Genomic DNA, 576,716 nt, shown 5'->3' with positions numbered 1-576,716 from the left:
CTGCCTGGTCCACACAGCTGCAGTTCTAAGGCCACAGCCAGCTCCCCTGCAGCACCCAACATCATTAGGCATTCGTCTTCCGTACCTCCTGGTCACTCCTGTGTGGCATAGACTCCATCTTATGAGACATGAAGTCTTTTGTGGGTATATGGTTGTGTTTGCTTTGTTCACCCTAAGTTGGCAGGGTATGCCCAGACGTGGGTCCCTTGCTCACTTTGCCACTGAATTCAAGCTAGCCTGGCTGATGAGGGCTGTTAGCCCGAAACCGGTCCCAGGATGCTTGTTTTCGGTCCAGGGAAGACATGGCTTGGCAGTTCGGGCGGACTGTTCCCATGAGGCACAGGGTCAAGACTGATTTGCATATAGCTGTGTCTGAACTGGGGTGGTGAAGTGAGCTAAAGAACGATGATGGATTCAACCCAGATCTGTGACTGGGAGTGAGTGTCTGAAAAGTTTCAGCACTCCATCCATCTTCTGCTTGTGTTTGCTGTGGATATTTATATGCATGCATTTCTGTTTGTTTGTACTCGGCTTTCGTTTAAAATAAACCAATACATATGCCCTCACCAACACTGATCGTGCTTTGTAGCCGACCCCCAACCCCCACCCTGCCCTTTCCGCTCAAAAAGATTATGGCTCCGGGCACTTATGTAATGTAATGTAATGTAAGTTGGTATTTGTACCGCACAACATTCACTCCATGGAGCATCTTGGCGCCTACACTGACCAGATAAGATCTGGATGTTAGGTCAGGCTACTTTCACTAGTCCAGCTGAGATGATTATACTAAAGCTCTGGCACAGGTGTCAGGAAGATTGAAGATCCAGGTCTTTAGTGCTTTGCGGAACTCGGACTCCCGTTCCATAGCACGGAGGTATGGGGGAAGTTTATTCCATGCCTTAGACCCTAGGACAGGCAGAGACTTACCACCCCTCGTACTGAGTCTGAAAGCTGGAACAGTCAGCAAGTTAGCATTCGAGGGCCTCAAAGTCCGCGATGGATGGCATCGAGAAAACCTCCTTAATAAATACTTTGGTCCTTGAGAGTGGAATGCTCTAAAGGTAATTAGCAGGACCTTGAAAAGGACCCGTTTGGTCACTGGTAACCAGTGCAGAGTGTTTAGCGCGGCTGACGCCGAGGATTTCTTAGGCCATTTCAGCACCAGCCTGGCGGCAGCGTGTTGCACCATCTGCAGCTTGTGGGTGATCGCCTTAGTGGTTCCCGCATACAGACCATTACAGTAGTCGAGTCGCGACGTTACCATGCGGCCGCTACCATTTTCCTGGCTGCCAGAGGCAGTAGATCAAAAAATGTCCTTAGTCCCTTGATGACATTAAAGCAGGTCCCTGCTACTGATAAAGCCTGCTGTTTAAACGACAAAGTGGTGTCAAATTTGATACCTAAGTTACGTGCCGTATTGGTTGTGTGCGGTGGTACCTCTGCGTTTTTCGGCCACCATAGTTTGGGGACGAAGTCATTTATGGGGCCCATTAGCATTATTTCAGTTTTGCCCATGTTACATTTCAAGTGATTTTTTTCCATCCATTCAAATGTAGCCGTCAGGCAGCATTTGAGATTTTCTTCCCAGTCCCTGGTATCTTTGTCGAGGACTAAGATAAGCTGCGTATCGTCTGCATATGCTACGACGTCTATACTATAAGACGACATTAGCTTAATCAAAGGGGTGGTATAAATATTGAAAAGTCTCAGGCTTAGACTGGATCCCTGCGGGACTCCAGTCATGAGAGTTTTTTCCTTTGAGCAGAAATCTCCCAGAGTGACTACTTGCCTCCTGTCACTTAAGAAGTTCCTGATCCAGTCCAATACCATTCCTGTGATGCCAGATGTTACAAGCCGGTCAATCAAGATGGTATGTGAGACCGTGTCGAAGGCTGCCGACAAATCTAAAAGTATCAGGACAGCCTTCTTGCCCTGATCCAGGGCCATTCGGATGGTATCTGTGGTGAACAGGAGGGCAGACTCAGTGGAGTGTTGGGCTCTGAAACCTGATTGGTTTGGGGGCCAGGCTTGGGTGTCTTCCAGAAATTTGGTAATCTGTTTGTTTACAAAGGATTCCATTATTTTACATAGCACAGGGAGTAACGAGATCGGTCGAAGATTGGACAGTGTGGTGGGATCTGCTAATTGTTTTTTTTGCAATGGTTTAACCGCCGCCAATTTCCATTCTAGGGGGATTTTGCCATGGACAGTGCGTATTTACGATAATATTAATAGTAGGATTAACCGTATCCACAATCTTATGTAAGAGCAGAGGTGGACACGGGTCAAACGGGGACCCTGATTTGGCGAGTTTCCTCCAGATTAATTGGTCTGAAGGTCGCCATCCTGTCAGAAGACAAGCTCACCCTGCTTCTTTCTTCTCCTAGGGCTTTATCAGGAGTGACAAAGTCCTTGGTAAGACCTTGTACTTTTTGATCAAAGAAGTCTGCGATGGTATTACAGAGGTTTTCAGATGGGGGAATTTCCTGCTGTAATATTTTGGGGTTATTGAAATCCTTTACTATCTTAAAAATGGATTGTTGCTTGTTATTAGCCGCTTCTATTGCTTTGGTATAGAAATTAGCTCTGGCCTTTTTGATAAGTGCATGGTATTGATTTCTTACTACTTTGTAGTTATCGCGTTCCTTCTCCTGATATTCTTTCCGCCACCTACGCTCAGCCACACGTACCTCTCCTTGTTTCTCTTTTAACGACTGATCGAACCATGAGGCGGTCATTCTTTTATTACGCGGCCTACTATTCCCCTTAGCAGGCCCAACTTTGTCCTTGAGGGCAGCCATCCACTCCTCGAAATGGTTATTATCCATTTCCGAGTTTCCTGTCATAAGTGGTTTACAGTCGTTAGCCAGCACCGTCAGGTCTGGATGGTCTATGATCGCTTTCCATCCCTCGTTTCTAGCCAGCGTGTGTTTTCCTGACTTCTTGTTCTTTCCACCTCCTCCTAACGGAAGAAAAAATGGGACCAGAGCGTGATCTGACCATGTCTGGAGCATAGGGGGGTTGACAGTGAGAGTGCCAAGATTGGAGCAGATGCAATCTAATATATGCCCTGCTCTATGTGTAGTTTTGAGAGTAAGAATGGATAGGCCTAATACCTCCATTGTATCTCTAAACGCGGTTACTGCCGGATCTATAGGGGAATCTAGGTGGAGGTTTATGTCTCCGAGTGGCGTAAAATTAGAAAATCTCAGTGCTAAATTGCTGATTGCTTCCCCTATACTCTCAAGAAATTCTTTATTCGGGCCTGGTGGACGGTAGACTAGGGTTCCTGAAAATGTAAAAGTGTCCGTGATCTTTATGCGGAAGCCAAAACTTTCCGCTCCTTTGATATCTTGAAGCTCATTTATTGAGCAGCTCAGGATGTTCTTATAAATAATTGCTAATCCTCCACCCATTCTGCCGCAACTCTCCAAAGTTGCAACAGCTAGACAGCATCCTCCGGGGCCATCCACCATTCCTCGAGACCCAACTCGGTGTCATCCTTTCGACCACATCTGTCGCAGATCTCTGGCTCTGTGGCTTCCAATGTGGTCCTCCTCTGTGCTTGCCACTCTGCCAACTCTGCAGAGGGGCTCTGGGCAGTCCTTCCTTTCTCAGTCTCGTTTTGGCCTCCGGGTGTCTCATGTCCGCGTCCTCTCTCTCCTCTACCTGGATTCTCGTTTCTGGGTTTTTTGGGCTGACTTCCTCCCATTGGTTAACTCGGCGAGACTGTTTAAAGAGACAGGCCGCTTTTATAACAGTGTCAGTCGGTTTAATTATTTTTTCTTTTTCTTCCCAGGTCCTGCAGTGGTGAGGAACTCAAGTGGCAGGATGGCCAGGCCAATATTTGGAAGGAGGGATTCACAGGTAGGTAAATCCTCACATGTCAATTGTTGGTTTCTTCGTGGAATCACCTATTGACCAAGTGATATCAGCAAATGCAAAGTCTTGTTCCCCACTGCTGATCCACCAATGTAGGAAGGTGACTTTTTATGTAGGGTACCAAAATGAGGTACACTATATAGAAAGTCAAGGCAATACTTATTGGCTTGCAGGACTTAAATTAATTGTCCCAATTGTTCTCTTTTATGGTAATGTGGGAGAGGAGTTGAGGCTTATCCGAGGGTAATGTTAAGTATTTGTTGGAGTCGATAAATGAGACACTTTCAAGAAGAATCTCAAGACCAATGTAGAAAAATAACATAGATTTTTATATAACTTTAGATACCAAGAACTTCATAATCGGGTAAGTACTTTAGACGTTATCAAATTTTACAGTAGAAACAGTAGAAAATGACAGCTGACAGATTTGAGGCATGAGCCTCATATATGGTAATGTTATCCTATGGGAGAAACATTCACGTCATGGGGTCACTTGTAAATGGCTTACAAGGCTGTTCTTCTGGACTTAAGATGAGTCGGAGCCAAGGTCCAAGAAAGCACCAAGAGTTCAGTTTTACCTACCCTGGGGTGTCAGGGTTGCAGAGATGCTTTCACCTGTGATATCCTTGAATGCTACAAGGAAGTAAATGGGAGAAAGTACCTGTAAGAAAGAGGCTGCAAGCAGGGACTGGGGGTCCAGTCAGGCAGAACACAAAGGGGACCACCACTCTTGGGGGTCTCAGGGTCATAAAGACACCATCGGTTTCAATGGATTCCGGGCTTGGGGGCTCGGTTGCATAGGTGTTCTGTCCCGCGGGTCGTTAAGTTGGAGGCTCCCACGGTTCTCTGTGCACCTGCAGAAGAGAGAGAAGAAACACAGCAAGACGACTTCTGGCATGGAGCTGGCCTCTGGTGAAATCATTCAACGTGCAGGTGGGCTTTGGTGGCGGTAGTGTTCGGGCTGAACACAAACAAGCCTTGGTGGTTGCACCAGCCTACGGTGCCTCGGGTATTGGTATAGGACTGCTCCTGGAGGTCCTGACATCTCCAAACTTGGTGGAGAGATGGATCTGACCTCCTGGAGCACGGTAACATCTTCCTGGGTGGCTGCTGCAGCAGCTCACCCAGTAGTCAGCAGATTGGTGTACTGGACATTGCGATCGGTGCCTGCAGGCTGCAGTGAAGTGGCTCCTCCACTTCAGGGGAGATGCCGGTTGGTTGACGAAGTGCTGGCAGTCTTCCGAGGCTTTTGGAAGATGCACAGCTACAGGACAAGTCGATTCTGGGTGATTGTCGGAACAGGCAGGCAGGCAGGCAGGCAGGCAGGGTTTGGCACCAAAGTCCACAGATAGCCCTCTGTTCACACGTTCTTCGGCTCTTCTTTGTTCTTCTTCTTTTGGAGCCAGTCGTATCAGAGTTCCTGGTGTCAGGAAGGCCACCTAAATACTCAATTTAGAGGTCTTAAGGAGAGTGAAGGGAGGTGGCCAATGGGCTACTTACCCTTGGGTTCACTACACCTCCTATATGACCAGTTATTGTGGGGAGTGGGCATAACCCTGTCCCAGAGTTAATAATTCCACAATAGGGGTGTGACTAGCCTGGTGGAGAAACACGCCTACCTCCATAGCTAATTTCCCATCTGTCTGTATACCAAATGGGCCTCAGGGCAGGAGGTGGCATCTCCCAGGTTTCGGGTAAGTGAGTGTCGCATATCAAAGGTGGCAGGAGCTCTGAAGGCCATTGCCTTGATATGCTAAGTAACAAGCCATCCTGCTAGAGGAGATGTGCATACCTTCCTCCAGAGAAAATATTGTTCCTAGCCTCAGAGAGTGTAGGCCCTCACCTGCAGTGGTCAGAAACATGTCTGCGGTGGCAGGCTGGATGATACCAGTCAGCCACCACACTAGATAATGGTAGGAATTTCAGGGGGCACCTCTAAGGTGGGAAAAAGCCATTACAATGGGTTCATAACTATGCATGGCCATTACCATGAATCATTTACAACTAACGTTCCTTTACCACGCATGTCCATTGCAATAAATCCTTTACCACGAATATGCCTTTACCAAGAATGCCTTTACAACAAAATTGGCATGCGTAGTAAAGACAAGTTAGTAGTATAGGATTGGTGGTAATGGACATGGCTGATTGGTGGTAATGATGCATACCTGAGGTTTTTTGTGTCCCTCTCTTCTCTCCGGAGGGATCTATACAGAAGACTAAAGTGACGCGTGGCAAATCACTGGCCGGCCAGGCATAATCTCCTGCGAACAGCACTTGAGACTGGGAGCACTCCTGACTACATTCATAGTTTTTGCGGCCCCTGGCGGTGATCTGCGAGGTGGCTGAGACATGCCGTGTGGCTGCCCGGGAAGGCTACATGCTTAGGCGCAGGTTCCTGGAAGCGGAAGTACCTGAGAGACTGACAAACCCTGACTTGAGCTTCGGCGGTGAGTGCGCCACACTACACACCGGGGACATTGCGGATCATTTACTTGGAGGCCTGAGTTAGGGTTCCTTCCTCCCCTCCATGCGCTGCTGCTGGAAATCCCACTCGAGGCCTGGCTTACTCTGAAAAATTAGCTCTTTGGTTCCCACACATGGCCAATCAGCTACCTCAAATTACAAAAACTACCAATCCACTGAACCCAAAATAGACAGACTCAGCTCAATTTCTTTTGGTTTGACTATATTTAAAACAGTAGTTTGCATTTGGCCTTATAACGATAATCAATGAAAAGGTAAGCATTTCAAAGCTGTTACGGTACATTGAATGACTCAATATGTGATGGTGTGATATCAGTATTCGATGTAGAAACTGCAGTGGTAAAGCCAGTGTTGTTATTAGACATTCATTGTAAAAGCCTTCATTCGTTGAAGCATCATTTATCCCTCTGAGGAGTCCTCTGGGTGCATGTCTTTGTAGATCCACTAGTGGCATGAGTCTGGATTTCTTAAGACAAGATGTTTGATAACAAACACCATAGGTTTCAATAAAGCCATAATGTAGCTAGGCCCAGTAAATATACCAATGCCTGGTACATATACGGAAGATGGCTTCCCTGTTCAAGTCTACTGTCTAGTAATTGAACTAGACAGCACAGGGCCTGTCTGCTCATGCAGATATGACTTTACATGTAGTTTAATGCACCTTGCCTTTGGGCTATAAGGCCTGATGCAGGGGTGACTTACAATTATTGCATACAGTGTATGTGGGAATGGCACACAGGGTGTGTGCCATGTCTTGTTTTCACGCTTGTTTGCACCATTTCACGCTGCCTGCAATGGCAGGTGTAAGTGGGAGCAAGTGTAGCCCTTCAACTCTTCTCCCAGGACTTGAAAGGCAGGTGCAGTACTTCTTATGTTCTTCCACAGGTCAAGAAAGTATTCTGAGCAGGATGTCTTACGGTGCCACATTTATGATTGGCACTAGCTAGGGTGTGGGGTGCCTCCTGGCTGCTCCCTAACCAATAGGGTAAATGTTCCCTGGGGTAATACTACAGCTTTTTCAGCAGATCCCGTTTCCCCTACTGCAAAGAATCTCACAGTGCACTCACTCCTAAAATTTAAGATGGGGAAACCTATTCTCCCTAGTTCATAGCTTGAGTGCCCACCTAGAAGAGTGTCCGGTTAATGACTACTCTCTCTCCTTTTTGTTACTCAAAACATTTTTTCGGGGTGGATTCCTTCCTACTGGATTTGAAGCCCCCATGGCTGGGGTAACAAATGTTTGTCTTCTTCAAGTCTCTCTGTACATTTACGTATAGATGGGCAGGCCCTTTACAAGTCAGTGAAGTTACTGGGTCCACCATGATTGGTCTTCCAGAAAGGGGAATAAAACCTCTTCCTCTCCACCCAGGCCATTGTTTCTGCAGTGGGAGCAGTTTTCACACCTCATTAAAGTCAAGCAACTGCGTTCAGGCTAATGCAAATTACCTCTAGGAGTTTCAGGCAGCAAGGTTACTTTTCATGAATATTTATTGAAAATCTAACGTTACCATTAAATTGGAATTTTAATAAATATTAAGACTAGTGGTTGAATCATTTTTCTAAATGGTCCAAAACCAAATATAACAGAATTAATATTTTAATCTGTACTCTTGTTTCCCTCATAGGACAGCCAGAGCTTTCAACAGTGAAAATAGCTTTTGAGGGCTTGTCATTGCAGGGATATGGTAATATTACATTTCTTCAAGTCCCACTTTTAAATATCAAGCATCTGAGAGCTTCTAGGCTGACACAGGAGTTACTTATTTATTCCTGCACAAAACGCCTGTTACATTGGGACATATCTACCAGTACTTCATTCCCAACCCTTGAGTTGGGTGGAAATTCCTATCGAAACTGATCCACTGTAAGTACATACTCCATTGTGTACATGCCCAGAACTCTGGAGATTTGAATCCTCTCCAGATAGTCCACTTACCGGAGCAGTAGAGACAATTACAACCCAAGATAAAGATGCAAACCAAGAAACCTTTCACTTTCAAAACACCAGTACTTCTGAAATGAAAATTTGAAGGTGTTCCCAAAATCAGACAAACTTCTTAGATGCCAAATTACACACAATATATTCCTAAACATGTACAATAAGTTTTAAAACTTTTATGTGTCCACATATTTCATGACAATTTCTACAATAATTCGAGTTTCCGGCCCAGAATTAAAATGGTGAAAGTGGCCAGTGTGTTTCCCAAGTGTCCCTATTGAAGGGAGACCATCCTCATTCAAAACCAAATATTTCTGCAAAGTGATGTTTTATTCATAGCAGAGACATGACTTTACCATGTGCTAAAAGTGCTCAAGTGACAGTTTTACAGAGAGTTAAAATTACCTTTTTCTCCATAAGATGTTCCAAAAGATAAATCTTGTGCAAGGCATGTACTTGGAGGATTCCTATTTGATGTGAAGGGAAATTCCTCTGTAACTTCCTGCTCCATCATTCTGTGGAATGGCTAACCCAGACAGGTTAACAGGTTGTTAAGTGTGGCAGCCCCTCCCTTTTTTGTTTACCATGTTTTGGGACTCCCCTGACACCATGAAACTCCATACACAACCCAATATTCCTTCTGATACCTGAAGACAAAGTCTGTTGCTGGACTACTCTGGGAGAAATAAACTAAAGACAGGAACTACCCCAAATCAGTCATAGAACATGACTCTTGGAATACACACCATTTGAAACCTTAGAAAAAAACAAAACAGAAACTTGCAGCCAGGGTTCCTAGATTTCTCTACCAGAATCTGGGCTCCCACACCAGTAGTGACTTAAAAACTCTTCTGTGCTCCAGGGCTGGCATATTGACCACTAACTACACTTTGCCAGGTTCCAGACCAGAACCCTGGGGAGTTCGAGAGCCTGCCAGAAGCTGCTGTAGGTCTGTCTTGAAGGAAGGAGTTAACCAACTGTTTAGGAGATGCATTAGATATGCCATTGTAAAACGAACATGCTACCTAGAAGAAGGGGACTGGTGCAGTGATGAATTGAACTGCTGCTGCGACTTGGAGATAATCTGAAACCATCAAGTTGAAAGGTGAGGCCTGAGAGACCCAATTGTCCCTGCTTCTTATGTACCTTGATAGATAAACAGTCCCGAAAAACAACTATGTTTTATCGAGATATCTAACTAAAAACTCCTAGCACTAGGGAGGCTGAGGTGCCAAACACATTGTGGCCACATTCAGGAGCCTCAACCAATGAGCTTGAGTGCTAGAGGAGGTGCTGTGCTGAGGCGTCCCCCCCATTTTCATAGAAGATATTGCCTGACGCCATACCATCATCATTGCAGCCTGGGGTGGTGTGTTTGCACAAGGAAAGCCCAACAGAGCAAGATTAACAAGACCACAAGCAGCATGACCTTAGCACTGCCACTCTAACACTGGACTGGTGCTGCTGACACTCGTGCAGAGACAGAATATCGACTTGGAAATACCGAATTGCAGTAATATCAACTCAAGAATATTGATGGTGGAAATTTCTCGTTAAAAATAACGAATTTAATGTAATGCAAAAATATTGTTGTAAACTATATATATATTTTTTAATGTTAGTTTTTTATTGTTATTAAATTAGTATTAGTTAATATTTGTTTAATAGATTTTAAAAATATATGTTAAAAACGTTGTTTTCTTTTTTGAATTAAGTTTTGGGAGCGGGATAGGTTTATAGGGGATAAGGGTGGAGAGTAATTTAACATTTTGGAAATTAAATGTAAATAATTTAAAAATATGTTCAATTTTAGGAGCAGGATGTTGGGTTTATAGGGTATAAGGGTGGGGAGTAATTTAAAAAAAGAATATTTTAAATAATTAAAAAAATGTTTTTTAAATATTTTAAATATCTATTTGTGAGATTTTGCATTTATAGGGGATATGTTTGTGGCATATTTGAAATTGTTTAGGTAAAATAGATACATTGAAACAAATTGTACAGTAAAATGTATTTTTATTATAAGTAGAATTTGAAATTTTTTAATCTCTGTTTGAAATATGATTATATTAAATTTCTTCATGAAATATGAAAATTTTAAATCTCTTTTTGAAATATGAAGATTTTAAATACAAAAAAAACTACAAATATTGAGGTTATATTTACATTTGAGTAAAAAAATTATATTCGATATAATTTATTTTCAAAAAATTAATTTGTAATAAAATATTATTATTTTTATAATTTAAAAATGTATTATAAAGATACATTTTGTAAAAATATGTTAGTATTATAATTTTGGAGTTGTAATAGTTATTTTTTATATTTCATTCTCCAGCAGTTTCTTTTATTTTAATTGGTTTTGGAGTTGTAATAGTAATTTATTATGTTTAATTATCCAGCATTTCCTTGAGTTTGTTTTGTTTTGAATTTGGAATAGTCATTTCATTAGGTTTATTATCTAGCACTTTCCCTGTGTTTTGTTGGTTTTGGAGTTCGAATAGTAATTTAAATAGGTTTATTATCCTGCACTTTCCCTGAGTTTTGCTGGTTTTGTAGTTAGAATAGTAATTTAATTTGAATTATTATCCAGCATTTCCCTGAGCTTAGTTTGTTTTGGTGTTGGAATAGTAATGTATTATGTTTTATCATCCAGCACTTTACTTCAGTTTATTTTGTTTTGGAGTTGGAATAGTAATTTAATTGGGTTTATTATCCAGCACTTTCCCAGAGTTTAGTTTGTTTTGGTGTTGGAATAGTAATATAATTAGGTTTATTATCCAGCACTTTCCTTGAGTTTATTTTGTTTTGGAGTTGGATTAGTAATTTAATTAAGTTTATTATCCAGCACTTTCCCTGAATTTTGTTGGTTTTGTAGTTGGAATAGTAATTTATAGGGTTTTTACGATGGAGGACGGAAAAGCCTTCAACCACCATGCTCCTGGAAAAAAGCACCTGCATGTTCCCCAGGAAATTTGGTGGTCTCATTACTATGCGAAGCATGTAAAATCAAACCGTGGCGACGGAGTTTCACAAAAAACTGTCTACCATGGTCGGGAATATTGAAAATCCGACTGCGGCAGATGGAAAAGCACGGAAATGCATTAAAAAGGCCGATTCACCCGCAGAATGATGGCACAGGAAATTTAGATGAGATGGCGGACAAGGCGTAACGATCATTGCGTTACGACCACTGCGGTCTCGTAAAAAGATAAATGGTGGTCGAATGCAACTACAGAAACAGGCCTCCAAATGTGCCGGTCCTCTCCGCTGCCCTCAATCACATCTGACACGCCCCAATGATACACCCCCTAGTCATTAAAAAACAATGAAATCCCTGGTCATCATGGAAAATACACCTGACGGTAATTTCTCATTCTGACACACCCACATAGCAGAGTATAAAGCCAACCACTCCCCTGACCATCATCCTTTGCACAACTACAGCATTGAAGGGCCATTTACCACAGCTTTTAGGAGAGGCAAAATATTATACAGCATACCATCACACCAACCTACATCAACACACACCAACACTTCCAACACACACACCTGACACACCTCAGCCATCTCCACCAGCACCTTACTCCCTGCACTTCTTCCTCATTTGCACAGCATACACCATGTCACATAAATGCCTAAATTCACAGACAATGAGTTGTCAGTGATGGTAGACAAGGTAATTAGAGTACAACCACATTGGTTTGGAAGCATGGTCCAAAATACCCCACATGTAAGAAAAAATTGAAATGTGGGAAAGGGTTGTCAGCAAAGTCAATACAGTAGGGATCCCCCTGCGCACACTGCATGACATCAAGAAGAGGTGGCATGACCTCAAGGCCAGGGTCAAATACCGTGCCAACAGGAACCATGAGGTGGCTCAGAGAACTGGTGGTGGCCTTCCCATTCCACCACTAACATTCACTGAATGGGAGGAGAAGGTCCTTACCATCCTGCATCCAGAGAGTCTCACAGGAATAGCTGGGGGAGCGGAGGATGGTAAGTACCAACAAAAGCATCCCATCACACTGCCATGTACTGTCTTCCACACCATAGAGCCACACTTTCATGACCTAAATGCATGTATGTACAACACACTCTTTATAACACATTTCTCCCTTATCTACCATTTCCTTCCTCTTATTCACCTCAAAGGTAGCTAGCCATATTTCTGTGGGGGTATGGGTACATACAGGCAGCACTACAACTCCCACCAGGCCCCCTTGAATCACAGCTGAACATGATGGAACACTCCCTCACCCCAGAAGCCATGTGGCGCCATCTCCCTACACAGTGCCACCTAACAGGTAGGTAGTCAGCCTACTAGGAAAGGAGTTGTTGGGACCTGATGACAACACCACAACTCCCACGAGGCCCGCCCTCCCAAACAGCATGGAGCAACTTCCCCACCCCAGAAGCCATGTGGCAGCCATTAGATTCATCTGCTTTACCTTACAGGGAGGTAGCCATCTCATACTCTCTTGCCTCACCCCTGAACAGATTGGAACACTCTCCCACCCCAGAATCCATGTGGCAGCCATCTCCCTACACAGAGCCTCCTAACAGGTAGGTAGTCAGCTCACGCATCCTGTGCTCCTTCTCAGACTGCATGGAGCTATATGACTACCACATCCCTCACTTGGTAGTAAACTCTGTACAGCTCCATATGCCACATCCAGTGCGCACACAGCGAAGCCCACTTAAATGCCACATAAATATCATTTAGAATCAAATAGTCCACTGTGAATCAATGCTGGGCACAACCACCCAATGCACGCAATGTGTAAGTACCATTATATTAAAGAATGAAGGCACATATGAACACAAAACATGCATGGACACACATCAAACAAAACAAATCACATGATGTCAATGCAAAATTACTAAGAGAAATTAGGAAGTTTCAGCATAGATGAAACAGAATCTCTGTGAATTGTAAAATATCCCATCCTAAACCAAAGTGCATGAGTACCAAGTTGGTAGATGATGACATGTCCTTAAAAAACACATTATCTGTACATGTCAAATGGTTGGCATTTACATGTCACCCTGCTAACAAGTAATGTATGTACCTCCACAACATGTCATAATGCTGAAAAACGTGTACAAACCAAGTGATTTTATCGTAAAAAGTTTGATATTCACAACTAAAACCTCCAAAACAGGGTCACCAAAGTTGGGGAGTGTTCGTAACATGCTGCAATCTAACCTCAGATCAACAGGAGATTTGCAATGAACAGCTGGCGAAACCACCACCAACCAGCAGAGCTAGTCTTCCCCCCCTCCCGGAACTTGAACTCACAGATGCAGATTCTCTACGTTTTCTCAGATGAGGAGCACCAACCTGGCCCTGGCCCTGAGGACTCCCAGGGCGCACCCCGTCTCAAGGTCTCACTGTCCCCCCCACCACAACACCATCCTCAACACATCAGCAACAAGTATGCTGATCCCAGCTACGACATTTGCTGCAACCACTTCCACCATCACCACTGCTGCCTGCAACACTGTCCCTAGCTCAGTGGTAACTAAAATCCCACGCCGAGGATGCTGGGGACAGTGTGCGGGTGCGTGGACAGCCAACACCACAGGTCTGTGTCAGCAGGGCAGGTAGGAGGACAACTGGGAGACAATCACTGGACACTGAGACTGAAGCCCTGGCCACTGTCACAAGAGTCCTTGGTGCGTATCAAGTGAACCAAGGACAGATGGGCTAGGTTGTAGAGGAACTGCGTGAGCTCGGCCTGCTGCAGGGGGTCCATAGGAACCCAAATGGGACAACTTGTGGATCTCATGGGCCAGCTTGTGGGTGTTCTGGGGGACATACATGCTGCTCAAATAATGGCTCGCCCCCCCTCCAATGGCCAGCCTGCTGATACTCCCAACACATCAGCCAGGGCCACAGGGAGGGGTGAGCTGTAAGACAATGACTCCTCAGACACCTCTGAGCCTGGAGCAGAGGCCCCTCTGCCAAACGCAAGAGGGGACGTCCGAGAAACACCACAGGAGGATCATGTGGTAAGCACCAACACAAGCCAGGTCACTGAGCCAGCCATGATGTCGCCAGTGTTGCACCGAACATTGACTTTGTTGATCATCCAAACCCACCTTGCCATGTTGATGGCAGGAGTCTGTTGGACTGTGGAATTACGCTATTGTGGTTATAACTCTAATTTTCTCTGTTACCATCACTGACAACTGAAACACTCTGCATTCACAATCAATATGTTATCCACTTTTTCTTTAAACACCATATGCATGAAAATAAACAAAAATAACACGCATGCCTTTGAGTAATTTATCTGTTCAGCAGAGTAAGTACAATGGAAACTTATATTTCAGTGTATCACTGGATGAGATTGTGAGAATCCATTGATGGGGCGGAGGGACCTAGAACGACACAACAAGAAGATAACATTGAGTCGTCATATGAAGTCACCACAGCTACAAATCACTACTGTTAAACACTGTACAAGATTCATATCAGATAACAGTAACCAACAGCATCAACATAGACATCAGTGAAGTGGAAATACAAATATAGTGATGCACAAAGTACCCCACAGTAGTGTACTAACAACAGGGAGCATCCCAAAACATCAGTGCTTCGGCCCTAACAGCAAAGCAAGCAGAAACAGTCATAGTTGATCAATAGTAACTTACACTCAAGGAAAGTAGTTTTGGATGAGCTGTTGTTGCAGGTCATGACCTTCCTCATCACCACTATCCTCGTCCCTCGATGTGTGGATTTGCAGCGGGGGGCTCCTGCTGATCATCATCACCCAAAATCAGGAGGATCTCCTTGCGCAAGGCCAGGTTGTGGAGCATTCAGCATGCGACTATGATCTAAAACACCTTTTGGGGAGAGTAGAGTAGTGCACCGCCACTCTTGTCCAGACACCAAAATCTAGCCTTCAGAAGTTCAAAAGCTCACTCCACTACACGACATGTCCTCCCATGGGCATCATTGTAGCGGACTTCCCCCCTTGGATTCCTTAGGGGGCTCAGCAACCAGGGCCGGTTAGAATACTCTGAGTCACCTAGTTGGAAGGAACACAGACCAACAATGTAAACTAGCAATTTGAGGAGACCAGCATGTCACACATACAGCACACTACTTGACACACCTCACTCACCAACAAGACAGGCCCGCTCTGGATGCAGATTTGCCATCAATTGTGGGATTATGCTGTTATGTATGTAGGAGTCATGTGCAGAACCGGGAAATTTGGCACACACGTGTGATGTGAATCAGTTCCGCTTGGCATGCCACTTGCACATTTGTTGAATGGTAATGCTTCCGGTTATGGTAGATATGCTCATGTGCCTGTGGTGGAACAAGGCCAATGTGGGTTCAGTCAATGGCTCCAACAACATTAGGAATGTGACCACGGTCATAACATTCCCCCTTCACATCTGCCAACTTGTGTCTTCTGGGAAAGTGAATGTAGCTGTCCTTAGGTCAACAATGCGGAAAGGACATCACGCAACACCATGCTGAACATAGGTTGAGACATCCACCTGCGATGGCCACCGTGTACTGGAAGGAGCCAGTGGCAACAAAATGCAGGGCAGCCATCACATTTACTCTCGGTGTCAAAGCTGATGGATATGTTCTGTTAGGCCTCAAATGTGGCACCAACTGAGCAGAAAGCTCTTGAAGGGTAAGCCGATTCAGACAGAATTTCTTAATGATGTCGATATCCTCCATTGTCACCAGGTCTGGGAAAGGCCGATGCACAGGTGGTCTTCTCTACGAATTGTGGCAGGGGACAGATGTAAAAATGAATCAATCAAAGATGAGATGTGGGTAACAGCTTAACTCAGACAACCACAACATTGACTGGACTGTTGAACCCGCTTAATGCACCAGTGACATGCATGGAACCCTTCATCTACTGTAGTCATTCAGGTAGCCAGGGTGTACATACTATCAAATCAATATCAGACTATGTGTATGGCATATGGTACACTGCTACATCAGGTGTCCCCAGACCAGTGGGTAGCTGACAGCACATGTGGCTAACAGCATCACTGCTGAGTGGTATGGAGCTGCTGTCACTGCACAACCTCAAACTTGAGTCCCACTAAGCACTGCATCATGACAAAATGAGCCCAGCCAGTGTTAGCTGGATAACTATCCATATGAATACAGCACTGTGTACAGACATAAAAGCACAATACGCGGTCAGTCCATCATGATTGTGTGAGGAGTATGCATTACCCACATTGGCATGCCCACAGAATTGATAGGCAAATCAACACGAAATTTGTATACATGCCCACATGAATGAAAATGACATGTGAATATGGTCAGACCAATGCATTTCATCACATGTGTACTGCTATGACATGTGTGGGTAGACTTCAGTTAAATGACACACTCTCAAAAGCCTTCACGAGGTACTGAAATTAGTTCTGGTAAATGTGTTGAGATCAGTGATGCAATCCGCAAAGTGAGACTGCAAACGCACAATGTGTGAACAGGTGCGGTAGGGGTGCTCCGCCACTGCGGTCACAGGCATCAGCCCCAATTGAATGATGCAGGATAGCGGTAGAGACATCCTGACCCACTCGGTGTGACACCGCGTATGCGAATAGCATTGCAGCCAATGCGGACCACCATTGAGTTTTGAACATGGCGGTAGGCATGCTCCACCACTTCGGTCACAGACATTGGCCACAATTGAATGATGCAAACCGGTCGGACCAATTGCATCAGCAGAGTACCACTGGCACAACCCTATGGGCCTGTATATGTTTGTGAAATAGCCACACCTGCCACTTGCCCACAGACACTGCTGCCTGCCTTTCATCCCCACCAACTGCTGCTGTACATCATCTCTGGACCCAGAAATGTCTCGTACCGAGAACCTCAGGGCCCTTCCCGTCACCACAGTGGAGCTGGATGTCCTGGTGGATGAGGTCCTTGGCCAGTACGGGCGGCTATATGGTGCTCCAGAGGTACTGGTAAGTGGATGTGTAAACTTTTTTGACTGCTCAGAATGCTCATACTACGAGACTGTACACTTGTTTGTGCCTCTGAGTACAAGCCAATGTTACTGCATTCCAAGTTTTGCAATCAGCATGGCCCATACATGAGGTACAAGTTGTTGCACTTGAGTATGTGTGGAGGATGGCACCATAGACACTGGTGCAGCTCCATGAAATTCAAACATCACACATGTTGTTCTCAGAATGGGTAATGTAAATGTGTGAGACACTGCCTAGCAGAATGACTTCATGTCAATGGGGTGTCTAGCCTTATTCCCCTCTGATCCTTGACTGCATGCAATGATAATATGGACCTAACGTGGTTTAGCAGTAGTACAGTTACACTGCTGACTTGAGGAAATCTCACTCTGTACACAGATTCCCTATAACATGCCATGTAATAGTTCATTAAGTGTACATATGATCATTAGCGAGATGATATGAATTTGGCAGAGGGTACTGATTATTGTGTGTACTGCTTTGACAGTGACCCAATGGAGATGTGCCCAGTCTATACAAGAGTACAAGGCCTGAATCTGTCTAGATTTGTGGCAACTCACCTCTCACACATCTGCTAAATGTACAGTGGACATGTCATCCTTCCTTTGCTTCTATTATGTGTAGAGTCTCACATGTGTATGCAGTGTCATCATTCTCATTGTACATGCATGTGATTCTTGTGATGGACCACTATTTGCGTCAGTGAAAGGCCCTCAGGCCTGTCTAGAAAATGCACAATGTATCATGGCCCCATCACTTAAATGACTTAGAAAAACATATGTGTAGTCCTCCTTCCTACATATGAAGAAGCAATTAGAGGTCTGAGGAGTACACAAAACAGGCCTACACGATGTGACAAGAGAGAGAGAATGTACGATCAGGTTCCTAATTGTCACCTCGATGACACGTGTACCTATGCAATGGTTTAGAACATAATGGGTTGTGTAGTGTAAGACACAATGAGTCTGACCACAACATATAATTTCCAGTGTATTGTCTGTAATGCTCACTCACATAGTGCATCACAGATGAGGGCCTGTTTCACCTTGATCTCTGTGCTGGCACACTGCATGTGTATGAGATGGACATGTAGTCTGTCCATCCTCATAGATGTTTTCATTTGAATCTGCAAACTTGCTCCAAGTGTAGTGTGTGACATGGTCTATGGCCTCTGCTGCCCATTGATGTATATGTGTAGTATGTGTATATATTCCCCTGGCCTGGCACACAATGGTCCTTAACACAGTGTTAAAAGAGTTCCTCAACTTGTCTCCCATGCCTACAGCTCAAGGTCCATCATCATAAGGTAATATGGAGGGCCATCGCCCGCAAGGTGCGGGCCCTGTGGGTCTCAAATCGATGCTACACTCACTGCCACAAGAGGTAGGATGACATCTGCCGCCTCAGCAAAAACTTTGCAGAAATGATGCTGGGGCTGGTCCCTCAAAGTGAGCGGTTGGTGCGCCAGACCATGACCCCACTATTAGCCCGCATTCTGGCAGTGACACAGCCAGAGCTGGATAGATGCTTGAGGGCACAACAGCAGCAAGTTGGGGGTAAGTATAATGCAAAGTGGGACTTTGGGTATGAGTGACTGCATGAATCCCAGACCAGAGCAAGCCAGGACCTCTGAGATGTCTCTTGTGTGATGCCATCGCTTCTAAGTAGCCTCAGTGGCAAGTGTAGAGGTTCAGCATCTGTACAACGTTTAAATTCTCATGTTTCAAAATCATTACCAGTGTCATAGCAAGTCATCTTGACATGTTTTCATCTACCATTTGCTGAATGTTGTCTAAACTGAGAACTTCCTACCCAGGAAAAGACGTTGTGTGAAGTGTGTAGCCCAGAAACATTTATCAGTCTTGTGTGTGCTGGGTGGCTACCACAATAGTGTGCTCATGTGATGATGTGTACGTGGCTAGAGACATACACAAATGTAAACTCAGGATGCAGTGAGTTGGTAGAGGTTACACCGGTCCCATGGGTTGTGTTTTTCACAGATAACAGCATCACTGGAAAATATCTGGCCCAATATCAGCAGCATGGCATCACATGATGTAATTTCCTGCCACAGTGACAGCAAGTGCACACGGGTGCTGATGGGGTAGATGGTGATGATTGTAGTGATGCATTGGCTGATTTGCATTTGCCAATTGTGCACAAGGCAACATGACTGGGATGGTTAGACTATGGAAGTTTGATGCAATGTAGCTAAACCTGGCTATTGTGAGATTGGTTTGGCACTAGGGCTTAATATAGTTGGTTGTGCTTAGTGTGTATGGCAAATTGAGACGTGAGTGAGGTGTTGGACTAGAATTGTAGAATGAAAGAAGCAAATGTTACTCAGAGTGTCAGTCCTCAGTATGTGTGTATTGTGAAGGGGTGTCCACATGCATCAGTGCATGGTGAAGTTGTGGCTACTGCTTTTAATCAGTGAGTGAATTCTTGGCACTTTAATGTGTAATGGATGTCATCAGTCAGCACAACAAAGGGATGTAAGATGACAGACCCTTGCTATTGGCACACATTAGCTGTCCCAATGGAGGCCACTCACAACTTCATCTACAGAAGGCACTCTCATGCCTTGGAGCCAATGACGGCCTGTCAGCCAATTGGAATGGTGTTGGTATGTGACATGTCACAACACATAAAGGCCTTGCATTACATTGCCCTTTTCATGCTATTGTGCATTGTCTATGTGACTACATTGGTACAAAGGGCTTATTTGCACTTCATCACCACACAATATGTGTCCATTTGACATATGCAGCAGTGTGAGTCTCAGAGACTACATCAACTGGCAGTAAATAGCAGTGAGCATCATGTTAGTGTGCATTTAGAGATGTGTGCTGTGCACTTCCATGTAATTGATACATCTACAAAGTTGACCCCAATCTACAACTTTAGTTGTGCTTCAGTCCCCAACATAGTGGATTTAAGGAGGTAATATCACTTGACAATGGATAGGTTCCACTTTGTATCTTTGGGGTTCAGTGAACTCATACTTCAAGTGTGAAAAACACAACATATTTAGATGTGTAACTCTCTAAACTGCAAGCATATATGTGTGCCTACAGACGATAGTATGTAATGTTGAAATTTCAACGCAACATGGAGCATGACTAACCACTAAGCATGTTTCTATGCAACAGCTGATGATTTCAGAAATTTGGAATATGCAGACAGTTTATGGAGTAGTTAACTGTGGGAGTTTCAGTCCAAGTATTTCTGTTTGTATTGCATATGTTTGTGAGGATGCTACTTTACTGAACCTAAGTCTCCGTCTGTTGCAGTATCCACCAAGGGCAGGGAAGGAGAGGGGCCTGATACCGTTGGGGAAGCTACTGGTACAACTGGTCCACAGGAGTACAGCAACACTGAGGGGACCAGTGCCTCATAGGGGGACAGGAGTGCCCTAGAGAATTCCCACCCAGAAACACCAACCTCTACATCTTCAACCTCCAGCCGTGACTCCTCGGTGTTGGCAGGCACAGGCAGTTCAAGATCTGCATCTTTGTCCGCCACACTCCGTCCTGTGTTCATCATCACTGATGCTCCCCAAAGTGCTATCCGTGCCTGCTGCCCTAAGAAGGGTAAATGCTCCTTCCCCCCCAGGCACCGCTGCCTCTGCCTCTCCTGCTGCCCTTAGTGTGGAATCCATAGACATTTTGCAGCAGCTGTGTGTGGGTCAGACTGCACTCCTGAATGCTCTCCATGATCATGACAACTAGTTGTCACAGGTTGTTGCGTTCATGGAGGGCATTAATTCGGACGAGGGTGGCCTGCCCAGAACTGTCCAGTCTTTGTCCTCCACAGTGGCGGTAGTCATTCAGCAGTCCCAAGCTCACAGTTCAGCTCCTATCCCTTCTGCAACCACCCTTCCAGTGCTCCCACCTGACCAGAGCATACACACACCAGAGCACCCAGGCACCCAGTCATCCACACACAGCACACAATAACAGCACTCCAACGAACCAGACACAATACACCATCACCACAGCACACAAAGAGCACACATGACCGCACCACAACAAGCTCCGCACAGGACACCCAAAGACATAAGGAAAAAACCATGCATCCACATTGCATACCTCACATTCCTCGCCCTCAAAGTGCACTCCCATCCCCACAACTAATCTCAAAGTCACACAGACACTTTCCCTGTCTGCTGTGGACCTGGTGCCTGCCCCAACTGCCCCCAAACCCCTTCAGATGACTGTTTCGTCCAAAACTTCCACTCCCACCCACACCCCTGTGAAGCGTGCTAGGAGAGCAAAGTGGGGAGTGTATCTCCGCAACAGGGGAGGCAGGGGAAAAGGCCACCACCACATCAGCATACTACCAGGTCCTGCAAAATCCCACAGGAAGACCCCCACCACCACCTGCTACATGTTCGGGGAAGAGGGAGGCTGTTGGGGCCACCTCACTTCTCACTTGTGGCAATACACTTGGTGGATATCGGATCCCCAAACATTTTAGACCCAGCCCTCCACATGCACCATCAGCCACTTAGCCCCCACACAGCATCTCCGCCTCCCTGTGCCCCGACTCCAGCTGGTCCAACCAGCCCTCAAGCTCCCACATCCACTGATCCCTCTACCGCAGCCAGTTCTCTCCCGCCCAGGTCTAGTCCTCCGACTGGCCCAGACAGTCAGCCCCCTCCCAGTTCAACCTCCATACAATTCTGAAGCCATGTCCCCCTTCCCACCCAATTCCTCCCTGAGCAGTGCCCAGGACTGCCCATTTGATGCTCCTATCCTGGGATGATTCCCATGACAGTGGACTGTGTTGCTACTTTAATGCACACATGTGCTGACTTAAAATTTGGACTGGCCTTTGGCCTAAATGTTTTGCATTTTTGATGCCGATACAGAGTTTATGTAATAAAATGTTATTTATGTTCTGAGCTTTGTCGCTGCCCCTGCTAATAATGCAGTGCAATGTATGTGTATATGTTCATCTGTTACATGCTCTTTATGCAAAAATTCACATTGTCATCTACTTGATTTGCTTTTGCAGATGTTGCCAGAGGTTACAGCAACTTTTGTGCTTATTGATTCAGAGGCTTGATGGTGCCATGATACTTGTCTGTGATGGTCTACTCTTGTCCTAATCATTCTACTATCGGGCCTCTACTTGTGTATACATCGTATTTGGATGCTGTACCACAACAGCAGCAAATTCTATTCACATGATAATTTGACGGGTGGACAGGGTCTGTCATATCTGTTGAATCTATCTTGATGTGTACACACCAGTGTAGATGTGCAGTCATCTTGTGTAGGTCTGGCTTCATAGTCACATGGGTACATTTGAATGTGTGCACTTGAGTACTCATACAGTGTGATTTTCCAGTCATTAGCTGCTGTATTGATGTTTATGTGCCCTTGAGCATGATCCTTACACACATGTATGATCAAGTTGATGAGTGTCTGTTTGTTTACATGATCAGACATCTGCTGGAGATTTTGTGCACATGTATGAGTTGTTTCCGGAGCAATGTGCAGTCTGTCTGTGTGACCTCACAGTCCTAGGGCCCACCTATTATTTTGGCCACATCATCTGTGAGTATGCAAAGTATGTCACTGCAATGTCTGTGTTGTGAGTTTAGTGATCAGCCATGGCTCTTGCTTACCTTTGTTCTCACTTTGCTGACTGGCTCTGGCAAACAAGCTTTATATGTGACTTTTCACATACATTGATGTCACTTTACACTTTATCTATCCACTATGTGGTATTCAAAGTCATACCAGCCCCTAGAATACCATTTGAGGCCCACACATTGTGAGTTACTCCTCTATGTGTTTTTGTTCTGTACACTCCTCACTTGTACAATACTAATGTATTCACCACTTCAGTCAAAAACTGTTCCCCTCCATGCCATGCCAGTGTTTGACCTCCCCACCACTCCATTGTGTGACACTATACTGTGGGAGGATGATCTGTCTCCAGAACCATTGATCCCCTCAGCACTGTTTAAAAGTTATCATGTGCTATTTGAGTCTACTTGAGTGCAGTAATGGTTGCTCATGTACAGTACAGATGAGTTTCCAACATTGTCCTCTAGTCTTGTTTTATGCATTTGTGTTTACCTGAGTTGTGCAGCAGTAGGTGATAGCAGACGTGTGTATCTATTTGCTGGGGTACTGCTACCCATCCTGAGTGTGAATTGATCTGTGTGCTGTGATGATTGGTGGTGTTCAAGTTCAGAGTGTGTCTAATATTGGTTTTAGTGGTGTTCACACATTACTTACTGTGCATGCACTGCTGTCAGTGGATATTGCATTGTCCTTGCCAGGCGTGAGTCCCCCTGATGTCCAAATGAGGTTGCTTTGAGATGTGTTTGGATGTGCATATGTTAAGAATTTGTTGTTGAGGGATGCAGTGTTTGGCTTGTGTTGGATCTTTCTACTGACAGGTCCATGTGTGTGTAATGTTGTCTTTGTATTTGGATGCATTCAGATGGGTTTTGTATTTGTACTGGTCATTTCTTGTGTGCCTGTCACATATGGCACTGTGGAGTGTTGTGTTTGAGCTTATTTTGTGTGCATCTTGTGCTATGGCCTCCTATCTTTGAACAGTGACTTTTCAAGATTGTGCGTGGGAATGCTTGTGCAAAACAATGACACCATTCTCACTTTGTAACCGGTGGAGTGTCTATGGCTGTATTGGCCTATGTGTCTGGATGCACACACTTTAGAGTTATATGTGTCATTTGTTTCTGTTTATTTAGATTAGGTTGGATTATGTTGTCTGTGCAGTTTGTCTGAGGAGAATTTGTTTCTGTTCCAGGGTGGTCAGGGATCAAATTACCTATCCACTCATTTGATGAACATGTCCATGGTTGTGGGACTTCTTTTGGTGTGGCTTGTGATACATGTTGCGTTCAGCATTCAATCATACATCCTTGAGTGGACCTCAGACATTTCTAGATGCACACTATAGTGTAGCATTGGGCACCGGGGTACTCAAAGGAACCTATTTTCACATTTCTCAGAGATAGTCCCAGGTGTAGAGCAGTGAGGGAGGAAGATGGGTAGGTGAGTGTGAAAGTTATAGTTAAGTTTGACAGTCCGGGAGTGTCACCGTAAGCCATGAGTGTTGTGCTGGTGGTATAAACATGTCATATTCGTTAGTACAGATGGGGGGCTGGTCACTATATGCCTTATGAGAGGTCAGCCCATTCTGGTCCAATGCATTACTTGCATTCCTGGTTCACAGTGACACTGCACAGATGATAAGTTTCATATGTTTGCAATCTCTGTGCCACACTAGTATTAATTGATGTCCGCGGTGTAGTGTGACATGTGGTACCTCTTAAATTCAATGTACATATGGTGCCAGTCATTTCTCCATGCATTTCTTGCACTGTGCCTCCACTTTTGGATAGCTTACTTGTTAGCATACAGTGCTTTTAGTTTGTGTATGTGGCAATGTTAGAGTGTTTGAGCTGTATCAAGGTATTAACATGCAGACTGGCCTGTTCAAAGGTTGGTAATCTGCACAGTGAATCTTCATTTATTCAATTACTCACATTTAATCACATGAGTGGAAGGCAGGTGTGAGGAAGAGGAAGGTGTTCATGAGTCTCAGGTCAGAGTTTACTGCAATCAAGATGGACTCTTCATGAAACTTTGGCATTTATTCAATACTTTATAGTTGGTGCTACCTTTGTTGCGGTTGAGTAATGGTGTGGAGGTGTCCTATGAAGCTGGCAGTGTAGTGAGTGTTGTTGATGTACAGGACATATTCTAATGGGGTCATTTCGTGCAGTAGTACACAAGTGAATCAAATGCACACTGGTGCTTCCTTGGAGTTTGCTGTTTGAGTTCGAAGTATTCTACAGTGTTGCATGTTATGGTCTGTCATTATGTGGTATGGTCTACCATTGTATGTGATGAGCCTGGCAATGTCTTCTTGGGGTGCGTGCTGAACTGTGATTATGTGGCAGTGGTGGGTATCTTCATATGTCAACTATCATGGCTCTCTGACTCAGCTAACACCTTGTTGGACTACTGTGAAATACTCATACACACCCTTTTTGCTCTGCCCTCCTCTGTTCATCCTTGTATGTGGACTGACCCTTATTACTCTGCAATTATGTATATTGTCTCTTTTAAGAGACTCTTGCCTCATCCGTCACTCCTGTTGCTATACATTTGGTAATGATCCTCCTGAGATGTCACTGTAGACAGTGTGTCTGCACATGACTCCTTGCAGCAGATATGTTGTGCTAACTCGAGGCTCTTTTATATATTTGTTTGTTGTGGAGGTTGTTATGAGGATCTTGCTAGCCTGGGCCAATGTGCTGAACTTCATTAACAATGTGGTCAAGTTTTTCCACCACTTCACTGCTGCTGTGACGTGACCGCCACGCCCGGGCTAGATGCCATAATTTCTATGGAGATGGGTGCCCCTGATGCTTAGATGACAATATGTCTAGGTGCAAGGCAGGGGTACTTTGAAGATGGTATATGTTCCTGTATCCACCAGGGTGCCCAATGTGGACAGGACACATACACTCATTACGAAAGTTATGTGTTGGTGTTGTACAGGGGTTGAATGCAGGGAGATGTTTTGCACTTGCCTCTGGTGATGACCACAGCGGCATCTTATTTGCTGGTAGTGGATCGGGTACAGCAGCAGAAGGGCTTGTAGAGCAGGATCCTTGACGGCAGGAACGTATAGAGGTGTGTGTGACTCGAGTTTCGCTCACCGCAGTTGTGCTTCCGCCGTCTCAGATGTGCTTGTTTTTCCGCCGCGTACCGATGGGCTATTTGACGCATCGTGATCTGTTTGGCAGTCGGACGTCATTCCGCACAGCGGGGTTTCTCTTTTGGCTCCCTCCAGAACCGTAGCTGAACAAAATTTCTGGTGGATCCGGAAACACTATGATGGACGGAAAATAGGCTAACTTTGCCCATTGTAATATACCGGTTGCGATCGCCGCTTCTGGAGTAACTAAATGGACACCGCCACCGCCAGCACCATAGAGGTGTATATGACCGCCATCGTAATCAGCCCCTTAATTAGCTTTATTATCGAGTACTTTCCCTGAGTTTAGTTTGTTTTGATGTTTGAATAGTAATTTATTATGTTTTATTATCCAGCACTTTCCTGGATTTTATTTTGTTTTGGAGTTGGAATAGTAATTTAATGAGGTTTATTATCCAGCACTTTCCCTGAGTTCATTTTGTTTTGGAGTTGGAATAGTTATTTTATTTGCTTTATTACCCAGCAATTTCCCTGAGTTTTGTTGGTTTTGGAGTTAGGCATAGAAATGTTTTATTGTTTATTACTTATTTCATTTTGTATGTACATTTAAATAAGAAAGGAGATGTATGTTAGTTATTCTTGTAAACATTTTTATTGGTTACACATTTTATTTTTATTTTACAGTTTATTTGTTCTCATTTGCATTTGTTATACATTTTCACACAATATTGAAAACATTACCCAGGTATGTTGATGTTGTTCAAAATGTATTATAAAGTATAATATACATTCATTTGTAGAGTTGGAAAATACATTTTTCATGTAGAATTGGAAAATTAACAATATTTTTGAACACATATTTTTCATGTAGAATTGTAAAATTAATGCTTTTTAATATACATTTTTAAAGTAGAATTGGAAAATGAACAATATTTTTAACATACATATATTTTTAATTGTAAATTTTTACTTTTTTGCAGTATAGTCATGGAATAGTAAAGTACATATATTAATATTTTAAACAATTCGATTTTCATTGTTTATTATTTTTTAGTAAACATTTGGATGTTTTTCTAAACTATTTTTTAATACATTTTATATAATTCTATTTTTTAATACAATTTTATAAAATATATTTAATTGTTTTAAATATTTTATTATTAGTATATTGAATATTGTTTGTATTCAAATAATATTTGATATATATAAAATAATTTACAAATGTATATTGTCATGTTTTTTTCAGTATATATTTTAAGCTTTTTGGTAAATTTACAGTACATGAAATAAACATACATTTTAATATATATTAAATATTAAGGGGTCTATTAGGATGCGGGCGGAAAACCCCTGTGCACCCACCCCCCCCCAACACATTGGGGGCCCGCAATGGGCCCCCGGAGACATCATAATCCTGCCGGCAGTGCTTGGCCCTGATCCGCCACAATTATAGCGGTCGAGCTCCGCCCGCCAGTGAAGCAGGTGGACTGCAACCGGCGGAAAAGTGTTAAGCGGTAAATCACATCGATGCGGTCACAACCGCAATGCTAATCAGACCAGTGGTTTTCCGGGTTTCGGCCATCCACCCGCCATCCTAATAAACCCCTATATGTTTTGTTTTTTGATAATATAATATTTAATATATATTTTATAATTTCTTGCATATTGTTGGAACATTTGTAAAAAAAAAATATATATATATATATATATATATATATATATATATATATATATATATATATATATATATATAATATAAAAATATACATTTCTTTTTTGTATTTTAATGTTATTTCTCCATTGTTTTCTATGGGGAGTAAGTATTTTCTTCATTATTTATTACGCGGCCAGGGGTGCGGCCGTCCCGCACCTGCAATTAGGATGCCCGCCACGATGCTGGAAATGCACGTTGTCCATTTGCATGCACAAGGTGACAGACACCGCGCGGTGCCTGCCACCTTGTGCATGCAAATGCAGGGGGTACCGTAGGTATCCCCCATGTGCACCTCCCACCCCTCCAAAACCCTGGGGGCCCACAACGGGCCCCCATTGGCAAAGACCGAATGCCTTTCTGGAAAGGCTGATCTCCGCATACATCCTGATGTGGATGGCTGTGTCTTGCAGACACCGCCACCATATTAAAGGGGTTGTCTGCCCGGTCGAGGATTTTTTGTGGAAATTAGTTTTTGGTGTATTGTTTTACTATTGTTAGGAGCTCTGTGTATGTGGTGGTCTGTTTATTAGGGAGTAGTGCATATAGGAAGCGTTTGTTAGTATTTTCATATTCACAGTAAATTGTGTATAATAAAGAAAGGCTTGGGGCAAACTTTGAATGTGCCGTCCATCATCCACGTGTCACAGCCTTTAAGTTTTTGTAAGTTAGTATTTGTTGCAAAGATGAGAATTTGTTTTTTATGACTTTTGTTAGCATGGAGAAGGAATTTTTGATCTTTGTAAGTGATGGTATATTCAGGTAATATTTGTATTTCAGCAAAAGTTTGAGGGGTAGGTGGTGCTTGAGCTGTAGCTGTTTTAGTTCGGGAAATTAATCTCTGTAGAGTGGGGATAGGTGGTAGTTGTCCTGGGAACATGCTCAGGTATCATTGTTAGCACATTTTTAAGTATTTGGGTACTTGTTGGTTGTGAGGTGGTACTTGCTTCTCTTATTGTCTCAAGAGCATCTCTAACTTCAATTTCAGTTACATTTGGGGGATGGTTATTGTCTTTGCCATTTACTACATTGGTTTATATTGTAGTGGCTCTACCATAACAAGAGTTAGAGTAATATTTACTGCATTTCCATTGTGTTTTGTTTCCACTTATTTTCTTTTGGATATAAGTGTATCCCAAGTAGCAGAGAAGTAGTTTCCCTTTTTGTGAGGAAATGAATGTTGCTCCCTCTGCCATTTCTTGGTTAATCTGTGAATATTTATTAATTATACTACTTTCAACAATAAACATTGCGTATAATTAATATGTTTACATGATGGATTTTCTTTCTTTTGTTGATGTTTATCCAATTGTTTTTTTTCTGTTGGTATTAGAGCAAAATGTTACTTTTATTAAAGTGTTACATTTTATTGTGTTATTTTATTTATTTAGCTTCTATTTTGATTTAGTTTAATAAAAAAAAACACTTACTATTTTTCATTGATGATTTTTTTCCGATGATTTTGCTGTAGGTTGTAATTTGTAGAAGCTGGCAAGAGAACACCCCCACCCACTACGCCGGCCACACGCTTGACCCCGTCTTCTCCTCCAGCAAGCACATCTCCTTCAGCCACTCCACCGGACTTCACTGGACGGACCACAGCTGCGTCAACTTCAGCTCCAAAAGAACCACGACCCATCACCACCCGCAACAGGCTCCCCGCAGGAGCTAGAACAAGATCACCGACTACCAGCTCACCACCTGCCTCAGCCAGAACCCCCCCGCCAGCACAACGGACCCCAACGAAGCAGCCAGCAACCTCACACAGTGGATCACCATCTGCGCCGACTACCTCGCACCACTGAAGATCCATCCCAGCAGACCCGGCAGCAAGAAAGCCTCCTGGTTCACCGATGAACTCAAGAGCTCCAAGAAGAACTGCCGCACCCTCGAGAAAGCCTGGAGCAACAACCAGACCACAGACAACATGACTGCCCTCAAGCACGCCACCCACAAACACCACCAGCTGATCCGCACCACCAAGAAGACAGTGTTCAAGGAACGACTGGACAACAACGCCCACAACAGCAAGGAACTCTTCAACATCGTCAAAGAGCTCTCCAACCCCAGCACCGGAAACAACGACATCACCCCTTCGCACGACCTCTGCGACTCCCTCGCCTCGTTTTTCCACAGCAAGATTGCCGACATACACAACAGCTTTGACGCACAGACCATGCACCCTACCACTGAGCCAACGCCCCCCACCACCACCCTCTGCACCTGGACTCCGGTCAGCACCGAAGACACCACCCGCGTGATGAACACCATCCACTCCGGATCATCTACCGACCCCAGCCCCCACCACGTCTTCAACAAGGCCGACTCCATCATCGCACCCCAACTCCGGGACATCATCAACACCTCCTTCAACACCGCCACCTTCCCGGAGAGCTGGAAGCACGCCGAGCTCTGCGCCCTCCTGAAGAAACCTACAGCGGACCCCACCGATCTCAAGAACTACCGTCCCATCTCGCTCCTCCCTTTTCCTGCCAAGGTCATCGAGAAGACCGTCAACAGTCAGCTGGCCGCCTTCCTCGAGACGAACGGATCCCTCGACCACTCGCAGTCCAGCTTCCGTGCCAACCACAGCACCGAGACCGCCCTCATCGCAACCACAGACGACATCAGATCCCTGCTCGACAACGGGGAAACAGCGGCCCTCATCCTCCTGGACCTCTCCGCAGCATTCGACACGGTCTGCCACCGCACCCTAGTGCAGCGCCTCAACAACATCGGAATCCAAGAGAAGGCACTGGAATGGATCATCTCGTTCCTCACCGGAAGAACCCAGAGGGTCCGTCTGCCCCCGTTCAGATCCAAGGTCACCAAAGTCATCTGCGGCGTACCACAAGGATCATCATTCAGCCCCACCCTCTTCAATGTCTACATGAGCCCCCTCGCAGCCATCGCACGCCAACACAACCTCAACATCATCTCCCACACCGACGACACCCAGCTGATCCTCTCCCTCACAAACGACCCCGCCACCGCCAGAACCGACCTACACGAAGGGATGAAAGACGTCGCCGAATGGATGAAGAACAGCCGCCTGAAACTGAACTCAGACAAGACGGAAGTCCTCATCCTGGGATCATCGCCCTCCGCCTGGGACGACTCCTGGTGGCCCCCTGCCCTCGGCACCACTCCCAAGCCAACGGACCACGCTCGTAACCTGGGCTTCATCCTGGACTCCTCCCTCTCGATGACCAGACAAGTCAACGCCGTCTCGTCGTCATGCTTCAACACCCTGCGTATGCTCCGAAAGATCTTCCGGTGGATCCCCACCGAAACCAGGAAGACGGTCACCGAGGCACTCGTCACCAGCCGACTGGAACACCCTCTACGCCGGAACCACAGCCAAACTTCAGAAAAGACTCCAACGCATCCAGAATGCCTCCGCACGACTCATCCTGGATATCCCCCGACACAGCCACATCTCCGGACACCTGAGAGTCCTGCACTGGCTCCCCGTCAGCAAGAGGATCACGTTCAGACTCCTCACCCACGCACACAAGGCTCTCCACGACATGGGACCCAGGTACCTCAACTACCGCCTGACCTTCTACACTCCCACCCGCCAGCTACGTTTCGCCAGCCTCGCCCTCGCCGCCGTTCCACGCATCCGCATAGCCACCACCGGAGGAAGATCCTTCTCCTACCTGGCAGCCAAGACATGGAACTCCCTCCCCATACACCTCCGACTGACCCAGGACCACCTTTCCTTCAGGAAGCAACTCAAAACCTGGCTCTTCGAGCAATAGCAGACCTCCCCCCAAGTGCCTTGAGACCCTCCGGGTGAGTAGCGCGCTATACAAATCCTATGATTGATTGATTGATTGATTGAGAAAGATATTTGTTAGTTATATTTGCTTTTTCATTTATTTTAATTTTGTTAATTAATTTGTTGTATTTGTTGGCTAATTTATATACTTAATTTTAGCTTTTTCTGTAATGTTTTTGTTTCTGTTTTCGAAGTTAATTGCTTTGTTGGTTTAAGGTGGACTTTCATTAAAGTGTAATCTTTAAAATATAAAATAGAAGATTATAGTTTTAGTTAGTTTGTTTTGCTTTTTTAGACTATTTATTGTATTGGAGAAATTAAAATACTTAATTAATGCAGTTTTTTTTCGTTGATGTGTTTTGTTGAATTTTGTAGAAGCTGTTAAGAGAAAAGTATTTGTTGGTAATAATACATTTTTTATCAAATGTATCTTTTTTTACTATTTTGGTCTAATTGTTGGTTATTTAATAAACCTACTTTGTATTATAAATTTCTATTATTTTGATTTTGGTTTACTTTTCAAATGTAATGTTTGTTTTGGGGGTTTGAGTGGAGTTGTTGTGAATTATAATCTGTTAAAAATAAAACATTAAATTATAATTTTAGTTTATTTCATCATTTATATTATTAAGTGTTTATTTTTTATTTATTTGTAAATAAATAAATATACTTACTCTTTTTAGTTGATGGAGTGTCCTTAGTAGATGTTCTGGTTTTGTAAATTTTTCATAGAGGCTGTTGAAAAATAAAAGAACTTTTGTTAGCTATGTTTGTTATTTTATTCTGTTTAGTTCTTTTAAAGAATTTACGTAAGTTGTTGGTGAAGTTATATACTTACTTTGTGTTATATTTTATTGTTATTGTGTACGTAAATCATTGTGCTGAAATTTGTAGATGGAATTTTAATGATGTTGAATCTGTTATATATAAAGGTAATTATATTATAATATTTTACAAGTTATTTTCATTTATTTAGTTATCAAGTTTTGTGCTTACCTTTATTGCGGGATGTTTGAAATAGTTTTTTGTATAGTTGCTTTTCGTTTTGTCTTCTCTCTCTCAAATTTTCGTTCTGCCTCCATGGTCGACTGTTATACAGTAAATGTTATGTTAATTATCTGATTGTTGATTCCCGTTGTGAATCCTGTCCCTCCCTGGTGTGGGGCCCGGTCCCGAAGTGAGGTGGAGAAAGACGTGGCCGGATCAGCTAAGATGGCGGATAGCACCCTCTTACGCACACCTCATCCGGGCAGAGAATCCGTTGTGAGGGAGAGTCCTGGGGTCTGTCGCCACGAGAAAGAGCCCACGTCCAGAGATATATTGGCTGCGTTAACAACCCTGTATATGACCCTGAGCCGGGACGCCTGGGATCTGGGAAGAAGGATGGCCGCCATTGTTGTCCCGCCGCTCCACATGGGCATGGTTCAATCTCAAGGAAGCGCTGCTGTGCCCGCCTCTGCGTCAGTTAAGAATGTCCCAGCTGCGCCTACGTTCGTGGAGACGCCGATGGACCCGGTCCGTGATACCGCTTTGGATTGCTCTGTTGTATGTGTGAGTGACTCGTCGGGGCCCTTATCTGTACGGCATCGATCCATAGTTTGGGCTGCCCCGGCGGCGTTTCAACGATTACTGGATTGTGTGACTCTCTCTTCCTGGGTGGTGAGACTGTGTTCGGGCTGGGGGATGTTTCCGGTATCACTACTGACACAGACGGATTTCCGCCATACGTATTCGGCTGGGTTTTGGGGGCTACAGTCCCATGGACTAATGGCGCTGCCCGGTCCGCCCGGATCGGTTGGACCCTCCACACTGTTCTGTATGCCGCTTGATGACTGGCTGCATGTGGGTACTATTGATAGAAAAGGCCAGGGGTGAGACCGTCTGGGACATGGAGGAACGCATTGTTGGCTGACGGTGTTTAGGGGGACGCTCAACGGGGTTGTTATTGATTGCATTGATAATTATTACTTACTGTGGCTATTCTGACCTTGCTTTTATGATGCTTATAGTGCGCGATGGGTGAGGGGGGGGCCGGGTGGTTTGATCGAGGGCCCTTCTCCACATTTTTTCCTTCTTTTTCCCTTTTTCTATTATTCTATATTTCGGGTTTCTCCTTTAGGGCGATAGGCACGCTGCTGGGTGGGGGGGTAGGCCGTAGCCTTCTGCAGGGGTGCAGGGTGGGGGGTAGGGGGAATGGGGTTGTTTATTTGTTCTTTCTTTGTCTCCATGGCCCTTTGTCTTTTCTTCTTCTTGGTGTCGTCGTTTTTCATGTTTCCTACAGTCTGTCTTGTTTTAGGGGCTGGGGTGCTGTTTGCCACGACCTGTATGTGTTGTTTACATTTATCCTGACTCGTATGCCTCGCCCCCATGTCTTTAAGAGTGTTTGCACTCTTTGCAGATTTTTGTTTGATATTGTTATTGTAGGACCATGTATCACCGTATGGCAATTATTCTGATATTTTTTCTTTTTTCTTTTTCTCCATTGTAAAATGAACCCTATTGAATCCTGATTATCACGCTGTACGCCTGAATACGAGTTATATCCTGGATACGTATCTGACCCCGAATTACGGGTTGCTGTATCTTTCTATGTTGCTTTGCTGCACTTCCGATTTGACTAGCGGCCGACCGGAAGGGTTGTAGGCCCATGCTTGTATTTATGTGAAGTGATAATAAAGGTTCTCAAAAACAAACAAAAAATAAATAAAAATTATCTGATTGTTTTTATAGTGTTTGTTTAATTAGTTAGAGTTTTCTATTGGTTTGTGTTTGTTTGTTTTAAATGTATTGGTTGAGATAGCTTGTTTGATTTTTTTAGCTGTTACCTTGTAATTTATTTAATGTTTATTATGTTTATTTATTGTTTGTTTTTATTTTGTTTATTGTTGTTATTCAGTTTCATATATAGGTAAATGTTTTATATTTTTTTCTTTATTATATATAATTATGTTTGTTTATGTTTGTTACTTTTAATGTATCTTTTCTATAATATTTTTTGTTTATTAATTTAGTTTTGCATATTTAATTTATTTGTATCAATTAATGTGGTTAATTTGTTATTATTTTATTGTTTATTTATATTAATTGGTATTTTTTTTATTTTATTATCGTACATAGTATTTTTTATGTTAAAATTTTATTTTCCATATAGTTAAAATGGTTTTTTTTGATGTTTGTGTTGTTGATATTGTTTGTTTCGATATTTTTTATGTGTTATTTTAATGTTATCGATATTTTAGTGTTCTATATTTTTGTCGGCGATATTTTCGTCATCGAGATTTATTTAAACTATATTTCTTTTCGATATTAGTGTTATTTCTATTTTGTGTATTGTGTGTCGATATTTTTGTTTACGATATTGTTGATCCCACTTTTCTGTAGTTCGATGTTATGAGAGTCGATGTATCAGCTATGCATGAAGCTCACCCACTGGACCTCTCCAGGCATACTCAAGAGTGACTGTTAAAATCTTGACAAAGCTGGGGCAGAGACCTCCAATCTGATCAGGCAGTGCAAGGACACACACCACATCGTTTGGCACTGCCCTTGCCACCTCCTTATGCTTGCAGACTGGGCCTGTCACCTCACAAACACCTGCAAGGAAAAAAGAGGTAATTTATAATTAGTGGGTTAGGGAGAATAAGGAACCCCCACTTTTTGAGACTACATAAGTTGAATTCTTGGCAATGAGCTGTTCGGACTAAAGAAGGGTCTCAGGAACCTTTTCCCCTAAAACTATCCCAAGAGGGATAAAAGAGGGAATTTTTTGCATTTATTAATATCTATTGTAGAAGAACGGAAGAGGCTGTATTTTAACATCATCATGATTGTTACTTGGGAGATTAGTGTATTACATGGAGTGACCTCCAAATATTATGTACAATATTGTGTTTTGTGCCGAAGGAAAGAATGTTTTCTTTCTTTAGTGAAAGCACTGCCTCCAATTTTATTTTTTTATTGATATTGGTTACTTTTTGATTTCTGTGTCTAACCCCACACCACCTCACTGACTAAGCCTTGGGCTGTTCGACTTCACTACCCTAAGGCCTACTAGTCTACCTCATTTCAATTAACCTCATTTTGCCACCACTGACACCACACCGTGCTATATAGAAGGCAGAGGTTTCAGTTAAAAAGGCCCAGCTGTTGAAATGGTAATGGTGGAACGCAATTTGTACAAATATAATTTGAAGAACTATACCACAAATATCCCACGTCAAAACCTACCAATCTGAAGTGTCACCATCCAAGCCTCATTGTAACACTACCTTGCTCATCCTATGGAACTTATATAGAATTCTCACAACATTAAGCACTTGCAAGATGACATCAAGCCATAGCATCTTGTGAAACACCAGCAACATATTCCTTTTACAGGACAGGCCCTGCAACACATCACAACTTCACAATCACTTTGAAAAGTGTAGGTCAGTGATTGAGTGCAAGGTAAGATGTTTCTATGGACAAGCTAGGGGCACGATGCCTGGATATGTTTTGAGCGGCAACATGCTAAGTATGGGTGTGTGCAGAATATGCAAAAGTAAACAAATGTGCTACAAAATACCACTAACAACATTTATATGCTGCAAAATGTCCATTTTCATGTTAAAATATTTGATAATCAATGGTGTAATATCCTGATGTATCTGCCTTGGCCACTTTCAGTGCTGTCTATACTAAACAAAGTACTACAATTTAACACTTCTTCTTGTGCATGTACCTTATGCATAGGGTGCCCAGCTAAAATGCATGCCAATGTTTAATTAACAAAATCATTACCAAAGTAATGAGGCCTGCCCTGCAGAAAGACATTTTGGTACATTATTTATTTAATGAGCACTAGCAATGATTATCACACACTATGGGGCCCCATTAGGATGACGGGCGGACATTGTCCGCCCGCCACCCTATCGGAGAACGGGACCGCCCGCCATAAGGGCGGGGGTTCCGTGGGGGGAATTAGGATGTGCCCGCCACAGTGGCGGGCACATCCTGTAGTTTTAGCATTGTGGCGGGCGGTGCACTTTGCACCGGCCGCCAAAATGCTAAAAATGCTTTTTCGCATTTGCATATGCAAAGCGGCAGGCACCGCGCGGTGCCTGACGCTTTGCATATGCAAATGTGGGGGGGTACCATAGGTACCCCCCTGTCCTCCCCCACCTCTGCCTACACCAGGGGGGCCAGCAGGGGGCCCCCGCAGCAAACACCGCCTGCCTTTCCGTTGCTGCATTGCCGCCACGGAAAGGCACCTTTCCCTCAGCATCATAATATGGCTGGCGGTGTCCATTGGACACCGCCACCATATTATTCCCTTTCCGCCGCGGTCGCAAGGCGACCGGGGCGGAAAACAGGCGGGCGGTGTTTTTCACCGCCACCATCCCCCCGCCATCCTAATATGGCGGGGGCATTTGGGCTTGCGATGTCGGGTGGATTGCTTCCGCCAGGCCGGCGGTGGCCACCGCCAGCCTAGCAGAGGCAATCCGCCCGACATCGTACTGGACCCAGATGTGCATCCACTGTAGCATGGTTTGCAGCCATTATACACTTTTTCCTGAATTGCTAAGAGACATAGGTTCCACTAGCAAGCTTTCTTTGGCTACAAAAAGCGGGCAGAGAAATCTGTGGGGATTAACATCAGAGGCTGTGATATTACGGGGTCATCTTCTATTATTACCACAGCATATTCGAGTAATACCGGAGATGTTTTCATTAGGCCTCAATAGTGAACTCTGCTTAGTTTTTCCTCATTCGCCAAAGTCAAGTTGGTGAGCGCGAGCGAGGAAAATCCACCTCCCGGCGAGATTTCTCAATGTGGGTGGTCGGATTTCTCAACACAGGCGGGTGCTCGCGTTGAGAAACCTTCCAGTTTTGTTACGAAAGCTGCAGCTCGAGTAGAAAATCTACTCAAGGGGCAGTAAAGAAGGTCCGCCCTTTTGCGCTGATTTTACAGTGTGGGTAAACACCATGCGCTGAAAATCAACGCGGACTTCTTGATCAAATGCACTCCATCGCTTGCGAAAGTCTGCATAGTGCAGCAGAGTTTTTTAGTCACTTCACGGAGTTCCGCTTAGCAGAATTCCATGCACTGATCTCAGACCGAGAGCATTCATGATGATTTGTCCCGTGTTGAACGGGACCTGCGGGACATCAACTCCACCACAATAGACAGCGCTCAGGACTCCAATTGTACAGGTGCTTTATTCTGCTTCAGGAATTTCTTGACCTGGCAGACCGAGAATTGGCCTTTTTGGGTAGATATGCCTGTGCAGCCCGTTTTTCAGAAGTTGAGAGGCCCAGCTGTACCCTTGCGCTACTTTTCTATAACAAGTCTCCTCACAGAGGGTGGAACAACCATTGTAGATAGCCCCAGTATAGCCCAGACATTTCTAACCTACTATCAACAATTATACACCACAAGGTTGTCAGACAATACTGAGGTGATTGGCGCATACCTGGCTGAGATAGCAATGGTGTGGCTCACTGATGGGCAGCAGCAATTTTTAGCATCCCCATCACATGTGAGGAAATCATGCAGGCATTTGACGTCTGTGGAGGATCTAAGGCCGTGGCCTCTATAGACTCACCAGTAATTTGTATAAGGCATTCAAGCATATCCTAGTCCAAAACCTCTCAGAGGTTTATTTGATGCACTCCAGGATGTATTCTTCAACCCACCCTACGTGAAGTGGTCATTACTCTCCTCCTTAAGCCTGGTAAACCAGCTCACCTCTGTACTTCATACAAACCATTGTTCCTCCTCAACAAAATACTCGCTAAAGTTATTGGCTCTGCTCATGGAGCAAACAATTTTTCTGCTCCATACGAGTTTTGTGCCGCATCTATCCACTACCATTAACCTTCGCACTAGCCGCTCTAGCCCTTCTTGATGCAGAAATAGCGTTTGATTCCTTGGAATGGCTTTTTTTGAGAGCGATGCTAACCACATTGGGAATCCCGGATTTTGTGACTTCATTATGCTTCTATATGCAGGCCCCAATGGCCTGGCTCAGAACCAACAATCTACTCACTGACGCCTTCCTTGTTTCTAGTGGCACACGTCAGGGCTGTCCCCTTTCCTCCCTGATTTTTATTAGAGCCCTAGATCCCCTGATTTGCCATTTGCACAGAGGACTGTGATTCCGCCAAGGAGCGCACTTAGCATCTGTGTATGCAGATAATTTTATTTATTTATTTATAATTACACTTGGTTAAGCGCACAGCTACCCGAAGGTTTCCCGGCGCTAATATTCTCCTATTTGTATGGGTCCTCCCCACGGAAGTCCCTCCTATTATTTGAGAAATATTATAATATGGGGCTCTTCCCATAAACTAGAATAAATATGAGCCTTTCCCTCTCACGAATGCCACTGCTACATGCACCCTAGAATAACCGCTCCGCTGGTGCGTTGATCCCCGTAAATATCTTGGAATTGTCCTCCACAGGCAGAAGGAGGAGGAAATATGCAAAAGCTGTGGCCCTGCAGTTGACAAAAGCACTGCCAGGATCAACCAAAGGATCTTGTTGCCGCTGTCTAATGTGGGACAAATTGCCATTATTAAGATGATGGTGCTTTCTTTACTCTATTCTTAAACATTCAATAGCATTGACCATCTCCTTTTTAGTATGCTGTGATGGAGCAAGGTTTCATAAGTACAGAAACTGGCTTGTATTCAATCCTCTCGAAATAACATGTAACGAATTAACCAACATGTTTTGTGAGTACTAAAACCGCACAACACAACATTTCTAGTAAGTAGGGGAAACTTGTGTATGTGTTTTTACTAACAGTAACCCAAGTGCCCTAATATGGCACTCGGGTTACTGTTATATGGTGGGAATTTCTTGCAGCTGCGCACTAGTGCCAAGATGGCCGCTTCATTCTTTACATATTAATGCACATGCTCCTGCTCGAACTAAAACTTGTGTGTTCTGCTTAACTATTAATGCTAGAGTTAAATTAAAGTAATGGGGTTAGAGTAGGAATAAGTGGTATACAGTGCATTAATTTATTTTTGTATTCTAATGTGTCTCTCTGTGACTTTTCAATAGCTCGTATATTGGGCCTGAAGGGTGACTTGAATCGCCATATTGAAACCCCTCTGCGCTTGTGCTGGGAACACTCAGGGCATCATTAGGATGGTGGGCAGACTTTGTTCCGCCGCCATCCTGACGTAGAAAGGGACCGCCGCCATAAGTGCGGTGGTCCAGTGAGAATCATTAGGATGCTCCCACCACACTCACGGGCACATCCTGCATTCTTGACATTGCGGCGGGCGGTGCTTTCAGCACCGTCCGCCGCAATGCCAAAAAGGCATGTTGTGTATTTTCATGCACAATGTGGCAGGCACCGCGCATGTTGTGAATGAAACTGCAGGGGGGTATCATAGGTACACCCATGTGCACCACCCTCCCCACAACTTCCTGGGGTCCCGCTACGGCCCCCAATTGTAAAGACCGCGTGCCTGTCTGTGGCGGTGATAAGGCAAATCTCTGCATGCATTATAATATGGATGGCGGTGTCTAACAGACACCGCCACCATATTAAAACCTTTTCCGCCCGGTCAACTCAACGACCGGTCGGAAAACCGGCGGACGGTCTTTCCGTCCGCCGGGGTTCCCCCACACTAGTAATATGGCGGGGGAATGGCATGCGGGCGAGATAGAATGTCGGGCGGATCGCCACCACCATGCAGGCGGTGGCGATCTACCCGACATTCTAATGGGGCCCAAAGAGACCTCGAGCAGTGGCATTGAAACCTTGCCAAAGACTGTCTTATGCGCCTACGAAACTCATCCCATGACCTGGGAGAAGAAAGACAACTTGCAAATTTGTTAAACATTGTATACTAAAATGAAATAATGTTGCTGGGTGGAATAAAATCATGGGAAAGTAAGTTATGGGCGGGAACATTGATCAACTATATCAAATTGAAAATGATCTCATCTTAGTATGGTGTGATGACCTCTCCTCGTCTTTCTGACCAATCAAATGAAGGGAACACATAGAATCTGCAACATTAAGGGGGTGGTACGCACTCTGAAAATAGTATAAGTAAGGTAGGCTTATGTAGGGGGGAGAGTGGACCACTTGTCCTGTGTCACCAGGGTCTCAAATAACGTGGCAGACCATCATTGTAAAAAACCCATATATACGGACACAGGCGTTGGGAAGTATATGTTGATTCTCCGCCTTTCTGTACCATAACAGCATGATCATTGGGTCTTTTCCTTTGTTCATTATGCTGACCGCCACATGGAGGAAGACCAACTGGGTTGACAGTAGTGGCCGGAAATCCAAAAATGGGTGTGTTTGTGCTTTAAAAAAGTGAGTTAAAATTCCTAAATTCAAGTCTCTTGTGTTTTATTCTTGAGGCATGTGAAGTAGGAAACTAAAAACAATGAGGTGTGTGTATAGACTTAGTTACTGGCCTATCGCACTGGTGATCGTGGTCATCATGGTCAACATATTTCAGCCTCTTGGGACCTCTAGAGGCTTTTGTCAGGACCAGTAGGTTAAGAGCCTAATTGTAGCTCTTAATGTGAGGTAAGGGGGTATTTATTACTCACCACCTTAGTTGGTTAAGGTTAGATCTATGGTATATGTACCTGAATGGAAAAGAGTAAAGAAAAACATTGTAGAAAAACATTGTGTCATTAGTTGATAACAAGTTTAAATCTCACAAGGCTGTGACGGTTTATCTAATTATCTTGTCCCTGGGGATCCAATTTGTAATAGGGTACATATAGAATGATGGGCGTTCTATTCACACCAGTGTGTGTTGCAGGGCTAGAGATGGCTGGAGATGGGTATGACAGGGAAATGATGCATAGGTCAAGGTTAAACAGTTCTTTGTAGTAAGCTGGTCAGACTAGTATTTGGAGTACTGGTGGATGGTCTCCATGTTATGGATGTAGAAGAGATCTTTATGCAGCATCTTAAGGTTGCTATAAATTCATGTATGTGAGTCCCAATGGAATTGTTACATTGTGATTAAACATTGGCTCATTCCTTCAAAAGTGCTGCGTAGTAAATTAATTAATGGCCGCCGTGTCATTGCTCGCTGTTAGCCAGACAGTGCTCGTATGTGCATACGTGGCAAAATAATGGTATGTTCACGTGTTTGGGGTGGGTCCTCTATCTTGCGGCGCAAATTTATACAGCGAGCCGTGTAGACGGAGGATCGTAGGTGTGCTCATTGTTACATTGCTGGCATCACTCTACCTTATACATAAAAGAATCGGAAACCTTATTGTTCTCGTGTGTCAAGTTATTCAGAGTTCGGCATAATTACGTTAGATATTTAAAACATTTTTACCTCCGAATTCGTAGTAAATAGTTGCGTCGGGGTGCCAGCGAGTCAGGAGGACCTCTTACTGATGAGGAAAAAAGGGGGAGGAATGAGGTTAGTAACCTTTCACTCACAGTTACTGATTCTTTGATAAGTGTGCTTCTTCGTAGCTTACCGGTGCTCGGTCTGAACAACTTGTTCTGACTCTGTTCGGGGCTCCCGGGTAACAGGGCACCTTCTGTCTCAGTGATCTTGTGCCACTGATTAAGCCATACACGGGTGTAAAGCCCTACATTTTTCGTCATATAATTACCCGGAGTATCTTTGGGTGGTGCCTCTTCTCCCTCTCTAAAAGGTATTGTCACTCCTCATCTAAACAAAACTCGTAAGATTTTTAAGAATTAAATTTTCCAATAATAAAGTCGATAATCACAGCCAGAATCTTGTTTTCAGACTAGGAAACAATTTTTCATCTACAATTCTTGTTCTGAATCAACAATTCTTCACACACAATTCTTGTTCACATCAACAGCCAATGCTAGCCTACAACGTAAACAACCAGTAGCAGCACGGCTCCACACCAGCCAACCAATCTCAGAGTGGCACACTGTGAAGTCAATCTCACTCCTCGCAGCAGTTCACCCTTCTTTACAATTTTCCATGAACACTCTCTTCTCAGCACTAAGTACACAAAACAAAACGCAAAAGCAATATCAACAAACAACTGTGTCTGCTCCACTAAAGAATTAATAGTATTCAATCACACAAGAAACAATATGTCTAATTCACACTTCGAATGAAACCTCGGCCTGTGGGATTTCACCTGGATTAAGCTCCCCCCTGCGCAAAACCAAACACACCTTACTCTCACACAAAGATAGATGTCCCTATCTCAACTGTGAAGTCAACGACGTCTCACAACAAGCACCACAAAACTCAGCAGACAGTTGCAATATAGTGTCATGTACACTTTTTGATATCATCCAGGGACCTTAGGCTACATCGAACCCAATAACAACTTCAACTACTCCATATGAAGCGCCACATTCATACAATATTCAAAACATCTCAGCAAAACACCAAACAATCTCCATAAAACTTCAAGCTAAGCATAAGCCATTACAACTAGTGCCCTTATTAATACTCACTCCACTGCTGTTCCGAATCTGTAATGAACCGCTGCAACTCCGCTAATCCTCCAAACCGAACTATGGACTGTAGGGGCTGGGACTAACGTAGAATAATGTATTCTAACTCCCCCAACTTCAGGATCTAACCATCCTTCCCCTGTTACCATCTGCTGGAGCACTGGGTTATTCTTACCACTTACCCTGCGATGAACCTTTCTAAATGCCTGAGAGGTAAGGAGGAGTTAACAGCAATTCAGCAAATTCTATTTATAGTGCATTCCATTTGGCCACATGTTAAGGACCTGTAATCAGGCAGGAGGGTTAAATAAGGCTTATTAAAAATTGAGAGGGGAGGAGCTTGGCGGGCATCCGTGATGGCCGCGTGAGCACAGCGCTCCCCGGACCCCCGCCGCTCCCGGCATAATATCCTGCATGAATCCTGATTTTTCGCGAGGATTTGTATAGAGGACGTTGGGCTGATCTACCTGGACCTTTCAGAACTTTATTTTGACACCGGGTGCCTGAGTTATGGTGAATTGGACTTTTGGGCTCCGCCCTTGAGGTGCGCCCGGGACTGGGTGAGGTTCGGTGGCCGTCTTGGAGTTGAACAACAATGGCAGGGGGATTGGACTTGTGGGTCCCCTTCTTAAGTTTCGGTTTCGATTCTGCCTCTGACTGGGACATCGGTGAGAGGGTCGGGCCAGAGCTGGTTCCAGGACACGCGTCGGCTGTCGGGCCTTTGGCTGGACTATTCTTCTATTTGGCTGCCCCTCTCCTAGTGATACCCTTGTTGTGGTCCTTTGGTCCCGAGGCCTCCATTTCTGGTGCCCGGTCCGTTGACCCTGGTGAATCTCCCTGTGACGCATCTCCAAAATGGCGGGCAGAGGGGACCGGGAGACGCGCAAGACGAAAACACCTCTGCGCGGGGGTCCGGTCCAATCTAATGTTATGGACCGTTATACCCATTCTAAGGGGTACCCCGGAGCTGCCCTGCCCGGTCCCAGTGCGTCTGACCACGTCGTAGATGCGTCGACGGAGCCTTCCTTGCAGGACATCATGGGCGCCATTTCTGGCATGAAGGAGTCAATAGGCCAACAGTACGAAACCTTGGCCCACAAAATTGACACCGTGGCAATCGAGGTAAACTTAATTTGAGCCGATCTCTCCAAAACGAACGAAAAGGTGAAGTCGTTGGATATCAAATCATCCAGCCTCACAGCGGACGTCTCTGAGATACAGACGGAGATTGGCAATCTCCGTAGGGTGAACGATTTCATGACCCGGCGCTTGGAAGATTTTGAGAACAGGGCACGTCGCTGTAATGTTCGCGTGGTTGGTGTGCCGGAGAACCCAGAACCCCACTCGGTTGATCTCCTGGTTGAAGACCTGATCCAGAACCACCTTTCCCCATCTGGCCTTAGTAAATTTTTCGCAGTGGAGCGTGCACATCGTGTTCCGGGGGGCCAGGGTAAGCCAGGCGCCCCGCCGAGACCTATTGTTGCAAAGCTTTTCCACTATAGAGATCGGGACGCTATCCTACAGGCGTCGCGGGTGAAGGGCCCGGTGGCCTTTGAGAATGCCACGGTGAACTTTTATCCGGACTTTTCCCAACAAGTTCAGAAGCAGCGGATGGGATTTCGTGGTGCCAAGAAGCGCCTTAGGGACATGGGGATGCGTTACGCTATGCTCTTTCCGACCAGGCTGCGGGTTGAGTATAATGACCGAACTTTCTTCTTTGATCGGCCGGACGCTGTGAATGACTGGCTAGACTCCTTGCCTAGCCGACCTCCTGAGACTGAGTCCGATGCCCACCCGGGCGGTGCTGAAGGTGGTGTAGAGAGCTGAACATTTCGTTTATGCCTGGTGCCTTGTTTTGAATAACTCTTCCAGGAGTGTATGCCTGTGTTCCTCTATTGCTTATGTGATTTGATGTATGTTCTCTTTCTCGTCATTGGTCTTGATCGGGGTGGCGGGTGGGACGGAGCCTTTCCTCCTCCGGGGTCTTTGTGTAGAATAGGGGTTCTTGGGCGACAGGCACACTGCAGGTTGGGGTGGCTTTTTAGCTTTTTGCAGGGGTGCAGGGTGTTTTCTTCTTGTTTGGGGGGTGGGTGGTTCGGGAGTTCGTTGTTTGTGTGTTCTGTTTTCAAGGCGACTTTATCCTGTATTTGAAGAAGTTTCTGGTGTCATGCTCATTGGTGGGGGGTTTTGGCTTTGTTGGGTGGGATGGGGGGTAGCGGGTTGAGATTTGTTTCGTGGAACGTTAACGGTCTGGGAGATCGTATCAAACGAAGTGTGGTGTTGAAATGTATACGACGTTTATCTCCTGATATTGTTTTCCTGCAGGAGACTCATTTGGTAGGCAATGTTTGTCATGCAATGAATAGGTGGGGCTATCGCCTCGTAGCACATTCGGGGTTTACCTCGGGTTCTAGGGGTGTGGGTATCCTTGTTCGGGCGTCCCTCCCCCTAGCTATTGATGATGTGATTCAGGATGATCGGGGGCGATATGCGGTCCTTGTGGGTCGCTATGAGGGTCGTGCCCTCTCCTTATTTACTGTTTATGTGCCCCCGGCTTGCAGACTTCTACCTTTTCTGATTTGGGCCGTGTCTTGTTGGACCTCCCTGATAGTACTCTCTTTCTGGCTGGTGATTTTAATTCGGTCTTCTCCGGTCTCCACGATCGCCACCCCCCTAGAGATACTCCTGCGGCCCAACAATGGTTGGGTGGATTTTTGGATACCTTTGGCTTGGTGGATTGCTGGAGGCTTTTGCATCCTACTCAGCTTCAATACACCTTTCATTCTGGGGCCCATGGGAGTCTGTCTAGGCTGGATTATTTCCTGATGCCTGCGGCTCAGTCGCCTGCGGTGCGTGAGATTGTACACCTACCCAGGGGTATCTCTGACCACTCTCCGCTCTGGCTTCGTTTTGAGGTTGGAGTGGAGGCAGTGGGCCGGGTGGCTCCCATCAATCCGTGGTACCTTACCTCCCCCGAGACCCGCAGCCTTTTGCTTAAGTCTTTGGACGCGTATTTTCTGGATAACGAGGGGTCGGTTTCCTCAGCTGTGTCCCTATGGGAGGCCTTTAAGACGGTGATTCGTGGGCAGGCCCTCTCCCTTATTGTTGAAGCTAAGAGGGCGAGGAATAGGGAGGTGGTGGATCTTGAGGGAGAGATTTCTGCTTTGGAGGATGCTTTGGAATCTGGTGTCACGTCTGCGAAACTCCACGCCCTGGGTCTGAAGCAATTTGCCTATAAGTCCATGGTCACGGATGCTGCTAAAGTGATGTTTCGGGAGCAACAGGGTCGTTTGTATGATGTGGGTGACAAAGCGGGTAAATTGTTGGCACGGCTGGATAAGAAGGAGAGGGCTAATCGTGTGGTGCCCGTGATTCAGTCTTCGAGTGGTGAGAGTGTGACGGACCCGATTGGGATAGTTCACCGTTTTGCTGAGTACTACCGTGTGGTGTATACCCCTGTGTCTGTGAGAGATGTGGCTGACTCTCGCCTTCTATTGCGTGATATAGCTCTGCCCGTTGTTTCCGATTTGGATCGTGCAGCGTTGGAGTCCCCCTTTACTGTTGATGAGATAGCTACTGCCATCCGTTCACTCCGTTCGGGCAAAGCATTGGGCCCGAACGGGTTGCCAATTGAACTGTACAAGTTACGTCCCGACAGGGTGGCGCCATATCTTCGCGCCATGTTTCTGGAGTCCCGGGAACGGGGTATTCTCCCTTATGATCAGCGACTGGCCACGATAGTTGTCATCCCCAAGGATGGTAAACCGCGGGACCTTTGTTCATCCTATAGGCCCATATCCCTGCTAAATGTTGAACCCAAGGTATTGGCGAAACTCCTGGCGTCCCGCCTCCTGACAGTCATTGGTGGCTTGGTCCATCCAGATCAATCCGGATTTATCCCGCATCGCAACACGGCTCTGAACCTACGTCGTCTTCACGGCGCGATTGCGAGGGCGGGGCTTCTGACGGAGCCGGCCATTTTGGCATCGTTGGATGCCTCAATGGCTTTTGACACTGTGGAGTGGCCTTATCTTTGGGCGGCTCTTGAGAAATTTGGTTTCGGGCCTGAGTTTATTGGTTGGATCAAGTTATTATATGCGGAACCTCTGGCACAAGTAGTGGTAAATGGTAGAGTTTCGGCCCCTTTCACCCTTGGTAGGGGTACCCGTCAGGGATGCCCCTTGTCTCCGTTGCTTTTTGCACTCGCCTTGGAACCATTGGCTGCTTGGCTTCGGTGGGAACCTTCGCTCAAGGGGATTCGCTGGTCTCCGGACTTTGAGGACCGCGTTTCGCTTTACGCGGACGACATTCTTTTATATCTCACCTCCCCGCGTAAATCTCTGTCTGTCTTATTTGACGTTCTTACTTCATTTGGTGCCAACTCAGGCCTCGTTATTAACTGGGCCAAGTCCTGCGTGTATGTTCTTTCAGGTGTTTTTCCCCCATTGCAGACTTCCTATCCAGGTGGTCCAGTCTGGCTTCAAATATTTAGGGATTTTTATTACGTTGGACTCCTCGCTCCGATTTGAGCGTAATCTCCTCCCCCCTTTGCTTAGATTGCGACTGGACGTGGCCCGTTGGCGTAGGCTTCCTTTGTCTCCTCTGGGCAGGGCGGCCCTGTTTAAAATGATGTCCTTGCCGCGGTTCCTCTACGCGCTCCAGAACTCCTATGATACTATCCCCAAGACCTATTTCCGAGAGATCGAAAGTCTTCAAAGGCAATTGATTTGGGACGGGCGTCCGCGTATTGCCCTCGCGAAACTCACCATCCCTTGGTACGACGGGGGCATGGCGCTCCCCGATATCAAGCGATATTATTGGGCTTCCCAGTTGTCTGCTATTAATCACGTGATGTTTTCACCGGGTCGAAATCCTGCATTCGAGATGGATAGACTCCAGCTGCCGGGTGGGGACTTTAATAGAGCGCTTTATTCTCGATCAGCCGGGCGCCATCTTGTGGGCCCGTCCAGGATTGCAGTAACTGTGTGGCGAGCCGCGAATGTGAGTTTGGGGTGGGAGGATCGAATGACGCTGGCAACGCCGCTTTATGCCTCGGAACGTCTGTGGTGTCTCTGGTCTACTAAGGGCTTCGACCGCTGGGATATGATTGGGATATGTAAGGTGGGTGATGTATGTTCGAAAGGGAGTGTGAAGTCGTTCCAGGCCCTCCAGGCGGAATATGGTTTGAATGGTAGGGAATTTTTTCGTTATCTGCAGGTCCGGCACGCCCTCGCCTCAGTCTTGACTCCTGATAAGGCCCTGCCCGAGTCTTCCCCCCTCGAAGATCGTGTCCTTGATGGGCACCTGCCTGATAGCACTATTTCCCTGATCTATAAGAAGCTGATCAATAATTGGGCGGACTTATTGGTCCGACTTCGGGAGGCTTGGGTTGGCGATGGGTTGGAACTGGACGACGAGGATTGGCAATCGGCACTCTCTTCTCCCAAGGAGGTAGCCATTCCTGCCCGTCTCCGTTTGGTTCAACTTAAAATCCTTCATCGAGTGTATGTCACTGGTCCGCGTCTGGTGACGATGGGCTTTTCCTTGGATGGGTTATGTAGGCGTGGTTGTGGGTCGAGTGCTACCTTTTTACACATTCTTTGGGAGTGCCCGGTTGTGGCGGCTTACTGGACTGCTGTGCTTGAGGTGATGACTGCTGTGACTGATGTAGCCCTGCGGCCGGAGCCTCGACGATGTCTGTTGAATGTGTGGGAGCCCACTGACTACTCTGTGGCCCAGACCAGATGGGCTACCTTGGGTTACATGATTGCGAAACGGGATATTGCGCAACTCTGGGGCGCTTCCAGGCCCCCTGAGGTCTCGAAATGGGAGGACAACATGGACTGGTCCATGTTTCGTGAGAAGACTGTTTATGTGGCCAGGGGCAGACCCAGGGCGTGGACGAAGATTTGGGGCCAGTGGAATGAATATCGTGGGGAGATCTGTACCCCTCCCCTTGTAGGCACTACTGATGTTGTCCTATCTCCCTAGGCGAGCGTTCCCGGAACCCTTTCATACTGTCTTTTTTGAATTTCCGATTCTCCCCGCTGCTCCCCCCCCCGACCTTGTTAGAGCCTCAGGGCTCTTGCTATGTTCTCCTGATTGTAGACCATCCCCTCCGTTCTTTGGGCTGACCTTGATTACCATGCATTCGCCTTTTTAGTGTTTGTTTTTCTTTTTGTATAAAATAAAAATGCAATATGCTCTGTGATATGTTGGGAGTAATGCTTTGTGCTGCATTTGTGCCTGACCACGGGTGTACATTTCTAATTCATGCCTTGTGCCTTATTATTAGCGGCCAGCCCGTGAGGTTGTAGGCCCATTCTTGTATTTTTCTATGCTTGCTCAAATAAAGGTTTTTAAAAAAAAAAAAAAATTGAGAGCCAAACTAATGTGTATAAATCTCAAGAACATATTGTAAAGATGCAAAATCACCACAGGATATCCAAAGTGTTTAATGAAATTAAGTCTGTAATAAGCTGGCTTTCTATATAGTGCACTAAAATGAAGCACACTGTGCAGAAAGTCCAGTGGGTCCCTTACTGGTACATAGAGGCTAAATTAGATAATACTAATGCTCTTTTTGTGGTAGTGTTGGCGAGCACTTAGGCTTATCAGACTGTAGTGCTAAGCATTTGTTGTACTCACAAAAGCAACAAATGAGACACACAGTCAAGAATAAATCTGAGAATAATTTATAAAAAATAGTATAGATTTTTAAGTAATTTTTAGGACCAATAACATAGTTCTAAGGTAAATACTTTCAGAGTTGCGATTTCTCAAAATCTGGAAAATATATCACTTCTGTGCACAATTATGCACCATTGGAAACAATGGGTGGGGAAGCAGAAAATGGATATAAAATTTGGCAATGATGTCACAAAGTTCACCTTCTCGTTTTAGGTTGATGTCGGAATCAGGTCTAAAGTCCCAGCAGGAGAAGTTCGGAAGCATCTCGGTTTGGCTGGAAGCAGAGTGCTGAGGGTCTTGGAAGCTTGTGTGCAAAGATGAAGGGGCCACTTGAAAACACACTGCACGATTGGTTTCAATGGAGAGAGGAGGTCGCAAGGACCACAGGAGCACAGCTGGTTCATTGTTACCGAGTCCGATGGGGCCAGGTGCAGAGTAGTTAGGTGAGCCGGGCGTCGTGTGTCCAGGAGTCCTCGGGGTCAGGACAGGCAACTTGGAGAGGCGATCTTGGGACAGCTGGGCCATGCAGTAAGTGGGTCTCAGGGGTCTCAATGTCCCTTGACAGGTGCTTGCATCTAGAGTCGTTGGAGTCCGAGTGGACTCTCCTCATTGGTGTTTGCCTTTGGGGGTCTAGTACCCTGGGTATTGGTACACCGCAGCTCCAGCAGGTCCTGGTCTTTCCATACTTGGGGCGCAGACAGATCTGACCCTCCGGAGCTGTTGTACCTTTTTTTCCTTCAGTGCTGCATCGAGGGTATCAGGGAGCAGCAAGTCAACAAACCGACCTTCACTGGATTGGTTCCTGTGGTGGTCAGGGGAGCTTCTTGGCGATTTCTTGAAGGCTGGAGGGGGCTACCAGGTTTGCTGGACGAGACAGCACACCATGATTTCTTCTGCAGGAGGGCGTCAGTCTTCAGTCAGCAGCTCTTCTTTGTCCTTTTCCTTCTCGTGTCTGTCAAATCTGATGTTCGGGTCTCAGGGGGGCCTAAATACTGAATTCAGGGGCATTACATGGCCTCCCTCACTATCTGGAGGTTCCTGGTTTGGATTTCAAAGGCAGCATCACCATATGAAGCTTCCAGCCCAGGAAGGCCATCCTGTCCTGGAGGAAGCGTGAAACATCTCCGCCCAGAGCATGCTGTGTTTTTGTCCTCTGAGAGCGCTGGCTGTCACCCAATGAGGTCAAAAATAGGTCTGGTGGTGGCAGACTGGCGGTAAAAAGTAGGAGACCACACCAGTGCTTGGTAGGTTTTCAAGTGACCCCCTAAAGGGTCTCATGGGTGCATTTATTAATAAATCGGACACTGGCATTAGTGAGGATTTATTAACACAAGATGTTTGGTACCAGACACCTTAAGAATCAATGAAGCCGGGGGCGTGGCCGAGTGGCACCGAAGATGGCCGCATTCTAACGCGGCTCCTGAGGGGAACTGCCTGAGGCCCCCAAAATCCGGCCATAATTCTGCAGCCTCACTGCCCTGGAGTTCAGATTTGGAGGCAACGAGAGCTCCGGTGCCCCGGGGTGGTTTCCCAGGCTCTCTACCCTGCGCGGGTGCCCCGCGCTGCCTGGCGACAGCTTTGGGCCTGTCCACGGCCTAAATCACAGACGGAGGCCGCGGCCTCGAGTACTTCCGCAGGCCGGACGAGGGGGGCGCGACCCCGGCGCGGATCGCCGGTCAGGAGCCATATCCTGCGCTGCTTCTTGGGCGCCTGCCGCAGTGCGACCACCACCGGAGGGGGAGTGATCCCCCCACCCCCCCGCAGGCCGAGACGGGTGAGACGGGGAAAGTCGGAGGAGCTGGAGAGACCCGGGACCCGGGACCCTTGTCAGACACAGCACCGGGCACGCAGGGGGGTCCCTCTGCGCTAGTGAGGAAGTGGACCCCTCCAGAGACCGCCCGGCAGGCGTCCTGGTCCTGGACTTTGGTGAGCCAAGGTCTCCATAGAAATGACACTGCTGAGGGCGGACTTAAATAAAACGTCTGAGAAGGCCACCCAAAATGCGGCGGACATTGCGGGACTCCAAAACGCCACGAAACAACTGCAGCAACAGGTTCAACGGCTCTCGCACCAGCAGAAGGTGGTTGTGGCCCGCCTGGAGGACCAGGAAGGGAGGGCCCGCTGCAATAATATACGCGTGGTGGGGGTACCGGAGAAGATGGAGGGGCCGAGCGTGGACTTATTTTTGGAGGACCTCATCCAGAAGCATCTGCAGCCCAGACGCCTCTCGAAGTTTTGCGCCGTCGAGCGATCCCATAGGGCTCTGGTCCCCCTGCCGCTCCCAGGGGCCCCGCCGCGAACGATAATCACGAGGATCCTCAATTACAGAGACCGTGACGCCATTCTGCAGGCAGCCCGCCAACATGGGGATCTTCACATGGACAATGCAGTCATTAGGTTCTTCCCCGACTTTACGCTGAAGGTGCAGCAGGAGCGTCGGTCATTTGATGGGGTCAAAAAAGTGCTTCGAGAAAAGGGCATCAAGTACATGATGTTCTTCCCGGCAAAACTCAAGCTCGCTAAATCCTGGTTCTTCACCTCTCCGGAAGATGTTCATTCCTGGCTGGAAGCGCGTGTGGGCGAGGCGAGCTACGGGCATAGGGGCAACTGGAGGGACACGGCGCCTCGGTCGCCAGCATCATCGGCTGGCTCTCCGAGCGGTGGAAGTCCCCTCGTGGGAATCGGGCCCGGAGCCTGTCGGCCTCGCCGGACATGGGGTGAAGGGGCCAGGACTGAGTTGCACTATGAAGGACAGCTGGCGTACACGTGATGTATATTGACATTTCCTGTTTTTTCTGTATTGCCCTGACATCGGAGGGGGTCCTGGACAATGCCCAGGGGTTTGCTTAATAAACGTTGAATAACTGAATGAAGGGGCCCGTTGGAGGGGGAGGCCCTGGTGAGCCGGGGGCTTATATATATATTCGCCTAATTCTAGGTTGCTTGGTATGGGTGGCGGTTTGGGGGGAGAACTGAGGCCCGGGACTGACTTGCCCACACCTGTGGTACTCAGAACTCAACTGGGCAGGCCGAGGCAGGATACAGATTACGCAGCGGGGTCGAGGGTAGTCCTCAGGTTGCATGGTTAGGGAGCAGCTCTCACCCCCGTAGTTTTCATTTACAAGGGCTACAAGCGCTCTGCTTGTTGGGGGATGCCTGACCAGGTTGGCGGGCGTGGCAGGGTAGCGGGGGGGTATTGTTCTAAGGGTTGGGGGATGTCGGGTGTGGGAATGTTCATTTTGTTTTGCTGTTTTTACTGTTTTTGTTTTGGCTCCTTTGGCACTATTGGCGAGCGAGTGGGAAGTGGGGGGTGGAGTGGGTAGGCGCTTGCCTCCCCGGCTGTTAGAGGTAATTACCCACAATGCATACACCACACACCAGTCACAGTAGTATACTCTCCTGCAACGTTAATGGCCTACAAAACAAGATTAAGCGCACCATGGTACTCCAGTATTTACATAGACATGCACCTGATATAGTCCTGCTTCAGGAGACGCACCTGCTGGGGAACCACTGCAAGGCCCTCAATAGATTTGGTTATACGATGCGGGCACATGCTGGCTTCACCACTGTCTCGAGGGGGGCGGGAATCCTCATCAGGAACACCTTACCTCTGGTGATCGGAAAACAATGGCAGGACCCCTAGGGAGGTATGCAGCGCTCGCTGCTCAAGGGGAGGGTAGGGCAATTAATATCTGCTCCTTGTATATCCCGCCTGGGCTACACAGTACCATCCTCCCCGACATTGGGAAGTTGCTGTTAGACATGTCCCCGGGGATACTGGTCCTGGGGGGGACATGAATGCGGTCATGGAGAGGGATCTGGACAGGTCGCGAACACTCCCTGCTAGAGGTGGGACTAACTACTTCCGGGACTTTGTGCGAGCCATAGGACTGGTCGATCTCTGGCGGGCACATAACCCCACGATTGGACAATACACCCACATTTCGGCTGCTCACGGCTCTGGGTCTAGGATTGACCACATTTTCACGCAGATTGGAAGCATGGATCTGTTTCAGAGTGGGTGCCACAGAGCGAGAGGGATATCGGACCACTCACCAGTGGAGGTCCGTCTGCGCAGCCCGAACCGGGACCGCACTGGTCCCCCCCCGTCTGGACTCCTTTCTATTTAAAGACCAGGAGTTTCAGAAAGCCTTTAGGGAAAGGGTAGAACTCTATTTTGTAGAAAATGTGGGCACTGTCAGCTCTCCTGGGGTAGTGTGGGAGGCGTACAAAACGGTGGCTAAGGACTTTGTACAGGCGGAGGTGGGGAAACGCCGTAAGGAGAAATCTGCACAGAATGACACATTAGAGCGGGACCTCAAGACCCTGGAGATTGCATCGGATGAGTCTCCAGAGCAGGTGCAAGATAGGATGCATAGGCAGCGACTCCTTGCGAAGGAGATTAGAGATGTCCTCACTGACCAGGCGAGATCTTATGCCCTGGCAATCCAGAGACGAGTGTACGACCTGGGAGACAAGGCTAACAAAATGATAGCCTGGCTGGAGAGACGGGACCGAGACCGTAACTGGATCCCGGGAATTCAAAGACCGGATGGATCCATGCGAGTAATGGGGCAGGAGATAGCGGCGGAATTCGCGCAATATTACGAGGCGGTTTACCGGTCTCACACTGTTCGACAGGAACAAGTTTACCACGACTTCCTGGCTCCCTTGCAGCTGCCTACCTTGGAACAAGCTGATAGAGATATCCTAGACTCTCCCATAACGGTCCAGGAGGAGGAGGACGCCATGGGAGACTTGCAGGGGGGAAGGCTCCAGGGCCCAATGGGTTCCCGGCGGAAGCGTTTGGTTGCGTGTCCAGCCGCCTGGCACCTCACATGCTGAGTATGTTCGATGAAGCCAAGCAGGTGGGGGTACTTCCCAAAGACTTACGGTTGGCAACGATCGTGGTGATACATAAGGCCGGTAAACCGCAAGAGCTGTGCAGCTCCTACAGGCCCATCTCCTTGCTGAACTTCGAGACCAAGGTCCTCTGTAAGATTCTGGCCACGAGACTGGGGGCGGTTATACAGCCCCTGATACACCCGGACCAGTCGGGCTTTATGCCTCACAGAAGCACTCGTCTCAATCTCGGGCGTTTGTTTGGGGTCTTGCAGGGGATCTCCGCGAGACCAGAGGTGCCGGCAGCCCTGCTTTCTCTCGACGCTCATATGGCATTTGATAGTATAGAGTGGCAGTATCTCTACGCAGTTCTGGAGAAATTGGGCTTTGGCGAACACTTCCGAGCATGTGTGCAGCTGCTGTACACTGCGCCGCTGGCGAGAGTCCGGGCGAATGGAGTGCTGTCCCGAGAATTCCGCCTTGGTTGGGGCACTCGTCAGGGCTGCCCCCTCTCGCCCACCTAGTTCTCACTGGCGCTGGAACCACTGGCGCACTGGATCCGAACTGATCCGCTGGTGTGGGGCATCGATCTGGGAGGGGGCTGGGAGGAGCGTATTTCTTTATACGCTGATGACATCTTCCTGTATGTGCAAAGGCTGGCGGCTTCCTTTCAGAGGCTGATGGACATAATAGGAGAGTTTGGTATGTACTCTGGATACCGCATAAATTGGAGTAAGTCCCTGGGGCATGTGTTGGCGGGGCCCCAATCCCAGTTACCGGCGGATTGTGGAGTGATCGCCTGGAAGGATGTTTTCAAATACTTGGGGATTTGGATCACGCATTCTGATTCCGAATTCCTATGTCTGAATGTTTCGGCGCAGCTGGAGCAGCTGCGCGGAGACATGGAGCATTGGAGGTCTCTCCCGCTTTCGCTGATGGGGCGAGCCGTCCTGTTTAAAATGATCGCCCTCCCTCACTTGCTTTATGCTTTACAATGCGCTCCCTTCCTGGTCCCGGACCAGATTTTTAGGGAAATTGAGTCTGAACAGCGTTCCTTGCTGTGGAGTGGCGCGCAATCTCGGATAGCCCTCAGGAAACTGCAAAGGGGCCATATGAGGGAGGGCTGGCGGTACCGGACATCCGCCTCCATTATTGGGCGACACAGCTAATCAATGTGAATGGATGGGTGTTCTCCCCTCTGGAGGAACCAGCCTACAGGGTGGATAGACTGGCTTTTGGCAGCAAAACGTACCTAGCAGCGCTATATACTAGAGGTGGGCGGGCCGTCCTCTTCCCCCCCAGAAGGCAGCGGTGGTCGCCGTCTGGAAACGAGCGACAAAAGTGCTCAGGTGGGGGGCACGGCTCACGGAGCAGACTCCTTTGTGGGTGGGATCCTTCCTGCCGGCAGTGGCGAAACTGAGAGACTTGCGCAGATGGGGCCTAATAGGTATTGACGTGCTGGGGGACATTTGGAAACGGGGAAAGATGGTGAAATTTACTGACTTGCAGGCAGAATATCAGATGGAGAGTGGAGAATTCCTTCACTACCAGCAGCTCAAGTTCGCTCTGCACAGGCATCTGACCCCAGGGGAGAAGCTGCCGGAGTATGCACCACTGGAGGACAGATTGTTATTGGACCCCATGATCGATAAAGCAATCTCACTCACATATAAAAAACTCAGTAACAATGTCCCGGACATGCTGGGGCCCCTGCGGGAGCGGTGGGAGTCAGACCTGGGGCTGCTGGAGGACGATGACTGGGGGGAGGCTCTGCAGTGCCCCAGAGAGGTAGCGATTCGCGCGAGGTTCCGGCTGGTTCAACTTCGCATCCTGCACAGATCGTACACTCCACGCACAACACAGTACCGAATAGGCTATGTGGACTCCCGCTTCTGTCTCAGGGGTTGCGGGGAGGAAGGGACCTTCTTCCATACCCTGTGGGATTGCGCAAAGATCAAGGCATACTGGTCGAGTGTGGCGGGCATCATGGCCGAAGTGGTGGGAGCGGAGGTGCCACTGGAGGCTAGGTGGCATGTATTGGGAGTTACCAGTGATATCACCTGGCCGAGGTGGGACAAGGTATGGTTAGCCCTGGCGAGCATGGTAGTGAAAAGAAACATCGCACGGTTGTGGGGCAGTGATCTAACGCCAACGGTGGAAGAATGGGAAAGAGATCTGGATTGGTGCCAGCAGGCGGAGAAGGTCATTTACAAAAGTCGAGGTTGCCCTAAGAAACGGGAACGTGTGTGGGCGGCCTGGAGGCGCTATAGAGAGGAGTGGCTGGACTCGCAGCCGACTGCGGAACCGATATGAGTGGAGCACGGGTGAAGCCTTTTAGCAGAGGGATGTGCCTTGATAACTCTGTGGATTGGCGACTCCATCCCTGCTCTGACTTCCCCCTGGGCTTTGGATGCCCTACAGGCCAGGGTGTCATCTTCAGGGTGGGAGTGGACTGCGGGGAGGGGAGGGTCCGGTACTTGCAGATATGCCTTGAGGGGTTAATTGGGATAGGTTAGGGGCAGGGTCAAGGTCTGGAGGGAGGGTGGGCCAGGGCGGGTAGGTTGATTATCTTACTGTGACTGTACTTGCATTTATCAATAATTGTCAAGAATTTCCGCTGCTAACTGATGTGCTATGTTTTGGAGCTGGTTTTTATGCAATAAAAAGATTTTCAACAAAAAAAAAGAATCAATGAAGCCATCACGGAGCTAGGAAATTTGTGATGACAAGTATCCAGCCAATGGACTCTTAATGGCTTCCCTGTTCACTTACAATATCTCAGAATAGACTGTACATTGTAGGGACATATTTGCTCATGGTGATATGCCTACACATAGGATATAGTGCACCCTGCATTATGCAGTGTATGGGTGCATGGTACACGGGCAGTGTGCCATGTCGACTCTTCTGATTTCTCTGCACCAAAACACGCAGCATGCATAGTGTTGGCGAGGGGTCCCTAAGGTGGCACATGTTGTGCTGCAGCCCTGGGAGACCCTCTTCAGGCCCAATGCCCTAGGTACCAGGTTTACCATTTACTACGGACTTGTGGGGGTAGCAGAAGTGGTGCTAATTGAGGTACATGTTTATAGAAAGAACATTGGTACTGGGAGCCTGATTGGCAGGGACCCTGTACACCTCAGTCAAATTTGCATCAAAAACCATGCAAAAAGTGTGGGGGAGAGTACTGCAACAGACACCCAGTTTCTCACAATAAGACATACAAGAAACTCAGGTGCAGCAATACAAAGAATAAGGAACAAAATCTGGTGATCAGTGTATAGGTTTCGATCCTCCAGGCAAGGCATGAGTATATCTAAAATCCAAACTAATCCTAAACTTAAAGTTGGAAAGTTAGGGCAATCTAGTTAAATAAGAGTAAACAGAAAGATGTTAGCATTGCGGAGACTTCAGTAGAAGTTCTCCAAATCAGGAAAATTGCACAGCATGAAGCCACATAATGAGAACATCGCATTTAGATAAGATATCATTAAGAGGAGGAACAGTATTTTTTGCATGGGTTTCCACCTGTTGCACATCGCATTATATTTGATTTAACTTTTGGAAATTTCTTTCACAAAGATATAGGTTGTCTAACTTTGGTGTTCTATCTGCACTATATGGCAAAGTTGTTTTATTACATTTTGTAGCCCTGAAGAAGTTGTGGGGCACTCCCCTTATGACAAAACACGAGGGGGGCGTGGCTTGGACGCTGAGGGAAATGGCTGCGTGAGCTCGGAGCTCCGCGCCCGATCCCCGAATTAATCCTGAAACCGAGCATTGGGGTGCCCGTGGCCGCTCTCCCAGATAAGCGGCGTACAGACTAAGCGCGGAGGGCTTCCCCTGAGCCCACGCACAGAACCAGCCGAGCGGGAGACACTCGCGACCGCCGATCGGCGTTTGAAGTAAGCGAGCTTCCAAGATGGCGGACGCGGCCGGGGCCGCGCAGGCCTAGACGCCGTGCTGCACGGAGGACTGCTGGTTGGGGGTGCTGGCCGCACGCTGTGAGCAGAACCTCGGTGGAGAAAACGGGGATAGGTCCTGCTGCCCGATCCAACAGTCCCGGTCGCGCTGGGACTCGACCTGCCGGAAGGGCCGCTTACACAATGGCGGCGCAGTGATCGCCGAGCACTGACCCTGGTCGGGATGGAGGCCACAAAGGGGACGGATCTACGGGTCAGCGCCGCTGAGGAGCCGACGTGCCAAACCCACTGGGGGGAGTTGTAGTGGGACCGCGGCAGCAACTGGGTGCTCGACGGCAGCAACGAAGCCGCCCTGCCTGGTCGGTGAAGGTAGGAGGGGTCCCCGAGCTTTCCTGATGGGACGTGGCCGCCAAGTGCAAGAGGAAAGGTGGCAAGGAAGAGGCACTGTCGCTAGCGGCCGCTGCGGACGGTGCTCCTGGGCGACAGAGTCGGCCGACGAACCCCCCGGACCCCTGTGGGAATAAGACGCAAGAGGGCGGCGGACCTCCACTGGGCCAGCGGCGGAGGAGCCGGCCGCGACCCGCCCGGAAGTGGGGAGCTGCAGGGAGTGAGAGCGGAGGCACGGGGCCCACCTGGGGCTAAACCTTTGCACGCCTGGAGAGCGGGGCCTACGCCGACAAGCCACGAGGACAATCTCCAGTGGCAGCTGGAGGGCCCTATCCGCGAGCGGTGCGCTCGGGGCAGAGCACTGGAAGGGCACCGATGGTGGAGGGCAGTGTGACAAGCGCTGCAGCAGTACTACTGGTCTGGAGGCCTGTAGGCGGAGGAAATCCGAGAGGATAGCCCAGGGGCCTGGGAACCCCTAGAGCCGCGGTTAAAATTCCAGCAAGGTGTGTGTGGGGGGCCCGGGGGGGAAGCCCCGCTGCTCACCCCTCCGCTAGTGACCAAAACCTGATCCCGGGACGGGCCTACGCACCTGCGACCCAACTGAGGCTAGTGTTGGCCGGAGACCGATATCTCCAAGGACAGCGGCGCCAGTAGAGCCATAATCGCACGCAAGTGAAGCCGGCACAGTACCTAGTGGTGACCATGGGGAAGCTTAACAAAAAAACAGAGGGGGCAACACCATCGGAGACCTCAGATGGGAGCTCGACGGGTCCGGCGGACCTACAGCAGCTCCAGGACCGGATATTAGAGGCCATCGCGGCGACCAGGGACGCCCTACAACAGGACATCGCGCAGGTGGCTACGGGCTTGGGCCTTCTCCACGCAGAACATGACAAACTCAAAGACAGAGTGAAAAACGTGGAGTCCACCCTGCAGGATCTGGCTCCGGCCCACAAATCAACGGAGGGGAGGTTAGCGGACGCCCTCGACCGCATACAAGCGCTAGAAAGAAGAGCCGAGGACGCGGAAAACAGAAGTAGGCGCAGTAACATCCGAATAGTGGGTATTCCGGAAAAATCAGAAGGAGGAGATATGATTGAATACCTGGACACCTGGCTTAAAAAGGAGGTGGCCCCTGAAGGCCTCTCCCCTTTCTTCACATTGGAACGAGCCCACCGTGTCCCGTCCAGGCCGCCTAAGCCGGGGCTGCCACCGAGACTGATTATTGCCAAATTGTTACACTATAGAGACCGGGATGTGCTCCTCCAGCGGGCTCGCGACGTGGGGCCGTTTCAAGTAGCAAACAGCAAGGTGACATTGTTCCCCGACTACACGTTTGAGACGCAGAGAATGCGAGCCTCCTTCCTGTCCATCAAGCGAGAATTGAGAACAGAGGGCATTCAATATTCCCTGCTCTTCCCGGCGAAGCTTCGAGTGGTAGTAGATGATAAATCAATCTTTTTCTCCACATCGGCTGACGCGTGGTCATGGTGGGACACATATAAAGCGGGCACGGACGGGGCTAGACTCCAGGAGGTGAGAGAGAGAGCGTCGACACAGGTGCGGAAGTCGCAGATGATACGCGGAAGGCGGCAGGGATCGCGCAAAACCACTGCATCCCAAACGGACGAGGAGAGAAAAGCAGTGCTGAAAGCGGTGGAATCACTGTCGAGGGACGAAACCTCCTCAGCTAAGCAGGACACAGAATTAGAAGGCCATGTCTCGGGCACGGAAACGGACCAATCGGACATACTCAACGCCAATGGCCCGCTGGTGACGCCGCAGACCTCGGAAGAGATCCTGAACCAATGACATGAGGGTGGCAGGCGATGGACATTATCTGAGTAAGAGGGGGCCCGAGTGGTTGGAGCTGGTGTGGGGGGGGCGGTCTTAGGGCTATTGCACAGGCACTGACATTGGGGGATCAGAGGGCGCGGGGGCGAGCGCAGCCGCCGTCTAGCCTGAGTCACACCTCACTAGCCCTTAAGGCATCCACGGTCACGACTGTGGAGTAGTTGGGGAGTACAGGGATTCACCTGAGTTTGGATGGGTACTGATAGCTTGATATTGGGGCCTGTTCTGGGGAGGGAGGTTTGGGGAGTTGTAGGGGTATTTGTCAGTTGGCTACAGGTTCATTTTGCGCACTGGAGAAGTGCGAGTTGTAGAGTTATTGGGGACTGTTGGGAGACATCCACCACCACAGTAGGAACGGAACACTGTGACATGATAAGGCACCTCATTTGGGACAATGGCTAACGCGGGTGTGTTGCGGTGCATAACTTGGAATGTCCGGGGGCTACATTCAATGACGAGGAGACACAAAATACATGCTTACCTGATTCGTAGGGGGATACACATCGCTTTTCTCCAGGAAACGCATCTCACAAAACAAGAGGGTATAGCATTGCAGAGGAGATGGAGGGGGCAGATATATAATACAACTTATTCGGCATATGCTAGGGGTGTCTTAATCTGGATAAGGGCGGGGTCCCTTTTCAAGCTACGAAACACGTGATTGACACTGAGGGCAGATATGTAGCGGTAGAGGGACGGCTCAGGGGCAGGGACATAATGCTATGTAGCATATATGCGCCAAACATTGAGCAGCTACACTTCGTGGCACGCCTCTCTGGTACGCTGGCGCATTACTTGGCGGGCCCTGTTCTACTTGGGGGCGATTTTAATTCGATAACGGACGTTGTCCTAGATAGATCACACCCACCCCTCCAAGACTCCCCTATGCACCGCCTTAAGAAGGGTAGATTGGACTGGCAGAGACGGTGGGGTTTGTTCGATGCCTGGCGTCTGCAACACCCAACGGAAAGAGATTACTCATTTTTTTCGGGACTACACGACCTGCATGTGCGGATTGATGCACTCTTATGCTCTCCGCTAGTGATGCCGTTTGTAGCGAGGACTGAGTACCTCACCAGAACACTATCGGATCACAATCCTTTGCTGTCGTCCTTAAATTGGATGACAGAGACTCCATGTGTCCCCACATGGCGGCTACGCCCGGAGACACTGGACGATCCGCTGTTTCACGAGACACTGCAGGAAGGAATGACGCACTATTTTGAAGAGAACGAGGGATCAACGGCCTCTAGAGCGATGGAATGGAATGCCTTTAAGGCGACAATGAGAGGCCAATGCATAGGAAAGCACGCGGGCGTGTGCAGGGTTCTGCAGGATGATCTGACCAAAGCTGATGATAATTTGAGGAAGGCCGAAATAGCAAGACCAGGTCACCCTGAGAAGCAGGAGGAGGTTAACCTAGCTAGAGAGGCGGTGGCGGCGGAGGTGGAGCGCCTCCGAAGCTTCGACCACAAGGCATATCTGCTGAGAGCACACATGGAAGGAGATAAATCAGGGACGCTACTAGCGTGGCTGGCCAACCCCTCTAAACGGAGTTCACCGATACTAGCCATAGAAGGGGAGGACGGACAAATGGTATACACCCAGTCTGAGATACTAGAGGTTTTTCAAAATGTCTACAGGGTCCTGTATAAGAGTACACTAGTGGGGCGTGGCAATGCCATCGATAGGTTTCTCGAGGACCTACAATTGCCTCAACTGGAACAGGAACAGGCAGATGGTCTGAGTAGGAACATAGAGGTTAGCGAAATCAAGGCAGCGATTAAACATATGGCCCGTAACAAAACACCAGGGCTCGATGGATTGCCCATTGAGTTCTACAGCAAGTACTCAGACATCCTTGCACCCCGCCTCCAAGCGGTGTACAATGAGGCCAAAACCGCTGGCTGCCTACCGCAGTCTATGCGGGAAGCGCTAGTGATCCCATTATTGAAACAGGGAAGGGAGAGCGGTGATCCAGCCTCCTATAGGCCGCTCTCCGTGCTGACTACTGACTATAAAATCCTGAGTGCCATACTCGCAACTAGACTGTTGCAACATATGCCTACCTTGATTCACCCGGATCAATCTGGATTTATCCCGGCACGCAACACGACTATAAACATTAGAAGACTTACACGGCTGTTGGAAGACACATGCACGACTGCCCAGACACCTCTGGTGCTATCCATAGACATAGAGAAAGCATTCGATAGCCTGGAATGGGAATACCTGTACAAAACTATGGAAAAATTCGGTCTAGGAGAGGGATACATCAGATGGACCAGAGTGTTGTACATTGCAGCAGTGTCTAGAGTGCGAGTGGGCCCCCTTATATCACAGCAATACCTGGTAGAACGGGGTACCAGGCAGGGTGCTCCTTATCGCCCCTGTTGTTCGCACTGGCGATCGAACCCCTGGCAGCGAAGGCGAGGACAGGGAATCATTTCAGAGGCCTAGACAGCAGCAGGGGCCTACAGCATATCTCGCTCTACGCGGATGATTTGTTGTTATTTCTAGAGAACGCGGAAGGTGCACTGGAGGGAGCGGAGAGATTACTAGCAAGATTTGGTGGGATCTCAGGATTAAAGGTTAATTGGTCCAAGACGTGCTTATTTCCGCTGCGCCAAGGTACACCACAACCACATTGCCGATTACAGCTGCAATGGGCGCCCACCTGTTTGAAATATCTAGGTGTCTATATATACCATAAGGCAGCAGACATGCTGGAGGGTAATGTGGGAAGATGCATAAGAACATTACGGGGAAACATGGAGTTCTGGGCCACCCTACCGATATCGCCGACAGGCCGTATTTCCTTACTAAAAATGATTACCCTGCCGCGACTGCTCTACTACCTTCGCACCTTGCCCGTCTGGGTGCCCAGCTCTGTATTCCGTAGATTACGGTCGCAGCTCACTTCCTTTATATGGAACTCGGGACGATGTAGAGTGACACTGACGACGCTCACCCGTCCGAAGGACGAGGGCGGATTAGCAGTACCGGACTTCGAGCTCTACTACCTCGCAGCTCAATTGCAGCTCTTCACACAAGAAGTGGCAAGAGTGTACCGTGGCCCGGAACTGGAAAGAGATAGGGGACGCCACGTCATGTACTAGCGTACATAACTCTGCAACAGAAAATTGCCCTGAAAGACCTAACTCTTGAAGAACAGACGTTCCGTCTGTGTTGGAACCGATCGCAGCGCGGAGCGGGTCCACAACACCCGTATGCCCCAGAAATCCCGTTGGGGATGGTGACCGCGCTCCCACATGGGGGAGATTGGTCACAGCTACAGCAGTGGGAAGATGCGGGGTTACAAGTGATTGGCGACTTATATGAGGATGGGGAACTGATACCCTACCAAGATCTTCAGGAGAGATATGACCTTCCGCGAGGAGGTTATTTATTACATGCAGCAGTGACGAGGGCCATCCGGGTACATTGGGAGGGGGGCTTGATGGAACCGACCACCACCTTGGCTTGCCAATATACAATGATGGCGGCAGGGACTTATAAGGCAGTAACGTGCCTATACTCCAGAATGTTGCGGGAGAACCTACCGCCACTCACGGTGCTTAAAACCAAGTGGGAAGTAGATCTTGGCAAGGATATCCCGGACACCGCCTGGGCCCAAATAGTGCGACGGGCTCGCAAGAGCACGAGAAACGCGCGATTCCAACAGATTCACTTTTACATCTTACATAGAGCCTACATGACACCGGGCAAAATTAAGAAATACTTTGGGGTAACCGAGGCGGGATGCCCACGATGCACCCTAGAGGGAGCGGAGCTGGACCACATGTTATGGTCCTGCCCAGAACTACATGGCTACTGGCAGGCGATTGGTGAGACGCTTAACGAGGTCAAAGACAGAACAGTGAACTTTGATATGGCGACCTGCATACTACACTGGTTCCCACATACACCTAAGAATAAAACCACTAGTAAATTTATAGACATGGGATTAATTCTGGCCAAGAGAGAAATTACGAGAGTATGGAAGGCGAGGGTGGGTCCTACACACAGAAGATGGGTGAACGAATTACTGAAATGGGCAGCTTGTGAAAGCACGATCCTATACCAAGCAGCCCGTAGAAAGCCAGACGAAAGAGCAATAGACACGGCGGCAGCGTGGGAAATGATCGTGCAGGCACTGAGAGATAGCACACTACAAGAGGACGAAGAGGCCCCGAATACACACAATGACAGTCCCCAGGGCACACCAGAAACACCACGCGACTGATTCAGCACTAACTCCTGGAAAAACCCATAAAGGTAGTCAAACGAGAGAATTCCTACGTAATGTAAATGTAAATGTAGTTGAGCTTATATAGCGCACAGCTACCCGCAGTGGGTTTCCCGGTGCTTGCTTAGGGAACCCTTCCTGGTATTCCCCTGTGAGATAGCAGGGTATCCACAAGGTGAAAGTCAGGCATCCCGCCGCGAGGGGCCGTTGTGGAGATTAAGCAAGCTATTGCCCAGAGTCGCAGAGTGTGAACCCGTGAGTCGAGGAGGCACCGGGGTGAGAATTATCGAGTCCGTGGAATTTTTTTTAGCCCAAGACCCCGCCAAGGCGGGGAATTGAACCCTGGTCCAGGACCGATCTCAGCTTCCGGGTCTGCTGCCTCTAACCCCTGAGCCACACTTCTCCACTACGTAGATGGTGAGGTCACGGGGGAAGGGGGAAAGGGGGGAGTTTGAGTTAAGAGTGTTCTGGCACGTGCCGCGGGGAGGGGGGGAAAACAGTTACAAAAGCAGGAGTACACATTTTCCGGATGTACAGTGCGTAATTGCTATGATACTGGACATTTGGCTTATCCCTCTGCAGAGCGCCGCCCGACCTCCAGGATGTGGGCTAAATGGCTGTGTATGGAACGAAATAGCGGGGAGGGTGAAAGACGATTGACACAGCAATGCTTACTGTGAGATGTCAGATGTACTGTAAACCTGCAATAAAAATTGTTTTAAAAAAATGACGAAACACGAGTTGGTTGGGCATATGAAGCTATGAAAATAAAGACAAAGAACAAGAAAATCATTGTGCTATTACTACTTACATTAATTTTGTGTTTTTTTGCGAGTGCTTAGGATAATTATCTTAATTTTGAGTGGGCAGGTTGATTCCCCCTCCCTTTAACACCACACATACATTGCCTTTAAACCAGCAATATTATGTGTACTTGGAACACCACATTTCGGCTAGTATATATTCACTCCATTCGAAATACCCATACAGGGACTCATAATTAAAGTTCTATCTGTAAGATATACAGTTGACCTGGCTAGAGAGAGCCCCTAAGAGGCAGCATGAGGTATTCCATGAGTAGATTGCTCGCCCACTCCACTGGGTCTACAGTCCGGTTTCGCATTAACCTCTTGCTGATAGTTAGAAAACGCTGTCTGCCCACAGCTACAGATAGAGAGGGCTGAGAGAGGACCTGTTGAAGGACAGGCACCTTTAGATTAATAGATGTTAGATCTTGAACAATGGTTTAAGAGTGAGCAGATACGGTATTGCATGAAACTAAAAATATCACTTTCAGATCTTGCTCTCTTGGAGTATCCACTTCCTTCCTGAAGTTCAAGTACTCTGACTCTGATAATCAAATAAGGTTCAGATTAAGATTTTGAAACCTATACTTTTTGCCTTCATTTCTGTCAGCTACGAAACAGAAGACGCTGGAATGTTGCAAATCACATTTTTCCTTCTGTTACAATCACTCTTGTCTGTCAAAAACTTTTACAATATTGCCTCTGTTCTGAGCACCACTCCTGCTAATAGCCAGATTCATGATTTACAATTCTTGTGCAAGAGCTTTGTTATGCAACTACTTTGACTCACTTGATATAGTATCCCTGAAAATTCAACAGACTATTTACATTTGATTGTTATTTCATGCAGTGTTGCCAAATATTTTCACAAATTGTTTAACTTTTGTATATTCTGCTGCTACCTGTGTCTATGCCTAGGCTGATAGATTTGTATCCTTGTAAATGCAGTATAAACAGAATAACCAAAGAAATGTATTCAACTAGCACTATTTATCACCATTTTTCAAAAAATTGACTTTGGGAATGAGCACCTAAATATAAAGGTTGTTTTATTAGGCCCGTTTAAAGTGAGACCTGTGCAACTGTTTCAGTGTGGTTTTAGACTTCAGCATTTGCCGCTGCTTAGACCAGAAACGAGAACTTCAAATTCCACATCATGTTAGGAATACTGACCAATGTGTATTACAATATGGGGTGAGCGGAACTCACCGAGTTTCACTTCGTGGAATTCTGTGGAGTTAAATGAAAGCTTGGCGAGATTCCTCTGAATTCTGCTAATGGGCGAAACTTGATAAGTTGCGCTGCTTGTGCTGATTTTTAGCACCGGGAGCTTGTTCCGCGCTCATAAATCAGTGCGAACAGCACCACACGGCATGCCAGAGGGTGCTGCTTCTCGAGTTAGTTTTACTGCCGCTTGAGTAGATTTCTTACCACAGCTGTCAGTAACTGCCCATGTTGGGAAAATCTCGCCAGGTGCCCTCCTAGCACCCGCAAATCCCACTAGGAGATGCCAATTCTCGCTGGCCAACTTACTATCGGTGAGCCGAGCGTGACAAAAAACTCTGTCATATGGCTGTTGGCTGAATTTGAGCAGAACTTCGTGTTACATGCGTTGCTTGAGAGGAATTTATCGCCCACCCCAACTTATAATGCAAGATTTGAAATTTCCTTCATTAAAACATATGGAGTAAGAACACCAATGTGCTTTAAAATTCAATGTACATGACATATTGCCCAGACAAATGACACCCCATTTAACACAATGTACCAGAACTGTCAAGAGAGCACACACAAATAAATTTGTCTTGAGCTCTGACGTTTGCGCGGACGCTATTGGTCAAAGTGTTAGCACCCCTCCCCATCCTTAGAGGCTTTAAACATTTTGTAGGTTTTAGCACCCCATCCATATCTTCCCAACCAAATTCACACGGATCTTTAACTCGCTGTACCGAAGATCGTCAAATGTGTGACAGTCAGAACTTGTTTTCCACACACGCACAAGGGATTTTTCTAGATCTTTAAAGTCATATTCGTCTGTCTCAGCAAGTAATTTTAGAAACTTTACAGGTTCAGCAGCTAAAGCTCCAAGCTGTGTTCCACTTTCGCTCACCCGTAAGAATATGTCCCTTGATTAGAACACTGGGCATCTCTGGGTCAAGTTCCTTGTAAAGAATATGAAGCAGGATTAAGTGTCTTTTCTCGCCTGTTCCATAATGTATCCATAACTCTGAAAATCCTTGACTTATGAACACTGTAACAAATCTAAGTAGAACAATAATAAGATCTGTGGCATCTGACAGAACAATGACTCGATTGGAACCATTTCGAGCAGCCCGCTCAACATGTAGCACAACACGAAGGTCAGCTTCCTCCAATTTGCTGTTAAGTTCTTGAACAATATGGCCTGAACCTTTTGAAAATATCTCTGCAAGTACCAACTCCTCATTGACAATCCCTCCACTTACAATAATTGGAAATTCAGTGTTCACTGAAGCATCAGCAATGTTTTGGCAAGTTAACATCTCCAAGTTCATCTTCTTCGATGTTGATGACCAGAATTTATCAAATTGCACAGGTATAGGTGTCAAATTTTTGATGCAGGCAAGGAAAGTTGTTCCACTTGTAAACATTCATCTGATTCTCTCACGTTCTTTGACAGATAGCTCAAGATAACTGTCAAAGACAATGTGCAGTTCTTGCAAGGTGCAAACTGACTTTGATATCTTTTTTTGTAAAATATTTTTATTGGCATTTATAGGTTACATTGACAGAGTACTCTTGGATACAGTACATTGTATTGCAATACTCTCCATTATCATATGGTACAGTGCTATTCATACTCGGATTAGTCCGTTATTCTGGCGACGGTGGGGCACCAAGTCGAATGATTGCCATGTAAAACTGGGATACAAAACTGGGGGTGTTCATGGAATTCTGGGTACTGTTGTCAGAAGAAGTATTGGGGAGTTGTATACACATTGACGGGTACAGTTATGCCCCACTAGGGAGAATGGGGGATACATAGCCTGACGCGTTCTGATATCTGGCATTCAGATGTGGCGTAATGTATGGCACTATGCGCTAGTGGTCCTGCGTGGACTCCGCGGGAGGAGATCTGAGGTGTGCATTTGTGGGGTGGTCTGGTGGTTGTAAGGACCTAGCTATGTGTGGGTCGTGGTCTGGGTTTTCATGGCGTGGGGACTGTTTGAATTGGTGCAATAACAGCGCCCATTCCATGGAAATGGGAAGCTTGCGTATCCCTTTTACCTCCTCCTCGCACAATGTTTCTTCCTCTGTCCATTTGAGAACTGCTCCTACCCATGCCTTAATCGGGGGGCCTGTGGGGGATCACCAATGCATGGCTGTGCCTCGTTTGGCTAGTAGAATGGCCAGTTAGACAAACCTGGTGGGCAATTTGTGTTGCTTCTGCTTCCGGAAGATGCATAGGGAACAGGATTCCCAGGTGGTCAGGTGTGCGAGCCCGGTGAGCTCTCCGAGTGATTTGTGAATATTGTGCCAGTATGCTTGTATAGTTGGGCAGCTCCAGAAAATATGGTAAAAATCCACATCCTGTGCGTGACATCTAGGGCAGAGGAATTGGGTATCAGGATAAAATCTTTGGAGGCGGGCAGGTGTCAGATACGCCCTGTGTAGAATATAGAATTGCATATTTTTAAATTGTGCGTTTCTGGAGACCTTCTTGGGGAATTTCAAGTGCCCTCTCCCATGCAGGGGGCGCCCTATTTCTCCCTCCCAGGTGGTCCCTCGAAAAAAAGGGGGGGGTACAATGATATGCAATGAGGGTGGTGGTGCATGTGCGCGAGGCAGGACGCTGATCAGGCTTTAGTAGGATCATTGTGCATCGCCTGAGATTTGTCAGGTTGTGTCAATGCAGTGTGCACTCAATGGGTGAGCCTGAGTGGAGCGAGTCCTTACTGTATTCGCCACAGGATCGTCTCATGCGCTTCCTCGGCGTTTGCAAAAAGATAGTGGAGCCATTAAAAAGGACCTTGAGGCGAACTGGGAAGAGCAAGGTATATTGGATATTGTTAGCCTGCAATTGATGTTTTACCTCCATAAATGATGACCTGCACCGCTCGCGCGTAGTCAGGAAAAATCATTATGTGTTTATTTTCCACCCATAGGGGGGCTGCTTGTCTGGCCGCTCGAAGCACTGCGTCCTGGTCTCGGAAATGTAGGGTTTTCACCATCATCAGTTTGGGAGCTGATACCGGTGGAGGTTTACGGGCTGGGACTCTGCGGGCGCTTTCAATGGAGAAGAATGCTGTTCGGTCAGATGTGGGGGTAAAGGTTTTCACCCATGCCTCTAGGTACTCCAGCGGGTTTGCGCCTTCAATTCCCTCCGGGAGACCCAGTACGCGGATGTTGCAGCGCCTCGAGCGTCCCTCTAAATCATTGGCGTGTTCCTCCACGGTGGATAGGCGGCTCAGAACATCTTGCAGTGTCTTCTGGTGTGCCTTGATGGTAGGTTGCATGTCGGCCAGTGCCTTATCGCCTTCCCTCACTTTGTCTGCCAATTTGCGGTGGTCATCTTGGATTAGGATGACATCCGTCGCAAGGGTGCCGAGTCGCTCTTCCATGGACAACCTGGAGAGTTCGATGGCGGTTAAGACCTTGTCCAGTTTGTCCGAAATAGACAGGTCGGGTGGAGGTGCAATAGTTAAGGCCCATGTCGGGTTCTTCGGCATGTTCTCTGGGGCGGTCTCGGGGACAGTGGCGTGCTGCGATGCTCTCGCTTTCCCAATTGTTGCGGCGCGTGAAGGAGTGTCACGTAGTGGGGTGCCCACTGTGTGTATGCTGGGTTGCATGATCCTGCCAAAGGAATGGCACCCAGCTGACAGAGGGAACGTGCAGCCGTCCGATGGGCGTCTGGAAGTGCGGGCGGGGGGACCTTCGCTCTGGTCACCTCCGTGTTGAGCTCACCACTTTGTCGTTGCGGAGAGAGGCGGGTGCTGTCTGGAATGATGTGGCACGGTTTGCGTGTTGCCACGGGGAAGCAGTCTTTGCGGGGACCCCAGGTGGTCGATGAGCCAGTTCGCGTGCCTCACCAGTACCCCAGCGAAGAGATCTGAACCGGGAGAGGCAGAATTACAGGGCCGCCATTTTAGGGTCAGGCAGCCGCCCTCGTGTAAACATTATGTCCTTGCAACAGGGTGAGGAAGTCTCTTTAGAATTGCCCCTGATTGTGTACAACACGCTACTCACCTCTCTCTCAATGGTGCCGCACTACCTCAGGAGTTTCCAGATGATCAGAATCGGCTCCGTCGGCCGGCTTCAGTACTGGGCGCCATTTTGGGGTCAGGCGATCGTAGCCGATCGGGGACTGTCTCCTGTTTTCCTGCAATGATCAATCCTCCGGTTCACAAGTCGCCGCCAATCAATGTGTGGCACCGCGTCTGCGCTCGATGGGATCGTGGGGCTGTGGAGCAACAGCGCAGAGACCGCAACAGTCAAAATGGTGGACCGTCACCAATCGCCGCCACTGCCGCCTGCCTCCGCATGTGCTCCAGAGGGTTCTCGGTGGGCTATGGTGGTATCAGAGCGCCCCTGTTCATCTGCTGTGTCCGCACTTATGCGCCCAGATGCTGCTCCTGGTGTGTGGCCCGGGTCCCTGGTCCGGACTCCCAAAGTCCGCGGTCTGACGTCTGCGGGTGCCATTTTGCTGCCGGGAGCCTGCAGGCCGGGTTTCCTCGTTGTCCTCGTTTTTTGGTGCTGGGAGTGCATCCAGGTACTATTTCCCAGCAATCCTTAGTGCTGTGTACGTTCCGACACCCGGTCGGTGTTCTTGCTGGTCAAGGCAATGCCTGAAAGCAGGCAATATGTGCGCCAGATCGTGGAGCCTCAACTGGACATGTTCGCCATCGTAGCCTGTTTGGCCACGCCCCCAACTGACTTTGACATCTGTAGAACAGTCTAAACATCCTCTCCGAAGTTTTGCATGGATTAAATCTTGACCATTCGCAATTTTGACATATATCCCACACAACAGCAGTTTTCAATGAGGACACATTTTTTAATTGAAATTCTTCAGGTGAAAGTTTTTTCCAAACTTGTCTACGCTTCTCCTTTAAATGATGTGTTTGTTGAAAGAGATCATGCGACAGAATATCCTTGATAAACTTGCCCCTTTCTTTTGCTACGCCGGTCTCTGTATATGCTTGCGAAGTTGTTTTTTGTAACCTGTTTTGTAATGGCTGGTTGGGCAAAACTCTTACTATTGCAATTAAAGTGTGGAAGTTTAGCTTTGGTAATTATGTCAAACAGCTTTTTCTCTTTCAATTAAAATCTCTCCTGCTTCAGTTCTGCGTATAATTTCGATTCATGTTCCAGGATATCTGGTAGACGTGTCTTTATAGTGTTATCCACATATTGTTTGGTCACATAGTTGTGTAGTCGCACAGGCTCAGTCATTTCAGAGGGGTTTCCTTGCTGCGGCATGAAATGAAGAAGCTATCAAGATGTTTATTAAAACGTCCCCCTCTCTTTCTCACAAGTTTAATGATCAGGAACAGTTTCATGAAGGTCCATTAATTTTGAATTTGTCCTCTCTCTGAAAACATTGCAAATAGAAAGGACTTCATGGTAAACTAGCTGCCATTGCACAACATAATCACTTTTACGTGTCTGACCAACAATTCCTTTGGAGCTTTTCTATGATCTCTGGATTGTCTATTCCAGTTTCATGTCTGGAGCCACAGCATGGAACCTTCCCTCACTGTCTTTCACTACAAAATGTATTTGGATGAATTTTATGTAGAGGTATGGTTTCTCTACTTCTAGCTTCTTTACTCTTTCCAAATACCAGGACCCATAACTCGGGTAGTTTATGCAATCGAATTTGTGAACCCCAGTAATCAGTGACTCCACAGTCTTCACGTACAGCTCCCAATCACCTTCCCGATCAGCATGTACCAAGATTTTCACTAGAGCTATTGTGTGTAAAACATTTCACCATTACTTGCAACATTCTGATTTTTTTCACATTCTTTGACAAACTCTACAAACTTGGTTTTCAGGTTTTCTGATTTTGAACTGAGTGCATTGAACATTGCCTGGCTTTGCATTATGTCTTTTAAATTAAGTGCACCCTGTGCCTTGTTCACTTCTGAGATAAGATTTGCAAAACCTAATTTGTTTCTTTAGCCTCAGATATGATGAGTATACCTTGTAATAAACTAATGAGTTCCGCTCAATACTGACTGGACGATTTTGCTTCCAAAGATTTCAGCCCCAATAAATGCATCGTCTATGCAACATCCACTGAGAAAACTTCCTGCACACCGCAACGCAACTTTTGTCATGTGGAAAATGCCCATCATTGGATAAAGATCATCAAATTCTCCTGGATTGCTCATAAAAATGTCAGCTGCAATACAGAAAACACCATCATCACAGAAATTTGGCAGGATAGGTTGGTCTTCAAACTGAGTGAGGACATTTTGGAAATTTTTTAGAGCTGTGTATACTGTTGCATAGTTTTTAAATGGTGATGGTATTCCTGTTGAAAAACCTTCTTCAATATAACGGTATTCTGGGACATCAGAGCATGAATTCCAGCCCACTGAGTAACTGGCTTTTCTTCATCCTTCAGTCCTCACAAAATAAGAGATATGATAAATTCACCTTTGGAGACTGCAGAATAAGGTAGAAGAAGATCCATATCCTCTGAGGACATGTCCAGTGACTCAGACAGTTCAGTGACTGGTGGTCAAGTCAATAGAAACCGAGGCAGAGGCTACAGAAGAAACTGGAGAAACAATTATCCAAACCAGAACCAAGCACCACCGTGGTACCAACCTAATCCCTGTATGTTTGGTGGCCCTTCGTTTCCTCCACAGATGGGACAGTTTGGCCCACCGCAATTCCAATACAACCCTAACATGCAGCCTTTTTTAGGGCATGGGCCGGGGGGAACAAGAGGCCGGAGGAGACAAGGATCGAACCCCCGAGTACATTGGGGAGCACAACCACAGCCGCCTACAATGGACCTCAGGAGCGGGAAGAAGATACCGCAAGAAGGAGCGGGGATGAGCAACGAGGCAGCCTCGTAATCAATCTTAGTTCCCATACATTGACAGATACTGAGGAAGCCCTCCTGAATAGGGGTTTAGGTTTTGTGAAAACCCAACCAGGTGATCCTTTCCTTGCAAAAACAGAAATGGCTAAATTTTTTAGAAAAATATGGTTACATTACTTCTTCGCCAATAAGAATGAATTACCCCCTGATGTTACCAATATCAACACTGGATTGAGGAAACCCTCTACCTTTGTTCCTCCCATTGCTGGCATACCATCAAAGGTTATTGCCTTTGAGAAAGCCGTTGAAATGACATGAGCTCACTCTTTCAGTCACAACCAAATCCTTTTGTGAACCTCCCAAAGAGAGAACAGGAAGCCCTACGCTGTTTGACATCTAATGAGAGCATTACAATTAAACCGGCTGATAAGGCGGAGCAATTGTCTTGCAGGACAGCATCTCTTATCGGAATGAATGAATGCGACAACTACAGGATACGAAGTCCTACCTTCCTTTGTTAGTTGACCCAACTGAGTGACTTAAAACAACTATTGGGCATTTGGTGGAAGAGGCGGCCGCCGAAGGTTGGATTACCCCGCACGAAGCATCTTTCTTGAGAAACATTCATCCATCCATACCTTATTTTTACACCTTACCAAAGGTACATAAACCACAACGACCGCCACCGGGACGCCCAATAATATCGGGCATTGGGTCTCTTTTAGAACCCTTATCGACTTTCGTTGACCACTTTCTTAATCCTATGGTCAGAAAGATGCCGATGTTTTTGCAGGCACCAAAGATGTCTTAAGATTATTGCCTGAGGTCGAATTCGACCAAACAATGGACATCCTGGCATCTTTCGACGTGGAATCCCTGTATACGTCGATTACACAAGATGAAACTTTGGAAGTGGTAAGGAAACTGCTGGAGGACAATGAATCAACATCTATTACTCCTGCCCCCTTCATTATGAGCTTGGCAGAAATTGCCATGAAGGAGAACTATTTTAAATTTGAGGACACTGTTTACCTTCAAATTGCTGGGACCAGCATGGGCAGCGTTTTTGCGGCAAGCCTAGCGAATTTATATGTTCATAATTTTGAACAGGAGATTGTTCTAACACCTAGGAACCCTTTTCATCAATCGCTTCGTTTTTGGAAGCGATATATTGATGATATCCTAGTGATCTGGCGCAGTACAACTGAGGACCTTCTTCTCTTTCACCAATGGCTTAACATACAAAAAGCATACTTACGCTTTACAGTTGAACACAGTAAACTCCAACTGCCTTTTCTTGACCTTCTGATCATCACAACACCTAATGGCCTGAAGTCAGAATTATACAAGAAACCGATGGCCCGGAACTCCCTCCTCAGTTATGAGAGTTGCCATCCACGGTCACTGAGGAATAATCTACCCTATGGCCAATTCCTGAGGGTGCAACGCAACTGCTCGAATAAATTGGCTTTTGAGAAACATGCATTCAACTTGGAAGAACAATTGCAAGCCAAAGGGAACCCCAGGAAGATAGTCCGGCATTCAAAAAACGTGCCTCGAATAACAACCGCGAGGCACTTCTTGAACCAAGAATTGAGAAAGAGAAGATGAATCGCCTGACTTTTGTGAACACCTTTAATGTAAGATCTAACCAGGTGCAGAAGATTGTACTTAAACATTGGTCAATCCTCAATACGGGAGGCGATAATGTAGCATGACCTTTATTTGCCTTTAAAAGAGGCTCCAATCTCAGAGATGAGTTAGTACATACACGACCCAAAAACAAGATCCCCCGAGCGATTGGGACACTCTGGGATCTACCTGCAGTCGACGTTCATCACCCTTGCGGTACATGTGCCGCATGCCCACAGACTTCGAAATCCTTGTCTCTAGACATTGGCAGTAACAGGCCATGGCAACAGCGGAGGTTCACTAATTGTAATAGTCAGAATCTCATATATTTGATCACGTGCCCCTGCCAACTTCAGTACGTTGGCATGACGACCAGACGAGTAAAGCTGAGAATTTCAGAACATAAGAGCACTATTCGTTGCCGTAAGCAAGCGACTCGACTCGCATTTCTTGGAAGCTGGCCATGGCCCCAATGATTTTCAATGGACAGTCCTGGAACAACCGTACATACCAGAACATATCGCTGACATCTCTAAATATCTATTCAAAAAAGAGCAGAAATGGGTCTATAAATTGAATAGTGATAAGATGAGCCTGAATGAAGATATTCCGTGGATGTCCCTTTAAACGTAACACTCTTTGTAGTCTAGTTATGTATCCGATACATCGAAGATTGCATGCCTAATTTGAGTAATCACTTCACTCTCTGGTCCTGTCTTTGCGAGGTTAGTAGGAGTCAGTGCTTGACCACCAGCCACTGGATATCCATGATAAAAATGAACAACTCTGCATTGCAACCCTCTAGAAATAAGCTGCTTCAATTATGAAAACTTTTTCAGATCATAATGTCTTTTGTGCATCTGGGTCCAGTGAACTGCAATTGACATTCAAACCACAACTCCCGAAACACCACACTGGAGTCTTGTAGTTTCATACTACGTGAGCGTGGTAGTCATGTGACTTAAAAAGGGCGTTTTACGTTTGAACTACATCTCCCTATATCACATGGGTTGTCTGTAGTTCTGGCTATCAAATTTTGCACTTGAAATAAGTGGTATAATGATACAAGCGGCAAAATTGATCGTTTCTTTTAACAAATCGATCCAATTTTTGAAATTTGTGTTTATGATTCTTGTGTGTTCTGTCTTGTCTTTCCACTAGAGCGGCGCTCCTCACACCTGAGCTGCTGCCAGGTAGGGTGAAGCTATTTCCTCCAACCAAATAGGTAAGCGAGTAGCGAAATGAATAATGGCTTATATCACCATATTCTATGTGGTATTGTCACCACATGGCTGAACAAATTGTTTATGTCATAACGTTGATCTCATTGTGTTTGTCTTGTTTGGGCGCAATCTTGGTTCCAGAAACATTGGAGACGACTGATCATGACCTGAAATCACACAGGTGATATTTTTTTCCTTTTCTCTTGCAGTAGCTGTTTAAATCTAGGTCCTAAAGAAAACATTGCCACATCATTGGTCATATATGCTGAAACATGTCGACCCTACTGATTTGCACATATTTTGTTAAATCTGCTAGTTTCATATTTCCTACCTTTTAACATTGGGAGAGTTGAGAGAAATCAACTGTCTATCTCTACTCAACTACTACCCAATTTTAATATTTCACAGTACTTTTTCACAACACATTTATGCACTGCAATCTAGTTACCCGATGATGTAACTGGTTTCTTGTGCCACCCATGATACAACTCTTTACTTTGCTCTGAGTTGAATGTCTGTCACAATAAAATCCTGTGACAGACTATACTTTCTCCTGGGTTAAGGAGAGCCCAGATGATGAACAGGGCGGTACCGTGCGGGAACTGATGGGCACTTTTTTCCAAATTTAGGAACTTAGAGCTGTTTGGTTATACACTTTTCTCACCTATCTGATCTAGTTTTTTCCTTTGCGCCTTTCAAGTAACACAGTGGACTCTATGTTTTCTTTGTTTTTTTTGTGACCCTCAGAAACTCTTTTGTCGTTTAGATCCATATCCTCTGCCACTTTGAAACTTTTTTGTTGACTGTGATGTGTTGTTGGCTTGTAGTGATTTTGCATGCATTGGCAAGGCAGTTGTGTTATACATTTTCAGCTTCGTTTATTTATGCCTAAAGCTGCCATAGCTTGATTTCGAGCAGCTACTTCATTGGTACAGTCTTGAAAAAGCACCATGGCAGTATCATGTGTGCTGGATGTTCCAGACAAAGAAGAGCTGTCTTCAAAATCAAAATTATCAAGAGGAGCAATTGTAAATCCTTTCCAGGTACACTGACTTGGAAGTGGTGTGCTGTTGGATTCACAAGATTTTACAGCATGAGCTGATATTAAACAATGATGTAAAAAATGTTAAGATAACATCAGGCATTCGTATTGACTCATGATTTGTAGAACTATGGGGCATCACAAAATTTGTCATTAAGTCCAAAATCTAAATCTTTCAGGATGTTTCTTATAATATCTCCTGCTGATTTTACTGCATCCTGTGATCTTATTTTGGCAGCAAGAACTTCAGAAGTCAAGTCAGCTGAGAACACCATAAGTGGCTGATTCCTTTTGTTAGACTGACAACGAATTCTGTCATTGTACATTTTCACCAGAAAAAATCGTAATCTCATTATTATGGATCGCTAAAGTTTCATCAATGTTGATCATTATTTCTCGGATCTCACTGAGTGTGAACTATTAGCCTGCACCCCAAAGTTGCTTTAAAGCGTAATTTTCTTTTTTAAAGAGTGGGAACTTAACTGAAGGCTAGCCGTTATGTTGCTGCCGGGAGCTCATTGTATATTCATATTTTCAAATGTATGCTCACATGCAGTTCGGGTGGGCATACGAATCAACTGCAGATCCATTCACCTTGCTGTTTAGATCAGCTACTCGGCTGAAAACGTCTTCTTGGAAGAAACTAGCTGCAGATAAAAACACGTTTGCCCTTTGAGACTCATATATTCTCTTATTTGTTCTTTCATCTGTCCCTTTGGCCCTTGTTCTGGCTAAACTACAGACAGCACATTGAAGATCCTCTGCTTTCTGATCAGTTGTTGGAGGTGTACGAGGGGTAGCCATCAATCTTCTCAGTGGATGGGCATTAGGTTTGGTTGTCGTCTCCTTCTCAGAAGACTCTGATTCTCTTTATGATTCACTGGTTTCTGCTGTTTTTTGGCAAATATTTTCCAGGCTTTTTCCCATTGTAGCACTTGTTTTTACAATGATAAAATATGCGATCCTCTTCGCCCATCATTTTTAATCTGTTGTTAACTTTGTCTTGCCGTATTTCTGTAGCATCTCAAACTCTCTTCTGTCCAGCCACAGTTGATATTAGCTTTTCTTTTGGATTAGTTTGGCATATGGCACATTTTTCTTTGTTGAAGGAGTCCTAAGATTTTGTAGTTAGCAATACTCTGTCAGAAGTTAAAGATTCTCTGCTACCACATTCTTCTCTCATGTTTATGAATTTGCATCAACAGAAAACCTGAAACAAAAACAATATTAAAATTAATTACCAATATGATGGCTAAAACACATCATTATAGAGCTGCCACTTTGGAAAATGGTGGCAGAGTTGCTCTAAGGAGTTAATTTGTGTCTCTATAAGACTACTTGACCCCCAAAACCAATGTTTTGACACCAAAATGAAGTATATAGGTCTCATAGTTCCTGAAATATTACATCATCACTACAATACATCTGCCATTTTTAAACATTCGCCCAGATTAGCAATGTCTACTCAAGCTAAATTATGTCTCTAATGATACAAACACTCAAATCAAAAATTGAAAATCTCTAGACAGCAATTTTATTACGAAGGTATATCAAAGGCCCAGGACTATTTGGTTATTGATCTGTAATAGTATCTATTGGTTTGAGGTGGTATTAAGGAACAAGTTACTTACCTTCGGTAAAGCATTAGCTGGTAAAGATTCTACTAGCAGCAGATTCCTTACCTTAGAATTATCTCCTGGTGTCAGACTGGATCCGGAAAGTTTCTTAAGCAGTATACCTGCACGCCGTTAGATGGCATAATTCGGCTCTGCATGGCATCGGCACCACCCTGGAAGTGACGTGTGCGGTGCCTTTAAAGGCGCCACCCCAGAGTGCTGACAATAGTTACTTTACGTGGCTTTCCATGCCAGAAGCACAGAGCCCTGAAGCATACTGACCACTGGTGGGGAATACTAGGGCCCTAAAACAAGAATGCCCTGTTCCTAACTATCCGTTCGCAGAGTGGAGATGATGGGTGGGTCGGTAAGAAATCTGTGGCTAGGTAGTGTCTCAGGTACGGTGTGACAGAAGATAAATAACTTATTCATCTGATTGAGACTACAACTAGCTGCGGATTCCTTACCTTAGAATAGATACCCAAGCAATACCTCCGCAGAGGTGGGTGTGCGGACCAATTTCACACGAGGAAGTCCTGCAGGACAGAATGGGTAAAATGCCCATTGCTACGGACCTGACCGTCCAGGAAGTAGTGTTTGATAAACGTCTGCAAGGAAGCCCACATTGCTGCCTGGCAGATGTTCAGGACCGGAACTCTGCATGCTAATGCAGTGGTTGCAGCTTTAGCTCTAGTGGAATGAGCACGCTACCCCTCAGGGGGTTGCTTCTTAGCCAACGTGTAACAGATTTTAATATACAGCATGATCCATCGTGAGATGGTCCTCATTTGTATGACCCATCCTTTCTTCACTCCGATGTCCTACCTGAAGAGTTGGTCGTCCACCCAGAACTCTCATGTGTGCTAAACGTTCTTTTTTGGGTCCAGGCAGTAAAGTCGCTCCTCTTCCTTGGAGGGATGAGATGTAGCGTAAAAAGTAGGCGCAACCAAAAACTGGAAGTTTAAAACCTTCTTTTCTTGTTGCTCTCTCCCCTTTTTTGCATCTCCAATTTATATTGGCTAATTACAAATGAGGGCAAAAAACAAAAAGTAGGCAGAGTGATGAATTGGCCTATATGAAAGGGAGTGACCACTTTGGGTAGAAAGGGAACTCTTGTATGAAGCACCAGTTTGTCTGGGTAGATGTTCAGGTAATGAGGCTTGGATGACAACGCCTCAAGCTTACTGATCCTCCGGGCAGATGCTATAGCCAGGAGTGTGAGTGGACAATTATGCTGGGGCTCAAAGGGAGCACACATAAGGAAAGTGAGGCCGAGACTGAGGTTCCACTGGGGCATAATAAAAGATGGTGGGAACAAATTTAAACCTTTCAGAAACCTATTACCAATAGGGGATTTGAAGAAGGATGGCTGGCCAGGCAACTGCAGAAAAGCTGAGATAGCAGAAAGACAGCCTTTTTTAGAGTGCCCAAACCAGTGACCTGCTATACAAGAGAGAGAATGAAAAGGAGAACCTAAGAAAGAGGGGCAGAATGGGGATTGATCTGTCATTCTGTACACCATGCCACAAATGTTCCCCAACTGCAGACGTTTACCGTCATGGTGGAGGGGTACCTGGCTTCCAAGAAAACATCTCAGACTTTGGCCAAAAGGTCCAAAGCTGTCAACTGTTGCTGCTCAATCTCAACGCAAGGTAAAGTGTAGACAGGTTTGGGTGGAGAACCCTTTCCGCTGCTGCGACAAAAGATCCTCCCGAAGGGGCAGCCTGATCAGAGTACCGTTGGCCATACTCAATAGCTCGGGATATTAGACTCTCCATGCCCAGTCTGGAGACACAAGAATGACTTGGGCCCGGTCATTCTTGATCTTCTTTAGAACTCTAGGAAAGGAGTGGTATGGGCAGCAAGGTGTTCAGAAAGCCGGAGCACCACTCTAGACGAAAAGCGTCTCTGAGTGAAAGCTGCCTTGGAAACTCCAGGACACAGAACTGCTGACATTGCTTGTTCTCTGTGGTGGAAAACAGATCTAACCCAGGCTCTCCCCACTACTGAAAGAGACCTCACACTACCTCCAGATCGACACACCTTTTGTGATCCGCTAGGCAGCTTTGGCTAAGTTTGTATACTCTGGTGTTCAGAGAGCCTGCTAGATGTTGAAACATTGGGGAAATGCCCTGACATTTAAGCCATGTCCGAGACGTAGGGCCTCTTGACAGAGGGTCCATGACCCCACCCCAGTCTGTTTGTTGCAGTACTACATGGTGGTAGTGTTGTCAGTGTGCACCTGAACTAGCCTTCCCTTGATAGAGGGCAGAAAGGCTTTCAGTGCCAGCCGGATCAACTTAATGGGCTATTTTAATATTATATTTTTCTATCTGGTCCTCTTAGCAGTTTGTTTCCAAAGCTGCCAGACAGCGAGCATCATGTCATGCGAGCAAAAGCAGCCTCGTGAAATAACGTTAGTTTTAAGCTATGCTTAAATTGGGAGGAGGAGGAGGGACACCAGCAATGTGTCGCATCTGGCCCTCTCCAAACCCACTGTACAGAGGAGGTCCTTACCTACAACCCATCGCACTCCCACTGCGTTGTTCACTGCAGGGGAAACATTACTGTTAAGTATCTTGCCTGATTAATCTACTTGTGTGCCCTGATGCTTAAGAGCAGAGCTACAGTCTTCTGGAAGGGCCTGGCCACTAGACAGAAAAACCTGGGCACGGACTGAGTTGGTGGGCAGTGGTGTGGCCCAGGGGACTTTTTTCCTCGGGCGGAGCTCACTCAGACTGGTGCAGTGGAGCGAATTCACGAGAAAAAAAAGCAGGCAACGAAACAGCATGGGCCAAAGCAGCAGAGATATTGACATGAAGAGCAGGGAGGCCCTGTTGTATCACTCTGCCTGATTGTGCAGCACATGGGCTGTTCCAGTTAGGAAGGCTGCAGCTTCTTAAGTTCAGCCAAGGCAGTAATGGTGCTTCTTTTATATACCAGCCTGGGGTCATATGAAGGCACAGACAGTGGGGTAACATGGGCCTCGCAGCACACCAAGCCTACAAATCTTTGAAAAATGGTTCAGAGCCCATTAACCAAACCTGAACTAGCTTTGTGTACCACTGCTGCCTGCCATACTCCACCCCAGGCCCTCAAGCCTGTCTGAAAGAAAAATGTAAAGCGGATTTTGCCACAAAGTCAAATGCTTCCCTGAACCCCTCCCATTCCCTTAACTAAAGAAGGATATCCTGACTTTGCCATGAGCCACATACATTGAGTGCCCTAGAGCAGAAGATTACTGTGGCGTTGAAATATAACCACATCCCACTGATGACGCAAGTATCCTAGCTTGAGCCTCAAAGGCGAATATTATGTTGCCCAGCCTGGCACATGCCCACTTTTAATCATCTCCCCAAAAAGGCATTATTTTCAATATCGTGCTACGATGCAGGCAGCAGTGCTAAACTGCTCCTGCCATTCTCCTTCTGCTTTCTCCTCCCATAACTGGCAGGGCACCGTCCCTTACGACCATGAATACCAGCCGTCCCTCAGCAGAAGTCAGGTGTGACAATGGCACGTTGATAGTAAACCCCAGCGAATGGAGGAGGTACGCAGTAGTCTGGAGGTGGGAGATGACAGCCTGGGCGAGTTTGCCTTCAACCGCAAATTGTCAGGATAGGGGAAGACTGCACCCCTGATGTTTGCAGATGAGCAGCAACCACAGCCATCACCTTAGTGAACACCTGAGGGGCACTAGTACGGCCACTGGGGAGAACGGCGAAGTGAAAGTGCTCGTGACCTACTGTGACCCGCAGGTAGCGTATGTGGGTGGGCAGTATGGGGATGTGAACATATGCGTCCCTCAAGTACAGCGCTACCATCCAGTCTCCTGGGTCCAGTGCAGCCAGGTACTAATGCGAGGGTGAGCATTTTAAACTTCTCCTTCTTCAGGAAGAAGTTGAGAGAGCGCAAATCGATGATAGGACGAGTGCCTCCATCCTTCTTGGGCACCAAAAAGCAGGGGGTATAGCAACTACTACATACTTATGGCGTTGACACCCTCTCTATGGCTCTTTTCATGCAGAGATGGGATAGGTGGTCCTTCGTCAGCCAGTCAAAAGTAGGTGGCAAGTGGGAGGGATAGTCTTGAGGGGAAGGGACTAGCCCCTTTGGATGAGCTGCTAAACCCACTGGTCCTATGATATGGACTGCCAGTGGGGCAGGTGATGGCTGATCCTGTCCCCCCCCCCACTGGGGGCCCATAGTGGTAAGAGCACAGACTTATTTTGTATTTTTATTTTGAGAGTTTTATATAGCGCTGGCTAGACCCGGAGGTATCAGAGCGCTTTACATAAGGTTCCAGAGTAATTACAAAATTACATCATTTAAACTTTACATCAGTTACAAGAAAAACATTTCAAGAGAGTAGAAGACGATATAAATGGAGCATTAGAAGGGTAAGGGGGAGGGGTAAGGGGGTAGGAGTAGATAGGATGAAGAGACTAAGTAGAGTCGCCCAAAGTCCGGCTGGGTAGGTGACGGCCGAGGATGAAGTTCACAGCCCATCTCCTCTTTAGCGATCGCGTAGCTCCACTGGGCATCAGCCAAACAGCTAGGTCTCAACAGGAAAACAATTAAAGAGAAAAGAGGAGGGAACAAAACAGATCGGGGAGAGTTGGGAGTCCAAAGGAAGGAGACGGCAGCGGAGGAGAAGACGAGGCAAATGTCCGAGAACCGGCTGGGTAGGTGACTGCCAAAGCGGTGTGCCAGAGCCAGTCTCCCCTATAGCTGTCGGAGCAGCTCCACCGGAGATCGGCCATGCATTTCGGACTCCGCAGGCAAAGGGTGAGGAACAGGGGTAGGTCAAGGTTGTTGATCACTGTGGCTCTGAGGCTGGGGGTTTTCAGCCACGAGGCTTGTCCATGTGAGATCCGTGGCAGCCATTTTAGGGTCAGGCGCTGAGTGTTGTTCAAGTCCCTTGTTGTTAAAAGACAGGCCAGTTCCCTGGATAGCGATTATGGTCTAACCGGGCGACTGCAAGATGATCCAGGGAAGAGGTCACCAGTTGGAGAAAGCCGAAAGGTCCTGCTCTAAGCAAAAGAAGCCTGGGCGCCATGTTGGGGCCAGGCGCGCCGGGAATCAATGATTGTTTCGAGAAAGGAGAAAGCCCTATGGTAACAGGGGCGAGTCCAGTACACCTCCAGAGATAGTTATGGGCCGATTGGGTAATTACACGTAATTCCCACTCACCGTCGGCTCGAAGGAAGTCATCGGAGTCCCGAGGCGCCATCTTGTCCTCGTGGTCATGTGATCGCCCCTCATGTCGATAACAGGCCTCCAATGAATGCTGGAGTCAGCCCTCCATGTTAGAGTCAGGCAAAGGGAGGTAGATGCCAGTGTGGGGACAGTAGCTCGTGGTTGTTCCTGCACAAGCAAGACTCCTCGGACCATGAGGGATGGCATCTCACAGGCGACCCTCTTCCCCCGGGGCACAGCACATGCAGGAAGGTCAGCCCTGTCATCCCCGATTCATCGCCGCCATCTTGAAGTCAGCCCCCCGCCCAATTAAAAACACATCCCTGTTTGTATTCAGGGGGCTTCTCTCTCGCATTGTGTTGCGCTTTGCCACAACCCTGCACAATTTCTGCGTAATCCTTTAATTGGCTGCTCGGAGTGAAAAGGGGCTGCCGTTTACACACCTGGGCGTGTAATTGTGCATGTGCTGAGTGATACTGCAAGCCAGCCTGGCTTTGTGGCGAGTGAATGGGCGGAAAAAAAAAAGAGTTTGGAGGATGCGGCTTTCTTGGGAGTGGTGGACTGGCCTGACCTCTGCCTTACCTACCCACGTGTTCTGTGGGTACTGCGCCCTCGGCCACGCAGATGCTTGGAGTGAGCACTGCGGTGGCTGGGCAGGTAAAGATGTGGCTGGAAGCCCCTTCTATGGCCACGAAAGGAGAAAAAGGCGGATTGGTGGTGACGAGGGGCCATGGAAAGGCCCATAGACCTGGCCATAGCCCTGCTATCCTTAAAGCACTCCAGCGTGGAATCCGCCTTGTCTCCAAAGAGACGGGAGCCATCAAAGGGCATGCCCATAAGCGATGTTTGGACAATCCATTAGTCCTCAAACAGGTGTGTCGCAATAGGGCCACCGTCAATAAAACTGCTCTGCTTAGTGAGTAGGTGTTGTGCAGTCCACATCTAATGGTAAACTTAGCTGCATCCCTCCCATCTGCAACAGCCTGGGAGACCACGGCTTGGGCCTCCGCCAGAAAGGTTAACAGCACCTGCACAACTGTATCCTACAAAGCTTGAGAATAAGGCACAAAAGGCATGCGATGTTCACAGATTGCAATGCCAGGGTGGTGGAAGAAAACATTTTCTTGCCTAAGTTATACAACCTCTTGGATTCTCGATCTGGTGAAGTGGTTGGGAATGCACCTAGGATTCATGTGGTAAGTGCAGACTTGGACCACCAAGCTCTCCGAGGTGTTCGGTGAGGAACTTGGGGTCCCCTGAAGTGGGGCAGAGGCGGCTGGATACTTTCCTGTTCACAGGAGCTCATGCTGAGCTTGGACCAGGTCCCGAGCAGAACATCAGTAAGTGCTTTGTTAAATGGGGGAAGCAATTGTGAGGACATTAGTCTAGGCTGCTAATGAGGACAAGCTAAGGTCCAGGATCCTGGCCTTCTTCCTCACCACCATTGCAAATGAATCTCCCTCCGTTGTTGCCACAGTAGTGCCAGAAAGGAAGCCAGTATCTGGAGATGTATCCAGCAGCCGCGGTCGGTAGGGGAGTACCTGCTGGGGCGGTGACGTGGGGAGGGGGAGGGGCAGGGTGGGGGTTAGTAATGTATGGATAATAGATGTTTGCAGGGTGCCGCTCGAGGCTGCAGTATCCAGGATTGTGTGTCCCTTAACGGAGGAAGGCTGCGGAGGGGTTTTTGAAGGGCAGAGACTTGTCAGCAGCGGACCAGCGGACCAGCGGGACTGCGAGTCCCAGGTTTCCAAGCGGCTGCCTGAGACGCCGCACCTGGAGACTCTTCCCGGCTGGCCACGCCCCCTTGCCCTGGGCGGTCAAAACCGCAACTCGCGGCCCCCGCTTCGCGGGAGCCGCTCGAGGATGCAGTATCCAGGATTGTGTGTCCCTTAACGGAGGAAGGCTGCGGAGGGGTTTTTGAAGGGCAGAGACTTGTCAGCAGCGGACCAGCGGGACTGCGAGTCCCAGGTTTCCAAGCGGCTGCCTGAGACGCCGCACCTGGAGACTCTTCCCGGCTGGCCACGCCCCCTTGCCCTGGGCGGTCAAAACCGCGACTCGTGGCCCCCGCTTCGTGGGTGCCGCTCGAGGCTGCAGTATCCAGGATTGTGTGTCCCTTAACGGAGGAAGGCTGCGGAGGGGTTTTTGAAGGGCAGAGACTTGTCAGCAGCGGACCAGCGGATCAGCGGGACTGCGAGTCCCAGGTTTCCAAGCGGCTGCCTGAGACGCCGCACCTGGAGACTCTTCCCGGCTGGCCACGCCCACTTACCCTGAGCATCTATATCATCACGCCTACAGACGCGCATCTCGCGCGGGCGGGTGCCGGGCGAAGCCCGGGCAAAGGGCGGGCCGTTTTAGGCCGTTAGAGGCCGGAAGAGACCGGACCGGGCTATCCCTCTGACGCCCTGCCTTTCTCACCATTCTTCTCCTCTTGGTTGCGGTTTTCGTTCTCTGGTCGCCCCATATAACATGGCCACCAGAGTATCCAGAAGCAAGGCTGCCCAACAGTTTACTGGCACTATGGAAAAATTTCTCACTAAGGCTAACGCTGTGGTCAACAAAGGTCTAACTGTGCTGGAAAGTCAATCTGAGGAGGGTATAGATAACCTGTCGCTGGCTTCTCCGGCCTCCTCAATTAATGCTAGTACACCATTATTGCTCAATGTCACCCATCTGTCGCTTTTGGACAGCATTGATCAGACTATTGAGTCAGTCCTACAACAACTGAGGACACCTTCAACTTCACAGAGGGATAAAGACTCATCACGCTCCTCTGGGGTTGTAGAACCCTCCCCTAACGCTGACTGCGTAGAAATAGAGACGCAGGAGGAGGGACTGGATGTAGCTCTAACAGAACACGTAAGCAGCAGAGGGGATCATCCGTTCAAAAGGAAGAGGTCAAGGAAGCCAAAAGGCGCCAAAAGGGCTAAAGTTGATTTAATAATGCCAACTCAAGATGATAACATAGATATTGTGGCCTCGCCTGGGGCCATATCCCCAAGGAATATGACGGAACTTCCCAGCCCCCCACTAGCCTCATCCCTACCGGTGAGTACTGGACCATTTATTTTTGGTGGGGTCCCTCCTAACACCACAGATCTGCTCATCAGCTCACTTACGGATATTTTTAGAAATTTTCTGAATCCCTTGTCTGTTAAATTGGACTCCATGGAGGCCAGACTGATGACCATAGAAAACATCTATACGAATAATGGTGTTGACCCTGGGTTGGGCGTAAATGCACATAGGACCCCTATGGATAGTGCCAGGATCAGTCTGCCGGCCCCTGTAACAACTACCCAGGTCCCAAATGCTCCATTAGCTCAGTCGGGGGAAGTCTCTAGTAACAACATTGCATCTGCCCCCCAACCGGTCCCATCAACATCCCAAACGATGAGGCCCCCGGTACCTGCTCCCAGAAGGTCAAAACAACCTGCCCCGTCTCAACAACTGAGACAGGAGAGACCAGTCAATGGGCAAACTGGCTGTCCTACTAGCCCTAACACCAGGCGTAGGACAGTTAATTTGCCACCTGAGGCAGTAGCTTATACTGCGATCATGGTGGGAGTACCAGAGCTTACCGGTGGTGCATTGGAACTGCAGGACTCCTTGCGCAACAAGGTAATCAGCTGGCTAAACATCCATAGGCCACTCCCACCCAATTTAAAAGGAGACGTTCTGATGGTTAGAAGGGTCCCATGGATTGGGTTTACCTCTAAGAATAGTGTGGGGGATTGTATAATTGTCAGTTTTAAAAGTCCGCAGGTTGCCCCATATATTTGTAACTGGCTTGGCAGTGCTGGTAAAACCTCTATTGAACTGGTGCCTCTTTCATATTTTTACCCAAATGCATGTAACTCAGCTATGAGAAGGGAAGAGGGCTGGACTAGAGTCGGCTTTGCCGTGGATGGCTCACGATATAGGCCCAAGTATAATGCATTCCCCATTCACCCAAATAGATTTTCCTGTCTTGACCAGGTAGACTGACCACAAAAGGGGGCTACCCAACAGGTCCCGGAAAAAACTGTCAACGGGGATGCAGGTAGGGGGGTGACGAGAGTTGCTTGCAAAATTAACACCCGGGTGCAGGATTCCCCCAAGGGGAGTAGGGTATTACCTAAAAGTACTAGGGGCCAAGCACAGAATTCACCTAGAACTTTGACAGGCAATAATCTGACATCGGTAGCTGTGTGTGTCTCGCCCCCCACACCAGTTGCCCCTATTGTCCCGTAAAATCTTGACCCTTCCATAGTCACTGCATCAACTACATTTGTCGGGGTGGGACCACCACGTAGTCTAGGTATGAGGGTCCTTTCTTGGAATGTGGCGGGGATCACAAATAAGGTGGATACAGCGGATTGGGATCTCCTGATAAATGGCAGTGATGTCTGCCTTTTTCAGGAGACATGGGCGAGGGATCCCCAGAGTAGAACGGGGTATGATATCTTTGAAATTCCCGCAAAGTGGAATGGCAAGGGGAGGCCCTCGGGTGGCTTGGTGATCTGGGTAGCAAGTCATATTGGGTGTCAGGCGGAAAATATGGTTACGTTTTCGCAGGACATCCAGTGTGTGCTGCTCAGATGGCCTGACATTACAACATGGGCAATTATCAACGTTTACTCGCGCCCAGTCGCTGTGGCCAAGGAATCACCCACTCTAGATGATCTATCATCTTTTCTGGGACAACTGCCAGGTGACTACAAGATAGTGATGGGTGGGGATTTTAATTGTCATTTTGAACCCCTAGAAGGATTAAAGGAGGGCGCTCTCACCACTGAGGACGACTACTGGGGAGTTCCACCATCTTCATCCCCCCACCCTAAAACCTGGTCCCCGTTGGCAGTACAGATTATGTCCCTTACTTTGAATTTCGCAATAAGGGCCTGCAATGGGCGTACCTCGTCCGATACCCCCTCACTGTGCACTTTTAACAGAAAAGACCATGAGTCAAGGCAAGACTATATTTTTATAGATATTAGCATGTAGCCCAAAGTCCAGGATTTCAGGGTGGTACCCAGAATAGATAGCGACCACAATGCCCTCCTACTGGAGATGCAACATCCCGCACCCGCAGATGGGTCTTCTACTTCTTCTACTGGTGACGACCCTGGGAACTTGGTTCTCACCACAAATAGGCGTCGTGTAAAATGGGGAAAGTTGCTAAATACAGAAGATGGTATAAACAAGATATATGAAATAGCACTCCCCAGGTTCAAAGAAGTGAATGATCTCATAGATCAACCGAGACCCATTGACTACAGTAAAAAATTAGCTCAAATTCATGCGGAACTTGTGTGTGGTCTCGCTGAGGTTTTCTATCCAGAGGTACCTTTACGTAGGAAAAAGACACGAACTCCGACCTGGTATAACTCTGCCTGCAGGAAGATCAAGTCCGAGTTAATTGCTACCATAAAAGATGGCTCTAATAAGGGTAAGGTTGCAGAACTCAGGAGGGATTACAAAGCGGTAATGAAAAATGCAAGGGTTGAGTAGGATTGGGACCGCTGGCATGATTTATCTGACGCCTTAGATGCCAAAGATTCTAGGAAATTCTGGGCCCTGGTGAATACTGGGACAGGGGAACTTAAATCAGCAGTGGAGCCTAATATTGCTGCCTCTGTCTGGGAGGCTGTAGGAGAGTAGGGTCTGCAATCCTATGATCACCCAGATTTTTGCTTTTTGCTGCACTGGTTTACGACTTTCCCTGGCTGTGGGCCTGCTAATCAGACCCACAGCCTAGCTGTTCTCTCTATCCAAATTGTACTTAGGTACTGGATTGGCACTGGGCCCTCTCCAAGTCCCTGTACCCAGGGCTGAGGTGCACCCAGAAGTCTCCCAGGGGCTGAAGCATGTATTATGCCACCCCTGGATTGACTAACTAAAACTGACACAACTGGCTGCACGACAGCTGGGGCAAGGTGGTGTACTCACCCTTTGCTTTAGATATAGTATACCTATATCTAACCCTAAAAATGGACACACAGATCTCCTATCAGTCACTCCTATAGCAGGCCTTAACAATCCTGAAGGCAGAGTGCTGGGAATCGTGTGAGATGGTGCTCTAGCATGAGCTGAGCCTGTCTGCGGCTTTCGGGATCCATCCCTTAGCCGTTTCCATGATATCGCATACCATATACTCTTAAGTGCATTATAATCCTCGCGGTTATGTGCCAACTCTGGTATCGCTTTATCAAAACATGTCGAGTAAGGTGTCATACGAATTGGAATACTAACCCCTCGCCAATTCTGGCGACGGGGTTAGCATTCCACCCTTCTAGAGGGACACGACATGCCTGTAACCTATAACCCGGTTAAAAGTCAGACAGAGCCTTAGCATCCACAAAATGGATGCTGCCACCGAGACACAAGTCTGCCCTCCTGCTGCTGGGAGTCCTCCCAGAGCAGGAGATAAGGACAAAGGGTTTCCTGCCAGGGGCGGTGCCAGCACCGTCCCAGACAGGGTTTTGTGTATTGTAGGTAGGCAGGGCTTTAGAGGAAGGTGACTGCAAGTAGCACCCCGGTGCTCACTGTGCATAGGCCGGCTGGAACCAGTTCCAGGGTCACTCCAGACCCTGTGCTGGGGAAAAGCCCGCCAAGGAAGTGGGTGTAACCACCCCCCTCCTAGTCCCACCCATAGGGCAGGACTTAGTCGCGTGCCAGCCCCTTTTTACAGGATAAAGGTAGAGACTGGCCCCCTTCCAAATCAGATCATCTTTGAATCCTGAAACTACTTTCTGCGAAAGGAACTCAAGACTTCTTCCTAAGATTTCTCCCTTGTGACTAAGGAGTAGTCACCCTGCATCCGCAGGCACCATCTAAGAACACTGCGGTCTGCTGTAAGTCCTTCCTCCGGAATCCGACTGCCCAGCTCGACGAGAACCGGCTTCCCTGGCACCTCTGACCTCTACCCACCTCTACAGCCCAGCTGAGAACCGTGGGTGCGACGAGACCTCAAGGGACCGGCCATCTGCAAGACTGCACGACTTCTTTCCAGCAAGCCCGCCGAGTAATCTACTGGTGAGTGCTTTGGGGTCCGAGAAGCCCCGACTCTGAGCAGCTCCAGCTCCGAAGTGCAGCCCCCCAGCATCTCCACGATCTGCGTGGGGCCCTTCTGCTTTCCGCTGCTCACCGCGTTGTTTGGCTACTAGCCCGTTGGCTTGTGGCCTCCCTGACGACGCCCGACGACATTTCTGCTGCTGGTCTGGTTGCTCCAGACTGGCCCTTGCTCCCTTCCCGAAGAGGAGCACCCTGGACCCTCCTGGTCCACTCAAGACGCCATTTTAAGTCCACCGCGTGGGCTTGAATTAGCCAAGGCTTGTTGCCCAATCCTGGGTAACTTCGACGCCAACGACTTCATCCTTCGTGGGACAGCTCGCACCTCCATCCTGGTCGCCGACAACGCCTCCTGGTCCGAGAGACTGCAGAGCCCAGCAGCGCCCACTCACCTGACTGCGGTGACTTCGCCCGGTGCCATCCTGGTGCCCACTTAATCACTGGCTAGTGATTCAAGAACTTGGTCCCCTCTGCTTTCAGGTTTCTTCTTCCTCGATCCAGGCTTGGATCCAACGAACTTTCCTTCACTGGTCGCCTGCCAGCAACTTCCTTCTTCCAGGCTCCTGGTCCGGCAACGAGATCCCCGACGTCTTTTCAGACCTATGCAGCTGCAGCCCCTGGGCTAGGTAACTTCGGCACTTCGGTGTCCCAGCATAGCCTCACTATCCTAGGGTCAGGATCCACTGTCGTTTTCTTCCTACCAGGTCGGGTTCGCCCGTGAACACTAACTTTGCCTTTACTAGCCTCCATAGACTTTGTCCCGCATCCCGCGTGAGAGTGCACACTCTGCACCCGAGTCCCCTAGGTCTCCTAGAAGTAATCTAACGATTCCCTAGTTAAGTCCTAGCGATTCCAAAGCCTATTAGAACTGTTACTTACCTGCTAGTAATTCGCATTCCACTTTTAGCGTATATGGTTTTTCGTGCCCCTCGGGCATTTGTGTAACGTGCTAACTTAAAAGTATTTTCGTAAGAGTTTTGTTGTGTGCTTAGCACCCTGTCCTCATAAAGAGTACAGGGTTGTTGTGATTCTAATAAATACATTGTTTATTTTCATAACACTTGTGTGGTGTCCTTTCACTGGGTGTTCAAGGGGTAATGTGATGGTAAAACAGCTGGCTTAACACGCCCTCTAGAGTCTTAGCCTTAGACTGCTCGTATCCATGCTACTAGGATAGCTGGTCTATAAGGTTGACTTACAACCAATCATCAATAAGGGTTGTTTGGACTGATATATAGTGATCACTAGAATAGTGAGCACTGCACATCAGGCCAACTCCTCACATTGGTGAGCAGCGGTTGGGATTTGAGCTTGCTGTTGTTTTACCACACATGCCCTAAGAATATCTTGTGAAAGATCACGTAAGTACTAAAGGTACATATAACTTAGCTTAGAATACTCTGAGTTCTACTGAACCAGCTGTTGTAGCTCCTAGGGCCTAGCACACCCTAAACTACAACTCTAGCAAGGGATCAGTAGGCAAACATATAGTGTAGGTAAGTGCACCACTTACACCTCACTAGAAAAGCATGTCGACTCAGGGGGACTCTACTGAGACTCCCCTGGTCAGTGTTGACCCTCCACAGGTCACTTCAAGATATGCAGCTCTCAATTTTCAGGAGATGAGACAACTCTGTGTCTCCAGGAAACTGAAGCAGGGGTCTAACCCCACCCTTCCCTTTCTGATAGGTCTCTTAGAGACATATGATGCCAGAAAGCTCTCTCAGTTACATGAGAGCATGCCAGCCTTAGAGGGAACCTCTGGGGATCCAGACCTCCCCAACACTGATTCAGCAGTTGAGGAGGAGGATGAGGAGGTACTCTCTGGGGATGAGGTAGACAAGGGTCTTGAGGTAGTCAGAAGGCTAACTAGGACCAACTTAGACTTACTTGGGCTAGGATCTGGGGGCCCCCCAGTACTAACCCGAAGTGGGCCTAACCTTGGAGTTAGGAGAGATAGATCTCTTTCTAGGGACTCCAATAGATCTCTGCACTCTAATGCCTCTTCTCAGGGGAGAAGGAATCCTCCACAGAGGAGATTTACTTCCCCTCAGAGAAGGGAGCATGAGGCTAGGATGAGACAAGCTGAACTGAGGATTGAAAGGGAAGAAATTGCCCTGGCCAAAGAGAAGCTTGCCCTGGCAAGAGAGCAGCAGATGAGTGGGCTAGCTCCCACTGGTGGCAGCAATCTCCCAAGAGATAGAGAGAAGGGTTTAGATACTAAACACCTGACTAAAATAGTGCCCCCCTTTAAGCAAGGGGATGACATCCAGAAATGGATGGCTGCTCTGGAGAGGGCCTGCACTGTGCAGAACATTCCCCAGAGTCAGTGGGCAGCTATACTGTGGCTCTCCTTTGATGGTAAAGGTAGAGATAAGCTCCTCACTACAAGAGTGGAGGATGCTAACAATTACCAGGTCCTGAAGAATACACTGGTTGATGGGTTTGGTTTAACCACTGAGCAGTACAGGTTGCTGTTCAGAGACACCCAGAAAACTCAGTCTCAGGACTGGTCTGATTTTGTGGATTGTGCCACTAAGGCTTTGGAGGGCTGGTTGCTGGGTAGCAAGGTTACAGATTACACAGGATTGTATAATCTAATGATGAGAGAACAAATTTTGAACAATTGTCAGAACCAGTTGCTGCACCAGCACCTTATTGATTCAGATCTGACCTCTCCCCAAGAATTGGGAAAGAAGGCAGACAAATGGGTCAGGACAAGGATCAAGCAGAACCAGAACCAGAACCAGGGTGGTCAGAAGAAAGCAGACCAGAAGGGTAATGTCAAGAATGAGCAAAATGACCAGAAGTCTTCACCAGGTCCCCAACAAACCAAAGAGGGTGGGGGTCAGGCTTCCCAGAAGAAGAAGACTCAAGAAGGCCAGTCCAAAAGGTGGTGCCAGTACTGCAAAAGTAAATCTCACTGGTTTAGTGAGTGCACCAAAAGAGGAGGAGGACAAACTCCTACCACTACAGCTCCTAAAGCAACTGCACCCCCTAGTACAGTCAGTAGTGGTAGTGTCACTCCCAAGGCATTAGTTGGGTTAACCTTGGGTACTGAGGGGTCTGACAACTTAGTTGGCACACTCACTCAGGCTGTCCTTGTCTGTACAGGGGATGTGGATATGTCCCCTGAAATAAGTCCCAATACTTTGGGCAAATACAGGCAGACACCTTTGATTAATGGCAAAATGGCTCAGGCCTATAGGGACACTTGTGCCAGTGTCACCATGGTGACACCTAACTTTGTGGACCCTGGACAGATCATGCCAGGTACTGATTTCCTGGTGACCAATGCCAGCAATGTCACTACTAGTCATAGTGTGGCAATGGTAGCTTTCTCCTGGGGTGGAGTGAAGGGACAAAAGAAAGTTGTAGTCAGTTCAGACCTCCCAGTTGATTGTTTGTTGGGCAATGATTTGGAGTCATCACAATGGTCAGAAGTGGAGCAGAGGACTCACATGGAGATGTTAGGCTTGCCAGCACATGTGCTTGCTGTGACTAGGTCACAGGCCAGAAGATGCCCCACTGAACAGGTGCTGGATCCTGAAATTATGGACCAGACACCTCCCAAGAAGAAGAGCAGTAAGGGTAAGGCTTTGCCTTCCCCCTTGCCCCAGGTTGAGGATCAAGTCTCTGAGGAGGCTGATCTAGAAGAGCTGAGGGAAACTGAGCCTAAAGAGCTTGAACTTGATCAAGTTGAGTTTCTGGGCTCAGGGGGACCCTCCAGAGCAGACCTGGGGAAGGAACAGTTGAGCTGCCCTTCCCTTGAACCCCTCAGACAGCAGGCTGCTGCTGAGGCTGCAGGGAATGCCACAGGTGCCCACAGGGTATACTGGGAAGATGGACTCCTGTACTCTGAGTCAAGAGACCCCAAGCCTGGTGCAACCAGGAGGCTGGTCATCCCCTTGTCTCTGAGAGGTTTCCTTCTCACCTTGGCCCATGAGATTCCCCTTGCAGGTCATTTAGGTCAGACAAAGACTTGGGACAGGCTTGTCTCACACTTTCACTGGCCCCATATGAATGAGAATACCAAGGAGTTTTGTCGCTCATGTGTCACTTGCCAAGCCAGTGGTAAGTCAGGTGGCACAACAAAGGCCCCCCTTATACCACTACCTGTGGTGGGGGTTCCCTTTGAAAGAGTGGGGATTGACATTGTTGGTCCAATGGAACCCCAGACAGCATCAGGACACAAGTTTATACTGGTGGTGGTGGACCATGCCACCAGGTATCCTGAGGCTATTCCCCTTAGGACCACTACAGCCCCTGTAGTGGCAAGAGCCCTAGTTGGAGTGTTCTCCAGAGTGGGTTTCCCTAAGGAGGTCGTTTCTGACAGAGGTACAAACTTCATGTCAGGATATCTGACTGCCATGTGGAAAGAGTGTGGTGTGAACTACAAGTTCACCACACCCTATCATCCACAATGCAATGGGCTTGTTGAGAGATTCAACAGGACCCTGAAAGGGATGATTCATGGACTACCTGAACCTCTTAGGAGAAGATGGGATGTCCTGATCCCCTGCCTCTTGTTTGCTTACAGAGAGGTCCCACAGAAGGGGGTTGGCTACAGCCCTTTTGAGCTTCTGTATGGGCATCCTGTAAGAGGACCCCTGTGTTTGGTGAAGGAAGGATGGGAGAGACCTCTCAAAAAGCCTGCAACCAACATAGTGGACTATGTACTTGGTCTCCGCTCCAGGATGGCTGAGTATATGGAAAAGGCATCTAAAAACCTTGAGGCCAGCCAGGAACTTCAAAAAGCTTGGCATGACCAAAAGGCTGTACTGACTGTGTACCAGCCAGGACAGAAGGTGTGGGTGCTGGAGCCAGTGGCCCCAGCAGCTCTGAAAGACAAATGGTCTGGGCCCCACACCATCATTGAGCAAAAGGGAGAGGTTACCTACTTGGTGGACCTTGGAACTCCCAGGAGCCCTCTCAGAGTGCTCCATGTTAACAGGCTCAAAGCATATGTTGACAGGAAGGACATGAGCTTGCTCATGGCCACAGATGAGGGACAGGAGGAAGAGAGTGACCCTCTCCCAGACCTGCTCACTCAGAATCCTGATGATGGGTCAGTTGATGGTGTTGTCTTTTGTGGCAGCCTCACTGAACATCAGCAACAGGATTGCAGGCAAGTTCTGCAATCCTTTCGACATATGTTCTCTCTGACACCCAGCCAAACTGATTGGTGTACCCATGATGTTGACACTGGAGACAGTCTGCCTGTCAAGAGTAAAATCTACAGACAGCCTGATCATGTTAGAGACTGCATAAAAACTGAAGTGCAGAAAATGTTGGAACTGGGAGTCATTGAGCCCTCAGATAGCCCTTGGGCTAGCCCAGTAGTTCTAGTGCCAAAGCCTCACACCCAGGGTGGTAAGAGAGAGATGAGGTTTTGCGTAGACTACAGAGGCCTCAATGCAGTCACTAAGACTGATGCCCACCCAATACCAAGAGCAGATGAGCTTATAGATAGATTGGCTTCTGCCAACTTCTTAAGCACATTTGATTTGACAGCTGGGTATTGGCAAATCAGGTTAGCTGAGGAAGCCAAACCTAAGACAGCATTTTCTACCCCTGGAGGGCATTATCAATTTGTGGTAATGCCCTTTGGACTGAAAAATGCACCTGCCACCTTCCAAAGGTTGGTGAATCAAGTCCTCACTGGGCTGGATGACTTCTGTGCAGCTTATCTGGACGATATTGCTGTCTTTAGCTCCACCTGGGAGGATCACCTGGTCCACCTGAGGAAAGTGTTAGAGGCCCTGCAAAAGGCAGGCCTCACTATCAAGGCCACAAAGTGCCAGATAGGGCAGTCACAGGTTGTATACCTGGGCCACCTTGTAGGTGGAGGCCAGGTTCAGCCACTGGAGAGTAAGATACAGGCCATCAAGGACTGGACTCCTCCAATCACCCAGACTCAGGTTCGAGCTTTCTTGGGCCTGACTGGGTACTATAGGAAGTTTGTCAGAAATTATGGGTCCATAGTGACCCCCCTTAATGACCTGACAAGCAAAAAGATGCCAAAGAAAGTTCAGTGGACAGCAAGCTGTCAGAAAGCATTCAATGACCTAAAGCAGGCCATGTGCACAGCACCTATCCTCAAGAGTCCAGATTACTCCAAGCCATTCATTGTCCAAACAGATGCTTCTGAGTTGGGTGTGGGAGCTGTTCTGTCTCAACTGAATTTTGATGGTAATGATCAGCCTATTGCTTTCATTAGTAGGAGGTTGACACCCAGAGAGAAAAATTGGTCAGCTATTGAGAGGGAGGCCTTTGCTGTGGTCTGGGCCCTGAAGAAGCTGAGGGCCTACTTGTTTGGCACTCACTTCACCATTCAGACAGACCATAAGCCCCTCTTGTGGCTAAATCAGATGAAGGGTGAAAACCCCAAACTGCTTAGGTGGTCCATTTCCCTACAGGGGATGGATTTTACAGTGGAGCATAGACCTGGGACTGATCACAGCAATGCTGATGGGCTCTCCAGGTATTTCCACTTAGAGCAAGAAGACTCACCTGGTCAAGGTTAGTTTATTGTCCCAAAGTTTGGGGGGGGTCATGTAGGAGAGTAGGGTCTGCAATCCTATGATCACCCAGATTTTTGCTTTTTGCTGCACTGGTTTACGACTTTCCCTGGCTGTGGGCCTGCTAATCAGACCCACAGCCTAGCTGTTCTCTCTATCCAAATTGTACTTAGGTACTGGATTGGCACTGGGCCCTCTCCAAGTCCCTGTACCCAGGGCTGAGGTGCACCCAGAAGTCTCCCAGGGGCTGAAGCATGTATTATGCCACCCCTGGATTGACTAACTAAAACTGACACAACTGGCTGCACGACAGCTGGGGCAAGGTGGTGTACTCACCCTTTGCTTTAGATATAGTATACCTATATCTAACCCTAAAAATGGACACACAGATCTCCTATCAGTCACTCCTATAGCAGGCCTTAACAATCCTGAAGGCAGAGTGCTGGGAATCGTGTGAGATGGTGCTCTAGCATGAGCTGAGCCTGTCTGCGGCTTTCGGGATCCATCCCTTAGCCGTTTCCATGATATCGCATACCATATACTCTTAAGTGCATTATAATCCTCGCGGTTATGTGCCAACTCTGGTATCGCTTTATCAAAACATGTCGAGTAAGGTGTCATACGAATTGGAATACTAACCCCTCGCCAATTCTGGCGACGGGGTTAGCATTCCACCCTTCTAGAGGGACACGACATGCCTGTAACCTATAACCCGGTTAAAAGTCAGACAGAGCCTTAGCATCCACAAAATGGATGCTGCCACCGAGACACAAGTCTGCCCTCCTGCTGCTGGGAGTCCTCCCAGAGCAGGAGATAAGGACAAAGGGTTTCCTGCCAGGGGCGGTGCCAGCACCGTCCCAGACAGGGTTTTGTGTATTGTAGGTAGGCAGGGCTTTAGAGGAAGGTGACTGCAAGTAGCACCCCGGTGCTCACTGTGCATAGGCCGGCTGGAACCAGTTCCAGGGTCACTCCAGACCCTGTGCTGGGGAAAAGCCCGCCAAGGAAGTGGGTGTAACCACCCCCCTCCTAGTCCCACCCATAGGGCAGGACTTAGTCGCGTGCCAGCCCCTTTTTACAGGATAAAGGTAGAGACTGGCCCCCTTCCAAATCAGATCATCTTTGAATCCTGAAACTACTTTCTGCGAAAGGAACTCAAGACTTCTTCCTAAGATTTCTCCCTTGTGACTAAGGAGTAGTCACCCTGCATCCGCAGGCACCATCTAAGAACACTGCGGTCTGCTGTAAGTCCTTCCTCCGGAATCCGACTGCCCAGCTCGACGAGAACCGGCTTCCCTGGCACCTCTGACCTCTACCCACCTCTACAGCCCAGCTGAGAACCGTGGGTGCGACGAGACCTCAAGGGACCGGCCATCTGCAAGACTGCACGACTTCTTTCCAGCAAGCCCGCCGAGTAATCTACTGGTGAGTGCTTTGGGGTCCGAGAAGCCCCGACTCTGAGCAGCTCCAGCTCCGAAGTGCAGCCCCCCAGCATCTCCACGATCTGCGTGGGGCCCTTCTGCTTTCCGCTGCTCACCGCGTTGTTTGGCTACTAGCCCGTTGGCTTGTGGCCTCCCTGACGACGCCCGACGACATTTCTGCTGCTGGTCTGGTTGCTCCAGACTGGCCCTTGCTCCCTTCCCGAAGAGGAGCACCCTGGACCCTCCTGGTCCACTCAAGACGCCATTTTAAGTCCACCGCGTGGGCTTGAATTAGCCAAGGCTTGTTGCCCAATCCTGGGTAACTTCGACGCCAACGACTTCATCCTTCGTGGGACAGCTCGCACCTCCATCCTGGTCGCCGACAACGCCTCCTGGTCCGAGAGACTGCAGAGCCCAGCAGCGCCCACTCACCTGACTGCGGTGACTTCGCCCGGTGCCATCCTGGTGCCCACTTAATCACTGGCTAGTGATTCAAGAACTTGGTCCCCTCTGCTTTCAGGTTTCTTCTTCCTCGATCCAGGCTTGGATCCAACGAACTTTCCTTCACTGGTCGCCTGCCAGCAACTTCCTTCTTCCAGGCTCCTGGTCCGGCAACGAGATCCCCGACGTCTTTTCAGACCTATGCAGCTGCAGCCCCTGGGCTAGGTAACTTCGGCACTTCGGTGTCCCAGCATAGCCTCACTATCCTAGGGTCAGGATCCACTGTCGTTTTCTTCCTACCAGGTCGGGTTCGCCCGTGAACACTAACTTTGCCTTTACTAGCCTCCATAGACTTTGTCCCGCATCCCGCGTGAGAGTGCACACTCTGCACCCGAGTCCCCTAGGTCTCCTAGAAGTAATCTAACGATTCCCTAGTTAAGTCCTAGCGATTCCAAAGCCTATTAGAACTGTTACTTACCTGCTAGTAATTCGCATTCCACTTTTAGCGTATATGGTTTTTCGTGCCCCTCGGGCATTTGTGTAACGTGCTAACTTAAAAGTATTTTCGTAAGAGTTTTGTTGTGTGCTTAGCACCCTGTCCTCATAAAGAGTACAGGGTTGTTGTGATTCTAATAAATACATTGTTTATTTTCATAACACTTGTGTGGTGTCCTTTCACTGGGTGTTCAAGGGGTAATGTGATGGTAAAACAGCTGGCTTAACACGCCCTCTAGAGTCTTAGCCTTAGACTGCTCGTATCCATGCTACTAGGATAGCTGGTCTATAAGGTTGACTTACAACCAATCATCAATAAGGGTTGTTTGGACTGATATATAGTGATCACTAGAATAGTGAGCACTGCACATCAGGCCAACTCCTCACAGAGGCCCACTTTGGGACACTCTATCAAGATACTACCTTATTGCCCGATGATGTGGCGCTCGAGGTCTCTGCTTCCTCGGAAACGGGCCTGGAACTTACCCTAGGTGAGGTGGTGATCGCAGTGGAGCGATTAGCGGCGGGAAAGGCCCCTGGTTTAGATAGACTACCGGGGGATCTCTTCAGACACCGTCCTGAAATCTGTGGCCCGTACCTCCTTATTCTTTTTAATGTCATCTTAGGAGGTATGGCGATCCCCTGTTCTTGGCTGGGGGAAGAGATTGTACCCATATACAAGAAGGGTTCTCCTCTGCTCCCGGTCAACTACAGGGCGATCAGCCTTATAGATGTCCCCCAAAAGCTATTCGCGCGCCTTATCCTGAACCACCTGTTAGATTGGGTGGAGGACAATGACATCCTGAGTCCCCTCCAGGCTGGCTTCAGGAAAAATACGTCCACCATGGATCAGATTTTCCGCCTCGTCCTGGTTTACTGGAAGACGGTAAGGATAGAGGGGGGAAGGCTGTACATGGTGTTCGTGGACCTGAGGTCAGCCTTTGACCTAGTCCCACGTAAGAAACTGTGGGAGGTCTTGAAAAAGTTAGGGGTACCTGCTCAGATACTTAGCATCATAATTAGGCTACATGACAACAACTATGCGCAGGTTAGGAGTGGGAGGGATGGCGCGCTGTCATCAAGGTTCCCTGTCCGTAGAGGGGTGAGGCAGGGCTGCGTATTGGCACCGACCCTGTTTTGTCTCTTTATTAACAACGTTATATCCCATCTAGAAAACGTTAAGGACAATGACGCCCCACGTCTGGCAGGCAGGCGGGTCCCGGCAATCATGTTTGCCGACGACACCCTCCTGCTCTCCAAATCCCCGATGGGGATCCAGAGGATTCTGGATGGATTTGGTCTTTTCTGTAGACAACATGGTCTAGAGATAAACACAGAAAAGACCAAATTTATGATATTTAATCCACCAAAAAAAGCCAGACCTAATCCCACCTTGGGTACTGCCAGTCTTGAGAGGGTAACCACCTTTATGTATCTGGGTGTAACATTGCAGGAAAATCTATCATGGGACCCCCAGATAGTAAGATCACGGCTCAAATTGTCTCAGCTGTCGGGCGCAATCTTGAAGGTGGCAAATACTTCAACCTATAAGCCCATCAGTCCGGCTCTTGAAATGTACCAATCCCAAGCTAAGGCAGCCGCCACATATGGGAGTGAACTATGGGGGCACAAAGCAGGCCAAGAACTAGCAAGAGTCGAAAACAACTTTCTTAGACGCCTCCTGGCTCTCCCCCGAGGCACACCACTCCTGCCATTGAGATTAGATATGGGCCTCCCCTCTATTGCTGAGGAGTTAGAGTCAAAGCCGGTGAGGTTCTGGCACAGGCTATGGTCTACGAATGAACTGCATCATTATAGGCAGGACCTTATCCATGTCATGAGCCTGAACCAAAGCAATAAAATCCCTTGGCTCAATTTCGTTAAAAAAGAACTGTACTCCATGAACTTATCCGAGCTATGGGAGGTTCCCGAACAGGGCTGCCGAAGGGTTTCACGCAAAAGCCTGGTCCGAATGTACAAAGACAATAGATTATTACTATGGTTGAATGCACAAAATAGCGGGCAAATGTAATAAGTGGTCAGTCTTCCAACTGTGCAGTCAAGTTGGATCAAGGAACTCTGATCAATATGATGAGACCCAGAGCTATTGTAAGTATTCCTAGCCAAGAGTTGGGAAATATATCATACCAAGGATATATATTTATATCATGGGAGGAGGGTATAGAAAGACGTTTGCTGTTCGAGTGATTCCGCGTTGGGCTGTTGTTTTGCTGCGAACTTTTTCTGCAGCTCGTAGTTTGGCAGCTTATTAAGGACTGCGCAAACGTCTTTCTATACCCTCCTCCCATGATATAAATATATATCCTTGAGACGGTTCGCCTAAGAAACCTGTATTTATCACTCAACGGCCCGATATGATATATTTCCCTACTCTTGGCTAGGAATACTTACAATAGCTCTGGGTCTCATCATATTGATCAGAGTTCCTTGATCCAACTTGACTGCACAATTGCCCTGACGAAGCTCCTGTTGGAGCGAAACGCGTTGAAAAATAAGAAAATAAAAAGAAAATACTATTTTGGAATAAACCTTTGGCTCCATTGATTCACTTCAAATTTGGTGCTGCCTCCATTTATTCTTGACATTTTACATCTGGGATTCCAGTGGGACCCAATCACAGCAGGTCCTGGAGGTTTACAGCACAATTACAAGTAAAACTTATATGGGACTTTGGAAATTTGAGGTGCTTGCTAGTTGATCCGCTGTGGAACATTTTTTCTTTGGATATGATCTGTTTTTAACCTCCTTCGTTCTGATTAGATGGGGAATTAATTCTAAGAACTGTATGAATTATGTTTTTAAAATGTATGTTACTGTGTTCTGTATTGTATCTTTTATGGTCTATACGACCGAAATAAAGAATTTTTGGAGTTGGAATAAATCAAACGAATTTTGTTGCGTGCACTGCATTGTATTTGGGGATGCAGTGCACGCAACGAAATTTGTTTAATTTATTTATATGTTTACTTACCTGCAAACATCCATTATCCATACATTACTAACCCCCACCCTGCCCCTCCCCCTCCCCACGTCACCGCGCCGGCAGGTACTCCCCTACCGACCGCGGCTGGTATCCAGTCCACTGGCGTCTGCCAAATCCTCACACCAGCCCATGTCGGTATCATATGGCTGGTATTCTTCAGAGTCCAGCGACGCAACGCGGAGCCGAATGACATCACCTACTTGTGAGCAGGGGTACTGCTTACGAAAATTTCCGGATCAAGTCAGATGCCTCTGGATAATTCTAAGGTAAAGAATCTGCAGCTAGAAGACTTTATCAGATCAGTGAAATTATCCTTTGTTAGTCTGCTGGACTTGCCTATTCCAGTGTCCATAAATATATCCATTTTACAGTAGTAAAGGATTAAGTGGCATCCCCATTAGTGTGGTGAGTGCGAACGCCTTCCGATAATTTAAATCATTATAGCATTTGAGGTCCCAGCTTGAGAAAGCAACTACAACAGATGCAGAAAATAATAGGACCACAAATATGTAGTCATAGCGGGATTTCCTCAATAATAATGACTGTCACTACAAAATAGGGGCAGATACCTGTTAACGGTAACCTAAACTGCCTGGATTACCCATTGGCAGTCAACTCCTCAGAATGTGAGCCAGCCCACATCTTCCAGAAGTCTGCTGCATCCTAACGCTGTAGTCCGTCACTGAACTGGAGCCCTGCTCCGATTGGGCATAGGTCCCAGGCTTCGCCCCATCTGGTCCCTCTGATTGGTCGCCCGAGTCGTCCGTCCTCCCGGTGGCTCTGCGCTAGGCTAGGCTGAACGCCCCCCTTCCCTTTGCTCCCCGGCTGTGGACGGCTGCGGTGGGTCGGAGCCGCCGAGGCTGGAGCGCGCGCCCGGCCGCCATTTTGTGCCCCCCCTCCGGCGCCGGTGACCCCCCCCCGCAGACCGCACAAGATGGCGGCGGCCGGGCCCGCGCCCCCCCCGGCAGTGGCCCGCCTGGAGGGTCGCGAGTTCGAGTACCTGATGAAAAAGCGCTCCGTTAGCATCGGGCGGAACTCGTCTCAGGGCTCGGTGGACGTCAGCATGGGCCACTCGAGCTTCATCTCCCGTCGCCACCTGGAGATCTTCACGGCGGCGCCTGGGGGGACCGGGGTTGATGGTGGGGGCTTCTATCTGCGCTGCCTTGGCAAGAACGGCGTCTTCGTTGATGGGGTCTTCCAGAGGAGGGGAGCACCGCCACTGCAGCTGCCCCGATTGTACGTCTGAAGGTGGAGTTTTGAGAAGATGTGTTGGGCTGCAGCATTTGATTTATTTGGAGGTGGCATGCATGTACCCTTTTAAATGATTGAAGGGTGCCTGTTTCCTGTCATTGAAGAGGAGCAGTTCGTGTCCATTGGTATTTGGGATGCAATCCATGTTTATTGGTGATGCATGACTCCAATTGCTATGTTCTGGTATTATGGGAAATAACTAAGCATTCCATGTTATGAAAATAGCCATTCTGATTTGTTTTTTGAGAGGGGCAGGGTTGTGTTCCTGTCCGATAGGTTGGCGTGCCTATCTGATATTGGAAGTGGAGGTGACTTGTTTTATTGCAGCATTGTCCGTCTCGTGGGAGGGTGTGCGTCTGTATTTGTATTTGTTCACTTGTTCCCTTACGATCTACTTTGGTGGATAGCGCTCCAATGTTTATATGACCTAGTCCATATTGTTCTTATTAATATGTTGATATACTCTCCACCGTCATATTATGTACATGTTCTTTTCAGTAGGATGCTTGATGTGTTTGACGAGCTGGATGGATGTCCTTTGATGCAGTCTGAACGAGCAATAATAACATCATCTGAGAACATCTGACCAACATTGCAACCGACCTGTCATTGTTCTTCCTTGGAAGAGACCGTAGCGCTGCTCTTTAACGTAAACGACAGACAGATGCCCGTGCACAGTATGTTCGCTGGGGAGCCTTGAGATTACCGGCTCAGGATTATCCCCCCTGGCAGGTTTTGCATATGCACCCTTTAAACACAGTGTTTAAAATATTGGGGGTCAAGAAGAGTCCTTCACTTACCTCCGTGGATTTGCGGTAGCCTCATTTTCGTTCTGTTTACAAAGGTGGGGCTCCTCCTCTACATAGGATGTGGCTGCCTCATCGTGCACGTAATGTTTACAGAGGTGCCCCCTCCCGCGTGTCCCGTGGACTGAGCCTTGATTTACACACCACAGATGGCAGACACCATCGTATGCAACAGATCAGTGGAGCCTTGCGCGCCCACTCCCCTCTCTAAAACGCAAGTTACTTGCATAATTGATTATCTTCTAGGACGCATCCTTTGGAAAATTGGAAGTGTTCTTGTTTTGCACAAGGTGCTTGAGAGGCTGGGCCTTAAGGGGTCGCATCTGTGCCGAGCTCTTCAATGTTGCCTTCCCGAGTCACCTATACCCAGATTATACTTTGTGTTTCTGTTTCATACATTGTTTGTTTACGAATGCGCAGATTATCGTTGGCTAGACTTGTTTCTTGCAGTTCATAATGTGTTCTGCTGTCATTTGTTTGGGCGAACTGTCAGTATAAACATGGCTTGGAAACAGCACGCATTAGGCCATTCTGGCTGGTGAAAAGTAGATGTCTAGTCATACCAGGCTTTTAGAAGAGGTGGTTGGTTTATCATGCTCCAATTGTTTTCAGTGAGTGGGGGTTATCTTGCAACACGTTATTTGGTACACTATGTATGCATTTGCAGAAAACGTTGGGGTAGGGTTGCTGTGTGTTGCGAAGTGTACCCGATCCATACGTAATATTAATTTTACATTTCACTGGGGAAAGCACGATCATGGCACGCTGAATTTGGAGAAGAAACGAATGAAATAATATTGTGAATAAAAGCAACAAAGGTACAAAGTTGGCTGAAGTTGTAATTAAACGAAAGTGCACTGTGAATTTTAACAAGGTGCTTAACTGAAACGACTAGCATGATTGGTTAACTGATGACTGTGAACGTGGGGCTATTTCTTTTCTATTTTTTTTTTTTTTGCATTGCTATTTTGTGTTTCTAGGTATAATACAGATACACTAAATATTGTGAATCTCCGACCCAGGAGATGTTCAAAATGTGCGCAGGCCAAAATCGCAGCCTTTACCTTAAATGCTCGCTGGCCTAATTTCTGACTAAAATTACATTTTTTTGCTTCATAATATGAAAAATAGGGTGCCCCTTGTGGTATTGGAGAAACCTATTGTCTTTAACGTGGTCGTATAATATATCTGTATTTGCATAACAACTAATTTGCACTCTTTTTACGGGAGCCTTTTCTTTATAAAGTTACATTTTTGCGATTGATAAATGTAATCCCTTTAGTGATTGATGATTGTTATGGTTCTGCTCGCCACAGAGGACGCAGTGCTTTAGTGCACTCTAAATATTTGAGCGTTTCCGCCTTAATCGTGTTGTCTGTGAGTGCCCGAGGCAACCTTGAAATAGTTTAGCTTCCCCATTCAGTAAATCCTATCCCAGCTCGTTTCTAAGGTCTTGGTCTCTGTAGCTCTGTATTACAGATTTGCGGTATACACTGCTTACAAACTAGGAAAATAGTACACCCTGCATCCACTAGTCAATAACAATACCACATGGAAACGAAGAATATTCGTATTTTGGGACTGACAAACATTACATGTTTGTGCATCTAAACGGTATATGAACAATAAGTAGCTCCATGGTAGGGGCTATTAAGACAAATAAGAAGTTGACATTAGTTTATTACATTTTGTTGCTTAATTTTACCCTTTGGTACTTTCTAAAACTGTACTTATAATTTATGAGCCTACAACGGCAAATCCAGATTGCTATTTAGATAAAAAAAATATATATATGACTCCAGTGAGTAAAGAGCGAGATAGTTAATCCTTTCTTGTAACGCATGGAATCGAAATGGGTCAACTGCACACCTGTAGCCACCACCCAAAATGGGCCTGCAATATGTGAGCATACAAAGGCCTGTTGGCAACATAATATAATGAAATAATTTTATATATATTTAGGTCTTAATGGATGCTTTATGCTACGCCAAAACCTCTTTCCTTAGCAAGGATATTAAACAAAGCTGGACACTCTCTCCGGGTTTCACACAACATTAATATGACTCTGCAGCCAGCACTTTTCTCCTCCACCAGGCCATGAAAATGTTACTAGACTTTCAGATCTAGTAACTTGAATAATCTACTTGCACTAATTGTAATGCCCTTCACCCATAAACTCGTCTCAAACTGTAGCATCCTAGGCAAATATTTTATTTCACAGTCGTTTTTTTTCATTATTCCATACAAGAACACCTTCAAATATTTGAGTTAAGTATGTCTGCTTTACAAAAACACTTTTTTATTTATTAGACCAAACTTTTCCTCCAAGTTCAATAAAAAAAAAATCTAGCCCACAAATTAGTGTACACGTGACTTCTGACATCTCTTAGTTCACTAACCGCATTGAGATCAGGGCGGAGCAATAATGTTTCTCTGTTCATATTTGAAAAACTGTTGCTTTTAATAAATATATTACTAAAGCGTTATGTGGAAAGGCTCTGCCATTTACTGACAGCCATTTCCATTTAAATGGCCACAATCTTTGCCACTGACATGAAGTTTTACTGATATGTCACATATGGGGACATTTATAAAGCACATGTACACTGACAGGTCTCTTGGCACTGAGTTAGAAACCACCGTTATCTGAGTCCGTGCCTAGCTATAGGCTTGAGTGAATAGCAATGTTTTCAGCTTTTTCCTGAAACACATGTATTCCGCTGTCTGTCTGATAGCGATGGGCATAGAGTTTCAAAATTGGTGCTCTAGTGTAGAGAATCGTGACCCTCCCGTACTTTTGCATCTAAATCTCGGGACCACCAATAAATAAATCTACGCAGATCTGAGATTGCGTTTTGGGAAATATCTATGGATCCTTGTGGACCTTTGCTGTGGATTGCTTTAAAGATAATGCATCCTGTTTTAAACATAGACAGCTGTGACACTGGGAGCCAGTGAAGCTCCTTCATCAGCGGCTTCGTGTGACAGTGTCTAGGTTGTTGATAGATGATTCTAGCAGCTTGCTTTGGTATCATCTGTAGTTAGTAATTTTGGTTAATAGGGAGACCCAGGTAAATAGCATTAGCTTAATCAATTCTGGACAAAATCAAGGCAATAATAATTTGAGTGCTGGCCTCTCTGGTAAATAATCTTGTACTTTTCCTAAACTTCCTGAGTTGGAGAAAGCAGGAAGACATAACAATGCTTATGTGGGGTTTCATGGATAGGTCCGTGTCAATTTGAATGCCAATACTTTTTACCATGCTCTTGTGTTTGGGTTCAGGGCCTAACTCTGTTGGCCAGTGAGCAGGAGTCCAATAGTTTAGTTTATTATTGGGGAAGGCAATCTCTATTTTATCAGAGTTAAGTTTTAACTGATTGCTGTTCATTCATTCTCTGACGAACAGCATGGTATTCTGGAGTAACTCCTTGGAGTCCGATGGCTCATCAATTGTAAAGATCAACTGCATATCATCTGCATAATTGTAGATTTTAATCTTCATTTGTTTGAGTGTATATATAAATCAGAGGGTGGATGTAAAGGTTGAAAGGATGGGGGGACAGGGAGGAGCCATGTGATAACCCACAGTTCATACTGTCTATAGCAGAGCTATAAGGTGGGAGACAAACTGATTGCCTTCGATCTTTTAGGAAGGATTTCATCCAATTTATGGCAGTTCCCCCGAGACCTGCCTCAGCAATTTGATCCACTAAGATCTCATGGTCAACGGTATCGAACGCTGCAGATAGATTCAGTAGGACCAATGCTTGAGTACATCCCACATCAGCCTTTTCTTTTAGGTCGTCCACTTCAGATAGGATGAGTTCTTCGGTGGAGTGAGACGGCCGAAAGCCTACCTGGTGGGGATCCAGGAAATTGGTCTCTTCTAGGAAGGAACAAAGATGTTTAGCTACATGTACCTCTAGAATTTTAGTGGGAAAAGGGATCTGGGCTTATAATTGTCTAAATGCTGAGGGTTCACACCTGTTTTTATTTAGAAAAAAGTTTTAAGCGGAATGATCACTGCTTCTTTGAAGCATAAGGGATAGGTTCAATAGGTAGAGAATGCTCTCAGGAAAGGAAGTAAGAATACGTTTTTAGGGCTCGCCTGCTGTGCGCATAGCTGGCGAAGCTCTATAGGGGCTTAAACAGCGTTTACCCAAGCACTATTCCACTGGCGATTTCTTGAAGTGCATGTGCTTTTTAGGTCATTGCACAAGCGCAAGCCCTAAAAAGCGCGTGCACAATGCCACCAGCCGCCTGCCTCGCATTACCACATCAAAGGCAGCTTCTCAGCGTGCGCTCATCCCCTAATTATTCACGGCCGGCCGGCCGTACTTTCAGTTTCACGGCTGCCGGCCGTGTCTCCTTTTATGCTAACTCCCTCTGTACCTCTCCTTGCATCCTCCTCTTTACTTCGATTCCTGCCGTTTTCTCTCTTCTCCGGCTGTTTGCTTTGCTTCCTTGTTAGGACTTGTGCCCTGTGTGTAACGTAATCGGTGCTTATGTAAAGCGCTCCAATACCTTTGGGTCGAGTTCGCGCTATATAAAATCTGCAACAAAAACAAGATGAGCACCTGGTCACTGGTGTCAAGGTCCCGAGTTGCCGACTTGCAGGATCGGAATAGTTGCAGAGGGCAGTCACGGATCAATGTGAGATTACAGCAGCCTTGGGTTAAACTAATTGAGGACACATGCTGTAATTAGCACGCAGTACTTTCAAAGCGCTTCATTTCCTTAAGCAGGTGACGCACGCTTTTGACTCACAATTAGAGCGGCGGCTCGATTTATCGACCTCGGTAGAATAAACACTCGCAGTGACTTCATATCCGTCCACGAGACTGACTGTCAGGCGCTACTGCCACACGCACCCCGGTAAAATCTCAGCCACTTCCTAAACCAGTCGTTTCTTATACTGTTGTGAAGTCTCACCCATTACCTATCACTCACCTCAAACTCATCAAGAGTGTCACTGGTTCCCCATCGTTGTGCACATGTGGTTCAAGTGAGCAAACTCCATAGCTTCGTCAAAACTGCTGAGGAGTCTCACCCAAATCCACGTCAGAGGTGTCACGCTTCAATGGAGTCTCGCTAGTTATACGTCACTCGCATCATTGGAGTCTCCCTCTCACGCGCCCCATCACTCACCTCAGGCAGTGCGCGTCTCTCTCAGTCATCATCAAACACCTCCTATAGTTCAATGGGGTCTCGGTCTCACTCCATCACCTACGTCATAGACGCCAGAGTGTCCCTCACTCCTCATACAGATCCATGGTTGAATGCAGTCTCCCCCTTAAACCACCTCTCTCCTCTGACTGTAAGGAGTCTCTCAGTCCCTACCGTAGGTCTCACGGAGACCACAGGAGTCTCGCTGAGTCCATTTCACTTGTTGCATACCCGTAAACGAGAGTCCCACTCACTCTCCAAAGGAGTGGTCCCTTACGCGGTACCTGTCGCACTCATTGTCCGTCATTCAATTAAAATAGCTCAGCTGGGTCTCTCTCACTCTCCACAGCGGTGGTCTCTTGCAGCGCTATTTTTTCACTTACTCTTGCTCGCTCACCTCAAATACTTGTGTCCCTCATTCGCACTGTAATAGTCTCATACAAAGTGTCACTCATTTCCCTTCAATAGCCTAAATGTCAGTGGGGTGTTCCTCGTTTCCTCACTTCACTGGCCTCCCACAGTAGCCCTTAAACCACCTCTCTCCTCTGACTGTAAGGAGTCTCTCAGTCCCTACCGTAGGTCTCATGGGGACCACAGGAGTCTCGCTGAGTCCATTTCACTTGTTGCATACCCACAGATGCACCCACCACACAGCTCCACAGATGCACCCACCACACAGCTCCACAGATGCACCCACCACACAGCTCCACAGATGCACCCACCACACAGCTCCACAGATGCACCCACCACACAGCTCCACAGATGCACCCACCACACAGCTCCACAGATGCACCCACCACACAGCTCCACAGATGCACCCACCACACAGCTCCACCGACACAGCTCCACCGATGCACCCACCACACAGCTCCACCGATGCACCCACCACACAGCTCCACCGATGCACCCACCACACAGCTCCACCGATGCACCCACCACACAGCTCCACCGATGCACCCACCACACAGCTCCACCGATGCACCCACCACACAGCTCCACCGATGCACCCACCACACAGCTCCACCGATGCACCCACCACACAGCTCCACAGATGCACCCACCACACATCTCCACAGATGCACCCACCACACATCTCCACAGATGCACCCACCACACAGCTCCACAGATGCACCCACCACACAGCTCCACAGATGCACCCACCACACAGCTCCACAGATGCACCCACCACACAGCTCCACAGATGCACCCACCACACAGCTCCACAGATGCACCCACCACACAGCTCCACAGAGGCACCCACCACACAGCTCCACAGATGCACCCACCGATGCACCCACCACACAGCTCCACCGATGCACCCACCACACAGCTCCACCGAGGCACCCACCACACAGCTCTACCGAGGCACCCACCACACAGCCCTACCGATGCACCCACCACACAGCCCTACCGATGCACCCACCACACAGCCCTACCGATGCACCCACCACACAGCCCTACCGATGCACCCACCACACAGCCCTACCGATGCACCCACCACACAGCCCTACCGATGCACCCACCACACAGCCCTACCGATGCACCCACCACACAGCCCTACCGATGCACCCACCACACAGCCCTACCGATGCACCCACCACACAGCCCTACCGATGCACCCACCACACAGCCCTACCGATGCACCCACCACACAGCTCCACCGAGGCACCCACCACACAGCTCCACCGAGGCACCCACCACACAGCTCCACCGAGGCACCCACCACACAGCTCTACCATGCCCCCACCACACAGCTCCACCGATGCACCCACCACACAGCTCCACCGATGCACCCACCACACAGCTCCACAGATGCACCCACCACACAGCTCCACCGACACAGCTCCACCGATGCACCCACCACCCAGCTCCACCGATGCACCCACCACACAGCTCCACCGATGCACCCACCACACAGCTCCACCGATGCACCCACCACACAGCTCCACCGATGCAGCCACCACACAGCTCCACCTACACAGCTCCACTGATGCACCCACCACACAGCTCCACCGATGCACCCACCACACAGCTCCACCGACACAGCTCCACCGATGCACCCACCACCCAGCTCCACCGATGCACCCACCACACAGCTCCACCGATGCACCCACCACACAGCTCCACCGATGCACCCACCACCCAGCTCCACCGATGCACCCACCACACAGCTCCACCGATGCACCCACCACACAGCTCCACCGATGCACCCACCACACAGCTCCACCGATGCACCCACCACACAGCTCCACCGATGCACCCACCACACAGCTCCACCGATGCAGCCACCACACAGCTCCACCGACACAGCTCCACCGATGCACCCACTACCCAGCTCCACCGATGCACACACCACACAGCTCCACTGACACAGCTCCGCTGATGCACCCACCACACAGCTCCACCGATGCACCCACCACACAGCTTCACTGAGGCACCCACCATACAGCTCCACCGAGGCACCCACCACACAGCTCCTCCGAGGCACCCACCACACAGCTCCACAGATGCACCCACCACACAGCTCCACCGAAGCACCCACCACACAGCTCCACCGAAGCACCCACCACAGCCGATGCACCCACCACACAACTCCGCCGAGGCACCCACCACACAGCTCCACCGATGCACCCACCACACAGCTCCACCGATGCGCCAACTAAGCTCCACCAATGCACCCACCACACAGCTCCACCAATGCACCCACTAAGCTCCACCGATGCACACACCACTCAGCGCAACCACAGCATCACTCAGCGCAACCACAGCATCACTCAGCACCACCACAGCATCACTCAGCGCAACCACAGCATCACTCAGCGCAACAACAGCATCACTGGTTCAAATATGTTCTTTCAATGTTTCAGACTGTTTTCAAGCTTTCACGCTTTATTACAAATCACAAAAAGATGTTAATATTTCACTTCTGTTCTTGGATTTTCGTCGCAATAAAAAATACTGAACATAATCTTCACAAAAGTTATTTACAAAAGTTTAAGCTATTGCCATTACAAATTAAATAAATTATTTAAGTATTAATTATTTAAAAAAATTAAAAGCCATTATTTGTAATATCAATACATCTAAGTCACGTAAATACTAAACATGTTGCATTACAAATGCTATAGGTGTCACATTTGCGAAAGTTATAACTATTGGCATTGTAAATGACAAAGCTATTAATTTAGCTATTTTAAAAAATAACACATAAATAAAAAAAATTCATTTGTAAGACCAATCGCTCAAACTTTCCTAATGCGAGCCCTATTGCATTTCCAATGCTTGTTGTATATAGGGCGCAAACGTCTTAAGGAGAGTGTTACTTTGCTTAGTAATTCTGTAATTCAAATTGAATAGTGAATTCTGTAATTTGTTCTTTGTTTATGCGGGAGAGGGTAGACATGGTAGTAGGGTTACTGTTTTCGGTACGGGCAGCATCAGTCCCATAAAGAAGTGTAGTCTGTTTACATGGCTACTACATGGGTGGTTTCTCCCACTCCTATCCCCCCTTTTTGGCAAGTTAGTCCCTCCGGTAAATCGGCAGGGGCTCCACAGCGAGGGCAAAAAGTAGCAGCGACAGGGGCGCCCTTGTCTAATGCCTCTCTCAATAGGGTAGATCTCTGAAACTACGTGTCATGTGCACACTTGCGCTGTGTATAACAGGTGGATCCAAGCTCATTTTCCGGAGCATTTACAAGTTATTTAAATATTGTTATGACCAGCCTGATTGTCACACAATTTACTTTACAAAATTGTCCAACTTTGCAGTTAGGGAAAGAAAACACCAATCTCCAGTATAAAATAAGCAGCAGTGTGTAAGGAGACAAAAGCTTACATTTGACCTCTGTCTTTGAACACATAGCAAATGTGTCAAGATAAAAACCAGATTTAAATGCATCTCTGTCTCATTCACTTTCTGAATGGACAGAACACCTGTTATTTGGCAGCTTAAGCTTTCTCTCCAGACTGGGCCAGTGGGGCCTAAAAATAGCTCACCCTGATAAAATCTGACTCTCCATAGTGAGTGAGCAAGTAGATTTCCTGAAATCCGGGACCATGAACTGGAAGATTGGTGAACTATCTACTCAGGGCGTCACCAATAGGAGTAAAAGTTATCTAGAAATGTATGATCCAGTACTTGTATATGGATCATCTGAGTAAATGTAAAAAGTCGACCATGTATGGCAAACAGGCATTTAGTAAGATGTTTAACCTGTTCAGAGGTATATTTTCCAGAGTGTCGCCACAATGTGCCTCCTATTGCTTATGACATGAAAGAAGGATATTTGCAAGTGATGAGCTTAATTAATGTCACACAGCCTGCCGTTGATTTTGTGATAGATTTTTGGGTTCCAATCCAAGTAGCTTTCATGAAGTGTATCAAACAAACAGTATTGGAGCATGGCGGACATTGTAGAGAACACTTTAACCGGCTTGTAATGCAAGTCTACACTAAAGAAAGACAGTTGAGATATTGCAAGAATCAGTCAGATCTCTCGGTTATTAGTTTATTGTATTTCAGGCTGTAATCTTGTTATCCCCACTGGCTTACCATTGTAGTCTGAAGGTAGTGTAATAATTTCATTTCGACCTGTCAAAATAAATCATTTTACAAGTAAAACCCTCCCTTTTAAATATTAAATAGTTACCCCTTTGTAGGTCTTGTAGTAGCCCACAGGCCAGGCTGCATGGTATTTATTAAAAGTAGGACCTTTAGAGATGTAAGGGGGAGAGGGTGTGGGGTAATGTCCAGAGCTGCCAAAGTTGGAGCTTGGGGTCCAGGTTCGAATTGCTGCATTGGCTCAACATACTGTGATTCTGGGCAGATCACTTAATTTCCCCGTGCCCAGGAAGAGCGCCATGAGACCACACATGCGATTAGGTGCGCTGTATAATTCGGAGTATTTAATGTAAACATGTCCTTACATTGACTAGCACCCAAAAGCAATTTTTACAGTGGCAGGCTAAGTTTTTCTATGTGGAACACTAGAGTACAGATTAAAATACTAATATTGTGTTTCGGAAATTGGACTAGCTAGAAAAATAATTAAACTACTAGTCTTTATGGGTATTCAATGGTGAACTCTCTTTTTAAAAAATATTTTTTAAATTTTTTTAACACCTTGGCTGCGTCGAACGTTCAGCTCCAGTGCTGAACGTTCGAAAAACGGTTAGGGCACCATCGGCCAACGGATGTTCGCAGCACTACCAAGGTAGTGCACGTGACGGCCGTTGGCCAACGGCAGCAGCCACGTGGTTAATAGTAAAGAAATGTAACTTTTTTTTAGAAAGTTACCTTTTCCCTGTCGGAAGTTCCCAGAGGTTAATTTGCATTGGCTCTCAATCTTCTCCCAAACCAGTACTTAGTCTTGAGTAGATGTAAAATCTCTACTTCGCCCCCTCCCCCAACCACCCACCCACCCACAGAGCAGACTTTGGGCAGAGATGGAGAGAACTCTGTAGAATATTCATGAACGTGGCTGTTTTCATCCTTTCAGAAACTACATTGTCAAATCCTGTTTTACCGGTCTGATGAGTTCACATGTAATATTTGGGGCACCCTTAAAAGGTGAGGGAGAGAACTAGATGGCAAGACCATTCTTATGGATTCACTTTCCTGTTGCTAAAGGACTCTGCTTTTGTCAACTTCTGTCTGTAGGTTTATTGTTTGTGCAGTGGGGTTCTTATTTTTTTGCATTTTGATTTTATTACTGTTTTGGCACTGTATAAGTACTTTACATAGTACCTTAAGTTAAGCATGCCTGCTCTGTGCCATAGCTACCTGAAGGTAAAGCTCATGTTAATTTTGTGACTCTGAAAGATCGCCCTGACAAGTGTTGTACTTACTCCTTGAGGTGGGAAGTCACCCACCGCAAATAACCCAATTTCTTACCGCCAGACTTCTGCTTTCATTGCTGCTTAACTTGATGAATTCCTCTTGTGTTTTAGTTAAAAGTGGGCTTTATTTTTAATTTATTTTTGAAGTTTAGTGTTTTATATTTCCACTGAAGTAAGAATTTGTTACCACTCTTATTTCGTAGTTCAGTGGGTCTTAACCTTTTGACCTATGTGACCCCCGCATAATAATTTCTTTGTGTAAATACGTTTTTATTTGTTTTTATACCATCCATAAACACCAATATAAATCATAGCAGGATCGAGAGCTGTCGGTCAGCATGTACCCATACATTACGTAGTGTGTAAGGGCTATTACATATATGTATTAATTTAGCAATAGATATAAAGATTCCAAGCTTCTTACAACCATATGTCTACTCCACATTCTTATCACATAACCTTGCGTTGTCCAGCCAATTATGAACTAAATGTAACAATATTAACTAAACCTAATCCAATCTGAAACCGATCAGGGTGCGCGGGAGTCAACATACATGTTGGCGCTCGGGTGGGAGGAGGTCAGGATGTCAAGAAATAGCAAATGGGGGGGGGGGGGGCGTGAACAGTTGGTGTTCCCTCTTCCAAAAAAAAAACCTTTTTGCTTGGACTTGGCCAAAGTCTCACCGATCGTGATGGCACTTCTGGCAGACAAGACAAGGGGGGAGTAGAACAGTGATAGTGCCCCTCCAGATCATAGATAAGGGAGTCTGGGTTCAGGGTGGCATCTCATCAGACTTAACTTATACAGCAGCCAATTGCTGATCCCAGTCAGGGAGTATAGTTGGGCCGGCGCGTCCTGCCCTAAGTTTGTGTAACACATCTCTCGGCCAATATCTCAGAATGAAGATCGGCAAGCCACAATAATACAGGTGGGGCAAGGGCCGATTTCCAGCTCATGGCTGTTCTGTGTTTGGCGAGAATCAGCGCCAAGTCTATGAATTTATTAGAGGGTTTCTGCTCAACGGAGCGTGTAGTAAGACCTAACGAGCAGTGGGACGCGTCTTTCAGAAGGGAGTAATCCACTACATGCAAAGTTATCGAGCACCGTTTCCCAGTAGTAGCGGATGAGGGGGCAGGACCACACCATGTGTATGAAATCCGCCTTTGTAGAGGAGCAGCGAGAGCAGGTGTCACTAGCGCCTTGGTACATACGTGTTGCACGCTTAGGTTTGAGCTGGGTATGGCGGAGATAATTGAACTGGACATATTTAAATCTAGCATTAGAGAAGATTATTTAAGGTAGGCCCACTCTCTTCGACTATTGCTTGTCAGTAAGTGATAGTGCGATGTCCTGCAAGCAGGCAATGACATACGTGGTGTGCTCCTTTCAGTGCGCTGTGAGCCATAGAGGCTTTTGATGGCGTGATGCAAGCCTCTATGAGGAGCGTTTGTAGGAACTGTGAGGTGTCTTGCTCGTCCTGTCTTGTGCTAAGCGCAGTGTAGTTGGCATGTGAGGGGGTGTAAATGAGAAACGATCCAGGCGGGATACCGTAGTCATCCACAAGGCTGTCAACAGTAGACAGAATCTTCTCATTGAAGAGATCGCCCCATGTGGTGAGGCCTGCCTCAGTTCACTGAACCACCCCTGCCTGAAGCGAAGTGGGAACACCCTGGCGGCACTATAAGGGCAATGCAGGCGCATATGGAGGCATAGTACGTTGTGCAACCGTATATTAGCGCCAGTTTGCCTTAACTACCCTCATGAGAACGTTCTCAGACCCTCGGGAAACTTACTTATCAGAGCCCAACAGCCATCGTAGCACAGCTGAGGACGAAGCAGCACCATGCAGGTGCTCCATTTCCAAAATATGATGGCCAGCCAGTGCATTGGCCACTGCAGCTGGGCTGCAGCATTGTAGTACTCATAATTTGGTGCCCCATGGCCTCCTTAAGATGGCAGGGCATATAATTGAGTTACCCGTATTCTCCCCTTGCCCCAAATCAAGTCGAACAGGTGTGAGAACAGTTATGCAAACAACTGCTGTGGTAGTAGAACGGGAATGGCAGCGAAAAAGTAGTGTCCACGTGAGAAGTAGCATTTTAGAGATGACAATCCGACCCATGGGAGCAGGTGGGAGGGTGTTCCAGAAGGAAAGCAAGCTATGAGCCCCCACCCATGCCCGCCCTGTATTATCGTCCGATACCAAATGGGATGATGGACGGAGCGCTTGAGCAAATCACTCACTCACCCCAGTCAACTGATCTGGGTTTGAGCCATCATCATTCTTTAGCTCACTCCACCACCCCAGTTCAGACATGGCCAGCCATATGCAAATCAGTCTGAACCTATTCCTCATGGGAACAGTCCAGCCCGAACTGCAAAGCCATGTCTTCCCTGGACCGGAAACAAGCATCCGTCCATTATCCCCTTTGTTATCGCTATATTATTGCCAGCAGGTCTGTGTATCGTATACTCTGACCCTTAGGTATTCAAAGGTATCATGGCTCCAGCGGAGAAGGGCGGTCGGGAGCCAACGGTGTTGCTCGTCGGTAAGTGCCGTCAAGGGAAAAAGGTGGTATTTGTCCCAATTTACCCATAGACCAGAGGCGTCCCACAAGAAACTCAATAGGTCCATCAATCGGGGCATGTTGCCCGCTTCTTCGCAAAGATACACTAGTGCATAATCGGCATACAATGAGATTATATGCCATCTATCGGCAAATCATATGCCCCAGTCTGTTAACCGGGGGCAGTGGGCAGCCCTGTTGGGTTCATCGTTCAATACAGAACGGCTCAGAGGTGACATTGCCCATCTTCACCTGTGACAGGGGAGTGTTGTACAGTAGGAAGACCCATTTCAGGAGGTCCAACCCTAACTTAATCATCACTGGAAACTTGGGACTCCCACTAAATCATTACAAAAATTCGGACACCAGAGTTCATCAAACATGCACATGATGAAATATTTTATTTAATTAACAAACAAAAAACACATTTTAATGGTAAGGTTGGAGTTTTTCTAAATTCAATTGAACTCGACCATCATCCATATTTTATTCAGTTTGATACACTTGCTCTGCTCCCGCGGATCAGGAGGATACCAAGTTAATATTTTAGCCCAAATTTCAAATTCCTACACGTTTACAGAACGTTTTAAAATCTTCACGTGAAATTTTGTTTATGTACACTTTATTAATCTGCTGACATGCTGGTGACGGAACCACTCCGTCACCAGCCACGCGTGAGCTGTGCTAATGACTGAGTGGTTCCATCACGGCCCCGCCCGCCTTATAGAACGCGCCGTGCAGGCGTGAAATCAACGCCGCGCAGGCGCGGCGGCCGGGTCGTGACGGAACCACTCCGTCATTAGCACAGCCCACCCGTGGCTGGTGACAGTTGTTCCGTCACCAGCATAGAAGGGGTTAAGGATATTTTAAAATGGCATGTTGCTTTTTAGGTTTCACCTGCACAGTGCTTGTGCTGTGCTTGCGAAATCTCTTGTAAACAAAAAAAAATGATCTTAAAATTGGCTTGGAGCCTGCCCATCACTTACAATTTCTTACTATTGGTTGCCTTCCACAGCACTCTTGTTTCCTTACATTTAATTGGTCGGAGAATCCTCCCCTCTACATCCTCCTGTGGCTTCTCTAGGTGTCCTGCTGTGGAGCATGGACCAAGTACAACTTCCTGTCTACGACCAGTGTCCTTCCAGTGGCCACAGGCTCCTGTTGGTCTTTTTCCCCCCTCACTTTTTGACATACACTCTTTGGGAGTGCATGTGTCTGCAGTCCCTCACCTTCACCCGAGCCTTCCTTCCACTCTGTTGTTTTTCAACCACTGTTGTTTCAACCATTGTCTGCCCTCCTCTCGTTCTCCGTTGTTTCTCATGTTGTGGGTGACTCGACAAGTTTTATTTTCTGTGGCTCCTCGATGCACCTTAGAGTGTGCATAGGTTACAGCATTACCTTCCATATATATTAAGAAGCATCAGAAAATGTGGTGTACAATTTGAGAGTCCTCTGCACTGCTAGCAATGCCTTGGTACTTCAAGATGTGAGTGAAGTGTGTAACTGCTTGTAGTGATAATATCTGCTGTTTTTGTTCTGGTTAACTAAGAAACTTGGTACCGGACCTCTAACTGACAAAGAAATTTGACATACAAATTCTGCAAAAATGTTAGACTATAAGATAGCCCAAACCAGTTTGGAGATGTTTAGAAGTTTGACGGCCACATAAAACAAGGGTACCATACCGTATCAGCACCATTGCGTTTCATGGAAATGGCGCTTGGAGTAAATAATTTCAGCCCCACTAGATGGCTTCTGTAAGAACGGGTCTTACCATTATTTTGCATGGCATTCTGCTGGTGATTTGCTAAAATTGTTCTTAGCACAGCGTCCATTCTCAGTTTTTCCATGTTTAAATTAAAAAAAAAATTTTTTACATTTCAGCATAAAATAACCTTTTTATATGTGTACCAAAATATTTTATGGTGGCCTTTTTTTTTTTAAACAGCATGTTAGGGAATAACATCGTAATATATAGATTAAAACATTTGAGGACACAAGTGGGACATCAAAGTGCTGTATTTATGCCCCAGGCTCTCTCTCCGTCCCCCTGTATTTCAGCCAAGGCCCCCAGACTTTCCTCCATTTCTTACTGCAGCCCCATGTCTTGTAAATAGTTTCTTCGGCCTCTGACACCAATCAAGGTATCTTCTCCACTGTTCCCATTGCGGAGGTGCCTGTGACACCCACCCACTGGCAATGTTCCTTTTCGCTACACACGCTGCCATTGCCAGCCAGATCTCCATATATCTGGACCAAACAGTGTCCCCTTTGACCATTAACAACAACCTATTAGGCTCATTGTACCCACTACAGCCGCCATAGTGTCCATGACCCTGATCCAGAAGGGAACTATCTTCGGGCACTCCCATATGTGGTAGAAGGTGCCCTCCCCTTGACAACCCCTCGCGCAAAGGGCAGACTGACTCCTTCCCCAGGCGTATAGGTGTGTACAAGGGTAGTAGATGCGATGTAAAATTTTGAGCTGCCCCAACCTGAACCTTTAACGAACTGCTATTTCATGTGGGCTCTGTAAGGCGTATTGCCAGTCGTCATCCAGGGTACCAATGTCCCTGACCCACGCCGCTGATCCTGGCTGAAGACGGCTTATAGCCAGAAACCGGTCCTAGGATGCTTGATTCTGGTCCAGGGAATACATGGCTTGGCAGTTCGGCTGGACTGTTCCCATGAGGCACAGGGTCAAGACTGATTTGCATATGGCCATGTCTGAACTGGGGTGGCTTGGTGAGCAAAATAACGATGGATTAAACCCAGATCTGTGACTGGGGTGAATGTTTTGCCATTGTGCAACATTCCGTCCATCATCTTGTGTGTTTTGCTGTTCACCCTATGTAGGAAGGGTATGCCAAGACGTGGGTCCCTTGCTCACTAAGCCCCTGGAGTCAAGCTATCCTGGCTGAAGACGGCGGATAGCCAGAAACCCGTCCTAGGATGCTTGATTCTGGTCCAGGGAAGACATGGCTTAGCAGTTCGGGCTGGACTGTTCCCATGAGGCACAGGGTCAAGACTGATTTGCATATGGCCATGTCTGAACTCGGGTGGCTTGGTGAGCAAAATAACGATGGATTAAACCCAGATCTGTGATTGGGGGTGAATGTTTTGCCATTGTGCAACATTCCGTCCATCATCTTGTGTGTTTTGCTGTACGTAAAAATACCCCCGGAGGAAAAGGATATGGTGTGTTTTGTAGAATGTATAAGAGCCTCTGCAATGCAAGCATCTTGAACAATGCAGCCCAGCCCAAGAGGGAGAGAGGCAGTGATCGCCAGTGACTCACGTCTGCCCCGAGGCATGTTAGTTGGGGCTGCAAGTTCCTGACCAAGGATTCCTCCTTGTCTCTTGTGACATGTATTCCCAGATAATTGAACCCGTCAGTCGCCACCAAGGTGGGACACCTAGTCTGGATCCGCTATCGATTGGTACGGTCTAGCCATGTACAACAAAATATAATCGCGTATAAAGAGATGCGCTCTTCCCACTCATTGGTCAGCGCCAAGCCCCAAAAAGACCTGTCTCTCCTAATCAATGAGCCAACGGTTCCAGGGCCAAGGTAAATAAAAGGGGAGACAGGGGGCACCCCTGCCTGGTGACCTCCTCAGAGGGAAAACCCTGGACACCGCTCCCTTAACCCTCACCCTGGCTGTAGGTTGCTCGTATAGAAGATGTATCCAACTACAGAAAGTAGGGCCAAAGCCCAGTTTCTGGAGCACCATGAACAGGTATGGCCATTCAAATACTATCGAATGCAATTGAGGCTTCCAGCGCCATCAATGCTGTCTGTGTGTTCCCCACATCCTCGGTTATGTAATGTACTCCATAAAGATACCGCAGGTTATGGCGGGTGATCCCGCGTGGCATAAACTCTGATTGGTCAACGTGCACCAGGTCTGGTAGAACAAACACCAATCTATCTTCCAAAGTCTTTGCCAGGACCTTGGCCTCTACGTTGTTGAGTGAAATAGGATGGTACGAAGAGCATTGGTCTGCCTGCTTCCCTGCTTTATGAATGACTACAATCGTGACCTCCTGTTGATCGGGGGGGGAGGTTGATAACGTTCACCTGTTGTTTACAGAGCTCTACTGGAAGCCCATTAGGTCCAGGCGCCTTCCTGGACTGAAGGAAATTTCCAATTTCTTCCCCCATGAAATCCGCCTCAAGACGGTCTCTTTGGTCGTGGGGCAACGTGGGCAATGCGAAGTCCTGTAGGAAGTCCGAGCAGTCGTGCTCAGTCCTGGTGCAGACCGGGGAGTATACCCCTTCTTTCGAAATATGGAAGAAAACTAAAAAGAAATTGGGCATAGGTTCTAATCTAAATTTTTATACTCCGTTTAAGAACTGCCCTGTTCTCCCTGATATATTTAGAGATCAGGTCATGGATAGGTGGCATAGTGCTGGAATCTGTAAAGTTGGAGACCTGTTTCCGGGGAAACAGTTAGACGCTTTTGATTATTTGCAAAAGGAATATGTTAGTTCGAACTAATGTTTTTAAATATCTTAAGCTTCGCAGTTCTTTAACAGAAATGAGGGCAACATTTGATTATGTTGGAGAGAATAGAAATTATGGAAGCAATTAGATTAAGAGCTAAATTGGGGATCTTATATCAGATGTTTAATTAAAAGATCGAGGATGATCTTGAGGCCTGGGAGTTAAAATGGAAAAATAAATTGGGGATAGAAAGGCTAAATTATTAAGTTATCTATTAATGTTTTATTTAATGGTTCCCTGAAAAGTCAACATTTTATGTCAATTTTTGATTTATACTAAACCCCTGGAAAACCTGTAAAATGGAACTCTATAAGGGGGAACAAATGCAATCGGTGTGGGTTATATGCGGCGGATGCACAGCATATGTTTTTCTTCTGTCCCAAACGATCTCATTTTATTAAGGAAATTGAATATTTTTTGTCCCAGAGTTTGGGCATCCGGCAGCAAATATCTGCGGAGCTGGTGATTTTTGGCTTTCAAGATAGTTCGGCTAGTCCGCGAACGGAGGCCGAAGAAGAGTTTATCTTTATCTGCATGTCTATTTTTCGTTTATGTATTACAGCATAATGGCTTGATGTTGAACCACCTACTTTTGCAAATTGGCAATCTAGATTGTTGTCTATATACCACCTTGAGACTGCGGTTTATAAAGCAAAGGGTAGGAGAAAGAAAATTGAGAGGGTGAAATTGTGGTCGCCGATTGCTAACTGGATATGAATTTTTGATGTATTACGATGAAATGATTTTTTATAATTGTATAAGATCTTTGTTAGGTAGTTTGTGTTACTCTGAATATTGTATCTTGATTGCTAATTATATATATTTTTTTCCTGTGTTACTCTGCATAATGTATCTTGATTGCTTATATATATATATATATATATATATATATATATATATATATATATATATATATATATATATATATATATATTCACTGAAAAAACCATAGGTTATAGACCATATATAGTTAGGAATTAGCATTTAGAAAACCTTATTTTACTCACACAAAACCATTGAAATTCCATATATAGTTAGTTGCACTAACTATATATCGCGCACCCGCAATCCACTGCTGATGATGTCACATATTACATCATTCATGACATGGTCAGTGACATCACTGATGACATCACTGATGACATCTCAAATGACATCACTGATGACATCTCAAATGACATCACTGATGACATCTCACTTGACATCAATGATCACATCACTGATGATATCATTCATGTGATAATACAATGCATCTCCTCACACTCTAATATAACCTCCATTACACCCAGTGTTAAATAGAGAGTATAATTTTTGAAACCATTGACACACCAATACTAGTTACTACATACGCACTCACTGATTCCTATGTCTACACACACATTCACTCATACAATCATTCATACATACAATCACTCATCTTTACAACACTATCATATGCACTCATACACCTATACAGACACTCACACTCTGCCACTCATCCATGGAGTTACTCACACACCTAGTCAGTCCTGAAAAGAATCAATCACAGTTCCATTTTCTCGTCTATACAGTTAAACACAGAACACCTTACATTTTTGAAACATATACTAACACATACTTACTCTCTTATAGAATCACTGATACAAGTACACATTGATCTGCACAGAGTCACACACCTCCCAGCCAGCCATACACACACTCAGTCTCCCATACAAATACTTGTGCAACCAATCAATAACCCATATAGCTAATTATATAGCTACTGATCAACACATGCAGCAGCTTGCACAACAACAGACATACTGATGCACACTTTCAGACAGTTTAGTCACTAACCCGTGCATTCAGTAAGACGCATTTAATCACTCACTCATACAGTCAATCACGCACCTACTAAAACCTTCATTCAGACACTTATACATCCACTCATTCTTCAATATGTAAAACATATTTAAACTTTACAGAAACACATAATCACTGGATGTTGTCATCAGTGATGTCATCAGTGATGTCACTGACCATGTCATGAATGATGTAATATGTGACATCATCAGCAGTGGATTGCGGGTGCGCGATATATAGTTAGTGCAACTAACTATATATGGAATTTCAATGGTTTTGTGTGAGTAAAATAAGGTTTTCTAAATGCTAATTCCTAACTATATATGGTCTATAACCTATGGTTTTTTCAGTGAATTTTCAAGGTTTTGTAAATGCTAATTCCTAACTATATATGGTCTATAACCTATGGTTTTTTCTGTGAATTTCATTGGTTTTTTAACAGCTAATATCTGTAGCTGTAAAATGTATTCTTCTTTAAATCCAAAAATATATTTTATATCTTTATGAATAATTTTTTTTTAAAATATTTTTTTTTCTTCGTTCCCGCTTCGCGAATCGGGAAGCTTCCCGTTAGCTGACCTTGATGCCGCGAAATAGACCGCGAGCCGGTAACCGTTTCTTTACCGCAAGTGCCGCGTTACAAAACAACATCGTGACGCCTCCCGTCCGCATGACGTTCCACGTTGTCGCGTGATACGTCATATGACGTGCTACGTTAGCGAACTGGTACGCGAAGCGAGTGCCAAAGCGCAGGTTTCTGGAAGCAAACCGGGAGGCCCTGCAAAGCGCTTAACGTAAACACAGCAAGTCATGTGACTTGGTAATAACACTTTTCATTGGTTCATTTCACTTTTGGTTTCCTAATGATGTAAGACTAGGTCATATAATCTAAAATGAACACTTTTGATTGGTTGAGAACTCTTGTTTTTCCCAAATGATGAAAATCCCTCCTTCTTTCCTCACTCTGACTTTCATCATTGTGAGAGAAAGACCCTTTGTGATCACTGAGCAATGGCTTCTTTAGTAGCTTCAGCTGGTGCTTCCCCACCACCTCCACCAAATCCAAGGAAGAGTGGACCACCTGCTCAAGTTGTAATTCAACAAGAAGAAGAGGAACAGGAGGACGAGCACGAAGAGAGGCAGTTTTTGCCTGAGCAGCCCAAGACGTCTCACCGGAAAGAAAACTTCATTTGGCAATTTTTTTAAATTCCCAAAGGTCAGAAAAAAGTAAATGCAAGATACGTAACTTGCCTTATATGTCAAGATAGACTGTCCAGAGGGACCGACAAAAAATACAGTTTCGGAAACTACACAATGCATCGCCATATGACTAGGTGGCATCCTAACAACTACAGTGCTGCACAGTTTCGGAACGACCTAGATAATCTCCCTATTATGGCCAGAAGATCTGTTGTACCGGAAGTAACGGGACCAGAGGGCAGGGAGATGGTGCCAAATATACAAATGAGATTTGGTGAAGTAAAACACACCTGCGTATTTTGCGATGGATTCATTTCCTACGGAGAAAGAAGCATCACTCTGATCAACAGAGCTATTGACTATCATATGCAAGTTTGTCCGAAACGCCCAAAATAATAAATACTTCTTTTTTTTGTTTTGTTGCTCCTGTTGAGCCCTTTACAATGAATCGTTTTCATTGCCCCCTCCAAGAAAAACCCCAAAAAATATAAAACTGTTCCGAAAAATTCAAAAACAGTAAAAAAATGTTCAGAAAAATAAAAAAAAAAGTTCTTTTCAGAACTACCTCCCCGTTATTAAAAAATTGGTACAATATTTGGAACTGTGCCAACCTCTATTTCTCTTAGTTCGCTTCCTAGTTCGCTCGCTGGTACGCGAACTGGAAGCGAACCAAAAACAGTAAGTATAAGGGAAGGAAACACACACTTATGTTAAAAGAAAGACAGCTATAGGGGAGTAAACTAGAGATACTATTACCCATAATCCACTACTGATGATGTCACATATTACATCATTCATGACATGCTCAGTGACATCATCAGCAGAGGATTGCGGGTTTTTTGGCAACATGCCTTATCCACGGTTTAATAACGCTGCCTTTTGCTTTATATAAGTTTTCAAATTGTATGAAATATATACCAATAGGTCTTTATGAACCTTTAGGTAGTGCTTTTGTTCATGAGGTCTGGTCGCTTCCATACACATACAGATGTTTCAAAGATGATCAAGAAGTTTATCTGAATGGAGAGGAATGCACTGAGACGCCAGATCATTCACTAATGTGTAGGCACATACAGTTACACGATTCATGCAACAAACACCGACCAAATATGGCTTGCGTGTTGCAAGGCACGCCAGTTCCTGCTATCATCCCCACGTTCAAGTTGTTGGAAAATGGTAGTTATTTGATGCTCAATAATGAACATTGTTCTGAGTTAATTAAAAGTATTCCTTTTATCGTAACAGTAAGTGAACGGGTTATTTGCTGCAGAAATGTTCTATTTCCTCCCACACATGAACATAGGGAGTTTTCAATCTGGCCACAAATACCAACCTTGGGACACGTTTCAACGGCATGACAAGAATAAGAGCTCTTTTGTCTCAGAGAGAGGTGGCCTTGAGTTCGGCCCGTGAAACTTTCGTACTTCACATAGCGAACACCCGTACACAGGTTTGCCTTTCAATTTCAGCAACATGTTTCCGACTATCTTTAACGCATCCTCCACAAAATCCCTGGCACACTTTTTTAAAGTTGTTACCAGTGGTCTCGTGACTTCATTTGAGAAAATCTTTGGAGTCATCCCTGCTCCCTTTCATTGTATTTTCTGCACTCTGGTTCGTGGATTGGCATTTTTACTTGCATTACCAGCGGACGCTCTTGTGCTTTTTTACATTTTTAAATATGGATGTCCCTCCTATGCAACCTCCGACCCTGCAGCTGCTGACACTGTTCCGCAATCGCATGCTAGAATATTATGGCACAATGCCGTTGGCGATATTAAGCACGGCATATGGATTATCTTTTCGGTTCTCCTACTTCACCTGTGTCCAGCCTGTATTTCACTGCCTGACCTGTGATTTCGATTGGGCCATTGATTTGTGTCTCTGCGGACCGGTTTCTCCTGACGTCGACTTTAATCAGCTGATGACTCCTATCATTACTCACGAGTTGATTTGTCCTGGCGAAAGGATTATGGCTGTGGCATTGATGCATGGACTACTTGGTCCCTGGAATTTACTGGCGGCAGCACAGTCTTTCTTGGAACACAGCTTTCTTGAAAACCCACCGAGCTGTCCTCTGATGGTGATAGAGGATCCGGTGCTGGGAGAGCACGTATGTTCTTTTCCGCTTTTAAATTGGATGGCTGAACTGTTTTCGGATGAAGACGGTGACTTCCTATTGGAGGCTGTTGCAGCTTATTTTGCATACACAGTTATGTCATAGACCTTTTTCATGTTTGATATGCTGAGTACTAGCATTTCATTGACAATTCATTGACTTATTTGCAAGTTTTTATTATTTACCTTGCCTATTGGCTTAAGACTCGATAAAGTACTTGGCTGTTTTATTTTTCTTTAGCATTGAATTTTCCTAGTTTTTAATGCTTTACCTTGCGGACCGTCCACATATAAACTTGCAATCTGCTCTCATGAGATGGCACTTCTATTATCTTATTCAGTTCGTTTCCGGATCATGAGGAGGTGTCATCTAGGTCCTGGATATCTTTACACCGTGTTAAGTTAGCATGGGCTCATTACCGGTTTAAACGCCATTTTTCCTTTTTTGCAACTTCTGCACACGACACTTAGTTGTTGCTTTAGCTTTCCACCTAGTAGTTCATCGTGGTTTACATGAGAATAATATGTTATTGGTCTACTATCTGCTTTACTTGTTAAACTATATCTGTACAGCGAGTGCTAAAGTTTCAAGAACAACACGATACAGAATTGTTATGAGGTCTGATCTCCACGACTTCATACTCATAACATAAGTGCAACTTCTGCCAATTCTGGGCATGAGGCGGGTTTTATATTGCTTTGCCGAACACACATACACAACAGTTGATGCGGCTCACATGAAGAGAGAGCTGGTGTATGCTGATGTGATTCCTTCAAATCTAAGACACTAAAGTATGGACACGCCCTAAACCAACACAAAGAGACCTTCTTAGCAAATAATATAATATGTGTATTAGGGAGGGTGAGATATAAGCAGCCGCGGGCCGTGGAGGGAGTTACGATGGGGCAGGGAGGCGGGGAGGGGGAGAAGCAGGGTGGAGCCCTCTCTACCTTGCCCCTCCCCCTCCCCGCCTCCCTGCCCCACCGTAACTCCCTCCACGGCCCGCGGCTGCTTATAAGTGTTGCTAACTCTTATTCATTTACAGCATGTTAACATACTGTCACCATTCGCTTTTTATGTACTAGTAACTATGCTGGTAATTTTGCTACTGATAATATGTGTACTTGTATTCTCCACCCTGCTTCTCCCCCTCCCCGCCTCCCTGCCTCACCGTAACTCCCTCCACGGCCCGCGGCTGCTTATAAGTGTTGCTAACTCTTATTCATTTACAGCATGTTAACATACTATCACCATTCACTTTTTATGTACTAGTAACTATGCTGGTAATTTTGCTACTGATAATATGTGTACTTTTATTATCTAAGGTACTAAGCCTGAGAAGACGGCATTAGTAAATAAACATTTCAAATACACATCTGTTCTTCTTAACTCCATGTTCTGGTTTCTAAGAAATCTATAACGACCGACTGTTCATGAGTTCCACGTATCCTGAGGTACTATAAGTTCATATTCTGGATTGTCTAAACATTGAGAGTTTGTTATATCCAATGTGACACTGTACCTAGCTTGCTAAATAGTTTTTGATTACTAACGTGAGTTTTGGGACACCCTAATTCGCCGAGGTTCCAATCCTCTGTCCACAGTTCTGTGTGAGAACAGAAACCCTGCGACAGGGGCACCCTCGACCCTTGCTGGAGCTTCATCACACTTGCGATACAACTCCAGCAATGCATTCGCCGAGGTTCCAATCCTCTGTCCACAGTTCTGTGTGAGAACAGAAACCCTGCGACAGGGGCACCCCCGACCCTTGCTGGAGCTTCATCACACTTGCGATACAACTCCAGCAATGCGCCACCTTTACGGCACAGATACATCACGCATCTGTGCTGTTTTTGCCCCATGATGCGCCGCATTGTAAATGCAGCACACCATAGGTGACGGAACAGCGGCACAGAATGACTAACACATCCCTGGTGATGCGCCAGTCATCATAAATCTATCCCTATGCTTCTTATCTTGTTAGAGATGAACCGCCATATGTATCATCAAAGTTATTTGCATTTCCTAAATAGCGAACTTTAAGGAATAAATAGCGATTCTTTACCATTCCTAGTTTGCGATGAGCTATTTGCTAATTAGCCAAATGTAGCCCAATGAAGCCCAATGTAGCCCAATGTAGCCCAAAGATGGCCGCCAGACACAAAAAAAACAAATGTAGCCCAAATATCAGCCAGATGTAGCCCAACTATAGCCCAGTGACAGAATGACCAATCAGCTTCGCAAACCTCCGTTACGCGAAGCGGAGCGCTGTTACAGATATATATCTTTTTTTGAACGTTAATTTCTCAAAATCCACTGGAGCACATATATTGAGACCTAGCAAAGGCACATCGGGCTACCAGTCCCTAATATTTTGCCAAGTTTCGTGCAAATCCATTCAGCCGTTCAATTATTATTTTTATTATTTTTTTTTGCCCCGCGGGGCCCTTTTAAAACCTCCACATCAAACCTAGGGGGTCAGCGAGGATCTACTATGCCCCCTTATAGTTATTTCCCCCTTTGTTTTGACCTCCTCTTGTCTCTCGATCCTACCGAGAGACAAGATGGCGGCCGCTACGGACTGTTTGGAATGTTGACAGACGCCGGAGAACCAATCAGCTTCGCTTCACAAAGCTCCGTTGCGCGAAAAGTCCGCGAACCAGAGCGCTAACCGGTCCGCTGTTACAGATATATATCTTTTTTTAAACGTTAATTTCTCAAAATCCACTGGAGCACATATATTGAGACCTACAAAAGGCACATCGGGCTACCAGTCCCTACAATTTTGCCAAGTTTCGTGCAAATCCATTCAGCCGTTCGGGCTAAAAGTGAGGCCAACCGCCCTATGGAAAACTCAATGTTAAAAACACGTTTTGGGACCCCCCTTTTTTCTCGGCCCCCACTGGACGAACCCCCCCCAAATTTTCAAGGGCTGCTCAGAAACAAAATGTGCAATTTTCCTGAACATTTCAGCCAATTCCGTCCACAAACGCCAAAGTTATTAGACATAGAATTTTCAAAAAACCCATAGAGAAAAAATCCTAACTATATATACCTACTGGCGACCGCCAGTAGGTAATATATATATTTTTTTTCCTGTTTTGTCTGCTTGCTGATATAAACTTTCTAATAAAAAAAAGAGAGAATTACCAACTCTTAGACCATCATCAATCTGGTTTCAGGAGGGATCACAGCACTGAATCGGCCCTCATACACATTTTTGAGGACATCCTGAAAATGCTGGACAAAAACTAATCCTGCCTCTTGATCCTCCTTGACCTCTCCTCTGTATTCGATACGATCTCTCATTACATTCTCCTATCCATCCTACAAAACAGAATGGGTTTCTCGGATTTGGTGCTCCGCTGGTTCTCAGCCTTCCTTCTCCACAGATCTCACAGATTCAAGTCAATTCACTCTCTCCCTCTCTCAGCCCTCCCCAGTACTCATAGGAGTCCCCCAAGGATCTGCCCTTTCTTCTATCCTCTTCAATCTTTTCTTGGAACCTCTTACTAACCTACTTAACTCTGTGAATATTCTCTTCCACATGTATGCAGACGACACACAACTCTATCTTAAAATGTCATCCCCGGACAACATCATCTCACTAACTTCTATCCTCACGTCAACACAAAATTGGTTAACAGAGAATCATCTCCTGCTCAACGCTTCTAAAACGGAATTCTTGCTCATCTCCCTGCCGAACCACACCCCCAAGATCGATCTCTGGTTACCTCACCTCATGACTCTCAACTGCACTCCGATCATCATAGATTCAGCCAAATCGCTTGGAGTCACTGTGGACAAGCACCTGAGTATGAAGGCTCATATCAGCAACGTTTGTAAGGGAGCAAACCACCTGATGTGGACATTCAGAATTATCAAACCCTTATTGCCACAAAAGGATTTCAAGCAGGTGGTACAAGCACTTGTCTTATCAATGTTCGACTATGGCAGTGCAACTCTCTGTGGCCTTCCTAAATACGCCTTGGCTACACGTAGGGCCTCACTAAACTCTGCAGCAATATTGATTACAGGCTCCAAATGAAATGAGCACATCTCCCCAGTCCTGAAATCTCTCAACTGGCTACCCTTTTGAAGCATGAATCCAGCTAAAGATTGCAATCCTGACGCACAAAGCCCTGCACTTCAATACTCCCACTTATCTAGCGCAAAAACATGAATTATACTGCGGGGAGAGGGCTTTCAGAAGGGCCTCTACTCTCCTCCTGAAACCTATCATCCTTAGCAAAAAGAGAACTTGTCACCAAGCCTTCTCTGGTGCTGCCCCTAAATTATGGAACTCTCTTCCTCCGGATGTACGCAGACTCGCCTCGACGACGGCTTTCAAACTGGAAGCCAAGAGATTCTTAATGAGCAAATTCCTACCATAAGGGGCTGTGATACTCATTAGGTGGCTATCTCTTGGTTCCTAGCTCCATAGCACAACTAACAGTTATGGTCCATATCGTATGCTTAATGTTGGACCCTCTATGTGTACCATTGTTTACTGTTTATCATTGTTTTTTTTTCTTTTTTTCGTTTTTTTTCTCACAATTGCTGTGTATATTTTATTTTGTCCTCTCCACCAACTAATTGTAAAGCGCTCTGATATCCTTCGGGATCTTGTTCGCGCTATATAAAACTTTATAAATAAAGTGGGACTTGAACGCTTCCGCTATGTCCGTACTGGTGGATACTAGGGACCCCGTCATACACCTCAGCCACCCAGGAACGCTCCCTATCTCGCACACTAGCAGTTTCAAGGCCTTATCTCCCACGTCGTAGATTTGGTGTTGTGTGGCGAGGGAGTAGGTGCACGCCTCCCCCTCCGCCAGGGCCCGGAGTTCCCTCTGTTTGAGGGCCAAGGTGTGGCGGAGGTCAACAGAAGAAGTGTTGTTGCATCACGTTCGAGTATCTCTATTTCGCTTTCTAGATGGCTGATCTGCAGGGATTCCTCTTTCTTTTGAGCACCAATCAGAGCCTGAGCCTGCCCTCTCAGCACTGTCTTGTAAGATTCCCATAGCGTTATATGGGACTCGACCGAGCCCCGATTTTCTTCAAAGTAAAGCTGAGAGCCCTCCCGGAGTTTATCCCCTATGGTCTCGTCACGGAGGCGCCACGGATCTGTCCTAGGGAAAGATGCCTTATTGATCACCGGACCCCTAAGAATGACGCTGACTGGGCGTGATCAGAGATTCCGCAGGCGAGGATGTGTGGTTCAGCAAAGTCGCCCAGCTGGTCAGTGCGGTTGAAGAAGTGGTCAAGTTGTGAAAAGGACCCGTGTCTGGCAGAGTAAAATGTGTATTGTCAGTGTGAAGGATTATGAGTGCTCCTGGAGCCTCCCCACCCTTGCTAGAAAATTTCAAATCAGCGTCCATAACTGCGTTGGTGTCATCACTCATCAGGACTCCCCTCGGGGGAAGGTCCGCCAGGAAGGAGCCCAGTCGCGGGAGAGTCGAAGAGTGTAGGCCTGGCGGAACGTAACAGGAGCAAAGGACTATGGTGCGCCCCTCCCATCTGCCCGCCACTGCGACCAAGCAGCCCGCATCGTCTGTTTATTTGCTCAAGATGACAACAGGCATGGTGTTGCGAATTAGAATACCCACCACCGTGAGCCAGACGTGGGACACCATTTTATTACCAAAGCGATCAAGGGCCCTGCTCCTATTTCCACGGAGGTGTGTCTCCTGAATGAGAACCACATCTGGTGAATGCCTTTTGAGGTGCTGTAGTGCCAATGTGCGTTGGATCTGGTTGCCTAGCCCATTCACGTTCCACGTCCATATTGTTACGTGCGCTGGGTCACCCATTTGTGTCAAAGAGGCTCCCTCTCTTGGATAGTCGCAAGGCCCCACTGTGTTGTTAGTCAAATTCCCACATGCGAGAGAACTAAGCTAGTATTGAGCAAAACATACCCACCCATGGAACCAGATTCCCCTCCCCCCCCCCCCCCTCTCCCCAACTAACCTCCCCCCCCTACCTACTCGGTGGGTCCCCAACCTCTCACCTTCCAAACTTGTAGAGGGCCTGTGGCCCCATCAACCCACAGTCAAACTTGAAGAGGGAACATGAACTTGCAGTCAGCCAGATGAAGTATACTTGACTTAAGAATGTCATACCCAATTTGATAACTATGCTAGAGCAATCCAATGTCACCTCCCGGGCCCCAGCCCCCCACGTACTCCCGGCTATTTCAAACCAACATTGTGAACGTTACATCATTCTATCCTTGCATAGCATTACGAGGGAGCTTGAGTTCAATATCCTGAGAAATTCTTCAGACCACTTTCTCAAGCGTGGAAAGAGAAACCAGGCCGCCCCCCAGCTGTTGAAGAAGGGAACCACTTCAAGTATAAACCCAGTCTCGGATCACTTAATTGCACTCTGTTCATGTCCTTGGCTGTCCAACATAGATCTCTCTGCACTCACTGCGTCGCACCCGTTATGGCGCTGTTTGGATCTATGCAGGCCCCCATTTCTGCCCACTAGCCCTCCAACCAGTCGCTGAACCCCTCAGGTGTCTCAAAAAGTACGCCTTGCCCCCATCTAGGATCTTGAGGCGAGCGGGGAAGAGCATCATGTATTTCACCCATTGTTCTCTGAGGGCTATTTTCACGCCTTCAAAGGACCGGCGCTGGACTTGGAGAGTGAAGTCCGGGAAGAAACGGATTGTGGCATTTTCACGCTGGCGATCATCAGACATCCGCGCTGCCTGCAAGATAGCATTGCGGTCCTTAAAGTTCAGGATACAGGTGATGATAGTGCAGGGGGGGGTACCCAGTCTTAGGCTTACCCCCCAGTGCTCGGGTGGGCCCTCTCGACCAAAAAAAAGTTGGACAGGCGCTTGGGTTTCAGGTGATTTAGTATCAGATCCTCTATGAACGAGTCCGTAGACGGCCCCTCCATTCCCTCCGCGACCCCCACTACGCGGATATGTTGTGGCACCTGGCGCGCCCCTCCTGATCCTCCAGCTGGTCGTAGGTTTCTGTTTGTTTTGGGTTAGGGTGGCAACCTGTTCTTCGAGTCTTTTTGTTTTCGATTGGAGACTCCCAATGCCAGTTTCAGCCACTGCCACCTTTTCGAACATCTTTCTGAAGTCCGCACGCAATAGATTGACCTCCTCTGTCACTGAATCCTGCTTGGGCTCCAGGGTTCTGCGAAGCTCCCTGATAGCTGCCATAATGTCCCTCAGTGAGGGGTCTGGGCCATTATCTACAGGATCCCCCTGCTGGCTTCCACCCAGAGCTCCCTCCTCTCTCCCTATGGCTACCGTGTATTTATCGATCTGATTGGTCTCACCAGGGCCTGTCAGTCTGTTGCGGACCATGATTTGGGCAAAGTCCAGTTTCAGGCGTGGTGGAAGGAATGCCCTTGTAGCTGCTGCTGTGGTCTTGGAGGGGCGGACTGGCCCGTGGGAGTAATCCCGCGCCGGAGGCTGAGCAAAGTCTGCCCCCAGTTGCCCAACGAAGTTTCCACTAAGCTGGTCTTCTCGCCACTTCAAGTCTACTCCAGAGGGGCCCAGTCTAGCAGGTATGTCCAGCGCTGTGACCCCCAGGCCGATCTGCCCCATGCGTGACACCCCCCACGCCCAGCCGGGCCCTCTACAAAGTCAATTAGGGCGTGCACTTTATCTTGAGGAAGGGCCTTTAAAATAATCCCAAGCGGCTTCTCCCCGCTGCGTCTGGGGCTTGTACTATATGGGGACAAGGCCCCATTGGGGTTATAGGCCGCAGCGCTGGGGAGTCCGCACTCTGCTCCAGCCCACCTCTCTCTCTCCACGCGTCTCCCGGAGGGGCAGCGCACTGCTTAGTCCGGGCCTCCGCCCCGCGGTGGACTTGGACAACTCCGTGTCGGACAGCACACTCCAGGCCCTGGTTGCGGCGTCTCTGCTGCTTTTGTGTAGAGGGAGGGGGGCACCTCGACTATGCCGTCCACAGTCCCCGTTCAACGGAGCCAGCAGCTGCCGCTTTCATCTCCGGCAGGCGCCATTTTGCTGCTTCGGACTGAGCGGCCCAAATCGTCGTTTCCGCCGGTCTTAGCACTGATAGGGGGCTGTCTCAAGCCTGCCTGCACTCTACCGCCTCCCAGTGTATTAAGGCACCGACCGATAAGCGCAACGGTTGCCAACGGATTATGCCGGATTGTATGGTTTGTGTGCCGACTACTAACGCAGCTCACTCAGCAAGCGGCCATCTTCCATGGCTGCAAGCCACATCCCCGGCTTTATTTTTTCTGTGTGTGAAATAAATCTTTGTTATTGTCAGCTATACTGCCATAAGAGTACAAACGTCAAATGTTTACCCTTGAAAAAATGCCTTAAAACTGCAAACTATATTTAGTGATGCCTCGATGCTTGAACACTGGCACAGCCACATCGAAGAGCAATATAGTATTTGGTGCAAAAAAAGCAAACCAGTTTTTCTAACTCTTTCTGCAGTCCTAAAAGCCATCTATTCATCAGATGTTCTCCAATGGAACATATGGGTCCGAATCCGATGTCGTTCAGAAGGCCTCCGGATCTGATTTGGCTTTTTCGGATCCGATTCGTAGCCTTTGTTTATGACCGGATGATAAACCGGTCCGAACGACCAATTATACTAAGAAATTAAGTTGGTCCCCCGGTCAGACACTACCTCGCGAGGGAATCCCACTCTGGAGAAAATTCCCCTCAGTGCTCGTCCCACCACGGGGGCCGTCACTGTCCTCCGAGGTATGGCTTTCGGGTACCGGGTGGCATGGTCCACCAAGACCAAGATGAACCTGTTGCCCATGGCTGTCTTGGGGTCCAGTGGCCCACACAATGTCAATACCCACCTGTTCAAAGGGGGTGCTGACCACAGGGAATGGCTGGAGAGGAGCCTTCTGTTTCCTCCCACTCTTTCCACTTGCCTGGCAAGCCTGACCTGTCCTGCAATGAGTGTCTGAACTCTTGCGCATTTGGAGCCAATGAAAGTGGGTGATAAGCCTCTCAAAGGTCTTGTCCTGCCCCAAATGTCCTGCCAATGGCATCATGAGCCAGCCCCAGTAGGAAGGCCCTGAAGCGCTGGGGTACCACCAGCACACTGGCTGACCCAGGCTAAGCAACCTTAGGCTCACTAGACAGGAAACCATTCTCCCAGTAGATCCAAAGTGATCCATACTGATTACCTGCTGCCTTGCTTACAGCCTGTTGCCGCAAACCCTGAAGAGAAGGGCATTCTCTCTGATCCTGGCAGAATTCTTCCCTGAAGGGGCCTCCTTCCTGCTGCCAATGGGTCAGCTCCGGCAGGTCCCCCAGTTCAGCTACCTGCTCCCCGGTAGGATCCAGGGCATCCCCCTCAGGGTCTACCTCCTCCTGGGCCGTGGGAACTTAGGGGGTTGGTTTCCTGCGCCCCCTGCCTCTTCTCTCTAAGACAGGTTCCTGTGCCTCCCTCTCATGCTCCAGGTCCTCTTGAGCACCACTACGGGCTGCCATTGACCGGGTGGTCACACACGCCCAGGCAGGCAGACCCACCATCTCCAAGTGAGTACTCTTCTACACCTTTCCCCAAGGGGAGCTCTCCAAATCGTTCCACAACAAACAGTCAACGGGCATGGCGGGTCTGACAGCTACCTGAAGAGTACCAGAGACCCCCTCCCCACTCAAAGGACAATGGCTCTCTGTGCTGTCGATGGCAACAACTCGGCAAAATGCACGAGGGACAATCTGCTCTTGAGACACCAGGTGACACTTGACAGCTGTCACACTGGCTCCTGTATCTCTAAGAGCCTCCACCTTATGGCCATTGATGGTCACCCACTGCCCGTATTTCTTAGTGTTATTGGGAAGCAGGGTCCCTGGGACCACCTCACAGTCTCCTAAAGAGACAAGGGACATCCCTGCGGGACCCCACCCACCTTGGACACCAATCTCCTCCCCCAGGGCTACACTCGCCAACTGCCAGGGTGGAGCACCAGTGGGTGCTGCTTTTCCTAATAGGCGGCAGCTGGGATCATTTGCCTTATGACCCAGGTCCCCATATTTGTAACACTTCAGGGGTCCCCGGGGAACAGGACCACCTGTCGGGACCCCTTGCTTTCTCTCCGGGGGAGGCTTGGAACCTTTACCTTGGTTCCCTGGGGAATTACTTTAGGGCCCTTTACGGAAGTCCTTCTGTTTACCCTCCCCCCCCCCCCCACACTCTTCTGCTGGGGACCCTGCCCAAGTTTGGCTGAGTCTCCCATGTGACCCTTGTGGGCCCGGCTACTAACCCATCGGACCGCCTCCACAGCAAGCTTCCTAGGGTTAGTCAGCCTGCTATCAATTGGGTGCTGGCGCAGCTCTGGAAAACAATTATTGGACAAGTGCTCCCATGCAATCAAATCGAAGAGACCTTGAAAATCATTAACTTTGCTGCCCTTTACCCAACCATCCAATGCTCTGCAAAAGAAAGTTTAAGTAACAACAGTGGTCCCATGCAACAGAGTTTAAGAGAACAATAAATATAGACACAATCGATTCTATATTGATATGACTTGTCCAGCCGGACAGAGGTCTCAATGTTTTACTTCAGGAGGAATAAACAAGGAATTTCCTTCGACAATTCCACGTAGTGGGGCACAAGCCTGTACCCTACTTAAGCACATACAGATTAGTACAAAACAGGGAACACAAACAGAGCTTTTAGGCAAAAGCTTCAAGGTTCTGAAATAGCAATTAGAACAGATAATTCAAGATGCACCTTTACATATACATGATACATGGTGTAAATAATGTATAAGGGACACAAAAGATCGACGGCGTTTCGATCCCACTAATTAATCATGGGGATCATCATTAGGACATTGATTTAATGCCGAATTGATTCAAGCCTGTATTGCCTGGAAAAAATGGAGGGAGATAAAGGCATAGAAAGAATAAATTGGAGTAAATTTGTGCAATTTCTTACAATGTGGTGATTTGGTGAGGAAGTGGTGATTGAAGTAAAAATTTATAAAAAAATATATTGCGATGCGACAATATCCAGTAGGTGGTGGAACAATGAACGAAACTGGGGCTGGAAAACCCTCAGTTTATTTAAAATAATGCTAGTTCCACTGAATATGGTCCCATGAGGAGTCCCTATGGTTCGACAAAAAAGGAAGCAGGAGCTAAGACGCCCTCATAAATGGATAAAGTATTACATTTAAGGGCCTCATGAAGCAAATCTGTGGCGGTGGAAACCCATTAGTGATTGACTCAGAAATCAAAAGGGTGGGGAGTCGCGTCGTATCAGTGATGGTGAGCGCGAATGTGGAGTGAAGGCATGGCCACAGACAAGGAGAGAGAGGTAAAAGTTAACACAATGCAATACCCTGTATTATGAAAAGCTGTGGTGAAGATGGTGCAGTTGAGTTACACAGGCCGAGTTGGGAGCAGTCACGGTGAAGTGAAAATCATGGGAGAATTAAAAAACGGCGTAGCGAGGGTGGAAGTAGGACGTGAATTGAACCAGTATTGTGGTGACATATAACAAAAACCTTACTTCAGACCGAGAGTAGCAAGAGAGTGATAGTTGCCTATAGTATGGCCGACGCAGTGAAACGGCGCGGTGATGGTCAGCGTATAAGGGCTGCGGGGCTTACCTAGGAAAACCTAGATCGTGCGAGGTGGATAGGGTTTGTAACCTAGGGCTCCCTGAGGGGGAAAAAAGGGGTTGGTATAAGTAGAATGAATGGATAATGAAAGCTACAAGGACATCTAACGGCAAGGGGCACACAAGCTTACCAGGATCGGTAGCCGGGGAGACGCGTCAGTAATTTGGATTGCGTTGGTTGCAGAGGGTGCCTAGGAGGGAGAAGGGACGAGTATTTACAGTGGATTGGCAGCAAAATAGTCTTGGTAATCTCCAGGGGGATAAGGGAGTGAGGCTTACCGGTTCAGTTTGTTTTCAGTCCTTCATGGCAATGCGATGGCTTGCCAGAATCTGCTAAGCTCATATGGGGTGAGAGCGGGCTCCTGATTGGACGTAGGAGGGGCATGGAAATTGAATAGGGGTAAAGGTGCTGGGATTGCGGCGGCCATATTAGGTAGGGGATGTGAAGTGGGAGTTGTTAAAGTAATTGAAGAGTGAAGGAATGTGACTAAGAACCGTGAATATAGAACAATTGAACACAGTACTTATTAAAAGCAAAAATAATAGCAAAAATTGACATGGCAGATTTGTACATAACGAACTAGGAGGAAAGCCCAATTGTTTTGCTGATTAATAGATAGCCATCTATTGTATCAAGTTAGTCCAATCTTCCTGGAGATTCAATCCAGAATTTAGACTGTCCGTTCTGAGGATACACTTTAGCTCCTCTTTATTCAGTAACTTGGAGAGGTCTCCACCTCATTCACTGTGTCCTTTATCATTGAAATGTTCAACCAATGGAGCATTAGCTGTTCTACATCTGATCCTGCTCCGGTGTTGTGAAATCCGTAGTTTTATTTTTTGTTTTGTTTGTCCCACATAGATCATATTGCAGGGACACAGGATGGCGTAGACGAGATTGCAACTATTACAGTTCGTGAAAGTCTTTAACTCGTTTCTCACATCTTTAAAGACAAACTCTTTACAATCAATACAAAATTCACAACCAACACATGACCCACATTTGCAGTGACCCCTTAAGGGTGGTAATGACCAGAAATCATTCAGTGTAGTATTTGGGGTCTCAGTGGGGGGGGGGGGGGGGGGGGGGAGGGCTGCTCTCACAAGTTGATCTTTTAAATTTTTGCTCTTTTTAAATGCGAACATAGGTACTTCTAGGTCAAGCGTGCCAGAGTTCACAATATGCCAATTTTTCTTGATAGACTTGCGGATTTTATTGGAAATTGAGGAGAATGTTGTTACACATACTCGTTTTTCAGTAGATTTTTTCGGCATTGGTTCTAGCAGTGTTTCACGTGGGCAGTACCAGGCCCTTTTCATGGCATTTTTTATCAGGCGGCGTGGGTAGCCCCTGAATCTAAGTTTAGTCGCCAGAGTGTTTGCTTCATTGAAATAGTCGATTTTCTGAAAAAAGTTCCTTCTAAGTCTCAGGAATTGGGAATAAGGCAGGGGCTGTCTGAGGGCTCTCGCTGTCAGCTTTTGTAACTTAGCAATGTATTCCTCTCGGTTGGTTTGCGAAATAGGGAGGTAAAGAGTAGACCCTCTTTATGTTGAATACAAAGGTCAAGGAATGGAATACTGACATTGCTGTGGGTGAGAGTAAAAGTGAGACCATTACAGTTATTGTTAAGCCAATGAAGGAATGCTGTCAAGGAATCCACGGGGCCCGCCCAGATGAGGAAAATATCATCTATATAGCTTTTCCACGTTGAGATCCCTTGATGGAAGGGATTGGTAACAGGGAGAATAACATTACATTCAAGCCAATCCATATAGAGGATTGCTAGAGTCGGAGCAAAAAAAGCCCCCATTGAGGTTCCCCTAATCTGTTGATAATACTGGTTGTCAAATAGAAAGAAGTTTTGTGTGAGGCAAATCTCAAGTAGTTGTATGATGAATAGTGTCGGCACAGTGTGTGGGCGGACCCTGCTATACTCTCCATGACCATGAGTGATTCTCTCTGGGGAATATTGGTATAAAGAGACTCTACGTCCAATGTACATAGTCTCTTTTTCATGGTCAAAGGGATGGTTCTCAATTAAGTTAATCATAAACATACTGTCTTGAATAAAGCAACTGGTACTAGGCACAAAGTCCTTCAAAAAGAAGTTCACATAGTGACCAAGTGGTTCCAGAACCGAGCCACATACGTATACTATGGACATCTCTGGCGGGGTATCCAGTCTTTTATGGCTCTTAGGGAGTGTGTAGATTACTGGGTTCTGGGATTGGTTACATTTAGGAAATTGAGTTCATGTTTGCTCAGAAATCCAGTATCATGTGTCTCATTGGTGATTTGTTTAATGAGTTTTTGCAGTTCTTTGGTAGGGTTTGTCGGTAATTTACAATAGTGGTCTGTATTGGAAAGCTGGCGTAGAAGCTCAGTTTTATAGTCGTCAATACTTTGTAGGACAATCCCGCCCCCCTTGTCTGCTGGCTTTATGACAAGGCAGTTGTTATAACGTAGTGATGAGATTGCCATTTTTTCACCCAGTGAGATGTTGTAGGGGATAAACAGATGTGATTTGGCCAGATTAGTAGTTTCTTTGAGAATCACTTTCTCAAATGTGATGATCTCTTTGGGGATCATGTTGGAAGTGGGAGAGAAAGTGGATGCGGGTCTAAAAGGTATGACAGCCACTTTGGGTTGGGAGGGATTCTGATTAAAAAAAAGCTCGAAGTCTAATTTTCCTAAAAAAGCCTAATAGCTCTGATTGAAGGTCAAGAAAGTTGGGGTAGGTGGTAGGGACGAAGGATAATCCCTTACTCAGAATGGAACTTTCTTGGCTCGAAAGGGTGTGGTTGGATAAGTTGAACAAAGGAATAGTCATGTTCACAGTATCAATGTCAGTTACCACTGGTAGAACTTGTGTCTGGTCTGTCTCTCCCCTGGGGGGTTGTGCCACCTTGGTTGTTGTTTTACTCTGCCCCTCTTGGGGGGTCCTGATTCGCCTCTCTCTAAAAAAATGGGAATTCTGATTGCGTGTAGAGGTACTTGGTCCCTCCCCAGAGTCTGAGTTGTCAGAGGATTCAGCTGAGGAGTCAGTAAATCCTACAATAGTGTTCCTTTTATTAAATCGACCCCAGGGTCTGGGGTTCTGCGGATTATGGTTAAAATTCCGGTTGGTATAGAAATACTTGTGGAGATAGGGATATGCACGCTCTGGAGTAAAAGATTTGATGTCTTTTTTTTTTTTACTTTATTGGATTTCTTGTTTTGTTCAATGCGGTGGAATTCAAGTACAGTTTTGTCAATTTTTTCTAAAAGCTTTTTGGCTTCGGGGACAGCTTTATTCTCATTAATTTGTTTCTCTATGTCCTTGATAATTTCTCCTAGTTTTTTGAGTTCCTCAGTGGCTGTTTCTATACCTAAAACTAGCCAATGTCGGGAACAAGTAGTTCCTATGTGGCTAAACCCGGTGATGTATTTCGGGTTATCTGTGAATACTCCTGGGATATTCCTAACTAGCAAACCCAGAGGTATGGTGTTGGATCTCAAGTATTCTGTAAGCATCAGTATCATCAATTCCAAACGGACTAATTTCTTTCTTTGTTTTTCCAAATCTTCTGAGAGATTGGAGCAAACTGCCGTAGTATTGTCTTCTAGGTCCGTGAACAGTGAAAGACCTTCACAAATCTTTTTAATATACTCAACTGAATATAAGGGGGCTTGGTCAGACATATCAGTGTATCAATGTTCGTAGGGGGAGAAAAGGGTTGAGTGCAAGTCTGTACAAAAAATGAACAGTGAGAAAGTGGGAAAGGAAGCAACCCACTTGTGAAAGTGGAAGGCATACATTTGCCCTTGCAATCGTGCGATTGTGCTAATTATATTTAAAGCAACATGGGTACCCAAATGAGTCAGCACAGGACCTCGGGGAGCATACTTTAAGTAACAACAGTGGTCCCATGCAACAGAATTTAAGAGAACAATAAATATAGACACAATCGATTCTATATTGATATGACTTGTCCAGCCGGACAGAGGTCTCACTTCAGGAGGAATAAACAAGGAATTTCCTTTGACAATTCCACGTAGTGGGGCACAAGCCTGTACCCTACTTAAGCACATACAGATTAGTACAAAACAGGGAACACAAACAAGGCTTTTAGGCAAAAGCTTCAAGGTTCTGAAATAGCAATTAGAACAGATAATTCAAGATGCACCTTTACATATACATGATACATGGTGTAAATAATGTATAAGGTACACAAAAGGTCGACGGCGTTTCGATCCCACTAATTAATCATGGGGATCATCATCAGGACATTGATTCAATGCCTAATTGATTCAAGCCTCTATTGCCTGGAAAAAATAGGGGAGAGAAAGGCATAGAAAAATTAAATTGGAGTAAATTTGTGCAATTTATTTTACAATATGGTGATTTGGTGAGGAAGTGGTGATTGAAGTAAAAATTTATAAAAAATATATTGCGGTGTGACAATATCCAGTAGGTGGTGGAACAATGAATGAAACTGAGGCTGGAAAACCCTCCGTTTATTTAAAATAATGCTAGTTCCACTGAGTATGGTCCCATGAGGAGTCCCTATGGTTCGACAAAAAAGGAAGCAGGAGCGAAGACGCCCTCCCCTCAGGGAGCCCTAGGCTACAAACCCTATCCACTTCGCACGATCTAGGTTTTCCTAGGTAAGCCCCGCAGCCCTTATACGCTGACCATCACCGCGTCGTTTCACTGCGTCGGCCGTACTATAGGCAACTATCACTCTCTTGCTACTCTCGGTCTGAAGTAAGGTTTTTCTTATGTCACTACAATACTGGTTCAATTCACGTCCTACTTCCACCCTCGCTACGCCATTTTTAGGTCTCGCGACCTGTCAATGCGCATGCGCATTGAGCAGAGCGAGACTATAGCGACTTATACAGACTTTACCCAACTGGGCGATTTGGTGCTGTGCCCGTGCGCTTTTAGGTCAATGCGCAAGCGCATTGACCTAAAATGCGCGTGCACATCATCAAATCGCCATCTGTTCCCTCAGCCGCACTCCTCCCACACCTTTGAAGTGAAGCTTAGCTTCACTTCAAAGGCCCCTGCTGCTTCACACCCTCATCGCCGCTCTCCCCGCTCCGCCCCCTCCCCTGCCCGCCGTGTCGCATTTCTCCTCCCCCCTCCCCACAGCAATGCCTTCCGCCGGCCGTACTTTCACTTTGACGGCCGCAGGCCGTCTCTCGTGTTTCTCCTCCCCCTCCCAGTGTGCTTTTTTTTTTTTTAAACTTGTTTTCTTTTACAATTATAAAACAGTCTTTATTTTTCATAATTGGTGCCCCTTGCAGAGCTGATCACTGCTCGTTAACACGCCTTTACTTCTGCACGATGTCTTGCAACTCCTCCCTTGTTAACTGCTTCCCATTCCGAGCAGCAGCTCTTCGCTCCCTCTACTCGGCCACAACTGCCTCCTCCCTATGCTTCTCCTGTGCCATTGGAGCTTCAAAAGGATGTGACGAGAAAGCTGGTAATTATTTTTTTATCAACTTCATTACTGTTGCCTAAGATCAGCGCAACGCTCGACTAGTTATGTTGCAATTGATTACTTAAAATGTGTCTCCATTGAACGCGTGCTCGTTTGCTTCCTATTTTCTGCCAGAGTCAAGACATTGTGTTTTCTGTGTGGGATAATGATGGTGAGGCTGTTGCTTTGTATATCCAGTGTTATTGAGGGGTCAGATCCTGGTTTAATGCAGCACGACTACGATGGCACCAGTGTGAGCACTAGTCATACCACCACTGCTTTCCACTGTGTTGCTCGCCATCCCCTTTCCTATATATCTAGTGCTTTTAAGCTTGTTACAGCGCCTCCTCCAGGACAAGCAGTGTGGGATTCTGGGGCTTGTTTTCGTTGCTGTTGTTAGGGCTGGGTTAGGGATTTTTGTTCTGGCTGCATGTCTTCACCACTCACTGACCTGTGTTTATTAGGGCGCCATCCTTAAGGTGACATCATATATCCATCCAGACAAAAGGCAACAGATCTCACTCAATCTGCATTACTCTGCACACCACTGTCTACGATCCCGCTGCCGACATACATCTTTAATATATGTGCACATTCCTGAAAGGATTGAACGCACACCCAGCCTGGTAAACATATTAATGCTAATGAATGCATGCAGACCTATGCACATTACGGAGTAATGATACAACAAGCGTGGCATGCATTGCTATTGAAATATGTGCACATTTTCTGCTATGTGCAGTTGCCTAGCGCCTACTTCTCATGTATAGGGCCTCGAAGGGCATTTGGATTTTTAGCGCTCCTCGGCGCCCTGATAATCGTTATTGTAAAACATAAGTAACAAGCAGTGGCATAGCCAATAAGTCTCGCCTTTGGGACCTTATAATGTTTAGCCATCCAAAAGGTGATGTTGTTGCACCCAGGATATTGTGCTGCATAACTAAATACTTATAAGGTCCCAAAAGCGAGACCTATTGGCTATGCCAATGCTTGTTTAATTCTCCCGTTTTTTAATTCTCCCGTGATTTTCACTTCACCGTGACTGCTTCCAACTCGGCCTGTGTAACTCAACTGCGCCGTCTTCACCACAGCTTTTCATAATACGGGGTATTGCATTGTGTTAACTTTTCTTCTCTCCTCTTCTCTGTGGCCATGCCTTCACTCCACATTCGCGCTCACCATCACTGATACGACGCGACTCCCCACCCTTTTGATTTCGGAGGCAATCACTAGTGGGTTTCCACCGCCACAGATTTGCCTCATGAGGCCCTTAAATGTAAAACTTTATCCATTTATGAACGGAGGGCGTCTTCGCTCCTGCTTCCTTTTTTGTCGAACCATAGGGACTCCTCATGGGACCATACTCAGTGGAACTAGCATTATTTTAAATAAACTGAGGGTTTTCCAGCCCCTGTTTCGTTCATTGTTCCACCACCTACTGGATATTGTCGCGCCGCAATATATTTTATATACATTTTTACTTAAATCACCACTTCCTCACCAAATCACCACATTGTAAGATAAATTGCACACATTTACTCTTAATTTATTCTTTCTATGCCTTTCTCTCCCTCCATTTTTTCCAGGCAATAGATGCTTGAATTAATTAGGCAATAAAGCAATCATCCTGATGATGATCCCCATGATTAATTAGTGGGATCGAAACGCCGTCGACCTTTTGTGTACCGTATACATTATTTACACCATGTATCATGTATATGTAAAGGTGCATCTTGAATTATCTGTTCTAATTGCTATTTCAGAACCTTAAAGCTTTTGCCTAAAAGCCCTGTTTGTGTTCCCTGTTTTGTACTAATCTGTATGCGCTTAAGTAGGGTACAGGCTTGTGCCCCACTACGTGGAATTGTCGAAGGAAATTCCTTGTTTATTCCTCCTCAAGTAAAACATTGAGACCTCTGTCCGGCTGGACAAGTCATATCAATATAGAATCGATTGTGTCTATATTTATTGTTCTCTTAAATTATGTTGCATGGGACCACTGTTGTTACTTAAAGTATGCTCCCCGAGGTCCTATGCTGACTCGTTTGGGTACCCTTGTTGCTTTAAATATACTGCAAAAGAAAGTGACTTATTCCACCCAGGTACTGTTTTCTATCTTTTTGCAACTCCTATATGTTGCAAAGTCATCCTGTGCCCTGGGCACCCCCCAACTTTTTGCTGACTGGAACTGGTGGTAACTGACTCTGACTGACCCTGGGCTCTGTTTAACCAGGCCCAGGGCCAGTGTCAAGCTAAAAGGAACACATTAGAACACAGTTAAAACACCCAACATACACCAGGGTACACTATAGTATGGTGGGGTACCCCTGTAGTTGGCATGACCTACCACCTAAGCCCCTAGTATGTAATAGGGCAGGGGATTGAAACTACCTAGAAGTCTCCAGTATCCTGGGGCATGGCAGTTTAGAGGCCAGCAGATTCTCTGCACCAGCATGTGTGCAGTGCTGAAGCCTGAGGTCAGTTTAAACCCTAAATTGTGCCCCAAACTCGACTTTGGGGGTAGGGGCCCTTAAAAATTAAAAACCTACCATGTTTATGCATATTAGGGACCCCCAGGATCCCCCCTAGGTATCCCAGGGGTGGGGGGTCAGTTATCTATAAGGAGCGCCCTAATAAAATGAGTTTTTAGAAGCCTGGGTTAAGTGAAATTTTACATTTCACTCCCCACATTGTCTTAAAGAGGTGCTCAAATTCGACTTTGATGCTGGAAGAATTGGGTAAGGGTGATCTGCAATATTTCTGCAGATTCAGAACCCCTGAAGTCTCCCCTAGTTGCACAGGGGGTGGGGGTCCGGTAGAAATTAGGGAAATACTTATAAAATATGGTTTTATAAGCCCTGGTGCTACAAAAGTGGCGCAAGTCATTTTCCCCATTGCAAAACACATGGCCCATAGGCTAACATGGTAGGAAGTGATTGATTAATAAATATAGATAGGAGAGGACTAGCCGGACCATTCAAAGACTTCCCAGAATGGTCGTTGTAAATCCAACAATATTATATTGTTGAATTTCTCCTAAAGTGTACATACAATAAGTTATGAGACTTTGTAAGTCCAAATTCAGCCTTTCAGTGGTCTTCCCTGATTGGTCAGATTTAAGTGGATTAGCCAGGCTGCTGGGAGGGCAGTGATCTGTTATATAGGAATTCCAGGCCAGGAGGTGGCGTCGTAAACTACGCTCTTCAAAGGCAAGAGGGGAGGCCTGGGTTTTAGTCCACAATGACAGTCATGACCCAGAGTCAGAACTAGGCTTAAGAAAGGAATTTGCAGATGTTACTGGGTTGGTCCATGGAAATGAGATATTCCAGGGGGTGTGTTTAGCCAGCTCTTACCTCCTTGCTGGAAAATCAGCCATTATGGATTTGGAAGGATGATGCATTCTGGGACAAACTAATGACACACTCCACAGGATGTGGTCATAACTAGGAGGAGTTGCCCTGCTCTCATTGGCCAGCAGTGACCTGGTGCTTGACCCAGAGAATTTTGAATAAGTATCTGAGAGGGGCAGAGCCCTCCAGATCTGCTGCTTGAAACTGAATGAAGCAAGAAGTGCCCTGCTGAAGGTTTTGCTGTGTGCCAGGAACTCTAAGGCATGCCCTATGAAGACTGCACCCTCTGAAACTACAGCCCTGTGGATTACCTTGCTGCCAAAAGACTCAAGAGTGGAAACTCCCTGCAAGCTACAGGTTAACAGAGCTCACCTGGACAGCCCCACAAAGAATTCCAAGCCTGGAGCACAGTGGATTTGTAAGGGGTTTTGTTCAAGTGGATTGCGGAATTGAAGTTTCACACTTTCAAGGACCATCTTGGAGATTCCAGAACCTTGGATTGCGTGTTGGATACTTTGGGACCTGCAAGCAGAACGCCAGGAAGGTGTTCTAACTGGATCCCGCTTGCTGAAGAAGGCGGCCCACTGCAGTGGTGAGAATTCTTCAGAACAATTTATAAAGGTGTGTCCCTGACAGAGAAAAGAAAAAGACTTAAAGGGGCGCTGTTGGTTTCTAAGCACTAGAAAGTGACTAATCTTTAAAAATTAATATCTCAGGTTCCCTACAGTGGATTATTTTCGTTTTGGTGTCATTTAAAAGATAAACATATTACCTATTTTTATAAATTGGTGTTGGATTTTTATTTTGTGTTGTGTCTTAATTATTTACTGAAATGGTGTTTTTAAATGCTTTACATGCCTGTCTTTGAAGTTAAGCCTGTCTGCTCGCAGCCACGTTACCAAGGGTTGAGCAAAGGAATAATTTTCTAAGACCTATGCTGAGTCCTATCATGTGTTAGTGGCCTTATTGCCAGTGGCAGACCTACATTTGCCCCTACCAATAACCCACTTTCCAACACTAAACCTCTGCCTATATAGTTCAGGGGTTAAACCATACCTAGTCATTAATGCATCCTTCATGTGGCTATAAGAATAATGGGATTCAGAAGGCAGGTGTAACGGTGTGTCCGGCCCCTCACTAAGGAACCGCCCCCACAACCCCGCTCCCCAATCTCGCTCAGGGCCCCGGTGGGAAGACATGGCTACCTCATAGGCTCTGAACTACTGCCCAATATCATCATTCTTATAAAACTCCTTTACCTCATATTTAGGAATATACACTCTAGCTTCCACAGGCGCTGGCGGTATGCTGCCACCAGAGGGAGTACTCTCTAAGCCTTTGGCCTTCAAATCCAACTCCCTCAAAACCTTCTCATGTTCAAACTGCAATTCCTTTTCTTCCAGGACTAACTTCCTGGTTTGCATTTCTAATTCCAACAGCCCATTTAACTTCAGTTTTGTCAGCTCCGTCTCATGCCTTCTGCATTTTTCTCTGTTCTCCAGCTCCTCTGGAGACAGACTCCTCCCAGAAACACTGATACCTGGGGGGGGGGGGGGGGGGGGGGGGGGGGAGGTGCTCTCCTTCCTCCTGGACTCTCTGGCCCTCCCGGCTGTACATCTGCATTCTCATCCCCATCCTCATTCTCAGGGGTTTTCTTTGCTTCTACCCAGGCCCACAGTGCCTTGTAGAACTCTTCCTTCCTGGTGAACCCAATAGTGGAAACATTGAATTTCTTGCAGAAGTACTTACGCTGTTGTACTTTGTAGCTTTCCAGTTTCTCCGCTTCCCAATCACAATCAACAGAGGATATGGATTCTGCTCTCTCCATAACAGCTGAATTTGGCATCTCTCAAAAATAGAAAATCCCAAACAGAAATCTACCAAAAAGTATGTGGTTGCGTTCAGGTCTGCACTCACTAGTAGTTTTCACCAATTACTGTACATAAGTCACAAATGCAAGTCCAGAATCCTCACCGATGACCACCAATGTTAAATTTGGGGGTCTCTAGTTGGCACAGGTAGGTCCTTGTGACAAATAGGGACACTTGCCTCTAGTCTGGGTAAGGGGGTACACCTAAAATAACCCCTGCTCACCCCCTTAGTAGCTTGGCACGAGCAGACAGGCTCATCTCAGGGGCAGTGTGTAAAGCATTTGTGACCACATACAGTAATCAAGTGACAACACTACAGATGCACACCACACAGGTTTTATATCAAAAATAAGTATTGTTTATATAGACTTAACACAAGACCACAAACGACAAAACTCCACAATACTATACTTAAAATGGTAGTTTTAGCTTAGTTCTGTTCTGTTCTTAAAATGCGACACTTTAAGTTAATGTACCTTACGATGCGTGACGCTTCCACAACAAAAGTGTTGCAGCGATGGAAATGCGGCAAAGTTCCGGTGCAAATAAATAAAGACGTGAAGATCTTCCAGATGTGGCACGCTTCTCCGATGATGCGAGAAGTCTCGATTCGATGTGTCAGTTGCAGCGGCGACACCCTTGTTCAGCGATGCGACTGCAACAGCCTCGGCTGCGGCACTCTTCGCCGACGTTGCGAGATGCTTCCGGACAATGCGACAACTATTGCGGCGACATCCAAGATGCGACAGCAGCAGCTCCGACGCCGGCAAGCTTCTCTGTGGATGCGAGGAATTTTTCTTGATGTGGTGCAATATGACAGCTCCAGCGGCGCTACATCTAAGATGCGACGGCAGCAGCAGTGATGGCGACACGCTTCCTCTTCGTTGCGAGACGTTTCTCTCTATGCGGTGCAATACGACCGCTACAGCTGCGACATCCAAGATGCGGCGGCAGCAGCAGAGATGTCGACACGCTTTTTCCTCTTGAGTTGCGCTTCCAGCTCCTTGCGACCCGCAGTCCCTCAGAAGGCTCAAAACAGCAGCGGGCACTTCCCAAGGAACTTTGCGGAGCTGGGGGTTGAAGTCTGTTGTCCCTGAGACTTCAGCAGGAGGCAAGCTCAGTTCCAAGCCCTTGGAGATCCTTACAAGTTGATGAAAGTACACAAAGTCCCTTTCTCCTCTCTTTGGCAGTCCGGCAACCACTGCAGGCCAATCCCCGAAGCAGCACTTCAGCTTAGGGATAGTCTCTCCTCAGTTTCTTCAGGTCCCTCTCCTCAGCAAAGGTTTCTTCTAATTTCTTGGGATCAGGGTCCCAATATTTATGCTCCAAAATCCTTTGTCCTCTGAGGGCAGAGGGGCCTTTGCCCAGTCCAAACCAGTTCTGGAGCACTCTGTTTACAAGACTCCTTATTTCCTTTCATGGTGCAGGGCAGAAACATCGGACGCCCCACAGGAGGTGGAGCCAGCATTGTGGAGGGAAAGCACAGCCCAGGATCACTTTGTTGACATGATTCCTTCTCTTCTTACACAGTGCAGGGCAGAGACATCAACGCACCACAGGAGGTGGAGCCAGCATTGTGGAAGGCAGGCACAGCCCTATTCAGGTCCCAGGTGCAACTCCTCCCACCCATCTAAATGCAGATCTCTCTATTCACCACTGGGCTGACTCATTCTGTCTTCTGGAATCCCCCCGCCCTGTCACTCAAACTCCAGACAAGGAATACACATCCTAGCAGAGGCAGGCTTTGTATAGTTAGACAAGAAAATACCTACTTTCTAAAAGTGGTATTTTCAAACACAGAATATTAAGACCAACTTCATTAAAATATGTATTTTATCATTCTGAGTTCAGGCCTACTAAACTCGAATTTCTACCATGTTCCTTGAGTCAGTTAGGAATATAAGATGTAATAATCTAACTGCCCAGTCTGGCCTATGGAGAACAGGTAGCCTTGCAATAGTGAAAAACGAAAATGGCTGTAATTCACTATTAGGACATGCACACACACACCAGGGCAAGTCCTACCTTATACTTACAATACACCCTTCCCTTGGGCCTACCATAGGGGTGTCTGATATGAAGAAAAGGGAAGGTTTAGGGACTGGCAAGTGGGTGCACTTGCCCAGTCAGCATGACAGTACCAGACTGCACACAGGCTCTGAAATGGCAGGCATTAGTCAAACTTTTATAGGCTGCTTCTGTGGGTGGCACAACCAGTGCTGCAAGCCCACCAGCAGCATTTGGATTTCCAAGCCCTGGGCACACTCAGTGCACTGTACCAGGGTCTGACAAGTAAACCAAACAAGCCAATCATGGAATCACTAATCCATACATCAATTTACAGTAGGGAGCACTCGCACTGTGGCACTGGACAGCAGTGGCACAGTGCCCAACGCATCTAACACCAGCGAGTCAAAAGCTTTATTCGAGGAATATACTCATAAAAGCACAAACATACATACAGTTAAAATACATCCATAAAATTCCTTGTTTGTACATACTTTTGAAACGTTTATACATATATAAACAATAACAAATCTTTGATATACATTTACACTGAGGTCACTTAATACCCTTAGTTACTTGGAATTGCCCTCCGTCTAATAGACCAAGCCCACCCCAGATACTTTGCCGTTCCTAAGACAATAGGCAGGTCAGTTGCTGTGCAAATAATTCGTAGCGCCTCAGCACCCCTGGATGTCCCTGGACTTCTACATACGGGAGCTAGCCATACTCTTCTCGGGGTGACATAGGCTTTGCACACAAATAAGAAATGACCTATGCTTTCCTCGGCTGCACCACACGCCGGGCAGCACGAGGTCGTTGCACTCCTCCACCTACCCGTCACTGATCTCAGGGGAAGGGCACCTGATCTTAACTGGAAAAAGAGCTTCCTATCCCCCGGGTTCGTAATACTATCCCAGTATAATTCCAGTATAGGGCACAATTTGCTTTCTAGGAAGCGCCCCGCCATAGTACCTGATCTTGTTCTACTCCAGAGTCTGCCATCAATCCATTCCCAATATAAACCCTTGATAGTATTTTTACTTGGAAAATTTTCCCCAGTTGGGTTCTCCCATAGATTGGAGAGGCCAAGGTCACCTAGAGAAGTCCTTAGATTTTTTAACCAGACTATTTTGTGAAAGATGTCCGCTTTCATTATGGCAAAAAACCCCTCCGCATAATGCCTTATCTCTGGGGTAGTCCAGAGGCGCCTCCAGTAGAGAATCTGGCGCAATCGAGCTCGGTCACCAACTGATGTTCTCCCTAGATCATGAGTCATGACTAAGCGGAATTAGGGGTGTGCTCTGGGGGAGGCCTGTGATTCCCCTAAGGAACCTATTCTCCGATATTTGCAACGGAAGTAGCCTGTCAAAGCCCCACAGTTCAGCCCCATATAGGGCTGACCCAATGGCCTTGGCATCATATACGGCCAAGACTGGTTTTATAGGCTTTGATTTTGACTTATTGTGTTCCACCCGAAGTGCCCCCGAAATCTGTTGGTGCTTCAGGACTGCCTTTTCTACATGATGGGACCATTTTAAATTATTTGCTATCTGCACCCCTAGGTAAGTGAAAACAGTAACAATCTCAAGCACACAATTGTTCAGGAATATTTTGGGCCGGGGTCTGCGTTTTGGAGAGAAGACCATAAGCTTAGTCTTGCCCGCGTTCACTTCCAGGCCATGCTCCCCACAGAAAAGATCAAAGATGTTTAAAGCTCGCTGCAGGCCAGCTGGTGTTTTAGATAGAATCAACGTATCGTCGGCGAACATCAGGATCGAAACCCTGATGCCCGCCAACGAAGGCGCGCCAACACCGGCATCCAGCATCCGAGCCACAATTCCATTTATAAATAGGGAAAAAAGCAGGGGGGCCATGGCGCACCCCTGTCGTACTCCGCGTTCAACTGGAAAGTCGGGTGATGATTCCCCGCTCGTACCCCACTGGACTTTGGCGAAGTTGCACTCGTGCAACCGCATTATCAGGGTGAGTAACTCTGCCGGTAGGCCTATTTCGCTCAGCACTGCCCAGAGCTTTCTTCGTGGGACCAGGTCGAAGGCAGCCCGCAAGTCGACAAAAGCGACATACAGGCTGCCCCCGCCGAGCACCACCGTCCCCCACTGGAGCAGAGCGAAGCGAAACACTTGATCAACTGTACTTGTAGCCCGCCGGAACCCAGCCTGGTATGGGGACAGGGCGTTGTTCTCATCTACCCAGTCCATAAGCTTGTTTACCACCATTCGCCCCACCACTTTTTGAATAGTGGCAATCAAACTTATCGGCCTATAATTGGCCGGGAGGGACCGATCCCCTTTTTTATATATAGGTATTATAATGGCTCCCTCCCATAGTTCTGGGACTATTGTTCCCTTTGCAATTGCATTAACTAGAAGGAGTACATACCTAACCCACCTCGCCATATCACTTGTGAAAACATCAGAGGGTATCCCATCTAAACCTGGGGCCCTTCCCCCTTTAGCAGCACATATTGCAGCTTCAGATTCTTTAAGGGAGAATAAGTTCTCAGTTGAGAAAGCAGTTGGAATTACCTCCACGTCCTTGAACTCGGTTGCCTCAGCATATTGGGGTTTAAAGTAATCCACCCAAGCACCCTCAGTGACATTATTGTCGGGTTTGCCTGGGGATCCACCTCTACTCCACTTGACGATATTCCAGAATAGCCTGGAATCGTTAGCCCCGGAGGCCTCCCTTAGTTCTGCCCAATAGTCTTCATCCCATGTTTTTTTTGCTAGTAATACGCTAGCCTTGTAGTTCTTCCTGGCCTCAGCAATCGCTGCCTTGTCCCTACTCCTAATTGCTCTTCCCAAGCTTAACCTGGCTTCCCTGCACTGGTGGTTAAACCACCTTGCTGGTTTGGGTGATTTTTTCCTATTTGTATTGCGGGCCCTCATGAAGTGCGGTTTTAAGAGCGAAAAAAACTTATTGTGTATGTCCGTTATTTCCCTTGATCCTGGGACTACATATTTTACAGCCTCTATGGCTGCGATTGCAGTATCCACCTCAGTACTTATGAAATTCATGGACTCTGCATTCGCCAGTACACTCGGCCAGTTAAGTCTGCGCATGTCATTAGCCATAACAGACGTTAGGCCATCGCTTGGTTTAAGGTTCCCTGGTATGGCCATCCACCAATCATGTGTCACACAGAGGGGATTGTGGTCACTTTCCAATCTAACCTCTATTTTCATGTCGCCTACCAACTGCCACAAGTTAAGGCTGCAAAGGACATAATCTATCCGACTCTGGTTGTAACCATTGTCAAATGTACATGCACCTTCTCTATCGCTCTTCGTCCTCCCATTTAGGGCTCTCATCCCATGTGCCAAACAAATAGCATTCAATTGTAATATATCTTTCGTCCACCGCTTGACAGGTGCCAGATTTAAAGTAGGGACTCCCCATTGTGTATCCTCTTCTTGACCTAGGGGGTCGTCCGAACTATCCAGTGGTTCGAAAGTCCTATTCAGGTCACCAGCTACTACAACTTTGTTTCCCAAGGACTGTGACTCCCAAAAGTTGGACAATGCCTCTAAAATGGGAGAACTCCCATTGGTGCTACCCCTGGCATAGATATTATATATATCTATCTCTCCCTGCTTTCCTGAAGTTATTCTAAGCATTTGGATATCTTTACATCCCATATCCACCACTTTAGCTGTTATCTGGAGACTTTGCCTTACCCAAATAGTTAGGCCTCCCATTGGTCGACCTCTGGAGCCTCTACTGGCCGGAATTGAAAAATTTAAATAGCCAGGGAGGAATATAGGGTCACAAGCCCATGTCTCCTGAAACAAACAGACTTCAAAGCCATTAATATAATCTATCCAGTTTTGGGACATCAGTTTGCTACTCAACCCCGCGATGTTCCAAGAAAGGAACTTTCCTGGACTAACGTCTTCCATAGGTACTATTCCTACATATGACATCCCAGGGTCCTGCTCCTCCCACGCTCGAGTAGTATCCTCTATGTTTTTATTAATCTCCACAATGCCAACTGTACTATATGTGATTAGTTCCTCGTTTTCAGAAACCCCTGGAATTGGAATACACTTCCCACAAGTTCCCTCTATAAACATCTAACACCAGCCAAAACACCTGAGGCAACAGCAAAAATGGATGGGAGACCCACGCCAATGGTGCCAGGTCTAACAACGATAGTCACAACAAAGCGGCAAATTGTTCTCCAGATTTAGAAGCCCAAAACAAGGTGCCCTTAATTTGTGCCACACACCTTCATCCTTAAGGCTCCTGTTAGACCTGGCACCATTGGCGTGAGTCTCCCTTCCATTTTTGCTGTTGTCCCCTCTGTTTTTGCTGGTATTAGATGCTCTGGGCGCTGTGCCACTGCCATTCAGTGCCACAGCGCAAATGCTCTCTGTTTAAATATGCTTGTGAATTGGTATATCCCGGATTGGCTTATTTGGTTGACCTGTTAGTCCCTAGTAGCGTGGCCTATGTGTGCCCAGGGCTAGTAACCCAAATGCTGCTAGTGAGCCTGCAGCGCTGGTTTGTGCCACCCACAGAAGTAGCTTGTAAAGTGTACCTCAGACCTGCCACTGCAGTGTCTGCGCGCAGTCCAGAACTGCCATCTTGGCTGTGAAAGTACCCACACTTCCCAGCCCCTGACCCTTCCCATAGCCTCATGTCAGTCACCCCTAAGGTAGGTGCATTGTGTGCATAAGGTAGGACATGGCTTGATATGTGTAGCATGTCCTGGTAGGGAATCCCCCTCCATTTTGTTTTTCACTGCTGCAAGGCTACCTGTTCTCCATAGGATAGAATGGGCAGACTGGCTATTACATCCTATAGTCCTATCTGACTCAGGGAACATGATAGAAAATCGAATTTAGTATGCCTGAGCTCAGAATAATAAAATGCACCTTTTAGTGAAGTTGGTTTTAATATTCTGTGTTTGAAAATACCACTTTTAGAAAGTAGTTATTTTCTTGCCTAAGCTTCCAGTGTGCTCTGCTGTTATGTGTATTGGCTGTCTGGGTTTAGAGGGGCAAGGCAGGCTGAGTCAGACCTGGGTTGAATAGAGAGATCTGCATTGAGTACTGGGGAGGGGTAGCTCCTTGTCCTGAATAGGGCTGTGCCTGGCAAGGTGAATGCTAGCTCCACCTCCTACTGTGTGTCTGAAGGCAGACCCCCTCTTTCTGAAAGGAAGACTGCAGCCTGGTAAACAAAGTGCTCCAGGCCTGAGCAGAACTGGTTCTGGCTGGGTTCAGTGACTAGAGAATTCTGAGAACAAAGACTTTGGGGGTATAAATATCTGTGCCCAAACCCCTACAATTGGTATTGCTCCTGGATGTCAAGGGGAACCTCTGTCCGTGTTACTGAAGGAATCTGCAGGACAGGACTGTCCTTGTGTGCTGTTTTTTGGATTGGCCTGCAGTAATTCCCCTTGGACTTGGAAGAAGAGGGAAAAGGACTTTTGAGAGACTTTTATTTTTGCTGAAGCAATTGAGCTAGCCTCCTGCTGGAGTCACAGGCACACCTGACTCCCCCACCAGCCTCCTGATTCCTCCCAGCGAGGATTTCTATCTGTAGGTGAGGCCCCTGTGAGTTCCAGGGCCTTTAGTTCTACTACAGAGAAAAGAGAGCTGAAAATTGTCGCTAACGCCGTTTGCGAGCCGCCGCAGCTGAAGAGCGCATGAAAAATCCACGCACCGCTGCCGCAGAGCACTCGCAAACCAAAGATCATCGCATCGCACGCTTGCGGGCCACAAAGTGTTCGCTATCCTAAGAGATCATCCCCGCACACGTTTGCGGGCTTTTCGAAGGCTCGCTGACCCCGGATCATCGCAACGCGGACGCCGTGCGTCCGCCATTTTTCTCGCATCGCACCCGGATCGTCGCTTCCCCGAGGAGCGCCATTTTCTTTCATCGCAACAAGATAGCACACGCAACAGGATCAGCACATCATCCTCCCTCGCGGCAAGGATTCAATGCATCGCTGGCCTAGCGTGAGGAAGTCTGTCGCTTGGTCCCGCACGCACCCGCAGCCGGCGCATCATCCTCCTTGCGGCCAGGATTCAACGCATCGCCGGCCTAGCGTGGGGAAAATCATCGCTACAGCTCCTTTGCGACCTTTTGTTTGTTTTGCTACGAAATTCAGGTACTTTGTGAGTAAAAGGGTCGCAGAGACCCCTGCTTTGAACTGAACCACTCTTTGAACACTTTGAACTCTTTTTCCATCCTTTCAAGAGTAACCCCCCCTTTTTTCAGTATTATGGCTTTTTACCGTTATTGGCCTTGTGTTAAGTCTATATAAAGATACTTATTTTTTATAATTACTTGCGTGGTGTCCCTTTGTAGTGTCCTTCACTGTGTTGCTGTGTATGATCATAAATGCTTTACACACTGCCTCTGAGATAAGCCTAACTGCTCGTGCTATGTTACCACAGGGTTGAGCAGGGGTTATCAAAGGGTGTAGCCCACTTACTCTGACTAAGAAGAAGGGACCCTACTTGGACTGTGGCCAGCCACTGCCAACTAGAGACCCCCATTTCTAAAAGTTCCCATAAGAATTTCTTTAGGTTTAACTGGTTAAGAGGTCTGCTTTACACATTGCAGCCAATCCCACTTTTTAGATAGTATCTCGGAAGGTGTCAGAGAATTAAGCTTGCTCACCCCCGATTGGGTGAGGAGCATTCATCCCCCTTCACTTATCCCCAGAGGGTGCCCCCCCCCTTCACATCAGGATGGTTAGGTTCACCACTCCAGTCTTCTGATGCCGTAGCTGCAAGTATGGAAACTAAGCAATACCAACTAGAGACTTGTTTACCACCACAAGCAGAAGATGTCCTCTTGAATGCCATAAAACGTGTTACAAAGTTACTCTATGTGGGCATCTGGAAACAGTCTCATGTGTGGTGAGTGTGAGAGATTGATAACCTTTCAGTCTTATCCCTTCTATCTTTTGCTATTTGCGATTTCATTGACCCCAGCAGGTCATGGCCACTAAGAAGGGATATTTTTCTGCCTTTGTGTCTCTCTAAACAGCCATTCTCTTTTTTTCCAGGTCGCTCTTAGTGGTGTGCGTACTAAAAAGTAGTGTTCTGTTGGTGTCCTGCCACTTACTGGTGGCCCTCAACATTTTAAACAGGTGCAGCACCAAGGTCAGGTTTGGAATAGTGTGCACATGCACTTCTAAAATCTTTTCAAGGTTATAGGTTAGTTGGTCTATAAGCAACATGTTCAATGTCATTGAAACTAATGAATCAACACACATAACAATCCAGCTTTGGAGGCCTACTGGCTTTGACATATAGGGTTTGCAAAAATGAACTCTGGCCTACTTTTCATCCTAAACAAATCGGATATATGGTACCTGAAATAACTTTTTCTAATGAACAAACACAAAGTGTATAAGCATAATCGGTTCATTCGAGAAAAGTATTTGACACCCTACACAGAAGCAATTCGACATAGAGCCATGGAATTGCAAATACGTACACAAAATCACTCTGCAACACCATTTAGAAAGACTTAACAAGGATTATCACAGTGAAATCTCTCTCCTGGGTTTGGCAGAAGAGGTAACCAAAACCTTTACCTAAAATAGTATTCTGTGAGAATTTCAAGTAATAAAAGCCTTTTATGTAACCTTTAACTCCGCTTAATAACAACCTGCCCATAACAATCTAATCTATATACATGTATTACTCACTATAAATAAACCAACCATATTGCCTTTGTCATAACCTTTCACAATACTCATCTAAAATAACTTTCCCTAAAGAACACATTGCCAATATGCTTATTCATTGGCATGCCACTATAACCTGCTCAAGCTTACTATACTGTCGATGCGTTTTTCCACAAAATAGCCATCTAGTCTGCCACTGTAAAATTTAAACTATACAAAACTATATACAACTCCTTTTTTTGAGGGGGTGAACAAAGCTTAGCATAATACAAATGTACTACCTCCAGGGTTTGTTAGGGGGATAACCAACACTAAAATCATTGCTTATTACAGTTATCTGCCAATTTATATGTAAAAAAATCTGTCCCAAGGCATAAACTCAGCATAATCTTTTTTTTCTTTTCCTAATTTTTGCATAGTAAGAAATTAGAGAACATACAGCAAACCCCACTCAAGGGAAAAAGCAAACGGCAAATGATCAGTACATGATAAAAGACCAGAAAGGGTGTGTAGAGACCACCCAAATGCTTCCATGGTGTGGAAACGTACATGATAAAAGACCAGAAAGGGCGTGTAGAGACCACCCAAATGCTTCCATGGTGTGGAAACGAGGGAATCTAAAGGGGGTGGGGGGCTCATAGCAAGCACATATTACAACAGAATAAAGGGCCACAATAAATATAGATTATGATATTCTATCGAGGTAGTAAGTCTAGACTGCAAAGATAGTCAATCTAGGTATGCTCTTCATTGTCCAGCATTAGCAGGTACTCCCATAGTGATTGCAGAATCTTTCGGTCTGGTCTACCAGTAGGAAGTTGTAACATAGCTTATATCTCAGTGGTCGTGTCACAGTAAATCATACTGGTCAATGGGCAGCATCAGAAGGATGAATGCTACCACCGCAGTGCAATGCTATCTCCCTCTTAGCCAGCAATAAAACCATAGCAGCAAATCTGCGGACCTCCTTTGGCACCTCTGCCACATATCCAGTAATGCGTGGAGGGGGTCCGGCGTAAGAGTAACGTCGGTCATCAAGGAAAGTTGTGCAAAAACCTTGCGCCAGTTTGTACGTCTGCATAGCACTTGGGGCACACGGAGGATCTTGCAGGGTGCGGCTTGAACAAGGCTCACAGTGTGATATATCCCTGTATAGAAAGGAGGGAATGCGCACATGCAGTGTGTCGTGTAAGCGTCGTCGTTTAAAGTGATCTATGTGTGTGGCATGTGCAAATCTGGTGTCATCCGCTTGTGTGAGAACGTGAGAAAAGGCCCTAGATTGTGTGCAGATTATGGTACAGTAACGTGCGTTGGACCACTTTCTCTTGGGTCAGGGGGGAGACGGGGATTGTTCGCCAGTGGGAGAGCGGGTGAATATAAACGCCCCCCTGGAAGCGGTGGAGCTTCCTCCACACCCAGCTTATAGTAGACAATGTCTGAATGTCAGTAGGGTCCATTTTAAGGCCCTCCAAAAGCCTGGTCCGCTCTGGCTTGGCATAGGGAAGACTGGCGTCTGCATGATACTAGTGAAATTCAAAGTGGCACTGCCCAGATGAGGCGTAATAAGAGCTCCTTAAGGTAGTAGTCGGAGGAAAAGGTATATTTAAAAACAAATACAGAATAGGGGGGAATTCTACCATTTTAATGATGGGGGAGTCGCATCCACCTCTGTCAATTACTGGGCCATAATCGGGTGGATAACCTGCTCCTTCCCGTGGTGCAAAATGATGACCAGAGTGGGTCCATAACGCCATGTTGTGGATACTCACATGGCACAGGTGAAGTGATGTCTGTGAGTGGGAGCAACTCGGATTTCGACCAGTTCATATTGAGGCCAGAGAAACCACCACATTTGATAATCTCACATACAATAGGGGCAAGTTTATCTGTTAGGTGACGGACAAACTGCAAAATGTCGCCTGCATACATGGATAAAAGTAAGGGGCCTGGACCAAAGTCTATATTGCCATGGAGATGTTTTTCCTGGAGATGATGAACAAGGGGATCCATAGCAATAAAACACAAGCATTTGTAATGCAATAGGTCTCGCATTTATGCGAGTTTGAGCTATTGACATTGCAAATAACGATGCTTTTTGTTTTCAAAACATAAATAAAAGGCCTTTTCATTTACAACGCCAATAGCTTAAGCTTGCATAAATGCAAGACCTATTGCATTGCAAATGGTTGCTGTAAAAAGGTAGAGCGGGGGCGCGCCGTGGCGGATCAGAAGAGATATTCCTTCACACCTCTCTACTTCTCGCTTCCTAGAGACAAGTTTGGGGGCCCTTTTCTCTCTCTGGGGGAGCACGGCAGAGCTCTGAGACCCGCAGCCCCTCTTCCCACGACTCCAAGTGAAAGGACAGCCTCTCCTTGACATTGGCAGCCGTACAGCCCCTTATCGCGGGGTTTTAACCCAAAATCAAGGCATGGACAGATGCTGCTAGCGGGTGCACGTTCTAACACAAGGATTATATAGTTTATGTTAAATTGCTCTAATAATGAACTCAGCATCTACCTCTCTCAAATGTGTTAAATAATCAAAGACCCGTTTTGATGTGTCCAGCCGTGCAATGCAGCTAAGATAACAGGAGCGCTGTACACAACCTTAAAACACATATAGTAACAACGATGCAGTGCAGTGGGCATCTGGACAGATAGATGCACTAAGAAGGGTCCTCCCGACCCCACAATACAGCTGTGCATTGGGGGGGTCCTACCCTAGGATCCAGGCACCGGCTCCAAGCAATGAACACACAGCGTGTGCGTGAGCACAGGAGAAGGAACACCCCTCTCCGGCTTCACCGGTTCCAAGCACTAAAACCTTTCGTTACCCGTGGGGTGACCTTCAAAGCGCCTCCTGCATACGCCCCCCAGGCTCACTAGGGGCCCGGAAAAGCTTGGCCATGACTCGACATGCGTGCCAGCGCACGTCTCGGGTAGCCTTGAAGCCGCGCCCCCTCCCTGGATGTAGGCAGTCCAGGTAATACCAGGACATTTTGTTCCAACCTCTTCAGTTTTTGTGTGTGGTTTGCGTTGGTTATTTCAGTCCTGTTTGATTGGATTCCCTGCGCGCACACGCAGCCAATGGCGAATGCACTGGCATAAGTGTCTCTGGTGCCTTGCCTCTCCCTGTGCGATTAAGGGGGCAGAAACGGAGCCCTCCAACTAGCAAGGCACTGTATTTTACCATTTTGACAATCGCTCTTCTCAACTGTTGTTCTCTTTGCAGGAAGACGAGGAGGGTCTTGTGGTGATAGCAGGGACAACTGTGGCCAGCGTCTCAGAAATCTAGTATTTCTAGGTTTGTTTGTTCCATTTTAAATCTTGCACACGTATCAAAATGCCGAGGGAAAAAAATCAAGGTCTGTTTGAGCTATTCACGCTGGGGCCTCGAAATCTCAGGACCTCTTTAAGGGTCTGACAGTAAAATGTAATGTCCCAGTAAGAGCTCATAAGAAACATAGGGAATGTAGAGGGGGGCAGTGTCCTTGCAGCCACCGGGTACAGTGGGGCGGAAGTCACTCTGCAGCGGGGCTGGACTAGGGACTCCACTCAACAGCGAACTGTGAGAAGCCTCTTCTGAACCCCATCGGCTAAGTAAACATGCAGTAAGTCGGGTTTTAAAATGAAATAAACTGCGTCTGTTCACTACAGAACACATGCTGTTCTCTTATTGCTGTGAAGAAGTTAGTCAGCTGTTACCGTGGTCTAGCTATATTGAAAGTTCAACTGCATTGTATACAAAGGCCAGTCCGATAGACTTTGCTCACGTCAGGGAAATATCAATCTCTAATCGTGGGTTTTCTTGCCAGTGTTTACATGCGTTGCATGTAAGACGAGCTTTCTCAGTGGAGCCGACAGCGGGGGGAGAGTGAGGGAAAGTGAAAGACGCGCGATGTGCGCGCTGGTTAACACCAGCCTCCGGGACAGGAGATGTGCACGCGTACGGAGTGCACATCTCCTGTCCGCGCGTGCCACCTCCTATCTACCTTCAGCACCAAAGTGGCAACAAGACAAGCATTGGCGGCCGCAAAAAAAACAAAATCGGCCGCGAAATGAAAATAAAACAAAAAAGCATCAGACATAGCGTAGAAATTAGGGTAGTAAAACGGCCTCACGGGTTATCCACTGGGTGTATTACGTGTTCTGTGACGAGACCTGGTAGGGCGGGGGCTGCGGGATTTCTAACTTTTATTCTGAAGAGCCCCGGTTAGAAATGCCGCGCGGGCAGCCCCCGCCCTACCAGGTCCGGCAGCTGAAGTTACGTCGTGAAGAACATCGGAAAGGGGCGAACATGCCTGAGAGGAGCCCGGTGAGTGGGAGTGGGAGTGGGGGTGGGGGTGAGGGTGGGGGTGTACGCGCGTGTGTCTGTGTGTGTTCGCGTGTGTCTGTTCGAGTGTGTCTGTGCATGCGTCTGTCTGTGTGCGCGTGTGTCTGTTTAAGGGGGGGTGCGTGTGTGTGTATGCAGTGTGTGTGTGCCTGTGTATGCGTGTGGCTGTGTATATGCGCATGCGTGAGTGTGGCTGTGTGTGTGTTTGCGCATGGGAATATGAGGCAGGAGATGGGCACGGCGCCGTGCGCGCCCACGAGCTGAAATCTGCGCTCGTGCCCATCTCGTGTCTACATTCCCAGAAACTGACAGCAATAGGTTTCGAGCAGAAAGCAAGCAATGCTTTGCATTGCTTGCACGTCTAGCGCGACCTAAAAAAGGAACAGCGATAGAGGGCAGACCTGCCTGATGCACCGGACTATGTCAAAGGCCATATTGAGCCATCGCATGCAGGAAGGGCCACTACAGTGAGTGAAACGCCTGCTCTGCATCCAACAGAGCAAGAACTGCTGATCCATCCGGGGCGACTCTATTTAGCTTGGCAAATACGCTACATAGATCTAAGGATGTAGATCTGTGGGGAAAAAAACCCAGTTTGTATGGTCGAAATGATCTGGTTCATCAGTAGGGACAACTGGGCTGCAGTCATTTTTGATAAGATTTTCTCATCGAAGTTGAGGAGTGAAAGCAGGCAGTAAGAAATGCACAGCTTGGTCCTTAGACGGTTTCAGTAATACAGTAATAACAGCCTCATGCAGCGAGGGAAGGAGGACTCTTTTCTCGAGGGCCTCAACATACATTTCCAAAAGATGCAGGACAAGTTGATGTTTGTAATTTTTATGAAAAATTATACCGTCTAGGCCTGGAGCCGTCCTGAGAGTTAATAGCTTGCACAATAGCCTCGTCGGAGACATGTTCACTCAAAAATAGTTGCTGCCCATCGGTGATACAGACCATTGCTATTTCTGCTAATTACACTTTACAATTTGCATTCTTGCTACAATCGTGAAATTGAAAGCACTGCTAAAAGAATTTTCACTGTTCTGTCAGGAGAAATCTGATAATCTCACCTTAATTCTCTTCCCCTCTCCTTTCTTCATTTACACTTCTATGACGAGATATTTACCTCTGACTTGGCTGAGTAAGAGAAATTGGAGTTGGGGAAGGACAGAAAGGAAAAGCAACAGAATTGTGAAAGTAGAAAAAAAAACGGAGAGAGAGGTTGAGATAGGTGCGGAGGCGAGGCCTAGCCAAGGCCCCAGATTTTAGCCTCTCTACCTGGCAATGGATGGCCAGGGTCTTGGTCCCTGACAGCTGGCAGTGGTTTCTTTTGGTTGTTGGCTTTATGGGCAGAATGAATTGTGTCTTGGGGCAGGTGTCAGAATGAGCCACTTAACTTTATTGGCCATAGCGGTATTGTCCACCTACTGGGATGGGTTTGTGAGCAAGTTAAGGTTAGTTGCCTGGCAGGTGAGGTCTGCAGATAAGGAGAATGGTTCCCCTTGGACAATGTTATTGGCTAGGGAAGATGCTGACAGAAAAATGCAGATAGGTTCATAGAGGCTTAAACCAGACAAGTGCCACTGCAGAGGTGGGGAGTTGTCCATGTTCTATCAAGGAATTGATTTGTCTACCCTTGCTCTTGGTTGGGGGCAGGCTGTGAAGGTAATCTGCCTTTTCTGTGTTGGTACAAAAGGGGATGATGGACGGAGCGTTTGAGCAAATCACTCACTCACCCCCAGTCAACTGATCTGGGTTTAATCCATCACCATTCTTTAGCTCACTCAGCCACCCCAGTTCGGACGTGGCCATATGCAAATCAGTCTGACCCTGTGCCTCATGGGAACAGTCCAGCCCGAACTGCCAAGCCATGTCTTCCCTGGACCGGAAACAAGCATCCTGGGACCGGTTTCGGATTCATAATCTTCATCAGCCAGGCTATCTTGAATCCAGTGGCGAAGTGAGCAAGGGACTCATGTCTGAGCATACCCTGCCAACTTAGGGCGAACAAAGCGATACAAAAGGGGATGATGGACAGAACATTTGAGCAAATCAAACACTCCCCCCCCAGTCAACTGATCTGGGTTTAATCCATCACCATTCTTTAGCTCACTCAGCCACCCCAGTTAAGACATGGCCATATGCAAATCAGTCTGACCCTGTGCCTCATGGGAACAGTCCAGCCCGAACTGCCAAGCCATGTCTTCCCTGGACCGGAAACAAGCATCCTGGGACCGGTTTCGGATTCATAATCCTCATCAGCCAGGCTATCTTGAATCCAGTGAGCAAGGGACTCATGTCTGAGCATACCCTGCCAACTTAGGGCGAACAAAGCGATACAAAAGGGGATGATGGACGGAGCGTTTGAGCAAATCAAACACTCACCCCCAGTCAACCGATCTGGGTTTAATCCATCACCATTCTTTAGCTCACTCAGCCACCCCAGTTCAGACATGGCCATATGCAAATCAGTCTGACCCTGTGCCCCATGGGAACAGTCCAGCCCGAACTGCCAAGCCATGTCTTCCCTGGACCGAAACAAGCATCCTGGGACCGGTTTCGGATTCATAATCCTCATCAGCCAGGCTATCTTGAATCCAGTGGCCAAGTGAGCAAGGGACTCACGTCTGAGCATACCCTGCCAACTTGTGTTGGTAGCCATGTATTTTTTCTTTTGCTGGACAACTGTGCACTTTAACCCTTCTAACCAGTTGCAAAATGCATTTGTTCTCCCTTTAAACATGCTCAGATTGGCATATGTTCAATTGGTATATTTCACTTGCCTAGCCTGTATCTTGTACAGTTGTACCCAGGACCTCTACGTTCAATGCCGCTAGAGGACTGCAGCACACATTCAGACCCCACCAGGATATTGCGGCAAAGATTAGCAAATTTAGTGGAACAAAAAGGGGCATTTAGCAGCACGAAAACAGAAATTTAGCGGAATTTTAGCAGCTACAGTTACATATTGCATCTAAGTTAATCATGTCCGCTCTATGCCATAGCTACCAGGGAGTTTAGCGCAGACCTAATTAGTTATTTTACTGGTACACCTTGACACATATTGTGATTATTACTTTGAGGTGAGCATTTGCCCCCCTCAACTAATATTCCAGTTACTTAGTCATGTTTTGGGTGTAGGGTGGCAGGACCGGGATAGTTTTTTGGGTGGTGGTGAGGTGGAGGCGGGCACTGCTCCCGTTGGCGGGTTACTGGGGATTGGGGCCTGCTGCAGGGTTTTGAGTGGGCGATGTGGTGGAGTGCATTGGGTGGTGGAGTGGTGTCTGGGGCCCACTGTAGCTCTGACTTCATTTTGGGTAGTGGGGTCAAAGGGCCTTAGCGCCTTGGTTGGGGGTAGATGATGGTGGGCTGGAGTGCCTTGGGTGAGGTAGTGGTGCTCAAATTTGCTTAGTTTTATTATGCCTCCAGCACGGACGCCTGGCCAAATGTACTTCATCTCTTAATTCCCCACCCAACGGGCTTCAATATTACCTCCACGACCTGCCGCATGCTCTTGGTTGGCGGGCCTAAATTCCTTTTTTCCCCCTTCATTGAGCACTACTCTGATGCTCACATAGAGAGCTGTTCGATAGATGTTTGTAGCCTTTCTGGTGTAGATAGTGGCAGCACTCTAACCTACATATGGCTATATTCACATTTTGTGCGCTGCAGAGTTTATTTTCGATAATAGTTTTTGGTGCATCATGTGCGTGTTTATGTATATCTGGGTATGTATATTATTTATATATATATATATATATATATATATATATATATATATATATATATATATATATATATATATATATATATATATATTCACTGACAAAACTTTCTAGTTGACCATGTCATGAATGATGTAATATGTGACATCAGCAGTGCATTGCGGGGTTGCAAGTTATAGTTGGCTGAACTAACTATAACGTCGAATTTCTCTGGTTTTGAACGAGTGAAATGTCCAACTAACTATAACGTCCCTGAAAACTATGGTTTTTTCAGTGAATTTCAAAGGTTTTTTTACAATGCTAATTTCTAACTATAACATAGCAGTCGCGGTTACAGAGTGGTGGAGAAAGGTGAGAGTGGCCTCCCAACACCTTTGTGTGAGTGAGTGTGGCCTCCCAACACCTGCGCTAAATCCCACTGTGTGGGATTAAGCATAGGTAACATGAGGGATAGTTATCCCTGGGGGCCAACTACCCCTTTTATTACCTCCAGTAAGTCCCACATAGCAGGATTTCTAACTTGTTATATCAGGCTCGCCCTCTCCCTGCACCACTGTGCAAAGGCGACCCCTGGCGCGTTGTTAGTTGGAGGATTAAGTCCCCTTGAATCTTGAGGATCCCTGGGGGCCAAGTAGCCCACCAGGTACCGCCAGAAAGCGCCACAGAGCTGCGTCGCAGAGGTGTTCCGAGGCCACGCCCCTTTTTACACCACACTGCAAACGCGGCTTCTGGCACACTGCTGCTCGGAGGATGAAGTCCACTTGTGTCCTGAGGTCCTCAAGACACAAGATGACCTCATCGCCCCACCAGCAGTGCACCAGAAGCTGTGTTTGCAGAGTGGTGTAAAAAGGAGCGGGCCTCGGACCACCTCTCTGCAACGCAGCTCTGTCGTGCTTGCTGGCGGCACCTGGTGGGCTAGCTGGCCCCCAGGGACCCCCCGGGATTGAAGGGGACTTAATCCCCCAATTTACAACGCTCCAGGGGGCGTGTTTGCACACTTGTTATTTCAGGTCCCTCCCCATCCGTGCACTACTGTGCAAATGTGCCCCCTGGCATGTTGTACGTTGGGGGATTAAGTCCCCTTGAATCCTGAGGGTCCCTGGGGCCAACTAGCCCACCAGGTACCTCCAGTAAGTGCCACAGAGCTGCATTGCAGAGAGGTGTAAAAAGGGGCGTGGCCACAGACCACCTCTCTGCAATGCAGCTATGTGGCGCTTATTGAAGGTACCTGGTGGGTTAGTTGACCCCTAGGGACCCTCAGGATCAACTTGGAATGCGCCAGGGGGGGCGCGTATGCAGAGTGCTGCAGGGAGGTGGCGGGGCCTCCGGCAAGTTGCCGGTTTCTTTTTTATTTCTTTTTTATTCTTATTTTCTGGGAGGGGGGCTGTGTGGCCCCCCTTCCTTGGACCACTATTGGGCCTGGGGATCCGATCCCCCGGGGCCTGGCCTGGTTCATTTTTTTAGGTTGAGCGTCAGCGAAAGACCTATTGTTAGCCGTATTTGGGAGTGTAGACACAAGAGGGGCACGAGCGCAGATTTCATCTCGTGGGCGCGCACGGCGCCGTGCCCCTCTCGTGCCTCATTCCCATGCGCAAACACACTCACACAGCCACACTCACGCATGCGCACACACACAGCCACACGCATACACAGGCACACACACACTGCATACACACACGCACCCCCCTTAAACAGACGCACACGCACAGACACACTCGAACACACACACACGCACGTACACCCCCCCCTTTCCACTTACCGGGCTTTCTGCGTGTCCCACAGTCCGGGTGTTCTCTGCACAGCCGGTGTACAGAGCTCCCAAAACCCCCCTTCTAACAAAGCGCTATGCACAGCCGCGACCTGTGGACTTCCCCAGGTGATCCAAGGAAGGCATTCCCGGGCCAGCGGACTTCCCCAGCTGGTGCAGGACAGACATGCCATCAGGTGCCAGCGCGCCCGGCTTACCTTCGGCCCGCACTGCTCCGCTGCGCCCTTGCGGGGGCTTGCAGCCGCTGCCTGGGACACCCTGCTGCGCAAACACCATAAACCGAGGAGGACCAGGGTGCCAAGCTTCAGCAAAGGTGCCATGGTGCGCAGCCTTTCAGCAACCGCTGCGATCTGAGCACCTCAGGCGCATGCGCGCGGACTGCATGCAACACTTCCAAACTACTCCTGCTTCTCCGCTGTCCGACACGCCCCCAACTTTCGGGCACACCTCCTTTTCTTTAGGCTGCGCCTCCCAAACTTTTCGACACGACCACTGTGCGTGGCTTCATTGTCTTCCCACCTTCTCAAAGTGCCAATAAAGCTCGATTCACGCCCTCCTCGTACTCACCTTTCTTTTTTGTTGCATATTTTTTATATAGCGCGAACTCGACCCGAAGGTATTGGAGCGCTTTACCTTTACGTGAGCACCGTATTATTTACATTACACATTCAGGCACGGGGAGATTAAATCCCCTCTGTAGGTTGAAAAAGGACCAGGCACGTCACACTTAAAATGTACCCGCCCTCACAATACACAGATTCAAAACTTGAGCCTCCGAAGTTATTTTCATCCGTTTCATATTTAAGGCCGGAATCGGAACGTCGGCTTTTTTCACGTGGAGGAAGGTGATTTCATTTCCAGGTCCCAGCATAAATCACTACAATTCACCAGTGCGCCAGCCGTGTGCTTCACGACGCAGGACTAAATATCCGCAAGAAACTGTCTAGAAAGTGCAGCGTTCATAATTATGCGCTTGTGATCGGATGTAGTAATTTGTAAAAAACATGAGAAGAAAAAAATAATTCATGGAAAAATCCATACTGCAACTGGCGAAATCAGCGTCTGTGTATTATCCAATACTAAAGAGGCATCGATTGTGTGTAATATAGATGCTTTATGTACAGATGTCCCTATTGCAAACATTATTTTGTTACTGATTGGCCACGCTTTCGAAAATTAATAACTTTTTTTTCTATGAAGCCTGATTCCGCCGTTTTTGCGTGAGCTGTAAAAGAGGATGTTGGTCAGTTAATTGACCTCGGAAGGACGAACGGCTGAGTTGGCCCAGTTTCGATGTCAAAAAGGTTAGGCTCTGATGGCAGCAGCGGGAGTTTAACTTTTAGCCATTGCTCTGTTTGCATTTACCTTTAATATGCACTTTTGATTGTGAAAATTCACATGCAATGCACATTGTACGGAACTCAGACGGAAAGTACTCCATCAAAGCGGTTATCTCTAACGAAGCTGACCCTCAAAATATGTATTTCTATATCTTTCCTTTTGTGTTGATACGCCACTCAGACCTTGCTATTTTGCATCAGGTATTTCTATATCTTTCCTTTTGTGTTGATACGCCACTCAGACCTTGCTATTTTGCATCAGGTCGCATGCTGTTTATTTCTTCTACATTATCACTCAGCACCACCACAGCAACACTCAGCACCACCACAGCAACACTCAGCACCACCACAGCAGCACTCAGCACCACCACAGCAACACTCAGCGCTACCCCAGCATCACTCAGCACCACCACAGCATCACTCAGCACCACCACAGCACCACCACAGCATCACTCAGCACCACCACATCATCACTCAGCACCACCACAGCATCACTCAGCACCACTACAGCACCACTCAGCACCACCACAGCATCACTCCGCACCACCACAGCACCACCACAGCATCACTCAGCACCGCCACAGCATCATTCAGCACCACCACAGCATCACTCAGCATCACCCAGCATCACTCAGCACCACCCTAGCATCACTCAGCACCACCCTAGCATCACTCAGCACCACCCTAGCATCACTCAGCACCACCCTAGCATCACTCAGCGCCACCCTAGCATCACTCAGCGCCACTCAGCACCACCACAGCACCACTCGGCATCACCACAGCACCACTCAGCACCACCACAGCATCATTCAGCACCACCACAGCATCATTCAGCACCACCACAGCATCATTCAGCACCACCACAGCATCATTCAGCACCACCACAGCACCGCCGCAGCATCACTCAGCACTGCCGCAGCATCACTCAGCACTGCCGCAGCATCACTCAGCACTGCCGCAGCATCACTCAGCACTGCCGCAGCATCACTCAGCACCACCACAGCATCACTCAGCACCACCACAGCATCACTCAGCACCACCACAGCATCACTCAGCACCACCACAGCATCACTCAGCATCACCCAGCACCACCACTCCGCACCACCACAGCATCACTCAGCACCACTCAGCACCACCACAGCATCACCCTAGCATCACTCAGCAGTACCACAGCATCACTCAGCACCACCACAGCATCACTCAGCATCACCACAGCACCATCACAGCATCACTGCACCACTCAGCACCACCACAGCATCACTCAGCGCCACCACAGCATCACTCAGCGCCACCACAGCATCACTCAGCGCCACCCCAGCATCACTCAGCACCGCCCCAGCATCACTCAGCACCGCCACAGCACCACTCAGCACCGCCACAGCACACCTCAGCACCGCCACAGCACCACTCAGCGCCACCCCAGCACCACTCAGCACCACCACAACACCACTCAACACCACCACAGCATCACTCAGCGCCACCCCAGCACCACTCAGCACCACCACAACACCACTCAGCACCACCACAGCATCACTCAGCACCACCACAGCATCACTCAGCACCACCACAGCACCACCACAGCATAACTCACTCAGCACCACCACATTATCACTCAGCACCACCACATTATCACTCAGCACCACCACATTATCACTCAGCGCCACCCCAGCACCACTCAGCACCACCACACCACTCAACACCACCACAGCATCACTCAGCGCCACCCCAGCACCACTCAGCACCACCACAACACCACTCAGCACCACCACAACACCACTCAGCACCACCACAGCATCACTCAGCACCACCACAGCACCACCACAGCATAACTCACTCAGCACCACCACCACATTATCACTCAGCACCACCACATTATCACTCAGCACCACCACATTATCACTCAGCACCACCACATTATCACTCAGCACCACCACAGCATCACCCAGCACCACCACAGCATCACTCAGCACCACCACAGCATCACTCAGCACCACCACAGCATCACTCAGCACCACCACAGCATCACTCAGCACCACCACAACACCACTCAGCACCACCACAACACCACTCAGCACCACCACAGCATCACTCAGCACCACCACAGCACCACCACAGCATAACTCACTCAGCACCACCACCACATTATCACTCAGCACCACCACATTATCACTCAGCACCACCACATTATCACTCAGCACCACCACATTATCACTCAGCACCACCACAGCATCACTCAGCACCACCACAGCATCACTCAGCACCACCACAGCATCACTCAGCACCACCACAGCATCACTCAGCACCACCACAGCATCACTCAGCACCACCACAGCATCACTCAGCAGCACCACCACAGCACCACTCAGCACCACCACTGCACCACTCAGCACCACAGCATCACTCAGCACCGCCCCAGCATCACTCAGCACCGCCACAGCATCATTCAGGGCCACCACAGCATCATTCAGGGCCATCACAGCATCACTCAGGGCCATCACAGCATCATTATGCGCCACCCCAGCATCACTCAGCGCCACCCCAGCATCACTCAGCGCCACCCCAGCATCACTCAGCGCCACCCCAGCATCACTCAGCACCACCCCAGCATCACTCAGCGCCACCACAGCATCATTCAGGGCCACCACAGCATCATTCAGGGCCATCACAGCATCACTCAGGGCCATCACAGCATCATTATGCGCCACCCCAGCATCACTCAGCGCCACCCCAGCATCACTCAGCGCCACCCCAGCATCACTCAGCATCAACACATTATCACTCAGCACCAACACATTATCACTCAGCACCACCACAGCATCACTCAGCACCACCACAGCATCACTCAGCACCACACGGCACCTCTCAGCACCACACAGCACCACTCAGCACCACACAGCATCACTCAGCACCGCCACAGCATCACTCAGCACCGCCACAGCATCACTCAGCACCGCCACAGCATCACTCAGCACCGCCACAGCATCACTCAGCACCGCCACAGCATCACTCAGCACCGCCACAGCATCACTCAGCACCGCCACAGCATCACTCAGCGCCGCCACAGCATCACTCAGCGCCGCCACAGCATCACTCAGCGCCGCCACAGCATCACTCAGCGCCGCCACAGCATCACTCAGCGCCGCCACAGCATCACTCAGCGCCGCCACAGCATCACTCAGCGCCGCCACAGCATCACTCAGCGCCGCCACAGCATCACTCAGCGCCACCACAGCATCACTCAGCGCCACCACAGCATCACTCAGCGCCACCCCAGCATCACTCAGCGCCACTCAGCGCCACCACATCATCTCTCAGCGCCACCCCAGCATCACTCAGCGCCACCCCAGCATCACTCAGCGCCACCGCAGCATCACTCAGCGCCACCGCAGCATCACTCAGCGCCACCGCAGCATCACTCAGTGCCACCCCAGCATCACTCAGTGCCACCCCAGCATCACTCAGTGCCACCCCAGCATCACTCAGCGCCACCCCAGCATCACTCAGCGCCACCCCAGCATCACTCAGCGCCACCCCAGCATCACTCAGCGCCACCCCAGCATCACTCAGCGCCACCCCAGCATCACTCAGCGCCACCCCAGCATCACTCAGCGCCACCCCAGCATCACTCAGCGCCACCCCAGCATCACTCAGCGCCACCCCAGCATCACTCAGCGCCACCACAGCATCATTCAGGGCCACCACAGCATCATTCAGGGCCATCACAGCATCACTCAGGGCCATCACAGCATCATTATGCGCCACCACAGCATCACTCAGGGCCACCACAGCATCACTCTGTGCAACCATTCAACAACAACTGGTTCTAATATGTTCTCTGAATGTTTCAAGCTTTATTACAAATGTCACAAAAAGATGTTAATATTTCACTTCTGTTCTTGGATTTTTGTCACAATAAAATACACTGAACATAATCTTCACACAAGTTATTTACAAAAGTTTAAGCTATTGCCATTATAAATTACAATCACTTTTATTTAAGTATTAATTATGTAAAAAAATTAAAAGCCAATGTTATTTGTAATATCAATACATCTAAGTCACGTAAATACTAAACATGTTGCATTACAAATGCTATAGGTGTCACATTTGCGAAAGTTATAACGATTGGCATTGTAAATGACAAAGCTATTAATTTAGCTATTTTCAAAACCAACACATAAATAAAAATATTGTCATTTACAAGACCAATAGCTCAAACTTTCCTAATGCGAGACCTATTGCATTGCAAATGCTTGTTTAATTTTTATTTCCGGGGAGGGTGACGCGTGGCCTCCCTCCCAGGCCACTCCTGGCGACCCCATCTCCTGAGGCAGGTCCTTTGTGTTGGGGACCGTGGAGGGGGAGCCCAAATGCCCCCACGGTCCCGCTTGCTCCCCGCGGGAGCTGGCATTGCTTTTCAGCATGGGGAGCTGCTAACATGCTGCTCCCCTTGCTCATAAGCAATCTGCTTTGCATCATTGAAGCGAGAGCAGGTTTTCAGTGAAACAAAACAGGGTTTGCTATGGCAGGGTGCGAGCCGTGCTCCAGCCCTGTCATAGCAAACAGCAATGTCCCGGGGGTGGCGGTCCCCAGGGCCATCAAGGGCTCCAGGACGGGGCCGCACAGCCACCCTCCTAAGTCTTTAAAGCCCCGGGGAGGTGGTTGTCCCCACGGCCAGGGGGTCCACTGCGAACCCCCACAATTCAAATCAGTTTGTGCCCGGGGGAGGGTTGTGGTCCCTGGGGTGTCTGGGGAGGCTCTCCCTCTCCCCCCACATTTAGAATCAGAAACAGAGCCCCGGGGGCTGCGGGAGACCATGTGTCCTTGCGGTGCATTTTCAAAGCTCAGGGGAGGTGGCGGTCCCCGGGGCAGCGTGCAGGGGATTGGCACCCGCCCACGCATTTATTTTTCAGGCCCACGGGTGGTGGCGGTCCCCAGGGCTGCGGGGGGGGGGCGCGCTGCTCCCCCCGCATACATTCAAATTAGTCCCAGGAAGGTGTCTGGTCCGGGCTTTGGGGGCCCTGCGGGCCCCCCCTCAAATTATTTGGAGACGGCACCTGGGACCAGGCTCACCGGGGAGCTTAACAATAACGACCCTGGGAGCCCGCACTTCGGTTTTTGTTTTCATGGCCGGATTCGCGACCCCAGTACGAATTCGGCAGATTAAAAAAAAAAAACAAAAAAAAAAACTGCCTTTTTGGGCCCTTGGGCTCCTTACGGGGCCCCCTGATTAGGCCTAAGGGGTCAGGGTGTTTCTACCCTGCCCCCTTTTTAGGTCTCACACCTGGCGACGCAGTGCGAAGCGCTGTTGCCAGCAAGACCTATTGTCGCTGACTTGGCTCTCAAGGGAGACAGGAGATGGGCACGCGCAGGCTGGACTGAAAATGTGGACGCGCGCGTGAACACGCGCTAGCATCCACTGTTAGGGTTGCTGTTAATTAAGTTTCAGTTTCATTGTTACAGCTTGCACATGTACGCTGGTGCTTGTGAACGAAAACACCCACCCACGTAGCAGCCGCCCCCAGCCAGTGCACGCCTACTCAATCACAAAAAAACAAACACACGCACCAGCCCCCACGGTACAAGTAAGCCCCACTCACCAGGCTCTTTTGTCGCTGCTACAGGACTCCCCTGGTCTCATCTCCTCCACATTACCTGGCACACGCGGGGCTTCCCTCACTCATGGGAGCCCCGCACTTGTATCAGCCGCCACTTCTGACCCTCCTTACTTCTGCAGCCACTGCGGGGCTCTCCCTCAGGCATGGGAGCCCCACGTCACCACTGCTCCTCTTGGCCAGCCACTCTGTGGGCGCAGGCTTCCCGCAGAAGGCGGAAGTCCCGCCGCACGACAGGCGTGACTCTCCCGAACTTCCGTTTTTCACGCTGAATCGTGCCGGCGGCGGTGATACCTTCACTCCGGGCATATTGAGGGGTAGGCTCCCTCATTAATTACAGGATTGATTTGCCATGCGGCATAACAAAAGCTAAGTAGGTCAACACAATTGCAGGCTGATATGTGGGTTATTTGAGAAGAGGCACATGGGACACCTTGATTGCTGGGGTCACAGTCGTTCTCTGTCTCCAATTAAAGCGATCTCTCACTAAGGTTTTAAAATAGTGTTCTCAAGTGATCATAAGAACCATGGGTGCGAGAGGCGTTGAAATACCAGAGCTCCCTGATATTTTGCAGGTGCTGGAAAGGATTATAGGTGTTTGTGAGTGGAGGAGCGGGGACATAGTATAGGGTGCTTCCTGGCTGTCAAAGTTGCATGCTTGTCTGCAAGTGCACACGAGAAGGATCGGTGCGCGTGCAGGGCAAAAATCAGGAAACAAGGTCATTTGTACCAGCAGGGGGAGGAGTGATGGCACGATATTTATGTTTCAAAAAGCAAAACAAAAATAAAAGGCCTTGTCATTTACAATGCCAATAGCTCAAACTCACGTAAATGCGAGACCTATTGAATTGCAAATGCTTGTTTTGTTTTTTAACCTCTGTTTCACTGTTTTCTTGTGACTCGGCTCTACCGAGTCACAAGATGGCTGCCAACACTTCCTGGTTTGGAATGTTGGCTGCCAATCAGAGGGAAGCTCTTGCACGGGAGGGTTCGCGAACCCTCCTCGGTTCTCAGATATCGATATTTTTCTTTTTCTAATTTCTCTGAAACTTCTGAGCCGATTTACACCATTTAACAAACAAGCATTTACAATGCAACGGTTTCGCCTTAGTAAAAGTTTGAGCTATTGGCATTGTAAATGACAAATTTTGTATTTATGTGTTGGATTTGAAAGCAGATAAATAAATGGCATTGTCATTTACAATGCCAATAGCTTAATCTCACAAATGCGAGACCTATTGCATTTGCACACACAGACAGAGCAACACACACACACAGACAGAGCAACACACACACACAGAACAACACACACACAGACAGAGCAACACACCCACAGACAGACATTTACAATGCAACGGTTTCGCCTTTGTAAAAGTTTGAGCTATTGGCATTGTAAATGACAAATTTTGTATTTGTGTTGGTTTTGAAAGCAGAAAAATAAATGGCATTGTCATTTACAATGCCAATAGCTTAATCTCTCACAAATGCGAGACCTATTGCATTTGCACACACACACAGAGCCACACCCAGAGACAGAGCCACAGACAGAGCCACACCCACACAGACAGAGCAACACACCCACACAGACAGAGCAACACACCCACACAGACAGAGCAACACACCCACACAGACAGAGCAACACACCCACAGAGACAGAGCAACACACAGAGACAGAGCAACACACACAGACAGAGCAACACACACACAGCCGTCCGTAGGAGGGCATGTTTTGAGCCCCCGATCATCGCCCCTGTGCGCCCTCTGCAGACCTGCTACCTCGCTATGGTAGAGCCTCCCTGGGGTTAGGGGAGGGGGGCTATTCCAAATAATGTGTGTGGACAATGGCCCATATCCACGGCACAGACTGTTGTGTAGAAATAGCGTGTTTGTTACTTTACCACAGATTTGTTACTTTACCACAGATTTTGGCTCTTTTGCTAATTTTTTAACATCTTTTAAAGTTTCCAGAAAACAATCAAAATATGAGAAATGACAGACGGAGGAGGAGCAGCCACGGTGGCAGCTATTATCTTAAACTAGCAACGCTATAGCACGGACTGAGGTACTCAATTAACTGTAATAGTAGCTGAATTTGCAAGTCTGCGCAATGGGCACCTTTAGCAGCAAAGCCAGCGTGAAATGGACCCTAAAGCAAACAAGAAAAAAATGGGACACCTCCCCTTTGGTTGTACTGCGTAATGGGGGTCCTCAGTCACCCGAGTTCCAGTATCACTGCTCAGCTTGCAGGTGATCGCGCACAGTGTGGGCTAGGGCGAAGTAGTAGTCGCGGGGGGTGGCTGCGTTGCGGTCTTCACCGAGATGAAATGCAGGTGCCGGTTGAAGTTCTTCTTCGGGTCGGTCACATTCTCCACACCTACCAGGCCGCGCACGCTGATTTGCTTGCGCTTCTCTTTGTCAGTCAGAGGCCGCGACATGGTGCTGGAGAGGGGAGGACACGGAGGCAGAGGTAAACAGACTGCGGCGGAGGCACTAAAAGCTGACAACCGAGACAGGGAGTGAAGGGGGTCTAAAGAATACCCCCGGCCCAGCAAGCCCTGTCCAATTACAGCACAGGCTGCTGCAGGCAGGAAACTCTAACCAATCAGCACTAAGCCCCGCCCACAACCACCCGGGTCAGACACAGCCCTGCGAGCAGCAAGTCCAGACAAATAACAAACGTTTCTTGGATACTGCCCCGCCAATCATGGTCTAGCTTCACCGTAGGACTCCCTAACCAATGACAGCCCGTTGTGAGTCCTACTGGAGACCAATGGAGGCTTCGCACGAAAAACAGTCAGGATATTACACAACAGAATACACATAAATCGCTGATGAGCACGACATTACAGCTTGCCATATCTGGCTGCTCAAATGTGTGCTGCATCTAGACGGGGATGCAATAATCAATAACAGTTGTGGTTAAGTGATATCAGCAAATACTCGCCGTAAAGCGCTTCGACGCCTCGCATGGGGTAGTAAACGCTGTATAAATCCAATTACAATTCAGTAGAGGTCGCCCCCGCACTAAAGCACACGCGCATTCTTGTCCGAATTATAACCCACAAGAAAAAAATATATAATTTCTTCAGTCGATGCACACTAATAGCCAGTTTTCACTTATTTCATCGCTTCACTATCAAAACCATGCCGTTTCCGAACATTTTTGCTGCTGTCGCTATTAAAAAGTCGCTTGGGCAAAGGGGAAGCTTTTGCCGGAGACACGGACAGCGAGAGGGGGGGTGGGAACGGACAGCGATAGGGGGGGTGGAACGGACAGCGGGAGGGGGGTGGGAACGGACAGCGGGAGGGGGGGCGGGAACGGGCACACATGGACAGCGGGAGGGGGGGCCGGAACGGGCACACATGGACAGCGGGAGGGGGGTCAGTAACGGGCACACGGACAGCGGGAGGGGGGCGGGGGAAGACAGGACAGCAAGCACTCACCAAGGACGACTTCTTCTGGCGGAATGACCAGAAAAAAAACGTCCCCCCCCCCCCCCCCCCAAAAAAAAAAACTTGCGCAGCTTTCGACAGGCGAAACCTAAAAAAGGCTTTTTCTGAACCAAGACCTACCTTTTTAGGTTTCGCCTGACGATCCGCTGCGCAGCAGCGTTCGCGCAGGCGAAATCTTTTGAGAACAGTCTGGGGCTTTGTCCCGCCTCTCTGTTCCATTGACTAGCTCCATAAATGGAGGCTAGCCATTGGAACAGAGAAGCGTCACTCATTCCCCCAGCAGATTCGTGGGCGTTACGGCGATTTTTACTCATCCCGCCCATTTTCGTGCGTCATGCGGCGGTGGGCGGGGTTTTTTTTCTTCGTATCGGCATGTTTGTTTCATTTCCAACGTGTGCTTTGCAGGGGTGGGCTGCGCGATTTCACTTTCCTTGAGTTGCTAGCAGGTAAGTGGCATATTTTACTACTTTTTTTTATCCCGTTCCCGCCCCCCCTCCCGCTGTCCGTGTGCCCGTCCCCGCCCCCTCCCGCTGTCCGTGTGCCCGTCCCCGCCTCCCCTCCCGCTGTCCGTGTGCCCGTTCCCTCCCCCCTCCCGCTGTCCGTGTGCCCGTCCTCGCCCCCCCTCCCGCTGTCCGTGTACCCGTCCCCGCCCCCCCTCCCGCTGTCCGTGTGCCCGTCCCCGCCCCCTCCCGCTGTCCGTGTGCCCGTCCCCGCCCCCCTCCCGCTGTCCGTGTGCCCGCCCCCCCTCCCGCTGTCCGTGTGCCCGCCCCCCCTCCCGCTGTCCGTGTGCCCGTCCCCCCTCCCGCTGTCCGTGAGCCTGTCCCCCCTCCCGCTGTCCGTGAGCCCGTCCCCCCTTCCAGTTTCGAAATATATATGTTTGTGTCTGTATCCTTTTTTTTAGTACTGTGTATTATGGGTTGCCTTCCTCTATAACGCTTTCATGGGATTCCTCCCTCCTCCCTCCCCCTTCCCACCGTTCTTTTTTCTTCCCTCATACCCTGGCTCGTTTCTTCTCGTTTTGCTGTTTCCTGTTATTCTGCTCGAGGCATTTTTCACAGTTTACTTTCTCACTGTGGACTATCTTCAGAAATGTGCACTGGGTATGCTAAAGTGTTCTCTTGTCTTTTCCCTCTACGACTAAGGGTATGTAAAATGAAATGTAAACCTTGCATCACATAACACCATCAGTTTGAGATTATCGTACACATAAAAAGGCGGACGTAAAGGGAAGTCAGCCATTCAAAAGGATAACCCTGACAGTGAACCAAATGTCAATATGTAATCCACAAGGAGTCCAGTTTTCTGTTTTTACTGATTTATACTCAAGCACAGGCAGACGACGGACTCTTGACCTGGCTGTAATTACCTCTAAAAAGGGTAAAATACAGGGAGTAAATCTTTTGAGTGGCTCTTCCGCTGTCTGTGTTCCCATCCCCCCTCTCGCTGTCCGTGAGCCCGTCCCCCCTCCCGCTGTCTGTGAGCCCGTCCCCCCCTCCCGCTGTCCGTGTGCCCGTCCCCCCTCCTGCTGTCCATGTGCCCGTCCCCCCTCCCGCTGTCCGTGTGCCTGTCCCCCCTCCCGCTGTCTGTGTGCCCGTCCCCCCTCCCGCTGTCCTTGTGCCCCCCTCCCGCTGTCCTTGTGCCCCCCCTCCCGCTGTCCTTGTGCCCCCCCTCCCGCTGTCCTTGTGCCCCCCCCTCCCGCTGTCTGTGTGCCCGTCCCCCCCTCCCGCTGTCCGTGAGCCCGTCCCCCCTTCCAGTTTTGAAATATATATGTTTGTGTCTGTATCCTTTTTTTTAGTACTGTGTATTATGGGTTGCCTTCCTCTATAACTCTTTCATGGGATTCCTCCCTCCCCCTTCCCACCGTTCCTTTTTCTTCCCTCACACCCTGGCTCGTTTCTTCTCGTTTTGCTGTTTCCGGTTATTCTGCGCGAGGCATTTTTCGCAGTTTACTTTCTCACTGTGGACTATCTTCACAATTGTGCACTGGGTATGCTAAAGTGATTTCTTGTCTTTTCCCTCTACGACTAAAAGTATGTAAAATGAAATGTAAACCTTGCATCACATAACACCATCAGTTTGAGATTATCGTACAAATAAAAAGGCGGACGTAAAGGGAAGTCGGCCATTAAAAAGGATAACCCTGACAGTGAACCAAACGTCAATATGTAATCCACAAGGAGTCCAGTTTTCTGTTTTTACTGATTTATACTCCAGCACAGGCAGATGACGGACTCTTGACCTGGCTGTAATTACCTCTAAAAAGGGTAAAATACTGGGAGTAAATCTTTTGAGTGGCTCTCCATGCTGCCTGCTATTGACGAGCAAATACTCGTGCAGATGGGCACCATGGGAGGTGTAGGGAGGCATGAGATATCGCTAATAGATCACATGAGTGCATGTGTGTTTGTACTGTAAAGACAGGGGCATATTTATCAAATTATCATGCAGCGCATGAAGCCACCTTTCTGCGCCGCTGTCCGTGAGCTCGTCCCTCCTCCCGCTGTCAGTGAGCCCGTCCCCCCTCCCGCTGTCTGTGTGCCCGTGCTTTCGCTCCCTTAATTGTCCCCTTCTCTGCTGAAGGGATGTTTTCGCCAGAAATCAAACTTTTGTGCCTACCAGGATATTCTGGTCCTCAAACTAGATAGTCTGCAAGCTTAGAGACAAATGGTGCAGCCATTTTACTATTTGTATTACAACCCCGCAAAAACTTCCAAACACGTGACCTGGATCAAGCAATACCTCCGGCCGGAAGTAAAGGCATCACTCCGTATGCCCACTCGTGAGGATGCAAAGCGCGAGCCCCTTCCTAACCCTCAACATGCATGTATATCATGTTTGGCCACTGCATTGGTGGCCTCAGCTTGACAAGAATATCATGTTTGGCCACTGCATTGGTGGCCTCAGCTTGACAAGAAAATAGAGAGTTTTTCTACGCATTGGTTTTCTCTTACCTTCTAGGTCACACAACAAGTTAGCCCGACTAATGCACAGAGCAAACTTCATCCAGGCAATCACTTCCTTGCTACTCGTAGTGTCGGTACAAAATGTCCTGTAGCAGTGTTGTGAAGGGCACGTACACTCAACTTTCAGATGTAAATTGTGCAGGCAGTCAACACCTGCAGATTAAAGCACTGTGTTGAGCCTAAAAAAGAGATGCAATTCTCATACCCTGGTACTCTACCGGTTTAGGGTGTTCCCTTTACGTTCTGGGTGGGTGTGTGTGGCTCTGGGTGGGTGTGTGTGGCTCTGGGTGGGTGTGTGTGGCTCTGGGTGTGTGTGTGTGGCTCTGGGTGTGTGTGTGTGGCTCTGGGTGTGTGTGTGTGGTAGTAATTGCTATCTGCTGAGCTCGTCCGTAGGGTACAATAGGTCTCACATTTGCGAGAGATTAAGCTATTGGCAATGTAAATGACAGTCCATTTATTTATCTGTTTTCAAAACCAACACATAAATACAAATTCTCTAGTATTACATCTTTCATAGATTCACATGCTTGTATCTTCCCCGTCGTCATGATGGGAGTCTCACGGTAACAGAATGACCAAAGCAGTATCATAGAGAAGAAAACTGCATAGAAAAGCCCTTAGGGACTGTAGTATTTGGTAACCAGACCTCCTCATTGTTTGGTCCAAAAGTCAGCCAATCAGCATTGCTGCCCTGCCCTCACACTCCCCAGCAGAAGCTTCCTGCCTCAGATTTCCAACCGCCTTCGTGTGAGAAAGGAGTCTCCCTGAGCTCTGCTCAGTTTGCTGTTCCAGTGTGAACTATTGACCTTTGGTTTTTCAACTGTATAATCTTCTGGATTAAGGTATTGTGTGTACCTATTTCTTTTATGATGGCTGAAGGCTCTAAAAAGAGGCTTTTCAGGCCTTGCAGATCCTGTGGAAAGGCCAGGCTTTTCTCTGAAGACCCCCACAAGGACTGCTTATACTGTCTCCATCCAAAGCTTGTGGCTAAGGATTGTAAATATTGTAGAACCTTCTCTGCTAAAACTCTGAGGGACAGAGAGGCTCGTCTGCTGTTGTGGCTTCAGAAGCAGAAGGCCGCATCAGATTCAGATTCTGGTGAGGAGTCTGCTCCTTTAACGCCTAAAAAGAGGAAGGCCTCACATTCTGAGGAAATGGTGGAGTCTAAGAAGGCTAAATCTAAGGTGAAGGAAGCCTCTTCTCTTCCCCCTACTCCCCTCAAGAAGTCGTAGGGTCAGAAGGGGGCAGGGTCTGCTCCATCGACCAGTTCCATGGCTTCTGCTGTAAAATCTGTGGCAAAGACTTCAGCTCCGTCGACTACTTCACCGTCGACGACGACTATTTCGACGACGACAGGAGCTAAGACCGTATCGACGGCGACTACGTCGACGAGGTTGATCTTACCGTCGACGAAGAAACCGTCGACGATGAAATTGGTGTCGAAGTCGTCGACGGGGATCCCGTTGACGACGGCCCCGTCGACAATGGCTTTAGTGAGGTCTGCTCCGTCGACTATGACTTCGTCGACGACGAGTGTAATTTCAACGGCAAAGGCGTTTAAATCACCGCAATCGAAGACTTTGATATCCTTTCGCTCATTTCAGTCTTCCAGAGGTTCGGCGACCATCAGCAAATCTGCAGAATTCACATCGTGGACGCAGATTTCGCCTCTACCCCCATCTTCTTTGCTGGAGCATGATTCAGAAGGAGAGGAGTCGTCTGGAGTGGCCTACAGTCCTTCGCAACTTAAAATAAAGAGCCAGGACACAGACGATGAGGAAGTGTTTTCCTTTAAGGAGAGAGCTCAGTCTCAATCTGCAAGATATGAATCTTTCCAGGAGACTTGTGACTATGCTGAGGAAGATGAGCAGCAGGAAGAGTCAGTCTCCATTCCTACAGCTTTGGTTTGTGACCTGAGGTTCATGATTAACAACTATTATCGTCGTTTCCCAGAGGCGAATAAGCCTATACCATCTACGCCGGCACCTGCAACTCAGCCTCCGAGAACCCATTCTACTCCTCACAAACAGGCTGTGAGGTCACCTCCAGTGGTCACGATCAGGGATGACCTAACGGACACTGACGATGACGAGCAACCTGAAGAAGGTGAAATCCTTCAAGATTCTACGGGAGGTCAGGAATGGCATGAATACGTTTTGCCGTCTCATCCTTCCCCTACTCCTACGCCAACCACTTCTCCTCCACAGGATATCGGAGGTTTCCATGACATTATGGAAAAAGCAGCCAAGAGATTTGACCTGGAAATGGAGGTCAAAGAAACTGAATGTTTCTTATATGATTTTAAAGATGACGCCAGAAAGTCTGCTCGCTCAATCCCGATCATCCCTCACCTGTGGGAAGAGGGACTAAAGATTTTGACGACGCCGGCCTCCATCGCAGTTTCGGTTCCTAGAATCGAAAAGAAGAGCACCAGAGTCTTCTCCGGCCTGCCTGATAGGTCACCCGAGACCGGAGTCGGTGGTGACACAAGCAGCTCAGAGAATTCTAAGAACCCAGTGGCTACTTCTATGGTGCCGCCAGACAAAGATGGGACGGAGGATGGATCGAGCCGGGAAAAGGTTTGCTGTCATGGCAGCCTCCACTATTAAAGCGGCCAATGCGATGGCCTTGATTAGCCGTTTTAACAGGCAAATGTGGTCGGATTTGGCACCCCTTATGGCTGCACTCCCAGAGGATAAAAAAGAGGAAGCAGCAGCTATTTTCCGTGATGGGGCAAAGTCGGCCGCGGAATCCATTGATGTTGCCATGGATGTTTATTCGATGGCCTTTAGACAGATGGCAGGAGCAGTTTCTCTCCGAAGACAAGGTTGGCTGAAGGCTACATCATTTCCTCCGGAGGTGCAGGCGAAGATTGTCGACATGGCATTCGATGGCGAAAATCTCTTTGGCAAACATGTTGATGAGGCGCTGCAGGGCATCAAGTCAGATACGGACACTGCTAGGGTGCTGGGATCACTTCAGCAAGGAAGGTTCCAGTCCTTTCGTAAAAGAGGTGCAAGGGGCCAGTTTAATCAGAGATCTACATTTCCATCCAACAGATATCAGCCTTATAACCAGCAGGGATATAAGCAATACAATACAGGCAATCAATATAGGCCTTCAAATTCCTCTTTCCAGCAGAAATCCAGAGGCAAGTCCTCCAATAGAGGAAGGAATCAACAGTCTAACAGGCGACAATGATTTAATGCTGGCGCTCCCCACACAGCAGATCCCGGAAAACGACCATTATCTGTCTCTTATTCGACAATTGGATGTCCATAACATCGGACAAATGGGTTTTGGATGTTATAAGCAAAGGCCATACCCTGGAGTTTGTACAAATACCACCAGATCATCCCCCGGTGCTCAGACACCATCAAAATCATCAGGAACTGCAAAAGGAGGTCCATTCACTTTTGCAGAAGGGGGCTATAGAGGAAGTACCTCAATAACACTGAGGGAAAGGCTTCTATTCGCATTTCTTCCTCATCAAGAAGAAGCAAACTACGAAGTGGAGACAGGTATTGGATTTAAGGGATCTGAATCAATATATAAAGAAAATTCCATTCCGAATGCTCTCCTTACAGGAGATCCTCCTACTGTTAAGAAGGAAAGACTTCATGGCTTCGTTGATCTCATGGATGCATACTTCCATATTCCAATCCATCGGAAGCACAGGAAATACCTAAGATTTGCCGTGGAGAGTCGCCATTTCCAATTCAAAGTGTTGCCATTTGGCCTCAAGTCGGCCCCGAGGGTGTTTACCAAATGCATGGCCCCGGTGGCGGCCCACTTAAGATTGAAGGGGCATTGCATTTACCCGTATCTAGACGACTGGCTGGTGACAGGTCCATCATTCACAAGAGCCAGAAGGTCCCTTCAGTGCTGCATCCGCCTTTTCCATCGGTTAGGATTAAGGACCAACTTGGAAAAGTTTTCACTGATTCCAGCTCAGGGCATTCAATTCCTAGGGGCTTGGATATGCACCAAAGAAACGAAATATACCCTTCCGAGGAAAGGATGAGAAAGATAATAAGCCTTGCAACATCCCTTCAAACAAAAAGGTGCACTTCTGTGCGGATGTACAAATCCTTGTTGGGGATGATGTCCTCTTGCATCCCACTGGTTCCAAACTGCCGTCTTCGAATGAGACCCTTGCAGGAACATCTAGACGAGCAGTGGGTTCAATCCAAAGGAACCTTCGAAGATCGGATTACCATCACTCACAGTATGACGGTGGCCATGTCATGGTGGAAGGTTCAGAAGAACTTGAATCAGGGTCTCAACTTTGTACCTCAGAATCACAAATACGTGATGACGGCGGATGCTTTGTTGCAAGGATGGGGCGCGCACCTCCAGGAGCTGGAGATCCAGGGCCACTGGTCAGAGTGGGAAGCACAGCTTCACATAAATATGTTGGAGCTCAAAGCAGTGTTTCTGGGACTTCAAGCTTTCCTGCCCAGAATACAGGATTCGTCGGTGCTCATTCAGACAGACAGCACCACGACTATGTTTTATCTTCTGAAGCAAGGAGGAACAAGATCCAAACCACTTTCTGCGCTGGCGCAAAGAATTTGGAAATGGCTGATAAACCACAACATTTCTATTCATGTGCAGCATATACAGGGCATCCTCAACACACGAGCAGACGTCCTCAGTCGCACGACGAGTGTGTTGCACAAGTGGGAACTGAACGACACTCGGCTTCGCAGAGTATTCCAAAGATGGGGCACACCAACGTTCGATTTGTTCGCAACCCGGGACAATTCGAAATGCGTTCAGTTTGCGTCCATGTACCCTCAGCGGGATTCCAAAGGAGACGCGTTTCACATGGACTGGACGGGAATGTTCGCTTACGCGTTCCCACCAATTCCTTTAATACCACGAGTGATTCGCAAAATGAGATCAGAACCATGTCATGTCATTCTGATAGCACCAGCTTGGCCGAGGCAGGCATGGTTTTCAGATCTGCTGCAGATGTCGAAAGGCAACAAGGTGCAATTCCCAACATTCCAGAGTCTCGTATCAATGAGCAACGGACAAATTCTGCATCCGGACCTAGCATCGCTAAAATTATCCGCATGGAACCTCATGAGCGGGAATTTCAAGCCTTGAGTATTCCACAAGACTGCAGACAAATACTTTGGCAATCCAGAGCTATGTCAACCAACAAGTCATACGCAGCCAAATGGACACGCTTCTGTCACTGGTGTACCAGTCAAAGTCTACATCCGTTGACGGTACCCCCAGAAGGTATTCTGCCTTACCTGTTGTCGTTATCAAAGGCAGGTCTGTCTCATGCTTCACTGAAGGTGCATTTGACGGCGATTTCAAGATTTAGGAGAATACCAGGCGAGCCATCCCTCTGGTCTCACAGACTGATCAAGGAGTTCGTTAAAGGACTCTTTAGAGCTTTTCCACCCATTTTACGTCCGCCAGTACCCTGGCATCTCAATACAGTCTTGACGCAGCTTATGAGGCCACCATTTGAGCCTATACACAAGACAGACTTACAATTCCTATTTTGGAAGACAGCCCTGCTGCTAGCTCTAACCTCGGCGAGGAGAGTTAGCGAAATTCAAGCCTTCTCAGTGGAAGAGCCTTTTCTGCAATTTCGACAGGACAGGGTTATACTACGGACAAATCCTACGTTTATACCCAAGGTCCCTACTTCTTTTCATTTGAATGAACCAATTATTTTACCTACCTTCTTCAACAATCCCTCATCTCAAGCGGAAAGAGCGTTGCATTCTTTGGACATTGCTAGATGTTTGAAATTCTACATCGAACGAACAAGAACATTCCGCAAATCTAAACAGTTATTTATTACATTTGAACGTCAGAGGAAAGGGCTCCCTCTGTCAAGACTGAGTATAGCCAGATGGATATCATCGGCTATCATTAAGTGTCATGAAAAAGCTGGCAAGCCGCTTCATTCCAGAGTGACTGCTCATTCCACAAGAAAGATGGCGACATCGATAGCCTTATTTGCAGGAGTGTCTCTACCTGACATCTGCAGAGCAGCGACTTGGAAAAGTGTGCATTCATTTACCAAGCACTACTGTCTTGACACTGCGTGGAAAGAGGACACGGCAGTGGGGCAAGCTGTTCTGAAACGTCTATTTCAATAAGGTATTTTTGTTTCTTTATTAATACTCTATGCAATGTGTGTGTGTATATATATATATATATATATATATATATATATATATATATATATATATATATATATATATATATATATATATATTCACTGAAAAAACCATAGGTTATAGATCATATATAGTTAGGAATTAGCATTTACAAAACCTTGAAAATTCACTGAAAAAAACATAGGTTATAGACCATATATAGTTAGGAATTAGCATTTAAAAAACCTTATTTTACTCACACAAAACCATTGAAATTCCATATATAGTTAGTTGCACTAACTATATATCGCGCACCCGCAATCCACTGCTGATGATGTCACATATTACATCATTCATGACATGGTCAGTGACATCACTGATGACATCTCAAATGACATCACTGATGACATGACTGATAACAACATCCAGTGATTTTTTGTTTCTGTAAAGTTTAAATATGTCTTACATATTGAAGAATGAGTGGATGTGTAAGTGTCTGGACGAAGGATTTAGTAGGTGCATGACTGACTGTATGACTGAGTGATTAAATGTGTCTCACTGAGTGCATGGGTTAGTGACTAAACTGTCTTAATTTGTGCATCATTATGTCTGTTGTTCTGTAAACTGCTGCATGTGTTGATCAGTAGCTATATGAGTAACTATATGGGTTATTGATTGATTGTCCAAGTATTTGTATGGGAGACTGAGTGTGTGTGTGGCTGGCTGGGAGGTGTGTGACTCTGTGCAGATCAATGTGTACTTATATCAATGATTGTATAACAAGGTAAGTATGTGTTAGTATATGTTTGAAAATATAAGGTGCTCTATGTTTAACTGTATAGACAAGAAAATGGAAGTGTGATTGATTCTTTACAGGACTGACTAGGTGTGTGAGTAACTCCATGGATGAGTGGCAGAGTGTGAGTGTCTGTATAGGTGTATGAGTGCATATGATAGTGTTGTAAAGATGAGTGATTGTATGTATGAATGATTGTATGGGTGAATGAGTGAATGTGTGTGTAGACGTAGGAATCGTTGAGTACATATGTAGTAACTAGTATTGGTGTGTCAATGGTTTCAAAAATTATACTCTGTATTTAACACTGGGTGAAACAGAGGTTATATTAAAATATGAGGAGATGCATTGTATTGTCACATGAATGATATCATCAGTGATGTGGTCATTGATGTCAAATGAGATGTCATCAGTGATGTCATCAGTGATGTCATTTGAGATGTCATCAGTGATGTCATCAGTGATGTCACTGACCATGTCATGAATGATGTAATATGTGACATCATCAGCAGTGGATTGCGGGTGCGCGATATATAGTTAGTGCAACTAACTATATATGAAATTTCAATGGTTTTGTGTGAGTAAAATAAGGTTTTTTAAATGCTAATTCCTAACTATATATGGTCTATAACCTATGTTTTTTTCAGTGAATTTTCAAGGTTTTGTAAATGCTAATTCCTAACTATATATGATCTATAACCTATGGTTTTTTCAGTGAATTTCAATGGTTTTGTAATAGCAAATATCATAAGCTGTCGAATGTCAAGTACGTGGTAAGTGAAAACATTTTCGTGTTTATGCACACTGATCTGCTTTGAATGGTGCCCCCCCCCCCTCATTTCTATTAGGAGTACTCTCTCTTTGCACATAGTGAAGGGTAGTTAACGCAGGCCTTTGCCCCCGTTGTAATACGTTGTGCCTGCTTCTCTCTCCATTTGATTGATTGTTATCCAAGTATTTACTGTTTTAGAATTGGTTCTCTTTGGTTCATTCTCTATTTACAAACAAACACAGAGTCGCAATACTCTGTTTAGTCTTTGCAGATAACGAAAAATCGTGTAAAAAAAAAAAAGAAAAGGAATCGAGCAAAATCAGTAGGCCACTAACGGGATCTCTTTTTGACCTCGCTAAAATAGAAACATTAGGAACAACCCCTCATGACAAATACAAAACTAGTGAAATGAACTGAACTCCACACAATGATGGCTGCAAAACAGCTCGGCTCCGCCACCCACCCCGCCCAAAATAACGATAAAGAGCGGCTGCCATGATTGGTTGCGGAATGGCCACGACGGAGCTACGAAATGGTACTGCTCTCATGCTAACCCCAGCTTCAGTCTGAAACATCCAGAAACACTGTAGACTACCAATTCGATCAGTTCCGGTAGCGCCCCAATGTAACCCGGTAGAGAAGAACTAGCCCTCCCCTCTTTGACTGATGGTTCTTGTTGCCTGTCCCTTCTGTTGTCATTTAACAGAACTATTTAGCCTGCTGAAAGGGGTTGTGTTCCGACCGCTGGTTGGTGGAGACATTTTGACTATATTCTGGACCTGCGTTGTCGCGTAATGCGTCATATGACGCGCCGCGTTAGCGCATCCGGAAGTCATCCGGGGCGCGCAGCGCGTAACGTAAGCATAACAAGTCATGTGACTTGTTAATAAAACTTTTCATTGGTTCATTTTACTTTTCTTATTCTAATGATGAAAGGCTTGGTCATATGACCTAAAAATTACGCTTTTTATTACTTCCGAACATTATTTTTTCTTAAATATATGTTATAATGTTCCAGGCTAATGTACTTTCCCGGAAAATTTACAACTGTCCTGCAAGTAAAATATATTCTTTTTTCGAGAAAAAGAGCGTTTCTTCGTCCCATGACGGAGCCGTTGAGCAAAAGAGGGTCGACCTGCTGTCTTAGTCGCCGATACGCCTGAATATGAGATTCTTATCGATCACTTTATGTTGCAGGAATAGAAAACACAACAGCCCTTGACCATTTATCTTTACTGCGTTCCTTCGTATTATACCTTTTACCCTTCATGTAATTGGTCTGCTTTATTTCACTTGCCTTTTAATGATTCTAAAACAGTGACTATTATTAAAAACTTTACCAATGTATATACTACTACCATGTTTTCTTTTAAAAACCTTTATTGTGAAAATTTCATTATACAAATACGAGCCTATAACCACGTGGGCCTGCCACGGAGCAAACTGTAATCGTATATGATGAGTAGACATTTACACTGTAGAGGAACGTAACGGGCGGGCCATTAGGTTGCAAGAACTAAGGTGTCTAACAGTTACGGAATCGGTGGACGTACATTTTATAATTAAAATACGACAGGGCCAGTTACAATAAAATTATCTAGATATACATTTGCGGGCAAGTACCATGGGTGACGTTAATTCGAACTTTCAATAGTACAGTAATCAATAACACATCAGAACTTAATATCAATAGGGATGTCGAAATATTCAATCAATTCTCGTCCCCGCCCGCCATGTGCTTCAAAACTGCATACGTATCTCGTGATTTCAAGGTTCTGCAACCAGTACACAACAAGGAGTTACGAGTCCCATTTATTCCGGCGCCATTTTGGGCGAGGACGGGCAGGTCCAGGATATAGTCAAAATGTCTCTACCAACCATCGACTATGATGATGTTCATATGCTGTATTTATTAGAGTAACACTCATCTGTCCACATGAAATTAATTTGCCACAATCTAAACATGTCATTTTAATCTTTCCAAAGTTCTTCTAAATATTTGGGACCGTTTCCCTTGCCTCTGATGCTGTCAGTGCCACTTCTTTGATGAATGTACTAGCAGGTCAGGGGTTCTCCTCCAAATCTCTCTTTTATGCAGCACTATAATTAATTGGTGCCACCTCTCCATATGACGATGCATGGTATAGTTACCATAACTATATTTTTTTTCGGTTCCTCTGGAGAGTTCATCGTGGCAGATGAAGCGTGTAACGTACCGGGCATTTACCTTTTTTTGCATGTACAGGAAAGGAAAAAAAAATCGAGCGTCCGAGTTCTAAGGTGTCCCAGGGCCATTTTAGTGGACCAGGCCCAAATCCAAAGAACAGGCCGCCATTTTGAGAGTCCTGTAGCAGCCGCCTGTCGCTGTAGCATCAAGAGCAGCCGAAACTCAGCTGAATGGCAACTGAAACGGTAAAGGGGCGCCCCACTACAGCAGACGAGCCTCCACCTAGGAAGGCCCGTTCACGCCGCCTCCCCCCCCCCCCCTTCGGGCACCCCACGCCGTTATTCGGAGCAGTATTGTAGGATGGCCACACCAGTGCGGCAACTTGCTAGACATCACCTCGGTGGTAACCGAATCTCAACGCCTTGTGGTGTCTTCTATTCAGAAAACATTGTTATGCTGCCTTCGACCTATTCGCCGCAAGTGCGCACACAACTCAACTGCATAGCTTGCTAGACACCACCTCGATGGCATCCGGATCTTGGAATCTCAGCGCCTTTTGGTGTCTTCTCTTCAGAAAATATTGTTGCGCTGCCTTTGGCCCCATTCGCACATCGGTCCGCTACTGACGCCATCTCACAGGCTAATGGGGCGCCCCACGCCGACTTTCAGCATTGTAGGATGACCACACCAGTACAGCAACTTGCTAGACATCACCTCGGTGCCATCCGGATCTCGGCGCCCCACTGCAGATGAAGTGCCTCTCAACTATGAAACCACCACGGTGACATCCGGATCTTGGCGCGTTGTGCTGCCTTCGGCCTATTCGCACATCGGTCCGCTACTGACGCCATCTCACAGGCTAATGGGGCGCCCCACGCCGAGTTTCAGCATTGTAGGATGACCACACCAGTACAGCAACTTGCTAGACATCACCTCGGTGCCATCCGGATCTCGGCGCCCCACTGCAGATGAAGTGCCTCTCAACTATGAAACCACCACGGTGACATCCGGATCTTGGCGCGTTGTGCTGCCTTCGGCCTATTCGCACATCGGTCCGCTACTGACGCCATCTCACAGACTAATGGGGCGCCCCACGCCGAGTTTCAGCATTGTAGGATGACCACACCAGTGCACCTTACTAGACACCACCTCGGTGCCATCCGGATCTTGGCATCTCAGCGCCTTGTGGTGTCTTCTATTCAGAAAATATTCTTGCGCTACCTTTGCCCCATTCACACATCGGTCCGCTACTGACGCCATCTCACAGGCTAATAGGGCGCCCCACGCCGAGTTTCAGCATTGTAGGATGACCACACCAGTACAGCAACTTGCTAGACATCACCTCGGTGCCATCCGGATCTTGGCATCTCAACGCCTAGTGGTATCTTCCATACAGAAAATATTGTTGCGCTGCCTTTGGCCCCATTCGCACATCGGTCCGCAACTTAGACATCACCTCGGTGCCATCCGGATCTTGGCATCTCAGCGCCTTGTGGTGTCAGTCAGAAAATATTGTTGCGCTGCCTTTGGCCCCATTCGCACATCAGTCCGCTACTGACACCATCTCACAGGCCAACAGGGCGCCCCACGCCGACTTTTACCATTGTAGGATGGCCACACCAGTGCCACAACTTGCTAGACACCACCTCGGTGCCATCCGGATCTTGGCATCTCAGCGCCTTGTGGTGTCTTCTATTCCGAAAATATTGTTGCGCTGCCTTTGGCCCCATTCGCACATCGGTCCGCTACTGCCGCCATCTCACAGGCCAACGGGTGCCCCACGCCGACTTTCAACATTGTAGGATGGCCACACCAGTGCGGCAACTTACTAGACACCACCTCGGTGCCATCCGGATCTTGGCGCGTTGTGCTGCCTTCGGCCTATTCGCACATCGGTCCGCTACTGACGCAAACTCACAGGCCAACGGGGCGCCCCACGCCGACTTTCAGCATTGTAGGATGGCCACACCAGTGCTGCAACTTGCTGGACACCACCTCGGTGCCATCCGGATCTTGGCGCGTTGTATTGCCTTCGGCCTATTCGCACATCGGTCCGCTACTGACGCCGCCTCACGTGCCAACGTATTTTCTCCGCATTTTATACCCTATGCCGCATAACAGGTCATGTGACTTGTTTATAAAACTTTTCATTGGTTCATTTTACTTTTGGTTTCCTAATGATGGAAGGCTTGATCATATGACCTAAAAACAACACTTTTCATTGGATGAAAACTTTTATTTTATTTCCCAAACGATGAAAGCCCCACCTTGTTTCTGGATGTTTCAGACTGAAGCTGGCGTCAGCATGAGAGCACCACCATCTCGTAGCTCCGTCGTGGTCATTCCGCGAGCAATCATGGCAACCGCTCCCCACCAGAAGCCTACAGGAGTCGGGGGCCCCCAAAACTTTTGATGAATCCTCAAGGCGGAGGGGACGCTTTCGAGAATGGGGTCCAAGACCTAGCAGACAAGCGTCCGATTTCCAAGGTGTCCCAGGGCCATTTCAGTGGACCAGGCCCAAAAAGGAAAGAGCCTGCCGCCATTTTGAGAGTCCTGTGACAGCCGCCTATCGCTGCACCGCAAGAGTGGGCGCAACTCAGCTGAATTGCGGCTTTTGACACAGTGGACCAAAAACGGACGGAATGGCAACTGAAACGGTAAAGGGGCGCCCCACTACAACAGATGACACTCCACCTGGAGAGGTCCGTTCACGCCGCCTCCCCCGGGGCGCCCCACGCCGTTATTCGGAGCAGCATTGTAGGATACCAAAACCAGTGCGGCAACTTACTGGACATCACCTTGGTGCCATCGTTCTGCTGCCTTGGAACTATTCGCACAACAGTTTGCTACTGATGACCCACCCCCCGCGACGCCCCACGCCGGAAATCTGGACGTTGTGCTGCGTTGGGACTATTCGCACAGCCGACCGCTACTTCGTTGTTTTTCCCTAAAATTTTTTATATGTTATTACTATTTTTGTTTTCTTGTATATATTTATAAGTTATTAAAGTTTTATAATCTTACTACTTTGTCGGAGTGCTATATATTTTTAATGTGACACATAATTGTAAAAACTTTGATGTACAAAGAGTCATCCCTGGAATCTTCCGCTTCAGGCTCGGTCCCCTCCCCAATCACAATACAGGATGGTTTTCAGATAATAGGAACGCGTCTGCTGTGACGGATCTCATAGAGTGTGGGCCTTGATCTACTATAACTCCTTTGAAGAGGGGTGATTCTTTACAGCGGGGGCCATAAACTACATCTGCAGGGCTAGCTGATACCCTAGGACCAGCCTGGACAATCGGACACAGAGGAAAAGGAGTGTCAGAGGGTGCGGTAGTGAATAGGGCGAAAGGGAGGTGTCGGGCGGGCACAGGGTGTGATTCTCAGGGAAGAGCAGCGCAGATGGGGGGAGGTTTATTACCCATGCATAAGACAGAGAGCGGGGGTGACCACTGCCTGGGGGAGATGCTTGCGAGGGTGGGGAGCCATGCTAAGGATCGACAGCGTGCACAGAGTGGGTCTGGTCAAGGCATCTAAAATGGCTGCCGTGCACGACAAAAGTGTGGCATTTGAAAAAAGACAAGATGGCGCAGACAATGTTTTTCAACACTTCCTGATTTCCTTCGAATCGAACGTTAACAGACGTTGGGGCATATTACCAAAGTTAAGCGATATTTATCCCTAACGATGCTTAGCAACGATTTTTTTTACCGCTAAGCATCGTCAGAAATGATCGCAGATAAACCTTGCTATTATCAAGGTTTATCGCAAATACGATAATAAACGACCGCAATGCATTAATATCGCTGAAAACTCAGCGATATTCATGCATTACCGAGCTAATGCTCTTAGCCATGTTATCCACCTCCCATTGGATAACATGGCTAAGAACTGCTCAGGGCAGGTGCTAGCTTTTGGAGATATTCGCGCTTATCTCGAATATTTCCAAAAGTTGATAATAGGAGATAGCGATGTTAGCGACTGTTTCCAGTCGCTAACATCTTGCATGCCCACTTTGCATGTCATTAGTGATAAATATCACTCACATGCAAAGTGGGGCCCAAGATGGTCGCTATCTCCTACTAGCCGTCGCTAACTGGTGTTAGCAACAGCTAGGTAATACAGATATAATTTTATCTCCGCGAAGCGGAGCGCTGTTACAGATATATATCTTGTTTTTGAACGTTAATTTCTCAAAATCCACTGAAGCACATATATTGAGACCTAGCAAAGGCACATCGAGCTACCAGTCCCTACAATTTTGCCAAGTTTCGTGCAAATCCATTCAGCCGTTTTATTATTATTATTTTTTTTTTGCCCCGCGGGGCCCTTTTAAAACCCCCACATCAAACCTAGGGGGTCAGCGAGGATCTACTATGCCCCCTTATGGTCATTTGCCCCTTCGCTTTGGCCTCCTCTTGTCTCTCGATCCTACCGAGAGACAAGATGGCGGCCGCTACGGACTGTTTGGAATGTTCACAGACGCCGGAGAACCAATCAGCTTCGCAAACCTCCGTTACGCGAAGCGGAGCGCTGTTACAGATATATATCTTTTTTTGAACGTTAATTTCTCAAAATCCACTGGAGCACATATATTGAGACCTAGCAAAGGCACATCGGGCTACCAGTCCCTAATATTTTACCAAGTTTCGTGCAAATCCATTCAGCCGTTCGATTATCATTATTATTATTATTTTTTTTTGCCCCGCGGGACCCTTTTAAAACCTCCACATCAAACCTAGGGGGTCAGCGAGGATCTACTATGCCCCCTTATGGTCATTTGCCCCTTCGCTTTGGCCTCCTCTTGTCTCTCGATCCTACCGAGAGACAAGATGGCGGCTGCTACGGACTGTTTGGAATGTTCACAGACGCCGGAGAGCCAATCAGCTTCGCTACGCGAAGTTCTGTTACGCGTAAAGTCCGCGAACCGGAGCGCTGCCTGGTCCGCTGTTACAGATATATATCTTTTTTTGAACGTTAATTTCTCAAAATCCACTGGAGCACATATATTGAGACCTAGCAAAGGCACATCGGGCTACCAGTCCCTACAATTTTGCCAAGTTTCGTGCAAATCCATTCAGCCGTTCGGGCTAAAAGTGAGGCCAACCGCCCTATGGAAAACTCAATGTTAAAAACACGTTTTGGGACCCCCCTTTTTTCTCGGCCCCCCCTTGACGAACCCCCCCCCAAATTTTCAAGGGCTGCTCAGAAACAAAATGTGCCATTTTCCTGAAAATTTCAGCCAATTCCGTCCACAAACGCCAAAGTTATTAGACATAGAATTTTCAAAAATCCCATAGAGAAAAAATCCTAACTATATATACCTACTGGCGACCGCCAGTAGGTAATATATATATCTATATATCTATCTATATGTAGAATCTGATATTGTTATAGATGGTTTTCTATTCTTATCTGCCCTGTGTATTTCAGATCATGTTCTAACGATATTTCAGCTGCAGAACTTCCTTCTGGGTTATATCCTGGAAACGCTGCAGGCTTTGTGGGTACTACTTACTACTCTGATACAAGCATGTGAATCTATGAAAGATGTAATACTGGAGAAGGAATTAGTTACTTACCTGTACACTATAGTTCTCCAGTATTATCTTTCATAGATTCACATGCGCCCGCCCACCTCCCCGTTTCTCAGGCAGAACCTATTGTCTCGGTATTTATCCAGGTCTCTCACTTGGGGCCGGAAATCTGAGGCAGGAAGCTTCTGCTGGGGAATGTGAGGGCAGGGCAGCAATGCTGATTGGCTGACTTTTGGACCAAACAATGAGGAGGTCTGGTTACCAAATACTACAGTCCCTAAGGGCTTTTCTATGCAGTTTTCTTCTCTATGATACTGCTTTGGTCATTCTGTTACCGTGAGACTCCCACCATGACGACTGGGAAGATACAAGCATGTGAATCTATGAAAGATAATACTGGAGAACTATAGTGTACAGGTAAGTAACTAATTCCTTTTGTCATTTACAATGCCAATAGCTCTAACTTTTCCAAAGGCGAAACCGTTGCATTGTAAATGCTTGTTACCAAATTTGGTGTAATTTCATTCAGCAGTTAGGGCTGTAGCTTAGTCTAAAGTTTCCTATGGAAATTAACATGGGGAAAACGCATTTTGGGACCCCCCCCCCTATTTTCTCGGCCCCCGCTTTACAAATCTCCCCAAAACTTTCTAGACCGGAGCGGACTGGAGCGCTGCACCAGTTTTGAACATTTTGTGAAGATTCGTCAAACAGCGCCAAAGATATTGGCAAAAGAAAAAAACTCTTTTTGAATAGAAACGAGGTTCTAACTATAACTACCTACTGACGATCGTGAGGAGTTTTATATAGCGCAAACTCAACCCGAAGGTATCCGAACGCTTTACATGAGCATCAGTTGTGTTACAGACTGACACATTCAATTTCTTAGGCACAGGGAGATTAAGTGATTTGCCCAGAATCACGGGATGTTGAGTTTGCCTGCCAAGACTCGAACCCGGTTCCCGAGCTTCGAGGTCGACAACTGTAGTTGCTGTTAGACCACATCTTCTTATCCATATGCTCTTTCCACTATATTAATTGTCTGTTTGAGAGGTTATCTAAAATTTAATTGGTGCCATTTTTGAAGTGATTTGTTTTAGGAGAAGTTTTGCAAACAATGTGCAAACATGAGGGCAATGCATGATTTTGTTTATTCACACAATTTGATCTAGTCCGCATTTGTCACAGGTGATGTTTTATTTTTTTTTCAAATCTGTATAGCAGTTCTACATCAGTGAATAACATTGTACCTTACATCGCATAGTCAGTTTCTGTGCTCCCATAGTTTCTCATGACGAGCCATTCCTCCTTTCAAATCGAACACAATATAGGTTACTTCACAGCAGACATCTGGTTGTGCACATACCTATATTAATAGGATCACATTGTCAGTACTGTTATGCCTACTTTTCAGCAATGTAAGCCAGAAAATGAACAATAAGCCAACCCGATCAAACTCCCTCCCCCTCCCTCCAGTGTGTCCAGACTTCTCGCAGAATCCAATATGTTCATCAGGTCCTTCTAATCTCGTTTCGGGATGTTTTGGGGGACAATACCTGCCGATCTCCATGCATCCCACATTATCTCATTCACTCACCACAGGGATAGGCACCTACTACCATCCCTGCTCCTTGTTCGATCAAGAGGAACCCTCTGGAGCCTCCCCAGTAGGACCCACCTCCGAGTCAGTTTCAGGTAATTGTAGTGCTATCACTAGGGCTTCCCACGCTTTTGCTGCTTCCATCGCCTTCTCATTAGTAGTACTTATAGCCTGCTGCAATCTAACTACTCTCACTTTTGGCCCATTTGAGTAGCTCCGATTTCCACTTCCCTATCGTAGGCCCTCGTCGTGACTCTCTTAGCCAGCAGTAAACCTAGGTCCAGAAACTTGCTCGTGGTTTTTGTCTTAGAAGTGTGTGGACACCTATGTAATATACAGGTACCCATGTCAGTGTCTGTATTTCTCTGTAATTCTACAAAGCAGTTCGACTACCTCCTTTCAATATGTTCCTGACTGTCCACAAGTCCACAGCATACAAGGTAACGCTGCCCCCCTAAGTTACAGCGCGGACACTGTGCAGTATCCTTTCGAAAATATCGATTAATCCTGGCTGGGGTTAAATAAGCGATATGCAATATAAAAAAAATTATGTATTAATTGAAACCTGGCATTCCGTGTACTCTTCCAGGCTTTTCTAATCAATTGAGCCCACGTTGCTTCCGGTATTTCCTTCCCGAGATCCTCCTCCCATTTTCCCCGTAACTCCGTCAGTGGGTGCAGGCCTTCCGTAACTAAGGGCCTGTAGAGACATGTAATCGCCTTAAATGTCCCTGCTGCCATCACCATGTATTGACACGCCATAGAAGTCTGGGGTTCTGAGAGATGTATAGCTGAGACCAAGGCTGCGTGCAGCAAATAATCCCCTTGCGGCAGATCGTACCTTTCCTGTGATGTTTGAAAAGGCAGTAGCACCCCATCTTCATACAAATCCCCCATGACCTGGACTCCCACCATCTCCCAGTCTGCTAGCGCCGACCAATCCCCCCCCGTGTGGGAGGGCAGTGCACATGCACAGGGGGATCTCTGGTGCATATGGGCGACTAATGTTGACTCTGCGGTGGCTCGGTTCCAGCATTGTCTGTGTCCACTCCTCTGCAGTGAGCGACCCAAGGCTTGTTGTAATATAGTAAATGAGAGTACATGCCGCAGGATCCACTGACCCTCTTAGCCCCAAAATTCTCAAGCTACCGCCTTTGTGAGCCACTGCAGCTGAGCCGCCAAGTAGTAAAGTTTGAAATCTGGTACCGCTAGCCCCTCATCCGCTCTGGGTCTCATCATGATAGGTAACGCCACCCGCCTTCTGCCATTTCCCCATAAGAAGCCGCTAACCATGGATCTAATCTGGCTGAAGAGTGCCCCTAGTATCCAAATCGGCAATGCCCGAAAATAATATAACATGCGGGGGAGCGCCACTATCTTCAGGAGCGCCACTCTTCCGGCAACCGAGAGCGGCAGAGCACTCCAGAAAGTCAGGTTCCCTCGTAGCCCACGTAAGGCCCTTCCGACATTCCCTTCCAGCAGATCCGCAGGGGCATGATATATATTGGTCCAGGGCAACACAACGGTTCCCACCAAATTCCCGCTACTCGATCAGGGCCTGCTGCTACTGGAACCACCGGGAAGAGACCGGTCTTCCCCCAATTAACCGCCAACCCGACATTTCTCCGAACACCCACAGTCGGTGTGTCCCTCCTTCCAGGGCCACCCGTGCATTGGCCAGCAAAATGAGTAGATTATCAGCATATACTAGGGATATATATTGTTCAGCGCCCCGCAGGGTCAGGCCCTGATAATGACGCCCCAGTCTAGCCTGTACAGCCAACGGCTCAATAGCCAGCGCAAATAACAGTGGGGACATCCTTGTCGCGTTCCTCGACCTACTGTGCAGAGGGAGGATATTGGCCTCCCCGTCCGCACCCTAGCTGTCGCATCTCTATACAGTAATCCCGTCCATCCCACAAATGCCTCCCCAAGGCCAAATGCGTGCATAGCATGGTACAGATACGGCCACTCCAGGCTATCAAAGGCCTTCTCTATATCCACCGAGAGCACCGCACCACTGGGAGTGTCTCTATGATCTGCATACAATATGCGGAGGAGGCGCCGTAAATTAAAGGCTGTGTTCCGGGTTGGAATAAAACCCGCCTGTTCACGATGGACCAATTGTACCATGTGGGGCAGGAACCGAGTCGCCAAAATTCTGCTTAATATCTTATAGTCAGATGTCAGCATAAATAATGGGCGGTACACAGACTTATCCAATGTGTCCCTTCCTGGTTTCGAAGGGGGACAACAGCCTCCCTCATAGAACTTGGAAGCCTCCCAACTGCCCGCCCCTCTTTATAAACCCTCACCAATTTTGGAGCAAGTATGTCAATACAAGTTAAGTAAAACTCAATAGGTAGGCCATCCGAGCCCGGTGTCTTATTACGCGCCATGTGCTTAATGGCACCCCGTATTTCCCCCAGCGTGATGTACTGCCCTAGGAGCTCCGCTTGTTCCTCCTCCAGCCGGGGCAGTTGTATACCCGCCAAACATTCCTCCACTGCGTCATCAGGGCCCCTCGAGCGACTCCTATACAACCCATCTTAATATTCTAGGAACAGGTCATTAATCCCTCTTTGGGTGTAGAACGGTGTTCCCAATGAAGATGCCAGGATTGGTGTGCCCTGGGGTGCCGGGTTAGCTAGCCAAGCAAGCAGCGTACTTGCCTTGTCCCGTTCTGTGTGCGCCCGTGCTAGGTAAACTCTGTGATCATAACAACGCAACTTCTCTATCTGACTCGCCATCTCCTCCCTTGCCCCCAATAGTTCATCCTGCACTTCCGGGTGCTCAGGCGGCTCTCTCTTTGCCCCTCGCTGGTGAGTTTCTGCCACTTCCACTCCCCACGGCAATGTCTTTCTTACACCCGCCTGTTTGGCAATACACATTCCCCTCACCACCACCTTAAAAGCGTCCCACTCTATCGCTATTTCAAATGCCGTCCCTTCGTACCCTGCAAAATATTGCTTAATGCCAGTTTCTATATCCACACAGACGACAGTGTCCTGTAGCATCTCTGGTCTTAAGCGCCACATCGGTATTGCAGGCCTCTCCTGAACCCACCTAATTGTTACAATTAGAGGGTTGTGATCCGATATTGTTCTAGCCAAATACTCACTGTTGAGCACCTTTGCGTGTATGTCAAGTGTGCACAATATGGCATCCAAACGCACATGCAGGTAGTGCAAAGCAGAAAAGAAAGAATAGTCACGATCCTCGAGATGTTGCATTCGCCATGTTTCTACCAGTCCCCATCTATCCTGCCAGTCTCTTCTGGCCTTAGATATTCTATGTACAGGGGCCTCCGGCAATGGGGGATGCGACCTATCTATATCCACATCAGCTATGGAGTTGAAATCTCCTCTTAATATCACAGGGCCAGTCAAGTAAGGTGCCAGTTTCCCTGACAGGAGATTAAACAAGCATTTACATAGCCAATAGGTCTCGCATTTGTGACCTTATAAGTGTTTAGCCATTCAATAGTTGGTGTTGTTGCACTAAGGATATTCTGCTGCATAATTAAATACTTGAAGGGTCCAAAAAAGAGAGACCTATTGGCTATGCCAATGCTTGTTTGTTTTTTGTTGCAGTTTTGTTTAAGTTGCCAGATCTGCAATAGCTGGACATGGTTTTTGTTAACAGTTCTTTGTATCAAATGCACTTGTTTTCATTGCTCTGAATGTTGTTTCCATTCTGGTTGTAGGAAGCGATAATTCCCGGGAGTGTGGGGGCGGCCTAGCTGTGCGCATGCGCCGAACTTTGCAAATGAGAAAAAAAGCCTGGTGCAGGCACAATTTACAAGTGTGGAGTAAGTGAGCCCCAGGCAGCATGACTCACTCACACAGGAGTTCATGCACTGCACCTGCATACTCAGCATTGTTTAAGGAAACTCGACCCAATCCCTCCCAGGCATCAAACACATATTTACCAAGAAACTCTGAGAAAAGCCTAACGGCTGCATTGACGGCTGGAGGTGTGTGTGTGTGCCTGGTGAAAGCGTGTACTGATGCCTGGCTGTGTGTGTGCCTGGTGAAAGCGTGCACTGATGGCAGGTGGTGTGTGTGCCCGGTGAAAGCGTGCACTGACGGCTGGTTGTGTGTGTGCCTGGTGGAAGTGTGCACTGATGGCTGGTGGTGTGTGTGCCTGGTGAAAGCGTGCACCGACGGCTGGTGGTGTGTGTGTGCCTGGTGGAAGCATGCACCGACAGCTGGTAGTGTGTGTGCGCCCGGTGAAAGCGTGCACCGACGGCTGGTGGTGTGTGTGTGCTTGATCGAAGCGTGCACCGACGGCTGGTTGTGTGTGACGGCTGGTAGTGTGTGTGCCTGGTGACAGTGTGCACTGACGTCTGGTGGTGTGTGTGCCTGGTGGATGCAGGAGCATTCACAGTGATAGAAGACACAAATGAAACTGACGAAAAGGAGGGATAGAAGGGCGGGGGGGGGGAGTACGAGCAGAGGAGCATGATTCACAGCTAGAAGACACAAATGAAGCTGACCAGGAGGGAGGGGGGTAGTGCAAGAAGAGGAGCCTGATTACAGCAGTAAAAGCACAGATGTGCACGAGCTCGTTAACGCAAGCTGTAGGCCAGCAAAAGCCTCTGGTGGCACTTTTAAAAGCCACTTACTAAATGTCTCGAAGAGATGGCGCCTGCGCTGTCTCAGGCGAGACATAAAAAGGCCATCTGGTCAACATTAGGGGCGTATATGCTACATAACGTTGCGTCTAAACCATTCAGCCCCACCCCCCCACTACGAACCTCCCTACTGGGTCAGCTAACTGGCGAGTCTTCTGAAAGGGCACCCCCGCTTGAACCCATATTAATGTTCCCCTTGCAAAAGCTGAGTATGTTGTACAATAGTCCTGCCATCTTCGCTTTAATGTGGTGCTCTCCGCTCGATCAATATGGGTCTCCTGCAGGAAGGCTATATGCACCCCCCCTCCACACCAAATAGGCATGTACCTTGTGGCGCTTCCGCATTGTATGCATCCCTCTCCGATTCCACGTTAGGCACTTAACGTCAAGTAGGGTCCCCATAATGGTCCTCCACTCCCTGGAACCTCTGCATCTTTACCATGGACACACCTGCGGCCCCAATAACCCCAAACAAATTGCACAGCATTCCACAACTACCCCTCCCCAGAACAGGTCCTAACAAAGCAGCACCCATCCAAATTCTCCACTAAATTGCTTCCTTGGTAGCTACCAGGGAACGCTAACGACAGTAACTGGAGGGGCGCCCAAGGGCCAGACGCCGTCGAATCAAAATTATACAACCGTCTTGCACCTTACCCCACTCCCATTAATGCCACAGCTCCTGCTGCGGTGCCCCAAGTTGAGGAAGCGCCACCCGAAGGCCCTCCCCCTCACCCGCCACCATCACCTCGCATTCCACATCATCAGAAAACAAAGGGGAGTGTCAATACACAAAAGCACCACCCAGTCCTGGAGAATGTCTTACTGTTCTATGCATCGATCAGCTCGTCCGCAGTCCCTGGCGTGACATGAGGCAGAGTGGCGCTCGCTGAATCCGATTCCTCCAATGCTGTCCCAGCTGACCCCTTCTCAGTCGGTCGGTCGCTCCCCTCGATTCCGGTCCTTGCTCTTGAGATATCTCTGTCACTGCTTTGAGCGCCGCCGACCTTTCTTTCTCTTTCTGAGATGTCGTTGGCCTTTGGGAACGGAGCCGCCGTCTCTCTGAACGCTGTGGCCGATGAGGGCGCGGCACCCCCTCTGCAGCCCCCAGGCCTCGACCAGCTTCTCCCTGTCCCGCCTTGTAGGTCTCCAGCCAGTCCCATGCTTCCTTAGGGGTGCTGAAGAAAAAGGTTTTACCGCCCATGGCCACTCTTAAGCGTGCCGGAAACATCAGAGAGTATTCTAAACCTTCCGTGCGGAATGCTTTCTTGACTTCCAAGAAGGAGGATCGCTGTTGCTGCCCATCAAAGGTATAGTCGGGAAACAGCGTCACACTACTGTTATCCACCTTTAAGGGTCCCACGGTGCGTGCTCTATTAAAAATCAGATCTCTGTCCTTGTAGTGGAGCAAGCGTGCCACCACATGCCTGGGTGGCCTCCCAGGAGTCAACGGACGTGCTGGCACCCTATGAGCCCTCTCCAAGGTGAAGAAAGGGGACAAACCCTCTGGGGCTACTAATGACTTCAACGAGGCCTCCAGATAGTCCACCATACTGGTTCCTTCTACTCCTTCAGGTAGTCCAACCACCCGTATGTTGTTACTTCTGTTCCGCCCTTCAGCATCCTCCGCTCTCTTTTCCAAATTTTGCAAGCGACGATGCACGTCTCCAACTGTGTCTCAAGCGCCTTGCCTGTTGGATCCAAGACATCCAAAGTGGCCATGGTTTGTTTTACCCTGTCCGCTAATTTTGCGTGGTCCGCTGGGAGAAGGCCCAGCCCCACTGATACCTGTGCTATGTCCTGCTGAAGGGCATCTCTAGTATCCGCAATGGCTTTAAGTATTACTTCCTCTTGCTGCTGCGCCATCCCCTCAGGTTGCGACTCCAACGCCTCCGTCTTCCGGTTATCCGTCGTCTCCTCTTCTTGTTCCGGTGGTGCATCCCCCTGCTTACCCCACGGCTTTCCCATTTTCACCCTTTCCCCAGGCCCAGTGACCACAATGGCCTCCTACCGTTTCTCTTCCAGTCCTCAGCTCCTGCCAGAGATACTGTTCGATGTTCCTCGTTGTGAGGTGTCTTCCCCCCACCTCTCAGTAGAGGCCGGTCACCCCGCAGCCCTCAAGGCACTCGGGGCCCTCTCCAGGGTTCCTTTTGCCAGTCATGACTCCGCGCGGCGCTCAACCAGTCCCCTCGTTCTCTAGGCGGGCCCACTCTCAGGATTACACCTCAATGCTGGGCTTTGAATCAATGGCTGCAGCCATCCTTCTCGCAAGTGTAATGTTCCCGGCGAAGAGTGCTCAACACGTCCGCTGTTTTCCAGGTTCCACAATTCCTGCGCCCTGGCCTGAACCAGTGGGTGGCAGCCTCTGCTCCCTGTCCTGATGCTGCACTTTGAGTGTATACCCATGGTCTAGCAGGAAGATTTCGTTACCTCTAGGTCACCGGGGATAGAGACCGCTCGTACCCCTCCACAGCCGATGGGCAGCTCAGGTGCCTGCTCCAGATAACCCTCTTCATGCCCCAGAGCCTCCGCTCATGCCTCTTCGCTGCCTCCTCATGCCGCAGTGGCAGAGATCTGGATGCTTCCCTAAGTTCCTGATTCATGGCCCCGGGGGCTCCTGTGTAATGTGCCAGTGTCCCTCCCCGTCCCACAGGATCCACTTTCACAGGGGTCTTTCCCCCTGCAAACTAACCACCAATGTAATGACTGTCCTGGTAGCCGACTAATCCACAGCTACTCGGTGGCTCAAAATGGTGGCTGTGCAGGCACAGCGAGCAGTCCATGTCCTGCTCAGCCCGCGGTCCCAGGCAGGGGGAGATGCTCTCTGCTGCACCCCAAGTCTGCTTCTGCAGTGCGCCGGGGTCCCGTGCTGTCACTCCTTCATTCGCTACTGCCACCTCGGGCACTTCGCACGCCTCCAAGAGGAGGAGGGCGGGGGGAGCTCCATCTCCCTCTGCGGCCGCCGCCGCTCCAGTATCACCTCCACCGCACTAGTCGTGGCCCGCACCCGGATCTCTTCAAAGCTCTGCAAGCGGCGGTGGCGGTCTATTCTCCCCCTCTGCTGGCTCACTGAACATCCACCCCCTTCTCTGCAGCTCCACTCACTGCGGCCGTACCCGGCACCAATTTGAGCGACCAAGGTCCCGCCGCATTTCAGTCCCCGGTCGTGATGTCGCTTCCGTCAGTAAGCGGCGCCGGCACTTCCAAAATTTTATGGCAAGCCACCAGATGTATTTTTAGCCGCAAAATCGGGCCCCAAGCAGGATAAATGATGGGGTTGGCACGGACCTCTAAGCTCATGCTGACATCCGCATCGGCTCCTAAGCCACGCTCACAGGTGATGGATTGCACACTAATTTTAACAGACAGATGTTATTCAGAGATTTTCCACATTAATTTCCTGAATCTTATGTTTTTAAAATTATACTGTATAAATGTTTTCCTTAGAAATGTAATTGTATAGAAGAGGAACGGGATGATTTCTCTCTCTCTGCAAAAAAAGAAGGAAATCCACAACTGGGATTTGAATGTCGAAGAAACAGGACCTGCATGTCGTGCCCACTCATTTATAGCACACACATAGCGTTCCGTAAAACCGAGAAGAGAGTATATAACTGAGATTTTATGAGCTACGACTGAGACCAGACTTGAGGGGAGGCGTGGCAGATCTACAGATGTATTTTCTGCCGTGCTCAGTTAAAAAACAAAATAAAATTTGAAGAAAAGGCCAGAGTGTTGGGTGTCCAGCTAAATCTATGAAGTTAGGAATGAGTGGGACTAGGAAAACCTGCTGCTGAACTTTGTCTGAGCTAGTGGTGATTAAGCCATTTACACTTCTGTGTACTGGGACATATTTATATTTAGGAAACAGCTGCAACACGATTGTATTCACTCCTTTTTCATTTAAGTAAGCTTAACCTCTAAAGAAAGGCTATTGTTTACACTGGAATAGGAGATTGGTGCAGTCATGGAAAACAAAATAACAAAAAAAAAACCAATGCCTTTTTGCTATCAAGTGAGGTGATATGATCTTTACCTTTAGGGAGCACATTAGAGACGATACCAAACCTCAATAGAAAGGCATCCATTTTTCCTGCCACTAGTTCTTCCCCCCATTGCATTTGCTTTGAGTGGACCCTGCATTGTAATTGTCAGTGAGCGGAGACTTCATAGTATGTTTACATTATTGTAGCTGAACTCTTCGTTGAAACTTCTTGCAACAGATTTGAGGGTATATGTGACCGTTTTCAGCTGGAAAAATTGTAATTGCTTTATATTCTTTTTTTTGTGTGTGAATAATCTTGAATTTCTAAACTAGTTTGACATTTTTAGTTTTAACCTACTGACAAACTTAGGTTTGCAGCCACTTAAGACATTGGCTCTCTTCATTGTGAGTGTTGTGTTTAGTTTGTGCATTTGGGCACATCCACCTAAAAAGTTGTTTGCTTTAGTGCCCGGACTGTCGTCCAATCTCAGCTTTCATTTTTTTTTTAATTTTAATATTGCAGTGGCTTATTTTTTACTTATTTTCCCAAATATGTTCATACAACCTTCAGAAGCCAACATTGTTGCCTTTTTTTTTGTTTGAAATATGTTTTATTTTCTACAACAAAAGATAAAAGGAATAAAGGACCATGCACACACAGCGTTAAACTTACTACCCAGTCTGGGCCGGCCGCGTTATTTTGTGATTATTGCGTATCTGAGAAAAGAACTTCGAGAGGTCGAATCGAACACAGCATGTCGCCTACAACACTCTTAGGGTCGGCCGCGTGATCTAATATATGCAGTAATAGCAACTTGTTGTAAAGTTTCTTAACCGCATGCGCGCTAGCGAAATTCCGCTCCTGTGCTGAGTTTTTTAAAACCGCACTTTACATGACGAGCTGGGCTCGTCATGAGCGTGCGAGGAGGCTACCTCATGACGAGCCCAGCTCGTCATGAGCGTCGAAGGGGTTAAGGCCTGTCTAGAGACAACAGCATTAAGGAAAGTGCAGCTCAGGTCCCTGTGTACACAGCAATAGGCCCACAACCCGTGCAGGGCTGGTCGCGTCAACAACGAATGTTCCTCAGGGGGTGTTCAGGCAGCAGGGGACCACCGATGAAAAGACATGGCTCCAACTACTCGTGGCGAGCCAACTGCGTACATTATTAGATGTATCAACATCTACAGGAGGTGTGGCATTGCAGGCCCCAGTAAAAGAAGAACAGTAGCATTATGAACATAGGCGATGAGCCCCCATAAAGTGGATAGTGAGATACAGACAGAAATAAAACAGGGATAGCTGGAGGAGGGAGAGATGTGGGTCAGAGACAGCTATCTGGGGGGCGAGTTAGCAGGTCATGGGTGACTCACTGCGATGGCTAGTCAGAGGCGCTGTGGGGTCCGCAGGGAGGGCGCTGGGTGGCTATTAGTAGCCTGGAAATGAAATACGTTTATTGGGATTAGGCGGGAGCAGGGTATCCTCAAAAAGACACATTGTTACCTTTTTATTACCTTTAAAAAAATCTTTATTAATTTTCCATACTGGTCTTTAACACAGTAAGTTTTCGATCGGACACATACGTTCTGCAAAATGTAGCTTACTCTCATTACATTTGCAGCTTGTATGACAAATCACACATCTGCAGTACATTTTTTGACCTCAGTCTCTAGACACCAGGCTCTTAACCCCACATAGCATCAAAACAATCAAACCTTGAATTCTCTACTTTGCCCATTGTTCTCAATATCTTCCAACCATAAGCTCTGCAGGAGTCACAGAGTCCGTGGGTCAGCCAGATACAGAAGACGTCTTGGTTAGGTGAGGTCGTGGAACTCGGGCCTCAAGATCACCACACATACCCTTCAGAGGCCCCAGAGCTTTTTATTACCTTTAATCTTGTAATACCTATTGCATATGTTTGTAGGAAACGTTAAATATAAAGCATTGCAGAGTTGCCAAGGATAAACCTATAGGCTTTCCCAAATCTAGTTTTTGTAATCAAAGTGGGCAGCACATTAGATTGTGCACCCCAAGCTGGTGTGTATCCTTAATATGTGTTGAAATTAGAAATACAGTTCTTCAGAATAAGAGTATTTTTTTCTGCTGACAACTCAAATTCGGAGCTGAAGTCTACGAACCATTTACCAGTGACATTTCACTTTTAGTAGGCATTATTCTTTGCAGCGGTGAGCTTTTGGCAGATCCGTTAATATGGCTAAAGCAGTACTAAAATTAGTCACATGTGCAAATGTATGCATTCCGGTCAAAAACACTTCTTCAGCCTTTTTCTGATACCCGTGATTTTTTTGTGTTGTGTTTTAACAGGATTAAGCAGGAGTAAGAATTCCTTAAAGCATACACATTCTTAAAACGTATGTCTTGGTTGGGTATTAAAGTATCACAATTTACTATTTAAATTCTTATATCTTTAATGTATTTATACCATAGTTGAAATTGACTTAGGAATTGAATGTGCCGAGAGTTAAAATATTTTTCCAGGAGTAACCAGAGTAAAATATATGAAGTCAGGTATACTCTACCATATCAGCGCTGTTTTCACAATTTTTCTTTAGCAAAGCAACACAGTCATGCGAGGAAGGGTTTTTCATATAGTTCTTATCTAGTTCGAATTATATGTCGGGACCGGAGGCGAGGATTATGCTTTCTTTCTTTACTTTTTAATGACAGCATCCATTTTAACCCCTTCCATGCTCATGACGGAACGGTTCCGTCATGAGCTACGGTTGAGCTGTGCTCATGACGGAACCGTTCCGTCACAACCACACCCGTTTTTATTACGGCCCAGCACCGGAGGGGGAATCGCGGTTGCGCTGAAAAGGTTAAAGTCACCAAAACAAACAATGACTCCCATGATACATCGGGAATATCACAAAAAACAAAAGTGTCTCCATGTCTAGAGTGTCCCCTGCTCTCTGCTCCAATCACAGGTGCTGGTAGTCGTCTTTCACTGTCCAATCTCTTTATTTCTGTGCTGCTGCAGCCAGATAAGTCACATTTACTTTTCTCTCAGTGATTAATGGAAATACAATTTGCCTTTTCATGTTGTTGTACTATATTTTAATGCTAAGCTCATTACTGCTTAATTGCTATTAATGCTGGACTGATTATTGCTTGCGTTGTGGCAGTTTGTCGGTTCCAGTTTTTTTTTTTTTCTAGTTTCCCCTCAGGCGCTAACTTCGCGCTCTGTTATCTGTGCTTACAGAGCGCGCCGGCGGTTGACCGTCACGCATCGTTACTTTGTTATTTTTTGTTGTTTGCCGGCTCGCTGTGTTTCTTTGGTGCGTTTTCTGAGGTAATTTGGTGCGAGTCAGTCGCTACTCGGTTATCTCGTTCTCCGGCCGCGGGAGTGTTCTTCCCTGGCGACTCTGCTCACGGGAGCGATGAAGGGGCTGGGCCTTCACGTCCCTGCAGGCCTCCCCAACCAGCCTCTGCTACTTCTGACCATGGTGCGGATGAGCAGAACCTCTGTGGCGATATGCTGGATCCAGATGACATCTTGCACCCTAGATCCTCAGACTGGGCACCCTGTGACAAGGTCGCCCAGTACGTCGCCAGCCGCATCCGTTGGCCGTTAGACGCATCGGTGCGTAATTGCCTTAAGGCGGAGTGTCCGTGCTCCTCTTTAGTGGGTAAGGTGGCGGCAACCCCCGAAATTGACCCGCGCATGGCGACATCTCTACAAAAATGCGTATAGGATCCGAAAAAGGCATCGACAGGTCTTGCCAAGACAAGCTTCTGGATATTCTTGGGCCCATAACCTGAAATCTCAATATGGCTGAAGAGGCCAAATCGTTGGGGGCCCTGATCTCCCCAGAAAACCTCTCCTTTTGGGCCCAGCGTGTGGTGGTATTTCTAGGAAATGCCAATTGCGCCCTGTCAACGGAACAACGAAGATCCCTATTGATAAAAGTTGACCCCAAACTGGGGGATTTGGCAGAATCAGAGACGGGTCCCATTGCCCAAGGAGGCCTCTTTGGTGAGCCCTTTATGAAAGAACTAGGGCGTTTTGTTGAATACATTCATGTCTTTGGGCAGCGTGCAAACCTCTATTCGTAAGGTCTTTTGCCCGGTTTTCCGAGGGGCCGGTCAAGGCGGGCCGCTCGTCCGGCCCCCCCTAACCAGCAGAGAGGAGTCTCCAACCAAGCGGCTTATCAAGATCAAGCCAGATTCAGCAACTTCTACCCTACGAGGGGACGGCGAGGAAAGAACCATGATGGCAGAGGCGTCTTCCTTCTTCCCAACTAAAAGTGGGGGGCCGGCTGGCGCATATTCCTCAGGCTTGGACTTTTGTCACCGGCGACGCATGGATACTCCAAATTGTCCAAGGCTTACATATGGAGTTCCACTCGTATCCTTTCCAGCAGGCTTCGCCGCGTCCTCTGGTGTTCTCAGCGGTGGACAAAGCTTTGGTCGATCGGGAGGTCCAGTCTCTTTTACTCAAGGGGGCAGTCGTGCAGTCCGTTTACTATGCTCGCGGCTTTATCAGCGATCTTTTTGTAGTGGACAAGGCGGACGGGGGCCAGAGACCCATGATCAATTTGCGCAAGTTCAAAGAGTGGCTGGTTTACCGCCACTTCAAGATGGAGGGAATCCATCTTCTCCGCGAACTTCTCAGACCGAACGACTGGATGGGGCGCCTAGACCTAAAAGATGCGTATTTGACCATTTTCCTCCACATTGGAGGTTCTTGCAGTTTCTTTGGCGGGACAAGGTGTACGAATTCACCACCCTTCAGTCTATCCGCCGCTCCTTGGTGCTTCACCAAGTTTTTGCGTCAGGTGTGATCGAACGTCTGCGTGCGTCCAGGATGCTACTCATAGTTTATTTGGACAACATTGCTTGCTTGGTGCCAGGTGGGCACCTCTGGCACGGCATAAGCACACACTAAGCAGGGTATGTGTGAAATAGATTACACACCTGCTCTTCCCCCCTCCTTGATATTCAAAGCCTATTCACATCTGTGTTTGTCGCTGTCCTCTATTCTCCTGTGAGACTCCACTGTCCTATCATTTGTGTATGTGTCATACTGTGTATATACATATTATGTTGGATATTTTTTAAATAATATCAAGGCAGTTGTTTGAAAATAAGCACCCAAACAATCAAGAACTTAACAGTTGCATCCTGAGCCCTGATGTGAGAAGTTAGTTATTCATGAGCATTGTGCGTGCCTCTGACTGTAGTGCCACAGCTTAGGCAGACATGTTGCTTTAGCTGTGGGATTCGCCCCTATTCATAAATGATGGGACATTCCTGAGCATCCGTTCACTACAATAATGCGCTAGGTATTTAAAAGGGTGGGGCTGCTGCCTTTGCAGTTTGGAACGCACTTGTTAGAATATGGGTAGTCACTACAGCGATGTAGCCTGGGCTGCAGAGGAAGGTCATAATGAGGCTGGGCAGGTGGGAGTAAAATGCTTACATGAGATATGTCAGGACGGCTTGGTGCTGACATCTGCTGGTCTCTTGTGGGAGTTAAACAGGACAAGAATATGGTGTGGCTAGTCAGGCACTCATTTGTGTTGTAAGCACAAAAGTGAAGACGAAAGTCAGAAGTTCAAAAGTAGTCTGTTTGGCAAATACAGGTGGCAGCTGCTTCTGATGGTTTTGGGTTTCCTGGAGAGACAGTGTAGACCGGTTGGTACTAGTGGTACATCCAGGGGACAATGACCATAGAACATTAGGTGGGGGCAGGTCCTAGAGGCAGTGAAACAAGTTATGGCAGTGATAGCGAGGCTTATGGGCCTGCCTGCTTAGTATGGTCTGAACTCATACCCAGGTTCAAGTAAAGGGGGGGCGAAAGTGCACAGGACAGTTAAGGGGTCCCGTGCTGTAGGGGGCAGAGTATAGCGTATGTGCAAGTTCTGAATGGGCTAGGAGTTTGTCTGCATGGGTTGATTAGTCTGCAGGTATTACATCGATGACATGGTCCACCTGTCGGGGGGGGGGGGAAAGGGGTGGGGATGATTGGCCATTGTCCTACTGCGAGAGCTAGTGGGCTGTCCATGGGATATAGGATATGTTGAATATTGGGAGGAGTGGGCACGCTGTGAAAACTCCCGAGCAGCGATGTCGAAGTAAAACGAACTGAACAGCAGGGAACAAGGCACCCCAGTGAGGGTCTAACAGGGATGCCAGGTGACCTAGACTTTCTTGGGATGCCCAGTGACAGGGCTTCCTCATAAGGAAGTTGGGATGAAAACAAGGGCAGGGCACCGAACTACCAGCCAGTGTCACCCTGCCCATGAACGGACAATTGGTAGCATGATTAAGCCACAAGCCTACTCAGAAGTCTTCACCCATCCAATTTATGGTCGTATTAGAAATTATGTATTGTGTTTTGTAATTTGTAATTTGTGAAGTTTGATTGTCTATGGGCGATGCAATAGTGATCCTGTCCAATGTGTCATAAAGGACTAAACCCTTTATACAAACAGGAACTATGTGTAGTTTGTGAGCGGGCCGCTGTGTAGGTGTATCTGAGCTGACCGAACGTCAAGAATGTTTGGGCTAGATTGATGGCCCTGTCTGGCACAGCATGACCTAAATCTGACCAGTCGCCCGGTGTTGGGTAGGCGTTAAACCTGAGGAAGATGGTACCCGGCTCAAAGTCCACAGGCAATGTGAGAAGACCAGCAGTGCAAAAATGTCCAATCCCCATTGGTCAATGCTCCCCTATGGACAGACAAATCGGGCAGGTGGGAGCCACAGCACAAATTGGGAGCAAGCAGCCCCAGCTGCAAATTCGTTAGCAGCTGAAACAAAGACCCACCCACATCAAAATCCAGGCAAGAGGTGGGTGGGCACGAGGGCGTGGTGCAGTTGACTGGCACGAGGTGGAACAAACTAAACATCATGAACAAGGCACCCAGAGAGGGGTAAGAGGGCGTGCCTGGTGACCCCGCAAACTTTGGAATGCCAAACAGCAGTGCTTCCTGTGAAGGAGGAGGGAACAACACAGGCATAGGACCTGCCGCCCAACCGGGCCACCCGGCTGTGAACGAACAGTTGGTAGCAGGATTGTTCCTCGAACCTGCATACAGGCCATCCCATCCACTTTAAGAACTGATTGAAAATAGCCTTGGTGCCTGCCGTAGCGGGCACAAATGGCCATCAAAGGCCCGCTCCAGCTTTAAGCAAGGGAACTGGTGTTTAATGACCTATAGAGCCTGCATGGAGAGAGCTCTAAGGCTATTAGAACATTCCGTCCCTAGAGGACAGAATGTTCTAATTTGTAAAACAAAGGCCTCATAGAGCCCTCGGGCTCCTTGAGGACTTTTGTTCACAGCAATAGCTGTGAACCAACATTGGAATGTTGGAGCTCCTTACTTCTACCGGCCATTAGAAGCCCGAAGCACTCCATTGTTTTAAATAGAGCTCCCAACATTTCAGTGTTCTATTATAGCCTTATTGCGGGGCTATACCAGCTATTAATGGCCCGCTCCAGTGTGAAAGGCCAAAGGTGAGGACATTTAACAAGTGATTGGGACTTTAATGACGGTATAGCCCAGCTACGGGGGACTCAGTGAGGCCTTTGTTACAGCAACAACTGCGAAGGACCACATTGGAATGTTGGAGCTCCTGGCTTTATCCGGCCATTAGAATCCCGGAGCGTTCCAAATTTCCAAACATGATACATAATATTAGAACATTGGAATGTGGGGAGCTTCATTAAAAAAGAATGTAGTGTGCCAAGCTACTAATGGCTGGTAGAAGCCCGGAGCTCCAATATTCCAATGTTGTCCTCACAGCTGTTTCTGTTAACAAAGGCCTCAAGGAGGCCGAGGCCGAGGGAATTTCAATCCGCTCGGGTTCCGTGATGTTTTTGTTTTATTTGTTAGAACATTCTGCCCTTTAGTGGTGGAATGTTCTAATAGCCTTATAGCCCTCTGTAGCTGGGCTATACTGGCATTAAAGTCCTGCTCTCTTGTTAATGGCCCGAGACGAATGCTGAAACGGGCCTTTTTAATGGCCGGTATAGCCCCACTACAGCGGGCTATAGTATCATGTTTGGTAATTTGTGAAGTTTTAACTCTTATAGGTGGATATTGAAGGGTTCATGTCAAATGTGTAGTGAAGAACTGCAGCCTTTTTTTCTCCAAAATGGGACTGCATGGTTTATAAGAGCAGAGTCCTTGTGGGTAGCATCGTAGAAGGTTACATGGCAACCGTGGTCAGATTATACCCAACAGTGGGGTTCTTTACGAGACTTCAGCAATGATGAATTCTGTTTATTTTTATTTATTTTATTTTATTTTCAAAGTTTTATATAGCGCGAACAAGATCTTTGCAGATATCAGAGCGCTTTACAGAAAACAAGGGCTAGGGGAAACAAAAGGGTGATTAAACAAACTATTGGGTACAGTATAGTAGACGGTAGTAAGTGAATAGCCAGATAGGATAGCAATCCGATAAAAAGCATAATACAAAAAGGATAGCAATCAGTTAAAAACATAATACAAAGTAGGATAGCATTCAGATAAAAACATAATACAAAAAGATATTCAGAATAACCTGTAACCAATAACCAAACAAAACCAAAACGGGGCAAAGTCTTCAATCCAGTAAATATAGAGTTCAGGTGAATTTAGCCATAAGGATGGCTTTTACCTCTTTCTTAAAAAATGCAGTGGAGGAGATAAGTCTGCTTTCAGGAGGGAGTGCATTCCAGATCCTGGGTGCCATTCCAGAGAAGGAGCGTTTGTATGTTTTTTCCTTCCGGAATCTTCGAGGTTCCAGGAGGAGATTTTTGTGCTTCTGTTGGATCTGGAGCCTCCTGATATAGTCAGCTTTTGAGTGAGGTGACTTGTGGTGTACGGCCAAGTGTGTCATGCAGGCGATTTTCAGCTGTATTCTGGCTTCAAACGGCAGCCAGTTCAGTGATTTTAAGTCAGGGGATATGTGCGAATGTTTCCTTGATCCAGTGAGAAGTCTCGCTGCAGCGTTCAAGGAGGCTCTAAAGGGTGCGGTTGTTCATAGGGGAGTCCGCTGAGAGCCACAATTCCGTAGTCTATGCGTGGGATGACTAGGGCTTGTACAGCAGTTTGGAAGTCCTTAGCTGGGAAGAAGGGTTTGTTTCCTCAAAGTGTTGATTTGAAAATTAGCTCCTTTAGTTGCTTTGCTAATGTGCTGCTGCATGTTGAGATTGGCGTCTAGTGTGATGCCTAAGGATTTCGCGGAGTCCACGATGGTGGGTTGGACATTGAGTGCAGTAAGGTGCTTGAGCCAGGTTTGGGAGATGGCGATTTTCGCAGGAGGTGCGATCAGAAGGAACTCAGTTTTCAGAACATTTAGTTTGAGGTGATTGTCGGCCAACCATGATTGGGTGTTTCTGAGTGTGGAGTTCAGAAGTTTGATGTCTTCCGGGGATTGGAGTTTGAGGTAGAGTTGAGTATCATCGGCGTACATGTGAAAGTGTATTTTAGATGCTTGAAGCAAGGTGGTGAGTGGTTCCATGACCAGGTTTAACAATGTGGGGGATAGAGAAGATCCTTGTGGAACGCCTAATGTTACAGGCACAGATGAGGACAACACGTTCTTGATCTTGAATTTCTGAGACCGGTTATGTAGGAAGGAAGTGAACCATTTGAGAACAGTTCCGGATAAACCCATTCTTCTGTTTAACAGCTCCAGAAGAGTCTCATGTTTGACAGTGTCAAATGCTGAGGAGAGATCAAGTAGGATGAGGAGGCAGGAATCGTTGTGATCAAGGATTTGGAGGGCGTCATCAATTATGTGCGTCATAGCTGTTTCCGTACTGTGTCTTGCTCGGAAGCCTGATTAATAAAGGGTTGAGGAGGTCAAACTGATCAATGTGTTTTGTCAGTTGGAGTTGTACGCATTTTTCCAGCAGTTTGGCCAGGGTGGGGATATTGGTAATAGGGCGGTAATTGTTTAGGTCAGCAGGGTCAGCTGTAGGTTTCTTGAGTATAGGCGTGACTTGCCCCACCTTGAGGGAGTCCGGGATGAGCCCTTGTTGCAGGGAACTGTTAATGATTTAGTCCAGAGTGGGAGGAGCAGGGGGGTAAAGTCCTTTACCGCATTAGCAGGTAAGGGGGAGTAGGTGTCGAAGGACGACCATGCTGCGTTGTTTTTAGGTTGAGTGTTAGTTATGCTGATGGGGCTGGAGTATCGGCTTACATCATTGAGGAGATCACTTCTTATATTATCGGTCTGTAGCTTAAAGAAAGCAGAAAAATCTTCACAGGATGGTGTAACGCTTGTTGTGCTGTTTGGTTGTAGAGGTTGTTCCTTGGTTTGAGTTTTGACTAGTTCGAACAGTTTTCTTGGCCTGTTTTTTGCTTGGTCGAGCTGGAGGCTGAAGAAGTCAGATTTTGAGCGCTTGATTTTCCTAAAGTAGGCATTCCTCTTATTCTTAAGAGTTTTAAGGTTTATGTACTAACTCTGTTAACCGCAGTGCCAATTCCGCCGCGGTGCGGCAGTTTGATTGAGTGGACGGGGCCGCGTCGGCCAACGGACTTGCTCAGCACTACCGAGGTAGTGCTTACGACGGCAGTTGGCTGACGGGTGCAGCGAAGGGGTTAACCACATATCTATAGCACTGTCCTTTTGTGCCTTAGTGCTTTGAATTAGTGAAGAGATGGTTTTGCTCTATCTAACATTGCATTACCCATTATGGCCTAAAAGATATTTTGGCGTTCAGATAACGTGTGACTGCCAAGGCGTTCAAGTGCATGCAACGACAAATGTCAGTGTGGTTTTTAGGTCGAGGACCGAAGGCTGCGCTTGCGCAGTCTCCGGTGGGAGATTTAATGATTTGGAGTATGGGGCTTAAACCCGCCTCTCTCTTCCATTGGCTGGTTCCCTAAACGGAGGCCAGCCATTGGATGAGAGGGGCATCACTCAGTTCAAGCCCCGTCTCTTTCGGATTTGGGGGGCGTGTTTTTTTGCGTTCTTTCAACTGTGACGTCATCCGTCACTCAGAACGCCAAAAACACGCCCCTGAATCCAAAATTTCCGGAGTTGCGGCCGCCATTTTACGTTTTTCTTGTTTAATCTTCCACTTCCCTCTTCAAAAATGTTGTAATGTATGTTTAGGATTCAGGCTCAATAGCAACTGCTGGGATGAAATCAAGTAGATCAAATCTTAGTAGACACGTATTTGATAACGGAATTCTGCTTTCCGAGTCAGCATATATAGGTACGTCATATAACCCGAAAGACGATCATTTTTTAACAATAATATTAGTAATGTGCGGTCATAGAAGCAGAAGAAAACTAAACCCCCATCTTCTGACAGCAACACTGACGTAGTCTGATAACAAAGCAAAGCAGAGGTTTGACAGGTCCTTCTACTGAGTACATGCAGAGCCACAAGAGGCGTGCCTTCTTGCGAGGAATCGGGGCTAGTACTGAGCGTAACCAAGCGGCTTCCTTCTGCGTCACTTCCCATTCGCCCAAGTGTTGGTGGCGGCTTCCTGGACCCGGATGGTGACTGGCGGCGGTAGCGGCTACCACTGCCCCGCGCGCCCCCCGCGAGCCGGGAGCGCACAAGCACCGTGGGCCAGGCCGCGGTCGCCCCAGCAGTGCTACGGGGAGGATGGCTGCTGTCGGAGGTCCTGGGGGCTCGGGCGGAGCCTCAGAAGGTGGCGGCGGAGGGGGACAAGCAACCCTGTTGGTGCTGGACGGCTGCCTACGCTGCGACGAAGAAGGGCTGTACAGCTTGAGCTACCACCCGGCACTCAACGCCATCCTAGCTGTCACCAGCCGGGGCAGCGTCAAAGTCATCGATGGCACCTCGGGAGCCTTGCTGCAGCAGGCCACGGGCCTGAGTGGTGAGTTGGGGTTACTGGGGGGGCACCTATATCTGGCGGGTTATGTCTCCATAACCACTCCTCCTGCCTTTCTCCCTTGTTAGATTCTGGTGGAAGGAGGTTCTGCCTCTTATGGTGTCTCTCTCGCCAACCTCGTCCCTTTCCCTCCTCCCCTCCAACTCACCCCAATCTGTAAGTATCCTGTTACCCGTCAGACACCTTGGGGACGTTGACAGCATCACTTGACAGACTCCTTTCCCCGACAGGATTGGTGTGTTGGGGCTGTCAATTCCTGTAGTACGAGTGAAGTTGGGGACTGGATTTCGTGTTGCTGCACCTGTGATTTTTCATCCCACCAGTATCACATTTGCTCAGAAGTGGACTTGGGACACTTTGTTACCGCCCAACAAATCTCATGCATATGCAGTTATTCGAGGACCTGAGTATCTGTCCGGTGGATTATATGAACTTTTATGTACACTTAACCCACTCCATCGGGCTAAGTAAACATGAGAACACACATTTCCCTTACATATGGTGCTGCTTCGTCGACAAGGGAACCGGCTGCTTGGTTTTTGCGTTCACTTCCTAAATTGCTTATCTTGCTCGATAGATCAGCAGATTGACAAACATTTTAGTTTCAACTTGTATTGTTTTTGGGTGACCTTGCTGTGTGTGTGGGGGGCTCTATGTGTGTGTGTGGGGCTCTGTGTGTGTGTGGGGGGGGCTCTGTGTGTGTTTGTGTGGGGCTCTGTGTGGATAGTGTTTTTTGTAGGTGGCTCTATGTGTGGGTGGCTCTGACTGTGTGAGGGTGGCTCTGTGTAGGTAGCTCTGTGTGTGAGGTTGGCTCTGTGTAGGTGGCTGTGTGTGTTGGTGGCTCTATGTGAATGACTGTCTGGGTGGCTCTCTGTGTGTGTGTGTGTGTGTGTGTGGCTCTGTGTGGGTGTAAATGCAATAGGTCATGCATATGCGAGCGATTAAGCTATTGGCATTGTAAATGACAATGCCATTTATTTAACGATGAAGCTATTGGCAATGCCAATAGCTCTACCTTTAATAATGCCGAGACCATTGCATTGTAAATGCTTGTTGTGTTTGCCTCTTTGCCACGTTCGGGAGGGTATTCTCACACTTCAGACTGATGATAAATGGCCAATAACAAAAAGCTGTGCCCACCTGAAGTTGTTTTCGTTGGTGCTCGAAGCTAGTGAGTTGCACTATTACTAAGCATGCATACTTAATCTGTTTATATATTGCCAGTGCTAAAAAATACTTTCCTCTCCTTTACTCTGGTCACGTGCTGTGGCGTATTTCCACTGAGCGGTAGTGCGCAGAAAATGGAAAATGTTGGAAGGCTTAGAAGTAGTGGCCACATTTGAAGTCACACGTATCGATGGGCATTGTATCCATGTGTACGTAATTTTTTCTCTATGGGCAATTTAAAAAAGGTATTCATTTGGACGGTTAAATATCACCCCTTCTATAAGCATTTTAACGGCATTATATTTATTCACCAATCAGTTGTACTTTATTAGTACTCTGCAAACTTCCAGTGTATCATGGGAACATGGCAACACAAAGGTTGAACATTTAGTAAGATGTGCCTTTGGTTTTTTATTGTCGGAATGCGATTACTGTGTAAATTAATGTGTTGGTAACACTGCATAGGGGTGATTATTCTAGGCACACCCAGTGCGTAATTTGGTTATTCCTGAAACTCTTTCTTGTCCACAGTTAGGCACCAGACGAACATGTGGCAGCATCTTTTTGAACAAATCGCACAACAGAATTTCTGGGCGAGGTGGGTGGTGCGCTATTGTTTCTTATGAGCGTTATATTGCTTTAAATTTAATTGAAGTGTCTCATCTTTTCCTCTCAGATAGTGCACTGTGCTGCGAGTTTTTTTCAGGTACGTCAAATATGACGGGGCACCACAGACTAAGCTAAGTTAAAAAAAAATAATAATAATAAACTGCATTATTTTCATTTCCTCATCATCATAAATCTTTATTTCGGCACACTGGCCATAAAAGATACATAAAAACAACACTTCATAGCACATTCATAAAGGAAGAATAGATGATTTACATGCAGGTGGATAGGTTTAGGGAAAATACAATAAAATTCATAAATTAGATAAGGCAAAATCTAAAAACATTATTATAAAATTAGTTTATACAGTTCCAGTAGTTGGTATCATAGGAGCAATTCATATTTATACAACCATTTGATGAATCAGAGGAAGCACGTCAAATATAAATACATGAATACAATCCTAAACAACTATAAGTCCAGACCCAGTTTCTTGCGTACAAAGCTTGCTGCCAAAAGGAATCTGCTGATACAAAAGACAACCACTTGTCTGGTGTCAGTTTTGATGATCCTGTATGCTTCTTTGTACGAGCGTACACCTATGACATTACACAGTGGCTTAATCCACCGCTTCCTGGCTGATACGTACGCTACGCCAAAGAAGAGGATATGAATATCATCTTCTTTACTACTAAACTGACAACACATGCATGTCTCACTATTTGTTGGTTCCACTGGCTTAACCCATCTTGCTAGGGTTACATTAGTTTTCAGCATTCCATACCGAAATTTCAAATAAAGGCTTTTGGCCAAAGGTGGTCTGACCTCATCTAAGAATTCCTTAAAGTATAGAAAATCCTTGTGAGCCAAAAAATTGTTTGTAATAGAACCACTTGCATGACTATTGGAGAGGTTGCATGTTATATAAGCCCAAAATATCATTTTTACCAGTTTCTTACAACATTGCGTCAGACATAAGGTCTCTTCCCAAAAATGTGGCAGCCCAATTCTACAAAGCCATGTTCGCACATGTTTCAACCATGCATTGGAATTATGCAAATCCAAACTCATTATTTCTGAAAGACCATTTCTGTAATCTCCGACCTCTGGTGTACACCAGAGTCTCACATAATATGAAAGTGGGCGTAGGATTGCATAATGGTCTGTGCGTTTCATGTTTTGGTCAAGCCTTAAAGGTAGAAGTGGGGTGCGTTTAAGTAGTCTTAAAAGTCTTCTATAAAAATTGTTTTCGCTTTTCTGAAAAAGATTTCCAGCTGTTGGGCCCCAAATTTCTGCTCCATACAGCGCTGCAGACTGGGCCTTAAATTTAAACACTTCTAATGCTGGAGATACAGATTGACTAAGACTCGCCCCATGTTTTTTTAAAATAGGCAAAGTATTCTGAGTCAAAAGTGTTTTGCTCTTCTCTGCTTGGGTTGTCCATGAGTTCTTTGAATCAAGAGAAACACCCAAGTAGGTAAAATTTGACACTATTTCCAATTTCAGGTTGTTTAAAAAGAAGTTCCCCTTAAAAGTTTTGTGCGAGTTTAGGGCCATACATTTGTTTTTTTTCTTATTTATCTCTAGGCCTTTTTTATTGCAGTATAGTTGGAATGAATTTAAAAGGGCTTGCAGACCTTTGGGTGTCTGTGAAATTAGGATTGTATCGTCCGCAAATAAGAGTGCGGGGACCCTTTCTCCGTTCAACTTGGGTGGATCATTGTTGCACTCCTCTAGGTGGGCTGGGATGTCATTAACAAACAATGAAAAAAGCGTGGGAGCCAGCACGCACCCTTGGCGGACTCCACGCATTATTGGAACAGGTTTTGACAATTCTCCATTTGGCCCCAACGGACTCTTGCATAATTCTTTTCATGAAGTCTTATGATCTGTTGGAGTAAGCAGACGGGCAACCCCTGCAAATACAGACAATCCCATAAACGATCACGCAAAACTAAATCGAAAGCCGCCCTTATGTCTACAAATGCCACATAAATATGCCCTTTCCGTAAAAAACATACTTCCAACAAAGGCAACAAAATCTAAAAACTTGATCAATTGTGCTTATACTACTCCTGAACCCAGCTTGGAACTTTGCAAGTATGGCATTCTCGTCCATCCAAGAATTCATACGTAATACAATGTGCCTGGCAAATATCTTTTGTAAAATATCAATTAAACTGATCGGACGATAGTTTGACGGGTCATTCCTATCGCCCTTTTTAAAAATTAAAATGATTTCCGCACCCCTCCAGCTGTCAGGAAAACCTACACCAGTAACTAGAATATTAAAAAGCCGATTAATATAAGGTGCCCAGACATTAATCTCATGTTTAAAAAGGTCGCCTGGGATTTTATTTAGACCTGGTGCCTTACCATTTTCAACTAGATAAATGGCTAACTCAGTTTCTTCTAAATCAAACTCTAAAGTGCAAGTGCAAACTGTATACCACGGACACTCCTTATCCCTCCCCTCCAAGTGTTCTGGAGCTTTGTATAAATGGGGAGAAGTGATCAACCCAAGTCTGTTCATCAATGAACACGTCTTGAGCCGGTCTACATGCATGATTCCCATTCGCCACTAGTCTCCAAAATTCTGCGTTATCCTTAGTCTTTGTTGCCACTAATATATTCTCCCAACATTCCTCATCCCAGTTTGATCTTGCTTTTGCCTGGATCCTCTTATATTCCTTTCTTGTCGCCTTGATCAGTTCTGGTACCTTACTTTTTATTGCCTCTATAAGTAAAGTTTTACTTAGACGGCAATCTTTGTTGTACCACAGTTGTGTGCCTGCTAGACTATTTTTATTTTGGTGATTTTTTTTAGGCATTTTAGTAACATAGGGTATTAATGATTAAAAAAACTCACTATGGAGGTTAATAAAAACATTATCCCCTACCGGTAAACTCAAGTAACTAGAGAATGTGTCAGCTAAAAGCGAATAGATATTTGCTAACACTTCTCCGTGGTCTAATATTTGTGCCCATTTAAGTGATCGTCGCTTATTACTTAAGAGTGGAGCATCATTGTTAATATTATCTAAAGCACAGTATTCCTTCTCGAAACTGCCGCTGAGGAAAAGGCTTAGGTCAATTGACAATTGGAGGGGACGATGGTCACTTTCAAACCTAGGCATAACCTCCAGGTCAATCAAATAAGGCCAGATATCAAAGGATGCTAAAATATAATCTATTCTGCTTTGAGAATTGTTTTTTACAAAGGTCACAGCCTTTGGGGAATCAGAAGGGAGACGACCATTACAAGCCCTTAGCCCATATGCGGTCACCAACCTTATTATTTAAACCGCTAAGGTAGTACAACGCACTACCTCAGTGTTAGATAGGGATGGGATGTTATTAGCCCTATCCTCTTCATCAAAAACTTCGCCAAAACCCGCAATTGGCTCAAAGTTACAGTTCAAATCCCCGCATATTATCATACTCTGAGTCTCTTCCAGACTGTTTATAAAGTTATCAAATTTTTCCAAGATCGGAGACTCCTTGGATAGACTACAAGGTCTGTTGTATACATTAAATAGGAGGAGACCTCTCCCGTCCTTGTACTAACTTTCAACCCAAGTATGTCAGCTGAATCAATGTTTAATGACGTAATACAAATCTCCAGGGATACCTTTACCCGTATGGTAAGTCCCCCAGAGGGCCTGCCTCTAACTGAGAGTACTGCCTCTATATTGAAGGTCCTATATCCGACTCTATGCGGCATTTCCAAGGCCCATGTTTCCTGTAGAAAACAGATGTCACTGGAGTCTATATAGCAGCTCCATTCAGGATCCCAAAGATTTTTCCACAGGCCCGCTATGTTCCAGGATATTATTTTTATATTTGATGGAATACAACCCAACCTTTCTACATTAGGTCCATACAAAATTATCTCTTGAGAACCTTTTGTTGGAACAGTAGTTGCCCCTATTATTTCTACTGTAGCACCCAATATTAGGGGCGGATTACGTCTCACCTGAACATCAATATCTAATGCCTCCATGTTCACCAGCTGGGCAACTGTTTCAGATTGGGGATCATGTCTCGCCTGTACCTCAAGATCTAATACCTCCATGATCACCAACTGGGCAACTGTCTCGGTTTGGGAATCAGTAGTGTCATTACCCCCACATTTTACCCTACTTGCCTCATCGTCAGGAATTAGAGACATTGATAAGGTTAGTCAATCAACCATCTCCAGAGTTGGTAAATCCCAGAATCTATTGAAGATGTGAAGAGGCAGTGGTGTTTCCTCCCTTCTACCTACACCCTTGATAGTTGATCGATAAAAATACCCAAGTGGGAGAGCATGAACATTAGTGTTTACCTTCTGTGTTTCATCACATATTCTCAATAGGGGACGTACTGTATTAGGGCGATTAAAGTTTAAGACTATGCAGTCCCCTTCTACATCCTTCCTTTGTTCACCAACCCAGCCTACCCTACGGACCATAATGATCTTGTTAGCTTTTTGCGGACTAAGTCCTTTAAACTTTTGTAACCAATCCACAGCTTTGTTCCTAAGTGAATACAAGGATTCAGATTGATCTCTCTTTAGCGGGGGTACTCCTGTCAGAACTAAAACATATGGACATGCTGCTGGAGGTAATCTCAGATTGTCACTATTAGGGGTGACATTAGGATCACTAGACTTTAGGGTGTTTCTAGGCATGTTGCTATTACTAGGAAAGTGCAAATTCCCAGGTACTTGATCCAACCTTCTACCACCTGGACTCGAGATGTTAGTTCGAGGTTCGGACTCATTTAAGGATCGAGTATTCACACTTGGGTCAGCCATTACAGACAAGGGAACTACCACTGGGTTGGCCAAAGCATTCATACCTATGGGCACTTCTTTATTTCTAGCTATACTCTCCACAAAGGCTTTCGTACCTTCCTCGAAAACATCTTTCCCCTTTTTGATCATAACCTCCAGATCCATTAGACCCAAATTTGTGCCTTTAATTTTATCGTCTAGGTCCTTCATTCTAGAAACCATAAGGTCATTTATTTGCTCCTGTATAGTCTGAAGGGTAGATTTAAAAATGTCCGCAACAACAGATTCCAGCGACTCAACTATGCTATCGGCACCAATGGTAGGCGAGGAATAAGCCATCTCAGTTTGTGTGCCGAACAATCTACTTTTGTGGCTTAAATTGTCTCTTACTTCCGCCTGACTGGTCATTGGATTCTGTTTTACCCCCACACCTCCCTTTTTGTTATATGTCCTTTTCCTTTGCAGCAATGGTTTTGCTTTAATTTTTTCCTGAGTCCCTTTGCGAGCCCCCCTCTGCCTAGTCACCATCGGCGGTGATAAAGATACCTCAGAATCTGACTGGGATCTATCTGAAATCCGAGTGGAGACCACTGTTGTCATATCTGATGAACGCACAGGAGATGAAATATGCACACATGGTAATTGTGGTGTCTTTATAGAGGCTAATGGGCTAATGGCTTGATAAGAAGCTAAAGCTGACGGATCCAAGGATAGCCTTTTTTCCACGAGTGCAATCTCATGGCTAATAAGCGATTCTGCAAGTTGGAAAAAGTCATCCAAGGTTCCAGTTAAGCATTTCTGTTTGTTCATTTTAGTGCCCAAATATTCAATAGCAACTCAATATTTATCTATCTAACTGCTAGGATAATCGCCAAAATTTACTGTGAATAGCAGGAGATAATGGAAACTAAGCCACAACAACTAAACCCAGCTGTTATCAGGGGTAATAGACCAAGAGCAACAAAAATCCCTGGTTAACCACAAGTGCTCATACAAAACAACTCAAGAAGGAGGAACAATACGATCCCACAGGCCCGGCCACTCATAGGACAAATGGCCAAACCTAATACTAGTACTAATAGTAATATAGCAGAGTCAATAGCATATAACAGTCAGTGTTCCAAACCTAATCCTTAATATCACAGATACCTAGGATAAGAGCCAAGGGAGGTGGCCCAGCCTGGCCTGCGCGCGGTCCCGCGATGCGGGAGCTGCCCTCTGCTTAAAGCGCCTCCGGACGCGGAAATGGCGGTGGCTTCTTCCGCCGCTAAGGAGCCTGGGGGATGTAGTCCCCCTTCATACTGCGGCCGCGAGGATTTGGAGTTGCGTCGGCGGGAGGGAGACCAGGACGACTGGTGGCGAGGCAGGGAGCAAAGGTACGTTCAAAAATGCCCCCTCGAGTGTCCTGAAAGCGCCCGCTCGTCCGGGGCTGCCCTCTGCTTAAAGCGACTCCGGGCGCGGAAATGGCGGTGGCGTCTTCTGCCGCTAAGGAGCCTTGGGGATGTAGTCCTCCTCCGCACTGCGGCCACGAGGATGTGGAGTAGCGGCAGCGGGAGGGAGACCAGGACGACTGGTGGCGAGGCAAGGAGCAAAGGTAAGTTCAAAAATGCCCCCTCGAGTGTCCTGAAAGCGCCTGAAACTGCATTATTTTCATTTCTAAATATTTATTCGGATACATTTTATCCATAAAAGCACAGAGCAATCATGATAAAAGTGTAACTATAGCAATCCATTATCAAGAACCCAATAAAAACAAGATCAGTATTAAAATTGATTTAACATAAAACAAGTATATACAGAAAATCTCATAAATCAATTAATATCCCAACTCATTATAAATATAAAACCATTATAAATATAAAATCAATATAAAAACAGATTCCATAAAATTTTATGGGGCCTAACCAAGCAGCTATATGTTGAGTCAGAAAAAACAGAGCATCATAAAGTGCACATTGAACTGTGACCGAGTAACTGCATTATACATAGCATACATTTGACTGTCTGTGCAGTCACTTGTGCCTGCAGCCAGTACTATTCTCTGACATTCCACATCCTGCTGCACTCTTGAGATGTGTTGCATTGAGGAGAGCTGGGTATTGTAAACAGTCCATTACCGCTGTTGCTGCTACATGGAACCTAGCTTGCAAGTTCGATGCGATCTCAAATCAAATGTCCATCCATCCTCCCTATTTCAGCTTTGCTAGTATTTTATACATTACAACATTACAATTTATAATGCAGGACCACAAATAATACCACTGTAAAAAGGTTTAAATAATGTAAAAAACCCTTAACAGTCGAAAAGGTAGGTAGAGCTGATAATATTACGAAGATGCATCTTCTTACTTGTAGAATTGTTCATGTGGCTTTCAGAAAAACGATTCATGTCTTTGATGCCTTTTCAAACAAAGACACATCAGTATACTTGTTTGCCAGCCCATCTGCTCAATGCAGTTTTCAGAGACAATCTTCCACGTCGCAACATGAAATTGAAATTTTGTAAGACAGATTAATGTAATAGATACAAATATGATTTCCTAAGGTATACAACAAATCGTGCTCCATACAATTTCTTATAGTGAAGTACCTGCCTTCGTTTTCATTTAAAAGTAACTTGTCAAGAGGCAGAAGCTTAATTAGCAAATAAGTAGTTAAGAACCTTTGTCCCATACGCATGTATTCGATAAACGAATGTCTCACTATCGTAGCCTACCTTGTGGGCAAAGGACTGTTCCTTTTGAAAATATAGTGCTACTGAACCATTGAAGGCGAGAACCAACCCAGAGTTCTGGTTTGGCGACTTAACATAATTGGAGAATTTTTATTTGTTGCTTTCCATTGTAAACATAATATCACATTAAACGTTTCTAAGGGAATTTGACAGGTTTATAAACAAACATTAAAGTTAATTGTGCGTCTATCAATCTAATGTATATTTTTGTTTTATAGACCAGGAAAGAACATGCTAGACCTGTGGTTTTTAACCTGTCTTCCGTGGAACCCAAGGATTCTGCGAAGCCTACCTAGGGTGTGCGCTACTGTCTAGAAAATATAATCATGCTAGCAGATTAATAAATTATACATACATAAAAAGCTAAGTGAGAATTAAAGAAAGCTCTGTACATGGGAAGGAATTTGAAGGCTAAAAATGAAATTTGTATACTTATCTTGGTTTGTGGGAACAGCACATGTATACAAAAGGAATATAGTATGGATGATTGGTGACCTCAAATAAAGCACTGATGTATTCTGACAAAAAGAAGGCATCCATTGAGAGCAAAAAAGACCAAATGAGATACTAGCGTCCGGCGTATCGCTTTGTCTTTTAGAAATAAAACATAAGGTTGGAAAGTTCCAAGTTTCTGATTAAAATTTAGATTTTTGGAGATGTTTTTGTTTGTGAATTAAATATTTCATAATTGCTATATTTATTTGATTTACTGTTTCTGTATTCTTGCGTTTTGTTTTGTGATTCAGATCATAGAAATTGCGTTGGTGGGCGTCCCCATCTGGCCTCGGGGTGTACGGCATGATTAATGGCCAGGAATTGCCTACATCCCCCACACAAATCAGTATCACATAATTTGGTCAAGTGAGGAAGCCAGGATTAATCTAGGGTTTTCCTGTTTCTCTTTGTGCAATTCACCACTAGATGGCTAGCTTGTTCGCTGCCCTATTTACAGAAAAGGTTAATGGTTTTTCTTAAATGCATGGTGCCTGAGATTACTGCATGGGTGGCTCCTTTTTTTGGGGTTTGAAAAACTTTTTTGATGACCATCAAATACAATAGAGAGTAAAAAGTTTAAGAAACATAATTCTTTCCCGATTTTTTTCAATTTACCTGCTAAGGTGGGTGGGAGGACGGAGAGGACGATAGGGAGATACATAAATTGTGTAATGAAACAAATACTTGAAGGACGAATAGTAAAATTAAAAAGGCAGTAAATACATTGATTGCCAAATAGAGAACAAGAAGATGTAAACTAGAGCAAATGCAGTAAACATAGCAAATTATGGTGGCTTAACATTTTCTAAAGATATGCAATTACTATGTGAGGTATTCATAACAACATTGCCTAAACCGTTCGTCAGTGGTAACTAGAATAACTCTCTATTCACATTCCTTATATGTGGAAGCCCTGTCTAACCTATGATACAGACTTGCATTTAACCACCAATATTTTAATAAAATATTAGAACATTTCCAATTAACTATTGTTTGTTGAAAAACAAAAGCTAAAATTAGGTCCAACATCTTATTATAAATACGAGGATTATCATCAACCAGACTACCCAGAAAAAGTAGCAAAAGAGACGAAAGACGACTGATATGAAAATTTGAGTTGAGACCAAACATATGCCAAAATTATAGTGTAGGTGGGAGTGATATAAAGTCTATGAACTAAGAATGTTTGAGTTGTATTAGCTTTTCTGGATACCTTAAGAGTTATATACCATATCTTGTTCCAGAGTGAGATAGATGCGGTTCCTAGAGAAGTTCCACTTTGAACTTAGGTCCAGATGGATTAACACAGGGAAAGTGTTTATTTAAAGGGGAGGCTTTAGGAGTAGAAGGCAAAATACTTATACCTTACTTGTCTGTAGAAGGTGCCAGAACATTTTGTAGTGAGTGTGTGTAAGACTTGGCATCTTTTGGCGTGTTTCCCCTGAGTTTTTGCTTTCTGCCCTCCCGGTTTTTACTCTGTTTTTGCTGGCGTGGTGTTTCTGCACACTTTTCGCATTGCTGATCAGTGGTAAAGTGCAAGTGCTCCTGTGGTAAAGTATGTTATGGATTGGTGTTTCCATAATTGGCTGTTTGTTTTTTTTGTCAGCCCCAAGTAAAGTGCACTGAGTGTGCCAGGCCCTGGGAACCAAATGCTACGGTTGGGCCTGCAGCACGGATTGTGCCACCCACGATAGTAGCCCGGAAAAGGTACCTCAGACCTGCCATTGCGGAGTCTGCACGTAGTTTGTAACTGTCATGTCGACTTAGCCCGTGCACACACTGGACAGTCCCTAACCTTCCTTTTTCTTACACGTCAGGCACCCCTAAGGTAGGCCCAAAGTACCCCTGTGGGCAGAGTGCAGTGTATGTGAAAATTAGGACATGCCCTGGTGTGTGTGGCATGTCCTGATAGTGAATTACCACCTATTTTGTTTTTCACTATTGCAAGTCTACCTGTTCTCATAGGCCAGAATGGGCAGTTTGATTATAAAATCTTATAATCCTAAACTGACCCAGGGAACAAGGTAGAAATTAGAGTTTAGTATGCATGAACTTAGAATGTTAAAATATCTTTTAGTGAAGGTGATTTTTACATTCTGTGTTAGAAAACACCACTTTTAGAAAGTAGGTATTTTCTTGCTTTGTCATCCCGTGTGCCTCTGCTGGAATGTGGTTTGCCTGTCTGGGATTTCGATGGCAGATGGCTAGGAAGCAAGGGTAGCTCCCGATAGTCTAGTCTTTAATGCCCTAAGCCTCTGGTTGCTGAAGAAGTGAGGCAAGCGACCCCCTCCTCCCCTCACCCATACCCGAGACAAAATGGCGGTCCACACTGTGTCCCAGCACACCTACATGGCAGGGTGCACAGGGACGCCAGGAATGTTTTTTGTTGCCTGTCTTGCAACTAATGGACGCCCCCAACCCGGCAAAGATCCGCCGCTCTCGACACTCTTCTATATCGAACAGGGTCCAAGGATGCCTGACCCCATCATGGCCTTTAAAGATGACTTCGTCCCCCCCTGCTGAACTTTGACTTACTCTACCTCTCTAGGACTACGCCTACCCTTTTGAGAAAGGTCAAGGATTTCCTCCTTGGACGGCACCTACCCAGTCGGTCTTTAGCCAGACTTCCTTTAATCGCTCCTGTCATCTCTTCACGCATCCTCCCTCCAGTTATGTCTCTCCTTCTCTCCTCTCTCAATTTTTTGAGACTGAACTATTTTGTCTGATGCCCGATGGAGCTACCTGGTTTAGCTATAGGGGAGATGGGCCATGGACTCCCTCCTTGGTCGTCACCTACCCAGTCGGCCTTTAGACAGAGTTCTTTCCGTCTCTCCCTCTATTTATGTCTCTCCTTCTCTCCTCTCTCAATGTTTTGAGACTGAACTATTTTGTCTGATGCCCGATGGAGCTACCTAGTTTAGCTATAGGGGAGATGGGCTTTGGACTCCCTCCTTGGTCGTCACCTACCCAGTCGGCCTTTTGACAGAATTCTTGTCGTCTCTCCTTGTTGTCTCTTCCACCTTCCTCCCTTTCTCGCCCTCCCCTCTACGCTCCATTATTCTGCCCTCCATGTTCTTTAAATATTTCCCATTGAGACCTAGCTTTTTGGCAAAAGCCCAGGGGAGCTACTGATAGCTATAGAGGAGATAGGTTTTGGGACTTCCCCCTCGAATGTCATCTACCCAGCCGGATTTTGGGCAGACCTTCCTTCGTCTTTCTGCCTTTTCTCCCTCTCTCCCCTTTACCCTTACCCCCTTCCCCCCTTCCCCTCTACACCCCACTTATCTCGTTCTCTATGCTCCTGTAATTGTTTGTCTAGCAACTGTTGTAAATCGAAACTAATGTAATTGTGTACATTTTGTGAAACCTCATGTAAAGCACTCTGATACCTATGGGTCTAGCCAGCGCTATATAAAACTCTTGAAATAAATAAATAAATAAATAAAATAGGTAGGTAGGTCAGGAAAGGGCTGAATAGACCTGGGCTGCGATGGGGGAAGAGGGTGGAGATTTCCTTGCACCTCAAAGGGCTTGGTCTGCCTCTAACAATGCCGTACCCACCCCCTACCGGGAAATCACACCAGAGAAGGCAGAACTGGTTCTGGCTGGGCACAGACACCCTCTGCCTAGAGGATCAAAGGATTTTTGGATGCAAATACTGGGGCCCAGACCCCTGAACTTAAGACCTCAAGGGGACAAGGGACTCGCGTCTGAGCATACCCTGCCAACTTATGGCGAACAAAACGGTACAAAAGGGGGTGGTGATGGACGGAGTATCTGAACCAATCAAACACTCACACCCAGTCAACAGATCTGGGTTTAATCCATCACCGTTCTTTAGCCCACTCTGTCCCTTGCTCACTTTGCCACTGGAAGCCGGGCTGAAGACGGCTGAAATGCCAGGAACCGGTCCTCGGAAGCTTGTTTACGGTCCAGGGAAGGCATGGCTTGGCAGTTCGGGCTGGACTGTTCCCATCAGGCACAGGGTCAGACTGATTTGCATATGGCCATGTCTGAACTGGGGTGGCAGAGTGTGCTAAAGAACGGTGGTGGATTAAACCCAGATCTTCCCACTCTGCCAATGCCGACCAGTCCCCTCCGTGTCGAAGGGCCGTACACAATCCAAGGGGTATCTCCGGTGCATATGGGCGAGTCCCGCCTACCCTACGTCTACTTCTATTCCAGCTTGCTCTTATCACTTTCTCTTCATACGTCAACAAGTCAACCCGCAGCCGCTGGCTCAGAACCACAAAGGACAATACATGTTGTGGAAACCAGCGATCCTCCGAGCCATCTGGTCCCCTGAACTCCAGAGCAACCGCCTGCGTGAGCCACTGCAGTTGGGCCGCCATATAGTACAGTTCGAAGTCTGGGACTGCCCATCCCCCCTCTGCTCTAGGTCTCATCATTGTAGTCCGAGCCACCCGCCTCCTGCCGCTCCCCCATAAAAATCCCTCTACCATAGTTCTCAGCATCCTAAACACCCGGCCCAGAATCCAGATCGGCAGCGTCTGGAAGTGTAATATAAGAGTCGAAGCAGCGCCACCATTTTCAGAAGTGCTAGAGTGGCAGAGTACTCCAGAACGTCCTGCTTCCCCTTACCCCTCGCACTGCTCTATTCACATTGCCCTCCAGAAGGTCTGCTTGCTCGTGATAAATGTTAGTCCCCAGATACGGCAGCCAGCAGGGCTCCCATCGTATTCCATTAAAGTTGTCGGGGATTCCCATTGCTCGACGCACTGGAAACAGTCTAGTCTTCTTCCAGTTCACGCACAGCCCCGATGCCGCACCAAATGCCCGCAGCAGCACCGTCGCTCCCGTCAGAACTGCGCCAGGGCCCACCAGAAACATCAGCAGGTCATCTGCGTAGAGCGATATATAATGCATTTCACCATGCATCTCCAGCCCAGTATAATGCCTCCCCGACCTAGCTCGTACCGCCAGGGGCTCAATCGCCAGGGCGAACAACAGTGGAGAAAGCGGGTAACCTTGTTGTGTCCTTCGTCCCACTGTGCAGGAAGCAGACCCTCCTCCCCACCCCCCCCCCCCATCCACACCTGAGCTGTCGCTAATGTATACAGTATTTGGGTCCACCTCACGAAGTCCTCCCCCAATCCCATCCTGCTCATAACCTGAAAGAGAAATGGCCATTCCAGGCTATCTAATGCCGTCTCTGTCCACCGATAAAATCAAAGCAGCCGGTGCCAAGTCTTGGCAGTTGTCTAGAATTCGCAGTAGTCGTCTCACATTAATAACCGTATTACGCTTGGGTATAAAACCAGATTGTTCTCGGTGTATCAGTTGCGACATATATGGGAGTAGGCGAGAAGCTAATATCCTGCTTAAGATTTTGTAATCAGTCTTCAACATTGACAGCGGGCGATATGCCTTCATATCTGTAGCTTCCCTTCCAGATTTCAGGAGAGGAATAATAGCCTCCCTGGTGGTCGCAGGCAACCTCCTGATAAAGCAATTGCAACCGTGGAACCAAGCAATCTGCATATGTGGAGTAAAATTCTATAGGGAGGCCGTCCACCCCAGGCGTTTTGTTGCGAGCCATATGTTTAATCGCACTCCTCAACTCCCCTATTGTAATCTCACCGCCCAGCAGATCCCCCTGCTCCTTGCTCAGCCACCTCCTCCAAATATCCCCGTATATCATCGGGGCCCTGAGTCAGCTGGCTACTGTAAAGCCCAGTGTAATACTCCAGAAATAAGCTGTTTATCCCCGATTGTCTGTGCACCACCTCCCCTGACGGGTCTACCAAGCCCAGGATTGACATTCCCCGGGGGGTTGGATGGGCCAACAACGCCAGCAGTGCACTCGATTTGTCCCCCTCACCATGCATCCTTGCCCTGTAGCTCTTCTAGTCAAAGGAGCGCAACCTCTCCACCTGAACCGCTACTGCCTCTCTAGCTTCTGATAGCTCAGTTTGCGCCCTTGTATTCCCAGGTCGGACCCTCTCCGCATTCCGTAACCGGCCTTATGCCGTCTCCAAGTCAGTCAAAATCGTTTTCCGAACTAATATAGATCCCCCTAGTCACAACCTTAATCGCATACACTAGTGCCAATGAAGTCACAGTCCCCCCGTTCTCCTCGAAGTATTGTTCAATACCCGTCCTCTGTTCCTCCCCAAAAACCGGATCTGAGCCGCCAGGTCGGTATGACCGCCCACATGTAAATTGTGAAGGCCAGAGTAATAGGAGTAATCCCTCTCCTCCAGATGCTGGGCCCGTCACGTGTCAATTAGACCCCAGTTGGTTTGCCAAGTGCCCCTTGCTTTGGAGATCCTATGCACTGAAGCCCCAGATAATGGGGGGGGGGGGGGTGAGATCTATCCGGTCCACATCTGTTATCGAGTTAAAATCTCCCCCCAGTATTGTCGCCGTAGTTGGATATGGCGCTAGGCTCCCCGACAATCTCTCAAAAAGGAAGGTTGGTCTACATTGGGGGCATACACACTCCATAAAGCTACATATATTCCATTGAGCCTCCCCATCACCGCTACAAATCTCCCCTCCGGGTCAACCAATTGCTGCGTTGGCCGAAAAGGGACTGCTGCTCTAATCCACACCAAGGCACCCCTGGCAAATGCAGAGTAGGTCGCGTAGAATAATTGTCCCCTCCATCTCTTTTTTAGAGCCGCCCCCTCAGTTGAGTTGAGATGTGTTTCTTGAAGGAAAGCTATATGAGCCCCTCGCCGCACAAGTTAAGCATGCACCTTGTGTTGCCTCTGCATCGTATGAAGCCCACGCACATTCCAGGTAATACATTTGAAATCATGCAACGTACCCATTGGTCAAACCTTTCCACCTTCGTACCCACCCCATGTCTTAAGAGCACACCGGTGTCATCAACTTCATAAACCCTCCTCCCCCACCCACCCCTATTCCCCTCCTCCAGAACAGGCGCTACAACATTAGGACCCATCCAAACTATTACTAAAAAAAAAAACCACTAAGCTCCTAAGGAGCCCACCCACACAAACTTACTGGAGGTAAGTCCTAGTCTTCTGAAAATCAGACACTGTCGTCCAGTATCCTGCGCTTAACCCCATTATCACTGAACCCGCCCCTTCTGGGGTCGTGCATTTACGAGGAGTCTGACACACAAGTTCCACAGCCCTCCCCTACTCCGTATCTCTGTTACCGTCCAACCAAGTCCGCGGCAAGCCCCCCCCCCCTTGAACCCCCTCCGCCCATCATTTTATTCCCGATCAGCCAATGTCTACATCATTCATCAACGATCTTGTCCGCTGTGCCAGCTGTCACATGGGGCAGCTGCTGACTTCCAACCTCCGATTGTTCATCGTCCTCTTCCAGGGACACTCCTGATTCCGTCCCTTCCGCGTGAGGTTCTTTCTCATCCTGCGAGATAGCCGTGACAGCCTGCAAAGCAGCCATGCGCTCCTTCTCAGTTTGCGTCGTCGTTGGCCTCTGGGCCACCGGCTTGCGCCTCAGTCTTCGCGTTTGCGGTCTCATCCCAGCTATATTCACACCACTCCCCGCTTCTCCAATTTCCGCTTTATGCATCTCCAAGCAGTCCCAGGCCTCCTCCGGGTTTTCATGAAATGATGACTTGTCATCCACCGTTATCTTTAGTCGCGCCAGGAACATCAGAGAGTATTGAATGCCCTTGTCCTGCAACGCCCTCTTAACCGCTACAAACGAGACCCTGCGACGCTGGACCTCAAGCGTGTAATCCGGGAACAATGTGACCTTGCTGTTTTCCACTGTGTATGGGCCCGCCCTCCTGGCCTGGTTCAAACAGAAGATCCCTGTCCTTGTAATGAAATAGCCTGGCTACCACTGGTCTCGGCGGCCTCCCAAGGGCCAACGGCCTGGCTGGCACCATGTGGGCCCTCTCCAAGGTGAAAAAGGACGTCGGTCCCGCTGACGCGACGGTCACCTTCAGCCAGTTTTCCAGATATTCCACCATATCGGGTCCTTCCACCCCCTCCGGCAGTCCCACCACTCGGATGTTGCTTCTTTGATTCCTCCCTTCCGCATCCTCCGCTTGCCTCTCCAGGGCCCGCAGTCTATGTTGAACATCAGCCATCTGCGCTGTCATCGACTTCTGAGCCGGTTCCAGAACCTCTATGGCCACTTCGCCTGCTTCACCCTGTCAGCCAACTTGATGTGGTCCGCCCGAAGCAGTCCCAGCCCTTGCGTCACATGACCGAAGTCCTTTTGTAAGGCTTCCCTAGTGTCTGTAATGGCTTGCAGTATTTGATCAACCTGCTGCTGGAGTATCCCCTCTGGGCGTTGATGCGACCCCTCTCGTGTTTTCATGACCGCCATGTCGTCGTCCTGGTCCAGCGGTGCTCCCACCTGTTTCCCCCTTGGCTTCCCTATGGCCTCTCAGGATTCAGGGATCTCCTGGTAGTTAAGCTTTCACTGTAGTGCACCTTCTTCCCGCTGCTGCTCACTGCGCGTAAGCGACCCAGGTAACACGGCAGTCCCTATTTCGCTGTTCTCCGCCCTCCTTCAGATTCGCCTACCTCGGCAAAGCCATCCGACAAGCCCAGTCAGACCGTTCTGCGCTGTGCTCATGGCTGTCCAGGAGGACACTCTCCATTAGGCCGTCTCCTGGGCCCGACCCGGTCCGGTCCTGCCTCCATCCAGTCTCACCCCTGCAGGTGGGTTGTGTTCCTGGCTAATACAAAGGGTCCTCTACGCAGGCATGGAGGCCCGCCCCAGGCCATCGTTTTCCATCTGCTGCGCTCTTCCTGTCAGCCTAGGACGCTCCAGCACCGCTGTGCTCACCACCACACAATGCGCAGCGGGGCCTCACAGTAGCGTCAGTTGTTAAAGTATTCCCGCCACCACCGCCTCCACCTCGCAATGGCAGCGCCTTAGCCGCTCCCTGTCGGGGTCAGTCACCAGCCATCTCAGTCATTATTGCATCCTCTCCTCGAGATCTCCTCCTGTGCCAAGCCCCTCCTGTTGCCTCATATGAATCGCCCTCGCAATCCACTGTATCCAAATACTCCGACTTCAAAGCCTTCATTAAGGGGGGGAGGTGAGATGCCTCACCCTCCAAGACCGACCAGTAGCAGGCGAGCCGCCTATAACCACTCCTACAGCGTGATGCTGAGGCCCCCAGTGCTGTACCTTCTGGGTTGCCACACCACTCTAGTTCTGCACAACCGCTGCTTTCATCTGCACTCTGATGCCCATGCAGCTCCGGGGCACCAAGCCTTATTCAGCTCCCAGCAATCGCCGCCACGGCCACCACTGTTTTTATATTCTAGATCGCCTCAGGGCCACACATGCACACTGCTTGCAAAGTCCCCCAGCCTCAGCAGACCCGCCTACCACGAGCTACGATATGCGGCCCAGGCAGACACAGCAATCCCGCTCCCGATTTCCTCACGGGCAGAGACAGTCCCCCCAGGCGGCTTTACCAATGCCAACTGCTCCTGTTGATAGTCCCGCCGCCAGCAGGTGCCTCCTCACGCACCTCCACAGCCCCGGAAGGCTGCCGATTCCGTTCCCGGGCAGAGGTGGGAAGGGGGGCCCCGCTTATCGCAGTCAATGCCCCTTGTCGTGCCGCAGCAAGGCGCAGTCCTCCGCCGCCAACCACTTTACATACGTCGGTCATCCGATAGCAGCTCAGCGCTTCAGAGGCTGCCCGCTGCTCCGGATCTCCGACGCCCTAGCTCCCCGCCAGGTAGTTCATTCTGCCATCTTGCGACTCTGCAGCTGGTCGTCCCTGCCGGATATCAGGCTCCCAAGCTGCGGAAATCCTATACCGCATGCCGCTTTGCACCCATCAGGTTCCCAGGTGTTAAAGCTGGCCCCGTGAAGAGACACGATCGATCCCTTCAGTCCCAGCCACTGCTGCATCCAGCAGGAACCCCAAGCTCCTATGCCGCCATCTTACGATCCCGACTCGGGTTCTTTCCAGTTGGCAGATCACCCTGATATGCCACTGCCGCAGGCACCCTCCTGGTCACCAAGTTGTCCAGGCGCATTCCCCTTCCGTCACCGAGAGTCGGGCCCCCCCTTTGCGCCCCTTATTCAGAATAATCGACGGGGGCCGCGCTGAGCCGAGTGCCCACGCGTTCGCTCTCATCCGCCTCGTGGCCACGCCCCGCTCTATGGGAGGCTTCTTATGAGCACTCCAAACTTCCCCGAAACTTCTCTGTGTGGGTCTGACAACTCCCACACATTCTATTGGCCTTTGTGTGCGGCTTTCATTGAAAGCATGCAAATGGCCAAAGCCGGGTGCATGTCCCACCTCTTCTCACAGCATTTTGCTCTCTGGAGCGAGCAGCGGTGCGCAGGGTGCCAGCTGCATTCCTCTCTCGTCGTGGCCGTTGTATATCATGTTGCTAATTAAACACAGCGCGGCCGCTTTCTCTTTCGCGACCGTGCTTTTTTAATCAAATTACTGTTTTGTGTTAAAAGCACTCACTCACCATGAGCTTGCATACCTAAATATTTTCTTTTTTTCTGACTTTTACAGCAAGGGTTCTTTTGTTTCTTTTCATCAGTGCTTGTTTAATCTCAGATTTGGCTGAAGGAATGCGTTTCATAGAAAGATAAATTAAGCAGTGTAATACAATTCGAGAAAGCGATGAAGCGCGCATATTTTCGTTCAGCCTCAAACTACTGCCCATGTCTTTGGAAAACATATTTTGGCTGCAGAGCTGCTGCTTTACTGGCAGCATCGGTGTGGTCCTCGCATGGGCTGAGAGCTGTGAAAAAGGGGCACTGGTGCGCTCTCCACCCCAAGACCATACTGTGGCTCAAATAGTACTTGGAAAAACCCTATTCAAGGAAGTGCTCAGCCCAAGGCAATACATTGTGGTCACTGGTAGCGAAGCCAGTGACCTAGCACTGAAAAGGCCCGACTCCCGACCAAACACCAAGGTGCAGCTGTCTCTCCAGACTGAAGTCTGAGTGCTATCTTGAAAGTGGCTATGGGGACAATTAAAGGTGGCCGCTAATATTGCCATTACGGTAACGTGTCTCTATTAGCGGATCCGCTATAACCAGGTGTGAAACGAGACCGGTAAACGGATACGCTGAAAACTCCAGAGATGGGGTGGAAGATCATTAGATGCCCTCATGCTTGTTATGCTTATCTCAGCTGCTGGCCTCAGATCCTTAGCCACGGAGCATAAGACATAAGGATCATATAAGAAAGACTCTCTGCCATTGAAGATCCACAAGGCACCAAGTTTGAAGGCACCACCAGAAACGAAAATAATTTGAGCTTCCTCGTTTTACCCATACAAAGGAGCATAAAACAAAGTGGAATTACCACTGGAAGTTAGGATCAAGACAACACACCCCTTGAGTTGCAAACTAAATCCAGTTATTGAGATGTTAATGAGCATGATAAAAATGAACATAAACAAGGACATTCCCATAGCCTTATTTGAAATTTGATTTGAAATTTCTAATGCTTGTGAATGCACGCATTAGAAAGGGCGTATTGGCGATAGCATGATCCTCACATTAAACCTTCAAAACCAGAAAAGGGAAGAAGTAAAACTAGAAAGACAACGGAGACAGCCAAGATTGTAAGTACTTCCAAAAGATAACAAAAATTGAACTGTCTTTTAAGATGCTTAGGCAATCCGTTCAAAGTTGACAGGTGGAATAGAAAAAACTTTGGCCACCCCACAGAGCCTTCTTAATTCTTGGAACAATGACTGAACTTGCTGCAGCAGATAGCAGTAGTCTATTTGGAAAGTGCCACCCGAATTTCCTTTTAAGGTACTCTGGTCCAGTTCCATTCAGAGCTTTATGTGCCAAACATAATGCCTTTAAAGGCAACTCTTTTTCTGAATGGAAGACAATGAAGCCCTGTCAAGACACCAGAGATAGATTTGAACTTTGGTAGGCCTTACACATGTATACCGGTAGATATGTAACCAGGATTAGCCAACCTACCTTATATGTGCATAAGACAGAAGCACCAATAGACTAATATGACATTATTAAAATAAATACAGTGAAAAAGTGTTATGGAGAGTCAAAATGAGAAATTCTGCTCCAAGTAATATCTGCAGTAAAACAAATTCAAGTCCTTAGCGACCGGGGCACCACATGCTGTGGAGAAAAGTTACTGTGTTACTGAGGCGCTGAAACAAACTAATTTGGTCACCTCAATAACTGAGCGAGGAGATGGGAGTGTCCTCATTAAATGATGAAAACAGGCACAAGGAACGCTGAAAAGGACATTCTGATCACCTAAGCATGGTCAAAAGGAGAGACGCAGCAAGAAATGCTTCTCTGTCTCATGTCACCAGCATTTTCTTCAAAGGAAACTGCTCTGGCAGCCATTTTGCCCCGCGGTCAAGCTCTGGCTTGCCTACCTAGCGGCTCATTTTAAGCTCCAGTGTCCAACAGCATCTCAAGTTGGGTCAGAGCCAGGCATCTGACTGCAGCCTTCCATGGCTCGCCCATTTCTAGTGATCTGAGTGGGATACTGGCACAATTTCTCCCCTTCCGTACCTGCACAGGTGTGTCTTTGAGGGTAGTTTTGTGTGTGCACAGGTTTTGCAGTATGATGCCCATGTTTCCTGTGTGTGCATGTTTAGCTTGGATTGCTGCTGCTGGATCTGTTTCTTGGATGTGTCTGTACGTGCGCTGGCTTAGCTTTTCCTGTCTCTACCTGCACTCCACGTTCGTATCCATATCTGTAGCTCACACTGCTGCTGCTTGGACAATATCTGTTGTATTCGTGTAGGCTACTCTTACCAACTCTGTCTTCCTGAGGTACTAAAACCCATTTTCAACGTAGATTAGCCAAAACTATTGACATTCTCTCTGCTTATTTTCCCGAACTGATTCAATTGTCCAACAGGGTTCACAAGTAAATAGTAATGTAAAAGGCTATGTTTAATTGATATAGCTGAGTAAAACAACCCCCTTCTGAAAGATTGACTTAAAACGTCGTATTTTGTTTTTCAGATGTACTTTCAGGTTTCCCAGCACAAATATCAAGATCACATTCACAGCTTTGTCCAGTGAAAAGAAAGAAAAACAAGAAGCCCCAGAGTCTCCAGTCAAACCCGTTCAGCCTCAGATAGCTCCCCTAACAATCAACATTCCAGACAACATGGCCCACCTCATCAGCCCTCTTCCTTCTCCCACAGGAACCATCAGGTATGAAATCTTGGAGGGTTTAGTGCTACAAAACAAGATAGAGTTGGAAGAAATATATGTCCTTTTGACAGTTGATTGACAGGCGGTACAGCTTTGAGTTTAGCGGTTTTTAATTACGTGCTATATTTATCTCTTCCATGAGAGCAAAGGGGCGGGGCGTCTACTTGGAGTAAGACACTAGCATTAGTAAAATATTGCAGCAGTAAAAAAGAAGATAAAATGTCAACACAGAATGAAAAGCTCTCATTTTAATTGTTTCTGCACCTAGAAGTTACTCTTCAAGTTCATTTATGCTAAGTTTTTTTTTAAATATTTTATTGACATTTTGAGTTTACATACATTTTATTTACGGGGTCATCTGTTGCTATAACATAAACAATTTACAAAGGAAATGCCTAGCTGTTTTGCCATGGTCTAAAAACCCTTATTCAAGTTCCTGTAAAATGATCTATGTTGTAATCATAATAAAAAGGTGTGTTGCATGCTACGTTTTTGTGAGATTAGTTCGAGGATACAAATGTTAAAATATATTTAAGCAAAATACGTTTTTTTGTTTACAACTTTCGATACAACTATATGGCCTTCCACATCTTTAATGTATTACTTGCAAAATTGTTCAGTTATAATATTCGAAATAGCAGCATCCCAAAAATGCATCAGATCTGGGAAGTGGTCAGTGGATGCCGATCGATCTTTATCTTGTTTACCCCCGCTGCCGCTGCATTTTCCACCACTGCGAGCGGCCGCCGAGGGGGGAGACCACAAGCCCCACCACTCCCCGCGGCTGACCTCACCTGACCCCGCCCACCAAGGATTTCGCGCCAGGAGGCGCTTCAAATCGGGGAGAGAGGTGCTGAGGAGCGGGTGCTCCGTGTTGTGAGTGACGAAGGACCGCTGTGCTGCTGGCCATACCTGGGGATTCTGCTGCTGTCTCCGTGAGGGCTGTAGGTGGCAAGAGACGCTTTCGACCATCTGGCTGTCTCCTTTAGGTCTCCCTCGCTGCCGCTGCATTTTCCACCACTGCGAGCGGCCGCCGAGGGGGGAGACCACAAGCCCCACCACTCCCCGCGGCTGACCTCACCTGACCCCGCCCACCAAGGATTTCGCGCCAGGAGGCGCTTCAAATCGGGGAGAGAGGTGCTGAGAAGCGGGTGCTCCGTGTTGTGAGTGACGAAGGACCGCTGTGCTGCTGGCCATACCTGGGGATTCTGCTGCTGTCTCCGTGAGGGCTGTAGGTGGCAAGAGACGCTTTCGACCATCTGGCTGTCTCCTTTAGGTCTCCCCCGCTGCCGCTGCATTTCCCACCACTGCGAGCGGCCGCCGAGGGGGGAGACCACAAGCCCCACCACTCCCCGCGGCTGACCTCACCTGACCCCGCCCACTAAGGATTTCGCGCCAGGAGGCGCTTCAAATCGGGGAGAGGGGTCCCGCGTCGCGGGACGCGCGCGGGCGTGCGCCGGGCTAAGCCCGGGCAAAGGGCGGGCCCTCTTAGGCCCTCAGAGGCCTGAGGAGACTGGACTGGGCCGGCCCCCCTGGGCAACTCGCGGCGACTTGGAGTAAGTTGACCTACGCCTACTCATAGTACTCTGTTGTGCTCTGCATTGCTTTACGAACCCAAAATATATCAATGTCTACCATTGTGCTGAGCCCTGAAATCGTCGTGATTAAAAAAACTGGGGTAATGACTAATGGAACTTTGGATAATTATATAATTAAAACACCTGCCGAAAGTTCTAAAGAACAATTTTTAGCAGAGCGCCGAGCGCCGTCGCTCGATTGGTAATCTTAAGAAAAGGACTGTGTCTGAGCCGACCCAAGTTTCAGATTCCAACATTATGCTTGGTTCAGACCCTAATAATGACTTGTTATCTATGGACAATGTGCCTTTATTGCTTAGAGAATGCTTTGCGCCCTCTATTTGTTCCATTCAAACTTGTGCCAGCACTATTGCTTCGAATCCTAATAGTATACCTAGTCCATCTGAGGTGATTATTGCACCTACACTAACGCCCCCTAAGTTAGCTAGAGGTAACAGTAAGACTAAGAGAACATTTCCACATAAAATTTACGGTCTGCCACCTATTAAAAAAAGACATAAAAAAGCGGGCCCAACGAAACAGAAGCTGAGTTATACTGAATTTGGCAAGAAATTAAAATCAACCACTTTTACTGCTATGGACACTACCACTGTTATGGACACTGTTGATATTGCAGCCACTCCTTTAACATTGCCACCATCTTCACTACAATATAGTGAGGTTCACATTGAACCTGCCAAAGTGGGCGATGGGTCAAAATTACTTCCAAATACCGAACTAGTGGATAGCATCGAATTAATAATGAGAAGCTACACTCTAGCAATCGTAGAAAGGCTCAAAAACATAGAGACTAGACATGGGGCAATCGAGTCTGTTATAGGTAGTAAGGTAAACTCATCTAGGTCAGGCGGTAATGAGGAGGTTGCAAACGTACCAACACTATTTCAAAGTACAACATCCGCTCAAAATCCCCCAGCTATACATAATAAAACATATCCTCTACCACCACCTCGTCCGGCAATGCGCTACTGATTTTGCAACCCGTACCTAACCCCATGCCTCTTAGTTCAACATCATCATTGAACAATCCCCACATGATACACACAAACCAGCCTAAAGCTCCCCCTACTAGACCAACAATGAATTTAAATTCTATTCCAACCATTCCCGTTATTAAACCAATAAGGGATTCGGGTATAAAAACGAATGGAAAATCAGGATTGGATCAGGGAAGCAGTAGGTACCTTAGGGGGGCACATGCCAGGAGACCTCCAACTGAACTTCCGCCGGAATCTGCACCTTTTGTGGTGGTTCTCACGGGGGTACCTGAGCTATCTGAGAACAAAAGGGAAGGCTTTTTCCAACTGAAAAACAAGGTCATGCATTGGTTGACTACATATAGACCAATTGCCAGTCACATTAATGGCGACATAGTTCATGTACGTCGCCTCCAGTGGTTAGGAGGAAGATCAAAAGACATTGGGGGAGATGTGGTCGTGATTAACTTTAGGGATCAGAACGCAGTTCGCTATATTTTAAACTGGCGACAGGGTAGTGCCACGAATAATATTATCCCCCGCCCATTAACATACTTCTATCCAAGATCCGCAGCCTTCCTACCACAAACTCTACAAAGCAATGCTATCTCCACCAATTATTTTTCAAATATGGAGCATACTAGCAATGCTCCCACTGGATATTACTCAATCCCAGCTCCCATTACACCAAGGTGGGATACTATACCCTTCAGGTTTAACCAAGAAGTACATAGTAGGCCAAATCACCTATTACCATTCACACCACTGGAGACGTTTAATAGGTATGAAATATTTAGTGGATTGGAAGATTGCGATTGAAGATTATTGAAAAGAGGGGTGGGGGAGAAGATGTAAACATCCCTAGTTCAGACGGATCCGAGATGAATGACGGATTAGGAGTTCTTAAGGTAGATTCTTCAAATGCTACAACTAATATAGCAGCAGAATTAGTCAACCCAGATTACTTTCCCCGGTGTGACTCGGAAATTCAAGGTCGGAATATTGATAATGATATAGTGGGAGTGGAGGAGGTAGTGTATGTATCTCCTAATTATTACAATGGAAAAGTCCATCACTCAAACTATTTATCTGAGAATAAATTGCTCGAACCAACTAATACTGTTGCTAGCAAAAGGGAAACCCTGATTGTTTTAAACAATATCTGCACAGACTATCAAGTGAGGGGTTTAGCCGATACTTGTATTGTACAGGACCATAATATGCCATTATTAGTACATGACGAGCGTCAAGAATTGGTACCCGGTGGGGAGTTTCTAGATGGCCCAAATGAGAGGGAAACAATAAATGTATGCAATATTCCACCCAGTGACTTAGCACAATGTAAACTAAAACAAGATATTAAAATTCTGTCATGGAATATTGCAGGATTGACCAGGAACCTTCGTGACAGGAATTGGAGTTCTTTCCTGGAGGAGCATGACATAATACTCTTACAGGAAACATGGGCAATCAATATGGTCCATAGACTTGGTTATAAAGCATTTCATTGGGGGGCAATTGCATCCGTAAGAGGTAGACCCTCAGGGGGTTTATTGATTTGGATACGAATATCCTTGAATGTTGTTGTCTCACCTTTGCATTTTATTTCTAATGATTTGCTTGGAGTAAAAATGACCACGAAGGATTTGGGGGATGTTTACTTGATAAATATTTATAATAGACCGAACCCTCAAAACAAGGAATCAATGGTTGTAGAACAATTGAGTTCGTATTTGTGTAACCTAGAGGCAAACTCCAAAATAATTATAGGTGGGGATTTTAACTGCCAATTCGAGCCTGTGCAGGGACTTGAAAACTTAATGGAAAATGAAGACAGGGCTAATAACATCCCTTCCTTAGATAGCCTAAAATTAGCTAAAAGCTCAGTGGCGGCTATGCAGATTTTGGAATTGACTGTATCAAACGATTTAAGGGCATGCAATGGTCGGCTAGATCCTGACAAACCCGCAAACCACACGTACAGCAAGGGGACTTGTACATCATTAATTGATTTTTTCCTGGTCACAATCAACTTGTGGCATTTGCTGATAGATTTTAAGGTCATGAAAAGACCAGAAAGTGACCATTTTCCCTTGCAATTGGGGCTACCTTCTTACCTATTTGTAACATCTGATGGTGTAACTGAATGTAGCAGAGAGGTGGGAGAGGTTGAGGTATCTAACAATAGAAGAGCTATAAAGTGGCCGCATATATTAGCAAAGAAAGATACACTCACGGGTATCTATAACACCTTTTCGGACATTATTCCCCTATACAATAATTTGAGCTTGGGTTCTCACGAAGTCCTTAAAATGCACTACCACTTAGTAGCGTCACTAATTCCCCTTCTGAGCAAAACTTGTTGTAATGAGAAAGGAAGTTTAAGTAGGCAACTGGAACTAGAGACACCGTGGTATAATAAGCAGTGTCGTCTAGCCAAAAGCAATTTAATTAATGCCGTGAAATCTAAAGATCAGGAAAGGGTAAGAGAGTGTAGACACAATTATAAAAGACTTCTCTCCAGTGCCAAGAACGAATGGGATGATTCGATCTGGGAAGATCTTCTAAATGCTGCTAGGAAGCATGATCAAAGCACCTTTTGGAACTTAATAGCAAAAAATAATAAAACTGGTAGCTCCAATAGGGATTTTTTCCTAGATGGAAAAACTTGGTATGATCACTTTGTTAAATTATATGATTTGGCAGGGGGGTCCTTAGACCAAATTAAACTAGGATCTCCTCTTCCGAGCAACAGTCCTCCCAAATTTAGTATCGAAGAGACACTGAACGCAATCAAGGCAATTAAGGCGGGCAAAGCCCCAGGCCCAGATAAACTACCAGGGGACCTATTTACTCATAACATTGAAGTATGGTGTCCCTATATAAATTTTTTGTGTAACTCTATCCTGCTGGGAACTCCGATTCCTGAAACATGGAAAGGGGCGGAGATAGTTACTATATATAAAAAAGGGGATCGCTATAACCCAGGTAACTACAGACCGATAAGTTTAATCGATATTTTACAGAAAATTTTTGCCAGGCACATTTTAAACAGACTTTTAGATTGGATAGAGGAATCCAAAATTCTTTCAAAATATCAAGCAGGTTTCAGAATTAAGACAAGCACTGTGGATCAAGTGTATAGGTTCATGTGTATTTGCTGGAAATACGTTCAAATTAAGAAATGTAGCCTATATGTAGCATTCATGGATTTACGCTCAGCGTTTGACCTTGTCCCTCGTTCCCTATTATGGAACATCCTAAGGAAAATGGGCGTCCCGGCTGAATTGTTGTCTAACCTCATAAAACTCCACACTGATAATTTTGCTAAAGTAAGGTGGGGAAGAAACGGTGAACTTACTCAAGCCATACCGGTAAAAAGGGGAGTACTCCAAGGGTGCGTGTTGGCTCCGACCCTCTTCTCTTTATTCGTAAAGGATATTCCCCTCTATCTGGCACAATGTAATCACGATTCTCCCAAATTATGTAATGAGGCAATCACAGCGCTGTTATTTGCGGATGACACTATTTTAATATCACAAACAACCAAAGGATTGCAAAATTTAATAAATCAATTCAATAGCTATTGTGTGTTGAAGGGGCTAGAAATTAATTCTCTTAAAACCAAATATATGGCCATTAATCCACCAAAAACTTTCAAGAAGAATTTGGCACTAAATAACACCAAACTAGAGTATGTGGAATCTTTTGACTACCTTGGTATCAGGCTTGACCATAAAATATCTTGGAAAAAACAACTTGAAAAACGTAGGCTGACACTTAAACATAACTCTCTACCTATTTTAAAAAATCATGGAGGGAGTACTTCAAAAGCTATAACACCTGCGATTGAAGTGTTTAAAGCAAAAGCACAATCCGCAGCCCTCTACGGGGCCGAGAATTGGGGGCCTTACTCTAACAAGATATTTGATACTGATAACGCGTTCTTTAGGCGCCTATTAAGACTACCACTAAGAACGCCTTTGGTCCCTGTTTACCTAGATATCAATTTAAAACGTACAGATCTTTTATGTTGGTTGAGACCACTACTCTACTGGGTGAGATTATGGTCTACCCCAGAACTCGCAGACTATAGAGCCGGTTTATTGGGAATTGGACACATTTAACTCAATCAAGTGGCTAAGACACATATCCACTTGGTTTACAAAAATTGGTCTTTCACACTTTTGGAAAAACCCAACTGTTTTGCAAACTAACTCCAAAGAACAGGTGAAAACTGCTTATTGGTACTACATGACCAGTAAAGTATATGAACGTGCCACTGGCTCGTTAACACACAAGTTTTTGCAATTTAAGGATACCCCCATATTTGAACTATTTATGGATGAAGTTGAACCACCCTTGGCAAAAACTGTATATCTTCAATATAGATATGGAGTTTTACAGATAAATGCAAATACCAGCCGGTGGGGAAACTCTAAGGGGGACTGACCCACATTGCAAGCTGTGTGAATTGAAGCAAAAGGAAGATGAGGCCCATATCCTTTTCTTTTGTCCACTTTATAAAACACAACGTATGACATGGATTAAACCTCTCTGTAAAAACCTGGGCATAAGATCGCTCAATGAGGCTGACAGATTATTTAGATCCTCAACTTCCCAAATGATAACTTTTGGAGTCAGCAGGTACCTCCATAGTGTCTGCTTGATTAGGAAGAAATATGGATTAAAAAGCATATAACCCTTTTTAATTACTGGTATTTTATCTATTTATATCATGTTTATAGCTTTTTAATTCTCGGTCTTGTGATTAATTTTAATTGGAAGAATATTAATGTATCCTTTAAAAATTGTAAATACCCTGTGATGTTGTCTGGGTCTTGACTTATGTACATATTGCTTTTACTCTCCTTTCCCTTTTCCTTTTTCTCCTTTGTTATTCTATTAAGCTGCTATTTTCTTTTAAAAAATTATGTATATGAATGTATTTGTAATGTGTTGGCTTTATGACAAAATGTCGAATAAAAGCTTTACAAAATCAAAATCATCTTGTTTACATGGAAATATGTACTTGCCCTGAATTCTTAATCATTTTGTATCACTCGCACGTCCTGTCCACATAACTCCTTAAAGTTTCAAACTGCAGGGAAGAGTGCTTTCCTGGAAAGAGTTAGTTTGGGCAGCTGTATTTATGATGTGCACTACATGCTCTGCCCATTTGACATGTATTGTGGGTTTTTTTTAACCTTAGTCCTTTTATTCCTCTTGCAAACAGAAGTGAATATACTTTTTCGGAATTTCGGCCCCAGTGATCCCTTACTCAGTTTGGCATAGACTGGAGACGAAAAGATTCAGAAAAATGTGTTTCTCTGCTTATTTCCGAAGATGACACACAGGTTGTTTGATTGCAGTTTGTGGGTGCCGAACAGGCCTTTCAGTAGTATGTACTCTTGTACTTTGTCTTAAAGGGCACTGTTGTACAGGCTGAACTTTGTAGCTTTCTATTTTTGGTTTCAGCACTTAGTATGGTATTCTGTCTTTTGTATCAAAGAAGCAAGACCCCACAGAGTCAGGGGAAGTGTGGATTCGTATTTCCAGGCAGCCCCACTGGAAAATTGACTCCGGCTGACAAGTAAGGGTTTGTCAATGTATAAGCTGGTTTGTACTGTCACGCCAGAGGAAACACAGAGGTGCGTAATATGTCTAACACTAACCTGTGCTCAGAGGTGGCCTCGGACCTATGTCTGCTAGTCTTGGCATTGTAATAACTTCTCAGTCTAATAAAATTAGAAATCCTTGTTCCATGAATATTTGTGTGCCAGAAGATGTCTTGAGTTGCTCCTACCATGAAATGTGGTTTTCGCAAACAGGATTTTGAGATCCATCGGAATGCTTTTTGTGAACAGCTGAAAGATCGGGGTTACCCCAGAAAACGGTTAAACCATGCTTTAAAATAGCTTGGCGCACGCCGAGGGAATGTCTACTTACTAAAAACGAGAGGCCAAAAATGGAAAAATTGGTGTGTGGTGCGGTACTCACACACATACATGTCATCAAATTATTCTAAGGAATTGACATCTGGTGAAAAAATTGGATTAGGACTAGAAACGCCACTCTTTGCAAAGAAGAAGAACATGAGCTTAGGCCAGTGGATCGTACGAGCCAAGTTACCTCCTTCTACCAAAAATCTGAATCTTAGAACACATTGGAAATTGAAACCATTGGCAGGCCACCACCAGTGTGGCAATTGCATATGATGCAGCACTACACTAGATGGTATTGAATTGACATACCTCAACATTAAATGGACAAGGAAACAATTCTCCAATTGCAAAACGAAAAACGTGATATATGCGATGATTTGTCCATGCCTAAAAATTTACATTGGGAAGACCAATCAGGAGATCAGACAACAAATTGTACAACAGCGCTCAAAGATAAAAAAGAAAGTGATGACTGCTCTCATGCTGAATCGCTTCATTGAACAAAAACGTGATGAACGAGAATTCAAATGGACCGTTCTATCTGTCATTAAACAACTCCCAAGTGGAGGTGATACAGAGTAATTTCTGCCCAGAAAAGAAGTTTACATGATTGCAAGATTCAATAGTATCACTAACTGGTTAAACAAAATGTCAGAAACGGGGACAATGTAAGATGTTTTTCTAATACAGATCCAATCCACAACTAGCTGCTTCCCTCGAGGGCTAGGTCTCCCAGAATGCAATACGTTGGGTTATCGGTACTTAAACGCCCGGTACCCGGAAGTTCAGTGTTATTGAAGCGAGAACAAGACCCGCCACTTTTGTTCACGAGAAGCCGATTCAAGTTAGCATGTTTAGTTATCTAACTAGGTGTTGCTATTTAACGGGCCCTTTGTTTACCTCCACTAAAAGGGCATGTAACATTATATCATTTTCAGTTCGGAAGTGAACTGTCTCGTTGAAGCAACACAAAGCTGCACCACAAGTGTCCATGATCTCTCGATCCAAGTAAGCCTGTTTGTTTCAAAACCAGATATCGCAAACCATTAGGCGCTCTGTTTCCCTTTACTTAATTGGGTTTTAACATTGTATCATTTTTAGCACGACCCCTTAAAGATCCAGTGCTGCCGCGCTTGAGAGAATTAGAGAAAACGGCTACCAGTCTCCTATTTAACTTGCATCGGACAATAAATGTAAGTCCCCCTTTTCCCTCCATATTACGGAATTACCAATGAGCGCACTTGAGACACGCCCATTATAAATGTATTGTTTTCATTGCAGACGGAGTCATAAGAAACTCCTTTGGACCCCTGTGGTTGCGCCCCAGTGAGAATAGGAAATCTCTTTATCAGGTTCCAAAATGACTTACTACTACAAGGACATAGTGTGCAGGAGATTTTAGAGATCTATTTTTCAACAACCCTCCATTCTTTCCTTTTAGATCACATCCAGTCTACGCCCTGAAGAGAATCCCCCAAACCACTCTGGGACTCGAAACGTGTCGGCACTATACACCACAGGGATTTTGCATTTAATTAATTTTGCCTTTTGTAGGAAAGCTATAGAAATTTTCACTTACAAGGCTCAATATATTATTCCCCCGTGTGCAGCAGCACCACAATTTGTTTATATAATTTGGTTTAAAAAATGACTCAGTTGCTGGTGGTGTTTTGTACACCAAGACTATTTTTTGAATGTATGCAATTATTGTTGCTCTGGGTACCACAATGTTTGTTTCAGTTTCAATTTGTGTTCGACATATATTGTTCCAATGTGTAATAATTTTCAAGTATCACCCTTGGTCTGATTTATGTAATAATATGACTATATTGCTAAAAAATAAAATTCATATAGTAAATAAATGCTCAAGACCATACAATTTATTTAATGGCCTTTAGCCTGCTAAATAACCTTAACAGCAATTAAAACGTGACAGCTAGTACACTTTTTTTCTTGTTTCCTCTTTATAAATAGAGCACCCATATACTGATTTGAATAAATATTAATTTATGTATTCACCGGTATCTAAGAATCACAACGTTAGTTAAGAGGCAGACATAGGCCGCCCTAACAAGAAAGCAATATCTAATACCATATTGTAAACCAGGAGCCTGACTCTCGTCCTGAAGAATGCCCTGGACTCGGAGCCAAATGCTGAAACATTTTGGCGGCGGTAACCGTGGTTATGGGGTAATAGTTCCCCTAATCCCCCCATCCCATATTTTTATTACCAAGTAGTATACCCTACTATTAAATGCAAATAGGGGTAGTACATTGGTTTTTAACTTCATATTTGCACGGGCCCGCTTTAATTATTAGAAGTGCCTCTCTGTCTTCATGTGTATGCCCGCTAACTATCAAACTGGGTTTTTAGAGAGCGAGGGCTGCCTATGATGAAGCATGACACCTGATGGTGTGTGAGGAGACCCCCTTCACAGTTTTTGATATGCCCAGCACTCCTATCAAGTAGTGCTATTGAGGCCACGGTAATGTAATGTAAGTGAATATAACTTTAGGGTAGCTACAACTGTGTGTGTTTAAAGTAGATTTGGAGGCTAGCTCACCCTCGAAACCCCTTAGCCTCTGGTTCCCTCCCTTAGTTATTACGGGGGTCTTCTGTTGATATGACAATGATAATCCGACACTACCTGATCCGTTGAATGACTATAACATAGCTCCACTGTGAGACACAGATCTCGATCTGTATCCAGACAAACCTTCCCCTCCTGATGATGATAATGCATTTCAAGAGTTAATTGCTCGAGCAGCCACTTATCATGGGGTCACTTTACATAAAGACGACCTAGAAGAGGATTTCATTTTGAAACTTTAGGAGACACACGCAGAACATCTCAATCCTTGACTGTTAATGGGTATGATGAGGCATGCAGGTGATATTTCTAAGGATCCGGTTAGGTCACGCATACTAACACCTAGAGTGGGTAAAACATATAAACCCCTTCCATCTGACCCTGTCTTTATTAGGGTCAGTTGCCTTATGATTCCCTGGTAGTTTCAACCGCACGTAAAAGAGGAAATTCACAAACCTCAGGAGAGGCTCCTCCTCCTCTTAGGGAATCAAAATTAATAGCTGCTTTTGGAAAAAGAGTAGCTGCTCAATCAGCCAATCATTGGCGCATAGCCAACACTCAATGGCTGTTGGCTAGGTATGATAGGGCACACTGGGATGAGATGGAAGAATTATTACAATACCTCCCAGAAGAACACAGAAAAAAAGGGCAGGAAATAGTGCAGGAAGGCAATCTCATTTCCAATTCATCCATTAGATGTGCTTTGGATGCTGCAGATACTGCAGCGAGAGTACTCAATACCAGCATTCTACCAAGGAGACATGCATGGCTCTGAATTTCTGGTTTCAAACCAGAAGTTCAACAAACTATACTTAATGCAGCAGTTGGCAAAGAACACAATTTTGGGCCTCGGATAGACCAATCGCTAGAGAAAATGAAAAAAGAGACAGAAGTGGCAAAATCAATGGGCGCACTTCAGTCTCCGTCTAATAGTGGTTCCTTTTGTCACTCCTTCTACAGAGGGGGCTCCAAAAATAAAACCACAGATGACACCACATCTGTGTATAAAGCACAGGCACAGTCTTCCTCCTCTAGCGGATTCTATAGAGGTGGCTATAGAGGTAACACGTTTAAACAAACAGTAACTTGATATCACTTCCCTACGAGCATTCATCACTTGTAGGGGAAAGATTACATCAGTTTCTTCCATTTGGCAATCAATAACAGATAAATGGGTATTGAACATTATCCAGCATGGTTATTGCCTGGAGCTCACAAGCAACCCTCCCAACATTCCACCTCGTATTCACAAACTGTTTTTGGAACTCAAATTCTTCTGAAAAAAGAAGTACAAGCTCTTCTAAAAAAAGAGCTATAGAACTCGTCCCATTACAACAACAAGGAACAGGAGTATATTCTCTATGCTTCCTAATTCCCAAAAAATATGGTTCGCTAAGACCAATATTGGATCTCAGACCTTTAAACCTATACATATTATCAGAACACTTCCATATGGTCACTCTACAACAAGTATTTCCACCTTTGCAGCAAGGCGACTTTGTCAACACTAGACCTAAAGGATGCATACTTTCATATACCCATCCACCCAGCACATCACAAATACCTCAAATTTGTGATAGGAAAAACATTATCAGTTCAAAGTACTTCCGCTCTGAGTAACAACTGCACCCAGTGTGTTCACCAATTACCTGGCAGTAGTAGCAGCACATCTAAGATGACGACAAATATATGTCTTCCTATACTTACTCGATTGGCTCATAAAAGCCAACAGACATCACAAGTTTCTGCATCACACTCAAATCACCATAAACCTTCTACATCAGTTGGGATTCACATTCCATACACAAAAATCCCATCTTCACCCCAGTCAAACTCAGCCATATCTCGGAGTCATTCTAAACCCTCAAATAGCTCTAGCATATCCCAGTGCATCCAGGATTCAGAATTTTCAAACATTGTTACTATCGTTTCAAAACAACCAGTATCTCTCAGCCAGAACATTTATGCAGTCACTGGGGATGATGGCCTCATGCAATGCCATAGTGCCTCATGCAAGACTAAACCGGCGTCCTCTACAAGAATGCTTAGCACGTCGGTGGAATCAATCACAGGGTCAGCTAACAGATCTACTGGTGGTAAGACAGCCACACTCATCGCTCTCTGCAGTGGTGGAACACACAAAAGTTAACAAAAGGGTGGCCCTTTATCGACCGTATTCCCAACTCGTGCTCACAGAAGACTCCTCTCTCACATGGTGGGGTGCACACTTACAACAATTAACAGTTCAGGGTCTTTGGAACTCAAAACAGACCTATGATATCAACTACATAGAGCTGTAAGCAGTTGTAAGCAGCTCAACTAGTGTTAAAAGCATTTCTACCTCACCTGGTAAAGAAAGTTGTCTTAATCCGGATGGACAATATAACAACAATGTACTATATCCAAAAACAGGGGGCGACACACTCTTTACAACTGTCACCCTTTTCTGAGACCATTTTGCATTGGGCAATTCATCACAAAATCCATCTACTAGCAGAACACCTCCCAGAAACAGACACCATCTTTGCCGATCTAAGCAGAAAGAAAACAACAAATACATGAATGGGAACTTCACCCACAAGTTCTCCTTACGTACTCTCAAAAATGGGGATTTCCACAAATAGACCCCTTTGCCACAGCACAGAACTAAAAATGCCCAGACTTTGCCTCCAGGTTTCCAAGCCCTCTTTCCAAAGGCAATGCCCTATGGATGAACTGGTCAGGGTGTAAAAAAAAAAGTACTTTCCACAGTTTTGTAAAACAATGTGGTTTATTTCCAAGTTGTAACCACTCCGCATCAACAGTCCTTATAGATCAGGAGTCCTGGCCAAAAGTGACCAGTCACACACTAACATTCTATGACCTCATGAATTCCACATAGTAACATTCGTAACTAGTTTACAACACATCTCCCTTACTTAAAATGTATAACAATAAAATGGTAAAAATAAAATATGAGAAATCACAATGAAGTGTGAAACTACAAGGTAAGTAGAATTGTAATCAATCTAAAATATAATCTCTGAACTTCACAGGCATATTCCGAAATCTTTAAGGGAAACTCTTTATTTCCCAGCAAGGTAGTTTTCCTGTGTATATCCATAGGTTCCTTCCCAATCTTGACTTGCTACACACACATCCTGTATTGACTTTCACAACATTTTTCCTAATGGAAACAATTTTAAAAGGACCAATAAAAGTGCTCCTGCCCTTCAAAGTATGTTTTGGATTTTTCACCAAAACCTTATCAACAATGTTCCTCTTCTTGTTTTTAACATGCATTCTAGAGTCATAACTGATTTTATATTTGCGTTGATATTCTTGAACGTCTTGCTTCTTCAGAAACTCTTGCACCAGAGCATTCAGGCAACCAACTAGGATTCAATTTTGAGACAACCTTCCTACCTCTTAAAGCCTCAAAAGGAGATATTTGTGTAATGGCATTAGGTGTGGTACGGTGTGCCCACCACGTATCCCTCAAAATAATACTAAATGAAATTCTTGAGTTAAGAACACGTTGAACACTATCTTTGACAATCAGATTCATTCTTTCAGTCAAACCACTCGCTTGGGGCGTATATAACGCTGTTTTCTGATTAATAATATTATTGTCTTTAAGGAAATCACACATCTCATGAGATATAAATTGTACCCCATTGTCGGTGACTAGGAACTTAGGTACACCTTCAGAAGCAAAAACATCTTTGAGAAAGTCTATAACAATCCTAGTGTTCGCAGAAGGAACACACCTCGTGACTACCCACTTTGAAGTATAATCAGCAAGTAAAATAAAAAAACGTTCATAGGACGGTAACAAATCAAAAGGTCCCATGATGTCTATTCCTAACTTTGACCAAACCAGATCAGGAACCTCAAGTGGGGATAATGGTGCACGACTAAGAACATGCGATTTGTCACTCTCAGCACAAATTACACAATCTTTCACAACACTCTCTATAATGTGATCCATACCAGGCCACCAGTATCTCTCCCTTACTCGATCTTTAGTAAGGCTCCGTCCAAGGTGACCTTCATGGGCAGTGTTAATGATTCTACTTCTGAACTCAATTGGAGGAACCACTCTTATCTCCTCTCATGAGATTTCCACATATAAATGAGAGTTCGTCCCTCACAGTCCAGTATGCCTTCATTTCTTGATCTAGAGTTTTATACTCTGGCCAACCTTGGTTAATCCACAATCTGTGACAACAAAACATTATCTTTATTCACACCATCTGACCATTCATCTCTCGACAAGGTGGACTCAGCAATCCAGCATACATTTTCAATCTCACTCGCTGTGGATGCCTACTCCACAGGTAGTCGAGAGAGACAGTCAGCAGACTTGTTGTTGGACCCATATATATATTGTACCCTGAAATTATATTCTTGTACACCCTCACCCCAGCGCTTAATTCTTGGTGCGATATGTTCACTGTGTCGACATGAAAAGATCTGAATTAAAGGACGATGATCTGTCCTCACTAGGAAAGGAATTCCCCAAAGATAAAATTTGAAATGTTGTACAGCCCAGAATACACTCAAAGCTTCCCTTTCAACACAAGAATAATTTGTTTCTGCATCTTTAAGTGCTCTCGACGCAAACGCAACTGTTCTCTCTTCACCATCCACTACTTGAGAGAGCACTGCACCCAGTCCCTTGAGACTAGCCTCAGTAGTCAATAGCGTTTTTTATTGACGTCAAAATGTCCTAATGTAGGCTTTTTCCCAATTTCACTTTTGATAGTATCAAAAGCTCTCTGACATTCCTCCGACCAAGAAAAATGTGATCCCTTTTTAAGTAGTGCTCTAATGGGTTCTGATACACAAGCAAATACTCGTACAAATTTTGAATACAATTCAGAAAGGCCTAATAATGACCTTACTTGCCTATCTTTGTTTTTTGGGGGCATTTGTTGTTGAAATAACACTCACCGCTGGACCCAGGGAGGCGCAAAACAGCTGATTGTTTCCCCCGCCGCCGAGGACCATTCCGGCCGCCGAGTGGGGACGAGCCGTGCCTCACGGAACTACAACTCCCAGCGTTCCCAGCGCCCCCTGCTTGACCGTGACGCCGCCTCCTCACGCCTGCTGCTTCCGCCCGGAGGCGCTTAAATAGCAGCTGCACCTCCGGGGGAGCGGGGGCCTATCTTTGTTTTTTGGGGGCATTTGTTGTTGAAATAACACTCACCGCTGGACCCAGGGAGGCGCAAAACAGCTGATTGCTTCCCCCGCCGCCGAGGACCATTCCGGCCGCCGAGTGGGGACGAGCCGCGCCTCACGGGACTACAATTCCCAGCGCCCCCTGCTTGACCGGGACGCCGCCTCCTCACGCCTGCTGCTTCCGCCCGGAGGCGCTTAAACAGCAGCTGCACCTCCGGGGAAACGGGGGCCTATCTTTGTTTTTTGGGGGCATTTGTTGTTGAAATACCACTCACCGCTGGACCCATGGAGGCGCAAAACAGCTGATTGCTTCCCCCGCCGCCGAGGACCATTCCGGCCGCCGAGTGGGGACGAGCCGCGCCTCACGGGACTACAACTCCCACCGTTCCCAGCGCCCCCTGCTTGACCGGGACGCCGCCTTCTCACGCCTGCTGCTTCCGCCCGGAGGCGCTTAAACACCAGCTGCACCTCCCGCGTCGCGGGACGCGCGCGGGTGGAGCCTGGGCAGAGGGCGGGCCGTCCGGGGACAACCAGGAACGGGACGGGCCACCCCCCTTGGTCCTGCTGAAAGGTACTGTAGTAACTGTCGTCCACATCCCAGAAGTCCACATTCAGAAAGATTGAGGGACTGGTGAAAAAGACTGAAAAAAGAACACTGAAAATCGCCAGGTGTTAATGTGGATATAGCAGTGGAATTGTTTTAACTAATCTGGTCTTAATTGCTCTAAGTACAACAGGAAGAGGGAAGGAATTATCTATACTGCGAATTGTAAACTATGGCTACTATACCCAAAACTCGCTCGACAAAGAGCAAATTAGGAACCCCCCTTAAACCAAAAAACCCTGGCCCAGAGCCTAGCGATGTACCAGCCCATAAAGCTACTCCAACGGTCATTGAGCTAATGTTACGCAAGGTTGCAGGGGATATAGAGCGTGCTGAGAGACTTATATCAATGACTTTAACCTCCCTGCCATTGACTTCTACACAAACTGAGGATCTAAGCCCCGCTGTAACGTCAGATGTAGGTAGCCGGGAAAACTCATTAGACGCAATCCCCTGTGCACAATTAGCAGTAGAGGAACAAGCACCTAGAAATATAGACACCATAGACACCAACACAAACATCTAAACTATTAACTAAAAAGCGTCAGAATAAGAACCGGCAAATAAGGACCAGGAAAAAGACCAATAAGTGTAGTAAGCCAAAAGACACAGAGGATGAAGTCCTAATAATAGAACCCAAAGTCCCCCCAATCCCCCGAGGTGGCTTGATCCCATAATTCTAGATTTACAAAAGCACCTGGAGACATTTATAACTAGCCTAATTAAACCAATAGTGAGTAAAATAGACAAAATAGCTAGCGAATTGCAGAGACAGGGCAAGGCAAGGGAATCCCCAATAGCCAAAAAAATAGATAAGGGGGTACTAACAAATAATTTCCCAGTCCAACTACCCGTAGCATCAAATAACTGTGTTAGCTATGATTAATGCACCATCGCCCAGGTGCATGCTGCGACTGAAGGGGTAACTGCAGACGAGGGGGGGAGAACAAACACACATGGAAACACGGATAGAAATAAAATTCAAAGACAGGGTCTAGGAGGATCAAGGCAGCCAGATAACACCGTCACCCCACATCCGACAAATAACCTACAACAAAATACTGAGCAAAATGTTGGAGCTCAAGGTCCCCTTTCATGTGTAAACCTATCCCCGGAAGCAAGCCCCTTTGTCGTCATTTTCACTGGAGTACCAGGGCTTAGACGGGGGCAGAGAGAAACCTATATGGAACTTAAACAAAAAAATCACAACCTGGCTAAATATCCATAGACCCCTGCAGGGAGGGAGAGGGGGGGAAATTTTATATCTAAGAAGGGCACATTGGGTGGGAACCAGAAGGAAAGAAATAGAGGGGAATTGCATTATTGCCAACTTCAGGGACCCGAAGCTAGTGGATTATATATTAGCTAATGACAACAGAAATACCACTAGTACGATAAGGACCATGCCACTAGCATATTTTTACCCCAGGAAATTGGTTACACACCAATTAAATTTCCAACTGCCGGGAAGGAGTAGATTCACAGATGGACATGGCCCAAGGCCCACGGAGTATGGCATACAACCCATAGCATACCAGGGATGCCCCCAGTGGACAAATAGATATAGTCCCTTACAGTTGCTGGACGAAAATGAATGACTAGGGGCAGGAGATGAGGATAAGGGAGAAAAGACTGGAATGCAGGTTAGAGGGGAGGTAGCGGAGGAAACTGAAGATATGCAAAATACGGTAGAATACCTAAACATTAAAGCTGTAGAAAAAGCGAAAGCCGGCACAGAGAGGTTATCCGGCTCAAGCCCTTTCCTGCGGGATATGAGCAGTGGGGAAGTGTGGACACGAAAGCTGAATATTCTGTCATGGAACATAGCGGGCTTATCAGGTAAATTTGATAACCCCGACTGGAGGAATGAAATCCAGGGATTCCATATTTTGGCGTTTCAGGAGACATGGGCAGTCTGCTCGGCACCATACCAAATAGAGGGTTACAAGTGCTTTTTTGTGCCTGCACAAAAAGGTAGGGTAGGAAGAGCGAGAGGTGGGCTGGCGCTCTACGTCGATCTAACTCTAGAAGGCAGATGGACTGTACCAACCTGGACGTCACACACCCTGCAAACTGTAATATTTCATAGTAGAGGGCAGAGGGTACAGCTTTTTAATGTTTACAACCCTGGAAAAATGCCGCACTTTGTGAGCTAGATGATAGACTCACACAAGAGGCAGAGCTGAAGAAAGGGGGGGGGGGGGTACCAATGACATTAGTAATGGGCGATTTTAATTGTCATCTCTGCCCAAATTTGCCCCCGGACCTCCTAGACTGGGACACCTGCCCTTTTAATGATGGGCCGCATTGGAACACAATCAGGAGGGCATACAATTAAATGCAATTATAGAAGCCCACTCACTAGCGCATACTATCGACTTAATAGTCCCGGAGGTAGAGGGCACATATGTTCCAACGTTCAAAGGAAGGGGGAGCTCCACTATTATAGACTATATATTAATATCCTCCTTTGCCAAAAATAGAATTGCCAAGGTCAAAACTAAATGGAGTACCTTTAGTGACCATAACCCCCTTGTTATGGATATTATACACATTTGCGGGGGGGCAAACCCACAGGGGGGGGGCACCAGCCTCCAACCAATAGACCAGGGAAGGCGACTAAAGTGGGCAAGGATAAATTCCCATGAGTAGTGGATAAAATGTTGGAAGTCAAAGGGCCGAGGAAGGATCCCAAGAACCCACGGTGGTTCGATAAGAGCTGCTCCAAAGCCTTAAGGGACCTAAAAGCTTGTCTCAAAATCAAACCAAGGAATAAGATAGAAGTGGCCATCTGTAGATCAAACTATAGAACCAAAGTGAGAGAGGAAGAAGGTGCTACAAGCAGAAGTTTAGGCAGACCTGAGAGAGGCGGGAGAAAACAGGGACTTTGCAGAATTTTGGAGAATTGTAAGTAGGCCCTGTTTTAACGAGAACTCCGCCCCGGTGATCAGTAGCAACATCCTCCCAGATAAATGGGTCAATCACTTCCAAGGGCTATACAATAAGTCAAAACTAGAAATCCAGGAGGGCGAGTGGCAGGGTACCCGGAGTGGTAAAATAATCCTCTCACTAGAGGAGATAACAAAAGCGATCAGCGGGTTGACCCCTAACAAGGCCCCTGGACCGGATGGTACTCCACCGGATCTATATAGAAGTAATATAGACTTATGGGCCCCGATCTTTACCAGGGTCTTAAACGCGGCCATCAAATCCGGGCTACCACGCTCCTGGTCCACTGCACTGATTGTACCCATTTTTAAGAAAGGGACCAGGGATGATCCTAAATGTTATAGGCCGATCTCGCTCATAGATGTTTCTGCCAAAATTTTGGGTCGAGTGATTTTAAATCGGCTCATGGAGTGGACTGAGGAACATCAAATTTTAGCTGACATACAGTATGGGTTCAGAGAGGGCAGATCGACCATCGACCAGTGCCTAAATTTGTATCTTTTGACAGCTAAATATACAAAAGCCGGCAAGGGCATGGTCTATATGGCATTTATGGACCTGGCCGCGGCCTTTGACAATGTCAATAGGACTAAACTGTGGTCTATGATGCATAACCTAGGTATTGAAGAGGGACTGATAAATATCTTGAAAGAGCTGCACTGGAACACTACGGCCAGGGTCCGTTTTAGTCCAGAGGGGGGGCGAACTGATCAATTTCTATGTTCAGGAGGAGTAAGGCAAGGGTGCATATTAGCCCCTTTTCTCTTCTCCCTCTACATTAATGCCTTAGAGAGTGCCCTCACCGCCATAGAAGTTGATTGCCCCAAAGTAGGACTGCGTCAAATCCCAGTACTATTGTACGCGGATGATGCGGTCCTGCTGGCCAGGACCCCAAGGGCTTTACAACTTTTGTTGGACGGATTTGTTAAATTTATGGCTGACTAGGACCGATCTGTCAACTTAAATAAATCCTTTGTCATGGTGGCTGGCAAAAAACCCGCCAATAAGTGTGTTTAAGATAGGGTCACATACCTTGGGTAAAGTAAAGACCTTCCCCTACCTAGGTCTGCTATTTGATGGTGACATTCAGTTTAGCCAGCTGCTCGAGGAACATTGGACCAAGCTTGTTTCCTCGAATGGGGCCATATCGAGCTTTGCCCGAAAGTTGGGGCGTTGGTGCCCAGAACAGATAATGGCATTATATGGCTCAATAAGTACAGCAAAGGCCTTGTATGTTGCTCAGGTATGGGGTTTCAGGGACTGCAAGCAACTCCAACAACAGGAAGATACATTTTTCCGCAGAATCCTGAAAATCCCACATACCATCCCTGCCGAAATTGTCCATGCCGAACTCTGGATGCCATATATCTCAGACAATGCTAAGCTAAGGCCAATAATGGCATGGACTAGAATCTGGACTAATCCATCCTCGATTTCAAATAGTTGTAAACTGAAGGTGAAAAAATTGCTTTTAGAAAAATTTGAATCTGACAGAAGAGGCCTGGGCTTGGCAAAGAAATCAATAGCAGCTCACGATCTTGTAAGAAATGGGGTGGGAATGGAATCATATCTGTTTCTGATGTATAGCCAAAATGATCGATTTGTAATGTGCCGTTTTAGGCTCAATTGGTTACCAAACATTTTAGCTTATCCTGCTGGTTTTACTGTAACAATTGAGCAGAAGGGTGCCTGCGGCTGCGACAATAGGTCTCCGCAGGACACCCTTCATTTTGTACTTTTATGTTCATTTTATAGAAACCCTAGACGCTTGTTTTTGGTAGACATTCTCAGGAAACAGAAATTCCGCTATGCAAGAGCTGCTCTGTTGTTTCTACAGAAAGCTAGTGATACCCATACTCTATGTGCTATTTTAAGTTTCTTAAAAGTAGCCGTAAGATTGAGGAATACAACAAATTAATTTGTTTCGTAAATAATCAGACTCGCTTCATGAATTACACCCTCTCCTTTTTAAAGTTGCTTTTTATTATTAAAAGTTCAGGAATGATTTTAATGATATTTAATGAAATTTTATCATGTAATGTGTTTTTATGAGGAATTTTTATTCTTAGAAATAAAGATTTACTTACTGAACTGACCTTACTTGCTCCTTATCTATTGGCATGGGAGCGTTCACCCCACTCTGTGCTAGTTCCAATTTCGGCTGAATACCATCACCCGAAATTACATGACCCAAACATGAGACAGTTTCCACACCAATGCGACACTTTTCCTTTTTAACTGTTAATCCTTTTTCTCTCAATTTTTTCAAGACCTTCATTAAAGTTTTACCATGCTCTTCCCTACTCTTACCATAGATTAAAATGTCGTCTTGGAAAAACATAATGTTGCTTATGCCTTCTAAAACTTTTTTCATGACCCTCTGGAAGCATGCCGCTGCCAACGCTAATCCAAAAGGCATCCTTAGGAAACGGTAAGCTCCTAGAGGTGTCACAAATGAAGTAAGATGCCTTGACTCTTTGTGTAAGGGAATCTGGTGATACGTGGACGACCAGTCCAATACACTAAACACACGAGCTCCCTGAAGTGTGCTGAGAGACTCTGAGATATTGGGCAGGGGTTGGCGGTCCACCCAAATCCATTCATTCAAATTCCTCAAACCAACACACATTCTGACACTAGTACCACCATCCTTCATGGCCAAAACAATGGGGGCTAACCATTCTGACGCTTCTATTTCTTCTATAACTCCCAAGTTCGAGGCATGTGGGCTGCTGAATTCACATCTATGCATAGATCGCCGCCTAGTGTTGGGTCCGGATGATTGCACATTGTTGTCCTGGAAGAGTCTTCGAAGTATCACGAGATAGGTGGCTCCTCCCCTGGACTACAGTGCGCATGGGCATCGGCTCCATCCTCAGATTGTTTTTTCCGCCATTGGGTTCGGATGTATATTTGCTTACTCAAGTTCGGAATCGATAGAAACTTTCTTTGGCCAAAAGGCCTATAGGTATCGTCGGTATTGTCTTGCGATCGGTGCCCAGTACTCATTCCAGCTCAATTTCGAGCCGAACGTCAGCGCCGTAGGCCTTGTCGACGTTCAAAATGGAACGGAGCCCATTCAAAAGACGTCCAGTCTGCAACTCCAAGTACCCTCATATTGACGTCCATCCGGTGTGCAACAAGTGCCTGTCTCCGGATCACGATGAGGCCAGCTGTATGGCCTGTTCTCGGTTCCGGTCCAAGAAAACACTTTGCCTTCGACGCGTGGCGCGACAGGAGGCCCAGCACACAACGCCTGACCCGGTCAACATCTTCGACGTTGAAGACGACGAAGGGGTCGAGCATGAAGTTCAGGAGCACCAGTCGGATCCTGCGTCGGAGGTTGACTCTAACTATGACGCAGTAAATGAAGAATTGGTAGAGGATATAGAAGTCGTCGACGAGGTAGGAGACGACGATGATCCCTATGGGGCCGTAGACGATCGCTCAAGTGAAGAGCTAGGCCCGACCACTGGTTCGGAGGCCTGCGACGAGACACTCGATAAGGCTCAGGTCGAGGGATCGCCTCAAGGCCTTACCCAAGATCAAACAAGTAGTTCTACAGCCTCGCTTCAAAGCCCGGCTACGGACATTTCTAAAGAGCCGTCGGTTGATCGACCAAAATCGAAACCAACAACATCAGTGTCCACAAAACCGAAAGCACCGGAAACAAAACCGAAAGTGCAAGTAACTTTCCTCGTATCGAAGGCTTGTGAGCCGCCTGCTTCGACGACGCCACAGGGTGCGATTGGGCCGGATAAGCCACCCAAAAGGGTCGAGCCGAAATCCGGGGCGCCAAAGAAAAAGGTCGTGGACATCGACCCAAAGACGTCAGCGCCGAAAACCGTTGATGCCGCTAAAGGAGCCAAAGCGCAGGACGCTATTGATCCGAAGCGTCGAATCGACAATCCTAAAGTCGGCAAGGACATCGAGCGCACAAAACAACGTGGCTCTAAAGATCCGGTCGAGTCAATACGGCCATCCGCCTCTTTTTCGAAGCAAGTGTCGGACTCGCTGCAGCGTATAAAGGATAAAGCCCTGGTTGTCGAACCAAAGGCCGCTCCACCCCCAAAATCGGTCGTCACCGCTCCAAAGGCGTCGGCGCCGATAAAGTTTATACTGCCGCCACCGGTGCCACCTAAAGGGTTCGCGCCACTTACGGGCGTCGAGCCAGCAAAGAAGGTGTCCATGGGGAAAAAGTCTACAACACCTTAAGTGGCCACAAAGCATCGACCGCCTCTCCAGGAAGACCAGCCGAGGCAATTCATCGACGCTGAAACTGGTAGACTTTCCATTCACAAGTGGAAATTCGTCCCAGAACAGCCAATGGAGTCCTACAAGATTCCATTAAAGAAAAAGAGGGATTCAGCAACTTCACCTCTTCTGTCAGAACCTCTGCACCCATGTGGCCAAGAACAAGAATTTACTTTGCCCACACATTCAGATGCAGATGCGGAGGAGGCTTACAATCTAGAGTACAATTATCCTATAGACTCTGATCCAGACGAACACAATGAACCCTGGGCGGACGCTGTTGACCCAGAGGAACCACGTCCTAACACTGACAGCAATGTCTATACTGGTAAAACATCACCAACATAAGACACAGCTGCGTTCAACGCACTTATTGAGAGGGCGGCAAAAAATCACGATGTCCAACTCCATACTGACCCTATTGAGGAGGATTTCTTGTTTAACACCTTCTCCACTTCAGAGAGAACTGTCAAAATTCTGCCTATGCTAAAAGGTGTCCTGAGACACGCTGGAGACATCTTTAAGGACACCATGAGGGCCAGAGTAATAAACCCCAGGATTGAGAAGAAATACAAACCAGCACCTGGCGACCCTACATATGTCAAGGGACAGTTACCACTGGACTCTATTGTTGTTTCCAATGCTCGTAAACGAGCAAATTCACAAGCCACGGGTGATGCTCCTCCCCCTGACAAGGACTCAAAAGTGCTCGAAGCATCAGGGAAAAGGGTGGCAGCTCAAGCGGCCAATGTCTGGCGAATCTCCAACACACAGGCGCTCCTAGCCAGATATGACAGGGCTCACTATGATACACTTGAAACCCTGCTACAACACTTGCCAGATGAGTACAAAGAGGCAGCTGAAATGCTAATTCAGGAAGGAAAACTTATTTCTAATGCGTCCATTAAGTGTGCACTGGACGCAGCTGACACTGCAGCCAGGGCAATTAACACCTGCGTTATGTTACGTAGGCACGCCTGGCTGAGAATCTCTGGTTTCAAGTCTGAAATACAAACCACCATTCTCAATCAACCAGTTAACCCTGATCACTTATTTGGCCCGGAAGTGGACACCACCTTAGAGAAAATCAAAAAGGACACAGACTGCAAAGTCTATGGGAGCTCTTCAGTCCCAGCAGTACAGAGGTGGTTCTTTTCGTCGCTCCAACAATAGAGGAGCTTCCAGAGGACAGGTGTCCCAGCAGGCACAATACAATAAAGGGGCCACGCAAACCACCTACGGCAAAGGCAATAGGGGCGGATATCGTGGAAACAGCGCCAAAGGCAGAGGTCATGGAAACAACAGCTCCCGATCCTCCGCCACAAACAAACAGTGACGTCTTGTCGCTGCCCCCAACCACACAACACCGGTCGGGGGGAGACTACAACAGTTCCTGCCAGTCTGGAAATCCATCACCACAGACAGGTGGGTAAGACAGCTTATCCAGCACGGTTATTGTCTGAAGTTAACATCCACTCCACCCAACATACCCCCAAAACACCGTCCTATGTCCGCAGAGCATATGCAATTATTGCAGCAGGAGGTTGTCAGCATGCTGCAAAAAGGAGCCATAGAGCTCGTACCTGTGGAACAAATAGGTACAGGGGTGTACTCGCCGTACTTCTTAATCCCAAAAAAGGACGGGTCCCTCAGGCCCATATTAGACCTCAGGCCCCAAAACATGTACATCCTTTCAGAACACTTCCATATGCTCACGTTACAGCAGGTCCTACCGTTGCTCAGTCAGGGAGATTTCCTCGCAACACTAGATCTCAAGGATGCATATTTCCATATACCGGTACACCCGTCACACAGAAAATACCTCAGATTTACCATTCAAAATCAACATTATCAGTTCAAAGTTCTCCCCTTCGGAGTCACGACAGCACCCAGGGTGTTTACCAAATGCCTAGCGACAGTGGTTGCACACCTGCGGAGACAGTGTCCACGTCTACCCTTACCTGGACGACTGGCTTGTCCAAGCAAAGTCAGCCCAGCAATGTGCCACCCACATGTCCCACACCATTCACCTACTTCACAGCCTGGGATTTTCACTGAATTATCCAAAGTCCCACCTTCAGCCCGCACACGTACGGCAGTACTTGGGCGCTACAATCGACACTCTGGCAGCCCAAGCACAGCCGAATTCAGTGAGAATCAACAGCATTCAATTGCTGATACAAAAATTCGGACCCCAACACTCGCTTCCAGCACGAGTGTTCATGCAGTTGATAGGCATGATGGCCTCCTGCATCTTCATAGTCCCGCACGCGAGACTACATATGCGTCCGCTTCAGGAGTGCTTGGCACGTCGGTGGAACCAGGCTCACGGACAGTTGAAAGACCTAGTGTTGGTGACCGGTCGTGCGTACAACTCTCTGCATTGGTGGAATCCACAAAACCTTTGCAAGGGCCGACCGTTCCAAGAGCCTGTGCCACAGATTATTCTGACAACGACGCATCTCTCCAGGGATGGGGAGCTCATGTACTCCACTACACAGTGCAGGGACTATGGTCGGTACAGCAAAGGAAAATGCACATCAACCTTCTGGAACTGATTGCAATCTTCCTAGCAATGAAGGCTTTCAAGGTACACTTGTGCAACAAAGTGGTGTTGATCCGAACGGACAACATGACGGCCATGTACTACATACAGAAGCAGGGAGGTACACACTCTCCACAGTTGTCTCATCTAGCTCAGAGCATGTGGAAGTGGGCCATTCAGAGAAACATCTTCCTCATGGCAGAACACCTCCCAGGCAAGGACAATCAGATGGCGGACATGCTCAGCAGGCACAGCCACCAGATGCACGAGTGGGAGATACATCCATCAGTACTCCACCCGTACTTCCAGCAGTGGGGTCATCCAGAGATAGACCTATTCGCCACAAAGGAAAACGCACAATGCCAAAGCTTTGGCCGCCAGGTTCCCACATCCACAGTCGCAGGGAAATGATATGGATGAACTGGTCAGGCAAATTTGCATACGCTTTTCCACCAGCACCTCTAATACCGCGGGTGGCACGCAAACTGAGGCAACACTCGATGACTCTCATCCTGGTTGCTCCAACGTGGGCACGCCAACCATGGTACACCACGTTTCTAGAACTCTCCGTGGTACCGCATCAAAGACTGCGCCTCTCACCCACACTCTTGACGCAGAGCCATGGCGACATTCAGCATCCAGATCCGCAACAGCTCAACCTGGCGATCTGGCTCCTGAAGTCTTAGAATTTGGCTACCTCAACCTGCCTCCTGACTGTATGGATATCATAAAGGAGGCATGGAGGCCCACAACTAGAGCATGCTATGCAGCCAAGTGGAAGCGTTTCGTCATTTATTGTGCCAATAATGACATTAATCCGCTAGATGCATCTACTCAAAACATCATCTGTTATCTATTGCATCTATACAAGTGCAATCTAGCCTACGCTTCCATTCGTATACATTTATCCGCAATGGCAGCTTATCTCCAAAATAGGCGGCATCTCTCGCTTTTCAGAGTGCCTGCCATCAAAGCCTTTCTGGAAGGACTCAAACGAGTTATTCCGCCCAGGCACCCACCAGCACCTGTATGGAAACTAAATTTGGTCCTTACCAGACTAATGGGTCCACCTTTTGAGCCTCTCCACTCATGCGAGATACAATTCTTAACGTGAAAAGTAGCTTTCCTTATAGCAATCACATCGCTAAAACGCGTTAGTGAAATTCAAGCACTAACTATCCAGGAGCCTTTCATCCAAATTCACTCCAACTGGGTAGTACTACGCACTAACCCTAAGTTTCTGCCTAAGGTGGTTTCACAGTTCCATATGAATCAAACAATAGAACTACCAGTGTTCTTCCAAAACCCAGATTCAGTGGCGGAGAGAATGCTCCACACACTAGATGTAAAATAGCTCTCATGTACTACATTGATAGAACAAAAGACTTCAGAAAAACCAAACAACCGTTTGTTGCCTTCTCACCGCAACACAAAGGCAACCCCATTTCTAAAGCAGGTATAGCCAGATGGATCGTTAAGTGCATCCAAATTTGCTATCAAAAGGCTAAGCGCACTTTAACGATTCCCCCAAGGGCCCACTCCACACGGAAGTTAGGGGCATCCATGGCTTTCCTGGGGAACATTCCCCTAGAAGAAATATGTAAAGCAGCCACATGGTCTACCGTACACACATTTACTAAACACTACCGCACACAAACAGCAAGCAGCTGTAGGCCAGGCTGTTCTCAAAACACTTTTTCAGACTGCTGCAGCTGGCACAGGCAGCCGTCGCTAATGGAGGGACTGCTATGTATTCTATGCATAGATGTGAATTCAGCAGCCCACATGCCTCGAACCGAATATGCTACTTACCAGTATGCATCTGTTCTTGGCATGTAGGGCTGCTGACATTCACATCGCCCGCCCTCCTCCCCGGCTCCTGTCGCGGCTGCAGCACTCAGAATTACTCTTAGCATGGTCATCACTTACTCTACTACACTCCATCTCTGCCACAATGGCAAAAAACAATCTGAGGATGGAGTCGATGCCCATGCGCACTGTAGTCCAGGGGAGGAGCCACCTATCTCGTGATATTTCGAAGACTCTTCCAGGACAACAATGTGCAATCATCCAGACCCAACACTAGGCGGCGATCTATGCATAGATGTGAATGTCAGCAGCCCTACATGCCAAGAACAGATGCATACTGGTAAGTAGCATATTCGTTTCAGTAGCTTTTCCAGCTCCGCCTTGAGTGGTTCCATCATCATGTTTGGCACTTTTCTTACTTTGTGCACACACGGCAACCAATGTAGGATTTTTTTGACAAAAGTTTTTCTTGCACACGAGTGCTATTTGTGCATCGCACCAATTGATCTCTGACTAAAGAGTCAGAAAGATCCCCAAACTCACATGTCCTTGCCAAAGTTTTAAGAGAAGCAATATAACTCTTCACTCGTTCATTGGGGCCCTGAATTCTGGTAAAGAAATTATGCATCACCAAAACTACATTAATGCGAGGACCAAAATATCTCTCTAACATTGCCATGGACATTTCATATACATCGTTAGGTTCACCCTCTACATTACCAATAGTAATAAGATCCATACTGTCATAAATGTTCCATTCCTCAATGCCCAAATTATGTAAAAGAATCGCTTGTTTTCTGAAAACCGAAAATGTTTCCCCTCCAATTGCCACAATGTAAGAAACAAATACATTTCTCCACCTTTTCCATGGAAGAATTGGTTCTCCTTTTTCAGAAAGGAAGGCAGAAGGTTGTGACATGCTTGTTGATGAAGCCATGTTAAGTTATCGAATGATGTTATAATGGTACTTAATACATAAAAATCCTAATAAAGTTTTAGGCTCTAATTATCCATCAGTGTGGGAACAAAAAAACCCAAATTAAAACAAAGAATATTGTCACCGTAGTCTAAAGTGTAAAGTGGTTGAAAGTCCTTTTAGTTCGTCGTTCCCACACTTTGATAAATCCAATTTTACAGATAATGAAGACAAAAAAAAAATTAAAACAAAGAAAATTGTCACCGCAGTCCAAAATGTGGGATATCTATAATCAGTCACTTGTCACATAGGTAAATAGTGAAGTTACTTGTGGTGACATTCCAAAACACTCACTGTGGTACAAAGCGTGGGAAAGCTATGACTGGTCAGTTGCAGTTCGTCACAGTAACGCTAAATGAACAACCTCGTTAACTGTGAAATTATTTCCAACAAGTTCAAAAAGTATCTGTTGTGCACTTGTGATTAAAAAAAATGTGATTACAGTCATCCGTAATACTCACAGCTTGTAGAGTTGCTTGTGCCAAGTGAAAATGTAATTCCGAAGTAAACAATCGTGAATGATTTCCTATAATTTTTTTTTTTTAAATGGCGGTCACGCAAGGTTACGCTGCGTGACCCCTCGTAGTGACGTAACTTCCGAAATTATGTGTTCATCTTCCTTAATGGAGCGAGGAGGACGCGATCTGGGGAAGAACTTTGAACACTGCTGTATCCTCTGAAATGACGATTTTTGTTTCCTTAATGGAGCGAGGAGGTCGCGATCCGAAGGAAGAACGCTGAACACTGCCGCTGCTTGAAAGACGCCGTCAAGGCAGTTGAAAGAAACGGTCTCTCATTGCATCGTCGCAAAATTAATATATATATAGATAATCCTACTGATAGTTTGCGAACGATGACTTGAAGTAAATAATTTCTGCCCTTGCAAAGTGTCGTATGGTTTCCTCTCCGATGAATCAAGAGAATTCAAAACCAAGTTTCAAGGCTCAAGGTGTGGCAAAATCCAGAGTTTCAAATTATCACAAGTCCCAGTGTTAAAGTAACGAAATGGATTAGTTACTTACCTGTAATCCTAGTTCTCTTCCAGGGGTATCCTCATCAAAGTTTTCAGCATTAGAATATTCCCGCCCATGAGCGGGACACCGGAAACACTATATTAAATGCGCCCCACATATATAAAAAAAAATATATATATATATATATATATATATATATATCATAAGCAATTGCAGCCTAATAAACACTAGAGCTGAAGCATGCTGTAAAGAATTTCCACCATACATGAAAAATATGCATTAGAAACAGGCGAAACAACAACAAAATTTGTTTAGAAACGGTTTTGATGCTCAGAAAACAGTAGAAATTCTCAGAAATCACTGAAAGCATGGGAAGCGCCCAGGCTGCATTGCAAACACACAGTCTAAAAAGACCGAAACGCTAACCTGTAGCTGCATAGCAATAAACTGACACCGTGCCTTTAAGGCACTCCTGACCCCCAGCTACCCATCATGCCTCAGGGGTGACAGTTAGGTCAGTTGTTTTTTGCGGAGACTGAAACAACCATGGAAACAAAGAAGTTAACAATATCTCCAAATTAAAAATAGTCCTTTGCCCGGGGAGGCGGGAGGGTTGCTTATGACTTTGATGAGGATACCCCTGGAAGAGAACTAGGATTACAGGTAAGTAACTAATCCTTCTCTTCCAGGGGATCCTCATCAATAGTCATAAGCATTAGAATAGAATAGCGAGCCTCACCTCATCTCCCTGCGGGCAAAGGAGAATACAGAAAAACGTGATAAGTAAGCTCAGTAAAAACCAAGCTAGGATAGAGCAAAAAACTATCCAAACAGATTCCTCAAGGAGGCTTGGCCTACTTGAGCATCAGCTCTGGAATCAGATTCTAGGCAGTAGTGCCTCGTAAAGGTATGAACTGATTTCCAGGTCGCAGCCTTGCAAATCTCTGACATAGGAACGTCATGTAAGAAAGCCACTGTGGCCGCTTTCCCCCTGGTGGAATGTGCCGTAGGAGGCAAAGGTAAGGGCCTTTTCGCCAGCTGGTAAGCTAAGGTGGTACAAGAAACGATCCATCTCGAAATGGATCTATTAGCAGCAGGGAAACCTGTTCTCATGGCGCCATAATTGACAAATAACTGATCTGTCTTCCTTATGCCTTTGGTACTGTCAAGGTAAAACTTAAGCACCCTCTTAAGGTCTAAGGAATGAAGAGCCTGCTCCGCCGGGGATGCTGGATTAGGGAAGAAAGATAGCAAAGTAATAGACTGATTGATATGGAAATCAGACACCACCTTGGAGAGAAAAGGATGCGCCCTTAAAACTACTCTGTTATGATGGAAAACAGTGTAAGGCTCATTGGTACACAGTGCCTGGATCTCGCTTACTCTGCGCGCTGATGTAATGGCTATCAGAAAAGCGGCCTTCCAGGCCAAATGCTGTAAGGAAGCTCTATGGATTGGCTCAAACGGTGGGCCCATCAGCTTCGACAGCACCAGGTTCAACTCCCACGGAGAAGGGTTTCGAACAGGGGGGTACACTTTTTTCAACCCCTGTAAGAAGTCCTTACCACCTGCATTTGGAAAAAGGATGGATGAGTAGGAGACTTCCTGTACGCTGTAATGGCCGATAAATGCACTCTGATGGAAGCATACTTAAGACCAGATCATGCTAAGTACAGAAGGTAAGGGAGAATAACATCCTCTTGCCCCTTAGTAGGATCAAGGTGATGTTCTCTACACCAAAGAAAAAACCTCTTCCACTTAAACGCGTATGACGTTCTTCTGGAGGGTCTTTTTGCTTCTTTCAAAATATGCATAAAATCAGGAGGCAGATTCAAATGCCCGTATTGTAGGACCTCAGGAGCCATGCTGTCAAGTTCAGAGGGGGAAGGTTGGGATGGAGAATCCTCCCTCCCATCTTGGTCAGCAGGTCCGGCCTGCAGGGTAACCTCCTGTGTGGAATTACCGACAGATGAATAAGGTCCGGGTACCACCACTGCCGTGACCAGTCTGGAGCTATCAGGATCATGGTCATGCTGGATCTGATTAGCTTGGACACCACCTTCGGGATCCGGGGCAGAGGAGGAAAGGCGTAGGCAAATGTCCCTGACCAGTCCATCAAAAGCGCATTCCCTCTTGACCCTGTACGATGGAATCTGGACGCGAAGGCTTGGCATTTTGTGTTTTCGTCATCTACGAATAAGTCTATTTCCAGACGACCCCAACGATGGAAAAGGTCTGCCACCACCTCGTCGTGTAGCACCCAGTCTGGCTGATCTTCGAAGTGCCTGCTGAGTGCGTCTGCCTCGACATTTAGCTCTCCTGGAAGGTGCACTGCCACCACCGAGAGTTTCCGGGCGAGAAGCCAGTGCCAGATCGCCTGTGACTCCAGGGAGAGGGGATGTGACCGAGTTCCACCCTGTTTGTTCAGGTAGAACATGGTCTTCGTGTTGTCGGTCTGGACCAGGACTGAATCGGACTCGATTGCAGGCAGGAAAGCTTTCAGAGCCAGATGGACCGCTCGTAGCTCCAGCATATTGATGTGGTAGAACTGGTCCTTTGCCGACCACCTTACTTGTATCTGAAGGCACCCCATGTGTGCCCCCCAGCCTTGCAGAGACGCGTCTGTCACCACCGACTGCACAGGAAGTGGCTGGTGAAAAGGAACTCCCACCATCAGATTCCGCTGCTGAGTCCCACCATGAGAGGGAGGATCTCGCCGCCTGGGAGAGAGATATTCGATCTTCCCAGCGACCTGTTGATTGATCCCACTGGTCCTCCAGATTTTGTTGCAAAGGACGCATCCTCAGCCTGGCGTTGGGAATGAGAAAAATGCAGGACGCCATGGATCCCAGCAGGGAAGCTACCGGACTGTCGGATTCCGCACTTGGAGCAGAAGCCTGCATCTCTGCCGCATTGAGGACAGTCTCTCCTCCGAAGGATACGCTCTTCCCACGCTTGTGTCCAGAACGGAGCCAAGGTAGTGGATGCTCTAAGTGGGATGCTGCACTGTCTTCTCCCTGTTGACGTGAAGGCCGAGGCCATGCAGCAATTGCAGACAGGTCTGAAAGTCATCTCTCACCTGCCGCGGGGATGGACCTTTCAGCAGCTAGTCTTCTAGGTATGGATAGACGAAGAGACCTTTTTTGTGAAGAAAAGCTGCCACCACCACCATGCATTTGGTGAAGACTCTCAGTGCTGACTTGAGCCCAAAGGGCAGGACCTTGTATTGATAATGCTTGTGGCTGACCACAAACCGTAGGTACTTGCGATGACATCCTGCAATGAAAATGTGGAAGTACGCATCTTGGAGGTCCACCGAACACATCCAATCTCCTACTTGTAGATGTGGACATATTTGGTTAAGGGCCAACATGCGAAACTTCTCCTTGACTATGCACTTGTTCAGAAGTCGAAGGTCCAGGATTGGTCGAAACTTGTCCTCCTGATCTTTTTTGGGGATAAGAAAATATCTGGAGTAAACTCCTCTTCCTCTTTGAGAGGGTGGAACCTCCTCAATCGCTTGCTTTTGAAGCAGAGTTTTCACCTCTTTTCGAAGCAGCTGTAACTGATGAGGCCGAGACTTCTTCGGCAGAATGTCCTTTGGACGCGCACGGAAACGTAGCGCGTATCCATTGCGTAGTATATTCAGCACCCAGCGATCTCTTGTGATGCTGACCCACTCTGCCAGATGTTGTGAAGCACTTTCTCCCACTGGAGTGGGCAACGGTGGCAGAGGAAGACACTGTTCATGACTTTCCTCCTCTCGCCGTGGTAGAGGCTTGTTGGTGACCACCTCTACTTCTGTTGGACTTTCCTCCTCGAAACTGGGTTTTCCCCTGGTTCTTGTTCTGGGCCCACTGAGGGCTTTGAACCCTCTGTTGAGGCCCCCTGCGTTGGTTGGATTTGTAGCGGTGCTTACATTTCTTCTTTTTCTCCAACCCGACCGCTTTGACAGTGTCCAACTCTGTTTTCATCCTCATCATCTCTTCATCTGCGTGTGTGCCGAAGAGAGAAGAGCCAGAGAACGGAAGGTTCAAGATCTTCTGCTGAGCATCTGGTTTTAGACCTGTCAATCTTAACCAGGACGACCTCTTGGCGCATACTCCATGCGTGTAAGAGTGCGCTGATGGCACCGCACCATCCGCCGCTGTGCTTATCATTTGGTTAGCCACCAAAGAACCCTCCTTGACTATTTCGTCAAAATCCTTTTGGTCTTCCTTTGGGAGCTTGGTTTCAAAACGCTCCAAAGAGTTCTAGAGAGCTCTGTCATAACGGCCAAGCAACGCAGCCGCGCTGGAGACCTTAAGGGATGCAGCAGCAGAAGTGCAGGCCCTGCGACCCCACGAGTCCTGAGATCTGCTCTCTTTGTCCGGTGGAACAGACGAAGTAGCTGACGCAGCATGTGTCTTTTTTGCTGCTGCCACTATGACTGAGTCTGCAGGAGGATCCTTCCTGACAAAGACCGGATCCGAGGTAGCCGGCTTATACTTCTTTAAGAGGCGAGCCGGCACTGCTTTGATGGATGCTGGAGTTAAGAAAGTGTCCATGACCGAGTCAAGGATCCCCGGAACCAATTGAAGCAATGGCCGAGATGCAGTCTTCTGATGGAGAGTCTCGAAAATCACTGTTGTCGTGACTTGTGGGACAGACATCTCTATATTGAGCTTCTGCGCTCCTCTCTGCAGAACCTCATGGTATGTGTTAATGTCATCAATGGGCGAGACCCTGGAAATCAGGCTGTCCGATAGAGTGGGAGAGTAATCTCTCCTAGAGGATCGGGTCGAGGAAGTGGATGGTGTTCTCCTACTCTGCCGATGTGCACTGCGTCTCCTTTCCCGCGATCTGACTGCGCGGTCTTCACGTCTTGGAAAACGCGATCTAACATGCCTTCTCTCAGGAGATCTCTCGTGCCTGCGCCTGGGAGAACTCCCTCTGTCCGCTTCGTCCACCAGTCTCTGGAGAGGTGATCTATGAACCGAACTGGCATACTCCTGCATGCGCCTCGTTGCTCCAGTGTCCTGCCAGTGACTTAAGGGCAGCCGCCATCTTGGGGACAACTGAACAGCAGTCGGGGCCTCCTTTAGCCTTGAAGGAGACTCGCGGACATGGGCAGCAGCTTCCGGAGAGGCAGACTTTGAAGAAGCCCTCCTGGAAGAATGAGAGGACGAATGGCGCGAGGCTGACTCCGTCACCAGGACCACCGAACCATCCCTAGACCTCACCGAGGCTTGTCTCGACGCGAGCGTGCTCTTGACTTCGAACCTGTACGCACTCCAGACGTCGTTCTAGGTTCGAGCTGTCTGCTCGACGTCGAACGCCGCCTCGACGGCGACCGGCGTAGATGAGAAACCGGTGAGTGCTGTCTCGACGTAGAACGGCGATGATAAGCCGACGACGGAGGCTATCTGTCTCTCGACGTCGAGCGTCGCCTGGACGACGGCGGTGCTGCGTCCAATCTCGACGTCGAAGGTCTACAAGACGTCGGCGGAGGGGTTCTTCTCTCACTCGACGCCGAACGTCGTCGAGACGACGCCGGGGACCCTTGTCTCGACGCCGAGTTGACGACCGCGGAGGGGTTCTCGCTCTCGATGTCGATCGCTGATGGGACTCGATGACAGAAGTGAGCCTGCCCTCGATGCCGAACGTCCTGCCGATGTCGGCGGAGGGTCTTCACTCCTCGACAGCGATCGTCGTTGAGATGACAATGGCGGAGGGGTTTTATTCCTCGACGCCGATCGTCGCCAGGTTTACTACGGCGGAGGGGTGACACTCCTCGACGCCGATCGTCGCTGGGTTGACGACGGCGGAGGGTCTGTGGTCCTCGACGCCGATCGTCGCCAGGTTGACGACGGCGGATGGGGTTTGTCCGTCGACACCGATCGTCGCCGAGTTGTCGACGGCAGAGGATCCCGAATCTTTGACGTAGACGACGTACCTTTTCTCGACGGCGAGCCCGCTGTCGAGGGTCTTTTCTTCGATAAATGTCCCACCTGAAGATCTTTTTTCAGCGCCGAGTCCGACGCTGAGGTAGGACGCGAGGACTTGTCTCTAGGAGGTGTTCTAGGCCTCTTGGAGCCCTTCTTTACCGGAGAACTTCCTCTAGATGGTTTACCTGCCAGGCCATACAAGCGAATTCTCGCCCTGTCCTTTAAAGTTCTACTGGACAGGGTCTGGCAGAGAGAGCAGGTCTTGGGATCATGATCCTCAGGTAAACAAAGAATACAGACCTCATGTGAGTCTGTTTTGGCCTTCTTTTTACCACAAGAAGGGCAAGAGTCAAAAAGAGATGCCATTTTAGGTGTAAAAAATGCCTAAACCTGTCAAAAAAATACAGCTTCTTCTACAGATGAAAAACGTCGAAGTAAGGAATAAAAGTTGTGAAAAGTGAAGAGATTTTCTGACAGAAATCAGAAAAGAGTGGAGCTGTGTTGCCAGGATCCTTCCAGAAGGAGCCGGAAAGAAGTGACCTAACTGTCACCCCTGAGGCATGATGGGTAGCTGGGGGTCAGGAGTGCCTTAAAGGCACGGTGTCAGTTTATTGCTATGCAGCTACAGGTTAGCTTTTCAGTCTTTTTAGACTGTGTGTTTGCAATGCAGCCTGGGAGCTTCCCATGCTTTCAGTGACTTCTGAGAATTTCTACTGTTTTCTGATCATTAAAACAGTTTCTAAACAAATTTTGTTGTTGTTTCTCCTGTTTCTAATGCACATTTTTCATGTATGGTGGAAATTCTTTACGACATGCTTCGGCTCTAGTGTTTATTAGGCTGCAATTGCTTGTTATATATATACTAGCAGCCCGTCCCGACCTTGTCCGGGAGCAATCGGGCTTCCCCGACGCCCGCCCGCCCCGACATTGTGCCGCAGCCCGGCCCCCCGCCCGTCCTGACATTGTCAAGCAGCCCGGGCCCGCGCAGTCCCCCGCCTGCCCCGACCCCCGCCTGCCCGGAGCCTTACCTCAGCCGCCGCTCCTCCCCCGCGCTCCTCGTTTCACCGCACATTGTGCAGCAGCCCGGCCCCCCGCCCTCCCCGACATTGTCAAGCAGCCCGGGCCCCCGCCCGCCCCGTCCCCCGCCTGCCCCGACCCCCGCCTGCCCCGACCCCCGCTTGCCCGGAGCCTTACTTCAGCCGCCACTCCTCCCCCGCACTCCTCATTTCACCGCACATTGTGCAGCAGCCCGGCCCCCCGCCCGCCCCGACATTGTCAAGCAGCCCGGGCCCCCGCCTGCCCCGTCCCCCGCCTGCCCCGACCCCTACCTGCCCGGAGCCTTACCTCAGCCGCCGCTCCTTCCCCGCGCTCCTCATTTCACCTCTCCGCCGCTCCTCGCCGCTTACCGCTCCTCCCGCCTGTCCGCCGGTCCTCACCGCTATTCCGCCGTTCGTCACCGGTCCTCCCCCGTGTCATGTCCGCCGCTCCTCCTCGCGTTTCTGGATGCCGCTCCTCCCCGCGCTCCTGACGTCAGCACCCAGGTCGCGGCCGGTGCTACTTCGAAGGGACTACTTTTTTTTAATGTTAATTTTTTAAATAACGTTTTTTTTTTGTATTTATATAGCCTATAACCATCTACACACCCTGACGATTCCAACGGTGTATCGGTGTGTGGATTGGCGCTGTGGTTCCCGAGTTTACCCGCCTCAAAGGTGCAAAGTTCTTCCTTTATAATAGTAGTATAGATATAATATATATATATATATATATATATATATATATGTTCGAGGCATGTGGGCTGCTAAATTCATATCTAGTGCATAGATCGCCGCCTAGTGTTGGGTCCGGATGATTGCACATTGTTGTCCTGGAAGAGTCTTCGAAGTATCACGAGATAGGTGGCTCCTCCCCTGGACTACAGTGCGCATGGGCATCGACTCAATCCCCAGATTGTTTTTTTCCGCCATTGGGTTCGGATGTGATTTCGACGTCTCCGTGTCGGAATCGTAAAATTCTCTTCTTAAGGCCAAAAGGCCTTCGTTACCTGCGTCGGTATTGTTCGCGTGCGGTCTCGAGCATCATCTGACTCTTCGGGTCGGAATTCTGCGGAGTCAAGTAACTCTTCGGACATCGAGGCCCTCTCGTCGCAGCAAGAGCCCGACGAACTTATAATGGAGCGGAGTCCGTTCAAGTTCTGCCCCGTCTGTGGATCCAAATATCCACATATCGACGTGCATCCAGTCTGTAATAAATGCCTCTCGCCGAACCACAACGAGGACAACTGCATGGCCTGCTCAAAGTTCAGGTCCAAGAAAACGCTCAAGCTTCGGCGCGCGGTGCGCCTTGAGGCCCAGCGAGCGGCTCCGGCACCCGACGATATATTCGACGACCCCGCAGAAGAAGGCCAGAGCCATCATCTTCAGATTTCACCCCCGTCGACGGAGGTCCAGGCCGATCCCGAAGAACACGTCGAAGGACTGGGCCAAGACCTTGAATACGTCGAGGAGGTAGGGGACGACGAAGAAGTTTATGGGGCCGCGGAAGATAGCTCAGAGGACGAGCTATGCCCCGAAAGTTACACGACTCAGGCTCAGGTCACGGGATCGCCTCTCAGCCTTACCCACGACCCTGCACCGCTATCCCCGGCCACGCCTTCTGGCCCGGCCACTACAGCGGAGCCGCCATTGCGCGTATCGAAACCGAAACCTTCGGAATCGACTACACCTAAGATGGCCGACGTCCCGCCAAAAATGAAACCGAAACCTTCGGAATCGACAACACCTAAAATGGCCGACGTCCCAACAAAAATTTCAAAGCCTGCTCCCTCATCGACTCCGTCGCCCTCCGGCCCTCCGAAGTCGAAGAAAACTGTCGAGTCGACAGCGCAGCAGAAGGTGGCCAAGGAGCCGTCCTCTAAGAAGGTTGTCCATCACGTCTCGAGCACGGTCGCTCCGGCACGTTCCACTAAGGCTGTTGACGCGCCTTCGGACAAAGCTGCGGCGACCACAAGTAAACGCACAGTCGAATCGAAGTCAACTAAGAGCCACGATCCGAAGGCCGGAGGCACAACGCATCGGCACACGGATGCCGGGTCTGCAACGGCGTCGGCGCCTAAGCCCACGACGGAGCCAGGGGCCGTTGGAGCAGAAGAATCGTCGGCGGCACACTCGTCGACACCACGCGCCTCCGACGCTACCGAACATCGGGCGTCGGGTAACAAACCCTCCGCCTCGTTCACAAAACAGGTCACCGACTCCCTCAAACGTATTCGGGAGAAGACTTTGACATCCACGGCTCCCACGCCGTCGGCTCCGAACCCGGTGGACGCACCTGCGAAGACTTCAACCAAGCTTCTCTACACTCTGCCACCTAAGGTGGCACCAAAGGCGTTTGCACCCAGATCGGTGCCGACGGATGCCTCAGAAGACCAATCTGAGCATTACATCGATGCCGAAACAGGAAAATTGACCCTCTATAAAAGAAAGATCACTTCCCAACCATTGGAATCCTATGTCATTCCACTAAAAAAGAAGAGGGCAGCACAGGACATTCCTGCCCTTATTGAACCTATTCTGCCACCACCAAGGAGGAGTCCATCACCTTCCCCCAACCAGTCAGGGGGAGAGGATGATACCCAATATGACCAGTACAATTTCCCAGCTGCCAATGACCCTGATGGTCAACATGACTCATATGACGACACTGGTGACCAGGGAGGACATCAGGTGGCACAAGACCCACAGAGTTTTAGTGCACGTACATCACCAACTGAGGATTCAGCAGCATTTAATGCTTTGATAGAGAGGGCAGCTGCAAATCATGATGTGGACATGCATGCTGACCCGGTGGAGGAAGATTTTTTGTTTGACACTTTCTCTGTCTCAGAAAGAACAGTTAAGACACTTCCTATGCTAAAAGGCGTCCTTAAGCATGCCCCAGAGATCTTTAAAGAACCTACCAGGGCGAGAGTGGTAAAACCCACGTATCGAAAAGAAATACAGGCCGGCACCTGGTGACCCTGCATATATTCAGGGACAGTTGCCTCTGGATTCGTTGGTGGTCGCCAATGCCCGCAAGAGGGCAAACTCCCAAACTACGGGTGAAGCTCCTCCCCCAGACAAGGAGTCGAAAGTGCTTGAGGCATCGGGCAAAAGGGTTGCTGCGCAGGCTGCCAATATCTGGCGTATATCAAACACACAGGCACTATTGGCGCGATACGATAGGGCGCATTACGACACCCTAGAACAGCTCCTTCAACACCTACCTGATGAGTTTAAGGAGGCAGCCGAAATGCTCATACAAGAGGGAAAGCTCATCTCAAACGCCGCAATAAAGTGTGCACTTGATGTGGCTGATACAGCGGCTAGGGCGATAAACACTAGCGTCATGTTACGGCGACAGGCGTGGCTTCGCATATCGGGATTTAAGTCTGACATTCAAACAACAATACTCAACCAGCCCGTTAATCCTGACAGGCTGTTTGGCCCAGATGTTGACACCACCCTGGAAAAAATTAAAAAAGACAATGAGACCGCTAAGTCCATGGAGGCGCTCCAGTCTCAACAATTTAGGGGGAGCACTTTTCGTCGCTCAGGAGCACGTGGTGTTACCAGAGGACACTTGGGTCAACAGACACAATTCACGAAAAGTGGTGCACAATCCTCGTACCCCAAGCAGGGTAGAGGGGGTTACAGAGGTAACAGTGCCAAGGGCAGAGGCAGAGGAAACAACAACTCCCGTTCCTCTGCCGCCAACAAACAGTGACTCTCTGTCACTGCCCCCCGACCATCCAACACCTGTCGGGGGGAGACTCCAGCAGTTCCTGCCAGTCTGGACATCCATCACCACAGACAGGTGGGTAAGACAGCTTATCCAGTACGGCTATTGTTTGGAGTTAACATCTACCCCACCCACCATTCCCCCAAGACAACGTCCTATGTCAGCAGAGCACTTGCACTTATTGCAGCAGGAAGTTGTGGTGATGCTGCAAAAAGGCGCAATCGAGCTCGTACCAGTGGAGGAGGAAGGCACAGGGGTCTATTCCCTGTACTTCCTTATCCCAAAAAAGGACGGATCCCTCAGACCCATTCTGGATCTACGCCCCCTCAACCTGTATATACTGTCAGAACACTTTCACATGCTTACACTGCAGCAGATTCTTCCCCTGCTGAACCAAGGGGACTTCCTGGCAACCTTGGACCTCAAGGATGCTTATTTCCACATACCACTCCACCTGTCCCACAGAAAATACCTCAGGTTTACCATTCAAAACAGGCACTATCAGTTCAAGGTCCTACCCTTCGGAGTGACCACTGCCCCCAGAGTATTTACAAAGTGTCTGGCAACAGTTGCGGCGCACCTCAGGAGGCAGAACATACATGTCTACCCTTACCTAGACGACTGGCTCGTTCAAGCAAAGTCAGAACAGCAGTGCGCCGCGGACATGTCCCACACCATTCACCTCCTCCACAGTCAGGGGTTCTCGCTAAACTACCCAAAGTCGCACCTTCAACCAGCCCATGTGCGGCAGTATCTCGGTGCGACAATAAATACCCTGACTGCTATGGCTCAGCCAAATCCGGTCAGGATCGACAACATTCAGTCGCTGATCCAGAGGTTCAGACCACAACACTCCTACCAGCGAGAGTGTTCATGCAGTTGATAGGCATGATGGCCTCCTGCATCTTCATAGTCCCGCACGCACAAGTGCACATGCGTCCACTCCAAGAATGCTTAGCGAATCAGTGGACACAGGCTCAGGGACAACTGACAGACCTAGTGTTGGTGACCGGTCGGGCTTACAACTCCCTGCATTGGTGGAATCCACACAACCTTTGCAAGGGACGACCGTTCCAAGAGCCTGTGCCACAGATTATCCTAACAGCGGACGCATCTCTCCAAGGGTGGGTAGCTCATGTGCTCCACTACACGGTGCAGGGACTGTGGTCCACCCGGCAACAGAAGTTGCACATCAACTACCTGGAATTGATGGCAATCTTCATGGCGCTCAAGTCCTTCAAAGTACATCTGTGCAACAAGGTCGTGTTGATCCGGACGGACAACATGACAGCCATGTAATACATCCAGAAGCAGGGAGGTACTCACTCGCCACAGCTGTTTCATCTGGCTCGAGCATGTGGAAGTGGGCCATTCAGAGGAACATTTTCCTCATGGCAGAACACCTCCCGGGCAAGGACAATCACATGGCGGATCTGCTCAGCAGATACAGCCATCAAATGCACGAGTGGGAGATACATCCATCAGTACTCCACCCGTACTTCCAGCAGTGGGGTCATCCAGAGATAGACCTGTTTGCCACAAGGGAAAACGCAAAATGCCGAAGCTTTGCCGCCAGGTTCCCTCACCCGGAATCGCAAGGGAATGCGATATGGATGAACTGGTCAGGCAGATTTGCGTACGCTTTTCCCCCAGCGCCTCTCCTTCCGCTGGTGGCAAGAAAGCTAAAGCAACACTCGATGACGCTCATCCTAGTTGCTCCAACGTGGGCACGCCAACCATGGTACACCACGTTTCTAGAACTTTCCGTGGTGCCGCATCAAAGGCTGCATCTCTCCCCAAGCCTCTTGACGCAGAACCATGGCGACATTCAGCATCCAGATCCGCAACAGCTCAACCTGGCGATCTGGCTCCTGAGGTCCTAGAATTTGGCTACCTCAACCTGCCTCCGGAATGCAAGGATATCATACGAGAGGCAAGAAAGCTCACTACCAGAGCTTGCTATGCAGCAAAATGGAAGCGGTTTGTCATTTACTGTACAGAACACGATATCAACCCGCTAGATGCATCCATTCCTAACATCATCTGCTATTTGTTACATCTTTACAAATGCAATCTAGCGTACGCTTCCATTCGGATACACTTATCCGCCATAGCGGCTTATCTCCAGAACAGGCAGCATCTCTCTGTTTTCAGGGTGCCTGCCATTAAAGCCTTCCTAGAGGGACTGAAACGAGTCATTCCTCCGAGAACACCATCAGCTCCAGTGTGGAACCTCAATGTGGTCCTCACTAGGCTGATGGGCCCACCTTTCGAGCCACTGCACTCCTGCGAGCTTCAGTTCCTCACATGGAAAGTGGCATTTCTCATTGCTATTACATCGCTCAGACGTGTTAGTGAGCTGCAAGCGCTCACAGTCCAGGAGCCATTCATACAAATTCATTCAAACAGGGTAGTCCTACGCACTAACCCCAAATTTCTTCCGAAGGTGGTGTCACAGTTTCATATCAACCAAACTATTGACCTGCCCGCATTCTTTCAAAACCCACAAACGGTAGCGGAGAGAATGCTTCATACATTAGACGTTAGGAGGGCGTTGATGTACTACATTGACAGAACACAACACTTTAGGAAAACACAACAACTTTTTGTTGCCTTCTCAGCACAGCACAAAGGCAACCCTATTTCCAAAGCAGGACTAGCCAGATGGATTGTTAAGTGCATTCAAATCTGTTATCAGAAAGCTAAACGTACTTTAACAATACCCCCAAGGGCGCACTCCACACGCAAGTTGGGGGCCTCCATGGCTTTCCTGGGCAACATTCCTTTGGAAGACATTTGTAGAGCAGCTACGTGGTCTACACCACACACATTTACCAAACATTACTGTGTAGATATGCATTCCAAACAGCAAGCAGCTGTAGGACAGGCTGTTCTCAAGACACTCTTTCAGACTTCTGCAGCTGGCACGGGCAACCGCCGTTGATGGAGGGACTGCTATGTATTCTATGCACTAGATATGAATTTAGCAGCCCACATGCCTCGAACTGAATATGCTACTTACCAGTATGCATCTGTTCTTGGCATGTAGGGCTGCTAACATTCATATCGCCCACCCTCCTCCCCGGTGCCCGTAGCGGCTGCAGATACTCTCTTGCATTCAATCATTAGCATGGACATCAGTTACACTATTTCACTCCATCTCTGCCACAATGGCTAAAAACAATCTGGGGATGGAGTCGATGCCCATGCGCACTGTAGTCCAGGGGAGGAGCCACCTATCTCGTGATACTTCGAAGACTCTTCCAGGACAACAATGTGCAATCATCCGGACCCAACACTAGGCGGCGATCTATGCACTAGATATGAATGTTAGCAGCCCTACATGCCAAGAACAGATGCATACTGGTAAGTAGCATATTCAATATATATATATATATATGGGTATATATATGGGTATATATATGTGGGGCACATATAATATAGTGTTTCCGGGGTCCCGCGCATGGGCGGGAATATTCTAATGCTTATGACTATTGATGAGGATCCCCTGGAAGAGAACCAAGGTTTCAAATTGTCACAAGTCCCAGTGTCAAAATCCTCAAATGACAATTGTTTGCTTCAAGCCTCCAAAATGTGTTTCTAATAATAACACCAGTCCAAAAGAAAGTAGTAGGGGAATTGATGCTGAGAATGCTTATCTCCAATCAAACAACATAACAAGGGAATATGCCAGTACTGATATAATCATTTAATACACCTAATGGCATCCAAAGAAGAAATCAAATTCAAAACGGGGTATTGCTATTTAATAGCTGTTTATTTTAATCATATAAATTTGAAAGTGCCAAAAGTGGTACTTAGTCCATTATGAATTGCGAGCACAAGAATGAAAACGAGGACACAATAAAATAAAATCACACTCACCACTTCAATAATTACGAAAATCACAGTCATCCCACTCACATTCCATGCATATTCTCTTGTTATGTTGTTTGATAGGCTCAGCCTTACTGATTAGAGCTAGCCTCTTGTTGTTATTACTATCTCCAATCAAGCCCGGTCATTCGTCGCCAGCGTATTTGCTTACGCTTTTCTGCCTCTCCCTCTCCTTCCATTTCTGGTTCGGAAACACGGACAGATATCTCTCACACTGATTCTCTTAGCTCCCACATGGGCTCGTCAGCCATGGTTCTCCACACCATTGGAATTATCAGTGGTTCCACATCAGATGCTTCACATAACGTCAAACTTTCTAACACAGAACTGTGGTGAAATCGGACAGCCAAATATTAACTACCTAAACCTAGCGATTTGGCCCCTGAAATAGAGTTTGGTTATCTAATCCTACCACCAGATTGTATGACAGTTCTTAAAGAAGCAAGGAGATCTACCACTAGAGCATGTTATTCAGCAAAGTGGAAATGATTTGTCATATATTGCAGTAATGACTCAAATGATCCGCTGAATACATCTATACAAAATATTATGTATCTTTTGCATCTACAATGCGCAGTTTAGTCTACACATCTCTTGACTACACCTTGCAGCAGTAGCTGCAAATCTTCAAAACCCTCAATATTTATCTTTATTTAAAGTTCCTGTAATCAAAGCTTTAATGGAAGGACTTCAAAGAATAATACTACCCTGGGTACTTACCTGCACCTGTCTGGAACCTTAACATTGTTCTTACAAGACTTATGGGCCCACCTTTCGAACCATTACATAATAGTTCATTACATTTTCTTTCATGGAAGGTTGCCTTCTTAATCGCTATCACATCACTAAGACGAGTTAATGAGGTACGGGCACTAACCTTGGAGGAACCCTTCTTTCAACTTCATAAAGATAGGATAGTTCTTTGTTCAAATCCAAAATTTCTTCCAAAAGTAGACTTTTCTTTTTATATTATCAATCAGCTGAGTTACCTGTGTTTTTCCCTCAACCTGATTCAGTTTCCGAAAGAGCTCTACACACAGTTGATGTCAAAAGAGCACTATTGTACTAAATTGATCAGACAAAAGATTTTCGCAAAACAAAACAACGTTTTGTTGCCTTTGCTCCACCTCATAAAGGGAAACGTATCTCTAAATCTGGTATTTCAAGATGGATTGGCAAATGTATTCAAACTTGCTATCTTAAGGCTAAAAGAACTTTAACTGTACCTCTTAGAGCATATTCTACTTGCATAATAAGAGCATCTATGGCCTTTTTAGGCAAAATTCCCATAGCCGACATGTAAGGCAGCTACATGGTCCACACCAAACATTATTGTGTGGATGTGTTAGCACGTCAACAAGCTTATGTAGGACAAGCCGTGCTAAAACACTTTTTCGAACAACTGCAACACCCACTGGTTAGCCATCGCTTTGGGAGAAGTACTGCTATACAGTCTATGCAAACCATGTGTATCTACAGCACACATGCCTCGAACAAATGATGTTACTTACCCTGTAAGCATCTGTTCTTGGCATATAAAGCTGTAGATTTACATGCGTCCTCCCTGGACCAGGCCCGGACTGGCCGTAGCGGGCACCGGGCAATCCCCCGGTGCGCTGCACAGGTGGGGGCCTGTTTAGCAAAATCGGCCCTGTAACAAAACCCGCCCTGGCAAAGAGCTCGGCCGCACCCCCACGGGGGGGGGGGGGGTTACGGAACTTTGCCATGGCCGGTTTTGGTTCCCAGTCCGGCCCTGCCCTGGACCTCTATGATTTTTGCTGTTCTTATTATTCATATTACATATGCATGGACATCTTTATACTACATTCACATACTCCATTCTCACCCTCTTGCGGGAAAACAATCTAACAATGGAGCGATGCCCATGTGCATTATCACAGGAAAGGAGCAGTCATTTTGCCTCATGACTGGAAAAGACTTCTTGGGAGAAATACAACATGCAAACATCCGGACCCAACACCAGATGGCAGGAGTATGAATAGCATTCGAATCTACAGCTCTACATGCCAAGAACAGATGCTTACAGGGTAAGTAACATAATCCTTTCTTCCACCAGTCTAGCTTTTGTATTCCTTAAATGCAGTTTGTCTGCAGGTTTTACATGCATTCTGTTTGGGACATGGCCAGCAAGATCTTGCTGATTGTCCTGGAAGATCTTACTTAGGACTTCACTGGTACAGACTATACATAATGGACCAAGCTTGTTATCTGCACCGGCCTGGATACTTCGGATTGCCTGGGTAGGGCAGTTATTGTATTGCCCTTCAAAGATGCATGTAGATGTGATGTACAGACCTTTCTAATGGACAAGTTCTTTAATGGTACTTGCCTCTTCTGATCTGATAGAGTATGTGGACTTCGCATTTCAACAATTAAAGGACTGCAGATCCATAGCACACCTTATCAATCAATCAATCAGAGTACTTGTAAAGCGCGCTACTTACCCGTGAGTGTCTCAAGGCGCTGAGGGGAGGGGGGTGCCCCACTGCTCGAAGAGCCAGGTCTTGAGGAGTCTTCTGAAGGCGAGTAGGTCTTGGGTCTGCCGTAGGTGGGTTGGGAGGGTGTTCCAGGTCTTGGCGGCGAGGTAGGAGAAGGCTCTGCCGCCGCAGGTTGTTCGTTGGATGCGGGGGACAGCGACGAGGGTGTGGCTGGCGGGGCGGAGCTGGCGGGTGGGGTGTGGAAGCTGAGTCTGCTGTTAAGGTAGGCTGGTCCGGCATTGTGAAGTGCTTTGTGTGCGTGGGTGAGGAGCTTGAAGGTTATCCTCTTGTCGACGGGGAGCCAGTGTAGGTCTCTCAGGTGGGGGTGGTGATGTGGCTGCGGCGGGGGACGTTGACGATCAGTCGGGCGGAGGCGTTTTGGATGCGTTGTAGTCGTCTTAGGTGTTTGGCTGGGATTCCTGCGTAGAGTGTGTTGCCATAGTGCAGTCTGCTGCTGACGAGGGCCTGTGTCACCGTTCTTCTTGTTTCGGTCGGGATCCTCTTGTAGATCCTGCGGAGCATGCGGAGGGTGTTGTAGCAGGAGGAGGAGATGGCGTTGACCTGTTTTGACATGGAGAGGGAGGAGTCGAGGATGAATCCTAGGTTGCGTGCATGGTCGGTGGGTGTCGGTGCTGTTCCCAGTGTGGTCGGCCACCAGGATTCGTCCCAGGCTGAGGGGGTGGGTCCGAGGATGAGGACCTCCGTCTTGTCCGAGTTCAGTTTCAGACGGTTGCTCCTCATCCAGTTGGCGACGGCCTTCATTCCCTCGTGGAGGTTGGTTTTGGCGGTGTGTGGGTCCTTGGTGAGGGAGAGGATGAGCTGGGTGTCTTAGGGGCTGTTGACTCCTGCCAAACAGTTTCTGCATCAGTTTCAGACATCTAGAGGCTATTTCAGATGAGTGGCGTATACATAGAGGCAGACTTCCCAGCCACTAATTCAGCAGTCACCTCGACCCTTTCTAGGCCATGTACACTGGTCTGGCTAGCAGTGAGTGGGCCAGCATGGCACCTGAGTCTTCCAGGTCCACCTCTTCTGCTACAACAACAAAGCGCTTAGTCTGCATGCCCAACCAATGGGGGAGCCGGATTCAACATTTCCTCCCAGATTGGCGCTCAATCAAATCTGACAGATGGGTCTTACAGATTGTGCCACACCTTACTCTCCTCTCTGACCACTATTCATCCCATGCCAGAGAGAATTCTGGACCAGCACCTGTGCATCCTGTTACAGTAGGTGCACCTGTTACTCTCCAAAGGTGTCATCAAGAGGGAACCGGACGTGGAAATAGGCAGGGGTTGTTACTCTTGCTGGTTCCTTTTTTACTAAAGGCCTGTCCTAGACCTTAGGCCCCTGAATGCCTTCCTGTGGAAGGACAATTTAAAAACGCTAAGGCTGGCCCAGATTCAGACTACTTTGGACCTGGGTGACTGAATGGTGTCTTTGTACCTATAGTTCATGTATTTTTTTCTACCCATCTACAGCCCCACAGGTGTTATCTGCAGTGCAAGGTAAGCCAGGAGAATTTGCAATTTACCAAACTCCTCTTTTCCTCACCAGTGCCTGCAACAGGGCCCTATTATGTGTTACAAAAGTGATGGCGGAGGTCCCAGTCCATCTTCGGATGTCCAAGATACCTATATTCCCATATGTTGACGACTGGCTACTGAAGGTAGACTTGCCTCAGTCAGTCGTGGACTACCTCTGGTTGACAGCAAATCTCTCAACATCTTTAGAGTTCACTATAAGCGAGCTGAAATCCATCCTCATTCCTTTGTAGAGGCTTTAATTAATTGAAGTGATCTTGGCCACAGTCCAACTCTGGGCTTTTCCTCTGCTGCAGTAAGTCCAGGACGTTCAGGCAATGATTCCAATGTTTTCAGATGTGAGAGCGGCTTTTAGACTTCTTAACCTCTTAGTCTTGTGCATTCGTCAGCAAGCCACATGGCACATGCATGCTCTGCAAGGGAAATCAGAAGCTCCCATGGGCCCAGCATCAAGGCAGTCTTGCCTATGCTATTCAGGTCTTGAAGGAGATGGTCCAGGATTTGCAATGGTGGTTACTCAAAAATAATTGATCAAGCGGCGAACTCTTCTCCCTTCCCACCCATAGCTGATGGCGATGACTGACTCGTCACTGTTGGGTTGGAGAGGTCATTTGGGAAAGTGGAAATCGGTAGTCTCTTGTTTCTGACAGAGGACTGGCTCCACAACAATCTGTTGGACCAGCAGGCCATTCGTCTGGCTGTAAAGTCCTTCCTGACATCCGTCATTGGGTGGTTGGTGCAAGCTTCCATGTACACCTTCACCGCCATGTGGTACTGCAACTGGAAAGTCAGAGTGGGATCTTGTGTCTTTTACCAGGATTCTTTGTGTCTCTGAAGGTGGTGGGACAGCCAGGGCATACTCCTTATCACAAACCACCCGGCAGGGTCCCTAAATGCCAGAGCAGGCTGAGTAGGTAGTGTCTGCCAGATCCTGAGTGGTGTCTACATCCTGAGGTGACAAATGGCACCTTCCAACAGTAGGGGGGAAACCTGACTAGACTGTTTCGCCACGATCGTGTATGTGCCATATTGACAAGTTTGCACGTGTGAGTTTGGAACTTGGGACTCCCGTTTCTTTATGCCTTCACATTTCCTGCACAAAGATCTCAAAAAGATTACAAAAACTTGTTGTCCTAAGTGGCTCTGGGTGGGACAAGGAGTGTGTGGTATCCGGACCTTCTGAGCATGAGCATCTGTCCAGCGGTCAGGCTACCACTTCGCAAGGGACTCCTGTCTCCACAATAGGGCATGGTCTACACATTCCACACCTACATGCGTAGAGATTGACTGGCAGAAATTGACGGTTTTCCATTTCCCATCTATAGTGTTGGATGTCATCCTTGCCGTCAGGTGCCCTTTTTACAAAATCCATGTGTGCTGAGCAATGGGAAACATTTGTGACTTGGTATGATGTTGAAAACACTGACCCGTCTAGGCGAAGCAGTCGGTCATCCTTTTGTTTGTGTTCTACTCAGCCCACCAAGACCTGGCAGTAGGCACTTGCAAAGATTTCTTGTCAGTACTTTTGGTATTTCTATGTTTGCTGGTGCAGCTGTCCTTGTACAGATCACCTGTTGTGATGAGGTTTATTAACATTTCTCGAACAAGTGGGGCGGGTTAACACCCCACTTCGGACGCACAGTGTTAGGTGCATAACAAAGATGCCAAAAGTTGATCCAGTTCATCATTGCTGTTTATTTCCATTTAATCATTCCATGTATGACGTTAATCATGGCTTGTTCAGTCACATGTTGGACGCACTATATTCACATGAAATCCTTAATGCTGTGGACATGATGATCTTGATTAAATTTTGGCATCTTTGTTATGCACCTAACGCTGTGCTTCCGGAGTGGGGTGTTAACCTGCCCCACGTGCTCCAGTGATTTTACAATTGTGTGGCAGGGCAGACCACGATTCCGGGGTAGCATGGGAAACATAGTAAATATGAACGCTTTATGAAACCTGGAACGAAGGTGTGCGCTCAGTCATCGTTTTTTGTGATTTAAAGTTGTTCTGTCCACTCGATGAGTTGCACCCATGGAATAAGGATTATTAACCAACAAGAAGATTTTTGTCACATGCTGGACTATTTTTACATCCTCCTTCGAAGGATCAACATGGACTACTTTTTTAGAGCAGGCAAGTGTATTAATATTAGCTGGACTTACGGTTATATTGGATTTACAAGATGTTTCCCTTTTTACATATAATACAACTCAGTTAGTTATGATTTGATGCTTGGTGTGATCAGCAGTTATAATGACATTTGTGGGTGGGCGGTGAATTCTATGGTTAAATGTCCAGGATAAGTGTTCGCAATACGGGGTGTTTGTAAATCTTTCAATAGTGGGGATATATTATACAGATTGAAAATGGCATTGGAGTCCAACATATAAAAGATAAAACACGAGCGAAACATTTGAATGACGTGAAAATCTAGGAGGGTTAAACGTTCTGCTTTAGCAGTTTCAGAGCAACATTAGTGCATTATGGGCTTTGTATTTTGATTGCTGAAGGGGTGGGATCTAGAAAGACATGAGGAGATGGGAATACAACACAGGTATTTATAATTAAAGGAGGGAGCGGAGCATTCAGTACGTGTTTGGAAATTACATATCTGTTATAATTTCCCAGAAACTAGAAGCATCATTATTTGTCTTTTAGGTCTCGCCTAGGCAGCCCTTGCGCTGTCTCTTCGAGACATGCTGTATTCAGGATTATTATTTTAAAGGTTTATATAGCGCTGGCTAGACCCGGAGGTATCGGAACACTTTACATGAGCATCAGATCATAGTTACAGGTAACATGGTTACAAAGGTTACAGTTATTAGAGCATGGCAACATAGTTACTTGTAAGGTCAAGATAAACAATAAGCACAAATAGGTAAGGGGAAAATCAGGCAAGGGGAAAGATTCAGGGGTGTGGGGAAGGAGCTGGGGAAGTAGACAGGTAATGAAGGCGGGAAAGAGGAGGGGATGGTGAAGGACATCGCATGGAATTAGGAGGGGAAGGGCGACGGGGACACAAACCGGTAGACGAGTCAAAGCAACATCCAAAGTCCAGTAAGCTGTGATCCCAGGGGAAGTGGTATCACTTCCATATCTCTGTTGCGAGAGGTTCCCTTTACGCAGTGGACTCTCTCAGAGGGGTCTCTGAGACTCTAAGGCCTACATACTGGATCCTTCCCCAAAAAGGGGAGAGGGAGTGCTTTGGCAAGGGGTGCCATACCATACCTCCGCTGTGAGTGGCCCCTTGGCGCAGTGGACTCTCTCAGTGGGTACCCTGAGACTCCAGAGTATAAATATTGGATCTTTCCCCAACAAGGGGAGAAGGAGTGCTTAGTCAAAGGGCACAAAGGACAGGGGGCTAGGCAGACTGGCAGGCAAGGTGAGAGATTCAGGGGAGAGTGGATAGGAGCTAGGGAGGTAGACAAAGGGAGAAAGAGTACTAAATGAGAACAAATTTAATTAATGAGTTATTATATAGCGCTGGCTAGACCCGATGGAATCAGAGAGCTTTACATGAGGGACACAAATGTTGCAAATTACATCAGAAAAAAGTTACATAAGCATCAAGAAAAGCATTTAAAGAACATAGGGGACATGGTGAATGGAGCAGGAAGGGTAAGGGGATAGGGTAAAGGGGTAGGAGGAAGACAGGACGTAGAGACGAGGGGAAAATCTGCCCAAGGTCCGGCTGGGTAGGTGACGTCAGGGAGGGTTAGTCCACAACCCATCTTCTCTTTAGCTATATGGTAGCTCTACCGGGCATCAGCCAAATCTCTAGGTCTCCACAGTCTGGGGTAGGTTCCGCAGGATCCAAGTCCTGATGTGTAGGCAGGTTAAGGGATAGGTTCAAGGTCTGGTCAATGTCCAATTGTTGTCCCAGGGAAGTAAAACAACGTGTAGGGGACCACTATGGAAGCCATCTTGGGGTCAGGCAGGGGACTGTACTGTACACTGGTATGCTGGTGGCCATCCTAAGGTTAGGCATCAGGCAGTTAAAGTCAATATCCAGGACAGCGACCGCCAGAAAATAACTAATTCAGCGTGCACACACCATCACCCGCACAGGCATGCACAAGCACACACCAATGTGAGCACACACGCTCATATGCGCACTGACGCACACAGACAAGCACGTAGCCAGAAACATCCAAGAACACAAACACACATAAAATCCCATGCTCTAATACAAAAACACCCAAATACATGCACACGCAAACACCATCACATGCACATTCATGCACAAGCACACACAAATGCGCTCACTCTCATATACACGCAGACACGCACATACAGAAACTATCAAAAAACACAAGCACACATACAATCACATGCTCCAGAACAAAAATACCCAAGGACGTACACACAAATACATGCGCACACACGCACACACACCATCACACGCACAGACATGCACAAGCACACAACAAATGTGCGCGTACACTCATACGCGAACAGAGGGTGCACATACAGAAATGTCTATATGTGGATATAGGATATGTGTATAAAGCTCTGCCTACTTCCAGCCCATCTTTTTAATCGGCTTTTGTCCTTTATAAATGGTGGCTTTTCATTGGTCATTAGACTTTGTAGTAGTTCATCCTTTGTACTGCCTCGTCTCTTCTTGTAACATCCCATGAGGACATCCCCTGTTACATGTGTTGTTACGCCCTAGGATTTAATTACAGCCTCAAGGCACTATTTTCTTATAGGCCTTCAGACAAGACTCTCAGTTGGTCCTAAACTAGGTTGGCAGTGGTTACTTTACTCGCTAGCACATTTCACATTCATATTAGACCTATAAATTTCCCTTCATCAGCTCCAAGTCGGGAATTAATATATTTGTTTTGTCACATTTCAAAGCTACTAATTGTATATATGGACGTAGCTATTTGTATGTACTCTGGGTACTGTCTTGCATGTAGTGAATTATGGGTAGGATGGATTTTGCATATGTGACCAAACGTTCGATGCTCACTAGGGACCTCTAGGAGCAGCTTGTGGTACTGCACCTACCACATCTCACATTTAGTAGACCTTCTATAAATGTCCCTTCATCAGCTACGCATAGAGTACAACCTAATCCGGAATTAATAATTAATTTGGCACATTTCAAAGCTACTAATTGTATATATGGACATAGCTATTTTAATGTACTCGTGGTACTGTCTTGCATGCAGTGCATTATGGGTAAGGTGGATGTACCATATCTTCAAAGTTTATGATGCTCACTAGGGACCTCTAGGAGCAGCTTGCGGTACTGCACCTAGACAAGCAGTGCTGGAGCCTTGCTCACTAGGAAGCTCTAGGAGCAGTCTGCGGTACTGCACTGAGACATACAATGCTGGTTCCTGACTCACTACGCAACCATTTGCAATGCACTAGGTCTTTCATTACTGAAGTATGATCTATTGCTGTTACATTATTTGGAACGCCAATACGTCAAACTATCAGTAATGCGAGACCTATTGCATTGCAAATGCTTGTTTTCTTATCTTTTTATTGCAAGAACAACCAGGTGGACGAGCTGCCACCCTTCTGTAAACAGTGTGAGATATACCGGTCTGGATACATTGTGCACGCTAGTGGGGTCGCCCTTGAACTTAGAAGGGATAAGGGGGGGGGAGACATGTGACCTAGCTGCCGAGGCACATCAGCGTCCTCGAACCAATGGCAAGGAAGTAGATCCTAGAATAAACGCATAACCAGCAAGACGGGAGGAGATCGTTGCACGCCTAACAAGAAGCTGAAGACACACCCCCCCACAAACGTTAGCAGACAGGGAAGCTGAAAACACTAAGCAGACGCTGGCTGCCACGGGGCCCGAAGACGCAGAATCTAGCAGGAGGAAGCCAGGAGGCCACCATCTTCATGATCCACTCAGCCAAGTTTCTGGAGGAGCGTGGCTAAGCCAGGTACGAGCACGTATACTCTGAATACAAGGGAGGAGCGTGGATAAGGAAGGTGTCTCCGAGCCTCCCAGCAGCAAAACCCCTCAAACCCGAGGTTTTCAGAAGCCTCACCTCCTACTTTACAAGTGCTCTGTTAAATTTGTGGTTTATTTCATTCTTATTTCCAGGCAATATGAGCCGCTAATTTCCCAACAGCGCACACATCTGTACAAACACAACAAGATTTACCTAGTGAAGTGTAACAAGGTATGCACAATATAGTACCCCCTAAGAGGAATTCATACCAGGAAGTAGTGACGGGCACCAGATGTGCATGACTCGGGTGATACTAACCTCTCCTCCCGTTCTGCCTGTCCTAAACACTTACCTGTGGATCTTTATTTCCTTTGAAGGGGTATCCGATCGTACTTGTGGTCCTGGACTTAGACAACCTAAAAGAAGGAAGAGGAGACGACCGTTAAACAATGCCTGGCAACTACTGGCAACTTACCAAAATAAAACAAGATATTCAACCTGCCGGATAATTGCCCGCGGATTTTACATATGGTCATCCAGATGCATGTGTACAAAACGAAGGATATAGTACAGCTGTTTTAAAACATTTGTTTGATGCTGGTTATCCTATGCGGAGCATGTGAATCGAGAGTAAGTTTGCTCTCAAGAGTGTAAATACGTAGCTGAAGCAACTTTGCAGTTTACATTTTTTAGATTCACATGTGACCCTTTCACTTCCCTGGTGAAGGTGATATGGTGCTAGTTTAGAAGAAGAAAAAATAATTCACAGCTGAGTCATACAGACTCCTCCTGAGGTTGATGCCTTAAGTAAACTGTATTGAAAGATACACTTCTGGGCCTAACTATTAGATGAAAGAATAATGCACAGCAGGTTTAAAGCCCAAAACTGTTGAAAGTATGTAAATCATTTCTTTTCCAGCATTAGCATCATCCACACATTCATATGCAACCCTCTTCTCCCCAGTGTGTTGTGTCTAGTAGTATGGACTATGCTTTACTTGCTTATGTGAGACATGCTTGAAATCTAAACATGGGAGATGCTAGTGGGAGCGAACACTGAAAAGTTGGGAGAATACTGTTGAGCTCAACTGTCTGTAGAGCATAGCCAAATTGTTCGCTTTTGCTTAATGACGTAACATTCCATATTTTTTACCCGAGGATTCCTAGTTTACAATTCTAGAAAATGTTATTGTTAAAGATCCACCTTTACATGGTGTGTACACCAATGTAGCCATAGTTTGTGTTATCTTGTTGGTCATAATTGTTTTTCTGTTTGCATTTTAATAAAAGCACCTCGTCAGTGCAGTCCTTCCTGAAAAGCTTCTTTGAATGTTCCTGTTTGATAGCTTAGTGATATAAGAGTAAAGCATAAGGAACTATTTTTTTTTTCTGCAGCGCTGCGAACTCCTGCCCATCTAGCCCTCGTGGTGCAGGGTCTTCAGGTTACAAAATGGGTCGTGTAATCTCATCTGACCTCAATTTAATAGCTGACAATGTACAGTCAGAAAATGACAAGGAAGCTTCCGGTGGCGATAGTCCGAAGGTAATTTTTTTCTCAAGCTATGTAGCATAATTTTAAATGCTTTGAGGACATGGGAAACTTTAAGTGTGGTAAATTTAGATTACTTACTGTGGCGCAGTTTTGAAGGATTGAGGCACAAGTATAGAAGAGTAGTGTAAATACCATATAATCACACTAAGGAACTGCACTCCCTGCTTGCCTCTATAGTTAGATGTAGAGGCTTGTATCTTATTGTGTTCTCTCAGCTCGAGTGGTGTTTATTCGCTAGACTTTGTGGTTGTCTACCTGTTTACATTCATCTGACCTGCTTGCAAGAAATACAATAGCCATTTAATTACATGTGTTGACATAAACATTTTTAGTCCTTCTTCTGACATCCTTGGCTGTGCAGACATATTAAGCACTACGTGTAAATCGAATACATAAAATGAATTCATGACTTGTAAAATGTGAATTGCTCAATATAATGCTGAATTAATTTAATTATTGTACAATATTTCTAAGTGATGTGAAACTAGAGCTAAAACCATTGTGGCGTGTCCAGCATTAAGACAGTTGGGAGAATATTGCCTAGGTGTGGTAATTGTGAATTTTGAGACATCTTTTATTTGTATTGCACTCTTTTGTGCCCTTATTTAGAAATGGTTCTTGTGTACAAAATATAATGAACACCTTGAGAGCATCAAAATGAAAATTAACATTGCCGGTTTATATTGTGCTCTACCACCTTTTCACACATTAGGATTTTTTCCTGTACCCTAGTTTGTGTGCATGTTATTTGTGCAGTGTGAATCTTTCTGGATTCACTATGTTGGGCATTATTCCACCATCTAGTGGTTGGGCCCGGAATTGTAGTTTTTTTTCTTTCTTTTTTTTCGTGGCTCAGGTGGGCGTCGACATACCACAATTTGGTGTCCTTTGTGACTTTGACGCGCTTCCTCCGGAAGCTCCCACCTTTGGTTGCCATCTTCAGATTCTTTTTTCCACCGTTGGGTCTGGATCGTTGTCTAGGAGTTCCAGATTTTTGGAAGAGGAATCGACAGAAAACGGGAATAATCGTGAAAATCGAAGATTATCCTCGCACCCGACTACAGGCCAGGTAGCTGGGACTATCATGGAAAAGAACATTTCGAGAGAACTCAGCATTGACATGAGAATGCGCACACAGGGGGCTCCCTGAGCGCAGGAATGGACAAAACCCCCTTCAAGTTTTGCACCAATTGCCACCACAAATATGCCCAGAAGGATTAGCATCCAGTCTGCAACCTCTGCCTGCCGCTCGACCACAACAGCGAGGATTGCAACTCGTGCTTGGCGTTCACACCCAAGACCCTCAGAGTAAGTGAGAGTCAGAGGAGGGCGAACCACACCATGCAGGGGCCACCTCCATCGCTCCGAGACTTGGGCCTCTCCAGTGGAGAGGAGGACAACATTGCCGAAGGACCAGAAGACTGCACGGACATCGAAGTCCATTAGAAAATGTTGAAGGAAGTAAGAGTTGACGACCCCCAAACACTCGACCGACACTCGAAAGAGTGAGACAAAGTCCTCGAAGGGAACGGTGCCGTTGAAACTCTCAACGAAAGCTACTACACCCAAGGACAAAGAGCCCAGCGGATCCTTCGAAAAGGATTCCCGGACGGCAAAGACCCATGAAAAATCAAGGTTGTCAAAGGAAGCCCCCAAAGAGGACTGCTCGACACCGAGAAAGGAAGGGTCGACAACTGCTTCGACAACGTCGACGACCGCGAAGCGCTCAAACCCTCCACGCCGAACAAGCTGCCGAGATGGAAAGTAAGAAAAGGAGGCTCGAGGCCGAAATGGCGAGCATCCTGCAGCAGAAGAAGGACTTTGACGACAAGATGAGTCAGTACACCATCCCGCCGAAGCCCGCAGGCCAAGGTCAAAAGGAGCTTCGAAGAACCTGAACCGCCAAAAACGCCTGAACCACTCGAAGAAAAGGAAGAAAATACCCTGTATTACTTCAAGGGAGAAGGCGTGGAGGAACAGCTACCCTACCAGGACTCGACATCCTCGGAGGTGCGAGACTTGGAGTGGCATAGCCGTGACGCCGGAAGGAGTAGTAGACACATACCCTTCGAGGCCTTCAACACCAGACAATATAGGGATCTATAATATGGTGGTCAAGAATGCTGCACGCACATAATGGGGTAAAATTGGAGGAGGAGAAACCCAAGGCTTGCTTTCTCCTGGAGACTCTCTTACCCACACAAACCAGAAGTCAATTCCTGCCCATGCTCCCTAGTGTGCTGGACCAGGGCAGAGAGGTTTTTAGGGAGCCAGTTATATGTAAATCTATAACTCCAAGAACAGAGAAGAAGTACAAGCACTCCTCAAAGGACCCTGCATACATTCAAGGATCAGTGCCTACCGAGTCAATTATTACTGCAACAGCTAGGAAAAGGAAAAGGGCCAGTGTGCCCACAAATGCAGGACCTCTTCCTGACAAGGAGAATTGGAGAATGGACCTCACGGGAGGAAGGTAGAACGGAGTGCGTCAATCCAATGGCGCATCGCAAGCTCCATTGCCCAAAACAACAGACATGCATACCAGCTCTTGGAGGAAGTAAGGCAACTCTTGAAGCACCTACTGGAACAGAACCAGCAAATGTGTTGTATTTTTTTTAGTAAAGCGCACAGCTGCCCACGCGATGGGGCGTCCCGGCGCTGCACTCATACCGCTGTGGAACCCTTCCTGGCTTTTCCATGTGAAATGTCCACTCCTGGGCACCCCCAAGGTGAAGCCAGGCATCCAAGCGCTGCTGGGGCCTTTGTGGAGATTAAGCAAGCCATTGCCCAGAGTCACAGAGTGGGACCCATGATTAGACTAGGCACCGAGGCGAGAATTATCAGGTCCGGGGAGATTGAGTCCAAGAGCCGCCGAGGCGGGAATTGAACCCTGGTCCCGGGCCAGACCTCTGCATCAGGGTCTGCCGCTCTAACCATTGAACCACGCTTCTCCACATCCTTTAAATCTATAGTTGCCATGTAATCCCCTCCCTGTACCTGGGGTATTATTTCTTGCAGTGATGTCATTTTGAATCTTTGTGTTAAAAACCTTAGATCCAAGATAGGCCTTAGTGTTTTGTCTACCTTTGGTATGAGGAAGTAGTTGGAATAAACACCCTTGTTTCTTTCCTTGTAAAGCAAAGGGCAACTCACCTGGTAGAGGAGGGGAAAAACATGGCGAACACATGTTTAAAGTCAGCCTTGGACGCTGCGGAGACGTCCAGCAGGCAGATGATGATCGGGGTGACAGAGATAAGGCACGCATGGCTTAGGATTTCGGGCTTCAATCCTGCGGTACAGAATAACATCCTGAACACGCCCTTCAACGGAGAACAACTTTTTGGGATACCAGTTGACGAAAAGTTAACTCAACTCAAGAAAGACAACAAAACTGCAAGGTCCATGGGAGCACTGCTGTTCATACGAATGAGAAGGGGCACGCCTTCAAAAAGGCCAACGGTTGGGGAGGCAACCAACCAAGTACCTCGCACCAAACCTTCCAACAAGGTTAACAGGGAAACGGCCAGGGACAGCAGCAACAGGGACAGCAGCAGCAGAACTGGCAGTACCAGCCGCAGGCCAGTCCTTTCGAGGCCGCTCGAACGGCCGAGGACAAGCACGGAGAGGAGGGCAACAACCCACCTCCTAGTGACTTCGCCAAAAAGCAGACGCCCACCCAGATAACACCTCAAGAGGGGCATCCAAAGAGGAAAAAAGTCAAAGAACAGTTTTCTCAAGACAAGCAGTTCCCCGAACATATAACACCAGTAGGAGGCAGAATAAGGAACTTCCTCCAAGAATGGAAGAAGGTCATAAGGGACAAATGCATCCAAAACACCATACAATACGGTTACTGTATAGAACTAATAAAACAACCTCCAAACAAGAGGCCAAGCAACAAGTCACACTCTGCAAAATAACTTTCACTGGTACTAGAGGCACAGGAATTGCTCAACAAGGATGCAATAGAGATAGTACCGTACAAGGAAATAAACAAGGGTGTTTATTCCAACTACTTCCTCATACCAAAGGTAGACAAAACACTAAGGCCTATCTTGGATCTAAGGTTCTTAACACACAGATTCAAAATGACATCTCTGCAAGAAATAATACCCCAGGTACAGGGAGGGGATTACATGGCAACTATAGATTTAAAGGATGCGTACTTACACATCACCAACAACAAAGGACACAAACGCTTACTAAGATTTGTGATCAGCAAGACTCACTACCAGTTCACAGTGCTCACATTCGGGCTCAAATCTGCGTCAAGGGTGTTTACAAAATGCCTAGCAGCAGTAGCAGCACACCTAAGGAGGCAGGGAATACATGTATAACCCTACCTCGACGACTGGCTCATGAAGACAAGATCCTACAGCCAGTGCAAACAGCACATGCAGCGGGTGATACTAACACTAATCCAACTCGGTTTTTCAATCCATTGGGGAAAGTCGTCAATAGAACCAGAACAGGTGAAGATATTCTTAGGGGCAGAGATCACCACCATACAAGGGAAGGTGTTCCCCAGCACAAAGAGGATTTTGTCAATACTGAAGGAAACACGTCTGTACCACAAGGGGCAAGTTCTGACCGTGACGACTGTGAGCAAACTAATGGGAATGATGGCGTCATGCATACACCTAGTTCCAAATATTCAACTATACATGAGACCATTCCAGGAATGGATACAGTAACAATGGTCACAGGCAACAGGGAGTTGGGAAGAACTAGTGGTTGTCACACACGCAGTGCATCAGGAAATAGCGTGGTGGAACAAAGTAAACATTCACACAACCAACTCCAACAGTGACCATCACAACAGACTCTTCCCAGATAGGGTGGGCCATGCACATGAACAAACTCAAGGTGAGGGGGTTATTGTCGCAGCAGGATGCGATCAAGCACATCAACTACCTAGAACTAAAAACTGTGCTCCTAGCCTTCAAAGCCTTTCAGAAGGAGCTGTACGGAAACAGGGTGTTGATCCAAATGGTCAACACAACCACCATGTTCTACAGCAACAAACAAGGTGGAACACAATCAGTAGTACTATCAGGCCTGGCACAGGAAATATGGGCATGGGCCAATCCACTAAAAGTAGACCTACGATGAAAACATATTCCAGGGAAGGACAATGTGAAAGCAGACCGACCCAGCAGGCAGACGTCATCATCCCACGAATGGGAGATCAACAAACAAGAAATACAAAGAGTATTCCGTAAGTGGGGGACACCGCAAATAGATCAATTTGCAACACACCAAAATGCCAACACTTCGCATTCAGACAACTAGACCATCGATCACAAGGGAATGCGCTATGGATAAGTTGGTCAAAGACATTTGCATACGCTTTTCCCCCGATACCACTGATAAACAGGGTCCTCAGCAACTGCAGGATCAGCAACATGTCGCTAATACTAATAGCACCTCAGTGGGCCAGACAGTCCAAGCCCCAGCACACAGATTCACAAGAAGAACCTGTTAACAATGCAGAATGGAAGGGTGCTACTCCCCGAGCCAGAGAGCCTAAGCCTAAGCCTAGTTGCATGGCTCCTGAAGACCTAGAATTTGGACACCTCAAACTATCGGCAAGCACAATGGCAGTGCTCCGGAAGGCAAGAAGACCTGCCACAAGAAACTGCAAAGGAAAATTACAAGGGAATCAACAGTACTAAAATACTTAATGCATCTACTACAAAGTAAACTAAGCTACATATCCCTAAGGGTGCACTTAGCGGCGATAGTAGATTACACAAGAGGAGAAACGGGGAAAAGTTTCTTCACCTCCCAAGCAGTAAAAAGATTTCTAGAAGGAGCAAAGAAAATCGCACCTCCAAACAGAATGCCGGCACCAGCATGGAACCTCAACATAGCGCTAACTCAATTGATGAAGGCACCATTTGAGCCTATTCACAAGGCTACACTGCATATACTCACGCTAAAGACGGCCTTCTTAGTGGCTATCACATCACTATGAAGAGTAAGTGAATTGCAAGCGTTAACACTTAAAGAGCCCTACCTGCAAATACACAATGATAGGATTGTAATGAGAACAGACCCATACTTCATGCCGAAGGTGGTGTCCCGGTTCCACATCAATCAAACAATCCAAATACCTAGTTTTTTTCCAAAAACCAGCCACAAGCACAGAAAGGGAGCTACACACACTGGATGCCAGGAGGGCTGTAATGCACTATATAGAAAGGACCAAGGAGTGCAGAAAGACAAAACGGTTCTTTGTTACCTTTGCTAGCAGTTTTTTTGGGATGACCGTTACCAACACTAGCTAACACACCAATTGAAGACATTTTCCAAGCTACAACATGGTCTTCAGTGCACACGTTCACTAAGCACTACTGTGTAGATATCCAAATGAACAAGGAAGTGCAAGTGGGACAGAAGGTCTTACAACACATATTCAGTAACCAGAGCTCATCTTCCACCCAGCCACCACAATAAGGACAATCCGCTACAAAGTCTATGCACAGCATAGTTAACCCAGAAATATTCAAGCTGCAAAACATATAGTTTCTTACCTGTTGGTATAGTTTTGCAGCTTGAAAACTTTCTGGATTCACTAGCGAACCCACCCACCTCCGCCAGAAAGATGACAGGAGGAAATAGATTAAATCTGGAGAAAGACTTTACAAGATTAAAGTAGAAACAAAAGTAACACAAGACCAGAAAAAAGATGGCGACCGAAGGTGGGAGCTTCCGGAGAAAGCGCGTCAACGTCACAAAGGACACCAAATGATGGTATGACGACGCCCACCTGGGCCACAAAAAAATAACGAAAAAGACTACAATTCCGGACCCAACCACTAGATGGCGGAATAATGCACAGCATAGTGAATACAGAAAGTCTTCAAGCTGCAAAACTACACAGACAGGTAAGAAGCTATACGTTATGCCTTTAGTACAGGAATCCAAAAATAGTTCACTTGTTTATGATTTCATATTTTCCATATCCTTCACTCACATTTTCACGCCTAATTTTTTTTGAACTAGTTGTAAATGTAAAAATATTAAGCAGTACATTTTAGTGAACTTTTCATATTTGTTAAACGATTTGCCTTTTTTTTATTCAGGATGATTCAAAGCCTCCATATTCCTATGCACAATTAATTGTACAAGCAATTACAATGGCACCCGATAAACAGCTTACCCTAAATGGAATCTATACGCACATAACTAAAAATTATCCATACTACAGAACAGCAGACAAAGGCTGGCAGGTACAGTGTGTTTCAGTTATCTTCTAATCAATTGTTGCATTGATATAAATGGAGTCTCCTACTCCAGAACTGCATTTGCATCGACATTGCTCATCTTGCTACCATGAATAACGGTCAGTCATAGGAACAAGTCACCATTTAGTGGGTTGTCGCAACTTGATCTATGGTTACTATGTTGTATTAGTTTGAAAATGTTGTGTTACACACACCCGCTCTTGCAAAAACAACCCTGCTTACCTCTTCCTTAGACTCATTAATGTGCTGTCCTCTGTGCTTTCGAATTTCTAACTGCTGTCAAAAATATATTTTGCTGTAGATTGTGCTGTTCGAGGTTGTATGGACTGCAGGTCCAGCTGTAATTGACATGTAACTGGCATTTCAATTTTTAGCCTTATGTAAGTGTAACAACATATTTTGTGGTTCTATTCCACAAGAAATGATGTTCTTCATCCTTCCTCACGTAAGTCAGATTGAGCTGCTGCTTAATGTGTCACCACTGGTATCATCAGAACAGGCTACTTGGCCTGCTTGCTAAGTGTACCTCTGGGGAAGAATGTGATAAATGGCCACGGAGTCTCGTCTGCTTTTGCTCCAACCCCTTTTCTTAACAAGGCCCTAAAGTAAATTGACTTTCAAACCACTCTTTAAAAAAATAAATATATATATATATATATTATTATTGCATTATTCACAGTTTACACAGCTGTTTGCCTACAACCCTGGGGCCGGCAGCACGAAACATACTAAATTTAAAGAAAAGAACACAGCTTTTGCGCCAACATCCCATAGGGCTGGCAGCGATTTGTAAATCTTGTGCTTCGTAGTGCTTGAGTTAGTTACAACTTAATATTTTGATCTTTTAAACCGTGAATAAGAAAATACCCGCCCCCCTGCCATCCCCTCAGATTATCAGACTAGCAGCATTCACACTGTATAGCATCTTGGTTGTTGTCGTGATAGGATCCAGCTAAAATTTTCCCTATCCACCCTTTCATCGACTGACCGCTATCTGCAGCAGTGTTTGTGAGCCATGTGTCCCGTTTTAAGGGTAGAAGCAACTAACCTGCAGCTATTCATGCTATTTAACGTGGTTTGGTCGTCTCGGAGGTCAGCCCCACCCGATCCCAGCCAGCTTGCAAAGGCTTCCCAAATATCTATAGGTCTGGATCTGCTAGGCATTAGTTCCCAGTAGTGGGATAGTTGGTCCCTGCAGTAGATGGCAGCATTCAGCCATTCGGCTATCGTAGGAGGATGCTGTTTCATCCAGTGTATTGCCACCTGACGCTTAGCCAATAGCAGCAACATGGCCATGAATTTGCAGGAACCCTTAGGGATGTCCAAAACAAAACCCAGCAGTGCTACCAATGGTGTAACCGGTAACCGATTATTAGTAATATGGCCAATATGTCTAAATACTTAAGACCAGAATCATGCTATTGGTCCACAGTCCCATGCAAAGTGTGAAAATGTGGTGTTCTGAGCTCCACATCTCCAGCATCTTGTATCTGGACGTAAGCGCATGCGGTGTAATTGAGGTGGTGTGCGATATACTCTGTGTAGGATGTTGAAGTGGATAAGCCGCAATCTGTAATTTGGTGAGAGGTGCTCCAGTTGTGAACAGCAGAATTGCCATGGTTTGTCTGTGATAGATACGTCAGTATCTCTCTCCCAGTCTGCTTTAGATGTGGTGAAGATAATGGGGGATTCTCCTTTTGTTATACTGTAAATACGCGTTATCAATTTACGGGGAGACAGATTTGATAATATATTTTCTAACGCTGGCAATGCGGGAGGTGACTGGGGGAAGTCTTCATACCTTCCCTGCATGCCGCCCTAATCTGATAGTACAATAGCATGTCTGATGCTGTAGGTGTTCGTGATTTGCACATCTGCTGTAGTGACACGAAAGTTCCTTCTGGGTATAAATCGCTACCTTTCTCCAGTTCGTGAGCCTTTGCCCGTATTGTAGTTGCCTTGTCTGTTAGTGGAGAAAGAAGCGGATTCCCCCCTATTGGCATGGATGGAGCATATAATACCTTGTGGTGCGCCCTCTTCGCAATCCCTCTCCATGCCAACACGTTGATTCTACTGTGTCTATTTCCAAGTGTGGTCGCTTATAAGGCTGATATACCGCCTTGTTAAGTGGGATAGAAGCAACTCGATCAATTTCTATTGCCACATGAGGCTGATACGGTGTCGGGTGCTGCCAGAAGTACAGGTATTGCGCCTGAGGGCTGTATGCGTAGAGCTCGAAAAATGGAGCTCCCAAGCCTCCCTGGGTAAAGGGCAGTGTCAATAAACTCCATGAAACCCGGGGTTGTTTTCCCCCGCCATACCAATTCAAGGATGTTAGAACGTAGTCTTTTGAAGAAATGTGTTCAGTGGCATTGGAATGTTTACAAATAGGTATAGTAGTTTGGGTAGTATTACCATTTTAGTAATCGCTATACGCCCTATTAAGGATAATGGCAACTGTTGCCTTCTCTGTATTTTGCTTTCTAGCCAGTCAATAACTCTCCCATAGTTGGCTAACCATATTTCTTGACTTTCCAACCACTCTTAATGACGTTTGTGGAGGGTGATGATACCTAGGATCAGTCCTCTTTTCTTGATACCAGTTCTGATTTGGATCCATTTGCCTCAAAGGCCTAGGCACACAATCCACGTCCCCAAAAACAGACAGTCGCTGTAATGTCTTCTACAAAATAAAGGAAATAAAGATGACCGATCTTAAAACACAAACTCTAAACAGTTCTGTGTCTGTATTGACCGATATAAGACTGTCCGAAAACTATATCATTATCTCTCGAAACAGTATGTTGTTCATCTTGCTTAGCACTCATTAAACTGCTGTAGCAGACATCTATGACTGCCTGTGGACGTTGTCTGAATAAGAGCACACCCAGGTTCTGTGAGACTTCATTTTATACATTCAGATGTTCACGATGCTAATATTGGTTTAAGAGCTGCATGCTCAAGAGTCTCCAGTGGATAGTTAGTGTTGCAAGATACCAGCAGGTTTAGTTCGAAAACATGCTCTTATCCTTCCTCATGACAATCTGGATGGAAATGGTAGCTTGACGTCTTTTACTTCTTTGTGATTTGACCTTTGTTTCCCTATGATGTAAGCAATTGTGTGGATATTAAGGGCATTTCTCTTGAGTCTTAAGCTGCATGATAATGTTTGATACTGAGCGAAGGCATGGAATAGCTGAAGCTGCATGTATACCTGTGTAACATCAGATCTCTTTCTAAACATACTGCTGAGGTCTGGGATCTAATTTCTTCCAAGCAACCAGAGGTATGCTACCTCACGGAAACGTGGCTTAAACCACAAAATACCCCAGCCATAACACTAGGAATCCCCTGCAACTATAGAATACTTAGGCTAGACCGTCCAGCGAAAACTGGCGGTGGGATTGCTATTGTTTATAAAGATGAGCTGACCATCTCGGTCCTAGACGAACTCATGTCTTCCGAAATTGAAATTTTAGTTTTCACAATACACACATCCCCTAAAGAAAACTATAAAGGTGCTTTAGTTTATCGTCCGCCTGGTCCCTACAACAACTTTTCTAATATTTTGGTTGAACTACTAGCCCCACATATCAACTATAATAGTAAATTCATTCTTGTTGGAGATTTTAACGTACACAGTGAGAAATCAGATTGCAAGGAAGCACAATCCCTACTAGCAGACCTATCATCCTTAGGATTAGGCTTAAGGAATTGTGGACCTACGCATCAGGCAGGTCATACCTTAGACCTGATATTTTCCAACGTCCCGCTTGTCTCCTGCCCACCGGCTACTCAGGTGAGCTGGACCGACCATTTTATCGTAGAATTTAGTACCCCCTATCGGGCACCTACCCCTTTATGCCCCAGTTCGCTACCCAACGTCCGCAGACAGTGGCATAAAGTTACTAACTCCACCTTTGGTGAAAAATTTAATTCCCCGGTTCTCCTACCTCAGGATAATATCGAAACTGCTCTTAAAAGATTTGAAGGAGAAACAGAGAGCTATAGATCAAATTGCCCCATTGAAACATTTCAAACCTAGATCAGCTAAAAAGCAAGAAATTTGGTTTTCTGATCATCTAAGAACATTGAAACTAGGAGCAAGGAAACTTGAAAAAAGATGGAGAACGACCCATCTTCAAGAGGATAAAAGGAAATACTGGGACGCTTTATACTTCTACCACAAAGCGATTCGCACAGCGCGAAAAACCCATATTGCGTCACAAATACAAGAGGCAGGGAACTCCCCTAGGGTTCTTTTTCAAATCCTACAAACATTCGCTAAACCTACTGCATGCGAATCCCCTGAGACGGCCTCCCAACAGCTGTGTGATGAAATTTCTTGTTTTTTCACCCAAAAAATGAATACTATCTATGATAAAATAGTGTGTACAAACCAGGCCTCTCCCATAGACTTAGTATTCCCTCAGACACAAACAGGAGCTAGATTGGATAAATACTCCTTGGATATCTTTCCTCCAATCTCATTACAAGAAACATCTACACTAATAAAGCAGATTAAGAGTGGGAGTCCAGATGACACCATCCCTGCCAGGTTAATGCCTGTACTGGCAGAACAACTTTGCCCAAAGATTACTGAATTAGTGAATCTCTCACTTACTTCAGGCGTTGTTCCCAAGGAGTGGAAACGAGCTCTGGTCAGACAGATAAGAAAAAACACTGCCACCCCATGGTCTGATCTAACCAACCTAAGACCCATTTCCCTACTTCCATTTCTGGGGAAACTTATAGAGAAGCATGTGAACCGCCATCTATCCGGACATATTGAACTCGCCAACGCCCTGGACTACTCCCAGTCAGGTTTCCGCCCCAAATATAGTACAGAATCCACCCTCCTGTCTGTCACTGACGACCTTCACATGTACCAGGACATGGGCCTCTCAGTTATACTGGTCCTATTAGATCTGTCTGCAGCGTTCGACACCGTGTCTCATTCCATCTTGACTGAACGGTTGTCGAACGCTGGTATTAAGAATAAAGCCCTTGACTGGTTAAAGAGCTTCCTAGCTGATCGCACCCAGAGAGTCACCATGGGTGCATATCGCTCAGCGGAAACAGAGATTTCTAAGGGGGTGCCACAGGGCTCTTGTTTGAGCCCAACCCTTTTTAATATCTATGTGGCACCCCTGGCTGGAGTTCTGCGTAGGTACGGCTTCATCCCCGTATCATACGCAGATGACACGCAGCTCCTCTTCCCTTTTAAAACTCTGTCCGCTGAGGTTAGGAACTCTTTTTCGTCAGGCATGAAGGCAGTGGCAAAATGGAAGTCTACCAACTACCTCCAATGTAATGTCAACAAAACGGAGGTTATGTTGTTTGGGGAGGCAAAAATTCTATGGACTCCTGAATGGTGGCCGTCAGACCTAGGAGCAGTCCCTGAACCTAAACAGGTCGTGAAGAACCTGGGAATTCGGTTTGACCACGATCTGTCACTGAAGCAACACACAAGTTACATCTCAGGGATATGCTTCTGTACCATCAGTCTGCTTCGCAAAGTCTTCCCTCTACTACCTGACTCGGTTAAGAAAACCCTCGTCCAAGCACTGATCCTTAGTCGGATCGACTACTGCAATGGCTTGCTGCTCTCTGCAAACGAAGGAGTACTGGCTAAGCTACAAGTCATTCAGAACACGGCAGCTCGCCTTGTTCTGAATGCCCCCCCGAGAACTGCCTCCAGGCCCCTACTTGAACAGCTGCATTGGCTCCCAATTCGACAAAGAGCCAAATTTAAAATTTGCTGCTTGATCCATAAGTGCCTGAACGGACAAGGGCCCGTTTATCTCGAACAGAAATTTGTTCCCTACGTTCCTATACGTTCCTATACGTTCCCTCAGATCGAGCAAAGACCTCCTTCTGGTAGTTCCCCGCGCTAAGAAGTCCGGACATGGAGGTAAAGCCCTATCCATTGCTGGTCCCAAGCTGTGGAACAAACTCCCTCTGTCACTGAGACAATGTAAAGAACATCTCACATTTCGGAAACTTTTAAAAACCATCCTGTTTAAAAATGATCTCTAACTTCACTTCCATGTTTCTTTTTTGCACGCCTGCTGTTTACCGGCTCCAAAAGCGCGGAGATACTCCATATGGAGTGATTCTAGCGCTATACAAACCTACAAATAAATAATGTTAATGATACTGAGCGAAGGCATGGAATAGCTGGTAGGAGATCTCAGAAAGCATGCACGCCTATGCTAGGAACATAACAGACAGTGCCAGAGTGCTAAGATGCCACATTGTTGCCAATAGTACAGTACACAAATGTTACATAGCAATCACAATTTTAAACTTTTGTGTAACTTGAGATAGACAACAGCTACAAATATGGGAGGTACTCCATAGGTGTACAGAGCTTATGGACTGGGATGTGCCCCCTAGTAGTTACCATTATCCAATTCTAATTCAAGCATTCCATCCATCACTTTTTTCATTTAAAAACCTTAAGTACCACAGGTGTGCCCAGACGTGGGTTTCATGCTCACTGTGCCACCCGACTGCAGAGGCCCAGCTAAGTCCAAATTATTTTTGGGTTGCTTGTGTTTCGGTTCAGAGACGACCTGGCTTAGCAGTTGGTGCTAGACCGTTCCTTTTAGAGCAGGACCAATGCTGATTTGCACATGACTGGGGCTAATCTGAGGTGGCATTGTGGGCCACAAAAAGATGTACTGGGATGTGGCCCAAATAATTACCAGTAGCTAAGATAGCTTTCCATCCATCACTTTTTTATATTTTTCATTATGACACACTATGCCACACTTATGCCTAGATGTAGGTCTCTTAAGTTGCACCTGACGAAAGAGGTCCAACCAAGCCAAAACCATTCTTGGATTGCTTGCGCTCATGTTACAAGAAGACCTGCAGTTCTAACTGGGCTATTAGTACAGGACCAACCAACCCTGATTTGCATATGGCTGAGTCTAATCTGTGGTGGCATTGTGGAAAAATAAGATGGACTGGGTTATGGCCCAAGTAGGTTCCAGTAGCTTAGGGTAATTAAAACATTCCATCCATCACTTTTTAGTATTTTTCAGTGTATAAAGAGGCCACATTGGCACCAGCAGCAGAGTACACCAATTTTAAATAACCAGAATTAAACATAACTTTAGTCAGACCACTAGTGCAAATATGGGAGGAATGCCACAGGTTTACATATTTGTACCTCTTGAGATCTATACCATGAATGTAATATTTCACTGAAGTTGTGCGGTGACTAGACTTTTGATTGTTATTCATCTTGCCCACTTCCAAAATTCTAAGATGTCAATGAAAGTCTGTTGATGAATGAGCTCTCCCTGTTTATAAGGCTAAATATCCCACTATAAAGATATCAAATGTTACCCTTTATGTTGAATTCTGCATGCAAGGGTCCTTATTTAATAGACGGTTTGTTTTAAATCTTAATTCAAACAATGTATAGTTTAATGAAACATTGGTCACTGCATGTTTAACAACTTTGGGAGATAATGATTTTCTTTAGACAAATTCAACCTTTCATAATGGCAGAACAATTCTTAAGACCAGATCAATCTTTTAGCATCCTTTTTGCGATTTCTGTCCCTCTGTTCTAAATTTTCAGTCTTTCAAAATATGTAATATTTTTCGGTGGTTTTGTTTAGAGTTTGAATTGTATCTGGTTGTCTGTGTTTTACTGTCCGTTTCTTCTATGAGCTCCACCCTAAAAGTTGGACATGGTAGCAGAATCTACATCAGACTCCTTTGAGATCTTCAGCTCCATGACTTCTGGATACTGAAACCGATAAAGTATTCTATCTGATATTTTCTTTAGCCACTCTCTAACGTTGTTCAGTGCAAAGCATAGTGCTACATTAATGTCTTCTCCAACTTAAAACTTGATGATTAGTTTTTTTTATTGCCCTCAGTCAAACCAGGAAAAACATTCTAAATAACAAAGAAAGTATTATCTCGGGCCGGCCATCTTTTTAAAGCCAGTTCCTTTTTCTTCTGCCTGATGGAAGCAGGGATTTACTTGACTTGGTGTTTCTCCTTTTTAGGTCTCGCCTGAAACAGCGCTCATGTGCTGTCACTTGCAAGGCTTTCTGTTTACTGAAAGGGGCTTGGAGCCCGCCCATTGCTTGCGGGTCATTGGCTTCATTGTCACTCTAATTTGCTGCCTCCTAATTGACTAGCGTATACCAGTTTCACTTCCTCTTCTTTCGTGTGCAGCATGGACCAAGTACTGATTGTTTCATTTTGATTAGTGTCCTTCCAGTGCTCTGTGATTGAGGTACTATTTTTCTTTCTTCTTCCTGTTGTTGGCATTGCTTCTACAGTTGCCTTTGTCACTTCCAACCACCCCTTGTATGTGTTGCTTCCTCCCTCCCACCCACCCCTTGTCTGTGTTGCTTCCTCCCTCCCACCCACCCCTTGTCTGTGTTGCTTCCTCCCTCCCACCCACCCCTTGTCTGTGTTGCTTCCTCCCTCCCACCCACCCCTTGTCTGTGTTGCTTCCTCCCTCCCACCCACCCCTTGTCTGTGTTGCTTCCTCCCTCCCACCCACCCCTTGTCTGTGTTGCTTCCTCCCACCCACCCCTTGTCTGTGTTGCTTCCTCCCACCCCTTGTCTGTGTTGCTTCCTCCCACCCCTTGTCTGTGTTGCTTCCTCCCACCCCTTGTCTGTCGCTTACTCCCACCCCATGTCTGTCGCTTACTCCCACCCCATGTCTGTCGCTTACTCCCACCCCATGTCTGTCGCTTACTCCCACCCCTTGTCTGTCGCTTACTCCCACCCCTTGTCTGTCGCTTACTCCCACCCCTTGTCTGTCGCTTACTCCCACCCCTTGTCTGTCGCTTACTCCCACCCCTTGTCTGCCGCTTACTCCCACCCCTTGTCTGTCGCTTACTCCCACCCCTTGTCTGTCGCTTACTCCCACCCCTTGTCTGTCGCTTACTCCCACCCCTTGTCTGTCGCTTACTCCCACCCCTTGTCTGTCGCTTACTCCCACCCCTTGTCTGTCGCTTACGCCCACCCCTTGTCTGTGTCGCTTACGCCCACCCCTTGTCTGTGTCGCTTACGCCCACCCCTTGTCTGTGTCGCTTACGCCCACCCCTTGTCTGTGTCGCTTACGCCCACCCCTTGTCTGTGTCGCTTACGCCCACCCCTTGTCTGAGTCGCTTACGCCCACCCCTTGTCTGAGTCGCTTACGCCCACCCCTTGTCTGTGTCGCTTACGCCCACCCCTTGTCTGTGTCGCTTACGCCCACCCCTTGTCTGTGTCGCTTACGCCCACCCCTTGTCTGTGTCGCTTACGCCCACCCCTTGTCTGTGTCGCTTCCTGACATGGGCGTCTGTGCACGCGTTCACGAAGCACCACTGCCTTGACAGTTAAGTCTGATGGGAATGGGTTTTTGTCCGTTTGGTGATGCAGGACTTCTTGCTGTGAGCCCACTTCACAGGTTTCCACCTTTAAGAGTTACTGCTTTAGGATCTATTCTAAAGGTGTGGAATCTGCGGTTATAGGTATCCATCAGAAGAACAAGTACTTACACGTAACACTGTTCATTTTCATGGGGTCCCCGACAGGCTTCGTGTATGGTGGTCCCTTTCCTTCTCCAATACCTTTTAATTTGTCATTCTTTTTTTGCCTAAAATACAAAAAATCGGTTATTTTCTCCCAATATTCTGAGCCTCTTGCCTTGCTTCAAGACCCAACGGTGGAAAAAAGAATCTGAACATGGCTACCACTCACAGGAACTTGTCTAACTGCAGATTCTTCACTTTACTCCTGCCTCCCTTTAATGCAAGGTGCCTACTTTTTCCTATCTCTAACAATCAGTCAGGGTTGGTAAAGTGCACCTACTCACCCCTGAGCGTCTCAAGGCTCTGGGGGGCAGGGGGTACAGGCCCCGTTAAGTGCTGGGGTTATCCGAAGAGCCACAGGTCTTGAGGTCCTTTCTGAACTTGGGCAATGTGGGAGATTGCTGGAAGTGGAGGGGGAAGGTGTTCCAGGCTTTGGCTGTGAGGTAGGAGAAGGACTTTCCTCCCGTTCTGGTCTTGTTGATCTGTGGGACGGTGGCGTGCGAGAGCTGTGCTGATTGGAGGTGTCTTTTGGGTGCGGGTACCTAAGACAGACCCAAATTACAGATCTATAAACTGACTCTGAGATTTGGTTTGTGCTCTGCATCCTGGGGTGCGGAAAGTCTCGAGCAAAAAACTTCCATTGGTATGCAGGGGTGATGCTAATATTCTGCTCTTCTACAGAAAGTATCGTGCAGAACTAGGGCAATGAGGAGTCGCACAACGCCACTTAGTGGCACAAAGGAGCTCCGTTGTAAAAACATCCAAATCAATTCTGATACCTGGGGAGTATTCTAAAGATGGGAAATCTGCAGTTAGAATATCTACGAGAAGGAGCATTACTAAAAATAAATAAATTATTCTTTTGGATTTACATGCTGCTGCATTATTTAACCAGTGTCTGGGCTTAGAAAATCATGTTGAAAAACTAAGATATTTTCATCCTATAGAACTAGTATAGCTTCCAAAGTGGACACTGTTGAAAGACCTACTCTAAGAAAAACAACTGTGGAGTTGAAGCACATTCAGTATTTGACTGATCAAATGCAAGAGGCACAGCTTGAGGAGACATTTGGAAAATGTTGATCGGATTCGACTGAAAAGGATAAAATACCTACCCAAAGATATAGTAAGGGCTCGAAATCGAAACCAAAGCATTTGGATATCCCCGATGAAAGCTGTTGAAAGGGCCCTCTGTGTTAAAAAAGAGACGGTTAGAGTTCGAAATGGTGGCGCTCCTTCAACGATAAAGGGAGTTCGATGAGACACTAAAGGAATACAGAATTCCAACAAAACCTTACATGACTTTGGATGCTGATGAGGAAGAGAATGCCCCGAGGTACTGGCAACCCCCCAACCTCACGAGGAGGAGGTCGAAGAAGAGCTCGACATCCCAGAACAGTATGCAACAGGGAGTTTCGAGGAAGAATGTGATGACCTTGACACAGAATCCAGAAGAGGAGGTTTGTACCCACCTCTCAAAAGCTTTGACACTAGATGGCATTGCCTTTCATAACAGCCTGGTCAAAAAAGCAGTCAACACTTTTGAGGTCCTCCTAGAGACATTGATGCCATCGACAAAAGGTAGCCAAATACCTTCCAATGCTACCAGGTATACTGGACCAAGGAAAAGAGGCCTTTAAGGAGCCAACATCAACCAAAGGAGTCACATCAAGGGTAAAAGAAAAAGTACAGACCCTCCTCAAAAGACCCCAGCTATATACAGGGGAACACAGTGGCAGATTCCATCATTGTCACCACAACAAGGAGAAGGAGCATTTTTCATTCTTCCACAAGTCCGCCCCCGAAAGGGAAAGTTGAAGGCTAGATATGGTGGGGAGGAAGATGGAGAGAGAGCGGCAGCAACACAATGGCATATCCCCAATTCAGATGCCCTCCTCAACAGATATCGTCACCTACAATGGGACGATATTGAGGAAATAATGAATAAACTCCCTGAAGATGACAAAATGAGGGCAAAATCTATTGTTCAAGAGGTGAAGAACATCTCAAATATCTGTCTTCAGTCAGCCTTAGATGCAGCCAATAAAGCCAGCTGTCAAATGTGCACAGGTACTACACTCAGAAGACATGCCCGGCTCAGGATTTCAGGCTTTAAATAAGAAGTACAAAGAACTATAATTAATAAGCCTTTCACCGGAGACATTTGTTTAGCCACGAGGTGGATGAGTCCTTAGAATAAATCAAAAAGGACAATGAAACCGCAAAAGCAAGGGGTGCTCTACAATACAGAGGTACCTTCAGAAGGGGAGAAAGCAACCTCCGAAAACCCTCAGGAACGCTTTCTTTCTGTAGGACAACAGCAGATACAAGGGAGCAGTCAGCAATCAAGCCAGCAGTCCAGAAACCAATCCTGGTAACTGATGAGGCAGCCTTTTCGTGGTAGAGGAAGAGCCAGAGGACAATCTCCTGGAGGGGAAGGGCAGGCTCCAAGTGACATGGACGCAAAAAAGGGCACCCACCCAATACCAGTGGGAGGCAGAATAGTCTCACCACAGTGGGACAGTATCACCGCAGACAATTTGGTTTTGAACGTGGTGCACCACGGCTATTGTATGGAACGAACAAGCATACCACCAACAAACCACTCAAAGAAGAAAAAGATTAAAAAAAACAGAACTTTTGAAATTCAGGGAAGTGATAGAGGAGCTCTTACAAAAACAAGCAATAGAGAAGATACCAACAAGGGAGCACAACTAAGGAATCTATTCCCCTTATTTCTTGGTACCAAAGCAAGATCTTAAATTGAGACCAATTTTAGAACTCAGATTCATAAACCGATTCATTCACACACAGCATTTCAAGATGGCAACTCTACAAGAGGTAATCCCACTCCTACAAAAAGAGAACTACATAACAAATTTAGACTTAAAAGATGCCTATCTACACATACCATTGACTCGAGGACACAAGAATTACCACTGATGCATGCTTAAAGACACACACTACCAATTCGGAGTCTTACCTTTTGGAATACAATAAGCACCAAGAATTTTCACGAAGTGTCTAGTGGGAGTGAAACACACACACAAGTGAGTGCCTCAAGAGTCCTCTCAAAGGATTTAATCAGGGTTTATGGTTATCTTTGCAGAAGAAGGTACTTGGGGGTGGTGGCACGTCGTGCTACTCGGTCTGAGCTTACAGAACATAATGGGGTGTGGATATTAAGCTGCTTATTAACATAAGGCCTTCAAATATTGTTCTACGATAAAATAGGAGCAATAAGAGGTATCCAAGAACCTCTGGGAGAACCAATTCCCTCCCACTTAGACTTTGATGTGATATCTCTGCAAATAAATACATAAACCCTGACCAAGTCCTTTCAGAGGACGAAACGTGTTGGCCAGATTGTTACATTGATGTTCTGAAGAATAAAAAAGAATTGTTTTGAGACTTAATACTATGGCTCCGATGTTAGTTTGGCCTTGGAGAAAAGTATATTTGTGAAAGGAGGAGAAAAAAGAGAACACGTTATATATTACACTTGTTTTTGTCTGCTCAATTGTATTTATGGTTGTTGAGTAGTCTGGCCATTACAGTGTGAGTGACTACAACTATTACCGTACAAGACTAACATTTGCGCTGCAGTTCCTAACCATAACTACTCTTGCTTTGGGATTATTTATGCCTAGCGGCAGTGGCTTACTTTATTGAAGCTGGTGGTGCCCAAGACCGTCCCTCTAACTAAAAAGGAGTTACAAGTGCCGGTTGAACTAAAGAAACCTGACGGACACGCTTAAATTCTCTGCAGGTCTAAAGCTTTTGGTACAAAGTGGAGAAATCAGACGATTCTGTTAAAAGTTATTTCAGAATTCTGCCTCGTGATCTAACTGTTAAGGATGACAATCATCCAAAATTATCCGACAGTCCTGTCTGGAAATTCGTTTAAGGACCTGTTGGACACCTGTCTCATTAATTGGACAACCAACCGCTACATACTGTACAGGGGTCTTCTTGTATATCCTTTCTGTCCTGAAGATGGTCTCGGCATTTTATTTATAGAGACCGAAACGTCGACCTACGCTCTTTCTTCCTGGAATTAAAATATCAAACTGCAATACAGAAGAAAAGCGTTCATAACGGTTACAATGAAGTTGTTTGATGTCTAATATATGCACTTCTTGTATTCCTGTTGATATACTTTCAGTACCCTATTTATGATTTACAATACGTATAAAATATAACTTTTTACATACACCTGTGTAATTCTTTTTTTATTTTCTATGTTTGGATCACATAGTGTGACTATATCAAATTAATTCATTAACAACAACTGTTGAATTTATTTACAGACTGCCATTTATGTGGGTCTTAGATTAAAATCATCAAAAATATCTAAACTCTATAATCGGAATCCCTTGAAGTTATTTCTACCCTTTTAGCAGCAGTGGCAGCATTCCTAGGAAGGAAGGGAATCCACGTCTATCCTTATCTAGACGACTGGTTGGTAAAGGTAAACTCGAAACAAAAATGCCACAGACCCATTCAGAAGGTAATCCCAATTCTGCAAAGGCTGGGTTCCTCCAAAAACCTCAAGAAATCGCCAAACCAGGAAAAACCAAAAAATGTTCCAACGGGCAAGACTGAATTCCAAGGTGGCACGGGTGTACCCAACCCAAAGGAGGTTTCAAGCAATCAAGGAGCACACTCGCCTCTAACAGAGGGGACAGTCTGACAGTGAGGGTGTTTATGAAACTAATGGGCATGATGACATCATGCATTCTCATATTACCCATGCACGTCTGCATGTGCGTCCTCTACAAGAAAGGCTATGCAACAACTGGTCACAAACCCCCGGGAGTTGGGAAGATCTAGTGGTTGTAGCAGAAAAGGTACAGAAGGAGACACAATGGTGGACATCCAAGAGTATAACACTAGGCAGACCTTTCAAAACAACTACTTCCTCAGTGACCATCACAACAGATGCATCTCACAAACCATGGGGAGCGCATACAGGAAACTTAAAAATGCGTGCTCAATGGAACAACTCGGACTCCATAAAACACATCAAGTTCTTGGAGATGAAGACCGTGCTTCTAGAACTAAAAGCCTCTCAAGCCCACATTGTAGGAAGGACATTATTGATCCAGACAGACAATACAACAATGTTTTACCTGAACAAACAAGGAGGAACAAAAGCATTCATCCTAAGCAAACTAGCTCAAGAGATATGGCAAGGAGTTATACCAAAGAGGCTCAGTCTGCAAAGAATCCATCTACCGGGGAAAGACAACACTGAAGCAGATCGGCTCAGCAGGCAGAAAAGCAGCTCCCACAAATGGGAAATAAAGCAGAGAAGCATAGAAAAAATATTCAGGCTCTAGGGGACACCAACAATAGACCTATTCACAACAGGGGAGAACAGGAAATGCCCAGGTTTCAACACCACCTATCAGAAGGGAATGCCCTGTCACTAAATTGGTCAGGGACATTTGCTAACGCCGTTTCCCCGATTTCTCTACTGCACAAGGTACTGGAGAAGGCCAGGCGAAAAGGAACAAGTTTAATCCTCACAGCCCCTCAATGGGCGAGACAAACTTGGTACTCAAGCCTACTCTAACTGTCCATGGGACAGATGATCAAATTCAAGGAAGAAAAATACCTTGCAATACAAATGGTCAAGTATTCCACCCGGAACCATCAACACTCTGCCTCGGAGCCTGGTACCAGGATATCTACATTTACCACAAAGAACAATGGAAATACTAAAGAAGGCAAGAAAACCAACCACAGGAAAATGCTGCACAGATAAGTGGATAAGCCACTTGGTGTAAAGATAACAATACCCTAGATTCAATATCTACACAGGAAACCGTGATAATATATCTTACCCACTTGCTAGACAGTGTAATTCACTATTCAAGCCTTATGGTGCACCTGGCGGCAATTGTACCATACACTAGGGGAGCATCATGTAAAAGCTTTTTCACATCACCACTTGTCAACAGATTCCTAGAAGGTTCCAAAAGAATTGCACCTCCAAGGAAGGCTCCGGTCCCTTTTGTGGAGTTTAACTCTGTACTGACACAGCTTATAACAGAGCCTTTTAAACCAATGCACAAAGCAGAACTTAGGCATTTCACAATAAAAGCTGCCTTCTTAATAGCGATTGTGTCACTACAGGGGGTGAGTGAACTACAAGCATTAACTATTGAGGAATCATACATGCAAATCTACAAAGTCAAGATAGTTCTAAGAACTAATTCCCAGTTCCTACCTAAGGTGGTTAGCAAATTTCACATGAATCCAAGCATTCAGTTCGAAGTTTTCTTGAAAAACACACAAACGTAACTGGAAAGAAGCCTATATACCCTTGATTTAAGAAGAGCGTTACTATATTATCTACAGGAGACTAAACAATTCCGTAAGGAGAATCAATTGTTCAGCTCTTACGCATAGTCCAGCAAAGGTTCACCCATTACAAAAGAAACAATTGCATGCTGGACTGTAGAGGCAATTCAAATATGCTGCTACTCACCGGGAAAAACGTTAAGTTCACATCCCAGAGTGCATTCAACAAGAAAAAAGACTGCAACCCTAGCCTTTATAGCAAATGTTCCAATTGACACTATATGTGCTTGCCGGTACATAGGCTTTCCTACATACTTTGGCCAAGCATTATTGTTTGGATATACAAATGACAAAAAAAGCACAGGTGGGACAGAAACAAACTTCAACACGTGTTCCCAAATTCTTCCAGATTTGACTCCTAGCATCACAAGGAGGGGGAAACCGGTACATGATCTAATGCGCACAGTATGTGAATCCATAAAAGGATTGATAACTGCAAAACAAAATGTTTTTTCTGGATTTACATGCGACCTACCTGCCTCCCCCAGAGATGAGGAAAGCAAACCAGTGGGAATATCATCATCTAAAGGAAAACATATATACTTAAATCAGGAAAAGTAAATAAATACCCTTAATCACAACAAGAAGGGGGAAAAAAAGAATCCGAAGATGGCTACCACACACAGCAACTTCTGGGGTGCGGTCCAACGGTCTTGCACCAAAAGGTGGTTGACGCCCACGAAAAAAAGGAAACAAGACAATTCCTGACCCAACCGCTAGATGGCTGAATAATGCACACCATGTGAATCCAGAAAACTCCTCAAGCTGCAGAACTACTGGTAAATAACCATTTCGTTCTGTACAACAAGTCACCTCATGTCTAACTTGACTTTCTAGTAGTTTTCTCTGCCAGAAAGAGATCATTAAACCCCCACCATAGTATAAAAGAACTACCATCGGGGTCGCATGATAAGTTAATACATTTTGACCCATGTGGCTAGGATGGTACTGTTTGCTAATGGATACATGCAGTCTATTCTTCAAGTTACCTTTTTTCTAGTTCAACGAACGGTACTTAGCCCGAACCTCCTTCCTGCTCCTTTAAGCAGGTTGAATTCTTGACATGAAGAGGTGAATGGTTGTAGTGTAACCCATATATGGTGCTCAAAATTGTAATATGAGTATGAGGTGTGCTTTGGTCCGGGATGGAGACGGTAGTCCGGTGAGATACTTCTGCTGATATCAGCACTGAATTGCTATGCATTGCTCACAGAATAGGAAATGCCGGGAGGTAACTGCAGACTGTGAAGGGATCAAATGTTTTTCTAGCTTGTTTCAGGAACGGATTCGTAAGTACTAGATTGCATTGTTCCTGTATATTGGCAATAAAGCGGATTATTAAAAAAAAGTCTGTAGTTCCGGTCTGTGTTCCTGACATGGGGTGTCAAGAACGGGGAAAACAATTGTGAGACATTGCAGAAGACGTTAGTGGGAGGTTGTGCCAGGAACATGTGTATGCCAGTGCAGTCTCTCTACATAACATAGCACTCTCTATCTTACAATATAGTCCCCTCTATCTCCCTTTCATAATTTCTAGAATTTAATATGGCAGTATTCGTTAGTACTACAAGTCGAGGGCAAAGGATTCCCAATAAATTATATGCAATTACTTTGTTTTAACAATTACTTTGGTTTGGCTCTGTTATTTCATTGTATATTGAGATATATGGAAGACTATTAACTGGATATCTTGTCTTTTTGTTCACAAAATGTTTGCAATTTTTCCCCCATAGAATTCAATACGCCACAATCTCTCCTTAAATCGATACTTCATCAAAGTACCACGGTCTCAGGAAGAACCAGGCAAAGGTTCGTTCTGGAGGATAGACCCTGCCTCCGAAAGCAAGCTAATAGAGCAAGCTTTTAGAAAAAGAAGGCCAAGGGGTGTACCATGCTTTAGAACACCTATCGGACCCCTTTCTTCTCGGTAAGAGTAACATCAACCTCCTAAGTAATTGGTGCAGTGAATGAAAGGATTAGAAATTGCAAAGTAAAATGTAATGCATAATTAATGGAGCAATTTCGAAGGGCTCCCTTCCATTTGTGCTTACATGTTTTCCTTCACTATGTATGTATGGACATTTACATGTTCTCCCTTCCTATAGCTATTCTCAGTTTTCCATCCCTTGGCCCATATTCTTGTTATATGTCTGTGCCCTCTATGGTCTTGCTCCCATCCCCTTGGGGGCCTAATGTGCTCACCCTCCTGCCTAACTTCCCAAGTGTTAATTTGCTTCCCCTACCTTCCACCCATTGTGCCCTTGTCCATCTCCTAACTTTAATCCTTCCCTCGTGCCACCTGTCCCCCCCCCCACCTTCGCCATTTAATTTTTCAATGAATACATTCTCAACCACCCCCACTCACACCAATCGGGCTGTATACTTTTTCACTGATTCCTTTTCCATGTGTATTTGCCATTCACATCATTTAAGCACTTTCTCATTTCCCATTTCACCAAAAACCTTCGACTGGTGTCTTCCAGACAGCATCCGATCAACCTTTACTGATCGGCTGCTGCTGTTTTACTTCTTTCGCACTCTCTCCTTCTCGTTAATGGCTGGAGCTGTCACTCAATTTCGCTACGATGTGCATTTATCACCTACTAGATGTATAATAAAACCTAGATGTCCATTTAGCCTTTAACTTTGAGAACAATCTCAAGGAGTGGGCTTATGTTCAGAACGAATGCTACATCTTTGCACAATGGATGGTGAATTCATGAAACGTCTCCCAGCTGATGGGGTGGCAGAGGTGGATGAAGGTAACCTAGTAAGAAGGCATTGCACAGATGCATGGCACTCTTGGTGGGTTTCAGATCGTTTAAGGTCTGTGGTATTGTAGTCCACAGTGAAATGGGCAGGCTGCAATCAATAGCTGGTCATTAATTATGGTAGACCAGTTTTAAACCATGGGTGTTTTTATTAAAAAGCAACAGTGCATTTTTGATGCGGAACTTGTAGACCAATGATCTGGTGACGTTTGTCATGCAAAGTTCACCTTACGGGAGCTTTCCCAGTGCTAAAGAGGTCAAATTGGAATAATCATATTTTGTCTATTTAACATGCTTGAATAATGCATTTAATGATTCCTACTACTAAAATTAATTCACTCAATGTTGCAGCTCAGCTACAGACACCAATGAAAGCACACAGTCTTGGTGGTGTTCCTTTCTCATTTACTTCTTTTTGCAGCGAGTATCAAGAATTTCCGTAAGGTCCAACTCATATTTTTTACTTTCTGGGGCTGTTGGTGGATTCTAGAAGAAGTTGGTTTGGTCTGCCAAGGCAGAGCATAGTGAAAAACACACTCAAATGGGATGTTTCCCAGAAAAGTAATTGATTGCGGGCCTTCTACATGTACTGTTCAGGCTGCGTTCCTTGCTTGTTGCACCATTTATCACTACTTCTGCATTCGCGCAAGAGTATGTCTAACCATCTTCTACAGTAAAGGGTATCTAACCACTGGAGATATAGGAAGAGTGTCTTAAAGATAAATTTCAAGGATCCCTCTTGAGCATGTAATGTTTTTGTTTATTTATTCTATATTATGTACATTTGTGCGCATCACTGTAATAAAAATAAGCAAGTGTGTGTGTATATATCACAACTCTGCTTGAAGAAAGACTAGACCAGGAACCCTTGATGGGTGGAGCGCCAGCCGGCAAAAATATCTAAACAAATCTACAAAGAAGACACTCACTCAGGTGGACATGGAAAAGCATGTTGTAGGAAGCTGGCTCTGTATATGGTATTCTTCTAGGTGGTTATACCGTGCACAGCGTTCAGGGGTTCCCAAAAGTGTACAGGGCTCAATATAAAACCCATAGTGCTCTATTAGTGGTAGTGTGGGCGAGCAGCCTTAGGCATAACACAGGGGAGTGCAAGTCATTTATTGCACAGCATTGACCAATAATGGCACACTACTCAAAAAGGAGATCCAAACCAATTTTAGACAAATAAGCTTTGTTTGTGTTTTAAGATCAAGATCTTTTCAGTTATTTAAGTACGCTTTTAAAACTAAATACTTTTCACTTTCAAAATTCAGCACTTAAAACTATTTCTGAGCAGTTCAGTGTTCTGGAGGAAAACAATTTGGTTAAACGGGTATCAGACTTACAGTTTCAGTCCTTGGGACCAAAGGCCAGCGAAGGTCAGGTGAGTACCAAAACTGCACCACCAGCAGCAGAGAAGCTGCCGGGTGCAGAGGTCAAAATCTGAGTTTGGCCCAATGTGTTTAAGTGGAGACTGGGGGTGCTTGGGGCCACACTACTTGCAGGTAAGTTGATCATTTGCAGGGGGCCAAGCTTTGGGGGTTAGGACCAGCACAGGAGAGGGGGGCACAAAGCAGCACCAAACAAACAACGCTACAGCAGAGGAACAGCCGGGTTCAGGGTGCAAATTCAGTGTTGTGCGTCCAATGCATTTCAATGAGGGTTCTGTTTTTGACCACGCACCGGAGGTTGCAGGAGGGAGACCAACAACAGCAGAGGTAGGTAGAGATGTCAGGGGTTATAGGGGCACCGTCGGTTTAGCTCACCAAGGCCTAGGGACGTCTGGTGCAGGGGTGCCTTTTGACGTCTGAGTCTTCTTACAGAAGTGGTCGCGATCAGGGGGAGCCTCTGGATTCACACTGCAGGCGCCGTTGTTGAGGCCAGGAGAGGTCAGCCAACGCTGGATTTGAGGTCAGGATCGCTGGGGAGACTTCACTGGACAAGTGAGCCACTCAGACTTGGGCTGTGGCCGTTAGGTGCAGAGTGGGCAGGAGACACGGATCAGCCTCGATCCAGAGTCCTTGGAGTGTAGGGTTTTCTGAACAGGTCCGCTGTCCATGAGAAATTGAAGTCTTAATCGAAGGAAGCAGTCCTCGCAGGGTTTTCAGCGTTCACTATCTGCAAGACAGGTTGCAGTGCCATCGAAGCTGGAGAGAGGACCCTGTAGGACTGGAGCCAAGTCAGTTGTCGTCTTCAGTCTTCTCTGCAGGGATATCTTCTTTCTTCGTAGGTCATCGCATATCTAGTTTTCAGGTCGGGTTCAGCCACCTAACTACTAAATTTAGGAACATTTAAGGGGAGTAGCAGGTAGAGCCAATGGGCTACACCCTCAATTATGCCACCCTCCTCTGGGAGCGGCATAGACCTAGCCCTGATTGGAGGGGGTCTCCAGCTTCAAGATGGCAGACACTGAAAGATGTGCTTCACCTCGCCTCCCCCACCTTAGGGGTGGAGTTGGTAGAGGTGGGCACACCTCCTATTCTTCTAGGTTTTCCTGGCCAAAGTGGGGGTGTAAACTGAGGGCTGCCAACTGCTGCTAGCAGCAGAAGCTGGGGGTCGTATTACAATGGCGGCAGACCTTTGAAACTCCCCTTCGAGGACTGGCTCATCCTAGGGGAGGATATTGCTTGTTTCTGGTCCCAGAGAGCAGAGGCTTTCCACCCAGGGGCCCAGAAACATGTCTGTGTGTGACAGGCTGCCTAAAGCCAGTCAGTGCCCATACCAGTGTCAATAGATTATCAGGGGGCACTTCTGAGGTGCCCTCTGAGTACATGGGATAATGCATCTCACACTGGCATCAGTGTGGATTTATTACAAGGAGTTGTTTTGTACCAAACACTCCTGGTTTCTTTGAAGCCATCATGGTGCTGGTGAACTCAGGTTGCCTAGTTCCCAGCCCATGTACTCTTCATGGCTTCACTGCCACTTACAGTATCTAAGAAGTTACTTAAGTATTGTAGGGGCATATCTACTCATGCAGATATACCCTCACCTATGGTATAGTGCACCCTGCCCTAGGACTGTAAAGTTTGTTATACGCGTGACTTACCTATACCTTCAGGTAGTGCTGGCTGGCATGGCACCCAGACAGGGTGCCATGTTGACTTAGCTTGTATGCCCCTGTGAGGTGAAAAACAACAATCAGGGCAGTGGCATGGTCCTAGGTACCCAGGGTACCACTTACCAGGGACTTGCAGGGGGGCAGAAGTACCAATTGTGGTTATGTTTTAGGGAAGAAACACTGGCACAGGGGACCTGGTTGGCAGGGACCCTGTGCACTATAATTGAAACAACATCAAAACCAGGCAAAAAGTAGGGGCTACTAATGTGAAAAGAGGACCATTCTCACATGTGAAGGCCACACTGCGTTGGCTGAAAAGTGTCTTGCTGGAAGTAATGCTTTTCTACATCCACCAGAGTGATCGTCTTTGTAGATTCATTTGTGTGTGTGTATATATATATATATATATATATATATATATATATATATATATATATATATATATTCACTGAAAAAACTATAGGTTATAGACCATATATAGTTAGGAATTAGCATTTAAAAAACCTTATTTTACTCACACAAAACCATTGAAATTCCATATATAGTTAGTTGCACTAACTATATATCGCGCACCCGCAATCCACTGCTGATGATGTCACATATTACATCATTCATGACATGGTCAGTGACATCACTGATGACATCACTGATGACATCTCAAATGACATCACTGATGACATCATCCAGTGACTGTGTGTTTCTGAAAAGTTTAAATATGTTTTACATATTGAAGAATGAGTAGATGTAGAAGTGTCTGGATGAAGGATTTAGTAGGTGCGTGACTGACTGTATGAGTGAGTGATTAAATGTGTCTCACTGAGTGCATGGGTTAGTGACTAAACTGTCTTAATTTGTGCATCATTATGTCTGTTGTTCTGTAAACTGCTGCATGTGTTGGTCAGTAGCTATATGAGTAACTATATGGGTTATTGATTGATTGCCCAAGTATTTGTATGGGAGACTGAGTGTGTGTGTGGCTGGCTGGGAGGTGTGTGGCTCTGTGCAGATCAATGTGTACTTTGATTGCCCAAGTATTTGTATGGGAGACTGAGTGTGTGTGTGGCTGGCTGGGAGGTGTGTGGCTCTGTGCAGATCAATGTGTACTTGTATCAATGATTGTATAAGAGAGTAAGTATGTGTTAGTATATGTTTCAAAATGTAAGGTGCTCTATGTTTAACTGTATAGATTAGAAAATGGAAGTGTGATTGATTATTTACAGGACTGACTAGGTGTGTGAGTAACTCCATGGATGAGTGACAGAGTGTGAGAGTCTGTATAGGTGTATGAGTGCATATGATAGTGTTGTAAAGATGAGTGATTGTATGTATGAATGATTGTATGGGTAAATGAGTGAATGTGTGTGTAAACATAGGAATCACTGAGTGCGTATGTAGTAACTAGTATTGGTGTGTCAATGGTTTCAAAAATTATACTCTGTATTTAACACTGGGTGTAACAGAGGTTATATTAAAGTGTGAGGAGATGCATTGTATTGTCACATGAATGATATCATCAGTGATGTGGTCATTGATGTCATTTGAGATGTTATCAGTGATGTCATTTGAGATGTTATCAGTGATGTCATTTGAGATGTCATCAGTGATGTCATCAGTGATGTCACTGACCATGTCATGAATGATGTAATATGTGACCTCATCAGCAGTGGATTGCGGGTGCGCGATATATAGTTAGTGCAACTAACTATATATGGAATTTCAATGGTTTTGTGTGAGTAAAATAAGGTTTTTTAAATGCTAATTCCTAACTATATATGGTCTATAACCTATGGTTTTTTCAGTGAATTTTCAAGGTTTTGTAAATGCTAATTCCTAACTATATATGGTCTATAACCTATGGTTTTTTCAGTGAATTTCAATGGTTTTGTAATAGCAAATATCATAAGCTGTCGAATGTCAAGTACGTGGTAAGTGAAAACATTTTCGTGTTTATGCACACTGATCTGCTTTGAATGGTGCCCCCCCCCCCTCATTTCTATTAGGAGTACTCTCTCTTTGCACATAGTGAAGGGTAGTTAACGCAGGCCTTTGCCCCCGTTGTAATACGTCGTGCCTGCTTCTCTCTCCATTTGATTGATTGTTATCCAAGTATTTACTGTTTTAGAATTGGTTCTCTTTGGTTCATTCTCTATTTACAAACAAACACAGAGTCGCAATACTCTGTTTAGTCTTTGCAGATAACGAAAAATCGTGTAAAAAAAAAAAGAAAAGGAATCGAGCAAAATCAGTAGGCCGCTAATGGGATCTCTTTTTGACCTCGCTAAAATAGAAACATTAGGAACAACCCCTCATGACAAATACAAAACTAGTGAGATGAACTGAACTCCACACAATGATGGCTGCAAAACAGCTCGGCTCCGCCACCCACCCCGCCCAAAATAACGATAAAGAGCGGCTGCCATGATTGGTTGCGGAATGGCCACGACGGAGCTACGAAATGGTGCTGCTCTCATGCTAACCCCAGCTTCAGTCTGAAACATCCAGAAACACTGTAGACTACCAATTCGATCAGTTCCGGTAGCGCCCCAATGTAACCCGGTAGAGAAGAACTAGCCCTCCCCTCTTTGACTGATGGTTCTTGTTGCCTGTCCCTTCTGTTGTCATTTAACAGAACTATTTAGCCTGCTGAAAGGGGTTGTGTTCCGACCGCTGGTTGGTGGAGACATTTTGACTATATTCTGGACCTGCGTTGTCGCGTAATGCGTCATATGACGCGCCGCGTTAGCGCATCCGGAAGTCATCCGGGGCGCGCAGCACGTAACGTAAGCATAACAAGTCATGTGACTTGTTAATAAAACTTTTCATTGGTTCATTTTACTTTTCTTATTCTAATGATGAAAGGCTTGGTCATATGACCTAAAAATTACGCTTTTTATTACTTCCGAACATTATTTTTTCTTAAATATATGTTATAATGTTCCAGGCTAATGTACTTTCCCGGAAAATTTACAACTGTCCTGCAAGTAAAATATATTCTTTTTTCGAGAAAAAGAGCGTTTCTTCGTCCCATGACGGAGCCGTTGAGCAAAAGAGGGTCGACCTGCTGTCTTAGTCGCCGATACGCCTGAATATGAGATTCTTATCGATCACTTTATGTTGCAGGAGTAGAAAACACAACAGCCCTTGACCATTTATCTTTACTGCGTTCCTTCGTATTATACCTTTTACCCTTCATGTAATTGGTCTGCTTTATTTCACTTGCCTTTTAATGATTCTAAAACAGTGACTATTATTAAAAACTTTACCAATGTATATACTACTACCATGTTTTCTTTTAAAAACCTTTATTGTGAAAATTTCATTATACAAATACGAGCCTATAACCACGTGGGCCGGCCACGGAGCAAACTGTAATCGTATATGATGAGTAGACATTTACACAGGAACGTAACGGGCGGGCCATTAGGTTGCAAGAACTAAGGTGTCTAACAGTTACGGAATCGGTGGACGTACATTTTATAATTAAAATACGACAGGGCCAGTTACAATAAAATTATCTAGATATACATTTGCGGGCAAGTACCATGGGTGACGTTAATTCGAACTTTCAATAGTACAGTAATCAATAACACATCAGAACTTAATATCAATAGGGATGTCGAAATATTCAATCAATTCTCGTCCCCGCCCGCCATGTGCTTCAAAACTGCATACGTATCTCGTGATTTCAAGGTTCTGCAACCAGTACACAACTAGGAGTTACGAGTCCCATTTATTCCGGCGCCATTTTGGGCGAGGACGGGCAGGTCCAGGATATAGTCAAAATGTCTCTACCAACCATCGACTATGATGATGTTCATATGCTGTATTTATTAGAGTGTAAGTGTAAACAATTCCCAACAGGTATCAATAGGAAGACAATTCAATGGGTGTATGCAATATGCATTACAAAAGAAAGAAAAAGGAGTCACTGTAAATTTGAGAACAAACGGGTATTATTCACCATTTAGAAAGCTAGGCAGGACTTTAGCAAATTCATACAGTTAAACAGCACTGTATACAATAAATGGGGTGACAACCCGGTGGCACTTAGTGCAAGTGATATATACATGAATATATACAGTGAATAGTGACGGTGGTGCAAGTGCTGGGGTGAAAACAGCGTGGTCGGCGCGAAGTGACAGTGAAAAATACAGAGTAATGGCTCCAGGGATTTAAGTAATAATCACTTAAAACAAGATTCAATTCCAGGAGTACAAAACAGGTAGGGCGCCATAAAATTAGGCTGTGTTGTCGACGGCGTTTCGATCCTCGTCAATCGGGATCATCATCAGGACGGGGTTGTCGGGGGAAAAAACCAGTGAGATCCGCTGCTGTCAAAGTCGTGCGGTTGGGGGGGCTGGATACAAGGGTCCAGAGCTGAATAACGGGGAGGCTTGAGTTGGCGGGGGAGATCTGCGTCTGATTGAATCAGAGGTATTCCGGGTGGGTTAATCCAAGGTGTAGCTTCAAGCAATGAATGCGGGAGCTGGCCCAGCTCCCGCATTCATTGCTTGAAGCTGGACCCTTGTATCCAGCCCCCCCAACCGCACGACTTTGACAGCAGCGGATCTCACTGGTTTTTTCCCCGACAACCCCGTCCTGATGATGATCCCGATTGACGAGGATCGAAACGCCGTCGACAACACAGCCTAATTTTATGGCGCCCTACCTGTTTTGTACTCCTGGAATTGAATCTTGTTTTAAGTGATTATTACTTAAATCCCTGGAGCCATTACTCTGTATTTTTCACTGTCACTTCGCGCCGACCACGCTGTTTTCACCCCAGCACTTGCACCACCGTCACTATTCACTGTATATATTCATGTATATATCACTTGCACTAAGTGCCACCGGGTTGTCACCCCATTTATTGTATACAGTGCTGTTTAACTGTATGAATTTGCTAAAGTCCTGCCTAGCTTTCTAAATGGTGAATAATACCTGTTTGTTCTCAAATTTACAGTGACTCCTTTTTCTTTCTTTTGTAATGCATATTGCATACACCCATTGAATTGTCTTCCTATTGATACCTGTTGGGAATTGTTTACACTTACAGTCTACACCCATCCCAACTTGGTCTATGGGTTCCCTCCTGTTTATCCTATACGTATTTATTAGAGTAACACTCATCTGTCCACATGAAATTAATTTGCCACAATCTAAACATGTCATTTTAATCTTTCCAAAGTTCTTCTAAATATTTGGGACCGTTTCCCTTGCCTCTGATGCTGTCAGTGCCACTTCTTTGATGAATGTACTAGCAGGTCAGGGGTTCTCCTCCAAATCTCTCTTTTATGCAGCACTATAATTAATTGGTGCCACCTCTCCATATGACGATGCATGGTATAGTTACCATAACTATATTTTTTTTCGGTTCCTCTGGAGAGTTCATCGTGGCAGATGAAGCGTGTAACGTACCGGGCATTTACCTTTTTTTGCATGTACAGGAAAGGAAAAAAAAATCGAGCGTCCGAGTTCTAAGGTGTCCCAGGGCCATTTTAGTGGACCAGGCCCAAATCCAAAGAACAGGCCGCCATTTTGAGAGTCCTGTTGCAGCCGCCTGTCGCTGTAGCATCAAGAGCAGCCGAAACTCAGCTGAATGGCAACTGAAACGGTAAAGGGGCGCCCCACTACAGCAGACGAGCCTCCACCTAGGAAGGCCCGTTCACGCTGCCTCCCCCCCCCCCCCCCCCCCCTTCGGGCACCCCACGCCGTTATTCGGAGCAGTATTGTAGGATGGCCACACCAGTGCGGCAACTTGCTAGACATCACCTCGGTGGTAACCGAATCTCAGCGCCTTGTGGTGTCTTCTATTCAGAAAACATTGTTGTGCTGCCTTCGACCTATTCGCCGCAAGTGCGCACGCAACTCAGCTGCATAGCTTGCTAGACACCACCTCGGTGCTAACCGAATCTCAGCGCCTTGTGGTCTCTTGTATTCCAAAAATATTGTTGCGCTGCCTTTGGCCCCATTCGCACATCGGTCCGCTACTGCTGCCATCTCACAGGCCAACGGGGCGCCCCACGCCGACTTTCAGCATTGTAGGATGGCCACACCAGTGCACCTTACTAGACACCACCTCGGTGCCATCCGGATCTTGGAATCTCAGCGCCTTGTGGTGTCTTCTATTCAGAAAATATTGTTGCGCTGCCTTTGGCCCCATTCGCACATCGGTCCGCTACTGACGCCATCTCACAGGCTAATGGAGCGCCCCACGCCGAGTTTAAGCATTGTAGGATGGCCACACCAGTACAGCAACTTGCTAGACATCACCTCGGTGCCATCCGGATCTTGGCATCTCAGCGCCTTGTGGTGTCTTCTAGTCAGAAAATATTGTTGCGCTGCCTTTGGCCCCATTCGCACATTGGTCCGCTACTGACACCATCTCACAGGCCAACAGGGCGCCCCACGCCGACTTTTACCATTGTAGGATGGCCACACCAGTGCCACAACTTGCTAGACACCACCTCGGTGCCATCCGGATCTTGGCGTCTCAGCACCTTGTGGTGTCTTCTATTCAGAAAATATTCTTGCGCTACCTTTGCCCCATTCACACATCGGTCCGCTACTGACGCCATCTCACAGGCTAATGGGGCGCCCCACGCCGAGTTTCAGCATTGTAGGATGACCACACCAGTACAGCAACTTGCTAGACATCACCTCGGTGCCATCCGGATCTCGGCGCCCCACTGCAGATGAAGTGCCTCTCAACTATGAAACCACCACGGTGACATCCGGATCTTGGCGCCTTGTGCTGGTTCCGGCCTATTCACACATCGGTCCGCTACTGACGCCATCTCACAGGCCAACGGGGCGCCCCACGCCGACTTTCAACATTGTAGGATGGCCACACCAGTGCGGCAACTTACTAGACACCACCTCGGTGCCATCCGGATCTTGGCGCGTTGTGCTGCCTTCGGCCTATTCGCACATCGGTCCGCTACTGACGCAAACTCACAGGCCAACGGGGCGCCCCACGCCGACTTTCAGCATTGTAGGATGGCCACACCAGTGCTGCAACTTGCTGGACACCACCTCGGTGCCATCCGGATCTTGGCGCGTTGTGTTGCCTTCGGCCTATTCGCACATCGGTCCGCTACTGACGCCGCCTCACGTGCCAACGTATTTTCTCCGCATTTTATACCCTATGCCGCATAACAGGTCATGTGACTTGTTTATAAAACTTTTCATTGGTTCATTTTACTTTTGGTTTCCTAATGATGGAAGGCTTGATCATATGACCTAAAAACAACACTTTTCATTGGATGAAAACTTTTTTTTTTTCCCAAACGATGAAAGCCCCACCTTGTTTCTGGATGTTTCAGACTGAAGCTGGCGTCAGCATGAGAGCACCACCATCTCGTAGCTCCGTCGTGGTCATTCCGCGAGCAATCATGGCAGCCGCTCCCCACCAGAAGCCTACAGGAGTCGGGGGCCCCCAAAACTTTTGATGAATCCTCAAGGCGGAGGGGACGCTTTCGAGAATGGGGTCCAAGACCTAGCAGACTAGCGTCCGATTTCCAAGGTGTCCCAGGGCCATTTCAGTGGACCAGGCCCAAAAAGGAAACAGCCTGCCGCCATTTTGAGAGTCCTGTGACAGCCGCCTATCGCTGTACCGCAAGAGTGGGCGCAACTCAGCTGAATTGCGGCTTTTGACACAGTGGACCAAAAGCGGACGGAATGGCAACTGAAACGGTAAAGGGGCGCCCCACTACAACAGACGAGACTCCACCTGGAGAGGCCCGTTCACGCCGCCTCCCCCGGGGCGCCCCACGCCGTTATTCGGAGCAGCATTGTAGGATACCAAAACCAGTGCGGCAACTTACTGGACATCACCTTGGTGCCATCGTTCTGCTGCCTTGGAACTATTCGCACAACAGTTTGCTACTGATGACCCACCCCCCGCGACGCCCCACGCCAGAAATCTGGACGTTGTGCTGCGTTGGGACTATTCGCACAGCCGACCGCTACTTCGTTGTTTTTCCCTAAAAATGTTTATATGTTATTACTGTTTTTGTTTTCTTGTATATATTTATAAGTTATTAAAGTTTTATCATCTTACTACTTTGTTGGAGTGCTATATATTTTTAATGTGACACATAATTGTAAAAACTTTGATGTACAAAGAGTCATCCCTGGAATCTTCCGCTTCAGGCTCGGTCCCCTCCCCAATCACAATACAGGATGGTATTCAGATAATAGGAACGCGTCTGCTGTGACGGATCTCATCGAGTGTGGGCCTTGATCTACTATAACTCCTTTGAAGAGGGGTGATTCTTTACAGCTGGGGCCATAAACTACATCTGCAGGGCTAGCTGATACCCTGGGACCGGCCTGGACAATCGGACACAGAAGAAAAGGAGTGTCAGAGGGTGCGGTAGGGAATAGGGCGAAAGGGAGGTGTCGGGCGGGCACAGGGTGTGATTCTCAGGGAAGAGCAGCCCAGATGGGGGGTGGTTTATTACCCATGCATAAGACAGAGAGCGGTGGTGACCACTGCCTGGGGGAGATGCTTGCGAGGGTGGGGAGCCATGCTAAGGATCGACAGCGTGCACAGAGTGGGTCTGGTCAAGGCATCTAAAATGACTGCCGTGCACGACAAAAGTGTGGCATTTGAAAAAAGGCAAGATGGCGCAGACAATGTTTTTCAACACTTCCTGATTTCCTTCGAATCGAACGTTAACAGACGTTGGGGCATATTACCAAAGTTAAGCGATATTTATCCCTAACGATGCTTAGCAACGATTTTTTTACCGCTAAGCATCGTCAGAAATTATCGCAGATAAACCTTGCTATTATCAAGGTTTATCGCAAATACGATAAAAAACGACCGCAATGCATTAATATCGCTGAAAACTCAGCGATATTCATGCATTACCGAGCTAATGCTCTTAGCCATGTTATCCACCTCCCATTGGATAACATGGCTAAGAACTGCTCAGGGCAGGTGCTAGCTTTTGGAGATATTCGCGCTTATCGCGAATATTTCCAAAAGTTGATAATAGGAGATAGCGATGTTAGCAACTGTTTCCAGTCGCTAACATCTTGGCATGCCCACTTTGCATGTCATTAGTGATAAATATCACTCACATGCAAAGTGGGGCCCAAGATGGTCGCTATCTCCTACTAGCCGTCGCTAACTGGTGTTAGCAACAGCTAGGTAATACAGATATAATTTTATCTCCGCGAAGCGGAGCGCTGTTACAGATATATATCTTGTTTTTGAACGTTAATTTCTCAAAATCCACTGAAGCACATATATTGAGACCTAGCAAAGGCACATCGAGCTACCAGTCCCTACAATTTTGCCAAGTTTCGTGCAAATCCATTCAGCCGTTCGATTATTATCATTATTTTTTTTTTTGCCCCGCGGGGCCCTTTTAAAGCCTCCACATCAAACCTAAGAGGTCAAGGAGGATCTACTATGCCCCCTTATGGTCATTTGCCCCTTCGCTTTGGCCTCCTCTTGTCTCTCGATCCTACCGAGAGACAAGATGGCGGCCGCTACGGACTGTTTGCAATGTTTACAGACGCCGGAGAACCAATCAGCTTCGCAAACCTCCGTTACGCGAAGCGGAGCGCTGTTACAGATATATATCTTTTTTTGAACGTTAATTTCTCAAAATCCACCGGAGCACATATATTGAGACCTAGCAAAGGCACATCGGGCTACCAGTCCCTAATATTTTACCAAGTTTCGTGCAAATCCATTCAGCCGTTCGATTTATTATTATTATTTTTTTTTTTTTGCCCCGCGGGGCCCTTTTAAAACCTCCACATCAAACCTAGGGGGTCAGCGAGGATCTACTATGCCCCCTTATGGTCATTTGCCCCTTCGCTTTGGCCTCCTCTTGTCTCTCGATCCTACCGAGAGACAAGATGGCGGCCGCTACGGACTGTTTGGAATGTTCACAGACGCCGGAGAACCAATCAGCTTCGCTTCACAAAGCTCCGTACCGCGAAAAGTCCGCGAACCGGAGCGCTGCCCTGTCCGCTGTTACAGATATATATCTTTTTTTGAACGTTAATTTCTCAAAATCCACTGGAGCACATATATTGAGACCTAGCAAAGGCACATCGGGCTACCAGTCCCTACAATTTTGCCAAGTTTCGTGCAAATCCATTCAGCCGTTCGGGCTAAAAGTGAGGCCAACCGCCCTATGGAAAACTCAATGTTAAAAACACGTTTTGGGACCCCCCTTTTTTCTCGGCCCCCCCTTGACGAACCCCCCCCCCCAAATTTTCAAGGGCTGCTCAGAAACAAAATGTGCCATTTTCCTGAAAATTTCAGCCAATTCCGTCCACAAACGCCAAAGTTATTAGACATAGAATTTTCAAAAATCCCATAGAGAAAAAATCCTAACTATATATACCTACTGGCGACCGCCAGTAGGTAATATATATATATATATATATATATATATATATATAATTTTTTTTCTTAGGAAGTTATTTGCTACTCTATTGGTTATGTTATGTGTGTTTTGTAAAGCACACTGTCACCCGCAAGGGTATGCTGATGCTGAGCAGGTGAATGTGTGTGCGCCTGCCCTGCCTTTTTTAGGCTGTTTAATTGAAAATCCAGGAGACTCTGATGTGGAGTGGGAGGTCGTTTGATGATTTAGCAGCGATGTTACAGAACACCAGTCTGTCGGATGTGGTTCGTATATGCATGTGAAGTGTGTGTTATTTCTGCAGAGCGGAGGACACTGGATGATTGGTGGAAGGAGTTGTAATTGTTCAGGTAGGTGTGGCCTGAGTTTTGTAGTGCCTTGAATGTGTGTGTGTGAGGAGTTTGAATTGAGCACATTTGTGTATCAAGACACAGTGAAGTTCCCTGAGTGCGGTGCGAGTACTGTGTGGGAGGTAGAGAATGAGTGTGGCTACCAAGTTCTAGATGCTTTGTAGTCTTGTAGTGAGTTGCTTGGTGATCCCGGCATAGAGCGTGTTCCCATAGTCCAACTTGCTGGTGACTAGGGTGTGAGTGACAGTTTTGCAGCGTGAATCCTTTTCTGGATTCAGATGCTGTGCATCATTCTGCCATCTAGTGGCTCAGTCCGGAATTGTCTTTTTGTTTTTGGTCTCTGTCGGCCACTATTTGGTGCCAGGTACGTCCCCTGTGTGATGTCAGTCTGTATCTTGGAGGTCGACATGCGTGGTGGCCATTTTCATGTTCTTTTTTCCGCTGTTGGGTCTGAAAGCAAGACGGGAAGCTCTGAAGAAAGTTTTTTGTTTCCCGAAAAAATCTCCGACAAGAAGATTATCACCGAAAGATCATAGACGTCGTAGCAAGAGGCATGAGCAGAGCGGGTGTTCAAACCCCAGAGGACCACTCTGGTCCTTAAATGGCGTGGTAGGGGTCATGGAGAATACCCCTTTAAAAATCTGCCCCAAGTGCCACCACAAATACGCACAACGTGACCCACATGATGTGTGCAACCTTTGCCTGCCCGAAGATCATCAGGACAAAGACTGTGAGGCCTGCGCAGCGTTCCTGCCGAAGACGCTCAGGACACACCGAAACCAAGGACAGGTTCACTACACCACAGTGTCGCAGTCGACTAAGAAACCTTCCATGAGGGACCTGGGTTTCTCTAGCGACTAAGAAGAGCAGGGAGCTCCAGCAGAGTAGACACACAAAGGATCGGACGGCGAGATCCTAAAAAAGGACTCTGTAAAATCCATGCCGAAAAGTGGGCGAGGGAGTCGAAAAAGAAGAAGGTAAGACACCATAAAGATCCGTCGGAACCGAAGGGTCACGAGCATAAGACGCCCAAGGTAGCCCTGACGCCGAGCAAAAAAGCGATCTAGGGTCAGCTGCGAGTAAAAGAACCCCACGGAACCCTACCAAAGGTTACAGAGGAGGGAAAATCGCCAAAGGCACCGAAGCCAAGGGTCGACAACGAACCCGCGAAAAAGGGCACAACACCGCCGAAGACTAACGTCAGCGCCAGGAAGAAGAGAACATCTCCGACCTCCAATGCCGAGAGGGCCCTGTAAGTCGAAAGGAGAAGACTTGAGGAGGAGATGGCTACGCTCATGCAAAAGAAAAAAAAATTTGTCGCCTCACTGAAGGATTTTGAAATCCCCAAGTAATCGGCTGCCAAACCGGAGAGTGTTGACGCCAAAGAGGCTGAAGACGCCGAAGGAGAGGAAGAAGGTATCTTCGAATTCCCTCCAACACCAGAACCTCGAGGCCAAGACCCCAAGGAATACAGAGACGTACCTGAGGAAGAGGAAAACTCTAAAACCTTTGAGGATACATGGAAAGACCACGACACAGAGCCTAGAAGAGGAGATTTGCTGCTACCCCTCCAAATCTTCCCCCCTAGATGACATTGCTTTCTATAATGACATTGTAAAGAGGGCAGCAAATCAGTTTGGTGTACCCTTAGAGAAAGAAAAGGAGGACACATGTTTCTTACTGGAAACCCTGGCATCTGCAACAAAAGGAACACAGTATCTACCTATGTTGCCCAGTATCCTGGATCAAGGCAAATAAGCCTTCAAAGAACCAGCTTCAAACAAGGGGGTAACCCCCAGGGTGAAGAAAAAGTATAAACCTTCCTCAAAAGACCCTAAATACATTCAGGGAAGTACAGTATCTGACTCCATCATTGTCACCACTGCCAGAAGGAGAGCAAATGCAGTCTCCAACACCAGCCCACACCAGAAAAAGAAAGTAAAAGGATGGATATGGTGTGGAGAAGGAGGCAGCAACACAGTGGTGTATCACTAACGCCAATGCACTGTTAAATAGATATGGCCACCAGCAGTGGGATGAGATAGAGTTGCTTAACAAACTTCCTGAGGAGGACAAAGAGAGGGCAAAATCTATTGTCCAGGAAGGAAAAAAGGTGGCTAACACCTGCCTAAAGTCTGCTCTAGATGCAGCAGATACTGCAAGTAGGCAAATGTGCACAGGAACCATTCTCCGAAGGCACGCCTGGCTCAGAATTTGTGGTTTCAAGCCGGAAGTTCAAACATCAATTATTAATTGACCGTTCAATGGGGAAGCACTATTTGGCAAAGAAGTGGATGAATCCCTTCAGCAAATTAAACAGGACAACGAAACTGCAAGGGCAATGGACAGTAAAGAGGTTCGTTCAAAAGAGGAGGTTTCAGTAGCAGAAAGCCCACAGGTAGAGGCACCTTTGGTCAAGGGAAGCAAATACCACAACAATCCCAAGGACCGAACCAAAACCAACAAATGGGCCAACAGTCTACTACCAAGGTTGGCAACAACAACAAAAGCAGCCCTTTCGGGGAAGAGGCAATGGCAGAGGAAGAGGCCAATCCTCTAGAGGAAGAGGAAATGGGTCTAACTGACTTAATTCCGAAAAAGGACTCACACAAAACACTGGTGGGGGGAAGGATATCCTTCTTCCACAGACAATGGAAAAGGAGCACAACAGACAATCGGATATTAATTTTGATTAAATACAGTTACTGCATAGAATTCACAAGAACACCACCTGCAAATCCGTCCAAAACAAAAAGATTAACAAGAGCGGAACAATCACAGTTAAACACAGAGATCAAAGAGCTGTACCTCAAACATGCAATAGAAAAGGTACCAACGCAAGAATGGTTCAAAGGAAATTACTCGCCATACTTCCTAGTACCCAAACATGATCAAACTCTAAGGCCAATCATGGACTTAAGATTCCAAAACAAGTTCATACGAACACAACACTTCAAAATGTGTACCCTCCAAGAAATAATACCACAAATTCAAAAAGGGAATTACTTGGCAACAATAGAACTCAAGGACGCCTACCTACATATCCCTATGAACAAAAGACATGGAAAGTACCTAAGATTCCTGCACAACGGAATACACTACCAATTCATGGTACTCCCTTTTGGCATAAAATCTGCTCCATGGGTGTTCACAAAGTGTCTAGCCGCAGTGGCGGCACACCTGAGAAGAGAAGGAATCCACGTCCACACCTACTTAGAAGATTGGCTAATAAGGGGACACTCGAAACAGACCTGTCACAATCGTGTTAAAAAAACTAATTCAAACGCTAAAAGTCCTGGGTTACTCAATAAACCACAAGAAATCTCCAACAGCACCAGAAAGAGAAACCACCTTACTAGGAGCAAGATTTAACACAACAAATGCAAAGGCTTACCCCACACAGGCCAGGATACAAGCTATCCACAACGAAACAGCCCCCTACCAGAGGAATCAGTCTCCGACAGTGAGGAGAGTAATCAAACTAATGGGCATGATGGCAGCATGCATCCCACTTATCCCTCACACTCGCCTACACATGCACCTATTCACAGAATGGCTCACCAACAGCTAGTCTCAAGCCACAGGAAGTCGGGAGAATCTAGTGGTTGTTACACAAAGGGTGCAAGCACAGACACAATGGTGGGCATCCAACGACATAGCACAAGGGAGACCTTTCAGGAACCCAATTCCATCTGTGACAATCACCACAGATGCACCCCTCAACAAATCTTTTTGTTTAGGAGTAGTTTTGCAGCTTGAAGAATTTTCTGGATTCATATGCGACTCACCCAGCCTCCCCTATAAGAAAAACAAACAGGTGGGGAAGCAATGAATTATATCCGTATTTCTCAAACCATCTCAAGAATTACAAAGCCAATAAGAACAGAAAAAAGAATCCGAAGACGGCCACCACACACGTCGCCATCCAGGATACCGTCTGACGTCACACAGGGGACGTACCTGGCACCAAATAGAGGTCGACAGCAACCGAAAAAAAGACAATTCCGGACCCAACCACTAGATGGCGGAATGATGTGAATCCAGAAAATTCTTCAAGCTGCAAAACTACTCCTACTGGTAAGTAACCATTTTGTTTTTCTAGTGTTACTTGGAATGCATTTGAAGATCTTCCTCAGCATCTTTAGGGTCTGGAATTAGGATGCAATGACGTTGACATGAACGGTCATGTCCAGTTTGCTTTTGTTGCTTATTCTGACGTTCCTGGCATGGGCTCAGGGTGTGGGTCTGAGTTCGACCAGCCACCAGTTGGAGTCCCATGTTGAGAGGTTCTGGCCGAAGATTGCTACTTCTGTCTTGTTTTTTATTTATTCAGAGTTTTAGATAGCGCGAACAAGATCTTTGCAGATATCAAAGCGCTTTACAGAAACAAGGGGTAGGGGCAACAAGAGGGTGATTAAACAAACTATTGGGTACAATGTAGTAGTCGGTAGTAAGTGAGTATCAAAATAGGATAGCAATCAAGTTAAAAGTATAATACCAATAAACAGTCAGGTAACCTATAATACAAGAAACGGTGCAAAGTCTTTGATCCAACAACAATAGAGTTCAGGTGAACTTGGCCATAAGGATGGCTTTTACCTCTTTCTTAAAAAATGCAGTGGAGGAGATAAGCCTGGTTTCAGGAGGGAGTGCATTCCAGATCCTGGGTGCAATTCCTGAGAAGGAGCGTTTGTATGTTTTTTCCTTCCGGAATCTTCGAGGTTTCAGGAGGAGATTTTTTGTACATCTATTGGATCTCGAGCCTCCTGATATAGTCAGCTTTTGAGTGAGGTAGTTGGGTGACTTGTGGTGTACGGCCGAGTGTGTCATACAGGCAATTTTCAGCTGTATTCTGGCTTCAAAAGGCAGCCAGTTCAGGGATTTTAAGTCAGGGGATATGTGCAAATGTTTTCTTGAACCAGTGATGAGTCTCGCGGCAGCGTTCAAGGAGGCTCTTAGGGGTGCGGTTGTTGATGGGGGGGAGTCCGCTGAGAGCCACAATTCCGTAGTCTATGCGAGGGATGACTAGGGCTTGTACAGCAGATTGGAAGTCCTTAGCTGGGAAGAAGGGTTTAAGTTTCCTCAAAGTGTTGATTTGGAAATTAGCTCCTTTGGTAGCTATGCTAATGTGCTGCTGCATGTTGAGGTTGGCGTCAAGTGTGATGCCTAAGGATTTCGCGGATTCCACGATGGTGAGTTGGACATTGAGCACAGTTAGGTGATTGAGCCAGGTTTGGGTGATGGCGATTTTCGCCGGAGGTGAGATCAGAAGGAACTCAGTTTTCAGAGTATTTAGTTTGAGGTGATTATCAGCCAACCATGATTGGGTGTTTCCGAGTGTGGTGTTCAGAAGTTTGATGTCTTCCGGGGATTGTAGCTTGAGGTAAAGTTGAGTGTCATCGGCGTACATATGGAAGTGTACATTAGATGCTTGAAGCAGAGTGGTGAGTGGTTCCATGACGAAGTTGAACAATGTGGGGGACAGGGAAGATCCTTGTGGGACGCCTAAAGGTACAGGCACAGATGAGGACAGCATGTTGTTGATCTTGAACTTCTGAGACCGGTTATGTAGGAAGGAAGTGAACCATTTGAGAACAGTCCCGGATAAACCCATTCTGGTATTTAACAGCTCCAGTAGGTTCTCATGTTTGACAGTATCAAATGCTGAAGAGAGATCAAGAAGGATGAGGAGGCAGGAATCATTGCGATCAAGGATTTGGAGGGCGTCGTCAATTATGTGCGTCATAGCCGTTTCCGTGCTGTGTTTTGCTCGGAAGCCTGATTGATGAGGGTTGAGGAGGTCAAACTGGTCAATGTGTTTTGTCAGTTGGAGTTGTACGCATTTTTCCAGCAGTTTGGCCAAGGTGGGGATATTGGTGATAGGGTGGTAATTGTATAGGTCAGCTGGGTCAGCTGTAGGTTTCTTGAGTATAGGGGTGACTTGCCCCACCTTGAGGGAGTCTGGGATGAGTCCTTGTTGAAGGGAGCTGTTAATGATTTTAGTCCAGAGTGGGAGGAGCAGGGGTGTGAAGCCTTTTACAGCATTAGCAGGTAGGGGGTCTGTGAGGTGATTAGAGGGCTTCAAGGTGCCGAGCAGTTCGTGAATTGTTTCTTCAGAGTAGGTGTCGAAGGACGTCCATGATGCGTTGTTTTTAGGTTGAGTGGTAGTCATGCTGATGGGGCTGGAGTATCGGCTTACATCATTGAGGAGATCACTTCTTATGTTGTCGGTCTTTAGCTTAAAGAAAGCTGAAAAGTCTTCACAGTGTGGAATATCGCTTGTTGTGCTGTTTGATTGTAAGGGTTGCATCTTGGTTTGAGTTTTGACTAGTTCGAACAGTTTTCTTGGTCGGTTTTTTGCTTGGTCCAGCTGGAGGCTAAAGAAGTCAGATTTCGAGCGCTTGATTTTCCTAAAGTAGGCATTTCTCTTGTTCTTAAGCGTTTTAAGGTGCAGTGCTGAGGGGTCAGATCTCCAGGTGCGCTCTGCCATTTGCATAGCACGCCAGTCTTCATTGAGTCTACCATCATACCAAGGGTTCGAGTTCTTGGTGGAGACTCTCTTCAGTTGCAGGGGGGCGGCTTCGTTGATTATTGAGGTCATAGAATCGAGGTAGAGGTCGGTCAGTGATTGAACATCAGAGGCGCCCGAAGGGGGAAGGAGGAGACTGCGGGTGTGGGAAGGCAAGGCGTTAGGGTTAAGATTCTTCAGGTCCCTTTTCCAGATCTTGGATTTAGTGGGTTGAGCCGGGTTAAGTTTAACTTTTTCGTTGATGAAGAAAGTGATAATGTGGTGGTCTGACCAGTCACAGGGTCGGATCGCCCCCAGTTGGGTAGAGTCCACTTTGGCGATAAGGTCGAGGATTGAGCCTTTGTCGTGTGTCGGGCTGTTGCAGATTTGGGTGAGGTCAAGCGCATTAAGGAAAGTTTTGAGACTATTCACCACTGCGTCTTTCTGATCGTTCCAGTGGAGATTGAAGTCACCCAGGTAGATTTGAGTGATCTGCCGACCGGCGTTGGATGAGATTGTGTCCATGAGTTGTTGGGTGAAGGTGAGGTTGTCCCCGGGCGGGTGGTAGATGACATGTAGAGCGCATACAGGTTTGCCCTCGCTGGAGATATCGAGGCAGAAGAGTTCACAGGAAGTGAGGGAGGGGGAGGTGACTTTAGTAACGGCGAGGTTGCTCCTAAGAATGCATGCGATTCCCCCGCCCGTCTTGCCGGTCCTGTCGAGTCTAATGATGTGGTAGTTGGGGGGACTAGTATGTCCATTATAGGTGTAGAAGTTTCAGTTAGCCACGTTTCAGTCAGAATGGCTAGGTCAAGATCCATTGTTATGATGAGATCCGCGATGTCGGAGGAGTGTCTTGGGGCCGATCTGCAGTTGAGTAGGATGCATTTGAGTCTGGGGGTGAGAAGGCTGGTCGAGCTTGAGACAATTGGCTTTCATCCAGTTAGGGACTTGGGTCATGCAGGCAGTGACTTTGTTTCTTGTGTTGGGGGTCTTGTCTGAGAGGTAGAGTATGAGTTGCGTGCTGTCCCCTATGGGTCAAAAGTCAATCGCAATATTTCCCCTTATTACCGTAGGAATATAAGCAGCTTTTTCTTAGACCTGAACAATCGCAACCTGAATGAGAAAAAGAAGCACAGCTCAACTGCACATTAAAACTACAGGACAAAACAAACAACTTAAAAAAGAAAAAACGCTAGAACTTTAAATGCTACACTGTAAAATACCAACATCACAGTGAAACCACTACATACAACAAAGCATGCCATAAATACAATACCAAAATCTGACCTAAAACACACAGGATCAAAACTCATTGCAACAACACACAATAACTCATCAGCACAAGACATCATAACAGATCCATTCTCAACCCATCCAGCTTCAGAACCCTTTGGCTTGCATGAAAGACATTTGTTATTTTGTGACCACTGCACTTTAAAATGTATGCTTTTTGGAATGCCAAACACATTGTGGGGGTCATGTGTGAAATATTGCTTGCACTTTTTTAGGTACATATTGTAATTCTGTGTACCCTTTTGTGCTCATTTAGCCGTTGGCAAGTGACCCTTGGCAGTATAAACACTGACCTTCTTCGGGATCCCTAGTCATATCTAGAGATCCTTATGTTTTTATAAGTATATTTGTAATTCCTGAATTTAACCTAGTAGTAAATTACTTTCTGTTTTGTGAAACTACAGAAGTGCTCCAGCTTCTCCAAATCATTCAGGAGTTTTATCTGCCCACTCCAGTGGAGTCCAGACTCCTGAAAGCCTGTCGAGAGAAGGCTCTCCTGTCCCTATGGAACCAGAAGCTAGCACTATTCAGCCAAAACTAGCAGTGATACAAGAAGCACGATTTGCACAAAGTGCACCTGGTAAGATATTATATATCATATTTTAAATTGACTAAGAGTGCAGTATAAAGTGTTATCCTGCAAAAATGCATTGTATCAAACTCTTTGACTGCAAAGGCATAGCTCATGTACTGTATCTTTGACTCGCAACATGATTGTGTAATTGTAAATTCAAGTTGCCTAATATTGTTGTGCTGTATTTTTAAAACCCATTCAGTGTCATTAAATTGTGGTAACTCTGTTACTGTTATTTTACATATGGGGTGGCATTTGAGAGAATAGTGGTGCTCTAAATTATATTACATGCTGCACCTAGGTTCTGTAGTAGGGGATCTCTGTGTATAGTCATAATGTGAATAGTCCCGCCCATGTGCGTGGTCCCTGGAGCACTTCAATAGAAATAGTCTCTTAAGTTGTCCTCTTCTGCAATCCTGCATAGACACTTATGAGAAATTAAAAGACAAATAATGCAGCCTGAAACCAACAAGGCTACACTGGCCAGTACTTCATCCTGAAGTGAAAAAGATAGCCAGATAACAATTAAATTTAATCATTTTGCTAAGTTTCACACATAGAGAAACTCCCCTTCACAAAGACCCTTTTTTCATGATCGAGATGAAGGGTTGGACAGACAAGCCCCAAAAAGCTGCCATTATATGTCTGTAAATGGATACCGTGCCTTTAAGGAACCTTCCAGAGACCCTCTGTATCCCATGATGCACAGCCAAAGGCCAGTTACTTTCAGTTCTTTTTTCCGGCTCCTGCTAGCAGGACCCTGGAGCATTGAGCTCTACCTTTTGTGGTATATCTTTAATTTTTTTAGCTTTATTATTAGTTTGAGTGTTTGACTCTACGTCTTTGGCCTTCACCTTCCTTTTGCTGTCTTTATGGGGCAGTTAGCCCACATTTTTCTTGTCAAAATGCATCTTTGTTTGACAAGTGCCCAGAATGTGGCAGGAAGAAGGCCAAGTCAGACTCTCACAGAGTTTGTATACTCAGTCTTCCTACATCTCATGTTCCTGACTTTTGCATCATCTGTAAATCCTTCTCCAGGAGGACCCTGCGTGACAGGGAGAAGATTTGCCATCAAGGCCTGGAGCAGAGAAGACAACAGGCTGCAGGTGGGACATCTGGGCATGGAGAGAGCCTTTTCTCTTCCACAGCCCATACGTTGGCCTTTAGGGGGGCTCCCTAGTCGTAAAAAGGTTCAGAAACGATGCCGGTCCCGGTCGACGTCGAAGGCGACTACGTCAAAACCAGGTATGACGATATGCTCACCGTTGACCCAGGGCTCTGGGTCTAAACGACGTCTAAGATCAGCGTCGAGGAGAAGGACGTCGAGACCTCGGATGAGGTCGACGTCCAGGACATCCCAGACGACGTCGACACATCATCGCCATCGATCTGGGTCCAGGAGATATCGGCGCTCGCTTTCGAGGACACACCGCCGTTCGCCATGGACGCGCAGGTCGACGAGAAGATCGACGTCGCGCAAACAGTCACCATTGAGAAAACATTCAACGTCACGTGGAAAGTCGACGTCACGTGGAAAGTCGACGTCACGTGGAAAGTCGACGTCACGTGGAAAGTCGACGTCACGTGGAAAGTCGACGTCACGTGGAAAGTCGACGTCACGTGGAAAGTCGACGTCACGTGGAAAGTCGACGTCACGTAGAAAGTTGAGGTGATGGTCGACGTCGAGGAGTTACCATCGGAGCTCGACGTCGAGAGACCTGTCACCCTCTGTGGTCAGCCTCGCCACTTCTGAGAGTTCAAGATCGCGAAGGCATCGACGTTCGCCATCAAGGGGCACCGCTTCCAGAGCTTCCTCTTCAAGCCTGCCCGCAAGCAAAGGAGGGTAATTTCTACCTCTGACTCGGAGTATTCCAGGACCTATTCTCCAACCAGGTCACCCGAACCAGCTCAGCCTGTGGCTCCTCTTCAGTCATCACTGCGGCCTAGGACGCCTACTACTCCGCCTCCTCCTCCTCCGACGCCACCACCACCGCCTCCTGCACCTCAGCCTCTTCCTCGGCCACGGGTGGCTCCACCTGTGCCAGTGGTCCCGGTGGAACCAAGAAGGCCAAGATCTCGATCCTGGCCAAGAAATCGCTCTCGCAGCCGGCATCAGTCTTCTACCAGATCTCGCTGTCGTCGTCACAAGAGGTCACGTTCCAGATATACTCGAGACACGGAGTCCTCTAGTGGAGGAAGATACCTACTCTGGGATTCTCCACCTCTGAGAGTGTCACCTGTCGATTACATTACCACGTTTCAGGAGGTTCTTGTAAGGGGAGCTGCGAAACTGAGCATTGCACTGTCCGTGCCTCCTCTTACTACATCGGTGATCTTTGAGACACTACAGCAGAAGCAAGCCTCTCGTCCTCTGCTTCTTTTGGTACCCGGGTTTGAGGAACCGGCGATGGAATTGTTCCTGACGCCTGCCTCAGTGAAATTGGCACCCTCGAGGCTTCAGAAGAAATACCACCCCCCCGGACTTGGACCCTGCATTTCTTCGGGTGGACCCCCCGCCCATTCAGTTATTGTGGTGGCGGCGAAAAAGCAGCACGCTACGGCCCCTTCGACCACAGTTCCACCGGACAAGGAAAGCCGTAGGCTTGATACTACGGGGGGGGAAGACTGCAGCCACTTTGATTAAGGCAGCTAGCTCTACTGCCCTTCTGGGCTGATACAACCGCTCCTTGTGGCAGTCTCTGCAACAGTTCTGATGGTCTCTATCAGATTATCCGTGCGGCTGCGGAAACTTCTCTCCTTGCAGCCCATGGATATTGTCACGGTGTGACTCTGCGACGCCATTCATAGTTGCGTCTCACCTCTTTGAAACCGGAGGCCCAGCAGTGTATCACTAACCTCCCATTCTCGGGTTCCACCCTCTTTGGTTCCCATGCGGACGAGGAGATGGCTCGGATGAAAGCTGAAGTTGAGGCCCTCAAGGCTGTTGGCTTGGAAAAGCCTAAGGAGCAGCGTAGGAGTTTCTATCCCTACCAACGCTGTTACTCCTCTCAATGGTTCCAACGTGGACATGGCCATCAGGCTGGACAGTAGCAACAGCAGCAGCAGTTTCAGAGGCAACCGTTTCAGAGACGTCAGAGGGGCAGGGGTAACCAGCAGTCAACATCGGGGAACAAGGCTCCCGCTGGTTCTAATCCCTGAGAGGTTACTTCCCCCTCTTCTGTTACCCACTCCGGTGGGGGGAAGCATTCAAAATTATCTGGCAGAGTGGAGAAAGATAACTTGGGACAATTGGGTGCTGAATATTGTTCGCAATGGATACTGTCTACGTTTCACCAGCCCTCCGCCATTGATTCCACCAGTTCATTCACAATACCGGTTGCGCGATCTTCAAGTGGAGGCCGATACCCTGTTAAGCGGGCGATAGAACTGGTTCCTCCTCCTCAAAGGGGAAAAGGTCTATTCTCCAGGTTTTTTCTCGTACGCAAAAAGGACAAAAACAAATTCAGACCCATTCTCGATTTGCGTCCGGCGAACAAATGGATTCGCAGAGAAAAGTTCTGCATGCTGTCCCTGCACCAGATTTATCCTCCGCTACATCAGGGGGACTGGTTATGCGCCATAGTTCTGAAAGACGCGTACTTTCATGTGTCCATTGCAAGGAAGCATCGGAAGTTCCTGCGGTTCCTAGTCGGCACAAATCATTACCAATATACAGTGCTTCCATTGGGCCTGAAGTCTGCGCCCAGGACTTTTTCAAAGTGCATGGCGGTGGTTGCAGCGCACCTGAGGAAGAACAAGGTGTTTGTTTATCCGTACCTGGACAACTGGCTGATCAAAGCTTCCAGGTTTCAGTAAGCGCAGCTACATTTCAACAGGACGGCCGTTATGTTGAATCGTTTGGGTATTCACATCAATCTTTCAGTCTGTCCCGACTCCTGTTCAGTGTCTGCAGTACCTGGGAGCCTCCATCGATACACTCAAGGCAAGCGCGTGTCCTTCGGAGGAGCGACGCTTATCAATCCTTCGGAAGGCTCAGACTCTCATGTCCGTTCCTTCGCCGCCAGTGAGGAGTGTGTCCTCTCTCCTGGGTTCCATGGCCTCTTGTAACCTTCTCACTCCACATGCACGCCTCCACATGCGGACTCTGCAGGAATGTCTGGAGGATCAGTGGGACCAGAAACAAGGGAGTTGGGAGGACAGGATCCAACTGTCGCAACACGCCGTCCAGTCCCTGAAGTGGTGGTGTTCGCCTCACAATCTTCTCAGAGGGATTCCGTTCCACAAAGAGATACCGACTCAGACCAATGTGGCAGATGCGTCTCTCCACGGCTGGGGAGCACATTCGGACCACCTCCAGATACAAGGCACGTTGTCCCAGATGGAGACCACGTATCACATCAACTTTCTGGAACTCCGAGCGGTTCATTTAGCCCTGAAAGCCTTCCAGCCATCTTTTCGAATTAGTTCCCTGCTTGTACAGACGGACAACACAACAACAATGTATTACCTCAACAAGCAGGGTTGCTCAAGATCGCGCACACTGTCTCGGGAAGCGCAGACGATCTGGAACTGGCTGCTGGCCAGGGATATGACGATACCGGCGACTCATCTGGCAGGTGTGCAGAATGCTCAGGCAGACGCACTCGGCAGACTCGTTCAAGAAAATCACAAATGGGTCTTAAACGACGAGGTGTTAAGAGAGATCTTCGCAAGATGGGGCACTCCAGGAATCGATCTGTTTGCCACTGCAGAAAACAGCAAATGCCGAGACTTCGCCTCCAGGTTTTACCAATGCACTGTGGATCGAACAGCTTTCTCTACGCTTTTCCACCCATTCCCCTGATCCCGACCGTGTTGATCAAGCTGTCCCAGTCCCGGGCCAAGATGATCCTCATTGCTCTGGAATGGTCTTGGCAGTGGTGGTTCACCGACCTCCTACACCGGTCTCTCCTGCCGCATCTTCGACTTTTTGTCGGCCAGACCTTCTCACGAAGTTCGGAGGGCAGATGGTGCATCCCAACCTCTCGTTGTTGAATTTGGCAGCATGGCTCCTGAGCTAGTGCAGTATGGACATTTAAATCTCCCTCAGAACTGCATGGAGATATTAAACAAAGCGAAAAGACCATCTACAAGGACTTCCTACGCATACAAATGGAAGAGATTTTGCAGTTGGTGCGCGTCTAAGGATGCAGACCCTACCTCCTGCAAGGAGGATGTCATTCTCCTGTACGTACTACATTTGGCTCAATCTGGCCTTAATTTTCATTCCATGAAGGTTACACAGCAGTTTTAACTGCCTATAGGAAATGCCCTTCACAGACTTCCTTTTTCCAAATCCCAGTCATCAAAGAATTTCTGGAAGGTTTGAAGAAGGTGTTTCCTCCTATTAGGCGTCCTTCACCTCATTCTGTCTAGACTAATGAGGGAGCCTTTTGAGCCCCTTCATAAGGCTTCTCTCCAGCATCTGTCCTGGAAGGCAGCTTTCCTTGTAGCTATAACATCGGCTCGCAGGGTGAGTGAGATCCAGGCTCTCTGTTGTCAAGAGCCCTATACTGTGTTTCATGCATCTAAGGTTGTCATGAGAACTCACCCAAAGTTCCTTCCTAAGGTGGTGTCAGAATTCCATGTGAATCAAACGATTACTTTGCTCACGTTTTTTCAGCATCCGTCCTCTCCGGCTGAGAGAGGTCCCTCGATGTGAGAAGGGTGTTGAAATTATACTTAGATAAGACTACGTAGATTTGTAGATCAGATCAATTATTTGTTAATTATGGATCCGTCAGGACTGGTCTTGCTATCTCCAAGCAGTCCATCTCTAGGTGGATTGTGTCCTGTATTCAACTGTTATCAGAAAGCTAAGAAGACTCTAGTTAGTAAGCCTAAGGCTCACTCTACCAGAGGTAAAGATGCTACAGCGGCATTACTCCGTAACGTCCCTGTTGCAGAAATCTGTAAGGCTGTCACTTGGAAGTCAGTCCATACCTTTGCTAAACACTACTGCCTGGACTCTGATGCCAGGGCAGATGCTCAGGTTGGGCAGGCTTCCCTGAGGAACCTATTTGCATAGTAGTGGGTTTGTCTATTTCTTCCACCGCTGGGGCTTGGTTTTTTGGGATGGTTTTGCCATTCTATTCACATGATTATGACTATACACAGAGATCCCCTACTACAGAAGGAGTAGTTTCTTACCCGTAACTCCAGTTCTGTAGTAGGGGTATCTCTGTGATCGTCATAACCAACCCACCCTCCTCCCCGGGGGATGAAACAGTACTATCCTGAATGCAGCAGGCCTGGCTTTATACACCTTCAAAAAGAACTAAAAGTAACTAGCCTTTGGCTGTGCATCATGGGATACCGAGGTTCTCTGAACGGTTCCTTAAAGGCACGGTATCCATTTACAGACACATAATGGCAGCCTATGGGGTTTGTCTGTCCAACCCTTCATCTCTATCATGAAAAAAGGGTCTTTGTGAAGGGGAGTTTCTCTGTGTATGAAACTTAGCAATATGATTACATTTAATTGTTATTTGGCTATCTTTTTCACTTCAAGATGAAGTACTGGCCAGTGTAGCCTTGTTGGTTTCAGGCTGCATTATTTGTCTTTTATTTTGTCTTAAGTGTCTATGCCGGATTGCAGAAGAGGACAACTTAAAAAACTATTTCTTTTGAAGTGCTATTCTCTATTCACATGATTATAACTATCACAGAGATAACCCTACTACAGAACTGGAGTTACAGGTAAGAAACTACTCCTTTGCATGCATCTGGAAAAAGGGTGCAATAGATGGAGAAGCACATTCTGCCATACCTTTATCTGGTGCATTATTACTGTCTTCTATCAATATAACAGTCACTGTAAAGGCTGTCACATCTAGATTTGTGAGGTTCTGAGCTTAGGTTCTCGTCAAGGTAAAAGTCAAAGTTGAGGTATGTGGCATTTACCATAAGGTCTGCAGTGTCCTGCTGAATCTGAACCTGCATTATAGTGAATGCACAAAGCTGAGGAATGCTTGCCTTAGTTTGTTTTGGTTCTGAAGAGGGGTATGGATTTGTGTATTTGATTTGAGCACTTATTCTGATAGTATTCCAAAATTACTTGTTAATTTGAAAAGTAAAGAGCACTTATTGATTTATAGATCACTGAGGTTCTTTTGAATACTGTCATGCTTTGGACTGACATTCTGAAATATTCTTAGCGACCAATTGTTGGCATTAGTTATCCGAACATTCTTTGGAGACCTGCCCTCAGAAATGATGCTGTACGTGCACATGGTACCAGCAGGCTTATCGGTGCTGTTCCACTCGGTGAATATGCCCTCTGCTCATCGCATTTGCTTGCGTTTTCTTAAGTGCACCTATGCAGGCCGAAGATTCTGTTCAGCTTTTTTTTTCTTTAAGAAAGATTATGATGAGGCTTTGGATATGTCTAATGGGCATAGGTATGTCTGCTACACATGCTGATCTCTCATCTCCGCATTTAGACAGAGTTCAGGAAATTTCGGATGTTACTTTCTTGCATCTGATGCACACTTAGTGTCTTGTCTGTTGGGTCTGCGTCTTGATTCTACAGAAAAATCTATCTCCGGTTCAGTGCATAGTTCCTTTGTATATGGTGTATCTTGTAGCCTGTATTTTCTTTTAGGTAAATGCTAATGGATTGCTTCCATTGAACCACATCTTATCTCCCTTCTCCCAAGTGAGAGGTGTGTAGATCCAAGTAATGTCTGCAAGGCACTAGCCACCTTCCATACTCAGTAAAGTGTTGCTTAGTCTGGGTTTGCTAATGTATGCATTCTGGTCCCTATTGACCACTACTTATATGGCCAATATTAATGTTGAGGGAATGGAATGTCCAGTAGTAAGGCTTATAAACTACTCTTGTTTTTTCCTTTTGTGAAAAGTATAAGGAGAATTTGTGTACATTTACTTTCTGGCTTTTACCTATTATTGTTAGTATATTTTCCACTGAATGACAGGACCAAAAACTGCTTCTGAAACTGTCAATGTAAGGCGTACTGTGCCAACACTGTGTGTACATGCATCAGTCATGCACGCAGGAAGCCTCCTCGTCCCGGTGATGGTTCTTAACCAGAAACATTGAACCTTGTTTGTATCTTTTGTGCTTTTGGTTTGGTTACTTAGGCAGCGGGTCAACTTTGTCATTCATGTTGTGCCATTGGCCTGTTACAGCTGCTGACCTGCATAACTTGTCTGCATTGTATTCATGGTAGAATGTAATCTGGCGCTCTCCTGCTCTGTCATGAAAAACAAGGGATCTCTCACCCGTAAAGAGATGGATTTCCTCAACAGGGAGAAGATTAAGAAGGTAAGTACAGCTCACTCTTTTGCAATGCATGGAGAACCCTTTTCTGACTGAGCTAGTGCGGTAAACCACTCTGAGCATCCTTCAATGTACACTTTTTCCTCACTGGGCCCTATTCAGTTTGAAGCAGTCAACCCCAGGGAAGATAAATGTACTTGTTCACAAGACAATTTTTCTTGTTAGAATCCAACCCTCTTGTCATGGATTGGACCCGGAACACCTGGGAGCGGATTGCCATTAGGAGACCAAACCTTCAACTATTTTTAGATTCATTTGGTCCATTGAGTAAAAACTCCATTTAGCTCTGGTAATTTCAGACTTTGTGTTGTAGTTCCACCTTGATGGGGGTAGCCTCATCCTATATCTTCTCCCCTACATAAGCCCTCCCCTTGCATTGCCAAGATGATAATGGAGAAGCAGTGTGCCAAGAAGTCAGAGTGGAGAACCATTGCACAAGAAGCAATGAAGAAGACTTTCTTTCCTAGTGTTCTATCACACTTTGAGTGTCCTCTCCCCAAAAAAGAAAGGGCCCTTATGAAGCAGATGTACTGAGAAAGACTTGACCCCACTGTGCCTTTTCAGACACCAAACCTTTCCAGTCCAGCAGGTACATCGCCCTGACACTGTAAGTGCACCAAAACAACAAGTACATTACACCACTACCTTCTGTGTCAGTTCAGCTACCAAAGGAGCTCTATAGATGATCTCTCTCCTTAGTACCTGGCACACTCTGCACTGGCTGTTCCCTATTGCAAACGAGCTTGGTATGTTCACTCAGTTCTGACTTCTACTTGGATGCTTACAATGTAAGCGAAGGCTGGTGTGCCTCCATGATCTCTTCTAACTCTGCCCCCTTCCAAGTGGAGCTGCTGTCGGGCAACACTTTGCAGCAATCTTTGATTCGCAGTTATATGAGGATGACTCAGAGGAGTGGGTTTAGTTTTGGAAATACCCCAACTACGAGTTTTTGAAGTGAGAGGATGTAAGGAAGATTTGCATGTGGATCTGTCCATAGTACTTAACTTGGATATAATGGAAAAATGTGAGGTACCATTACAATTATTCCAAGGCTTTGATCCGGACACATTTTCTAATTAAAAAATCGCACAGAAAACCCACAGTGCATAGGATAGGCTTCTTTTAAGAATTCTCCAACATGACTTAGAATTAACTAATTCAACCCAGGGATTGGCTGTGCCATTGATGTAAAATAAAAAATCATTAGAAAGAGCTGGAGTTTTAAACCCTTCAAATAAGTTTCTATTTGATAAAAGGATCAACCCCCAGAAAGAGTGTCAGACGAGTTAAAGAATCCTGGGCATCAAGAGGGTCAACCTCAACTAACAGGATATTCAGGTAGCATCAAAATTCTTATTATCAGAACACAATACAAACGCTTAGCCAATAGGTCACTAATGATTTAGATGAAGTACCACAGCCAGATGAGACAGCGTTCCATACCCTGCTGCATTTCATCATACCATAACAGTGCAGGGTGCTGAAGAAGATGAACACTCCTTGAATGTTCCTTGTAGTGGACTGAGGAAAAAACACACTGTTGTTGGATCTGTCAATTTGCAGATAGAGAGAAAATAAAAGTTGGCTCCACCTGATCCTATTTACGTAGGGTGACATGTTGAATCAGACTCCATAGTGGCTCATGTGGACACAAACCATGAGCCACACCAATACCATAGAAGTAAGCATCTAGATGCATTGGGTTGCTGCAGAGACTGATGAACTAGTGCATTGCTTAGTCACAAGCATGGGAGGGAATGAAGGATCTACTCCGGGATCTTCCAGAGCCTTAGAAAAAAAAGCTTTGGAGACCATTCTGGGGAAAAAAACATATTTAATGCTTGTTATGTTATGTTAGGGTTTTTTTGTAAAGCGCACGTACGCCCATGGGCTTCATGGCGCTGTAGAAGTAGGAACCTAACACAACAACTTACTGAAAATAAGCCTGTCTGAACAGCCAAGTTTTATAAGAACGTCTAAAAGTTAGAAAGTCTGGGCTGAGCCTAAGGGAAAGTGGTAGGGAGTTCCATAGGACAGCAGCTAAGTAATGGAAACAGCTGCCGCCCTGACGCTTTCTCCTGTAAGAGGGAACAACCAGCAAGTCTTTATTGATGGATCTAAGATTGCGAGTGGGCTTGTATTTGGAGACCAACTGATTGATGAACTGAGGCCCTATGTTTTGTAGACTCTTGTATATGATACAGCCGGACTTAAACATGATTCTTTGAGATACAGGCAGCCAGTGTAATTTTTCTAGGCCAGGCCTGATGGAACACCGCCTAGGTTGTTTAAGAACAAGTCTGGCTGCCTGGTTCTGCACTAGTTGGAGTCTTTTTAAAAGGCCAGATGGAAGGCCCAGGTACAGACTATTAGAAAAGTCCAGCCTGGAGAGTACCAGTGCGATGGTGACCTGGATAAGGGCTGAGTATGTCAGAAATTGTGCAATCTTTTTTATTTTCCTAATCTGGTAAAAACTAGCAGAAACAACTGCTCCGACTTGAGCTTTTAATGAAAGATCCGATGCAAGTGTAACACCCAAGCTCTTCACTGAAGAAGCAGGGACTGGGGCAGGACCAAGGCTCAAAGGCCAATAATGAGGACCCCAGCTGATACTGCTGTCCCTGGGAAGAATTAACTCTGTTTTACCCGGGTTGAGCTTGAGGTGGTTTAAGCTCATCCAGCGTTGTATCATAAGCATAGTTTGGTGAAAGTGGGCGACTGAATCAGGAGTATTCAGAGGGAAAATTAGCTGTAAATCGTCAGCATAATTAAAGATTGTGACATTGAATTGTTTTAAAAGGTGAAGGAGGGGGCGCAGATACAAATTGAAAAGCAAAGGGGAAAGTGAGGATCCCTGTGGGACCCCACAAGTGGAGGTGGTTCTTGAAGCAGTGAAAGGCCCTAAGCGAACCGCTTGAGTGCGGTTCGAGATAAAGGAAGTGATCCACTCAAGGGCAGCGCCCCTGAGGCCGGCCTGCTCGACACGGCTAATTAGAATAGAAAAATCAACCGTGTCGAACGCGGCCGACAAATCAAGGAGAACCAGTGCCTGGTGGATGCCTTTATCCGCATTTGATCTTAATGTGTTTTGAACGGCCAAAATGACAGATTCCGTCGAGTGACAGGGACGGAAACCTGCTTGGTTAGTTTCAAGATAGTCCCTATCCTCTATAAATTTGGAAAAAGATGTGGAGATGTGCGCTTCCAATATCTTCGACAAATATGGAAGTAGAGAGATTGGTCTATAGTTGACCAAGGCTTGAGGATCAGCCCCAGGTTTTTTTAATAGAGGAATAAGGAGGGCCTGTTTGAATCGGGGGGGGACCATGCCACTCACCAGTGAGGAATTCAGTACAGATAAAATAGTTTGAGGCAAGGTTTGTCCTATTTCTCTATATATATATATGGAGGACAAACATCCTCAGGGGAGCCTGATTTAACTCGGGTAAGCAGTTGGGACAGCAATTTGTTGTCAATTGATGGGAAAACTTCAAGTGTGTGAGGATTGAAAAAAGCGTCCTCCAATGAAGGAGGGACCGGGGAGTTGATAATGCCTTGTTTTATATCCAGAATTTTATTGATAAAGAATGTGTTTAAAGAATCACACATATCTTGAGTGGGGACAACAGGAGGAACAGTTCTATCGCTGTCACACAGCTCGTTCACCATCTTAAAGATATCTTTGCTTTTGTTTTGCGAATTTGCAATAAGCTCAGAGAAATAAGTGGTTTTCTGTGACGAGATGGATTTTTGATACTCTTTGCGAGCAGTTCGGTAGTTCTCCCTATCCTGCTTAGAATAGTTAGATCTCCAGATCCGTTCTTTTTTACGGACTGCAAGTTTTTCCGCCTGCAATTGTGGGGTAAACCATCTGTGTGTGTTATTCGGGCGGGAGCGGGGAGGGAGAGTCCATGGGGCGTGCAGATCTGCAGCACCTCCAATCCAATGGAAAATAGATTCCTCCATCTCGTCTGGACTAACTACAATAGAAGGTAAGGTTGTAGTTAGCGAGTGTAGAAAATCAGGAGTACTGATACTCTTCCATTTCCTAATTTTCCCCAGTTTCTGGGGTCTCAAGGCCTCACCGGCTGTCCTGTGACGGTACCGACGTGGGTGGGGTAGGTGTCTAGATGCCTGATGCCTGAAACAATTAAGGTGAATTACGTATAGTTCTGGCCCCACCAGGTCAGCCGGTGGGCTCCCCGACCAGGGGACATTGGTAAGATTTCCCTTTCCCCCTGTTTCACTTTTCCCCCCCCCGGTGTGTTCGATTACTGATTGTAAGAACTGTTGACCACACTGGCGCTACGATTTGCCTAGTCCTATGAGATAGAGTGTTACCACGGTGCCTTCCCTTTAATTTTAATTCGAATTGTTTCCTGTGTGTTAATGCGCACACCTAGCGGCGCCTGCATGTTACTCACATGACATATAGCACGGCATGATACGCTAGAAATGTAAATACAACTATGCACGCGATTGGCGGAGCACATCTGTCACTAGCAGGACGCGGTCTCTCCACGTTCTGTCTACACTTTCTAACCCTCTCTCACATGAGTATCTATCCCTGATGGGTTCTGTTTAATTTCTTCCCTTCAGAACGCATCACTTGCATGTTAATTTTTGATGTGCTACAATGTTCAATTTTAAATAGACAAGTGATTGACTGTACACTTCTTTTGTCTCCTCTCCTAGTCCCAGGGAGGGCTTCAATGGAGGGTTGATCCCACGACATACTCCAGGTCGTATATCCGATTCCTCCAATTATTGAGGTATCGTTAGCAATTATATGAGCACTTTGGTCCTGACGAATTGCCGTAGGGGCAAGAAACATGTCGACCACACTTTGACTGAGGGTTGAATGAGGTTTGGTCACCATTATTACCACGCCTCTATACCCCTCAATTTTTCTTTTAACAAAGCAGTGAGCCATAACATTAAAGCTTCGCCTAATGGACCCTACTGACTTTTTTTAAACTTCACTCACGCTCACTATTGCACCTTTTCTAGGCCCCTCACACTCACACACCCATTGGCTAAGGAATAAAAGAACTCCGACAAAGTGCAGCACCTAGGGCTGCCCGACAGGCATTGCATCGCCAGCCTGCCGTAGGAGCGGGACACCAATGATGACACTGTACGATCATCGGGTGGGATGACAGTGGTCGTCCAACCGGTGACTTGTGTGAGGTATCCTTAATTCCGCAAAAGGGTGTAGCACCTTCACCTTTCTGGTCAAAACTCTACGTGAGAGAGGTTAGATATAGTTGACTTAATCAGGGGAACTCTGTACAATTTGTTGTTGTTTTCTCTCAAGGCCTTGTCACAGCTCGCCAAAACGGTGAATTGGATGAGGTAGTGGTCTGACCAGATACATGGTTCGGCGACCAACGTGGATATATTAAGGTCATAGGACCATACCTGGTCAAGGCTGTGACCCTTCCGGTGAGTGGAAGACTCAATGTGCTGGCATAGGTTAAGGTCGACCAGGAGGTCTTTTAGTTCTCCTGCTTGAGCATCTACTTCTACTGCGTCGAACCAAAGGTTAAAATCCCCTAAGAGAAGGGTTTTAGAATAAGTTGTAACCAGTGGGGCAAGTTGCTCCGCTAGGGCTGAGGGAAAAGCAGGCATGGAAGAGGGGGGACGGTAAATTAAAACAGTTAAAATAGCGCCACAGTCCGTATCAATTTTGAAGACAAGGTTTTCAATGCATTAACTGCACCGGACATCACATGTGCTCAGATTAGGACCTTTTTGTTAATGTGTAAATTTGAATGGCGTCTAATCTTGGTAATCAGTCAGAAGTAAATATGTGTTCGAGGCATGTGAGCTGTAGATCACATTCTGTGCATAGCCCGCCATCTAGTGTTGGGTCCGGATGTTTGCACTTTGTTTTTGTTCGAAGAAGTATTTTCCAGTCACGAGGTAGGTGACTCCTCCTTTTGGTGACAGTGCGCATGGGCATTGACTCCATTGTTAGTTTTTTTCCGCCATCTGGTTCGGATGTGAATTGCTGTGCTATGGTTCGGCACTGTTTCTCAGGTTCCCTTTGCGCAATCCACTACCCTCGACTTTATTGTTTCTTGATCGTGTTTCCCATTCTCCATGTATCGTTTCGGCAAAGACCTTCGATCGGAACACTTGTGGAAGGCTGTTGGGACTACCTGTGCCGGGCTCACCCGCCGTCGATGGAACGAACTCCATTCATGCTCTGTCCCGTGTGCTGCGCTACGTTTCTGCGCACTGACTTGCACGAAGTGTGCAACCTCTCGCTATCTCCTGAACACGATGAAAAACACTGCTACGCATGCCGATCAGTTCGTTTGAAAAAGACTCTTTGTGACCGTTCGGCTCGACATCACGAAATGCATCAACAAAGTGGCTCCGCACCGGATCTCTTCGGATAGGACTCCGACCACGAGGAATCCCAAGCACAGGAAGCCGAAGTAGAGGAAGAACACTTCTCCGAAGCCAGCTCCGACGCCCGGTCAATGTATTGTGAGTACTGAGACTTCCTTCCCCTACTATTTGTTACGCAAAAAGGCTCAGGTCCCTCCTCTGCCCTTGGTCCAAGCTTGGCACCGAAAATAAGTTTTGAGTGCCCCGCCCTCGGGCCCGGCGCTGAAGCACGAAGAAAAACCTTCCGGTTCGGGCTTGAGTCGACCCCATACCGGCGCCAAACTGAAACCTTTGGCGCTGAAGCATGTTTTGGTAACCATTCCACCGTTATCTAAGAGTAAATCCTCAGAGCAGAGGACTTTGGAGCCGACAATTTTGATGCTGAAAAAGGCAACCAAAGAAAAGACTTGGTGAAAAGAGCCTTGGTCCGACGTTCCACCTTCGGATCCAAAACAGAAAGACTGGTAATAAATCCAGACACTGGGCATATCCATGGCAAATTACTGGAAAAAAAAGGCAAATGGGCCTGCTGGAGGATTACCACATTCCACTAAAGAAGAAAAATGTGGGTACTAACCCTTCTCCACCTTATATTCCACCTCTCTCGCCCACTGATCCAAATTTACTCATCATACCCACACATTCACCACTATCACCTGACCTACAGGATGAAGGGAATGGGGATCAGTATAGGCCACAAGATACTGACCCATGGGACCATTATGACACTGACCCAGACACAAATAATGACCCAGATTTATATCCGTCCACACCCTCACCACCCGACGGCAACATAGGATACATTGAGCTACTTAACAGGGCTGCTCCTTATCATGGGATGGAGCTGCATAAGGAGGCTTTAGAAGAGGATTTCTTATTTGAAACCCTAAGTTCCTCTCAGAAAGTTACTCATACAGTGCCAATGCTTAAAGGGATGCTTAAGCATACAGATGAGATCTTTAAGGATCCTGTGAAGGCAAGGATCATTACACTCCGGGTTGAGAAAAAATATAAACCTCCACCTACTGACCCCACCTATATTAAGGGTCAGCTGCCTTTAGACTCTCTGGTAGTTTCCAACTCTCGCAAGAGAGCTAACTCACAGATCACAGGTGAGGTCCATCCTTCTGATAAGGAGTCCAAATTAATTGGTGCCTCGGGCAAAAGGGTAGCGTCGCAAGCAGCCAATCATTGGCGTATTGCTAATGCTCAACCTTTGTCAGCTTGCTACGATAGGGCTCATTATGATGAGTTGGAGAAGCGAATGCAATTCCTGCCTGATAAGCATAAATCAAAGGCTAACCTCCTTATTCAGGAGGGTAAATTAATCGCAAATACCTCAATCAGGTGTGCCTTCGACGCAGCAGCCCGTGCAGTAAATACAAGTGTATTGCTACCAGGCATGCTTGGTCGAGAATTTCAGGATTTAAACCTGAGGTGCAAGCCTCTATTCTCAACCAACCATTTGACAAGGAACACCTCTTTGGCCCACCAGTTGACACTTTGTTGGAACATATAAAGAAAAACACAGGTCGCCAAATCAATGGGGGCTTTGCAGTTAACTTCGAATAGGGGATCCTTTTGTCGCTCCTTTTACAGGGGTGGCTCCAAGAATACATCCACAGAGACTCCCTCTGCCTCTTATAATGGCAACAACCAATCGCCCTCATGAAGAGGCTATTTTAGAGGTGGGTTTCGATGAAACAACGGTAAGGGAGAGGCAGAGGCAGCTCAACCCGCACTTCCCCTGCAAACAACAAGCAGTGACTTCCTTCCGCTACCCCCTGATCATTGCACTCCTGTTGGGGGACGTCTCTCCCAATTTCTACCTGTCTGGAATACTATCACCTCAGACCAATGGGTTCTACAAATTATCCGGTATGGTTACTGCCTGGAACTTAGACACTCCCTCAAACATTCTTCCAAGAACACATGCAATGTCACAGGATCATCTTCCCCTTTAAAAAAAAAAGTTCTCACCCTGTTAGAAAAAAGAGCATCAAGGGAACGGGGTATACTCCCTGTATTTCTTAATTCCCAAGAAGGACGGCTCTCTCAGGCCTATACTAGACATCAGAGACCTAAATCTATACATTCAATTGGATCACTTTCACATGGTCACTCTCCAACTGCTTCCACTCCTTCAACAAGGCGACTTTTTATCCAATCTGGACTTAAAGGATGCCTATTTCCATATCCCAATACACCCTGCTCCTTTCAAATACCTAAGGTTCGTAGTAGCAGGACAGCATTATCAGTTCAAGGTGCTCTTATTCGGAGTAAATACCTCACCCAGAGTTTTCACCAAGTGTTTAGCAGCCGTCGCAGCGCATTTTCGAAGACACCATATTCATGTCATCCCATATCTAGACGACTAGCTCATAAAAGCCAGCTCGCAACAAAGCTGTCTCCATCACACTCACAAAACAGTGCAGTCGCTCCACGATCTGGGATTCACAATGAACATGTCCAAGTCTTATCCACAGCCATCCAACACACAGGCGTATCTGGGAGCCACAATCAATACACAAAAGGCTTTGCCTATCCCAATCCGGCCAGAATCCGCAACAGGCAGGCGCTACTCTGCAAGTCCCAGCCTCAACACTCATTGCCAGCTCGAGTGTTCATGCAGTTACTAATGATGGCATCTTGCATACTAATAGTACCTTACCTAAGACTTCACGTGTGTCCCCTTCAGGAGTGCTTAGCAGTGCTCAGGGTCTGTTATCAGATCTAATACTGGTGGACGGCCACACCCATCGCTCTCTGCTGTGGTGTGATACCCAAAACCTTTTGAAAGAGGGCGGCCATTCATCGAACCGGTTCCACACATAGTGCTAACAGCATACGCATCGCTCACTGGTTGGGGAGCTCATCTCCAGACGCATACAATTCAGGGCATGTGGAACCTGCAGTAAAAGCAGCTTCACATAAATCATCTAGAGCTGCTGGCAATTTTTCTAGTGCTCAAAGCATTTCAAGTTCATCTAGTAGGCAAAGCTGTCCTGATCTGTTCTGAACTGGTGTGGCGAATGGAGCTAAAGAACGATGATGGATTGAACCCAGATCTGTGACTGGGGGTGAGTGTCTGAAAAGTTTCAGCGCTCCGTCCATCTCCTTGTGTTTGCTGATCCGTACAGATAACATGACAGCAATGTACTACATACAAAAACAGGGGGGGGACACACACTCTCTAGCTATCACAGCTAACACAGAACATCTGGAAATGGGCTATACATCACAACATGTTTCTCCTTGCAGAACACCTTCCAGGAGTAAACAATCAGATTGCAAACAGATCCACGAATGGGAACTCCACCCTCAAGTTCTCCTCCCATTTTTCTAAATGTGGGGATTTACGGACATAGATCTGTTTGCCACAAACCTAACGCAAAATGCCCAAACTTTGCATCCAGACATCCACACCCATTGTCCAAGTGCAATGCACTATGGATCAATTGGTTAGGGATATTTGCCTACCCTTTTCCGCCTCTCCCACTCATTCCATTGGTGGTTCGGAAGCTGACAGGCGTCCCTGGCGTTAATCCTAGTTGCTGCCACATGGGCTCGACAACCCTGGTTCACAACCCTGTTGGAGCTATCAGTAGTACCTCACCAAAAACTACACTTCACTCCCAGTCTGCTCACTCCGAGCTGTAGAGAGGTAAGACATCCAGATCCCAGCCATCTCAAACTTGCGATATGGCACCTGAAATCTTAGTTTGGCTACCTTAATCTTCCGCCAGACTGCAGGAACATTATCAAAGAGGCTAGATGTCCTACCTCAAGAGCATGCTATGCAGCAAAGTGGAAGCAATTTGTGATATACTGTAATAACAATCAAACAGAGCCACTCAACGCTTCAGTTCAAAACATCATTTGCTATGTACTACATCTGCAGTGTTCCAATTTAGCATACTCTTCCATACGCTTACATCTTGCTGCATACCTACAGAACAGACATCTGTCTCTTTTTAGAGTGCCTGTCATCAAAGCATTTATGGAAGTACTTAAAATAATAATTCCTCCAAAGCTTCCACCTGCTCCAGTGTGGAATCTCAACATTGTCCTCGCCAGATTAATGGGTCCACCCTTTGAACCATTACATAGATGTGAAATACAATTTCTTACTTGGAAGGTAGCTTTCCTCATAGCTATCACATCTCTGAGGAGAGTGGGTGAGCTTCAGGCACTAAGCATAGTAGATACCCAGATCTATCTGGAAACCTCATCCATGGCAAACATTCAGAGACTGAACAAAACTCTAAAATAATTCCAACACTGGTTATCACGTAACCACCTAAAACTAAACCAAGACAAGACTGAAGTCCTCCTCATCTCCAACAAGGAGAATAACCCACAAATCATAGAATGGCTCAAAGCTGTTGATGCTCTCAACTACAACCCCCCCCTAGCTGATGATGCAAATCGCTGGGAATCACTCTGGACCCTAAATTAGACATGAGCAAACATATCAAGAAAAACGCAAGGCGCGCCTTCATCAACCTTAAACTACTCAACAAAATAAAACCCTTTATTCCCCGAACGACATCAAACAAACCACTCAATCCCTGGTGCTGTCCAGACTGGAATATGGGAATGTAATCCTCACAGTATCAGCAAAATCGCACCTAGCTCCGCTCAGAACAACTTTGAACCCAGCAGCCAGAATGGTGTCCGGAGTTAAAAAATATGAACACATCTCACCGGCACTCAGAGAACTCAAATGGCTCCCAATCAAAATGCGTGCCAACTTCTGAACTGCCTGCCTCACCCACAAAGTGCTGCGCACAGGAAAACCTGCATACCTGACCGCCAAACTCCAGAAGGCTGGTCAGACAAGAAGCCTAAGGAGTACCAACACCTTACTCCTTATCCATCTGAAAAGCCACTAACAAAAAAACGCATCCCGTTCCTTTGCAGGAAATGTGCCCATAATCTCGAACTCCATATCAGGACTAAACCCTCCTACTCAAATTTCAAAAAGCAGCTCTGACATCCTCAAGCGATCTCTCCTGAATGGATAGGTACAGCCTAATCGCAGGAGCCCTCCCGCAACAGCACACAGAGACATTGACATTATGACCACTACCTCACACTCCTCAGTACTACCTCCTCCAACCCCCCCCCTACCGATCCAATACAGTCATAAGTCACTGTAATTTTGCGCGACACCACATGAACCGACTTGAGACAATGTACAGACTATTATGATTATTTATCTCCCGAATATCCCTGTGACCTTTATGACGAGACTATGCAATGTGTCTAAGGCACTGTACGTATTACTGTATTAATGTATCATATGAATGTTAAGGCTGTAAAGCGCTCCCATACCTCCAGGTCTGGCTAGTGGTATATAAAACTCCTAAATAAATAACCATTCTTCAAATAACAATTCATCAAAACAAAGTGGTTCTCTTCCAGGGATCCTCATCAATAGTCATAGGTACTAGAATATTCCCAACCATACGCGGGACCCCGGTAACACTATCATATAATAAACAATACTTTAAAAACCGGGAAAAACAACAGCAAAGTATGTTTGAAAACTGCTTTAATACTTAGCACAATCCCTCAGAAGGACTGAAAGCATTAACTGCACACAGGCTGCATTGTAGAAAAACATAGCATAGAAAAGCTAACTCTTAGCAACATAGAAATAAACTGGCACCATGCCTTTAAGGCAGCCATGACCCCGAGCTTCCCATCATACCTCAGGGGTGACAGTTAGGTCAGTTGTTCTTTCTGGCTCCTTCAGTCAGGACCCTGGTTACACAGCTCCACCTTTTTCTGATTTTATTTGGCATAAATAATCTCCACTATTTTGGATAATCTCTTCTTACTTCGACGTCTAACATCTTGAAAGTAAGGTACTGTCTTTTTTTGACAGTTTTTTGTATTTTTTCCACTCCAAAATGCTATCTCTTTTTGACCCCTGTCCTTGTGGAAAAAAGGCCAGGTCAGACTCATGCAGTCTGTATACTTTGTCTTCCTAAGGACCATGTCCCCAAGACTTGTCCTCACTGCCAGTCTCTATCCAAGAGAACCTCGAAGGATAGAGAAAGAATCCGTCTTTATGGACTGGCTGAAAAGGATAGAGCATCTTCAAGAGGCAGGTCACCGGTGAGAAAGGGATCTAAGAGGCCCAGATCCTCTTCCAAAAGCAAGATTCCACACTCTTCTGCTTCAGCGTCTGGCTCGGCGCTGAATAAACTTCCACCGGTGGGACATACGTCCAAGAAAAGGCCATTGACGGCTGGCTCGCCGACGAAAGAACACCGACAGTCAGGTGCGTCACTTCTTTCGCCGTCTCCGTCGAAGAACCCTCTGCCGCCGGCAACGATTGGCGTTGAGGGTTTCAAGTCCTCCACTGTCGTCAACCCTGCAACGATGAGCGTCGAGAAGCAGGAGCCCTCCGCCGTCATCAACCCGACGATGATCGGTGTCGCGTCGAGAAGCAGGAATTCTCCGCAGTCGTCAACCCGGCGACGATCGGCTTGGAGGAACGGAAGCCCTCTGCCGTCTTCATCAGAACTACGATCGGCTTCGTAGGCCAGAAGCCCTCCACAGTCGTCAACTCGGCAACGATCGGCATCGAGGGGCAAGAGTCCTCCGCCGTCATCAACCCGGCTACGATCGGCATCGAGGAACAGAAGCCCTCAGCCGTCATCTAGGCGACTTTTGACGTCGAGGAACAGAAGCCCACAGCCATCAACACCACGCCGATTGGCGTTGAGGCACAGAGGTACTTCGACGTAGTCAGCAAGACACTCGACGTCGAGGAATACTGAACCGACGTCGAGACCAGATCTGACAGCTGGGCGAAAATCGACATCGAGAAGGAGATCACATTCGGCGTCGAGGTAGGCTCCGTCGGAGCAAGTTATACGCTCGACATCGAGGCCAGCATCAGTGAGATCTGGAGGAGGCTCTGTGGTTTTGGTGATGGAGTCAGCATCACGGCACTCATCCTACCACTCTTTGAGGCGTCCTTCACCAGAGCATTCACCATCCACATCTCCAGAGCTACATTCAGATAGGTCGCGACGAAGGTCTTCACAACATGGGGTGCTTCCCCTTCTGTGCATTTGTCTCCGAGATGGATGCTTCCGCTACATCACTGGAGCAAAAACCCTACAGGAGCAACGCGGCGGGAAGAGGAATACACCAGTCCTCTCCACCGGTCGCCTCTACAAAGGTTGGTGCAGGAGGTGGATAGATCTCCATCAGCCAGACGTAGGGACCGTACAGGCAGATCACGGGAGCGCAGGCCTTCTGGTTCTTGTCACAAGAGGAGAAGGTCCCCCACATGGTCTTCCTCCTCCACTCGTTCCTCTAAGAGGGACTACTCCCCTACTGTATCGGATAGCCCTCAATCAAGAGTATCACCGATCGATGACATCAATACCTACCATGAGGTGCTTCAGAGGTGAGCTCTAAAGCTGAACATTGAGATGTCAACACCTCAGGTCTCTACTGCTTTTATTTTTGAGTCGCTACATCCGAGATCAGTGTCTCGGCCGTTGCTCCCTCTGGTTCCTGGTCTTCTGGAACCGGTGATGGACATTTTTCTAGCGCCATCTTCAATTAAGGCTGAACCGGCTATAATCCAGAAAAAATATAAGCAGGCAGAAAAATACCCTGTTTTCTTGAAATTAGATCCACCTGCAGACTCTGTTATCATTGCGGCGGCAAGAAAAACACATGCTGTAACTGCATCTTCGTCAGTTCAACCGGACAAAGAAAGTAGGTCCCAGGATTCTTGGGCACGGAAGGTTTGCTGTTCTGTAGTATCGTCTCTGAAAGTGTCTAGGGCAGAAGCATTACTAGGTCGCTATGACAGGGCCTTATGGGACTCCATGGGCCGTTTCAAGGAAAAGCTGCCAAAAGAAGACCAACGAGACTTCGAGGAGGTCATCAAAGAGGGATCCCTCGTAGCCAATCAAGTCATTAGCACGGCAGCAGATGGTGCTACACTGTCGGCGCATTCTTATGCGCATGGTATTTGTGCTAGGAGGTCGGCTTGGTTAAGATTAACGGCTCTTAAACCAGATGCACAGCAGAGGATCCTTAATCTCCCTTTCTCTGGCTCCTCCTTATTTGGGTCCCACACTGATGAGGAGATGGCGAGGATGAAAACAGAGTTAGATACTCTCAAGGCGGTGGGGTTAGAGAAGAAAAAAGAGTTCAAACGAAGATACAGACCCAACCAGCTCAAGGGCTACCAACAGAGGGTTCAAACCCCTCAGTGGTCCCAAAACAAAAATCAAGGCAAATCGCAGTTCTAAGGCCGTAAGTCAAACAGAGGTAGAGGAGGTCATCAACCACAATCCTCCCAACACAGCCAGATCAGCAGGAAAGCAATGAGCACGAGTTTCCTCTAGCACCGTTGCCCACTCCAGTGGGAGGAAGTGTTTCACATCATCTGAGAGAGTGGTGCAACATAACAAAAGATCGGTGGGTGCTCAGTATACTGTGCAATGGATACGCTCTATCTTTTTGTGTGTCTCCACAGGACATTCCTCCAAAAAGATCTTGTCTTCACCAGCTAAAGTTGCTTCGTCAGGAAGTGGTAACCCTTCTGCGAACAAAGGCCATAGAAGAGGTACCTCCTGCTCAGTGACAGAAGGGAGTATATTCCAGGTACTTCCTTGTGCCAAAAAGAGATCAAGAGCACAAGTTCAGACCTATTCTGGACCTTCGATCGATGAACAAAGTCATCTTGAAGGAGAAGTTTTGCATGTTGGGGCTTGATCAAATATGTCCACATTTGCAAGAAGGAGATTGTATGTGTTTGATGGATCTCCAAGATGCGTACTTTCACATTCCAATCGTTCCTCGTCATCTCAAGTACCTACGATTCGTGGTCGGCAGCAAGCATTACCAGTTCAAGGTCTTGCCCTTCGGACTGAAATCTGCTCCACAAGCCTTTACCAAGTGCATGGCGATGGTGGCAGCAGCTCTACACAGAAAGGGTCTGTTTGTTTACCCTTACTTAGACGATTGGCTGTTGAAAGGGCCATCCCCTCAAGAAGTAAGGAACGATTTTCGCTTTTGTTTCAATCTACTCCACCAGTTGTGCCTTCAAGTGAATATGGAAAAATCGGTTCTCCGGCCTACTCAGACGATCCATTATTTGGGCTCCACTCTGAATTCAAAAATAGGAAGATCTCTCCTCCTTCGGAGGAGAGACTGTTTTCAATGCAGCAGAAATGCGATGCTCTTCTCCAGACAGCTCAGCCAACGGTCCGGCAAGTTGCATCTCTGCTAGGGTCGATGGCTTCTTGCATCTTTCTTATTCCCAGCGCCAGGCTGAGGATGAGACCTTTGCAACGGCATCTGGAGGACAAGTGGGATCAAGCATGAGGTCACTGTGAAGACCGGTTTGTGCTCTCTCAAACAACGAAGCCGTCCATTCTATGGTGAACTCGACCAAAGAACCTCTTGGTGGGAGTACCCTTCCATCAACCAGTTCCGGCACAGTCCTTGATCACGGATGCCTCTCTACAAGGATGGTGGCACACATGGATTGCCTGCAGATGCAGGGCCGGTGGTCCACCAAATAACAGTCCTATCATATATAAACATGTTAGAGCTGCGAGCAGTCCATCTAGCTCTAAGAGCTTTCCAGCCTTCGATCAAATCCAATGCGATTCTGTTTCAAACAGACAACACGACCACCATGTATTATCACAACAAACAGGGTGGTACATGCTCTCGCCCACTCTCCCTGGAAGCTCAAGCAATTTGGCACTGGCTTCTAGCCCGAGGCCGCTCCATCACGGCGGTGCACCTTCCAGGGGAGCAAAACGTGCGAGCAGACGCACTCAGTCGGCACTTCGAAGATCAGCCAGACTGGGTGCTAAATGACGAAGTGGTGGCGGCCATTTTCCATCAGTGGGGACGACCAAAACAAAAAATGCCATGCCTTCACGTCCGGGTTCTACCGCCTAGGGACGAGGGGGAATGCGATTAGGGTGCACTTGGCGGCCATTACGGCCTACAGAAGGTCTCCCAGCCAGCCTTCCTTATTTAAACTGCAGGTGGTCAAGAATTTCCTACAGGGGTTGAAGAAGGTGTATCCCCCTGTTCGGCCTCCTTCTCCTCCTTGGGAGTTGAATCTAGTCCTTTCCAGATTGATGGGTCCTCCTTTTGAGCCCATCCATAAGGCCACACTGCAACTCTTGACATGGAAGACCGCTTTCCTGGTGGCAATAACATCAGCACGCAGAGTAAGTGAGATCCAAGCGCTATGTGCCAAAGAACCATATACTGTGTTTCACCACAACAGGGTGGTGTTGAGGACTCACCCTTCCATTTTGCCAAAGGTTGTGTCTGATTTTCATGTTAAGCAAACGATCTCTCTACCTTCCTTCTTTCCCAATCCGACTACTCCTGCTGAGAGGTCGCTTCACTCCTTAGACCTTAAGAGAGTACTCAAGTTCTATTTGGAGGAAACGAAGGCCATAAGGAAATCAGACCAATTGTTTTCAAATTATGGTGCCATGAGAACAGGCTTTCCAGCTTCAAAAGGTCCATCTCCAGATGGATAGTGTCCTGTATTAGATTGGCCTACCAGTTGGCAAACAAACCCCTATTGTTGTCTCCTAAAGCACATTCCACTAGGGGGAAAGCGGCTACAGGAGCTTTCTTGCATGACGTGCCAATGACAGAGATTTGCAAGACCGCAACCTGAAGTTCGGTACACACTTTCACGAGGCATTACTGTCTTGAATCCGACTCCAGGGCAGATACCCAAGTAGGCCAAGCCTCCTTGAGAAATCTGTTCAGATAATAAGATATCTGTGTTTTCAAGTTTGGTTATCTGAGCTTGATTAATAATTCCTTGTTTTCCTTTGCCTGCAGGTGGAAGAGGTGAGGCTCGCTATTCTATTCTAGTGCTCATGACTATTGATGAGGATCCCTGGAAGAGAAGGATTAGTTACTTACCTGTAATCCTAGTTCTCTTCCAGGGGTATCCTCATCAAATTCATAAGCAACCCTCCTGCCTCCCCGGGCAAAGGAACTTTGTTTAAAGAAGTGTCAACTCTTTGTGCCCTGGCCTTTGGGTCACCGCAAAAAACAATTGACCTGTCACCCCTGAGGCATGATGGCAAGCTTGGGGTCATGGCTGCCTTAAAGGCACAGTGCCAGTTTATTTCTATGTTGCTAAGAGTTAGCTTTTCTATGCTATGTTTTTCTACAATTCAGCCTGTGAGCTGTTAATGCTTTCAGTCCTTCTGAGGGATTGTGCTGAGTGCTAAGCATTAAAGCAGTTTTCAAACATACTTTGCTGTTGTTTTGTCCTGTTTTTAATGTATTGTTTGATATACAGGGGAGTCCTGACAGCATTATTCAGCTCTGGTATATGGAAGGCTGCATTTACGTTTTATTTTCTTTATATATATATATTATATATATATTTTCGAGGCATATGAGCTGCAGATTACACACTGTGCACAGATGGCCACCTAGTGTTGGGCCCGGATGTTTGCAGTTTGTTTTCTTGTAGAAAAGTCTTTGGAAGTCACGGGATAGGTGACTCCTCCTTTGGATGATACTGCGCATGGGCATCGGCTCCATCCCCAGATTGGTTTTTTCCGCCAACGGGCTCGGATGTGTTTCCAGCGCTCCGTGTTGGAACCGATTTCCTTCGGCGCGCAATCCTCACCAACTTAAAGAAAAAAAGTCTTGAACGCTTTTCCACTCGACGCTATTCCTCAACATCGAATACTTCGATTCCAGTCGTCATCGATAGGCTTCGGGCCTAGCTAGGCCTCAACTCCAGCTCATGGAAAGGACGCCATTCAAGAGGTGACCTCGATGTCGAAGTTTACCCATGCCGACCTTCATGAAGTGTGTAACCTTTGCCTTTCCCCGGAGCACGAGGCCAAAGACTGTTCCACTTGTGCCTCTTTCCGCTCCTAAAAGACTATCCGGGACCGAAGAGCGAGATGAACAATGGCTCGATCTTCAACTTCCATTCCGGACGACATCTTTGAAGAAGGCGTCATCATCCCATAACAACACAACGTCAACAGCGGTTCCGAACACGAAGAAGATTCCGATGTTGAGGACATCACTCCAGCGCAGCGGGTCGTAAGTAAGACCATCGACCCCGACCCTTCCTCGACACACCCAAAGAAGGCCCCGGGAACACCCTCGCCCTTGGACTCAGGTGCACACCGACACTCTGCTTCTACTGCCCCACCTTCAGGCCCGGCTAAAAAGCCAATTAAGCCTTCAGGCGACTCGGGCCTGAGTCAGCCTTCGCACACTTAACGGCACCAAAAAAAGACTATGACACCGGCTATGCCAACGTCCAAACCATCGGCGCCGAAACATACCACTACTCCTTCGGCACCCAAACCCAGGTCAGAACCAAGCAAACCAGCTTTGGATTTGAAAAAGCAACCGGTACCGAAAAAACCATTGGATCCGAAAAAACAGTCGGATCCAAAACTACCTGAACCGAAAAAACAGTCCGAACCGAAAAAAGTTTCGGAGCAGAAAAAGACTCTGTCTTCCCAAGTAAAAGACATTGTTTAAAAAAATTTAAAAAAGCCGCTTCGATGCCGAAACCTTCCTCCGCACCAAAAGAACAAACTCCTGCAGCTGATTTGCCTTAGCCAGACCCTGCTCAAAAGACTCTAGCTAAAGACCCAATCACTGGACAGTTGATTTTGGCCTGAAAAAAGCGACCACTGGACACTCCAGCTCCTCATCCAAAGAAGGAGGACATTGCTACCTCTCCATTAAGACTTCCTTCCCCTTCATCTATGCCATCACCACATCATCCCATACCACAGCATTCCCCAGCATCCTCTAATGTACCAGACGATGACAACAGGGATGATAGCTCTGATGATATGGGGGGGGTAACATACCTGATCCAGCCACTCCTGCTGGATCACCTGATCCATGGGATGATTATACTGCTCCGGATATCCCAAATGTCCCTCAGGATGACTTATACCCCTCAAGGCCTTCCCAACCAGCAGACACCATAGGGTTTAATCAGTTAATACACAGGGCTGCACAATATCATGGGGTAGACATACATACAGACCCTGTAGAGGAAGACTTCTTAATGGATACCTTCGACAATGCACAAAGGTCTGCATCCATGTTACCAATGCTTAAAGGAGTGATTTAGCATGCTCCTGAAGTCTTCAAATACCCAGTCAGAACTCGGGTCATAAACCCTCGTATAGAGAAAAAATATAAATCTGCCCCCTCGGACCCAGCATATATTAAAGGTCCGGTACCACTAGACTCACTTGTAGTTTCCAACGCAAGCAAGAGAGCAAACTCTCAAACATCAGGTGATGCTGCACCACCAGACAAAGAGTCTAAGTTACTTGACGCATCAGGGAAAAGAACTGCGTCTCAAGCAGCAAACGTGGCGTATCGCTAACACACAGGCATTATTAGCCAGATATGATAGGGTATATTATGACGAGTTAGAGTCATTAATGACACACCTCCCTGACAGGTACAAGGATAGAGCAAACTAGCTTATCCAAGAGGGTAAAAACATTACGAACACCTCCATTCGGTGTGCCCTCGATGCAGCAGATACTGCATGTAGAGCAGTTAACACCAGCGTTTTATTACGCAGACACGCTTGGCTAACTATATCAGGATTCAAACCTGAGGTGCAAACTGCCATTCTTAATCAACCCTTTGATGAGCAACACCTATTCGGACACAATGTAGATGTATCTCTTGAGAAAATGAAAAAAGATACAGACCCTGCCAAATCTATGGGAGCCCTGCAATCGCAGGCTCCCAGACGTTCATTTCGTCGCTCATCCTATAGAGGTGCCACCAGGGGATACTCCTCAGACACAGCTTCAACCTCATACAATGCCCCTACACAGTTCACGTACAGCAGGGGCTACCAAAGGGGTGGCTACAGGGGTAACAATAACAAAGGCAGAGGTAAGAATAATAACTCCCGCTCTGCCTCTACCCCTGCCCAATGACTCCCTTCCCCCGTCCCATTCCACTCCTGTCGGGGGATGACTTCAACAATACCTGCCAGCCTGGGAAAACATCACATCAGACAGGTGGTGCTCCAAATTATTCAATCAGGTTATTGTCTAGAATTAACATCTACCCCCCAAACATACCACCCAAGCAGCGTCCAATGTCTCAGGAACATTTAACATTGCTCAGACAGGAGGTAATATCTCTTATGCGGAAAAATGCAATAGAGATAGTTCCAGACCATCAGAAAAACAATGGGGTATACTCCCTGTATTTCCTAATTCCAAAAAAGGACGGATCTCTAAGACCGATCCTAGACCTCAGACCTCTAAACATTTACATACAGTCGGATAATTTCCATATGGTCACACTCCAACAAGTCCTTCCACTGCTAGTACTAAACAACTTCCTTGTCACTCTAGATCTCAAGGACATATTCCCATCCACACAGCGCACAGAAAATATCTCAGATTTGTGCTAGACGGGCAGCACTACCAATTCAAAGTGCTTCCATTCGGAGTCACAACAGCACCAAGGGTGTTACATATTCATTTCTTCCCGTATCTGGACGACTGGCTCATAAAATCCAGCTCATACAGCCAGTGTGTACAACATACACGCGCTACCATTCAACTGCTTCACGACTTGGGATTCACAGTAATTTACACCAAGTCGCATCTACAACCCTTGCACATACAACAGTATCTCTGCACTACAATAAACACCCAACTAACACTAGCTAATCCCTCTCCAGCCTGGATAACAAGTGTACAAACTCTCCTAACAAAACTCAAACCGCAACACTCGCTACCAGCTCGAGTGTTCATGCAACTCCTAGGAATGATGGCATCTTGCATATTTATAGTACCTCACGCAAGATTGCAAATGCGTCCACTTTAAGAGTGCCTAGCACGCCAATGGAACCAGGCTCAAGGTCAATTAACAGACCTAGTGTTGGTAGACTGTCGGACTCATCGTTCTCTGCAATGGTGGAACCCCAAAAACCTTTCCAAAGGGCGACCGTTTCTAGAGCCAGTTCCTCAAATAGTCATGACAGCGGACGCAACGCTCTCCGGTTGGGGTGCTCTACTGCATCACACCATGCAAGGCAGGCGGACACCGCATCAAAAGCTACTCCACATCAACCACCTAGAGTTGCTAGCTGTGTTTCTAGCCCTAAAAGCTTTTCAAACTCAAGTGTCAGGCAAAGCTGTCTTAGTCCGCACAGACAATATGACATCCATGTACTACATAAACAAACATGGAGGGACATACTTTCTGCAGCTCTCTCAATTAGCACAGCAGATATGAAGATATGAAGATGGGCCATACCACAAAAGGTCTTTCTTTTAGCCCAACACGTCCCAGGAGTACAAAACACTATGGCAGATCTGCTAAGTCGACAAACACAGCAGATACACGATTGGGAACTTCATCCACAAGTTCTTCATCCGTTCTTTCAAATGTGGGGACAACCTCAAATAGACCTCTTTGCCACCCACCAAAACGCAAAATGCCCAAACTTTGCCACCAGATACCCCCACCCATTGTCCAAAGGCAATGCAATATGGATGAACTGGTCAGAACTATTTGCGTACGCTTTTCCTCCTCTCCCACTACTTCCGTTAGTGGTGCGAATTGCAATTTCTAACATGGAAGGTGGCATTCTTGATTGCCATTACCTCACTCAGGTGAGTTAGTGAGCTACAAGCATTAACAATTCAAGAACCATTCATGCAAATACATGCTAACAAGGTAGTTCTTAGAACAAATCCTAAATTTATGCCAAAAGTCGTTTCAACTTTTCATATCAATCAGTCAATAGAACTGTCAGTGTTCTTCCAAAATCCACAGTCAGTAGCGGAAAGAACCCTACACACGCTGGACGTAAAGAGAGCTCTGCTTTATTATGTGGACAGAACGAAATCATTTAGAAAAACAAAGCAATTATTTGTTGCTTTTTCACCACAACATAAAGGGAATCCCATATCAAAGTCAGGAATAGCCAGATGGATAGTTAAATGCATTCAAATTTGTTATCACAAGGCAAAATGCACTTTAACCGTAACTCCAAGAGCACACTCTACAAGGAAAATGGGGGCATCCATGGCTTTCCTAGGAAATATCCCTCTTGAGGACATATGTAGAGCAGCCACATGGACTACCATACACACTTTCACAAAACACTACTGTGTAGACGTGCAAGCAAAGCAGCAAGCTGCTGTAGGTCAGGCTGTCCTCAAAACTCTCTTTCAAACTGCTGCAGCTGGCACAGGTAACCACCGCTAGAGGAGATACTGCTATACCGTCTATGCACAGATATGAATTCAGCAGCCTACATGCCTCGAACGGAATATGCTACTTACCAGTATGCATCTGTTCTTGGCATGTAGGGCTGCTGACATTCATACCGCCCGCCCTCCTCCCCGGTGCCTGTCGCAGCTGCAGCATTATCTTTTGCATGGCCATCTCTTACTTTACTATCTCCATCTCTGCCACAATGGCGAAAAACAATCTGAGGATGGAGAAGATGCCCATGCGCACTGTAGTCCAAGGGAGGAGTCACCTATCTCGTGATACTTCGAAGACTGTTCCAGGACAACAAGGTGCAATCATCCAGACCCAACACTAGGCGGCGATCTATGCACAGATATGAATGTCAGCAGCCCTACATGCCAAGAAAAGATGTATACTGGTAAGTAGCATATTCCTACTGAAGGTAAGTAACTTGTTCATTTGACCTGCATGAGGCCAGTGGGCTGGAATCTTCCCTGACATAGGACTAGGTTGTCCCCCTTGTCCCTCAACTGAAGAGACACTCATTTGCTGGAGTTAAAATTCCTGTGTACCAAAGTGAAAATAAATGTCCTCACTGAAGTTTTGCAGCCTGGGCAAACCTCATCTGAACCCTTCCTGCTTTCAACTAAGCCCTGACTGACACTTTACGGCACCTGCGCCAAACCTTGTTTTCTGCCCACCTGTTGAACAGCGCAATGGCACAGACCTGCTTCAGATCACTCTGCATTTTTGAGGCAACAACCTATTTGGAGAGCCTGGTAGTTCAGAATCTGAATATGGCCAAAAAGAATCTGAATATGGCCACCACGCATGGCGACCTCAAGGATGCAGTCTGACGTCCTATGGGGGACGTACCTGACACAAAATGGTGGTAGACAGTGACCAAAACAAAAGAAAAAAGAAAAAAAATTAGACAATTCCAGAACCAACCACTAGATTGCGGAATGATGCACAGCATGTGAATCCAGAAAACTCTTCAAGCTGCAAAACTACTCCTACTGGTAAGTAACCATTTTGTTAGTTTGGCCCACAGACACAAATAGATGTCAGTCAAGATTCAGGGGGTACAAACAAAGGGTTCATAATCCATAGGCCAGACCAACGATATGTACAGAAAGAACATCCGGGGGTAGTGACATCATACAGTGTAGGGTTGCTGTGCCTTGATTGGCTAAGAACCTCGATACTGTCCTAGGTGAAACAGCACTTATCCTTACTGTCACATAAGTGAATTTAAGGGACTTTTTATTAGGGCCCCGAAATTCACGTCCGAAGCGTTTCTATTGTGCTGTCAATAATGAAATCTGGGAAATCTCTCAACATGAAACGGCAGAGAGTCTTCGAGAAATAGATAGCATTAACCTAGAGAAAGAGTTAGCTATAGTTGACAATGGTATGACCACATTAACATCCAGGATTTATTCACTGGACAACATTGTATCTTCTGCTATTGATATACTAGTACAGGACTTGTCCATTCTACAACACTGACAATCACAACTTCGTTCTGTTATGTTATTAAGCTGGACGCCTCAATCTTTGCACGCTGGTTATATGCCGTGGCGATTTATCAACAGCACGTCTCTATTTTCAGCATACAATCTGACTGAGAAACAGATTACAATGGCACAAAGAGGAGCAAAATATACAGTTCTGTGTATTGAAAAACTTGACAAGACACCTTTTACTGTAGCGGAGTCACCTTTCACTGAATGGTTAATTTATGGCCATGTAGCACTACTGGTCACAACTTTCCTATTTCAATGTTGGCTAGAACGCCAGGCAGGCACATATGATGTGATGGGTAGGAATTCATCAAGGAGTCTTTGGAATTGCGGTACAGATTTTGATACCGGAATGAGGACACAGAAGGGTTTCTTAGCGGTAATAACTATAAGAGCGCTTTAACCGGCTCTCTCGTAGGCCAGGATATTATGCTTCACGGGGCCTGTAATAGTTCAATTGCAAACTTATCCTGTCACTTGATAGGGACCCCTGCTGCCGTGATTAATCCGGTATTAAAGTTACTTTCAAATGGGAGTTACTTGATGCTGAATGATCAAGGTTGTTGTGGGATGCTTCCAGGCATCGCATATCTTGTCACTGTAAACTCCAGGGTAACTTGCTGTATGCAAGTATTGTTTCCACCGACCCACACAATCAGGGAGGCGCCGTTATGGCCTTCGTTGAATGTTTCCTTTATACGGTTTGATATTCTGAGCCGAATGAAAGCAAGGCAACAGCGATGTTGCTTCTCCCAGGCAGGACACACAAACATTTGGCTCATCGTGTGCTGGGCAAATTGTGCCTTTTTTCCAAAATAACCAAATTTGGAATTTTAAACAAGACATTTTAGTCTAAGTTGCATGGCTTTCAGTCACTCTAAGTTCAAACTACATCCACAAACATATTCTAGATTTCTGTCGCCTACTACTTAGGCTTTTTACATTTTTAAGGACTATTTTTATAGACTTATTTTACGTAACCGCACGTTAAAATGTTTTGGTATGTCGTCCAGTCGGATGAGGAGTGGGTGTTCTATTCCACATAGGTACTCCAATATCCGCTCAGGTACTATTTGCACCTTTCACCTACATTGTCCACATATTGCGCTACATACCAGTTCTCAGGACTGACCTTTTACCTAGTTGAGGTAATGACTAGAGTACCTGGGGTTTTCTCCGAAAAGCCAAAGCCTCATTCATTATGCATGAGGATTCTTGGAATCACAGCTGGACAGCAGGCCGAACATCTACATAAAAACTATGTACAAGGGTCATTCCTACCGTCATCCTAGTTCGACATGACACAGCGAGGTATATCCCCAGGGCCTGTTACTTTGAGTATTTATACACCAACACGAGACGCTGAGGCTTATGCATGCTCACGCTCCAGCTCGCAGTGGTCTAACTTCCCTTGTGGGCCGTCCACCTCGGGAACAGGACGGGGTCCCATAGTCTCTCATTTTAGTTATGGGTTGACTTTATCTTAGAGGGATTCTTGGCTTTCTCACCTACATACATGCTAGGTACACTTAGGTACATCTAGTTAGGGTCGCATCGTAGGAGTACGCTTTTTATTACTGTCATGTATTTTTATACTTGCCTGTATTTATCGGTTTAACACTATGGTAGAAATCTACCATCCTTTAACTCTGTTAGTGCTTAAAATCATCTACTTCTGTTACTGTCTAATGATTGTGTCAGCCCATCTATTTTACACTAGAATGACGCTGGTTCAATAAATACTTTTTGGAAAACGTCCCCATCATTTATTCTGTGTATCTCTCTCAGAGACAAAGTGAGCACGAATGACTGAGCGACTAGTAGCACTGATTCCACGATTCTGAGGGATCAGGGTTGTTATGTTCGATAGTTGGCAAGAACGGTTCTCTCCTTGGTAAGAGGGGTTTCTAGTTGCACTGTGAGCTAGCTGGTATACGGGCTAACATACTCTGGTGGAGTGTCCGGAATCAGTTTGGACACCAAGCCCTCAGTGTATGTTGTCTAAACGCACAGATCCTATATAGGTTTATAGAGTCTACACAGCACCTCTGCTCACATGGTGAATGAGCTTCAAGCTCAGTTGTCCAAGCCCCCTTTCTTCTCGGTGCATCCTGACAAAGGGGTGCTTAGAACGATTCCTTTGTTTCTTCCTAAAGTAGTTGCACTATTTCATGTAGTACAATCTATCACTTTTCCCTCCTTTTTCCCACCTCTGCACCCTTCCAAGGAGGAGAGACTCCACCGTTTGGATCCTAAACCTGTCATTCTACCTTGACCGCACCAAAGATTTCCGGGTGGATGATCAACTCTTTATTGAATATGTAGGTGCCAAGAAAGGCTAGGCTGTTCAAAAACGTACCATCTCTCAATGGGTTGTGTTTTGCATAAAGATCTGCTGTGCTTTAGCAAAGAAATATCCTCCAGTGGGGTTGCGTGCTCATTCCACAAGGGCTATGGCAGCAACCACTGCATTGGCATGGGGAGTCCCACTCCTTGATATCTGCCAGGCGGCAATGTGGGCATCTCTGCACACGTTTACCAGACATTACTGCCTGGACAGCCAAGTTGGAGGGACGGCTATTTTGCCCATTCGGTCCTCCATGACTTTCTCGTCTGAACTTGGTTCACTGACCCTCTTCCGGGCATGATATTGCTGGGTATCTATTCTAAAGGTAAAGAATCTACAACTGTCTCTTTCAGATGAACAAGTTACTTACCTTCGGTGACAATATATCTGTAAGAGACATATGTTAGTTGTAGATTCCGTACCACCCCGCCCATCCTCCCCGCTACACTAACTGATTTCTAGGGATAGGGACTCGCATACAGGGCCCTAGTTGTGACCAGTGGTCAGTGTCTTGCATGGCTCTGCGCTTTTGACGTGCAAAGTTGTGTCAGAATGGATGTCCGCAAGCAGGGGCGGCATCTTAAGTGGGCACCGCGAAGTCATCCCGGCGACTACGACGGTTGCGAAGTCTACAGACTCCACCTATTGTTGTGCAGGGGTACTGCTAAAGAAAAATCTTCGGATCCAGACAGACGCCTGGGGAAAATTCTAAAGGTAAGGAATCTACTACTAACATATGTCTCTTACAGATACATAGTTACCGAAGGTAAGTAACTTGTTCCTATAGTTGCCATTTTCCTGTTTGTTATATTTGCTGCTAGTCTCATCCTTCACCAGTGTCACTTTCAAAATAAATGTACATAAGGGGATGTGGTGCAACATCAATTATATTATGAAATTTTGACTCTGAGAATGCTTATGTAGGAAAATTACTATTACATGTAAGGAACTTTTTATACTCCCCTCTCTCTTGAGGTTATAATAGCCTTTTATATTGAAAAGTACTAGGTCGACATGAGTACCATCAAATTACTTTTAGGTCCATTTTCAGTGTCCATGATTTCCAACAAAATAGCAGAAATTAAGAAATCACAAAATTGAGTATAAAATAATTTATGGTTTGATTAATGTGTATAAAAGGTACGTATCAACGTAAAATATTTAAACATTTCTTACGCTTAGCTAAGAAAACCTATCATCCCGTTAAGATAGCTATTCGTACTCTTGTTATACTAATTATTTAACTTTTTTATTATAGGTTCTCCGCTTTCTAGCCAACCAGTTTTAATTACCGTTCAACGGCAGCTACCACAGACTATTAAACCTTTGACATACACGGTCACAACGCCAGTGACAACCTCAACATCCCAGCAACCTTTAGTGCAAACCGTTCATGTAGTTCACCAGATACCAACTGTTTCTGTGACTAATGTGACTGGATTAGCACCAGCGAACACTTACACTGTAGCAGGGCAGGCTTTAGTCACACAAGCTGCAGTGATGCACCAGCCAAAAATGGAACCTCAAGAGAATGGAGACCACAAAGAAGTAAAAGGTGAGATGTTTTGCTGTACTTTGGGGACATTGGTCGGAGTGGGGAAATGCTAGACCATTGCAATGTAGATTTTACAAACTAATTGGAAGGAAACCTTCATTTTACAAACCAAGGCAAGCTCAGGTGAGATCTAAGTAAGTTGCCTTCAGCCCAATGTATATTAATTCCTGTTGGTGAATAGATGCAAAATCTGTGTATTAAAGATAATTGACCCTGTCTTTACACCTCATAGGGGTGTTAGAAAAATAAGAAATAAAATCCTGAAAGGGCATTGTTATAGAATATTTGTATACTGTTACCCTTTAGGATAATTTTCCAAATGCTTTGTGTAGTTAGTAAGTTTCTATTGGTCAACTGTTGTCCTTGAATTAGTTAGTCTGCTTATCATGACTTTTTTATTTGAAACGTTTTAATCAATGTTTCAGCAAGGCACAGAATTGCACAGTGGTGTAGATTACTTTCAAGTTCACATATAGAATTTCAGTTTGACATTGCTGATATAAAATAGGCGAATTGTTTTACAGGTACATTGCTACAGGAATAAACTATGGTAAGTTGAGACAGCTGTGAGTGTGAGTTGGGTGTGAAAATTGCCATTTTCTTTAGTTGCTAAGGGTTCTTTCGTTAAGAGTTATGAAGTTTAGAATGCAACAGAAAGTATAAGAGAAAGGAGTTATGAGAGAGTGAAAGACAGCATCTTTTGTGTGAAATAGTATGAAGGAAGAGGAAGGAAAGGCAGACAGATGAAGGAATGATAAAGGTATGGGGCAGCTTACAATTGCTGATGTTTTTCGGTTTGGGAAGCACAGTGGTTTATGTGACTAAAGGTGCTTGTAGCAGGGTGGGACATGAATTAGTAAGAGGTGAAATATATGGCTAGTTTACAAATCATCTAACTAATCACCACTGGGTAAGATTGAGGGTTGTGTTTTCTGTCCCCTAATTTGGGTCCATAGTTTTAGTAATTTCTGGAATATGCATAAAGGGGGGGCTCTGTGTATGTGATTGTGTCAAATGAATGTATTTAGATGGATACATTCTGGAGTCTGTTGTTCTCTAAATGTGTGTGCTGCACAAATGATGGTCTCCTTTGTGCAGAATGTTGCAAAGATTATGGCACGTGGGAGCACCAAGCTCTGGTGGCATCAAATAATCCAGAAATAGATGTTCGAGGCATGTGGGCTGCTGAATTCATATCTTAGCATAGATCGCCGCCTAGTGTTGGGTCCAGATGTTTGCACCTTGTTGTCTTGGAAGAGTCTTCGAAGTATCACGAGATAGGTGACTTCTCCCCTAGACTACAGTGCGCATGGGCATCTTCTCCATCTTCAGATTGTTTTTCTCCGCCATTGGGTTCGGATGCACTTCGACATCTCCAACTTCGTGATCAAAGTTTTCCAAGATTCAAAAGGCCGAAAAACCTTCAACTTTTGACGGTATTGTTTCCGCTCGGTATCCCTCGACTCGACAACTCTTTCCATCTATATCTGGTCGTCGACGCGGGCTGTCGGGCCTTTTCGACGCCACGTGGGCCTCCTGCCAATGGAAAGGACCCCGTTCAAAAGATGCCCACAATGTCGATCCAAGTTTCCACATAGCGACAAGCATACAGTATGCAAAAGGTGCCTATCTCGGAGCACAACGAAGAAAACTTCCCAGCTTGTGCTCAGTTCCGGTCGAAGAAGACTATCTGGAACCGAAGAGCTGCCCGACTAGAGATGCAGCGGCAGGCACCAGAACCAGAAAACATTTTCGAGGACGAACATGAACTTCCAGAGGCAGCTGACTCCGACTTAGAGCTAGTCACTGTACAAGACGAGTCGGACACCGATGACGAGATCACACCGGGGCAAACCGTGAGTACCAAAGCCCCTACCCTGCCTCCACCTCCATCCAAGGCTCCGGTCAGAGCATCGCCCAAAAGCCTTAGCCGAGACCGAAACATTGCTTCAAAAGCCCTAAGCCTTTCGGTACACCGATACAGAGTAAAACCCTTCCCAAAAAGACTGTTGATTCAAAAAAGGCCACAGAGCCGAGAACGGGCACCGACACCCAAAAAATCGTCGGCCCGAAAAAGAGCGTCAGCACGAAAAAGGTCGTCGATCCGAAAAAGTCCCATCGACCCGAAGACAGTCGTCGATCCTAAGAAATCTGTCGACCCGAATAAGGTCGTCGATCCAAATAAGAGCCTCGACCCGAAAAAAGGAATCTACCCGAAGAAAAGCGTCAGGCCGAAGAAGGCAGTCGAACCGAAAAAGGCAGTCGACCCGAAAAAAGTTGTTGAACCGAAAAGGCACGTCGAGCCTAAAAAGACAGTAGAGCCGAAAAAGTCCATAGAGTCGAACAAGAACGTCGACCCGAAAACAGCTGTCGGGCCGACAAGACGTCAAGCCGGTTACAGCTCCACGGAAACATAAGGACAAGAAAGCGACCGATCCAAAAATATCGGCGCCAAAGCCACGGACAGTAGAAGAACTTTTTCATCCTGATCCAGTGAGCCCGGGCCAAAATAGACTGTATATAGAACCTGAAACAGGACATATAGCAGTTTACAGTAAAAAACAAGAGAAGACTGGACACTGAAGTTCCTTCTCCTGTTTCTCCTAAGAAAAAAGACTTTGGGACATCCCCTGCAAGACCTTTTACACCTCCTCCTTTCACTCCTAACATGCCTTATGTTCCATATTCTCCTCCACCTCCACATTATGATGAGGGAGAAGACATGGGTGAAGATCCTCAACAGTATTTTATGGACCCAGACGATCAGGGAAACCAAGATACCACATGGGACGATCAAAATGACCCTGATGGCCCATATGATACACAACCCATACCCGATCCCTCCACATACCCCACAAAGCCATCTCCCACTGACGACACTGTCGCTTTTAACCAGCTAGTAGATACCCCACAAAGCCATCTCCCACTGACGACATTGTCGCTTTTAACCAGCTAGTAGACAGAGCAGCTCAGTATCACGGCGTAGACATGCACACTGACCCTATAGAGGAGGATTTCCTATTTAACACCTTCCCAACATCAGAGAAGACTGTACGTATACTACCTATGTTAAAGGGAGTACTAAAGCATGCAGCAGACATCTTTAAAGACCCAGCTAGAGCGCGTGTACTCAATCCAAGAATTGAAAAGAAATATAAACCAGCCCCTACAGACCCATCTTTTATCAAGGCTTAGCTACCACTAGACTCTAGTTTTTTCTAACGCTAGGAAAAGAGCGAATTCGCAAACAGATGATGCCCCCCCCCCCCTCCAGACAAGGAGTCAAAGATTTTAGAAGCCTCAGGCAAAAGAGTAGCTTCTCAAGCGGCTAATACATGAAGAATTGCCAATACACAAGCTCTCCTAGCACGCTATGATAGAGCACACTATGATGAACTGGAAGGGTTATTACAACACCTACCAGAACCCTATAAAGCAAAAGCAAATGCAATAATACAGGAAGGGAAATTCATCACCAATGCATGCATAAAATGCGCCCTTGATGTAGCGGATACATCCACTAGGTCTGTCAACACTAATGTGTTACTACGCCGGCATGCCTGGCTCCGCATTTCTGTGTTTAAGAATGAAGTGCAGTCGACCATACTCAATCAACCCATTACCCAGGATTTCTTGTTTGGCCTTACAGTGGATACCATCTTAGAAAAGATGAAAATAGATACGGACACCGGTAAGTCTGTGTGCACTTCAATTTCAGCAGTCTCGAAGCTCCTTTCGTCGCTCCTCTTTTCGAGGCTCAGGCAGAGGCAACACATCCCAGGCCTCATCCTCATTTAAAAGTACTACACAAAGCACCTTTAATAAAGGCTCCAATAGAGGAGGTTATGGAGGGAACAATAACAAAGGCAGAGGACGTGGTGGTAACAACACCAGAGCTTCCACCAAACAGTGACTTGTTCACACTCCCTCCAGACCATTTAACACCAGTCGGAGGGCGAATAACACAATTCCTACCAGTCTGGAACGCCATCACTACAGACAGGTGGGTGAGACAAATTATCCTGTATGGTTACTGCCTGGAACTCATTTCTACTCCACCCAACATACCGCCCAAACACCGTCCAGTGTCCAAAGAACACATCACGCTGTTACAACAAGAGGTGCTCTCCATGCTACAAAAAGGTGCCATAGAGCCAGTCCCTTTTCAACATCAAGGGACAGGAGTATATTCTCTATACTTCCTCATCCCCAAAAAAGACGGATCCCTCAGACCAATATTGGACCTAAGACCTCTGAACCAATACATACTATCAGAGCATTTCCATATGATCACTTTACAACAAGTGCTCCCACTGTTCCAGCAAGGCGACTTCCTTGCTACTTTAGACCTCAAAGATGCATACTTTCACACCCCTATACATCCAGCTCACAGGAGATACCTCAGGTTCACAATCGAAGGTCACCACTATCAATTCAAAGTTCTCCCCTTCGGGGTAACTACAGCACCAAGGGTTTTTACAAAATGCCTAGCAGTAGTAGCAGCACACCTCAGAAGGCAACACATCCATGTGTTCCCCTACCTCGACGATTGGCTCATAAAAGCCAACTCATACGCTCAGTGTGCCAGCCATACCTCACAGACTATCCAGCTACTGCACAGTCTAGGGTTTTCCATAAAGTACCCAAAATGACATCTGCAACCCTCCCACATGCAACAATATCTGGGAGCAACAGTAAATACCTCAGTGGGGAAGGCATATCCAAATCCAGCCAGGATAGCCAACATACAATCTCTCATTCTAAAATTTCAAATACAACACTCTCTACTAGCTCGAGTGTTCATGCAGCTTATATGCATGATGGCCTCCTGCATTTTCATCGTCCCTCATTCTCGCCTTCGCATGCGTCCATTACAAGAATGCCTAGCACGGCAGTAGAACCAGGCTCAAGGACAATTAAAAGACCTAGTGTTGGTAGACAGTCGCACTTACAACTCTCTGCAGTGGTGGAACCCACAAAACCTTTCCAAGGGGCGACTGTTCCAAGAGCCAGTTCCACAAGTAGTATTAACAGCGGACGCATCACTGACAGGTTGGGGAGCCCATCTCCTTCAATACACAGTCCAAGGTCTCTGGACAGTAAAACAGAAGACACTACACATAAACTACTTAGGCTTTCATGCTAGAAATACTGCTAGTAACTCTTTCAGAAATACTTGTTCAACAAGGCTGTGTTAATCCGGACGGACAACCTGACCGCCATGTACTACATCCAAAAACAGGGAGGGACGCACTCTCTGCAACTGTCTCACCTAGCACAACGCATATGGAAGTGGCCGATTCCACAAAACATTTATCTCCTGGCAGAACATCTCCCAGGAATAGGCAATCAGATAGCAGATCTACTGAGCCGACACAGTCAACAAGTACACGAATGGGAGATTCACCCTCAAGTTCTTCAACTGTTCTTCCAAAAGTGGGGACATCCAGAAATAGATCTGTTTGCCACAAACGAAAACTCAAAATGCCCGTCCTTTGCCGCCAGGTTCCCACACCCGTTGTCACAAGGCAATGCGATATGGATGAACTGGTCAGGCAGATTTGCGTACGCTTTGCCACCAGCCCGACTGATTCCATTAGTGGCACGCAAACTAAGGCAACAGTCACTCACAATGATCCTGGTTGCTCCCACATGGGCAAGACAGCCATGGTATACGACACTCCTGGAACTCTCTGTAGTCCCCCATCAAAGGCTGCGCCTTTCGCCACAATTGCTAACACAGAACCATGGAGAAATCTGGCACCCAGATCCCAATCCGATGAACCTAGCGATCTGGATCCTGAGGTCTTAGACATCGGATATCTTAACTTGCCTCCCGACTGCATGAACATTATCAAGGAAGCAAGGCGTCCCACTACTAGAGCATGCTACGCAGCTAAATGGAAAAGATTTGTAATTTATTGTAATAATCAAATCAATCCATTGGATGCCTCCATCCAAAACTTAATTTGTTACCTGCTACATCTTCAAAGATGTAACCTAGCATACTCATCAATAAGGTTACACCTTGCTGCTATAGCAGCATATCTTCAAAACAGACAACATGTCTCCCTGTTTAGAATACCACAAATCAAAGCTTTTATGGAAGGACTTAAAAGAATTATCCCTCCAAAGCATCCACCTTCTCCAGTCTGGAACCTAAACATAGTACTTACCAGACTCATGGGACCTCCCTTCGAACCACTTCATTCATGCGAACTACAATTCTTAACATGGAAGGTGGCTTTTTTAATTGCCATTACCTCCCTCAGGCGAGTAAGTGAGCTACAGGCACTAACCATTCAGGAACCTTTCATGCAAATACACCACAATAAGATAGTACTCCGTACGAACGCTAAATTTATGCCAAAAGTTATCCCCACTTTTCACATCAATCAGTCCATAGAATTGCCAGTTTTCTTTCCAAACCCGCAATCAGTAGCTGAAAGAGCTCTACACACACTAGACGTTAAAAGAGCTCTGCTATATTATGTTGACAGAACAAAATCATTCAGAAAGACAAAGCAACTATTTGTTGCCTTTTCACCACACTTAAGGGTAATCCCATTTCCAAGACAGGAATAGCCAGAAGGATCGTTAAATGCATTCAAATATGCTATGAAAGAGAGAGATGGGGCAGGCACAGAGTAAAATGACACACATGCACAGAGTGAGGTGAGACACAGGCACAGAGTACCCTTTAAGCTAAGAGATGTAAACTGTGAGCAGACACAGGTGACATTATTGAAAAATGTGAAAATATAATTCCTCATTTCACACAGACACTCTGTGTGATCCTAGTCAAAAATGTTAAAGCCATACATTTTACCAAATGACACACACAAAGAGAGAGATGGGGAAGGCACAGAGTGAACTGACGCACAGAGTGAGGTGAGACACAGGCACAGAGTACCCTTTAAGCTAAGAGATGCAAACTGTGAGCAGACACAGGTGACATTATTGACAAATGTGAAATTATAATTCCTTATTTCATACAGACACTCATGGTGATCCTTGTCAAAAATGTTAAAGCCATACTTTTTACCATAAAACATTTACCAGAGTGAGATGAGACACGCAAACAGACAAATGACACACACAAAGAGAGAGAGATGGGGCAGGCACAGAGTCAAATGACACACAGGCACAGAGTGAGGTGAGACACAGGCACAGAGTACCCTTTAAACTAAGAGATGCAAACTGTGAGCAGACACAGGTGACATTATTGAAAAATGTGAAAATATAATTCCTTATTTCACACAGGCACTCGGTGTGATCCTTGTGAAAAAAGTTAAAGCCATACGTTTTACCATAAAACACTTACCATAGTAAATCGTTTTAGACACAGAGCACAGCCCATATCAATGACCACTAAATTACAAGGCAGAAATCTGACTCATTTCCAAAATACTTTTCCAATATGCACCATTCATTTTTTGCCAGTATTACATACTAACATGAGACACAATGCAAAAAGAAACAGTACCCTTTAAGCTAAGAGATGCAAACTGTGAGCAGACACAGGTGACATTATTGAAAAATGTGAAAATATAATTCCTTATTTCACACAGACACTCAGTGTGATCCTTGTCAAAAAAGTTAGCCATACATTTTTCCAAAAAACATGTACCATAGTAAATCTTTTTAGACACAGAGCACAGCCCATTTAAATGACCAATACATTACAGTGCGCAAACTTGACTCATTTGCAAAATACATTTCCAATATGCACCATTAAATTTTTTACCAGTATTACAAAAAAACATGACACACAATGCAAGAATAAAGAAGCCCAATATGCTTCTTAATCTTCCCCATAGTGCATACAGCACTCTATCTATATTAAATGAATCATAACTCACCTTTAAAAATGCTTTTGAAGATTTAGAACAGTGTCAGTCACACACACCAGATTTTCTTGAGCAGAATCTCTGAAATGCACCTCAAACACTGCAACCACAAATGGCCCTGATTCCCTGTAATTCTTCACACATATCCCTGGACTTAACCAATCAAAATTCTTCCCACACTATTTCAAAACCAAACTAACATTTTAATTGGTTCTACATTTCAACACTTTCAAACTCACATAATATTCACCCATCCCCCCAGTGCTCATTCAGCCTGTTACCATGGTAACTCCCACCTAACTCAGCACACAGGTGAAAAGTTCATCATACTATGTTACAAATGAACTCAGCAAGGCTGTTTGACCTCTCAATATACTAGCTAATCATGTGCAATGTTTCTTTCAATGACTTTTTCTCAATCATTAGAATTACTTCTTTCAAAAAACACAAGCATGCACCCTAATTTTCAGTGGAGAATTTTAAGAAACAACCAATCATTTATTCTTTTTCAAGTGCCCTGAATCTCAACCACTTTTTTTCATAACTCCTACTTTCAAACTGCCATTTCATTTCCACAACTCATCTGAATACAAGCACGTCTACCTTCAAGATGCCAAAAGTCTGGATTGTGGGTCATAGCTTTGTTCACTGGAGTGAAAGATATGCAGCAAACCGAGGTATTCACAACCTTGATTTACCAAATGTGGATATTATGTGGATTGGCCAGAGAGGATTGAGATGTCACCAATTGATACCATTGGTAAAATCCTTTATGCATCTACCACACCCTGACCTCATAATTGTGCACTGTGGTGGCAATGACCTGGGCACTTTGACTGGGGTAGGTCTGGAAATGCTTTTAAAGGACATCTTTGGGCGATTGATGTCACTTTTTCCAAAAACTGCCTTGGTATATTCTAACATATGCCAAAGGCAAAAATGGAACTGGTCCAACCAATTTTGTCCACAGGTTGAGAAAGCAAGGAAACATGTGAATAAATCTGTTTCTGCTTTCCTCAGAGACTATGGTATGGGTTCCATATACCACAACAACTTGCGTTACAACATGCAAGGCATCTATAGGAGAGATGGTGTACATTTTACAGATGAGGGGAATAGTCATCCTCTTGAATTATAGACTCTGCATCGGTACCTACTTGTAGGTACAAAAAACACCCACATAACACAACAGCTCTTTTCAGAGCTACCCTACCTCTAAGTACTCTAAATTATTTTTTTACTCTAATTTTTTACACTGTTTTTCCCCGTGGTGCGCTCAGGGTACGCGTACCGGGAAGCGTACATGGGAACGCACCCAGCGCTTACCCCGTGAAAATTGTAAAAAAGTTTTTTTGCCCTTCTAGGCCCCCCTCAGAAAACCTAGGGAGTATCAACCCTGCCCACTTTTAATCATTTCCCCCTTTTTTTTTCACCTCTTGGGTCTCGATTCTTCCGAGACACAAGATGGCGGACTCTCGGGACTGTTTAGAATGTTGACAGACACCCGAGAGCCAATCAGCTTTCCGCTCGCGCACTCCTGTGGCGCGCCCGGTGCGTTCCCTGGTACGCGTACTGGTAAGCGCTCGAAGCGCGCATATAGATATATATGTGTTTTTGAAGTTAATTTTCGAAAAAAAACACTGGAGCAATTTTCACCAAATATAGAAAAGGCACTACTCTTACCAGTCCCTACAATTTTGCAAAGTTTGGTGTAATTCCATTCAGCGGTTCGGGCTGTAGCCTTGTCTATTCGTCCTATGGAAATTAACACGGGGAAAACAAGTTTTGGGACCCTCCCTTTTTTCTCGGCCCCCGCATGATGAATCCCCCGGAAACTTCCAGGGAAGAAGCGGAGCGGAGCTGGCCTAAATGTTGGAAAATTACCCGCAAATTCCTCAACCAGTGCCAAAGTTATTCCCAATAGAATGTTGCGGATTTCCTATGGTAGCTAGGTCCTAACTATACCTACCTACTGGCGACCGCCAGTAGGTAATATGTATGTGTAGATATCTCGCGCTACCAGAGCACAAGGAAAGTCGCACACAGGATTTCTTAGTTGCAGGAAGGTTTTTATTGACTGGACGCGTTTCGACAGCACAGTCTTTGTCAAAAAGTCATACAAAATCCCTATAGGTGGCCGTGTCTTTTTAAAGCATTTCCTATATATGTATGTATATATATGTATGTTATCTACTGGCAGTCGCCAGTAGATAGTTATAGCTAGGACCTATTTTCCATAGGAAATTCGTAACATTCTATTCCCAGTAACTTTAGCACCGGTTGACGAATATTCGCGAAATGTTCAAAACTCGTGGGGCGCTCCGGTCCGCTCCTCTCTTAAAAGTTTCGGGGTGATTTGTCAGAGAGGGGCCGAGAAAAAAGGGAGGTCCCAAAACGTGTTTTCCCCATGCAATTTCCCATAGGAAACTTTAGACACGGCTACAGCCTGAACTGCTGAATGGAATTACACCAAATTTGGCAAAAAGGTAGCCCCTCAGTTCAGAAAGATCCCTTTTTGTTAAATCGTGTAAATCCATTCAGTAGTTGCTGAGAAAATAAAAAATAAAAAAGTTTCGATGTCTAGGGCCTCGGATCCTCCCGAGCATGAGCTTTATGCGAATTGGCTGTCAAAACCAGGAAGTGTTGGCAGCCATCATGTGCCTCAGTAGAACCGAGGCACAAGAAATCAGTTAAATCTGCAAAACACGAAAAGGGGGAAGGGTAGAAACACCCTGACCCCCTAGGCCTGCTTAGGGGTCCCACAAGGACCCCCAGGGCTCAAAAAGATTTTTTTAAAAATCGTCAAAATCCGCGCAGGGTGCGCGGATCCAGTCGTGGGGAAAAAAAACGAAGCGGGGGCTCCCGCACGTCGTTACTATTTAGCCCCTGGATGGACCATGTCCCGGGGGCAAAGTTGTTATAGTAATGGGGGCCCAGAGGGGCCCCCCCCCCCACCCCCAGGGACCGCCACCTCCCGGGGCTTTTCTAAAATATGTGCAGGGGCTCACAGCCCCCAAGCCCCGGGGACCGCCACTCACTACGCTTCAACAATACGTGGGTGGGGGGCTCACGGTCCCCAACAGAGAGGGCCAGCCCCGGCGGATGGGGTCCCCAGGGCCATAAGTGGCCTAAGGAGTAGCCCCCCTCCAAAAATTAAATTTAAAAAAAATGGCCAGGCCCCGAGAATGGGTTCCCCAGGGCCAATTATGGCATTGGGAGGGGGGCCACGCAGCCTCCTTCCAGATTTGTATTAAAAAGAAACAGGGGGTCAGGACCTGGGGGATGGGGTCCCCTGGGCCAAAATATTAGGAAAAGGGGGGCCACACAGCGCCCTTGCTTAAAACAAAAAAAGATAAAAAAGACCGACATTGCGCCCGAGGCCCTGCCCACTCCCTGCAGCACGTTTGCAGATGGGGAACTAATTCCCCTTGAATACTGGGGGTCCATGGGGGCCAACTAGCCCACCAGGAACCTCCAGTATGCGCCAGGGAGCTGCGTTGCAGATAGGTGTTCTGAGGCCACGCCCCTTTTTGCTTGACTCCGCAATGCAACTCCATGGCGCTGAACTGGTCCTGTTCAGCGGTTAAAGGAAGCGACTGTGCTGCTGCTTGCCACCGGTTTATGGGCGGTAAATGGTGACGTACTGAGCTTATGGGGTGCTGCACGTCGTCTCTGACACGGAGAGGAGCTGCCCAGCATAATCCTGCTAACAGCCACTTGCGTGGACACGTGCTTCGTTTGAGAGAACGCTGCACTTCCTCATACAACGGTGTGCCCTTCACCCGGTACTCCTTACTTGCGTGGAACGCGGAATGGCAGATATAACCCCAACGGCGACATTTTGGCTGTCAAACAGGCAGAGCCCTTTGAAAAGCGGCACTAACCATGGGCAAGACAAACAAACAGCAAGCCAAGCTGAACTTTGAGATTTCGTGAGCTTCCGGGTCTCAAACTCCAGCTGCCTCAGACACTGAGCCCGAACTGGAGGCGGGCGCCAGCAGCAAACTGGAACGCATGATGCTTAGTATGCAGCAGAGTCTGCAGTCCATCGACGCCAAGATTGATAACCTTAACCTGCGGATGGATAACATGACAGCGAAACTTGATAATCATGGTTCGAGGATAGCTGAAGCAGAACAACGCATCTCAACGACTAAACACCAGATGTAGGTTGTTAGTGCATCGTGCTCAAGTATGGAAAAACTCGACCTACAGACCGATCTCTCTTTTGAACATTGAAGCAAAGATACTGGCCAAGGCGCTTGCGAACCGGTTACCCTCCTATATAACTGATCTGGTCCACCCGGACCAAGCTGGATTTATGCCCCACAGGGCAACTAGACGCAACATTAGACGGGCGCACGTGGCGGTAGCGGCGATAAGTAAGACTGGGGATCAAGCGGCGCTGCTCCTCGCAGACATTGACAGAGCCTTTGACTCTCTAAGCTGGACCTATTTATTCGCACTCCTTCCGCGTCTCAATCTAGGGCCGCATTTTATGTCCTATATTCGGTTATTGTCTACCGACCTGACGGCCTCAGTGAGAGTAGCGGGGGAGACGTTGGCGGCCTTCCCAATAAGGCGAGGCACCAGACAGGTGTGCCCCCTCTCGCCCTACCTCTTTGCTCTGGCTCTAGAACCGCTGGCAGCATGGGTCAGGATAGATGCGCAACTGAAGGGATTCGAATGGGAGGCAGGACCCTCGGATAGAATCGCATTATATGCGGACGACGTCCTGTTCTTTCTTACAGATGTGAATTGATCCGGGCCACGGGTCCTGGAAATAATGAAAATCTTTGAAGTCTCGGGACTGCATCTCAATCCACGGAAGTCTACAATTTGGATGCTGGGTGACCAAGTTGTGCTCGAGCCGTGGGCCTCGACATTACAAAAAAAAGGGCGGCCGGGGGTCTTAAATACCTGGGGGTGTTCTTGACATCCTCACCAGCGATTACTTGGGAGCGCAATGTAATCCCGGTATGGGATAAAGTGCAACAAGAAATGAAATGCTGGTCCCGTATGCCCCTCAATTTATATGGCAGGTCCGCTATATTTAAGATGGTTGCCCTCCCCCGCCTGCTCTACCAATTACAGAACCACCCATACCCCATCCCACCGCATTGGTTTCGGCAAGTCAATTCTGCTCTAGTCAGTTTTTATGGGCGGGGGGTGCGTCGCGAGTAGCCCTGCGGACATGTTTCCTGTGACACATGTGGGGGATTGGCAACGTCTGATATATTGTCCTATTACCAAGCATCACATCTCATTGTCCTGAATGAATGGTGGTATAGTGATAGGGGGGACCCGGCATATGCCCTCGAAAGGTACCTGATAGATCCAGACACCCTACACACCATTCTCTACTCGGCGCGGCTGAGAAAGAGACTGCCTCCGGCAACACAAGTAGTCTTCCAGATTTGGCGTCAATCGCTTCGTCGTATGGGATGGTCGGGGAAATTAACGAGGGAGACCCCACTCAGGCATAATGGGCAGCTACCGGCATTGATGCCACTGCAAGGCTTCAGACACTGGGACTCGATTGGAATCTCTGCACTAGGCCACGTCCTAAGAGGCACCACGCTTAAATTTTTTCAGGAACTCAGCAAAGAATTTGATATGCCCCGCACACAGTTTTTTAGATATCTACAGTTAAGACACGCCCTTACACCCACACTTGCGGGTTTAGACACTGTGCCCGAATTTAGCCCGATAGAGGCGAAGGTGTTTATGGGAGACCTAGAAGACAAGAAAATATCTCGCATCTATCAGACACTGGTCACACATTGCTCTTCAGATTTGCAGCCACTCAGGGATCGTTGGGTGAGGGATGTTGGAGAGCTAGAGGAGGAGGATTGGAGGGAGGCTCTTGAATCCCCCAGAGGAGCAGCTATAGCTGTACGTCTACGCCTAATACAATTTAAATATTTACATCGTGCCTATTATACAAGAGAGCGATTGTGGAAGGCAGGCCTGATAGCATCCCCAGCGTGCTTGCGTTGTGGTCACGAAATGGGTGATCTCCTACACACGGTATGGGACTGTGGTGGTCTGGTGTGTGTGAATGTTTGTCGGAAGTGCTGGGATGGGACCTTCCCCGGACCCCAAAATTGGGCTTACGTCATGTATTGGAAGGGGTGGGTGGTAATATCTACAAAAGACACCTGCTCCTACTAGGCCTTACACTAGCAAAAAGAGATGTGGCACAAGCCTGGAAAGACCCCAGGGCCCCCAAGGTAACTGGATGGAAAAAAGGGATGGACTTTTGCATGGGACTGGAACGGCCGGTGTTCGAGGCCAGAGGCTGCCCCAAAAACATTACAAGATATGGAAAAGCTGGGCAGATTACAGGGGCCTGTGGCTAGAGCCCCCAACATCAACGGGAGGCGCGGACGAACAGGTGTGATGGGCATGAAGTGATAGTGATATGGACACAAATACTCATATGGTTAACATCCACAGTATCGAAGAGACGTTGTGCACGGAGAGGGAGGTGGAGGGAAGGGATGAGGGAGTTGGGGAGAGGGGTTGGGGGTTGTAGAGACAATTTTCTTTAAGTCAATTGAATCGCTGATTCTGATGTACTGTAATTGCTACAGCTCCTCCGGGGTACGGAGTGCTGTGTCTTCTGTGCGATTTCTCAAATAAAATAGTTTTGAAAAAAAAAAGTATGGAAAAACTCTTGGCGGTGATTCAGGCGAAGAATGAAGATCTTTAAGCTCGCTCCCGTCGTAATAATTTGCGGATTACAGGGGTGCCTGAGTCAATCAATACGAGCACAATGGAGCTATTTGTCGAGAATTTGCTTAAAGATATGCTGGGGACCGAACATTTTTCAAATGTACTGGTTGTGGAACTTGCTCACATGTCTCTGGCACCCAAACACGTACCAGGTGCTCCGCCATGCCCCATTATTGCCAGACTACGCAACTATCGCGACCGGGATACGGCGCTTCAACTGGCCAGAGAAAAAGATGCTACCTCCTACTAAGGCATGTAAGTGGCGTTATTCCCTGACTTCACAGTCGCCGTGCAGCAGGCACAGCGAGTATTCTATCCTGTGAAGAAGAAACTGCAAACCCTGAAAATTCAATATGCAATGCTGTACCCCGAACGGTTGCGAATACAACATGCATACAAAGCCGAATTTTTATGACATCCAAAGAAGCCATGCAGTATGTACGACAGATTGAGCGGCAGGGATTGTCGCAGGTGGCAGGAGATGACGCTGATACAGAGTACTGAGCACGCAAGCTACATAATGCTAAGCGAATGGGGGCAGTGCACAGAACATGAACTGATGTAACACAGTGACTGATTATTAGTATGATACTGTCTACTCTACATAGCTTACAGGTGCTGTGCTGCGATGGCCGCACTCGAACGTTCTCTGACATGCTTATTACACATGTGATGCGGGGGATATATTGTTACTGGTCATCTAATGGTGATCCACCTACAGTTTTTACAGTTGCACTGTTCTCATGTGGGGTGTACGCTATCAGTCAACATGCCTACGATGGGGTGTTTTTTTATACCGACCTTGACCCCCAACCACATGGGGCACTGACGGCTACTGGTGACCCACACCCCCTCCCCCCGAGAGGGTATACCCCACATTGGTTCATAGTTACATTAGGGGACCTTGAGGTGTTTTTCTTAGATTAAGACATGCGGTTTTGTTTTTCGGGAGGGGATCCTTAGCATGGTTGCGATGCTGAAGTGGGTGGAGGGGATTGTTGGGGAACTTTGTATCTGTGAAACTGAATTGGGCACATAGTATTGGTTGCTATTGGTACATTCAGGGTCAGGCAACATGAATCGATACTTTGGCATGTTGAGTGACAAAGGGTATGGCAGGCACTAGAACTAATGTAATCTTATGGTTAACATGGAATGTTAGAGGCCTCAATAACCCTAAGAAAGTGCGGCAAGTATTAGCCTACTTAGATCAACATAATGTCCAGGTGGCTCTATTACAGCAGACTCACCTTACTAAACATGTAGTCTCAGCGGTAGCCACTGGGTGGGGGTGTGCGCTTGGCCTCATCTTACTCCTCATCTTACTCCTCTTATGCGAGGTGTGTTATGATATTGATAAGAATAGGTGTCCCCTTCAAAGCCATACACGTGGAGGAGGATGAATTGGGGTGATACATATTGGTGCAAGGTATGCTATATGGTACACTGGTGATCATTGCAAACATTTATGGGCCTAACACGGATGACCCTGCCTTTTGTGAGACACTGTGGGGTAAAATATACAACTCACCTCCTTTGGCAGTTATAGTGGGGGGGGGGGGGGGGGGGGGGGGGTTTAATGTGTTAGGTGCCTGAAGTAGATCGATTGACATCAGGGAGTTCACGATCAAAAAAGCAGCGGTGTCTATAAATAATGATATGTTGGACTTTGGAATTGCTGGATATCTGGCGACTGAGGCACCCTGGAATAAGGGAGGGGACATGTCATTCTTATGTGCATCAGTCCTGGTCACGCATTGACTATTGGCTGGTCACGAGTGATGTGAATACATGGACAACGAGTGTCCAACATTTACCTAAAACCTTGTCTGATCACTTCCCAGTCTTGCTCAACATATCTCTACCACCGCACACTCCCTCACAGTTTCAATGGCGTTTGCAGGCCTCCTCCTTACTTGGTTCGGTTTTCTGCGAAGTAGTTTGTGAAGCTATTTCAGACTATTTTTCACATAATCAGTGCAATGTGTGTGGATGATATAGGAAGCATTTAAAGTGACCATACGGGGAGCATATATAGGCCTACAAGCTGGGGTTCTTAAGTCATTGTTTGGCACTATGAGTAAGCTGGAGCGCGAATTGGGAGGCCAAGAACACGAGTATGAAATAACATATCCCTATATATTAGCAAATATTAAAGCTAAGATTACAGAATGTAATGAAGTGGCAGACCAGAAAATACGTCGCATGTTGTGCAGACTGACAACTAGATACTATGGTGAAGGGGGTAGCCCTGGGAAAGCGTTGGCTAGCAGAATAGCAGACCCATGGGGTAAGAACTATATAGTTAAATCCATCACAGGGGATGACACTGTACACTACGATACACCCGGTATATTTAAAATACTTGCGAAGTATTACATGTTTGCAGTCGGCAGGGGAGGCAGAGATAGCGCAATATCTGGATGATGTAGCGCTTGTGTGGCTCTCACGTAGAAAGCAAGATTTCTTAATGCATCCATTAACGCTTGAAGAAATTCGGAAGGCCATCACTGCATTACCGAATGGGAAGGCCGCAGATACAGATGGCTTACCAGCCGTGTTTTATACATAATACAGTGACATATTGGCCCCCTGTGTCCTTGAGATGTACATGGAAGCGTATGATGAGCAACGTCTCCCACCCACTCTACGGGAAGCGTTGATTGTCGCCTTGTTAAAGCCTGACAAGGCGCCGGACAGGTGTGAATCGTATAGACCCCTGTCCTTAATAAATACAAATGTTAACATTTTGGCCAAGGTGCTGGCTAGCAGACTGCGGCTGCTCCTCCCTGTTATGGTCCTTCCTAATCAATCGGGGTTTGTGCCCGCTAGATCTATGTCACACAACTTACGCACTTTATTTGCAGTGCTACATGTACTTGAACAACCTTTCCTGCTGTGGCAGTCCTACTGAACACCGCTAAGGCCTTTGATTCCATTTCCTTGGAATTATATGTTTGCAATTTTACATCGCATGAGAGTGCCCTTCGTTTTTACAAACTGGGTTAAACTGTTATACACGGATCCTGTGGCACGCGTAAGGGTCAATGGACAGACATCGGACATATTCAAGATACAGCTGGGACGCGGCAAGGGTGCCCGCTGTCGCCCTTATTATTTGCGGTGGTGTTGGAACCACTGGCCTGTATTTTAGAGCAGCATTACGTCCAGGCAGCGCTGTCCTTTTATCATCGGCCTCTAGCAGTCTCCATGTATGCAGACGACATGGTACTTTATGTGCGAGATCCTGGAAACCCATTTAGAACAACTAATCAGTGAATATATACGGTTCGAACAGTACTCCGGACTTGGGCTAAATTGGACTAAATCAAATATCCTGCCCCTAACTGACAACACTCCACAGATAGTTCGGTTACCCGTTGGAGTGGTGCACAGACCTAGTGAAATACCTGAGGATGTGGATTCATAGGGATTCGCAAGTGGTTGTTCAAGCTAATTATGGTAAGGCCATCACATGACTCGAAGAGCAAATGAATAGATGGATAAGACTGCCGTTGTCATTTGCTGACACGATAGCACTAATGAAAATGGTTGTGCTTCTGCAGTTCCTATATTTATTTATGAATATACCCGTGCATCTAATACACCATTTCTTTGCCACGCTTTGCTCAGTGCTAGTCACACTTGCATGGGGCGAAAAAAAGCCACAAGTTAAGTGGGAAATCTTAACGCTCCCTTATGATATGGGTGGATTCACTGTACCAAACTTACAGCTGTACTATCTCTGCGCACAGGCACATTACGCCTACTACTGGCAACAAACGCCAGCCTACATTTTCCACATTGCAGTAGAAGAGGGTGCAGTACATCCGATACCAGTTAAAGCTATGATAGTCAACAAACCCACAATTTTTGAAAAAGGTGAGATAGATGAGGGAGGCGAGAGCAGAAACTGCCGCTTTACGCGCCGAATATGTCGCTCTTACACCATAATGCGATCTCAGTGTCAGGGGAAGCTGGTGCACTTAAAATTCTTAATGAAGTTGGAATGACAACCCTGGGTGATGTGTTTCCTGGGGGTCAGTTTGTAGAGGTATCAGCGTTCCTTGAAGATGGGAAGAATGCTGCAATGCGAATATTTGTGTACACCAGACTGCGATCAGCTTTGCGTGCACTATACCCACAGTTTCCTGCAGAACCACCAACTTTGGAGGCACTGCAACTCCTCTACACCACTCCGTCACGTTCTAAGCTTATCACACGGGGCGTGGCCAAGCAACATGGCCGACAGGACATGAGCTCCGCCAGCTCCCGACCGTCGGACCCTAAATCCTTGTAAATCATCCTGTTCGGGCTCCTAGGGGGCTGAGGTGTGGGTTGCAAGATCCCCTCATGCTGCGGGTTCGCTCAGCTGACCCAAAAACATCAGCGCCAGCGGATACGATCGAGTGAAAACCCCTGATTGTGACACCCGGGCCATTCGCCTGCACGAGACTGGGGATTGAGGCCTGGATGCGTGTGGGGGCGGACCTTCGTGCTGCGGTCCTGCCCGGCAGCCAGCGAGAGGCCAGACATTGGAGGCACCACCCAGGTGACGGAGTCCCCAGCCGGCTGATTCACTGTGAGCGGGAGGCGCTGGGGGGGCCTACGGGGGCCGGCGGCGGCCGTTCCTGCAGCTGTTGGGACGTGTGCGGCAGCCTGTCCCTCCCACCTAGGCCTCCCCCAACACTATCGGAGCTTGTCCCTGGTGGCGCTGCCCGGCTGGGGTTCCGCCCGGCGACTGCGGGAGCTGGGAGAATTGGAGCGGCCCCCAGACGGGGAGATCGGTGGCGGCTCGCTGCTGCGTGAGTACCCCGGACCGCGGCCTACGCCTGTCAGGAGCGGAGGCCCCGGACTTTGGTAAGGGCGGCCCCCGAATCAGGAGGGGGTGTCCACGGCCCAGTGGAGGGTCCATGGCCCCCGGAGCTGCCATCTGAGGACTGGGCTTGCCACTGCGGGCCCCCTGCTGGGAAGGGCCCTGGGAGTCGCCTGTGACGGCTGGAGCGGAAGGAAGCGGCCCGGCCCCTGATTGTCGCAGTCAGGGCCCTGCTTTGTACGGACTCTGCAGCACCGGAGTCCCGGCTACTAGATGGCCTTTGGGGCTGACCGCGGAGGCGCACGCTCCTTGAGGTGAGGCCCTGTGCTGGGCCCGGGGGGCCCTGGACCATGACATTTCCCCCCTCGGCACACTGAAAGGGGGAGGGAGTGCCGCGCGGCGCCTCTGGGAGTGCCACTTCAGGGGCCCTATATCACGAGACGGCCCTGCTGTGAGGCGGATCCACCATTTTCGCGACCCAGAGTGCGGCCCGGGATCTAGTGGGGCCTCCCTCCCTCTCTGCGCCTTCCTCCCGGGCGGAACTGTTGAAGGCGATCCAGGGCTCCCACACTGCGCTGGAGCGACAGATTGAGACAGTTTCAATCGACGTCAACCTGTTGAGGACTGATCTCCGGAAGGTGGCGGACAAGGGCAATATTGAACAGCTACAAGGCGAGGTGGCCTCCCTCAGGAAGACGGTCACACAACTCACGGCCACGACAGGCGCCCTGGAGCGGAGAGCCGAGGATGCGGAAGGGAGGGCACGTCGTAGCAACATCAGGATCCTTGGTGTGCCGGAACGGGCAGAGGCAGGCAACGCTGAGCGCTTCCTTGAAAACTGGATTCGTACGCAGCTGTGTCCACGGAGCCTGTCTGAAGTCTTTGTGATCGAAAGGGCCCACCGAGCTCTGGTCCCCCCGCCACGCCCTGGGGCTTCTCCGCGAGCACTCGTAGCCAAAATACTGAATTATCGCGACAGGGACTGCATCCTGCGGGCGGCGAGGGAAATGGTGAATCTCACCATTGAAAACAGTAGATCTCCATATATCCGGATTATACCCAGCAAGTCCTAGAGCAACTGAAGTCCTTCCTGGGGGTCAAGCAAAAGCTCCGTGAGATGCAACTGCAGTACATGCTGCTATACCCGGCTAAACTTAAGGTGCTCTCCCAGGGGAAGGCGCACTTCTTCGACTCCCCTGAGGCGGTCTGGGAATGGCTGGAGATCAGGGTAGACGACCTCCCGCCGGGTGAACGCGGTGGCCCCCGTGAGAAGTGGGGGACCCGGCCTCCGCGGAAACGCCCCAACAGGCGCGGCACCGCTCGGAGATCGCAGTTAATGAGGAGCGTCGTAGAGTCACAGTGGGGTAAGATGGGGCTCTGATTCTGGCGCCGTCGGAATGCCGAGGACGGCTCGGGGGCTCCGAAGCCACATAGATCCGAAGATATCCTGGTCCCGGACACGTTGCAGGCTACAGTGAAGGACATGACTCTCACCGCTCCGGTGATTCCAGAGACCGGGGGGGGCTGAGCCACCGGGAGAGACGGTAGCACCTTGAGGTGCATTATGGACTGAATGTAATGTGTGTCAGGCTTGTGGGGCCCTTGGGACCGCCTTAGTTCCGCACTAGTGTGCAGTGACCATGCGACATACTGGGGGAGGGGCAGGGGGACCTCCTTACTGTTAATAGTGCGTGTATGAAGGGGGGCGGGTGTGTGTGGTTGGGGAGCTCCCTGTACAGAGGCTAGACCCGCCTAGTTGAGCCTGGTGTTCTTCACACTGACAACGGGTCACGTAGGGAGTTGGGAGGGGGGAGAGTTTCTTTCACTGTTCTTTGAGGGTGATTGCCTCGACGGGTGAATGGGTTGGCTGTGTACGTCCTGGCACCAGCAGGGGGAGGGCAGATTAGCGTGTTTGGTTGTTGCGGACATCTTGCTCGCTGGGGGGGGTGGGGGGATTGTTCTAAGGTGTTCGTGGGAGGGGGTTGGTTGGGGTTATGGGGGAAAGTTGGGGGGGATTGTTGCAGGCATCTCAGGGTTGGCAGGCCACAGGAAGTAGAGCTGTAGGCCCGGATGGGCGCTGTCAACGGCCATGGGATATAAGTTCTTAAGCTGGAACGTGTGGGGGCTAGGCACATGTACCAAGAGGCACAGGGTTCTATCCTTCCTCCGAAGACACGGAGTCTCAATTGCATGCTCGCAGGAGACCCATCTGGATGATGAGGGTGCCCAAAAGTTAGGAAAAAAGTGGCGGGCCAAGTGTTTCACTCCTCCTTTTCTACGTATGCTAGGGGGGTCCTGATTTGGATGGCCCCTGGGGTCCCGTTCGCCGTCCAATATGTGTAGGCGGATATCAATTGCAGGTACCTGCTCCTGCGGGTGAAGATAGATGGGAGGGATCTCTCAATACTGAATTCATACGCACCCAATGTAGACGACCCTGACTTCTTTTTGCACCTACAGGAAGTCCCTATTCCGGACCTGGAGGCCCCTCTGCTTTGGTTCGGGGACTTAATTGTGTATTGGACCCAGTCTTAGATAGATTCCCATCCCGCACGGGCACAAAACCAAGCATTACAGCGTGACTTCGGGGGGTGATGCAGAACTTAGGGGTCAGCGATGTGTGGCGTCTAGGTAACCCGACACAGAAGCTGTATACATATTTTTCCTCCACTCATAACACACATAGCCGACTGGACAGGGTTCTGGCTGCTAACGTTGACGCTTCTATCTCCCTAACGATTACACATCAGGCCCCACCTATGGGGTCCGGAAGCAGCTGCTTCAAGATTTACGTGAGGCAGAGGATGATATTCTGTGCCAACAAACGTTGTCGGATCCCGATGACATGAATCAAGAGTCGGAACAGGCAGCCCGATCATGTGTGCATGACATACTGAATCGCCTAGACAAATACACTCTTGGCCAATATCGGCAGCGTCTCCATCGAGAAGGGGAGAAATCGGGCCGGCTGTTGGCCTGGATTCTCAGACGCGAGTTCACCCCGGAGAGGATCGTGGCCCTGAGGGGGCCTGGGGGAGGAATGGTACACACGGAAGCGGGCATTCTCCGAGTCCTCCAGTCCCACCTGCAAACTGTATACGCCGCGGATCCCTCGGTTACTGAGGCCTCCTACCTCCCTTATCTCCTGGGGCTGACTCTCCAGGCCCTTCCGAAGGAGGCCGCAGAGGAATTGGATGAAGTCTTGACGCTCTGTGAGGTGAAGGCGTCGATGGCTTGCCTGCCGAGGGCTAAATCCCCGGGAGTGATGGCTTCCCCCCTGAATTCTATCAGATATTCGGGGATACTCTTGCCTGCCTCCTCTTACAAGTGTACCTTGAGGCGTTTGAACGTGACACCCTTCCGCCCAGTATGAACCAGGGCGAAATCTGTATGATCCTGAAGCCGGGAGGGGATGGCTGCGACCCTGCGGCGTACCGCCCCATCACCATGATAAACACGGACGTGAAGATTTTGACCAAACTATTAACCACCCGGCTGGCGCCGCATATGGCCCCCCTGGTACACCCGGACCAATGTGGATTTATCCCTGGCCGTAACACCGCAATGAACCTAAGGCGGTTGAATCACATTATCCATGAGGTACGCGACAGGGAGGATCGGATGGTCCTAGTGTCGATTGACCTCGCTAAGGCTTTCGACACCGTCGACTGGGGTACCTGCTGGAGGTCCTCCGGGTGGTGGGGCTGGGCCCTGACTTCTGTCGCTGGGTCCGCATACTATACAAAGCCCCTCGGGCCAGGGTTCAGCTCGGTGCAGCACGATCAGAGGAATGGCTTTTGGGATGGGGCACGCGCCAGGGGTGTCCCCTCTCGCCACTCCTTTTTGCCCTGACAATCGAGCCCTTGGCTGTCCACGTACGAACGGAAATGGCGCAGTGGGGTGTCACAGTGGGTGACACGAGTAACGTGGTCTCATTGTACGCGGACGACGCCCTCTTTTATTTAATGGCCCCGCGTGAATCGTTGCCCATCCTGCTCTGGCACTTGGACTGCTTTGGTGCGGCTTCGGGTCTGAAAATTAATTGCGGGAAGTCCCTGATCTTCTGCTGTAGATTGATAGGGCAGCAAACGGCAATCTTCGATTGATGCATTTTAAATATATACATCAAATGTATTATACACCTGCTCAACTATATAAATAAATTGTAGACAGAGCGGTGTTCAGATCCTGATTTCCACCATTTAGCATGGTCCTGTCTGAAAGTAGGCTCATTATGGGGGCAGGTGACACCGTCTGACACTGATAGTTAGAGCACCCATAGCATGCACTCCCCAATTATGCCTGTTGGGAAATGTTGCAGATTTTAAAGCCTCTATTAGGAAGCTGGTGGCGCTGGCGCTTCTGTTACCTAAACGTAGAGTCTCTATACACTGGGGTGGTAGGCCCGCACCGACACCTAAACAATGGTTATAAGCCGTTATACTGCCAGGATCAACTCACTTGTCATGCTGAAGAACTACCCAGGGCCTCGAAGCCTCGTGACACACTAACCTCTTACTTTTTATGCACTGTGATGCTCTGTTCTGCTCGTTCCTTTTTTAGGTCTCGTGGCGATTACAGCGCGAAGCGCTGTCTTGCCAGAGATCTATTGTCAGCGACTGTGCTTTCCAGGAGACAGCACCTGGCCGCGCGCATTTCCTCTCCGAGAAGGCGATCGGAGCAGGCCACGAGAACGCACTCGCTGTGTCCAGCTGCTGACTCCTGGGAAGCTCCAACACCACACACGCATGCGCATACACACAGACACACACACCCCCCGCGCACATACACACATGCGCGCGCGCACACACACACACACACACACACTCACGAGTGCACCGAGGCCCCACCCGCCGTCGCACACATACATACACACACGAGCACACACACACATACACACAAGCGCAGCGACACCCCCCCCCTGCTGCCCCCCCCCCTACAAGTAAGGGCCACTTACCGCCACTCCGGACATCTGCAGCCTCCGCGGGGCTCTCCCTCGGGCATGGGAGCCCCGCGTCACCACTGCTCCTCGGGCCAGGCACTCCGTGGGCCCGCCCCCACCATAGGTTTTGTTTTTAGGAGTGCCCCCACCCTGCTGGAATGGAGGGGAAGTTTGCAGAGGGGCGCGCGGCACTGAGAAACAGGTTGACTGAGACTGCCGTCCCTCGCTGGACTTCCTGTGCTCGAGTGAAAGTAAGCCTGTGCTCTTCCTGATATAAATCTTCATATCTGCCATCTTCAGGCCTCCTGTCCCTTCCTGCCAGGGTCCGACTCCTGCTCCCGCACGCAAGTTTTTAAAATTTCGGCAGATTCCTGCCCAGAGGTCCTAGCGTATCGTCTCACTGCCACATTGCCATGCTTCCCTGAGCAATTAATTCCCTGACACTTATCGAGACCCTTACCGTAGCGAACTCCTCCGTGTCAGCAACTCGGGGCTTCTCCCGTCTCGTTCCGCCGTTCTCTCTGTCCAGATAGGAGCTCAGATACAAACTCAGAACAGCTTGTGGCCCCCTCGGAGCTCGGTGCCTTGCTGTGACACAGCGGCGCTCATTACCTGCGTCCACAGACATCTTCTGCTCCACTCGCAGACAAAAAACGGAATCGGGCGAAAATGACCATGGGCGGCTTGATTCCTCACAGCGAAAACTCCGTGACCGCAGTAAGAGCTCAGGGGCAGGCGGCTAATTACAGCAAGTTACTGGATGAAATCAGAGCCAAGAGAAGCAGCCATCACACAGCGGCGGCTCCTCTCATGGCCATGGGCGGGGCTGATATGCATTATTTGCAACTTATGAATGTACTTTTAGCGATGCCACGTTACATGACATTGCCTTTGCTTAGGCTGCAAGTAATATGAACTCATATAATGACTGTTCCATCACCAAAGCAATAATCCGTTAAAAAAAAAAATTGTCGAAACAGATGAAACAACAAATTCCACTTGCGATACAATGGGCAATGTTTCTTCCAAAAAGTATTCTGTCTTTCAACCTTCTTGGCAGAAACAATGATTTGGAATAAACCATTCAGTAGCTCTCTTTCGTATCCTTCTTAGTGGCGTTTATTTCATGAATCCTGAAGAGCACAGTGCCTTTTGTGTTATTCATCTGCAATCATCTGTCCCTCGGTCCATGTCTCTATGGTGATCGATCTGGCAAGCACCCCTCTTTGTTATTGTGTTGTTGTTGACAGATCCTTCCTGATCACAATCTGAGACTTGCCTGCATTTAGCTGATACACTGATTGTGATGATTAATAAAGCCCTGAAGAGGCTAAATATGGGACTGCGCACAAAATGGATTTATTAAATCTGCAGACGAGAGAGCGCCGCTTGTGTAGCTGTTGGGTGTGACCCGGGCTGACTATCCGAGAGCAGCCACGCCCACTGTGTAAACACCTTAATGTGTTTCACAAGATCCGCGGAGTCGCAAGAGTGCTTTTCTACCTAATGATCAGGAAACTCGGTCATGGTGATTGCCACAGGCCTCGTTTCAAAATACCGTGTTTTTCAAACGTAGTTTTAGGTAATGTGGGCAGCTGTAGGGAAGTGGCTCCTGTGAGGATAGGTCAAAGGTCATGAAAGAAGAGGCGTCGCCAAGGAATTCTGGACTGACAGACATTTCACTGGCACTTTAAGAAGGCTATTTCGAGCGCTTCCTTTGCAGAGAATGTTAGTTCCCTATTCGTTCCTGCTATTTATATTGCATTTTTAACAAATAGAATGGTTTCAGTTCCCCTAACTTGAACATTGCGTGGCACTTCAATGTTTAAGGGCCTTTGCCTAATCTATTGTGAAAGGGAGTGGATCTAACTGCATGTATGTAGTATATACTGGGGACTGAACCACTTACTGTAGTACGGGCACCATCAGAGCTGTGTGAATAATAACAGCTGTGAGCCCATACCTGAGGTGCATCATCAGAGCTTTGTGAATAATAACTGCGTCAGCCCCGTGCGTGAGGTGTATCATTAGAGCTGTGTGAATAACAGCTGTGAGCCCGTGCCTAAGGTGCATCATTAGAGCTGTGTGAATAATAACAGCTGTGAGCCCGTGCCGGAGGTGCATCATCAGAGCTGTGTGAATAATAACAGCTGTGAGCCCGTGCCGGAGGTGCATCATCAGAGCTTTGTGAATAACTGAGTCAGCCCCGTGCGTGAGGTGCATCATTAGAGCTGTGTGAATAATAATAACAGCTGTGAGCAACAGCATACTCTTGCACACACTCTCACTGCTCACCAATTCAAAGTTTGCTAAAAAATTTATGCAACGCATTGTCATACACAATGCCAATAACTCAAACTTTAATGCTGCGAGACCTATTGCATTGCAAATGCTTGTTATGCTTTATTGCTGTCATACTGATGCCTGTCCCCCTTTAGCAATTTGGTGGGAAAATGTTGTAACGTGCTGACTTAGCTGCCTGTGTTCTATGTGCCTTAACAACTGCTAATGTCTTTATGGTTGTACATGTTTTTGAAAATGTATAAATAAATGAAAAAATGCAGTTACATTGGCGTTCTCTGCACAACTATAAGCAAAGACTTTTGCTAACGTGTTCCTCAACGTTGCAGACGTTGAGTAAAAGTCTTATCTGAAAGAAACACGTTAGTGATAGATTCCTTACCTTAGAATTACCCCTAGGTGTCAGACTGGATCCAGAAAGTTTTCATCAGCAGTACCCCTGCGCGTCGGTTGGCGTCGTCTTGCGATTCCGCGTACTTCATTGGCATCGTAGTCGCCGCAATGACGTCGCTGGAGCTAGTTAGACGCGCACATGCGCGCTGATGTCAGTTCTTTCTTTTTCCACGCCACCATGTGCAGATCCCGAGAGAGCGGTACCCCCAGTCAATATTTGACTGAGTTATTTTTAGGACTTTTGTCTCCGTTTTTGAGTCTTTGACTCCTGGTGTATGAAGATGCCAGATTTTAAGTCTTGCGCGGCTTTTCCCCGCACGATGTGTGTGACGGATCCACACTGAGTGCCTCTACTGCCTTAGGGGCGACCACGACTCCGAGTCGTGCCTCGAAAGCCGGGCCATGGCTCCGAAAACTTTGCGGGAGCTGTACTGAAAGTTGCTAGAGGCCCTGGGGTCGGTTCCGTGCCGTTCAAGGTTCCGGTCTCGTGGGTGGTTTAGGGACCAGTCGCGGAGCCACCACCACCATCGTTCGACAAAGTCTTCGCACCCAGAGTCAGGTAAGGCAAAGCACAAGAAGTCAAAGAAGTGTCGCTCTTCCCCTAGCCTGTCGCGTGACACGTCTGAGGGTGCAGGTGGTGCCACCCCTGCGGAGACTGTTCAATTGCCGACTGCCTACCCGCCCTTCCCGGGTCCATCGGCCACTCCGGCCCAGCTACAGGACTTTGTCAGCCATGGCCCGCCCTTTGGCCCATCGGGCCCCGCAGATCCGACTGGGGTCCCTCGCTACTCATTGTCGCTGGCTCTGGCCCGACGTCGTCAACTACTCCGGTCTCGATGCCGCGAGACCCCCATGGATCCATGCATGGTTCCCAGCCAATGTTGGATGGCCTCATAAGGCCTCCACAGACATCGACATCTACAGCACCGCCAGCGCTCTCGTCCGGCTCCCTTGCCGACGCCGTCCCCGGCTTCCACCCTGACATGGAGACGGCGCCGGACCGGTGTCGATCGACGCCGATGGGGAATTTCTAGCCCTTTCTCCATCCGCTTCCCTCTTTTCCGCCTGCCCGGCAGGTTGGGAGGGGTCTGAGGACCTTCTCGCAGCCCAGTGCTAGTTAGTCCTGGACTGGGAAGAGGATTTGGAGGATGCAGGTGACCTGGATTTTACTCTCTCCCCTTAGGGACTACCCCTCCAGCCATGCTGCCAGTGCCACCGCATGTCAGATCACTTGACACTTGGCCAAGGGGGCCATCAAGCGCGTTCCAATGCCAGAAGTAGGTTGTGGTTTTTACTCCCACTACTTCTTGGTTCCTAAGAAGGACAAGGGCCTGCGTCCCATCTTAGACCTTCGGGACGTCAATCGCTTCCTCCGGAAGGAGAAGTTGAAGATGCTCACACTTGCTCAGGTCTTGTCTGCCTGCAAGACTGGATGGTGGCGTTGGACTTGCAGGATGGTTATTTTCATATCCCCGTCCTGCCCGCCCCCGGCATTACCTACAGGTCATGGTAGGCCACGAGCACTTTGAGTTCACCGTGCTCCCCTTTGGCCTTACCAGCGCCCCTCAGGTGTTCACGAAAGTGATGGCGCTGGTCACAGCTCATCTGTGCAGATCAGGGGTTTCAGTCTTCCCCTATCTCGACGACTGGTTGTTGAAGGCGGGCGCACCCCCAGGCAGTCGTCTCCCACCTCCTGACTACGGCTGACCTCCTGCATTTGCTGGGGTTCTCCATCAACGTACCGAAGTCGCACCTGATTCCCTCTCAGAAGCTCCTCTTTATCGGAGCGGTTCTGGACATGGCGCAGTTTCTAGGTTATCCTCCCCAACAGCGAGCCCAGGACATTTGGGCTATGATTCCGATCTTTCAGCCCTTGTCCTGGGTTTCTGTCAGAATGACCTTGGGGCTGCTGGGGCCTCATGCATCCTGCTGACCAATCATGCCAGATGGCAATATGCGCGCTCTGCAGTGGGACCTGAAGTTCCAGTGGGTGCAGCATCAAAGGGACTTGTCCGAGTACGTCCAGATCTCAGAGGGCACTGCGCAACAGTTGCAGTGGTGGCTCACGAAACAGCATTGGGTCAGCGGTAGATCACACTCCGTTCCCCAACTGGAGCACACAGTGGTGACTCCTGGGATGGGGTGGCCACATGGGAGGGGCGGAGATCAGAGGCCTCTGGTCTCCGGCGGAGCCCAGGCTGCATATCAACCTTTTGGAGCTCCGGGCGATTCTACTTGCACTGAAAGCATTCCTTCGCTCTGTCAAGGGGAGAGTAGTGCAGGTGTTCACAGACAACACCACCGCCATGTGGTGTTGCAACAAGCAAGGCGGGGTGGGGTTGTGGACCCTATGTCAGGAGGCTCTGCATCTCTGGACATGGCTGGAACGTCAAGGCATTTCCTTGACGGTTCAACACTTAGCAGGTTCACTGAACGCCAGGGCAGACTAATTCAGCCGCAGGTGCATGATGGATCACGAATGGCGTCTTCACTCGGAGGTGGTGCAGGGTCTCTTTCAACAGTGGGCAGAGCCTTGTATAGATCTATTCGCTACCGAAGAGAACGCGCAATGTCATCTCTTCTGCGTGTTTGAATTTCCAATGCGGCACTTGCTCTGCGACACTTTTAGTCACGAGTGGAGCTGTGATCTATTGTACGCCTTTCCACCTATACCAGAGTGCTGAAGAAGATCAGGCGTGACCGGGCCCACGTCATTCTTGTTGCCCCGGACTGGCCTAGTATGAGCATGGATCCTCCGATCCAACTGCCTCTTCGGGGGGATCTTCTGTCGCAGCAGCAGGGGACGGTACTCCACCCAAATCTGCCCAGCCTCCTCCTACATGCATGGAGATTGAGCGGCGACCGTTGATTCCATTTGACTTGCCTCCTGAAGTCTGTGATATCATTCTGGCAGCCAGGCGTCCCTCCACTAAATCGGTATACGCCTGTAGGTGGAACAAATTTGTGGCATGGTGCACAGCAAAGGCTGTGGATCCCCTTTCTGCCCCTCTTTCAGAAGTCCTTTTGTTCCTTCTTTCGCTGGCCCAGCAGGGCTCTGCTCTAATAGCCCTTAATAGTGCTCTGGGCACTATTAAGGGCTACCTTTCTGCAATTTCTGCCTTTCTCAGGCTCCCTGATCAGCCCTCTCTTTTCAAGTCTCCTGTTGTAAATAGATTTCTCAAAGGAATTACCCACCTTTTCCCTCCTATTCCGTTTGTGATGCCGCAGTGGGACTTGAATCTGGTTCTTACTTATTTGATGTGCACTCTTTTTGAGCCGCTTCACACTTGTCCTCTTGGTTTATTAACTTTGAAAACTGCTTTCTTGGTTGCCATCACCTCCGTTAGGCGCGTGAGTGAGCTCCTGGCTCTTTTCTGTAAGCCTCCTTTTCTGTCGGTTCATCCGGATAAGGCTGTGCTTCGCACTCGCCCTTCCTTCTTGCCAAAGGTTGTCACTGCCTTGGGGGCGCTAGAGGGCGCGCACGCAAAATGGCTGCACTGTAGTGAGGCTCCTGCTGCCTGGTCAGATGATCCTTTAATTATCCTTCAACACCAACGCCAAACCCTATAAAAATAGTGCACAGGTGTCGGGGACGCTGACCTGCAGACTCGGTAGAAGTTTGGAGCCGATCCGACATTGCGGCCCGAAGTTGGAGACTGCGGAAGAAGACACCGTCCTGACGGATCGGGAGGCCGGGGACCAACGACTACGATACACAGGCGGCGGCCCACGAGGTGTGTAGGCCTCAAGAGCTCTGACACTGAAACAGCCCCCACATTCGCCTCACTGCTTTGGTGCGGAGATCAGTGAAGGCATTGAGGCTGCGCTAGCACCATCGGAGCAGTCCGGCGACCTCTGACGTGGGGCGGCTGTGCGGAGGCGGGCTGAGTGGCCGGGCCGGGACATCGTGGTGAGGCACACCGTCGGAGACGGGGCAGAGGATCGGAGAGCCTGGCGGTGAGTGGCACAGCACCGGTGAGGAGTTGGGATGGACTCCGGGACTCTCGGGCAGGAGCCGGAGTCACCACCGACTCCCCCTCCCCGCTAACTTTACCTGCTGTTTGGCTCGTGCGTGAATGGGCGAGCTGGCCTGGAGGGGGTGCGGCTGGTCACTAAACGGCCCGACCGCATATTTCCGGCCCGATACACCGACGTGCTGTGGTCACCACCCATACTGTGCAGAATCGGAGCGGCGGTTGCGCTGCTGCAGGGGAGAGCGGAGTCACAGGATTTTAATCGAGGAAGACGAGAAGAGCGCATACACACGAGTACTGCAGCACTGCCCGGGCAGCGAATATTATGGCAGGGCACCACTATGGCGGGACACAACTGCGGAGCACATCGGAGAACTGAGAGCAGGTTGTTCCAATGCTCACTTTGTACATGCACATAGGTGACGCATGAGAACGGGCTGAGGCCGAGGGATGAGACGCTGCTCAAGTCATAGACTCCAGGCAACGACAAGCTGCGGGTTGCGATCTCGACAATAAAGGTACTTGTGTACACTGTCTAATACACATTTGCGGTTGCGCATGTGGGCCCTGAACATAACTGGGATTGGCTGCTGCACACCGCATTACCTATTACAAAAGACAGCAATACGCCTCATACTGACTAGCCACACCACTGTTTGCAGCTCTTTGCACCATACAGAGCGATAAGAGTAACTAGCTGCAGGGACTCGCGGAGTTGGCTGCCTATATTGCACTGCAAATCCTTGACTGATGTCGCTGATCGCTTGGGCTTAGCTGTGAATGGGCATCCAGCAAAATTGAATCCACAGGCCTCCTTTAATCCCGAGGTTCGAGGACTGCTATTTGCGGGGAACCCTTTTTGCGAGTAGGAGAGCTGCAGAAAACACACCCTGCCTCTATATTCTCCTAGGTGGGGGAGCATCCTAGATACCACGTGACTAAGGCTTCCTACTCCAGAGGTACATTTGCGTGCGTCACCTTGTTGACCCTTGCCCACGACGGGCGGAGGCACCTCGGCGAACTGAACTGTTAACCTGAATATTGACGCTTGCCACCCCCAAGACGTATGTGGGTGGCGACTCTTCCCGGCTGCCACAGGTTCCTGCAAGAGTTATACAAAAGGTAAGCCGGACAATCGACAGCCAAAATTGACCTTTGAGTCCACAAATGCCAAAAAAGGGTTGCGGAACATCCCGGACACAGTAGGTGCGCAAAGCCCAGCAGACACTGAAGCAAACTCTAGCTCGCCCTTGTCAGACATACAACAACTGATGCAAGAAATGAGGCAGGGGTTTGCCACAATAGTTGATAAAGTCGATCGAATATCATCTAGGATGGACGCTATTGCACAAAAAATAGATGTACATGAGGAGCGTATCACCGAGACGGAAAGGCGAATTTCTGAGAATGAGACACCGCGGCCTCTCATACCACCCAACTTTCGAGAATGGATAATGTCCTCAGAGTCATTGCTGCGAAAAATGAGCAGTTGGAAGCCCGCAGCCAGCGCAACAACATTCGTGTCATAGGTGTGCCAGAATCCACCAACACGGGGCGTATGGAGGACTACGTAGAGAAGATACTTCTTACTGCAGTTGGGACTGAAGCGTTCTCTAAACAATTCATCGTCGAAAGAGCACATCGCTCGCTGGGACCGCGGCCTAAACCTGGGGCCCCACCAAGGCCCATCCTTGCACGTCTTCTCAATTACCGTGATCGCGATACCGCGTTGTGGGCAGCACGTGCCAACCAAAACTTGACATGTGATGGAGTCAACTTTTCCATTTATCCAGACTTTACGCCCATAGTACAGGAGCAAAGACGTAAATTTCTTGATGTCAAGAGGAAACTCCGTACGTTACAAATAGACTATGCAAAGCTGAGAGTAACCCACCAGGCGAAGCAACACTTCTTCACGAACCTGCAACAAGTGGACGACTTTTTGAAAGGACTACGACGGGAGAGATCTGGACGTCGACATGACAACGATGAAGGACAGGGAGATGAACAATTGATGGATGAAGGCGATTAACTTTAAGATTTAGTGTGCGGCGATGCTGTGCTGTTCAAATGAGGGTCACGAAGGAGCTCACAGAGCAACCTCTATCATGTGAGGTCGGCGCTGCTGATCGAGAATACCATGGACTGGTTTTGGACTGTTGATGTTAATGTATTCCAGGCACCACCCCTCCCCCACCCCCCCTTTTCCTTTAGACTGTGCCGCTAGAGGCCGTGCAGGTGAAGGATGGGGTGTAAAGGGTGGATATGTGCACTCCTCAGATGACCCCGGAAGGGTATACCCCGATGGTCATGTTTTTTCCATTATGGATGTTGGGTTGTTTACTTAATGACTGGGGTGGTGGGTGGGGAAGGGATTCTGGCACGTTGGGGATGCTTCAGTGGGAGGGGTAAGGGCGTTCGAGGACTCATTTACATCATATGCTACAAAAATGGGTTCTGATGTTTTTCTATTGCAAATGCATGGATATAGACGGCTGATGCACGGGCATTGTATCCTAGATACAGGAGAGGTGAAGATGATGTATGTACGGGGCTCATCAGTTGTAGCGACCTGGGCTGAGCGTAGGAGTTGGGCAGACCCAGGGAGACCCCAATGAGGGAATGATGAGACTCAGGACCTTGATATGTTTTATGTAAGAATCACTGTGATGACGATTAGACGTGTATTGAGTGTCTTTGTTCATGACACATTAGAGGGATTCCAGTTGGGGGAAGGGAGGGATTGGGTAGTTGACAGTTCTGGCATACATTTAGGCGCAAAGACTATCAAAGAGATGTTGCATAAAGATCTGCTGAGTCTTAAGGACGACGGAAAGCTGGAAAACGCTCTCGCTGTGCATTTTGTACACACAAGCTTTTGTTCACAACATTACATTAGCGTGTATATTGTAGTAGGGCCTGGTTTGCATGATTATTGGCGCACCGTGACGGTACATGGCCTGGGAGTCACTAGACGTACACATCGGCCCCTACTGGCAGGCCTGACATACTGTGTGATACCAGGAGCACTGCCTGCCCATGGGGGACACTAATTTAAATGTATTGACATGGAACGTGAGGGGCTTGGGAGACCCGAGGAAGCGGCGTCACATTCTATCGTACCTCGACCGACACTCAGTGCATAAAGCCTTTCTCCAAGAAACTCATTTCAGACTGCAGGCCACCCACACATTCACGAACAAATGGGCAGCTCATACTGTTTTCTCCTCCTTCTCGACGTATGCTAGAGGAACAGCGATATTAGTCAAGAGGGGAACACCTTTCAGTTTGGCAGGCACCAAGGAAGTTATTGTATGATGTGGGGCAGACTGGGACACATTGCGGTCACTTTGGTATGTTGCTATGGCCCAAACACGGACGACCCTCAGTTCTTCACGGACTTGTGGGCTGCTATTGTAGGTACGGGCCCACAGCATCTCGTCTGGGGGGGGATTTCAATACCACACTAGATCCGACTATGGATAGGTCCCACCCATCCCTTCACCAGTACACTAAGGCACGGGCAACACTACGTGCGGCTACCACAGATCATAATTTCATAGAAACCTGGAGGCATCTACACAAGGACTCATTGGAGGGTACTCACTTTACAGCATAAGCACGCTCATGGGCAAGTCTCGATTACATATTTATTTCACCTCAGTTCTTAACTGCACTCGTTACAGCACAGCATTTCCCCAGGACGTACTCGCATCACTTGCCGGTGCAAATTACTTTGAGATCGGCGGACTTAGGCCCCCCGAAAACTGCCTGGCGACTGCAACCCACGATGTTACTAGACACTGTGTTCCAGGAAGAATTACGAGAGGAATGCTTAGAATTTTTTAATCGAAATAAAGACTCGGTGAATGATGTTGAAACTATCTGGGATGCGTTTAAGGTAACTTTGAGGGGGGTTTGCATTGCAAAAGGATCAGGAGTTTTGAAAAGTATAAAAGCGCAGTTGACGTCCCTAGAACTGGAACTTACAAACCTCGAGGCATCATTGGCTATATGTCCTGACAATACCACCCTCTCAAGTATACGAGAGAAACCGACTGATGAGGCAGCTAGGGAGGTTAAATTTAGGGGCAAACATTGGCTAGCTCGCCGATATGGCGAAGGCGAGAGACCAGGGAAGGCTCTAGCTGCGACGATGAGATTGACACGTCCCCCTAATGTTATCCTGGAATTGGAAAACACAGAAGGAGAGGTGATTAGAGATACTGCGCAAATTCTTAATGCGTTTGTGACACATTACAGCACACTCTACACGTCCACTAGAACAGGTGCCCTCCAATTACAAGAATATCTTGACGACGTGTCCTTGGGTTGGCTGAGCGACGCACAGAGAGCATTTTTGAGTGCCCCTTTCGAATTAGATGAGGTGCGGCATGCAATTATGAGTATGCAGTCGGGTAAAGCTACGGGACTGGACGGGATTCCAATGGAATTTTACAAAACGTACATTGACTTTATGGCACCGGTGCTACGGGAGGTCTACGAAGATGCGCTCGAGGTGGGCCACTTACCCCCCTCTATGCGTGCAGCACTTATCACATCGCTTTTGAAACCAGGGAAACCGGCGAATAGCTGCGACTCCTATCGGCCCCTTTCATTGCTTAACTGCGACGTGAAAATACTCGCCAAGCTTATTGCTACCCGTATCAGTCTCCTGCTTCCTACCCTGATACTGCCTGATCAGTCGGGCTTTGTTCCTGGCAGAGCGACGTCACATAACTTACGTACTTTCTTCTCGGTCCTGAATTCGGTACACGAAGACCTCCCAATGGCTGCAGTTTTTCTTGACGCCACAAAGGCCTTTGACTCCCTAGAGTGGGACTATGTGTTCCAGATACTGGGGCGTATGGGATTCCCGGCAATCTTTATTTCATGGATTAAACTATTATATGAGGCTCCAGTGGCCATAGTGCTTATTAACGGCTTTTTCCATCACTAGAGGCACTCGGCAGGGGTGCCCCCTGTCGCCACTCCTTTTTGCCATCGCCACGGAGCAGCTTGCGGCAACGTTGAGGCAGCACCATCAGGAGAAAGCGCTGAGATGTTTCCAAAGACAGATACTGATATCTCTGTACGCAGATGATATTACCCCATACATACGGGATCCCAGCGAAAACTTGAACCCAATTCTAAGGGAGTTTATTAGTTTTGGTAGATTATCGGGAGTTCATATCAATTAGGGTAACTAAACGATTTGCGATGGATTTCCCCATTGCTTGGTGCGAGGGTGACTTCAAATACTTGGGTATACACATGGAAAAAGATCAAGATGAATTATTAAGGGCCAATTATGGCACGACGATGACTCGCATCGAAGATAACGTTACGAAGTGGATCACCCTGCCTCTTTCCATGGCGGGTAGGGTGTCTTTGATTAAGATGGTAATACTCCCACAACTACTATATCTGTTTTTAAATATTCCCTTCTACCCCGGCAGATAATTTTTTCAACGGCTCCGCACAGAACTCGTCAGATTGGTGTGGGACGGGAAATCGACGCAACTCAACTGGGACATTCTTACTAGGCCATACAATCAGGGCGGGTTTGGTGTTCCCAACTTTGAACTGTATTATCTAGCTGCTCAGGCTCACTATGCCTACTTCTGGATCCATCAGCCGAGGTACATGCCCCAGCTGGCGGCGGAACACTGGTTGGTACACCCAATCCCTATAGAAGGCGCACTGTACGCACTAGTCCCAGGCAGAGCCAAGACGCCCAATACAGTGTTGAGCACGGTGACTGCGTGGTCCCGGCTTGCTGCTAAATTGGAAGCTGACATGCTCTATGCGCCGTTATTGCCTCTTGTATATCATCCAAATATTCCTCTACTAGAGGAAACGGGCTTTCGCAGGCTCCTTCACAGAATCCATGTTAAGACATGGGGATACCTATTTCATAATGGAACATTTCGATCTATGGAGCATTTATATGAAGGCTTACAACCATCCCCACTGGACGTGTTCATGTATATTTGGCTACGCCAGGGACTGAAGGCACTTACGCCTGATTTCCCTCATGAGCCTCAAATTTTTGCACCCTTGCAGCACATACTCCAAAATGATACGCTTACCAAAATAGTGTCGACACTATACAAATCGGTCCATACGCGAATAGACGCCCCGCCGTTAGCAGCTAGAACGAAATGGGATCAGGAACTTGAGGTGCCGCTTACAGATAGGCAATGGGAATTTTGTCTTCAGCAAACAGAACGTATTTCTTCTAGCAGTAGATTCAGGATTATACATTACAAATTCATTCATAGATTGTATTACACTCCAGCCAGAATATACAGATTTCAACTTCGTACCACTGATAATTGTGACAGGTGTCATGCCCCAGGGGCTGATTTTTTACATCTGGCATGGGGATGTGATGCGGTACGGGTATACTGGAACCAGGTGTTTGCAGCCCTATCCACAATGATCAATACAAATTTGGACCCCTCCCCTATTCTGGCGTTATTGGGCTATGTGGAGCCCATACAGGCAGCACACCGCAAATTCACTGCGATAGCTTTATTAGTGGCTAAAAGGAGAGTTGCATGTAGATGGGGCACGGGCAGGGCCCCGAAATTTAAGGATTGGCTGCACGATCTTACCTATTGCCAAGAACAGATAAATACATACTCTGAGCTACTGCCGATTGCTTCACGCCCAACAGATATCTGGGCCCCATTGACGTGTTATCTATTGAATGACGGCGGCGCTGCTGGGGAGGAGGAGGCCTCATAGGCAATTACATGGCAATCCATAATATGAGGTTTTTCTTTAGACACATACGCACACACGATACCAGGAACATGGGCCGGGAGAACTGGAATTAATGGTATATAAAGGTTAATCTTGGGGGCGTAGAACTATATGAGAATATAACATACAATGGTTAGATTGCCCTCACAGTATTCGAGAGTTGATCTGTCTCCTTGGAAAGTCTCCTTAATGAATAATGTACTGTGGTGGCCTCTTTGTGGCAGTGTGCTGGTGTTGCAGGCAGCTCGGGATGCTGAGTGGACCCCTCTTAAATACAATGTGACTCCTACTAATTATTGCACACCAATGTTTGGCTCTGACTATGTATGTTCAATTTCCCTGCCTTTTTACATGCATTGTGGATTTTGAACTAATATGTGTACATATGAATGCACCTTTGTTGATGTATTGTCCTTTAAAATTCCCAAAATAAAGTTTAAAAAAAAAAAAAGTTGTCACTGCCGTCCACATCGGGCAAACTATCACCTTGCCACTTTTCTTTCCGCCTCCGCACCCTTCCAGAGAGGAAGAGAGGCTCCACCGTCTGGACCCAAAATGTGCTCACTCATTTTACCTGAATCGCACACAACAGTCCTGGGTGGATGACCAGCTCTTTGTTGGCTATGTAGTCGCCAAGAAAGGCCGAGCTGTACACAAGAGGACTATCTCCCGCAAGGTCGTCTTGTGTATCAAGGCCTGTTATGTTGCGTGCACATTCTACCAGGGTGACCGCAGCTACTACTGCATTGGGACGTGGTGTCCCCCTGCAAGACATCTGTCAGACAGCCACGTGGGCCTCGCTGCACACTTTTACGAAGAATTATTGTCTTGACAGTCAAGTCCGGAGAGACAGCTTCTTTGCCCGTTCTGTTCTCCGTGACTTTCTGGTGTGATTTTGGTTCGCAGACCAACCGCCGGGGGTTGGTATTGCTGGGGTATCTATTCTAAGGTAAGGAATCTCACTAACATGTTTCTTTCGGATGAACAAGTTACTTACCTTCGGTAAGGATATATCTGTAAGAAGCATTAGTTAGTGATAGATTCCTTACTGCCCTACCCATCCTCCCCCTTCTGCGAACTGATTTCTTGGCTTAAAGTCATCCCTTTCAGGGCCCTAGTTTTAATGCACCAGTGGTCAGTATCTTGCATGGCTCTGCGTTCCTAGCGTGGAAAGTCGTGTACAGAACGGACGTCCGCTTCCGTGGGCGCGTCTAAGTAGCTCCAGCGACGTCATCTCGGCAACTACGACGCCAACGACGTATGTGGAGCCGCACTACGCCGCCTACCGACGCTCAGGGGTACTGCTGATGAAAACTTTCCTGATCCAGTCTGACGCCTGGGGGTAATCCTAAGGTAAGGAATCGATCACTAACTAATGTTTCTTACAGATGTATCATTACCGAAGGTAAGTAACTTGTTTGTTAGGCTTAACAACGACCTGTACCACAATGTTTGCCAATGAGTAATGGATAAATTACCATGAAAATATTACCAGTTCGTTGCCAAATGTTGCAAAGATCAAGGCACACAGGAACACCAAGTAATCCAGAAATAGATTGATTGGTTTAAAAAGTTCTAGTGGAGCATACGTTTCCCGTCGAAGGAACTGACACCACAACCCAATTGCAGTCCTTTTTTTACTCCCTATTCCAGCTCACACACAAGGCACAACTGAAAGACCGCACATATAAGAGTAAACATCTCACACATAGCTTATGTTGCCCTTCAGAATGTACTATCTTGCACATGCCCATATTCAGTCCGCCTTCCTGAAACTAACTTTACCTTGTGAGTGGAGTTTCTTTCAGGGAGCCCAGGTTGCACACCATTTCATGGATTGTGGCAGTTTCCCATAGCGACAAGGTCTGTAGACCCCTGAAAAGAAACTCCACCTGCAACAGTGCAAACGTGTCTCGGGTAAACCATCCTGTCAGGGAGAAAGTGAAAACTGGGCTGCCACAATTTGAAAATACTTCTGGATTAGGGAAAATTGTAAAGGCTGCAGTCTAACTGGTTGCCTGAAGACATACAGCCTTGGCCAGCAGATCAGTTTATTTCCTGGCTATCTCAGCCAGTGCTGTGTTCACTATTGGGTCTTGACCAAAAGTAAACTAGTACCTCAGCCCATGAGAAAAGTGTTGAGCCTGGAGTGGAATCCTTTGGTTTCTGTTACACCCCTCCCCCCTCCCCCCCCCTCACACCTCCCACCTGGCCCTACCCCCAGTACCAGCCAAGAATTACCTGTCTGCATGAAGAGCTGGACAAGGTTTGCGTGAAGGAAATGAACCAGTTCAGTTGAAGGACCTGCATGGTGACATCTCATCTGATAAGGATTGTCCAAAAGTAACAGCTCACCCCAGCCAAACCTGCCCAGGGCTTGAGTAATTGTTGTATCTGATTTACAAGTTAAAAAAAAAGGTGAGTCTTCATTTTCTCCATCCTTAACTGTGTCTGTAAGGTACCTGCATTGAATTTCCCGCTTACATACGGAATCCCAGCCTATTTTAGATGTGTAAATGTATACATAGATGCTTTTCTATAGGAATTTTTTTTTTTATGATTTAGGCAGCCAATTAGAATGCTACACTGGCATAATTCCCTTTGATCTGTTTAAAAAAAAAAAGGATTCAGCTATTTGGAGAACAGGAATTAGCAAATCCTTAAACCATAGCATTGATGGGAAAATCTTTCACTACCCCTTTTCAACAAAAAAAGAGGAAGGCAATGTAGACAGGCTGCAACCCTAGTGGGATGGAAAATTGACACTGCCCCTTTAAAGAAACACACACCACCACTATATCAACATGCCCTAACAGTACAATTTAAGTCTGTACCTTTTTAGAGGAAGAAAACGATCCTGGATATTACATCATATGATCACCTAACTCTTTCTTTTGGGGAGAAAATTGGGTTACGTATAACTTCAATAAAGATTTATCAGGCAGACAACTGGATTTGCAGTTTTCTTCCAGAAGATGTTCATTATTAGTCATACACGTCGAATAGAGTAGCAAGCACATAAGCGCCAATATCAGTAACCCTCCCCAGAAAACAATGGTAAATGACAACTTAGAACACAAAGAATTAAATAAATCTCACAACAAATGGTTTGGTGGAAAAAAGAGGCATATGATCTGTAGTTTGTATTCTGTAGCATAGATCGCCATCTGGTGTTGGGCTTGGATGTTTGCACTTTGTTATTGTGGAAGTTTTGTAGTCACGAGATGGGTGACTCCTCTTTGGTTAGTAGTGCGCATGGGCATCAACTTCATCTCCAGATTGTTTTTTTTCGCCATCCGGTTTGGATGAAACCTGCTGCGCTCCAGCTCGGCACCGTATTTTCGAAACTTTTTTGACGCACAACCTATCATCTTCTACGGTATTGTCTCGTTTGCATGCCCTCGACACGCTAATTTATATTTCTCGACTCCGGTTGTAGATTCGGGATGTTGGGACTATCGACGCCATTGGGGCCTATGGCTCATGGAAAGAACTCCATTTAAAAAATGCCCCCAGTGTGGAACTAAATTTCCACACAGTGATCATCACAAGGTGTGCAACCTCTGCCCATCGCCAGAACACGAGGAGGACGATTGCCAAGCCTGTGCCTCTTTTCGTTCGAAGAAGACCATCCATGATCGCCGGGCTCGACGTCACATCATGGCTCAACAAACTGCACCGGTGCCGGAAGACATCTTCGATAAAGGCCCCGATGTTCCAGAGGCAGAGGATACAGAGAAGATCGAGATCGTCTCTGCAGAGGATGACTCCTGTCCGATGACATTACGCCAGGGCAACGAGTGAGTACAATAGCCCCTACTTCTGCCCAACCATACAAGCAAAAGGCTCTAGTCAAGACTTCGCCTGCAGGCCCTAGTTGAGACCAGAAGAAAGCTTCAGAAGCCCCGCCTCCAAAGAAAAAAGAAAAGCCTTCCGGCAGCACGGGACCGAGCAAGCCGCACATTGCTATCTTTAAACCACCTTCGGTGCTGAAATCTGGGATACGCCCCATTCCAGCCAAAAAGGCTTTGGCACAAAAAGACCATAAGGCCTCGGAACCGGACAAGCACCGGAAATCTTCGACTCTGAAGAAAAATTCCGAGACTACTCCGAAGAAAAGTTCCAAATCCGTGCCACTTTCAAAGCCCTCAGAGCATAAAACTCCTCTAAGTTTCCAGACACCAAATTAAAGCCACGCTCGGAACTGAAAAAATCTGCACTGAGAACCAATGACCAGGATGAACTCTTTACACCAGATCCTGTCGACCCAAGGCAAAAAACATTAAAGGAGGACCCTAAAATAGGCCATATTATCACTATTGCAGCAACAAAGAGGAAAAATGATACCTCACACACACCTGAGGTTACTGCTCAGAAGAGAGACTTTGCAACATCACCTTTAAGACCCTCTTCTCCTATTCTTCCTGCTCAACCTGTATCTCCTACACAATCTCCTAGATTATCTCCAAGCTCACCCTTATCACCACAGGATGAGGATGATTTATGGGGTGGGGACGGACATAGTAATTATCCCTTAGATGACCCTAATTACGATAACACTACCCCTCCACAGGATACATGGGATGATTATGACGATCCTGCAGATCCTCCAGACATCCCTGATCCAGATGCATACACATCTAAGCCATCATACCCAGACAACAATATACGTTTTAGCCAAATTATTAATCGGGCTGCACAATACCATGGCGTGACACTACATTCGGACCCCATGGGGGAAGATTTTTTAATGGACAATTTTGCACAGTCCCATAAGATCCTACATACATTGCCCATGCTTAAAGGGGTAATTAAACACGCACCAGACATATTTAAAGACCTCGTTAGGGCCAGGATTCTCAATCCACGTATTGAAAAAAATATAGACCTGCCCATAAAGATCCCATGTACATCAAGGCATAACTCCCATTAGGCTCCTTGGTAGTCTCCAATGCAAGAAAACGGGCTAATTTCCAAACTTCTGGCGATGCACCACCCCCAGATAAAGAATCAAAACTGCTGGACGCATCAGGCAAACAAGTTGCTTCCCAAGCAGCTACTCATTGGAGGATAGCTAATGCACCCGCTCTACTCGTCAGAAATGACAGGGCTCACTACGATGAGCTAGAAAACCTTATTCATCACTTACCTGACCAATACAAAGCCAAGGCCAATGATCTGGTCCAGGAGGGCAAGTTAATTACAAATGCCTCCATCAAATGTGCCCTTGATGCAGACACTGTGGCTAGATCTGTTAACACCAGTGTCTTACTCCATAGACATGCATGGTTACGCATTTCCGGATTTAAACAGGAAGTTCAAACAACTATTTTAAATCAGTCGTCGGTAACACCTCTTTGGGCCAGCTGTAGACACAGCTCTAGAAAAAATGAAAAAGGACACTGAAACTGCTAAATCTATGGGAGCATTACAGTTTCAGACTATACGGGGATCCTTTCGTCGATCCTTCTATAGGTGCGGATCCACAAATATTACCACAGAGGCTATTACTTCCTCCTATAAAACCCCTACACAAAAATCCCACAACAGAGGATATTTTAGGGGTGGGTACAGAGGAAATAATAACAAAGGGAGCGCTCGGGGTAACTACAACCGAAACCTCCCCCACTACCATACAAACAATGACTTCCCTCCGCTTCCTCCAGACCATTCCACTCCGGTCGGAGGAAGACTATCACAGTTCCTACCTGTCTGGAACAACATCACCACAGACAGGTGGGTGAGACACATTATCCAGTATGGTTGCTGCCTGGAACTCACCTCTACCCCTCCTCACATACCACCCAGACAACGGCCAATGTCCACAGAACATCTTACGCTTCTAAAGCAGGAGGTTCTCTCTCTTACAAAAGCACACAATAGAACCAGTGCCTCCGCATCATCAAGGTACAGGTGTTTATTCCCTTTACTTTCTCATTCCAAAGAAGGACTGTACTCTCAGGCCCTTAAACCTGTACATACAGTCAGACAACTTTCACATGGTCACTATGCAACAGGTTCTTCCACTGCTTCAACAAGGCGATTTCCTTACCACTTTGGATCTCAAGGACGCCTACTTTCACATTCCTATTCATCTTGCTCACAGGAAATATCTGCGGTTTGTTGTGGACGGTCAACACTACCAGTTAAAGTCCTTCCATTTGGAGTGACAACAGCTCCCAGAGTATTTACAAAATGCCTTGCAGTGTTAGCAGCCCACTTAACCCCTTGCATGCTGATGACGGCCCCCATCCGTCATGTACTACGGTGCTTGTGTGCTGATGACGGCTGGGGGCCGTCATAAACCCATCCACTCGCGATTTTGCAGCACAGGGGGAAAATCGCTGCAGCATGGAAGGGGTTAAGAAGACATATTCATTTGTTTGCTTACCTGGACGACTGGCTTATAAAACCCAAGTCACACATATATTGTCTACAACAAACACACAAGACAATCCAGCTGTTACACGACTTAGGGATTACAATAAACCTTGCCAAGTCACATCTTCAACCATCCCACATCCAACAGTATTTAGGGGCAACAATAAATACTTCCAAAGCACTAGCATTTCCCAATACTGCCAGGATAGCCACTATGCTAGCTCTCATAACAAAAATTCAACCACAAAAATCACTAACAGCTAGAGTTTTTTTGCAGCTCATAGGGATGATGGCCTCTTGCATTTTAATTGTCCCTTACGCCAGACTCCAAATGCGTCCATTACAGGAATGCCTGGCACATTAGTGGAATCAGGCCCAGGGGCAACTCACAGATCTGGTGTTGGTGGAACAGCCGCACACATCGCTCTCTGCAGTGGTGGAACACACAAAATCTTTCCAGAGGGCAGCCTTTCCTGGACCCAGTTCCACAGATAGTGCTAACAGCAGACTCATTGCTCACTGGCTGGGGAGCTCATCTCTTAACCCATACCATTCAGGGTATATGGACCCCTCAACAGAATCTCCTCCACATCAATCATCTGGAGTTACTGGCCATATTTCTCGCTCTCAAGTCTTTTCAGGTACATCTCATAGGCAAAGCTGTCCTCATCCGGGCGGACAACATGACCGCAATGTACTACATACAAAAACAGGGGGTGGGACACTCTCTACAGCTTTCACAGCTAGCACAAAGCATATGGAGATGGGCCATTCCTCAAAAAATATACCTCTTAGCAGAGCATCTACCTGGGACACACAATCAGATAGCGGATCTGCTTAGTCGTCAGCTTCAACAGATTCATGAGTGGGAACTTCATCCAAAAGTTCTTCATCCCTTCTTTCAAATGTGGGGCCATCCAGACATAGATCTGTTCGCCACACACAAAAACGCAAAATGCCCAACCTTCGCCACCAGGTTTCCACAGCCGCTGTCCAAGGGCAATGCGATATGGATGAACTGGTCAGGCAGATTTGTGTACGCTTTTCCGCCACTACCACTAATAGTGCGCAAACTACGACAACAGTCGCTCAAACTGATTTTAGTAGCTCCCACATGGGCACGCCAACCGTGGTATACAACATTGCTAGAACTATCCCTAGTTCCACACCAAAAACTACGTCCTACACCATCCCTGCTAACGCAGAATCATGGAGACAGACATCAGACAGCCAGACCCAAGCAAACTGAATCTGGCGATCTGGCTCCTGAGGTCTTAGAGTTTGGGTATCTTAACCTACCACCAAACTGTATGAATAACATTAAAAAAAGCCAGGAGACCTACTACTAGAGCTTGCTACGCTGCTAAATGGAAAAGATTTGCCATTTACTGCAACAATATCCAAATTGATCCCCTACATGCTTCCATCCAAAATATCATTTGCTACCTTCTACATTTACAAAGATGTAACTTGGCATATTCATCTATACGCCTACATCTGCCAGCACTTGCAGCATATTTACAAAATAGACAACATCTGTCTTTATTTAAAGTGACTGCTATTAAAGCATTTATGGAAGGATTAAAAAGAATCATTCCTCCCAGGTTACCACCCTCTCCAGTGTGGAACCTAAACATTGACCATACAAGGGTCATGGGACCACTTTTTGATCCTCTACACAAATGTGAACTGCAATTCCTCACATAGAAAACAGGTTTTCTAGTAGCTATTACCTCTCTTAGGAGAGTTAGTGAGATTCAAGCTTTCACTGTACAAGAACCTTTTTTACAATTACACCGTAAAAAAGTAGTTCTCAGAACAAATCCTAAATTCCTTCCTAAAGTCATTACTCCGTTTCATTTAAACCAATCTGTAGAGTTACCGGTGTTTTTCCAAAACCCAGACTCTGTAGCAGAGAGAGCTCTACACACCCTAGACGTTAAGAGCTCTTCTTTATTATATAGATAGGACCAAATCCTTTCGCAAAACAAAGCAACTGTTTGTAGCTTTCTCTCCCCCACTTAAGGGCAACCCCATCTCTAAAGCTGGAATTGCAAGGTGGATTGTAAAATGTATACAAATAATCTATCAAAAAGCAAAATGTACATTAACAGTTCCTTCCTAGAGCGCACTCCACACGCAAACTAGGAGCCTCCATGGCTTTCTTAGGGAACATTCCCCTAGAAGACATCTGCAAGGCAGCAACATGGTCTACAACACACACCTTCACTAAACACTACTGTGTTGATGTGCAAGCCAAGCGGCAAGCTGCAGTAGGCCAAGCTGTCCTAAAAACTCTTTCAAACTACTGCAACGGATACAGGTGACCACCGCTAGACACTGCTGCACAATCGATGCAAAGTGTAGAATCTGCAGCTCATATGCCTCGAACGGAAAATGCTACTTACCAGTATGCATCTGTTCTTGGCATGTAGAGCTGCAGAGTTCTACACGCCCTCTTGCCTCCCCTGGACCTGTATCTGTTCCAGTTTCATCTTAATTAGATATACACATGGACATCCCTTCTTTATTTCTACTAACTCCATCATTTCCCATCATGGCGAAAAACAATCTAAGGATGAAGCCGATGCCCATGCACACTATGCGCCCTAGATGCAGCGGACACAGCTTCTCCTGCTATCAACACTAGCATACTGTTAAGGAGACATGCTTGGTTTTGAATCTCTGGTTTTAAGCAGGAGGTACAATCCGCCATACTTAATCAGCCTTTTGATAAAGAGCATCTTTTTTCGGGCAAACAGTAGATACTTCTTTAGAAAAGATGAAGAAAGACACCGAAACTGCAAAATCCATTTGAGCCCTATAATTACCTTCTAGCAGGGGTTCCTTTCGTCGCTAATTTTTTCAGGGGTGGCTCAAAAATACTGTCAGCAGAAAATCCGTCCTCCTCGCACAAGGGGAACAACCAATCTAACTCCCAGAGGCTATTTTCGAGGCGGTTACAGAGGAAATAATAACAAGGGAAGAGGCAGAGGTAACTCCACCCGCATTTCCCCTGCCAATAAACAGTGACTTCCCTCCACTACCCACGATTATTCCACTCCTGTCGGGGGGATGTCTCTCACAGGTCCTACCTGTCTGGCATTCTAGCATCTCAGACAAGTGGGTAATACAAAGTATCCAACATGGTTATTGTCTGGAACTTACCAGCACTCCACCAACAATCCTTCCGAGAGAGCGTGCAATGTCATCAGAACATCTCACCCCGTTAAAACAAGAGGTCCTATCTCTATGCTTCTCAAACATGCAATAGAACCGGTCCCATTACGTCATCAAGGACGGGAGTGTACTCCCTATACTTTTTGATTCTAAACAAAGACGGCTCCCTCAGGACCATACTGGACCTCAGACCACTAACCCTCTACATTCAATCGGACCACTTCCACATGATCACCCTTTCAACAGGTGCTTCCATTGCTTCAGCAAGGCGACTTTCTTTCCACTCTAGATTTAAAGGACGCTTACTTCCATATTCCCATTTACCCAGCCCACAAGAAATATCTCCGGTTTGGCGTGGATGGACAATATTAACAAATGAAAGTCCTCCTATTCCGGGTAACTACAGTACCAAGAGTCTATACCAAATGTCTAGCTGTATTCGCAACTCATTTAAGAAGACCACACATTCACGTCTTCCTTTACTTAGACGACTGGCTAATAAAAGCCAAGTTGCAACACAGCTACATGCACCACACTCACAAAACAGTTCAGCTGCTTCGCGACTTGGGATTCACTGTCAACCTCACCAAGTCTCATCTTCAAACCTCTAACACGCAAGCGTACCTGGGAGCCACAATAGACACTTGTAAAGCTCTAGCATACCCCAACCCAGTCAGAATATGCAACATACAAACTCTAATATCACAATTTCAGCCGCAGCACTCACTTCCAGCCCGTGTTTATGCAGTTGATCGGAATAATGGCGTCATGCATTCTAATTGTTCCATACTCCAAATGCTTCCCCTACAGGAATGTTTAGCACGTCAGTGAAACCAGGCTCAGGATCAGTTTACCGATCTGGTGTTGGTGGATGGCCGCACTTGTATTGTATTGTATTTATTATTTATAACGCGCAACTGTCACCCTACGGGTATCCTGGCGCCAACAGAAAATAGTCAGATGGAAACAACAATACACTGGCTGTCATGTCATACAAAAAAACACCCGCCTGGACTGTTAGATGGACTCAAGAAGAATCAAACTTTGACGAACAGCCATGTTTTCAGGCTCTTTCTGAACCCCAACAAGGTGTCCATTTGCCTGCTATTCTGGGGGAGCTCGTTCCACAGCCTAGATGCAGAAGTGGAGAAAGCACTGCCTCCCATCCTCGATCTCCTAATCCTGGTAGTTGCTGCCAGACCCAGGCTAGAGGAGCGCAGGGACCTTGTAGGCTTATACCAGGAGAGCCTTTCCTGTAAGGGAATAGGTCCCATGTTGTGCAGGGCTCTATACACAATACATAGGGACTTAAAAGCGACTCTGCTCCCGATTGGCAGCCAATGTAAATTTCTAAGCGCCAACGTAGTGGAAGAACTACGAGGTCTATTGAGAGCCAGCTTAGCCGCTATGGACTGGACCCTCTGGAGCCCCTGTAGGATGTATGAGGGGGCCCCTAGATATAGAGAGTTACAATAGTCCAGTCTGGCCATGATCACACTCCTGACCACTAGCGGTCTAGACTCATCGGGCAAAAGGGGCAAAATCTGTCGGAGTGCTTTCAGCAATCCAAAACAGACACTGATGGTTTTATTGGTCTGGGAGGTCATTTGGAGCTCCGCATCAAACAGTACCCGTAAATTACGCACGGTCTTCACTGGGATGCAAGGATCAGCTCCTGGCGCAAGTCTGATCTCGCAAGAAGGTTGGTGACTCAGTTTGGCTGACGAACAATAAACCACCTCCGTCTTCCCTTCGTTAAATTGGAGGGAGTTTATTTTCAGCCACCTGGAGACCCTACTCATGCAGTCCTGAAAGGTCTCCATGGTCACTGCCTGTCTACCTTCTAGGGAGAACACCAATTGGGTGTCATCGGCGTAGCTTATCAAATCAATTCCATAGGATTTGATCATGGGGATCAGAGGCTGCAAATAAAGATTAAAAAGAATAGGGCTGATCGAGGAGCCCTGAGGAACTCCATGACAGACCTTGGACTTGGAAGATGAGAAGGGTGCTAAGGTCACCACCTGTTGTCTGTCTGTTAGGTAAGACTGTATCCACCTCAGGGCCTTGCCCTTCACGTCCAGTTTTTCCATTCTACTTAACAGAACCGCATGGCTAACCGTATCGAATACGGCCGACATATCCAACAGCACCAGGACTGAGGAATTGCCATTGTCGGCTCGCATTCGAAGGGTGTCCACCATGGTTGCCAATGCAGTTTCTGTTCCGTGGCCTGGGCGGAAGCCAAATTGGTCCCTGTCCAATAAGCCATTGTCTTCCAGATATCCTGACAGGGACTTACTGAGCACCTTTTCCACTATTTTTATCGGGTAGGGCAGGAGGGATATGGGCCTGAAGTGCGCCGGAATAGTAGGGTCCAGCGAAGGCTTTTTAAGCAGGGGGGTAACCACTGCTTGCTTCCATGTTTCCGGCACTATGCCTTCCTCGAGGGATTGGCGACAGATCCGATGCATCCAAGGAAACAGCTCTCAGCACTTATCGCTCTCAGCAGTGGGGGAATACACAAAACCTTCTTAAAGGGCGGCCATTCATCGACCCGGTTCCACAGATAATTCTCACAGCAGATGCATCCCTCACTTTTTTGGGGAGCTCATCTTTAAAAACATTCCATTCAGGGCATGTGTACTCTACAACAAAAACAACTCCACATAAACCATCTGGAGCTACCAGCAATCTTTCTATCATTGAAAGCTTTTCAGGTACATCAAGAAGGCAAAGCTGTCCTAGTTCGTTCAGACCACATAACAGCAATGTACTACATACAAAAACAGGGGGGAGAGACACTCTACAGCTTTCACATCTAGCTCAAAGCATATGGAGAGGGGCCATACCTCAAAGAATATATCTCCTTGCAGAACATCCCCCAGGACTAAATCAAATTGCAGATCTACTCTGTCGTCAAAGACAACAGATCCACGAATGGGAACTACACCCTCAAGTTGGTCTCCCATTTTTTCAAATGTGGGTCTATCCAGACATAGATCTGTTTGCCACACACCTCAACACAAACACCGTAAACTTCGCGTCCAGGTATCCACACCCATTATCCAAAGGCAATGCGCTATGGATCAATTGGTCAGGGATATTTTCTTACGCTTTTCCACCTCTCCCGCTAATTCCATTACTGGTTCAGAAGCTCAAGCAACATTCTTTCACAATGATCCTAGTTGCTCCCACATGTGCTCGACAGTCCTGGTTCACAACCCTGTTGGAACTATCCGTAGTTCCTCATCAAAAACGACACCTCTCCCCAAGCTTCTCACTCAGAACCATGGAGAGATAAGGCATCCAGATCCCAGTTAACTCAACCTTGCGATCTGGCACCTGAAATCAGAGAGTGGCTACCTTAATCTCCCGCCAGACTACATGAAGTTCATTAAAGAGGCTAGACTCCCTCCTACAAGAGCATGCTATGCAGCAAAATGGAAACGATTTGTAATTTATTGTAATAATCACATCAATCCGCTTGATGCTTCAATTCAAAACATAATTTGCTATCTGTTATTCCTACAGCCGGCTAACTTAGCATATACATCAATAAGACTGCCTCTTGCTGCAAAAGCGGCTCACCTACAAAACAGACAGCACTTGTCCTTGTTTCGTGTACCTGCTATCAAAGCCTTAACGGAAGGACTCAAGAGAATCATTCCTCCAAGACTTCCACCTTCTCCTGTGTGGAATCTTAATATCGTCCTTACAAGACTCATGGGCCCACCATTTGAGCCGTTGCACAAATGTGAATTACTATTTCTGACTTGGAAGGAAGCCTTCCTCATAGCCATCACATCTCTTAGGAGAGTTGGTGAGCTACAGGCACTAACCATACAAGAACCATTTTTACAAATTCACCAAAATAAAGTTGTTCTTAGGACTAACCCCAAATTTGTACCCAAAGTCGTTTCAGCCTTTCATCCCAACCAGTCTGTTGAGTTACCCATGTTTTTTCCTCAACCAGACTCAGTGGCAGACGTGCTCTTCACACATTAGATGTTAAGAGAGCATTACTTTATTACATTGAAAGAACTAAATCTTTTAGGAAAATCAAACCACTCTTTGTTACTTTTTCACCACCCCATAAAGGCATATATCAAAAGCAGGAATTGCACGGTGGATAATTAAGTGCATACAAATATGTTACATTAAAGCTAAACACACATTAACAATTCCCCCTAGAGCACACTCTACACGCAAATCAGACACTTCCATGGCATTCTTAGAGACATACCCTTAGATGATATTTGCAAAGCTGCAACATGGTCTACACCACACATATTCACAAAACACTATTGTGTAGATGTGTTAGCGAGACAAGCTACTGTGGGCCAGGCTGTTTTAAGAACACTATTTCAGACCACTGCAAGAGATACCGGTTAGCCACCACTTGGGAGTAACTGCTGTAATTTCTGTGCTAAAGCATGTGATCTACAGCTCATATGTCTCGAACGGAAAATGCTACGTTCGAGGCGTATGAGCTGCAGATCACACACTATGCATAAATCACCATCTGGTGTTGGGCCTGGATGTTTGCACTTGTTTTTGTCTTGGAGAAGTCTTTGGAAGTCACGACATAGGTGACTCCTGCTTTGGATGATAGTGCGCATGGGCATCGGCTCCATCTTTAGATTGTTTTTTTCAGCCTTCGGGCTCGGATTTGTTTCTCGCACTCCAGTTCGGTGCCGTTAATGATACAACTTTCGACGCGCAATCCTTCACCCTTTCTATGGTATTGTTTTCGATCGCAAACCCTAGTCGTCTCGCATATCTCCAACGTCGAAGTCCTCGATTCCGATCGTTGACGAGGGCCTTCGGGCCTTCGGGCCTACCTGGGCCTTAGTATCTAGCTCATGGAAAGGACTCCATTAAAGAAGTGTCCTCGATGTGGGTTGAAGTTTCCCCACTGCATGAGGTGTGTAACCTATGCTTTTCACCGAAGCACAAGGCAAGAGACACTGTGCAGCTTGTGCCTCCTTCCGCTCCTAGAAGACCATTTGAGATCGTCAAGCTTGAAGAACAATGGCTCGCTCGTCGACCTCCATTCCCGACGAGAGGGCGTCAACATTCCAGAATGAGAGCGGGTTGAAGAACACAGCGCCTCCGAAGTGGAGGACTCCGACATCGAAGACCTCACTCCGGCGCAGCGGGTCGGAAGTAAGAACCCCGACCCCCTCCATACACCATCCAAAAAGGCTTCGATCACACCTTCACCTTCGGGCCCAGGTGCACACCGAAAGACTGCCTCCCATGCCCCGCCCTCGGGCTTGGCGAAGAAGCCTATTAAGCCTTCAGGCCACTCTGGATCGAGTCAGCCTGCTGTCGGAACGGAAACTCATTCACCGGCACCGAAAAAGAAAACGCCCTCCTCCTCCGCGCCGAACACTGACTCTACATCGAAGCACTCAGCACCGAAACCAACCACCGACCCTTCGACTCTGAAAAAACCATCGGAGCCGAGCAAGAAGCCGCTCCCTAAAGGTTTAGAACAACCTTCGGAGCTGAAAACTTCAGAACCGAAAAAATCTTCGGAACCCAAGAAAACGCTGGTTCCACATACAGAGACTGTTAAACCTCACAGTTCGAAGCCGAAAGACAAAACCGTGCCAGAGACTGTGCCCCGTAAGGCAGCCAAACCTAAAAGGTCGGCACCAAAAGACCAGCATCCATCACAAGAGCTTTTTAGGCCACATCCTAAACAAAAGACACTTTTATAAAAGATCCTAAAACTGGTCAGCTCATCCTCAGCTCAAAGAAGAGACCACTGGATACGCCCGCACCGTCTCCATCACCAAAGAGAATGGACATTGCCACTTCTCCACTTAGAATTCCTTCTCCATCACCACCTCCCCCACCACACCATTCTCCTACACCATCCCCCCCACCAAGGGACGATGATGATAGTTCAGATGACACAGGGGAGGGTGCAGGTGAAGAGCCACCAGGAGACATTATTCCACCTTCTTCACCTGACCCCTGGGAATATTACAACACTCCAGATGTCCCTAATGTCCAACAGGAGGATGTATAACCCTCTAGACCTTCACCTCCTGAGGACACAACAGGATTTAATCAGCTACTCTACAGAGCTGCACAATACCATGGGGTTAACTTAGACACAGACCCAGTGGAAGAGGATTTCCTAATGGACACTTGACACGTCACAAAGGACCACCTCTATCTTGCCTCTGCTAAAAGGGGTCATCAAGCATGCACCCGAGGTTTTTAAAGATCCTGTTGGGGCTAGAGTTATCAACCCCAGGATCGTAAAGAAATACAAAGCTGCCCCTGCAGACCCAGCTTATATTAAAGGCCCCCTACCCTAAGATTCATTAGTAGTCTCTAATGCTAGGAAAAGAGCCAAATCTCAGACATCAGGTGATGCTCCACCCTCTGATAAAGAGTCCAAACTCTTGAAGCTTCTGGCAAAAGAACAACGTCCCAGGCGGTGAAGGTCTAGAGGGTTATTCCAACACTCAAGCTTTGCTAGCCAGGTACGATAGGGCATATTATGATGAGTTAGAAACCCTATTACAGCACCTTCCAGACAAATATAAAAACAGGGCCAATGACCTTATACAAGAGGGAATAGTGATCACTAACACTTCCATTGGCTGTGCTCTCGACCCAGCAGACACCGCTTCTAGAGCAGTCAACACAAGTCTCCTTCTGCATAGACCTGCTTGGCTACGCATTTCTGGGTTTAAGCATGAAGTTCAAACTTCTATTCTAAACCAACCATTCGATCAGGAACACTTATTTGAACCTAACGTCGATTCATCTCCTGAAAAAATGAAAAAGGACACTGACACAGCCAAATCCATGGGAGCGCTGCAATCGCAAGCTCCCAGACGTTCCTTTCGTCGCTCCTTCTACAAGGGCACCTCCAGAGGCTACTCCTCTGAGAACCCCTCCACCTCTTACAAGGCTCCCACCCAGTCTACATTCACCAGAGGTTACCAGAGAGGCGGGTACAGAGGAAACAATAACAAAGGTAGAGGCAAGACTAATAATACCAGATCTGCCTCCACACCTACCCAATGACTTCCCTCCACTCCCCTCAGACCATTCCACTCCGGTCGGGGGAAGAATACAGCAATTCCTTCCTGTCTGGGACAACATTACCACAGGCTGGTGGGTGAGACAAATCGTTCAGTCAGGTTACTGTCTAGAACTTACCTGTACCCCCCACCATACCACCCAGACAGCGTCCAGTGCCATTAGAACATCTATCGATGCTCAAGCAGGAAGACATCTCACTCCTGCAGAAGGGTTCAATAGAATTAGTTCCACTGCATCAACAAAACACAGGAGTATACTCTCTGTATTTTCTCATTCCAAAAAAGGACGGCTCTCTGAGACCTACTCTAGACCTTGGACCCCTAAACCTGTACATACAATCAGACCATTTCCAGATGGTCACACTTACACAGTTTCTTCCTCTCCTTTCACAAGGCGACTTCCTTGCCACTCTAAATCTCAAGGACACCTACTTTCATATTCCCATTCATGCATCTCACAGGAGATACCTCAGGTGTTTAGTGGACGGACAACACTACCAATTCAAAGTACTTCCGTTCTGAGTCACCACAGCACCTCGAGTATTCACCAAGTGACTTGCGGTAGTTGCAGCTCATCTCACAAGACAAGACATTCATGTTTTCCAATATCTAGACGACTGGCTAATAAAAGCCAGCTCATACAGTCAGTGTGTACATCACAATCACGCTACTATTCAACTACTTACCAACTTAGGGTTCTCAGTAAATCACGCAAAGTCTCATCTGCAACCGTCCTACATACAACACTACCTAGGTGTCACTATAGACACCTCAAAAGCACTAGCTTTCCCAGTCCAGCCAGTATAGCAAGCATGCAAACCCGAATAATCAGATTTCAGCCTCAACACTCTCTTTCAGCTTGAGTGTTCATGCAGCTCAAAGGGATGATGGCCTCTTGCATATTCATAGTGCCTCACGCAAGTCTCCAGATGTATCCTCTACAAGAGTGCCTGGCACGACAATGGAACCAGGCTCAAGGTCAGCTAACAGATCTGGTGTTGGTAGACGGTCACACTCATCGCTCTCTGCAGTGGTGGAACATCAAAAACCTTTCCAAAGGGCGACCGTTCATAGAGCCAGTTCCACAGATAGTCATCACTGCGGACGCATCGCTCTCCGGCTGGGGAGCTCATCTACTGCATCACATCATCCAGAACATGTGAAATTTCTCCACATCAACCATCTGGAGTTATTAGCCATATTCCTAACCCTAAAAGCATTCCAAAAACAAATATCAAGCAAAGATGTCCTAGTCCGAACAGACAACATGACAGCAATGTATTACATACAAAAGCAAGGCGGGACACACTCCCTACAACTCTCCCAACTAGCACAAAATATATGGAGATGGGCGATTCCCCAGAACCTTTTTCTCCTAGCACATGTTCCGGGAGTCCAGAAAAATATAGCAGATCTGTTAAGTCGTCAAACGCAACAGATTCACGAGTGGGAACTTCATCTGCAAGTTCATCAACCGTTTTTCCACATGTGGGGACAACCAGACATGGACCTCTTCACCATACACGAAAATGCCTATTGCCCAAGCTTTGCCATCAGATATCCACACCCATTGTCCAAAGGCAGTGCGATATGGATGAATTGGTCAGGCAGATTTGCTTACGCTTTTCCGCCTCTCCCACTGATCCCGCTGGTTGTGCGCAAACTGCAGCAACTCTCACTGACTCTTATCCTAGTTACTCCAACATGGGCCAGACAGCCGTGGTACACAATATTGCTGGAACTATCAGTACTCCCGCACCAAAAACGACAACTCTCCCCACGCCTCTTAACCCAGCACCGTGGAGAGATCAGACACCCAGCACAGCACAACCTAGCCATCTGGCTCCTGAGGTCTTAGAGTTTGGTTACCTTAACCTTCACCCTGACTGTATGAACGTTATCAAAGAAGCTAGACGCCCCACCACTAGAGCCTGCTACGCAGCTAAGTGGAAAAGATTGGTCATATACTGTAACAACGATACCAATCCATTAGATGTGTCTATTCAACACATCATATGTTCTCTATTAAATCTTCATAGGTCTAGCCTAGCATACACATCTACTAGGTTACACCTCGCTGCCATTGCAGCCTACTTACAAAATAGGTAACATTTATCGTTATTCAGAGTACCTGCCATCAAAGCATTTATGGAAGGTGTCAAAAGAGTAATTCCTCCCAGGGTACCATCCTCACCTGTATGGAATTTAAATTTTGGTCTCACAAGACTCATGGGGCTCCCCCATTCGAACTGCTACATAAATGTGAGTTACAATTTCTTACCTGGAAAGTCGCTTTCCTTGTAGCCATTACTTCCCTTAGAAGATTTAGTGAGATACAAGCACTCACTATTCAAGAACCATTTTTACAACTCCATCATAACAAAGTGGTTCTGAAAACCAATCCAAATTCCTTCCTAAGGTTATTTCTCCCTTTCGTCTCAATCAGTCTGTGGAATTGCCAGTTTTCTTCTCGCAACCACACAGTCGCAGAAAGAGCTCTACATACACTTGATGTAAAAAGAGCACTCCTTTATTACATTGAAAGAACAAAACCCTTTCGTAAAACAAAACAACTTTTTGTATCTTTCTCACCACCACATAAAGGCAACCCCGTATCCAAATCCGGATTTGCAAGCTGGATTGTCAAATGTATACAAATTTATCACAAAGCAAAATGCACATTATCTGTTCCTTCTAAAGCCCACTCTACCCCCAAGATAGGGGCTTCAATGGCATTCTTATGGAACATTCCCTTAGATGACATCTGCAGAGCAGCTGTATTGTATTGTATTGTATTGTTATTTATATAGCGCGGTTGCTGCCCAATGGGCGTCCAAGCGCTGAGCATGAAGACAGAACTGGGAGTAACGGAAAATTAGGTTTACGTGGACCTAGCAAACAGGTAGGTTTTCAATTGTTTGCGAAACGAGAGTAAGTTTGAATTAGTCCGGAGTTGTAGTGGGAGTGAGTTCCACATCCTAGAGGTGTTTAAGGAGAACAGCCTTCCTCCGGTCCTGGCTCTCCTTACTCTGGGTACTACGGCCAGGAAGGCCTCCGCGGACCGGAGGTTTCTGTTAGGATGATATTGGGTAACTAGCTTGCTAATGATAGCTGGACCTGACTTCCAGAAGGCCCGGTGGGCAATGCATAGAGCCTTAAATGCCACTCTCTGTCTCACTGGGAGCCAGTGTAGGCTGTTCAATGCGGGTTTGGCAGACTGCATCCGAGAAATCTGTAGCAGGGTGCGGGCTGCACAGTTCTGCACCACTTGTAGCTTTCGCAGGGTCGTCTCGGGGGCTCCAACATACAGGGTGTGACTTCCAAAGACTTCTCCAAGACAAAAACAAGTGCAAACATCCAGGCCCAACACCAGATGGCGATCTATGCATAGTGTGTAAATCTGCAGCTCTACGTGCCAAGAACAGATGCATACTGGTAAGTAACATTTTCCTTACATTACATTTTCATTTACATTTACATTACATTTTCCTTACCCAGCATGCATCAGAGCAGTAGAGTCATATAGAGCAGTAGAGTCATATGCACCCACCCGCCACCCCGGGTACCTTTATCGGCTGCAGCATTATCTTATTTAGATATTCTATACATGGACATCTCTTTCTACTCTTACTAACTCCCATCATCACCCTTAAGGCAAAACAATCTGGGGACGAAGTTGATGCCATGCGCACCATCACCGAAAGGAGTCACCGCCTTCCTCGTGACTGCAAAAACTTCTTCAAACAAAGTGCAAACATCCGGACCCAACACCAGATGGTGATCTGTGCTAAAGCATATGACTCTACAGCTCTATTTGCCAAGAACAGATGCATACTAAGTAAGAAGCATTTTCCTTTCTACCATCCCAGGTTCGTGAATCCTCACTCAATCTCCCATGGGTAAAAAGGCACTTCCACTTGCTTCTAACATCAAACCTTTCTGATGGAGACTTCTGACTGATGATTCCTCGCCTCATGAATATTCCGCAGATGTCAGACTGAATACAGAAAACCCAAAAGCAGTGCTCCTGCATCCGGATAGGTGGTGTTGTGTGGCTCCACCTTGACGTTGTTATGCTCCAGAAGTGACGACTGAGCCATATATAGGTGTCAATCATACACACTGATGTCAGTGTCTTTAGTAGGCTTGGCTGAGGCCTGAAATGCAGAGCCCCTCAGCAAATTGGTATGACTATTGTGCAAATCTCTAGGCTGGGTTTTTTTCTCAGATGGAAAAGAGTCTATTCCACAAAACGGGAAGATGGGAGGGTGGCGAGGAATTTTATATTACATAGAGTATCCACAAGAAAGAGCATTACCAAAGTTAAGTAACTTGTCCTTCTGGTGTATAGTACTGGCTGGTCTAAACGTACATACTGCTCACTTACAGAAGATCTGGCATGATTGCCAACAAAAATACGTTTTTTGGGTATTTTTAAAATGCACATTTCCCAAATAAGTCGATCTGATGTTGGAGAAGTGAGAGTGCAAAATGAAGCAAGTCGTTTCTGGCACAGACTGCTAAGTTGGACAAGAACCTCAAGAATATCCAGATCAGTAAAGCAAATAGCCAACTTCAAGGACCGTTCTGAATTGGAAGTTATCTAAAAGAGAATATATATGAAATGGATGAGTTCCAAGCTTTACATATCTGATATAAAAATAATTAGCCTCACTTTAGTGTTTTTCTGGTTCTAGAAATTATCTGTTTAAAACAATTGGCAGATTGAAACATATATTGTGACTGTGATAAATTAAGGATATCTGAAAGAAAGCTGAGGCGTCACTTATGTAGAGTGTAATGGCAGATGCATAAGTATTTTGTCCAGGCTCTTGTCCTGGTAGGAAGTCAATGTAGAAATGGAAACAAATTAAGCCGCTTTGTTTTGGATCGACTACAGGCGATGGACCAAATAATTTGAAAGGCCCAAAATACAGTGAGGTGCAATAACCCAATCTAGAACATATTATGGCTTGAATTTCCGAAAAATGTTTTTGTTTGTGCAAACACAGTATGTCTAGCAGAAGGAAACGGGGAGTAGCGGTTGTCAATTTGTGGAGCATAAGTAAGCTTGTCATTAAGCATTACTTCCAGGTTGTGACCAACTTTAACTGAGTGGAAAATGCCCCAAATCAGCCAGAAGTTATAACAGCAAGGTAGGTCGCTTCAAGCACTTTAGAAAAAGATTTACTCTGTACAAGGAGATTTGAATTCTCATAGTTGGGATGGTACATGGCCTATGAAATCGAGGAAGTTAAACTCTGAGCAAAGGCTCAGGCTAATGACCTTCCACCAAATAGATCAGTCTTTGAATAGAGAAACTTGGAAAGGGGTTTGTGCAGGCTAGTATTCCAGTATAAGCATATGTTCGAGGCATATGAGCTACAGATTACACACTGTGCATAGATGGCCACCTAGTGTTGGGCCTAGATGTTTGCAGTTTGTTTTTGTTGTAGAAAGTCTTTGGAAGTCACAGGATAGGTGACTCCTCCTTTGGATCATACTGTGCATGGGCATCGGCTCCATCCCCAGATTGTTTTTTTCCGCCACCGGGCTCGGATGTGTTTCCAGCGCTCCGTGTTGAAACCGATTTCCTTTGGCGCGCAATCTTCACCAGCTTCGACAGCATTGTTTCGAACGCGTTTCCAGTCGACGCTACTCTTCTACTCCGAAGTCTTCGATTCCGGTCGTCGATGAAGGCCTTCGGGCCTACCTAGGCCTCAACTTCAAGCTCATGGAAAGGACGCCATTTAAAAAGTGTCCTCAATGTGGGTCGAAGTTTCCCCACACAGACCTACATGAGGTGTCTAACATTTGCCTCTCACCGGAGCACGAGGCCAAAGACTGTTCCGCTTGTGCCTCTTTCCGCTCCAAGAAGACGATCCGGGACTGAAGAGCTAGGAGAACAATGGCTCGTTGATCAGCTCCGATTCCAGATGACATCTTCCAAGAGGGCGTCGATGTCCCAGAACAACAGCATGGCGTCGACAGCAACTCATGAGGCCGAAGATTCCGAAGTCGAGCACAAAGGGTCATAAGTAAGACCGTCGACCTAGACCCTTCCTTGACACATTCAAATAAGGCTTTGGTCACGCCCTCGGGCTCGGGTGCACACCGAGACACTGTTTCCAATGCCCCGCCTTCAAGCTTGGCTAAGAAGCCCACTAAGCCCTCGGGCCTGAGTCTGCCTGCCCACGGTGCCGGCGCTCACCTACCGGCACCGAAAAAGACATCATCGACCACCTCCACGTTGGCATCGAAACGGCGCCGAAGCCTAGTCTTAGCTCCTCGGCACTGAAACCACACTCAGACTCAAGCAAACCTGCTTCGGAGTCGAAAAAATCGTCAGATCCGAAAAACCCACCGGAGCTGAGAAAATCATTGGAGCCGAAAAAGACTCATATTTCCCCGACTAAAGACACTGCCAAACAAACTTCAAAGCTAAAAGAAGCTCACAGCTCGGTGCCGAAAAAGCCCTCCGCACCAAAGGATCTGCCTCCCTCAGAGGACTTATTTCATCCAGACCCTGCACAAAACACTCTGGTTAAGGATCCAACCACTGGTCAACTAACTCTTAGTTCCATAAAACGACCACTGGACACACCTACACCTGCACCTCATCCAAAGAAGGAGGACATGGCTACCTCTTCTCTAAGGATTCCTTCTCCTCCTCCTCTCTCTCTCCTCCACATATACCATCACCGCCTCCTCTCCTACCACAGCACTCCCCTACACTTTCTCCCATACCAGATGACAACAGGGATGATATCCCTGATGACACAGGGGGTGGTGCAGATAGTGAGCCACCAGATCAGTGTATTCCACCGGGCTCACCTGACCCTTGGGATGATCATAATACCCCAGACGTCCCTCAAGACAACATATATCCCTCTAGGCCTTCCCCGCCAGAAGACACTATGGGATTTAATCAGCTAGTACACAGGGCTGCACAATACCATGGGGTTGACCTACATACTGACCCTGTAGAAGACTTCCTAATGGATACCTTTGATAATGCACAAAGGTCCTCGTCAATTTTACCCATGCCTAAGGGAGTTATTAAGCATGCTCCAGAAGTCTTCAAAGACCCAGTTAGAACTCGGGTCATCAACCCACGAATAGAGAAAAAATATAAAGCTGCCCCTTCAGATCCAGCATATATTAAAGGCCTAGCACCATTAGATTCTCTTGTGGTCTCTAATGCACACAAAAGAGCAACATCAGGTGAAGCTCCCCCACTGGATAAAGAGTCTAAGCTCCTTGACGCATCCCGTAAAAGAACTGCGTCTCAGGCAGCGAACATGTGGCTTATTGCCAATACACAGGCATTATTGGCAAGATACGACAGGGCACATTACGATGATCACTAATGCAGCACCTTCCCGATAAGTATAAAAACAGGGCAAATTAGCTTATCCAAGAAGGGAAAAATATCACAAACAACTCTATTCGTTGTGCATTAGATGCAGCAAAGACTGCCTCCAGAGCAATTCATACCAGTGTTCTGTTGCGTACACACGCATGGCTACGCATTTCAGGGTTCAAACCTGAAGTCCAAAGTGCCATACTTAACCAGCCCTTTGATGAGCAACACTTATTCGGACCTAATGTAGACGTATCCCTTGAAAAGATGAAAAAGGATACTGATACAGCCAAATCTATGTGAGCCTTGCAGTCGCAGGTTCCCAGACGCTCATTTCGCCGCTTATCTTACAGGGGCACCACCAGGGGATACTCTTCAGACACACACTATACTTCTTACAAAGCCCCCCCCCCACAATCCACCTATAGTAGGGGCTACCAAATAGGTGGTTACAGAGGTAACAACAATAAGGGCAGAGGTAAAAACAACTCCCTCTCTGCCTTCACCCCTGCCCAATGACTTCCCTCCTCTTCCCCTGCCCCATGACTTCCCTCCCCTTCGCCTGCCCCATTCCACTCCTGTCGGGGGAAGGACACAACAATACCTGCCAGCCTGGAAAGACATCACATCAGACAGGTGGGTGCTACAAATAATTCAGTCAGGTTACTGTCTCGAACTAACACCTATCCCCCCCCCTCCACCCTCCCCCCAAACATACCACCCAAACAGCGTCCAATGTCACAAGAACATTTGATACTGCTCAGACAAGAAGTGGTATCCCTCCTGCAGAAAAATGCAATTGAAATTGTTCCACTGCATCAGCAAAACAAAGGAGTATACTCCCTGTATTTCTTAATTCCAAAGAAGGACGGATCTCTGAGGCCTATTCTAGACCTGAGACCCCTAAACCTATACATACAATCAGACCACTTTCATATGGTCACACTCCAGCAGGTCCTTCCACTCCTTTTACAAAACGACGTCCTTGTCACTATAGATCTCAAGGACGCCTACTTCCACATTCCTATCTACACAGCGCACAGAAAATATCTCAGATTTGTACTAGACAGTCAGCACTACCAATTTAAAGTACTCCCATTCCGAGTCAGAACAGCACCAAGGGTGTTTACCAAATGCTAGCGGTAGTAGCCGCACATTTAAGAAGACAGCATATTCACGTCTTCCCAAATATAGACGACTGGCTCATAAAGGCCAGCTCTTACAGCCAGTGTGTACAACACACTCACGCCACAATTCAACTACTCCACGACTTGGGATTCACAGTAAATCACACCAAGTCACATCTGCAACCGTCCCATGTACAACAATATCTCGGAGCTACAATAAACACCGAATTAGCACTAGCCTTTCCCTCTCCAGCCAGGATAAATGCACAAACTCTCCTATCAAAATTCAAACCGCAACACTCTCTTCCAACTCGAGTGTTCATGTAGCTCATAGGAATGATGGCATCTTGCATATTCATAGTACCTCACGCAAGACTACAAATGCGTCCACTTCAAGAGTGGTTAACGCGCCAATAGAACCAGGCTCACGGTCAATTAACAGACCTAGTGTTGGTAGACAGTCGGACTCATCGCTCTCTGCAATGGTGGAGCAACAAAAACCTTTCAAAAGGCCGACCGTTTCTAGAGCCAGTTGCTCAAATAGTCATAACAGCAGATACATCGCTCTCCGGCTGGGGAGCTCACCTACTGCATCACGCCTTGTAAGGCATTTGGACACCACAACAAAAGTCACTCCACATCAACCATCTGGAGTTATTATCTGTATTTCTAGCCCTAAAAGCATTCCAAAAGCAAGTATCACACAAAGCTGTCTTAGTCCACACAGACAATATGACAGCCATGTACTACATAAACAAGCAAGGAGGAACACACTCTCTACAGCTCTCTGTTAGCGCAGCAGATCTGGAGATGGGCTATACCACTAAAGAACTTTCTCTTAGCCCAACATGTTCCAGGAGTACAAAACACTATAGCAGATCTGCTAAGTCGACAAACACAGCAGATCCATGAATGGGAACTTCATCCACAAGTTCTTCAACCATTCTTTCAACTGTGGGAACAACCTCAGATTGATCTCTTCGCTACCCACGAAAACGCAAAATTCCCAAGCTTTGCGGCCAGATATCCACACCCGCTGTCCAAAGGCAATGCGATATGGATGAACTGGTCCGGAAGATTTGCGTACGCTTTTCTGCCTCTCCCACTACTTCCGTTAGTGGTACGCAAACTACAGCAACATTCCCTAAGACTCATTCTAGTTGCTCCAACTTGGTTCAGACAACCGTGGTACACCACGCTGCTGCAACTTTCTGTGGTACCACACCAAAAACTAGGCCTATCTCCACGCTTATTAACGCAAAACCATGGAGAGATCAGACACCTGGACCCAGCTCAGCTCAATCTAGTGATCTGGCTCGTGAAGTCATAGTTTGGTTACCTTAACCTCCCTCCAAACTGTATGAACGTTATTAAAGAAGCTAGACGTCTCACCACTAGAGCATGTTATGCAGCTAAGTGGAAACGGTTTGTAATATACTGTCAAAATAACCACATCAATCCTTTAGATGTGTCTATTCTACACATCATAGGATACCTATTACATCTTTCAAAGTGTAATTTAGCGTACACGTCTATCAGACTGCATCTTGCTGCCATTGCAGCATACTTAAAAAATAGACATCTATCTCTTTTTAGAGTGCCTGCCATAAAGGCTTTTATGGAAGGACTCAAGAGAAAAATTCCTCCCAGAACACCACCTTCACCGGTGTGGAACTTAAGCATTGTTCTCACACGGTTAATGGGACTTCCCTTTGAACCGTTACATAAATGTGAATTGCAATTCCTAACTTGGAAAGTAGCTTTCCTAGTAGCTATTACTTCTCTCAGAAGAGTTAGTGAACTACAAGCATTCACCATTCAAATACACTTTCTACAAATGCACCATAATATAGTGGTTCTTCGTACTAATCCTAAATTCCTTCCAAAAGTCATTGGACCCTTACATCTAAATCAGTCTGTTGAGCTGACAGTTTTTTTCTCGCAGCCACGAACAGTCGCAGAAAGAGCTCTTCACACCTTAGATGTCAAAAGAGCACTGCTTTACTACATTGAAAGGACAGAAACTTTTCGTAAAACTAAACAACTTTTTGGGTCTTTTTCACCACCACATAAAGGTAACCCCATATCAAATTCTGGAATAGCTAGGTGGATTGTCAAATGCATACAAATCTGTTACCACAAAGCTAAACGTACGTTATCTATTCCTCCTGAAGCCCATTCTACAAGGAAAATAGGGGCTTCAATGGCATTTTTAGGGAACATTCCCCTAGACAACATATGCAAAGCAGCGACATGGTCTACACCGCACACATTCACAAAACACTGTTGTGCAAACTAAACAACAAGCTACTGTGGGCCAAGCTGTACTAAAAACTCTGTTTCAAACCACTGCAACAGATACTGGTGGTCGCCGCTAAAGGTGGGTACTGCTATACAATCTATGCACAGTGTGTAATCTGCAGCTCATATGCCTCGAACGGCAAATGCTACTTACCAGTATGCATCTGTTCTTGGTATGTAGAGCTGCAGAGTTACACACGCCCACCCGCCTCCCCGGCTACCTATCTGTTCCAGTATTAACGTATTTAGATACAAATTACATGGACATCATTACTTTTCTTGTAAAACTCCATCACTTCCCTAATGGTGAAAAACAATCTGGGGATGGAGCTGATGCCCATGCGCAGTATAATCCAAAGGAGGAGTCACCTATCCTGTGACTTCCAAAGACTTTCTACAACAAAAACAAACTGCAAACATCCGGGTCCAACACTAGGTAGCCATCTATGCACAGTCTGTAACTCTGCAGCTCTACATGCCAACAACAGATGCATAGTGGTAAGTAGCATTTTCCTTCTTACAGAAAGCAACCTCAAAACTGCTGTCCAAGCCCTCATACTTTTGCATCTGGATGGTGGATACTTACTCCATGGACTCCCAGCCTCCACACTGGCGCACCCATTAGGTGCATCGTAGATACTTCAACATGTCTCATCAGGGCCCAACGAAATATGATCACATCACCCTGATCCTGATAGAACTCCATTGTCTTCCCTTGCCGGCACTCATCTTCACAATCAGCTTCATAATTTATAAAGCTATTGTTTCCGAGTATCCAGAATCTGGAACAACATCCCCGTGTCCATCAGGAACATCCCAACGCTGCTCCAATTTAGGAAAGAGTTGAAGATTCACCTCTTTAAAGAACACTACATCACAATGCATTAATCGTCCCAAACCCAACTATATTTCCTCTTACTCGTTGACTTTATGCATATCTTTGACCATGTATAGCTCTTCTTTGCCTTTTGGGCAGGTTCACACAATAGAAATACTTTATGAATACATACGTACATAAGCAGCCTCCCTGAAAGAAAGGGGCCATTTGATGCAGCATGCACAAAGGTTCCAGATAGACCCCACCATTCACCAGACGCACACAAAGCAAACACACCACACATCATAGAGGTGTGGTGCAACGGCAAGGGCAGCTGACTTCGGAGCACAGGGTTCACGGTTCGATCCCCGGCTCCGGCGCAGCTCAGCACCATTTGACTCTGGGCAATAGCTCACTTAATTTCCACAACAGCCCCCAGCGCCTTGAGGACCCGTAAGTGTGAGTAGTTCGCGCTTTACAAATACGGATCTATATTTACATTTGTGTCCCACAGATGCTAAAAGCATGGGACCATGAAGACTCCACAGCTCGTTAGCTGGGGTGAAGCTGTAGGAATTCTCATCTCAGGGGTACAGCTTAAAATTGTAAAAATCCTTCCTTGTACTGCAGTTGTGCTGCCAAGCACTGCACAGTCAGCTTGAGGCCGCAGTAGCAACCCTTACGCAATATGGGGGTGCGCTTTCGTTCTACCCAGTTTTCAGAGAACTTCTCTGACACACAGTGAAGAAATAAAATGGAACACCTCCTTGGGGCTCATGATTGTCTGTTTCCCTGGTGGAAATATACAAGCAAGCCAGAAAAATGCCTATGGCAGGACGAAATTCTCCTGTTCTTGTATTTTACCCCAACACTTAACTAAGGCCAGTACAGTACTATTAAGAAATGAGAAGCAAAGACTTTGACATTTTTCTACAGTGTATTAAATATGCATTTACAAGTAGCATATTAACCACTTGATAAATTGAATGGCAGGTGTTCAAGTTGTCAATCAAAAATTCCTTTGTTGACTTTTTAAAAAACTTTTTTTTAAATTGAGTATTTTTTGTATCCTTTTCCAGTTAAAGTGGAGCCTATTCCTGCCATTAGTCATGCAACTTTGGGAGCAGCTAACCGCATCATACAAACATCTCAGGCCACACCACTACAGACTGTCACAATAGTACAGCAGGCCCCTCTAGGGCAGCACCAGCTACCTATCAAAGCGGTAACGCAGAACGGAACTCATGTGGTACCCATCACTACAGCAATGCATGGACAAGTCGCCTCCGGTAAGAACCAGCCAAATTAATCTTTTTTTCACAGTCATGTTCAGGACACTACAATTCCTGTTGCTTTACATTGAATGATTAAACACTATAGTCTTTTTAAAATATGATTTACATTCACAACTATGCATTAGTAATTAAAACATTCTGTTTCAAATAAGTAAATAAATGCAAATGCTGATTTACACAGTTGGGGGCTCAGACTTAAAGGTGATGTGCAATACAACTGTCTGCTCGTATGAAAGCGAAGACCTATTGAGCACAGTATCAATTTTGGGCGTTTGCATCATGCAAGTGCAGGTTATTTAAGTCTACCGGATGTACTTTGTGTTTAAGGTGGAAAAATAGTCTTCCAAAACAAATTATTCATTGTTGTTAGTAGGGTAGTGAATGTAATGATCTGTGTTTCGGGATTGTTGCATTTTGATTTTAGAATCCAAAATACTGATCTGGGGACTCATTCCTCCTTTTTAACTTTTTTTATTCATACAGCTAACCTTACTTGCGCTTCACACAAAGCTCTTACGCAATGTTGTTGTTTCTTATGGGCTTTGACTTTAAAAATAAGAGTTCAAAGTTTAACTTCATTTAAAATATTTTAAGACATCTATTCTGTTTCACTGTCTTGACTGTGCTAATGTGCTTTTTAAATAACCAAATCATCTGGTCTTGCAGTTTGCTAATAATTTAACACTTCCCTTGAATGTAATGTATCACAGTTTTGCAGGTTCATCGCCTACTTCATATAGTAGCTCTTTGGTGCAGAACTTTTCTGTTGAGGGCTTTCACACAGTCTCCTTGGGAGGCCTGTGGACATACTTGGGCCCAACGAGGAAGCATTGTATGGAATGAATGATGGGGTTTCCTTGCAGATCAGGTCCATACCGAGAGTAGGTCTGGAAACCTGCTGCTCAAACACAGGTGTAGTTGATATGTTTGTGTCTCTCTGGGGTATATCACAGTGTGGGTGCAGGTTTTCTAAACTCTAGCTACCCAGAATCTGCTGTGGAAGTGTAGCCTCACTTAGTGGTCTCCCTCAATCCCCATACTGCAACGGTGGATTAATGCATATCCTATGTGTCCATAGTGGGTATGTTGGTAAAGTAAGGGCACTGTGAATGTTGTCCTTGTTTCATAACATATTAGTGGTACCTTAGTAGATATGAGATTACCTTTGTTGTCTGGTTTGGTTAGGGCACTATTGTATTGTTGTCTGGGTTCCAGTATTATTTCTTATCAGATTTATGCTTTTCTTTCCTAACCCTCCCATGTAAAATGTTCCTTTGGAACATTTTCAAACTCTGCATACTTCCAGTCCCTCTTCTCTCTTGGTCAAGTCCACCACACTCTTATTTCGTGGCTGTACTATCTGCTGATATTCCTAGGCCTGTTGCCCATACCACCAATGCCTTTGGCATTTCAGGTTCTGCTCTGTGAACTGCTCATAACCTTCATCGATCGGATTCTCTCCAATCTGCAATTAGTGTTAAAGACCCACAGGAGGAAGGAAGGAGTGGGCCTTGTCAATCAAATCAGACCTTGCAATATTGAGTTAACTGAAGTGCATCTAATTGAAATACAAGAGTTGGGTAGGCAACGCTAAGGAACTCTGAGATGAGAAACCAAGGGATGAGGCAATATTAATGGTACCTGGAGGGACGCTTGCACACCATAGACCTGACATAGCAAAGCATAAGAACTATTCCAGGAATAGCATTAAAGTACTCTCAAACACGTATTAACTTGACAGGCATGTTTGCAGTAATTTCACATGCCAAATGGAAATGGCTATACCTTTTCTGTTTCCATGTAGTGTGATTTACTCACAAGCAAGAGGGCCTGTTCTGTGATGACAATTTTTATGATAGTGGGCGTCTATCCCATTCACAGGACACAGTGAAATCAGTGAATTGTTTATTTTTGATGATCCTTTTGTATACAATGTTGCTGCTTCCCTTTCAGAGTGTAGCTTTCATCTTACCTAGAGGGAAAACACTCGCCTCTTAGGAGACCGAATGAGCAGATGGTGAGGACAAAGGCCTATCTGCCATACCAGCGGCCTAAGGAGAGCAGAGCCCAGCAAATCCCTCCTCTGATGTAGAGGGAAAATGTGTTAATCAACTGAAAACATCTGGAGATTGACCTCAGAAACAGTCTCAGCGAAAAGCTGGGCATCGTTCCCAGAGGCATCTGGCTTTGAGCCCTGAAACTGCCATTAGAGATATCGTTCTTTGGGCTTGCGCCTCTGACACTGAACCCACTCGGCAACACGAGCCCCCTTCAGGTATGAGGAGCATTGACCCAAGGGCCCTGAGCCTCTACCAGTCAACACCAACTTAACCCAAAGGTCAAGACCAACCTCAGTCCAAACCAAAATCTGCGTAGGAGCTCACTTCGATGCAGAAATCAACACAATTTGCTGCTCCGTAAACCCTCACCAGTCATCGAGCTCAAGTCGAATATCCAGCAACACAAAAATTAAATAAACCTGGAGAAACTTCTTGCTCCCCATTCTCAACAGGAGGTGCAGGGCACCACAGCCAGCAGAAGATTGATGAGGCCGCTAGCGCTATGCCACAACTTCCTGTGCACTCCTTTGTCACCACCAAAGCGCCATCCATCACAGCCATCTAAGCCACCACACAGACTCCTGTCACCACATGAGTTTGTGCACTCATTCCACACTGGCTTTGACCATGAAAGCCAATCAGACCCTTGGGATCCTTACGTTGAACTTGAACCATCTGTGGATGAGGATGACCCGTGGGTGGACTACAGTGTAAAGCCACAAAATGAAAGCCTGGAGCCATATTCAGTTAAGGCATCACCTCCTGATTATACCACAGCATATCATGCTGTAAGGCAAAGGGCAACTGGCCCTCACAATGTCAGACTGCATGTTGTGGAAGAGGATAACTTCCTTGTGGACAACTGTCTCGGAAAGATCCAAGCAATTTCTCCCAATTACTAAAATCCTCATGAAATGTGCTATTGAGATCTTTAAAGAACCCATCAAGGTTTGTGGTGTGACCTCGAGGATTGAAAAGAAATACAAACCAGCACCAGATGATGCTCTGTATATTAAATGTCATGTAATTACCAGATTCCTGGTTGTCCAATTGCCTGAAAAAGTGCATTTGCCAAAGCTGCTGGGAATATTCTACCTTATGATTACGAGAGTAAAAAAAAAAAGAAAAAGATGTGTGAGGGAAGTATGTCACAGTGGGTGCAATAGCGAGTGGCGTATTGCCATTTCTGTTGGTCTTCTCGCCAGATACAATAGTTCTCATTACGGTGAGTTGAAGTAGCTCATCAAACACATCCCAGAGGCTTACACGAAGGGAAAATAACTGGTACAGGAGGACAAGTTGACACTGAATACCAACATATGGTTTGCCCTGGAGCAGCTTCCAAAAAAGTTATTAATTCATGCATCATTCTACGACAACACGCATGGCTACTAGTGTGTGAATTTTTGCTCTGATGACCAACACCACCTCATAAGGTACTATTTGACGGCAAACTTCTCTTCAAACTTCTAGTACATAACATGCTTCAGAGAATCAAGAAATGTGCCGAGACTGCCAAAGCCTCTGGAGCCTTAAAAACCTAGTTTCCCAAAATTGTATTTTGAAAATAGCAGTCATGAGGTGGTGTGAAAACTGCTACTACAATGTGGCACTCAGGATTTTAGCAACTTCAATCGTTTCAGGAACGGGCAATCAATACCTAAACTCAAGATGCTTACCAAGGCAACAGTAAAGTGTGAGAAAGTGCCCTCTTTCTTGCATGGTATGCCCCCACTTTTTGCTGAATTGCTAATGTGCTTTGATTGAGTGTGCCCTGGGCTCCTGCCAATCAGGTACCCAGGGCCTGTGTTCCTTCCCTAAAACTGCATTGAAGCCTAAACCCAATTGGCATCTCTGGCCACTTGTCAGCCCCTGGTAAATGGTACCATAGGTACCCAGGACACTGTGACCAGAGAAGGCCCCTAAGGGATGCAGCACTTAATGTGCCACCATTAGAGGCCCTGTACCCTGACACACACACACGGCCTTTGCAGGCTGCGTGTCTTGGTGCAGAACAAAGTGAAGAGTCGACATGGCACACATCCCTGTGTGCCATGCCCACCAAACACTGCCCTGGCATACCTGTCACCCCTTTAAGGGTACCCTATGCCAGTGGTGAGGGTACAGGTGCATGAGCCCTCTACCCCTACAGTACTCAGGTCCATTCCTGGGCACTGTAAGTGCACTGCTGCCATTAAGAGTATATGGTGCTGGGAGTTTCAGTACGAACTCCACAGCACCATAATGGCTGCACTAAAGACTGGGAAGTTTGGTATCAAACTTATCTGCACATTAAACACACACTGATGCCAGTGTGGGATTTAATGTAAAATGCACGACCGAAGGCATCTTAGAGATGCCCCCTGAAACTCAACCAACCGGAGTGGCTTAACCGACTGAGTGGCTGCCACCACCAGACATGTTTCAGGACCCCTGGGTCGAGAGCTTGCCGCACTTGGGGGCCTGAAACAATGCACATAATGGGACGAGGTGCCAAGCCTCCGCCCCCAGGGTGGGCAGGGTTCACGAAGGAGAAGCTCCAAAGGCATACCGCCTTTGTGAGCCTCTCCAGACCACTTGCTACTCTAAGCAACTGGTCCCCACTGGTTCTACCCCCCACTTTAGGCGGGAGAACCGGCGGGAAAAACAAGTGAGGGAGAGAGATGTGTCCACCTCTGCCAACTCCACTGTTAAGGTGGGGGAGGCGAGGTGAAGCACAACCTCGAATGCCTGCCATCTTGAGGATGGGGGGACCCAGCCAACCAGGGACAGGCTCCTGCCCCCCTCCCACTGGAGAGTGGCAGAATAGGGGGTGTACCCACCCCAGGGAAGGGATCCATCGTTCCCTACCCTTTACCTACCTGTAACGCCCCTAAATGTAGTATTTAGGGGCATCCTGAACCTTCCTTCCTCAGATCCAGCAACCACAAGAAAAAGAAGAGAAGGACGAGAAGCCGTGCAGAGCTAACAAGAGGACCACGCCCACTGACTTGGCCTCAGCCCTACAGGCCTGTCTCCCCTCGAACCTGCTCCTCCAAAACCCTGGCGTGTCCAGCGGACAGCAACTTCAAAAACCTCAGAGGACCTGCCTGCCTTCACTTTCCAAGCTGTTTCTCCCGTGAACACTGGACATGTTTGAACTGCAGCTTCTGGTGCCAGCCAGAACCGCAAATCTAGCCCACTCTGCACCCGCCGAACCCGGCCTGACCTCAAGTGGAAAAAGACTACGTGGAGGTCCCCCTGGCGATCCTGAACCGAGATTTGGCGACCCCTGACCTACCTCAAGCCTTCAAACGACGCCTGCAGCCATAATCCACGTCCCAAGTCACCCCTGCACCCGACGCCCCACGGCCTTGTGTGCCCAACCCAGCAGTGCCTAACTAATCCTCTAACATCCCTACTTACCCCTCGAAGTGGTGGTCGCTCCTGGAAGATCCTCGTCCCAAGCCTGCAGTGTTTCTTTGTCCCGGAGAATCTCCGTTGACATTAACAGGGCACCTGACCTCAAAACAGCACCCTACACCCGGCTGCCCTATTGCCGCGGAGGGTGCCTTTTTTGTGCTAACTTGGTCCCCAACTTGCCCTGAGCTTAACCCTAGGGGCTTTTCTCCCACAACCCCGTGGCCTGCTTGCCAGCAGCCACCAACTGGAGTCCCCCTATCCTCCGTAGGATAACATTGTGACTCAACACTCTGCACCCGGCCGCCCCTGAGGGTGCAACAACAATGCATCACTGACCCTGGGAGAACCCCTGAGTCTAACCCCAGGACCCTAACTCCAAAGACCGATGACCTACCTGGAAACCAATAACCTCTTTTTTCCTCATAAAATAACATTGACACTTTTTCTCCCAAAAAGTTTCTAAGCGTCGAATTTTGAAAACTAAGAAAATTCCTTAAAAATCACCGAATAACCAAAATGCATTTTCTCAACTGTTTTAAGGAAATGTTCCAGTGCTGAATCTAGGTATCCAGCACTGAGTAAGAACAATATCATTAAAGTAACTTACCTGCAAAGTAAATTTCCTCCCAGAGGATAACATTGGTGATTCTATGTGAAAAAGTTTCTAAGTGTCAACTTTTGAAATACAATAATATTCTTTAAAAATCATACATCTAACTGAAACTTATTTACTCAACTGTTTTCAGGAAATGCCCCAGTGCTGAATCTAGGATACAGCACTGTGTTAGTAAAAGTAATCCAAAAAGTAATTGATTGCATTTTTACTGAAAAAGCCTATTGATTCCTATGTACTGAGTCTACTAAGTCTGTGCATTGCATTGCAACTCCTGTAAACTCGAATTGGTACAAAGTCCTACTATCTTTTGAAAGTGTTCAACAACAGCATCTTGTAGCTGAAAAGTATTTAAATACTTACCTGTACTAGGGTTGCTTGGTTCTAGAAATAAAACAGTAGATTTTTTTTATACAAAACAATTGGCCTAGAGTTCAGTTCTCGAGTGTGTGAATTCATTTGCTGACTGAGTGTTTACATCAAATGCTTAACACTGTCCTCTGATACTGCCTTACTGCTCGACCAAGCTACCACTTTAGAGAGTAAGGTTCTATCTAACTTTAACCTCTGCCAAACCTCTGGAGACCTTTGGACTCTATACACACTGTACCTCACTTTGGTGCAGTATAGATAGAGACAGTTTCTTACATAAAGGAAATGGTGATTTGCCATCCACGAGCCTCTGATCACACGTGTTGGGGGACAAATCAGATAATTTCTTCTATGGTGGAAGGAAATAAACTCAGACAAATTGGTCCTGTCCTTTGTTCAGCAGGAATGCTTCTTAGAGTTCCACACCACAAACACACCACCTCTACGGCACACAATCCGCCATAAACATTGACTGTTGCATGAGGAAGTACAAGCATGTCTAAGTGTACTCCTTCTACTTTCCTAAATAAGATGGTACCCTGAGTGGTGGAGGAGCAGCACATGCCCTGATCGGATGAGAAAGCTTTAGAGGATCGGAAGACGTGTGGATTACACCTAGACAGATTTAACAACCATGAAGGATATGCTGTTGGTCCAGAGCTGGATGAATTGGGGACGTAGGCACCCCAGGTTCACTGCAGTTTTTAGCGCTGTGGAGACCAGGAGTTGTCTACACTCCAAGGTGGCTTGTTGACTTGGGCTACAATGTATCACTTGCCTTGGCTATCGTTGAGCAGAGGGAAATGTAAATGCACTGTAGGCATATGTAGTGGATGACTTGCACAGTTTGATTTATTTGTAACGTTGTGAAACAGAAAAACTGAAAAATAATGGTTTAAAAAAAGAGGGTACCCTGCAGCCTATTCTTGACTTTAGGCCACTGAATAGATTATCCTGTCAAAGCATTTCAAAATGACAACCCTGGAAAGTCATTCCTCTGCTTTGCAAAGGAAACTACATTGCGACCCTAGCTCCAAGGGCACCTACTTTCACATCCCCATGTATTCCGCTCATCACAATTTTCTGCACTCTGTGAAAAGTGGCCAACACGACCAATTCAGATATCCCTATTCAGTATATAAATTGTCGGACAGTGGTGGTCTCAAATCTGCACCAGTAATGTCTTCCCATATCTGGACAACTAATTGATAGAGCAGCAGCTGTCAGCAATGCCTAGCACACTGTCATCCAGCATTTTCACTCCTACATAGGTTAGAGTTCATAGTAAATGCAAAAAAAGTTGCACCTTACCCCGCAGCAAATATATTTTTTGCCATTCTGTTAAACTGTATTCCAGGCAAGGCCTGCCCAAATCAAGAAAGGGTGATGGCATTCCAGTGGCTGCTACCGTCACAACTCTAACCATAAAAACAACAAGGAAACTATTGGGGAGGATGACTTCTTCTATAGGCATTGCACCATACACATGAATGAATGGATACAGATCTCTAGAGCACTACTGCTGCCCAAAGAGCATCATGGCTCTTTAAAGACCTTAAAGTCGGAAAGAATGGGAGAGAGGGAAGCAGTGATGCGCCTAATAAGGAAGAGTGCTAGAGAAAAAACAGTTTTTGAGGCTTTTCCAAAGAGTAATTTTGAGCTTTGTGCATGTTCAAAGGAAGTCTTTCAAAGTTCAGCAGATAGAACAGAAACATATTTTTCTCAAACTACAGTGTCCAACTTTTGGGATATCCAGTAAAGAGATTAGTGGAACAAAGATACTGCTCTGGTTTGTTATGAGTGCGCAAATAAACGGTCCAGCGAAAGCGCTGTGTGAAACAAAGGGTCTAAAACAAGAGATGCGGTTATGTCCAAACCACCAGCTTGGATTGTTGTAGTGGGCAATTCTAGAAGAAAATGGAGCCTGGGCAAATGTTTTTCGAACATGAAGAAGGAGGAGTGGAAAGATTTTGTCGACAATTCAAAGAAGAAAGCAAAGAAGTGGCTGCTAACTTGGTTATATGTTGAGATATGAGCTGAATATGAAGAAGAACTCCAAGACTTACCCGGAGGATGCAGGTTGTAGGGGGTGTGCAAGGATCATCTAGCCACCAGAAGGGGGCTCAGGTTGGCGACCGCTTTCCAAAGAAAGTTCAGTTTTTTTGCCATCGAGTTTCAGATAGTATTGCAGCATGAATCTTTTCTGGATTCACTATGCTGGTCATTATTCCGCCATCTAGTGGTTGGGTCCAGAATTGTGGAATTCCTTCTCTTTTAAAAAAAACAAAAAACTTTTTGCTGTTGGTGGGCGTCAACGAGGTAGTACCATTTGGTGCCGTTCTGTGATGTCGACGTGCTTCACCTTTGGTAGCCATCTTCAGACTATTTTTTCCTGCCGTTGGGTCTGGATCGATATGGTGAAGCTCCCAAGATTGGAGAAAAGAATCGAGGAAAATCGCAGAGGAGAATCCAAGAAAATCAGTAGGATGGTGTCTTCCACTTTTGACTTTAAATCAAAGACAACCACAGTTCGACGGAGGGAGAAAAACAAGATCTTAGTCGACGATCGGAGAATGCGCATCAGAGGGGCTCCATGGGCGCGGTAATAGACAAGACGCCGTTCAAGTTTTGTAAGAACTGCCACCACAATTACGCTCAATACGATCCACACCCTGTCTGCAACCTGTGCCTGCTGCTGGACCATCAGAGTGAAGACTGTAACGCCTGCTCCGTCTTCACCCCGAAGACGTTGAAGGTGCGAGAAAGGCAGCGACGAGCCAATTACAACATGAAAGACAAGGACCACCGCCTTCGCTGCGAGACCTGGGCCTCTCCAGTGAGGAGGAAGATAACGTTGCCGAAGGACCAATAGGCGACGAGGAAAGACATTTTTATCGTGGAAGTCGAGAAGAAGACTTCAAAGGAGGTAAGAGAGCCCTCAGCCAGGATCTCTGGGAAATGCCTTCCACTTCTATTGGGAGGGAGCGTTCGCCTAGCATTCCCTCCGTTTCCTCTTATTCCAAAGGTACTGCAAAAGATCAACACAGGAACCTTGCTGCGTCATCTTAATCGTCCTGGCGTGGGCGCGACAGTACTGGTTCACAGAGCTGTTTTGCCTATCAAGGTTTTCTTCATTTCTCTTCCAACCCAAAAAATTTCCTGTCTATGAGCCAAGGTCAAGTGGTTCATCCTCTAGTCCGCACACTCCACTTGTTGGCTTGGCTCATCACACAGAGCTCGGATAGTTAGCGATTTCGCAGTGTTAAGGTTAAGTGTTACTCTGCCAAGTGGAAAAGATTCTGTATATGGTGCACCGCGCACTGTTTCGATCCCCTTTCTTCGCCACCTGAGGACGTTTTACCTTCTCTTATCAAGGCTGGTCTGGCACATGTGTCCATCAGAGTGCCCTTAGCGGCGTTCTGGTTGTTTGTCCCGATGGTCTAATAGACTGATAAGAGTTCATGAGAGGACTTTTCAGGGTCTATCCTCCAGTAAGACCTCCTCTTGTGCTGTGGCAATTAAATAGTGTCATGTCGCAACTTAAGAAATCCCCGTTTGAACCTAGTCACAAGTGCTTTTGCTTACAAATGGGTCACCATTAACCGCAGCGTAAATTCCGCCGTGGTGCGGCGGTTTGATTGAGTGGGTGGGGCTGCATCAGCCAACGGACGTGCGCAGCACTACCCAGTTAGTGCTCGCGACTGCCTTTGACCGACGGGCGCAGCGAAGGGGTTGAAAGAAATGTACATATTTTGTGCAGTTTACATTATGTTCTTATTATTTTTTAATTAAAGTTCAGTGTAAAAAACATTTTAAAATTGGTTTAATTGAGAAAAAGAAACATGCCCCAAAAATAACCACTTCATTAAAAGTTATACTACAGGACTCATACCTTCCTTGGAGTTGGGCCTGTATCAACCATTTTAGGAACACATTTCTTTTAACCTGAGGTCCATCCAAGCAACATAGCTTGACACATTTGTTTTTTGCTTTATTTCGAAAGCCCCTTTCTGACTAATATTATAGACATAAATTTACATACATTGCACGTTAAAGGAGTTTAGGAGTCTGAGATTCAAGTCCAGCCTGCAGAAGAAGAGGTGGTCTTCCCCTTAGACCAGAATTTACCTTAAATAAGGTTAAGGAAGCGATTATCAGTAGTCCCCTAAACAAGGCCCCTCGGCCGGACAGGGTACCTATGGATTTGTCCAAATCTCCGGATCTGTGGGCTTCCCTGTTGTGCAATTGTGTCAGTGCTATCAGTAAGACGGACCTCTCCCAATCATGGCGATCTGCTGTTATTGTGCCTATCTTTAACAAGTATTTGCAATGCAATAGATCTCGCATTACTGTAAGTTTGAGCTATTGGCGTTGCTAATAATAATGCAGCGCCAATAGCTCAAACTTTTAGTAATGGGAGACCTATTGCATTTCAAATGCTTGTTACTACTTGAAAGAAGTTCAAGGTTCGATGCAAACTTATTCCATTGTGGGCTTTTTATGCATTATCTTACTGACCAAACATACTTTTTCGTTGAGATATTTAAACAGTAAGTTTCTATCAAACTTTGAGCAAGCAAACAATTGTGTGTGTTCACTGAGTGAGGACCAGGTCTCACGCTGGAAGACCTGGCGAGGATTGCACGACTGCCTGGGGCGAGGTGTCCTCTTGTTTATGTGGCTGTTATGTGGCAGCAGCCTGGGGGCAGGGTAGGTGTCTGTCTGTCTCTGCGTTTTAGTGCCAATGCACCGTAGTTTGGAGGAGTGATTTGTGATACACATTCTAGTATTTTATTTTTTAACAGTACCAATTGTGGTATTTGTGTTTCTGATTTCTAGCCGGGATTTGCAGCATAAATCCAGTAGCCATTATTGCAAGAAAAGGCACATTATATATCATACGGTGGCACATTCTCTATCAATATAATCTCGCTTTGTTGTCTTTGTAACAACCAGTAGTATTGCCAGGGAAGAATTCTTAACTCATTACTATACATTAGGTTATGCTTTGAGAGCTCCCAGGAATGCTTCTACCTGGCAGTATATGAGGCCAAAAACAAACCTAAGCTGATGTTTCACATATGCGAAGGAGTGACTGATCTCCAGCTACTGCAAACCACAGAAAAGGACTGACCGGCTGCACACTTCAGCTACAAGAGAGATCCCTCTCCGGCAGAGCGCTGCACACACACCCAGCCTCTTCAAGGCACGCACTGCAACCAATGTGTGTATCACAAGCCCAGCAGACATCCCGTGGGGCCTGTCCTCAGCCATCACAAGCGGTGGTGGTTATACACAGTTCCCTCTGATTATATAAATATCGACTGTATGTCTGTCCTCGTGCTTCAGGAAGCAGAGACACCCAGTGACGTAACAAAACTTGAGGGGGCCCCCTGGTACAAAAAGGGCACACCTCCTGACTCAATCAGGAGTTCTCAGGCCAGGGTTCTGTGCGGGGGGCCCCCTGGAGCTCGTCCTATGTTATGCCACTGCAGACACCCAAAACCTTGGCCGCTAATCAAAGAATAAAGATGTGTTCGAGGCAAATGAGCTGCAGATTGTACACTTAGCAATAGATCGCCACCTGGTGTTGGGCTCGGATGATTGCAGGTTTGTTGTCTTCTTGGAAGAAGTCTTTGTAGTCACGAGATAGGTGACTCCTCCCTTGGACAATACTGCGCATGGTCATCGACTCCATCCTCAGATTGTTTTTTTCCGCCACTGGGTTCGGATGAAAGTTTTCTGCTCTGGCTAGAAAAGACACTTTTCGACATTTTCGAAGCGAAAACTTTAGAAAACCAACTTTCGACATCGAATAAACCTTTCGACATCACAACTACATCCCGGTGCGTCGACGTGGGCCGTTGGGCCGTACGGCCTACGCCTCATGGACAGAACTCCATTCAAGAGATGCCCGGTATGTCGAGCAAAATTCCCTCATAGCGACCATCACGAGGTTTTCAACCTCTGTCTCTCGCCAGAACACGTCGAGTCGACCTGCACAGCCTGTGCCTCCTTCCGATCGAAAAAGACCATTCGGGATCGGAGGGCCCGTCGTCACGAGATGAGGAGATCAGCGCTAGCACCGGCGGCCATTTTTGAGGAGAAGATCGTCGAAGAAGGCGTCTCCGAGGACGAGAACCCACTCGAAGATATCTTCGAGGACGAGGCTCCACTCGTCGCCGAGGAAGACTCGCCTGATCTCCAGATCATATCGGGAGCAGAGGATTAGGACGATTCGATTCCATCTCGACAACCCGTGAGTACCTCTGCCCCTGCACAACAGACACTGCCCAAACCAAAGGCAACGGCCAGCACTCCGCCCATGGGGCCCAGTCGAGACCGAAATTTACCCTCTGATGCCCTGCCTTCGGGCTCGGCTCAAAGGAAAAAGACTAGGCCTTCCGGTGCCTCGGCACCGAAAAAATAACATGTGCCAATTCCACCCCCTCCATTGGCACCGAAACATCCTTCGACACCGAAGGACTCTTCGGCACCGAAGCTAACACGCCCTTTGGCACCCAAAGACTCTTCGGCACCCAAACCTAAACAGACATCGGTGCCGAAACCAAAAACAGTAACGGACCCGAAAGCTTCGACTCCGAAACCATCCGGTTCCAAAAACAAAGACGGGAAGATAGACTCCGGCGCTTCAGGCCCAACAAAACCTGTCTCCACGCCGAAATCTTCGATAACGGTACCAAAGACCACAAGGCCTGATACAGACAAGCCTAAACCACCTTCGGCACCGAAGAAATTGCCACAGGACTCAATCACTCCTCCTAAGGCAAAAAACACTAAGGAACCACTATCGGCACCTAAGAAATCGGCGCCGAAGAGGATTATACAAGAGGAAGATCTATTTAGACCAGATCCAAAGCAGAAAAAGGTCTATATCAATCCAAAAACTGGACATGTGGAAGCAATTCCACACAAAAAGAGACCAGCAGACACACCACTTCCAACTGTGGTTCCTGCCAAAAAGGATTGTGCAACTTCTGCAATGCACCCTTCCTCTCCTTCACCGTCTTCCTCTCCTATCACTCCATATATTGAGCCTATAACTTCTCCTGCTCAATCTCCTGCATCATCACACTACACTGACGAAGAGTATGACTTAGGTGGGGGGGATGATGTACCAGAGCCACATACATACCCTTTAGATGAGCATGCGGATGTCAACCCAGGATATCCCAAAGACGATGATGCATATAATTTCCAACCAAATAATGCATCAGACATCCCTGACCCTCAATACTACCCAACAAAACCTTCCCCTCCAGAGGATAGTATTGGGTTCAATCATCTATTAAACAGAGCTGCACTTTACCATGGAGTTCCAATGCGCTCTGATGCCATTGAGGAGGATTTCTTATTAGACACTTTTGAGCAGTCACAAAGATCTACTCAAATACTACCTATGATCAATGGGGTCATTAAACATGCTCCAGAGATTTTTAAAGATAAGGTAAGGTGTAGGGTACTAAATCCCAGAATAGAGAAAAAGTATAGACCAGCACCAGCTGATCCAGTCTACATTAAGGGACATCTACCATTGGACTCTTTAGTAGTGTCAAATGCACGTGAAAGAGCCAATTCCCAGACTTCTGGTGACACACCCCAGCCTGACAAGGAATCAAAAATCATTGATGCGTCAGGGAAACGGATTGCTGCACAGGCAACAAACATATGGCGCATAGCAAACCCACAAGCCTTACTCTCACGCTACAATAGGGCTCACTACGACCAACTAGAAAAGTTAATGGAACATCTACCAGATCAATACAAAGATCAGGCAGTAGAGCTCTTACAGGAAGGCAAACTAATATCTAATGCCTTAATTAAATGCGCACTAGATGTAGCTGACACAGCATCCAGGGCAGGTAACACCAGTGTTATCCTCAGACGTCATGCATGGTTACGCATTTCCGGTTTCAAACCAGAGGTACAAACTACCATCCTCAACCAGCCCTTCAATCAGAACCAGTTGTTCGGTCCAGAGGTAGATAATACACTAGAAAAAATGAAAAAGGACACAGACACTACTAAGTCTATGGGTGCATTACAATCTACCCAGACTAGAAGTTCTTTTCGTCGCTCCTCTTGTAGAGGAGGCTCCAAGCAGACCGGCGCAGATAACACATCATCTTTTAAAACACATACACAAACCCCCTCTAATAAGGGTTACTTTAGAGGAGGGTACAGAGGCAACAACAATAAGGGAAGAGGTAGAGGTAATAACAACAATCGCTCCTCTTCCACTCCCAAACAGTGACTTCCCTCTGCCTCCCCTACAGCATTCCACTCCTGTAGGGGGCAGATTATCACAGTTCCTACATGTCTGGAATTCCATCACAACAGACAAGTGGGTAAGACAGATTATCCAACATGGCTACTGCCTAGAACTCACAGCAACTCCCCCAAACATACCGCCCAGGCAGCGTCCAATGTCCACAGAACACATAACCCTGCTTCAACAGGAAGTTCTAGCACTTCTACAAAAATATGCTATTCAAAAGGTCCCCTTACAGGAACAGGAGTCTACTCCCTGTATTTCCTAATACCCAAAAAGGACGGGACATTAAGACCGATCCTCGACCTCAGGCCCCTAAACTACTACATTCAATCAGATCATTTTCACATGATCACTTTACAACAAGTACTCCCATTACTACAACAGGGAGACTTTCTGACAACACTAGACCTAAAGGACGCCTATTTTCATATTCCTATACATCCTGCGCACAGGAAGTATTTAAGTTTTCATACAAGGACAACACTACAAGTTCAAAGTCCTTCCATTCGGGGTCACAACAGCACCACGAGTGTTTACAAAGTGCTTAGCAATAGTAGCAGCACATCTCAGAAGACAACAGATACAGGTCTTCCCTTACCTCGACGACTGGCTCATAAAAGCAAGATTGTCAACCAGTGTGTCCAACACACAAAACAAACGATTCAAACATTACACGACTTAGGGTTTACAATAAACTACACCAAGTCGCACCTAGAGCCTTCGCACGTTCACCAATATCTAGGAGCTACCATAGACACATCTGCAGCTCTAGCCTATCCCAGTCAAGCCAGGATTCAAAGCATTCAGAGCTTAGTCTCCCTTTTTCAATGCCAGAACTCTCTTCAAGCCAGAGTGTTCATGAAACTAATAGGCATGATGGCGTCTTGCATCTTCATAGTTCCTCACGCAAGACTGCAAATGCGCCCACTACAAGAATGTCTAGCACAACAGTGGAATCAGGCTCAAGGTCAGCTCACAGACCTGGTGTTGGTAGACAGCCGTACATATCGCTCTCTGCAATGGTGGAACACCAAAAACTTGACAAAGGGACGGCCGTTCCTAGAACCTGTTCCACAAATAGTGCTCACAACAGATGCATCCCTCACAGGATGGGGAGCCCATCTCCTGCACTATACCACTCTAGGCCAATGGAACAGCCAACAAAAACTGTTCCACATCAATCATCTGGAGTTGCTAGTGATTTTCCTAGCACTCAAAACGTTTCAAGTACAAAACAAAGCTGTTCTAATCCAGACGGACAATATGACAGCTATGTACTATATACAAAAACAGGGGGGGGACACTCTCTGCAACTGTCCCAGCTTGCACAGAACATTTGGAGATGGGCCATCCCTCAAAACATACACCTGACTGTAGAACACCTCCCAGGAATTCACAATCAGATAGCAGATCTGTTGAGTCGTCGGTCACAACAGATTCACGAATGGGAGTTGCACCCACAGGTTCTCCAACCATTTTTCCAAAGGTGGGGGCAGCCACAAATAGATCTGTTTGCCACCCACGAAAACGCAAAATGCCCAACCTTCGCCGCCAGGTTTCCACACCCACGGTCGGAAGGGAATGCAATATGGATGAACTGGTCAGGCAGATTTGCGTACGCTTTTCCACCTCTCCCACTCATTCCACTAGTAGTACGCAAGCTCAGACAACAGTCTCTCAAACTAATACTAGTGGCCCGACATGGGCACGACAGCCATGGTTCACCACTCTTCTAGATCTCTCACTGGTTCCACATCAGAAATTACGGCTCATGCCATCCCTGTTAACACAGAACCATGGAGAAATAAGGCACTCAGAACCAAGCCAACTGAATTTGGCGATCTGGCTCCTGAGGTCTTAGAGTTTGGCTACTTAAACTTACCACCAGAATGTATGAATATAATTAAAGAGGCTAGAAGACCCACCACTAGAGCATGCTATGCTGCTAAGTGGAAAAGATTTGCAATATACTGTAACAACAATCACATTGACCCATTGGATGTTTCCATCCAAAATATTATTTGCTATCTTCTACACCTACAAAGATCCAACTTGGCTTATTCTTCCATACAACTGCATCTAGCAGCAATTGCAGCCTATTTACAAAATAGACAGCATCTATCTCTCTTTAGAGTACCTGCAATAAAAGCATTTATGGAAGGATTAAAACGTTTAATCCCACCTAAGTTACCACCTTCACCAGTATAGAACCTAAACGTGGTCCTTACAAGGCTTATGGGCCCCCCTTTTGAGCCTTTACACAAGTGTGAACTGCAATTCCTAACATGGAAAACTGCCTTCCTTGTTGCCATCACCTCTCTCAGAAGAGTTAGTGAAATACAAGCATTCACAATAGAAGAACCTTTTTTTCAGATACACCCTAACAAAGTGGTTCTTAGACCTAATCCTAAATTCCTGCCAAAAGTGATTACTCCTTTTCACCTTAACCAGTCAGTAGAGTTACCAGTGTTTTTTCAAAAGCCAAACTCTGTTGCGGAAAGGGCTTTACACACATTGGATGTTAGAAGTGCTCTTTTATACTACACAGACAGGACTAAATCCTTCAGAAAGACAAAACAACTATTTGTATCTTTCTCTTCCCCACTCAAAGGCAATCCCATCTCTAAAGGAGGAATTGCCAGATGGATTGTAAAGTGTGTTCAAATATGCTATCAAAAAGCTAAACGTACACTAACAGTTCCTCCTAGAGCGCACTCCACTCGCAAACTAGGAGCCTCTATGGCTTTCTTAGGAAACATACCACTAGAGGACATATGCAAGGCAGCAACATGGTCTACCATACACACCTTCACTAAACACTATTGTGTTGACGTGCAAGCCAAGCAGCAAGCTGCAGTAGGCCAAGCTGTCCTTAAAACACTATTTCAGTATGCTGCAACGGATGCAAGCGACCACCGCTAGGGGAGACACTGCTGCACAATCGTTGCTAAGTGTACAATCTGCAGCTCGTATACCTCGAACGGAATATGCTACTTACCAGTATGCATCTGTTCTTGGCATGTAGAGCTGCAGAGTTGTGCACGACCTCCCGCCTCCCCGGGACTTGTATCCGTTCCAGTACTCATGTTACTTAGATGCACACGCATGGACATCCTTTCTCTTTACTTCTAGTAACTCCATCATTTCCCATCCTGGAGAAAAACAATCTGAGGATGGAGTCGGATGACCATGCGCAGTATTGTCCAAGGGAGGAGTCACCTATCTCGTGACTACAAAGACTACGAGGAAGAGGTGTGGCGCCGCGGCCAGGGCGACTGACGCTGGAATCTGGGGACCACGGTTCGATCCCCGGCTCCGGCGGCAGGTTAGCCCAGCACCATGTGACTCTGGGCAATAGCTCGCTTAATCTTCCCGACGGCCCCCCAGCGCCTAGAGACCCTTACGGGTGATTGTGCGCTTTACAAATGTGGACTTTACTTTACTTTACTTTAAAGACTTCTTCCAAGAAGACAACAACCTGCAATCATCCGAGCCCAACACCAGGTGGCGATCTGTTGCTAAGTGTACAACTCTGCAGCTCTACATGCCAAGAACAGATGCATACTGGTAAGTAGCATATTCCTTTTATTAATGTGAGGGGCGCGAGATGGTGATTGCTGAACCGACAGCACAGAAGCAAAGGCGGACATTCATCCCTCATGGTAGATAAGAGGCAGCCTAGAGGGTCTCTGCACCTGCTGTCACAAGTGCACCCCTTGTGGGAACCCGGTGTTCAAGGGTCGGGTTTTCACAGTTCTACATTATTTAATCCAGATTCTGCTCCTTTCTCGGGTGTGGGCTGAGTGCACATGATTACATATCAGAAAGCAAAGCCTTGTCTGCACCGGCCTCTGACTGAGGCACATACCCCAGTATCCAGAACCGTAGGTGAATGAAACCTCTGAGACAGTAAGCTCAGACACTGTGCGCGAGGCGTGGTAACGCGTCGCAAGTTGGCGCGTGCACATCTGTAGTACTCCTGCTGTCTGCATCGTAAACCCCTTTCAGTAGCTCGGCGAGACAGGAAACTTCTAAGGCCCATGTTGTAACCTTCTGCGGCGCTTTACTAACCTGCATTTTCTGTCCTGTGTTGCACAGAACAGGAGTGTCACGGCACCGAAACTGGGCCCCCGCAGCAGCGCAAGATGAATGTCGCCGCGTGTGACCGTGCACATTGTCTGGACGCAAGCTCAAACAGACGCTGTGAGAAAGCACAAGGCGTGGTAACGCGTCGCATGTTGGTGCGTGCACATCTGCAGTCCTCTGATTTGTTCAGCAAGGAAGTAGGAGGCGTGTTAATGCGTTGCAAGCTGTCTCGTGTACATCTCCTGTCTTGCGAGTTCTGGCAGCGCCGCCGTACGCGTGCGCAGCTTCTGTCCTTAGTCCACGTCCACATCTCCTGTCCCCCTTCCGAACTCAGGTCTACAACAATTGATCTCGCTAGCGACAGCGCTTCGCGCTGTGTGTAATGTAATGTAAGGTACACTTATATAGCGCGACTGTCACCCAAAGGGTATCCTGGCGCTTAGATTACAGAACAGCGGGAGCAACAGAAAAAGCGATGTCTACTCTCTAGGAAACAGACTGGTTTTCAGTTCCTTCCTGAAGCCAGACTGTTCAACAGTCTAAGCCTCAGGGGAAGAGCGTTCCAGAGTCTGGAGGCAGTAAAGCTAAAAGATCTACCTCCTGTTCGCACTTTCTTGACATGGGGGACGCAAATAAGGTGTGTAGAGGAAGATCTAGCAGGCACATACCATGCGAATTTCCTCTGAAGTACCCTAGGCCCGATTTTATGTACTGCCCTATAGACAATGCACAATGCCTTAAATTGTATCCTTTCTACAGTTGGCAGCCAGTGAAGGTCCCTAAGGGCCTGAGAAGATGACGCATCTCATGGCCGATTTAATGTGAGTTTTGCTGCCATTGTCTGCACTCTCTAACTTCTTGAGCAGAGAGGCTGGAGCACCCAAAAGCAGTGAATTACAGTAATCAATTCTGCTCAACACAATGCTCCGAACTACTTGAGGCCTCGTGGCAACCGGCAAAAACGGGAGGATCTTGTGCAAAGCTCGAAGTAAACCATGCAGGTGCACACTGTTTTATTTACCTGGGAGACTACCTGGAGATTACTGTCCATCAGGACCCCTGATGGACAGTTTTAGTAGGCAGTAAGGAATTGTTGTTGTTCGAGCCAGGTCAAAAATCTGTAGGAAGAGGACACTGAATACGGCCGGTCGTACAGCACAGAACTTCTGTTTTGTCCTCATTAAATTGTAGAGAGTTCAATTTCAACCAGCCTGCCGTTTGATGAAGACAGTCATGAAACTTTTCCATGGACACTGCATTGTTGCCCTCAAAAGAGAAGACAAGCTGAGTGTCATCCGCATAATTGATGACATTAATTCCAAACGATTTTATCAGAACAATGAGAGGGCCAAGGTATAGATTAAACAAGATCGGGCTGATGGCTGATCCCTGAGGGACCCCTTATTTAACCTTACTGTATTCAGAGAAGAAAGGCGGCAGAAACACTGACTGCTGCCTATCCGAGAGGTAAGAATGGATCCAATCTTGGGCCTTGCCCACAATACCCAATTCCTCCAGCCTTCTGATCAGTATCTGGGGATTGACTGTGTCGAACGCGGCCGACATGTCAAGCAGCACTAAAAAGGCTGCCTGACCACTGTCGGCTCGCATTCTCAAGTCATCCAGGACCGCCACCAAGGCAGTCTAGGTCCCATGTGCGGGACGAAACCCGAATTGAACCTCGTCCAGCAGCTGGTTATCCTCAACATACTTAGAGAGGGATTTAGTTACTACCCTTTCTAGAATCCTAATTGGTTAGGGTAGCAGGGAAATGGGTCTATAGTTGGCTGGGTTGTGCGGATCCAATGATGGCTTTTTTAATAAAGAAGAGACCACGGCCATTTTCAAGCAGTCTGGGACTACAGCTGTGACTAAAGATTGACTACAGATCTGGTATAGAAGCAGGAAGAGTTCGCCTCCAAACAACTTCCAGGACTTATGAGGAAGCGGGTCCCTGGGGGAAACAGAGGAAACCCCAGCAGCGATTACATGAAAATCCTCATATAAGGGCATCAGGAAGTTATCCAAAAGTGACATGTGTTCCGTGTGGATTATATTGTTACTTGATACAGTTACGTTATCAGTCTGTATGTACCCACCCCCTTCACCTGAGGGTTTCAGTCCCTGTGAGGTCGGGATAATGGATTTAGCACAATCTGGGTTAGATACGCCTCTAACCAGGTTGAAAAGGGTTTGTGGCTTATCCGGGGAAAGCAAAATAATCTCCTGAAGGTATTTAGCCTTGGTTTTACCTGTTAGTACTTTATAGGAGTGGAGCGTATTTTTAAAGGCCACCTTGTCTGCCTCAAAATAGTTCTTCTCCCACTTCCTTTCAGCCTGTTTACAGTTAGCCCACAACAGTCTCAGCTCCTCATATCATGGGGCGGATGGCTTTTTACCATTTTTATCTTTCCTCAACGGTGCAAGTTGGTCAATCGAATTGCAAATCTGATCACACAGATTCTACTAGTTCTCCTCCACCGAGTCATGCACAACATAATTTTCGTTAACAAGCTGGGGGAGGTGCGCTAACCTGAGTAATCTAGACCACTCTCTACTAACTCGGGCAGCTGAAAAACTGCCATCTAGTTGACCCCGATTGGCTATCTTCAGCAAGAAGAGGACCAAAGAGTGGTCGGTCCAACATTGAGGAAGTATGTCTTGAACAAATGTTTCTCTCTCATCTGCAAAAACAAGGTCAAGCACATGTCCCTTCTGGTGAGTAGCAGGAAGTACCAATTGATGGAGATTAGCACTCTCACAGGCTTGACAGAGCTCTTTTAACGCAGTGTCAGGAGTACCATTCTCCCAGAGATTAAAATCTCTGAGGATCAAGAGTTTAGAGTGTGAGTGTGCTAGACTGTATATCGTGTCAATCAGGGATTGATAAGAAAAAATATCGCCCCCTGGGGGTCTATAGCAAAGCAAACGTGTACATAAAACACCATTGATGCCTTTAAGTGTAAACCCCAGTGATTCAATCGCCGGTATGTCCTCTACACACAAAGAAGAGAAGTTCCAATTATCCTTATATATGTATACTACTTCCCCCCCCTGCCATCCTGTCTCAGCTTATGGCAGATTTTATAGCCTGGAGGACAGGCAAGGCCAAGCTACACTTTCCTGTCCACACTTGTCTAGGTCTCCATTAAGAAGAGGACATCAAGATTATAGTCCTCCAACAAAATAAAAATCTCCATATAATGTTTTGTCGGAGATCTAGCGTTAATCAACCCACAGCTGATAATCCCTTCAGTAGAGATCTTAAGTGAATTCTTACCCATCACATTATCCACTTTAGTGCTGCAAGTCCTATCACTCTGGTTGTTCAACATAACAAGCTCATCACTAGAATAAATCAAACGCGGGGCATTTGGGGCAGCGTGGCTGGCGTTGTACGCTACCGGGGTACGGAAGGACGCAGACGGGCTTGCCTTCGGCGCGTGCTGCGTGCTTGCACCGCCTCCATTAAATAGGAGGAGGACGGTCGAACAACTAGAGTGCTACCCAAGATGGCCGTGCTCTGTTGACTCGCTCTTACAGACGAGTACACCGGCGCATCAAGGGAGCATGTGGCGATAATAGCAGCAATGAACAGTAAAGTGCACTATTTTAAAATTGCAAAAACGAAAAAGTGAGTGACGTTTTTTTAAAAGCACATAATAGCCCCCAAAGCAGTAGCAATTTTTATATTTTAAAAATAATTCCCCAGAGTTCTCGACACGCTAGGCAATAACGTTCGTTCGCTCGTGCTGCAGAGTAATCAAAATCACTAGGCGAGACCTCAAAAGGGCAACCCTCAAGCACCAGGGTGTTACTTTCTGATATCCTGTGGGACTTGGCTGTTAAGTTGTTATGGGACGCCTTTTCGTCTGGGTCAGGGAGTTCAACATTCTGACGCAGTTGCAGTATCGGTTCCGTGAGGGGCTTGGTGTGTTGAAGCAAGGCTTGAAATTGCACATGCTAATCAGAAAAGATACTGTTGCTAAGCAGGGCTCCATCTTCTTGGCCTTCCTAGAGCTCTCCTGCGCCTTTGACAGCATGATGAGGTCCAAGTTATGGGAGATTCTGATTAATTTAAGAGTGGATGGAAATGTGGTCCAGTTCCTGAGAGCTTTGCACTACAACCTATCTGCATCAGTTAAGTTTGGTCCATCTGGTGGGTGGGCAGACTGCTTTAAGCTGGGGAGAGGGGTGCGCCAGAGATGTGTCCTAGCCCCACTGTTGTTTTTACTGTATTTAATGGCCTAGGTGCTGCCATGTCTAATAAAGTTTTTGACGCCCCCTCTTCAGATCCCAGTTTTAATGTATTCGAATGATGCAGTCCTATTCTCGAGAGCCCCCAAGGCCTTAACATCTTGGTTCAAGAATTTGTCATCTTTATGGTCTCTCCTGGACTTGTTACAAACCAGTCTAAAACCTTTATCATGGCCCGCAACCTCAAGCAAACTAAGATGTTGGGCTTTTCGATACAAGCTCACTCGAGTACTCTTACCCATGAGTTTCGATATCTGTCTTTAATGGGAGAGGTACTACTAAAGTGCTATAAAAAATTGTCAGCTCGGCAGGGTACGTTTTTAATCTTGCCAATCGCATTAGTCAACAAAAAAACAGTGGCCCCTTTGCTTGAGGTTCCTAGAAGAAAGTGCCGTCCCTTGTTGAAGTCTGGATCAGGCATCTGGGGATACAAAACACAAACCCCTTTCAGGCTGAACAAAAAAGGGTGTTGAGGAGATTACTGGGTGTCCCACCTGCATTCTGTATTTTGCAGCAGGAGCATGGGACTGTGGAAGACACCATCAAATTGGCCCCCTTGCTCCTGTGTTGCTCAATTTGGACAAATCCACTTGCCTCTTTTAATAGGGAGATTGTCAAAGATTGTTTCTCGTGTGAGAAAGGCTTGAATATCCCCTGGCTCAATTATATAAAGACTGAGCTGATGAGCTTGGCAGGCTGCTCTTTTTCTCTGAGCCTGACACTATGAATAAAAACTGACGAGATCTGGTTGAAAAACACTTTCATATCAAAAGTATTACCTTAGAGAGAGCAAGGAACTTATTAAACCCTCTGTATGAGAGTATATTGCGCTCGGCAGTACCTTAGTCCTGGACCCGTATCTGGAATGTATTGATAGCCTTGGGTTCCCTCCCTCCTTTTTTTTTTTTTTTTTTTTTTTTTTTTTTTTAAACATATGTTTATTGTAGCGAAGTCATAGAAAAGAAAGGCACAGAGCATAACGACATCAACACTATTGATATGCGATCAATAAGAATATGCAATTCCACCGGCACTACACAGCCATATATGGCCCACATCCCGGAGGCTGGGCGGCGTAGGATCAGAGCATGGTCATAAGCAGAGAATTTTGCGGTCGTACTCCCAAGATATGAAGCCTATTAGTATCTTCGCCATTATTGTCATTATACATTTTTATAATACTAAACAGTTCAACCACAACTATTAACCCCTCGAATGGCATCGCTAGTACTGATTCAATAGAGTAGGACATTTGTGTGCGGGCCAGGTATGGTCCAGTCAATTGACGGCGGTATATACCCATGGGAATCACATCAATATACATACATACATATCAAGGGATCGTAGCGTGGCAACGTGGGACACCTACACTGTCTCACGGCCCTCCTCTCCGGCACCCTCCCCTCCACAGTCAGACTCCGAGGCGTCAGAAGAAAACAACTCAGCACTGGTGGCATCAGAGTCATCCTCCGCCAGCCCCTCCATACACAACGTCCTCCAGGCAAGCAAATCATCCTGCAACTTGTCGTCCTTGCGGGTGTGCCGCATATGAGTCTCCTCCGCCAAGGCCCACTCTCTCGCATCCCTCAGCCACATGGGAATCTCAGGCGCCCTCTGACCCATCCAAGTGATGGCCACTCGTCTCCTCGCCAACACTAGCAGGAGTTGCAGGAATTTATACGATAGTCTCCTTTTTTTGGGTCTGGGCACCAACGCAAGAAGACATTGCTAGCATTAACACTGAAGCCGACAAAGTAATATCTGCCATTGAACAAATTAATTTGTCCAATCCAGGTTCAAGCAGTGTAACTGCAATCCATGATACTCTTTTGCGCCATTAAGAGCCATTTTGTAAAACCTGTGAGAAGCAAGGGAGAAGAACCCCGTAAGTGGGCAAAATGGTATAATACCCAATGCAGGAAGGCCCGTTTAGCTCTAGGATCCGCTATTAAAGGGAGGCAACCTGAGGCTATCCGATCTGCTAGAAAGGTATACAAGGATAGTGTAATAAAGGCAAAGAAAGCATGGGACGAGCTCCACTGGGTAGAACTAAAAGCAGCAAGCGATAGGAAAGATTCCAGGTATTTTTTGGAACATCGTAAAATGGGGCAGAGGGGGACTACCCGAACCTCCCAATAATAATGTGCCAGAAGAGGAGTGGGTCAAATATTTTAAGCCCCAATATGCTGAGTCCCACTATGCCACTGAGGTGGTCGACTTAAGTCCTGTTTACTTTAAAGATGACTCTTTTAGTACTAAAGAAATAAGGATGGCCCTCAACACAGTGTCCAGTGGCAGAGCCCCAGGATTAGATGGTGTTCCAGCTGACATCTCCATTAACGATAAAGAGCGATGGTGCAAGTATATTTATCTTCTTACCAACTCAATCGCTCGGGGCACAACCGTACCAACATCCTGGCAGGGTGCAGTAATAATACCTGTGTTTAAGAAAGGTGACCGATCCCAGCCGGGCAATTACAGGCCCATAAGCCTTATTAATACCATTCAAAAGGTAGTTGGTCGTCTAGTTGTAAACAGGCTCCTTGACTGGGCCGAGGAGAACAATGCCCTGTCCCCATTCCAAGCGGGATTTCGAAGGTCTACTAGTACGGTGGACCAGGTGTTCCGCTTTACCCTACTCCAGTGGAGGACTGTGTTGCTGGGCGGGGGCAGCCTGTACGCGGCCTTTGTCGATTTGCGGGCTGCCTTCGACCTAGTACCTAGGTCCAAGCTGTGGTGTTGAGGAATGGGGGAGTACCAGAAGAGCTGCTGACAATGATAATGAGGCTTCACGAAGCTAACTTCGCTAAGATCCAGTGGGGGGGCCAGGGAATGGTGACTGCAGATTTCCTAGTCGAGCGTGGTGTCCGGCAAGGGTTTTTGATGGCGCCCACACTATTTACACTATATATCAATGGGGTTGTTGCTCGTATGTTGTCCCCGAATGTTGATGCTCCCTCATTAGCTGGCACAAAAATTCCTATTTGAATGTTTGCAGATGACACGTTGATTTTATCTAAGACGCCTAGTGGTCTACAGCGTGCCCTGTCTATTTTCGACCAATTTTGTGGGGAGCATGGTTTAGAAGTTAACGTGACCAAAACAAAACTCATGATTTTTAACCCCCACCGTAGCTTCAAATCCAAGTTAACTATGAATGGTCGTCCTTTAGAGGTAGTGGATGCTTTTACATATCTGGGAATCCATGTATCTAACAATCTCAGATGGTCCCAGCATATAGATATTGCTTTATTAAGGCATAGGCAATTGGCTGGCGCTCTTGGTGTAGAACACAGAAAATCTCTGACTAGACCAATAAAGCCAGCATTGCAGGTATATGAAGCTAAGACTCTCGGCTCTGCACTTTATGGTGCTGAGCTCTGGGGATTTGAGAAGGTAGCTGCACTCCAAACCTCAGAAAACAAGTTTTTCCGGGCTGTCACTGGTGTCCCCAAGAGTACCCCACTGGTGCCTCTCAGGTACGATCTGGGTAGAAAAGCGGTTGCAGATTTGGTTAGACTTCGTCCGATCTTGTACTGGCGAAGGCTCTGGACTACGCCTGAGCTTTCTCATTATGCCGAGGGTTTCCTAGATATCATCAAAAGGGATGTGTTCCACAAAATTGGATGGCTAAAAACTCTTAGTCTAACCCTGAGCGAACTTGGTCTTCAGGCACTGTGGGAAGATCCAGCGAGTACCCCCTTCCCAGCAAAAAGAATCATAAGAGAAATCTATTGGGAGAAGGTAGCTGTTCGGACCTGGAGTAGTTCTAGTGCAACGTCCATGGCCGGAGGTTTTTTAGAAACCAAGCTATATCCCTGCCTTGAACCGTACTGGGACGCTATAACAAGACCAGGCGACAGAAAGCTCCTCTTTCAACTAAGAGCTGGAGCGCTCCCACTTAGATCATTGTCGGGAAGGTGGGGAGGTGGATTACACAATAGCTGTCCTGCTTGTGGTGCCACCAAAGAAACAGTCGGTCATTTTTTATTTTCCTGTACAGCTTACTCTGACCCTAGACGTATTTGGCTAGCACCAACATGTAAAAATCTGGGTACTACCAGTAGTACCGTTGCCTTACGTATCATTCGCACAAGCACTTTAACGCCTTTAGAGATAGCTACAGCCAAGTACCTTGGATGGGCGTGGTCTATTAGACAGAGACTGTTAGCGACTTGATTGTTTTTTTCCTAGTTAGTCGGTCTGCATTTTATCTGTCATTTTTATCTAAAACTGTTTATTCTGAAAAACTTTTATATTTGTATTGTTTTTAAACTTTTAAGCATACAACTCTACATTGTAAATGCATCTAAATTGTATTCTACTATCAAGTCTTAATTTTAAATGAAAGTCTTATTTTTTAATAGTGATTAACGATTTTTAATCTTTGTTTTATGTACTTGCTTTAATGAGTGAACCTCGAATAAAGCATTATTTGACTTGACTTGACTTGTATTGATAGCACGTGGAGAGAATGCTACTCACCCGCATTAGATGGTGTTGTGTGCAATGGCACTTGGGTTTCCCTAAGAGGCAGTTTGATCCATCCAAAATATTGCTATGCCCATGTGCTGAAACCTCACCTCAGAGTTCGTTGCATTTCACATTTTTTGCCAACGTTATCTTGATTTTATTAAAATAATTGTAATCCCAATAATTAGGGCCACGGGCATTAGAAGTCCCGGGGTAGCCTTGGCTTATCTGCTACAGCTTGACTCCCCATCTAATAATATACATATCTGTTCATTGTTTAAATGTGCTATTATTAAAAAGGACATTAATGCAGTTTTAATTTAAGTGGACATTTATCTGTGTATTCTGTGCAGTTTCTCAAAAAAACAGGACCATGTATTTTTTTTTACTTGTATTTTGTATATTTTTTGGTCATTGCTATGCTGAAGTCATGTAATTTTGTATTTAGTGTCTTGCAGTTGCACTTTATTTGACAATACTATACTGGATAGAAGATAACGTTATATGTGGTTTGACTTAGCAAACAACATTCAGACTCGATGTGCTTTTTTTTTTTAGGCCTCTTTTTTTCTACAGGTATGAATTAGTGGCTTGCACCTGTCAATGTTTTTATCTTTATAGTTTTACTGTTCTGAGTCTTATTTTAACTGTTTTTTATGTACTTTTACTGTTACTTTGCTAACCGAAGTAAAGCTTGACTTGTGTACAATTCAACAATTAGTCTTCACAAACTGATCCTGAACGGTTTTCATGTAACTGGGTATTCTCCTGGGGAGTGCAGTTGTCATCTTCTCTAGACTGATAATGAACAAGGCTCATTCTTGGAGAAACTGTATGTTTTAATAGAAAATTATTTATTATTTGAACAGGGGCAGTACAACAAGCAGGTAGTTAGTTCAACATTACTTGCTAACTATGCTTCCTCACGCAGACTTTATTCATTAGACTGCTACTAATGGATTTCTGATGCCGGACTGGTCACATGCATGATTTGTAACTTTTTATGTATTTGGATAGAATGTGTCTTGCGTTGGCGGATTCATCGCGGTCTTCCCCAGACAGTGGCACTGTGTAGGAATGTTAATCGAAAACGAGTCACTGTCCCTTTTTACAATGGACAAAACAGACCGAATGGGTTATCCTTAAACTTAGTGTGTGCTGGGCGTCAGGCGGTAGAAATTCTACACCCCTGTATTGATAATGCCATACTAGTAGAACATTGAGGAGCAAAAGAGTTTTCTGTAATGTGTTTTCTTCCCTTCCAAACAAACCAATGAAAATAGCAAGTCTGTTTCTTGCACATTGTTGCAATGTATAAGTGGTTGGTGCCTGATTCTAAAAGTTCAGTTTTTATATATTACATAATAAATCCTAAATTGTTAGCCGGTCGTTCTGTGCTCACACTGCATGGTGGGGACTTTATCTTTCAATGTAAAGCAAAGAATACATTGTCAGTTAGCCAACCTGGTGAAATATCCATTGCATCCAGTCAGCGTTTGCATTGGATACACATTTTTTATGATTGAATGATGAGGTGCTGCTGTGAAGGAATGTAATTATCCAGTATTGGGGTGTCTTTCGTAGATTCACTTGCTTGAATCATTCCCCGTCGCCGAAGTGGGAGTCCCACGGTACATAAAATAGCAATCTATATATACATAGTAAAACAGTAGCATAGCTAAAAGGATCTCTTAGAAAAGAGCTAGTGAGGCAGAGTTGACTTCTCCTAAGACCAAGGAAGTAATGCAACATAGCAATCAATAGGAAAAAAGTTGTCACTTTATTAGCTCATCCAAGTCATAAGATATAGTCCAAACTCCAGGCATTCAGGCTTCAGCACCACCTAGAACCTTCTCCCCAGAGGCTCAGAACCTCAGATTTTTCTACCGTACGTGTGAAGGGAGTCTCCCTGAGCTCTGCAAAGTACTTCAACTCTTCTTTTCAGGAATTCTACTTACAGCTTCACAGCAAGGTCTACTACCAAGAGATCACTATTCAGACACTGTGAGTCTTGTGGAAAAACGCATCTTCACTCCGCGTATCCTCACAAAAAATGTATTTACTGCCTACATCCTGACCGTCAGGTGAGAGACTGTAAAATATGCAGGACTTTTCTTCAAAAGCCCTTAATGGACAGAGAAGGTAGACTACTTCTGTGGCTACAGAAGCTTAAAATGAAGGATGACCCAGTTTCTGATTTGGAGAGTGATTCCTCTCTTAAGACTGTTGCCTCTAAGAAAAGAGCTAGTGACGCAGAGTTGACTTCTCCCAAGGCCAAGGTACTGAAAAAAAATCACTCTTCTAAACGTGATGACCAGCCTTCGTCGTCAAAAGGGACTTCAGCTCCCCTAAGGGTCACTCTACTTTGTCTATGCCACCGAGATATACGATTCAGGCGTCAAAATCTGTGTCGGAATCCTCTTTACCTCAAAAAACTTGTCTATCATCGACAGGCTCGTCGGCCATTCTGCCGTTTGAGGAAGCCCTCCGTCGTCACGACAATGACTACTTTCGCCTAAGCCTGCTATGTTGATGTCATCGACGTCTTCTCCGTCGACGCTGGTTTCAGTTACGGTGAAGCCTAAGTTCTCTTAGTCGGCGACGATAAAGAGGACACCTTTGTCAACGGACGCTTCGTCGATGGGAACTTCCAATGATCTATTGGTTCCGTCGACGTTTACCTAGTTGACACCTGTCCCATCGACGGTTGTCTTGTCGACGCATGCTTTGTCAACGGTTCCTCCGTCGACGACTGCTTTGTCAATGGTCGCTTCGTCGACGGTTGCTCTCGACGAAAGTGGACACTTCACAGATGTAGAGTCAAGTATGTTTTTTGTCAACGGCGGCATCTTCGTCAACGGAATCCCTGATTTCACCACCAGGTTTGATGCCTCTAATGCCTTTAATGCCTTCAGCAGCTCTTTTGCCGTCATCTGAATTATGGAAAGGCTCGTTGCTGCAACGTAGACAATCTTCAATGGACCTTTTATTGCCTGTACAAGCTTCTCCAAATCTTCCAGTGCAGCTGTTGGATTATGGGGCGGACAAGGAGGATTCAGAGGAGGATGATAGGTTTCGAGCAGCTCGTAGTCCACCAGTGCTCCTCATTAAGTGCCAGGACATAGATGAAGAACAAGACTATGACTATTATTCGGAGCCGAATTTCCAATCGCAGCCTGAAAATCCGACTGTTCAGATGCCTTTATCACTCATTTAAAATTTGCAGCACATGCTGGATGACTATTACCGCTGTTTTCCCTCCTTCAGAGCCACCATCTTCAGTTCCTCAAACGCCTGTCTCTCCGCCTTCTTCAATCATTGCGCCTCCCCCTCCTGCTTCGTCAATGGCATCTACTGCTCATATTATCGAGGACACTCATTCAACTGATGAGGACAGAGAAGAAGGGGAGTTAGACAATAGGTCCCTACTTACTGAGTGGGACAATTACCAGACACCGCCGCGTGCTTCTGTTATGTTATGTTATGTTATGTTATTATGGATTTCTTAAGCGCACTGTCACCGGAGGTTTCCTGGCGCTGATTGGATTGGAAAAGAAGGGAAGAAGGAGGGGAGCGGAGATTTTAATGAGGGAAGAGTATTGTTTTTAAGGATTTCCTGAAAGAAAGGAGGGAACAAGATGACTTGAGTGCGAGAGGGAGGGAGTTCCACAGCTTAGGGGCTAAGCAGGAAAAGCTGCGGCCACCAGATCTTGCGAGTTTGAAACGGGGAACAACAAGAAGCGAGAGATGGGTAGACCTCAGGGTGCGGGGAGGGCAATTGGGAGTGATAAGAGATTTTAGGAAAGCAGGGGCAGGGCCAGTGAGAGCTTTAAAGATCAGACAGTGGACCTTGAACGTAATTCTTTCGTTCACTGGTAACCAATGAAGATGGCGTAATAAAGGTTGGGCCGACTGCCATTTGGGGATTTTGAAGACCAACCGGGCGGCCTGGTTTTGGACGATCTGCAACCTCGATAGCAGAGATTGAGGGAGACCGTGGTAGATTGAGTTCGAAAAGTCCAGCCGGGACATCACCAGGGCTATTAGGACTTGCAGCAAGGCTTCAGGTTAAAGGAGGTGAGCGACTTTCCGGATCCTGTAAAGTTGAAACATACAGGAAGATGTTACTGCGCTCACCTGTGCCTTGAGGGTGAGTCCAGAGTCGATCAGAATTCCGAGACTCTTAACACATCCAGCAGGAGAAGGTGGTGTTCCAAGCTCAATCGGCCAGTACTGAGGGCCCCAAAACTGTGCACTTCTCCCCGGGAGGAGGAGCTCAGTCTTGCCTGGATTGAGCTTGAGCTGATTTTGGTTCATCCAAAGCTGGATGTGTGTCATGGCAGTCTGAAAATTGGTGACAGCGTCAGGGGAAGTGAGGGGAAAAATAAGTTGTAAATCATCCGCGTAATTAAACACGGTGATATCCCATTTACCCAGGGAGTGAAGGAGGGGTTGAAGGTACAAATTAAAAAGGAGGGGAGACAAAGATGATCCTTGAGGGACTCCGCAGGACGAGGGGACACTAGAGGCACAGAAGGGACCCATGCTTACTGCCTGGGACCTCTCCTCGAGGAAGGATTTGATCCAAGACAGAGCCGCCCCACAGATTCCGGCGGATTCGACACGGTGGATTAAGATGTTATGGTCCACCGTGTCGAAAGCCGCCGATAGATCGAGTAAGACCAGAGCCTGGGGATGTCCTTTGTCCTCGCTTCTCCTACTCCTGTGGAATCTCCGCCTGTGGATATCTGTATTTTTCATGTCCTCATGGACAGAGCCGCCAAGAGATTTCAACTCCCTATGGTTTCCACAGAGGAGGATTGTTTTTATATGATTTCAAGAGCCAACCACAAAAACAAGTGTGGGCGGTTCCTACAATAGATTTCATCTGGCTGGTGGGTCTGAAGGTCATGAAAACCCATGCCTCCATTCCTGCAGTCCTGCCACGCTTGAATAAAAAGTACAAGGCACCAGACAATTCGCCAGCCTGTTTAATTGGTCAACCGAAGCCGGATTTGGTTATTTCGCAGGCGGCTCATCGTTGTGCCAGGAATCCCTCTTCTCCATTGTCGGCTCCTACTGACCGAGAAGGCAGACGCCTTGATGCCATTGGCAAAAAATTCTCAACTATGGCAGCAACTACGGTCCATGAGGCGAATTGCCTTTGCCATTCTAGGCTGTTATGGTAGGCAAATGTGGTCGGACATTTCTCCTTTTATCGATCTGTTGCCTGAAGACTCAAAATCCGAAGCTTTACAGATTCTCCAGGAGGGGAGAAGATCTCTGACGAGATCATTGACCGCACAGTGGATGTCTCTTCCACAGGTTTTCGTCAATTGGCAGGTGCAGCAGTTCTCCAAAGGCAGGGTTGGTTAAGAGCTACCTCTTTTCGCCAAGAAGTGCAAACAAAAATTATTGATATACCTTTTACGGAGAATCACTTTTTGGGCACCACATAGATGATGTGCTCCAAACAATTAAAAAGGATACTGACACTGCACGTGCTCTGGGCACTTTACAATTTAAAAAACAGCCTTTTTGTGGAGCGAGGGGTCGTGGTTCCTCCTATTCCTTTCGAGGAGGTTACAGTCAGAACAGACAGTATCAGGGACAACAAAGTTACTCTTCGTCACAGCAACAGCAAGCATATTGTCAACCTCCAGCTGCCTCCTATAAGCAGTACAGAGGAAAATCTTCCTACAGAAGCCGAGATTCTTCAAAAAAGCAGTGACAGCTGCCACTTGCCTACCACTCTGCTCAACAACCCAGCCAGGGTTGGAGGACAAATCTCCCATTTCTTCTCAAACTGGTCTGCCATCACTACAGAGCAATGGGTTATTAACAGTGTCCAGAGGACACACCATGGAATTTGTAAACATTTCCCCCAAATTCTTCTCCCAGAGGTGGTCCTCCTGCACATCTGAAGGAACTCTTATACCAAATCAGTCATGTTACAAAAAGGAGCGATTGTCAGTCTTTATTACTGGGCAGCGGCCTTGCAGTATTTTCATGGGCTGATAGGGGGTCGGAGGAATTGAGCAAGTGGATGGCAGACCTGGTTTCACTAATGTATATACTTCACTGAAGGGTGGCGAGGCTGAGAACGGGTTTTTGAACACAATTGATTTTAGTTATTTTAAACATACAAGGTTCAAGACATTAAGAGCTGCATATAACATCTGGAATGCGTCTCAAAAAATTTGGGCTTAAGCAGGTATAATAGCTATACACGGCTGTACACGAACCACTCACTACCAGGGGATATTTTTAGGGACACGGTTATGAGGGACTGGGATAACAAGGGGATCAGGAAGGTTGGGAATCTTATGGATTATCAGGGGGGTATCCTACAGTTTCATGAACTACAAACAAAATTTAAGTTAACAGGCAGTAGCTTCTTTAAGTACCTGCAGGTAAGAAGTTACTTTGCAAATAAACAGGGGGGCCCACTAGGATTTGGCCAATGTCGAATAATGGATTATATAGAGCGCTGTACTCATTGCACAATTCGGCTTTACTCAGAACTCTATGCATTTAAATGCGATGTCAGGGTAAAATATGCCACAAAGTGGGCAGAGAAAGTGGGTTCACAGCCGGAGGGGCTACAGTTGTCTCTAGAACTGGGACATACTGTTTTATGTTCAGCAACATTACAATCGCAGCATTACAAGACTCTGTATTCGCTTTACCACACTCCTGCCAGAATTGCACAATGGGGTGGCGTTTCGGGAACAACCTGTCTGCGATGTGACTCAAGCAATGCAGACACAGTCCATGTGTTTGCACAATGCCCACAACTATATTCTTTAAAGGTTGCCATTGAGAACTTTATGGAGGATTCATTGGGAATTGAGGTCAAACTCTCAGATGAATTAATAATGTTGGGAGTGTTGGAAGGGGTAGAGGGCCTCCCCACGGAGTTTCTGTTTATGGCAGCCACAGTTTACCGAATTTGTATAGCAAGGGCGTGGCTTGATAGGGCTCTGCCAACTTTTCAAATCTGGATTGCAAGGTTACTCTCTACTTTTAATTTGGGGAAAGCAATATACGATAGAAAGGGACGAAGAGCTAGAACACTGGGGGGGAGATATGGTGGCCTATAGTTAATTGGAAAAATGCGATGGACACTGGAGGTATGCCGGGTGTTGCATCTGGGGACGCATCTTTAGCAACTGCTTAAAAATGCAAATGTATATGTTTTAATATTTCTCCCCTTTGTGTACTGTATTGCTTGGAAATATTTGTGTCATGGTATAATTTGATTGAGTGTGCTGTAACACTTACTGGAATTTTGGGAAAAATACAAACTTTTTAATAAAAAAAAAAAGGAGCGATTGAAGTGGTTCCAAAATAACAAAGGGGTGTAGGTTTCTATTTGAGATTGTTCCTCATCAAGGAAAATTCAGGGGATTGGCACCCCCATCCTGGACCATCGTTCTCAACAAATTTCTAAAAAAGCAATCATTTTGAATGTTCTCTCCAAGAAGTACTTCAGTTTCTGTCTCAAGGAGATTGCATGACAACAATAGATCTGCAAGATGCCTATTTTCATGTCCCCATCCTACCCCGACACAGAATATTAGTACGCTTTAGAGTGACTGGCAGAGAATGCCAATTCAAAGTGCTCCCAGTCTGCCTCCGCTCTGCGCTCGGAGTGTTCACCAAGGTTTTGGCACCAGTGGCAGCACATCTTCGTCAAGCAGGCGTTCACATTTTTCCCTACCTAGACGACTGCTTTATCGAGGCGCAGTCATTTATAATGGCAACGAGACACACTCAAATATGGCGGTCTCTATTTCAGTCACTAGGCCTGTCCATAAACCTGGAGAAGTCACACTTCACCCCCTCTCAGGTTCGGACTTTCTTGGGAGCCATGATAAACACTCAGACAGCAAAGGTGTATGTTTTAAATAAAAGACAACAAAGAATTTCCAATCTGGATTCTTTTCTACGGGCAAGAAAGTCCGTTTCTGTTCGACAGTTCAAGTCGCTTCCGGGAATGCTATCTTCCTACATTCCCTTAATTCCCAACTGCCGTCTCAAAATGAGACCATTACAAGAGGAAATTGACAAACAATGGCATCAGGTCTCAGGGTTTTTCGACGATATGATCTTCATCACTTCTCGGATGTACAAAGCGTTACTATGGTGGACTCACAAAACATACGTGTCAGTAGCCTTTCTTTTGTGGCAGACGATCCAAGTCTCATCCTTACAACAGATGCTTCCCTCAAGGGATGGGGGCACATCTTCAAGGTCTCACAGTCGAGGGCAAATGGAATGCTATGCAACGAACTTGGCACATACACCTTCTGGAATTACTGCCGATATTCCTGGTGTTACGATCTTTTCGCACCCTTCTTCAAGGTGCTTCAGTGTTGATCCTGACGGACAACTCTACAAGCATGCATTATGTGAACAAACAAGGGGGCACAAGGTCAACTTTGCTGTCCCTTCAAGCACAGCAGATCTGGAACTGGGCTATTAGACATCAAATAACTTTATCAGCGGTTCATGTTCCGGGAGTGTCGATCGCTCTGGCGGACTCCCTGAGCAGGTCAATCTCATCCACCCACGAGTGGGAACTTCATCAGCCAACGCTGGAAAGCGTCTTTCAGTGGTGTGGATGACCCAATCTAGGCCTATTTGCGACCAGTCAGAACCGCAAATGCCATTTTACGCAAGCTGGCTTCCCCAACCAGGGGCATGCGGGAATGCTTATTTGATGAATTGGTCAACTATTTATGCTTGCGGTTTTCCGCCAAATCCTCTAGTCCCAAAGGTGCTCCAGAAGGTGCGGAGGGAGCCATGTCACATTCTTCTCATAACACCAAGGTGGCCTCGCCAGATTTGGTTCTCAGAGCTACTCTTTCTGTTGGAGGACGATCCAATAGTACTTCGTCCAATTCTGGATCTTCTCACAACGGTCCATGGGCAAGTCTTCCATCCGGATCCGGCATCTCTGAAATTGGCGGCATGGCACCTGAGCACTATGAGTTTGTCAACTTAGTGATTCCCTCGGACTGCAGGGTGGTCCTTGCTAATGCCAGGGCACCTTCCACTATCAAGACCTACAAACTTAAGTGGAAACGATGTTGCCTTTGGGGTGATGCTTCAAATGTTCACCCGGTTCATTCTCCGCCAGAGCAACTTTTGCCTTTTTTCTTGCAATAAGCTAAATCTGGGTTTTCTCATGCTAGCCTTACAGTTTTTCTGGCTGCAATTTCCAGGTTTCGCCAAGAAGCTTCCAATTCTCTTTATTCTTCTAGAATAATACAACAATTCTTCAAGGGTTTGTTCCAGATGTTCCCGCCAATAAGTCGGCCTCCTCCATCTAGACATTTAAACATTGTGTTGGCTCAACTCATGAAGTGCCCCCATTTGAACCCATTATTAGGGCTAAGCTTAAATTTTTCTCTTGGAAGACTTCATCGCTTTTGTCTCTTACATCAGCTCGACGAGTCAGCGACATACAGGCTTTTACTATAAAACCACCTTTTCTGCAATTCACCAAATACTCTGATGCTCCGCACTAACCCGGCATTTATCCCAAAGGTGCCTTCTGATTTCCACTTAAATGAGCCTGTCATCTTAAAGACTTTTTCCCAAATATTCATTCTCAAGCTGAAAAGGCTTTACACTCTTGGAAGGTGTTTAAAATGTTATCTGCAAAAGACAGCACCTGTTCTGAAAACTGATCATCTATTTGTTGCTTTCGGCATGATGTTTAAAGGACATTCAGTAACCAGACTATCGCTAGATGGTTATCTAGTACAATTTCTTTCTGTCATCAACAAGCGGAGAAGACACTTCAAACAACGGTCAAGGCACATTCTACCAGAGTAGTCTCCTCTTAGACTGCGCTTTTTGCCGGTGTGCCTCTTCATCAACTTTGTAGAGCTGCGACATGGTCTAGCAGACACACCTTTACCAAGCATTACTGTCTGGAGGCTGCAGACAATGCTGACACAGCCGTGGGACAAGCAGTGCTACGTAATCTTTTTAAATAAGGAGAGCCTCCGTTTCTTCCCTCCTCCTGCACAGAATGTACATTATCATGTGTGTGTATGTGTGTATATATATATATATATATATATATATATATATATATATATATATATATATATATATACATATACATATATATATATATATATATATATACATATACATATATTTTACTACCTACTCTGATTCAAGCATGTGAATCTATGAAAGACACCCCAATACTGGAGAAGAACATAAGTTACTTACCTGTAAACTGTGGTCCTCCAGTATTGGCGTCGTTCATAGATACACATGCGGCCCGCCCAGCTCCCCTCAGAGGCTCTCCTTGTTAATTGATTTTGTCACTCTCCTGCTAGAAAATCTGAGGTTCTGAGCCTCTGGGGAGAAGGCTCTAGGTGGTGCTGACGCCTGATTGGCTGTTGTTTGGACTATATCTAATGACTAGGACGAGCTAATAAAGTGACTTTTTTTCTATTGATTGCTGTGTTGCATTACTTCCTATAGTATTTGTTAGATATGCTATGTATAAATGTATATATATATATATTGCTACTTTATGTACCGTGGGACTCCCACTTCGGCGACGGGGAATGATTCAAGCATATGAATCTATGAAAGACACCAATACTGGAGAACCACAGTTTACAGGTAAGTAACTTATGTTCTTATTCTAAGCCTGAATTATTAGAATATTTTAAGGCATTTCATAAAAACTATCACCTTCTAGCTAATGTTTTTGGCTAACATTTTCTTGGAGTGGGAGTCTGGTGACCTGCCAAAGGACTGATGCTTCTCCTTGCACTTCCACCTTGTTCTACTGCTAGTCCCCTCTCTCTGAAGCCCAGCCACTGCCTTTGAGCAACATCAGCTAGGTCGACAAATTCTGGTTGTCTTGCAGCTCATGCAAGCACTATTAACTGCCCATAGAGCCACAGCTCTTAAGCTACATATGTTGAGGCAGACTATCTGCACCCGCTGCACACAATTCAGGGTTACATAGCGGACATGTTGGCTCGTATCTTCTATCAAAATGGAGAACCCAACTCTGGTATCACCAGCAGAGGGTGCTTGGGTCAGCATGCACAGCTGTAGGGTCGAAGTATCCCGCCCCACTCACACCATGTAAATTCACCTACATATGAAAAATGAATTGGTACTTGTATAGCGCACTTATACCCTGAGGCGTCTTGGCGCTGTACGCATACCGCTGTGGAACCCTTCCTGGCTTTTCCCTGTGAAATGCCCACTCCTGGGCACCCCCAAGGTGAAGCCAGGCAACCCAGCGCTGTTGGGGCCATTGTGGAGATTAAGCAAGCTATTGCCCAGATTGCAGAGTGGGACCCACGATTAGAATAGGCACCCAGGCGAGAATTATCAGGTCCGAGGAAATTGAGCCCAAGACCCGCCGAGGCGGGAATTGAACCCTGGTCCCGGGTCCGACCTCTGCATCAGAGTCTGCCACTCTAACCGTTGAGCCACACTTCTCCATAGAGTGGATCTTCTGCTGAAGGGTAGACAGTCCTCACCACCCAGATCACAAGTTCGATAAGTGTGCATTCAGCTTGTCATTTCTAATCCCCTTTTACAATTTTTGTATCTGAAGAAAAGATAGTTGCAAAGTTAATCTCTACCTAGCCTCTAGTTTGCTGCTCAGGTGCCATAGCTCCTATGTCACATTAGTGACTACCTGTAAGCTTTTCATCTATCTGTCTCACAATGAAACACTTTGCTAAATTGCGACAGCCAGGCCATAAAACGTTCATGAACCATTGGAGGGGTAAAAACATGTGTTACAAGGCTGCAAAAAGGATTAATTGAATTAGCCAATAGCCAAATATCTGCTCGTAACTTGAAGCTTGAAAAAACATTTTTTAGAATCTGATGAAGTATGGCTGGTTATTCGTGAAAAACTGAATGCTGTATTACCATGTTTTTGAGTTGTTTTGAGATTGTCTTGACTGGATATTTCATTTAGAGGTAATTCTTTATTTATTCTCAGCTGCAGCAAGTCCACTTCACATGTTGGCGACTCATGCGTCTGCATCAGCATCTCTTCCAACAAAGCGACAAAACGGTGACAAATTTGAACATCCTGAACTGAAACGAATAAAAACAGATGAGCGAGAGAGCATAGTCTTACCAGTTAATGCAGATGCGCCACCAGTGGCCGTAAGTGAACAGGACAACCTGAAATAAAAACTTTGGACTGAGATTTCTTTTCTTTATTATATATTATTTTTTAACAAAAGAAAAAAAAAACACAAATATAAACTTCAAGGTGCCAAAAGGAGACACTTAACACAAGAACACTGTTACGTGTTCTAACCCGTTGGGTAATGGGGCCCTGTGAAAAATAAAACTTTCAGCACTGAAAAACAAAACAAAAACACAGGTGGCCTTAGAACTTAGCTATTTAAATCTATATAAAATATATAAAACAGAAGACAAACTGAAAGACAATTGTTCTAAAGGCTGTTATCTCCTACTGAACTACCTCAGTGAATACTGGGAACTGGAGAGGTGGGCACGGTTGCAGCTTTTCAAATCTTCGTTTAAAGAAGCCTGTCTACATCTGGCCAACGGCAGCATGATAAGCGCTTAGTGTGAACTGGTTTCAATGCGATTGTATATTCCTCAAAGGGAACTGAGGCAAGGAGCCATTTCCTACATCTTGGCAGCTAGCCTTTTCACAAATTACCTACCTAAAGCAGATGTTGGTAGATATGCAGTATTTTGTTGTTCACATGTGGAAACATTTTGAGGTGTACTTTGTCATTTCGCAACAACGTAAGAGGTCAAACAAACACGAAAACAGAAAAATTTAGAAAAAATCTCAGTGGCAGTCATTGACATTTCATATTGCTCCATTTCTGCTCTGGAAACTTTGGAATCACACTTCACTTTTCATGTGAAATTTTATGTTTCGGAAATCTGAATGTATTGGGGGAGGGGAGGAGTTTGATTTGTTTTGTTGCTTTCTGAACCAACGGGAGTGATTAAACTTCTTGTCTGTCCAGTTCAACTCCAGATTAAGCTACTTTATTACACCTGCAATTTGTTTACTATTTTAGCAGATGCCTGATAAAATGTAATCAAATTTTTGATAACATGTGTAGTGATCAAATTGCTTCTTCAAGCTTGCATGCAACCCAAATTAGTGTAAATGCGCCGTTACCCGACTTAAAGAACTGCTATGGAATTTGACCACAGCTGCACTTAACTGTTTCTCTTTCTTGCTACTTTTTGCTGTGTTCGTTACTTTGTGTTGACTTTGTCCCTGGCATACCTCTTTTGGTATTAAGTAAAAAAAAAAGTCTTGCTTAATGTGTATGTTTAAAATGGCAGAAACTGTTCGACTCCTTTTACGCGAAAGTCAATTTCTGAACTAGTCGCCTGTCCAAAAAAAGCAATGACAAGTTCTTCTTGGAGTTCCTTCAGAAGTCCTAGGCATTATGACCTGGTAAGCGGTGTTGCTGATAAGCAATTTGCAATACAGCGTCCATCAAACAATTCTGCGGTCTCCATTCAGTGTAGCTGTTGTGTTTTCGAACAGTGGCTACACATCTATAATAAAACACTTTTTTTTGTAATTTGGTGTCAGTTTTTTTTGTACATATGGAGTGAAGTATTATTTAAATTACACATCATGCATTTTTATAGTACCGCATTTGATTCATTTAATTCATGTATATCTGTTTACACTTCCTTCTACATTGTTGCAGGTTCTCAAATTTCCATGCATGAACTAAAATTATATTTTTTGTAATGTAGAATATATTTTGAATGGTTTGTAGTGCATAGGGTTGAGATTCTTTTGTATTCAGATAAATTACCTTTCCTCCTTTCGTATATTTTCCCTTTACCTAATATGGGATTTAAAGCTAAATTAGCTCGCAAACTGTATTGTTTATCTAGTAGATATCCTATAGTGCTCAAATCTAGAGGTTGATGGTATCACTCATATGGTTTTTGTATAGCATTAAAGTGAAAATAAAGGTAGTGGGGAAGATGTATGTGCCTTTCAGTTATATAAATAGGGGCGGGTGGGGAAAGAGTGGTTAACCTTGAGAACGCTGTTCCTTAAAAGGTTTTCAATTAGTATTGTGAACTGTAGCCTAGAGATGGTCACCCCAATACAGTTTTAGAAGTGTTGTACACTTTTAATTTCAGGTTGTTACTAGACGAGAATACTTTTCAGAATTACATAGGCCACACCTCTTTGGAAACTTTGTAGCCATAGTAGAACCTTCATCACTTTTTTGAATGCAAGTCAGCAGAAGAATCACATTACAGTACTATGAAGTTAATTCGCAATAGTAAAGACAAATATTTTTAAGAAAAAATAGTGAAATCCAAGGTTCACATGAACATTTAACATAAATAAACTCACAACTGTACTTCTAGTTTTTCTAGAAGAATTGTCCACCAAATAATGATTTTACTAATAAATACCTAACTAATAAGGAAAGAACCCCTACTTTTTCCACTGGTTTAAAAAATATAAATCTTCTCAAATTATAAATATATTTCTGAATCGTAGGATTCTCATTGATAGTCATAAACCTTGAATAATTCCGTGCTGCCTGCGCAAAAAAAACGGAACACCATATTCCATATATGTAGAAAATCCAGGAACAAGATCTGTATAATGTTTATCACTGAAATACATTGTCCCTTCATTCGCAGTGTTGTATTTTCCTGGAGAATGCTGGTAGAGACTGCAGGAGACAGGAACTGCAAAGCTTACAACACTTTTCCTAGGAAAAAGGGCTGTCAGAAAGCCTAGAATGCAAAGGAAAAAACAGTCTAATAGGCTAACACCAGCAAAGTACATAATTTGACCTGTACCTTTAAGAATCCTAGAGGGACCCAATCCCACAATACACTACAGTGGCAGTTTGCCTGTGGGAGTCAGTTCTTTTTACCAGCTTCTTCTGACAGGATCTTCGAATACCTTTGGTGATTTTTTTCCCACCTTGATCACTAATTTTAAAATACTATTAGTGCTTTGACATTTTATCACCTCTTCTGTCGAGTGAAATATTTTTTGGTTTTTACTGAGGAAAATTCTGTCAAAAAGGCCAGGTCTCTTCACAAAGTGCCCTTCCTGTGGCAGAAAGAGCTTTCTCTGATGCCAAGAAGGTTTGTTGTGGTGTATCTATCTCCTCGATACCTCACAAAAGGTTGTTACATTTGCTGCAAAATATGGAAGTGAACACTTAAAGATAAAGAAGGCATCAGACTCGTGGATGGATGGAGGATTTGAAAGTAGACAAAAATGAATGAGAAAAAAGAGAAGATTGGAGAGGTCTCCCTCTTTTCATCCTTCTGAGAAGGCACAAAACTGATAGACTCGCTTGAGGCGATCTCACTCTAAATAATCTCATTCTCAACACTGCAGTCATCATGCATCGATGTCCAAGCATTCAACATCAATGCTGGGAAGTCTGTTACTGTCATGCTTGTCTTCAAAGAACGGCTCAAAGTCGACGACACACCGCCTCCATTCGACATCCTTATAACTGAAAGACTGACCTCAACACCAAAAATAGGTATGGCACTGCCATCTTGCTCCTTTTCAGTATCGGCATTGATGGCAAGACCTTGATCGACGTCACTCTCACTGATCGATTTCTGTTTCTGATCATTCACGGTCACGTCATTCGATGCCTATATCACGCCACTCTTCAATGTCTAAACACTTCTTCAAAGAGACATGCCTCCTCCAAGTTCTCCGGTGCCGTCTAAAGACACAGCGTACGACTTTGAACACCCCTCTCTCGACGTCACACATCATTCAAATGGAGATCTTTGTCCTCTTCTAGCTGGTCTAGTTCACCCCAGCATGTGGACCCTTCCTCACTGGAGCAGGATACAGATCTTCAAGTAGTACGTCCTGTAATTTCTCCTTCTGCCCCTTTTCAGGTTCCTTTGAAACCTCCTAATATTTCTCCTGTACAATGCCACTAAAGAGATACACCTGCAGATGGAAAGCTGCTTCACCTGCAAAATCTCCCATGAGACCTGGAGCTCCCAGCTGCCAACCATCACTGGCAACTTCATCGCAAAAAGAATCTCCAGATTCCTCCTCTTCATATACAATGTCTCCACTTCGCTGTCCGTCTGGATCTTCTCCTGTTGATGATGATGTCACCTTTCAGGACACTCTAGTCTGAGAAACTTTTTAAGCCCCACATACATGTTGATACCCTCCGACCGTCCGTATCGGTTATACTGGAAACTCTGCAACCTAGAGCTACACCAAGGCCCCTCTTACCTTTTCTTCCAGGCTTCATAGACTTTGTGTAGGAAATGTGTCTGGCTACAGTGACATCTGCAACTCCACGTCTAATAAAGAAATACAAGCCTCCTCCTCAGGATACAAACTTCCTCAAAGCCGATCCTAAACCGGACCAAAAAATAACACATTGCCCTTCAAAATATTACAAGAATAAGAACATTCCAATGGTGAATAATCAGTTTAGGAATTCACATTTACTGCCAGCAGGGAAGCAAGGCTTTGCTAAACTTTCAACATAATACAGCATTGTACAAAAATGAGTTAGCACGGCTATTCAAAATGGCATCTGCACCCACAACAGAATTAAGAATAACAGATTGTTTTACATTTTTTTGTTCAGTTTCTCCCTTTTGCACATCCTTTGTAGCACCTTAAAGCAACTCCACATCATTCGTTTGGCTTTATTATTTGTGTCATTACTACTACACTTTATTTTCAAGCCACCTTCATCACTCTCCAGTGCAGCAAAGTGAAATCATGGAATGTACTGTAATCAGTTGTGAAGGGATTAATACTGCTAGTACAGCGTTTTTTAACCTTTGGACTGCTGTAGAGCCAACTGAATCATTCCTGGAATCTGGGGACACCTACTGAGTCCTTATTGGAAGCTGGGGACCCCCGACCCAAGCAATTTCTATGATTTGAACTTCAATACACAAAAACAATTCTACACCAAACCAATGCTCAAATATTGAAATGTTTTGTTTAATTCACAGTCCAATATCAAACGTTTTCACATTTACAATGTTGCTTCTTTGTTTGCATACACTTCATACATTTTTGTTTTCATTTTAATATTTAATTTGGTTGCACAGTTGTGGACCCCTCCTGAGTAGGCCTCGTGGACCACCAGGGGTTATCGGACCACAGGTTAAGAATCACTGCACTAGTACATATAATAAGACTAACACTATAATAATTACTAACTTAAGTTTTTTTGTATTCCAAACCCACTCATTTTAATCACAACTGTGTACCAAAACCATCTGTGTCAAAACTATTATTTAATTTCTGCAACTCTTAAAAACTACTGTGAATATTATCTATGTATATTTGATCAAAAATTTCACATGTAAATACAACTTTCTAAACGTATGATAGCACAAACCATTCCCTTTATGGCTAGATGAAATCTAGAGCCATTCCATTATGCAAGATCTGTTCTTTAAGATTCCAGTTAATCGGATATCAGTCCGACAGCAGTTGTTATGGAGTTAGCAACATCTTCCAGCACCTTTGCTATTTCGATTTCATGTATCTTTAATCACCCTTTATACATGGGATACAAAATAGCAAAAAGCAGTGGAATCTCCGATATCGCTGTCAACAGATTTGAGTCCAGCATAGCTGGGACATAGAACTGGCACTCACTTTGCTTCAAATAGATACTACCATTACGATTTCCACAAGCCAGTATTAGCAAGGTGAACAGCTGCCATTGGAATACTTTGATCAGGGAAATAGAAATGAGCTAAAACAGGGCTCTCCAAGGTCAGTTCCTGACGGCCCGATCCTTGCCAGATTTTTTGTATTTTCCTATTTAGATAAATGTGGCTATCTTAATCTGGCATGGATCTGGCCCTCCGGGACCGACTTTGGAGAACCCTGAACTAAAACATTGTCCTACTCCATCAGGAAGGTGGCCATGCAACTACAGATCAAGACACTTGTCTTTGTCAAAAGACCAATCCTGGGTAGACCTCCTTGTGCATCAGTTGGTAAATGAATGCAGATCCAGCAAGATAAGATTCAAAGTCAGTTGTTATTGCTTAATAGAGTGCAAATATGTTTTAACGCAGTACAATTAAAGTTGTTCTTGTGCATGAACTCAAAAACACCTGCAGTTAACTGCTGTGTACTCGCTTTCCAATTTCTCCAGACAGTATCATGTTGGAAAAAGAATAGCATTTGCAGCAAAGAAGATTGAATAGATCCAAAGAGCAAATGTATGGCTGAGGGTCTGCCAATTACTGGAGCTGCAGCATAGATCATCTAGTGGTAGAGTGCATTCTGCAAGATTGTAGACTAGAAGTTCAGCAGTCTTTTTCTTAGATTTGTTGACCTTTGCTCAGCTCGTTAAAAGGAGACCTTGGATCGCTGATGTTTTAATTGTGGATTTGTCAGGTTTTTGGATTATAATGTATTCTTACAAGGGCTTAGCTGGGCAAATGGCTTTCACTCCGAGCTAGAGCTCAGCACTGTCTGGCGTGTTGGCTGCCAGAATCTGTTGCCTGGACTCCGCTGCCCCAGCAATCTGGTTCCGCAGCACCCTCCAGAGGGGCTCTGCAGATTTGTGGCCAGAAGCGGTCCGAAGACTCCCCTGGCCCACTAATTCCGAGCACAGCTGCGGGCTGCATTTGGAGTGGTGCATCGCCAGCTGTCGGGCCTCTCAGGCCCATTGTTGACTATGAGGGAGGCCCCAACCAGAGTGAAGGTAGCCCTGGGGATAATTGAGGCAGCCGCCCCTAACAGCACAAACATTGGTGACTGGACCGGATTTCGGTGCCCAGGGATTGCTCCAGCTGAGGAGCAGGGAGACTACGAGGCAGCCATCCGGAAGATAATTTGAGGTTGGGGGGCCGGGATGCTCTCACCTACTGTTCCCGCTCCCCCCCCCTTCTGTGCCGCCGCCTTTCCTCCACCACCCTCAGGCGGCATCTAGGGCACTGGGATGCCACAAGCACAAAGAGATTGATTGCCACCCTTTCTTTCTGGCTCCACAAGGCTGCAGTCCAAGGCTAGGCGCCTGCAGCCCTTTATCTCTGTGCTTACACTGTAGTGGCTGTGAAGAGACCGGCTGAAGTCAGTGTGTATATGATCAGGATCCGCTTCCTTAGCAGAGGTTAGTATGTCGCTTCTCCTTCGGAGGGGGCAAGGAGCCTGGAGCATTGCACGTTATGCTCCCTGGTACCTTCAGGTGAGGAGCAAAGGACTGAAACTTCACCACACCCACGCTAATTACACAATGACCTTAGATGCAAGGCGCGCCTTTCTATATAGCGCAATATTCCCCTGAGGGCTTAGCCGAACTGCTGTGACTCCGGTGTAGTGGCAAGGGGGTCAACACTGAACTCGAAGCTACCTCATCGAGGACCTGCTCACTTCACATGTTCCTGGTGGGAGCTGCCATCGGACAAAAGCTGCAAGCAGAGAAGGGGACTTGACACTGTCCTAGGGGACCAGCGCTCTCCAACTTGCTACATCTCCCACTGCAACACTGAGATAGCCGGAGCACCAGGAAAGGCTAGCGGTGGGCGCCAAGCTACCCTGTGAGTAGGCGCAGATCTTCTGGAATAAAATCCCTCTTGCAGAGGACTCTGGGGTTGTCTTAAATGTCGAGCCTTAAAGTGCAGACACTTGTACCGGACAGCCCAGCCCTGGAGGTCTCACAGCACCCCTTGCCCCCTGCTGAAGACAAGTTGTATATGATCTTGGCGGCTCTCAAAAGCTTTCGGATCTCTGTGAATACCAAACTGGGTTCCCTTGTGGCAGAGCTGGACTACTGCAACCTCTGCTCCATCCAGAACCCGCAGGGCTTTGTGCGTACTCTAGAGTAGGGGGTTGGAGGTTGCTGAGGGCTGCTTCCGAAGTTCCAATGTCCAGATGCTGTCCAAGGGGATTGAAAGCCTTGATCCGCTGACTTTTAAGGCCATTGAAACTCGAAGAAACGAGCATTTACAATGCAACGGTTTCGCCTTTGGAAAAGTTAGAGCTATTGGCATTGTAAATGACAAAATTTGTATTTGTGTTGGTTTTGAAAACCGATAAATAAATGGCATTGTCATTTACATTGCCAATAGCTTAACCTCTCGCAAATGTGACCTATTGTACCCTACGGACGAGCTCAGCAGACAGCAATTACTACCACACACACACACGCCCAGAGCCAGCCACACACACCCAGAGCCAGCCACACACACCCAGAGCCAGCCACACACACCCAGAGCCAGCCATACACACCTAGAGCCAGCCATACACACCCAGAGCCAGCCATACACACCCAGGGCCAGCCACACACACCCAGAGCCTCACACACACACCCACACCCAGAGCCACACACACCCCCCAGAGCCACACACACACCCAGAGCCACACACACCCACTCTCAAAACCACCACAACTCAACATATGTAAAAATATAAATTAGGCCGAATTCACACAAAAAAATTAAATGTCAAAATGCTAAAAGTGGTGCAACATGTGATGGCCAGTGCCATTAGCTTATTTATAGTGACATTGTGCATGCTCCTGGAGTTTTAAAAAGTGCAGCTTCCACCAGGTGGCACCTACTCAACAGTTCGCCCACTACATCCTGTAAAGAAATTAAAATAGACCCAAGGAATTATATGGCAAATAAAATGGCTTCTACCATTCCTTCAAAGAGGACATCAATCTAAATAAACATATGATTTACTTCAATTACCTCTTCCAAACAGAAAACGCCAATTTTACACTAAAACTACACTTTGCCCTTATAAAGCATTAATATATGTAATATGCAGAGCTTCACTTTGCGTTTTTCATCTTAAGACTTGTTCAAACTCTGCCCGCGCATCTTCCTAACACCAATGTACCCTAAACTTTTGGAGATGTGGCTTCCAGGGTGAGGTGCTGGCGCCACCATTTGTATTAGGATTGGCCTTTCACTCCCTAGCCACCATCAACTTCATACATTATTCTACATCAGAGCTGGGTCATTGGGTTGCCACATGACATCATTGTTGACTTCTTCAGAAACATTGAACTGTTACCCCACCATGTTCAGTATTCCAGAGAAGATTTAAACAGGAATCCCAATGTTACGATCTACAATGCTTAATGAATATTTAAATAGTTTTAGACAATTCGATAAAAAGGTGAGTGGTGTAACTCTTTAACAAACACTTCTTAAACTAAGGGATTATAAAAAGGGATAAATTACCATGTACAAAAGAGATGGGAGTGAAAAGTTTCCCTCTGCTTCATTTCTTTGCAAAAATATAGGTACTTAAAAAAAATTCCACGGAAATAAAGCAAACATAAGAAGTACGCTAACGTCACTGCCACCTTCTCCCGGCTTGGGGCTGCCAGGTCTAGGAACAGATGCTGGAGTTTGCAACACCCCCTTTGTGCGCCTCCTGCCTCTTTGTTCGAGGCACTGGAACCCCGCCCCCCACACCTCACAAAAAAAGCAAGACATTTAAAAGCAGCCACCACCAGCCTCAGCATTTACTTTGGCTCGAGACCCGTTTGCTGGGCCTTTTGAGCCCCCTCCCCCTCCCCCGCCTCCTGCTCTCAATAGCACACGATAGGCGCAGGAGCCTACGACGAGTGTTGGTAAACCCTGCAAGGGATGGGGTCCCATAATGCGCGAACCCGTGGGAGGCGTGGCGCGTGGGACTGGCCACATCTGAATGCAATCAAGAGAAAAGAGTGAACGAGCCACAGGTCCGACGACCCCCTTCAGACACAAAGCCAGCCCATGTGCAGCCTAAAAGAGGGCAGAGGGGGTGTCCGTACCTCGCCGAAAACCAAGCAGCAGTTCTCAAACTTCAAGAATCATTTAACCGTAACGTAGCCCCCAAAAAAGTGATCAATTTGAATTTAGTAGACTCAATTATGAAGAGCACCCCCATACCAACTAAAGGCGCTGCAGACCAGCCCCACCGACACCTATCCAACGCATGAGGGCAGACTGAACTTGAACTGACGCCGGAGCAGTAAATGCAGATGGATTCCTTAGTTCAGCGCAAGGACTACTCATGAATTGCAGCCCAAATGCAACTCTCACCCCACCCCCCGTCTAAACTACTGCTTGAAGAGATTTAAAACAAAATAAGTCACACACGCCAGAATCAATAATGAGTACAAATATAAATATATTGCATAGAAACACCCCTCAATCATAAGCCGTAGCCCCTTCACGTAAAACACACCCATGAAACGCCGCCCTCCCAGACTGTGTACTACCAATTTTGAAATACACTTATGGACAGAATGCGCGCGTCCACCCATTAAAGACTATCACCTGCGACCACCTCAGTTAATTAATTTAAACTCCCCACTGCATCTCACGCGGTCCACTGCAGGTCACAAGAACTTCAGCATCACACTGGCTCCCGCCGTGGGCGGGCCAGAGGGAGAAGGCACGGACAACGGGAGGGAGGGCGGGGGATAAACAAGGCACAACAACGGCACAATAACTCCTCGGCAAGAGGGAGGGTGTGGGGGGCAGGACTTAAAAAAAAGACACGGAAACGCCCCCGAATCGCGTCGTGACGGGGGAAAGAGTGATTGGTGTGGGGGGGAGGGACTTAAAAAAAGACACGGAAACGCCCCCGAATCGCGTCGTGACGGGGGAAAGAGTGATTGACAACCATCTCTTCCAATGGCTAGCCTCCATTTATGGAGCTAGCCAATGGAAAAGAGAGGCGGGGCAAAGCTCCGTACTGTAGATCAAAAGATTTCGCCTGCGCGAGCACTGCTACGGCATCGTTGATGGGAATTGTCTCCTCTGACCCCAGGGGGGCCCAGGATTGGACCGACAAACGCTACCATTTATTTATTTATTTGTGCGTTTTTATATAGCGCGGACTTTACCCGAAGGTGTCAGAGCGCTTCACAATATGAACAGAACTGATACATGAGAACATTACAAGTGAACAAAAGCAAACGTTACATTAAATGAAGCAAAAATGACAATCGTGAGCCAACAAAATACAAGAGGTAGCAAACGGTGCATTACAAAAGTGACAATCGTGAACCAACAAAATAAAAGAGGTAGCAAACGGTGCATTACAGGAGGAAAAAGTGACGTGTGCAGGTTACAAAAGCGTTCAAAGTAAACATAGAGGTATAATACTGCAATATATGGAGGCACTCAAGCACAAGAACAAACGTTACATAGGCAATGGTGGCACTTGTGCAGGTATCGAAAATAAACAAATGTAAGAGGTAGAAAACAGTGTGTTACAAGAGAAAGTGACGGGTGCATGTTACCAAACACAGGTAGAAAGATAATACTGCACTAAATGGCAGACCATGTAACGCACACTGGTCCTACTGAAGGCTCACACCGCCCCCCTCCTCCTGGCCGAGGCATAAAAGGAGGAACCAGCCTCGGGAAAGCCCTTCATCACTCTCCCCAACCACGAAGTCTCCAGCCCTGGAGCAAATCACAGAGGACTGACACCAAGGGAAGGTAGCAGACCCCTCTGATGGGGACGGAGTCCCATGCATCTGCTCTTACGAGGGCTCTGTCTTCTCAGATGGCTCCAATCGAGAGTCAGTTACACCCCCCTCCACCAGCTTGTGTCGCCACATACTGCTAACAGCCTGATATGACCTGCAGATAAGTGTTGCCAGCAACTGTCCCCAGTCACATTCTGTCACGGCCTACCTCCCTGCCTAGCCAGTTGCGCAGTAACAGGGATATCTCCCCACCCCCTCCCCCATAGGCAGAGGTGCTGCGCCACATTCCTGGCTTCTTGCCCACAAATAGCCGAGCCAGGTGTCAAATATATGTGGCCATTCAGTGCAACCTAATGCTTGGACACCGTTCTTACTATTTCAGTCACCTCCCCTCTTTCTTCAAAGGTTAACTGTAACTCTCTGGGCATACCGCCGTTTGCTGTAGGCTCTTCATGTTGTTAATTTTGCCAATTGTTATAACCCTGTAGTCTATCGTCACAGTGGCCTGGTAGCAATGCACCACGCTTTCTAGGAGGGCGGGAGCATGTGCAGCAGCTGCGGAAGGAGACAATTGACAGGTCCCATCACATGCCAAGACCAGCTTCGCCCCCCCCCAGACTTACAGTGGCTCCACCCGTGCACACTAGGTTCTTCACCCTGAACATTTGCTGCATGCATACAGCACAGAAACGCTACACAGTATACTACCTCAAGCGCCTGAATACACACATTTTCTTCTTTTAGGAAACGCACACTACAGCCCTAGAGCTGCAGGGACTACAGAAGCGCTGGAGGGAAGCAATTTATGCTCCCTCCCCTCTTAAGCCTACGCTCGGGGGGGGGCAATGATCTAGGTTTGTCCTCTTTTAAACTGTCATTGAAAAAGAGGGGTGGGGGGGGAGGAGCCTAGCTCGCGGCGGTAATGGTCGCCCTTTAGCTCGGCTCCCGCAGCCCTCCGTCCTGATTGCCTATCCTGTCTTCTATCCTGTCCGGGGACGACACATTTTTGGGGCATTGGAAACATAACGGCTTGTTTGTACTTACCATCCGACCCCGGGATCTCGGTGTGCAGTGGCTCCGGAGTTGTGGCCTCTGAGAGATCGGGGCCTCTGCGAGACTTGGACCGGGACCTGGCCGGTGGGATCCGACGGCTCTCGGCCCCGGCCGAGAGCGAGACCCAGTGTTGGGAGCCGATGTGCGAAGATCCCGGCGATCCTGACCCGGGCCTGCCCTGGTGGCCGCGCGGCCGAAGTGGGTGAGAGGCCCGGGGACCTGCGTCTGTGAAGGGGTCTCTCCCCGCCGCTGCTTTGTCCGGCGGCCCTGGTCCTCGGGGCCCGGACTCCGCTTGATTGGGGCACCGGTGCTGGTGCTGGCGGAGACCCGTCTTGGGCGGACATCCTTTTGGCATCGAGGCCGCCCTTGCTGGGACCCCCGGAGCTTGTAAAGTCCTACATTTGAGAACTGTTCTTTCCGGGGGTCTGGTGAGCGGCGATTGGGCTGATTCACGAAATGGCGGCCGACCCTTTGCAACGAGAATCACCCTGTGGCGGCGGGCCCGTGTTGCCTATTGGTGTGGGGAGCGGATCTGGTGGACGTGAGCCGACGGTCAGAGATATCCTGGAAGCCCTGAGATCCCTACATGCTTCCCTGGCCCTGGGCGTCTCGGTGGGTACGCCACGATCTGCCGCCATTTTGGGCGGCCATTTCCTCTTGTCGCCCTCTGGTTTCGAAGACTTCATTGCCTCGCCCCCCTCGATTGACTTGAGTGTCTCCGCCACTGATCGAAGATCGTGTAGTGTGTCGGTGACTTTGGGGCGCCCTGCTTTTCAAGGTTCGGACCCCGGGGACTTGGATGCTGTACTGCGACCCTGTTCGACATTGTTGCCTGAAACTATTGGTGGACTGCCTCCTGTGCCTGCTTCGATGACTTTGCCTGTGTCTATAATTGGGGCCACCTCGCCCGCTCCAGTGGCGCAACTGAACTCCTGTTTTCCATTGCTCGTGCTGCGATATTTGATGCATCGATACTTTCTGTTTGGACTATTGCTCCCTTGTGGATCTATCTACCCCCCACGTAACTATGTTAGTCACCATTCCACTCGATTATATGCTGATTTCGTATTTAGTATGTGGTGTTACATTGCCATGTGGTGGGTGGGGTTTGTCGCTCGAAAGGGTTGGGGGTGAAATGTACGACTTCTATTTGATTCCCGGTATTCGATTTAGTAGCATAATTGTTTTTAATCGTAGACAGGTGGGAGGTCCCCTTCTCCTAATGTTTTGTGGCGCGTGATGGGGTGTCGTCCTGGTCTGTTTTTGACTGTGCTTGTCTGGTTGGGCGGAGGGCTGCGGCCGCCCGTTCGGATTATGGTTATTCTGCTCCTCCCTCCTGTCTTCTTTTCTCCGCTTTTGTTGCCTTTTTGTTTTTCTTCTTTCTTACTTCTCGCTATATTTCGGGTTCTGGTTTAGGGCGACAGGCACGCTGTTTGAAGGGTGGGCCGTAGCCTTCTACAGGGGTGCAGGGTGGGACGGGTGGGTTGGGCTCTATTTTTTGTTTGTCTTCTGGTTCTATGGCCCTTTTGTATCTCTTTTTCGTGAGGCCGCGTCTGTCCCGACCTCCTATGGTGTGTTTCGGGTGGGGGGTGTGACGTCGTTAATCCTCCTGCTATGTTTCGGCTGTCTTTCTCCCCGATCGCCATACCCCCACTTGGGCCGCTACTACTTTTGACTCCTGTCTTCACGCCACGGGGGGCCTGTGTCGGCGTGTCTTCTTCCTTTCGTTTTTCATATTTTCTTATTTTCTTTTTATTGTTCTATTTTGTCTTCCCTCCATTTTCCTTTCCCTTGCTCTTCCCCTTCCCCACTTCGTCCCCCCCCCCTTTTTTTTCCTTCCTGTGTCCCAGAGGTTATTATGACGGGCTGGTTTTGATGCATTGTTTTTCCGATCCCTCTGTTCTGCCTTGGTAGTGTCTTGGGTGGCGGGCATGTTACGAGGATAATGCTCTGGAGCTGATTGTGTTTCACGTATCCTGATTTTCTTGAATGTATTGTATTGTCCCCCCGAAATTTTGCCCCCATGCCCCCTTATTAATGTTGAGGTTGGTCTGGGTTATCGGATGCCTCCGTATTGAAAGTGAGCCTGTCATATGTCTTCTCCCCATATTATAAAATTAAGCCTTATTTACTCCTGTGTTTTAGCCCTTTGGTTTCTGTATCTCTTCTCCCCTTCTGCGATTGTACGGCCTCTGCTTTGTATTGATTGATTATGTAATATTTGCCTGGTGACTCCTGATTATTTTGCACATTGCGGCTGGCCGGCTTGGTTGTAGGCCTCGACTTGTCTCTCCTGTTGATGTCAATAAAGGTTTTCAAAAAAAAAAAAAAAGAGGGGTGGTATGCCCTAGTGGGGAGCTGAATGGACGGCTCTCTTATTCTAATAGGGAACATCTACAGCCCGAACACAGATCATTGGTCTTTCTTGACTATGCTCTCAGATGTCCTAGCCCACACAACCCATAAACCATGGGTGTTAGATGGGGACAATAACTGCATGCTTGACCACTCACATCCACCTCTCTCCCAATCCTCCTCCTCCACGCTCAGGTGGAACGTTTCATGGGGTGGGTACAACAGTGGGTGTTAGTGGAGGGCTAAGCACCAGCACACCTGGGCCAACTTGTTCTACTCTGCCCCCCACAACCTACATGTGCACCTAGATCGCATTGTTTGCTCTCCTTCGGTGTTGAGCTTCGTTCATCAAGCAAATTCTGTTGGGCCAGTGGTGTCTGACCACACATGCATGTTATGGGTTTACAGTAGGCTGCTCCCCTTCTTCTGACGCCCACATGGCGCCTCCCAAGTGTCTGCTTAGAGGACCCTGTCTTCTGTGACTCCCAGAAGTCGGCTGTACACCAATATTTCACTGAAAACCATAACTCTGCATCTACTAGAGCAGTCATGTGGGGTGCATTAAAGGTCGTCACGGGGGGGGGTCTGTTTGCAGGAGATGACAGTAACATTGGAAAGGGAGATCAAAGCCACATAATGCCTCTTACCATCACTACAACGATATGTGGAGCTAGATGATTCCAAAGACGCAGCCTCGGCTGAGGCCAAATCGCAGCACATCGCTCTGCTAGAGTGCCTACGCTGCTTCAACTTTAGTTCATCCGCAGGCAAGACGCACTGAGAGGGTGACAAATCCGGTTGCCTTCTGGCCTGGCTGAATCACCAGGACACTGTAATGAACACTGTCTTTGCAATAGCTTCACCTGCTGGGGGATACCCTTTATGCGCAACATGACATTCTAAGTGCATTCCTTAGTGATTACTCTTCTATTTACAGGGCATCCTGCCCCTCTATTGTGGACGAGGTGGGAGCCTTCTTAACGGGGCTCCTGATTCCTCTTATCCCTGAAGCCGCCCGTGAGGGACTAGACATACTAATCTCAGTGGCTGAAGTAAAACAGGCAATCTGAGATCTGGCCAAGAATAAGACACCATTTCTGGATCGCCTGCCAATAGAATACTACAGCACCTTGGCCACAGGCATAGTTCCTTGGTTAGTGGATATGTACAATGAGGCCTCAAGCACCGGAGAGCTACCACCAACATTTTGCAAGTCCTCCCAGGGGTCCCTCCGAGGCCCAACGGAGAACCAACTAGCCTGTCCTCATATCGCCCAATTGAAATCCTAGGCACTCAAACGTTTTCCCTATGCAGCCTTCCTGGTCTTGGACCTTGAAAAGGGGTTAATGTGCTTTCTTAGGACTATGTCTTTCGGGTGCTAGCCCGCATGGAGGTGGGTAAGCACCTTCTCAAATATACACTGCTGTACAGAAAGCCACACCCCAGGTCCACTTAAGCTGCCATGTCTCATCATCATTCAGAGTGGAGAGGGGGACCAGACAAGGTTGCCCACTGTCCCCCTTGCTCTTTGCGATAACAATGGAACCCCTTGCCACCTGTCTTCGAACGGAGGGATGAACTTGGGGGATCCTGGATGATGGGACACATGCAGTGTGCTTATATGCGCATGATTTGCTCATCTACCTTGGTGATGTGCCATGGGACTCTGCATCAACTGGACCGCATACTGTGTGTACCTGCTGTGCTTGGGCAGCCCTCCCCCTCGCAGGAGATCCAAGTTGGTGGTGTCCTACTTAGCTGGCAGAGCGGCGACACTGTACACCTCTATCACTCACCATCTGATCTCTTCAAAGGCAACCTGAAAAGAGCCCTTTCCTCGCTCAAGCAAAAAATACAGTTCTGGCAGCATCTTTCATTGCCAGTTTCTTGTTAAAAAAAATGGTCAACCTACCCTAGCTTCTGTACTACTTCACTCACCTCCCTGTTGTCTTCCCCACACCACCTTTCAAGAACTATATACCCTCCTAAGGGAGCTTATTTGGGGCAATAAACTTAATCGGGTTGCGTGGAAGAAGCTGCAGCTAGCTGTGGGCAAGGGTGGTCTTGGCACACCTTTCGAGGCACACTATCTAGCAGCCCAGCTGCACTGGGTGTCAGGTTGGCTGGCTGAACTTAACCTGGGCGAAACATGTCAGGGAACAGGCCGCTTAACACTTGCCACAATTAGAGGCTTTTTACTCCCCGGGATAATGTCCACTTCCCAATGGTCCCTACAGAAGACAGTCACCGGAAGGTGCATTGTCAGAGTCCATTTCCTCTCATGTCAAACTCTTCCCCACTCTTTGCTCCAGCGCTCTCATGACTCCTAATCTGGACCTGAGATACTGGAACGAACGGTCATCAGATATGATTGGTGATCTCTTTGCTGATTGCCATCTATTAATTGATGATCAAGTAATCTCTGATTATGGTACACCACCAGGCCAATTTCTCACATACAGACAAATGTGCAGTTCTTGCCAGATCCTCTGGTCCACACAAGGTGAGGAGACTTGAACTCATAGTATCCTGCAAGTGTTACTCCATCTTGGGGAGGAATGCCACTTGATCACATGGATCTACAAAGCAATCGGAGCACACTGTACTACCACTTACAGCGCTGCGAGGCAAGTAGGAGGATGACATTAGGAGGACACTTCACGACAAGGATTGGGACCAGGCCTTAGAATCACCACAGCAAGTATCTCATAACACCAGATTTAAGAACATTTAATTTTCCATTTTACGTCGGGCTTATTTAACCACAGAACAACTCAATCGTTACTTCCCAGAGACACACCTGTAGGGTCCCCATTGCCATTTGCCAACAGGCGGTTTGCAACACAACCTTTGGTCATACATGACCCTCTTTGCATACTTGCTCGGAGTACACAAGGTACTGCGAGAAATCGTTGAACTGGTGGATATCTGCACATGGGAGGCCTGTGTCTTAGGTATTATTAAACGCAGAAAATGCCTTAAGGAGATAATATAATTTGGCGGACGGGGCAAGATGGCCGCTGTAGCACTGTAGAGTGAGGTCGCACTCTACTTTCTCTTCTGCCGTGATACTATGGTCCCAGTGTTCTGTATCCAGGAATGCGGCTACTCGCTGCACTAACACAGGCTATCATAGTTGATATATTCGGAGAAGGGCGGCTAAAGCAGAGAACACTAGCGGCGGTGCAGATCTGGAGGAACTATTGGAAAAACAAAATCAGTGCTCTCTCTGCTTCCCTTACGATGTCACAACGCGGCAAGCAGGACAGAGAAAAGCTGCCGATCACTGTTGCAGTCACGACTAAAGGTGTAGCAACGTGTGACGATCATAGCCTGGGAGCAACTCCCAAAATACTCGCCAGCTCAAAAAAAGTAAACGCCACTACTTTGCCTTCAAAGGTTACCCAGCAGAGAAAGACCGACAGAGCCGAGAGAAAGCCTGAGACGAGGCTTGCAACGGCCGGTCTAACCAAAATACAGAAAGAAGCATCGCAAGACGCTGAACGAAGCAGAGCGCAACGGGATCACCCCCACTCACAGAAAGATCTTATGCGACAGCCCACCTTATCAGAGTCTTTTGCAGGTGCAGTAAAAGCATCCTCCGCTCACTCGGCTGCTGAAGGTGGAGTTGTCCGGCACACTTCCGCGTTGAATGCAGGGGACGGGGAAGTCGTCCTCGAGGACGCAGCCGCTTCTGGTTCGGTTGCCGGGCAACCAGCAGGCACGTCGACAGATAGCACGCATACCGCGGGGGGCGCCGGTGCTGGCCTCAATGGAAATGGGAGCTCTGCGCAGGTGAGCGGGGATACAATGGGGATGGCAGAGGGGCCCCTGGTGATACTTGAAAAACAAAACAATGTTCTGATGTTAGATGCTATACTAACAGTGGAAGCAGAGCTTAACACACAAAAATCTACAGAAGGCAAATGGGGGAGCCTAACAAGTATAGAAACACAGCACGAGCAGGACCAGGAACTGGAACTGGGGCAGGAGCAAAGGGGGAGGAAATACAAGCATGGTTCTCCGGAGTTTTTTTCTGTCAATGAAGGGTCCGACACCACCGATATTAGTGAGCATGAGCATGAGGGTGAGGATCCCAGTTATTCCGATGCCACTTCTGGCTCAGACACAGGCTCCAGAGACATAAGTACGCTAAAAAGAAATAAAATGAGAGTAAGAAGAAGTGGACAAGGGTCTACGAGCAGCATGAATAAAAAACTATCATGGGACTACTCAGCCACTACAGGAACCTACCAAGAAAGTGGGCAAGGTGAAGGGGCTAAAGGAGGGCCATCGGCTGGGTCTACTTCCCAGAATGTAACAATGGAAATGATGTTTGGTACCCTCAAACAGATGCAATCAGAGGCTAGGCTGGAAAGTTGGAGAGCGAGACGCGATACGAAAAAGATCCAGGCGACGCTCAGAAAATTGAACAGAAAATATGAAGAGGTCGAGGAAAGAGTTACACAGGTGGAAGAACAAACAGGGAGGATGGAGGATGAAGTAACTGACTGGCAGGTCTTCCAAAATGAACAAAGGAAGGTAGTGGAGGACTTTGAGAATCGTCAGAGGCGGAACAACGTGAGACTCTTGGGTCTAGAAGAAGGGTTGGAGGGGCAAGATCCAAGGGGGTATGTGATTAAACTCTTGAAAGGGGCCTTTCCGGAGTCCCAGTGGCAGTGGGAAGTAGAAGTTCAAAGAGCCCATAGATTTCCTCTAACAATTAAGAAAAACCGAGGGGGCCAACAGAATACACTACCTAGGGCAATGTTAGTGTTTCTCGGGAACTTCCTTGCAAGACAAGAGATTATGGATAGGGCCAGGCCAGATTCCAGGAAAGTATATGAGGGTGTAACATTCTTTGCTAGGCCTGACTTCTGCCATGTTACAGTAGAGAGAAGGTGGAAATTGAGACAACTGATCACCCCTTTTCAGAAACAAGGCGCGGAAGCATACCTACTATACCCAGCAAGGTTAAAGGTTATCAGTAAGGGGCACACTAGGATGTTCTTTTCAGAAGTCAAGGCAGGTGAATTTCTGACAGAGCTCACTGAGCAACAGAGGAAGAAGCCCAACGAAAATACCATAGGATACCATGTATAAACAGACATACACGGATTGAATCAGGTAGAATCCAGTAGGTAGAGGTAGGAGAGAGAGGCGACACTACAGGCTATAGAGGCTACATATAGGTCACTATTGACCTATCTGCCTGTAATCAGGGGGGGAGGGATCTCAATAGGGGGGGTGTAAGGGAGGGGGGGCAGGGGGGGAGGGAGAGGGGAAGGGAGGAATTAAGGATGGCGAGTACAGCACTCATCGTGAAAGTATTTGTAGCACACGAATGTAAGGTTTTTTGCAAGGGAGCACAGATTGCAGGTGGTTATAAGAATATCATTTGGGATTATAGAAAGGAAAGGCTTAACAGAATAAGATGGGGGTAAGGATTGTCACTATTAATATCTGTGGATTAAATGATGGAGGTAAAAGACAGAAAGTTTCCGCCATGCTAAGAATGCTGAAAGTTGACATTATATGCCTTCAGGAAACGCACATAGAGGGAAACAATAAACACCTGCTAGAACAAATGGGGTTTGAGGTTCTAGCCCATACGAGACAAGAAACTAAAACAAGAGGGGTGGCCGTATTAGCAAAAAAAGGGTCCTTTATAACAAAGAGGAAAAAAGAAGATCAGGGGGGGAGATGGGTTATGATTGAGGGTGAATCAAAGGCAGGATATTGTACTATTGTTTCGTTATATGGACCTAATGATGATGACCCGGAAATTTTTGAATTCCTAGATCAGGAATTATCCTTGTGGCCTGAACCGATTATTTGTTGTGGGGATTTTAATGTCAACGGTTTAATGGGTTTGGGTATGACGGGTGGGAAGTACGGGGGGAGGAAAAAGAAAGTTTGTAATGCAGTTTGTAATCTTGCATGTCATAATGCTTTAGTTGACAGTTGGTCTCAAAAACACCCTTATGGTACGGGAAGTACATACTATTCGGCACCACATAGAATGGTCACTAGACTGGACTATTTTTGGATTTCTAACTCTCTGGTAGGCGAATGTCAATTGGAGAGGCTCCCGAGGATATTATCGGACCACAATCCACTGGTGTTAACCCTACCATTGGCTGTCGGGGGGGAAAGAGAGCCTTACAACTGGACTTTTGAAAGAGGGCTCCTTAAAGATAGAAACTATCTGATTAGGATGAGAGTATGGATTAACCAATTCTGGGAGGTTAATAGAGGCACTACCTCGTCTGGTATGGTCTGGGACGCCTTCAAGACTGGCATTAGAGGGGAAACCTTATGTTTCACATTACAAAGGTCCAAAAATGAAAAAGAGGAAATGGCTAAAAAACTAAAAGATTTAACAGATTTGGAAGAGTGCCTCATAACAGCTATTTCTAAGCAAGACCCCCTGGAAGATATATTGCTAAAAATGGAACTGAATAAAGCAGATGCAAGTGAAAGTATAGTTACCAGAACAGCAGCTAACTATCTAACTAAAAGGGAGAAAAGTTACGAGTACAGCGACAGAATAGGTCATCTTCTTGCGATTCGGACTAGGCAGAACTTGGCAGCAGGACAAATAAAAGAGATAAAAGATGAGGCAGGGGTGCTGGTAAATAAGACAACAGATATACAGGAGGTTTTCAGGAAATTTTACATCAAACTGTACGAGCAGACACTCACAAAGACAGAGCAAGAGATCACTGGATACCTGGGGAATATAGAGCGCGTAGAGCTAGATGACGAGGAGAAGGAAAAATTAGAGCTTAAACTCGCATTGCAAGAAGTACAGGGAGCAATAAATAACCTTCCGATTGGAAAAGCTACGGGCCCTGACCAGATCCCAGCAGAGTTTTATAAAATCTTCTGGGATGCATTAGGGAAGGACATGCTTGAAACACTTTTGCAGGCACAGATGGGTAATTCAATTCCACCTTCATGGGGAGGAGCTGATATTATCGTGATTTTAAAGAAAAACAAACCCCCATTAGAACCCGGTTCTTACCGCCCGATAACTAATGAATTCAGATGCTAAAATTTACTCGAAATCACTTGCACAGAGATTAAGCAGGATCATAGAGCACTTGGTGAGCATAACACAGCACGGGTTTATCCCAGGAAAGGGAACTACACAGCATACGAGGCAGTTGATTACTATCTTAGACGCTATGGGAGTTGCAGAGGACCCTGTCGCGGCTATATTTTTGGACGCGGAGAAGGCCTTCGACAGGGTCTCCTGGAACTATTTATGGGAAGTAATGAAATGGCATGGGTTAGGCAATGGATATATTAAGGCAATTCAGGCATTATATAAAGATCCTAACGCTAGAATAAAAATAAATAAAGGATATACTAATCTAGTACCTATTAATCGCGGTACAAGGCAGGGTTGTCCAGCTTCGCCCCTATTATTCGCCCTGTATATCGATCCTATTTTGCGCAGACTAGAAAACAATTGTACGATCCCCCCAATCAGGCTACATAACAGCAATTATAAAGTATTCGCTTATGCGGATGATGTGGCCATAATCACAAATAACCCAGGATGCGCTCTACCTGAGATTGAGAGGGAGGCAGTAGATTTCGGAGCAATTTCAGGATATAGTATTAATAGTGAGAAAACTCAAATAATACAAAACAGCTATATGACTTATCAAGACATTAGAGTTGTCAAAATTGCAACATATTTAGGAATAAAAGTTACTACAGAATTAGATAATCTGGTAGAGATAAATATGAGTCCACTAGTTAACAAAGTAAAAGAGAACACAGAAAGGATACATAAGTTGCATTTGACGCTGATGGGGCGCATAAATGTGATCAAAATGACTACCTTTCCAAAATTTCTGTATTTATTTAGAGCAATCCCACTGTTTTTTGATCACTTTTGGTTTAACAAAATAGAAGCAATTTTAAATAAATTCATTTGGGCACACGGTAAAACCAGAAGGGCATATCGACACCTAACACTGCCAAGAGAAAAGGGGGGGTGGGGTGCACCGGATTTTAGGTTTTATTATTGGGCTACAGCTATACAATACTTTCATGGATTAATAGGGGGCAGCGGTATAGAACCAGGAGTAGACACACAGGGTTATACCAACGTTTATACAGCAATTATGGGAGAAGGGGCTGATAACGGATTCTTAAGCACAATTGATTTTAGTTACTTCAAGCATACTAGGTTTAAAACTTTAAAAGCTGCTTATAGTATTTGGAAGGTGGTACAAAAGTAAATGGGATTAGGAAGATACAACAGTTATACACAACTGTTTGCCAATAGATCCTTACCTGGTGATATTTTTAGGTATGCGGTGATGAAAGACTGGGACAACAAAGGGATCAAGAAGATAGGGAACCTTATGAACCCACAGGGGGAAATCTTACAGTTCCAAGAGATCCAAAGCAAATTTAAGATAGCAAATAATAGTTTCTTCAAATACCTACAGATCAGAAGTTTCCTATTGAACAAACAGGGTGGAACGCTGGGCTTTGGGAACTGCCGTATAATGGATTACATAGAAAGGAATTCTCACCCCACAATTCGATACCTATATGCCGAATTGTGCATATATAAATCCGATGACAGAGGGAAATATATAAAGAAATGGGCGGATAAGTTGGGGTTGCAGTCAGAGGGTTTTCATGTGTCCCTTGATCTGGGCCGAACGATTTTATGCTCGGCCTCTTTACAGTCACAGCATTATAAGACCCTGTACTCACTTTATCATACGCCAGACAGAATCGCACAATGGGGGGGTAACACTGGAACAGTATGCCCACGATGTGACTCGGAGCGTGCAGACATCATTCACATGTTTTCACAATGCCCACAACTGTATTCTCTTAAAAAAGAGATTGAGAAATTTTCTGAGGTATCTTTAGGGTTTAAAATAAAGCTAACGGATGACATACTATTGCTGGGGGTCTCATTAGGAGATGAAGAAGTTCCTTTGGAATTTATGTTCATGTTGGCTGCAGTGTTCCGTATTTGTATAGCCTCTACATGGCTTGACAGGGTACCACCAACTTTTCAGATGTGGATTGCTAGGTTATTATCAACATACAATTTAGAAAAGGCAATTTATGATAGGAAGGGAAAAAGAGGTAGAACTCTGGGGAGGAAGATTTGGTACCCAGTGACAAACTGGAAAAACAGACTGGTAAATCAGGTTGGGACTCCGGCTGTTAGCGATTAGATAATTGATGGAATGGTCTGAATTGAAATGCAATGTATGGGACTGTTCTCTTTATTTACAGCTTTGCCCTTTCTCTGGTTCTTATCGTAATTGTTGCTATAACTATCTGCAAAAAACAATATTAGTATTTGAATATGTTTGAATGTTCGGAATTTGGTAACGTAGAAATGTGCTGTAACATTTAGATTTATCACTTTGGAAAATAAATAAAAAACTTAAAAAAAAAAAAAAAAAAGGAGATAATATAATTTGCTGGCATGGCAGTCATATTAAAAGAGAACCATGACCATGCACTGGAGGGCAGCTTTGGCAACGTCAGTTGCAGCCTGGCATGAGACAGTGTTGATGGGAGGACAGAAGAAGAGGACACACAGGGAAGCAAAGAACCTTTCCACCTCCTCAAATACCCACTTTCTACAGCATGGAATTTCGGTCAACCAACACAGACCACTAGCTCATACCCCTGACCATGGAGATGGGCTCCTCACACTCCCAGTCCATACCTTAGTCCCTTACCTGCTGTAATGTCACCTATGGCATAACGCTACCCCCTTGTATATCAGGCACACAACTGCCCACCAGCTCTAGCTGCACGGTCTTGACCAGCACCCTAATACAGCACTTGGCTTTAACCATCTTCTGCCCTGGTCTTTCTTCTCCCAGTTCCCTCCCACCTCCTCTCATTAGCAGTTCAGGGGAGGGGTATATACCGGTAAGGTGGCTAGCTTCGCTCACACACAGCAGTAATTCAGACACTCGCACCATTCATTGGAAACTAATTCGAGACCATCTGCAAGTTGATGAAACAAAGTACTGTCATCAATTTCATTTTAACAATAGGCCCTTGCACGGAGACAGACCGGACGCGTGAAATAAGCCCACAAGGGCCAGTAACAACAAGCGAACCAAATGAGTCAGTGGGTAAACAAACAGCCAAACCGGGCATATCAACCGAACAAATAGCACATCTGGGCTCCACAACAATTGTGTTCCATCCTGTGTTCCATCCTGAGTATAAATCAAAGGGGCGGGTCGACACATTAAATAGGGGAAACGCCTACTAAGGTCCATCAACGGTTTAAAGACTTTAAAATCCAATGACAAGTAGTCAATTGAATTCATGGAGTTATTCGATCAACCGGGAGTGGAAGCAACCAAAACAGTCTGGGCTTCACCAGACCTAGCTGAAAAGTCCAAAAGAACAAGCCAAACTCAACGCCTGGGGCATTCATCTACGGCATTTTACCGGCATTTTACCAAACCAAGATACACAGAGCCCCTAATAGCTGACATAAAAAATCAAAAAGAACCCCAACCGGACCAATCTAGCACTTGATCGTACTTGGTGCTGTGAGGAGCCTGCAGTAAAAGCCCCAAGAGTAAAGAATCTCGAGAACAGACCCATAGGACAAAAACAGCCACACAAGAGTGGAGCCGGGTATCCAGGACCATAAACAACAAAAGTCAAAGCCCGTGACATACCAAGCTCGCAGCACTGAATATAAAAAACACTCTGAAACTCTGCTCCTGCAACATGAACGGCATGGGAGATAAGACATTGGACTCGGAACTGCTATCCTATCTCCAAACATTCAATATCATCTCAGTCCAAGAAACTTGGTGTGAGTTACCAACAGCATTGCAAGGATTTAACTCGCACCACTTACCAGCCATAAAGAGCGCCAAATTTGGCCATCAAAAGGGTGGCCTTGCATCATACAGCTCTATAAGGAGCATCTATGCAGTTGAGCCAATGATGCACAACCTAGTGCCCCCCAATGCAATGCAAGTGCTTACAATCACCACACAGAGGGCGAAGAAAAACAAACAGATACTAATGAACATATACTTACACCCGCACGACAAAACCAACGGCAGCCAGCAGTTGAAGGAAAATTGGTGAAAATATTAACGGAGGAGCAAACGAACAGCTTGATCATCACTGGGGATCTCAATTTATACATGTTCAGTAATATAGTCGAAGACAACCACATGGAGGAGGACCCATTCGTAGGGGACATAACATCGCAATATGACTCCAGCGAAAGACACTCAAAAATAGCTCGAAAGCTTCTATCAACATTAGGGCAGCTGGAATTTCGAGCATTAAACAATCTATTTCCATAATGCAGTAGCAAGTACAACCATAGATTACACTTTTATCTCCTGCTGCATGTTCTCAAAAGTAAGGGAATGCACATCGGAACCTTAGACTAGAGCGATCACCTGCCACAGGAAATCACGTTCGAAGCATCCTCAACAACTCAATCACTGCCAGTAAATGCACATTGCCTAGAGTATACAACTTATGAGAAAAGAGTAAAATGCAAAACAGATGATCCGAAGCCTTTTCGGTCTTGCAAAGCAACTACTCGGAGAAGCACAATCAGCAGAGCCTAATATAATAGAAAGCTGGGAGACATTCACAAAAATCTAGGAAGTAAATATGGGGCCAAAAAGGAAAACCATCAACATAGGAGAACAGTTCATCCTCAAAACAGATGCCCTTTCTTCACTATTGGAAACAACGTACAATTAAAAAAGCTCAAGGCATCGATAAACCGCGTGCTTCAGAGATTGAAGAAAGGTGGCCTAGACCCCACGGCTGATCGAAGGAAAATAACCTGGTGCCTCAAAAAAGAAGCAGAAGATGCACTCTGGGCAAAACCTTTGCACGATATTAAGACTAACAGCTTGCGATTTTGGTAAAGAATCAACACTGGCCAATCCACTGAGCCAAGGCATCAACACGCATGCGACAAAATAGGCTTGGACACCTTCCTTCAATCCCATTTCAATAAAGACCTTGGAACTCAAACTTGCACAAACAACCTCTCGCTCGAACTGGAAGTATCATTACTCCAAACTGACTATAACACTGGAACAGCTTCTTATAATCCTGAATAACCAAATCTGCAAAAGAATCTCCAAGGGCAAGCGAAACTAGAAAGGCTGAATATTCCATCACTACTCTTAAAACAGGTAATCCTTTTACACAGCAACATCTGGGTGCAGGTAAAACTGGGCGCAGGAGACCACCTAACAGAAGATCCCCATGACTAGTGGTCTGAAACAAGGCTGCGTGCTTGCCCCAATACTTTTTAACCTCTTTATGGCAGAGCTATCAGCTGTATTGAACGAAAGCAACTTGCACGCCCCAAAACTTGGGGTCCTCCAGCTATCTAATCTATTCTATGCGGATGACTTGGTACTCATTAGTCGGACACCCATTGGCCTACAGCGCTTGCTCGACATCGCATCCCGGTACTCGGAGGATAACAAACTCGGTATTAACCAAAAAAACTAAAGTCATGAGCGTGAACACTTGCAAAACAAAGTCAAACCTCCACTGGTATCGGGCAACATGTAAGCTGGAAGCCGTACAAGAGTACAAATATCTGGGCGTTATCATCAATAACAAAGGGAACTACGCCGCTCAACGCAAGTTCATATTTAAAAAAAAGGGGAACAATGACAGCAGTGGCACTAAGAACCCTAAAAAACAAGATCTGTGTCCCAAGTTTCTCCTCACTAACCAGGGTGATCCAGGTGAAACTTATACCATCTATCACCTTTGGAAGTGAAGCCATGAGAGGGAGGGGTGCTGAAACACTGGACGGCACTATAGAAAGAGCACTGCGTATGATCTATGGGCTACCAGGATACACATCACCCGCCCAACTGAGACTAGAGTTAGGGATACAGAGACAAGACTTCGCCCGCAAAGGAGCATTCATCAAAAGCTGGTACAAAATTAGAAAGGGGGAGCCAGAATTATTAAATGCCTACTTGTGGAAAGAACTGCAAGGTAAGGAGGCAAGCACAGCCAGACGTTACCTGGAAAGCTCACTTGACCAATTAGGGGTACAACACCTCTGGGAGAGAGCAGGGACCTATGCAAGCTTGAAAACAGTCAACAACACTGTTAAAAAAGAATCCCTCATACAAGATAAAGCTACTTTGTCAAGAGTGTACACACAGCTGGTTCACTATACAGTCATACAGCAAAGCCTCACCCAAGCATAACTCCACAAGGCTTTTCCATAACCACCAAAGTTCCTGAAATTCTGCCTAGGCATATTCCATCCACGTACCATTTGCCGCCGTGGCTACGTCTACCGAAGCCAGCAATCTGTTGTCTCTGCGGGGAAGGGGAGGAGGATATTCTGCACCTCCTAACAATCTACAGGGAACTAATATGGGAGCGCTGAACCCTACTTATTCTACTTTTTAATAAGAAAAATATACAGACCAGCAGACAAGCGGTACTAGTAAGCTTTTCAGGCAAGGATGTCCAACTAAGCTGCCGTTTGGTAAAATTCCTAACCGCCGTGGAATCTAGTATTAAAAAACAAACAAGTTAACAAATGGCCGCCCAAATGACAAGGCCGATCAATTATACAGGAAATCTCGGACTGAAGCAGCAACAACAAAAAATGCAACACATTAGCTTCAACAGCAACTGCCGATCCCAAGCGGCATTGGAAGGCTCCTGAAAGTCCCAAGACGATACCCACAATTGAATTAGGGCCACCCTGGATTTTCTGAATTGAATGACCTTAAAGGACCCGGGAGGACAAGGACTCCAACAACTCGGCAACAGATGATCTCTGGGCCTCAACTGCACTGGAAATGCTTCTATCTGTGATCTTTGCACACAGAGATTGGACACTATTCTTACTCTAATTTCTGAACTCAGCAACAGAACCTGCACTTTACCTACCTCTAGTTAGGGATTAGGACCAAAAACTGCTCCAATCTCTAGGTTTTAACTGCGCTGGAAACCCTTCATCTGTAAACTTGGCACACAGAACTTTACTCCCTTTTTTTTTTTTGTACATAGAACTGGCTCCTGACCTCAACCAAGCAAGGGACTTGGAACCATAGCACACAACCGATGTTACTTAGAATATTTTTTTAACCACTCTCTTGAATTTCATATGGGAACTAAGTCGCATGTAAAACTCGGAGAAGCTGAAATCCCACTCCCTTACCCATGTTTTTATTAATGTAAATTGTTGCAATGATTTTAATTAATCAAGCAAATAAAGCATCTTATCTTAAATATCATTTTAACGAACTGCACGCTGTTTAACTTCACTTTAGCAACCCGCTATCTAGTGGAATTGTATTGAGGCATCCTAGTGTATTCTTTCTTTCTTTTCTTGAAAACCCTAATAACTGTTATAAAATAAAATTTCGTCTTACAATGTCGATCTTGGATCCATGCTAGAACCCATTGACACTTAACTTCTGTCTTTGTTGTGACCAGTATCTGGAAACGACCTCACCACTCTGACTGCAAATCTTAGCAAATTTAGTTGTTGTGTGTTCTTCACCATTTCTACTTTACCTGCTGATTTGGAATTCTATGCACAGTGACATTTCTTCTTGATTCCGAATGCTCTACACATTGCTTGTAGTAATGGCACAAAATGTATTGGAAATACAGAACAGAATTTTGAAACCAGTAATCTCTCCCTAGTTTATTAATTACTGTGATTTTATCTGCCGCAGTACAAGCATAAAAAGTCTACAAATACTAAGATATACTGACATTTAGATGAAGTAGAGTTGAAGGTGGGCAAAAGTTCCCCACTGAGGCAGATGTTCAGAGGGCATGGTCTCAATCACTTTTCCAGTATTGTGGGCCTGATAAATGGTACGGAAAAGCAATACTGTAGGGCTATTGAATTGAATTGTGGGACAAACCAATGTTTAGTAGCCATGCATATCTTAGGGGCAGTTTCTCAAGAAGCTATTGCCGAGTTAATGGTGCTTTATCGCAGCCAAAGTCGCGATAAATTCATCACAACATTCGCAAGCTGGTGCTAACAGCCCATAGGACCAGTTTACCTGCGATAGCAGCCGCAAAAACATCGCTACAGATGACCCCGGCAACTATCGCTAATGAGATGCAGAGTAGACGTTCTCGTGCAAAAAGCTGCGACAACACCACTCCGCCACATTCTCAATGACCAGCCAGTCCGGCGATAAGATCCCAAAACATGCGGTAAGGTGCGTTAGCAGCAGGAAACTAACACCTGCTCTGACCTGGTGTAAAGTCGGACGACAGCCCCCACCACAAAAGGGAGTCCAGCCCAGAGCCACACCTGAAGAACAAAAGATGCCATGGAGCCACTGAACATCCGGCCCGGACATCCAAGAGGGCCACAACACCCACTGCCACCACCCCCAGGACCCCAACCGCCCCCCCGGGACCAACACAGAGGCAGCGCAAAGACAGTGACCCTCCGAAAATGCACCAACCTCACAGACCCAACACCAGAGAATGTCATAGCCCACCACAAGCGCAAAAGTTCAACCATCCTCCGCATCCTGACCACCATTGTACACAGGCTGAAGGTACCAACACAGTGGACAACCAACATCTCACCTCAGACCAAGCTGCTGGCCCTAATGCACCTGTAGGCCACTGGTACCCTCCAACCAACATCCACACGATTCGGAGGAGTCACAGCCAGCCCAATCCAAGTCCCTCACAATGGTCATGGATGACATCAGCTTGGTACCCCACTATCTATAATTCCCACACACTGCGCAGGAACAGCTGGAGACCAAGCAAGGCGTCTACGCTATATCTGTCTTCCTGCACGTGTCAGGGGGCAATTGACTGCACACATGTCCTACTTGTGCCCCCTGGCATCACTGCACACAATAAGCGCAATAGAAATGGCACGTATCCCACCAATGTCCAGGCAATATTGGACCACCGAGGAATCCCCGCCAACGTCGCCGCCAATCCCCCAGGCAGTGTGCATGAGCCCTACACCTTCCGACAGTCCATCATCAACCTGCACTACTAGAATGGCACCCACGGAAATGCACTGCTCGTTGGCCAATACCAAATGAACGTGGATGTGGTGGACAGACTGCAGTATGCAGACCACACACACACGTCGAAACACACCGCTGGTGTATGGAGTGTAGTGGAAGCAACCATGTCACCCCAGCCAGCGGGGAGGAACGTGGAAATATAGCTTGTTACGTCCCCTCCCCCCGTAAGCGTGAGCGGAGTGAGCTGGCCAGGCGTATGCCAGGCCAGCATAGGGGTGTGGTTCTCTTCTGGAATGCCCAACATCTCTGCCAGGGCGGTGCAAGACCAACGCCATCAGCAGAGTTGCCAGCGATCCTGTGCGCCTACTGCACCCCGGAACGCTGGTCCCCAAATCAGTCTCACCCGCCCCTGCGCACCCAGGCCTCAATGCCCACCTGCCAACATTGGCGTGTGTCGAAGAGGGCCCACCACGTGCCGGTGCAAGCTCCAGGCCCCAGGCCTGCGACCCTGGCAACCTGCTACGACCATCACATCCTCCGCGAGCCTTTCTCGTTTACGTACTCTACCGGCATACACAGTGTACTAGTAGGTCACACATTTGGAACTGAGTCTTGATTACACTGTTTGAGGACGATGTGTATGGCTGAGCTGAAGTCCCTATACTCCCTTCAATGTGGGGCCGCCAAGTCTGTCTGGTCATAGCATTACAACCACACGTGTCTGTGGGCCCACGCAGACTACTGCTCCTGGGACGTGCTGCGGCTTGAGTGGTGAAGTGTTTTTAAACTTGCGCACTGTACTTTTTATTTTATCTTACCTCAGCTGATTTAGAGCTGTGCTGTTAATCTTAATCCTGCTCGCATTTGCCCTTCTACCTTTTCTGTGTGTTGCTGTGCCACTGGACTCCCCGTTCCATCACGAGCTGATTACTAGCTCGATTGATGTGGAGGGAGCCCATTGGCCGCGACACTTGCTAGGGGCTACTCACTCACTTCCGGTTGAAGGAGGTGAGCTTTCTAGCGCTCAGACCTCCTCCCCATCAAAAGCAGTCGTGAGCAGACACGCGTTGGACGTGCTGTGGCTTGAGTGGTGAAGTGTTTTCAAACTTGCGCACTGTACTTTTTATTTTATCTTACCTCAGCTGATTTAGAGCTGTGCTGTTAATCTTAATCCTGCTCGCATTTGCCCTCCTACCTTTTCTGTGTGTCGCTGTGCCACTGGACTCCCCGTTCCACCACGAGCTGATTACTAGCTCTATTGATGTGGAGGGAGCCCATTGGCCGCGACACTTGCTAGGGGCTACTCACTCACTTCCGGTTGAAGGAGGTGAGCGGTCGAGCGCTCACACCTCCTCCCCCTCCTTATAACCCGATGCAACCCAGGACGCGCAGCGGGCGCGACAAAGGCAAGCCTGTCTGCGCCGGGACCAGGGGCCAGTCCCCCTGCCAGATGGGCATCCACCTGGGTATACTCGGCGGAGGAACTGCATTCAATACGTGGCTTAGAGCCCCTTTCAACGCCTATGCCGGGTACAGACAATCATGAATGCCCCAGGCATGTGCAACCTCCAACATACCTCCCTGCCACTACCACACCACCTGCTGAGGACTTGGGCCCGAACCTCTCACCAATCACTCCGGTGCCAGACAGGTCGGACGTAAGACGTGACAGGCTGTCTATCTGGTATCTTAATACCAGGTCGCTGGTCAAGCATCAGGTCGAGATATTCTATCTGCTCGACACAGTCAGGCCTGACATTCTCCTGCTGTCTGAGACTTGGCTTACCATTGAATCCTCTCCTGACATCTTGGCAGCCGTCCCTAACGGCTATTATGTCCTCTAAGCCAACCGCCCCCAAGGTAAAAATAGAGGGGGAGTGGCAGCCATCATTTCCCACTCCTATAAATCTAAGGTGCTAATTATGCCCCTATACCCTCCGTCGACTCTGTTCTTTTCAAACTTGAGTTGGAAGCCCTCCCCCTTACCTTCGCTTTATTCTACCGCCCCCCTTCCCGGCCAGGCCCCTAGCTTTCTGCACCACTTTGGTAGCATGATAGCCGAACTAGCAATTAACCACGCCAGCACCCTTGTTATCGGGGATTTTAATTTTTGGCCCAATGACCCTCACGAAAGTGCCCTTTCTAGGGAATTCACTAACCTGCTAGTTGGGCTTAACTTCTCTCAGTTCATCCATGCACCCACCCACGTGAAAGGCCACACTCTAGACCAGGTTTGGTCGCTGAATCAGGACATTTTAGATGTACAGACTTCCCCGTGTGCATGGTCGGACCATTCTTTTATCTCCTTCTCAGTACCCAAATCTAAGTCCTTAGCCACAACATCTTGTTCTGGCAGTCTCTTATTAAGCCACAACTGGGGCAGAGTCGACCTCCCATTGCTCTGTCTTTCCCTCGCCTCCATGACTCCTCCACTGATTGGAGAGGCTGGTCTTCCCCTGTCCATCGACGTACAGGCAGAGAACATTCATAATTCGTTGGCAGAGGCTCGAGACACATTTGCCCCACTAAAAAAACTCAAGACTAAACGCCCTCATGATGCACAGCGTTGGTTCACCACTGACCTTGCCAATATGAAACTTGCCCTTCGGCAAGCGGAGCGCAAATGGAGGGCTCAGTACTGTCCCGACAAAAAGCTTGCCTTCATTATGGCCCTGAAAGAATACAAAGCCCCCATTCTTGTGGCCAAAACTGAGTATTTTTCCCAGAAAATTCTTAATTCCTCTAATAAATCAAGGGAGATCTTGACGATAGTCAATGGGCTTGCAAAACCTGACCGTGTCACTATGCCCCCTCCCCTTTCCCAAACTCTTTGTGACTCGCTTAGTAACTACTTCGTTGAGAAGATAGAGCTCATCAAAGCAAGTATCCCTAGTTCGGGCCCGGGACCTGACTTAAGTGACCCTCCAACTAATCCTGTCCTTCTGCTGAACTTCCCCCCAGCCACCACTGACACTTTTCCCCCGCTACTCTGCAAAGTTCGTTCTGGTTCTCCTTTCGACAGCTGCCCAGCTCATGTCGCTCGGAAGGTTTTCCTCGACCTCCCTGAGGCCCCCCTCTCCCTGCTTAACAATTCCCTCAACCTGGGTATGGTTCCCAGTTCCTTTAAATCCGCCATTGTTACACCTATCCTGAAAAAACCTGGGGCGGACCCGGCATCCCTCAGCAATATTCGACCTATATCCTTGCTTCCATTTCTGGGTAAACTACTGGAGGCCCATGTCTCCAGCTGTCTCAGCTCATTCATTGAGAGTTCCAAGTTTCTGGATCAGCACCAGGCAGGGTTTGAACCTCAGCACTCCACGGAGTCTGTCATGGTGCCTGTCCATGATGAACTCAGACAGGGAGCGGATCGGAACATCTCTCAGGCCCTGGTGCTCCTTGATTTGTCGGCGGCTTTCGACACCGTTGATCACTCCATCCTTATTCAGCGGGTCGAGAACGCCGGCATCAGGGGCACCGCACTTAGGTGGCTCACCTCCTTTCTGAAAGACCGTAAGCAAGCAGTTCGCCTAGGCCCTTTTATGTCCGAAACTAAGGAGCTAACTTGCGGGGTCCCTCAGGGCTCTTCCCTGTCGCCCTTACTGTTCAACCTTTACATCCTCTCGTTGATCGCTGAACTTAGAGAGAAACCAGTGGTCATTTTCAATTATGCAGATGACATGCAGCTCATCTTCAATATTGACACTTCTCCTTCCTCAAAGAGAACTTTTAAAGTACCATGATGGTCATCAGCAGCTGGATGCGCGCGAACCAGCTCAAGCTCAATCCAGACAAGACTGAGCTGGTGCTTACTGGACCACTGAATAACCCATGAAATCCCAGCTTCTGGCCATCCTCACTGGGCGAAGCGCCCTGCCCAGCGAGCTCGGTCAAGAGTCTCGGAGTTACTATCATTAAGGATCTGTCCTTGAAACCTCAAATTAAAACTGTGGTGTCGGCTTGCTTTTTCCATCTGCGCCGCATCAGGAAGATTAGCAGATTCCTTACCCATGAAGCCCTGGTTCACATCGTGTTGGGCTTAGTAGTGTCCCGCATTGACTATGCGAATTCCCTCTACATCGGGATTCCTCTTTATCAGACCCACCAACTCCAACTTGTTCAAAATCAGGCGGCCAGACTGATTTTTCGACAGCCTAAACATTGCTCTGTGAAACCACTCCTGAAAAGTCTGCACTGGCTCCCGATAATCCAGCGCAGTCTCTTCAAGGTCGCCTGTCTCACCTATCTAGCCCTCGCCAATCAAGGCCCTTCCTTTATTGGCGCCCTACTTCACCGCTATACGCCCTCCCGAACACTCCGGTCGACTGGCCTTAAACTCCTTGCCACCTGCACGTTTAAGCGCAAAAGGCTTGGGGGTTTAAGATTTGCCTCACAAGCTCCCCGCTTGTGGAACTCCCTTCCTCCTGAACTCCGTCACATCCCCTCCTACCAGGGGTTCAGAAGACCCCTGAAGACATGGCTGTTTGTACAAGCATTCGATTAAACCCTCTCCTGCTCTGTTCTCTGCTAGTCCGTCCCTAAGCGCCAAGAAGCCACTGGCGAACGTGCGCTCTATAAATTTATTTTTCATTCATACAGCAAGGCGGATCCTAGATCAGGGAGGAGCAGTGGCAGTGATCCTCCTTGATCTGAGCGCCACGTTTGACACGGTGAACCATCAAATCCTCCTTTACCGCCTACTAAGTCTGGGAATATCAGGAGAAGCCCTAGCCTGGCTTAAGTCCTTCTTAAAAGACCATACTTTTAGTGTCTTCGAAGGAGCCTCAGTCTCCTCAAGCAAGCCTCTGGGGTGTGGGGTGCCACAGGGCTCCTCACTTAGCCCCACGCTTTTTAACGCATATATGAGACCACTGGCAGAGATTGTTCGTCCGCATGGCATTAAGATCGTCACCTATGCGGACGACACCCAGCTAGTGGTCTCCCTTACGCACAAGGACTGTCAGCAATCACATACCAACTTGATTCCCTGTCTGGAGCAGATAAAGAGCTGGATGACGAGCTCATGCCTAAAGTTTAACGAGGATAAGACCGGCTGATGCTCCTCGCCCCTCAGCCCCCTCCACCCTAGAGCTTCTGTGGCCCCCCCCTGCACCCCAAGACAACATAAAAAGCCTTGGAGTATGGCTAGATAAATCCCTGACATTTATCACACAAGTCACCAAATTGTCAGCAACATGCTTTGGCCTGATCAGACAAATAAAAAAATCCTTCCACTCCTCCCTTTTGAGGCAAAACAAGTAGTCATCCAGGGCCTAATCCAGTCTTGTATAGACTACAGTAACGGCCTGTATTTGGGGGCCCCAGAATACTGCCTAAACAAACTTCAGCGGATCCAGAACTGCGCAGCACGCACCCTTCTTGGAATTCCCCGCAGAAACCCCATAGGGCCTGGTCTAAAAACTCTGCACTGGCTCCCTGTTAGGGAGAGGATTAAATTCAAGGCCATGTGCATCACCCACCAAGCCTTCTGGAAATCCGGGCCGGCGATCAATTACTCCTTGATCACCCCCTACCATCCCAAAAAAGAACTCCGTTCAGCGAAAGCCTTCCTAACCTCTGTCACCCAGAGATACGAAAAGACAGCTCGGAAGGCCGCTGTTTTTCCTACAACGCATCCAAATTATGGAACTCTCTCCCCCTTCATCTAAGGTCCAACCCTAACCTACTTACCTTTCGCAAACAACTGAAAACCTTCCTTTATAACTAAAAACTTTAATAACTCACCCCCACCAGTGATCCACCCCAGCAGAAGTTTCCTTTACTCATTAGCGCCTGGACGCCTCAGGGCAGCTGTTCGCGCTCTATAAAACTCCTTTCAATTCAATTCAATTCAATACATTCACACTAAGCTACAGTAGGTCACACATTTGGAACTGAGTCTTGATCATGCAATGGCCGGGCACACATGGCAATGCAGACCATAAATCACTATACTCCCTTTGATGTTGTGACACCAAGTCTATGTATAGCATCACAACCACACGTTTCTGTGGCCCCTTGGTGGAAACGCCTACCGCCTACACTGCGGTCGAGTTGGTCGCACAATTGGAACTGAGCATCGATTTTTTTCAATGGCAGAGTACATATTGCACGCAAGGAGAGCTGTATGACGCGTTGCAGTTAGGAGCAAAAAAGGATCGTCGGTACAGAGATGATCGAACACTACCGACAACTGCCCTGGTGTCACTAACTCTGTGCATCGCGAGCCAATGACACGTGGCTGTGGGTCACTGCTGACCGCTGCCTCCAGCCTACACTGCGATCCAGTATGTCACAAAGTCTTGATTCAGCAATGGTGGAGTTCATATCAGAGTACTGGCATCATCGCAGACTGCATCCCCTCTCAGCCCCGGTGCCACTAAATCTGTTCCTCGACATTCATGGACACTCACTGGTCTTGTATTAGTGGCGTCTGAGTCTGTGGACTAGGGGGTAGTTTTCATCCTCATGTAGATGATACCGTATTGGTTCTGGCAACGGGGCTGTCGCTTTCTACTCCACCATCTAACATTTGCTGCTTCCTGATAACATCAGACCTTCCACATCATGCCGTGGAGGACACCTTCCGCTGTCCACCTCAACCCTCCACCACATTCACTTTCGACATCGATGAGTCCACGTGGGCTTACCTCAATGCACCGCAAGTTACAATCCTGTGGCGGGGTGCCTGTGCCGGCCGATGTGCATCCGGGTCCTCTAACTCTGTGCTGGTCAGGTCCGGGGCCCCTTCTTCTGAGATATTGGATTGCCTCTGAGGAGATGGCCTTGGCAGTGTGGGAGACCTGGGGCATTGATGAGGAAGATGATGCAGGTCTAACACACCCCACTGCATCTGCATCAGGAATATGTTGGGTGACCTCTGGAATTGGTCCGACTCCCTCCATGTTGCTCAGCAGTTGCCTCTGTTATGCAGGTGTTTTCTGTTTCCGTTGCACTGGTGTCCACTGTTCAAGTTGTTTCCAGCACCAAGCACTCCGTGTGGGCTGGCTTACACTCCCCCCACCCCCCATACATCCAGCACAGGCGTCATTGTACATGTGGCCCTGCCAATAAAGGGGCTGAGCGCACGTGCCCGTAGCCAGTTCAACATTATATCTGCGTGTGTCCCTGTGGTCTTGTATGCATGAGGACCCTGGGTCCTACAACATTACATTGTGCTATGTACAGTGGGATACAGACATGTCACCGTAGGCAGCGAGTTGGAGCTTCGACATGTAGCTTTGTCGTCACCCACTCAATTTGTATGGGGAGTTGCCTGGGCTGTCGTACGCAGAGCCAACGTGGGTGTGTGACTGCTACTTGCATGCCCCTGGGCGTGGTTCTGTACTGTGAATGTGCATCTGCATGTGTATCAAAGGCAGTGTGGGTCTCCTTTGTGGGGTGTAGGTGGTCCATGAAGTATAATGGACACCAACGTATGTGATCTAGTTCGCCTTCCATGGGTTCGGACCCCACCCACACCTGTTTGGCCACCTCCTTTTGGCGTGCTGACACCTGGCATTGGGGTGCCATGTGTGGGTGGTGAAGTGTCGTGAGCCAGCTGTGCTTGCCGGTGCTTCCTGCTGTGTGGTCTGTTGCAGGGTCTGTGTTCTCCTCCAAGTAGTTTGGCTGCCCGGGTCCTGGTGGTAGGATGTCCATGGGCTGTTGTAGGGCCCCAGTGTCGAAGGTGTGATGGTCCCCTCCGGCATCACAGATGTGTTGTCTTCTGTGCTCTGCTGGAGGTGTTGTGTGCCCCTCAGAAATGTGATGTGGAGATGCATGTTGACATTGTATTGACATGTATGTTGGCGCATTGTTCTTCTTTACATGCAGGCTGTATGACAATGTACATTGTGACTGTTTGGGAGTTGCTGAATATTGCTGTGGGACAGTGTACATTTGTACTACATGACGGATGTGAGGTTGTACGTGTACATTGCCATTTCACAGTTTCCAGCTCTGTCAGATGTAGTAGGCATGTTTCTGTGCGTGAGCGGAGCCAGTTGTGTCCTCTGTGCTGCAGTGTCGGTTTTGCACATTGTACCACGTTGTCGTCAATGTGTGTGTGCTGTTCTTGCTATGTGTGTGTGCTACGGGGATCCTTGGATGCTTGATTCCGGTCTGGGAAAGACATGGCTTGGTAGTTCGGACTGGACTGTTCCCATGAGGCACAGGGTCAGAGCTGATTTGCATATAGCCAGTGTCTAACCCAGGGTGGTGTGGAGTGCAAAAAAACAATGGATTTAGGCCCAGATCCTTGTACTGGGGTGAATGTATGACATTGTTCTACATTCTGTCCATCAACTGTGTTTTTTTGCAATTTCACCCTGAGTGTGCTGGGGATGCTCAGACGTGAGTCCCAGGCTCTCCACACCACTGGAGTCAAGCTATCCAGGCTGATGAAGGCTGATAGCCAGAAACCGGTCCTTGGATGCTTGATTCCGGTCTGGGAAAGACATGGCTTGGTAGTTCGGACTGGACTGTTCCCATGAGGCACAGGGTCAGAGCTCATTTGCATATAGCCAGTGCCTAACCCAGGGTGGTGTGGAGTGCAAAAAACGATGGATTTAGGCCCAGATCCTTGTACTGGGGTGAATGTATGACATTGTTCTACATTCTGTCCATCAACTGTGTTTTTTGCAATTTCACCCTGAGTGTGCTGGCGATGCTCAGACGTGAGTCCCAGGCTCCCCACACCACTGGAGTCAAGCTATCCAGGCTGATGAAGGCTGATAGCCAGAAACCGGTCCTTGGATGCTTGATTCCGGTCTGGGAAAGACATGGCTTGGTAGTTCGGACTGGACTGTTCCCATGAGGCACAGGGTCAGAGCTGATTTGCATATAGACAGTGTCTAACCCAGGGTGGTGTGGAGTGCAAAAAAAACGATACATTTAGGCCCAGATCCTTGTACTGGGGTGAATGTATGACATTGTTCTACATTCTGTCCATCAACTGTGTTTTTTGCAATTTCACGGGGATCAAGGGCATGATCCAGGGTAATTGTGGGTGTGCAGTGTGCTACACCTCATTGTGCATGTGTGCCATTGTGCCCATCTCCCCAGTCCCTGGTCGTTACTCACCCTGTTAATGTTGTCAGGTCCTCTCAAACTGTGTCCGTACTCCCTACTCCTTGCACCGTCTCCACACTGGTGACTGTGACCTCGGTTTCCTCCAGCTCCTGTGGCGCTGAACTCCCACCTCCTGTCGCCATTGCAGCCTTCCTGTTGGCAGCGGGTTTGTGCCTGGTTTAGGTTGTCACATCATGCCAACAGCTCTTGGCCTCCTCAGCACTCTGACTGCATTCCAGGTGGTCTACCTGTGGGTCAGTTGATGGTAGTGTTCTGTCACCTCAGTGACGCTGATCTGGTTTTGCTGCGAACTGCACCCCGTCTTCCTCTCCCTCTTCTCCTTGGCCGTCCCCGTTGTTCCTTGCTGGTGGTCTGTGGGGTTTGTGGGGTTCGCGTTGGCCTCTGCGCTCGGTCAGGGTGCATCCATGTTGCTACAAGCTTTGGATTGTTTCTTGTGTGTTGTTTTTGTAGTTTTTATGGTGCATTTTCCTGCCAGACACGTGGGATTTGCAGGCCTGTCGCTGGTTTTCGCTGCTTTTTGTACCGCGATTGGCCTCATCGCAAGATTTTTTGCATTTGCGTTTCACTTTTTTGCGTGGTGGCTATGATTTTAATGCAGATATTTGACGCGTTATCTGGAGACTATCGCATGGTACCGCCGTATTGAGAATGCTTGGTTAGCACGGCGTAATTTTTTCACGATAGACTGCAATGTTGGAAGTTGCGTTAAGTTACTCTTGTGATGGTTATCACACGTTCTTGAGGATATGCCCCTTAGTCTTTTCCAACATAATTCTTTTTTCATTTTGCTTCAACCATTCGTGCTTTTGGGCCTCTGGAGTGAAATTCAGACACATCTTTAAGTGTTTGTTGGTATATCAATCTAGAACATGCTCATACTTGATATTAAAGACAAAGCAGCATTTCTAGGGAGCAAATCTGCAAATGCATTCTACTTTAGCTACTTCATCCTGCAAAGGCTGATGTGCGATATATATTTTACAAGAGCAGCCTTCAAAGGTAACATAAGAGCATCAAGCAAATCATTAACATAATGTATGCTTTAGTTCCATACCCTCTATGGGACTTCCTATTAAAAGTGGAATTTGTGCTCATGAATATTGGTAAAACCTTTTGTGAGGCTAGTCAACATGATTAACTCCTGCGCTGAATGCACTTGTGACAAACATCTTCTTTCAATAACCTTCTCCACTGTACATATACCATAACCATCCACTAAAGTGCCTTGACCATTTCGAAGACATGAACACCAAGGTAGCGAATAAGCTCACAGTTGGATTTAATTTAAATCTGTGCTTTAAAGGATCAATACAGGCCATATTCGGATGGGCTGTGGTTATCAGACAGCCATAGAGTACTTCGTGTTATTCACTTAGTAGGAAAGAACTGCATTCAGAGTAGGGCATCCTAGTAAGGTGATGTGTGAAGCAGACAAAAGTATTTCATAATGAGTCAACCTTGCAGAGGTTATATGTTGTATTTTCGTAGTGAGTAATGAAGCTTAAAAAGCATGGGAAACTGCAAATATTCTCAGATGCTTCTTGTAGAGTTGCAGTGGCTAGTGAATACAAGCACAGCCAACTGGGTCTCACTTTAAATCCAGAAAAATCAGTCTACCTGCCCGGCGAATAACATTTCTGGGAGCAATCCTGTATAAGTACTTTGAACATGGCTTATCCCACTTTGGAAAGACAACAAAAACTTCTAACTTTAGTTGGCTGCATACAGGGAAGAAAGTCTCTTTCCGTGCGCCTTTACAAATCTCTCCTGGGCATCATGTCCTCTTCTCATCCCTCACTGACGTCTACACATGCAGGAAGCTTTAAACATCCAATGTGCACAGGTCAACAGAACATTCAATGACTTATTTCAAATAACTCCTCCAAATTGTTAATTCACTACGTTGGTGGACACAGCCTCGTTATTTGTCACAAGGATTACCATTCCTGCTACAAGCATATCCCCTAGTGATAACAACAAACGCCTCGCTGGAGGGCTGGGGAGCCTTCCTGCAAGAACTCCATACCTGCATCAAATGGCCGCCATCTCAGTGGAAACAACACATACATCTTTTAGAACTAAGGGCGGTGTTCCTTGCTTTACAAGCCTTCCTGCCCAGAATAAAGAACGGACAATACTACGACAATGCATTAATTAAACAGGGAGGGAACGATCTCCTCTCTTAAGAAGCTCAATTGATTTGGAACTGGCCAATTCAGCACAAAGTCTCTCTGACAACGAAATATGTACCAGGGAAGCAGAACACCATAGTGGACTCACTAAGCAAATTACAAACGACCAGCCACGAGTGGGAGTTGAACCAAAACACCCTCAATCAAGTGTTCTCCCATTGGGGCAAGCCAACTTTAGACTTGTTTGCCACTCATGACAGCGCCAAATGCCAATACTTCACACCCTACGTTACAGAAAAGGGGGGTATACCCAAAGACAGTCCCTGGGACCTGGGAGAGTGTACAGTACAAGCGGGAGGGGTCCCAGAATGTATGATTCGCAAACAAAAATGATTGTTTAAAGACAAACGTAAATGCAAATTTATAAGCATACATTGTTATTTAATCACAATATGTGGACACACAAATTGTAATGCAAAACAATCCAATCGAAATTAGCGCAATTGGTGCCCCCATGGAGGCGGGGTGGGGGGGGTTGTGTTGATGGGAATCGTGCAGGGTATTAGGGTAGTGACATGACAATGGTCAAAAGACCTTATTAGACAGTGGATTAGGTCTGATTTGTGAAAGCACATAAAATACATTTCAGAAACAAATCAAGAAAACCATGCTTCCAGCAGTTACAGTCAATGGTAATTATGGATGGCAGCTGATACATGGACCATCGGTCACATGGCTAGACTGTCGACGTTTCGACCCACGGATTATGTAGGCAATGCTGGTTCCTTTCTGAGGGGTCTTCTTCATGACGGGGGTGGGGCGGAGTGCAATAAAAAGTTCAAACGGAATAGGAGTAAAGAGTCCCGAAGGATCAGGTATAACCAACCATTAAAATCTGCATCAAGACAGGTGGACAAAGGGGTGGGAAATTTACAGTGAAAACTGCAAATGAAATCACGGTGCATCTATAGAGTGCAGACCCGGCATCATTAAAAAGTGATCATCACACTCGGTAATTCTGAAAATACAAAGTCGATAATGAAAAAGGGCCCGCATCAGAAAGGGCGATGCAGTAAATGATATAAGCAACATGCATTAAAAAATAAAAACAAATTGTTGAGACTCACGGAGGATGGGCTATGTCACCTTCCTCGGGAATATTTAACTGAAAAATAAAGCCGCCGCGATGCGGTCGGACGGTATAAGATCTAGAACAAAGAAGGGGGGGAGCAAAAAGCAAGACAGAGTTGTGCTACTTAGACATAACAGAATGCGGGAGTTGCAAAAAATGACATGAGCACAGCGGAAGGTTAGGAAATAAATAAATTGACACTTACGGAGAAAGGGGTGAGTCAACTTCCACGGGAAGATATTGGTTGAAAAGCAAAGCCGCCGCGATGCGGTCGGACGGTAGTGGATCTAAAACAATTGAGGGGGGAACGTATGAGCAAAAGGACCCTTAAATGCTAAATGAATGGGGGGAATTGGGGGCCGCACACAAGCAAAACAGTGGGCCAACTACATACCTGACGGCTGCAAAAGTCGCGTCTGTAGCTTCAGTCGATTAATGCCGAGAGGCTACCTCGGACGGGGCAGTGTTCCAAAAGTATTCAGGAAACATGACGCGGATCTGTGCACGTCGTCTGACGCGGGCAGCAACAAAGGAAAGACTATGGAGTAGAATGTCTTTCGTTGTTGGGGTGTGTCTTAGAGCCCCCAGTGAGATGCATTGTCGTGTATGTGTGTGCATTTTCATAAAAACATACAGTTGTTATATGTAATAAACACCACATAGTGGGAAGTAAGAATAGAAAGTGCGTACCTGTCACACAGGATGGTATAGCACTTCGAAAAGTACTGTAATATACTAGAACACACATAATTGTAAAACAAATGTATTCTGTACATTGGTTAGTCAAGGCAGCAGAGTAGTTTGAGGCTGCATAAGGTAATGCCGGACATAGGTAAATCAACGTGGTACGACAAATCAGACGCACAGTGGTTGTATGAGGTGAGAGTACACATGGGAAGTGCGTACCTGTCACACAGGACGGTAAGGCCCGTCCCCCAGTGCTCAAATGCAATCAGACACACAACATTTGGAGAGAAATTAATACTGCACACCGGTCAAACAATGCGCCACAATTATTGAGATACCAGTAAGGATGGAATAGAGCCCTTGGAGAAAAATATGACCATAGTGTGGTAGTCAGTTTACAGGGAGGATGGAAAAGCAGCAGTGAGTCATACAGTCTAGCAATAACTCTAGAGAGCTAGTATCCCTCAGGAAAATGGGACAGAGATAGCCACTAGAGTGTGGATGGGTCATTATGGAACCAGGGTAGCTAGTTGGACAAAACTACTGTCATTTTCATTGAGGCCTTGCATTACAGAGTCAAAAAAGAGCATCCATTTAGGCTCGTGGATATCCAGCACATGTCCAATGTTCCCACCCTTGGGGCCGAATGAGGCTTTCTCAATGACAATCCATTTAAAACTGTCTGGAGGATGGCCTACCCTTTTGAAATGTTTGACCAAGGGGGCGCCAGCTACCTCGCAACAAATGCGGCTTGAATGTTGTAGCATTCTTACTTTCACTTTTTGCTGGGTCTGACCCACATAGATCAGGTCACTAGGACACACGATCGCATAAATGACGTTGCTGGTATTGAAATTCGTGTGTGATTTCAGAGGCACTTTGTGATGTTTATATTCGAATTCTCTGGTTTGAATGGTGGTGGGACAGGCCTTACATTGCCCGCATCTATGATGGCCCATGACCGGTGGTAGGTTCCACAGCGATAGAACAGTGTTAGGCGCCGGTGGTTCCAAAAAAGACCGAACAATATGGTCCTGGATGCTTTTGGCCCTTGTGCTATATCGTCTGATATGACTCTCCAATGTTTGTTGACGATTTTCTTTATAGCATTGCTCTGAGTATATATAATATATATAAATTTCTTTATTCGACTTTACACATTGGAAAACCATAAAAGCAACATTTTGATAATACACTTTGATATTATAAAAGAGTTAAAAGTAAACATGTTACAGATTAAAATTCAAACAAGGTCAAATTAATATATTATAATAAAGAATCATATTGTTTCATTGCATCATCTAGAACCACATCCAGCATAAGTTTTACAGATTTTTCCTGTGTGGACATGGAAACAAACGGATTCAGATTCTAGCAGTTGGAGACGAAGCATTGCAGGACGACATTGTCTAAGTCCCCAATGCCTCAATAGAGGAAGTAGCCATATTTTCCGATGCGGAAGGTGGAATTTGCAAAACAATATTGTATGTAAGTTGGTCTGTTTTGATTCCTCGTCACAGGGGCAGACGGGAAGAGTTGAATCCCACCTATTTCCGTCAAAGAAAGCTACTAATCTAAAGAAAAGGTCTAGCCTGAATCTTGTCAGTAACATCCTATCATACGTGCTAATCTGTAATGTTAGATAAGGCTGGATAAGGTATGTAGCCTGGATCATATTGGCGTGGAGGACCGAGGGTTTTGTGGACTCAGAAGTCAGCCTCAAGGACTCTAAGTGGCTCAGAGCCAATTGTTTTAACGCTCTCTTTGGTAGATCAATAATGCCTTCGGGTTGGAGGTAATACTTCTCAATGCCAAGGTCCTTGAGGAAATTTCTAATGTACCGAAGCCATGTTAAGTTTATAGTTTGATCAAGAGCCATTGAATCTGCTAGAATTGTCTGTGTCAGTGAGTTTTTATCGGAGGTCCAAATACGCCGCCAAAGTAATAGTGGCTGGATCTTTATGAGATCCTCTAAATAGGGGATACCAAGTTCCAAATGGGGATGCATAGATAGAAGTGCATCTCGGTGTTGCTAGGAGAAATCTAATTAAGGAATTTTCTGCCACCTGGAGGGGGCTAACATCTACGTGGCCCCAGACATCCGCCCCATATAGTGCAATCGCCTGACACTTTGCACTATAAATTTTTAATAACTCCACTGGTGCCCTCCTCCCCAATCTCTGAGAGAAGCTCATCAGGGCCACTATGGCTCTTTTAAAAAGATGACACCTTGCCTCTACTGCAGGCCTCCAGTTCAGCTTTTTGTCAATCATAATACCTAGATACGGGTACTGGGCAGTTACCTCAAGTTTTTGATCTTTGAGATAAATACTCTTTATTCGTTTTTTCCTGCTACCATGACGAACGTTTTTTTAATGTTTACATGTAGGTCCAGCTCACTCATGTAGTCCGTGTACCTATTCAGAGACTTCTGTAGTTCGCACGGAGTGCGGGCCAGAATGACAGCATCGTCTGCATAGAGCAGAGCGGGAATCAGGTGCTTTTTTACCCGTGGTAGATCCTGGGCCCCCCTCAACATCTCTTTCTCAAGGCCGTTGGTATACAATGAGAATAGGAAGGGGGCCAGGACACACCCCTGCCTGACTCCACGCTCCACACCAAACGCTGCTGTCAACTCCCCCTTTACACCAAAACGCACCCTCGCAGAGGCATTAGAGTAGAGTTCTCTCAGAAAGTCTAAGAGAGGGGGATCCACTCCCATTTGTCTCAGAACTGTCCAGAGTTTAGCATGCGAGACACAATCAAAAGCAGCGGACAGGTCTACATACACCATATAGACCATGTCCTTCTTTGCTTGGGTGTATTTGCCCACTATCAGGCTAAGATTAAGGGCCTGCTCCACCGTACCGAACCCCTCTCGGAATCCAAACTGTAGGTCGGAGATAATGCCTTTCTCCTCAGCCCACTGCTGGAGTCGCTCGAGGACTACCCTGCCCGCAACCTTGCCCAAGGAGTCCAGCAGTGAGATGGGGCGATAGCATGTGACATCCTGACGATCCCCTTTCTTGAAGATTGGGACCATGATAGAATTGGTCCAAGATTCTAACAGTCCCACTTTTGCTGCTGCGCTACACACTCTAGTGAGAATGGGGGCCCAGAGATCTGGATGGATTGAATTTAAAGAGATCCACTGGGACCCCATCTGGACCAGGAGCTTTCCCATTTTTACTTGCTTCTAGTGCAACTAGTACCTCAGAGATGTTAAAATGCAGGGATATTGGGTACTCAACCGTTGGAAGTGTGTTTTCTGTCCCTACTGATGTTATTGTGTTTTTAAAAAATTTGGAGAAGTGGGACACCCATATATCTTCCCCTATAGCAACGTCTATCTTGGGACTGTTATCGTCTGTTAGGTAGGGAGATCTAACTGTTCGCCAAAATTCCTCGCTATTTTTTGGAGAGAGCACTAGCGTGGAGGTCGTCCCATAGCTTTTGTTTTAGTTCTTGTATTCTTAGTTTTCGTGCCCTTCCATATTGCTGTCTAGAGAGTTGGATCTGGACCGAGTCTCTAGGTGTTTTTTTAGAGCTAGCTTTAAATTGGTTAGGGCCACGGTACAGCTATGATTAAACCACCCTTTGGTGGTTGCGTTCGAGCTTCTGGGATTTGCTGTAAGAAGTCCCTTAATTTTCTCCAATATTTGGATAAAATTATTTAGGACTACCTCATCCGTTTCTAGTAGATCTAGACATTTGATTATGTTTGGGTAAGCCGCTTTTACCAGTTTTCCAGTGATTTCGGCCGGATTTAACTTCCCCCATTTTAATGTATATCCATTTTGTTTGCCTATCTCCAGTTTATTCTGGGCGAGGGTTTTCTCTATAGTTGTAATTAGGGGTTTGGACTTATTTAAGTAAGATCCATCTTCAGGGCAGAATGATCACTTAATGTGTTATTCAGGACCTAGAAGGATCTAGCTATGCGTACCAGTCCAGACGACAGGAAGATATAATCAACTGTTGTTTGGCATCCCCTTCCCACATAAGTTGGTTGTAGGAAGTTTATATCTGGGCTTGACCTATTGGCTATTACGAGATCTAGGTCCGATAACATGTTGTTCAGAGCAATCCCCACCTTAGTATGGACAAAATGGATTAGTGGAGCATCGTATTCATCCACTATCCCACATTGATTTTTCTCAGCGTGTGGGCATGGGTGTAGATTAAAGTCCCCTCCCCAAAGAAGATGGATTGCCCCTTTTCCTGTCCTGGATTGATGAAACTGAATTAGTTTCTCTTGGATGTTGGAAAGAAGGGTCAGAAATTGTCCCTCTTCTAGGTTGTTTTAAAGGTTAATTAAAAGGATAGGGTCCTTGTTCTTCAAGGCTAGGGAGAATTATTGGAAATTTGGGTCAGACTCGATTATTGTCACTTTTAAATGGTTCACAGTGTTTGCGATGTACGTGATCAGCCCTCCCTTCGGTCTGCCTGCGTTGCAGGCCAGAGCTGGAATAAAGTATGTTTTATATCCCAGGAGGTGGAGTTCCGTTGTGGACCATGTCTCCTGAAGGCAAATAATCTTCCCCTGTTCCAAGAAGTGCAGAGCCGTCCCATCCTCAATTTTAGGACGGAGACCCGCCACATTCCAAAAGAGGATTGGTAAAGGCGGTGGTTCTGGATTAGCCGCAGCTTCTTCGTTTACTAAACACAGTATTTTTGTTCTTGGAATTACTTGGGGGGAATGAAGTTAGTTGATTCGGTCGCCGTTAGTGGTCAATCGACCATTTCAAGACCACTATATCTATTCCTCGTCGGGATACTGAACCAGGTATCCCAGCGAGGCGGCTCTCTATAGGCCGTTCTCTGCATATACGGGCCCCAATCATCCCATGCCCCTCCCCTATAGCGTGGTCCTACTGTGCGCCAGGAGTTATCATAATCATGGCGACGAGGGGCCACTGTTTGTCTTATGTTGCCATGTTCAAAAGGCCGGGGGGCTGCTATTTCCCAGGGAAATTCGTGATCATTAGGGGGACCGTTGCGTTGCCTTGCGGGGTAGAAAAAAGAAAGTGGTTTGGTGCTTATACCTCCGTTTACACTCGAGTACTCCCAAGAGCAAATATAATCTACTACTCTGGGGTCTTCGAATGTGATGACAATGCAATCTCCCGGAATTGTTTTTCTGCCGTTTCCTACCCATGTAGTCCTACGTACCATCAGAATCCTGGAAGGCCAGGTTGATGGAATGGGACGATTAATATTTAGCCAATGTTGGGCCTTATTTTGCAATGACCGCGTAGGTTCTGTATTGTGATCCGCCAGCTCAGGGACACCTGTCATTACCACCACGAAGGGAGATGCTTCCGGTGGCATCTCAACAGGGAGTCTAACATCGGAAGGTCCTCTCGGGCCACCTCTGTATGATACTGGGGCCAGGTTTTTTTGAACTTGTGTTTTACAGACCGGAGTTTTAGATGCCGGAGGTTTAGACGCCGTGGTTTTAGACGCCGTGGTTTTAGGCACCGATTTTTTGGGCGCCAACGTCTTAGGCGCCGATGGTAATACTATCGGTGAATTGCCCTGGGGTAGAGTTATGACGGCGTTAGTGGGGGGTTTCGCCGGTCTATTATTATTTACTGTTTTGGGAGCTGTTGGTTTAAATATTAAGTTAGACAGTGTGGGTACGTTATTTTGTCTAACTGGGTGGTTAGGAAGAATCTGTTTATCATGTTTATTTCCCCCCGTTTTTTGTGCCCCCGGGACTTGCATAGGCTTTATGTGTTTTGCAAGATTGGATAGCTGGTTCTCTATATGCGCTAATCTTGCTTCTACTGGCTCGAGTAAAGATTTCAGTATGTCTGTAATGTTGTTTAGAAGCTGTGAGTTATTACTGTCAGTTATTTCATTACTACAGGGTAGATGGATGGGAGATTCTAAGCTAATAAGATTAGGAGAATCATGTACTGAATGGTTTATGGTCGCAGTGACCACTATCTGTTCCGATCTAGGAGGTGCGTTCTCTATCATACTAGCCATATCACCGATCACATTAGGGATAGAACTTTTCTGGGCACTTTTTCTTTTGCTTATGGCACCCTCCCTCCTCCCTCTTGCTTGCCTTATTTCATCCGGTGTGATTTGGGGAGGCAGCTCTGGGGTCCTTTCTAGATCTGAGCTTATCTGTGCGTCTGATAGCTGTGAAACCGACAGGTCCACATTGTTTGGTAGACTACGCCTACCCTCACAGAGGATCCCTTGCCCAGGATTGCTGTCTGTTACAGGGATCTTACATTCGCTAGGTAACCCATAGAAGATCTCTTAGCGTGTTCTAAGTCCAGGGACACCCTACCTTCCATCAAAGTGATACTTTGATCGATAAATAAATTAGCCTTGGTAATAAAATCATCCATGGGTCCTAGTAGTTTGCCCCCACCCCCCAATACCTTGGTTTTACTTCCTCTAGTTAGTACCATTGTTCTTGCTAAACCGGTACAGGGAGTTTAATAACTTGCATAAGCAGAGATTGATAAAGCTAGGTCTTTAAAAGCTTACAGATGCAGACTCAATAGGGAGACAGTACATACGATGTCCAGATGGATTACGGAAGGTGAAAATTTGGGGGGGGAGGCCCGGTCCGGTCTCTCTCGTCCTCGAACAGCCTCAAACGGCCCGCCCTTTGCCCGGACTTCGCTCTGCGCTTCGTACCGCGCGCGTGAGTATGAGTCGGGTTAAGAGCGTGTACGCTGGGGGCGTGGCTTCCGGGGAGAGCGTGCCAGGTGTCTCCGATTGGCCTCGCAAGGACTCCTGGTCAATGGAGTCCCTGCACTTCACGCTCGCAGCCTCGTTGAGCCGCCGCAGCCCACGCTCGCAGTCTTCGTGAAGCGGGTCCCGCAAACAGTAGCAGCAGATGAGGAGAGGTGGAGATGTTCAAGGTGAGTCAGGAACACCTCGCTCCGACCGCTCAGTGCAAAGTACAGACAAACAGGACCCACCAGTTGGGGAGGGGAGGGCCGGTAATCAAAGGTCCAGGGCGCTGGGGGCGTGGCTTCCGGGGAGAGCGGGCCAGGTGTCTCCGATTGGCCTCGCAGGGACTCCTGGTCAATGGAGTCCCTGCACTTCACGCTCGCAGCCCCGTTGAGCCGCCGCAGCCCACTCTCGCAGTCTTCGTGAAGCGGGACCGGCGAACAGTAGCAGCAGATGAGGAGAGGTGGAGAGGGTCAAGGTGAGTCAGGAACACCTCGCTCCGACCGCTCAGTGCAAAGTACAAACAAACAGGACCCATTGCTCTGAGTAGAAAAAGTGGTGACACATATTAGTCTTTGTTCCTACAAATTTGACTGTTCCTTTGGGACTCTTTACTCATATTCCGTTCAAACTCATTTTAAGCACTTCGCCCCACCCCCGTCCTGAAGAAGACCCCTCAGTAAGGCACCAGCATTGCCTACATAATCCGTGGGTCGAAACGTCGACAGTCTATCCATGTGACCAATGGTCCATGTATAAGATTCCATCCATAATTACCATTGACTGTAACTGCTGGAAGCATGATTTTCTTGATTTGTTTCTGAAATGTATTTTATGTGCTTTCACAAATCAGACCTATTCAACAGTGTAATAAGGTCGTTTGACCATTGTCATGTCACTACCCTAATACCCTGCATGATTCCCATCACCACAACCCCCCCACCCCGTCTCCTTTGGGGCACCAATTGCGCTGATTTCGATTGGATTGTTTTGCATTACATTTTGTGTGTCCACACATTGTGATTAAATAACAATGTATGCTCATAAATTTGCATTTACGTTAATTTGTCTTTAAAGTGAATCAATTTTTGTTTCTTTGCGAATCATACGTTCTGGGACCCCTCCTGCTTGTACAATACTTCGCAAGCTGGCATCCCCAACAGGGATCTTGAGGGAATGCCTTTTCAATAGCATGGTCGGGTGTATTTGCCTACGCTTTTCTCTCATTCCTCTCCTACCAAGGGTGCTAAAGAAGTTTAAAGTGGAACCCTGCAAAATATTCCTAATAGCGCCAACATTGGTATACGGAACTCCATCTTTTATCTCTGCAACCCCCTATACCCCTCAAGACGATCCTGTCTCTTTTAACAATGAACCAGGGACAAGTTTGGCATCCAGATCCTGGTTCTCTGAAATTATCTGCTTGGCTCCTGAGTCCCAGGAGTTTCAGAACCAGAACATCCCTCAGGAACACTGAGAAGTCTGGGCTAGGGCCCCTGCAGACAGTTCTAACAAAACATATTCTTTAAAGTGGAAGAGATTCTGTATTTGTTGTAGATCTTCTTTGGTACATCCTCTGCGGTCTTCCCCGGAGGAGATTTTGCCTTATCTCCTCCATCTGGCATGATCAGGCCTAGCTCATGCTTCGATAAAAGTACACTTAGTGGCTAGCTCCCGTTTCCAGTGATCATCCGAGAGTCCATCCTTATGGTCTAGTAGACTGATAAAGCAATTCATTAAAGGACTTTTCAGGATCGTCCCACCTTTGAGAATTCCCCCTCCAACATGGCAACTCAACACGGTACTAACACAAATAATGAAGCATCTTTGAGCTTATACATAGAGCTGATGCGAAGTTCCTGTCCTGGAAGACCTCTCTCCTTCAAGCCCTAGCTACTGCAAGGAGAGTTGGTGAACTTCAAGCTTTCACTATTCAAGAACCATTTTTACAGTTTAAATATGATTGCATAATTTTGCAGACCAATCCTAAGTTTATTCCTAAAGTGCCATCGGACTTTCATCTTAATGAACCAATTGTTCTGAAGTGTTTTTCCCAAATCCTCAGACGGCAGCTGAGCATGGCCTGCATTCTTTGGATATAAAACACTGCTTAAAGTTCTATCTGGACAGGACCAAATGCTTCCACAAATCCAATCAACTGTTCGTAGCTTATAGCGCTCCTAGGAAAGGTTTCCCTCTGACGAAGCTGAGCATCTCGAGATGGATCTCTAGTGCAATCCTATTCTGCCATCAGCAGGCAGGTCAACTGCCACTGACAAAGGTATGTGCTCATTCTACTAGAGGAGTCTCTACATCTATGGCTCTGTTTGCAGGTGTGTCCTTATCAGACATCTGTAAACACATTTACTAAGGATTACTGCTTGGACTATGAGGTTATGAAAGACGCTGCTTTTGGGCAAGCAGTGCTAAGACATCTGTTTCATAAAGGTGAGCCTTTTCCTTACTTCCCACCATCCATTTTGACGCACATTTCCTTTTTTCTGTGTAAGGTATATTCATGTACTATTATGAATGCGCAACAGCATAGTTATGTACTAATTGCTTATGTGTATAAATATATATATATTATTTTTATTTTTTTTGTTTTTATTCTTTTTGTCTTGTTACATGATGCAATGTGCTGATTACTACTATTTACTCGGATTCAAGCATGTAAATCTATGAAAGTTCCAATACTGGAGTAAGAAAATAAGTTACTTACGTGCAACTGTAGCTCTCCAGTATTCTTTGTCACAAAGCTTTATTTCGATATAAAAAATATCTTAAAAAGCACAAAACAGTTAAAATACAGTACCTGTTTTTTAAGAATACTTCATAAATAATTAAAAAGACAGAAATAAAAAATCATTAAACCATTTTACAGCTTTGATCATAATTTAAAAAGACAGTAGCCTAATAAAATGTTTATCTTAGATCTTTAAGTCTGATCACCCATGCCCAGCTAAGAAATTTAGCTACCCCACAAACCAGAGTAGTACTAGGATCTGTCTGAAGGATTCTTAGGGCAGAGACATGGCTCCTAGTCTCGAGCTGCCGACAGACAGGTTTTAGCCATTTTGATCTTGGTTTATTATAGGCGCTACACACAAAAAAAAGGTGCGGAATGGTTTCAAGTGCATCATTACAAAACGGGCAGGTGGCAGGTGTTTGATTGGGGGGTTTTCACTTGGAAGTACGTTCCCGAATCGGTAAGGTTCCCAATCTAAAATGGATGTATAAAGCCCTGTCTTTGGGTTTTCTAATGAAATCCATATACGGTTCAAGAGAGTGTACTGTCTTGTGCAGACGAAACTCGTCTGTGAGTCTACCCAAGTTAGCAGCTCTGGATTCTTGGGCATCAACCCACGACCAATAGGCTCGCTTTACCTCCAGTTTAGAAACTGATACACCGGTCTCCCACGCAACATTAAAACCAATAGCCATTAACAACTTCTTAACCTTTGTTAACCATACAATTTTGTGCGACCCCTGCATATTCATAACTTCTCTAAGGCCGTCTGCGTAACTAGCTAGCTCAGGTGTACGCCACAGGCGAGCCCAATAGAGAAGCGGTCGCAAGATGATAAGATCTTTAATAGATCTGCGACCAAGGTCATATTGAAGAGGTTTGTTCGGGGTGCCCCTGGGTAAAGACAGAAGCTCCCTAAAGAACTTATTTTCGGCCATAACAAGGGAATCAACATTATTGAAACCCCAAAGCTCCGCTCCATAGAGTGCACTGTTTATAGCTTTTGCGGAATATATCTCCAGTGCAGGGGCTATGGGCCTGGATAATGAGGCTCTGTGCTCCCTACCGATTATTCCCAGGACACGTTTGTGATTTAGGGCCATTTTCTCGATATGTAAATTCCAATTCAGTTGGTCGGATATCCTAATCCCTAGATAGTCAAACGTTTTAACACGCTCTAGTGGCTCCTCATTAAGTATGAGCGTACGATTGGCTTTCCTACTAGGGTTAAAATAAAGGAGCTTGGTTTTGGAGGTATTAATGACCAAGCCCCTAGAATTACAAAAAACACAGAACCGATCTAAAAGCTTTTGGAGCCCCATAGGCGTTTTAGAAACCAGTAATGTGTTGTCCGCAAAAAGCAGAGCAGGGACTTTAACACCGGCCAAACTGGGGGCATCAGCATCGATGTTTTATAAAAAAGAGACAACCCCGTTTACAAAAAAGGAAAAGAGGGTTGGCGCCAGGACGCATCCTTGACGGACCGCACTATTAACCGGGATTTTGGCAGTTTTCTGCTCCTGCGTGTCCCACCGAATGCATGCATACGTTCCGTCGTGCATGCGGGCCAGCAAGTTCAGAATGGGCAAGGGGAACCCCATCTCCTGCAAAACCGCCCACAGACCCTCTCGAGGGACCAGGTCAAATGCGGTTTTCAGGTCAATAAAGGCCACGTACAGACCACCCTTGCCAATGGATACTGTCTTCCAGTGGAGTAGTATCAGCCTAAATGCCTGATCGACAGTGCCTGTGCTTGCCCTAAAGCCTGCCTGGAATTGGGAGATGATGTTATTCTCCTCCGGAATCCAAAGTATTGGGTTCCAAAACCTAGCTCATGTCGCGGTAACTGACCAAATTGATCAGTGATACCTGCCAAGAAAGAGAAATTTCTTTCTAGTGTCCCCTCACTCACCAGGGTTGCCCCACGGTGACATGCTTCATCATTGGGGCCCTCCCAATTCTCTACGAAAAAGGGCGTGCTGCGACTCACGAACTACGCAGGAGCACTTCAAAGTGAGAGACTATGTGTAGTGCAAGGTGGTGGAGTGGGTGTGGGTATATTAAAAATACCGTGTTTAGTGGGCCTCAATAAATGTATTTTGCTCCTAGACAGGTATATTAAAAATGGGGTGAGTATCACTGCTAACCAACCTGTATTGGGGACTGGTTCAGTGAGAAGGTCAACATGTTTCATGCTACCCCTAGCATTTCGTCAGGACCATGCAGAGACCAGCTCTGCATTTGCCACTCCCAAGTCCTTAATAAGACAGTGATATAATAGAAATAAAGCAAGATACTTAATATGTAAAGCATGCGTTCATAGTAGAGTACATACGATTTTTTGATTTCAAATGCTGCGAAAAGAAAGCACAACATTAGTAGCGTTTTCAAACCTCCATTACGAGGAGGGTCACATAGTGTCCTCTCATGACGCATGCATCATGGGCTATGGTGGGTGGTTGCACCATATTGGCGCGTGCAGGCTCTCATATTAGGCATTAGCTTTTTTTGAAAAAAGGGTGGTTGTGAATTCACACACAGAAACAAGACAGGACTTGATATGACTAGGACGATAGACACAAAGAACACATAATAAATGCATAGACAGGATTAAATGCAATTGAGGTCGTCGTGATATTTACTTGCAGCTGAGCTCAATGTCACCTCATGGTCACTCTAAGGGGTTCGTTTTCACCTTGTGGAATCAATGCTGGTTTTTCGTTATGGGGTTAAAAAGAAGGAGAGATCGGTAAGTATCTCCTCCAAGTTCGTTCGTTCAGTACGCATTGCCGTTTGCAAAATGGGACCGTTTAAGAAAGAAATGAAGCTTACTTCCTTGATTGGGAAAACGAATCGGAAATACCTAGATTCAGCTCCCCCGGGACCGCATCTCACTCAATGGCCGCGTTTACTCTATTATGTTTGTTTCAGACTTCCGGTAGCAATCGTGTGGCAGCTAGACCGTAGGCACCCGTCCGCCATCTTGGAAGTATGTGATTTATTTGTACAATAAACGGTATTGAAAGGAAGGGGAGTGTCTATCGGTAAGCACTAGTTTGACGTGTGCGCTGAAGTCTGCATTATGTTTTTGTAAACATTGTTTTAATAACAAGGAAAAGATCGTGGTTGTTCGAAAAACGATATTTGACAGGAGTTTCGCAGGCAGTTGGTGATCAGCGATATCGCCCGTTTTTTAATAGGAAAAAATAAATTACTTTTACCTCATTTATAACTTATGGCAAGCAGAATGACAAAAGTGAGACAGTAAGTCTTAAAAGATTTGGTAAATAAGTGGGCTCATTAGGTAAAAGCCCACCTTGCAAATGCTTTCTCTTGACATTAATGAAGAGAGGCAAAGCGCTGCTTTTAATGGGGGAGCTGCAAAAAAGAAATTGTCCCATAAAGACGATTCTTAATTATTTACTAAAGGTGTTACAGCCTAGTAAATCCCCAAAAGGAATAGTAGTATCTATATATTACGGGAATATCGTAATAACGCCTTACAGTGACCATGTAAAGATTGTTATGGATGGTACCTGGAAGAGAAATGGGGGTTATCATGGTTTTAGTTTATAAAGGCACCCCATGGGATGTCGTCATTGAGTCCACATGTATCTGTACGTAGTTTGAACACCCATCTTTGTTCCCGCTCATGGAGTATTCTTTCTTGATATTCTTTCGTCTTGACAGTTTCCAAAACGACCCATGTCAAATCGTTTGGTGTGTGATTCAACTCTATGAAATGACTAGTCATGCGTGTAGTGGCCCTTTTGCACAGAAGCACGCCACACACGCAGCAAGGGGCCACTGGAGGCGACAACGAGCAGCCTGTAGATCTGGTAGTAAATCTATCTAGTACAGAATTAACGCCCACTCAGACAGAAATACTTAACAAAGGACTAGGTTTTGTACCCACCCCTTCACAGACAAATTCAAACTTTGCTGTGAATTAAAAGAATTTCTGAGAAAACTGAAGTTACAAGTTTTCTTCCAGGACAAGAGCAACAACGAACAAACTAAATCAGATACCGGCTTAAGAAAAAAGTCAACCTTTGTCCCACCATCGGCCAACTTACCAGTTGAGATTCTGGCTTTCGAGAAAGCCATTATGAAGGAGGTCAAAGATCTTGACCCTCGCACAGTGAAGCGGTTCCAGAATACCAGCAGTCTAGAACTTCAAGCAAAACAGGAACTTTCCAGTAACAGCTCCCTAACAATAAAGCCAGCAGACAAGGGAGGGGCGATAGTTCTACAGGACACATCTGACTATAGGCAAGAATGCCTACGACTCCTAGCAGACACTAGGAATTATATCATCATTAAAGAAGACCCCACAGAACGGCTGAGAATATCGATTGCATATCTCATCGAGAAGTCATTGGCCAATGACTGGATGAGTAAAAAAGAAACAGAATTCATAGTCAACAATAAACCGGTCATTCCCTATTTTTATACCATCCCAAAAATTCATAAACGTTTGGTAAAACCACCGGGCAGACCCATAGTGTCCGGAATAGGTTCGTTACTTGAACCTCTCTCTAAATACGCTGATGCCTTTCTGAGACCTCTGGTACAGAAGACGGACACCTACTTACGAGACACTAAAGACGTCTTGTGCCTACTTAAAGAGCAAAACTTTGATACATCCAGCATTCTCATCAGCCTGGATGTAGAGAGCCTTTATACAAGTCTCCCACATCGAGAGACCCTTGAAATCTTGGAGGAGGTCCTTTTTGACTCGCAATGGGATTTTAAAACTCCCAGACATGTTGTCTTAGAATGTTGCCGCCTTGCTCTCACCGAAAACATTTTTAGGTTTGAAGAGACACTGTATCGCCAGCAACACGGAACCAGCATGGGAAGCACCTTTGCGCCGAGCATAGCTGGTTTATACGTACACCACCTGGAGAAAACAACAATCCTAAATGATGACAATCCCTTTAGACACCATATCACCTTATGGAAACGTTATATTGATGACGTTCTTGTCATATGGGAAGGAAATGAGGTTGAGGCCACCTTGTTTCTTGAATGGCTAAATCAACAAAATAGATTCCTGAAGTTCACCAACGACATGAGCAGATCCCATCTTATTTTTTTAGACTTGAATATTTGGGCAGACAATGGAAAGTTGGTAACAACGACACACTTCAAGCCCACAGCAAGAAACTGTCTATTAACTTACGAAAGTTTCCATCCGAGACATCTCAAACAGAATCTGCATTTTGGTCAGTTCTTAAGGCTTAGAAGGAATTGTTCCGAGAAGAAAGACTATCTCATGCAAGCGGAAGACCTAAGCTTAAAACTCAAAGAGAGACATTACCCGACTAAACTGATAAAAAGTGCCAAAAAGAGGGCCGGTAACAATCACCGGGATGCCCTTCTAGAACCAAAAACAAGAAATACTGCTGAAAATACAAGGCTAATCTGCATCACAACTTTCAACAAAGTCTCAGATCAAGTTACTAAAATTGTAAAAAAACATTGGCCCATTGTCAATAGCAGGGATCTAAGCATACCCATGCCAATGTTCAGCCACCGCAGAGGAATGAACCTGAAGGACCATCTGGTCCATACTCGTCCAAAACCAACAAATGTCACCAATAGACTACAACCACTACCAATGGGGCACTACCCGTGTAACAACTGTAGCGTGTGCCATCTTACAGCTACCACAAAGATGATCACCTTCAATGATAACACCACATGGCATCTAAAACAAATGTCTAATTGTAACACAAGCGGAGTGGTATACATGATAACATGTGTGTGTAATCTTCACTACATTGGAATGACCACCCGCAAAGTCAGCACTCGTATTGTTGAGCATAGGCGCAACATTCGGTGCAAACGGGCCACTACACGCATGACTAGTCATTTCATAGAGTTGAATCACACACCTAATGATTTGACATGGGTCGTTTTGGAAACTGTCAGGACGAAAGAAAATCAAGAAAGAATCTTCCATGAGCGGGAACAAAGATGGGTGTTCAAACTACGTACAGATACATGTGGACTCAATGATGACATCCCATGGGGTGCCTTTATAAACTAAAACCATGATAACCCCCATTTCTATTCCAGGTACCATCCATAACAATCTTTACATGGTCACTGTAAGGGGTTATTACGATATTCCCGTAATATATAGATACTACTATTCCTTTTAGGGATTTACTAGGCTGTAACACCTTTAGTAAATAATTAAGAATCGTCTTTATGGGACAATTTCTTTTTTGCAGTTCCCCCATTGAAAGCAGCGCTTTGCCTCTCTTCATTAATGTTAAGAGAAAGCATTTGCAAGGTGGACTTTTACCTAATGAGACCACTTATTTACCAAATCTTTTAAGACTTACTGTCTCACTTTTGTCATTCTGATTGCCATAAGTTATAAATGAGGTAAAAGTAATTTATTTTTTCCTATTAAAAAACTGGCGATATCGCTGATCACCAACTGCCTGCGAAACTCCTGTCAAATATCGTTTTTCGAACAACCACGATCTTTTCCTTGTTATTAAAACAATGTTTACAAAAACATAATGCAGACTTCAGCGCACACGTCAAACTAGTGCTTACCGATAGACACTCCCCTTCCTTTCAATACCGTTTATTGTACAAATGAATAACATACTTCCAAGATGGCGGACGGCTGCCTACGGTCTAGCTGCCACACGATTGCTACCGGAAGTCTGAAACAAACATAATAGAGTAAACGCGGCCATTGAGTGAGATGCGGTCCCAGGGGAGCTGAATCTAGGTATTTCCGATACGTTTTCCCAATCAAGGAAGTAAGTGTCATTTCTTTCTTAAACGGTCCCATTTTGCAAACGGCAATGCGTACTGAACGAACGAACTTGGAGGAGATACTTACCGATCTCTCCTTCTTTTTAACCCCATAATGAAAAACCAGCATTGATTCCACAAGGTGAAAACGAACCCCTTAGAGTGACCATGAGGTGCCATTGAGTACAGCTGCAAGTAAATATCACAACAACCTCAATTGCATTTAATCCTGTCTATGCATTTATTATGTGTTCTTTGTGTCTATCGTCCTAGTCATATCAAGTCCTGTCTTGTTTCTGTGTGTGAATTCACAACCACCCTTTTTTCAAAAAAAGCTAATGCCTAATATGAGAGCCTGCACGCGCCAATATGGTGCAACCACCCACCATAGCCCATGATGCATGCGTCATGAGAGGACACTATGTGACCCTCCTCGTAAGGGAGGTTTGAAAACGCTACTAATGTTGTGCTTTCTTTTCGCAGCATTTGAAATCAAAAAATCGTATGTATTCCACTATGAACGCACGCTTTAAATATTAAGTATCTTGCTTTATTTCTATTATATCACTGTCTTATTAAGGACTTGGGAGTGGCAAATGCAGAGCTGGTCTCTGCATGGTCCTGACGAAATGCATGGGGTAGCATGAAACATGTTGACCTTCACACTGAACCAGTCCCCATTACAGGTTGGTTAGCAGTGATACTCACCCCATTTTTAATATACCTGTCTAGGAGCAAAATACATTTATTGAGGCCCACTAAACACGGTATTTTTAATATACCCATACCCACTCCACCACCTTGCACTACACATAGTCTCTCACTTTGAAGTGCTCCTGCGTAGTTCGTGAGTCGCAGCATGCCCCTTTTCGTAGAGAATTGGGAGGGCCCCAATGATGAAGCATGTCACCGTGGGGCAACCCTGGTGAGTATGGGGACACTAGAAAGAAATTTCTATCTCTTGGCAGGTATCACTGATCAATTTGGTCAGTTACCGCGACATGAGCTAGGTTTTGGAACCCAATACTTTGGATTCTTGGTTGTACACTTTATCCGGAGGGCGACCTAGTCTCTTATTCCTCCTTCTCCCCATGTCTTATACTTGTTCATAGCAGTTTTCTAGCTGCGGGAGTTTATATACTTTTGTACGGTCTTTACCCTTTTCAAAGACTAAACCTTTGACACTCTGTTACACATAATAACACAAGGATTCTCTGATAATATTCCAACAATGGCAGAGATTACAGGTCTGTCATTTTCCGAGGACGAAGTAGACAGGATTATTGCCTCTATTTTACCACACACAGGGACCCCTAATAGAGAAAACAGCGACGCCACCCAAATTTGGGACGAACTAACAGAACTTAAAAGAACCCAAGTCAAAACATTGATTCACGGAGTCATGGTGGCTGAGTATCTCAAAATAAGCGCAGCCCCGAGAGGACTGATTGTTAGGAATGAGCCCTTCATTTTCCAGCAGGACAAACAGTTTAAAAAAGACTGGTCACTCATTTCATGGCATTGTACCCGGGACTGGTTAGTGCTTATTGTCAAAACAGCAGCCCGTCTATCAGAGACTTTATTGGAGGAAATACATAATCTAGAGGTACGCCTGAAATCATTTCAAACCCCCAGTGCACTAAAGAAAAGATTAGACGAATTAAATAAAAGCATGACTGAATTTGAGATAAGCCTGAAAGATACCAAGTACATAAAACTCTCTAAGGATCAAAACGGTTTTTCACATGACAAAGTATACCCCTACATAAGAGATGACTACAGATCAAGCAATAGAAACCTGGGATATAATACAGATACTGATGGTTCTGATTCAGGCTCTGATAGTTCGGGCCCATCCTTTGCTTATAACCAACCAATGAACAGAAGACCTAGAAGAGGAAGGGGCAACCCAAGATTTTTCCGTGGGAATCAAATTCCCATATGGCCACCATATCAAGGCCCACAACCCTATGGCCCTCCTTTTGGTCCTCCACCTCAAGCACCCTTCTATTATGGCCCTCCTATGTATCCACAACAGGCTTTTCAAAACTGGGGCGGAAATCAAGGCAACTCAAACCATCCTTTTTTAGGTGGGGGCAAACCCAACCAGCGGGCAAAAAACAAAGCAGGACAGCAGCTACAATGGGCACAACCCCTGGTAACAGAAGCACGCCACACACGCAGCAAGGGGCCACTGGAGGCGACAACAAGCGGCCTGTAGATCTGGTAGTAAATCTATCTAGTACAGAATTAACGCCCACTCAGACACAAATACTTAACAAAGGACTAGGTTTTGTACCCACCCCTTACACAGACAAATTCAAACTTTGCTGTGAATTAAAAGAATTTCTGAGAAAACTGAAGTTACAAGTTTTCTTCCAGGACAAGAGCAACAACAAACAAACTAAATCGGATACCGGCTTAAGAAAAAAGTCAACCTTTGTCTCACCATCGGCCAACTTACCAGTTGAGATTCTGGCTTTCGAGAAAGCTATTATGAAGGAGGTCAAAGATCTTGACCCTCGCACAGTGAAGGTGTTCCAGAATACCAGCAGTCTAGAACTTCAAGCAATACAGGAACTTTCCAGTAACAGCTCCCTAACAATAAAGCCAGCAGACAAGGGAGGGGCGATAGTTCTACAGGACACATCTGACTATAGGCAAGAATGCCTACAACTCCTAGCAGACACTAGGAATTATATCATCATTATAGAAGACCCCACAGAACGGCTAAGAATATCGATTGCATATCTCATCGAGGAGTCATTGGCCAATGACTGGATGAGTAAAAAAGAAACAGAATTCATAGTCAACAATAAACCGGTCATTCCCTATTTTTATACCATCCCAAAAATTCATAAACGTTTGGTAAAACCACCGGGCAGACCCATAGTGTCCGGAATAGGTTCGATACTTGAACCTCTCTCTAAATACGCTGATGCCTTTCTGAGACCTCTGGTACAGAAGACGGACACCTACTTACGAGACACTAAAGACGTCTTATGCCTACTTAAAGAGCAAAACTTTGATCCTACATCCAGCATTCTCATCAGCCTGGATGTGGAGAGCCTTTATACAAGTCTCCCACATCGAGAGACCCTTGAAATCTTGGAGGAGGTCCTTTTTGACTCGCAATGGGATTTTAAAACTCCCAGACATGTTGTCTTAGAATGTTGCCGCCTTGCTCTCACCGAAAACTTTTTTAGGTTTGAAGAGACACTGTATCGCCAGCAACACGGAACCAGCATGGGAAGCACCTTTGCGCCGAGCATAGCTGGTTTATATGTACACCACCTGGAGAAAACAAAAATCCTAAATGATGACAATCCCTTTAGACACCATATCACCTTATGGAAACGTTATATTGATGACGTTCTTGTCATATGGGAAGGAAATGAGGTTGAGGCCACCTTGTTTATTGAATGGCTAAATCAACAAAATAGATTCCTGAAGTTCACCAACGACATGAGCAGATCCCATCTTATTTTTTTAGACTTGAATATTTGGGCAGACAATGGAAAGTTGGTAACAACGACACACTTCAAGCCCACAGCAAGAAACTGTCTATTAACTTACGAAAGTTTCCATCCGAGACATCTCAAACAGAATCTGCCTTTTGGTCAGTTCTTAAGGCTTAGAAGGAATTGTTCCGAGAAGAAAGACTATCTCATGCAAGCGGAAGACCTAAGCTTAAAACTCAAAGAGAGACATTACCCGACTAAACTGATAAAAAGTGCCAAAAAGAGGGCCGGTAACAATCACCGGGATGCCCTTCTAGAACCAAAAACAAGAAATACTGCTGAAAATACAAGGCTAATCTGCATCACAACTTTCAACAAAGTCTCAGATCAAGTTACTAAAATTGTAAAAAAACATTGGCCCATTGTCAATAGCGGGGATCTAAGCATACCCATGCCAATGTTCAGCCACCGCCGAGGAATGAACCTGAAGGACCATCTGGTCCATACTCGTCCAAAACCAACAAATGTCACCAATAGACTACAACCACTACCAATGGGGCACTACCCGTGTAACAACTGTAGCGTGTGCCAACTTACAGCTACCACAAAGATGATCACCTTCAATGATAACACCACATGGCATCTAAAACAAATGTCTAATTGTAACACAAGCAGAGTAGTATACATGATAACATGTGTGTGTAATCTTCACTACATTGGAATGACCACCCGCAAAGTCAGCACTCGTATTGTTGAGCATAGGAGCAACATTCGGTGCAAACGGGCCACTACACGCATGACTAGTCATTTCATAGAGTTGAATCACACACCAAACGATTTGACATGGGTCGTTTTGGAAACTGTCAAGACGAAAGAATATCAAGAAAGAATACTCCATGAGCAGGAACAAAGATGGGTGTTCAAACTACGTACAGATACATGTGGACTCAATGACGACATCCCATGGGGTGCCTTTATAAACTAAAACCATGATAACCCCCATTTCTCATCCAGGTACCATCCATAACAATCTTTACATGGTCACTGTAAGGCGTTATTTACGATATTCCCGTAATATATAGATACTACTATTCCTTTTAGGGATTTACTAGGCTGTAACACCTTTAGTAAATAATTAAGAATCGTCTTTATGGGACAATTTCTTTTTTGCAGCTCCCCCATTTAAAGCAGCGCTTTGCCTCTCTTCATTAATGTCAAGAGAAAGCATTTGCAAGGTGGGCTTTTACCTAATGAGACCACTTCTTTACCAAATCTTTTAAGACTTACTGTCTCACTTTTGTCATTCTGCTTGCCATAAGTTATAAATGAGGTAAAAGTAATTTATTTTTTCCTATTAAAAAACGGGTGATATCGCTGATCACCAACTGCCTGCGAAACTCCTGTCAAATATCGTTTTTCAAACAACCACGATCTTTTCCTTGTTATTAAAACAATGTTTAAAAAAACAAAATGCAGACTTCAGCGCACACTTCTAACTAGCGCTTACTGATAGACACTCCCCTTCCTTTCAATACCGTTTATTGTACAAATGAATCACATACTTCCAAGATGGCGTACGGCTGCCTACGGTCTAGCTGCCACACGATTGCTACCGGAAGTCTGAAACAAACATAATAGAGTAAACGCGGCCATTGAGTGAGATGCGGTCCTGGGGGAGCTGAATCTTGGTATTTCCGATACGTTTTCCCAATCAAGGAAGTAAGTGTCATTTCTTTCTTAAACGGTCCAATTTTGCAAACGGCAATGCGTACTGAACGAACGAACTTGGAGGAGATACTTACCGATCTCTCCTTCTTTTTAACCCCATAACGAAAAACCAGCATTGATTCCACAAGGTGAAAACGAACCCCTTAGAGTGACCATGGGGTGCCATTGAGCACAGCTGCAAGTAAATATCACGACAACCTCAATTGCATTTAATCCTGTCTATGCATTTATTATGTGTTCTTTGTGTCTATCGTCCTAGTCATATCAAGTCCTGTCTTGTTTCTGTGTGTGAATTCACAACCACCCTTTTTTCAAAAAAAGCTAATGCCTAATGTGAGAGCCTGCACGCGCCAATATGGTGCAACCACCCACCATAGCCCATAATGCATGCGTCATGAGAGGACACTATGTGACCCTCCTCGTAAGGGAGGTTTGAAAACGCTACTAAATGTTGTGCTTTCTTTTCCCAGCATTTGAAATAAAAAAAATCGTATGTATTCTACTATGAACGCATGTTTTAAATATTAAGTATCTTGCTTTATTTCTATAATATCACTGTCTTATTAAGGACTTGGGAGTGGCAAATGCAGAGCTGGTCTCTGCATGGTCCTGACGAAATGCTAGGGGTAGCATGAAACATGTTGACCTTCTCACTGAACCAGTCCCCATTACAGGTTGGTTAGCAGTGATACTCACCCCATTTTTAATATACCTGTCTAGGAGCAAAATACATTTATTGAGGCCCACTAAACACGGTATTTTTAATATACCCACACCCACTCCACCACCTTGCACTACACATAGTCTCTCACTTTGAAGTGCTCCTGCGTAGTTCGTGAGTCGCAGCACGCCCCTTTTCGTAGAGAATTGGGAGGGCCCCAATGATGAAGCATGTCACCGTGGGGCAACCCTGGTGAGTGAGGGGACACTAGAAAGAAATTTCTCTTTCTTGGCAGGTATCACTGATCAATTTGGTCAGTTACCGCGACATGAGCTAGGTTTTGGAACCCAATACTTTGGATTCTTGGTTGTACACTTTATCCGGAGGGCGACCTAGTCTCTTTTTCCTCCTTCTCCCCAAGTGTTATACTTGTTATTCTCCTCCGCCCAGGAGAGGATCCTTTCCAAGAGGACCCTGCCAACTACCTTCTGTCCAGCATCGATGAGGCTGATTGGACGATAGTTTGCAGGGTCACCCCTTTGTCCCTTTTTATATATTGGGATCACTTCGGCCCCTTTCCATGAACTCGGGACTGGGGACCCATGGAGAAGTGAGTTAATCAAAAGGGAGAAAAACTTAGCCCACTGCTTGGTGCTGGCGCGAAACAAATCGCCAGGGATGCCATCCTGGCCTGGTGCCTTCCCTTGTACTATTTTGTTAATGGCTAACTCAACCTCTTTTTGCCCTACGGGATCAATGAGGGTCGCAGTGGCAGTCAGGGGTGGAGTGCAGTATACAAACAACTCACTGTTATCTGGTGCCCCTGGCCCTTCATAGAGCCTCCTGAAGTGGTCAAATCATTCCCCATCAGTAATATGATTGGGTATTGGTTCAGTGCCGCCACCATTTTCTCTTCTTACTAAGGCCCAGAACTGCTGGCCATTTTTGGACTGGCTAGCCAGCTTCAGCTCCTCCCAGTGGGAGTCATCCCAAGCCCTCTTTGCCACCAATAATGCTCGCCTGTATTCGAATCTTTCATAGATTCACGTGACCCACCTACCTCCCCTAGAAAGGCTCCTATTTGTCTCCCAGTTACCTCTTTGTGTGCACACTGTGCTTAAGAAAATCTGAGGGACCGGAGCTGCTCTCAGGAAGGTTCTACAGGGTGGGATCATCTGATTGGTTGTTTTCGAAGTTTGGTCCTTTTTTTTGTTTAAATAAGGACTTGGATATGTTACTAAATAGTGAGGCCTTAAGTCTTTAAGTCCTATGTCTATTGTGACATTACTATTTTAAATATACCAGGGACTCTCATCTCTATGACTGGTAATTAATCAAGCATGTGAATCTATGAAAGATTTCAATATTGGAATTGGAATTAGAAGTGGATTTGTAGAGCGCGTGGCTACCCAGGGGCGTCCCAGCGCTGAACTCGATGAATGTAGCTAGGGAACAGATGTGACCTACGGGAAGAGCCAGGTTTTTAGGAGCTTACGGAATTTTGATAAGTTGGTTTTCCTCCGGATGTTCAGGGGGAGGGAATTCCACAGCTTATGGGCGTTATACGAAAAAAGGCGTCTTCCAGATCGCGCCTTCTTGATTCTTGGGACGTAAGCCAAAAGGAGGTGATCGGATTTTAGATTCCTGTTGTATGGTTTAATCAGGGTTTTCAGAATTGGAGGGCCCTTATCCTGGAGAATTTTATGTGTTATGCAAAGGGATTTGAAATGAATTCTCTCTTTGATCGGGAGCCAGTGTAGTGAGTTTAGGGCAGGCTTGGCAGAGCTTCTGTTTTTTTGTGCCTGTTAGCAGCCTAGCTGCCGAGTTCTGGACTAGTTGGAGTTAGTATCTGACTGATATTGGGGCACCAAGATAAAGGGTGTACCCGTAATCTAGTCTGGAGAGACTGAGGCCCTGAATAAGGAGTTTTTGGGAATGTGGGGGTAGGAGGGGGATAATTTTGCCTGTGGTGCGAAGAAGGCCAAAGCAGATTCCCGCGGTTTTCCTCGCTTGGGTTTGAAAAGTGAGGTCCTGGTCAAGCCATACACCTAGGGAGCTAGTCCCATGCAGGTTGGCCACATCAGTTTGGGGGTGAGTTTGGGTTGATTGCCTAGCACTAGGATCTCAGATTTGTCTCTGTTTAGTTTGAGGAGGGACTTGCTCATCCAGCTGGAGATTTCTTTGAGACAGGGGCATAGGTTTCATGAGGATTGGTCTGTCTGTTTAAGTGAGACGGCAAGTTGGGTTTCGTCGGCGTACGTGACCAGTTTTTTTTTAAATAACTCTTTTTATTAAAATTGAAAAGAAAAAAAAAGAACATTACAGAAAGGAAAAAAAATAGAACTCAGGTGTGCACATTACATTCCAACACATGAGGCATTGTGGCAAAACACAGAATCAAATACATCAACATTTATTGCAGGGAGCATGGAGAGTCCCGTGCCTCCGGCACCAATATCTGCGTAGGTGGCTCACAAATTTCCCCTCTATGGCTATTCCAAGCGTTCCAAATCTTACCCCACTTCCTTGGGCAGCCCCTGGCCACATAGACAGCTCTTTCTCTAATCATGCACCAGTCGAGGTCTTCCGCTCATTTGGTGACTCGGGGCGTCTGACTGGCTCCCCAGCGCTGCGCTATGTTGCGTTTGGCCACCATATACGCCAAGATCACCCACTGCTTCTGGTATGCATTTAAATCTGTGGGCTCCCACACATTCAACAAACATTCCCGGGCCTCCGGTCGCAGTTCCACTCCCAAGACTTCTCCTAGCTCATCATGGACCTTTGTCCAATACAACTGTATCTCAACGCAATGCCAGAGAATATGCATTAGAGTGCTGATATCCCTGCACTTCCTCCTACACTCTCCGCTTACAGCTCGTCCCATTCATACCAAACGGGGTCCAGTTATATAGGATCTGTGAAGTATTTTCAATTGCACCAGTCGCAGCCGCATCTGGATGGCCACCACCTTCGGGGAGAAGACCGCCCCCGCCCAATCCTCATCATCTAATTCTAACCCATCCGCACTCCATTGTGTCCTAAGCCGCACCAGTGGGATTTCCATGTTATTAATCAGTTTCCTGTATATCAGGGAAATAGTTTTTGGGGGAATTAATCCATCCAGTACTCGGTCCTCCAAGGGCGAGGACTCCGGGAGTACCGTACCTTTAGGAATGTGAGTGGCCAAGGCGTGTCTCACCTGTCGATATCGATAATATTCATTATCATGTAAACTATATTGCTGTTTGAGGGACTCAAAGGTGTGCACTGTATCTTTCCCCCATACATCTTTTATATGGGCTATCCCAATAAGATCCCATCTGTCGTACCCCTTCGATTTCCACAAACTACCCAGCTTCTCAGAGTTCTGGAGGGAAGTGGCGAGCGTCAATTTGCCTTCCCACCCAAGACCTTTATTAGCTGCATGCCACACCTGAATCGCATACACCGTTGGGCCAGTCAATGGAAACCTCCCAGGCCTGGAATACAGAGCTCTCTCTAACACCCCCCCGGAGCTTGGCCCCGGTCCATGGCATAGCCTGGATCACCAGGGAGCCCATAAACAATATGGTTCACTGCGGCCAGTTGCGAGGCCCAATAGTACTTCCGCAGATCTGGAATTCCGATTCCGCCATCATACCACGCAAGAGTCAGCTTGCCAAATGCTATGCGAGCCCTACCGTCCCAGAGGAGCTGTCTCTAGAGAGTCTCTATCTCCCGGAAATATGCCGCCGGGACCGGGTCCATCAAATTCTGTAAAACATATAAAAACCGAGGCAAAGCCATCATCTTGAAAAGCGTAGCTCTCCCAAGCAAGGAGAGCGGAAGGGCTTTCCAGCGCTCCACATCCTCCTTACACCTATTTAACGGGGAGGCTAGGTTATAAGCATATCGTAATTGTGGATTGTGTGAAATAAATATACCAAAATATTTGAATCCGACGGTCTCAACATGAATAGGGCACGCCTGTGGGACCACCGGAGGGTCGCCCACCAAAACATATAGCACCGACTTCGCCCAATTTATTGCTAGCCCGGAGTACCTGCCGAAAATAGCAAGCACGTCCAGAAAATTGCTAAAAGAGTCTCTAGGGTTCGAGAGATACAGCAAGACATCATCTGCATAAAGCGAGATCTTGTCATCCCAGTCGGGGGACCATCGTAAGCCCCGAATCGATCTGTCCCATCTAACCCAGGCTGCCAGTGGCTCCATCGCGAGTGCAAAAAGCAGCGGAGACAATGGACACCCCTGTCTTGTGCCTCTACCCAAAGAGAAGTCAGCAGACTTGCAGTTATTCACCACCACTCTGGCTAGGGGCTTAGCATACATCAAGCCAACCCAATCAATAAACTCTTTACCAAAGCCCAGCTCTGCCAACACCGCGAACAAATAATGCCACTCCACTCTATCGAAGGCCATTGTGGCGTCCAAAGATACCAATACTGCCGGCTCATGGATCTTCGAGGCGCCGGCAAGGACGCCATGCAGCCTACGCAGGTTCAACGCAGTGTTGGGACAAGGCATAAAACCGGACTGATCTGGGTGAATAAGGGACGAGATCACTTTGACCAGTCTTGTGGACAGGAGTTTCGCTAGGATTTTAGGTTCTTAAGAAGCGATATGGGTCTATAAGATGGGCATTGTGTCTTAGGTTTACCAGTCTTATGGATGACCACAATATTGGCCACTCGTTGGTCATATGGGAGCTCCCCCTTCTCCCTACTTTCTAAAAACATGACTCTGACGTGTGGGGCTAATCTCTACCAGCATTCAGTTTGTATAACTCTATCGGTATCCCGTTTGGGCCTGTCGCTTTGCCGGACTTTAACTGTCTAATCGCTTGCACGACTTCGTCGTCAGTAAACGCAGAGTCAAGGTAGCTCCTGTCTTCCTCAGATAAACTTGGATATGTCTGATCATCTCGCTGTTGTCGGCCTCCGTAAGACCATTCCCAGTCGTGTAGACTTTCCTATAGTATTCCAAAAACTCATCTGCCACCGCCTGTGGATCTGTGATCTTACTTGACTCCTGCCCTTCCAATTCGGGTACTAGTCTGGATGCCCTCTCCCCATGCTCAAGCCATGCCATCAGTTTACCGGCTTTATCACCGTGCTCATAGATACGGCTCTGGACAGCATTGTTCTGGGCCACTGCTCTATCTCTCACGAGATCTTTATATTCTTCCTGTCGGAGTTTTAGCAAATGGAGCCCCTCCGGGGTGGGCGACGACGCCACCTCCCCTTACAAAAGAATGACCTCTGTCTCTTTCTGGGCCACATCTGCTTCCCTTTTCTTCTTCTTGCCTGACACTAGGGACAAGACCTCCCCTCCCACCACCGTTTTGTATGCCTCCCAAAGAGATTGCGCCGATTCAACAGACCCCCACATTTTCCCGTAAATAACAGTCCGACATCTGCAGCACCCCTTTCTTAATGGCTGGGTCTTTCAATTGCCAAGCGCTAATGGGAGCGATCCTCCCCACCTCTGGTAGTTCCAAGGCCAGCCGCACCCATAGCGGAGAGTGGTCAGAAATGCCCCTCCCAAGAAACTTCACCTCTTGGATCATAGTCGCCTTCGCCACAGGCAACAAGATATAATCTATCCTAGATAAACTACCATGAGCTGCAGATACGTGGGGGTAGCGTGTCAATGTTGGGTTGCGCAGCCGCCAGCTATCAATCAGTCCTAGCATGTCTAGAAACTCTGGGAGCCACCACTATGCTGGTCTGAGCACACGCGGGGGGCAACGATCCATCTCTCCATCCAAAATCGCATTAAAGTCGCCACCCAGGATAAGTCTCCCTAAGGGCAACCTGAGGAAAACCGCCGCCAGGTCCCGAAAGGTCTTGGTCTGGAGGCCCGGTGGCACATAAACAGATAAAAAGGTTACCGTTTTACCCCCAACCAGCCCCGATACTTCCACATACCTGCCCCTTTGATCCACCTAAGTGGCCTGCACCGACAGAGGGAAGGAGTTTTTGATCAGTACACCGACTCCACGGGAGTTGGTGGTGAACCCCGCATGTACCACCAACTTATACCCTCCTCTATGGAGGGCCAAGCATCTATTACCAACTAAGTGCGTCTCTTGCAGCAGTACCACATCCGGGGAGTGTCGTCTGATAAGTTGACTGACCTTCTCCCTCTTGATCCTGACCCCCAGGCCATTCACATTCCAGCTCAGAACCGTCATCCCTGAATCTCTACTACTCTGCCCCATTCAACCCACGTGTAAAACATTGCGCAACATTACTGGCACCTGAGGCGAAAGGGAAAGGAAAAAGAAAACTAAAAGAAAAACAAAAGAATAAACCACAATCACAACACATACAACAACACTCCTCCCCCTCCACCCCCCTCCCTGCACCCTGCTCATGGCATTTGCCAATGCCCCAACTCGCAGTGTGCCTCTTGCCCCATACTCTAACTAACCAACTATCTAAATGTAGATCTGAGGAGGAGTACAGCGCTCCCTTTCCCCATCCCGCCCCCAGGACAGGTATACCGGTATCAAGTCTCTATCTAGGAAAGCGTGTGCACGAAAATGTCTCGTATACACCCCCCCTCGGCAAGATCTCACACCACAGACTCATCATTCCTGTTCCTGTGGGCCCCCTCCATCTTCGTCGCTTCGTCTCTGAGGCTCCACCCGTGAAAGAAGTCCGTCAACCCAGTCCGAGGCAATTTCGGGATTGTCAAAGAACCAGACCTTTCCCTGAGCCTCGACTCGCAGCTTAGCAGGGAACATCATGGCATACTTAAATCCTTTGTCTCTGAGCCGCTGCTTGACTCCAAGGAAGCTTTGTCGCTGTTTCTGGGCCCTCTGGGTGAAGTCTGGAAAGAAATTGAGGGTCGAGTTTTCGTGCCTTAAAGGGCCCCCCGACCTAGAGGCTTGCAGGATAGCGTCTCTATCTCTAAAGTTGAGGACCCTCGCAATCATTGGTCGAGGAGGGGCCCCTGGACGCGGCCTTCCTCCCGATATTCTATGCGCCCGTTCTATAGTAAAGAAGTTTCCCAGCCCCTTGGTTTTCAGAGGATTGAGTATAATATCCTCCACTAATAGGTCAGGGGCCTGACCCTCAGCCTTCTCTGGGACACCTGTGATACGCACATTGTTCCTCCGGGCCCTCCCTTCATACTCGTCCAGCCGGCGGCCCGCAATCTCACTAGAGGCTCTAAGGTTCCGAACCTCCTGCTGCAACTGCGCCACGTCGTCCGTCAGACTCACCGTTTTGATATCTCACGACTACACTTTCTCACTCGTTTTGGTGAGGTCGGCCCAGATCAGATTGACCTCTATGGTCACTGTGTCCAATTTGTGGTCGAGCGACTCCATCTTTTGTCAGAGAGATGTTTTAACCCCATCTATGGCTGCCATCACGTCGTGCAGCGTGAGCTCAGATGCAGGACCGGAGGCCTCTGCACCTCCATCCTGCGTTCGTCCAGACCCCGTAGGTGAGGCCCTGGGCTGCGTATACTGATCCAACTTGTTGGTTTGTACATAACGGGCCCCCCTGATGGACTTGGTTTGCTGCTTCTCCGCCTCAGGTTTAGTCGCCATCGTGATACTGGGATCAGGGCCGGTCACTCGGTCTTTCAAACTTGCTACAGCTGTAGCAAAGGGCGACGCAAACAGCCGGCAGCTCTCTCAACCTCTATCAAGGCCAACCGTTGACATACACCGCCAACAACGCAGCCAGAGGACTGGAGGACCAGCTAGACCAATGTCAGCATTTTCGCCCGCTTACCGGCTCTCCGACACCCCCTCCGCACAATAATCAGCTCTCAGAGCAGTTCGTCGCATCCACCTCTCCGATCGCAATCGCTGTCAGTACACAGTTGTGCGGGCCCACCGGGACGGTGCCTCAACCAGCACCAATCTCCCTGCGCAACACGAGGCCGTCCTACTCCTCATCAATATGGTCTGGGCAAAGACGATGGCTATGCCCCCAGAGTCCACTCTTGGTTCGCGGGCACCCTCTCCACGGACAATTCTATTACAACCATCTCTCAGTCTTTAAGGCTAGGGTACTTCCAGGGGTGTTGGTTGCGAGAGTCAGGGGGTGGTGTCCTGGGGGGTGGCCGGGGTCTGGGAGGGTTTTCAAGATGTTTTGAATTTAGGTGGAAAAAAATTTGGCCAGTTCGTTGCATCTATGACCAGAGGGGTCAGTGACGGGGGTGGGTCTGGGACTTTCAACAATTTTTTAACGATACGGAATGTTTCCCTGGAGGAGTTGGTGGAGGCTTGAATTTTTTCTTCATAGAAGGCCGCCTGGGTGGTTTTCAGGGTGGCTTTGTAGGACCTGATGGCTATTCTGTATTCTATTTTTTTATTATTGGCCCAGTCCTTCCTCCATGTGCGTTCAAGTTTTTTACATTGTTTTTTTAAGTCGCGGAGTTCTGGGGTAAACCAAGGGGATTTGAAGGTTCTATTATTTGTATTTATTATATTTTTGGCAGAACTTGGTCTAAAGAGTTTTCAATCCAGGATGAGATTTGCTTATCTGCTTAGAGTGGGTCTAATTCGAGTGTGGGTGTAGTAAGTTCAAGTTCGCGTCTCCAGTCATCAAGGACTAGTTTTGACCAGGGGCGTTCTGGTTGGCGAGGTGGTGGCCCATGGGGGGGTCGGAAATGGTTTGCCAGGTGAATGGTACTAGGAAGTGGTCAGACCATGGGATGGTTAGGGGCTCACTAGTTTTTAATCCGGAGATGTTGGAGAGGATAGGGTCTAGTAAATGTCCTTTTACTTGTGTAGCTTGATGGTTTTTCAGAGGAATCTGATAGGTAGCCAGGTCAAGTGTAAGGTCACCTGCCACTTTGTCCAAGGGGTCATCGAAGTGGAGGTTTAAGTCTCCTAGTAGTGTGAAGTTGGAGGAGAGGCAGGCGCGTGAGATGATGGCTTCCAACAGTGAGCTACAGAATTGTCCCAGTGCTCCCGGTGGACGGTACAGGAGAATGCCCGACAGTGATTTAGAGGGGGAGAGCTGAATAATGGAGTGGGCATTTTCACAGTCGAGGATCGGACTATCAAATAGTCTGCAAGAGAGGTGGCTTTTATGGATGATGGCAATTCCGCCACCCATTCAACCTACTCTATCGAGACACTAAATAAGGTATCCTGGAGGGAGGCCTTGCACAACATCCGGCTAAGAGCTTGGGGATAGCCATGTTTCTGTCAGGAACAGAACATCTGGATCTGTGTCCTGGAGAAGCATGTTTATTTCTGCTGAGTGTTTGGGCAGGGATCTGCAATTCAGCAGGGCCATGCTGGTTTCGAACTCGATAGGGGGTGGGATTATCTTTGGTGAGGGAGTGTAGGGGCAGTAGGAACAGCTACTCTGTAGTCCCTCCAGGGAGAGTGAGTGGCGGCATGGTGTATTTATAGCCTGCCTAAGTTGTAATAGAGTCTCCCGGGTGTAGAATCTGGGGGCTGAGGCGGCAGGGGCAGCGATTCCTGGCCCTGAGTCCGTTCTGGCGCGGACGGGCTTGCCTTTGGCGCACCTTTGGCGCCATCCGCGCATCCGCTGCGCGAACAGAAAGGCATAGTTCTTTTTTAGGGCAATAGGGTAGAGCAACTAGCCTGCTAACCTGTGCACTGAAGTGAGGGGAAGTAGTATTCACTTCCCGCCCGCCTTCCCTCCACAACAATCTGACGATGTCAGTGGTGGACCGGGGAAGGGGGTGTGTAGTCAGGTGAGAGCACCGTGATTTTAAAGCAATGTTTAAAAAACAATAATTAGCTGGTTTGAGGAGCCTCATAGTGCACAGAGGTCTGATGGGCAGAAATGGATTTAAAAGCAGTCTATTGGAGCCCTTTGCCACTCGCTCCAGCAATGTGGCAATTCGGTCTCCATTACCTGGAATGTCGAGTCTGTCGGCTCGTGGGAGTACTCAGCTCTTGTACTCATGGTGGGCTGAGCAACTAGCCTGCTAACCTGCGCGCTGAAGTGAGGGGAAGTATTATTCACTTCCGAGAACTACAGTTACAGGTAAGTAACTTATTTTCTTACTTGACATTCCTTAAGACTAGAAACGCTATTCACTAATTTCTGACTGGAATTAATAGCTTTTCAATAATTACGTTTTATGAAGTGGCCAGCCTGTGGCAAGAAAAAAACTAAGTTAGGCCCCCATGACCACTGCATCATGTGCCTTAGTGATGATCATCATCCATAAGACCGTGGACATTGTACAAAAATGTGCAGAAGAAACCTGAAGGATAGGCAGAGGGTCTGGCTGATCCGCCTACAAAAAAGGCTTCAAGAGACAGCCTCTGGATGTCATAACGGGCAATGATAAGATTTTCAATCTACCTCTACGCCATTCTCTCGCTCTAAAGACTAACCAAGAGATAGATCTTAGGAGTGCAAGAGAAAAGATGGCTCTTCCGGTCAATGTCAAGGCATCCAATGGCAAAAATTGGTACCATATCCACATGTGCGTAGTCAAAACTTGGTAACTAGCTGTTGAGACTAACTGCCAGCCAACCAGCTAAAGACATACTTCTATCAATGGTCAAGTGCACAGTTCAGTCTGTGTAGGGCGGATTACTGCAATTTCTCTAACATGCTTAAAAGAGTAACAGGGCTTAATAGGGCTAAAACTGCACAGTTAATTTAAGCAATTTTGGTGAGACCGGAAGACATTTTCTCCTTTTCCGGTGGCTGAATTATGTAAATTTGGTCACAAATCAGCATTTAGCACAGTCCTTCAAATTTAGAGGGGATATTGTTTTCCCAGGGTGACCCCGAAATATATCCTATTAGATTTATTTTTAACTACATTTTGAGGACACGTTTCATGGGCAATTCATTGGGTCACATGGATCTTAAAACATGTGACACACTAATGAGTTGTCAGCATTAGAAATTGCTGAAATAGACATTCCAGATTTTTGCTAAAAGATTGCACATTTGAAATTCCTTTTATCTACTGTCAGACAGACATAACATCTCTCCCTTGGAAAGGGTTCAAGCGAATAAGTCGTGGCACCCACTCCTTGGTTCCAGCCAGACTACAATAGCATTTGTTTTCATAACTGAATGTTAATAAATACAGTGGCATTTATCACACAATAGAACTTAGATTGTGACCTGGTGCACAAAAGACGCTGCTTCTGAAAGGACAGTGCTATTGACTTTGGAAATGCGAGGCTTCTACTTGCAATGTGTTAGAGCGAATTCTGATTCGTAATGGACTTTATGAATCCCAAAATGTTGAGTTGCAATGGATAGAGGGCACCTAAGTAGCCCCCCCTGCAATTAGCAATGGAATACTTAGGGCCTGATTTACCAAAAAGTCTGTATGCAATTTCCTGATTGTGAATTTCTGCGATTCTCAATTAGGAAATCGCAAACACCCATGTACAAATGTGTCTTAGACACATTTTGCGATTCCCAGTGGGTCGCAAATAGACCAACCTTATTAATATTCATGAGGTAAGTCTCGCTTTGCGACCCATTGGGAATGGCCGCACTCACAGAGATACTGGACTGCTGAGGACAGTAGACCACCATGTCTGTGTTTGCTTTTTAAATAGAGCTATTTTTTTTGTATTGCAGCCGGTATTTCTTAAAGGAAAACGGGATGTATTTAAAAAATAACAAGCCTTGGCATAGCCAATAGGTCTCGCCTTTGGGACCTTATAAGTGGTTAGTCATGCAGCGCGGGTAGGAGAGGTCGGGCAATGCGCTCAGGTACTCTACTCAGGGAGGGTAAGGAAGAGGTAGACGAGTCTGTGAGCGTGCTGAAAAGAAGCTAAACAGAAAGAGAAGGAATGACAGAGGAAAAACAAGCATCACAAAGCTCTCTTTAAAAGCTTTTATGACTATGCAAAAGTGTTCATGCACATTTGAATACTGTGTGCTCAATGCAAAAGTAACGGGCAGGGGAGGGGACTGCACACTACCGCCAAAGGCGTCTCCGTTGTGGAAGTTCTTGCCCTTCTGGCTCTCCTCCTTGTTCTGCACGGTGGCGACATGCTTGGCAGAGAAACCCAGGCCGCGCCGCAGTGCATCTCCTAGCAGCCGATCCATATGCTGCTCGGCAGCACGGGCTCCTGCCTCAGTAAGCTCCGCCCACAGTCAGGTTTGGCTCCTGCCTGCCTTCCGCCCCAGGCACCTGGATACAGAGCAAGTCTCCGCAACGGCCGAGCCAATCAGCCTTTCACCCACCCGATGTCAATAAAAATAAGTGCCGCTTAGTGAAATAACCATAAATGGTTTTAAGGTAACAACCAATACACAATTCATTTTATGATGCGCGCTACATGCACATTCTCCATTGTGGAAGTTCATGCCCTTGACAGTGAAGTCCGACATCCAGAAGTGAACCGGTTCTCCATTGTCCCGCGAGTGCTGGTGCGGAGGAGGGTGTATTACAAAAAAAATGGCGTCCCCTTGATCAAGTCCGAGACGGAAGTCTGAACATTTGAGCAGAAAAAGGAAGTTGCGTCCATTCGTTGAGCTATATGTTCTTGGAAAAAAGGGGGAGGGTGTCTGGCACGCGCGTCACAGAATACTGTACCACGTACACACGCTCTGCCCGCCCCTGACTAGAAATGATTTGTTTGCGGTGAACCGGTGGGCTCCGTTCCATTTGTGCACTTTTTTTTTACCATTCCTTGCATGTAGCTTGTTTTTCAAGCAGCGTTCAGGACTCGCTGCTGCACAGGGGCTCCTGTCCTCACAGAGAACAAAGAGCTGGAGCTTCATGCAGCTTTTTGATAACAGTTAATAGCATACTGCTTTATATAGGAATTTTAACTTATAAACTGCAAGTAACAAAATGATCTCTCTGACAAAAGCACTAACCATTGACCTATTTATATTATATGCACTTTGTGATCTGCATGGTACACTTTCTTTGCAGCAGCCATATTAACCCTCTGTGCTACCTTACAATGGGTCAAAACTTTCACTAGACACACTTTCACTGGACAAAACTCCGATCTGATCCAGGAAGAACATTAATCAACTGACGTTATCTTGACAATTTTTATGGTTGCATGAAAATTACTACAGCAGCAGCAGATGTTTTTAAAACCTAATATACTTGCAAATAGGTCACCCCCACCCGAAGTCAGTGCCCGGTGAGCTGGCACCGGTTGCACCGTCCTAGAGCCGGCTGTGCATACCACGTATCACCACAAAGGACCACAGCACAGAAGGAGCACTCATCACCGTTACAGATGACATACGTATGATCCTGGACAGAGAAGACATGACGGACCTCATCCTCCTTGACCTCCCTGCAGCATTTGACAGGGTTTACCAACCCATCCTTTTCTGATGCATTCAGGAGACTGGCATCCAAGGACCCGCTCACCACTAAATCTGCTCCTTCCTGACAGGCAGCACATAACCTGTCAGCCTGGCCCCATACTCATCAGAAACTCACAAACGTATCTGTGGAGTGCCACAAGGCTTGTCCCTCAGCCCTACCCTCTTCGTTGCTTCCATGCTCCCTCTAGCTAGGGTCATCCACAACCACAACATCAACATCCTCTCCCACGCCAATGACATGCAGCTCAAAACCTCCCTCTTTGACAAGACCCAAAATGCATGGAAAAAATTCACAGCCTATATCACCGAAGTAGCCGATTGGATGACGTCAAGGATCTCAGGCTAAACACTGACAAGACAGAAGTAGTGATATTCAGCAAGACCTACTCACCATGGGACTCCATCTGGTGGCCGGTCAATCTTAGACCCACACCCCTTCTAGGGACCTCAAAATCATCACTGACATCAAACTAGACATGACAGCGCAAGTCAAGCCATCACTGCATCCTATTTTCAGGCCCTCAACATACTGATGAAAATCTTCAAATGGCTCCCAAGCAACAAGCCAAAGATTGTCATACATGCCATTGTCACCATGAAACTGGACAACAAGAACACCCTCAATGAAGGAATCAGCAAGCAGCTCACTGGAGGACTTCAAAATATCCAGAATGTATTAACTAGACTCACCCTTAACCTTACACGCGGTACCTACATCACACCACACTTCATTGAGCTCCACTGGCTCCCGATACCCAAAGTCCCTCACTCACTCTTTCAAGGCACTATACCTTTGCCCCACCTACCTATACATACACATCTGCAACAAACCCTCCATAAACCTCTGCTTCGCTGCACTCCTATTCGCACACATCCCAAGCATACACAGAAACGGATCCGGAGGCTGGACATTCTCCTAGAGACTCTTCTTTTTCTTGAGTTCCATATGAAGCTGAAAACCTGCCTCTTCGAATAGCACCACCCTAGGAGGGCTAGACTATTGCCCTGTTAATAATGTGCTCTACAAATCCACATAACATAACACAACGAAGGAGAAACAGGAGAACACAGATGTATGTTTGCCTTTACTACAGATAAACTCCAATGTTAGGGTGGACTATAGGGTAGTGTCACCATTTTAACAATCCTAAAAATGGCCATTTCTAAAGAGTCTTCAAAGCCATTAATCGGGGCTAAAGGCATTTCTTACTTTCTAATCAACTTCTCAGAGTTTGCCAAATATAGTCATTTATGGTTTTGTAACATTTCCTTAGAGTCCAGGGACTTCAGTATTCTGCTGTCAACCTATGCTATTATATATCCCTGAGATATCGTCACCTGTACAACATATAGCACGTGCCAATAAGCACCATAAAACCAGTGAAAACAATAAATGCCTATCATTGCTGCAATTAAGAGGTGTAAGATTTTCAACCACCTTCACTGACTTGTTCTCTTGTGAGAGACCTATAACATACATGTCACCCTTTTCTAAACAACATTTCATAGAGTTGGAATATGACAATTACATCGACTGATGCACTTAATTCCCCCTGCCGCCACACTTATTGTGAAGTAATATGTTTGCACGAAGTTACACTACAGGGTCTGATCAAATTGAGGTCTAGATAAACATCCCTACCTCCTATTTCTTCAACCCCCCATGTACATTATGGTCCATTTATATCATACATGAAGTGACAGTCTGTTCCTCTCCAATACATAATGTTCACTGTAGCAATAGCTTATGCCCTATCTTTAGACACATAAACGTAGTACTCTGTGATGGTAGACATAATGCCCAAGTGCTTCATCCTAGATATGTATTTAACCAAAGAATTCAAAATCTTATAAAAGTATCTATTTGTCTGTAGAACAAGCATCTGAAATTGTTTGTGAAACTAGTACATAATGTTCACATATTTGTGTTAAAAATTAACCAAAACCAGGATGCAAGGGTGTGTAAAGAAAAATCACAGTGCAGAATACGATTGCCCATAAGAAAGTGGTTACCAAGTGTAAAGCATATGTAATATGGAATCTGCTCCAGCTCTCATGAGTTTTTAATTTTAAAAAGAAAAACCTATATCCATTTTGGTTTGGCATAGCAGGTTTTGAGCTGGTCCATCAACTAATGACAAAACAAATGGGGAGGGGGTTCAAAAAAGTAAAAATCAATCAATCAATCATACTGTACCTTTAAAGTGCTGCTTGTCATCCGACAGGGTATCCAGGCATTGTGCTGCGAAGTCAGTTAAAGAGCCAGGTCTTGAGTCCCTTCCTGAAGTGGGTCAACAAGGGTGAAGTGTGGAGGTGGAGGGGAAGGGTTTTCCAGGACTTGGCGGTAAGGAGGGAGAAGGAGCGTCCTCCGGTGAGATAGCAGCGGATGCGTGGTAACAGTGCGAGGGCAAGGTGAGCAGAGCGGAGGCACCTGGGAGGTTGGCGGAAGTTCAGGTGGTGGTTCATGTAAGAGGGTTTTTGGTCGGGGATGGGCTTTAAAGGCGTAGGTCAAGAGCTTAAATTGGCATCTTCTCTGGATGGGAAGCCAGGAAAGATCTTTCAGGTGCTGGGTGATGTGGGTTCTTTTTGGCAGGTTGAGGATCAGTGTGGTTGCTGTGTTCTGGATCATCTGGAGTCTGCTCATAAGTTTGGTGGTGGTGCCTGCATACAGTGCATTGCTGTAGTCCAGCCCCCTGGTGATGAGGGCCTGTGTCACAGTTTTCCTGGTTCTGATGGGGAGCCACTTGACCACTTTGCAGAGCATACAGAGTGTATGGAAGCAGTCTGAGGAGACAGCGTTGAACTGATGTTTCATGAGAGTTCGCTGTCCAGGATGATTCTGAGGTTGTGGGCATCTTCTCTCGAAGTGGGGGTGGGTCCAAGTTCCGATGGCCACTAGGAGTCATTCCAGATGGAGGTGTTTCAGTACCTCAGTTTTGTCCGTGTTTAACTTCAGGAAGTTGTTCTTCATCCAGGCTGAGACATTCTTCATATCATTGAGGAAGTTGGTCTTCGTCGTGGTTGGATCCACTGAGAGTGAGAAGTCGAGCTGGGTGTCGTCAGCGTAGGAGACGATGTTGATGTGGTTTCTGACGATGTCTGCGAGTGGTGTCATGTAGATGTTGAAGAGGGTTGGACTGAGGGATGCGCCTGGAGGGATGCTGTAGATGGGGAACTTGGGTAGAGAGGTGAAGGAAAGGACTCAGATTCTCTGGGTGTGCCCCGTGAGAAAGTAAGCTATCCATTTAAGCTTGTCGCCTTTGATTCCTATCTAGCACAGTCGATCGATGAGTGTGTGGTGGTAGACGGCACTGAAGGCCGCGGAGAGGTTGAGTAGGGTCAAGGCGGCTTATTCTCTTCCGTCGAGTATGGTGTAGGTGTCATCTGTTGCAATGATCAGGGCTGTCTCGGTGTTGTAGTTGGCTCAGAATGCTGATTGGGAATGGTCCAGCAGGTTGTTTCTCTCCAGGTATTCAGTAAGTTAGAAGGTGATGGCTTTCTCCAGGACTTTGGCAGGAAACAGGAGCAGTGAGATGAGATGGTAGTTCTGGATCTCGCTGGGGTCTGCAGAGGGTTTCTTGAGGAGCAGTCTATCTATGTGTGTTTCCAGGTGTCGGGGAAGATGGCTGTGGCGATGGAGGCGTTGAGGATGATGGTGAGCTGGCAGCTGATTTAATCTCTTTCGAGGTTTAAAAGTCAGTGGGGGCATGGGCTGGTGGGTGCTACAGTGAATGGAATTCACCAAAGTGTTTGTGCTCACTGTGCTGAGCTGTTCCCATGTGGTGAGTGGGTGGTCTGCAGCAGTGGTCGATGGGATATTGATGAGGTCAGTGGGTTGGGGATCAAAGTTTCTGTAGATGTTTGCTATCTTGTTGTGGAAGGGTTCAGTGAGGGCGTCACAGAGTTTCTGTGCGGAAAGGATTACGTTTTCGGTGGCTGATGGGGCAGGTGAATTCTCTGATGATGGTGAAGAGTTCCTTGGATTGGTTGGCACTGGTCTCGATCTGGTGTGTCAGGGCCTCCTTTTCGTGACTTTGAGCTGGTGGTTGTTGTTGTTGAGGGCCAACTTGAAGGTGGATTGGTCAGTTTTGTTCCTGCTAGTTCGCCACTTTCTTTCCAGTTGTTTGCATCTGCGTTTTGACTTGCTAAGCTCCTGCGTGTACCAACTGGCTCATTTGGTCGATCGGGGCATTCTGGCTGGTTTGATGGGAGCGGCTCGGTCAGCGGCGCTCGTGATCCAGGCGTTAAAGTTATCCACTGCCTGATTCAGATTTATGGTATGTAATTGTTGATTTGCCTCAGCCAATGAACTCTGTATTGAATTATTGTTGATTTGCTCCAGCCAATGCTTGTTTGTATACCGCTTGGTGACGACAGTAATTCAGCGCGTGAGTGAGTAGAGATTGAGACACGCGCAGCTTCACGTGGGCGAAGGCTATATAAGGAATCTTTGTTAACGGCTCAGCGCTTCGTCTGTTGTTGACGTGACGAAGAGCGCTTCAGACTCGCTGTGCCGCCCGAGATCTTGAAACCGTTGAAAACTCTTATGTTCCCTTTGATCGAGCGAGACTATTAAGCAGCCCCTCGACTTAATCCTGTCACCCAGCCCAAATTCAATGCCCGTTTAGAAATTCCCTAACTTGGTTCGACAAGAAGAAGTGCTCGAGGACTTCTTTGAAGAGAAACGAGCGCTGAAGACAGAGGCTGCATTTCTTTTGCAACGCTTCATCTGATCGGAACTTTCCTTTTCACCCGACCCGAGTCCACGATGAGAAAAGGACAGTAAGACTTTTAGGACTTTACAATCGAAGTAATTATCTTTCTGAGACTGCGCAGGAGTTATTAAGCGATCGAGTTGTTTTGGAATCGCTAGTAAGATCAAAATCTAAGGTCAAAAGATAGTTGGCAGAAATTAAAAAAGACTTGGCAAAAGCAAAAGATTTCATCTGCTCATGCAAGCAAGTTAATACTTAAGGAGGGTTATTTGACTCAAATATTTTAAAGGTTTAGAAGCAAGGTGATTTAACTTGGTGGTTGAAATCAATCCTTTTAATGGGCAAGTAATTTATGAAATAGGTTGCTGTCTGTTTCTTTCTGCTTTCTTAAAACTGCAGACCCCCATTGAGCAGATGAATTCTGGGATCTTCAGGTATAAATAAATGCATGGGTTCAGAGTTTTTTTTTTTTTTTTTTTTTTTTTTTTTTAAAACCTTTATTTGAAAACAAGGCAGATACAATCACCAGCCAGCAAGAACACGGCCGGCTATTATCGGAAGACGGGCA

The 576,716-nt window shown here is 46.7% G+C and overlaps 1 protein-coding gene across 2 annotated transcripts; it reads left to right on the top strand.

The window, feature by feature from the left end:
• Positions 1-104,170: 104,170 nt before the first annotated feature.
• FOXK2 (forkhead box K2) lies at positions 104,171-493,714 on the top strand. 2 transcript variants are annotated; one of them, XM_078654718.1, is made up of 9 exons: positions 104,171-104,619; positions 243,992-244,186; positions 300,548-300,695; positions 307,793-307,939; positions 325,614-325,807; positions 348,665-348,840; positions 384,939-385,235; positions 452,342-452,551; positions 492,124-493,714. In XM_078654718.1, the coding sequence occupies exons 1-9, from the start codon at positions 104,318-104,320 to the stop codon at positions 492,318-492,320; spliced, it is 1,866 nt and encodes a 621-aa protein (XP_078510844.1). In that variant the 5' UTR covers positions 104,171-104,317; the 3' UTR covers positions 492,321-493,714. The 2 variants fall into 2 exon arrangements, with proteins under 2 accessions (XP_078510844.1, XP_078510845.1); XM_078654719.1 differs by lacking the exon at positions 104,171-104,619 and adding an exon at positions 222,984-223,044 and having other exon boundaries at positions 492,124-493,146.
• The last annotated feature ends 83,002 nt before the right edge of the window (positions 493,715-576,716 follow it).

Source organism: Lissotriton helveticus, chromosome 7 (assembly GCF_964261635.1).
Source record: "Lissotriton helveticus chromosome 7, aLisHel1.1, whole genome shotgun sequence".
Lineage (NCBI taxonomy): Eukaryota > Metazoa > Chordata > Amphibia > Caudata > Salamandridae > Lissotriton > Lissotriton helveticus.
Note: the sequence above shows the minus strand (reverse complement) of the source record. Positions and strands in the feature narration are given on the sequence as shown.

Bases quoted from the DNA above. Each gene is read 5' to 3' on its own strand.
- FOXK2 (XM_078654718.1), top strand. From the start codon at position 104,318: ATGGCGGCGGCCGGGCCCGCGCCCCCCCCGGCAGTGGCCCGCCTGGAG. The intron at 244,187-300,547 runs GTATGAAATCTT...TTTTTTCTGCAG, and splicing joins TCTCCCACAGGAACCATCAG to CGCTGCGAACTCCTGCCCAT. The intron at 307,940-325,613 runs GTACAGTGTGTT...TTTCCCCCATAG, and splicing joins CAGCAGACAAAGGCTGGCAG to AATTCAATACGCCACAATCT.